Below are 538,262 nucleotides of genomic sequence, written 5' to 3'. Positions count from 1 at the left end.
ATTGAATTGTTTTCCACTGTACTGGAATAAAACCCAAATTCTATACTCTAGCCTTCGATGCCCTGAAGCATCTGGCACGCCACCATATTCCTTTGACATCTTTTTGCTCTCTGAGCCACAGCTTTTCTGTCCTCAATCTCAACAAACTCAGTCTACTTTGAGGCCTTCATAGTTTCCTCCACCTGGAACCTTCCTTCCTCCAGATGCTGACATGCTCACCTCTTCTTGACAGTCCAGTATCAGCCTAAGTACGAGCAAGTCTTTCCCTACTGGAGTCTCAAAATAGTTCCTTGTCACTACACTACCTGATGCTTTCTTTTTTATGTACCTGCTCATTTGTTAATATTCTCTCTCTCTTTTTCCTTCCCTTGCTCTCTCTCCTAAAATGCAAACTCCATATCAGCAAGGAGCTCATGCATCTTATTTAGCACTAAATTTCCAACACTTAGAATAACACTTGACATACTGAGTCAATGTATTTATTCCCTTATTAGTCCATAGGCTTCAGAAGATACAGTTCTTTCTGGTTCGTATCTGTAGCCTCAGAGGCTAGTATGACACAGATGCTCAGGAAACATTTGCTGAATGAGAAAATGAATGCTTGTTGGTTTTTACTCGACTCTGAAAGGATTCATAACAAAGGGTGGTTGATTGTAAAATACTGCATTAAAACCTTATAGAGAACTTAAAGACTTTCTAAGAAACAGGAGGTAAGACTGGCCTGAGGAAGAAAGTCCCACTAGGAGGGTCCAGCTACAAATTCTCACCAAAGTGCCTTTTCCCAAAGGTGTGACTACCCTTAGAACCATGATTGAATTATAAATCTTACCAAAATAAGCTGAAAATGATTGTCTGGTACAGACTCTCTGCTTTCAGGCTGTTTCACCATCATTATCCTCACTCTATAGATGAAGCTTGATAGTAACAAAAGAAAAGAGGGACCTTGGCATTAGAAAGAGGGGGAAATTAGGTAAAATCCAGAAGTCTAACTAGAGTAATTTCAGCAAACTCTTGGGAGAGATAAAGGAATTTGAAGAAAACTATTACCAGCCCTTGGAAGTACACTCCTGCGCGTTTTGCAATGAGAAATACACAAGAAGGGCTGATGGTGCCTGGTCAAAATATTCTGGTGTGTGTTAGCGTTCTTGTGTGTGTCCTAGTAAGGTTTCATCAAGTGACGTAGCACAGAGTGGGATGGGAGGTGGGGAAGCAGAGTCAAAGAGAAAGGAAGATGATGACTCTACTTAATGGTACTGCACTAAACACTGAAAGTTTGCCAAGAGATTAGACTTCAGGTGTTTTCATCACCAAAAAAAGGTAACTATAGGAGGAGATGATATGTTGATTATCTTGACTGCAGTAATCATTCCACTGTGTATCTGTATATCAAATCATCATGTTGCATACCTTAAATATACACATTAAAAAAAATTTTTAATCGAAATATAGTTAATTTACAATGTTGTGTTAGTTTCAAATGTACAACAAAGTGATTCACATATATATGTATACATATTTATATTATTTTCTTATATATATATTCTTTTTATACATTCTCTTCCATGACAGGTTATTATAAGATATTGAGTATGATTCTCTGTGCTATATAGTATGTCCTTGTTGTTTACCTATTTTATATACAGTAGCGTGTATATATATTTTTGGTCGCGCCGCACAGCATGTGGGATCTTAGTTCCTCAACCAGGGATCGAACATGCGCCCCCTTGCATTGGAAGCGGAGTCTTAACCACTGGATTGCCAGGGAAGTCCCAATAGTGTGTATATGTTAATCCACATTTTTATTTAAAAAAAAAGAAAAGAATAAAAGAAGGATGGAGGGAGCAGGGCTTGGTATTCATGGAGACCACTCAGGAACAAATGCCACACTGAGTGAAAGGAGTGAGCTGGCATCTACTTCCAGCCTGAGTTTTGCAGATATCAGAGGAAGATCAGAGATGGTCAATGATTCCACCAAGACCAAAGAGCTAAGGGTGGAGAGGAAACAGGCAGAGTGCAGACCTGTCTTGCTGCCCGCCTCTGCCATTGACTGCCTGAGAGGTTTTGGTCAGGGCCCTTCCCAGCATTACCTTTCAAATAAAGGGGAGGGGGCAACAGGGGGAGGGGAACAGGAAGGGAGGGGAAGGCACTACATGCTTCCAAGTCAGACTCTCAAGTCCAATATTTGCAGTATTCTCTCAAATGAGAGCTGGGAATTCAGGAAGAATGGTATTCAAAAGGATCCATTCTGGGCTTCCCTGGTGGCGCAGTGGTTGAGAGTCCGCCTGCCGATGCAGGGGCCGCGGGTTTGTGCCCTGGCCCGGGAGGATCCCACATGCCGCGGAGCGGCTGGGCCCGTGAGCCATGGCCTCTGAGCCTGCGCAACCGGAGCCTGTGCTCCGCAACGGGAGAGGCCACAACAGTGAGAGGCCCGCGTACCGCAAAAAAATAAAAAAGGATCCATTCTTCAAAAAATGCTAGTAATTTGTCTTTTGAAAGGCAACCTTTTAGCATTTAAAAAAAAAAAAAATTCAGGCTTATAGCCTCCACAGGTCACCAGGGAGGAAACTCTTCATCATGCTGTTTCTGCTCTTAATTATTTAAGCATCCTGTCTGTTACCTTCAGAAAATCATCTTCTGGGAAAAGGGGAAGTTGATATTTTTAAGCATAATCTTTTCCCCCCAAATCACATGAAAGGTCTTAGCAGTGAAAAAGAGTGGGCCAGGTTCTCCAACAGCTAGTTCAGAGTAGTGACACAAGGGGAACAGCAGTCAGGGGACAGAAAGAGGTGGGGAAGGGGAGAGAGGGTCAGAGTCAGAACTCTGTGGGCCACAGTCGTGCATGAGTTGGAAGAATTGGGGCTTTTAAAGCAGAGGAATGACCAGCAGAGGTTTGAGGAAGGAAAATCCAAATCAGGAATTTTCTGAAGCACCCTCTACAACATCCCCTGAACACTGATGAATTGACCCAGGAGCTCCTTGACCCCATCCTGGCCTTGGTGGTGGTTTCCTTTCCAGATGCCACTCCAAGAAGGAGGATGGAGCAGATGTGGGAACCCCTCTCTCTGCCAGGATGGCAGGAAAGACAAGAGAGGCAATGTTTCGTGTGTGTGTGTGTGTGTGTGTGTGTGTGGCAGGGGGTGAGGTTTACAGATAGGATTCCTGTTCACGCCCTGCCCATTTCCACCTCTGAATTTCTGGTGTACAGTCATTAATACAGCTTTTAGCATTTCATCCGCTTAGAAGCACTTCTCAACGTTGGCACTGTTGACATTTTGGGTCAAATGACTCTTTGTTGTGAGCACTGTATGGTGCACTGTAGGACGCTTAGCAGCGCCCTTGGCCTCTACCCACTAAATGCCAGTAGCACCCCTTCCCCTCCCAGTTAGAACAACCGAAAGTGTCTCCGGACAGTGCCGACGCCCCCGAGTTGAGAACCATAGCTGGAGACTGTGTGTGTCACATTGGATTTTCAGGTGTGACTTCAGATCTGAGAATACAGACCATGCTTGTTCTTTGTTGCTCACCTGCCTCAGAAACCTAGTTTTGAGTCTCAGATCTGCCACTAAGCCTACACGCCATCATTTGATTACAAGTATAAAAGGAGAAGGTATATTCTCAAATGTTTTCATCTCATGGATAGATTCTATGCCAATATATCAATCACTGTCAATCACAAAGTATACAGAAGCTCATGCTTAGAATTTATTGTAATTGACATGAAATTGAGAGCTACAAGCGTTATTACCAACCAACGACCTCGTATAATTACCTGCCAGCTCTGTCACTAAAAAGCTGTGTAGGGCTTCCCTGGTGGCGCAGTGGTTGAGAGTCCGCCTGCCGATGGAGGGGACGCAGGTTCGTGTCCCGGTCCGGGAAGGTCCCACATGCCGCGGAGCGGCTGGGCCCGTGAGCCGTGGCCGCTGAGCCTGCGCGTCCAGAGCCTGTGCTCCGCAACGGGAGGGACCACAACAGTGAGAGGCCCGCGTACCGCAAAAAAAAAAAAAGAGCTGTGTGAGTTTGGACAAGTTGTTTAGCATCTCTGGGCCTCAGTGGTCTCATTTTTGAAGATAAGTATTTAAGGACCATAAATAAGCTCAAAGGCTCTACAGTCTGGGATCCACGTCTCAGTTGGGCTGTGCTATGTTCTTAGTGGATCCCGCCTGGGGGCCCTTCGATCTGAGCCTTGGCTGAAGCACCGAGACGGTGAATGCCAAGTCCTCGTGCACAATGAGGTAGAAGGCTCTTGGCAAACTACCCACATCTGGCCTATCCCTGGAGTCGGATGATGGATGAGAGGAAAAGCTGGACCAATTTTTCACTCTTATAAACAATGCTGCAGTGAAAACTCTTGTAAATCTTTCATAATTTACATATGTAAATGTTTCCTTAGGGTAAACACTGAGAGGCTGGATTACTGAATTAAAAGTGTATGCATATTTTCAGTGTAAGTAGAAACTGTGAAATTGCTCTCCGAGAATTCAATTTCTAGTACCACCAGCAATAAATGAGAGGAGTTATTTTTCCATGCCCTTTCTAACACTTGATAGTCCCAATATTTTAGATTTTTCCAATATGTTGTATTTTTTAAATGTTACCCCGTTTGTTTTATAATTTGTACTTTCCTGATGATCACTGGCCTTGAGCCCTATTCATGTTTGGTGCCTAGCAGTGTCACTGTATGAAATAAATACTAGTAAGTATTTTTATAAGATTTTCCAAATACAACAGCAAAAGCAAAATTTACTAGATGCTGTGCCAGGAGGTATACACGGCACTTTATACACATTTCCTCATTAATTCCCTCAACTGTTCTCTAAAGTCATTATTTTTCCTTCCCATTTGATAAAAAAGAAATGGAAGCCCGGCCAGATCAAGTACATTCCTCAAGGTCACAAGGATAATAAGACAACACAACTTCCAGCTCAGGTCTGACTCCAGAAACGGAGTCCCATTCCACCTGGTCACCCCCCAAATCTTGGGTGAGCACCTACTCTGGGCAAGAGCTGCAGGGGCTTACAATCATGAATGCTGTGCCCATTCCAGGCATAACTGGGAGGATTTGACATACTTTGATATAAGTACAGAGAATCACACACAGTGAGCTTTACCACTTAACCGCTCACCAAATGCTTTCTCCCCACCGCATGTTCGGTACTCACTTCAAGGCTTCAGGAAGAGACACAGGCAGGGCCTGTTTGAAGCCTGTCCATCCATATCCTGCAGATGTGAAACCTGAGTCTCAGAGAGGTTGTGAGCTGTCCAACAGCACCCAGCTGACAAGTGGTGGAAGAGGCTGAGTACCCGAGGAGGAACCAAAGTAGGAAAGACAACTGGAGTACCTGAGGGAGGTCTGAGCAAACAAGGAAGGCCCTGGAAGAGCAGACCCTGACAGGAGCCTAGAATATGGGAAGGTTTCTGGGATGGGAGGGAACACAAAGAATCAATGTGATCCTCCAAATGTCAACACCAAAGGGACAGAAGTATCAGTATTTTCCTGGAGCTCAGATTCACGCAGGTGCTTTGCTCTTCTCTGTGGTGAGAGTTGTAATCACTCTCCTTCCTCCACCACTAAGCCACTGGACCTCAACTGAGGTCTTGCCCTGAGGACCCTTCATTTAAAAAGGCTGCCATGTGGGCTCCAAGAGGGCGACAGGGGACCTGAGGTATGTTGCACAGCCTCTGGTCCCACACAACCTTGTGTTTCCTTCTGTGACGGGACCAGTTAGAGTCTCCTGATGGTCTCTCCTACTTTGGCCAGTCACCCCATTTCTAACTTCTTCGGGAGTAGAGACCAAACCTTACTCTTCTCCATATCTCCGTGTCCCATCCCACCCTGTCTCCACCTACGAGGCCTAGCACTACTGCTACCAACACATTCACAGCGTTTCAGAGTTTTCAAAATTGCTCTGTAGCCAGGAGTGGATGTTATTTACCTGAAATCTGGAACTTCTACAATGTGAGGGGACCTCTATTCAAAAAATAATACAAAATAATAAATCAAAATGAAGTTAAAATGAATAATTATTTGGAATTGGAAATAAATGATTCCAAACTGCAAATTTTAGGAAGTGGACAAATATGATAAGTATCATGAAATCTAGAAAACAACATAGTTCTCTCATCTCTAATCATCTGCCTGCTACACCTCCACAGTCCTTTGTTCTACATTTTGTGGCTGCACCTCTTTGATCCTCTTTGCATATGACAATGATTTGCTAAACATATTTATATAAGGACAATTAAAAAATTAATTCCATGTTTCCTCCAGTATGATTGATTAAAACTTCTTTTTTGTTAGTAGTAGTGGGGATGCATGAAACATGTGACTTGACACACAGACAGAGTTGCTGATTGTGATACTTCTGTGGGTTTGTACTCTACAAATACAGGTATTCTGAGAAATTCCATTTCACGTGATTCCCATCAAATAACGGAACTATAGTGAATGTATAATTGTATACATTATAGACTATATTCTCAATAGGAGAGAACTTTCATTTGACCGTCAGATCAGCACCAAACCTCCCACTTGGAGTTTTACACATCTCAAGGTTGGAAGAATTTCCCACAGACGAGCTCCTAGCTCTGTGCATTTCATATGGTGTTTCTCTTGCATCACCCAACCAGGTCTGATGGCTGGCGCCATGGGACATGTTCATATGGCAATATGGCCTCTGCCCCTACACCTTTGTGTCCTAATACCAGGTGAGTCAGCACAGTGACATCCCCCAAGATAAGCAGCAGTAATTTATCCCTGAGAGTGACTGGGACCAAGTGAATATATCCCACTGAGCCCAGACAAATGTATCCCCCAAATCAAGTCTCCTTTAGCCTATCCCAGAAAGGCCCACAGCTGTTCCATGCGCCTGACTCAAGGGGGGCGTAAGATGGAGTAGAAAACAGGATGGAAATCAGAGTGAAAAGAGACAATGTTCTTAACCAATGGCAGATACAATCTCTTACTTTTGTAGATTTTACAAAAAGACCTGATCACGTGAACATGGTATGAGGGGCCCTAAAGCTTTATCTTCATTGGCCTTAGGATAAATCCACCTCCGCTCTGGCTCCTGGTTCCATAGAAGACACTATGAATCCACATTTGTAGCACTGACTAACCTTTTGCGAAAATTGGAATAGCAGAAGCAGAGGAAGTAAATTTGAATACAGACCCTGAATCTGATTAGTTGGTGGCTTTGGATAAGTGACTTATCTTCATTGAACTTAGTTTCCTAATCTGTAAAATGGAAACATTAATACCAGTCTCAGGAAGCCACACGGAGGATTAAATGTAAGGAAAGTGCTGAGCACACAGTGGGCACGCTAGCACTGTTGCTACAGTTGCACACTGAACAAATAGGTTGAAAATGGAGACAACTGGAAGGTGGGTCTCATCTTCCTGCGCTAACAACCCCTTAGGTGCCTTCAGCTCAGAAACATTCTATGATTCAAAGTCCCCATAGACATACACCAGGGAAGGATTTATAGAAATAGTTACATATGATTTTTCACATGGCTCCATGTGGGTCAAAGAAGATTAAGGGCTCCTGGAAATTCAAAGGCTGATTACTTCAAATCCCATCCCAGGAGTCAAGAGGGATAGAGCACAGCTCAATATTTTGTGCACAAGCCAGGACTTTTAATATAAGCATTCAGGGGAAGCTACCATAAGGCGAAGGGTTTCCAGAAAGCTGTGACTTTAAAGCAAATCCAATGCAGCAGAGCTCTGCTCATAGCCTTTGCACTCAGTTGGCCCCCTCCCTGAGCCTGTGGCCAGGTCCCACCCCTGGCTCAGGTGCCCCTGTCGCTGCTGGAAACCAGTTCCTCCATGCAGCATCCCAGGGCCAGGAGAACTCGGAAAGGGCTGCTCTGGAAGCCAATCACCTCCTGACTTTGTATCTTCCTTCCCAGCCCCTCCTCCAAGCTCTGCTAAAGGTGAGGAGGTGAAGATGTGTCTGCACTTAATGGGGAACAAATTAAATGACAGCTTAAATCTTGTGACGGGCCAGGCAGGGGGTGAGGTGAGCGCTGCCTCTTCAAGAAGGTGATTGAGCCATCTCCGTCTCTGGGGAGAAGGGCCGATCGGCAGAGAGAGAAGAGCGGTGAGCATGGAATTAGGAAGGGATGAACCAGCCAGGGGCACATCACTCCGTGCTGCCCCTGCAGGCTGACTCAGCTCAAGGCCTCTGAAAGGTACCTTCCTAGAGCCTGGAGTACCTGCAAGACGCAGGATTCCAACAAGGCGGCCTCAGCTCAAGGCCTCTGAAAGGTACCTTCCTAGAGCCTGGAGTACCTGCAAGACGCAGGATTCCAACAAGGCGGCCTCGATCGATCGTCTTGGGGTGCTTGCTTCCCCTCACTGCACAATCAGACTCCTCGTCAGCATCTACTATGTGCCTACCGCATGCCTGCTGTGTGTCAGGTGTTGACACACATTCAGTACATTCTTGATCTCATTTAACCCTCACCCAACAGAATAAGTTTTATTACGGTGGGGGTGGGGGGTGGGAATTGATGCTTAAAAAGAGGTTATGGTGACTTGCCCAGGGTCACACAGAGCCCAAAGCACAGCCGTCTAGGAATCTCTGATTAGTCCCAAGTTTCTGATGGTTTGTTTTGATAAAGCAAATCTTTGCTGAGTCTTGCATGTGCGTACAGACTTGTCCATATGACCCTGAACCCTCAGAGGGTAAACAGCCGGCAGTCAAGGCTCCAAAGAAGGAATCAGAGCAAAGGCTTCCGAGAAAACTGGTGAGGACCAGCAGCCTGATGGTGAACTCGTGCCATCCGGACTCAACAAACAGACGTGGGGCTCAGCAACAGGCACGAGCTCACGACGACAGCCGGCCCTGGACTGCCTTCAGGCGGGCTTCTTTAAACCCACCGCCCGGGCTTCCCTGTCACACGTGAGCTTTTGCCTTCATGAGCCCTAGCCTCGCCTTTGGGCTAGGAGATTCTTCACAAGGGCTGCCCCCCCCTCAGACTCCCTTCTCTCTGAGAAATCTCAGGGCTCTGAGCTGCCCCTGCATCATTCTCTGACAGAGAAACGGAAGGCCTCCATCCCCTGCTGGCTATTCCCTCTGACGGTGAGGTTGTCCCTGCCTTGCCTGGGGATAAATTCAGCTTAACTCTCACAGGTCTCAAAGTCTTTGTTTCTCTTTTATCAGTCAGTTTTCCTTGAACTACTGCCTAATTAAGTTTCCCTCTCCAGGCTTAATCCCCCAGGCTTAATCCCCTGTAATCTAATTTACACATCACTGGCAGATGAAATTTACCAAAGTTTAGCTTTGATCGTGTCAGCCCCTACCCCAAATCCTTCCATAGGGGCCCCCCTTCGAATAAAGTCAAGCCCCTTATTCCAATATTCACATCACTCTTTACTCAAGTCAAAGGGAGCTACCTCGTGTTCCCTGAGCAGAGGGCATATCTCACTTCTGTGAGGAATACTGGTCCGCACCTCACCGTGATGGTCTCCAGACCTGGATGAGAACAGAGAGAACTTTCTGGAGGAAGGCAGAGCTGAGCCTCCACAATGGCAGGTTCAAGGACCTCCCCGGGAATCAAAGAAGTAGGCAGTTATCCATGCAGAAATCCGGGTCCATCTCCAGAGGAAATCAGGGGTCACAGACCAGAGCAAACAACTGGGCAAATTCTGAGATTCAGGAGCACTTTTGCTCTCCCACCTCTGTTCCCTACATCTGTGCCTTCTTCCATGAAAACCCTTACAACAAAAGCAGCTCTAGGGCAGGAGGGCCAGAGGGCTGAGGTGGCAGGATCCCACCTGTAAGAGGTGGAGAAATCCCTGAGGGAGACAGTAGTTGTTGAAAGGGGAATAAACCCTTCTGGGGTGGACCAGGTGAGCCTGGGACGGAGAATGGGCCTGGTGGCTTGGACGTGGGAGGGGCACCCAGGTCGGGTAACCAGCTCAGGACAGTAGCAGGAAGTCATCTTCGACTGTACGTCAGACAGAGAAACAAATGAATCCTGAACAAGTGAAGAAATCTCTGCCGCCCGGCAGCTGCCCACTGCTTGTTCCAAATCAATAAATAAACGAGCACAGCACATCTGGGCCCCTAGACTATATGCATGGTGAGAAGCCTGTCTGTGCTGCTTCCAAGCGCTCTGCCAGCACCGATGTTCTATTTTTTCCTTTTTTTTTTTCTCTTGGATACTAAATGGAAATAAGGTCTGGGAAGGTGGGCCCATTTTCACAATTGAGAGCACATATTCTGAAGTTGGCTTTGGAAGAGTCTGTCTTTTAGCGAGTGAAAGTGAAGTGAGAAATTTAAGTGATTTGTGTTTGTGCTTCACGTGTTTCTCTATTTGCTTTAAACACAGACAATATTTAGTAGCACGTGCAGCTTCTAAATCCTCCTGATATTTCCAGAGCCGAGAATTGCTGGCAGCCTAACATAGAAACTTAGTCCAAATTGGTTTCTTTTGTAAGAAAGAGAATAAGAAGCAGGGGGCCACACCTGAAGGCTGGTGGCCTTTTTCCTCATTTCCGATCCATCTATAAATGTATAATTACCATCCTCTGCACAAAAAAAGGCAAAGGAGTGTCAAGAATAGCTTGAACCAAAGAAGTGACAATGTCACGTGCTGGCTGGAGCTGAGTCATGCAGCAATAATGACCATAATTTGGTTAGGTTTCTACTTATTACTATACACGTTGTTAATTGGAATCAAAGAAAGAAAATTACTGCGAGAGGTAAGTAGAGACAGAATGACTCCAGGAAACCAGGAAAGAAGTGAAATGAAAAACAATCAGGCTAAAATAACTACCAGGAAAGAATGGAAGAGAAAAGAAACGCAGATGTTTTATGTGGCATTCACAGGAAGCCTGTTGGCGCTGGCTTACTCTGCATTTCTTCTAAGGGGTTGACCCAACATGAAACCAACTAAATGACACTAGCAAACGCCACGTGTGTTTTCTACAAGAGAGGAGCTTGGCAAGGCTGCCAAGTTGACTGTACCCCCTTCCTTACAAGAAATCATTGCAAGCCAGGTCCAGAAAGCCAGACGACCACAGGAGCCCCAGCCTCCTGAGCGACCACCGTCAAATCAATAAATGGAAGAGATTCTGGGATTTCCCCATGTCAATTAATAATTAAACTTGGCAGGACCGATAACCCATGACTTAAACCAGAAGCCAGAAAACATTTTCAGTAAAGGGCCAAATATAAATATTTTAGGGCCATGCCGTTTCTGTCTTAACTACTCAACTCTGCCGTCCTAGTGTGAAAGCAGCCAAGACAAGACATCAACAAATGTATGCATCCGTGTTCCAATAAAACTTTATTTACAAACACAGGCAGCAAGACAGATTTTGCCACCCCCTGAGTTCAGTGACCACAGCAAATTCTATTTGCAGTGCTTGACCATTTAGATGGCGCCCTGGCTTCCTTCTTCACTGGTTCACCTCAGGAATCCGCAAGGAGGCACAGTAGGGATGGCTAGACTCATCCGACGGACGGGGAGTTGGGGCTTCACAGAAAACAGGCACAAGGCACAAGGTCACACAGTCTGCAGGCAGCAAAACTGGGGTGTTCCCTCCATGCGTGCCTTGGGCCCCATAATCTGGTCCAGCTCCAGTTCCTGCGGCTCTGCCTTCCGAGGACCTCTGGCTGAGCAGTGCATCTGCACGAGCGCTGTGTCTGTCCTGGCCTGCTCTGTCTTTCTTGTGAGGCCTCTTCTCCTTCCCTCCATCTCTCTGCCTGAACGAGCTTCCTCAGAGTCAGATGTCAACTCCTGCTAAAAGCCCTTCGGTACCTCCCCGTGATCCACAGATTAAGTAAGACCTACGTGACCTTCCTGACTCAGGCCACGGGGCTCTCCTGGCCCCGGCCTCTGCCTAGCTCTCCATCCTCACCCCTCGCTGAGGTCTCCTAAACCTCAGCAATTTCAAAGGGCACGATGTGCCCACAAGTCGTCACGCTGCGCCAGGCCTCTGTGCCTTTATACGTACTGCTTCCTATGCACAAAAGCCCACCCCCTCCCTCCACCCCTTATCCCGGGATGTCTTTGTTAGGGAGACCATGGTGGTACAAAGGACTTAAAAATTCCCCAAGAGTTAGAAAACCTGGGTTCTAAGTCTAGTTCTGCCAGGGGGACTGGTGACCCTCTACTGGCCAGCCTGCCCTTTGGCACTCAGCTCAGTGTCTCCCCCAGAATGCCCCTGACCTCATCCCACGCTGGGCCGCCAGGGCTCCTGTTCATATCCTCTGTGGTGATAAAAAGCCCCCCACTGTAAAGCCTCCCTGTGCCCACAGCCTGAGAACATAAGGCACCTGGACAGAGATCCTCTTCCTCAACTTTCTATTCCCAGCACGTGGCTGAGTGCCTGGTACGGAGCAGACGAACAGTGAATGGTGACTGAGTGGATGGATAAATGATAAAATCAGTGAACAAAGTTCACAGATGAGGGAACGGAGAAGTTCTCACTCTGACTTTCTCATAAAGGGTTAGGCTGAATAGAGAGAAAATTTTTAAATTTTCCTTTGCTTCTATGTAAAATGTAGACAGTTCTCTAGTTGTGCTTCTGATTCTTCAGATTCCAAATGACAAAATTAGCATTCTGTAAGGCTACCTGTTAATACGCTGATGCTGCAGGATTTGCAGGTAGAAAGGTCTTTGCATGGTTGAGTTCCCCACACTGCTGAAGCATCCGTGACAGCTGACTTGACAACAAACTCCCAGCTAAGAAGCCCCACAGTACAATTATTTCAGCTATATTCAAGCCAACTGACGTTACACATACAGAAGAATGAACAGCAAAACTGTATTAATGAGGTTTTGCATAAAACAGAAAAATAAATGCGTTCTGCAGCAAAACCTACTAACAAGGGGCTCAGTGGAGTATGGAATTAAGATTTCACAAAATAGCTAGAAAGGCGGAGTTCGTGTTTAGGGTGCCCAGGGAGAACGTAGAGAAAAAGATTACCCTCTGAGTTGGAACAACAGACCTTTTGTCCTGACTCAGATATTCAGCAACTCACTTTACTTACCTAAGACTCAATTTCCTCATCTGAACGATGGGGGTGATAATCTGGGCCTGCCTGCCTCACAGAGTGGTTGTGAGGTTTTACTGAGATGACCTCATTTTCTAAACTGTAAATAACTGTAAAGAGGCAGAAGGTTACTCTATTGTCCATGCTTCTATTTAATCTAGCAATTATTTTCACCAAAGGACAGCAAGATGCTTCCCATATAAGATAAATGTGACCCATGTGTTGCTTTCCACATTTAGCCTTCTGTTGGAAATGAAACAAAAATGCACTGGCTAGCACCACAACATAATTGGGGAAAGGCTAGCACACAATAATGAAATGTCACATGCTAATAGGAGCTCCCCAAGAGATGAGGTATCGAAATCAGATTTCAAAGGGAAGAGCCCATTCCACCCAATTAGCAAAGACGGATCAATTTCTAAACACGATCTTCTCGCAAAATAAATATCAAAATCTCAGTCATGTATTTTCCAACTTTCCTGGGGCATTCCACGTAGATGACTCAATCCAGGGGGCACTAATTGACCACCAGCACTGGGTCAGGCCCTGTGCTGGGAGCTGAAAATACAATACGACCCAATCCTGAGCTCACAGTCTAACGGGGAAAATAAAGGATTCGACAACAGTGTGGGAGGAGGGGATGGTACAGTCTGAACAAAACGCTGAGGAGGCACAGAGAGGGGAACCATTCTCTGCATGTGTGTGGGCATTTCCCCACCCCGCAGTAACACGGGTCGAAATGGTCCTGCATTGTGTTTCATTCCGTGATCTGAGAGCATGGAAAAGTGCTTCTCGCACCGCCACTCAAAAATGCCTTTCCCAACATCTGGCAACCGCCAGAAACCCACATGTAATGGGTTTCAGATAAAGATATTCCTGTTTCTAGTTTTTCTTCCAAATCCCTGCTACTCTGGGCTGGGGAAGAAAGGACTGTTTCAAGATCATTTCACGTGAATTATCTCAGTTAATCCTCACTGCACTTGGATGAGTTAGGTTCTATTAATCCAGTTACAGAGGAGGTCACTGAACCTCAGAATGGTTAAGTGGATTTTCCAGTGTGGCACAGCCAGCAAACCCTGGATCCTCCACTCCAAAGCCTGAGTCTTCTCAAATGCTGCATCAGCTCAAGCATCCAGCCCTTCTCGGCATGGTATGAACCATCTAGAATGGTTTCTAGGACCCTAGCCTCAGTAACATGGGCAGCTGAGTCTGAGGTCCTGGGGCAATGGAGGTTCTGATGAAAATAAAGAGAAAGGAGTTCTTGGGTCTGAGATGACAACATCCTGGGAGGGGGTTAGGGTAGAGAAAGAGAAAGGAACAGACACTGATAACTGCAGAGTTCCCACCGGGAGTTATCAGAACCTTACAGGGCAACGCTCCCAGCATGCAGTGGACATTCACGGGGCAGTAGTGCTTTATTACCACTGCCCCAGAAATGTACTGGCCCACTAGAGTCTTCAGGGCTACCCAGATCTTCTTGTTGTGATTATTCTTAACTATACCAGAGGTGTGTCTGCCAAGCCCCCATCTTACAATAAGGAACTTGAGGTCAGAGGAATGGTCTTGGTTACCAAGACAGAAAATGCTAATTCCAGAGAATTCTGGAGAATTCTCAAGAATCTGGGGCTTAGCTTTGCCTCCACCTTCGTAAAGGACTTTGCACAAGTCTTTATCCTTACCTGTGAGATGGGGGTTCTCCTAGTTAAATTACTTTCAACACAAGGCAGAAAATAATAAATTCATATAATTACTACAGGGATGAAAGTATATCCAGTCATTAAACAAGTTGATGCTAACTTACTAGGTGTCACTGTTCACTGTGCAAGCGTCAATGATACCATCCGGCCCACCCTATGCTGTGGTCAGCAGGTTCCTCTGGAAAGATTCAGAACTTGAACGTGGGTAGATAATTGCATTGACAGTTATACTTACTATCATCTTGGCCTCTCTCATTTGAATCTAATCCTTGAACCTAATCCAGCACTTACATCTAATCCCCTACAGCATTATTATTTCACATTTTATAAATGAGCAAATTGAGGCTCAGAGGTATTGAGTGATCTCCCCAGGAAAAGAAAACAATAATAAGTGTAAGGGAAGGGCTTGAATCCATGTGCTCTGGTTCTGAAATGTGTGCTCTGCTCCAGAAACATCTCTGGCCTGTTGGCCATATCCTTTATCTATAATGTCCACTATATTTTCCCTGTAAGAATCCAATATCTTTTTTGACACTTTTCATTTGGAAATAATTTTCTACTGACCGAAGATATGAAAGATAGTCCAGAGTTTTTCCTATACCTTTCAACCAGCTTCCTCTAATGTTACAAAACTTTGGTCCATTTATCAAAACTAAGAAATTAAATTGATATTAAACCACAGATTTTATGAGAATTTTCTCAGTTTTTCCAGGAATGCCCTTTTTTCTGTTCCAGAATCCAATCCAAGATATGATGTTGCATCTGTGGGATGTTGTTGATTAGACTGAAGTTCTAGATTTGGGGAGAGGGTACCACAAGATGGGATGTCCTCATCACATCATCAATATTAGGAACATGTGATCAACATGACTTATGGCTGCTGAGTGTAACCTTATGATGAAGGTGCTGTCTGACTTTCCCTTACTGTTCTCTATTTGCTAAAAGCTAGTCACTAAGTCCAGCCCACACTCAAGGAAATAGGTATTAAGCTCTGCTTTCTGGAGACAGAAGCATCAAAGAATTTGTAGTCATATGTAAAAAACACCAGTAATTAGTAAACATGTGAGGAGATACTTTGGGCCTATGTGAGGAGATACTTTGTGCCTATGCAAAGGTCCTGTTTCTCCTTAAAGTTTCACTGATGAATTTTAGAATGTATCAATTGATCTTGACTGTAGCTATCATAACTGCATTGCTCTAATAGTGACTTTTTTATTTTTTTATTCCTTATATATTTATTAATTAGAACTCTTCTATAAGGAAGATTTGCCCCTTCTCCCCTATTTACTCAGTCAAATCAGTGTATTCGTTTCCTTTTCTCTCCCTGCCCCAGCCCCAGATTCAGCCGTTTCTCCAAGGAGCCCTGGTTCCTTTTGCTGGAGAGTAGTATTTAGCAACCAGTATCTGGGAGCTGGGTATGCTCATTGCTACTGAGGTGTCCCTGCTTGTAGCCTTTCTCAGCAGACAGAGCTACGAAATAGTTGTATGTATAGTAGTTCACATATAGTAGTTCACGTATGCTGACAAAACTCTCCTCGACCAAACTCTTGCTGGCCTCCTCTGCGCCCTCTTCTTGACTAGATCTTGACCTTATCCCCATCCTGGCCTGTGGCCGACCCAGTCCAGTCTTAGCAAAGAATCCTGCAAGGTTTCTTGATATCTAATCACCCTTGATACCTGGTCAAGTTCCTAACCCCCCACCTTTGATATCTAAGTTCTCGACATGCCTTTAGCAAGAATCCCGTTGGGTCAGTTGAGCAAGAATCCTCTACCCTCGATATATCCTCTTAGTACTTTTCCATCCACTGACCCCTTCACTCTGTTGGCTATATGTCTCCAGCTGTCTTCGCTGTATTCAGAGTTGAGCCCAATCTCTCTCCCCTATTGAACTACCCCTATTGCAATAGTCCTAATAAAGTCTTCCTTACCATTTTTCATCAGCTTTAGAATATTTTTTTCTGTAACAATATATATATATACACACCTATAATGATTTCTGTAACTATCTAGCTGTACACACACTCACACATCAAAATAAACATGAGTTCATATTGCTATCTCTATATCTAATCCAGCAACTCAGGGTTCATTCTAATCTTCAGTGCCCCTTATTTGTATTTTCTTTCTCTGACAGTGAGAAACTCTGTTCTCATTAGCTACAGTTTATGTACTTATCTGTTAAACCCTAGCAGACATGTAGTTTCAGAATTGCTAACCTATACCCTGTGAGAAACCACCTTACCAATCAGAGTACAGTGTTGATCAGTAGTTCTTTTCCATCTTTAACCTTATAACATCCAAGCAAACCACTATTTTCCAAAGTTTCTTAGGTCCTTATTCCCCACCACCACCTCCACTGAGGTTGTGTCATATAATTGTATACAGTTAGATTCATTCATTACAGATTGCATTCGATCCTGGGATCCCCTGCCACTCTTTATTAGGTGAAGGAAGTTCCCTTCTATTCCTAAATTGCCTACATTTATATCACGAATAGGTGTTAAATTTTGCCAAATGCTTTTCATGTCTCTATTGAGATGATCATATAGAGTTTGTATTCTTTCGCATCTTAATAAGTGAATTACGTTGTTCGAACTCCAAATGTTAAACCAATATTGCATCCTTGAGACGAGTCCCACTTGGTCATGACGTATCACCCTTTTATGCATTGAACACTTTGATTTACTAGTATTTTCTTGAGAATTGTTGCCTCTATGTTCATGGGATGCTAGGGTGATGCTAACCTTATAAAGTCAGTTTAGAAGTGTTCCCTTTTGTATTTTCTGGAAGACTTTGTGTAGAATTGATATTATTTCTTCCTTAAATATTTGGTGTTATTCACCATGAAACCATCTGGGCCTCTCGCATATTAATCCTAGCTATTTAAATTCCCTGTCAGATAGTCTCTACATCTGTGTCATACCTGTGTTGGGTTCTGATGATTGCTGTTTGGGATTTTTTTTTGGGGGGGCGGGGGTGGAGGTGTTGCTTTTCCTTGCCTTTTCAAACACCTTGTGATTTTTTGTGGAAAGCAAGACATGAATGTATAGGACAGGAGAGACTGAGGTACATAGTTTCTATGTCTAGAAATGGGTATGCCTTTCCTTTGGCTAGGTCTCTCGTGTCAGGGGCTGGGCTGGGCTTGAGATTTACTGTTGCCATAGTTACCTTCAGCATATCACAGTCTTCAGAATTCCTGTAGAGACAGCTTGTGTCTAGGGTTTACCAGGGCAATGTCTGTTTGATTCTGAGTTTGCTCTTCCTTTTGTGCTGTGACTCAGAAAGGGTCTCCTTCCATATTCTTGTCCTCTCCTATCCCTTTTCCAACAGTATTCTGCTCTATTTGTCACTGAAATCTCCTTAGGGTGGTGGTGGGGATATGGGTGGGAAGGGGCCATCTCTGTAATTCTGATTAGGAATTAACCTCAGGCCTGTACCTCATCCCTGGGTTCCTGGCGTGTGGCCTTCTAGGTGTTCCTGCTTCCTCTCTTCTGCAGTTGTGGGCTCAGCACCTGATCCTTCCCTTCCCCAAGGAGCAGTGGTCCCCCCCACTGCCTTTCTTCAGCCGCTCTCCTGAGTTTTCCCCAATGACCATGGACAGCATAGTGGCCCTTCCCCAGGGCCCCAGATTAGGGCTCTTGTTCTGTAGCGCAGATGGAGAGAGGCTGGGGCAGAGATTCTCATCTCTCCCTCATGGCTGCTGTTTCCCTCACTCAGATCTTCTGTGAAATAGATGGGGTTCATAGACCTTGTGGGAAACATCTGTAAGAGGAGACAGACCCCCAGTTTCAGCAGCTGCAGAGGTTTCCCTCTGTCCCACCAGCCCACACCCAGCCTTCACCAATCTGTCAGCTCTTCTAGCAGACGTCCTCTTACTCACGTTGTGTCTCTCCCAGGTGAGCACGTGTTCACATCTTCTCTCCCTGAGGGCACGGTCTCTCCTTAGATTTCCTACAGGTTGTTATCTCTATGCCCTCAGCTCTCTGATAGTCTCAAAAACAGACATGAACTTGAAATAGGCCCACTCTTTTTCATTGCATTGGTGGTTAGTAGTACTCCTTCCAGCCCTCTGTGTCCTGGGGTGGAAGCTGGATTCGTATCTTTTTATGGCTAATTTTTATTTTAGTTCTTAAGGCTTAATTTGAATAAGCTAAAAAGTTAGCTTAATGGGAATGTCTTATTCCAATTCACATAAATCTTAAAACTTTAAAAAAAACTTAAAAACGATCACCATAAATCTAACTCAGAGAAATCTCTTTTAACACATAACACACAGTACGCACATAATTATAGAATTTGGGGGGGGTATCACTTAGACCCAACAAACACAAACTTCCAACCTTCCTGTTTTTTTAGACTCCACAGGCAATTAAAAATGAGAATAAGTTGAAGGCAGACAGAAAGCTTCCCTTCTGGCACAGCAAGAAGCTGCTGCTACTGTGTGGAAATGGAGAAGACGTTACATTTTTACGTTATTTATTTTATTTTTTGCCACTTTAATACTGACAGCCATTTTATTTTGAGTTCATTTTTAATTAGTAGTGCAGAAGAAGAGAGTCAGAGTCAGTCCACGGCAGGGGAAAACAGTTATTCTAGGCAACTCTACGCTAATGATAATCTGGAAAGTGCTGAGCAGAGATGGATTTCACTAATGACAAACTCTACACTAGGAGTGTTAGTAAAGGTCACCAAGGAGGTTACTGGGCCTTGAAGGGCCTGGTTCTGAGAGGTGATGGAAAGGAAGGAAGGAAATCCATACAGAGGCTCCGGAAAGACCTATGGACTGGTCACGGGGGTGGGTCGAGCCGGAGGAGAAAGCTGGGCGTCTGCTGGCGGAAGTTCTGACTGCTGGCTGGAAGTTGGCGGAGTTGCACTCCTGGGTTCTGAGCAGGGGAGATGCTCTAAGGAGGTGAATTTCTCCAGCAGGAAGGATGGAGGCAGGGGCTCCCATGGGGACCATGGAGTCCAGAGGCAAAGCACTCACGGTCTCCCCAGGGTGCTGCAGTACGATGAAGAGAGAAAGAGTTGAGGGACATGATGGAGGCAGAATAGAAAGGATTGTTTTATCGCCTGAAAATAGTGAACAAAGAGAAAGGAGACAAGGATGGCTCAGGTTCTAAGCCTCAGTCCCACCTTAGCAAAGGCAGGTGCAGCGGACCAGGCAGCGGGAACAAGGGGAGCAGATCTGGCTGCCATCCCAGCTCTGTGACTTCCTGGCTGTGTGACATCGGTCAAGTTACCTAACCTTTCTGGCCTAGATTCCTAGCTGTAACACAGGGATACTGACCTCAAAGCCTTTGGCACAGTTTACAACAGAAAACATACACAAGATGCTTAGCACAGTTCCTGGCTCAGAGGACGCGGTCAATGGCTGCCTGTCATTCTTTAATCTTGTATCCAGCAAATGGCTACTGGAATCTTCTCTGTGCCAAGGACTCTGCCCAGCAGGCAGAAAGAAAGACATTGTCCCTGCCCTTTTGGAGCTTGAAAGTACCAAGAACTAGGGGTAGTAAATGGGCCCTAGAGCCAGGAAAGGACTGAGCTGGTACCCAGAGTGAAGGACCCCCTGCAGCGGGGAGGGGAGGGCTGAGGAGGGGAGAGGGCAAAGCACGACTTCCACACACGTCCGTACCATGTCCATCCGAGCCTGAGGCTCTCTCCCTGCCCTCAAATCCCTCAAAGTGCAAGGCACATGCCCGGGCCCACGTGAGAAGCAGCCCCACCTTTTCTCTCCATCGACCTCACGGCGCACCCACCTTCCATCAGCTCAGCCCCCATGTTCTCTCAAAGCCAAAAGGGCCAAACAGCAGCCGCGGAGCTTCTAACACGAGAAAGCAGGCGGCTTGAGGCTCTGCCTGGAACCGACTCTGGCTCCCTCCTCCCTCCCCCGATGACCACCGGCGGCCTCCGTCCCACAGCAAGCGCTGACTCCTGTCCCACCCCAGGTCAGACCGAAGCCAACCTAGCTCAAGAACCAGAGACCATCACCAAGTCACCAGGCTCTGGTCCCCCTGACCTGGGACTGGCCTCAGCAACGTGGCTCCCTCCTCGTTCCTGAGACCACAGCTGGCTCTGCCCTGGTCCCTGTCCTCTTTGATCAACACACGCATCCCGAGTCCTACACTGATGAGATGCTGTCCGCACGTCAGGGCTGAATCGCACAAGACAATGTCCCTGCCTCAGCGAGCTCTGCCTGAGCAATTACAGGTGATTAGAAGGCTCTGTGAGGAGTGTGTGGCAGAGAGAAGGGGGCTCTGGGGGCCACAGAGGAGAAGCAGCCAGGAGCAGGCCGAGGAGCCGTCTGCAAGGAGGTGACGTCTTAGCTGAATCCCTGAGGAAAGGTAGGAGCTGGTCAGATGAAGGGCTGTGCAGGCTGGAAAAAGCTGGAAGTGAAGAGCGGATGTGCTGTTTAAGGAATTGTAAACTGTTCAGAACAGCTGAGCCTGCCTCCAAACCTGCGCAGCTGCCTCGTGTGCCAGTTCTGTCCAGACTGCCCGCCTGCAGCTGCAGCCCTGTCACCTGCACCGCGGCTCCCAGATGCCAGTCACCTGCCTGCCGAGAGCTCAGGCGTCACCTGTGCTCAGCCTTCCCGGTGCCACGTTACAGGCCCCTGAAGGGCCACACCGCTCCCTCCTGCCAGACCTCCTCCAGGCCCCCACCTGCTCAGGCTGCCTCATCTCCCCTCCTTTCTCGTATGTAGTCCTCTCTGGGCCTTGCTTTGCGGCTCCCTCCCATCTGCTGCGGGAGCATCCCTGCTGCTCAGGCAACGCTCAACCAATCAAACCTCGTGGGCGTGGCCCTCTGAGCTCAGCCCAGAGGAGGAGGGGGTTTGCGGGCCATGGGGTCTTCCAAGGGGCCTGGAAACGACCCTCCTCCCAGCATGTCGGCAGCGCCTGGGCCTGTGAATCTAAAACAAGAACCCCCGAGGCAATTTCCTCTCTGAAATGGTGCTGAATTCCCAGCCTAGGGGGCCAGCGGCTGGTGGAGAGCCTGAAGAGAGCCCTGGGCCCCTCCAGAGCTGCTGTCAGGAGATGGCGACCAGCGCCCACCTCCTCCCGACGGACCACAAGGCAGACCACGCGCTGAGCAGGGGGGCGCTTGTAAACAAGCTGGTGACAGGCCCAGGGCCACCAGTCTGATGCCTAGGGAGCTGACGAGAGCTGCCATGCGCACGTGTCAAGCCCGAGGCGCTGGGGATGTGGGCTGTCTGCTCCCTGCGGCCCAACCAGCCCAGCCCTGGGCCACGGAGCTGGAGGCCTTAGACGTCCCGGCCTGGAGCCCCTAGACCTAGATTTTAGTCCCAACTGCAGTTCTAATCGACGTGTGGCCTCGGGCCAGTTCCCTCTCCTCTGCACCTCTGTTGCACCATCTGAATTATCCAAAACTCCAACTTTCTTCCACACGTGGGGTCTCTGTGACTTGCTTCCCATCTCATTCAAGCCACTGCACTTCAGTAATGCAGCCCTAGACACCATCCCCAACACAACCTCAAAACAGAAAGCAGTCTCCCTTTTCTAATTCCCACTACATTTTATATATACTTCTTTAAAAACAAACAAAAAAAAAAAACTTTTTTTTTTAAACTAGGTTATTTGCAAGAGGCCCACACTCTTTGATCCAAAACCTTTGGGCCTGCAAAATTACAAGTTTTCCTATTTTAGAAAGGGATGGAGGGCATATAATGTCTATCATGTAACACCCAGCTGGGTCTCAGGCAACACCCAAGCACCCCACCATCAAACAGTGGCCATTCTGCAGCCAAGCATATAAATATGGACATGCATAGAAAATGGGGTGAAGATAACTCAGCTCAGCAACAAAAAAAATCAGGATGAGAAGGGTTTGTGCAAATGTAGCTGCTGGACAGACCCCAGCCCAGACAGACGTCTGGAATCTGGGTTCATTTGGGTTTCCACCTTGACCATCTATCTGCACCTGGGCAAGTTCTCTAAGCTGAGCCTCAGTTCTCATGTCCATAAACAGAGATCATGATACTGAGCACAGGCTCATGAAAAGAAAATGAGAGTAGGGATGAAGGAAGGAGGTAGGGGGTGATAGAAATCTAGGGAAGTGCGGGCAGGGCACTCTGGATCTGCCCAGCCCTGGTTTTCCTCCACACTGTCGTGTTCAGGGTCTCCTGGTCTGAATTCCCCCCTCCCTGCTAAGCCCCTGCATTGAGCATTTTCTTTTTATATTTCCAGTACCTAGTGGAGAGTCTTGCAAATAATGGGTCTCAATAAGTGCTTGTTGAATGAATAAGAGAATGACAGAATTACTAAGGATGCACTCAACACTTGGTGGCTGCGCAATGAACACATCCTCCGAGGTGTGTCCCCGAGACAGTGGCTTCTTCTCCGGCTGTCTGTTGTCCAAGCAGACACCCTCGGCCAGTCAAAACCACTGAGATAACGGCTGCAGAACCAGCCATGCATCAGTCAGCGACTCAGACACAACTGTGTGAAGGGAACCTGCCAGGTGAATTGTGCACAGAATTTATAGCCGCACTGGGATTTCACGGAGGTACAAGAGGAGGAGGCCAGTAACGAATTGCTGGCCGGAGCACAGGACTCGGAGTCAGACACACCTGGTTGTGAATTCTAGCTTGGTCATTTCCCAGCTGTGGTCCTGAGGCAAAAGACCTCAGCCTCCAAAGGCCTTGGTTTCCTTTTTAATGAAAATAATAATAAAACCTGCTTCGCGAGTTGCTGCTCATGTCAAAAGCACAAAATAAAAAGCCAGAAACAGCTGTTATAATTTCACACTGCAGATGACTGCACCTTAGAGCAAGATGCAGTCTCTCACCGTCACCATGATTAGGCTAATTGCTTTAATGTGTATTGCAATTAAAGCACCTATATTTGTCTCAGGCATTTTATCACATATCACTTGATGCCAACCTGATTGTTACTGTGGGACTTTGATCAAGTCAGTGATTGATGGACGGCAGACATCAATTAAGGAGTGACCCAGATTTATTTTGTCCTCCTTGACTTTTCTAGAAGTGTTCTTTTCCTACCCTCTCAGAATGTTCAAACCCTACCCACTTTTGCAAGGGCCAATTAAAAGGAGGTCTTTCCCATGAAAACTTTCTTTCTTGTCCCCCAGCCATAAATGCACTCCTTTCCTCCTACAAGCTCCCATCACTGTACTACAGTGGCAGTGGACTTCTCACATCTCCCTTCTTGATTGTGAATATCTGGTCAGCAGGGGCCAGGTTTGACTCACCTTTGTCCCTCTAATGCTCGGTACACTTAAAATACCCCCAGCCACTAAGCGATCCCATCAGACAAAGTGGTGAGGAAAAAGAAGCCTACTAGGTAATGAGATGCAAAAGCAAGCAATAAATACAGCACCTCTCTTTCCAGGGGGACATTTATGTACCTAGTCATACCCGTGTGCTTTCAGGCTGAAGTGTGATGCCTTGGGAGGTCCTAGACACGCCACAGTAGAGGCTACCATCGTGGTGGCTCTCATCTCCCATCCCCCCTTCACATCCGTCCTTCTCCCATCATACAAAACAAGGATGTGCTTCTTGCCCAGCTGAAATCTCCCCATGCTAAGCTGCCTCTGGAGCACAAAACAAAGAGATATTGCACCACTCAATTGCCCCCTAGAGTCATGGCGCTATGAACCATTCCAATCCATCTCAGAGACACAACTCCCAGTAAAATTTACTTTCCACATTTAGTTAATCAGTAGACAAATTTACTATGTATATATACATATACATATATACTGATAAACTGCATACTAAAAATAATTATAACAGTAATTCAATATAGAAAAAAATGTTAATGCTTCAGTTTAATAATTAAGGGAACGTACAAATTATATTGCAAATTATGTACATATTTTTGTTGCAGGGACATATGATGGGATGATTAATAAGAGACTTTTAAGTGTAAAACTATATTATGTTAATTTAAAATTTTGAAGGGGAAGAGAAATGGAAATACAATGTCAAGAAGAAGAACAATGTAAATTTGCAACTGTTAAAAAATAGTTTGTTCATGTATTTTTTTTAATGAATGATGGTAAGTATAAAGTCACTATGGTTTTTACATTCCATTAAATACATTAAAAGAAGGGATGGAATGTTTTTATTATAAAATGTCAATATTTTACAGGAAGCCAGAAATTATGTCATTTGCCTCTCTTTATAAGTATGATTAAAATGTTTAGATGTGTACACTGATTTTAAAATTACTTTAGGGGTATGCCACGTTTCTCTCTAATAAATGAATGACCTGTTGAAATTTGAGAAAACAAAGGTGAAATAAGTAAATTACTAACTGCTAGAGAACTGAATGTGTCCCTCCCAAAATTCATATATTGAAACCTACTCCCCAGTGTGACGGTATTAGGAGGTGGGGCCCTTGGTCAGTGATTAGGTCATGAGAGTAGATTCAGATTGGTCCAGCTGAGTTTGCCATGCAATGTGCACTCCTGGTAATGTCTTCCGGAGCACCCTTTAAATACTTTAAAGCAGCACTTTCTACACTGTGCTCCACTGAACACCCATGTTTTTTACAAGTGTTAACAGAAACCCCAAAAGCAAAAACAAAAGAAAAACTTTGGAGGCCAAATACGTTTGGAACTTAGATGATCACTCTTGAAGATTCAGATGGTCATTAGGATGTTAAGAGGTTTCTGAAAGCTCTGTTGCAAAGGGAGTTAACCGTTTAACTAAGACACAGCTTCCGATTTGGGGACATGTCACTCATTACATCGGGCACTGGGTAAATGATATCCATCCACTGCTATCTGTGTGACCTGGCGATGAGATCACTTGAAACGGTGTCTAATGAGAAGAAAAGGAAAGCAAGGATGATGCATGAGCAAGTACCAACACTTCAGGGGTGAGTGGAGGAAAAGAACAGTCAAAAGTTTAAGAAGAATCCAGTGGAGATACGATGGAAGAAATACCGAAAGAGAGTGGAGATTTTGAAGCCAAAGAAGGAGAGCGTTTCAAGAAAGAAGACATGGGCTTCCCTGTCTTGGGAATGAATGGTTAAGAGTCCGCCTGCCAATGCAGGGGATGTGGGTTCAAGCCCTGGTCCGGGAAGATCCCACATGCCGCAGAGCAACTAAGCCCACGTGTCACAACTACTGAGCCTGCACTCTAGAGCCTGCGAGCCGCAAGTACTGAAGCCCGCGCGCCTAGAGCCCGTGCTCCGCAACAAGAGAAGCCACCGCAATGAGAAGCCCGCACACCGCAACAAAAAGTAGCCCCCGCTCGCCGCAACTAGAAAAAGCCCTTGGGCAGCAACAAAGACCCCACACAGCCAAAAATAAATAAATAAAATAAATTTACTAAAAAAAAGAAAGAAAGAAGACATGATCAGGAGGGTTATCCACTGCTGAAGGATGGAGAAGAGTGAGACCCAGAAGAGTGAGACCCAGGTAAGAACACCAGTGGTGCTCTTATACCAGTAAGAAGCAGTGGCTTCTTGGAGAGAGTGGTGCAGCGCAGTGGGGGAAATGTCACCTCAAGAGCCCTTCCTCTTCCTCCTGTCCATCTTCCTCTTTCTCTTCCTGAACAGTTCGGTCCTAAAGCCATTGGGTGGGGCTGAGCAAGGTGCGGGGTGAGGGGTTGAGGACAGACAGCGGCCCCTTGAGGGGCGTGGGGGCCAGAGAAGGGTGAGGAAAGCGTCCCTTCGGGATGGTGAGGGAGGGCCAAGGGCGGCAAGTCCGAGTCTGAGCCTGGGGCAGCAGTGCAGCCCAGCATGGGGGAGCTGGAGCCCGGGTGTGGGGGAGTGGCAGGGAGCCCCTGCGGGTGAGAGACGGCAAGTGTGGGAGGTTGGTTACCTACAGGGGTTGACAGAATAAAAACACATATTACCGTTACGGGAGATTTCTCGCTTTTAGAGAAGGGAGTTACAAACATGGGCAGGGAGAAATCTAGAAAGAATGTTTTCTGATAGCTTGGAATTATACCTATTGTGTGAATTTATGGTTTTCAACATCCCGCAGGTCCCAAAATGTAGGCTGTCGTTTTAAGCTTTAATAACTTCCGAGTATAAACACTGCAAATTTCCAAAACACATCATTTGAAAAATTAATTATTTACATTTCTTTTACAGGTGTTTACTTTGTGAATTTTGAACTGCCGAGTTTTCATTTGCTCAGTCCTTCTGAAGATGGAAAACATTGGCCAAAAAAATTAAAAACTTATTATTCAAAACTTTCTAAACGAAATAAGCGTAAAAGAGATTTAAATAAACTTTCAAATAATGATTTTTGTAACTTTATGGTACTTTTGCTTCTGACATTATTAAAGTTTAAAAAATTGCTAAAATTATGCTGTTAGGGTGACAGTCTTCCTAGACCCCCTTAATGGACATAGCTAGGGAACGTGTACGTATGTGTAACTCATACACTACACATAGGTATAACTATTTTTTTAATTTTTAAATTTTATTTTATTTTTTTATACAGCAGGTTAACTATTTTTTTCATTTTTTTTAATTTTCGAATTTTATTTATTTCTTTATACAGCAGGTTAACTATTTATTTTTTATCTGTAACTATAAATGTTGTACATAGCAGCAAATAAACACCACTAACACCCAAAATCTGGCTTGCAAATACCATTCGCCTTTAAAAAGAACACTTTGGAAACATAAGACGCTTGAAGAAACTGGCCGCAGGACACAGCACTGCCTCTGTCATATTCCAGCCAAAGATGCATAACCTGAATCTATTCATGAGGAAACATTAGACAAACCTAAACTGATGGACAGTCAACAAAATAACTGGCCTGAAATCTTCAAAAGTGTCAAGGTCATCAGAGTCAAGAAAAACGGAGGAATTGTTCCAGACCCAAGGAGACGAAGAAGACAGGACAAGCAGGCACACAAGTGACTCTAAAGTAAATGCATTTGCCCTAAAAGACGTCGCTGGGGCAAGTGGCAAAACTCAAATGGGACCGAGGGAGCACAAAGCATCGATGTTAATTTTATGATTTTGTTTATGTGGAAGACTGTCCTTGTCTGTAGAAAACACACACTAAAGCAATCTGATGTGATGGGGCAGCAGGTCAGCAACCTACTGTCAAGTGGTTTGGGGAAACAGAAGTGTCTTGCACTGCACTCATAACTTTTCTGTACAGTCGAGGCTGAGTGAGAGGTTTTTTTCATTAAAATAAAAAGGAAATATGGACCCTTAAGAGACTCCATTTCTTCATCTGCCAAATGGAAGTGCTCGTGCTTGGGGAAGCTTGTTGAGGGAATACTAATGTACATGCATTTTTCTTGATTAGCCAGGAAGACCCTTTGCAGACCTCAGATACTAACTACAGAGCAGCTGGAGAGAGAGTGGCGTTCGGCTAAGCCACAGGGGACGGCTGGGTGAGCCAAGGGCAAGAAGAAACATCTCACTTCTGAGAACCAGTGAACCAGTTTATTGTTGTTTGTTTCCTTTTGTTTTTCAAGACAGGGTAGATTGCACAGAATTGGACCCTGCTCTCATTTTCCCTTTTGCGGACATTTGCCAAAGTTTGCAAACCCAGTCGAGAGCAGCTGGCCTCAACCCCAGGCAGCTGAGGCCAGCTTCAGCCTCTCTGTGTCCCCACCTTCTCTGTGTCTATCCTTCCCTTCAGTTTTCCTTACACAAGGCCTGTGTGCACTCAGCAATGACCAGCGTGGTTTCTTGTAAAAACCCAAAACACCAAGTGTAAAACAAAAAACGTTGGTGAGGAGCTCAGTGGTTGGACAGGAGAGGAAGAGAGACTAACCCTGCAGTATCCTTTACATCAGCAATCGTGTGAATACATCCATGATTCTCAATGTAGGAGGCAATTTTGACCCCTAAGGAATGTTTGGTGATGTCTGAATTCATTTTGATTGTCACAGCTGGGGGGCGGAGAGACGGGGGGAGAGAGAACATGCTGGCATCCAGTGGGTAGAAGCCAGAGGTATGGCTAAACATCCCGCAATGCATAGGACACCTTCCACGACAAAGAATTATCCAGTCCAAAGTGTAAACAGCAAAGTGTCAACAGCGTGAAGGTTGAGAAACCCTAGAATTTATTATCTAACAAGAAATACACACAAATTTTAAAAAATATTTGGCTTCTGCTTTGAATCAAAAACAAACCAACAAACCACAGATTAGTAAGCGAGCAGCTGTTGACATTTTAACAGGCTAAACATCAGGCTAAACATATAACAGGCTAAACATATAACAGGCTAAACATATAAACAGGCTAAACATATAACAGGCTAAACATATAAACATTTTAACAGGCTAAACATTTTAACACATATAACGGAAGTTCCTAGTTCTGAAGCCAGCATGACTGTACACAGCATTTAATTAAACTGCACAAGCAGTTTATTGTAATCTAGGTCACTGTGGTTGGGAAGAAAGATAAAATCCTTGTAGAAATGGCTCCAGGGTAATAGACAGTGGCTGGGATTAGGGGGTCAGAGGACAGAATTCAATTTTGGTTCTATCGACTACTACTTTCACAACTGGCCAGGAATCTCCACCTTTCCTCATCTGTAAAAGGTGGTTAATATCCTGACATTGTCATACACTGCACCCCTGACCCTATGGCGCCTTCCGGGGACAGATGCCTCCCCCGTTTCCTCTGCTGCAGCTCCTCTCTGAATTACCCAGATAATCTCATGAATATTTCCTGAGTTTTTCAGATGCTAAAAACCACCACCAAATGGAAGGAATTAACTACTTGATGATCATGAGCTCGTAGCCCCCAGACCTACTGGCGCCTAAGGATTGATAATGTTAACCCCCGATGCCTCAACATCAACCAATCAGAGAATTGCGCACGAGCTAACCACACACCCTGGGACCCCCCGCTCCGTCACTTGACCTTTAATAATGCTTTGCTGAAACTCGTTGGGGAAGTCTGGGGTTTTCTGAGCAGAAGCCACCCATTCTCCTGGCATGGCCTTGCAATAAACTTTTCTCTGATGCAAACTCTGACGTTTCAGTTTGTTTGGCCTCCCTGTGAGTCGGGCACAGGGACTTGCGTTTGGTAATATCTTGACCCACATGACACAAGCAGGGAACACACAAAAGCAGACCTGCAAGGCCAGCCTGTTTGAAGCTGCATGGGGATCCCGCAGGATTTCTTTGCTCTTGTCTTTAGGACCCCTCTTCCCAAAGCCCTCGCTTCCAACACCAGCCCGTGTCTGCGCAACCGTGTCATCCCCACCAGCCTCTGAACAGCCACATCTCAATCGCTTTTTCTTTGGCCCCTGTTTTGAGCATCCCCCTATTTTTCTGATCCCTGACTTTGGCAAAATCTATCACCAGGCTGGGGTTGACGTTGATTTCACCACTAAATCGGGCTGGGGTACGTGGGTCATTGTGAGAAGACGGATGTGGAAACAATCTGTAAACTCGAATGTGCTCCACAGATGGAGGAAAACTGTTGTTAGCACAACATCTCATGGTGTCTCGCCTCCTTAGAACCCGGACCACACCTGGCGCATAAACCACGTTCAGTAATGCCGCCTATTGTTGATGGAGCTCACAGGTGTGTGGGGTGGATGGGGGAGGCCCATCCTCACAGAGCTCACCTGTGGTGAGGAAGACAGATGCCTCCAGGACCAGCAGAGAGCCCTAGCAGGAAAACGGCCTGTGTGGGATGGAGGGGCGTGTCCTCTTCAGAGACTGCCTCACCTAGAGCACCAGGGGGTCTGACACAGCCTCAGAGTTCTCCCTTGGCGCTGGCCTGATTAGACCTGACCCAGGGAACTGAAGGCTTGTCACGATGTGCGCATCCAGAGAAGGCAATCGGGATGAGATTCTTGCTGTAAGAAGAGACTGAAGAAATCAGAGATGTTGGCCCTAGAGAAGAGTGGAAGTTCACTGAAAACGTATTCTGTGAAGCTCTGGGGGTCTGAATTAGGAGGAAAGGGGGGATTTCAGTTCAACCTAAAGAAGATCTTCCCAGTCATCAGAGTCAGACCACGGCAAAAAGGCTGAGCCATGGGAAAGTGTGTATTTTTCATCACGAACTAGGATGTTTTAATCACGAACTCTGATGGGAAGGGTGGCAGTGTGGCTACAAAATAACAACAGCTCCGTGGAGAAGGCTGGTCATTTCACGCATCACACAATCGCCTCATCAAGAGTAAGCTCCCAGCATGCCACACTTGCTGGGTGACGCTGAAGGAGTCACGGAACCTCACTGGGCCTCTGTTCTGTCATCTATAAAAGGAGGAAAGCCATACCCCATACCATAAAGCATCAACATGAAGATCAGTGAGCTTGCTTGGAAAAGCATAAAGTGCAACGTAAAGGATGTGGATTTGGGTTGTACTCCGCCCCCCACCCCTGTGACGTTATCAGGAAACATTCCCCATCTCCTGGCAGTTCTTCTTCACCAGTGTCCCCATGCAGCTCGAGTCTCAGTGCTGCCATCTGTGCATCAGTGACATTTTCTTTTAGTGAGAGCAGCACAGAGAGGACTCTTTTTTTTTAACACTGAGTTGTACTTTTTTTTTTTTGCGGTACGCAGGCCTCTCACTGTTGTGGCCTCTCCCGTTGCAGAGCACAGGCTTCAGACGCACAGGCTCAGCGGCCACGGCTCATGGGCTCAGCCGCTCCGTGGCATGTGGGATCCTCCCGGACCGGGGCACGAACCCGTGTCCCCTGCATCGGCAGGCGGACTCTCAACCACTGCGCCACCAGGGAAGCCCAGAGAGAACTCTTGACGTAATGAACTCAGTGGACTACATCGGACTGTCTTCATGAAGACGACATTCTATTGAAACAAGGGGAGAACACAGCACGGGGCCTGCTGAGCCCCTGTGTGCCCTTGATCCTGGCACTCATGGGGTGGACCATGTCTTTCCCTCTTGAGGGGGCCTGCAGTCCTCCCAGCCTTGGAAGGGGGAGCCCGACCAGCTGGCTGGGGCAGCAGGAGGAGGACAGGACTTCAAGTCGAGGGAATCCCAGGTCTTCACCTTTCCTGATGGGTAATTTGAGTTCAGCACTGTAACCTCTCCGAGCCTTAGTGTTTTCAGAGATTATCTTAATTCCGATCTCAGAGATTGCAGGGAGGATTAAATGAGATATTGCTGGGCAGAGCTTCAGCGACAGATAAGAGAGGCACATGCCCACTCCCTTTACTGCCCAGAAAACAAAAATAGTATAACTTTCACACACAGTACAGGACTCTCAAAAGTATAAGAAATCAGCTATATAATTTATGATCTGTAAATCGGGCTCAATTCCATATAAAATATAAAACAGTGCAAAAAAATCACAATGCTTTCATCGGTACAGAAAATTAAAGCAGTAAAACCATGAAGACTCGCTTCTGAGAGAGGCTATAAAGGATGGTCCAGGGCTTAGCATAAAATGATAAAACTGTGTCCTGGGGGATTTGCGACCAGAGACACCAAACTCGCTCCCCCCATGGCAAACACTACATACACACACGTGCTTACAGGCATGTTTGTGTGCACACACCCACATACGAGCGCACACACGTTTGAACCCAACTGGGTCTAAGATGATCACTGAGAGGCAGCTTAATATGGAGAAAAGAGCAAAAGCTTTGGAGTCCAAATGACATTCTGGGTCTGTGGTTTTTCTTACTAGCTTCGTGAGTTTGGGCAAGCTACTTCTCCGATCAGCATAAGAACTAATTTTCAAAGTTGCTGTGAAGATTAAATCATATACCTAAATTGGCTAACCTACTGTTTAGCACATAAGAAGTATGTGATATATGGTAGTTTAGAGTGGTAGCCATTACCTATATGAATGTATGTGATTGCATTAGAATGTAGTGGGTGTTGGTGGAGACGAGGCCCACATGGGCTGACCTCCCCAAGGTCACGGAGGACATGTGGGTGGGGTGAGAACCCACAGTTCCTACTCCCATTCCTGTGCTCCATTCACCTGTTCAGTGGTGAGTACGGTCCCCAAGAGAAATTCACCAAGTGGAGAAGCCTGTTGCAGCCAGGAGCTCCCTCAGAGCGCTCTGGAAGGCTGGAAGGCTGTCTTCCAACTCCCTCCCGGTTATGTGGGTGGTGACAGCCCAGGAAGAAACAATCTCAATGTTTGTTTATGGAAAACATTTGTTTGCAAAATTCCTTTTTGTGTACATCGCTAAAACCCTCAGTTTGTAATTCCCCATCTGTGGTTTCACAGGGGAAAATAAGTAAACATTAAAGAAATTTTAAAGAAAAGTGTTACATGATGAAACCTGCAAAAATATACACAAGTCAGGAGGGCCTGGCAGGGAGAAAGCAAGCCAAGGGCCCAATAGGAAGTGAGACAGTGGCCATCAGCCCCTCCCTCTAGGATGGACAGCCGAGACCCCGAAAGCACTCTCTAGGCCTTTGAAAGGAGGGCAGCCCCAGCCAGGCTCCATCGGCTGGAATTAAGTTGGGCCATCCACGGTTCTAGTTAACACTGCTGTCACCCTGTATCGACAGAATAGGTCCTTCTGGGATTCACTGTAGGAGAATAAAGCTGAGTTACTGCTGCCCCAGTTGCTGGCCTCCTTTAGCATTTCTCCACCCAGGCTTTGCAATCTCACCTGCCACAACTGTGGACCAGAAAGGATGTCTTAGCCATTGAGCTTGAAGGTTACCTCTCAATGTATCATCTATTATCCTGTGTTATCACCTCACAGAAAATGGACTTGGTCAAGCTGCACAGTGATGAGATGCCTGGGCTTCCAACTGGGCTCTTTATACTGGAGGAAGGATATCTGAAAACCCCATCTCAAGATCTAACCTAGCACGATCCTTTTATAGGCAATTATCCCCCCGTTTGGCCTGAAATTCAAATAAATGTTTAGAAATGCTCGAACCTCCGGATGAAAGCTGTAATTAATGTGTCAATGATTTTCTTCTAAAGGGCATGCAGTCAAAAAGAGGAACCAGCATATTAGAGCAATTAATGGAAATTAGAGACGTGAGGACAATGGGTTTACATTCTGGTTTCAAACATTTTCAGGATTTAGATGCTGTCAGGTCAAAACCTGTTGTGGCTGGAACCCAAACTCTGATTAACATTCGTGTCTTCAAAGGGGCATCACACATGCCCAGTGAACTCTGCAAACAGCAAAACCTAAAAAGACAAAGTCCTGCCACATGGAACTCAAAATCTGAACAATATGTAAACTAAACAGAAGACAGAAGTATTCCATCAAAACAATGTGGACAGGGCTTCCCTGGTGGCGCAGTGGTTGAGAGTCCGCCTGCCGATGCAGGGGACACGGGTTCGTGCCGCGGTCCGGGAAGATCCCACATGCCGCGGAGCGGCTGGGCCTGTGAGCCATGGCCGCTGAGCCTGCGCGTCCGGAGCCTGTTGCTCCGCAACGGGAGAGGCCACAACAGTGAGAGGCCCGCGTACCGCAAAAAAAAAAATACACAAAAAAAACAATGTGGACAGGGAAGGGGTGCTAGGCTTAGGCAAGGAGGGACACTTCAGGAAAACCAGAATGGAGCTGAGGTGATAAGCACAAACAATGCCACCTGTACCCAACACTGGGTCCATAAGTGACATCTCCACAGCTGTTCCCACAAGCCAACTTCAAATGGCTGGGCTGGGCTGCAGACTTCCCTGTCTAGCGTATTATCAGCCCTAGAATTGCTCTAAAATCACCCTTCTTCTGGAGTGTGGGCAACTCAAGGGCAAATCCTAGTTTTTATATTCCCAACCTTCAGTTCAATGCTTGCAGAAGAGTAGATGCCCAGGAATTGCTTCCAGAATTACAATAGATTGAGGGCTGACTTCTCACATCTATCTAATTTTTAGACTCTTCTTTGGGTTTCTAGAAATGTGTATGCATCTTTCAAGGTCCCCTGCATGTTGCCTCCTCCCAGAAGCCTTCCTTAACTGCTACAGCCCACAGTAGCCTTACCCTCCTTTGTGCTACAAAATCACTCAGCAGTCCCTATATGTCTTTAGGTATCTGCATCTAGACTGTAAGCTCCTGGAGGATGAAGAGAAGGTCTTTTTCATCTTTGCATCTTTCACAACTGATTTTTTAAATAGATAAGGTGTTATGGACTGAACTGTGTCCCTGCAAAACTCAAATGTTGAAGTGCTATCCCCCTGTACATCTCAGAATATATATTTGGAGATACAGTCTCGTCTTTAAAGAGGTAATTAAGGTTAAATGAGGTCATATGGGTGGGGCCCTAATCCAATAGGACTGTTGTCCTTATAAGAAGAGGGAGGGCTTCCCTGGTGGCGCAGTGGTTGGGAGTCCACCTGCCGAGGCAGGGGACATGGGTTCGTGCCCTGGTCTGGGAAGATCCCACATGCCGCGGAGCGGCTAGGCCCGTAAGCCATGGCCGCTGAGCCTGCGTGTCCAGAGCCTGTGCTCCACAAGGGGAGAGGCCACAATGGTGAGAGGCCTGCGTACCACAAAAAAAAAAAAGAAGAGGGAGAGACACCAGGAGTGAGCACACAGAGGAAAAGCCATGTGAAAACACAACGAGGAGACAGCCATCTACAAGCCAAGGAAAGAGGCCTTGGAAGAAATCAACCTGCTGACACCTTGATCTTGAACTTCCAGCCTCCAGAACTGTGAGAAAATACATTTCTGTTGTTTAAGCCTCCCCATCTGTAGTATTTTGTTATGGCAGCTCAAGCAGACTAATACATAAGGTATATAGAACATGAAACTATCTTATTTGTCCTTTCTCCTCTAAGCAATAGAAGGGGAAGCAGGGAGATAGAGAAGAGAGAGGAGATGACTTCAGCCTCCAAGTTCCTGAATTTGACCACACTGATAATCACGAGAATTAATCCTAGAATCAAGGACATGTATACGTTAATTGTGAACACAGGTTTAGAATGAGGCAGAATGATCTAAAGTTATGGACCTCGGAAGTGAGAGAGCCCTGGATTGGAAGAGTAGATCTGACATTTACCAGCTGTGTGTCACTTAAACTCTCTGGACCTTAGTTTTCTTATAATTTTTTTCACATTTGAAACATCTACTTCTGCCTAGTCTTAGCCTAGACTGCTGTAAACATTAATGCGTTAATGTGGGTAAAATACCTATAATGACTGGCACATTCACAGATGCAGAATTACAGGGAAGCCACAATTAAGGAGCATTCAAAGCAGGAAGAAAGACACTTCTGGAGAAATGGAGGAACGTATGTGCTCAGCATATGCTTCCTTGGAAGGTTCTGGGCCTAAATCTCTAGTGAGGGTCTTCTCCCACATCTGGATGAGTGGCGAGTCCTGACAAAGACTCTCCTTAACCCAACTTTAGGCAGGCTCCTCTAAGCCCTTCCTCCACTGGGCCACATCCTTGGGCCTTGTCCTCAAGAGCAAGAAACCTGCTACGTCAGTTTAGTGAGAGTCTTCTCCCTGTAATATCTGATCACCCTCAATATTTGATCAAATTCCTAATCCCCCTGTATCCTCCTAAGTGACATCTGATCATCCTGGCCTGCCCTCAGCAAGAATCCTAGGTCAGTTTAGCAAGAATCCCCCTACCCTCTTGGTAATTTTCCATCCACTGACCACCCAACCCACTCCTTGGCTATAAATCCCTACTTTGATCTAGAGTTGAGCCCAGTCTCTCTCCCCTACTGCAGAACCCTATTGCAGTGGTTCCTTGAATGAAGTCTTTCTTACCATCTTTAAACGGGGTGAGAATAATATTTTTTTTAACAGTCCAAGCTCACCATGTGGGCTTGAATCCAGTCTCTTTTCCTGGGCAAGATAGAATATATTCATCTCTTGAACGCCGGTGTCTATTACCTGGCAGTTCTGATAAACTGTATTCAGGTAATGCAAGTAGCTGGTGGGAGTAGGAGGAACAGGAGTAATTCCTACTGACTTGCTTTTCTTTCTTCCTTTCTTTCTTCCTTCCTTTCTTTCTTCCTTTCTTTTTTTTCTTTCTTCCTTTCTTCCTTTCTTTTTCTTTCTTCCTTTCTTTCTTTTTCTTTCTTTCTTTTTTCTTTCTTCCTTTCTTTTTCTTTCTTCTTTCTTTCTTCCTTTTCTTTCTTTCTTCTTTCTTCCTTTCTTTCCTTTCTTTCTTCCTTTCCTTCTTCCTTTTTCTTTTTCTTTCTTTCTTCCTTTCTCTTCCTTTTTTCCTTTCTTTCTTTCTTCCTTCCTTTCCTTTCTTTTTCTTTCTTCCTTCCTTTCCTTTTTCTTTCTTCCTTTCTTTCTCTTCCTTTTTTCCTTTCTTTCTTCCTTCCTTTCCTTTCTTTTTCTTTCTTCCTTGCTTTCTTCCTTTCTTTCTTTCCTTTTCTTCCTTTCTTCCTTTCTCTTTCTTTTTCTTTCTTTCTTCCTTTCTTCCTTTCTTTTTCTTTCTTTCTTCCTTTCTTCCTTCTTTCTTCCTTCCTTCCTTTCTTTCTTGCTTTCTTTTTTCTTTCTTTCTTCCTTCCTTTCTCTTTTTCTTTCTTTCTTCCTTTCTTTCTTTCTTCCCTTCTTTCTTTTTCTTTCTTTCTTTCTTCCTTCCTTTCTTTCTTCCTTCCTTTCTTTTTCTTTCTTTCTTTCTTTCTTTTGCTGTGAAGGTGTTTTTTTTAATTTTTAAATTTACTTTATTTTCAGTTGAAGTATAGTAGATTTGACTTGCTTTTTTTTGTTATGATTAGTTTTTTTTTTAACATCGGTATTGGAGTATAATTGCTTTACAATGGTGTGTTAGTTGCTGCTGTATAACAAAGTGAATCAGCTGTATGTATACATATATCCCCATATCTCTTCCCTCTTGCGTCTCCCTCCCACCCTCCCTATCCCACCCCTCTAGGTGGTCGCAAAGCACCGAGCTGATCTCCCTGTGTGGTGCGGCTGCTTCCCACTAGCTATCTATATTACATTTGATAGTCTAGTGAGGTGGATGGACCTAGAGTCTGTCATACAGAGTGATGTAAGTCAGAAAGAGAAAAACAAATATGGTAGGCTAACACATATATATGGAATCTAAAAAAAAAAATGTTTTGGACTTGCTTTTCTAAACAACAAGCTGAATTGCCGGCAGCCCCATCCAGAGACCACACTTGAGAAGGAGTGCCTTGTTCCTGGATCTTGTAAATTCTGGACACATCCCCTTATCTACAATTGACAAAAGAACATGAGGACACGTGCATTTAGGCTATTTTTGTCCAATCTGTCAAAACTCTTGCAGCAGGAAGCTCAGGACTCCCTAAAATAGCTCCTGATTACCAAGCCCAGCAGTGAAGCTGCTTTGGAAATTGTCAAGTTGCCCAGAGAAGAGATTCCCTCCATCATGACAAAAACCCAGAGTGGCTCTCAACACTCCATCTTGAAATGATTACCTTCAGAACTCACGCTAATGAGTGCTTTTACTGAAAGATCTCCATCTTTCAGACCAATGAGCTCTGAAGTCACACTCACTGTGGGAACTGCAGATCTTATCATGGTTTCAGTTAGGCTTAAAAAGAGAAAGAAAAAAAAAAAACAGATCTGGAAAAGAGCAAAGATGGCAAATGACACTAAGAAAACTACTTTTCAAATTTCAAAGGATTAAAAGTCAGGAGGTATTGCTCACCTCATCTCTGTAAAATCTTCCGTCATGTTGACAGAGGAAAACAAAATAACTTTTCAAGGATGTTTTTCCTCTGTGACAACTTCTACATAAAACATGCATGAAAGAGCAAAGACAGACCAATGTTTGGCCTTGTTTGTGAGTGCTTATAAAATGAACAGTAGCTTAGCACTATCATTACACTAGGGAAGCCAGTCATGCATAGGTGAATTGGAGGTAACTGGGACCCCTTTTATAAAGTCCATGAGGAACAGACTCCTGATCCAGGTGTCCTACCTTTTGTGAAGACCTCCAGCATGAGGATCTCAGAACTGCAGTGTCCCCTGGAAATATCCTTTATTTAAAAAACTAGGACTTCCCTGGTGGCGCAGTGGTTGAGAGTCCGCCTGCCGACGCAGGGGACATGGGTTCGTGCCCCGGTCCAGGAAGATGCCACATGCCGCGGAGTGGCTGGGCCCGTGAGCCACGGCCGCTGAGCCTGCGCGTCCGGAGCCTGTGCTCCGTAACGGGAGAGGCCGCAGCAGTGAGAGGCCCATGTACCACGAAGAAAAACAATAAATAAATTAAATAAAATTAATTCATTTTTAAAAGTGGAACCCAACTGTCTCCTGACTTGCTCTCCCCCATGGGCCTACTTGTGATGCTGTTTCTTAGTTATGTCTGTAAATTTCTCATCCAGGGGAAATCGAGGCACCAAAAGGATGGCTCTAAACTAAGTCTCTCTGGTCCCTCCCACTCCAGCTCCCAACAGGCACAGCTCTTCCCTTGGCTGGATGGTGCCCCTGAGGCCCCTAATGGGCCTTGATCAGCTCTTTCTGTGACCTAGGGTCCATCCTGGCCCATCTTGCAGTGAGAATTAAACTCAAATACATCTGCGTTGAGGCTAGAGGGCTCCACAGTTGCTGCCCCTGAAAATCAAAGTGAAAATCAAAGTCAACTGGGCACTGCTGGCTCCACGGCAGCTCACTAACACGAGCAGACACATTCTGTGGCTCCCCTGGGCCTCCCAGTCTAGGCCCTTCAGTGTGGGCCAGGCCAAAGGTCAATCAAGTTTCCTGCCCTAGGGCTAACGGCTCTCCACTAGGACCACCAAGTCCCTGCCATGGAAAACTCCAGCCTCCTTCACACTGGGGTGAGCCCTTATCCTAAGGGCCCACACAGCCATCCCAGAACAGGCATCGTTTCTCAGGGCACCAGTTCGTCATACCTACACCCGATTACGTTGTTACAACACTTATCTGAAAGACCAAAATGTAAAACAGATCAAAGTGAAGCTTTTTTGGGAGAAGATAGAGGGATTCTAGCTCAGATTCTTCATTTTGGCAGCTGTGATTCAAGAACACACAGCTGGGGGTGGGAGGGAGAAAGGGGGGACACAGCAGGTTAGCAACAAAGTAGGCATGGCAGGTAGCATTTCCCCAAGTTGGTCCCTCCAATGGAATTCCACCCCACATGCTCTCTTAGGATGTCAGATCAACACTCCTCTACCCAGAAGAAGGGTTTCTGTTCCCAGCCCAGAGGAAGAAGAGACCTACTCCCCCAGGAAGAACTCTTTAAACCAGGGGTTCTCAACTGCCAGGGAACATTCAGATCTGTCCAGAGGCATTTTTGTTTGTCATGACCCTTTGTCATCCATCGGTATCTAGTGGGTAGAGGCCAGGGAGGCTGCTGTCCCCACAACTAAGAATTATCCAGCCCCAGACATCAGTAGTGCTGAGGTGGAGAAACCCTGCTTCAAACCATAGCAGATTCTGGGTGAGCTTCTCAGAAAACCACCAAGCAGAAACAGGATACCACATGCCTTCAAGTTACACCTGAAGGAGGACATGGATTTCTCCTGAGTTTAAGGAGAAATCCATGTTTCATGAGTTTAAGGGGACTCATTTCCTCCCAAACAAGGAATAAGCATCTATCACCCTTTTGCTTCTGAAGATAAGAACACTACTCCCTCCCTACACAGTCTTTCTCAGCTGGAGGTGGGACTGAGAGCCACAAGATGTAATGAAAACTTTATCCAGGAAAAGGTGAAGTGACTGAATCTTTGTCTTTGAAGAGTCTGTAGAGATAATAAACAAACAAACGGGGATGGATGTCCACACAAATGAATATTTGAAGTTTTCTGCCTACTTTCTCAGGATGGATCTCTAGAAGGGATTACTGTTTCAGAGTTATTTGTCTTGGGCTCTGGAGATATTTTCTCATTACTTTCCAAAATTTTACCCAATAAAACTCCCACTAGCAGTGTAGGAGTGCTACACGGCCTCATAGCTCTGGCTAATATTTTTATCTTTAATCTTTGTTTATTTAACAGGTTAAACAAATACCTTGTTGTTTTAATTAACTTTAGTACAGCTAGCTTGCTTTATTTGTTATTGGCCATTGGTATTTATTCTTCAGTGAATTTCTCACTGCGTTCACTAGAGTTTTAGGGTTTTCTTATTGATTAGTGTGAACACCTTTATATATCAAGTGTATGAATCCTTTACCATATTACTATAAATATTTTTCTAATGTCTCATTTGTCTTTTGAACTTTTTATGTTTTGGTTACATGGAAGATGCTTAAAATTTTTTATCTAGTCAAAGCCATTTGATTCTTTAAGATTTCTCCTATAGCGTGGGAGTTCCTCTTTAAATAATCAGGTAAATATTTTCCTATCTCAACGTTGGTTTTGTATTTATAGTCTTATAAACATATAATTACATAAATATTTAAATAGCCTCCATACAAAGCAGTAAGGGAAATGATAAATATACCACCTAACTAAGAGTCACAGGGAAAGGAAAGGACTCTGACATTGACATTTCTCACCTGAGAACAAGTGTAGTCTCCCATTTTATTTATGACTTATTTTATGTACTCAGTAGACCTTTTTAATTAAAAAAGAATTATTGACAGCTAAGATACAAAAAAAAGTATAAAGAAGAATATAATACACTCTCCTGTATCTTTGCATTAACAGGAGATAAAACAATATCAACGCCGTTGAAGACACCTGAGCCTACCCCTGGGCATCCCCTACCTGCCCCACTGTGAGTAGTCATGACCCTAAATTTGCGTTTATAATTTCCATGCATTTTTTCACTTTGTACTGCTTAAATAAGTATTATTAAGCAAAATATACTTTTTCATGTTATACACACACACACACGCGTGCAGGCACACACACACGGAGACATACATGTATTGTATAACACTGTTTTCCTTTTCCTCTGTGACTTGCTCTTTTTTACTTACTATTATGCTTGGGAGACTCATTCATATGGATGCAGATAACACCAATACGTATTTTTCACTGATGCATTTTATGTGTTTGAATGTATCAACTTGTTAACAGGCATCCAGCCTCCCAATTCTTTTTCCCTTCACACACAGCTGCTGTTAATATCTCTGTGCCTATATCACTAAAATAATTTGCTAGTGTTCGTCACAATTTCAACAGGATATTTTTAGAACTAGACATAGTGATTTTATAGTTCTTTGGGAAGAAAACACTTGAAAAACTCAGGGAAAATCAGAAAAATCTCTGGTGAAGAATAAGGAAGATAACACCAGATATTAAAATATTTTATAAAGCTATAGTAATCAAAACATTTTACTGTTGGTTCAGGAATAGAGAGAACAGAATAGCTCAAAGAGCTCAAAAATAAACCCAAGTCCTTAAGAAAACCTGTGCAATGTTAAAGGAAGTATTTCAAACCAATGACTTAAAACAAAAAGCTGATTTAATCAACAGTGTGGGGGGACAAGTGCCCAGTTATTTCATAAAACTAGGCTGGATTCCTATATAGAAATTAATTCCAATTGGATTGAAGATGAAAGAAAGAAAAAGAAAGAAAGAAAAGAAAGAAAGAAAGGGAGGGAGGGAGGGAGGGAGGAAAGAAAAAAAGAAACATAGAGGAAAGAAAACAATACGTTTATAATCTCATAATGAAGGAAATCTTTTCAAGCAAGCTATGAAAACAAGAAGTCATAAAGAAAAATATCAGCAAATTAGATATGGTAAAAATAAATATCTTTAAGATAGCCATGGTGGGGGGCGGGAAGGGGAGGGGACGTAAAGTCAAAAGTCAAACAAAGGTGTGTGTGGGGACAGGTTTGCAATTCATGTGACAGATACAGGGTGAATTTCCTTAATAGACAAAGATCTCTTACAAACTAATATGGAAAACTTTACACCCACAACAAATAGACAAGTAACAGATTTCAAGCAGCGTGCTCACACACACACACACACACACACACACACACACACTAAAGTTGTCAGAGAACATATAAAAATGGTCAACTGAACTCACAGTGAAAGAAATCCCATATACCCTGTTTTCCTATGAGAATGGCGAGGATTTAAAGGATGGACGATACCCAGTGTTAGCGAGGGTGTAGCAAAAAGCTGATGGTCGAACATAAGTCTGGGTAATTTGATAGAATCTCTATACATTTAAAATACACATAGTCTTCAAGCCAATAATTCTACTTCCAGGGATTAATTTTGTTGATAAACTGGTGCAACTACACAAAAATTAATCTACAAAAATGTCCATTGGGCCATTGTCAGTAATAGAAAACAACCTGATATAACCTGAATGGTTTTTGGTAGGAAACTAGATAAATAATTCATGGCAGACCTATACAGTTGAATACTACGGGCTCGTATTTTAAATGACAATATATCAATGCTAAATTGTTAGATAATGAAAAAGCAAGTTGCAGAACAGCATGTGTGCTAGAGAGAGATGCACTCTCCACTCTCCGGCATCCTGCCCTTTGCCCTTGGAGACAGACTGTATGGACCACATCAGCAGACCTGCCCTCTGGCTTCCTGTTGGCATCCACCACTGGGCAGCCCCAAGAGCAGACCAGAGGTAGTAGAGGAGAGAGAGGTCCAAGGATGTATCCCCCTGGCTCCCTCATGGCAAGGATGCCTCAGGCTGACCGTGCACCCCCAGCCAAAAAGCAGTGAGTGTTCACTCAACTTTCTCCTTCTCATTTCTGTAACTATTCCTTCCCCTCATTTCTTCAGCCCAGGGCTGGGGCCACCTCTGTTACTATTGGCTCCCATTTCCTGCTCTGTCTTGTGTGGTTCCCCAAAGTATCACCCATCTCTTTGTAACTAACCCCTTTGCAACTAACTGAACTTTCTGGAAATTACCCTCAATAGAGTATGTCATTTGTTTCCTACTGGGATTCTGATATACTGTGTATACTATGATGCCATTTATGGACCAAAACCACTGTCTCTCACACACACACACACACACACACACACACGCCAGGAAGGATCCACAGAAAACTGTTGCCAGTGATCACCTCTGGGGAATGGAGTTGGTTGGTAAAATTGGAAACAATGAGTGTTTTACATTTTCCTTTGTATAAATTTGTGCTAACTGAGGTTCTTCCCAAACAAAACCAGCATTTATTACTTTTAAAAGAGAGAGATGTTGAAAGATAGAGAATTACAAATCTGCCACTGTGCCCTCTGTCTTTAAGTCTTTAATCAGTTCTTTGAGGTGCCTTTGAGGGGTCAGATCTCTTCATAAAGAACACCTCTATCCTAAATCTCTATCCTAATAACTGCCCCAATTAGACACGGGGGCCCTTGGAGCTAAAAGCCTGGAACAGTCTCTCCCCTCCATTCCACACCAACAGCAAACGTTGAAAACATGAGTGTGTTTGCTTCATCTTATCTGATACAAAAGTTTGGAGGATTGGCATGGAATGCCCAGGAATCTGGTCAAGGAATATTTAAAACATCAAAAAAAAAAAAAAAAAAAGAAGAAGAAGAAGTCTGCTGAGCAAAGGAGAATGTAGAATTTCTCAGAATCAAGGGATAACGATGCAGGCCAAGGCGCCTTCTTTCTCCTGAGGACCTGCCCTCTCAGCCATGCTACGTTGGCGGAGGCTGACATTTAGCCAATATCAGGAAGATGAGATTATCTAAAATCTCTTTATAAAATGTCTCTCCCAGCACCAGACTTGGACTGGGACCTGGCATGAGATATTTGACAAGGGAGAGAGGGGATGGGACCTGGTGACAGAAACACAGGCTGCTTTCCAGTAACCTCAGAGGCAAATTCTTGGTTGTCCGCTAAGCCCAAGCCCCGTCTGAAGTGGCTTCCATACCTGAGATGGTTTCCATTTCACTGTAGCATCAGGTTCTCAGATCCCTTTGTCACTGTTGACCAAGTCCACAATCGAGTTGTCCCCAGTGGCTTCCTTCAAAATGCCCCTTACCCTACAGCAGCCTGGCAGAACATTTCTGGCTGCCCGTCGGTTCTGACTTCCGAGGCCAATGACTGCATACAGTTGTATCTCTGGTCATCTCACCTGTGACTTCATTTCTTTTAAGTCACTGTTTCATCGAGGGATGGAGAAATATTTCACAATGGCTCAGAGCTCTTCATAGAAAGTGCTAGGATTGTTGCATCGCGATTCCAACAAGCAAGGATAAAACGAAACAACCTTATTTATGCTATGCACTCAAGTTATAAATTACAGCGAAATGTCTATTTTTATGTCAAGGTTTTTCCCTCCTCTATGAGTTGTTTGAAGGCTTACACTGCTAGGACCCTGATGTTTCTATCACATACAGCCAACCACGCAGCATTCAGTTCAACAGACTTCTTTGGTTTGAATCCTCTGTGCCAGTCATTTGCCGGAAACTGGGAGGCAGTGATGCATAAGACGGCACCCCTTCCCTCAAAGGGTTCGCAGCCCAGTTGGGAACACAGAAAAGTGAGTAAGTAAAAGCAGCCCGTTGTGTTTCATGTAATAGTGGGAGTAGGCGTGAGGTACTGATGTAGCGCTGAAGTGTGTGATGCGTTCCGGAGGGGAAGAGAGAGCTGGGAAGGATTCATAGAGGAGGTCTCTGGATCATGGTTTTGAAGGTTGCATAGGAGTTTTCAAGGCATACAAGAGGAGAAAAGACATTTTGGACATAGGTCCAGGCATCTACAAAGGCCCCAGGATACAGGTGGACTTGCTGGGGCTGAGTGCTGAGAGCACAGAGTATCAGGAGATAATCTATATTCCTTTAACACAGAATTGAATTTTATTTTGCAGGAATAAAAGGAAGCCCTGACGGGAGAAACACGGTCAGCTGGCAGTTTCACTGTGGGTGCTGGGATGGGAATTAGCCTAGCGGGGACATCACAGTATTCTTATTATGAACAATATAATATCAATAAAGCTGGCATAACGCATTCTCCTTGAGGGCGCCCTCTTTTACTGCTAGAAGAAATAATGTTTTGTCCTATATCAGTTCTTCCTTCTAGAAAGCTCAAAGAAGCTTGTGAACTTTGCCTCTTTAATCTTTTCCAACATCTCTGAGGACAGGGTGAGGAGATAACACCTCCACTTGGCACTCAGACACAAAGACGTGCATGTGAATCACACAAAAGGAGGGCTTTGATCTCCGTCAACTTCACCCATTCCCCAGCTCCCCCCAGGGGACGAGGACCCTGGCCCTGGACCTCCAGGGTGGAGACAGGATCTGAGGGCTCTTGATCTGAATTGCCGACCTCCAGCCTGTATTAAGACTTTTCCAAATAATGGGCTTTTCATTGGAAAAAGCTCAGACCGTACAGAAAAAAGAATAAACACAGGCATACAAATCAGTAGTTATTCCATAACCCAGAGATGATGACTTTTAACATCTGGATGTATTTCCTTCTGATCTTCTTGGCCACACAATAAAATCAGGATGAGAGAGAATATACAATTTTGTGTCCCAATAACTTTCAATCCTACTGAAGGTGGAGGGAGACTTGAGAAAATGGGCATCATATAAGGAGTAAAAAAAAAAGGAAAATGTACTGCAATTTGTTACAGTGATCAAGATCTGTCAGACAGAAAACTGCATAGAAGTAAAGGTCATTTCTACAACCTCTGCTCTAAACTCCTCTCAAGCAGGAAAAGTGCAACGAAGTTTTAAGTTATAGTTGTATTGTGTAGGCAACCTCACAATCCCCTCCAAAGCCTGGTTAATCTGACTCTGAAACTACAAAATGACAAAGGACCAGGTTAATCTCAGAGGCTTTAACTCCAAGTTTGATTCTTCTGAAAAGAGGAAATGTGAAATTTTGAAACAGACTGGGGTGGAAACCTAGTCCAGCCACTAACTAGTTGGGCAGCCTTAATCTGAACATTCAATTTCTCTAAACCTCAGTTTCCTCATCTGTAAAATGGGAATGATATGTCCACCGTCATAAATGTTTGGGAATTTAAAAGAGGTTGAAGCATGCAGTAAGCACACCATAAAGATACTTCACCATCATCACTCTCACTTTCAGGTCCCTAAGAAATCAAGTAGAAGTCATCGCTCACTTCTGAGGCCCCTAGAGGGATCTGTCAGGATCTACCACCTTCACTCCTTTCCACACAAACTCCCAAGGACACAGGACCTTCTTTGTATCCGTTACTAACCTGAACCTCTCACCATCACCCCTGCCTTGACCTCTAAGGCGGCACTCAATTTCTGAAGCTCTTTTCATTTTGAAAGAGCTCCGGTTCCTACTGTATCTGGTGTGTCCAATCCATTCCCAGGTTCTCAGAGGATGTCGCCATACTCCCTGGGCTTCTGCCACCCTTGGCCCGGTCCTCCAGGTGGCACTCATGCCCTGCGATGCAATTCACTTGCTTGGCGTAGCCCTCTAGCGGACAGGAGCTCTTTGAGGGCACAACTGCATCTTGGTCATCTCTGTAGAACTACTCCCGAGCTCCAATGGCCAAACAGAGAGAACAGAGCCAATAAACACTTACAGAAAGAGTGATGTATACAATAATTCAAACTGCATGGCATGGTTTTCTACAGCTATCATATTGGCAAAGAAGCAGTTCTTTTCTTTCCATTGTCTGAGTCTGGTAAAAAATAAAGAACAGAACACCTCAATGCCACCCTAGAGGTTCATAGAAGATGAGGGGGCCAAAGAGAGCAAGCCAGGTCCTCTGCCCCAGAAGCCACTCCTATCCACCAGGACACCCTGGCAATGCCCCAGCCACGCAGGCAAACTGGCCTTCTCTTTCAGCACTAGTGGACTTGGCAGGCTCTCAGCTGGAAGAGGTGGCCCTTTCTCCTCCAGAAGTCCTGAACCATCACGGTCAACCCAGTCTTTTTAAGCCCAAAGAGCTCACGTGCATCTCAACATAATTTACCAGAACCGAGCTGATGAGAATAAGGCCTCATCCACAAAGGTTCAGCTTCAGAGCAACACCATCCCTAAATGCTCTCATGTGCCAATGACATCTCCTCTCCTCTCTAGAAACGTTGTTCTCATGACCCACACTTGAAGCCCTCACCAACTGGGGCAAAAAAGAGATCTGCAGGATGATTGCTCTAGTTATCTATGACCTCATTAACAAGTTATTCCAGTTATTCCAAAACTCAGTGGCTTAAAGAAAAAAAAGGCAAGCATTTTATTGTAGCTCATGATTTTATGGGTCAAGAACTTGGGCGAGGCTCAGCTGGATATATCTTCTGCTCCATATGGCATCAACTGAAATCATTCAGTGGAATTCGGTGGGCGGAAGGGCTGGTCAGGAGGACCAGATGGCTTCACTCCCATGTCTGGTACCCAGTGGGGATGGCTGGAAGGCTGGGCACAGCTAGCCTGAAGAGGCATCACGTGACCTTTCCCGCACAATGGTCTCAGGGTAGTCAGACTCTTTCTGTGATGGCTCAAAGTTCTCAGATGGTTCAAAGAGCCAGGAAGCATAAGCCTCTGATTTCTCAGTAGCATCATTTCTACCCTATTCTACTGGTCACAAAGCCCACTCAGATGCAAAAGGTTGAGATATAAACCCCACCTTTTGGTGGGAGGGCTGCCAAAGAATTCACAGACACCTTTATTTTCCTTTATTTTTAAAAACTTTTTAGGTTCCTTCTTTTAACATCTTTATTGGAGTATAATTGCTTTACAATGGTGTGCTAGTTTCTGCTGTATAACAAAGTGAATCGGCTATACGTATACATATATCCCCATATCCCCTCCCTCTTGCGTCTGCCTCCCACCCTCCCTATCCCACCCCTCTAGGTGGTCACAAAGCACCGAGCTGATCTCCCTGTGCCATGCGGCTGCTTCCCACTAGCTATCTATTTTACATTTGGTAGTGTATATATGTCAGTGCCACTCTCTCACTTCGTCCCAGCTTACCCTTCCCTCTCCCCATGTCCTCAAGTCCATGCTCTAGTAGGTCTGTGTCTATATTCCCGTCTTGCCACTAGGTTCTTTGGAACTTTTTTTTTTACAATCCATACATATGCTTTAGCATATAGTATTTGTTTTTCTCTTTCTGACTTACTTCACTCTGTAACACAGACTCTAGGTCCCTCCACCTCACTACAAATAACTCAATTTCATTTCTTTTTATGGCTGAGTAATATTCCATTGTATATATGTGCCACATCTCCTTTATCCATGCATCTGTCAGTGGACACTTAGGTTGCTTCCATGTCCTGGCTACTGTAAATAGAGCTGCAGTGAACACTGTGGTACATGACTCTTTTTGAATTATGGTTTTCTCACAGTATATGCCCAGTAGTGGGATTGCTGGGTCATATGGTAGTTCTATACCGTTCTCCATAGTGGCTGTATCAATTTACATTCCCACCAACAGTGCAAAAGGGTCCCCTTTTCTTGACACCCTCTCCAGCATTTATTGTTTGTAGCTTCTTTGATGATGGCCATTCTGACCAGTGTGAGGTGATACCTCGTTGTAGTTTTGATTTGCATTTCTCTAATGATTAGTGATGTTGAGCATCCTTTCATGTGTTTGTTGGCAATCTGTATATCTTTGGATAAATGTCTATTTAGGTCTTCTGCCCATTTCTGGATTGAGTTGTTTTTTTGTTATTGAGCTGCATGAGCTGCTTGTAAATTTTGGAGATTAATTCTTTGTCAGTTGCTTCATTTGCAAATATTTTCTCCCAATCTGAGGGTTGTCTTTTCGTCTTGTTTATGGTTTCCTTTGCTGTGCAAAAGCTTTTAAGTTTCATTGGGTCCCATTTGTTTATTTTTGTTTTTATTTCCATTTCTCTAGGAGGTGGGTCAAAAAGGACCTTGCTGTGATTTATGTCATAGAGTGTTCTGCCTATGTTTTCCTCTAAGAGTTTGATAGTGTCTGGCCTTTCATTTAGGTCTTTAATCCATTTTGAGTTTATTTTTGTGTATGGTGTTAGGGAGTGTTCTAATTTCATTCTTTTACATGTAGCTGTCCAGTTTTCCCAGCACCACTTATTGAAGAGGCTGTCTTTTCTCCATTGTATATTCCTGCCTCCTTTATCAAAAATAAGGTGACCATATGTGCATGGGTTTATCTCTGGGCTTTCTAAACTGTTCCATTGATCTATATTTCTGTTTTTGTGCCAGTACCATACTGTCTTGATTACTGGAGCTTTGTAGTATAGTCTGAAGTCAGGGAGCCTGGTTCCTCCAGCTCCATTTTTCTTTCTCAAGATTGCTTTGGCTATTTGGGGTCTTTTGTGTTTCCATACAAATTGTGAAATTTTTTGTTCTAGTTCCGTGAAAAATGTCATTGGTAGTTTGATAGGGATTGCACTGAATCTGTAGACTGCTTTGGGTAGTAGAGTCATTTTCACAATGTTGATTCTTCCAATCCAAGAACATGGTATATCTCTGCATCTATTTGTATCATCATTAATTTCTTTCATCAGTGTCTTAGAGTTTTCTGCATACAGGTCTTCTGTCTCCTTAGGCAGGTTTATTCCTAGGTATTTTATTCTTTTTGTTGCAATGGTAAATGGGAGTGTTTCCTTAATTTCTCTTTCAGATTTTTCATCATTAGTGTATAGGAATGCAAGAGATTTCTGTGCACTAATTTTGTATCCTGCTACTTTACCAAATTCATTGATTAGCTCTAGTAGTTTTCTGGTAGCGTCTTTAGGATTCTCTATGCATAGTATCATGTCATCTGCAAACGATGACAGTTTTACTTCTTCTTTTCTGATTTGGATTCCTTTTATTTCTTTTTCGTCTCCGATTGCTGTGGCTAAAACTTCCAAAACTATGTTGAATAATAGTGGTGAGAGTGGGCAACCTTGTCTTGTGCCTGATCTTAGTGGAAATGGTTTCAGTTTTTCACCATTGCAAACAATGTTGGCTGTGGGTTTGTCATATATGGCCTTTATTATGTTGAGGTACATTCCCTCTATGCCTACTTTCTGGAGAGTTTTTATGATAAATGGGTGTTGAATTTTGTCCAAAGCTTTTTCTGCCTCTATTGAGATTATCATATGGTTTTTATCCTTCAATTTGTTAATATGGTGTATCACGTTGATTGATTTGCGTACTCACAGGCACCTTTAATCCTTCAGATAGAAAAGGACTGTCATGCTAGGGTGGCTGACGTTTTCCCCTGGAATTAATTATCTCTGTCTCTCAGTGATGTTTCCACATCAATACCCACAGTCCTTAGCTCAGCCAAGCAAAGCCAAAACCATTTTCCTTGTGAACTCAGACATCCTTGGGTCTCACTGGCCTGTGACTAGCAAGGGGGTCGTGGAAACTTTAATGTAGGATTTTGACTAGCACACCACCCCCACCTGTACAATGGCTGAATTCACCTTTTGCTCTTAAGCTTCCCCAAGTTACTTTTGAGGGTTCCAGGGGGATATCTCCAGGGGAAGCGTGCTGAAGACTGTTCACTCAGAATTAAGTCCTCTCAAGTTGTTCACAGACCTCCTCACTCTCCACTGAGATCCTCAGGATAGACAGATAGATAGATAGATAGATAATAGATAGATAGGTGATAAATGGATAGATAGATAGATGACACATAGGGATAGGTACAGATAGATAGACAGACAATAGATAAATGATGGATAGATAGATAATAAATGGATGGATAGATAGATAATAGGTAAAAGATAGATAAATGACAGAGATAGAGATAGACAGGTAGATAGATGATAACTGGATGAATAGATAGATGCTATACAGATAGATAAATAGATGGATGGGTAGATAATAGATAGATAAATGATAGATAGATGACAGAGAGATAGAGATAGATGATAACTAGATGAATAGATGATAGATATATAGATAGATAGGGAGCAAGCTCACAGGCCATATTTGTTTATTTACTTACTATGATGTTACAGCCAAGGCCCTCTGCCTCCAGCACAGTCTACAGTCCACTGGCTTTCCTGACACCATGTGCTCTTCTGTCCCGTGACCTCTTCATCCAAAATTGCTACCCCAAAATCCCATCCTGGAGAGAGCTGCTCACAATGCAGCCACATCCTTCTCGGGGCTTCCTCACTAGAGAGAGGTGCTCAGTGGGCCGGGGCCTCTCCCTCTCCCCCATCCTGTACAGTTATGGTCATGGGCCCTTTCTTCATGAACCCAGAGCCCAAACTGCCCCACTCAGCCTGTTAGACAACTGCCCTCAGTTCCCTGCATCAACACAGGTTGGCTCTCACCAGATGGGTCGTGGAGCCCAAACCGTTTGAGACTTGGGCTGCCACCTGGAAGTCTGGCCGTTTCTGTCCACTCTGGGAGGTTGCATTTTGGCAGACGGCACAACAACGCGACTAAGGGCATAGCTGGGAGTCAGGGGCATGTGGGCTTGAATCACAACTTGTCTACGCACTAGCTGTGTAATCCGCAGAAAGGCTTTTAACCTCTCTCTGTTTCCACATCTATGAGATGAAGATAATGCTATCCATCTCACAGGGGGATTGCAATAACTAAATAAACAAGACAATTGAATATAGAATCTGTTCCCTCAGAAAGTACTCAAAAATGGTAGCTATTAATTAGATGAGGGTGGTGGTGATGGTGTTATTATTGCACCAACTTACCTGGTTCTGCCCCTGAGCCCTCAGCTATGTCCTGGGTCTAGTACCACCCATGACCACATCACAGAGCTCCTTAGGTCCTCATCCGTTCTCCTTGCTCTGACAATGATCTGTATGCCAGTCCTTACCCTCTCTGCCATTCATCCATTAATTCATTCATTTAACATATGTTTGTGGAGTCACTATTACAAGCTGAGCATTGACCTAGGGGCTAGAGATACAGCAGAGATTTGGTCATGGCCCTAATAGATCTTCCAACACCACTAGCTCATTTCCTGTTCTGAATCAGGTGATAGCTGACGACCTTGACTCACAAATCTCACAGCTGGAAGGTCACTTCCATTCTCTCTGGGCCTTTAATTCAGGTCCACTCTGCTTGTGGCATCTGCAGTTGCTGACCCAGTTTGGCTCCCAGCACTCCTTCTCAGCTACGCTCTCACATTCTCTCTCTTGCCCCCTTCTCTCCCAGCTTCCCCGAGTGGAAACCCCACCCAAACAAGCCCAGGCCTCTGGGGACCAGGGTTTGCATCAGCCCACCCAGCCATTACCCTGGACCCAAGAGCTCACTTCCCCAAACTTAGAGAGAGCTATAAAAAGCATAAGAGGGGTTTCCCTGGTGGCGTAGTGGTTGAGAGTCCGCCTGCCGATGCAGGGGACACGGGTTCGTGCCCCGGTCCAGGAAGATCCCACATGCCGCGGAGCGGCTGGGCCCGTGAGCCATGGCCGCTGAGCCTGCGCGTCCGGAGCCTGTGCTCCGCAACGGGAGAGGCCACAACAGTGAGAGGCCCACGTACCGCAAAAAGAAAAAGAAAAAAAAAAAGCATAAGAGCTATTATTTATTAGGTATCTCCTAAGCTCTTTGCAAGGGTGCTTTCATTTACTCCTCCCAGCAAGTATATGTGCTAGAAGCCTTCATCTCCACTTTACAACTACGGGGACTTGAGACTTAGAAGGGGGACAAGAACTTGCCCAAGTCAGCTCATACATAGGAGGCGGCATTCAAGCCCAGGTCGTGTAAGAATTGAAGATGAGAGACTGGCCAAGCTACACAGAAAGTTAGTGGACGTTTCCCCCACTTCCAAGGAGTTATTCATCCTCTGTAGCATTTTCATTTACATGCGTCTTCCTGTGGTGGACATGGCCACTAGTTAGTAGGAAAGCATCCCTGTCAAGAATGGGGCAGATGTGTGGGGTAGAGCAGAGGGAGATCGTGGAAAACACTTGAGGTGGAGAGACCAGCACTTTCCCAATGTTCCCCGCCCACCCACAGGACCTGGATGAACTCTTTCTTTCCAAGACCCCGCTATCCTGGGGCATTTGAGCTGGTTTCTGTTTCCTGCAAACGAGCCCTCCAAGTCCATCACTCATGAGGACAGCGCCTGCCTTCCTTTCCTCTCTAACTCCCTGTTGTGTAGTCCTGCGCAGGACACAGCGTGGATACCCAAAATCTGATGGCTAAGTCCACAGCAGCAGCCTCTTAAACTTTTTAAATAAAAGCTGGGGTTTTGTTCTTTTTTTTTTTTTTTCCAGGTTTGTTTGGAAGGAACAAAATGTCCTCTTCTATTCCACATGGAATATGTACCTCCTTCAGCACTATTTGCAAAGTGTTCTAAAACTGAAAATTGTTGTGAGCTAAAATTGTCTGCTCTCTCCTGCAATTTTATTCTGTCTCAGAATAATGCTGTGATGAGGAAAGAATGGATGTTTGATACAGGTAGATCCTGCTTTTACCAACATAACACACAGAATCATCAAACCATTTTCATCCAACACAACAAAAGCCTAGTTCCTCCAAATCTGTGTGGGTACTTCGGGGGAGGGGAGGGACTCCATTAAGAGGCCCCTGGGAATGACTGCTCAGCCTGTATAAAAACCAGCATGTTCTCACAAAGGTGAGAACCACGGAGGTTGGAGAGCATGGGCTTCGGGGTCAGAATGATCAACATGTGAGTTTCAGCTCCACGAGTACCAGCTCTGCAACCTGACACAAGTGGCTTAGTGTCCCTGAACCTCAGTTTTAACATCTGTAAAATGGAGACAAAAATGCAGACAGTAGGTTGGCTGGCTGGATCAAATAAGAAAACATATAAAATATCTAGTATAATAAATAATACATGGTGAGCACTTTATTTTATCACAGAAGCAACATTCAAACAAATACACCTATCAGTAATTAATTAATCCATTATTCAAGTGGCTTGTTCTTAGTAAAACCAGTATTAGAAATAGCCCAGAGTGTCGGAGATAAAATCTGTTTTGCTGCCTCTCAATTATCTCCTGGAAGTCCCCCACGCTTTCTCAATTCTGGTTCCTGAAGACGGAACACAGCCTCCACATCTCATGAAAGCCAGGTACCCTCCATCTGCCAAGCTGGTCTCAGGAAAAGCTGACTCACAATCTCATGCAAACAAGGGGGGATCCCTTACAGAGGCATGTGTCGCCCTCACCACTCGCTACTCATCCTTCCCTCCCTTTCTCTCCCCCTTTTCAATGGTCTGAGAAGTAGGTTCATTCATGGTGAAGATAAAATTGCAGAACGTTTAGACAACGTAAAACAGAACCGAATAGACTCAAGCTCTGTAAACCACTTAAAAATTATTCATTATACAAAAATCTGTTGATTTGCTTCCTGTGAAGGTGACTTCTACATGTCAATAAGACTGGTGCCCCGATACTGGATCAGGCCTTATTCTGTTTCTGGAAGGGTGTTCTGGGATGAGATTAACATTTAATTCAGAAGATGAACAAAGTAGATTGTCCTCCCTACCGTGGGTGGGCTTCATTTGAGGGCTTGAATAGAACAAAAAGGCTGAGTAAGAGGAAACTCCCGCCTGGTGGCCTTTGAACTGGGATTCATTTTTTTTTTCCTACCTTCGGACTCAAACTGAACTAAAACCTCAGCTCTTTCTAGGTCCCAAGCCTGCGGGTCTTACACTGGATCTAAACCACCAGTTCTCCTATGGGTTCTGTTTCTGTGGAGAATTCTGACTCATACGGTTGCTGAAGACTGTTCTCGTCTATTCATTAAAACAGGAATTTGAGTAACTTCTGGGCAATACTGGTCACACAGGAAGAAGTAGTTAGAGCAGGTAAACTGCAGGTTTCTCGAGTGTGATGTGCGTGGCCAGCCTTTCTCCTTCTTTAGTCTGCCCTTCATCCCTAACCAGTCAGATAATGATGTTTGGCTGCAGCTATTACAGTTAAGGAAGACAAAGTGACAGGCCTGGCTCTCCCCTACAGCAATGCACCTAGAGGAAGGGAAACAGTAAATGTCCTCAGAGAACTCACCTTCTCAGGCATCAAAAAAAGACAAACTTGAACATCAGGTCTCTTTTGGCCTGGAAGAGACACTGGTCAGTCCTGCATGCGTTGGATTAGGGACTGCCCGCTGGCCATCCTGGTAACAGGACAGAGGGTATGCCAGCCAGCTGGGAAGTTGGTGAAAGCAGAAGAGATGTCACGCTGTACGAGAGCTGGTCCACCCTGGCCTGGGGAACATTTATTCCCTTTAGCTTGCCTTTCATTTATTCACTCCTTCATTTATTCACACAACAAATATTTACTGAGTGCCCGAGGTCCAAAGCTCCGGTGGCAGGAGTTCAAAGTATTAACTCTGGGGTTAAATAGTCTGGACTAGAGCCTGAGGGACAAAACACGCAGCAGGCAAGCCTTGAGGAGAAGCAACCTGAGCCCAGGAACGGGCCTGGGGCTGTGCAGACGGAGGGTCGGGAGGCAGGTCCAGCAGGAATAGGGAGCTGGAGGGGAGGACAGGGCCAAGAGTCAGGACTCCTCACCCTGGCGAGGATGCAGAAGGCCGTCATGCCAACGGGGACAGGGCCAGCCAAAGAGTTTGAACTTGATCCAAACCCACCCCAGGGACAGAGAATTTTTGAGTATGTCATAGGACCTATATTTCAGAAAAATATATCTGACAGGGGAAAGTTAACCCAATTTCCTATTTTTCTGGATTTCTTTTTAATTCATTTCTTTCTGTTTCACTGCAAAGGCCTAGATGTCGAACATGAAAGACCTTTGAAAGTGGAGGGAAAGGAGACCAAAGACAGTTATTTCGTCTCCTATGGTAGAGTCTTAAGTATATGCTTTATCTTTCCCACTAGATAAAAAGTTTCTTGACACCAGCAGCCACAGCTCACTCAGGACCCCCTGCCGCTCTGTGGCCTGTTCCCGACATGCTGTCTGCCAGCGGGCCTAGCAACTTCTGGGGGCTTTCCCTTGATGTCCCCCATGGCAGCACAGGATGAACTTTAGGACCACAGAATGTCAGAGCTTGAAGAAATTTCTTGCAATCTCAGAGGTGGAAATGGCTCCAAATAGAAAAGTAATTAAAAGAGGAAAGCCTGGTCTCATCTCATTCTGTTTCCGGCACTGGAAAGAACCCACCTGAGGCTGTAAAACCCCTCTGGGTAAGTAGCTAACAGGCCTGACACCCAGATGCATATTTACATTGACGTTTATACTAATAACACCTCACTCCTTATTTGGAAAAGCCACAGGAAGAAAAAAGGCTTCATTTGGGAGCTCTGTAGCATTGGATAAAAGGCATTTCAAATGGTTTTCACACTCCAGCTTTGTATAGCCTACACTGCGAGATTCTGGAGAGATAACCTTATTGGTCGTCTCATCCTGCACAGAATCCTCTAGCTGACGCTGCGTCCAGCTAAATCCTTTAGTGACCCTAAGCTCTGAAAAAATTATGGTACCCTGCTCTCCGTCCTTACCCATGTCTGTTATTCAAAACACACTCCAAATCCTAACACAAACAAAACTTATGCTATGAGATAGCTTAAGTCAAGATAGCTTTTCCTAGATATCTAAGGTTGAAAACTTCTGGATAAGTCCATGAAGTTGAAACTTTCTTCATTTTTGAGGTGCCCTGTTTTGGGTGCCCCAAGCCTGGGTCCAGGCTGTCTGTTTGGCAACAGAGCACCAGCCTTGCTGAGACAGGGCCTCAGGGAGGAGAGTGCGCTGCCTGGGCTGCCTCGTGACAGGAACACGTGAGCACTTCTGCAGAGGCCATCTAGTTCAATGACCCACACCTGTAGCAAGGTGTGACCCTGATCCCAGAAATTTCAAATACACCGCATACTGCTTCATTATTTCAATTGTCTATCAGTAAAATGAGCACCTAACCCCTTGGTGACTTTAATAATCGCCAAGTAGAGGAAAGTACACTTTGAAACCTTTTCCTAGGACTCCTGGATTTCATTGTTGAACTGCATCACTGGTGGCAAGTCAATTTGCATGTATTTCAAAAAACTTGCCTAAGATGGTTTCAGGAGCCCAGCATGATCAATTACGCACCCTTGGCAGAGTAAGGAAATGCATGTTCTAATCAGTTAGGTATGCAAAACACAATGAGCATTGGACTTGAAACAAAGGAAGAGATTTGGAAAGTTCAGGTCAAGGTTCATCAATTAGCTCCCAGAGAAATGAATTAATTGCTTCTGCTTTTTGGCCCCCCATTTAGTTCCACAAATGTGTTACAAGCCAGCGTCTTCCCTCTGGCCTTTCCGCCATGTCTCTGAAGTTCCCTGTTTCTTCAGTCATGTGCTTCCCTTGCCTGGCTCAAGGCTCCGTGGCCAGAACATCCTCCAGGGTGCCTAATTCACGGATAACTAGTCTGAACTAAAAACATAATCCACTCAGGGTAACTGACCCTATATGAAGTCAGCTTAAAAAATAATGTCTACCCTGGGCTTCACGGATTTGTATATGACATGATTATTTCTTAAGTCAAATGGAAATCACAGGAGGTCTAATCCCCTTTTAGGTGTGTAGATCGTCACTGGTAATTCTGATGGCAAGGAGGAAGCAAGACAAACTCCATAAACACATCACTGTTATTTTGACCCAAAGTACAGAATTTCAATGGAGTTATTCTAAAATGTCTCTCAAACAGAGCGAAGTGTTCATCCCTGGCACCAAGGACATTCAAGGCCCTCCATGAGCTGGCCCAGACACCTCCACTGCCTCAACTACTGCTGTAATCAAGGAAAAGAGACTAAAATAAGAAGGTATTTCTGCCTGGCGAAGGTGAATAAACATGTTCAAGATACACATGATGTGCTCTTATATGAAGTGTAAACTGGTACAAACTTTCTAGTTGGCAATGTTTAAACACTCGGACCCAGTAATTTCACTTCCAGAGTTAACTCGAGACTAATCAGCAAGACAGACAAAGCTTTTCTATAAGGAAGTTTATCACGGTGTTATTTACACAGATGAACAACTTGAAAAGAATCCATGTCCACCCTTAGAGAATCGGTTAAATAAATTATATTAAAATCCAAGGTTAAATACCATGAAGCCATTAAAAATGGTGTTTACCAGGGACTGCGGCGATGGAGAAATGGGGAGATGTTGATTAAAGCGTACAAAGTTTCAGTTATGCAGGATGAATAAGTTCTGGAGATCTAACGTACAGCACGGTGATGATAATAGTGGACAATACTGTACTATTCTTGAAATTTTCTAAAAGGATAGATCTTAAATCGAATCTTCTAAGCACGTACACAGACACTAATGGTAACAATATGAGGTCAGAAAAATGTTAATAACTTGATCGTGATAAACATTTTGCAAATGTCAAAACATCATGCCCTATGCCTTAAATATACATATTTTTATTTGTCAGTTATACCACCATAAAGCTGAAGAAAATAAAAGGGTGTTTAAAACAATGATTTAAAGATATGGCAGTAATGCCCATCATATAAGTACGTGAAACTGGCTACTTTTTTTAATATAGAGAATGACTGTTTTCCCAATTTATTATACTCTTATAATACAAAATAGTTTTAAAAAGAAAAAATGGATGATTCTCACAATACTTTATAAATGTAAAGTGTTATTTAATTATAACGGATTTTTACAGGAAAGCCAGCTTCTTGTTGCTAAATTGAGAGGCAGGAAGTGAATTTTGTTAATTTTTTTTTTTTTTTTTTTTTTTTTTTGCCTTACGCGGGCCTCTCACTGTTGTGGCCTCTCCCGTTGCGGAGCACAGGCTCCGGACGCGCAGGCTCAGCGGAAAGCCCCTAATTTTTAATAATAGTTTCAGAAAGACATAACAATCTGTGGAACCTTCGTTTCTAGCCAAACTGAAAAATCAGCTTCCCATTCGATGGATCTCGTTTTAAAATGTACAAAAGGGGGCTTCCCTGGTGGCGCAGTGGTTGAGAGTCCGCCTGCCGATGCAGGGGACACGGGTTCGTGCCCCGGTCCGGAAAGATCCCACATGGCGCGGAGCAGCTGGGCCCGTGAGCCATGGCCGCTGAGCCTGCGCGTCTGGAGCCTGTGCTCCGCAAGGGGAGAGGACCTCCCATTCACATCCAGTGCAGCCCTTGCTGGCTATTAAGGTAACTGTTTGGAAAGAACATACTCCCCTCTCTGGTAATCAAAATGCATCTTCTCCTCCATCTGTCTCATAATGAGAAGTCATAATCTTCTTTTTATGACATCACTATAAAAGACATCAATAGAACAAAAAAATACATTGCTCCTGGTAATAATAGTGTTTGTTATGGAAATTGTAAAATGTTCCCATGTAGGTGCAGTCCACTTTAATTAAGCCTTGTCAAAGAATACATTTTCCAAACATCTAAATCAGATATTGCAGAGCCCTGAACTTGATGTCTTGGGGGAAAAAATGCACCTCAGGGATTATGCCTGGGGCTGAATCCATTTTCTTAAGAGCCTGCATGGCTCAGGACATTTGTAATGGAAGCTAAGCCCAGCCTCTCGCTTTAAGTTCAGGCTGGGAGTCAAGGACTGAATTTTTTGAGCTTAGAGTTTGGGGACTGATGGGGTCCAAAGACTGTGCGAAGTTTTCCTCCTCAGCCTTCCCCCCCCAGCCCCCTCCGCGGAGCTCTCCTCCAGAGTGGACCCCAATCTAAGCAGAGGGGTGGAACTGAGAGCCGATGGATCCCCATCACAGGGTCCAGGAAGTTTCCAGAAAGAGGGGCATGAGGTAATGTGGACCCAGCCAAATTCTAAGGAGGAAACCGTAATTTTCTTTTCATATTATCTAAACCTTTTATATAAATTCCTTTTCAAAAATTAAAAAGGTAACATGAGTGCCCCATAATTTTCAAAACACTACTAAAAGGTACAGTAAAAAGTAATCTTCCCTACAGCCGTCGTAGCTCACACCTTGTAAGGTAGCCAACGGGAGTCAGCCTGGCACGGATCTTTCCACAATTTCCTCCATGCTCACAAAACAAACATAGGCGGTGTCATTGTTTGTTTTTATTAAAATCAGGGCATTTCACATGTATTACTCTGCAATTTGTTTTTCTCACTTAACAGCCCTCCGGGTCAATAGCTACAGATCTAGGAAATCAGCATTTTCAAACATTCAGCTGTGTATCCCTGAGTGCCCAAAAGGAACTCAATGGGGCCCCGACCACGAAGGAGCGCACCGTCTAGTGGGGGGACAGATAGACACATACCGCCGGGAATGCCACAGACGAGGTGGGACACCAGTGTCGCTGAAGATCCCACTACATCTGCCCCAGAGAAGGGGTGAGGGAGGGCTTCACAGACAAAGTAAGGGTTGAGCCGGGTCTAGAAGGGTGACTGGATCTCATCAGGCGGACAAGGATAAGAAGGGCGTTCCAGGATGCAAGAACAGCTTGTACGAAGGCACAGAGGCATTAAAGGAAACAATGAAAAGTCTGGTGGGCTTAGAACTGGGACTTCTCATGGGGAGTAGGGGGCAGAGACAGGAGATGGCGGGATGGACATTTAAGCTGGAGTCAGACTGGGAAGGGCCTTTATAGCAGAGCAAGGAGTTTACTTTTTATACCTTGGGTAATGGGAGCCAGTGAAGGTCTAGAGCAAGGAAGGGGCCACTGTCAGGTTTAGCCCATGACAGACACTGCTGCAAGGTGGAAGGCGGGAAGGAGGAGGAACCTGGGTATTCTACCCCTGTATCTGTGCTTCCTGTAGCATCTCTGGTGTGACTGCATCTCCTCTGCAGTCTCTAGAACTGCTCTAGCTCCCGCCCTACAGTCCCCGCTTCTAGATGTAGCAGCATCCCCTTCCCTTGTCCGTCCAGCCCTCGGGCCGCCCCCTCCACCCTCTGCTTGGCTTTGCCTCCCTGGCTCTTTCTTCACCCAGGGAACCAATTCCCTGCTGGCAACTCTTTCTATGAAAATACTAAGTGTTTCTATTTTCCACTGGACCCTCACTGATGCACAGTACTTCCATTTTATCAGGATAGTATAAGACCATTAAAATTGTTTTATAAATGTTTTAGTGTAGTGAAGAAACGTTTATGCTATGATATGAAAAAAACAGCAAACTGCAGAACTGCCTATGATATTATTTCAACTATGTTTTCAAAATGAGATTTTTTTTTTTTAAGACCACTAAGACAATGTTAAAATGTTAATAGCTGTCTTTGGTTTGAGAAGAGAATGACTTTTTTTCTTCTTTTAACTTTTCCATATGTTCATTATATTCGATGAGGAGCGTATTTCAAAGTTTACTTTTTAAAGCTGTCATCTCCTGGCTCCAGTCTGACTGGGAACCAGGCACACAGCCCCTGCGCACCTGCTTCCCCAGCTGTCCACACACAGGCTCGAAGGCGCTTCTGCCCTGTCCCCTACCTTGCCCGGGCCTCCTTCCCACCGCCAACCCCCCATGACCCAGAGGCGGGGAGTGAGGGGAACCTCCCCTCTAAGCATTAAAACCCCTCTTACTCCTTTGATGACCACGGCTGTTTGTCTAGGCAGTGGCCAGGCCCTGGCATGGGAACATAATCTTCCCCTGAAAGCTGACATTACCACACTGACTGCCATTCTTCACACCTACCCGCATCAGAGGGCAGGAAGATCACAGCGTCTGACCATGTCTCGGAGACACTGCAGGAGGCTGTTCGCACCCGTCCTGGAGGAGGAGTAGAGAAGGACTGCCCAGGCTTCCCTGGCCCCGGAGCCACCCAGGCCCCGTGCGGGCACATGCGCTCTGAGGCTGGATGGGGAGGCCCACGAGTGCCTCCCCCTGGAGGCGTCTCAGATCTGGCCTGAGGCACCAGGCCAGGAGTCAAGTGGTCTATATCAAGACACAGAGCTTGTAACCTAGTCTTTAGATCTGTGGGTTCTGTCAACCCTACCTTTCCTGAGAGCTTTGGTTGAAAAAAGCAGCAGCTCAGCTCACACACACACACCTGAACAGTTGCCCTTAACCCAAAGGTTTTCCAAGCCCCACCTTCATTACTTTGCTTTTTCAAAGCCAACTGCTCCCCAATTTACCAGCTGGTCTAATAGAGACAAAGACAGATTAGGTAATTAACAGCCCTTCCTGCTGTTGAGTCAAGCCCACAGCTGAAGCTCAGACCCAGTCCCTTGGGCTCAGAATGCCATCCTTACTGGCCCTCACTGAAGCCATTCTGTGGGCTGCAGAAAAACTCTGCAAAACAAATAAAAAATGAGAAAACACAGCATGAACTTTGGTGTTGCTGGATGCTCAGAAACAGCCCTTCATTACATAAGTCCTCCTCCTAAATCTTCACGTGTTTCAGGAGCCTCTGCTAACTCTCCCCATGCAATCTCCAGTGTCCGGGTTCCAAGGACCGTCACCACCCACAGACAGGAAGATGCCATGCCACCAAGCGCCCGAGACAGTCAGAGCAGTCAACAGGGCAGGGAAGGTGCAGAGAAGGGGCAGCGGGTCAGTCTGAGGGTTTGTCCCCTGAGCAATCCACCCTGGTTCTTGTAGGTGATCAGCCACTTCATCCACAATAAAACCTGTTTCATGACCCGGCTCTTATCTGTTTACTACCATCCCAACATGGTGGAAATCAACAAAGTTATCTTTTGAGAGAGAGACATGGGAGAAGGGCTATGGAAGGAAGAGAGCAGGAGCATCTCAAAGCAGAGCCTGAGACAAGGATTTGGAGCAAGGAACTGACTGGGAGGTGATCCCAGGAAACACCACAGGGGAGACAGGAAGGAGATGGAAGTAAGTTGCCAAACCAAGCCATGACAGTTTAATCCCCGGGGCAGCTCTGGGGGCTGGGACAGAGTTAGCCCACACGAGTTGGGGTTGCAGCTGGGGTATATATATAGCACCTCCTGTCCATCACTGGTTGAGGGCTACTGGGTGGGCTTGTGAATTCTCTGGTACTTCCTTCCTGCCCTGAAAATGCTCTTATCAGAGGGATGGCTGCTGGGTAGGGAAGTCAAAGAGCGCCCCTGGTCAGGCCCCTGAGGCCACAGAGCTCCCAGGCCACAGTGGAGACTGAGAGGGAGTTCTGTTCAAGTTTATAGCATTATGAAGAGTAAATGGTGATAATATTATATAACAGGGGTTGTCAAACTTTTTCTGTAAAGTGTATAAACTAGTAAATATTTTAGTCTCTGTAGACCACAGGGTCTCTGTCACAACTACGTAACTCTGTTTATATAGAGCAAAAGCAGCCATAAATAATACATAAAGGAATGAGTAAGGCTGTGTTCCAATAAAACTTTATTGACAAAAACAGGTGGCAGGCCAGATTTGGCCAGCCTCTGCTAAATAATAAAAACCATCTATTGGACATACCCTGTATTATATCTACGATCTGACTTAATCTCTATTTTTTTATTTCTCTTATTTCATAAACGAGTGAGTTGGGACTCAGGCTGGGTCACTCACCCAGTGATACCTGCCTGGTTAGTAGGAAAAGCCAGGACCCTCACCCAGGACAAGCTGGCCCCAAAGCCTGTGTTAGTTTTCTATGCTAGCAAAATATCTACAAAACATTTAACAAATATTTACAGGGAGTTGCTAAAAATACAGAAACTTACCGTTAAGTGAAAATTTGTGATACAATATTATATAAACAGTATAATACTAACTCTATTTTTTTAAATACCCAAGAAGAGCTTGGAGGGGTATATACCAAGATTTTAGGTGATCCTTTCTGAGGGGGTATTAGCATAGATTATTTTTATTTTTACATTTTTCTCTAGTTTCCAAATATCCTACAATGGGCACATGTAACTTTACTAAAAAGAAAAGTTTAACTTTGTTTTTTTAACTATAGGTACAAGTGGGACCACAGAGGAAGAAGTTATTTAATCTCAGTGATTCCTGAGATGGGATATAGCCATCCTGTAATGCTGACAGAGGAGAGTATAAAACTTCTGTTTTTATTTATTTATCTTAAAAAATAAGAAAACTTTACATTCTACTAAGTCAATGCTCCAAATGACCCTGGCACCCTATTTAATTCATGTGTCATATGACCACGTGTCTAGGACACATGGAATCCTGTTGGGAAACAGAATTCCCCAACAAGATGGCCTGACAGTGATGTCTGGGCTTTGTAGATAATTTCACTGTATTGTAAATTATTTTGCCATCTATTGTATTTTGTGTGTACCCAGTTAAGTTATAGGTTGTATTATCTGGTGTTTATTTGAAAATGGACAAATGGTTTAAAAAGTTTTCTACAAAGAAGTATCCAGGTGGGGCTTCCCTGGTGGCGCAGTGGTTAAGAATCTGCCTGCCAATAGAGGGGACACGGGTTCGTGCCCCGGTCCGGGAAGATCCCATATGCCATGGAGCAACTAAGCCCATGCACCACAACTACTGAGCCCACATGCCACAACTACTAAAGCCCGTGCGCCTAGAGGCCATGCTCCACAACAAGACAAGCCATCGCAAGGAGAAGCCCACACACCTTAACGAAGAGTAGCCCCCGCTCGCCACAACTAGAGAAAGCCCACAAGCAGCAACAAAGACCCAATGCAGCCAAAAATAAATAAATACAACAAATAGATTTTAAAAAGAAAGAAAGAAATATCCAGGTGAAGATAATATACTAATACAGGCACAAGTAGACAAGAAAAGGAAAAGGTGGTACTTCTGAGTATGAATTTTTTTCATCCACAGTGCAAGGTGGTATGATGATACTCTACAATGATGACATTCTAATCAAATTACAGAGGAAGTCAGACCCCAAAAAACCATTTAAATTACAAGGGTTCTGTTTGAAATGTGACTTTCCAGCCACTATTATAAAGATAACCCACATACCTTAAACACACACAGGCTTGGCTTTTAAAGCGTAAAGCATCCAGAATATGGGATTTTTAAGAATTTCTCATTTTTCCTGCTGCAACAACAGGGGTGAAATTACACAGAGCTACAATATGGCGATAAATTGCATTCTTTGTCAGAAATACATTTGGGAGACACCCAAAAGTTTCTATGTGGGAAAATTTGGGGAAAATGATTATTTATGTAATATCAATGTTTTGCCAGGCAGTTGAATTAAAGTGCAGATGTTTCTGACATGTCCCATTTTATGGATTTAGATTTGAAGTATTTTATTCTAATGACTCATACAGTTGTCCAGGTTGTGCACTGCACACTCCAGAAGACATCACACACATTGTAGTCTATGTGATGTGTGCCCCCTGACATTGTGCAGTGTCCTTTCTGGGGGCCCTGATGTAGTGACCTGGAATGACACGTGAAGAGCTACTTTATATGAACGGTGAAAGTTATTGAAGAAGATACAGTCTCAACAATTAAACCTGTAACAGTAACTGTGTTTTACAGGAACACTGTAGAAACACAACCACTAAAATTGAAGAGATTCCAGGGTGGGGTTACAGAGCTAGTGTCACACATGAAATGCATTCACGGTATCATTCAGGTTATCACAGCAAAGAAATATAAGCTAGAGGTGCACACAGTGCCACACAATACCACGGATGTAATTAAATATAAAAGGAAAAGGGTATTTGAATAGTAGGATTTTCACAAAACTTCATGATAATATAAGGTATGACCATGACCTTCCTTTGGAACATCCAATGTACTTGAAATCGTTATTGAATGAACTAGAAAATGCACGAGGCAGCTTTCCTTTACAAATAGATACGGTATGACCTTTCCTGTGATGACAAATGGCTCTCAGCAGTGTGTCACAGGTAGATAGTTTTTAAAAAATAAACACATTTAATTTGACCCTTCAAGGTCAAGAGTGAGTGATGAAGTAACTCTTTTCCAAAGCAATTCAGGTGCAGAAGAGCATTTTTGAAAGCATTTCCATCACTATGTGTTTTCTTGCCAATCCACTTGGTTATCAACTATAATAACGTTTACATATGCACACTTAAAACAGAAGTCTCTGGCCTGCCTAAAAATCTTCCAAACGAAGTTTCAATGGGTTTGGGACCCACTTGTTTAAAAATGTAAAAATGGAATACCTTCCAATCCGTTTGCAAGAACTGCCTGACACCAGGAAGATGGAAATTTACTAGCCCAATTTCAATAAAAACCTTTGCATAATTGACGGATGGCGTTGACAGATGAGAATCATAATTAAGTAAACACAGCCACAAATGCCCTCTTCCATTTGGATCGACACCTCTTTGTGAGGGTCCCTTTACACTCTGGCAGCCAGTAAAATCAAGCATTATTTTAGACTAAGCTTCAAACTTCGATACGTTGCTGTATCATCTAGTGTTAAAACTTCAAAAATAATGAAGCATATCCAGTCTTAATACTTACTTTAAAATATTATTACTAATTCCCGTGGCAGCAAAAAGGCTTTTTGTAATGTAATTTAGAATATTATTACCTATGTCATATTGATACCACACTTTTAAATTTTCTATTTTTGTGTCTATTACATAAGGTAGTACATATATAAATTACTTATATGCTTATATTATATATAATACGACATATATAAGGTATAGTATAGTAGTATATTTATAAGTACATATAAGTTAATAATACATATACAGTATAGTAATACATATATGAATTATAAATAAATAAACACATAGAAAAAAGTTAGGATTTTCATCCATCTGAATGTGCAGTAGCAGAGGGGCAGGTATGGGTTTATTGAATGGGTGAGTTTTAAAGCAAGAGTAGCACCTAAATCATGACTGCAACTAAATCATGGATGGAGAAACACAAACTTCTTTATCCAATCTTAATACTCCTTCAGAATCAGATGGGGGTGGGCCTAGAGCAGAGGAGAGGATGCTGCCCTTTCTATAGCAGGATCCTGTAGAAACTCATTTTCCTGCAAGATGAGAGAGGGTAGGAGGAGAGCTGGGTTCCAAGAGAGTGAATCTCACTCTTCAGTAACTAATTCGAGGGGTGCTGAGTGTACAGTCCATTTCTGAGAGTGGAGACCATCCGGGCAGGGATGCCTCTGCATGACTTTATGGGCCATTTCTCTTGCTCTTACAAGGTGAAGTGACCTGCCCTTTAAGACCCAGTCCAAAGGTCCCTTCCACAATGCTTTCTCTAAGCCCTGGGTTGGAGGTGGGTTCTACTTCCCTTCAACTACCTGGGTCCTCAGAATGTGCTAGGGCAATTCTGAGGGAGGAGGGTCCTAGGTGTCAGGAGGGCTATCACCCAAGGTGGGACAGGCAGTAAAAGCCCAGCAGCATGGCAGAAGACTCAAGTTCAAAATCAAGAGGGCCGTAATGAGCACCAAGTGTGTGGGGAGGTGGGAGAACAACTGCTGAGGTGAGCGGCTGGGACGATTACAAGGAGGGGGTGAGGTGGGAAGAGCTGGTCCAGGCAAGTAGGTCAGGCCAGCATCCCTGAATAGAAGACCCTCTCCACCCACCCGTGCATCCCATCCCTATTACTCAGTGCTTGAGGGATGGGGGAACCAAGTGGTTCATATATACATTCACTCAACAGTATTCAGGAAGGGTCAGGTGCTGAGCCATGCTGGGTTCTTCCTACCTGATAATACAGTTATTTCCACTCATCTAAATTCTCCTACCCAACAGTGAGTTCCAGCAGGGCAGACTTGCAGCTCCCTGGTGTCTAGAATATGGGCTCCCACAGGTCTGATGAAGAGAGAGAGGATCTGTGAGTCCACTGTGAACCCATGGGACTTGAAGTGATCGTCCACTACCCTTACCACAAGCTCTTTCCAGCATTCGAGAAGAAGCTGGCTTGATTATGGGTTGAAACGACAGCTCTTTGCTCCCTCTCCCCATGCCCCCACGACTAATGTCTGTCTTCACATCAGACTAATTTGGAACGGTTGGAAAGAGCAAAAGAATACGCCGGAACAAGCTCTGAAGCGTCTTCCTTGCATCTACCGTTATCTGGCCCTCTGCTCTAGCCAGGGAATTCACAGGCCTTGAACCAAAAATCACTCTATCCAGTACCCAAGGGTCCCGTTTGTCAGGGTTTACAGGTTTTGGAGGGTTGTATGCGGAGCACTGAGGAGGGAGGGAAGGAGGGAGGGAGTGAGAAGGAAAGAAGGGAGGAAGGGGAAGGGAGGGAGGGAGGGATGGGAGGGGAGGGGAAAGGACCGAAGGGAGGGAGGCATGGCTTGCCCAGCTGGCCAACCAGCCAACAGAATCACCCTGATCATAAGGGAGGAGGAAGCAAATCAGTCTCACATGTGACTGCTCCCAACACAGCTCTGGTTTTTTTGTTTGTTTTGTTTTATTTTTTTTTGTGGTACGCGGGCCTCTCACTGCTGCGGCCTCTCCTGTTGCAGAGCACAGGCTCAGCGGCCATGGCTCACGGGTCCAGACGCTCCGCGGCATGTGGGATCTTCCCGGACCGGGGCACGAACCCGCATCCCCTGCATCGGCAGGCGGACTCTCAACCACTGCACCACCAGGGAAGCCCACAGCTGTGGTTTTAACTTTCCCTGTGAACCTTCAGTCTTCCCTACACCCCCCCCAACTCCCCCTCCACATGTTGTGAAGGTTATTTTATGTGTCAGCCTGACTACATTCCAGCCTTCCCAGATTAGACATTATTTCTGGGTGTGTCTGTGAGGATGTTTCTGGATGAGATGAGCATTTGAATCAGTGGATGCAGTAAAGTAGATCACCCTCCCCCATGTGGGTGGGCACCGTCCAATCTACTGAGGGCCTGAATAGAACAAAAATAGGAGAAAGGGAGGATTCATTCCCTCCCTGTCCGTCTACTTGAGCTAGAACACAGGTCTTCTCCTGCCCTTGGACTGGGATTTACGCCATCGGATCCCCTGGTTCCTTTGAACTAGAATTACACTGTTGGCTTCCCTGGGTCTCCAGTACTGATGGTGGGACTTCTAAGCCTTCATAGTCTTGTGAGTCTATTCCTCATAATAAATATATGTTTATGTATCCTATTGGTTCTGTTTCTCTGGAGAACCCTAACAGTCATGTCAAGTTTCTTACTGAAAATCTTTACTGATGCTTCACCCTAAAAGTGAGGTCTGTAGTCAACATCATCATCATCACCTGAGGAACATCTTAAACTCTGAATTCCCAGACCTACTGATCCTCTGGCAGGTGATTCTCACACACGTTCAAGTTTGGGAAGTTTTATTCTATTCATTCAAAGTGCATACAGTAGGCACTTACTCTTTGCCCTACACTGTCCTAGGTCTTTCCTAAAGGTCTTCACTTGGTGTAATAGTCCTCTATCTGACCCCACTGTTATACTGTAAATTCCCTGGGATGAAGGACAATGTCTTACATTCCTCGGTATCACTGAGACCCCAGGCACAGAGAAGCTGCTCAATAAATATTTTCAGATTAAATGAATAAGCAAACTTATATTTCTATATCCCCAGAGAAGCTATATTTTTTTCATCTGAGAGTTTTCTTCCAAGAATTTAATAGAGAGAGCCTGGAACAGGTCCCAGAACCAAAGGAAGAGGTGCAAATATGGTCTGATCAGAGCTGGACTGTCACCTCCATGGTCTGCACAATCTCCTTACATCACGTGCCCAAATGAAAAGTTAGCTGTTTTGAGGACCATGTAAGTATCAATATAAGTCTACGATTACTGAGCCGGTTAGCAACTAAAAAGCTTAGGTATTTTTCTTTCATGCAGCAGCTAAGTCATGCCTTTCCTATCTCCCCCATCGTGTACTTGTGAGAAACTGACTTTCGGATGGAATGTAGGACTTGTAATTAGGCATTCTTTCAAGAATCATTAATTGTCCATCTAACCTGTACTCAACATTCTTCTGCACTCTGGAGATACAGAAATAAAACACAGTCTTTGCTTTCCAGGAGCAAACAATGTTACAAGATCATTTATCCGCTACATTTTTTTTTGTTAGATTGAGGATGTCTCAGCACAGAAAAATCTTTTTGATAGTGTGCTGATGTTTTCACCCAATGTTTTTGTGGCCCATCCCAGCTTACTACCATAAAAGGATCAGAAAATGTCATCAAAGACATTGTTTAAAAACTGATAAATAGTTCAGGAGCAAGCACAGAAGTCTCTGGTGCCTGGAAAGAAAAATTCAGGTCCCACTGAATTCAAACATTTAATAAATCTCTACCTTGTATCAAAAATTTTGCAAGATACTGAGGATTTGGAGATTAATCAGGTACAACCACAATCCTCTAAGAACTGCCCAACTCTGGTCGTGACAGGGACACAGCACACATGTACCGTTTAACGTGACAATGACCGCTGGCCATGTCCAGGTCATATTTCTCCCTTGGTCTCCCGAGATCTTTGGAGAATTGTCCTTCATGTCTTTCATGTCCAAGCCACACACACAGGGAAGGCTAAGATTTGTTTGTAATAGAGAATGACAAAATATTTCAGAGATCATGAATGCCTTTTGCCTTGGGCTACATCTGTGCAAACTGAATTTACTCCAACAACAGGACAGCTATTACAGCAGCACTTTCAGCACTGTCATCTAACGAGATGGCTTTGGATACTATTAAAAGTTAAATCAGTCGATAAGTGAAATATTAAAATCACCAGAGAACTGGCCCTATGCACAAAATATTAACACTGCAAGCTCTAAATCAAATATTGAACATGAATTTAGCCAAAGCCATTAAAACAAGACTCTGGACTCCGGACTGAATTTTGGAGCTGCGCCTGAGGAGAGTTTTTTCAAAAGCTGAGTTTTCCCTCTTGTTGGAACCTTGGTGTGAGGGAGCTACACGGTGAGGGCTCTCTCGGGATGCTTGACACTGGAAAACCCCTGGGAACCCACAACACTTAGGAAACGATGCATCTAATCACAGGGCAATGTGACAAGTTCATTATCTATTAATCACCTCACTCCCCCACTAGACCATGACATCCTTGAGGACAGGGACTGGTTGTCACCCAGCTCTGTACACCCAGCTCTTAGCCAGTGTCTGCCACAGCATAGGTGCTCACCAAATGTTATGTTCAATCTCCTTCCCACGATATTCTCTCTCTCTCTGTCATTATCTCATTATCTCAATATCTCTTGCTCTTTCTCCCTCCCTCCCTTCCTCCTTTCTCTCTCTGGGTCCTCTAAGAGTTCCCTGTCAAAGTCACATGTATCTTTCAAGGCCCAGTTCACCTCTTCCAAGAACGGTCTCTGATCCCAATGTCAGAATCATTCTCTCTTCCACAATTAATCCCTCTGCCCACGGCTTGAGATATGAACAATTTGTTGGACCATTTTTTCCAGCCTGACTGAAATTACAGTTACCTGTACAAACGTGTGTCACTGTCTTTTTTTAGGTTCTCCCAGATTTTGATCCTGAGATAAGGATTCAAGTTCAAATGGTTTATTTGGCAGGTAGAGGGAACACTGGAATGGGAGTGGGCTAGTGGTACAGGAAAGTGAGGCAGTCAATAGAAAGTACTGTGTTAAGCCAGTTACCAGGAGGTGACTGGTTCTTCATCCCAAGGGAAAACTCTGGGAAATGGTATAAAACACACCCCTAAGAGTCCACCTGAGGGGTGTGAGAGCTGGGGTATTTATACACCAACTTCCAGAAATACATATTTGAGGGCTACTCCCAAAGGCTGCTCCCCAGCATGTCCAGACTGCCAGTGGCAGGGAGAGAGTATCCTTCTGTAATCCCAGGGGGAGAAACTTCAGACACAGGGTATGCTATACGTCCTCTTCAAATTCATATGTTGAAGCTCTAACCCCTAATTTGACTGTATTTGGAGATGGAGCTTTTAAGAGGTAATTAAGGTTAATCAAGGTCAGAAGGGTGGGGTCCTAGTCCAATAGGATTAGTGGCCATAAAAGCAGGGAAGAGGGAGATCTCTGTCTCCATGTGCACACAACAAGGAAAGGCCATGTGAGGGCACAGAAAGAGGCAGCCATAAGAGGGCTCTCACCAGAAAATAAATTGGCAGGAACCTTGATCTTGAACTTCCTACCTTCCAGAACTGTGAGAAAATAAATTTCTGTGGTTTAAGCCACCTAGCTATGGTATTCTGTTATAGCAGAGCAAACAGACTAAGACAGCTGTAGTGCACAGAAAGGTCAGAGGAACCCAGGAGGGGCAATGAACACATCTGTTTCTGTGCCTCTCACAAGACGGAGCCCAAGGCAGGGACATGCAGTGCTGTTTTCCCTGAGCACCAACCAAAGACAGAAGAGAAGCAACACTTACTGAGTACTTACTACATGTCAGGCACTGTGCCAGACATTTAAAAATTTTATTTTATTAAGGCATTTATTAAGTAAAATGCACACATTTTCAGCATACAGTTTAGTAAATTTGACAAATGTGTATACCCAAGTAACTACCCCCCACAATCAAGATATGGAAACATTTCTATCACCCAGAGATTCCTCTCTCCAGTCAATCCCCACCCCCACCCTGGCCCCAGGTTACCACTGATTTGATTTCAGTCACTACTGATTAGATTTTTCTCTCCAAGAGTTACAAACAGAATCACACTGTACGCAGTCTTTTGTGTCTAGCTCCTTCTTCTCAGCATAATGTTTTTGAAAATCATCATTATTTTAAGAATCATGTAGCATATATCAACAGTTCATCTTTTATTGCTGACTAGAATTCCATTGTAGGAATATCTCATAATTTGCCTATTTACTGGCCCACTGATGGACCTTTGGGTTATTTCCACTGGAAGTTATTATTAATAAAACTTTTATCAATATTTGTGTATAAGTGTTTGTGTAGACACTTGTTCTTTTCCTCTTGGGTAGCTTCCAAGGAATTGAATTGTTGGGTCATATGGTAAGTATATGTTTAACTTTATATGTAAGTGTAGCTAGGTATTTTTAACTTACCTCACTTAATTTTTTGACCACCCAACTATAGGGGTATAATCCTTCCCTCTCTTTGAGTAAGTACACTGAGGCTCATAGAAGGTGAGTGACTCACCTAAGCTCCTATAGCTTGTAAGGCCAGATATGGAATACATGCCCAAGTTTTATCTAGCCAAAAAATTTTGTGTTTTTTTTCATGATACCATCTTGCTTTTATTTATTGACTCAGCAAAGAGGACTGGGTGTTGAATCCCCCTCCCCCCCCCAAAAAAAAAATAGATAAAGAGTTACTTACATCCTTCTAATGTCTAAAAGTGTCTGGTTCAGGAAAGGCTGAGTGACCATATTGGAGTAAAGGAACTCCAGGGAGAGGGGGAAAGATGGGTACAGAGGCAGAAACCCTGGCTGGACCTGACCTGGGACAAGCACAACAATATTACTACTTAACCACAACTAATATACCTACCAGTGTGGAGTCCATGCTTTTGAAATTTATAATTGATTGTCTACAGCCTGTCAGGCTGAGATACTACCTATGAATAATGAGCATGAAGGAAGCAGTCAGTTTTGTCAGTCTGTGTGTGAGAAAGGGTTTTTAAGTCAACACCCAAGCAGCCAAGTGAGGTTAAGGTAGAGAATAATATCAACCTGTAGGCTGACCAAGGGAATCCGATCCCCTCCACACGGACCTCAGAACTCACCTACTGGAGAATCAATTCACTGGAATAAGGAAATAAAGGAAAACGGTTGGGGTTAAGTTCAAATCTTTAGAAGAATTCTGAAAGGAGGAATTGGCCTGTATGGCAAATCTGTTACTGCTAAAGATGCAAACTTTGGCTAATGTCCAGAAATAGAGACTATTAAAAATGCATTAGGGCTTCCCTGGTGGCGCGGTGGTTGGGAGTCCGCCTGCCGATGCAGGGGACACGGGTTCATGCCCCGGTCCGGGAAGATCCCACGTGCCGCGGAGTGGCTGGGCCCGTAAGCCATGGCCGCTGAGCCTGCGCGTCCGGAGCCTGTGCTCCGCAACGGGAGAGGCCGCAGCAGTGAGAGGCCCGCGTACCACAAAAAAAAAAAAAAAAAAGCATTAGAAGGGTCATGTTTACATTTCTATAGTCAACTAAAAGCCTCTGCTCATACAAAATGGGGTGCCCTCTGTTTATTACAGTCTTTAGTGTCCATCAATAAGCGGTAACATGCTTGAATTCCACAGAATTGCCATTCTTGGAAAAATGCAGAATATGCCTTGAGTTCACGGCCAGCGTGTGGGATTAAAACAACAGCAACAACAACTAGGAGTCATACGTGTTTGACGCCGTCCCGCTGCTGTGTCACATGACTACTCTAGGTCTCAGCCTTGCCCCCGTAACGAGGATAATAATCTCTCTGCTACTTATCCCGTGAGATGCTGTCACGAAGAAATATGTCCTAAGGTGCTTTGGAAATAAGCGATCTTTCAGTAACGTGAGGTTTTTAAAATACTTAAGTGGTTTAAATGTTTATGCTTTTCTGTTTACATTGTTAATTGTTAAAATGTACTTCTGGGGCTTCCCTGGTGGTGCAGTGGTTGAGAATCTGCCTGCTAATGCAGGGGACATGGGTTCGAGCCCTGGTCTGCGAGGATCCCACATGCTGCGGAGCAACTGGAGCCGTGAGCCACAACTACTGAGCCTGCGCGTCTGGAGCCTGTGCTCCGTAACAAGAGAGGCCACGATAGTGAGAGGCCCCCACTTGCCACAACTAGAGAAAGCCCTCGCACGGAAACGAAGACCCAACACAGCAAAAATAAATAATTTTTTTAAAAAAAAGCTTTAAAATGTACTTCTGGCAGATGGAACACATAATCCCTTTCCCCCTCAAGAGGTCATTGAAATGACAATTAAAGAATTCTTAAAGTATGAAGCCACAGTCAAAGGGACTAGTAAAGGACACCACCGGAAATGAGAGAAGTCAATTTCTGAAGCTGGAGGAGAGGCTAAGGGTAGCTGTACCCAAGAACTGCAGAGATGAAGATTCATGGGAGTCCCGGATGAGGAGGTACCAGGTCCAATGAAGGCACATTCAGTCTCTGGATCAGATGCACAGACCCCAGGGAAGTGGTAGACAAGATGATTTATTTGGGTATGGGAAGGAAATATTAGAACTTCTATTTATAATTTTCTTAAAACAATAAATAAAAACAAGCTGTACTAACATTTAATACACATGCTGATGGGGAGTAGTACATGTAAAGTACTCCTGCATAAATGCACAAAGATGGACAAGAACGAAGACAAAGTTAGTTCAACAGAAATTGAACCAGAGAAGTTACAGCCCGTTTGCCAGCCTAAGGGACAGAGGCTGTAAGCAGGGGTGCTACTCAAGAGTCTACATCCAAACATGGGAGCCCTCTGACCCCTTTCTCTGTGCAGCGAAACACCTCCCATGCAGGAGATTAGAGGGCACTACTAATGGAAGTGAATCATTCCAGCCAGGGCACCCCAATGATAAGGTGAGTTTGCAACAGTTCCACTTGTTGACAAGCCCTCTCCCTAACACAAATCCACAGAGAAAACTCCATTTCACTTTGAAGTCCACTCTTAAATATTAGCAGACAACCAGAGATAAGCAGAAATGTGAGGAAAGCCTCTAGCATGAAGGATGGGGACCAAAATAAAGAGCTTAAAGGGGTCACAGAATGTTGGGGGAAGGAAAGGGAAAAAAAAAAAAGTCCAAGATAGAAGTGCTGGCCAATTCAGTTCTTGGTGAGAGCTCTCTTCCAGGCTTGCAGACAGCCACCTTTTCACTGCATCCTCACGTGGCTTTTCCTCTGAGTGTGCACAGAGAGAAAGAGATCTCTTGTGTTTCTTCCTCTTCTCATAAAGGTACCAGCCCTATCAGATTAGGGCCCCACTTTTACGACATCGTTTAACCTTTATCACCTCCTCAAAGGCCCTATCTCCAAATATATTCACATTGGGGATGAGGGCTTCTATCAATAATATGAATTCTGGGGTGACACAAACACTCGGTCCATGACAAAAGGCATCAGTAGTAGCAACAGGATATTGAAAACTGACACGCGTGCAGCATTTTTTGGTTTACAAAATACTCTCACACCCTATTTATTTTCGAACTTCTCAGAAGAAGGTAAGGAGTAAAAGGATTATAACATCACACTGGCTGATGAGAAACTCTCAGGATTTTTTAAAGATGCAATTAAACCCGCTACCTCTCAGGAACTTTTAATTTCATACATATATAGGTTGGATTTCTTTATAAAAAAAGAAAAAAATCACATTAAATATGTATGTGAAACTCATTTTCTCATTCTAGCGAAGGAGATTTGGAAAAGTTGAATAATTATTTTTTCTCTCTCTCTCTTGCTTTCTTTTTTCTCTCTTCCCCACCCAATGCTAAAGCGTCTCCGTTTTCAATGCTGTGCTCCATCAATTAGACGCAGTACGGGTGTCATGCCCCCCTGCAATTTGTATCAGACCTCACAGGGCAAACGCGGTCATCTGGGGCTGTGCAGGGTGGGGTCACACACAGCCACTTGGGGCTTAGAGGTCTGGGTGAAGAAGATGCCCAACCCCCTCCAGGACCATACTCACGGGGGCGACGGAGCCCGCTCAAAAGGTCTCTGCACTTGAAGCCAGGCTGACCTCCCTGGCAGACAGGAAATGAAGCCTGGGCACCTCAGGTCAGTTTCTGGAATCCGCTCCACCTCTCGCCCAGACTCATCAGCTCCAGGCCCCACCTTGCAGGGACCCTCGCCTTTTCTCCTGCTCAGGGCCCAGCTCTTCCTTCTGCATCTGAGGGCTGGACTGGGCCTCCCTGGCCTCCTGGAGGAAGCCCTTGCAAAACGCGCTCTCCAGAAGGCTAGTCTTGAAACTTATCCTGAGAAGGAGAATCTCTGACACGATCTGGGAATGTGTTTTTCAAGCAGATTTGGACATGTTCCCTAACTGCAGGCCTTCTCAGAGCCTTTGGTATGCTGATGTGCTGATTCACTGTAAGAAAACCATTAGAAGGTGTGCTTTTCCTAGACTCATGGCTGGGGACCCCTTTTGGGGAGTAGCCCCCCTTCTCATCCTCAGGGCTGGTGTCACTAGGAGCACAGTCTGGGAAACGCTGCCCTGGGAGCACGAACTATGCGTCCCCTCCTCCGCTCCCCTGCCCTGCGGGTCCCGCCCTTGGCCTGTCCAGATCTGCCCCAGCCCCCATCCTCTCGAAAGGACAGAATGTGCTCAGGTGTACAGGCCTTGCACTTGCTGGGTCTTGATTCTCTGCTCTGCACCCAGGAAGCCCTTCAAGCAGCTGGGACTGGGCTGTGCAAGAGGACAAGCCAGACAGCAGCGCTCTGCTAGCAGACTGTCCCCTGGGTCTATCAGGACAGGCTTTACTAACAAGAAAAAAGAAACGATCTGTTATGGACTCGCCCAAGTCCTTCACTGCTCTGGCGTGGCTCTCAGAAAGCCTAACTGACTCTGTCAGCTGAGCAGAGGCGGCTTCCAGGGCCTGAGCCGAGCCCAAGACCACTGATCACCGAGTCTCCTGTTACCGCCAGCTCCTGGCCGGGGACGGTCATTAATCAGGAACTTCAGGGGCAGCTGGGGTGAGCGCGAGTTTATCAGTGAAGTTCACTGTGGAAGGTCTTGGGCAAGTTTCTGTGTAGGTTAGAAACAAGCATCCAGGTGTATTCTCAACCATCGTCATCATTAAAGGACACAGAGAGGTGGTGGCTGGGCTCCAGTGTCACCTGCTGAGCCACCGCTGCCCACACTCGCCACCTTGCTTACACCACGCCCCATCTCCTCGTATCTGGGCTGAGCGGGATTCAGTTGAACCAATGGAAGGTGGCGGGACAGACACTCTGCCAGCTCCAGGCCTAGGTCTCAGGGAGACCTGACAGCCCTGCTGTGTGAAGTGGGGACCCTGAGGCTCCAGGTCCAGGTACAAAGTCTGGCTGCCCTGCTGGAGGGATGCCACGGAGAGGCCACGCAGAGGGGCCACGGAGATGACACAGGCACACAGCATCCCGGCCGAGCCCAGCCTTCCTGGCCAAGCGGCCAAACAACAAAGAAGCTGTCTGCTTTGTTCCGATCCTGGCACACATCACAGGGGACGGAGATGAGCCGTCCCCACCCCTCCCTGCCCGAGTTCCTGACCCACAGAATCCTGAGAAATCATAAACCTGGTTGTTTTCAGCCATGACCTTCTGGGGTAGTTTGTTAAGCAGCAATGACTAACTAAAACAGAGAGGAAGTGGGGGACCCGTGGTTTGGAGTCAGGGTTCCAGAAAACCAGAGGCACAGCCTGGGGCGTGCGGAGCGTGAGGTCAGAGACGGAAGGAGGGATGAAGAATCAGCAGCAGACCCGGAGGGTAACTCTCACCACAGAGGGGGTTCAGACTCAGCAAAGAGGGGTGCTCTGTGCTCGGGCCGAGCCTGGGGGGCCGAGCAGGAAGAGAAGGGAGGGCAGGGTCTCCGGTTCAGCCACAGACAGGCCGAGAGTGGGGAGTCACGGCGGAGGCGGGATCGCCTGGCAGGGAGCCCCTGCCATCAATGAACATGGTCACCACCGTGCGCAGGGTCTCGGGGACCAAAGTCTCTCACACACACGCCAGCACTGCTGACCCTCACCCCAGGTCTGTGGACAACACCATCGCCCCATTTTATGGCTCAAGACACAGAGGCTCGGCTATTAAGTGACAGGCTGGGGTGCAGTACAGGGCAGAGGTCTGGTCAGGAAATCCAGCTGGTCCTGGGTGAGGCTGTGTGGCATGGCCCCATCATCCCCTGCAGTTAGAGATAAGCTATCATCACTCTTCATCACTTCTTCCCCTGGTTGTGGGTGAGGGTGCTTCTTCCCAAGGGTCCGATGGGAAATGCAGCCTCCCTTTCTTTAAAGGAGCTACCACGGGCGGCGTGGGCCTGCCTCCCAGCTCACCCCTGACCCATGCTGAACCTTGGACCACTTATCTGACCTGCCTGGGCTTCTGTTTCCTCCTCAGTGAATGGGGATGACAGCCTTTACCTCATAATGTGGTTTCCAGGGTGAATTGAGTTAATTTTTGTAAAGTACTTAGAGCGGTGCCTGGGCATAGTCAATGTTTTGTATCTGTTACGTAGGTAACCCCTGAGAGCTTCCTAGGTGGCTGCTAGAGCCTACCTGCCTCCAGGTGCGTCATCTTTCTGCAGGACCCCAGCCCTCCTTGGGGCATTTGCTCTTTATCAGGGTGAGGCAGGGACCCCTATAGGGAGTATGAAAAGGGTGTGGTGAGGTTGCCCTAAAATTATTCTCCCCTTGGGGGTCCCCTGGGTTCCTGCACGGTGTGTGGGGTGTCCCAACTCCAGGGAAAGGGCTCACGGTAAAAAGGAGCTGAAGCAAGAGGAACCTGCTCCGTGGGGCTCAGCCCCATCCTGCATGTTAATGTAAAGTGGACAGTGCCACCCGTCACTGGGAGCACCTGTGCAGTTGGGTCCTGGTGGCCCTTCCTGTGAATGAGGTTTGAGAGCCCAGGACAAGCCCCCAGCCCCACGTTCTGTGGAAGGTGGGATAGCTAGAAGGCATTTTCATCAAGGCAATTTTCATCACAAAAATAATGCTACATACTGTGGTTGGCGTCTCTAAAGTCTTAGATCCACAAGAATATAACAAGCATGAGATAGCGAACGTGTATTAAGCACTGAATACGAGTGACTCTGTTTCATGTGCTTTCTCACTTTCCTTCCCCACAATAATCCTACCGGGTAGAGGCTGTCATATCTATATTTTACAGATGAGGAACCTAAAACTTAGGATAAGTAACTGGCCCAAGATCTTGAAGCTAACCTCAGAGCTGTTGCTCGAATCCACTTTGCGGTTGGTACTCTTACCCACTGTTGCATTATTATTGGTAATAAAGATAACACTTAAGTCAATACTAAAAACGACTGGGTTTTTGAGAATCCATTTCCACGTGGTTTGGCAGTGCCGCTGGTCACTCACTGTTAGTTCATTTGGCTGTGGTCAGGGCTGGGACGCAGGAAACAAAGGGACCTTGGTCACAAATGTAGGCTGTCCCCACAGAGGCTCGCTGCAGAATTGAGCCCCTGCTGGGTCCCTGAGGCTTTATCACCTTACACCATCCATCCCCACAGCTCTGCAAATAGAAATCAGACGAGAAAACCAACAAAAGTTCACCAGCCAGTAAGTGGCAGCTGGGACAGCAATGCAGGACGCCTGACTCCCAATCCCACCGTCGGAACCCGTGGAGAGATGTGGGCGACTGCACCTGTTCCTAGAGGTCCTGATGACCGAAAATGTTTAAAGCCAAGTGTAGGGCCTTCAAGGGGGAAGCGGGAGAGGACAGGGTGTCAGCCGAGTGACCTCTTAGAATCTGAATGTGCCGGTTACACTAGGGAAACCAAACCAGCTTAGCAGACGTTAACAATGAACACATTCCTTCTTTCATTTTAATTATTCAGTGCCTGTTCCATGCCAGGGTATTGGTTAGTAAACACTGTTTATCACATTTAATACCCACAATACAACTACAACGTGGATACTGTTTTTATCCCCACTTTACAGCCAAAGAGACTGATGTTCAGAGAGATAATTAATGTACCCACACCTGTCCCACCCCAAACCTGTGTTCTTTCCACTCCAGGTGTGTCAAGGGGTAAGAAGGGATGGGTTCGTCCTCACAACTCTCAGAAGTATAAAGCCATCTTATTCTTATTTTTCAGGTAAGGAAAGTGAGGCTCAGTGAGGTTTATGGCTCCTTGAACGTTCCCTGATGTGAAGTGAAGGTTTTAGGATTTAAACCCAAAATGTTTCCTTTGCATTTTCCCCTTTAAGAGCAGGGATCCTGGCATACTCTGTTTTGGCATTCTACATGTCAATGTGGCCGACACAGGAAAACAGAACTACCATGTGATCCAGCAATTCCACCGCTGGGTATACATCCAAAGAAAACAAAACATTAATTCAAAAAGATGCATGTACTCTGATGTTCACAGCAGCACTCTTTACAATAGCCGAGATATGGAAGCAGCCTAAGTACCCCTCAATAGAAGAATGGATAAAGAAGACGTGGCATATACATACATGATGGAATATTAGTCATAAAAAAGAATGAAACTCTGCCATGTGCAACAACAAGGATGGACCTCGCAGGAATTATACTTAGTGAAATAAGTCAGACAAGCCCAGTACTCTATGTTATCATTTATATGTGGAATCTAAAAATAAAACAAATGAATAAATAAAACAGAAAACACAGATACAGAGAAGAAAACATGGTTACCAGCGGGGAGAGGGAAGTGGGGAGGGGCAAGTTAGGGATATGGGATTAAGAGGTGCAAACTATTATGTGTAAAGTAAATAAGCCAGCAGGATATATTGTACAGCACAGGGAATACGGCCAGTATGTTGTAGTAAGTGGAGAATAATAGGAGAATAATCCACTTAAGTGGAGAATAATCTATAAAAATATTGAATCACTATGTTGTACACCTGAAACTAATATGATATTGTATATCAAGTATACTTCAATTTTTAAAAAAACATATGGGGGACTTCTCTCATGGCGCAGTGGTTAAGAATCCGCCTGCCAATGCAGGGGACACGGGTTCCAGCCCTGGTCCAGGAAGATACCACATGCCACGGACCAGCTAAGCCCGTGCGCCACAACTACTGAGTCTGCGATCTAGAACCCACGAGCCACAAGTACTGAACCCATGTGCCACAACTACTGAGCCCACGAGCCACAACTAGTGAAGCCCGCAAAGCTAAAGCCTGTGCTCTGCAACAAGAGAAGCCACCACAATGAGAAGCCCGTGCACCACAACTAAGAGCAGCCCCCGCTCGCTGCAACTAGAGAAAGCCTACGTGCAGCAACGAAGACCCAACACAACCAAAAATAAATAAATAAATTTATTACAAAAAAACAAACAAAAAAAACATGTGGGCGAGGGACCCCGGCAGCCCACAGCTTCCTTCCTCTCCACCATGAACGCCTGGAGCTTTGTTTTTTCCCACACGTGGTATCTCTGGGACTGAGTGTTTCTTTCTACATGTGACCCTTCCCCCAGTAGGACGCCTTTTGTCACTCTCTAATGGCCTATTCACAGTACCTCTCCACGTCTTTTATTCTTTTTTGACTTCAAAAACATCTATGTTTCACTCAGCCAAAAATTTTGCTCACTAATTCATCTTCTGTCTTGCAAGAAAGCCAAATGGGGATGAGATACAATTATTTGTAGATTTCCAGCCAGCCCATATGTCTCCCACTGTGAGAGTTGGGTTCTCCTCATGGGCATTCTTTGTTTTTAGCAGAATTGCCTTCTGGGACAGTGACCTGGTTTACCATTCTAAAGAACAAGCACAATACATCTTTTCTCTCTCAGTGCATTTTAGCCAAAATCCTTAAATCCTCTCCGTAGCTAACGTCTGAGGCCCACGACGGCTACCGTGACTAAGAATGATATTGGTTTGTCCTCAGCTGACAGAAGTGGAACAGACCTGCCACACAGTCACATCAGCCCCAGTTCTGCCGTGGAGGAGAGATGATTCCTGTCATCACGGTTAGCAGGGAAATGTTTGGGGTACACTTCAGACTCTAGGACAACTGCTTTTTACAAGGGTCTGTGGATTGAATGCAGGCATTCTAAGAACATGAACGGGGGAAAAAATTCTACCTTCATTTTCGTTCGTTTCTAACTGAAATTTAGCATTCCTTTCAATTATGAAAGTAAGCAAATAAACCAGAGTGGTCTAAATAGCAACGCAGCTGCCACCAACACACATGCAGATACTTTCATATTATACGACAGTTGTTGCAGATATAGCAAAATACTGTATACACCCGCTGCTACTTCTAACTTAGGGAAGATATTTTATCTATACTAGATTGGGTTATTAAATTCATTAAAAGAAAGCACATGTTGTATTAGATCACAAATGGGGGGTTTAAACATATTATTATATATATCTACATATATAGATATATCATAGAGGTACATAGATATAATATATAATACTTACGTTTTACATTTTGTTATCCTACGTGTTTTATTTTGTGCATTAACAATCATCACTTTGAGAAGGGGTCCCTAGGCTTCATCAGACCACTAAAGGGACCCATGGCATAACAGTGGTTAAGACCTGCTGCTCTAAGGGAAGACTGAGGCACTTATACCCCCTCCCCAACAGGAGGTGGAGAAACAAGGAAGGAGGGATGATGAGGACGAAGGGAGCACGAGCAACGGAAACGCTACCAGAGGAACGAAGCGGCCCAGCAACGGAACGAGAAACAGAGCTTTCCAAAACCATTCCAGGAACACGGCACATAAAACTGAGTGAAGCAGAGATTTTAAAAGAAGAATGGTGGCGCAGTGACTGAGAGTCCGCCTGCCGATGCAGGGGACGCGGGTTCGTGCCCCGGTCCGGGAAGATCCCACATGCCGCAGAGCGGCTGGGCCCGTGAGCCATGGCCGCTGAGCCTGCGCGTCTGGAGCCTGTGCTCCGCAACGGGAGAGGCCACGACGGTGAGAGGCCCACGTACCACAAAAAAAAAAAAAAAAAAACAAATCTTGAAACCCTCTATACGCAAATATCCACTGTGAGATAAACACTGACGAGCTTGAAGAATGGCCCGCCACCAAGGACCCGAGTGGCCCTGCTTCCGACCCAAGACTCCACAGAAGGGCAGCCTCAGCCAGAACCTGCCGAGGCCAAGGCCAGAACGAGGGGAGTTCTGGGGTTTTCACTGGATCCTACTGTGGAATGACAGGACCCAAGTGCCCTGGCGGACCAAAAGCAGTGGAGGTTGGGATCTGGGTGCTGGAACTCTGCATCACTCCTGGGCTCCAGCCCAGCGCTTTCACGGCAGAAGGGGAGACACCCAGTGACCATCCGCACCCCAGGAACGGCCCAGAGCTGGCACCCCCCTGAGGCAACCTGGGGGGCATCAGGGCACAGTACCAGCCCAGAGGGCTGAGTCATGGCGGCTGTCAGAGCCCGTCCACGCCCTCTCCATTTCCCCTTCGGTTATTACATCAGGTCAGACATAGCCTTTCAATACTGACTCAACTGAGGGAGCCCTGGGGCTGACACCGTCTCCCCTGCTTTCTGCGTCTTCTCCATCCCTCTCACTACGGCAAGGAGAAGGAGTGGGACCTTGTCGAAGGCTGGGCTCCCGTAGAAGCAGACCCTGAGGCCAGGTGCAGGGTAGAGGAGTGGGGAGGACAACAGGGAAGGGAAGGTGGCCAAACAGGACCATGTAACCGAGCCAGCTCTGTCCCACTGGGGGAACTCTGGAAGCCCGCAAAAGACACACAAGTCAGAGCCATCCCACCTAAGCAGCTAGAGATGCTGCGGCATTGATCCACCATGTTTCCTCAGTGCCTGCTTGAAGGATGACAAAGCGTGGTGGCGGTGCTTAATTCTCTGGCAGCAGCAAGAGAGAATCCACCAGGCCAGAAACGCAGGTGCTGGCATCTGGAAGTCAGCTGCTAGGTACTAAAGAGGGACAGGTGAGGGGATGGCGCAGGGCACCAGCACCAGGGCTGCAGAGCTAAGATTTGCTGAGTTCTTGTTAGGTACCACATGCTAAACACTCCACAAACTTTCTTTCTTGTCATCATTCCAGTAACCGCGTGCAACTAGTTTTGCTAGCTCCACTATACAAAGGAAGAAATAGAAGCCCCGCCTCGCTGTCCGAGGTCAAACCAATAAAATGCAAAACTGAGAATTGATCGCAGGCTTGTCTGGCTTGAATACAGCGCCTTGATTTTTCTACTAAGCCATACCTCCTCTATAGTTTCAGAAGGCCCTGGTGCAAGGCCAGCGTCATGGGCATGTGACCCACGTGTTCACCCAGGATCCCGGTTCAAAAGGGCTCCAAGCTTGTTTGAAAGCTTTGAGATTTCACTATCCGGAAATTTAGTAACTTTTGAACAACTGTCCCTGTATTTCCATTTTGCACTGACGACAAATTATATAGCAGGTGCTGACTCGGCCTTGCCTAAGTTCTAGTTTACTTAAGAAATGCATCTCAAACTCTTAGTCACTCAAAATCTGACTATACAGAATTCATTGAGAAATCCCTGCCACTTGGATAACAATCTTCCTCCCCAAAGTTCCAGCGAGAATTAACAGGTGATAATGGTTTAACAGCACACTCCCAGCAACAAAGACAGGCCAAATTATTTCTCAACAGCCCTGGCTGTTACTTTAATCTTCTTACTTCTTCCTTGGGTCAGAGCACAGCAGTTAATGACCTGTAATAAATCCTAGAAACTGTGACTTGAAAGCCACGGGAGGCCCAGGGAGGAAACAGATCTGTATTTTCTTTGAGAGGTGGTATCTAGGTTACCTGGGCCCAGCAAGAATTCCTCGACATTAAGGCTCTTCTTTAAGGCTCTTTTTCTTTTAAGACCCACCTCAACATCTCTACCGTCTCACCCAGGGGCTTACATTTTTTCTCTTAATCACCTGTACCTACCCTTTTATCTAACCTTTCAAGACAGCTTTGCTTTTTAAAGTGCAATGGCTGGATTATCTGACAAAGGTGATGGTAGATGTGGTGTCAGAGGGGAACCGTCCCAAAGCCTGGTGATGTGGTCCCCCAAGTCACATGCTGGGGTTGCAGCCATCACCCTGTGGCACCTGGACACACCTCTCCAACCCCACCCAACGACGTGCATGTGATTCCAGAAGGATCTCTTGAGGCCACCATGCTCCATATACACCTTTACAGTTGCAAGTCCCCATTCGGCTAAACCTTCTCTACTTACAGACAGATCTATGTGATACAAGCTAAGTTTGAATTACTCTCCAGTCAGCCTGGGAAAGTGCATAAACAAAGCTCCTTTTTCCTCTCCAGCAGCATCCCTGGAGAGCACCTAAGGGAATTCCTCGGGGGAAACAGGTCCGCAATCCCTTAACCTCGGTTCCAATATCAACAAAGCTCAGAAAACTTTATCTCAACTTATTTGGTCAAAACCTGACCCACACTTAACTGAAGCTGAATACTGTCTTTACCCCTTTTAATACGAATATTCCCACTTTCACCACAGAAACATGAACGTATTTGACTATAGGGAACTACCCCAGACCTACTGCAGCTGTTACACGATGCAGAATAAATGCACCATACTCCTTCCAAAATCTGAAAAATTCTGAATTCCACAGCACGTTGTTCCCTGGGGTTTTAGCTAAGGGATCGTACCACTTCCCACCCCAAACACTGCAGTCACTGGACACCTGCAGTGTAGGGCATCGAATCAGGCAGTCCCTAGTCCAAGAACCTGGGAACCTGAGAAGGGGTGAGACACACTGTTGGTTCGAAACCCAGGGAGTCCCAGGGTGAAGTCCCAAACTGGCCCCTCGGCAAGGAGAAGCCAGAGAAAGAGTCAGACCACCCCAGATTGTTGGACGGCAGGTTTAGTAAGGAAGAGGATTTACATACCAGGCCTGTTGTGGGTGCCGCAAATCGAGTAGATCTCTGCAGCTGATGCCAGGATCTTCGGTTTGTAGAGAGGCCTTAACTGGATTTAGTCGCATATTCAGCCCAGATGGCCTCAGCAGCACCCGGCTCTCTCAGGGCTGCGGGCATCCTTGCAGACGGCTCCCACCGTGGGGCCCCTGGGCAGAACTACATGCCAGGGACAGGGAGGGGGTGACGGGCCCAGGTCCAGCTCGCAGGTCAACTGGTGATCAGTCCCACCGTCTCCGGGACCTCCTCCAGCATGCACCCATACATAACCAGCCTACACAGTAGGACACGGTCATTCTGGTTTGGGGAGCCCAGGGGGTGCTTCGTGGAGGAGATTTAAGTGGCCTAGACGATGGCCTGGGAAGGGAAAGCCATTCCCGGGTGTGCAGGGCCACGGAGGCGGCACGCTGTAGGGGAAATGTGGGCTCGGGGAGCTCGCTTCTGCAAGAGCCAAAGGCCGGAGGGGCAGAAGGAAATAAGGTTGGAAAAGTCACATCGGGAAGTCCTTGAGTCCACGCTGAGGCAAAGCCCGGTGACGCTTCTGGGGCTGTTTTCGAGAAGTTAAATTCTGGTAAAGCCGGGAAGAGCCCAGAGTGGGTGACTGGCCGGGAGGCGCCCGCAGGAACCCAGCGGGAAGATGATTAAGGCCGCTTTTGGTGCAGTCCGGAGGAGCTATGACTGAAAGGAGACTTCACGGTACAAGGAAACGGGTCAGGGAGACAAGGGGAACCCGGTTCCCAGGACCCAGGAGCCCGCCATTTGAGCCGCAGGAGGTGGGGGCCGAAGCCCACGGGGCGCCCCGCCTCTTCCCGGCTTCGCATCATCTGGCGCACGCGCTGTGTCTCCCCGGCCCGGTCCGGCGTCAGCCAAGCTCTTCATTTGTATTTCGCGTGTAACTCACCCAGGGACGCTTCATTGTTTAAATCTCAATTACTCCGGGTTCCGGAGAAGTCTGTTTAACTACACACACACACTCTCTCTCTCTCTCTCTCTCTCAGGTCCAAGAAGAGAACTTCCTGAAAGGTCAATATTAAGATGATCTCAGAAACAAGAAGCACCCGGAATGGAAGGGTCCCCACTTCGGACGGGAGAGACATCTTTGCTAAGCAGACAGGTGTAAACCATCTGTTACCTGCTGGGCTCGATCTTAACGCTCTTCACGTGGGGCTCAGAACCGAGGCCTTCTCCCTCTTACCTTCAAGCATCCCCATCCTGAATTCACACTGATGCCACTTAAATCGTTTGCTTCCTTGTGGCTTTTCTATCTGCCCCTTTTCCTCATAGTCTATGTAAAGCTGGAAGATGAACCTCATCTTTTTCGCAATGTAATTTGAGAGAATTTGCATGATACCCGCAGTAACAAGTGGGTCCTGAATTATGTATGACCCCCTCTAATGGGCCAGAGCTTGTTTGGAAAGCATGATCTTATAAACTACTGGGTTTGCTTTTTATGGCAAATTGAACACCATTCCCCTCTCTTGCTTTACATATTCTCCTAATTAGGCGACGTAAAATAGATTTTCGACCCGAAAAATGTGCTTTCCAAGAGCCCACATTTGTATGGAAAATTAAGCTCATTTCAGTCAGCTGCACCCTCTAATTTAGAGCTGTTGTCAGCATAAAGTGACATCATAAAAGATTTCTCCTTCAGGAGCTCTTACGCCATCAGGATCTTAAGGTGGTATTCTCAACTTCAGGAGGGACAGTGAGGTTTGCTCCTCAGGTGGTCTCAGAAAGTCTGGCATGAGACTTGGGTTTCACTAAGCATGATTTAAATTTGGTCCGTATTTTGCTTATCTATTCCTCGGGAGGCAGAGTGAGTTTGACGTTAATAATAATTGCTACTCCTTCTTGAACCTGACTGTGCTCCAGGCGGGCGAGCCAGCTGCTTTTGTGATGCTGTCTTGGAGATGAGGTGGGTCCTGGGTGGCACCTGGTCCTTCAGCAGTGACGGAGCATCCATCCTAGGGGTCTCAGGGGAGCCAAAGTTGTAGTGGCCCTTCTGGCCCTTCTTTACGGGTGTGCAGAGGGGCAAGAAGTAGGGGAAGCAGTTGGGGGGAGGGTGTGAAGAGGTGTGAGTATTCCAGGGGTGGGGGCAGTAGAGGGAATATGTAAGGATCGGGACCCTAGGAGGTCTTCCCAGAATAGAACCCCACCCATGTCCTCCACCTGCCTTTTGTCTGTAGGAAAACTTTAGTCAAAGAATAACTTTAATCAGAAAAGTGAAAAAATGCAGAAAGAAAGGAATAGAGTCAAGCAAGATAATATAATAATACTTTAGCCATTAAACAAAGTCAGGGACTTTTCGTTCCTCCTCAAGGTCTGCAGATAATATTCTGAGCCATGTCCTTTGAGCTGTTTTGCAGATGCTGAAAGCCACACCAGGTGGGAGAAGTTAACTGCTGCCCACAAGCAGACCCCAGACCAGCTGGAACCAGAAGGTTAATGATGTTGACCCCTGATGACCTCACCACCAACCAATCAGAAGAATGTCCACGAGCTGATCACGCCCTGATCTTTGAACACTGTAAGACTCCTCATTGCTCCCCTCTAGGGCAGGACACACAGTCTTGAGGGCATTAGCCCACTGTGGCCCCCTTTGCCTGGCAAAGCAATAAAGCTATTTCTTTCTGCTTCACCCAAAACTCTCACCGAGATTTAATCCAGCACCAACGTGCAGAGGCCGAATTTTGGCAACAGGAAGACTTACTATCCAGAAAGTATCGAAGCTCTGTGAGCCTGGGTAGTGGAGTCCCTGATTTCTGATCACACTCCAAGCAGGGAGACACTCTTCTTTCAGACCTCAAAGTTGCTTATAGGATGAGATATACCTGCTTGTCTTTCTGTGCCACTCAAGACCTTAGTCCTGATTATCTGCTAAAAAATACTGTGAACAAGAAACTTCACCTCCCCCAGGTCAAGAAGCTCTTGCAGCAAAGTCCATCCCACATCCAGCAGAACCAAGAGATGTGAGACAGAAATGCAGGAGCTTCTTTGAACATAGCTCTGGCTCAGCAACACCCTGCAATTTACAATTCCTGTAATTTACGATTCCAAGCAGAAAAACTTTTCTGAATAAAACATCTGCATCCAGGTTCATGGCTCCTTCAGTTTTCTCCAAGAGCAATGGGAGGAGGGCCTTTGTGTAACTAACAAGCCTCTCTGGAGATTTCTCTGGAAGGAAAGCATAATCTTTGGCCAGGGAAATTCACTTTACTACCCCTGAGAGGAGAAACGTGCTCACAGCTACTCACCAAGATTCCAGAATAAGTCTTAGGACCCAGAATAAGCCTGCCAGCACCACCACCAACACTGCCCCTGACACATGATAACCCAGCATCAGAGGCTTGTCTGACAAGTGCAAGTACAGGGAAGGGCAGGGCCCTGGGACAGAGCACGGGCTAGAGACCTGACCCAGATTTGGGACTGGAGGAGGTCACACCTGAGCAGAGATTGGAGGGTGGGTGGCAGTCAGGTGGAGGACAAGAGAAGGAACAAAAATTTCAGGCAGAGGAAACAGCAAGTGCTGTACCTCCCCTCGGAGAAAAAGAGTCCAGAGCTTTCTAGAATCTGAAAGAGGTTCAGCGAGCCTTAAGGGAGGAGCCCGAGGATGGTTCTGGAGAGGTAAGGAGGGTCCAGATTATGGAAGGTGGGGAAGGTCGAGGTATGACGTTTGGAAGGGGTCCATGAAGCATTTTAGGTAGAAGCGGGATGTAATCCGATTTGCCTTTGGCAAGAGTCATGATTAGAACTCATGGAGCATTTTACTCTGCACCAGGACCTGGGCTCTGTGCTTTCCAAGTACTACCCCATTCATCCTGGGGAACAGCCTGGAGTAATAACAGAGAGAGGGATCTAGAAGCAGATCCCCAGGCCACACACCTGTGAGGGAATCCCAGGCTCCTGGCTCTCTGAGCTGAGACCTCAGAACTGAACCCGCAGACCTTCTGTGTCTTCAAAACAATATTAAATAAATACATACACCAAGAAACAGAAAAGACAATACCAATATTCAGTAGATGCTCATTTCACGGCTAATTTCTCCAGACTCAGAACTATCACTTCTGTGCCGTCGCTGAAATAGACTCAATCAAATAATAAAGAGCAATTAGAAGCTGTGAAGAAGAAAGAGCGGGATAATTAAGGCCCATTACTTAGCTCAGCCTGAAACAAAGAAGTCGCTCAAAGAATTCACCTTTTCCTTAAAGGAAAAAGAGAAAGAGAAGGCAGGTTTCAGTTTTCTCTGTTTGCCTTTGAGATGCCAAACGTATTTTTCACATCTTAATTTTTCTGCTGAGTTTTTGTTAGTTCGTGGAGGAGCACTGATTCCGCTCAAGTGCCCTGGCATGGATTTCGGGGAAAAGGCCAGTGTGAGACACAAGACAAGGAGGGATGTCCTGCCTCTCGTGCGAGGCTTCGACCATGGCCTGACAATGACCCAGCTGTTCCTCTCCAATTGACTTTTTCCCCTAAAATGTCAAGAACACAGGCCATTATCATCTTTTTGAAAAATAAGTTGTTGTTGTTTTTTTTGTGGTATGTGGGCCTCTCACTGTTGTGGCCTCTCCCGTTGCGGAGCACAGGCTCCGGACGCGCAGGCTCAGCGGCCATGGCTCACGGGCCCAGCCGCTCCGCGGCATGTGGGACCTTCCCAGACCGGGGCACGAACCCATGTCCCCTGCATCGGCAGGCGGACTCTCAACCACTGCACCACCAGGGAAGCCCCCCAAAATAAGAAGTTTTTAAAACTACCAGAGAGCCTGGGGTAGACAGCTGCCTGCCATCTTGGGAAAAGCAACGGGGAAGAAGGAGGGGCACTAGGAACCTCTGATTTCACAAACATTCCTGGTCCTTCTGCCTTGAGCTGAAGCTCAGAGCTTGACCCAGTGTTCAGTCACTGTTAAAGGATGATTTTAAGACAGTAAATGTGATTTTGATCTGGGTTAGTTTTTTACTTTCTGATTTATTTTGACTTTTTTATCTTCTGTGATGTGTATGTGTGTGTGTCTGGTGTGTCTGGTGTGTGTGTGTGTGCATGTATGTGTGTGTGCGCGTGTGCGCACACTATATGGAAAACCACCTCAGACCCTCTGTGGAATTGGGCAGGAATAAGATATTTTAGAAACCGGAAATTCCTGCTGCCTGCTGCAATCACTATGTTTTAGCCCCATTCATGAATCACATATAAGAGACCACGTCCTGTTAAATGGAGCAAGGGTCCTCACCTTTCCAAACAGTCCTTCATCTAAGAACAGAAGTTACGGGGGAGGCACCAAGGAGAGGGGTTGCATTTTTTTCTCCCAGAGAACCTCTCCCAAAGCCCTCCTGACATCAACAAGCCTGCTTCCCAAAGTCATCCCGATGTGACTTAGACATTCTTCCCCCAGACTGAGCTCTATTTTCCCTCTCCATGAATCTGGGCAGGTCTGTGGCTATGGTGTGAGTGATGCTATGTGACTTCCAAGACCGGGTCATAAAGGTGATATGACCTCTGTCTGCTCAGCTCGTTTTGGGACACTTGCTCTTGAAAGGCAGCCACCATGCTGTGAGGAAGCCCAAGCAGCCACATGGAGAGGCCATGTGTCAGCGCTGTGGCCAATAGCCCTCACTGGCTGTTCCAGCCAACTATGAGAAAAATGAGCAGTGAGCTTTCAGATAATTCTAGTTTCTAGCTGTCAAGTCAGCCCGACCTTCCAGTCTTCCCAGCAGGGGCCCCAGACAGCATGGAGCAGAAACAGTCCTTCCCACTGTGACCTTTCCAAATTCCTGACCCTGGGGATCTGTGAACATAATACATGGGTTGTTGTCTGACAGCTTTGTTTGGGGTGTTCTGTAATGCAACATTAGCAACTGGGACACAGTGAAGGGGAAGGGAACACCGAATTTCCTGGGATTATAGAGTGTTACCATTTAGTGACCTCAAACAAGTCATTTAACCTCTATGGGACTCAGGCTCCTTTTGTAAATGGCAATAATGTTGATATCTATCTTACAGGGCCTTGTTCAGGGTTATACAAAATTCTGTGCAGAAAACATTTGACAAATATAAGGAAACACTATTCAAATAGGAAGGATTATTATTTTTCCATTTCAGGAAGATCTGCAGTGATCCAATGGCAAATTCAGCAGGAATCCTGCATGGTCCTAGGTGATGATGATGCTGGGTGGGGTCCCTGGGGCAGATGCCTCTTAACTTTAACTGTGACCTAAAAGGTAGTCACGAAAATCCAGAAATAAAGTGAAAATGTATATGAAATGCATTTCATTTTACAGTCCTACTAAATAGGGTTGCTCAGGGCATTAAATTGTATAACACGGTCACATTAAGGTTGAAAATAAAGCATTTCTTAGGGGAGCTCTGGAGTCCTAACTCACAGCCAGGCTTATTCCTACCCCAGGTAGGAGACCAGAGGGACTCTTCACCAGGAAAGATGTGTAGGATCTGGGATTTAGGAAGTGGTCAGTAAATGTAAACTACTACTTTTGGTGCAGTTTGAAATGGTCTTATTTCTGTGAAAAATATTTCTTTTGGAGGAAATGCCTCTCAGGATTTTTTCTGGATAAATTGGCTCTCTCTCTGTCTCTGTCTCTCTCTTCCATCCTCCCCTCTCCCTGTACTCTCCCCTCCTCTTCCCTCTCTCCTTTCCCATCCTCTCCCTCCGTAAGTTTCCACAATTTTGAGTTTTGAGCTGACACAACCCTCTACTGTGACTTTTTTCCCTCTTCAAACTCAGCACCCGTGTGTGGAGTGTTTTCCCTGAGCTCAGCACTTTGACACACACTGGTTCGTTGAACCCTGGTGACTCATGAGGTAGTGACCATTGCTCCCATTTTACAGATGAGAATAGTGAGGCTCAGGGAGATTCAGGATTTACCATCAGTGGTAGAACTAGGATTGAAGGCCAGGCCTCTGACTCCACTGTTCTTTCTGCTCCACTCCAAGTAGGTGGAGGGCGCTTATCTCTTGATCTACTTCTAAACCATATTCTAGAGGCTTGGGATGATGTTATTCTGTTTTAAATAACTTCATTTAACTTCATATAACTTCATTTAAATAACTGCCTCCAAATGCCGTGGGGGAAGGCATTTGCAAGTTGGTTTCATGAAGGCTAGACTCATTTGGATGAAGAACCAAGATACTTTATGTATGACGTTAACAGAATCGATTATCAGCAAAGCTTGTTTTTTTTATAACAGGGACGATCTCTATACTTAGGCCAAATGGAGAGGCAAGAACTCAAAACTTGTGTCCCCTTTCCCAGGTAAAACCTGCCCCTCAACAGGAAAGGGGAGTGGGTGCTAGAGAAGAGTTCTCGCCCAGCGTGACTGATTCGGGCACCATGGAAACCCAGATGTTATCACATCTGTATGGTTTTTTTTTCTCTTCCTGGAAGTAACAGGAAGAGAGATAACAAGCTCTTGAAATTCAAATTCCCATTGACTCTGAAGTCATGAACATATTTAAAAACAGTGTGAGGCTGTGACATTTACCATCACTAAATTCATGTCGGAGAATAAATCGGGAATCAACTCCAGTCACTGAAGACAGAAGAAGCGGGCATCTCCGGCCCTGTGTTGGGGCCCAGCGGCTTCAGCAATGATAATGTTCAGGAAATCCTGGATGCGGGTGACCACCCTCAGCAACTGAGCCTTTAGACACTTGCAGATGCGCCAAAAATCGGGGGGGGGGGACAGAGACCCAGCAGCAGGGAGGAGAGAACAGGACAAACCAGAGGCACCCAGCCTTGCTGCTTGTCTACCTCTACCTGCGCGGCCCGCTGGGCTCTGCCTGCAGGCACAGGTGCGTGTGCTGCATGCAGCAAAATGAATGTCACATCCTGGGACACGCGTGTGCCTTTCTCAGCCAGAAATTCATCGCCATTAAAGCCAAATAAGGCTCCCGCCAATGTCGGGTGTGCTTGGCTGGCTGGTACTGCCACAGTGAGGCGATTCATCCAGGAGCTGAAGATGCTCACCTCAGCAGGGCTGACAGGCAAGCATTTGAGAGACATGTCATTGGCCACCCTCCATTCTGAAGAGACACCTGCCAGCTCTGCAGATGGGCGCCCTTCCTGTCAGTCATCCTTCCTAGCCTTGCTAAAAACTCTAAATGCACCCCATTCTCTGGGGGAGCTCCTCCCAGGTTGCCGGCTGGAAAAACTTCCTGTCATTTTCCTCTCCAACTTCATCCGTCTGAAGAGGGTGAGGAAGGGGGAGCGTGGGCTAAAATAAACACCCACTCCCCAGATACCTGGAGAGCATCTTGGTTTTACTTTTTGACCCTACATCTGGCACACAGATGAGAATAAAGAAAAGGTTGAAACTTGAGAAGAATCATTCCTCCCTTTTTCTAACAGGTTTCATGTCTAGAGGTTGAGAGGACACCCAAACATTCGTCCTGCCCGGCCATCCAAACATTCATCCTGCCCGGCCATCCCACCAAAAACAAGCAGTTGTTGAGCACGAGTTCCAGGGAAGAGACAAACCAATGAAAAGTGTGCGGGATGGTTTTCTGCTCTGCACCCCAGACAGAAGCTTCCAGGAGCCCGCTGTTGTGATCCACCCCTTTGTGCCTCCCATGAGGTTGGACCACGTGCTCAGCAACCTTCTAGAATTCCTTACTTCATTTAGGGCTCCAAGGACCCTGCTAAGTCAATTACCACCCTCATTTTACAAACGGGAGATCTGAGGCCCGGGGAGCCCGGGGTCACGCAGCAAATGAGTGTCTGTGAGGCTGTGGGCTGGACTCTGTCTGACTCTCAACCACTGACTGCTTCAGATCACAGGGCAAAGAAGACATGACACTGATTAACGGAGTGAAAGTCCCAAACAACTTCAGAACAAGGGCCAGACTGGGCACTCAGGTCATTGCATGGTTGCTCCCCCACCCCGGGCAGGGGTGGCATCCTGCCCTTGGGGCCACATGGCCCACAGCTGCCCCTTCTGCAGCCCTCAGAGGTGTGGCCGTGGTGGTGACCTGCCTCCAGCCACCCTTGGTCAGACTGTCGTCCCCACTGTGGCCTGGTCCCAGGGCCCTCACCGTCACTCTCCTACACACGTGCACACGCCGTGTCACAAGACGACATGCCTTCCACGATTTGTGCAGCGTGGCCACAGCCCAGGAAGCGCCTCTGCCCCGGGCCCTCCCCACCTGGGTGCTGGACCCCTTGGCAAACTGTCCTGGGCCGTGAACACCAAGGCTATTTCCAGAACTCTCCCCACTGCCACAGTTTGACACAGTGTCAAACATGTCACTCCCCTAACCCCCCGCAACCTGCCAACTTAAGTAATGAAAACATGACATTTCTTCACCAAAGGAGTCTCTTGCACGTTTGACTCTTTTTGCTACTACCAACCCCAATATGATTCCATTCATAAAAGCCAGACTGAGCACCGCGCTGGGCGAGGCCCTGAGAGCAGCACACGAGCCGGGCCCTCAGGAGCCCGTCCAGGCAGAGGCGTGGCCCTGCAGCCACAGCGCGCGCGCTGGCCTCGCCTGTGCATCAGCGTTCATAAAGGCAGCGGAATAGAGAAAGTGCAGACTTTGCATTCAGCCAGCTCTGGGTTCAAGTCCCGTTCTGCCAGGAACCAGTCCCAGCTGTGACAACACAGGAGGTCGTGTTGTTTTGTGAGGTTTGTTTTCGGTGCGTCGCAGTGTTGCAGCGACGCGGGCAAACTTTCTCACAGTTAAAGAAGAGGTCACAGCAATGCATGCAGGCCGGCAGATGAAAGCCGACAACCTGCAGAAGTGCCTTTCTTTACTGCAGAGTGGTTGGCTTAGAAGCTACCAGAACAGCTCAGCTTTCCAAGAGGTTAAGCTATCTGGTGAAGCTGTGAGCAGAGGCCAATCCCTCTATTAAAACAGTGGATTAACGAAGAAGGCTACACCTGGAGTAGATGTTGAATTTGGATAAAAATGCGTCTCCAGAACCGAGTCTCGATGGAGGACGCACATGCCCCAAGTTTGAGGCAGCAGAGAACAGGCTGCTTCTGTTGCTGGGTGCAAATACCAGTGAAGTTCTAGCTGTGTGACCTGAGGCACGTTACTTAAATGCCCTGTGCCTCAACCTCTCCATCAGCGCAATGGAATAATAATGGCACCTGTGTCATAGAATTGTGGTGAGAGTTAACCGGGTATTTAAAACCCTGCCTAAAACATAGGAAGCACTTAAAGTGCTAAATATAACATCTATTCAAGTATAATAACAGAGGTCATGTTAATTTCAGAATAAAATGTGATGCACGTCTTCTGTAAGACCGGGGAGACCTTTGTGATGACGTCCGGCAGAAGGCAGAATCCTGCTACGGGTCATTTAAAAAGATAACTAAATAAAAGCTCAGCATCGCAGTCAGCAATGGAAGGTGGATACGGTCTGGGAGCTGCTCCCTACAAGGGCCTGAGAGGCGGCGGTGGGGCTAAAAGGGCAGGTGAGTGACGACCCCGCCCTCTCGGTGAGCACGCGCCCACCAAGCCAACCAGAGCCTGGGGTGCAGCGAGAGCCCAGGCAGTGGGGATACCGGGGCGCGCTTCCCAGAGCGCAGAGCCATGCGGCAGAGCAGATGGATAGGGCTGCCCCCTCCCTGCGGGCCGGGCCCAGCAGGCGGCCCCACGTGGTGTCGGAAGCCCTGAGACGAGAGGGCGGAGAGGGTAAGGGTGCCCCCTACATAGCGCTCAGGGGGACAGCAGGGCCGTGAGGCCGCAGTGGAGGGATCGCGGCTCAGCGTCCCCTCCCCTGAGGAGCCGCTTCCCCCGATGTGAAGTTCAGCTGGCTGCCTGCCCCTGCGCCTCTTTTAGGCCAGGGAGGGTCTATCTGTCCCTCCAGCGCCCGACCTGCCAAGGCTCTCAGGACCATCCCTCGTTCTATGCATTAGGAACCAAGAAGGTTTCCAGGGAAATGTGTCCAAGCTTCTAAAGACCAGTCCTCCGAGCGCAAGGAAACCAGCTGCCCTGTGTCAGCCTGGAGGGCACAGCTGGCAGGCGAGGAGAAGTCCCAGGGAGACAGGTGTGCACTCCAGGAAAGGGAGGCGTTGCTCGGAATGAAGGCTTTGCAGCCCAGCCGCTGCACGGGTGCTCCCCTGGGGCTGACCACGCTGTTTTTCAGGAAATCTGCTTGGAGAGAGAATGCTGGATGACGAAGGCCCCTTCCAACCCTAGCCTGTGACTGATCAAATCCTCGGACAGGACGTATTGAAGATATTTGCCCCCTTACCGCTCAACAGAGGCAGCTCTGAGCCCACCTGCGCTCACCGCTCCTGTTCCCACAGCCCCCAAACGTGCCAAGGTTGCTGGGGACCTTGAGAGACATAATTATCACATCACTTCATGAGTGAATTAGGAGCGACCAATTCATTGCCCGGCTCTCCTGTTGAGTTTAAACATAAGACAGCGGGCTCAGATCAGGAGAAACCTGGCAGGTTTTACCTGGGGCCGCAGCTAGTCTAAATACCGATTTTGAAAAAGAATGAAAAAAGGCAGAGATGAAGGTGTGTGTTTCCAGACTGGAAATATTCAGTCTAAGAAACGAGCTCCTCCTGGCACCCAGCTCTGCGCCCAGGGCAGGAGGGATGCTGAGAACCCTCCGACTGCTCTCTGAAGCCCTGGGATCCAGCTGTGGGTGGAGACTGACACATGGGACAGCCAGAAAGCAGCTGACCACAGACCTGAGCACAGCCAGAGACCTCGAGGCACAGCAGCCATTCCCACGCGGTGCCGTGTGCTGGAGGCCCAGGTCCTGCTGCTGCGGAGGCCCCAGTTAGTGGGGGACAGACAGTTGATAACCAGGGTCCCTGCAACAAAAACCGGTTGGACAAAGGTGAGGAACAGGGCCCTAAACCCACTCGGCAGGGGTGGGTGTCCATAAAAGCTCCCAGGAGGTTGTAAAGCATGACCTCAGTTCTGGAGAACAAGACAAAGAGGCGAGGGGAGGTCACTGCAGGCTGAGGACAGCGCCCAAAAGGCACAGGACTGAGGGCGGCTCCAGCGATCGCGGGGGGCTTACTGGACGAGGGGACCCGACCTGAGCCTTGAAAGCTAGACAGGATTATCCCAGGCCCCCGAGCCTCGCATCATAAATGGAAGGAATTCCTCTCCAGCAAGTTGCCTACTTGAAAGCTAAGCCCAGCCTCTGCAGTTCCACACAGGGCAGTGGTTGGGGGTCTCAGCTCAGGCCTGACTCCAGCATTGACTAGATCAAAAGAAGTATGAAATCCTGGCTTCATCATAAGTGATGACAAATATAAAGAAAAGATGGAATTTTACAAAATAGAACCTGTAGCCTAGACATTTGAGATGTATCTCTTTATCTAAATTCACAGCTTAGAGATTTAATTCTTTACCTAAATTCACAGCAACCAGATACAATGACTAAGGGAGATTCCATTGTTTTTTCTCCCATTTTAAGAAAGAGAAAACCGTCTTAGACCCAAATCTTTGCTGCCCATCAATCCAGTTTTTTGAACATGGGTGATGTACCTGGCATTAAGGTTTGTAGCTGGGTGGCCATTAGCCTGGATGGATCCTGGTCAGCAAGTTACAGTTTGCCCCAAACATCACCTGCTCCAGGAAGCCCTCCTGACTTACCAAGCCTCAGGTCCTTTAGGGCTAACCATAAGGTCAGAGTCACAAACTCTAACCCTAAGTTTGCAAGCCTATTCATTCAGGCATCGCTGGAGGGGGCGCCTGGGGCACAGATTTTCTTAGAGCAAAGCCCACCAAGTTCAATGCTCATGGCCCAGCGTGGGGCTCACTGTCAACTGTCTATAAAATGAAGGTGGGGCTTTCTTCGCCCAGGGGTGGGTAGCTGAGCGGGGAAGTGGGAGCTCAGAGGGCATGCACATGGTACGGGGCAAAAACAATGGAACCCAAGTCAGAGAGGTCTGGGTTCAAGGTCTAACTTTTCCAGTTTACAACTTCTCCAAGGAGAACCGTCTCTACAGCAGCAAAGGTAGACACACAGAAGGCGGGGTCGAGATCCACGGCAAGACGGGAGAGGATACATGAGAGCCAGATGGTGCGAGGGCGGTTTCTAGGCTCACGCAGGTTACACTCTAAGAGGCTGAAGGGAATTGCCAGTGCTTTCAGAGCCACCTGAGGTAAGAAGAAAATGGAGAACAACTTCCAAAAGTGCGGGCAGGCCCGTTAGCTTGACACCAATTGCCAGCAGAACTCTATCAATGGGGATCAGGCAGATGGCGTGTGGGTTTGATCAGTGATGCCGATGTTGCCCAGCTCACCTTAGAAAGGTGTTATGGACAGAGTTTAGCTTGTCTGAGCCAAACCCTTGATAAAATCCTTTCTTTTTTCTAGCAAGACGAGGAAGGATGAGCCGCATGCTGTAGTCTGAGGTGCCGTTCATGGTGGGGCTGTAAGCCTGTCTGCGGGCGAGCAGACAAGCCCTGCGTTGCTCCTGCGGGTCCCATGAGTGGGGTTTGCATGGAGGCAGATTTGCCTCCACTTTCAATCAGGGCTGTTTAACAGCGCAATGAGATTCTCTGAGAGTGAGCTCCCCATCACTAGAGGTATTCAAGTAACATTCACAATAACACGGGCCAGCATTGCTCTAGAGGTATAGTGTTGGGATCTAAAGTGAGAAGACCCAAACGCAAGGGTTTATGGGCCAATTACCACCTGTGTAACCTTGGGAAATGCATTTTACCTCTCTAACTCTTGCCCGCCCTCTACATAAAGTGAGGATCATTCTTTATAGAGAGGTTACGAGTTACAGAGAGGTTGTAAGTCATAAATTAAACAAGAGGATGTCCATCAAAGCATTTTATAAACTAAAAAATGCTCTGCTAATGGGTGTGAGCATTTTAGGAGTCTGGAAATAAAGGGCTCTGGAGGCCGGTAGCATTTCATGCAGACGGCAGGGTTTGTTGCTGGCGCTCTGAAGCCTGGATAGAAATAAAGTGCTGTGAGCGCATCACGCCAGCTCTGGCACGCGGTGCACAGGTTACTACTCAGACTCCTCGTTCATTCGCAGTGATTTTAAAGCATCCAGGCTGGGCTGGTCTATCAGCTTGCAAGTTGGCATATTTTTATTTTGGTTTCCTCCAAGTTTGAAACATGATGGATTGGGCCCTCTCTAGGTCCACAGACTGTTGATGAAATTCCCCACCTAATTAAAGAAGTTGACAGATGGAAATGAGTTCCATGACGTTATAGCCCCAGCTCACTGCTGGGCTTGGAGCAAGGTCGCCAGGCTGTTCACAGGGCTTCCGTGGGGAGAAAGACATTGCAGCTAGACAGGGCTGCTTTCCTCCTTTTCCCCTCCGAGGGGCTTCAGAGACACAGTGGTTTGGGGGCTGCTTCTCAGCTGGGACTTGGGGCAGCTCGCCGCAGAGCTCTGCAGACGGCTCCTGCTGGAAAGCTTGTGTCTGGGGTCTTGGGGAGCATGACTGCGTTCCATTCCCACTTGCTGTGTGTCTTCCACTTCCTCGTATGATTCCATCAAGGAGGATTTGTTTGAGCAGCTACTCTACTCAGCAAACTTCGGTCTCTCCTGTGAATGAGACCTGGGCCCAGCCCTGTCCCAACACAGGATCCTCTTGACCTAAAAGCCCCCAGACCTGAGTCACCAAGCTGACCTTGCATTTATTTACTGCTGGTTCCCTCGGGTTCTAGCACTTCAGCCATGGAGCCCAGGAGGGTAGCAGACCTGGTGAATGTTCCAGTGACCCAGTCTAACCAGTGATGGAGCCGGGAAAACATGTGAGCAGAGGCTGCTCCATTAACTCTAAGGGACTCCCACACTAAGAAGATGGTTGAATTGGGTGATTCCTCAGACCCTTTCCAGTGCCTTAAATGATTACAAATTTGCAACTGCAGAGTAGTTAAATTTCCAAAATATTAGAACACCATAGAGCAAAATAGTTAGCTTTTGGGGTCTGTCACTTAACGACCTGAACGTATTTGGGGAAGCACTCAGTCTCGCTGATACTCCATTTTCCATCTATAAATAAGAATGAAAAGCTCCACCTCCCAGAGGCATTTAAGTTCTTACGTCAAGTGCCTAAAAGCTTGACTGGTACAGAGTAGGGGCTCAATAAATGTTTGTTAGTCCCTTTCCCCTCTGTCTCCGACAAAAGCTTCTCTATTCCTTCAAGGCAGTAAGGACTCACCTGCCAGGAGGCCTGACAGGTCATGTACTGGGAAAGAGGGCGTGCTTCCAGGACTTCAGTGAGAGAGAGGCTGGTCCCCATCTAATCCACTTAGGTGGGAGGTTCTAATCAAGACCAGCACCCTGGCGACTGAGGACGCCTCCCTCCCTCCCCACACTCTGTCCCATTTCCCCAGGGACCCTGTGCCATACCCCACGGCTTCCAGGGGAGGTGGGAGCAGATGACGTGCCAGGGCTCTGGAAAGCAGAGTTACCCGCCTCAAGCCGGGCCGTGCTCCGGACGCTGGGCTTCATGGCACGGTATTCGCAAGGCTCTGCATTTCTAGACGTAGTGAATCTTCCTTCTTCCTGCAGAAGTAATTGCCATGCATGCATAAAACTGTTGAAAAAGTTTCCGCCCGTTTCTCTGTTCCCTTTCCACCGTGTAAACATTCCTACAGATCCCGGCTTGGTGGCCCGATGGTCTAGGAGGAGAAATCAACAACTCATCACTGGCGTTTCTTGGCGCCACGGCACGCAGGAGGTTTATGCTTCACAATGGAAAGGTAAGTGTCTCGAACAAGGCAGAACCCAGGGTAATAAGAGCTCCTTTTATTTCATAGTTGCTTTCACAGTGGTGGGTGTTATTCTGAATCTCACTAGATGCTTAACAAGCATAAAGAGCAACTGTTTCTGGCCCCAAATCTGTTGCCTTCTGAGTTCTTTTTGTTTCCCTGAGCTGAGCCAGCTGAGGTAAGAGAAGGCTGTTCTCTGTGGGAGGGCAGAGATGCTGAGAAAAATGGCACTGTTTGCGCTGTAACCAGAACAACACTGTGCGCGGGCCTGCACCCCGCTTCCCAGACCTCTTCCTACAGTAGGTGGGGGGATGAGGTCTCTCCGACCGGGCAGGGGGATTGGTCACCGGGCACAGGTGTGTGAAGCTAACCTGGGCTGTGGAATTGAGTTCAAGTCCACTCTTCGCACAGTATCAGCGCTGTGCACAGACTCCACAGAACATAATTTATAATGAGCTTTGTGTCTTGAATCCAGTCACTTATGTCACCCTCAGAAAGGTTCTTATTCAGTGTCTCTTAACCTTTCTGGATTTTTGAGAATCCAGAGAAAGCCATGGGCATCCTCACCCTCACCCTCACACACACACACTCATACACACCCCCCCCACACACACACACTCATACACACCCACCCACACCCACACACACCCCCCCACACACACACACACTCATACACACTGCACAATTTTGCATGCAACTTCAGGGATTTCATGGACCCCCCCGAAGCCCAGCCATGTAACCCCAGGGATGAGCAGATCTCCAAGTTAAGACCTTTGTTCTAATTGTGCCCATCCCAGGAAACCACTTCCTAAGGCACCTCTCCTCCTTGAGTGTAAGCTGTCTGAGGCCAAAGTCACACCATGTTCAGCTCCGTATTTCCCACAGCCATTAACCCAGGACCAGGTGATAATGAGAGAGCAATTCCAAGTCCAAATCAGCCCCAAGACCCAACAGGTGACTTTGCTTAATCTATTAACTGAAAAAAGATTCTACCCACTACGTGGAGTATAGAATTATAATACACCTTAGGCGGAAGCCTCATCCTTACCTTCTAAACCAGACAAACAACCCCACACAGCTCCGGGGGCCCCCCAGCTCCGAGCGCCCGTTCAGAGCATCTTCATAGCACAACCCCGTCACCTAGCTCTGCTTCCTGGACCACTTCATCACCACCCAGAATTCCTCTCCCATGGGTCTGACGATACTAACTAAGCACCATGAAACACAGCTGTCCTTTCTTCCCGTCAGAAGTAAAATATCTAAATATTTCATAGAAAGCTGCATTGAAAGCCCGTTTTTGCTCCTTAAGACCTCGTCTGCAGGCGTCACTGGAGGATTGGGGGAGGGGGAGGACAGGAACATAATGGAAAGAGGGATGGCTCTGGATGGAAAACACCCAGGTCCCATTCCCACCTCTGCTGCTCACATGCAGGGCGACCTTGGGTATGTCACTTAAACGTGTCTTCACCTGTTTCCTCACCTGTAAAATGAGGATAACAGTATTTACCTCGCACTGTTGTTTTGAGAATCCAAGGCTGGGTATGTGCCGCGTAAGCTCTGAGGAAGAATAGGAACAATCCCACCCCTGGGGCACAGTCCCCCCGACTCCGCACACCCGGGCGGCGGGAACAGTACCCGCGGGAAGCCGGGAGCCTGTCAGGACCTTGCTGCAGCCGCCCTGCAAGGTCATCCCGTGAGCTGAGGGCCTGAGCAATGGCACTGATCCTGGTAACCTCCATCCCTTGGGAGAGGCCAGCATCAGGCCACCTCTGGGACCAGGAGTCCTGAACTTCTGCAGCAATTACCCTTTTCTAGCAAACTCTCTGGGCCCCAGAACTCGAGGTTAAGACACAGTCAGGAGCTAATAAGCCCGGAGCCCAGAAGAGCAGGGCTGCGGGATCCCGTCACCATGGCAACTCCTGCAGGTGCTCCTGAAATGAATGACAAGGCCAAGGGAGTGGGGTTGCTTCTCTCTCCCTTTCAGCAAGTCTAAAAGTGAGAGAGGTCACGGGGTGAGAGAGGCCACCTAATGCCAGCAACACACGAAGGCTCCTGCCTGGGGTGACCCACCTAGTAGCTGCTCCCCGATCTGTCCTTCCCCCTGCACCAGGCTGCCCCTTAGTGAACATCCCAACTGGAGGAAATTGTGTCTGCTGCACAGACCTCCCAGCCCCCCTCTCGAGGCGCCCAGATACCTGTGTCCTGTCGCCTCTAGAGACCTAAACGAGGGCAGCTGCCAAGCCCCAGGTCCCCAGGGCCTCTCCTGCTTCTGCTGGTAACAGAGCCTGCTCTCTGCAGCGCTGACCCACCCGGAGCCTGTCCCCGGGATCTACCTGTCGGTGGGAGGGGCAGGGAAGGCTCCCTTTCCTCTTGGGTGGCCCAGACATTAAGCCCACGAACGCTGCCACGTGGAGAAGGCCCATCTGTGGGACCTGGTAGGCAGAGGGCTCAGCGACTGTTGGTAAGAAATGAGAGAGGGACTCGTGTAGGCAACTGAGTCCCTAGATCCAGGGTTCCCGGAGGCCCTCTGACCCTGCCCTTTCTGAGTCTGGTTATGAGAGTGAGCACTTCCCCCTCCCCCTCTGAGCGGTCCTCTGCCAATAGCACCCACATGTCCCCCACCTCCCATGCTGTCTAAGGCTGTGGAGACCCTAGTTTGGTGTGGCAGCAATCACTGCGCCCTTCTCTCAGGGTATCTTCCATCACTGCTCCTGGGACCTGAACGCCTCCACCCCTTGGAAGGGGCTCAGAAGAGGCATCAGGAACAGGAGGGAGGAAATGGGGCATGGGGGCCGGGTGGGGATATCTGCTCACATCCCTGAGACACCTAGCAGGCCACATTCACCTAAGGGAACACCAGCGACATCCCGGCCCCCAGGGAACTAGGAGTCAGATTTAGGTGGAAGGGCTCTACCACTCACAAGCTGGGTGACTTAACTTCTCTGTGCCTCAGTTTCCTCCGTTGCAAGTTGGGGGCTGATATGATCCACCTCAGACTTGTCAGCATGAAAGGAGATGATGCGTTGTCCCAGGTAAGATGGTTTCGGCAGGATGAGCAAAGGTGCCTAAGCCCCACCCCACCCCCGGGATTTACTCTAATGAACCAGGAATTACAAAGCAGGGGCTCCTCCCCCAGGACTCAAACCAGGGAAGGGCACGGCCCACCTGTCTGCTAAGGATGCTTAAACTGGGGCAGCTGCCGCTCCACAGGTTGGACTCCCAGACTCCACTTGTGGTGGGAACTTCTGGGCCAGAGCTGTGCGAGTGCACCAGCTAGGCCTCTCTCTTGGGTTTAATCTTGGCTTCACTGGGGCATCTGCCGCTCAGAGCCCAGAATGCTTTCCCGTGCAGAGCTTGTCATGAACAGGCCTATGCTTTGGAATAAATGAAGATGGTGGACAAGATACTATGAGGCTGACCATTCTTCAAAAAAACAAAAACACACTTGCCCGTCGTATGTCTATACATACAATGGAATATTATTCAGCCTTTAAAAAGGAGGGGAATTCTGAAATATGTTACAACCTGGATGAACCTTGAGGGTATCGTGCTGAGCAAAATAAGCCAGATAGTGTGTGATTCCACTCGTGAGGTTCCTATTAGTCAAAGCTATAGCGACAGAAAGCAGAATGCTGGTTGCCAGGGGCTGGGGAGAGGGGACACGGGGAGTTGTTTAATGGGTGTAGAATTTCAGTTCTGCGAGATAGAAGAGGTCTGGAGATTAGTTGCACAACAATGTGAATATACTTAACACTACTGAACTGTACCCGTAGATACTGTTAAGATGGTAAATTTTATGGTATGTTTTTTTACCACAACACACACACACACACACACACACACACACACACACACACACACACACACACACACACACACACACACACACACACACACACACACACACACACACACACACACACACACACACTGCTTGGGACACGGAATTGAGCCTCAGAGACCACAACGTTCAGATCTCAGGTCTCCCACCTCCTGACTTTGTGATTTGCAGATACTCTCTAACCTGTGAGCCTCACTGTGCTCTATAAAATGCATTAAAAATAATCCTATCCAGCAATGAGGTTATTGTGAAGATATACCTATAAAGGATGTTGCACGTTACATGAAAACTTGCCACTAATCCAAACATGACATAAAGGCTTTGATTATATCGCTAAGGAGCTTCTCTTGTAGACCACGGAGAGCCACTGGAGGGCTTTCAGCTGGGGGAGGACAAGATCAGATAAGTTTAGGAAGATGGTTCTGGTGCTTGCAGGGAGGGGCCCTGGAGTAGAGAGACTGCAGGTGAGGAGACCAGGCAGAAGAGGGTGGGAACCAGGTGAAGATGGGGGTCTCTGTGTCTGCTGTAGTAGAGAGGCAGCTTCAACAACATTCAGGGACCTGGCCCAACACGTTGTGGCTGAAGGTGATGAGAGAAAGGATGGGCTCAGTGATGTTCAAGTGAGCATCATTGCAGGTGTCCCTCACACACAGGAAACACCCGGGCAGCCCGTGGACCGCAGCAGCTGCCTACGGCTGGGAGGAGGTATCGCAGCTCACAAAAGATGGAACTTTTAAACAGCTAACACTGCCACCTCGGGGACAAGCTACTCTGTGAGACAACCTTCAAGCAGAGGCTGGAGGACCTGCCAGACGCACTGGAGCAGGGAGTCCCAACAGGGCGGGTGGGAAGCAGGACCAGGCGACCTACCTCCAAGGGTCCCTCCAGTCCACGTCTCTGATTTCCTGCTCCCTCACAAAGGGGCCAGTCTCTTCCCACCTACTATCCAGAGAGAGTTTGAAAGATAAAGGGTGGCACACGGATGGAGCTCCGACCGAAGTTAAGTGTGGGAAAGCTGGGCTTTCTCCCAACTGTGTGGGGTTACCTGGAATTAGAAGGTCTTTTTTTTTTCTAAGTGGGAGCACCCCTTCTCTAGGGCAGGATGAGAAAAACTTTTGCTTTAATAGGAAGTTAACATGAAAGGGTTCAGAGAATTTCTCTTTTGCCTAACAGAGCCTGGATACATTTTGGATCATCTCTTTACACGAGGAGACAATTGGTTCCTGACCCTCTGGCCGTGGTCGACCCCTTTTATCAAAGTGCATGGCTGTTGAGACTATTAGCCGGGCACAGAAAGCCAGAATTCTCAAGAAGTACGATGTCATGCAGAAGTTGAGCTTTAGAATCAAGTTGACGTGAGTTCAAATCCCGACCCTCCCCGTAGGGAGACCTTAGGCAAGTCAGTTCACCCCTCCGAGTTGGTCTTCTCGTATATAAATGGAGAATAATATCACTTTCCTCACTGGAGTGGTTTGTGGATAACTGTTAATGTATCTAAGAGAAATTGCACACATATAAGTGCTCAATAAATAGTACCTTCTATTATTTTTATTGCTAGTACTAGTGAAGAGCAAAACGTCTTCTTTCATTTAAAACAAAGGAGTTGTTAGAAATGGGCTACAAACCAGGGGATGGGGGGGATAAATTGTGACACTGGGATTGACATATACACACTACTGTATATAAAATAGATAACTAATAAGAGCCTGCTGTGTAGCACAGGGACCTCTACTCAATACTCTGTAATGGCCTGTATGGGAAAAGAATCTAAAAAAAAAAAAAGAGTGCCTATATGTATAACTGATTCACTTTGCTGTACACCTGAAACTAACACAACATTGTAAATCTACTACACTCCAATAAAACTGTTCTCAAAAAATGGGTTACAAGCAAATCGACCAAATGACAGGAGGAGGCCTTCTCCCATCTCCTGGGAAGAAGTAAGTTGTAAATAGGACTAACTTGGACACAGGGAGATGAAGGATGGAGGCACGGCGTGGAGAACACTGAGATGTGGCTGGTGGTGTTGACGTGAACTTCAAGCATCCAGATAAGAAAGTCAGTCTCCTTCCTGAGAGAGGAACGGGAAGGGTTTGGGTAGCACTTCTTTCCCAGGAACAGGGTGGCTTTGGCTGCTGAGCCTGGGCCATTCAGCCACTGGCCTGCAGCTCTGCCACAGGAGGGGCAACGTGAAGGGGCAGGAACCGGGGCCACCATCCTCAGGCAGTCGAACGCCCATTTAAATCCTCAGCCCAACTCAGGTGCAGTGGGGAGCCCTCGACTATTCAAGTGCCGAAGAGAGCACCAGAGGGGGATTAGGGATCACACCTGCGGCCCTCAGAGGCTGCTCCCTGGCCGCACCTGTGCAGACGCACCCGTCTAGAGATGGCCCTTCACAGCTTTCACAGGCTCCAGCCAGGCGCCTCATCCTGACGCCCCTCCCCAGCCCCCAGGCCCCGGAGGAAGAGCTCCCCAGTGAACCTGAGCCTCACAGCAGGGGAGAGGTGTAGACAGGAAACAGATACAGAGAAAGCCGAGGAGTGACGCTGCCAGGGTCACAAATTAGCCAAGGAAGGCTCTCAAACCCAGATCCCTGACCCCATCTAGCGCGTTCTCATAAACCTCGCTGCCTCAGCAACGAGCAGGCTGCTGGCCCAGACAACAGTTCCATTAGCCGGGCTGAGGGGTCCCTGCCGGAGAGTGAAACCCACCTCCCGGGCTTGGTTAGTTACGCATCAGGATCCCCCCACCCCCAGGCCCCCTCCAGGGCTGGTGCATCTCACACCCTTCAGCTTCTCTCACCCCCTGACCTTTGTCCAGGGCTTTGGTTTCTGAAACCCGCTTCTGGAGCCCGAGGCACCCGTCCAGAACTCCGACAACCACTGGGGAGGAGACCCCACCTCCAGAATTTACCCCCAGCATCAGAATCCCAGCTGTTCTTCATTTCACTCCTAACGGTCTGATGCGCCTCGTTCCCCAGCTCTCAGCTGTGAGCGGTTGTTCTCCAAGTTTGCAGCGTGAGTCTCTGAGTCAGGACTCTGGATTCAATAGAACAATAGGAAACCAAGCCCCGCTTCTCATGGCTCCCTCTGGCGGTGAAGAGAAAATCCCAAGGATGGATCCTCAAACAGGAAGCCTCCTTTTCTTCCTCTTAAGCCCGTGAGCGCCCAGTACGCTATTTTCCTATTCTCCCGTTTTCGAAGCCATCTTCAGTTTATGAGTTTGGAGTTATTAAGAAGAGATACCGGACTTCCCTGCCGGCGCAGTGGTTCAGAATCCGCCTGCCAGTGCAGGGGACACGGGTTCAAGCCCTGGTCCGGGAAGATCCCACATGCCACGGAGCAACTAAGCCCGTGCACTACAGCTACTGAGCCTGCACTCCAGAACCCGCGAGCCACAACTACTGAGCCCGCGAGCCACAACTACTGAGCCCACGAGCCACAACTACTGAAGCCCGCGCGCCTAGAGCCCGTGCTCCGCAACGAGAGAAGCCACTGCAATGAGAAGCCTGTGCACCGCAACGAAGAGCAGCCCCTGCTCGACACAACTAGAGAAAGCCTGCATGCAGCAACCAAGACCCAATGCACCCAAAAATAAACTAAAAAAAAAAAAGACCCAATGCAGCCATAAATAAATAAATAAATAAATAAAAGGAAGAGATACTAAATCCCCAGCTGTAGGAGATAAATGAGAGGAGAGAGCGGCTGCGTGTACAGTGAACTGAAGAAAAAGGCAGCCTCTCTCCAAAGAATAGGGCAAAACTGCGTTTGAATGCTCTCCTGCTACATTGATGGTAAGGAGTTTTCTTTCCAAAAAGATAGGACCCGGTATTCAAGGTGAGGGGGAAACGGAACAGACACAGGGACCCACCTCAAATCCAGGCCTAAATTTATCTGCGGGTTAAATAAGTGATGGGCCTTTTCACTTCTAAACCGCTCGCTTCCTTTTAAAGTTAGCTCCTGTGCAGCTGCGGGCGAGGGCTGGGGGAGAAGCAGGTCACTCCCAGCCGGAGGACGCCAGCCTCGTCCTCGACCAGCCAGGCCTTCTGGAGCGGGGCTGGACTGGCATGGAGAAAGGGGCCAGAGACATGGCCAAGAGATGAGAAGCCAAAGACATAAAGCCTGCTCCCTCAACTGGCCGTGAGGTAACATCACGCGGGCCTCACTCCTAGATGTTCTCATGTAATTGGTCTGGGCTGGGCTGGGCTGGGGACACGGCATCAGTCTGGCTTAAATTCTCCTCGGGTGATTCTAAGGTGCGGCCCTGATTGTTACACTGGGCCCGAAGACCTTCAACATAGGTGTTAACACTTTACACGTCCTCGTTGTAGTTAAGCTGCGTGAGGCCATGAAAACTGTCTACAGAGAATGTTAATAAATGGTGGTCAAACCTACTGCACCTTCTGGGAAATCTGGAACACTAGGGAAGGTTTGAACAAAGGCCTAGGGGTCTTCTGGGAGAAGCAGGGGAGTCTGTACGTCTCAGGATTAGGGCTCTTGAGCAGAGAGATGAAGGGCGCCCCACCTTTCAGAAGGCTGGGACGTCAGTGGGCAGGTGAATGACTCGAAGGGCATTTCAGAGCCCCCTGTGCCACAACATCGTCGGTTCATGAATGGAAGGGAGGGATGGCCAGCACAGCCTAGTGTCATTCACATGCCCTCCAGGAAGCTCGCCCAGGTTCCTCAGCCGAGCACCTGAAGAGCTGTGAGGACTGGAGTTACTACAGCTCCTACAGCATCACGGCCAAGGGCTAGGCTCTGAGTCAGATGACCTACGATTGCATCGTGGTTCCATTACTTGCTGGCTTTGTGTCCTTGGACAAATTACTGACCCTCTCTGTACCTCATTTCCCCCTATAAGGTTGCAATGAGGATGAAATGAGTGAGTGCACTTAAAGCTTGGGGTATACGTTCGGGAGAGAATTTCTGCAGCTGAAGCAGGGGCCCAGCACTGTTGTCAGAGAGAGGAGGCCCTTGGTGGAGCGGGGCTCCAGCAGGGCACAGGGCACGCTGGGCGGCTGCGGTGCAATGGCATTATCTTGTTGAACTGCAAATACCTGGAAAGGCATGATTAGCCCAACTCATGCATGAGAAAATGAGGCTGAGCCAGAGGAAGTGGTTTGCCCGAAGGTCTCACGGTCTTCACACCTAGGCCATCTGACACCAAAGGCTCACTCCCTACTCTGCTCACTCTGGCGTCCACTGTCCAGGCAAGGAAGGCTACGAAATCTGAGCGTGAGTGAGTGAGGGCCCGAGCATCCCTTTCTTACGCTTTGTTTTCAAAGAGAAAGGTCTGGGGCAAATTTTTTACAATAAGAAAGACGACATATTCCTTCTTTAACATGATGGTGAGCATCTAAATACCAACAGAACATTCTAAAGCCCAACTCAGCCTTCTAGGGCATTTAGGCAATTGACGTGAATCTGAAATTATTCCCTTTATTTCTTTGCTTGTTTTCCCAATAGAAAGTGTTCAAATCTTGGAAATTTGGTTTCTGATAAGCAAGGACGTGAGTCAGATCAGAGCAACAGAGGTTATACGAGGGAATCCCTTCCTCATGAGCATTTCGGGGTGGGTGGCTTGGGTGTGGAGACCCACACTCACTGCTGGCCTGGCGCCCTCTGGGCCTCATTTATAGATTCATATAGTCGGGATGCAATGCTGATGTCTAAGGCCTCTAATTCTGCAATTAGAAGAAAAACATCTCTGGATGGATTCCACTGAAATGGACTATGTTATCTCAGAATACTGCTTACTTTGTTTACAATCAGTTGAAATGATGGAAGTCGGCTGTAAGGTTAGGGAAAACCAAAGTTGCCAGTAGGCATGCTTCCTGGCTGGATTAATGCCATCTGTACAGCTGGCAGCACCACAGTTCTAGGAAGACCTTTGTGACCTCGGGGGTCAGTCTGGACAGATGTTATCTAATTTGGGAGAATTACACTGAGCCTTTTCCTCAGAAGCATTCCAGAAGCTTGTACAAGCCATTCCCAGATTCCAGGTGCTGCTGAAGGTTCAGGCAAGGAACTCAATCCTGGAATAGACAACTAGTCAGAAGTCAGCGGAGTGAGCTTTTATGCCAGTAAATCTTCCTCCAAAGATGACAAAACCCTTTTCCTGTCAGAAGACTCTAGCTACACCCATAGGAGCAGAAATGAAATGAAGCCAGTGATGACAGAGATGGTGAAGATGATGGTGGTGATGGTGGTGATGATGGTGATGATGATGATGTTAATGATGATGATGATGGTGATGATGATGGTGATGATGATGGTGATGATGGTGTTGATGATGATGATGGTGATGATGATGGTGATGATGATGGTGATGATGGTGTTGATGATGATGATGGTGATGATGGTGTTGATGATGATGATGGTGATGATGGTGATGATGGTGATGGTGATGATGGTGATGATGATGATGGTGATGACGGTGATGATGATGATGTTGATGATGATGGTGATGATGATGGTGATGATGATGGTGATGATGGTGTTGATGATGATGATGATGGTGATGATGGTGATGATGGTGATGGTGATGATGGTGATGATGATGATGGTGATGATGGTGATGGTGATGATGTTATGATGATGATGATGATGATGATGGTGATGATGGTGATGACGATGGTGATGATGAGGGTGATGATGTTAATGATGATGATGATGATGGGATGATGGTGATGGTGATGACGATGATGATGATGATAATGGTGATGATGGTGATGACGATGGTGATGATGACAGGTGAAGTGAGGTGAAGCGAACTTACTCTTACAGAGAGGGTGGACCCAACCAGGTATGTGTGTGGCATTGGTGGGAGTGTGGGGAGGAAAGGTGGAGACTAGGCTGTCCCAATATGCCACACGTCAACAACGCTCAGTGAGCCACGTAACATTCAGTCCAATGGCTCTGACAGAGCAATATGGAAATTGACCAGAGGCAGCCTTTCCACATTACTTAAACAAATTAAAAATTATTCATTGTAGTAAAGGATTGTCCTAGATGACATTATCTATCTAGACTAAACATTCTTATGAATACACGGCCACCTTCTCTCTCTCTCTCTCTCTCTCCAAATATTTCTTTGGGGTCGTGGTAAAGACCAGTGTGCATCAGACAGATCCTCCGATGGTCCTTTAGTCACGGAGTTTGCTCCCTGCCAACTGCTGCCTAGGGGTAGTTGCTGTGGGTTGAACCTGGTGTGAGGCTTTCACGAGAGCTAAGCCCAGGACTTCCAGCCGAGAACCTTCACCTTCAAGCACACACTTCTGCAGTGGAAGCAAGTGCCAGTGAGTTGTGCACTGGGGTCCTTACGGTCCTGCGCAGGGAATTCCCTTTCTGTGCTGGTTTTCCCAAGGGTGTTGCTAACCACGCCCCTGTTATGATTGGCTGTGTGTTAGTCAGTGACCCCCCCCCCGACAGCCAATCCTGGCTGGCTCTGTCAGCCCACCCCCCCAGTTACAGAGGTTCTACAGACACGCAAATCCGTCAGCCTTCTACGGAGATGCTGATAGCTTTGGAGGCCCCTAATCAGTAGGCAGCCATCGTGCGCTGGTATTGATCACCTACCTGTGGCCTTCAAACCACAATTCATCTACATGAGTGAAGCGGGGGAAGAGGTAACATTTCCTCGGCCCCTGCTAAGTATCTGACAGAGCCTCACATGACACACAACAACCTGTGAGATAAATAACACAACCCTCATTTTCTACAGGACAGACTAAGGCTCTGAGAGGGAGTACTTTGCCCAAAGTCGCATAACTAACCTGAGACGTGACTCCAGGTCCATCCTTCCTCCGTCCAGGACGTGCTCCAGCCACTGGCCATTCCACACGCTCTCCCCTTCCACCACCACCACAGCCAATGCCCTGAACTGAAGTTTTAGACACTGTATTAATTGTATTCTATAAGAGATGGTTTAAAAAATAAATAAATAAATAAATAAATAAGAAGAGTCCAGTCTCTCTTAGTAGGAAAGTATGTTAACCAGTCGCTATAAGAAAGAAAACAAAGTAAAAAAAAAAAAGTGGCAGCTTGCTCATCATTTATATACAGGTTTATTTGCAATTCGCTGAAACCACTGAGAACAACTGACAGGTACACATGTTGCCTCTGGAAACAGCTGAGCCTGGTGACGGCGGTGGCCACGGGCGGGCGTGCTCACACCCAGTGCTGCGCCGCACCCAGGGCTGTGCTGAAGGTCCTCAGGGCCCGATGGGTGCCCCGCGCGGCCAGGAGGAGTGACCCGGCTTCGGCCTCGTGGCCAGCTGCCCGCAGATGTCTGGCGAGATCCTCTGCATCCCAGCGCCCTTGCTGGGGGCTGGCCAAGAGGTGCTCGACGATACGTGGGTAGAAGGGAGTGGAGACACACTTCACCAAGAGCTTGGCGTCCAGGAGCAGGGAGAGAAGTTCTCGGTCGCAGTTTGAATCATTCACCTGCAAGAGGTAAGACAGGCAGGCGTGAGGGGCGGGCGTTGCTGACTCCCCACCAGCAGACACAGACACATCCCCGCTGCTGTGCTGGGCGCTGCCCTTCTGCCTTTGTCATCAGAAACCCCTTTACCCTGGCTAACAGCGCCTGTTCCGAGAAGCACACACAGGGCACGAGCGTCTCTGGCGTCACACACACAGGATGGCAGACCCGGTCTCCTTTTCACGTAAGACATGGCCACGTACCAAGACGCCCTGGGATCACAGTGGCAGCTCCCACATCGAGTGTCAGAATCTGTGCTAAATGCCGGACATGTGCTCCTTCACCGAGTCCTCTCGGTCTACCCTGTGAGGCCAGCACTTTAACCTCCTGACTTCACATTTTAGGAAACTGATGGCTAAGAATTTCGCTTAACATCGTGGTCGGTAAACTGTGGAGCCAGAATCTGAATTAGGTCAGTATGACTTCAAAGCTCGACCTTGTTAACAACCACATTTACCATTTCATTTGTGCTTCACCACGGTCCATATTCTTTAACCTCAAACCTCTCCTTTATGTAGATCCCTGTGAAAAAAATTCTTTTCGGAACAAGAAAACCCTTCTTCTACTGCACTGAGAAAGTACACCCATCCCCCCCACTGTTGTAAATACGGTAGCCGACAGGAGGTGTTCAGAAGTTGTTCTTGCTTAAGCCTCTAGAAAGCTCAGCACCAAACTCACCTTTTTAGAACAAGTTTTCTGTGCTCTATCAGTGGCATATTTTCTGTACTTTCTCCCTGGTCTTATCTTCTTGGCCTAGGCATGGTTTTCCATGGCTTTGACACTTAGCTTATATTTTTTTGTTTTATTATTGTCCATATTTTCATAAGGAAGCAAGTCAACACGAATCACAGACCAAAATTCAGAGCTTCTCCTTTATGTTGGGGTGTCACAAAACAGCTTCACGACAGCTGCTTCTTCGTGTCGCTGTGCACTTTTTAATAGTTTGGGGTGTAGTAACCACAGAAATAATGTGGCATTTCAAAGCCAATTATCTCATGTTTGGACCAACTCTATTACGTAACTGTACACGGCGTGAGTGTTCTGTGACAAAGAGGAAAGGCTACTAGAGACAAGAAGGTCAAGGCCGTCGACTGGCCGTGAGGATTAAAACAAAAGAAGTTCTGAGAGTAAAAGTTACTGCCCATAACCAGACGGTGCCTATCTTTCCTACCAACCAGTGATCCTTCAAACCCCCACAAAGATGTCAGCTCCAGTGCTGTCTTCTTGGTGACATTTCCCCTAGATCTCCTGGCCAAGCTGACCCCCCTCACCCCACACTCCAGGACGCTGCACACAGGTCTCTCTGCGCTGTATTATGGTGCTTGGTCCGGCTGCCTTTCTACCACCCTGGGAGCTTCTTGAGGGCACGGGGGGCTGCAGCCCTTTCATTTCAGCATCCAGTTTAATTCGCACTCGTTAAATGGCTGAATGAACCTACCTCACTGAAACCTGTCACATTTTTGTAAAGTGCACACGTACGCGATTGAACAAGATTCTAGACTCAGAACTGGAGTCTTGCAAACTCTGGGCGTCTTTTCTTCAGCCTCTTATTCCATCAACCGTTTCATTCCGCTCATCCACCTCTGACTCAGGAAGACACTGACGTTGAATTCAATTTCGCACTTTTTGTTTGTTTTCGTTTTTACAGGTGGTGACAAAAACAACTGGTACAAGACCAGTTTTTCTGCTGCTGAAAGTGGCAGAAGAGCTTTCCATCCTCCCCACTGGGGTGGCTGCTTAAGAAGGTTCTGCATGTCTTCCTTCCCTCCTTTCTCTTTTGCTCCAGAGTAGGAACCAGGACCTGAACTCCATCACGGTGCCTGCCACTTCCTGAGAGGCCCTCACGTGCCACTGAGGCACCTTCTCTGTAAGCCTTAAAACATCCCTTTAAGACCGTTCTGATCTCATTTGACAGACGCATAAACCGAGGCTCAGCGAGCTCAGAGCCACGTGTCGAGCATCATAAGGCTGCTGCCGCCCAGGAGCCCTCAGCTCTGACTAGGGCGTGCGTTTACTGTTTGTTCCCCCCCGACCCAGACTACGAGCTCCTCCAGAGCACAGATGGTGTGTCCTCTGTTCACCCTGCAGCCCCAGGCCCAGAAGAGCGTGGGCCTCATGGGAGGAGCCCAGCAAGATCTGTGGAATGAACACGTGAAGAATGAGTAACTCCAAAGCTCGCGTCCTTTCACGGTACACCGCAGCCTCGACACACGCTCGTGTGAGCGCACGCGCACACACACACGCACGAGTGGCGGCTGAGTTACTGTGCGTGTTGTTAGTTTGGTTCACTGTTAAAAATAAAAAATCCTTCCACCTAACCCTCCAGGAGAGAACAGTGTGCCAGGATGCTACCGGCAAATGTTTGATAAAATACGTGGATAAAAGCCTCAGCATCCAAACACCGCAGTGTGGTACTTTCTTCGCTGCCCTGAGTAAGTCTTCAAGGCTAGGACACCTTTATTCTTCTTCCTGTTGACTCACGACCCCTCCCTCCGGGGGCCTGAAAGGCTCCCAGAAAGGGAATGATGGATTTTTCAGGGGTTCTGTGAGTGCTGCCCTCTGGTCCCCTCTTCTGTTTGCTTCTCTCCAGCGCAATGACATCCTGAAAGTTGGCTTCCCGTGGGATGTGCCTTTCGGATAACTGCCTGTGTCCTAAGGCAGGGTGGGTGTCCACCCTCCAAAAGCTCTCCGTCTACTATCCCGGCTGAGGAAGCCTAAGGCTGTACTCACGGAAGTGAACTCCGACGTCTCCCCTGTGGTCCTGGCCCGCTCAGAGGCTCCCTAGAGAGTGGCGGAGGCAGGGACCGCGGACCTCCACTGAGCCTGGGCCATGGCCAGGGGAGGGCATGGGGTAATTCTGCTTTAGTTCCTCATAAGCAAATGCTGGGGAAACGCAGGGCGGACTCTGTTTCCTTTCTCTGGCCTTCTACCTGATTCTGGCTCTTTGCAAGATGTACAGGATGCCCAGAGTATACTGTATAATTGTATGTGCGAGGAAAACACTGCGTACTTATTCTGTACATATTTGGGACAGCACAGAGAATGAAAGAATACAGAAAGTAAGAGAAGGCCTTTCTAAGGACCCAGTGCAACAACTGCGTTTTAACGAAGAGGAGCCTGAGAGTCACAGAAGGAGAGGATTGCCCAGGGTTGCCCGAGGTCACAGGCAGCCAGAACGGCTCCTCCGCACACACCAAGCCGCCTGCCTCAGGGGCACCAAGGCCAGCCTGGGTCCTCCTAAGCGCAGCAGAGCTCCTGGCGTCATCGCGACATCGTGGAGCTGCTACGTTACTTTGTCAAGCCTCAGCTTGTCTTCGTTTTTCTTGTTTTTGACTAAAATCCTAACTTAAGCCACTAATCATCTGGTACTACCTACCACAGAAGCCTACAACTGTCTTACCAGTTAGAACTACTCATTCTAACCCACTTGATTTTTCTTTGTGAAATAAAAAGAAAAAAAATGGAAATAGTTTTAAAATAGAAAGAAGTCTGTAACAGGATCACCACAAGAAAATTATTTTATCCTCCTTTTCTCTCTAGTAATTATCTATATGCAAATATATTTCCACAATCAATCCTGTGACACTTGTACCTACTTTTCTCATACGTTGAGAATTTTTAAAAACTATTTTCACACAGTTTTCATTCCTAAAAAGGTTAATGGGGCTTCCCTGGTGGCGCAGTGGTTGAGAGTCCACCTGCCGATGCAGGGGACACGGGTTCGTGCCCTGGTCCAGGAGGATCCCCCATGCCGCGGAGCGGCTGGGCCCGTGAGCCATGGCTGCTGAGCCTGCGCATCTGGAGCCTGTGCTCCGCAACGGGAGAGGCCACAGCAGTGAGAGGCCCGTGTACCGCAAAAAAAAAAAAAAAAAGTTTAATGGCGAAGTAGTCTATTGAACAAGTTTTTTAACTTCCCTTGCTATAAATAGCTGTTTATAATCATTTGATATTACTGAAACACTACAAGTGAATGGTTTTTACATATATCCTTTCTTTATTTGAATTATCTCCTTAAAATAAATTATTAGGAGAGGTATAACTGGGGTCTTAGGGGATGACATGTATTCCCCCAAATTCATATATTGAAGTCTTACCCCCCAGTACATGAGAATGTGATTGTATTTGGAGACAGGGCCTTTAAAGAGGTAAATAAGGTTTAATGAGTCATTTGGGTGAATCCTAATCCAGTTTCATTGGTGTCTTTATAAGAAGAGAAGATGACACACACATAAACCCAAAGGCAACCACATGCGGACACAGGGGGAAAGCAACCATCTACAAGTCACGGAGAGAGGTCTCAGAAGAAATCAATCCCGCTGACACCTCGATCTTGGACTCCGGGCCTCCAAGATTGCAAGAAAACAGATTTCTAGTGTGTGAGTTGCCCAGTCTGTGGTACTTCCTTATGGCAGCCTGAGCAGACCAGTACACGGGGCAAAGCATTGGCTGAGGCTGTGAGAGCAGTGCAGTCACACAGTGACGTGGACCGTCCAGCTCACAGTGGTGCTGTCAGGGGAGGAGTGTGTCAGTTCCACTGCAAACTTCTCAGCTTTGGATGTTATTGTTTTGAAAAGAAACTCATTTTGCTAATTTAGGAGATATGCATAGGTACCTCAAAGATGATTTTAATTTGTTTATTTGCAAGAATGAATTTTTTCCATATATTTCCTGTCATTTTTATTTTTTCTTGTGGGAAGGATCAAATCCTTTGCTCATTAACTGGACTTTCAACATCATTTTAGACATGTGAAGGAGTTCTTTGTATAACTTAAACATTAAATTTGATTTTAGTTATTGATATAATGGACATTCTAATCTGTTGTTGGCAATTCTGTTTTGGTTATTTGTTGTCTTGTAGAAGTTTTACATTTTTATATCATAGGAAAGGATCTGTTCCTTTATGATCCTTTTCCTATTGCTTTAAAGCTTGGAAGCTATACTGGCTTGAAGGATCTGATATGTATGCGTGTATGTGTATGTTTGTGTGGGTGTGTGTATATGTACATATACATATATACAATTTTCTGATTTTAAAAATATCTTAACTTTTTAATTGGTCGGGAATCACTTTGGTGTATGGTCTGGGGAAAATCAACATCCCTGACGTCAGCTGGATTGGTGCTTTTTTTTTTTTAATATCTTTATTGGAGTATAACTGCTTTACAATGGTGTGTTCGTTTCTGCTTTATAACAAAGTGAATCAGGTATACATATATATATGTTCCCATATCTCTTCCCTCTTGCGTCTCCCTCCCTCCCACCCTCCCTATCCCACCCCTCTAGGTGGTCACAACGCACGAAGCTGATCTCCCTGTGCTATGTGGCTGCTTCCCACTAGCTATCGATTTTACCTTTGGTAGTGTATACTTGTCCATGCCACTCTCTCACTTTGTCACAGCTTACCCTTCCCCCTCCCCATATCCTCAAGTCCATTCTCTAGTAGGTCTGTGTCTTTATTCCTGTCTTACCCCTAGGTTCTTCATGACATTTTATTTTTTTCTTAAATTCCATATATATGTTAGCATATGGTATTTGTTTTTCTCTTTCTGACTTACTTCACTCTGTATGACAGACTCTAGGTCCATCCACCTCATTACAAATAGCTCAATTTCGTTTCTTTTTATGGCTAATATTCCATTGTATACATGTGCCACATCTTCTTTATCCATTCATCCAATGATGGACACTTAGGTTGTTTCCATCTCCTGGCTATTGTAAATAGAGCTGCAATGAACATTTTGGTACATGACTCCTTTTGCACTATGGTTTTCTCAGGGTATATGCCCAGTAGTGGGATTGCTGGGTCATATGGTAGTTCTATTTGTAGTTTTATAAGGAACCTCCATACTGTTTTCCATAGTGGCTGTACCAATTCACATTCCCACCAGCAATGCAAGAGTGTTCCCTTTTCTTGACACCCTCTTCAGCATTTATTGTTTCTAGATTTTTTGATGATGGCCGTTCTGACTGGTGTGAGGTGATATCTCATGGTAGTTTTGATTTGCATTTCCCTAATGATTAATGATGTTGAGCATTCTTTCATGTGTTTGTTGGCAGTCTGTATATCTTCTTTGGAGAAATGTCTATTTAGGTCTTCTGCCCATTTTTAGATTGGGTTGTTTTTTTTTTTTGTTATTGAGCTGCATGAGCTGCTTGTAAATTTTGGAGATTAATCCTTTATCAGTTGCTTCATTTGCAAATATTTTCTCCCATTCTGAGGGTTGTCTTTTGGTCTTGTTTATGGTTTCCTTTGCTGTGCAAAAGCTTTGCAGTTTCACTAGGTCCCATTTGTTTATAATTGTTTTTATTTCCATTTCTCTAGGAGGTGGGTCAAAAAGGATCTTGCTGTGATTTATGTCATAGAGTGTTCTGCCTATGTTTTCCTCCAAGAGTTTGATAGTGTCTGGCCTTACATTTAGGCCTTTAATGCATTTTTAGCTTATTTTTGTGTATGGTGTTAGGGAGTGATCTAATCTCATACTTTTACATGTACCTGTCCAGTTTTCCCAGCACCACTTACTGAAGAAGCTGTCCTTTCTCCACTGTATATTCCTGCCTCCTTTATCAAAGATAAGGTGACCATATGTGCGTGGGGTTATCTCTGGGATTTCTAACCTGTTCCATTGATCTATATTTCTGTTTTTGAGCCAGTACCATACTGTCTTGATTACTGTAGCTTTGTAGTATAGTCTGAAGTCAGGGAGCCTGATTCCTCCAGCTCCATTTTTCGTTCTCAAGATTGCTTTGGCTATTCGGGGTCTTTGGTGTTCCCCTACAAATTGTGAAATTTTTTGTTCTAGCTCTGTGAAAAATGCCAGTGGTAGTTTGATAGGGATTGCACTGAATCTGTAGATTGCTTTGGGTAGTAGAGTCATTTTCACAATGTTGATTCTTCCAATCCAAGAACATGGTATATCTCTCCATCTGTTTGTATTATCTTTAATTTCTTTCATCAGCATCTTATAATTTTCTGCATACAGGTCTTCTGTCTCCTTAGGTAGGTTTATTCCTAGCTATTTTATTCTTTTTGTTGCAGTGGTAAATGGGAGTGTTTCCTTGATTTCACTTTCAGATTTTTCATCATTAGTGTATAGAAATGCAAGAGATTTCTGTGCACTAATTTTGTAACCTGCAACTTTACCAAATTCATTGATTACTTCTAGTAGTTTTCTGGTAGCATCTTTAGGATTCTCTATGTATAGTATCATGTCATCTGCAAACAGTGACAGCTTTACTTCTTCTTTTCTGATTTGGATTCCTCTTATTTCCTTTTCTTCTCTGATTGCTGTGGCTAAAACTTCCAAAGCTATGTTGAATAAGAGTGGTGAGAGCGGGCAACCTTGTCTTGTTCCTGATCTTAGTGGAAATGCTTTCAGTTTTTCACCATTGAGGACGATATTGGCTGTGGGTTTGTCAGATATGGCCTTTATTATGTTGAGGAAAGTTCCCTCTATGCCTACTTTCTGCAGGGTTTTTATCATAAATGGGTGTTGAATTTTGTCAAAAGCTTTCTCTGCATCTATTGAGATGATCATATGGTTTTTCCTCTTCAATTTGTTAATACGGTGTATCACGTTGATTGATTTGTGTATACTGAAGAATCCTTGCATTCCTGGGATAAACCCCACTTGATCATGGTGTATGATCCTTTTAATGTACTGTTGGATTCTGTTTGCTAGTATTTTGTTGAGGATTTTTGCATCTATGTTCATCAGTGATATTGGCCTGTAGTTTTCTTTCTTTGTGACATCCTTGTCTGGTTTTGGTATCAGGGTGATGGTGGCCTCGTAGAATGAGTTTGGGAGTGTTCCTCCCTCTGCTATATTTTGGAAGAGTTTGAGAAGGATAGGTGTTAGCTCTTCTCTAAATGTTTGCTAGAATTCGCCTGTGAAGCCATCTGGTCCTGGGCTTTTGTTTGTTGGAAGATTTTTAATCACAGTTTCAATTTCAGTGCTTGTGATTGGTCTGTTCATATTTTCTATTTCTTCCTGATTCAGTCTTGGCAGGTTGTGCATTTCTAAGAATGTGTCCATTTCTTCCAGGTTGTCCATTTTATTGGCATAGAGTTGCTTGTAGTAATCTCTCATGATCTTTTGTATTTCTGCAGTATCTGTTGTTACTTCTACTTTTTCATTTCTAATTCTATGATTTGAGTCTTCTCCCTTTTTTTCTTGATGAGTCTGGCTAATGGTTTATCAATTTTGTTTATCTTCTCAGAGAACCAGCTTTTAGTTTTCTTGATCTTTGCTATCATTTCCTTCATTTCTTTTTCATTTATTTCTGATCTGATCTTTATGATTTCTTTCCTTCTGCTAACTTTGGGGTTTTTTGTTCTTCTTTCTCTAATTGCTTTAGGTGAAAGGTTAGGTTGTTTATTCAAGATGTTTCCTGTTTCTTAAGGTAGGACTGTATTGCTATAAACTTCCCTCTTAGAACTGCTTTTGCTGCATGCCACAGGTTTTGGGTCATTGTGTCTCCATTGTCATTTGTTTCTAGGTATTTTTTGATTTCCTCTTTGATTTCTTCAATGACCACTTCGTTATTAAGTATTGTTTCGCCTCCATGTGTTTGTATTTTTTACAGATCTTTTCCTGTAATTGATATCTAGTCTCATAGCGTTGTGGCCGGAAAAGATACTTGATACAATTTCAATTTTCTTAAATTTACCAAGGCTTGATTTGTGACCCAGGATGTGATCTATCCTGGAGAATGTTCCATGAGCACTTGAGAAAATTGTGTATTCTGTTGTTTTTGGATGGAATGTCCTATAAATATCAATTAAGTCCATCTTGTTTAATGTACCATTTAAAGCTTGTGTTTCCTTATTTATTTTCATTTTGAATGATCTGTCCATTGGTGAAAGTGGGGTGTTAAAGTCCACTACTATGAATGAGTTACTGTAGATTTCTCCTTATATGGCTGTTAGTATTTGCCTTATGTACTGAGGTGCTCCTATGTTAGGTGCATAGATATTTACAATTGTTATATCTTCTTCTTGGATCGATCCCTTGATCATTATGTAGTGTCCTTCTTTGTCTCTTGTAATAGTCTTTATTTTAAAGTCTATTTTGTCTGATATGAGAATTGCTACTCCAGCTTTCTTCTGGTTTCCATTTGCGTGGAATATCTTTTTCCATCCCCTCACTTTCAGTCTGTATGTGTCTCTAGGTCTGAAGTGGATCTCTTGTAGACAGCACATATATGGGTCTTGTTTTTGTATCCATTCAGCCAGTCTGTGTCTTCTGGTGGGAGCGTTTAATCCATTTACATTTAAGGTAATTTCTATTTGTATGTTCCTATTCCCATTTTCTTAATTGTGTTGGGTCTGTTATTGTAGGTCTTTTCCTTCTCTTGTGTTTCTTGCCTAGAGAAGATCCTTTAGCATTTGTTGTAAAGCTGGTTTGATGGTGCTGAACTCTCTCAGCTTTTGCTTGTCTGTAAAGGTTTTAATTTCTCCATCAAATCTTAATGAGATCCTTGCTGGGTAGAGTAATCTTGGTTGTAGGTTTTTCTCCTTCATCACTTTAAATATGTCCTGCCAGTCCCTTCTGGCTTGCAGAGTTTCTGCTGAAAGATCAGCTGTTAACCTTATGGGGATTCCCTTGTGTATTATTTGTTTTTCCCTTGCTGCTTTTAATATGTTTTCTTTGTATTTAATTTTTGACAGTTTGATTAATATGTGTCTTGGCGTGTTTCTCCTTGGATTTATCCTGTATGGAACTCTCTGTGCCTCCTGGACTTGATTAACTATTTCCTTTCTCATATTAGGGAAGTTTTCAACTATAATCTCTTCATATATTTTCTCAGTCCCTTTCTTTTTCTCTTCTTCTTCTGGAACCCCTGTAATTCGAATGTTGGTGCGTTTAATGTTGTCCCAGAGGTCTCTGAGACTGTCCTCAGTTCTTTTCATTCTTTTTTCTTTATTCTGCTCTGCGGTAGTTATTTCCACTATTTTATGTTCCAGGTCACTTATCCGTTCTTCTGCCTCAGTTATTCTGCTATTGATCCCATCTAGAGAATTTTTAATTTCATTTATTGTGTTGTTCATCGTTGCTTGTTTCATCTTTAGTTCTTCTAGGTCCTTGTTAAATGTTTCTTGCATTTGCTCTCTTCTATTTCCAAGATGTTGGATCGTCTTTACTATCATTACTCTGAATTCTTTTTCAGGTAGACTGCCTATCTCCTCTTCATTTGTTAGGTCTGGTGGGGTTTTATCTTGCACCTTCATCTGCTGTGTGTTTTTCTGTCTTCTCATTTTGCTTATCTTACTGTGTTTGGGGTCTCCTTTTTGAAGGCTGCAGGTTCATAGTTCCCGTTGTTTTTGGTGTCTGTCCCCAGTGGCTAAAGTTGGTTCAGTGGGTTGTGTAGGCTTCCTGGTGGAGGGGACTAGTGCCTATGTTCTGGTGAATGAGGCTGGATCTTGTCTTTCTGGTGGGCAGATCCAGCTCTGGTGGTGTGTTTTGGGGTGTCTGTGGACTTATTATGATTTTAGGCAGCCTCTCTGCTAATGGGTGGGGTTGTGTTCCTGTCTTGCTAGTTGTTTTGCATAGGGTATCCAGCACTGGAGCTTGCTGGTCGTTGAGTGAAGCTAGGTGTTGGTGTTGAGATGGAGATCTCTGGGAGATTTTCGCCATTTGATATTACGTGGAGCTGGGAGGCCTCTTGTGGACCAGTGTCCTGAAGTTGGCTCTCCCACCTCAGAGGCACAGCAGTGACTCCTGTCTGCAGCACCAAGAGTCTTTCATCCACATGGCTGGCGAGCGGGTAGGGAAGCGGAGGGTGCCGGCAGGGACTGCTTTCACGGGAGCGGAGCTTCGGCAGGTAACTTCGCCGAGCTCTGGGGCACACTCTCGCGGACTCCGTCTGCCGTGGGCCGCGCGGTGGTCAGGAGTGCGATGCTGGAGTTGGAGCGGCGCTGAGCCCGGTGCTCACCCTCGCCCGTCTGCCCGACTCGGTTGTGTTGCTGCCTGGGCTCCCAGCCGCTCCTCGATTGGTGCTTTAAGGGCTTGAGGAAGAAAATATATTCGGTCACTTTTGGAGTCAGTTGGATGTTTGAAATAAACATGTCAGAAGTCCAGGAGGATTAGTTGATTTAATTCCTCTGATCAAATAACTCTGAATTAGAGTGCGATGTAGTCGTCTTGTGAAGAGAAAGCAGACAGGCTTTTGGGTGAGAGACCAATTTCCAATCCTGGCTTTTTAGCTACATAGATGTATGACCTTGTTAAGGATAATCTCTCCAGGCCCCAGTTTCCACATGTGAAATACAGAAAACAGACAGAGGTTGAGATAATCTATGTTTTTAACTGACTAGCACAATGCCTGGTGTAGAGTTCAAGTTCAGTAAATGGCTGGAGTTATTACAGTCAAACAAATCAGGAATAAAGCACAGAAGAAGAAGGAGGCCTTACATATATCATACAATGAGTAAAAGCCTTGCCTTCTCTGTCAGTGATTTTTTTTTTTTTTTGGTCGGTGATTAATTTTTGAGAATAAATGAAACTTTGCAGATCTTGGGGAAAAAAACTTATTAAAGCACAAAGCACTACTGTCTTCCAAGCCATTAAAATGTTAACTGCTTAATTCCTGTTTCAACAATAGGTAATGAACCTTCTCTGAATTAAATCTTTGACTTTATGGATCTGTACGAAGCTAAGAGTAATTACAGTAAGGAGAGAAGCTGAAATCCCAGTAGCCCAATGCATGCAGGACCTCATTTCAATTACTTTAAAGAAGTTTATTTAATATTATTTCACTGTTTACTTTAGGGAAGGATATTTGTCTCACTGCTACATATCCTATTACTAATAAAAGTTATTAAATATATCAACTACAAGTGCAGAAAAATAAAAGGACAACAGAAGTGTATACTTGGAATAAGAAAAATGCCTGCAGGTAACTTTTTGTTTCTCTATCTGTTTGCATGACATTCAGACTCCATTTCTTGGCATACCATCAGCTCCACTCCTGGCATGGGATTTAGTAGCATACATACCTCTTCTAAATCCAAAATTAGGACAATCCTCTGACTGAGGATCTAACAATGGGAGAGAATCTTTGAAGATTCAAGCTTGGTCACCTCTATGACCCATTCTGGGGCCCTGAGTTTGGCTGGTTCCAAACTTTGTACTTGCCCCCTTTCTACTTTGCTTAATTCCTTGTGTTATTATTTCATATGTCAATCTCCTGATGAGACAATTCCTCTACACAGAGGGATGCGTATTTTATTTCGTCTTTACAAATGTCTTACGCATTCCTCACTCCAGCACACAGTACCAGCCTATGCACAATGGTGCTTTATATGTCTGTTCACACTAAGTAAGGCAGCCACCCATCAGAGCTGTCTAGAAATCTAATAGGTTAGCCCATAGGGAGTGAGCTGCCTGTCGCTAGAGGCAACCAGCTGAGACGATTGGGAGATATTCTGTTGCAGAGCTTCCTTCACTGAGAAGACCAACTACCAGCTGAGGATGAAGGAAGATGGGTGAAAGCAACATGTCTAGGTATGTACAAGTTAAAATGGTATTTAGAAATAAGTAGATATGCCCAAAATTCTGAGAAAAAGAGCCTGGTACTAAAAGAGACAAAAGAACAGTGATTGTAAAAATAGGTCAGTTTCGTAGAGAATGGACTTGAGGACACGGGGAGGGGGAAGGGTAAGCTGGGACGAAGTGAGAGTGGCATGGACATATATACACTACCAAACATAAAATAGATAGCTAGTGGGAAGCAGCCACATAGCACAGGGAGATCAGCTCGGTGCTTTGTGACCACCTAGAGGGGTGGGATAGGGAGGGTGGGAGGGAGACGCAAGAGGGAGGAGATATGGGGATATATGTATACGTATAGCCGATTCACTATGTTATAAAGCAGAAACTAACACACCATCGTAAAGCAATTATACTCCAATAAAGATGTTAAAAAAAATAGATCAGTTTAATGGCAATTGGTATCTGTAAGAGATACAGGAAAACACTCACTTACTTGATCCTTCTTTGCATGACTGGATCGCTTCAGCCTAAGCTGGTTTGGATACGCTTAGAAGAAAACCAGCTGACATAAGGGCCAAAACAAAAGAAAGGCTTTGCAGACACCAAACAGGGTTGTTAGGAGCCCAGCCCAAGGTCCCTGTTATCACAGCACGCCGAGGTTGTGGGGGACATGTGTGAGCCTGACTTCAACGCGAGAAGGCAATATTACGGGAGCGCTACAGCGGGGACAGATGCTCACCAGGGAGGTCCTTGTTGGAAATATGGATTGAGTTAAAGGGGGAACAAAGAAAGGAAGGTTTCCCGGTTTTATATACATGTTGGCCCGTGAACAACGTGGGTCTGAACTGTGCTGGGCCACTTACATGTGGATTTTTTTTCAGTAGGAAATACTACAGCACTGCACAGTCCCTCGTTGGTTGAATCCACGGATGTGGAGGAACCTCAGATGTGGATTCGGAGGAGCCTCGGATACAGAGGGCCAAGCCTAACTTACACGTGGCTTAACCCCTGTGCTGTTCAAGGGTCGACTGTAAACATGTTAATCCAAGCATGCTTTTCTGAGAATCTTTAAAGCTCTCCCTCCAACCTAGACACTGGTCACTGCGAGTAATGTTGGGAGGTTCCAGTACCTTCATGGCAAAATTAAAGGAGATAAGAATCACATTTATTAAAAAACCATGAAGGACTGTGTTGTGGAAGCAACTGCACCGGGCAGAACTGAGATCCACATGTTCAAGATAAAGGCTGCAGGCTTCATTGTAGAGGTGCTCTCTTATGAGGGCTTTCAGAGCACAGCGCAGAGCACTCAGGGAGTGGTCAGCTCCCCACCCCTAGCCGGGCTGGACCAGGGCCCAGTGACTTAGCGGATTTGGAAAAGGAAGCCCTGTACCGGGCAAGCTGTCAAGCTAGCTCTGCGCTGCTCTTTTCAGTGCTGATATTATATGGTTCAAGATGCTTTCAGCAAGTTCACTACCCCGTGGAGACAACCCTTTTCCAATATCAGAGAGCCCACTAAGTTAGGTCAAAAGAAGCGGCGTGGTCAAGTACAGGCTCTGAACGCTGGATCCAGGGTTTCAATTTCAGGTCAGGCTACTTACTAGCCGTATGACCTCTGAGGCTCAGTGTTTTCATCTGCGAAGCCGGAATGGTATCTTTCCAGAGGATTATTAAAAAGGGAAGGTCAGGATGTTCCTATTATAACACCTGGCACAGTTGGTACTGGAAGATAGTTATTACTAGCATCAGGGAGAAATGCTTAATTAGGTGCCAAAGGTCTTAAACCCTTCCATGAATGATTCTTTTAATAGGCACGTGGTCCAGGGCAGTCCCTGTGATGTGGCGTCGGGGCAGAGGCACTGAGCAGCACTAAAGGACGACGCAGTGAAGAGCAGAAGCCACCACACGTCCGGAATTATGAACCGGGAAATGTTTCAGTCTGTGAAGCTATTGTAAATACACATCTGCTTACTTTGATGGAATGAGTCAAGAGACTTCCACCTGGTAGAAAGTATCCAGAGATGAGATTCAAACTCACCAGCAACGAATATACTTCTTGGAGAGAAGAAGGTTTTGCAGGTGAGCTCTAAATCTCACAAGGCTGATGGAGAGGGTGATCCGGCAGTCAGGACCACACCAGGGTTTTAATTATTCATCAGCGACATAATCTCTAAGAAGGCCTTTCTATTTCTGGCCTAGGAAAGAAGCTGTTGGCCATTTGTAAGGACATGCCAAACACCAGAGGCTTGCAATTTCAGAACAGTTTAGAGAAAGAAGTGAGCACCGCTATTGGCGGAGAAGCTGGTATAATCTCTGGCATCAGCATTAAGTACCATCCTTTTAAATGTAAACACATATAAAGCTGTCAGTATCTTATAACAAATAGCAGAATAATACAAGCTATCAGCAAGCAAGTGGAGGCGTTTTTCTGCCTGGATCCATGCACTGTGCAGGAACAATTGCCCATCAGAGGAGTTCCTTTGACAAATGTTTTTTGCTTTTGTTGTTTTTTTCAATGTCAACAGGAATTACCGTCAACAACCAAAAGGGCAGAAACAAGTTACTGATGAACTCAGCCCCCCGCACCCACAGTAATGGACAGAGTGAATAGCAAAATAAACACAAAAAAAGAAAGCCAACATTTCATATTCTTCACTGTAATACCAAGTATGATTTAAAATAGCTTGACAGGAGCCCTGCAAAAAGGCCCAATGAAACTCTTCCCTTAGAAAAGTATAACATGACTTTTTAATGGTGCTGGGAGAGCAAGGATAAATTATAGTAATCTCTTTTCATTTATATCGCACTCTTGAAACGACAAAATTACAGAGATGGAGAACAGATTAGCAGCTGCCACTGGCTGCTGGGTGGGTGGGGGAGGGAGGGGCTGGCTGTGGCTATAAGGGGTGGCCTGGGGGGTCCTTGTGATGGAGCTGCTCTGGGTCCTCACTGTAGTCACATGAATCCCCAGGGGACAATACTGCATAGAACTTTACGCACAGACACACACACACACACACACACACACACACACACACACACACGAGGGCACGTAAAACTGTGAAATCCAAATCAGGTCCAGAGACTGTATCACTGTCAACGTCTTGGTGATAATGATACTATAGTCATGCAAGATGTTACCACTTGGGGAAACTGGGTGAAGGGTACAAAAAATCTTGCTGTTATTTTCTACAACTGAATGTGAACTTAAAACTATCTCAAAACAAGAAGTTAAAAAATGTTTAAAAACTGGAAAAATCTGCAACACTTTATTTCTCTGGAGGATGCAAAAGCTTCCATGGACACACCTGAAGGTCACAGATGGGCCAGCCTAATGTGAGTCCTCAACTTAGTGCAGAGAAGTTACAAGTCAGCGTCATTACTGAATTCCTAAAAGTAAGGGTCTCCGTGGTAGGTAAGCAATTTACACCTCTGGCTTTGCTTTTCGCACCTGAAGGCCACAGAGGGTTTGGGTGTTCTCATCACAACCCTAGGCGAACCACCCACAGACTTTTAGCACAGTGCAGCACGTCAAACGTGCAGATCAGAGTGTTACATGGAGGGAAACCAGTGCCATTTAAAAATGACTTGGGTGATGCAACATTCCCATTTGATTTCTTATTTTGATGGTGTGTGCACGTGTGCGTGTGCACACGTGTGTATGCAGGGGTGTGTGGCAGGCAGCAGGGCTGGTTCACAGTTAGGGAGCCCCCCTTCTAGTTGCAGTTCTGATGCATTTGAGATAAAGAATCTTTAAAATGAAAACTGACACGCTCGCCTATGGAATTCAGGAGTGTGTCAGGAATGCCCTACACAGGACGAACGGGGAACGGCAATGTTTAAATACATCACTGTTTTATGCTCAAAGAGGCCCATGGCAAGTTTTAGTGGGAAGACCTGAGCAGAGATATGAATACGTTAAATGGTGGTGAGGGAAAAAAGACACTGAAAGTATGCAGCCTGATTTTCTCCAGTTTTCCCTTCTTCCCGATGTCTTGGATTTGCAATTAAAAATCAGCTAAGAAAAATAATCTCACTGCAGTTCTTAGTTTCTTGTAAATTCCCAACATTATGCAACTTTTATTTCAGCACAGAGAGACAGGGAGGTTACCACTGGACAAGTCCCCTCAATTCCCTACTTCAGTCTAGTTTCTAGAAAGGCCCTTGTCATGCTCAACTATCAGTGATAACGAAGCTTTTTTTTTTTTTTCCTGTACGCGGGCCTCTCACCATTGTGGCCTCTCCTGTTGCGGAGCACAGGCTCTGGACGCGCAGGCTCAGCGGCCATGGCTCACGGGCCCAGCTGCTCCGCGGCATGTGGGATCTTCCCGGACCGGGGTATGAACCCGTGTCCCCTGCATCAGCAGGCAGACTCTCAACCACTGCGCCACCAGGGAAGCCCCAGGAAGGGCATTTTTATCAACACAAAATCTTTACAGAAACTTTACATTATTTTGAAAATATATCTAAATGAATAAAGGCACTAGGTTTTTCTCATTTTGTTCACTATTACTGTTTCCAAATGCAATTATGTTCTGCTTTCTGCATCCTTTGTCATTGACAAGATTGTACATCCATGACATCTGTTCATCAATCTCTTCACTGCACCACTGCTCTAGGATCCTGCTGCCCTCCCTGGTCCCTAAAAGACATCCTCTTATGTTTTTGTTAAAGCACACACATACGCGCTTCAAGTGAAAGAATGACCGCCCTGCAGAAGGGCTTCGTAAGGACAATACAATGCAGATTCATTAAACACAACCCTGAGCTATCTAACCCTAAAGTGTAAAATTTAAAAAGGGAAGTGAAAGCTTCTTCCTTAATCATGATAACAAGGCAACAGCCTTGAGGGCGGACACCCCAGCCTTGACACTAGCCCCCCATTCCTCAAACGAGGAGGGGCATCAGTGGTGCTGTCAGCCGCCAGAGGAAACACGAGCTCGAGATTCCCGATGGTGCCAGGAAACATGACTCTTTGTCACCTTTTATTAGTAGATAACCAAACACATGCAGGCACAGAAAACCTGCTTGATGCTAGGAGCTCCTCGACCAAGATTTCAAGTGGCAAGGACTAGCCCGCTGGTCCCAGGCTGCTCTGACACTTTCTTGAGACGAATACACGGCTTCTCTAGAGAAAATGCGTCATGATCTGGGTTTGTATTCTTGGCACCTAAACCCAGAGTGTGGTCATGGGAGGGGTTTAGTGAATGTTTGTGAAAGAGACAAATACCTACTGCTTAGACAAACAGAAACAGCTAATGTGGTCAGAGTGGAGATAAAATAGTCCTGAGTAAATCACGGTTGTTCTTGATGAGAATGGCATTACTAATTCATTTCTCTGAAACATAAGAAAGAAATTCCGCAGGGAGCACCTTAGCAATGGCAGTGATGTGGTCCAGGGCCATGGCGTGCAGACGCTCATCTCGGCTCTCGAGGAGAAGCTTCAGAGACGGGAGCAGCAGGGCCTGGTGCTGCAGCAGCGAGCATAGCTCCTTCACACCCTGGAAGCACAAAGGCAACTTTGTGAGTGAGAAGGAAAGGGAGCGCATCAAAGCGCTGGCATGATTCTGCTTGTGTCTTTCCACACCTTTTCCTATGAGTGTGTGTGTCTGTCTGTGTCTGTACAAAATGCACACATGGGACCACCTGATTTAGTGTTTGATACCTGCTTCACTCACTTCACCATCTATTCATAAAATCTCTCCAAGTATCAGATATTCATCTACAACGTTGCTATTTTAATGGCTGCATAGGATCCCGATGGATGGATATAGGACTGGAATTTATTTTCCTAAACTCTCAGAGCTCTAGTTTCCTCCCAAGTAAAACAGAGGTAAACTGTATCTACTCTGCAGTGTGGTGTGTGTGTGTGTGTGTGTGTGTGTGTGTGTGTGTGTGAATAAGTATTAGTGAATAATAATGTACAATGCTCAGCATATACTAGACGCTTAACAATAAAAACTATTGTCAATTGTTAAAATTATCAAAAATATCTAGTTATCACCCACTGTAATAAAGGAAATCAGCAATTTGCATATTTTAAAACCTGTTTATAGTTAATGTCGATGTAAACTGGATGCTTGATATACTTAAGATGCTCCATCTTCATAAAAAGTACCTGTGGTCCAGAAAAATGAAAATGGATTTAGATTGTCACAGACATATTTGCATTTTATTCGCGGCCCTTTTTTTATGCTGGCTGAACCTGCCATCAGAGAGCAGGCTTTTCTATAAGATAACGAACGATAATCTTTCACAACAAAAGTATAAAAGCATAGAAAATAAATTTTCAAGCTATTCTTCCCTGCTGAGTTACATGTTCCCTCGATGTCCTGACTTTAGCTGTAATGTGAAGAACAGAACACTTGGACCAGAGACCGGACAAAGAGCGCAACCTCATTATATAAAGCGAGGGCTGTTTTTGAAAGAACTGGGGGTCACCGCCCTGTGTGGGACGACCTTCCTCTTGTGCTACTCCAACAGGAGCACATCGGAGGAGGAAAACTCAAATGCATGACATTTTCATAATTCCTTTACGTTATTATAAAGAGTAGATAAAAGAAGGCTGACATAAAGAAGCCCTTCTTAAAGTTTGGGATAAAGGTCTCTTTGGAATTCCACTCATTGTCTTTTATTGGCTTGCACCCAGCAGGCCACCGCTGGAAATCAGGCTGTGCCCCCCAAACCCGTGTGAGAATGATCAGTATCGGCTGGGTAACAGTTCTGTAAAATGTGTGCTTCAAACACGGATTCTCATTCAGGAAAGTGCTCTGCATGCCTTAAGGCACGTACCGCATACAGAGGCCTCTCGCCCAGCATCTGGGCCAAAGAGAAATGCGGATTTTTAATCTGGGATGCCAATACCTGCAGAAAACACTTGGGAAGACGAAATATAAACCCCCGTGCGTGACAGTCCAGCCCGGCTGCCACGCACCAAACTGCTTCCTCCGCCCTCCTCCCTGTACCCTTACGGCCTCGCCTTCCCACCCTGCACAGTCCTCTGAGAGCAGCGCCTGCACGGGAGACCTCCCTCTCACCACAGGATGCTCTGAGCTGCGCTGTCCAGCAGGGCAGCCGTGGGCCACGTGGGGCTTGTGAGCATTTGAGATGTGGCTAGTGCAACTGAGAAACTGCATTTTAAATTTTACTCAATTTCACTTAAGCTTGATTTTCATACCCACGTGTGGCCCATGGCTACCACAGTGGAGGGTGCAGCACAGAGTGTGAGGCTCTCACGGACCTCTAGGTCTTCGCACACGATGTAACCTCTGCTGTCTCTCTCTCTTTCTCTCTCCCCTACTCATCGTTAGGTCTCAGCTTACAAAGGCACAAGAAAATTCCATTCCCTGCGATGGTACCTCTGATGTCCCAGGTTTGGCGCTCCTATATTCTGGCTGTACCTCGTTGAATATTTCCGTTATCTGTCATCTTGTATTATTGTAATCATTCATTTGTCTATCTGCCTCACTTGAGGGCAAGGAGCTTTTTCCTTCTCTGTATTCCAAACTTGCTTAGTACATACTGTACCCCAAATTATTTGTATTCTCTCTCTTAACTCTCATATATGCTTATTCAATAAGTTATCAGTAATTGGTACATAGGTATTTCTCAGTAATTTATGATATTTGGAAGAAGCACATCACTTGGCTGACCTCAGCTTTGATGAAAAATTTATGGAAATAACCTATACACCCCTTTGAGCAGGCATAATGGCTCGATATCCCACAGCCAGACAAGGACACCCAGGAATGGAAGAATTCATTTTATGAGAGCTACTGAGTGCTTTTTATCTCTTAGCTAACAGTTACTGGCTAAATACTTACTTGTAATTAAGGACTATACTATACTCACGAGGTATTTCCCCCTGTGTTACGAGAGGACGGTTTATTAGGATGTTTATAAAGGGATGTGGGTAGCTGCAGGAAAGGTCAAAGTAGCAAAGGGAACCACAAAGCACCTTATATGGTATGTTCGCAGCTCAAACCTGTCTGGCCATCAGGACACAGAACAACAATGAGAGGCCTTGAATGCTGAGGAGCAGGTGGGCTGGGGCCCAGAGCCAGGCCAGAACCCTGGGCGCTGGTCCTCCCTGTGGACTGGGGTTTATGGTGATGCCCTGGGCCCTGTGGCTGACGGTCGTCAGAGCAGCGGGATCGGTCCACCAGCGGTCCTTCTGTCCTCACGCGACCCTCCCACTGGTCCTGGGGTATCTGGCACCTAAAGGTGTGGCAGGGCCCGCAGCAAGAGTGTGGAGCACAAGGTGTGCAGGGGTGGGTGTCGTCGATTCGAAAAATCGAGCTCTTGATGTCCTCAGGAGTGCCTCAGCCGTGAGAGAGAACAGTCACACTAAGACTGAGAAGCCGGGGTCACCTGGGCTCCCTCGTGAGCTGGGGGGCGGGCTCCCACACACCCGCCGCAGTGTCTGCCCTGCTAGTTCCTGCTGCGCCTCTGCAGGGACCCTCGGGGGCAGCCACAAGTAGATGGAACTTGGGATTTTACATCTGAATGCCAGGAACTTGTTTTATGCCAAGTCGCCAATTTCTTGTTCTCCAGATACCCCACTCCTGAGGACGCTGCACGCGTTGCCACGGACGGAAGCTGAGAGGAGGATATGTTAACTGTCAAGACCGTGGGACACGTGACCTGTGAGAAACAGTGATTTTATCTTTCTCTAATATTTTCCATCAGCAAAACCATCATGGCCATAAGTAAACAAGCACCATGAGCAACAGCAGGAGATCATGAAAAGAGCCACAAAGAAAACAAATCTCTACATATGGCAACTTGGTAGGAGGATGGGAAATGGGGATGAAGGATAAAGTAAGCCCCTTTAAGTCCCGTCAGAGCTAATCAGGCAAACGCATCTCACACACCGGGCAGTAGGGCAACCAAAGGTACTGGCGGAAAAAGAAGTGAGTCATGGATAATTTTACTGCCACAGTGATATTAAATCTCATGGAAGTCTGAAATGAGACTATGTAAATTCCAAATGCAGTAAAATAAACTTAACAAGACATTTCCATTTTATGATAATACTGTTCCTTCCTTTGAAACCATTCTGATTCACATTTGCGCAAATTTAGTGATTAATAAAAATAGTACACGACATTTGCAAAGTTCCTTCAATCATGGCATCCTAAGAAAAAGAATCTACATATGTACCCAATTAAAACACAGAAGGTAGCAAAACAAAAATGAAGAAAAGTCACTGTGGCAACAGAGCTCTTGATGATGATCTTTCAAATCATCAAATTGGAACAGAGAAGCGATAATGACCCACTTCAAAATGGGGCTCAATCCAGTACCTTACTCCTCACCCCAAGAGAATGATGGACTCATGAGAGACGGTGAACTAAGTGCTACGGATGAAGAAGTGAAGACACAGCCTCAGGTCACGCTCCTCCCAGGACTGGGGACCTCACAGAACAGTCGGAACAAGAGTCCCCGCTGAGGTCATGTGCTCTAACCCCTTGTTTCAGAGATGAGAAGGTGGAGGTCCAAAGATCCTAAATAATGTCTTCCTAACCTAGATTCAATAGAACTGACGGTAGGACACTTCCGGTGTTTGGTCCTAATCTAACAATGCTTGATCTTAGCTTATGTTAAGGCAGAGATGAAACCCATGTTATTTACTTACCCTGGTGGGGGTAAGACAGTGTGTTGAGTCCGCACTCTCTGCAGTATGCTGAATCCTGCCTTGGGTGAAACAGAGATGCTACAGCCATGGTTCCTACCCTCCAGGTGCTCACAATATAGCAGAGCCGATCACAGGTAGATAAGCATCTGACACAAGCAAATCACAGGCTACTGGAGCAAGGGGAAGTTATCTTTGGTGCTGGTACTTTAAATATTTTATAGAATAATTCTGTCATCCTGGTGGTTGAAGACGTCTTTAAATGGACACAGTATTTTAAATTCAATCAAAAAACACTTAGCCAGTCCTTCATTCAGAAAACAATTCATTCAATTGCATTCATAAAGAGAATATTTTCCTTGAGTGAACAATGAAGATTCAAAGAGTCCTATTTACAATTTTGTTTTCATGTTTACCTGCTATGTGGTAGAAACTCAAAAACCAATTGATCAGTTTAGTGCCATTATCCAAAGGCTTAAATTTAAGACATGTAAATTGCTCAAACGATACATTGCTGAGGTCAGATCCACAGCAGGGGCTGTAGTTAATACGTGCTTATTTTAGAATGTACAAATTTACATATATATTACACAAATATCTCTGGGACACATATTATAGGATCAAATAGAGAACAAGGTCAACATGGAGGTGGCTGAGTTTTTACCATGTTCACAGAGAATAAATACTGTGGTTATGCAATCTTATTACAATGATGTCAAAAAAGTATGTGAAAATCAGAGTGTCTGGTTACCTGCCGAGGAGTGCTAAGGTAGCTGCTATGTTACCAACTGGCCTGGGTCAGCCAGACAGGACACTTGAGCTACCGTGACCTCTTAGAACAGAAACTTGAGTCAGACATAAAAGGGCACCCAAAAAACCCAGAAAACTGGGTTCTACTCTGGGACTTGTAAAAGGAAAACTGCTTCAGAGCTCCAACAAAGAGAAAATGACCTCAAAGAATCCTTTTAGCCCTGCTTTTCTTCATTTGATCGGTCACAAATTATGGGCTTTACTTTCCCTACCGATAACTTAAGCTAAATGTTCCCCAAGTACAGTCACTGGTATTGTTTACACCAAAGAGCTGGGAAAAGGAAAGGGATATCCCCCAGGAAAGCCACTTGAAATAGCCACTCACCTCTGCAGGGAGCATCTGTTCGGTGTTATATAAAGAGCGGCAGATTTTCAAAACTTCATTCCCCAGCCCTTCCTTGTTCTCCACCGTACATCTGGTTAGCATCACTGTAGCCAGTCTCACCCACGGATTATTGGTTATGCTGGTTCGAAGGGAGAAAAATGCAAGGCATGGGAAATGACGAAACTTATAACAATTGTGATAAGAAATTTTAAAATAGAAAAGAAATCCCACTTTTTCAAGTAAAATGCTTTTGGCAAATTGCAGTCATAACCTGCATGATGTGTTCCTTCATGTCTATCTTGGAGAAAAGACACCAGCCCACAGAGGGGAAAGAGCTTGCTGTGGTATGGACAAGTGCCCCAGCAGCATGGAGCCAGTGGGTGGACGCCAACCAGTACAGACTGCTTTGAAGCCCAGCAGCTCAGGCTGACATTCCGGCTCCCTGACTGCTTGCGCGAGTCACAGAAGTGACTTCTACACTCTCAGCCTAGTTGTATTGTTCTGGGGGCGCCACCCAGCCTTTCTGGGCCTTGGTTCTTCTCACGGCGAAAAGGCAATTTAATGTTTTCCTTGCAGGCTTGCATTGCTTAATGAATGGTTTGCCACTGTGGAGTATCGCTCTCAACAGCAGGCGCATCTTACTAGTTACTTCTCTTATTTCTGAGACATAAAAGCACAAAAGTTTGCCTTTTGTTTCCCTTCTCTGGCAGCCGCTACCTTGACTTCATAAAAACATCACGATTTATATTTCAAGAGACAAGTGAAAGGTACATTCATTCTGGGGTACTGATTTTACTTACAACATTTTAAAATAATTTTACTCTTTATTAAGAGTCTGTTGTCTCATTAGCACAGCACTAGCTTCTAGCCACCGAACACCAAAGGATGGTCCCTCCCTGGAAAGAATTTCATTCCTTGTGCCTGAGAAAAACATCAAGTGCAACAACAAGGGGACTCAGAATACCAGCCTTTGGCAAAGCCTTTGTGTCTCAGCTCAAACTAACAACTTGTGAGGACAACGAATGCTGCTTATTTCAAGGTACAAACAAAGCTCAGGGAGCATCTGGTTGACGGATGAGTCTTCGTACACTAGAGGACTCGCCCTCTGCTTTCCTCTTTAAAGTCTGGATTCAGTTCTCCCGGGGTTTTCCCTAACAGGCCACCTCCCTGAAGCAGAATTGCACAGTGCATCCCAGTGGCTTTTACAACAACTATCAAAACATATTGTCCAGTGTGTACAGGTCAATCCCAAACTCCCTAACTATCCCTTCCCCCTACCCTTCCCCTCTGGTAACTATAAGTTTGTTCTCCAAGTCTGTGAGTCTGTTTCTGTTTTGTATATAAGTTCATCTGCACCATTTCTTTTTAGATTTACACTGCTGTATTTAAAATGGATAACCAACAAGGACCTACTGTATAGCACAGGGAACTCTGCTCAGTATTATGTAACAACCTAAATGGGAAAAGAATTTGGAAAAGGATACATGTATATGTTTAACTGGATCATTTTTCTATATGCCTAAAACTATCACAACATTGTTAATCAACTATACTCCAATATAAAACAAAAAGTTAAAAAAATGTATTTTACACCAGCCAGCTGTGATACACTGGAGGAAAACTACGGATCTTCCCTAATGCAAATCTATTATGCTTTCCATACATGTTCTGACAAGGGACTAAAACCAAAACTCCAAAGTTGGTACCAGTAAATTAGTGGTCATGTGGATCAAGCAAAGTTCTTGAAAGTCCAATTTTTGACTTTACCATGTTGATCGGCAACATTCAGTCATTGCCACACTACCCCTCCCTCCCCGCTCCCCACACTCCTCTCCCCTTTTCTGGTTGTTCTGGAAGTGCTGGAGTCATACGTTGGATCATCTGGGGGAAAAAAAGTATTCCCAAGTACTTTTAAGAACCTGTTTTAAGTGTTCCCTCATACGTTCTTCTGTGCTAAAACACCAGTTTGAGCCAGGAAAGAAGCAGAAATGGACTTTATTTGACTTATTATTAAGTCAAATATGTATGTATAACTGGTTATCGCTTAGGTAGAGGAGACACAGCTGGTAAGAGGGTTAAGTGGACTCTGGTAATGCTTGGTTCTGATGCTAATGATTTCATAAAGGAAGTCTGTAAAACACAGGTTACTAGCAACTTACAACTTTCACACAGGACTACAAAAGCAAGAATATATGTTTGAAAATGAGTATCTTTTTGTCTACAAATGCATTAAATGTTTTAAATGCAGGAAGTGTTTTAAGTAAGCCGAGTTTGCTTCTTGTGGGTAAGTGAGTGAGTTGCAATGGTCAGTGTTCCAGAAGTAAAAGGAACTGCAGAACCACAGTTAGCTAATCTACCGGAAGCATCATACTTCCAATTCGAAAAATTCTCTTTAGACTCAGAGATCCATTTTGAGTGTATGAAGAAATCTATAATTCAACTCTCACGATCTTCTAAAAAAGGGAAGCATTACTGACAATGTAATTAGTGGGTCCCACATCTGTTTGCCATCATCATCTCCTAGGAGCTGTTTAGAAACTGAGGCCCAGGCCCCAGTACCGAGAGTTGGACTCGGCGAGCCAAGCATGGGACTCTGTTTTTAACAAGCACCCTCAGGTCCCGGGGCAGCTCTGCCAAGATAATTGGGAACCAAATGGAAATGCTGTTCCAAGGCACTGTCACAAGTGACACCAAAGCTTTTACGATGTGGGAACTTGCACTGCACGGTTTTAGAGTGAAGGTAAGAACCTATGCTCAAGCGCAGATGTCAGCACGCCATCGCTGCCACAGATGCTTGAGATCTAAGAGATGCTTCTTGCCTTTCTGAAAACACTTGGTTAAAAAAACAAACCAAACCAAAATGCCCCCCTCCTTGGTTTGCTTCAGGAATTCCTAACGGTCTCGTCTGAGGGTGAACGTAAAGGGGCTTGCCCAGATGTTCCTTAGCGCTCCTGAACTGCTCACAGAATCATGTCGAGCAAACATCCTTCTGTGTACATCTGAGGTGTGGAGACATGTACTGGTCTGGGTGCACAAAGTGCTGGCTGACGCGGGAAGAGCAAGGTGAGTCCCGGCCGCCGAGACATTCGCAACAGAAGCGCGGATGCCCTCGTTTTTTGCCAGAGGAGCAGAAGTTCTTGACAGACAGCATATGTGCTCAGAGGAAATCTGGCCACTTCTTCCAAAGGACTCCTTGGCCGGCAGCACAGGGACTGTGTGCCTACCGGGGCAGCTCTAGTGGTGGCTGCAGCCTGACACAGAGGATCAGCACGGGCTGTGGAGGTTCCAGCAGCTGTTGGAACTCTGTCTCCTCTGTCTCCGGGCCAGGTGCTGCCTGAAGCTGTTGAACTTCTGAGCTTCCACGTTCTCATCCGTAAAATTCGGTAACATCACCTTCCCATGTAGCTTTGCTGTGTGACTTGACAGTGTATGTCAACTGCACATAACACTGTGTTCTCAATAAATGGGAATTATCAATTTATTCCCCATGGATTCTCAAGTTAGCATTGTAAGCCGTGTTAAAAGAGCGTCAAAACAGGTCCTGGTGAAAATACTGGCACAAAATTATTTTGCTGACATCCTAAATCAGATGTTATTATCAAGCACTGTCTATTTCTGAATAAAATATTTGGCTTTAGGGGTAAGGAGAAATGGAAAGAAACTGTGATATTTCAAGAAAAACAATTCTAATTTCATCTAAAGGTTTATACTGATTTTATATATTTCTTTCATTGGCTCTTCTGAAGGTAGTGATTTTTTAAACCTAGAGTCTAGACAAATAGAAGTCTACTTTTATGTTAATACTCACGTATATTCCCGTTTCACAGGCGGCCAAGCCTGCAGGAGCAAAACCAGGTGCTGGAACTCGACCTCTCGGTGACTGGCCTCCAGGAGCTCCACAAAGAGCGAGTAGCGCTTCTCTTCATCCTCCGTGTCAGTTACGTCCACCTGGAAGGCGGAACACACACTTGAAACCCACAGCAAAGGCCACGGAATTGCTGTCCGGAAAAATTCAAATTTGATTATTTTGATTAAATGCTCTTTCAGAAACTTTTACAGTGTGTCAAGGGGAAATTCAACAACATCTCCCCCACCCCTACTCCCCCCAAAACCTTCAAAAGCTCTACGTTTTACCCAACTTCAAACATCTATGTTAAAAATTGCTTAGAACGAAGTCACAGGAAGGTTCTTAACATTCTTTAGCAAAATAAATTCAAACAAGTAGACTTCCATAGAACTGGCTTATTGGCATTCAATGTATGTTATGTTAAAATACTGAACTGTTTCATGTGAAATTATAATAGTTCACCATACTCAATGTTAGCCAATGTTTTTAGTTTAAATTATCCTGCATTGCTAATTTTCATTTTAGAATGAGTATCGCTAAATCTTCACATTGTCTAGAAAATTTCTCTAATTTGAAAGTAAAGATTTTACTAAAGTACATTTGACATGGAATTTTTTTTTGCTATAAATCAAAATAAAGTAAAATAACTTTTATTCACATCTCCATTTCTAGTGCAAAAGAAGTCTATCAACTAAAAATACTAATTTTTCCTCTCATTGAATAACCAAATGATACTTCTTTTACATTGAGGCAGTCCTCAAGCAAGTCATATCTCCAACACCTCTGTGAATAAAATGTTTGCTTTTTTTAAGTTAGAAAGCAGTTTTAAATATAAAAGTAAGCCAAAAGCTGGTTCTCTTGTTTCCTAGCCTCTCCCAACATAGACTCTCTATATTTGGACTCAGATGATGATACTCTGAAAGAATAATGAGAACAGATGGTTACCTATATATTTGCTAAATTGTCTATACTAATGCATGTTTCCAAAACATTTGATTTAATGGTCACCCTGGCTCTGACCCCAGCAGTCACCTGAAAAAGTTATACCATGAATTCTGCATTTTCACAAAAGTTGATACATACAATGAAATTATTGGCAATTACCATGTGGAGTCTTCCTCACACAGTGACCATTCAGATCCTTCCAAACCTGACTTAAAGCCCCATGTCATTCTTCCACAGAATAAAAACCCAAAAGCTTTTTCTTGTTTTTAAAATAAGTTTATAATACAGTAAGTTAGCTGATCCTTCCAACAGTTTTGTATGGAGAACTGCACAGGTATTTTTAACCTCAATCTACAGATGAAGAAACGGGCTTATCTGTCCTGGTAACATGGCTAGCAAGCAGCAGAGCTGATATATAATTATACTCAGATCAGGATGTTCTGAAGCTAGAGGACTCAGTAAGCTAGAGAAGCTCTGAATTATTTAAATTAGTAGTCTAACTGGGAGTTTGGCAATATTTTCTTGCCTATTTATAAAGAAAGGTTTTAAAAAAAACCAAAACCCTCTCAAACTCAAGACATCCATCTGTCATTATCTGACCTCACCACCTTCAATTCCTCTCCAGCCTTGGGGCCTCCCAGGCGCTCTGTGCATTCATCACTCCCGCTTCCACCTGGGGAACTTGGACCTGCTTCCTCTGCCTGGCACATTCTTTCTTCAGATACCTGCATGGCTCATTCTCTCATTTCTTTCAAATCTCTCAAATGTCACTTTTTGAGGGAACACACTGCGTAACTACCCCCCCCGCAAAGTAGCATATTCCCCCACCCCTATCTACCTCCCTCACCTTTATTTTCCTTCTTAGCACTTACAAGTACGTGACATATTGCATATTTGTTTGAGAAAACAGAAACTTATTTGTTCACTGGTTTATCCCCACTACGTAAAATAATACCTGATATAGAGTAAATGCACCGTACTTATTTAGTGAATGGATGAAATAATGAATGGATATACAAATGAATGAAGATAATTTATTTATAAAATCTTGTAACGCAGAACTATATTAAATATTCATGGAGTTACCATAAATTTTTGGCTGTTCTTTTTTTATTGGAGATAGATGTAAGGTTTAAAAAAAAGATCCCACCAAAAGGAAATCACTAAAAAAGACCCAGAGGTAGCATGTGTATTGACATTATGTTTCAACCGATGATGCCTTGCGGTTAGCTATGTGATTTCAATAAAGTCCCTTGTTTTGAGTCTCATTTTTCCTCGTCTGAAAATTGGGCTCCCAAAATGCCTGATGTCCCAGGAGTTCTAAGGAGGTGTCTGGAGGTCCGCAGCAGGGTAAATGGCTGCTTTCTTCTTTCTGAGTTATAATCTGAGTTTATTTGTAGAGAAGGTTTTGTGCCTAAAAAAATATTTTTTAAACAACTGAATGCTCTGTCTCCCAGCAGTGCCAATATTCCAGTTTCTTTAATTAACTGCAGTATAATTAATAACAAGATGATTCTCCCTTACATGAAATGCAGCCATATCATGAAAATGAAGAGATTAGGAAAAAGTGATTCATGTTTTCAATATCATTTAGATTTCTTTCTTTTCAGAAACTATAATAGCTTGTAAATTTTTAGGGCATGAACTGTATCATAAGGGAAGGAAAGAGAAACTAGAAACTATAAATTAGATCTCTCTCTGTTTGTTTTTATATTAGTATACAAATATTAGTTTCCATTTTAAAAAATGTGTTTGCTAATAAGTGTTTTGTACAATGCCCTTCTCACATGTACACAGAATTGTAAGAGTATGGCTTTGTCAGGAAACATTTTCTCCTGAATCCTCACTAATCATTTCAATTATTAGTAACTTATTTTTCAGAGTATTGACACCCGTGTTTAAAATACAAATGTGAAAAATGTAGTAACTTAACACAATTATCCATTTTGTGTATGGACACTTGCATACTCGCTTGTTATCAAAAAGGATGTCAAATTGTTATTACTCAGCTCTTAAGAAAGCAGTTTTAAATTCTATCGCTGTAGCTATGAAAGCTTTACCTTATTTGAGAAGAAAATGGGCCTAAAAATGAACTTGAGCACATGTTTTTTTTTTTTTAACACATGATAAAGAATATACTTTGTTGGATAATCATTATATACTCTGATATACAAGTGTTCATCTAGGACTTGTGTCCACATATTAAAATAACTAAATTTATCAAAACTTAACAAAATAACATAAGCTTATCTTGTTCATCATGTCTATAAGGCTTTAAAAATAAATTCTGGTAACTAAAACTCAAAATGAATTTTTGTATAAAGAAATATAAAAGGTAAACATATACAAGGAACTTCCAGCTTGGACAAAATGGCTTTGACCCATTTTTCCCTACTCCTCTCTGCTAAGCACAACTATAAACTATGAAAATAATGAGACACCAAATGAGAACTCTTAAAGGCAGGAAAAAAGAAAGCAAACTAGTTTGGGACCCTAGGACTTGAGGAACAATGCAGCAGGAGGGTATCTTGTGTTCCTTCACCAACAGAAGGAAGACACTTAGACCCAGTGTTTCCTGACTCCTCACCTAGAAACAGAAGACATCGCAGGTAAGGTCATTTCTCAGAATTCCAGAAGAAAGGGAGAAAGAAAGTAGAGCTGAAAGAGTATTTTAAGAAATAATATCTAACAACTTCTCAAATTTGGTGGAAGATATGAATCTACATGTTCAAGAAGCTGAGCTAACCCCAGAAAGGGTAAGTCCAAAGAAATCCATTCCAAGACACAACCCAATTAAACTCTTGAAAACAAAAGACAAGGGAAAATATCTTGAAAGCGCCCAGAACAACACATTACCTAAGAAAGAACAACAATTTGAATAACGGGATTAATCATCTGAAACGATGGAGGCCAGAAAGAAGTGGCACAATATTCTTCAAGTGTTAAAAGAACTGTCAATTGAAAATTCTACATACAGAAAAACTACCCTTTAGGAAAAAAAGGAAAATAAAAACATTTTCAGATAAGGAAAACTAAAAGAATCTGTTACCAACAGCCCTCATCTTAACAACTAGCTAAAGGAAGCTCTTCAAACAGAAAGGAAATGATAGAAGAAGGAACTTTGGAACATCAGAAGGAAGAACGTAGAATACAAAAAGCAGAAATATGGGTAAATACAATAGACTATTCTTTATTATATAAATTTTCTAAATTATATTTGATGATTAAAGCAAAGATTATAACACCAACTGATAATCAAGGCAATGATATTTAAAAGCAGAAAGGTAAAGTGGCCCAAACAGAAGTGATAGTTCCACATTATACTCCAAGACAAGGAAGTCCACTCCTACCACTCTTATTTAGCATCATACTAGGAGCTCTAGCCACTGCAACAAGGCAAGAAAAATAAATAAAAGGCATACATATTAGAAAGAAAAAAATAAAGTTCTATTTGCAGATAACATGGTTGTCTACATAGAAAATTCAAGAGATCTACTTAAAAAAAAACACAAAAAAACCCTAGTACTAATGAATGAGTCAGCAAAGGCACAGGACAAAATCAACACAGAAAAATCAACCTCATTTCTATATACTAACAATGAACAAGTGAAAACTGACAATAAAAACATAATACCATTTATAATTGCTTCAAAGAAAATTTTAAAATTTACATGTTCAGGATATATATCCTAAAAAAATATAAAATGCTGATGAAAGAAATCAATAAATGAAGAGATACAGTGTGTTCATGGATGGAAAGACTCAACCTAGTAAAGATGTCAATTCTCTCTAAACTGATCTACAGGTTTAATACAATGTCTATCAAAATCCCAGAACGGTTTTTTGTAGATTTAGACAAGCTTTTATAAAATGTAAATGGAAAGACATTCCCTAGAATAGCTAAAACTATCTTGACAAAGAAGAATAAGGTGGGAGGAATACCCCTACTTGATATTGAGATTTATTATTTAGCTACAGTAAGAAAGATAAGTGGTATTGGTAGAACGATAGAGACAAAGATCAAAAGAAAAGAATAGAGAACCCAGCAGCAAATATACCCAACTTATTTTTGACCAAGGGCATAAGCATTTCATTGGAGGCCAGATAGTGTTTTCAACAAATGGTGCTGGAGGAAATGGATATCCCTAGGCAAAAAAGGGAAATAAACCTCAACCCAAACCTTACACTTAATGCAAAAATTATTCAAAGTTGATAAGAGATTTAAATGTATTAAATGTTAAATGTAAAACTATAAATCTTTAGGAAAAAAAACATAAGAGAAAACCGTGAAGATCCAGGGATAAGCAAAGTGCCTCTGCTCACAAGACTTGGAGAAATGTGAGAAATCCATGGAGAATTGTCTCTCAGCAGTTTTTTGAGACGTTTACAACCCATCCTGCTGGGAAAGAGTCCAAGACTAGTCTATCTTAATGCCAAACTCTGTTCTTTAGAAAAGAGTATTAAGTGAAGGTTCCTAAACATGGTTTTCTAGATGACCAAAGAGTTAATACTTCTTCTTTTGAAGAGTAATATTTACTGTAAAATTTATTTAAGAAAATGATGACACACTAAGTTTAAAAAGGTACGTCTTTTGGGCTTCCCTGGTGGGGCAGTGGTTGAGAGTCCGCCTGCCGATGCAGGGGACACGGGTTCGTGCCCCGGTCTGGGAAGATCCCACATGCCGCGGAGTGGCTGGGCCCGTGAGCCATGGCCACCTAGCCTGCGTATCCGGAGCCTGTGCTCCGCAATGGGAGAGGCCACAACAGTGAGAGGCCCGCGTACCAGAAAAAAAAAAAAAAAAAAAAAAGGTACGTCTTTATAATTACACCCATATATACTAAGCCCCTATACCAGTGACTTGAGTTATTTTCACATATACTATGTATTCTTCTATCATTGATTTCAGCCCTTATAATAAGTTCCACTTATTACTTCTAGTCATTTTCAGTATTTTTCTTGGGTTTTCCAGAAATTAGGATGATACAATCTATAATAATGGTAATTTTGACTTTTTAAAAAGTTATAGCTCCTACTTCTGTTTCTTGTCTTGCTACATTGACTAGGATGCTGAAAAATAATAATGATATTGGGCATTCTTGTTTTGGTTTTAATTTTAGTGAAAATGCCTTCAAATTTTTAGTGTTAAAAAAGTCAGCTATAATTAAAATCCTAGTGATCAGCAGGGAACATGAAGCACAGCAAATGATCAATACACATTTTTTGGTAAAAAATATAATAAAAATATTGATGTTATCTACATACTTTCTATAAGATGGTTTTGTCCCAATATATTTTCATATCACAACTAGTAATAGTGCTCATTAATGGTAAAAAAAATTTAAACAACTTTCAGTTGAAGAAAATCACTATGTCATAAATCTGACAAATTATCTAAAAAAAAAATTTAGGAAGAGAAGTATTGCTCTGAGACAATAAAAGTTAAAGCAAACACATCTCAGAGGCTTACAGAGGTTGTGAGAGCATGTGATTTATATTAATATCATGGGAACTAAAATTCCCTAAAATACCCCAAAACAAGGCACCTGGCTGAGCATGAACGTGGACCTATGAAAGAATCAGATTCTCTCTTTTCTGAGAAGTACTGCAGTCCGTATTGAAATATATATTCCCAGTATCTAAATATATTTCATAAAAGTATAAGAGGTACAGAGAAATGACTTCAGTGTCCAAACAGAATATGAAATGACTATAGAATGTATTTTAAAGGAGAGGAAAAACTAACTGTAGGTGGCTATCAAATGCTCCAACATACTTCATAAGGACTTCATAGCATACTTCATAACATACTACCATAAAGAGACTCTAAAATAAATAATAAAGGGCAATTCAATTAAATGTGCAGCTTTTAAAACAGTGTTGGTAAAGTCAAAGCAATACAGAAAAATGTTTATTTTGGAGACATTACTGGACCTTTCTGAGGCTTAATTTCCTCTTTTGTAAGATGAAGATCCTTCATATTTATATCACGGTTGTGAACATTAAATAAGAGGATACAAATAAGATAGCCAGCAAGAGGCTGGCACATGGTAGGCACACAATAAATGATGGGTATTATTTATATTATCATCTATATAATATGCTAGATATAAAAAAACAGAAAGCTGGATGTGTGCCATGATTTCTTCTAACAAGAATTACGCCTATAGATTAGGCAGGACAGAAAAAGAATACAAAGAAACATGGCTATTTTAGGATAATAGAATCATGGGCTAACTTTTATCTCTTTTTAAAGTCTCATTTATTTGTGCAACAATTAGAGTATTTGAAATGACTCTTAAGCATGCCTTCCAAAGAGCAGTAAAAATAAAATTGAGAGAAATTGCTATCTTTTTTTCCTACACTTTGTTTTATCCTGTCCTTTTCCCCAGTGAAAACAAAAGGAACATGTATCTGTTTTAACACTTCTGTCCCTTCCCCAGTGAGCAGGGGGTGAAAATGTTCACTATTTTACAGGCACCACAGAGTTGGTGACGACTCCATACTGACACCAGTAACTAAGTATCACAGGATTTTAAAGGGCAAAATTCGAATGTGACTCAAACATAAGAATATTTCTTTCCCTTTTGTCTGAAACTGATGTTTCTCTCCTCATTGAATTGGGTGACTTTAGCCCTTGAGGTAAGTCAATTTGTCAAGCAGCTGCAGCCTCCTTATCAGACACAGAGTCACTGTCCTTGAAAAAGTGGACTGAGTCACTTATTCTCAGATGAGAACAGCTTTAACCTTAAATTTCTCTGAGGCTGCTTGAAAGTGAACATGACTGTCTTAAACTGAGGCACCTCTCCTGAAATCGGCACCTTCCTATAGGCATTGATAGCAGCTTACCTTATCTTCAGATATCTGTAAACATGAACAAGGTATTAATGCATATGAAAGTACTTTATGAATAGAAAACCATTACCAACATGTAGAGGATTATTACTGATAGTAGTATCATTAGTCACCATATTCCTATCCTGAATGTGAGTTTATGAGCTGTTCTAAAAGGCTCATATGATGACACCTGATTTAAAGTTACCAAGGCACTGTGCAACTCCATTCACGAACACAGTAAAGTGAGACTGAGTTTTCTGTACACAGGGCTTCAAAATACAAAACAAACAAAAATCCCTACTTCAATAGATATACAGAAATATGAAAAGGTAACAGAAATGATCTCTAGAATACTAGACCCTTGTATGTTACAGCTACTCCTTTTATAAGGTTTCTGGTGGCCAACACTGTCTGTTGTGTCCACTGGGTCTAATCAAGCTCTCTGGTGAAGGAAAGTCAAATTTTTAGAAGACAAAGAAGTCATAAGCTTCTGCTGGACTTAGTCAGAAGCTGTTAGACTTAGCCCACCAATCTCAGCAGTGCTTAGACCAGTATCTGGCACAAAATAAGTACTCAGTACACAGTATTATTACTATTAACTATAGTAACTGATTATTATTCTTAGATAAGAGAATATAAACAGAACGTAAATTACGATCATGTCCATTTCTGAGTATTTATAAGTTTTATTAAATAGAAAACATAAAATTGTGGAAATAGGACTAAAGTTTAAATACTAAAAGTAGGATAGCTATCTTCTAGGAGATTTTCCCATTTCTATGGCAGAGAACTAAAGAATAGATGTAGCTACTGAGAGAGTTTCATAAGTACTATATCTTGCACTGCTTATAATAAAGGCAAAATGTGTTGTTGAGATATCCTGAAGGTTCAAACAGCTTTCCCTAGCCCACGCGGAGGGAAGAATATCTACCAAAGAGAGGGTGTACGGATAAGGAAAAAAGAAATGAGAGACTGAATTATTTCCCACCTTTGCCTCTAGGTCTGGTGATGAGCACAAACATTTAGCCTCTGCTTCTCTCCTAAGGTATATTAGGAAAATGATATTGTATATCACTGTATATTTGTGAACTCCTCAAGAATAAATGGTTCTCTATTGCCATAAAAAGTCTCTCCTAGGGCACAGCAAACATGCCCTTGGGAGGGGGGGAAACCCAATGAAAGAATTAAGTTCCAAAGGGTTTTCCAGATGTTTGAGGCTGTACGTGCGGTGCATAAACACATAAACATACACAAAAAGCTAGCAAGCACACTTACGAGCCATGTTCTACAGCCTACTTAATTTATTGTATCTCAAAAGATAGAAATTACACACTAAAGCATTCCATAGTCACTCTCCGTAAGTGCTGTTGTAACTTCAATGCATATTTCCACACGGCTAAATATAATATTTACTGAAAACATTTTTAAGTGAGACATATGAGAGGGGGAAAATACTTCGTTTTAAAATAAGAAGATTTGCCTTACAAATTTTTTCTCTAGGACAAATAATCAATCACGCCATAAGGGTCTCCATAAATACACGTTTACTTTAAAGACCTGCTATACAAGCCAATCTTTTAAGGCCAGACTTTGTTTTTTAGTTAATGTTGATAAAGTATTAATAGAATAAGTCATGGAGCTGGAAATGCTTGCACTGTAGTGTATCATTCAGACTCAGGTGGAATACTGGCCCTGCCACCTCACAGCTCTGTGACCATGTAAAAACACCTCACCAAGCCTTAGTGCTTGCATTTGTAAAAATAAGGTAATAATACCTAACCTATCAGGGTACTTTGAAAATAATATAACATAACATAATATATAACATAATACAGGACAATATACATACATACACACACACCTCTATAGGTATCTAACACTGAGTTAACACTGAGCCACTATGGCAGCCACAGTATTGGTAGTTCATCATTATACATCATTCTGCTATGTTTTAGCAGAGGTACTATAAAGATTTCCTAACTACTCTGAGCCTATTTACTCATGTGTTGAATGGAATGATAAGATCACTTCCATTAAAAGGGTTATTATGATTTGTATCAGTTTCATAGTGATATCACAGGGAGACCTGCGTCAAAATCTTCCTGTGATTTAGGAAATTTCCTTTTTTTCTTGCAAATATGCTCATTTGACTGCCTTGATAATTATGTAAGCAACAAAATTCCTCATTAAAAAAATGGATCCATGACTTTGTCTTATAATCAGCTTCTCTACCGTTCTGTGTTTAATGACATGTTCTACCACTGACTCGTCCTTGACCAGAATCATGGAAGTCCACACCGAAACATCTTTTTTGCCAACACGGCTAATTTCAAATGTTGCATAATACAGAATTATCTATCCAGTATACATCCTAAAATTTATTCCAGTAACTGCATCTTTTAAAAATGTGATGTTGGGCTTCCCTGGTGGCGCAGTGGTTGTGAATCCACCTGCCGATGCAGGGGACACGTGTTCGTGCCCTGGTCTGGGAAGATCTCACATGCCGCAGAGCGGCTGGGCCCGTGAGCCATGGCCGCTGAGCCTGCGCATCCGGAGCCCGTGCTCCGCAACAGGAGAGGCCACAACGGTGAGAGGCCCGCGTACCGCAAAAAAAAAAAAAAAAAAAAAAATTTTAAAATGTGATGTTGTTTGCATATTGTGTTACACCAGGACATTCTGCTCATTTTGTCTGAAAACATTTTAAATATGCTAATATCCCCATGTAAACATCAACTGTAAACAATTGATTGCCATTTCTCTATGGACAAAATCTTCCACCTGTAGGGATGTAGGAAAACATACTTCTAGTAAATGTTTTTATTATTTATTCAAAAAAAAGGGTTATTATGAAGTTCGAATGATAAGATACACATACAAAGCCTAATGTTTGGTTCATAGATGGCCCTAAAAAACATGAAAACTGATAGTATGTGAAGCATCTTCTCAGCTTAAGTAAAAACAGATTTCTGCTGTAATGACCAGAGTTTTTATTTTGAATCTATTTTTATTACAGTTAGAAGTTATCCAGAGAATTATGCGTAGTAGAAGAAAATGGTGGCCATTGAGTTATGTGGCCTCCTATATATTCTCTATATAGAATACCCACATATCCTCCAAAACAAAAAGAACAAGAATAAACTAAATAAAACCCATACATTCAGCACAATTACAGGCCAAGAATGTCTAAACTTCAAAGTATCGTAAGTGAAAAAGGAAGCATGCCAAACTCCAAAGAATGTTCTCTCACATTCCACGTAAATGTGTCACATATTCAGAAAGTGGATCCATAATTGAAATAAACACGAACAGCAAAAACCATACAAATAGATATAAAATTAATCTATAAGTGAATAAGCAAACCACAGTGGAGGTGGTGTGTGTGTGTGTGTGTGCGCGCGCGTGAAAAAGAGAGAGAGAGAAGGGGAGGGAGGGAGAGAGAGAGGGAAGAAGTAACCTTGAAAAAAGATTTCTGAGTACTATTACTCTAAGGCTAAAGACAAAAAGAGCTCTACACAAATATTCTAGCTAGTAAGTTGGCTGGAATTTCCAGAACTACTTTATGTGTACTCTAGGATTAAGCAAATAAATAAATACATTGTGGATAATGAGAGTCAAGTTTCTCACTGACAGAGAAAGGAGTTCACAAATAAGGAAAGAGAGAAAACTAAACTGTGTGGAATTGGATTGGAATTGGAAGAATCAATACAAACTCATGGTTTTTAAAATGAATATAGACAGACATAAAAATAGATGTAGACATATGTGTGCTCTGTCCCCTAAGAGGATCTAGAAACTATAATGCCACTGCATCAATGAGTACACCTAGCACCCGAGTCTTGGCTTCTAAATGTCACTCTTTATTTAAAAAATCAAGCTCTTTAAAGTCAATGACTGAATCCAGTTCCAGGCAGGGAAAGTGTAAGAGGGTCTCGAACATCTGTGGTTCAAACAGTGATGGGATGGGCACAAGTCAAAAGGATGCAGGAGAAGACCTGAGCAAAGCATTAAAATGGCGATAGTAATAGATTACAACCGCACAACAAAATGAGAATCCTTGAGCTTGTAGTGATGTAAATAAATAAATGAATGAATAAATACATACAGGGGAGAACAAATGATAAAAAATACCATTTGGGAGACACCACAGTGATCATTAACTCAGGCGACAGTCATCAATGCATGCTAAAATTAGCTGGTGAAAGTACGGCGAGAAACAGTCCTTACACAATCTCAAAGTACCTCAACACAAGACATGTATTAATCCCAAAGGGAAAAAAGGTAATTTTATATAGAAGAAATATGGTTGACACCACCTCAATCAAGTGATCAAAATGAACACTGTCAGTAAAGGAACACAACAGTACTGTATATCTCCTAAGATAATGTAGTGGGAAGGACCCAAAATCACTTCTGTGGTATTCTCACCAAAAATGCACAACTTGGGCTTCCCTGGTGGCGCAGTGGTTGAGAGTCCGCCTGCCAATGCAGGGGACACGGGTTTGTGCCCCAGTCCGGGAAGATCCCACATGCCGCAGAGCGGCTGGGCCCGTGAGCCATGGCCGCTGAGCCTGCGCGTCCGGAGCCTGTGCTCCGCAACGGGAGAGGCCACATCAGTGAGAGGCCCACGTACCGCAGGAAAAAAAAAAAAAAAAAAGCACAACTTGAATACACGAACAAAACTCAGACAAAGTCAAATTTAGTGGTATTTTATAAAATAATTGGCCAGTGCTTTTTAAAAAATGTCAAGGTCATAAAAGGGGGGGGGAAGAATGAGGAACTATTTCAGATTACGGTACCCTAAGGAGACATGGCATTAAGTGCAACGTGTGACCTGCACCAGACATGGATCAGAAAAAACCATTAGTGGGCCGACTGACAAAATCTGAATGATGGGTAAAAAAGATAAGGTATTGTATCAGTGTTAGCTGTAGTCATCTGAGATGGTAATATTTGGTGAACCAACATGAAGAATATGTAAAATTCTTTGTATAGTTGACATTTTTTTGGTATTAAATATAAAATTTTCAAAATGAAAAGTTAAAAAAATTAGAGAACTTACATCCAACTACCTCACATCCACACCACCCTCCGGTATTCAAACACTTGTATGTTTCCTGCTTCTTTCCCCCTATTTTTCTTCAACTTTTCCCTCTAATGCATTAGAGGAATGAAGAGACAATAGCAATGCAGCTCCTTGGGAGCACGACTGCTACTAAGCAAAGGGCACTTGGATATAACTGCCCCACTATAAACAAAGCCAACTGGGCTGAGCAGACCCCGGGGAAGGGTGCCCTGTGATGGAGTCAAAGCCATCCCCATGCAGTGACATTTACTAAACTCAAGTTTATTTCCCAGGAGGTGGTCGCTGTGAACTAAGGCACACGTAAGGCTATGAGGACAATCTGCCTGCGTGAAGGGGATAAACAGGGCCTCCCTATTTCACCCCCACTCCCCAAAAAAGTGCTGTTGAGATTTAAAACACACTACTGACAGCCATGAACTTCGTGTCTTTCTCCACAAAACCGGGTTCTTCTGTATTTCCTAGCTAGCTAAGGAGCACCACTTCCTCCCTGGTAACTTTAGCAGAAATCAGAAAGGCACTGGACTCGTGTCTCATCCCCTGCACCCAAGCAGTCACTGAGTCCACTGGTAGAAACTCCTTCAGCTCTCTTTTCTATCCTCTTCCATCTTCGAAGCTGATACAAAGTTCAGGGCCAAGGTCAGGCAACCTGACCACAGCCTCTGTCCCCTAACTGGTGCCCCTCCAGTCCCGTGTTCACGCAGAGGTCAGACGGCTTCTCCTAAAGCCCGGATCTGATCACGCTGCTTCTTGGGCACCAATTTTCCGGGAGGCCTTAGGGTCACTGGGGTAAAAGCTGAGCAGGACACGGGGGCGGCTCCACCGTCGGACCTGCTTCTCTCCAGTTTCATCTCCCAGTGGCTCCTGCTTCCACACCGTACACCCAGCTGTGCTGAACTCAGGTCAAGAATGCCCTCCTCAGAGCAGTCTTCCTCACCACCTCCAGACAGAACAGCTGCCTGCCCTCCTGAGCCCACGCAGCGTGCAGACTTTTACCACAGCACCGAAGCACTTAAGAGGACTTGCTTCTCTGTTCACAAATCTACATTCTCCGTCGGACAGGAGTCCCCACGCCAACAGCGCCCATCTACCTGGACCGGAGTCAGAGCTTTGCATGTGCGATTCCATTTAACCCTCACACATATTATTCCCATTTTACACATGAGGAAACTGAGGTTGTAAGAGGGTCAGTAACTAGTACAAGTCCCCAGAGCTAGTCAGTGGTGAAACTGGGATTTGAATGCAGGTCTACCTGGTGAAGAGCCCAAACGCTTTACTACCATTTGCTTTGTCTCTTTTTCTAACCCCAGAGAGTAGCACAGTGAAAGGTGCATAATCGACGCTTGAAGAATCTTCGATGAATATTTCACATAGCGTACAGTTCAAACAGCAGTTATTAGGCACATTTTTCAGAATGTTTTAACTGAGCAGCAATTAACACATATAATGTTGTGTATTGAGAGAGTGAAAAATGCTAAAAGATGAAGCAATGTTTCCTGTTCTCTGAATCAAACTCCTGAGTTCTCACACTTAATCACATCCAATCCACATAAAGTGACAGTGGGAAGAGAAAAGGACAGCAGAGCATGCTACCAAAATGTTACTGCTGAATGTATTCCCCTGGCAAATAGGAAGAGGAGTACTATAGGGCCAAAAAGAACACAGGCTTCCAGATCACACAGAACTGGATGTGAACTCCAGTTCTATAGCTCACAAGCTGTGCAGGTCATGTAACCTCATCTTCTAGGTCACGTGACCTCATCTAAAACACAGTGAACGGTAACTACTTTGCAAGGCTGTTTTAAAGATGAAGTGCAGTGATGTGCACTTAGGACAGACACAGTCCACAGTCTCCTTATCTTCCCCCAGTGATGCCAGTGACAAGAGGGTGAAATCTTTAAAGGAAGAACCCATTTTTCATAAGGAAGGACCTTCTCAAGGTCTCCAAACATTTGCAGAACCCAGTGATACGGATGTTCGCTTAACTTTAATCATTTTAGGAAGAAAGGCACATTGATTTCTTTTTCATATGTGGACCAACGTGCTTCTGATTTGTTTGCTTCCACATGAGAAGCAACTAGCTGGTCAGAAATCACCATCGGCAAAATACGGCAAGTTAACACAAAATAGTACCAATCTAAAAGCACCAGGCCACTCTCTAAGGAAACAGTTGCATTATTCCAAGCAAATCATTTTATTTGCATGTAAGGGGGAAGCAGCATGGTCTAATCATCATTCATGGCAAGAATGTCGGACTGAACGTCAGGAGTCTCGGCCTTGCCACTTTAAAGGTGACCTTGGACATGTTTTTTAAGATTTAATATTCATTTATTCAACAAATACTTACTGAGTGTCTGTAAGATCCCTGTTCTCATGGAATTTATATTCTAATGGAAGAAGAAAGACATCACATAATAAATAGACAGACAGATAGAGGGGAAGAAGTTAGCAGATAGGGGTAAGTGATTAGAAGAGAAAAATGCTCATAAAATAGGTTGTGACTGGGTGGATGTAGTCATTTTGGAAATGGTGACATTTATGCTAAAATCTGAGGACGTAACTTCTTCCTTTTTGGACATCCACATCCCTCTCTATAAAATGTGACTACTGAACAAGGATGCTTTTGAACGTGTCTTCCAGTTCTAGGAATTTGTGATTTCATGGCTATTAGAGAAGTACTCGTGTGAACACATATTTTTAACATCAAATATTATCCTATATTTAAGAAAATCATTTATGGCAATGAGTCTTAGCTCTGAAGACATTTAAGGTAACAGTAATTCTTCTGTAATGAACTAAATATAGCTTTGCACACTTAAGTTTTCCTACTGATCTTTGTCGGAGCTCTGTCTGACAAGGAAGTGAGTATTTTGTTGATGTTTTGGCAAATGAAGCCAAGCTGGCCTCTGATGAGAAGGGCTAATGTATCCTTCCATGCATAAATGAATTTGTAATGAGGTTAGAAGTTGTCTTAAACTAATTCTTTCTGTTGATCACTTACAACCACAAATTCAGACAGACTGAAATTTTACGAAGTGAAATGAAACTCTAAGCCACATGTTCTTTTTTACATAAAAACAGAAAAAAAAATTGAGGTGATGGGGTATGAAATTTTTTAAGGAAACATCAGTATTTTGACCCATATTTTTCATGTACCAGTTAACTAGAAAATTACAAAACCTGAAAAACTCAGATAAATTGTACCAAGGGAATTAACACATTACATTCATTCCCCTCCCCCTCTACCTTCCTCCCTCCCCTCTGTCTCCCTGCTGCTCACCAAGCTGGGGCATATTTCTGGGACGGAAACGAAGGCCTTTCAAGCTGTTGAAAAATGAGGGCCCGTATTCTGCAGGAGCTGGCTGGTTTCCCAGCAACACACTGATTAGCGGGATCACTACTTTGGGCACCTTGAGGATAATTAAATATTAAGTCCCTATTTGATGTATGCAAAGTCTGCCTAAGAGGATTACCAGCCTCAGTGAAGGTAGCAGTCCCACATTTTCTGGTAATTGAACGTTGCAATGTCATTACCTATTCTTATCTTTACACTGTAAGACTGTCTCTATCCTTAATATTACCTTTGAGGATGGAGAAGGAGATAGGGAGAAATTAAGAAAATGAGAGCCTGTGCAATCAACACTTTGGGGTCTTCTAGGTGTTTGGGATATGGAGATGAAGACGACCTCTGTCGAAGAAATGACAGAGGTGAGCAAACCATCCCCTGACTCCTCTGGTTCAAGGCTCCATTTTACATACCAAGCAGCCAAGGCTCACAGTTTAAGAATCTTCTCCGAGATCATAAACAACAGTGGAGGGAGGATGGAGACACATGCATATGATTTGTCCCCCAGCGCCCCAATCTTTCTACTGGTCTAGTGAGAGATAACATAGTTTTTTAAAAACAGTAATGAAGACTACCTCAAATTTAAACTATGGGCATAGTTCTACAGCATTCCAGAGGTTGTTGCTACTTCCATTCTGATGTTACAAATTTTTTGCATTCATTTTCTAAATAGCAAACAGCTATTTTATAAGGCAGCGTTCCCCTACCAAATTCACTTGCCCTCCAAAATAGATCTGAATAAGCAAGGCGAGGCTGACATAGAAAACTTAACTTTTAAAGGAGGAGAAGGAGGAGACACTCAGTGATTTAATTTATTTTGAAGAAGTCTACAAACGAATAACATAATTAAGCCATTATGGTAGTTTTTTTTTTTAATTGAAGCATAGTTGACTTGCAGTGTTGTATTAGTTTGAAGTGTATGACATAATGATTTGCTATTTTTATAGATTATACTCCATATACAGTTATTATAAAATATTGGCTATATTCCCTGTGTTGTACATTACATCCTTGTAGCTTATTTGTTTTATACCTAATAGCTTGTACCTCTTAATCCCCTCCACTTACCTTGCCCTCTCCCTACCGCTCTCCCCTCCAGCAGCCATTAGCTTGTTCTCTGTACCTATGAGTCTGTTTCTGTTTTGTAATATCCATTTGTTTTATTTTTTTAGATTTCACACAAAAGTGACAACACACACTGTTTGTCGTTCTCTGACTTACTGGGTTGGCCAAAAAGTTCATTCAGGTTTTTTGTTCCATCTTACAGAAAAAGGCCAAAATTCAACCTTTTTGGCCAACCTAATATTTCACTAAGCATAATACCCTCCAGATCCATCTGTGATGCTGTAAATGGCAAGATTCCATTCTTTTGTATGGCCTAGTAATATGCCACTGGAGATATATATCTGTATATCTATACATCTCACATTTTCTTTATCCATTCAACTGTTGACAGACACTTAGGCTACTTCCATATCTTGGTTATTGTAATCAGTGCTGTTATGGACGCTGACATGTATGTATCTTTTCGAATTAGTATTTTCATTCTTTTTGGATATACACCCAGGAGTGGAACTGCAGGATCATATGGTAGTTCCATTTTTAATTTTTTGAGGAACCCCCCTACTGCTTTCTATAGTGGCTGCCCCAGTTTACACACCCACCAGTGTGTGCTAGAGTTCTCTTTTCTCCACATCCTTACCAGCCACATGTAAAAAAATGAAATTAGAACATTTTCTCACAACTTATACAAAAATAAACTCAAAATGGATTAAAGACCTAAATGTATGGTAGTTTCCTTATTTCTACTACCAAATACGTTAAGAAACTCAGATCATTAGCTTCCAAGGACCAGGAAATTGTTCTTATACAGAGGGAGAGTAGGAGGAGGTAGAAAACGTAAAAAGCGAAGGAGACAGGAGATGACTTTTACTAAAGTCAAGAGACACCCTGGAGAGATGTTTGTTGAGGGCCTGAAAAGCTCACAGCACCAGAGGAAACACTGGCCAAACGAGGAGCAACACGCAGACTTTGCAAATGAGAGACAACAGTGTGTATTCAGTGAAATTAAGGTCAAGTCAGCTTAGAAAAGTACATGGAAAAGGAGTCTTAACAAAGCTAAGCTCCCTTAAATACTGTCTTTGGAACAAGTTCAGCTAAGATGAAATTAAAATCTGAGAAATAGCCAGAAGTCACTGAAGTCATCTAAAAGCTGCAACTTGTTCTCTGAATAACTGGAACATCAAGGAAAACTCAAAAGAAGAAATAGTGGTTATACTTATATTATTTCTGAAGTGTTTAGACCCAAATATCAGAGTGTATGTTCTAATGTGTCAACACAACAGGTAAGATGGATATTTTCCTCTTTTCCCAGTTTCCACATTGCTTCATAACATTTCCGGTGCAGAGATCTGACATGAAGTGAGGCTCCAGCCACAGAAGCCGGCCTCATCGTCCTGCCAGGACAGGGGCATCAAGGAAGATGCAACTGAAAAAGGCTGAGAACTTGAAAAATGGAGGTTCTGTCAGAAAAGTACATAAAAGTCAGAGCGCTCATTTGTTTCAGGATGAGTCAGAACTTAAGGTTCCACACGGCAAAAATAACGTGACCTAGTTTGGCGCTTACCTCCGAGATGCTTTGGGGACCTTCGGGTCTGTTGAAAACAAGCACACCTCGAGCACTCACTATGCCAGGGGCCTGGAGTATATGTCATAGCCCATTGCATTAGTGTTCACAGACTGCTCCTGAAAAAGTCTGTTAGTGGTCTCTTGATGCAATTCAAAGCGAAATGCTGAGACTAAATAATGTGATATGGTCATGATGCTTCAGAGAGTATTATTCAGGTATTAGTGACTTTTAATACAATCCATTTCAGCAATGTGGCAAGATTAGAGAATCTTTGATAAGTCCATCTTGTTTGAATCTCAAATTCCCTAACTCTGAAGAATAGATAACAGTATTTACCTGTTTCTCTCACAGAGGGAAATAAGAATATGTGAGGTAATTCTAAAGATGCTCTGAGAGGAGTCTCAAGATATCCTTAATATTTGGTTTTTTCTAAAAAGAAGTTCATTGCTCTTTAAATGAAATAATAAGGAAACAAACAGAAATGATAAAGCAGAGCTTTAAAATTAGAAGGTCAATTGAGTTGGAATCAGACTTCCAGGAAACTCTTTTGCAGACTAGATTAACCTAGGAAGTCTTATTTTCTAACTTTTATTGGCCTGTAGTCTACTCTGCAAGTTAAAGTGCTTGATTAAGTGCTGACTCTTAGATCCTATGCTTTCAGGACGCATCAGTTGAGAATCTAAGCCAAAATTCAACAGCCACCGTATTGCGATTTAGGAATTGGCATTTCCACTTACTCAATCAACAAGCATTTAAGCTCTGAACGTGTGCACAGCGTACTTAGAGGGATTTGAAAAATGATAGGTATATCCTCCAGGGTTTCTCTGTTTTCAGGTAGTGGGGAGACAAAATTTTTAGTAGTAGTAGTAACAGCAGTAATAATAATAATAATAGATCAAATGTGTGGACCTCAAGGTTCAATGAATTATGTTTGAAATGGTCAGGGAAGGGTCCAGACAGGTGATGGACTGAGTGAGCCCTGAAGGATGATACGGAGGAACCAAGATCTCGTGTGCCTGCTGCATTTTGTCTGTGTGTGTACAGAAGAGAAGGGACGGCATAACAGTGCCTGGGCAGAGCATAAAAGAAATGAAATAGCTATACTGCATGCTGAATTTCCACTTAGATCTGCATTTCTCCAGGGAAAGGGTGAGCTGCCATAATTAACTGATACTACGAAAAATCCTGACTGTACCCTATGAAGAGAAAAATTAGATACACGTTAGGTGACTGAGGCATCATCTACTATGCATATTCAAACACACGGAAAAATAAAAACAAAATCTGTTGCATGTATTTAACTACTACAAAGTTGGACTGATGAACACACCGGGAAGTTTGCATTAGCAAGCTGATTGCTCACCTGAAGGTGGTTTAAAGTAATCAAGAAATAGCAGTCAGATGCTCCCTTACCTGTCTCTGGGGCCAAGTGGCTTTGAGGATGGCCTCCGTTCTAAAGAACACAAGGAGCCTGCCATCCTCCTCGGTCAGGTGAAATGACTGTTCCAGAATCTGCAGCACTTGAATGCGGGGCCTCACGGGCCAGGCGTCGTCAGCACAGAAAGGCCGCAGCCACTCCAGCAGGTCCTCAGAGGACACCAGCTCTTCTCTGCAAAATCAAGGGTTAGATTAAAAAGAAAAAAAAAAAGACTTAGTAGTTTCTAATTCCAGTAATCAAATGTGGTGACTGATCTAAACAACTGTTTGTTGGGTGACTTTATTTTTTTTCCTACTGCGAGGAAAAATATAGGTTTTAAATGGCTTAAAGCAAACCACATTAGGTGTTTAAAACCTATGTAAAATGCATGTGATTTTTAAACAGTATCATATTCAAATGAGTTACAGAAAGCAGATAAACATAATCAATATGTTCTTAGCTACTCCATTTCTTAAGCAAAGTTTATTAAGAGGCACGGCTTATTTCAAAGTTCTATGAAGATGTATGCCCAGTGCCCATCCAGTTCCCAGGGCTTAAAACACTCCCTTTTTGGGCTTCCCTGGTGGCACAGTGGTTAAGCGTTTGCCTGCTGATACAGGGGACATGGGTTTGTGTCCCAGCCCGGGAAGATCCCCAAATGCCGCAGAGCGGCTAGGCCCGTGAGCCACAGCCGCTGAGCCTGTGCGTCCGGAGCCTGTGCTCCGCAACGGGAGAGGCCACAACAGTGAGAGGCCCGCGTACCGCAAAAAAAAAAAAAAAAAAAAAAAGACTCTCTTTGTATTGAATTGAATCGACAACTAGCTCAATGGGCAAAATTAAAGATTTTCAAATCAAACAGTTTTCAATAGAACACTGCTTTACAGTGATAACTGTTTCTATTGATAATAGTTTACATAGGAGGGTGCTAGAGTCTTGGATAACCAGGTAGGCATCTGGAAAATATCTTTGATTGAAATATTATTTTAGTCTTGGCAAACAAAATAACTCTTGTAATACAATTTTCATGAATGGCTTATCTCATCAACTAGTTAATAACTCTGAATTCAAAGAAAAAGAAAAAAGTATGGTTTATTTCTACTAATGATACTAATAGTGCCAGGCATCATTAGGTAATTTTATATAAACTATTACTAGTCGACAATAACTATACAAAGTAAATATATTTACTTTGTAAATATTTTATTGAAAATTCTTTCAGTTTTATTGAGATATAATTGGCATATAACATTGTATTACTTTAAGGTGTACAACGTCATGATTTATGTATATATACTGCAAAATAATTACCACGGTAAGTTCAGTTAACATCCATCATCTGATATAGTTACAAACTTTTTTTTCTTGAGATGAGAACTTTTAAGATCTCTCTTAGTAACTTCCAAATATATAATATATTGTTAACTATAGTCATCATGCTGTACATGTAAATTCCATTTTATAGATGAGGAAAGAGACTTCATGGAAGTGATAGTGTATGCCCACAACAACTATACTAGTGTAGTATGACCCCAAAGTCCATGTTCTTTCTACTATTTTTCTGTGATAGAATTTAAATAAGGGGTTAGAGTATCAAATTTGATACTACCTTAAAAATAAAATATGAATGTGTGATTATTAAAGAACTGGGAGGTCTAAAAGAATTTGTCGAAGGGGACATTTGTACAACTTTCTATCCAGTACTAGAATCTTTTCATTTATAACCCCAAATGGACCATCTTAGGAAAACAACTTATTTGATGACGATGTCGATGAATTACTACCATCGATGACTGTTAAGAGGTCACTCATACAGAAGCCTCACTTCCACAAGGCCCTAGAGATCCGGGCTAAAGCACTGACTTATATACATTCTTTTATACCCAGATCCTTAGGCTTTCACCAATAAATCACCTACATCAAGTTCCAAATTCCATGAACTAACAAGACCACATAAGATTTTTTTAAAACTTCTGAGAATAAAACTCTACAATAGCACTGAGTATTTCTCTCAGTGTGCATTCTATAATATACTTGCCAATACAATTTCAGGGCAATTTAAATTAAAAAAAAAAGTTTGTTATTTGTATTTAGGAATAAAATATATTACAAAATGCCATGGACAACTGGTTCAAGCATTTCCTAAATTTACAGACATTTGTTAGTTTTACCTATGAGTGCCACTCTTTATATGTATCAGAAATGTCAAAACTGGGGTGCAAAAGAAGCAGAATGCTATAAATATTTCCTGGATATCTACTACTTGAAAAGCAAACAGACAGTATTGTGTAGTGGAAAGAGTATTATTTTGGAATTTGATGGACCTATGAATCTTTTCCTAACAACTCTCAATAAAAATCATGAATGTCATCATTCCCGTCTTACAGTTAAGTAGACAAAGGTCCTGAAAGTGTGTCTGTTGGAGTCTTTGCAACCAAGATAACTTATATAAAGTACCCAGAATTGTATGTGGCACAGAGGAAGGATTTAATAAACAGCAACCATCATCCGAATGATCATCATCATTTTATTATCAGCATCAACAGAGTACTAGCTTGTACTGGATGATCAGGGATGAACAATTATATGATCTGTGCCTTCAAAGAATTAATAATACAATGAAACAGAAAGATTTCACAAATGACTATTCTCTAAATATTAACATAATATAAATGTGAACAATTGTTTTGAAGAAAGAGTAAAATCAGGGAAGGCTTCACAGAGGACGTGGCCTCTGAACCGGATCACAAAGGGCAAATGGAAGGCACATAAGTGGAAAGGTGGGAAAATATAATCCAGATAAAGAGAAGAGCAAGGGGAAAAAAAAAAGTCCAAGATTTCAAAGGACATAGCATGTTCAGGGAGCAATAAAAGCACAGATGGCTGGGGGTCAATCAGAGGAGACAGCAAAGTGACGACAGGTCTCCTGACCTGGATAACCAGGAGCTCGCACACAGGCTGAAAAGGTGGCGCACGTTCAAGCTCTGAAAACACAGGCTTTGCAGACATCAGCCCAGATTCAGTTCCCAGAATGACCACTTCCTGACAGCACTACACTGACCAAGAAGTCACGCAATGGTTCTGAGCCTCAGTGTCTTATTTGTAAATTGGAGATAGATAATAACCCCTTACTCGTGGAGTGGTTGAGAATGAAATACATAAAATGAAATAATAAAGCACATAATACATTATCTGGCACATAACGAAGAACTTCAATTAGTGGCAGCAATGATTACTGAGGACATTGGTCTTACCTGGTGTGGAATGGGAATGATGGAGGGTTTCTGAGCAGTGAAATATCATAGTCATGTTAGTGCTTACAGAGGTGTGCAGGCCGGGGCATGCTCAGGCCCTTTTGGTGAGGCCTGCACTGGTCAAATTAAGTGTAATTCAAGAGAAAAGAAGATTAAAGTACATTTTGGGCTTTGAGTCCAAGCCAGTTTCACATAATAAGAAGCTGATATTTTTGACCCTGTCACCCAAGTGCCAAGAGGGGAGCAGGTAGGATGAGCTAGAATGGGAAGAAGCTGGAGTCATGAAGAGGATGGAAGTTACGAAAATAATGCAAGACCTGCATACAGTGAACAAGAATGAAAATTGTTAATGATAAAAACTATGAAAGCTTACTGTGTGCCATGAATTACATCACTTCATCGTCACTATCTTTTTCATGTATTCTGTTATCATCTCGTTTGTGGATAAGGAAGTAACCAAAGAGACGTTTAATAACTTGTCCACAGTCACACAGTAAGTCGTGGAGCCAATATTTGAACTTAGACGATGTTACTGCTTTGTCAATCACTATGCAATGCTACTGAACCAAATGGGGGCAAATTCCAGAACACTGTGGCAGTAGATTAAAATTATTCAGGTACTGATGTGATACAGAGAGATTATTATCATAGCGTTTTCCAAGTCATTAGATTCCTTTTACCTAACAACTTGCTGTGCAGTTGATAACATTGGACATTTTGGAAAAAACTGCTCTAAGTTTTGGTTGATAGTTCAAATACATAATAAAATTACGAAAACTCATTCCTAAAACAGAAACATTGTGCTCTAGAAGCACTATGTTATAGATGAGCTTGGCTATATACTGTGAACATTTGTGCTCAATAAGACTGCACAGAAATGAAAGGCAGCTCTGTAGGAAAAGCTGTCCAGGAAATCGACTAGACAGTATCTCCTAAAGTTTTTAGCTACAAAATAGTTTACATTTTAATTTCAATTTGAGTTTTTAAAATTCGTAGTCTTTCTTATGATTCGGCAAATACACACACACACACATATACAGAGGCAAAGAAAGAAAAACAGAATGTTAGAATTGTGATAGAATGTTAACAATTGGTGAATCAAGGGGAAGAGAATATAGTCATTATTTTTCAATCTTGGCAACTTTTCTGTTGGTTTGAAATCTTTCAAGATAAGCAGGTGGGTAAAAAATAACCAATTGCAACTTTCTTTTTTTAATAAATGTATTTATTTTTGGCTGCGTTGGGTCTTCGTTGCTGCGTGTGGGCTTTCTCTACTTGTGGCGAGCAGGGGCTACTCTTAGCTGCGGTGCACAGGCTTCTCACTGCGGTGGCTTCTGTTGTTGCAGAGCACGGGCTCTAGGCTCACGGGCTTCAGTAGCTATGGCACGCAGGCTCAGTAGTTGTGGCGCATGGGCTTAGTTGCTCCGCGGCATGTGGGATCTTCCCAGACCAGGGCTTGAGCCTGTGTCTCCTGAATTGGCAGGTGGATTCTTAACCACTGCGCCACCAGAGAAGCCCCCAGTTATGACTTTTACAATGTAAAAAAAAAACAAACAGAATGGGAAGGAAAATGATTCCATTTTTATAGCATTTTATGGAGGCAAGGAGAGGGTTTAATGAGCTTAGGAATAAAAAGAGAACATGATTTCAAAACGTTTTTACCTTATTATAAAAGAGATATACAAATGATTTTAAAAAGATGTAAAATAGGTAATAGAGAAAAATATCTCAGTTTCATTGCAAATACACAGACATTTGCTTCTACCTCTTTCCCTATAATGAGGATTTCTGTGGTGGGGGGAGGTTATTGTACTACACAGGGTAATTCAGTACACTATTTTTTTAAAAAAATTAACTACTAAAGGAAACACACACACATTCACACAATCAGTTTTGGCTCAAAAGATAAGGAGTCTTCTGAAATATACGAGTAGTTCTATTAACAGAAAAGAACAAGAGCAGAACAATGACAACAAAACTAGGTTCACTGAATGATTAATTTGAGAATATGATGTTCTACTAGGTAAGTAAGGTAGTATAAGAGGATATTCACAAAACTACAAAGGAACAGAAAAGAAATGCCAACTAAACAAAGGCAATTATTGAATCAAAGAAAAAAGAAAGATTCTGAGAATATTAATAAGCTGGTCCTTTGTATAAGAGTTTGCAGATTCTGTATGGCATAAATGTATGAAGATAACCCAACCTTGAACTTAAATGATTATGGTCTATTAAGAGACAGTAAATATGAAAAGCACTTTATATATCATGATGCACTACACAAAATAAAATTGTTCTTATTTGAGAATGGGAGAAGGAAAGACTGCATTCAGACAAGACAAACATAGACCTCTGTGATTTCTTCTAAATATACATGTCATAGATCTGGAATGCCTGAAGGGAACAGGAGGTCACTCTGTCCAACCTTCTAGATTGAAGTTATAAACCAGCAGCCAGCGTTTTGTACTGGCTTACACAGTATATACCAATGTTTCAAAATTTAGAAATTTTACACAATGAAGATTTACCAGCTCTTCTTTTTTTCTCCCGCTTTATTGAGATATAATTGACATACAGCACTGTCTAAGTTTAAGGTGTACAGCATAATGATTTGACTTACATATATTGTGAAGATTACCATAGTAAGTTTAGTGAAAATCCATCATCTCATATAGATACAAAAAGGAAAAAGAAAAATATGTTTTTTTTTCGTGTGATGAGATCTCTTAGGATCCACTCTCTTAACAACGTAGCTCCCCTTTAAATGCTGGAAGATAAGGACTCACTGGCAGCTGTTTCCCTTAGATAAGGTGTCCTCTGAGCTCTCAAGTACCCCTCTGCCTCCAAACTTCCTACCTTCCCTTAAGCCCCGTCCACCTTGCTCATTTCCATTACCTGCCTGGCCTCAGTAGGAAATGAGTATGCAAACTGATCTGTACCATGCTAGGCTAGATGGAGGGAGAAGGACAGGCAGGTGGGCGGGCCCGGGGCGGAAAGCAAGTAAACGTGAGTGAGCGAACAGTGAGAGACGTAAGTGCCCATATTCTGGGTCGGTCCCTGAACTCAGTTAAGGAACCGATCCACACACTGCGCACACTTTCCTCACTACACATGGAACGGGGTGGAGCAGACATTTCCCAGGACAACGTCTTCTATTCATCAGCTCCCGTGAAACAACTGGGGCACCTGACAAAGAGTAAAAGGGAACTGAAAACAAATGAATGCATAACGTGTTAATGGCATTGCAGTAGTATAAAAAGTGTGATTTTTTTTCAAATAATGATCATAATCAAGTTATATTAAAAGACAAATTCCTACAAAGGCAATAATTTTGGTGTGTGCAGAATTCCAATCTCAAATCTTAACTTTTGGTAAATAAATACTAACAACGTCTTTGTGGCTGCTCTCAAATGTACGCCAATCAGAAAATCTTCTTGAGGTTCGTTCATCAATAGAAACATGGACACATCGCACTGTAATGAGGCAACTGTGAAGTAATAAATATGGCCTTAGGTGGCCCCAAGGAACACTGCAGTGGTAGAGTGGATCCACCCTCCTGGTTGGCGACCATGGCTTTCAGCAGGGTTCATATCACAGAACAGAGGGCTCATGCACTGGGGGTACTTGGAGATCATCTGATGATTCGCTTTGCCTCACAGAGCGGGAAGAGTAAGAAGAAACTGGATTCAATTTGCTCTAGTGGGCTTTATTTATCTTTTCCATTTTTTTTGGGGGGGGGTCTTTTGTGTGCTTTAAAAATAATGTGAAGTCCCTAGGTAACTCCAAAGAGCTCAATGAAGCCTGAATGATCTGACACTGTTCAATATACACGAAGCTTTAAGACAGCTGAAGCTGCTACTGTGATTAAGCAGCAATTTAAACAAACAAACAAAGACTCCTAAAATACTCAATAGTTTTGAAGGAAGTCTTTCTCCCTCTTTAAATGGTGCACAGAGGAATTCCTCATTAATTATCTGTTCTCTGAGTGCATTTACTTCTGTACATCCTTTTGAGAATCACTAATATACTGGTTCACACTTGTGGGTCATTTCTGTTAGGAAATTTTTTAAAGGTATATGACGGCAGGGAGTAGAAAAGGAAATAAGGCCAAGGCAGAAAGAAGGAGGTGGAAGCGGTGAGAAAATGGAGGAAAGTAATGCCTCAAGACCTTGCGAAGTTCAGTCTATGGACTAAGGGGCACTTGGGAGCTGGTTGGAAACGCAGAATCTCAGGCGCTACCTACACCTACCCAAGTAAAATTTGTATTTTAATAAGATCCCTGGGCAATTCCTAAGCAGAAGGACGTTTGAAAAGCACTGCCTTAACAGTCCATTGCAGACTCTTTAATGTCATAAAAAGATGAGATACGGTAAGAGAAATTCACAACATGTCTTTATCTGGGCGACCCCAGACAATCTACAAAACCTGTCTGACCTTCATTTCCTCATCTGTAAAATGGAGATGACAATAATAGTAATATGATAGGGTGGTTCTGAGAACTGAGTGAGTTGTTAAATGAGAATAAGTAATGGATGTTCATTAGATTTTTGGTTTTAAACCGCATCAAGGTATTTTCTTAGTTCCTGGTTTAGTGGGTATATTATTTTAGAACATTATAATTTTAGCTGTTGAATTTTTTGAAACATTTTTTTCCCTAGGCAAACTAATAAACTAATCCTTAACACAAACTAGAAATTTAAAATATACTCTCAAAATGTGATGTTACAGATAAACATAAATACAGGCACACCTCACCTTATCAAACTTCACTTTATCGCACTTTAGACACTGTCTTTTTTTTAACAAATTGGTGGCCACCCTGCATTGAGCAAGTCTACTGATGCCATTTTTCCAAAAGCATTTGCTCAATTCATGTCTCTGTATCACATTTTGGTAATTCTCACAATATTTGAAACTTTTTCATTATTATTATATTTGTTATGGTGATCTGTGATCAGTGATCTTTGATGTTCCTACTGTAATTGTTTTGGCATTTTTTAGCAATAAAGTATTTTTTAATTAAGGTATGCAGAATTTTTTTTAGATACAATGCTTTTTCTGTACAATTAATAGACAACAGTACAGTATAAACATAACTTTTATATAGTCTGAAAAACCAAAAAAATTTGTGTGACTTGCTTTATTGTGATATTCACTTTATTGTGGTGGCCTGGAACCAAACTCAATATCCCTGAGGTACATCTGTAATGGGAGAAAACACACATGCTCATCAAATAAATTTAATAGGCACAAGCCTCTGAATAATTATCGTACTCTCATCTTTAACTGTAGATGTTATAAAAGGTTTTTGTCAGAAACAGACTCACAGACACAGAGGACAGACTAGTGGTTCCCACGTGGGAGTGGGGTGGGGGAGGGATGGATGGGGAGTTTGGGATTAGCAGACGCAAACAATTATATATAGAATGGATAAAAACAAGGTCCTACTGTATAGCACAGGGAACTATATCTAATATCCTGTAATAAACCATAATGGAAAAGAATATGAAAAAGAATACATATATATATATATATATATATATATATAAAAAACGGAATCACTTTGCTGTACACCAGAAACACAACATTGTAAATTAATTATACTTCAAAAAGATAATTTTTTTTTTTAAAGGTTTTTGACAAAATGGAGCCCGCATTTTGGCAGAGCTGGAACTCCTGGCTCAGGGTCTCTCCCCTCCACTGCCACGGAGCCGCCCTGGAGCCCCAGGGGAGGGCGGCCTCACTGAGGCTGCTGGCTCTGGAGGGGCCCCACTGGCCTAAGCCGCGACCGTCCTGGGGACCGCAGGCCAGTTCCCTGAAACGTGGACCTCGAAGGCCACCTTTATACACACAAAGAAAGGGTTTTTCCATTTGGAAGCCAACATGTCAGAGTAGACGCGCCACCCTGAGGGCACTCTCAGAAGGCCTACTGGCTCCCGGGCCCACCAGGAAAGAGCAGCTTCGGCCCAGGTTCGGCAGTGCCGGAGGAGGGTGGGGAGAGAACCATGTGAATGAGCTCCGGAGTCTGAGTGCAGCACAGTTTTCTGAAGAAGCAGGATGCTGATCTAGACGTGGAAAAAGACCAGTCGAGCAGCTGTATTAGAAGACATGTGGTATATATGAAGTTTGTGATCCGTGGGGGAAATTTTGTCAGGTGGCTGACAGGGTCTTGGTGCTCCGGCCGGGTGTCAGGCCTCAGCCTCTGAGGTGGGAGAGCCAAATTCAGGACACTGGACCACCAGAGACCACCCGGCCCCACGTAATATCAATCGTCGAGAGCTCTCCCAGAGATCTCTGTCGCAACACTAAGACCCAGCTCCACTCAACCGCCAGCAAATTCCAGTGCTGGACGCCCTATGATGCCAAACAACTAGCAAGACAGGAACACAACCCCACCCATTAGCAGAGAGGCTGCCTAAAATCATCATAAGGTCACAGACACCCCAAAACACACCACCGGATGCGGTCCTGCCCACCAGAAAGACAAGATCCAGCCCCAGCCACAGGCACCAGTCCCCTCAACCAGGAAGATTACAAAAGCCACTGAACCAACTTCACCCACTGGGGGCAGACACCAAAACCAATGGAAACTATGAACCTGCAGCCTGTGGAAAGGAGACCCCAAACACAGTAAGTTAAACAAAATGAGAAGACAGAGAAATATGCAGCAGATGAAGGAGCAAGGTAAAAACCCACCAGACCAAACAAAGGAAGAGGAGATAGGCAGTCCACCTGGAAAAGAATTCAGAGCAATGATAGTGAAGAGGATCCAAAATCTTGGAAATAGAACAGAGAAAATATAAGAAACGTTTAAAAAGGCCCCAGAAGAACTAAAGAACAAACAAACAATGATGAACAACCCAGTAAATGAAATTAAAAATTCTCTAGAAGGAATCAATAGCAGAATAACTGAGGCAGAAGAACGGATAAGTGACCTGGAAGATAAAATAGTGGAAATAACTACCGCAGAGCAGAATAAAGAAAAGAGAATGAAAAGAATTAAGGACAGTCTCAGAGACCTCTGGGACAATATTAAACGTACCAACATTCGAATTATAGGGGTCCCAGAAGAAGAAGAAAAAAAGAAAGGTTCTGAGAAAATATTTGAAGAGATTATAATTGAAAAGTTCCCTAACATGGGAAAGGAAATAGTCAGTCAAGTTCAGGAGGCGCAGAGAAGTCCCATACAGGATAAATGCAAGGAGAAACACGCCAAGACACATATTAATCAAACTATCAAAAATTAAATACAAATAAAAGATATTAAAAGCAGCAAGGGAAAAGCAACAAATAATATACAAGGGAATCCCCATAAGGTTAACAGTTGATCTTTCAGGAGAAAATCTGCAAGCCAGAAGAGAGTGATAGGACATATTTAAAGTGATGAAAGGGAAGAACCTACAACCAAGATTACTCTACCCAGCAAGGATCTCATTCAGATTCGACAGAGAAATCAAAAGCTTTACAGACAAGCAAAAGCTAAGAGACTTCAGCACCATCAAACCAGGTCTACAACAAATGCTAAAGGAACTTCTCTAGGCAGGAAACACAAGAGAAGGAAAAGACCTATGAAAACAAGAGGGAGGAGGTATGGGGATATATGTATATGTATAGCTGATTCACTGTTATAAAGCAGAAACTAACACACCATTGTAAAGCAATTATACTCCAATAGAGATGTTTAAAAAAAAACCAAAATAATTAAGAAAATAGTAATAGGAACATACATATTGATAATTACCTTAAATGTAAATGGATTAAATGCTCCAACCAAAAGACAGAGACTGGCTGAATGGACAGAAAAACAATAGCTATATATATATGCTGTCTAGAAGAGACCCACTTCAGACCTAGGGACACACACAGACTGAAAGTGAGGGGATGGAAAAAGATATTCCATACAAATGGAAATCAAAAGAAAGCTGGAGTAGCAAGTCTCATATCAGACAAAATAGACTTTAAAATAAAGACTATTACAAGAGACAAAGAAGGACACTACATAATGATCAAGGGATCAATCCAAGAAGAAGATATAACAATTGTAAATATTTATGCACCCAACACAGGAGCACCTCAATACATAAGGCACATGCTAACAGCCATAAAAGGGGAAATCGACAGTAGCACAATAATAGTAGGGGACTTTAACACCCCAGTTTCACCAATGGACAGATCAACCAAAATGAAAATAAATAAGGAAACAAAAGCTTTAAATGTTTCATTAAATAAGATGGACTTAATTGATATTTACAGGACACTCCATCCCAAAACAAGAGAATACACTTTCTTCTAAAGTGCTCATGGAACATTCTCCAGGATAGAGCATATCTTGGGTCACAAATCAAGCCTTGGTAAATTTAAGAAAATTGAAATAGTATCAAGTATCTTTTCTGACCACAACACTATGAGACTAGATATCAATTACAGGAAAAAAAACTGTAAAAAATACAAACACGTGGAAGCTAAACAACACACTACTAAATAACCAAGAGATCACTGAAGAAATCAAAGAGGAAATCAAAACATACTTACAAAAAAAGACAATGGAGACACGACAACCCAAAACCTATGGGATGCAGCAAAAGTAATTCTAAGAGGGAAGTTTATAGCAATACAATCCTACCTCAAGAGACAAGAAGCATCTCAAATAGACAACCTAACCTTACACCTAAAGCAATTAGAGAAAGAAGAACAAAGTTCTGCTAACCCGAAGTTAGCAGAAAGAAAGAAATCATAAAGATCAGATCAAAAAAAATGAAAAAGAAATGAAGGAAACGATAGCAAAGATCAATAAAACTAAAATCCGGTTCTTTGAGAAGATACACAAAATTGATAACCCATTAGCCAGACTCATCAAGAAAAAAAGGGAGAAGAAAATCAATAGAATTAGAAACGAAAAAGGAGAACTAACACTGCAGAAATACAAAGGATGATAAGAGATTACTACAAGCAACTATATGCCAATAAAATGGACAACCAGGAAGAAATGGACAAATTCTTAGAAAAGCACAACTTTCTGACAGTGAACCAGGAAGAAATAGAAAATATAAACAGACCAATCACAAGCACTGAAATTGAGACTGTGATTAAAAGTCTTCCAACAAACAAAAGCCCAGGACCAGATGCCTTCACAGGCGAATTCTATCAAACATTTAGAGAAGAGCTAACACCTATCTTTCTCAAACTCTTCCAAAATATAGAAGAGGGAGGAACACTCCAAAAATCATTCTACGAGGCCACCATCACCCTGATACCAAAACCAGACAAAGATGTCACAAAGAAAGAAAACTACAGGCCTATATCACTGATGAACATAGATACAAATATCCTCAACAAAATATTAGCAAACAGAATCCAACATAGCACTTAGAAGGATCATACACCATGATCAAGTGGGGTTTATCACAGGAATGCAAGGATTCTTCAATATACACAAATCAATCAATGTGATAAACCATATTAACCAACTGAAGGAGAAAAACCCTATGATCATCTCAGTAGATGCAGAAAAAACTTTCAACAAAATTCAACACCCATTTATGATAAAAACTTTTTAGAAAGTAGGCATAGAGGGAGCCTACCTCAACATAATAAAGGTCATGTATGACAAACCCACAGCCGACATTGTTCTCAGTGGTGAAAAACTGAAACCATTTCCTCTCAGATCAGGAAAAAGACAAGGTTGCCCAGTCTCACCACTCTTATTCAACATAGTTTTGGAAGTTTAGCCACAGCAATCAGAGAAGAAAAAGAAATAAAAGGAACCCAAGTCAATAAATAAGAAGTAAAACTGTCACTGTTTGCAGATGACATGATACTATACATAGAGAATCCTAAAGATACTACCAGAAAACTACTAGAGCTAATCAATGAATTTGGTAGAGTAGCAGGATACAAAATTAATGCACAGAAATCTCTTGCATTCCTATACACTAATGATGAAAAATCTGAAAGGGAAATTAAGGAAACACTCTCATTTATCATTGCAACAAAAAGAATAAAATATCTAGTAATAAACCTATCTAAGGAGACAAAAGACCTGTATGCAGAAAACTATAAGACACTGATGAAAGAAATTAAAGATGATACAAATAGATGGAGAGATATACCATGTTCTTGGATTGGAAGAATCAACATTGTGAAAATGACTCTACTACCCAAAGCAATCTACAGATTCAATGCAATCCCTATCAAAGTACCAATGGCTTTTTTCACAGAACTAGAACAAAACAACTTCACAATTTGTATGGAAACACAAAAGTCCCCAAATAGCCAAAGCAATCTTGAGAAAGAAAAACAGAGCTGGAGGAATCGGGCTCCCGGACTTCAGACTATACTACAAAGCTACAGTAATCAAGACAGTATGGCACTGACACAAAAATAGAAATATAGATCAATGGAACAGGATAGAAAGTCCAGAGATAAACCCACACACCTATGGTCACCTTATCTTTGATAAAAGAGGCAAGAATATACAATGGAGAAAAGATAGCCTCTTCAATAAGTGCTGCTGGGAAAACGGGACAGCTACATGTAAAAGAATAAAATTAGAACATTCCCTAACACCATACACAAAAATAAACTCAAAATGGATTAAAGACCTAAATGTAAGGCCAGACACTATAAAACTCTCAGAGGAAAACATAGGCAGAACACTCTATGACATAAAGCACAGCAAGATCCTTTTTGACCCACCTCCTAGAAATGGAAATAAAAATAAAAACAAATGGGACCCAGTGAAACTTAAAAGCTTTTCATAGCAAAGGAAACCATAAACAAGACGAAAAGACAACCCTCAGATTGGGAGAAAATATTTGCAAATGAAGCAGCTGACAAAGGATTAATCTCCAAAATATAAAAGCAGCTCATGTAGCTCAATATCAAAAAAACAAACAACCCAATCCAGAAATGGGCAGAAGACTTAAGTAGACATTTCTCTAAAGAAGACATACAGATGGCCAAGAGGCACATGAAAAGCTGCTCATCATCACTAAATATTAGAGAAATGCAAAGCAAAACTGCAGTGAGGTATCACCTCATACTCGTTAGAACGGGCATCATCAAAAAATCTACAAACAACAAATGCTGGAGAGGGTGTGGAGAAAACGGAACCCTCCTGCACTGTTGGTGGGAATGTAAATTGATACAGCCACTATGGAGAACAGTATGGAGGTTCCTTGAAAAACTAAAAATAGAACTACCATTTGACCCAGCAATCCCACTACTGGGCCTATACCCTGAGAAAACCATAATTCAAGAAGAGTCATGTACCACAACGTTCATTGCAGCAGTATTTACAATAACCAGGACATGGAAGCAATCTAAGTGTCCATCGACAGATGAATGGATAAAGAAGATGTGGCACATATATACAAATGGAATATTACTCAGCCATAAAAAGAAACGAAATTGAGTTATTTGTAGTGAGGTGGAGGGACCTAGAGTCTGTCATACAGAGTGAAGTAAGTCAGAGAAAGAAAAACAAATACTGTATGCTAATGCATATATATGGAATCTAAAAAAAAAAAAAAAGGTTCTGATGGACCTAGGGGTAGGACAGGAATAAAGATGCAGATGTAGAGAATGGACTTGAGGACACGGGGAGGGGGAAGGGTAAGCTGGGACAAAGTGAGAGAGTGGCATGGACATATATACACTACCAAATGTAAAATAGATAGCTAGTGGGAAGCAGCTGCAAAGCACAGGGAGATCAGCTCGGTGCTTTGTGACCACCTAGAGTGGTGGGAGGGGGACGCAAGAGGGAGGGGATATGGGGATATATGTTTATGTATAGCTGATTCACTTTGTTATACAGCAGAAAGTAACACAACATTGTAAAGCAATTATACTCCATAAAGATATAAAAAAAAAGTTTTCTGACACTATTTCAAATCCCTAGAAGACTTAACCCTGATATCTAGAAGCAAGAATGTGGCTAAACTTAAAAGGACGTCTGCCTGGACAGGTGGCTGCTGGCTCCACTGGTACCTGCCTGGGTGCTGTGGTTTTACGTCGTTTACCCTTAGCACAGGCAGAAAGAGGGAAAGGGGGCTTCACGGGAGAGGCGGGAGCTGCAGTTAAAAGGTAGATGATATCGGTACCAATATAAAAAGTCAAAGGAGGACATGCTGATGAAGGCATAAACTGTCTAAAAATTAAACACAAGACTGAACTCTTGGTGGTACCCATTAATACACACACCATAATTCTGACTTTTCAATCTCTCTGCCAGGAATATTATGGGATGGTGTATGCCTCACCTAAGAGCACATGCATATATGTGTGTGTGTGCGCGCATGCACGCGCGTGTGTGTTTGTGACAGCTGACAATGTATATGAAGAGAGACGATTTGCCGTTTAAACAGATGCCATAGTGGGCAATGCGTGTTCACATTACAGGGCTGGGACTGAGGGAGGGTTAGGGGCATACACGCCTGGCGTGGCCTCCTAGAGGGTTAGTCAGTCATGTCAGACCAAGTAACGAGCAAGTGACCCAAGAGCATTACTCTATCTTTATTTATTTGATTTTTTTAATTGAAGTATAGTTGATTTACAATGTTGTGTTAGTTTCAGGTGTACAGAAAAATGATTCAGTTATACATACAGTCATATGTTGTTTTTCAGATTCTTTTTCATTATGATTTATCACAGGGTATTGAATATAGTTCCCTGTGCTATACAGTAGGACCTTGTTGTTTACCTATTTTACATATAATAGTTTGTATCTGCCAATCCTGGAGCATTACTTTAAAAGAGTTTAAATCCCCATGTCACTCTGAAGACCCCGCTCCCCGGGAACTACCTAGAAAAGACAGAGCGACTCCCCCCTGTGACTCTGGTGGACACGCTCTCAGGGAGGAGAACTGAAGAAAAGGGTGTCAGGTTTAACTGTCCACATTCACAGAACACTTGCCAGGAATAAAAGTTATGACTTTGTCTGTCTTCCTCTTTTTCTTTTTTAAGCGAAAAAAAAAAAAAGTTTACTTAAGTTTTTTGTTGTTGTTAAGGAGCCTTTGTTATTCTGTGTCTCTGGGATGAAAAGTAAGATCTTGTTCTGATTCTCCATTCCCCAATGTCTTCCTCTTTGGAAATTGAAGTTTAAAAAAAGTCTGTATTCAAGTGACCTAAGTTGGATTCTTCTGTATATCTGGCTGGAAATTCACTAAGAAAAACACTGCCTTCTAATTTTTTCAGATGTTCCCAGTGGGACGAGACTGAGAGACCCCACTGGAAGGGGCTTAAAGCAGTGCCTGTGGAGATCCCTCTCATCACGTGAGGCCTGGATCCAGGTCCGGGTACCTGACAGCCACTGTGCGACAGCTCACAGGGGAGCGGTGAGCTGAGAACTGACTGATGGGCTGTGACTGGAAGAGCAGCCGCTCAAATGGACCCTCTAGAGAGTGGCTGAGGATTTCCCACGCAGCATCTCTGCCCACCCTGCTATCTGCTGCACCTGCCCTGTTGAAGCAGTGTCCCTGCCTGGACCACACCTCCTCCTTCTCGCAGACTCCGATGTCACAGACCAGCTCCAATGGCGCCCCGTGTGGATCGTGCCCTAACTTCCCCGGGCAAAATAAGCCACTCCCTCCACCTTGCTTTCTGCACAGCGCTGACCACTCTATTGCGTGGTAACTGGGAGCCCAGGCAAGCTGGTCTCCCCTGTAAGACTCTGAGCTCCTCCTACCCAGAACTAACTGTTCATGACTGAGCACGGAACATGACACACACTAAACGTGCAGAACAGTGACATTTCTTTCTAGAATAAGAAGCCCATGTTAGCCATAGCTGTGGCTTCCTTACCATTTAAAGACCCACAAGCAAGGGAGTTTAGAGAAAACGTGCAAAGTAAAAGGCACAGTAAGTCGAGGGCCCTGCTGGCCATGTTTGCCAGACCCAGCCATATGGCTTATCCTATGTTCTTTCCCTCAAACCGCGGGCCCAAAGCGATGCATGGAGACATTCTATAAAGGTATCTGAGCCCTAAATTATGACGCAGGGACAGACCGGACTCCTGGCTCTATTTCCTAGGCCTCTGACTCTGGGCAAGTCAACTCCTCTCTCCCAGACTTTCTCTCCTCATCTGAGAATGGCAACCACATATGCAGGCGTCAAAAATCATAACCACTAAATCTACAAAGATCAATGGAAAGAGTTCCAATAGCAAGTAACTAAAACAGAAGAGAGAAGTGTTCATACATTTTGATCGAAATCGTGTAAAAATGTATCTGTACCTGAACAATAACTGGAAGGCAATATGCAAATAAAAACAACATTACTGAATGAACTATGAGGGGGTTTCTCAAATACGCTTCATTATTATTGTATCAAAGAAAATTGGGGTGAGGCCTTACAGGGTTGCCATGGATATCAGACATAGGAAAGATCTTCGTCAACTCTGGGAAATACGTAACTGTCATTCTGCTGTTGTTGTTATTCCTACTACTGCTACCAGTGCACCTGAATGAAAGATTCTTTCTTAAAATGGGTTGGAGACACACACATTCCTAGACTTATAAAGCCTCTACGCTCTCAGTCCTCAGACAGCACGGATTTAACATATATAAAGGTTTTCAAAAATAACATATACACTCCAGGAGTTTCCATACTTAATCAGTACAGTTAACCTCCTGGAGATGTAAACCCCTGCTCTCCTAAGAAGCAGAGCAGGTTCCTCTCCCTGGCCACCCTCAGAAGGAGGTGGGAAGAGACCACACTCTCTGAGGCCAGCAAGGCCCAGGAGAGAAGGAGAGGGTCCTGTTGGAGCTGATGGGCTAAGAGTACAGCTGGGAAAACGCATCTCCAGAAATTCCTCAGCTCTTCCTTCAGAACCGCCTAGAAAAGATGCTTAGTCACGGAAGCTTCATAAACATGGATATTAAAAGTAATCCTAGGACTCCGAGGAACGCCATTCAGTGAGACCCACAAACTGCTCCAGCCTTACCCTTTGTCGACACTGGCGTGGACGGCTGCAACAACCCCTTCCAGGATGCGGAGAGGGTCCGCCGGCCCCCCGAGGTCAGCACTGCCTCCACTGCGAAGGGAGAGACAGAGAGAGGAACGGAATCAGAACAGGATGGCTCAAGCCTCAGAAACAAGTGGACATTTACACTCGGATGAATCCAGCTGGATCTCGGCACAGCATATACCGCCAGCTCACAGCCGTTCGTGGTATATGCAGCCCACAAGGGTACCAAGTCCTATACTGTGTGCTAAGGATGTGGAGATGAAACCTCTGCCCTTAAAGAGCTCACAGTCTAATACAGGCTTGTTTTCCTACCAAGAGAGTAGAGGAAAAGGGGGAAAAAAGAAGGAAAAAGACAGAGTAAGAAAATCTACTTGCCTTCTGTCATCCAAAAATTCAAAGATATACTCAATGGGCATTAAAAATAAGAGCTACTTTAAGCATTAAGTATATAATAATCTAAATTCTCTAGCTGGCCTTTTTTTCAAAACACTAATGTTTACATGGTACTTACTAGGTAGCAGGCACTGCTAAGTGCTTCACATACATCCTGACGGTTAATAATCTCAACAGCCCGTGAGACAGGCCCTATTATGCCCATTCTACAAATGCGTATGTCTGGAACTCTACTGAATTCTGAAAACGTAACAGAGGAAAGAGAAGTTTTAGATGAGTTTTTGAATAGTTTGTTATATGATTTAAACCAACTGCTGCTGTATGTTCATCCCTTTGTCATTTTATGCCTACTAAATTTCACTAACTTTCTAAAACGTAAATGTTATGGACATAGTCAATAGCAATTTGTTTTCCTTTGAAAAAGAGGTAGGTGAACTGAAGTTCCCCTTCCCCTGACTACTGAAAGATTTAACTCATTTTTATTGAATGTCTCCTGTACACTAAGTCTAACATTTATTAGATCAGAACAAAATCTTCAGTAGTAGAACTGGGCACAGGAAAAAAGAAAGGAGTATAATTTATGTCAGAATTTTATAGACATAAAAATATATCATATTTTAATTATATGAAAATGTACAATTTTTGAAAAATAAACTAAATTATATTCAAAGCAGTAATTTTTCAAATTTTTATTTTTGTGAGCTTCATCTAAGCCTTGATTTAAGAAATAATAAAAGATAACTGAATCAAAAAGGTATAAAACATGGTAAACAATTATCTGTCATCATTTGAAAGAGGAAAGTGGCTCTTATAATCACAACCACCACCAAAACATAATAAGCTCGTAATAGAATAAAGCTTTATTCATTTCATATTTGCGATTTCTAAAAAGTGTTACACTATTTCATTTCTCTCCCTGTATATAAAATTACCAGATACCTCAGAGCATTAAGGTGAAAACCGGATGAAGCTGGGTAATTAAACTGATGAAGCCTCATTTGATTTCAGTTCAGCTGCTGAAAATTGACACGCATTTAAGCAAAAAGTTCCTCAAGAGCAACACAGAATTACAAAGAATGCTTAAAAGAAGAATAATTTAAACACAACTAAATCTTTTAGGCTAATTGCATTATTCACAGAAAGCACCTAATGCCTCACTATTTTCTAAGCTCAACTTTCCCTTTTTCCTAATCCCCTTGGATGTATTCCTACAAAGATACCAGCCTATTGACAGAAAGCTAGAATTTCTCAGTTGTCAGTTTTATGCCATTAATTGCAGGTAAATAATGTCCTAAGATACTTAACACATGTCCAACTTCTTCAGCATATGATTAACCTTGCCTTGTGTACTTCAAAACAAACTTCTGGGAACTGGTTTCCCACTGCTACAAAGAAGGGGAATTAGAAGAGACAAGCTCTGAAAAATCCATGCTGAAGTCACATGACAGTCTGACACTTAGCGACCTGCTTCACATGCCATTTTGGCCTTTCCCTTATTTCAAGAATTATCTGGGTGCGAGAGAGGGTCTACCCAGAAGTTAGCTAGCTTCTTGACATGTTACACACAGGACCAATGACAGAACACTGCCATGGTTCTCCATTCACAAGATATTTTAAGACATGAGACTGAGAAGTCTAATCATAATCTCTCACTTTTTATGAAGTACATCATACTTTATAAAATGCTCCTACATACATGTTAGTATTTTACCTTTCTAACAACCGTGAAACAAGCACATTACTGGCAAAGTATCAGCTCAGGTTCTCCTCAATGACTGTTTTATAGCTTACCTCAACGCAGAGATGATTTTTGTTATTGCACCGTGTACTATATCCTTAGGTGAGATGTCAAGAGGGCCAACGGCCACCTCTAGCAGCTGTTGAATCATTCTTAGAGGCTGACCGTCTAAACACATGGCCACGGCTTGATCCTGAACTTTCCCTTTTTCTGACCGAGACAGATCATAGAGGTAACTATATTTCTGCAGCGTTTCCTGCAAACATAGGGAATTCAACATGTAAATATCAACTAGGAATTACATGTCCACATGGACAGAGTGAAATATACTTAGAAGCTCTCAAACCAAATACGCTATGACCACAAACACCACATGGAGGAATACGCAGGGGTTGTTAAGAGCTTGGTCTCCAGGGCCACCCAGGCTTGAGTGCAATCCTCGCTTTAATTAGTAAGCCACTGTGATCTCAACTTTCCAGTATCTATAAAACGAGGATGAGGACAATCACTTCTTATGAACAGAGGATGTCATAAACATTCAATAATATAAAAATCAGTCCTTGGGCTTCCCTGGTGGCACAGTGGCTGAGAGCCCGCCTGCCGATGCAGGGGACGTGGGTTCATGACCCGGTCTGGGAGGATCCCACATGCCGCGGAGTGGCTGGGCCCGTGAGCCATGGCCGCTGAGCCTACGCGTCCGGAGCCTGTGTTCCGCAACGGGAGAGGCCACAGCAGTGAGAGGGCCATGTACCGCAAAAAAAAAAAAAAAAAAAAAATCAGTCCTTTAGCACAATGTTAGGCACAAAGTAATGCTCATTAAGGGCAAATTTCTCTATTATTATTATTGTGCTATAACCACATGATAGGTATAATCTATTAAGCATCAACTATGTAAACCCAGGTATTGTACATATGTCATCTAATTTAATGTTTATCATTATCCCACAAGGAGTTTTTTAATTAGCTCCACTTCACCAAAAGGGAAATAGAAGACCAAAGATGTTAAGTAACGTGTCCAAAGTCACACAGCCAGTCATTAATGGATCTTAGGATTAGAATCCGAGATTCTACTTTCCCCACTGCACTCTCCCACTCCACGCTGCCTGCCCCTCTTTGATAATACTGTACAAACTAACATGACAACAAATAATTCAATAGGACATCAGCTACCATTGTTCAGCGTACCAAATATGGCCACTTGATGTTAATAACACTTTCCAACTTTCACAAGTAATTCTCAGTATAACTGCTTTGTCTTTCAAAACAACCATGTGGAAATCTAAACATTAACTGGAAATTTGATGATATTGAAGAATTACTATTACCTTTTTTACTGGTAATGCTGTAGTGGTTAAGTTTAAACATATCTTTTAGAAATAGATATGGAAGGATTTGTGGATACAATGAAAAGATGACTGGGTTTTTCTTTAAAATGGTCCACAGGCGCGTAGTAAGGGTAGGTGGGGTAGGGGTGAAATAAGGCTGGTCACATTCTGATAATTGTGGAAGCTGGGAGTTGGGCACATGAGATTTCATGTCACTATTCTCCCCATTGTTTTCTAAACTTTCTATTAAAAAAAAAAAAAGACTGTGAGTTAGGCAGGGCAGTTACTAGTATCCCTACTGAGACAAGGGGAAACTGAGGCCCCTATGGCCTGTAATTGAAATTGCACTAACCTTCTTGAGTATATAAGATGGTCTTTCACGCAGTATATATAAAGAGATTAAAATCAAGGCCTGAACTTAAAAGGGACAAATATATGAGGTTGAAGTTACTTCCAGCATTTGCTCTGAAAGGCGCCTTAACAAAATCATATAATGTTCAATTTAGGAATCAGAAGAGGCTCCTATTACAGACCGTCCACGATCTAACATCTGCAAGTAGCTATTTGGTCCCTTTAAATCCAGCTGAAGCAAGCGGCTGATTTTGTTAATAACCCCCTTGGCCCCATATACACTACTCTCGCCACTGAAAGACAATACTTATTCCAAGGAGAGTAATGACAGTTCTCCAGATATGAATAGAGAATACTTGATTAGAAAAATGAATACATATTTTAAAAGTTTTATACTAGTGAGTATAAATCACTTTTACCTGAAGATCCAAATTTTACCCTAGTTCTTATAATTATTGATTATAGAACTGTATCAACAGGATAAAATCAAGATTGGTAAAGCCAATCTGCTCCCTGCAAAGGCTTCTATATTGCTCATACCATTATTTAATATTATTCATTAGATAGCCTAACAGGCGCTGTAAAGTACAGAATGAAATAAAAGTGCTATCAGACTTTTGAACTCTTCCCATTATCTTTTGCACGAGGGGCTTACATTTCTGTGTCTCATACATATTTTGAAGTCTCCCATTTGTTCATTATCTGGACTCCTCTCCACTGACTGATGTTTCTGGTCAGGAATATTTTTTACAAACCAAGAATACAATTCAGTAAACTTGTAAGGTTTAAGAAAAATAAAAGAGGAGGTTAGTGGCCACTTACAGGTTCATTCACCATAGCATTAAAGGGCAAATGGAATTTTTTTTCATATACCTAAACGCTGTTTTCACCTAGATGAAGATCATTTACTTATTGATTTGTCAACTTTTAAGTTATGGAAAAGAATATTAAAATTCCCATGACTGTGACAATACAGAAGAGAAGCTCCAAAGGCTACAGAGGGTTTCCTCATGTAGTCCCAACACCCTGGTCCCCAACCTCATCATGGCAGGGGCTCCTGACTCTCATGGGGTGCTTTCTGAGATACCATCAGGGTCTCAACAAGAAACCAACTAGGAACAACTTTATTAGCCAAAAAAGTCATATCAATAATGAAGTTATACTGGGAAATGCAACATAAAAACAGGATGAGTACATATAATTAAAAAAAAAAAAACTGTTGAAGCAGGCATGGATGGCTATTTCTGAATTTTTCTGAAGTTTAGGGGGAAAAAAATATATCACTATTCAACTGGACAGCAAAACATCTACCAGCTAGAAGTAGAGCTTGAGAACCACAGTCTTCATCATTTCTCAGCTTTAGCAACCACTTTCTCACCCCAGGCACCCATCCTGGCCCCCCTTCTCCCACCCCTCTCACCTCCTCACGTCCTTCCTCCCCAAGTTATCAATTGTGTTAAGTGGCCTAAAATCCTTTTTAAAGAAGCGAAAACTGAATTGACAATCAAGAGATAATGAAGAGGTTAAAGGATAAAGATTTAAGACCATTATCTGTAAGATTTGGAGGTGGGGGGAATAAATTAGGAGTTTAAGATTAACATATACACACTACTATGTATAAAACAGATCAATAACAAGGACCTACTATATAGCACAGGCAACTATATTCAGTGTCCTATAATAAGCTATAATGGAAAAGAATCTGAAAAAAGGAAACACACACACACACACACACACGTGTGAGTGTGTGTATATATATATATATATATAAATAAAACTGAATCACTTTGCTGTACACCTGAAATTAACCCAACATTGTAAATTAACTATACCTCAACAAAAAAATGGTTATTGAAAAAACAAAACCTACAAGATTGAAAATCCTATCAAAACTACGAATATAGCTTTAAAGGATAAATGAAAGAATACACTGGTATTATCTGAGTGAGTGAGCACACAGAAGAAGTCTGCATTTCATTACCTGCTCACTATTCTTCAGAGAAACAATGAAGCTGTGGTTGAGGGTTTCCAGGTGAGCCAGTGACTTCTCCAGATGATTCAGGGCATCTGCGTAGGTCATCTTAGAATCACTAGCCTCTTGAATGTCTTCTGAATTTCTTTTCCTTGGCTTCTCAATAAAATGTTTGACTGTCTTAATAGCCTTTCCAGTCATTTCTTTACGTGCTTCCACAGATAGCTTTAACAAACAAACAAACAAGAAAGACAGGAATTGAACAAAAGTGAGACAAATCACCCTACATTATTACACATGGCATATGTAAAAGATATTAATGTGGTAGAGAGAACAAAAGTAAAATTTTAATATACACAACTTTAGTGAAGGGGACTTTTGCTAGACTGGTTTTTCTCCCATGAAGAAAACAAAAATAGGGAGGTACCACTTGCACTATTACATGAGCAAATACAGCTTTTTAAATGCTAATACCCCAAAGCAGGTGGTGTCTTGATGAAACTAAAAGTCAAATAGATTACTGGTTACAGTGAAAAATTGAGGAGTCAATTCTACAACCAGTTCTGATCATTTATTATAAGGAAATAATTCAAAAGAAGCAAACAGTACAGGAATGAAGATTTTAACTGGAATAAGAATATAAAAGTAAAACTGCAAAAGCAAAATCTAATTGTCTGATGATATGAGATATGGTAACCAGCTTATGATAAATTACTAGATAAAACATTATGCAGCCGTTAAAATTAGAATTATAAGAACAGTATAGCCGTTTGGAAAATGGTTATCATAAAATGTTCAATTTTAGGAATCAGAAATCATAAAACTATTTATACCATGCTTACATTAAAATCTGAACTATACCTGTGCATGTGGCTGAACACACACACACACACACACACACACACTCTCTCTCTCTCTCTCTCTCTCTCTCTCTGTTGGTGACCATTATGTTAAAGTGTTGGGATCATGAGCAATTCTGTTCTTCTCGATTTTCCAAATTTTCTATGATAATGTTGCATTCACTCATTTACTCACCAACTGCTTACTGGATTCTGATGTGTGATGGCCGCTGCGATAGGTAGGCAAGGGTCATAGTTTTCTAGTATCTGATATGTTAAGCTCGCTTGGCCTCGAGAAAACTGAAGTTTAAACTTAACCCGCTTGGATGGAGGTACCACGTACCTCTGAGCCATTCTGGGGCCTTTTCAGGCCCTGCTGATCTGTGCTGCTCTGGACCCTGGAGCTCAGTCTCTTGTCAACTACTCCAGCAGACGTGTACTAGAGCCTTAGAAGGGCTTTGTGTTGATTTAACAACAACAACAACAATAACAGACAAAGAGTCCTAGGACAAACTGTTATCTTTCCTATTACTTCTTAAAATGAGTCACGGTCCGTCTCTGGGTATTCTGAAAACTAGGCACAGGCGGCAATACACAGCACCAGCGACCACACCAATCAACACGCGGCAAACCTCCCCCACCCTCCATTTCCCATCAGCCCCCTCCAAGTCACTCCACATGAGAGTAATGTTTTATGAGAGATGGCATTTTCTTAATCCCATATACATATTGGTAAAAGGATCTTTAGGAAAGCACTGCTTTCCCTGAATTGTAAGTATCTGCTTTGCAAACGCAGCTTCCAAACAAGTTCTGTGGCCCCCACTCCTTACCAGCACCCATGACATGAAACAAAATCGGAAGCTACCACTGACTGCCAAGTATTATTCCATTACTATCTCCTCCCCTAAATAAACTGCGAACTCCTTTCTGCGACTGAGAAATACAAGATACTAGAACTTGTGTTTAGTTCAGCAGACCTCCCTACGCCCCATTATGTGGATGGAAAGACCAAGCCCCAGGGAGGCTGGGTGGTATGTTTGGGTTCATTATGAGAGTGAGGAGAGTAAAAGTCGGAATTCAGATCCCGTGGTTACCAAGACAGGGCTTCCCCTTCACTGCGCGTCACACAGAGGCCACTTGGTCATGTCTGCCTCGTCACAGGCTCTGACAGAGCATGAACAAAATCAAGGCTTCAAAGCCCTACTAGGCCCTATATGGTTTGCCCTTCACCTCACCCCACCTCTCTAAGCCTGTATCCCGCCTCTCTCCTGCCCTCAGCCCACTCCTAAGACACTCACCTCCCTGCAGGCCCGCAGAGCCTTTCCACTTGTTGGTCCCTCTGCCTGAAATGTTCTCCTCCCAGTGTATCCTCATGGCTCATTCCTGCGCTTCCCTCAGGACTCGGCACAAACATCGCCTTATCCGAGGCTTCCCTGACTACTGAGTAAGAGCTGCCACATCCGCCATCCTCACTTGGCCTCGTTCTCCTTTCCCTGTGTTATTTTTTCTTCACAACTGGCATGCTGTATTTCTATGTGCTTACGGTCTGACTGTCACTGCTATCTTCCCAGACCTCAGAATGGTGGCTCATACAGAACACATTTGTTGAAGGTATAAAGGAATGAACGGATGAATGACATTTCCAAAAGACAGAATAGCACAAGCAGAGCTGCAGAAGCAGGAAGGCTTATGACCTACGTATAACCACTCGTGAGCACTTCAGACGGAGCAGGGGTGGGAAGGGCCAGATAGGAACACGCTAGGCTTTGCAGGGCACGCGCAGTCTCTGTCACATCTTCTCTTGGTTGGCTGGCTGGCTGGCTAGTTCTTACAGTCCTTTAAGAAGATATAAAAACCAGTCTTAAGGTATCTGAGAAAAAACTGTCATCCTTTCTCAAGCCTGCCTTTGTCTGTCCTTCCAGAATCAGCTCAGGGTTCACTCCTTTGAGATGCCGTCCCTAACATCATCTCCTCCTGCTACGTGTTCCTTTTAAAGCTTACCTGTATCAAAGAAAGCATTACACTGTGTTAAAATCGGCTGGTTACCCGTACGTTTCCCTGATTAAACAATGTGATCCTTCAGGGTAGAAACTGTGCTTTTTAAATCTCTGTATCCCTAGCACCTAATACAATGTCTCGCACATTGCAGACAAACAGAAAATAGCTACTAAATTACTAAACAACTCTGCTCAACATACAGGGGAGAAGTGGCATGGGCATATATACACTACCAAACGTAAAATAGATAGCTAGTGGGAAGCAGCGCATAGCACAGGGAGATCAGCTCGGTGCTTTGTGACCACCTAGAGGGGTGGGATAGGGAGGGTGGGAGGGAGACGCAAGAGGGAGGGGATATGGGGATATACGTATACATATAGCTGATTCACTTTGTTATAAAGCAGAAACTAACACAACATGGTAAAGCAATTACACTCCAATAAAGATGTTAAAAAAAATGCAATGAAGTAACATGTTCTCAATGTGTCCCTAGAAACCTGTAGTCCAGAATGCACCAGAAGGCTCCAATTTCTCAGGGGCCACAGTGTCCTCTTCTGGTAAGATGGCCCCACGAGACTAAAACTGCAACATTTTAAAGAACTTGACACGAAAACCTCAGGACCAGATGTGTGCTATCGGGACAATGCCAGTTGGTAGTAATCAGAAGAGACGCAGGAAGAGGCACAAGGACATTAAACTGTGATGAGTTTGGGTTTATTCACTGACATCCATCCAGTGAAGGCGCTGTACATCCGCCTCGGGCTGGGTGCTGGCGACACAGACAAAATCAGATCGGGTCCCTGCCCCTAAGTATGTTAAACTCTGGTTGGAAAGACAGAGAGATAAAAGGCATTATACGGAAGCAGGATCCTTATCCAAGTGCGGGAGGGTTAACGCGACCTGCTGCAGAGAGCCTCCAAGGGGCACTGCGTCCCGACTGGAAGTGAGGGACTGGAAGGAAGGTCTGCTGAGGGAGGCTCTCTCTAAGGAGAGTCATCAGGAGTGAGTCGGCATGAAGACAAGAAAAGAAGAACTTCACGAGGTCCCCAGGTTACAGGGGCAGGTGGGGACGCTGAGGGTAAATCAGCATGGCCGGGATGCAGCCTGCAAGTAAAGGCCCGTCAGAGCCTGAGGGAGGAAGAAGCGGTGGCCCAACACGAAGGGCCTGTGTGCCGGGCGACGGGACTGCTCTCTATCACCCTCACGCCTGGGAAGCCATGAAAGGAAGGAGCTTATGCAGAAGAGTGACACGATCAGTGCTATCGTTGTCATGAATGGCTTGATTAAAAATTCACCGAGACAACTTTCCTTGCGTGCAGGCACTTTAAGGCTGATAAACCTTGCACAGCAGATACTACTTTTTCTTTTAAAAATGAATATAGTGTGACTTCGAAGATAGGGCTGATATTTAGGAAATGACAAGTGACTTCAGAAAAGCCAGATGCTACCTACAGAGTCAGCTGGACAAATCAGGGTTTACCTACTGTTCACACTGCTAATAGCAACTAATAGGGGACAGATAGATACCTTTCTTTTTGGGTTCAATGTAAAACCTCACCCTACTTTTCTTTCATCTCTCCCTCCTCCTCTTCAAGCACAAACACTCCAACACTTACCATGTGCTAGGCCTGGTCTGGGCACAGGGGATACAAAGGGAAATCAAAAAACAATCTCTACCTTTGAAGAACATACATCCTAATGGAAAAACCAAACACAAAAGTAAGTATTTATAAAATGTGACAGAAGTATAAACTAACTATGTGGGTGCGAGAAAAAGCATCTGTCTTAGGAAGGCAAGGAAGTCTTTATAAAGGAGGACTTGAAGGATGAGCAAGAATTCCTGTGGAAGAAGCAGGTGAGGTGAATTTCAGTAGAGAGTGCAGCATGGGGACTTTAAAAAGGGAACGCGCTGTGATTGTGACTCTCAACCTTCTATTGTACTCCAAAACACCTGAGGGATATAATACACTCCCACCAAAAACAGTGGCTCACCACCTCGAGGAGTCTCATGGGGGTGGAACGGTGGAGGCGAACCATCAGCTAACAGTATATTTGGGAAAACAGGAAACATCACTTCTGAAAAAGATCAAAAAATGCCCTCATAGCATTTTTTGAGGAGGAATTTGATAGAGGAATTTGATCCCTTCATAGCGCATCCTCAATCCCACTGCCAAGAAAAGTTAGACACTCTTGTTCCTTCAATCTCACTCCCGTGGAAAATCACAGCTCTAGGGGTAAGGGAGAGCCCTTGGTGTAAAGTGGAAAGTCTGTGTGTGTTCAGGCAGGAGACGGTCCTGCAGAGAAAGGACACAAAGGAGGGCTAGGGTCACCACAGGCGCCACGTTGGGAAACGTACATTTTTCCTTCAGGCCAGTGGCCTTCAAACTGGGGTATATGTGCCCCAGTCACAAAGCCTTTTTGAAGGGTACAAAGGTTCAGATAATTTTAAGGGAATCAGTTCCTAAACTTTTACTTTCTCTAAATACTCTTTCCAAAGACTGGCCTTGAGAACGTGCTGGAGGTCAGAGTGTCAGGCCTATTCTCTTTTACCGCAGGCCTTCCTCTGCTTACACAAGAAAGACATGCTCTGCATCCTTCTTGAATCAGACTCTGATACACTGTCCTGGAGTCTGAAAAGCTCCAGAACACCAAACGAAGGGACAATTCAAGTCCTGGTGTGTGACATGACTCCAACATCTGGATAACACATTTCTTTTTGCATGTCAGAAGGTTTTCGATTCTTTGCTTTCAAAAAACTTTATGAAGGATCTAATTGAGTTGTCAGTTGATAAATCATTACAAATGATTTTTAACAATAGATTGCTACGCGATTTTTGGCTGATAACCTTGAGGGCATTCAAAGAATCGAGTGGCACTGCTATGACAAAACTCCTTGCCCATCCACTGTGAACAAAGTTTCAAAATATTCATGCCTATAAAAATGTAAAATGGAAAGAACTGATGTTGAGTGCAATATCAATCTAGCAATAGTAAGAGTCAGCCATGGGCACATAAACTAATTAGAAACAACGTTTAAAGCCCTACCCATCTCATTAAGAGGTACATTTTAAATACAATTTTCTTGCAATTAATGCTTATTTATCAAAAGTTAACATATCTATGTTGTTCTAGTATATACTGCAATAATTGAAACAATAACTCAATACAGAGTAATTTTTAAAAAATAATCTTAGAGCCCTATTGAAACCTCACAACTCAGATTGGGACTTGAAGCCCCATGTTTGTAACCCTCAAAATTCATACGTTGAAATCCTAACCCCAGAGGTGATGGTAGGCGTGGGTGGGGACTGTGGGAGGTACGTAAGTCACGAGGGTGGAGCCCTTATTAATGAAATTAGTGCCTTGTACAAGAGGCTCCAGAAAGATCCCTATCCCCTTCGGCCATGTGAGGACACAGTGAGAAGGTGCCTACAAAAAGGGCTCTCAGCAGAACTCGACCACGCTGGTACCTTTATCTTGGACTTCCAGCCTCCAGAACTGAAATCAGTAAATTTCTGTTGTTGATAAGCTACCCAGTCTACGGCATTTTGTTATAGAGCTAGAGCAGACTAAGCCATCAAGTGTGTGAGAGGATAACCAGGTTATTTTAAATTCTCTTAGGTCCATGAGTAAAAAGTTAAGTCCACTGCTTTGGAGCACTGTTTCCCTGAAGTGTGACTTTTAGACCACCTATATTGAATTCAATTGAGCACTACTTTAAAAAAGCAAATTCCTGGCTTCCGGTGGCGCAGTGGTTGAGAGTCCGCCTGCCGATGCAGGGGACACGGGTTCGGGCCCCGGTCCGGGAGGATCCCACATGCCGCGGAGCGGCTGGGCCTGTGAGCCATGTCCACTGAGCCTGCGCGTCAGGAGCCTGTGCTCCGCAACGGGAGAGGCCACAACAGTGAGAGGCCCGCATACCGCAAAAAAAAAGCAAATTCCTGAGCCCTCCTTATACTCACTGACTCTCTGTGAGGCTGGGGAAGGCACTGGCACTAGTGGAAAGAAACCTGTATTTTGTACAAGCTTCTCCTGGTTAATTCCAGGTGGCTGGTGGTGAATGCGGGATGTGGCTGGAGATAGCTCCCAGGACTGGAGGCTGAGGGACAATTAGGTTAGACTGTCACTGCACGTGTCTAGACAGGTTGGGGGAGTGATGGGAAAAAAAGGCAGTTTTTACATGGACGCACCTAGAGATTATTATACTAAGTGAAGTAAGTCAGACATAGAAAGACAAATATCATATGATATCACCTATATGTGCAGTCTAAAATATGATAGAAATGAACTTATTTACAGACAGAAACAGACTCACAGACTTTAAAACAAACTTACGGTTACCACAGGGGAAAGGTCGGGGGGAGGGATAAATTAGGAGGTTGGGATTGACATATACACACTGCTCTATATAAAATTGATAATCAACAAGGACCTACTGTATAGCACAGGGAACTCTACTCAATACTCTGTAATAACCTATATGGGAAAAGAATCTGAAAAAGAATGGATACACATACATGTATAACTGAATCACTTTGCTGTACACCTGAAACTAACACAACACTGTAAATCAACTATACCCCAATATAAAAAATAAATAAATTAAAAAAACAAAAAGAAGGCGGCAGTTTGGGATTTAAATGATAAACAAAGAAGAACCAAAAGACACATATGCTGTCCTGTGCTGGCTGCCCAAGTTACACACGTGCAGCCGGCGCCTGTCAGTTGACCGAGCAGCTCCCAAACATTTCTGCCCAAGACCAATAGTAAGAAACACATTGTATATCAAAACTCAGTATCACAATATATATGCACTGAAATGTATGCATATATTAAAAGCCAACTGAAGTTTCATGAAACAATATAACCCCGACTGTGGTGAGGTACAATCTGGTATCTGATATTAATCTACCGTCTAGTGTTCTTTCCTGTTTGTTTGGTTTTAATGCTGACCACAACACTCTAATTAAGGATCCACTAATGGACTGGAACTCATAGTTTGTAAAGCACCTGCAAATCTGCTCCAGTGATGAGAGCATGACTTGTAGGGGTCAGCAAAGTTCAAGGCTACCAACAAGATATCAAATTATCTAAGTTAGATTTAATTGACTTCAATAAAAAAGAAATCCCTTTGTTTTACTGCTAACATAATGTTAATCTCTCTCTCTGCTGACGCTGAATGTTATATATATGCTTTATTTCTATGTCTACTTTGCTTCCTAGATTATGAGAGCCATCAGAGCAGTACCCACATCTTATTCATTTTTATACTCTCAGTACTTAGTCTAGCATTTAAAGTACTGTTTGAAAATTGTAAATATAGAATATTACGAAATAGTACCTTCAATGTTATCCAACAGAAAATGAAATTGACAAGTTTAAAATTTTTTGCTTTAATATAGTTAATGATATATTCAAGCACAAAAATAAGAATGCAGCTTTTGTCACACTGAATTATATACTTAACAAAATCAACCTTACAATTTGGCTCCTCTGCTTTACCTATCAGCTGCTTATATAATAAAAATGAATGATGCCAGACACAGAGGCCACTTTATCTTTACCTTTTGCCTTGTACAATAATTACAGTAATATTATTATTCTTCAGCAAAGTGTAAATGGTCCTATCTTTTTCACTATTCACTTTCAGCAGTCACATAAGGTAATACATCCCCAAGTTTTTCAACAGCTTGAAGGTCATATTTATCTTAACCGAGAGGGCCATGAAGAACGTTAGAAATGAGACGGAATGTTCCTGCAATCAGTAAGGAAGGCTACTATCCACTGTGGCTATGAAAGCACTCGTTCACATTTTCCGTTTAAGAACCTTTTCCTATCATATGTATGCATGGGATCCACAACACAAATTGTTATTATTAAGAGCATTTTAAGTGGATCCACTGAATTTATATCAAAGCCAAGTGTAAGTATGAAAATTCAGATGTTATTCCAACACTCACAACTATTTAGTATCATTAAAAATCAACCTGAACTACTGCTAGATGTTTGAAATTGGGCTGAAAGGAATTCAAATGTCGTTTTACCTTCTAGGATAGAGTAAAACAGAAAGAGGGATGAAGAAAAGCAGAAGGGGAACTGACCAGTACTGAGTACCTACTGACACCAAGATCTTCATACTTGCTATTTTATTTAATCCTCACAAGAGTTATCCAAGGTACGTGTTCCAGATATTGTGCTTGTCTCCCTTACGCCCACTCAGTACCTTGTCTAATAGGAGCTGACCATGCAGTGGGTGTAGGACTGACTCAGGGCTGCTCAGGGTTAGTCCTGATGGAGTTAGACCATTCATGGTGATCTCATGCCTCTCTCCACAGTGGTTAGTTCAGGTACAATGGGTTGAAGGTAATCAGTACCTGACATACCAAGAGCCCCAGATCGGTTCAGGGGTGATCGAACCAGTAAAAAGCTCTGACTTCCCGTTTGGTGCCTTCATGAAGTTCTCTCACCCTATCTGGTGCATGTAGACTAGGAAGCAATGTAGCCCGTTTCTGCAAATCAGTGCACTGATGCAAAGAGCCTGGAGGGTGGCACTAAAACCATAGACAGCAGAGAAAAGAGATGGAAAGAAATTGGCTCCCTGATGACCCACTGCTGAATCAGCCAACCCTGAAGTCAGGCCCACCTCTGGGCCTTTGAGTTACATGAGCCAGTAAATTTTCTGCTCAGTTAAAGTAATTTAATTGGATTTTCATTTGTATCTAAAAACATTCTAAAATTAATCTATATTTATATGGTAGTAATTATTGTGCCCCATTATACAGAGGAGAAAACTCAGAAGGTAAGAGTAATTTCTCCAAGGTCAAGCCTGATGGGAACTCAGGAAAGTCTAATTATAAACCTGTCTCTTTATTCATCACCCTGCTACCATTCAAAGAACTTCACAATGTGTCTAAGATCTATCAAGATTTAATTCAGTATGTTGAGAGGCCACAAAATTAATGTAGGGGATTTCCCAGATTTTCCTGGGTCGATGCTAATTTAAAATTATTTTACTCTGTTCTCCTCATGGAAATTTTATCGTTTGATAAGTGGCATCAATCCCTCAGTCTTCTACACATATGGATGGCATGAAAAATCCCTCATCAGATGATGTACGCAGGACAAAAAACTGGTTATACTATGCTTAAGGAACTTTGCTAGATGATTCAGTGACCAAAAGGTTAAATAGTATCCTCAAAGGATGTATATAGAAATGCATTATTAAAACAGAGATATAGCACACATGCCTGCTCTACAGTAATTATCACAAATCGAGTGAGTTTGGTATCAATGCCTCTTTGCTCCATCAACATCTCTCCCACAAAATACTGCAGTGGCCTTCATGCTGGAGCTTCCCTGTGTCCAAGCTGGTGTGTCTTCTGTTCCTTCCTCCCGTCATCACCAAGGTGATCTTTCTAAAGTAAGAATCTGACAATGTCACTACCCAGCTTAAAATTCATGTCTAATTGATCCATCCTCAGGATAGTCTAAAACCTTTAGCCAGGTATATAAGAGTTTTCATTCATTACCCAGCCCTTCCTTACCTCTCTAGCCTCATCAAGACACTTCTATTTATATCACCTGTCTTGTAGTCAACTGAAGGTACTAGATTATTCCATGCCTTTACTAAAACTGCCAAATATATCTGGAATGCTCCTCCTAATCTTTCCCTCTGTGGTACTCATGGCAAACATCCTCATTTGTTAAGACTCGGCTCTAATACCTCCTGTACTATGGGGCCTTTCCTGGCTGGTCCCATCAACTCAACTATTGACCATTTCTACCTTAATGCTACCACATCACAAGCCATCTATCACATCAATTATGAATCTTTCACTAATTTATCTGTTTACCATCTCCATCTATGAAGCGTTCCCCCTGACTGTCAGGTAGGCAGAAACAACCAGCATCCTGAGATGGCTGCAATTAGACAGGGATCTTCCTCTGGGTACCAATACTTAAAAAGCTTTTGGCACCAGATGAGAGGAGAGGGCCTGGTTTTTCATTATAAATCCCTTTGCTGCACAGGCTAGAGAAAGTATTCATAAGGTGGCAGTTAGAAAATACATCTGCTTATAAGTTTAAATGTACTTAACTGAGAGGAGGGCTCCTAGGATGAACAAAGAACGGAGGAGTAGAGGGAGCCCACATCACTGAAGATACTAATTCTTAGGCTTCTTCTACAGGTCACAAGATTCAGAATGCATGCCATACCCACAATCCCTCTTTGAGGAAGCAGTCAGAAGGGGCCTGTTAAAAATAGGTTATCTGGGCTTCCCTGGTGCCTCAGTGGTTGAGAGTCCGCCTGCCGATGCAGGGTACACGGGTTCGTGCCCCGGTCCGGGAAGATCCCACATGCCGCGGAGGGGCTGGGCCCGTGAGCCATGGCCGCTGAGCCTGTGTGTCCAAAGCCTGTGCTCCGCAACGGGAGAGGCCACAACACTGCAAGGCCCGCGTACCGCAAAAAAAAAAAAAACAAGGTTATCTGCTTGGCAACAAACCTCTCCCGAATCTGACCACAGCTGACAGGTCCAGGGACTCGCCCGGCAGCTGAAGGCAGCCATGTGGCTGGACAATGACCTTTGGGGTGGCCGTCACACAGGGCTGCTCTACAATGGATCATGATACGCAACCAGAAAGGTGCCTCTCGTGGGAAATTCTAAGGTGAGCACGTGTGTGCGTGTGCATGAGTGTGTGCGTGGGGCGAGGAGCCTCACGCCTTCACGTCATGACCCAGCAGCTGTGTGGGGAGCCTTGCTCACTGAGATGGCTTCCTTGCACTCATATTCTCAGTGTTGCCACCTTGTCACTCTTACCATAATGACCCAGTAGCTGCGGTAACCAGAGCGTGCGGGTTCCTGATGGCCCGAAAGAACCAAACCATCCATGCTGTGAAGCACAGAGCACACCGGTCCGTCTGCCCTAGAAAGACGTCAGCCTCTGAGCTCACGCCCACTGCTAACCCCACGCACCATGCACAGTTCCATTCTGCGCCACGCATGCGTTTACAGGTAAGATCTACGGGGCACTGGAAAGCTGAAGCTGATCCCCAGGTCATGCCAGTTTATCCTTTCAAACGCTTTACATATGGCGCCATCTGCAGGCTGCTGCCCCCCAGAAGCACCTCAGTTCCGTCTTTCTAATGACGGCCCCGAGCTGCCCTGCTAGCCTCTAGATATGTAATGCTATCACTTTAAGTCAGATTATTTCAAGCACAGTGAATGAGTGAAGTCTAAAATGATTCTATAAAGCACGGCTACAGCTTTGGTACAAACAGCATGCTTCCAACAAGCTTTCAGAATATGACAGCATGAGGTTCAAATCCCGGCTCCACCACTTATATATATGCTAGCAGTCTAGGGTAAGTCCCTAAACTCCCCTGAGCCTAAGCTTTCCACAAAAAAGGGTGGCATCGCCCACCCCACATGGTTGTTACACAGAGCTTATGAGACGATGCCTGTACCGCACCTGGCCCGTGCTAACACTCAGATGCTACTCCTCTTCCTCTCCTTAAACCCTCTCCTTAAATGTAGTCACTGGCTTGCTCGCATTCCACATCACCTGCAAACTCCACTGATGGTCTTTGGGAATAATGCATGATCCATCTGGGTCAAACAAACTTTCCAACTTATCAAAGGTAAGACAGACGTTTTACGCACATGCAAAATACTTAACTGTGTCCTCCATTTTACTTACGCCTGCTACCCTTCTTCTCTTTTCCACTCCTAAAACAGAATAGTGTCATGCAATCAACATCGAATTTGTAATCAGGAGACCTGGATGTGAAAATGGGATTGGACACTTACTGTTTATTAAACTTTGGACAATCGTCCTTTAGGAATCTCACTTTCAGGCTAGAGATGATAATACTTGCTTCATAACCACCCCCATGGGATATCTGTCAATGTCAAATGTCCTCATGTGCGGGGAGATTATCACACTCAAATTCAGTGTCTACTTTCATTGCTTCCTTGTATTCCTTGCTCTGTTTATATGAATGTTTGCCTTGTATTCCTAGACTGTAAGCCCACTGGAAGCAGGGACCATATCTCAAATGCCCTTTGGGCTCTCACCGCAGGACGAGCATAGCGCTCAATAAAAGCAAAAGCAGTAGCAACAACAGTATTAACAACGGTAGCAAATATTTATTGTAACCTTTACTATGACTCATGCATGGTTCAAATCACTATGCTGTTATTAAATCATTTAGGTAAGGAATCCTAATATGTGTACTCCATAATAAAGAAACTGCTGAATTGAAAAGGAAAAAATTTAATCTCTATTTTATGAGTATGTAAATCTGATTAAGGATTAAAAACAGGCACCTGGCAAAAGGATGACTTGATGGGATAAAGTACAGGAAAAGCCCAGGCACTGGAGGGGAGGTAGGTTTGTCCAACACATGAAGATTCAAAGAACAGCAGACTTGTTAACACTGAGAGTTCATAAGTAGGGCTATGCTGAAAACTGGACGAGGAGCTCATTATGATGCCCTTAACGGCCCAGCAATCGTACCACAATTCCCTGTCTATTTTCCCATTCTCCTAAATGATTGCTCTGTCCCTTCTCCTCTCTCAAATCTCCAACACTCCCTCCTTTACACTTACACTCAGCTAATTTCTTTGCCTCCTCGTTGACTGAGAAAACAGAAGCAGCCAGAAAAGAATGTCTACCATCTCCTTCCCCCGTATCTATCCATCTCCCTGCAGCTGTGTCCATCAGCAGCTCTGCCTCCCTCCCGCTATCACGGGAAAGTGACAGGGATCCTGCCAAAGGCCAACTGTTCCACCTGGGCTCTAGGTCCCATCCACTGCCACCACTTACCTCAGAAATTCTCCCCTTGTCTTCCTATGTTTTTTCCATTAATGAATAAAAATATTGTTACATTTTTTAAATCTTAAAACTCTTCTTGTCAGTCTCTGCTGGTTCCTCATCATCCTTGAGCCTTGATACTGGAGAGCCCTGGGCCTTCCTCCTCTATTCTCCGCTCTTCTCCCTAACTCGCTCCCTTGGGAATCTCATCCAGCCACCTGGTTTTGACTCTTTTCTACACTGACAATCCCCAAACGTACTTCTGCAGCCCAGGCTTCTCTGCTGAACTTCGGAGTCATATATACAACTGCCTGTCAACAGCTGGAGTTGGGAGTTTAAAAGACACATCACTCTTTAAAAAACAAAACAAAAACCTCTTTATTTTGAAATAGTTATGGGACATTGCTAAATAGTACAGAGAGGTCCCATGTACCCATCACCCATCGTCTTCCAATGGTGTATGTACTCTTACAGAAAGTCACATCAGTTTTAAAAGTCAAGCAACAGCAAGAACTCCTGATCCTACCCCAAAAGCCGCTCCTTTCCAATCTCAGGAAATGGCAAATCCACCTTTCCAGTTGTTCAGACCAACAATCTTGACACCATCCTGAATTACTACCATTTTCCCACATTCCACAGCAAATCCATCAGCAAATCCCTTTGGCTCTATCTTCCGAATAAATCCAGAATTTGACCACTTCTCACCACTGTCATTGCTACCACCCTCATCTTTGACTTAGAAAACTGCACCTGCCTCCTAAGCTCTGTCTCCTTACTTCTACCATTACCTTCTATAATACTTTCAATACAGCAGGAGAGTGACCCTGTGTCAATGCCAGGTCCGATCACAATTCTCCAGTGGGTCTCATTCATAGGAGACCCTGTCCAAGCTGCCCCAGTCCTATCCTCCCCTCCCACTGCTCTGTCTCCCATCCCACTGCAGTCACCTGGCCTCCTCGCCGCTCCTCAAACAAGCCCCCCATGCTCCCTATCAGGACTTTCCACTTCCTAGTCCATGTTCCCCTCAATAAGCAACAGCTTGTTGCTGCCTTACTTCCTTAAGCTCTTTGCTCAAAGATTACTTTCTCAATGAGGTCTTCTTCGACCATCTTACTTGAAATTGCAGCAGTCCTGCTGTCTTGCACTTCTGAGTCCTTCCAGGTTTATTTTCCTCTTGAACTTACTACCATTTCACATGTCTGAACTTAATCATTTTGTTTACTGACCCATTTCCACCTCTCCCTGGTGCAGGTTCCCTAAGGTCAGAGACGTTTGTCTGTGCTGTTTAGTGCTATATACCCAGCACTGAGAACACCTGTGGATACACAGTAGGCACTGATGTTGATTTTCCATTCTTGTATAACAAACGATCCAAATTCAGAAGCTTAAAACATTGATTATCTCTCAGTTCCTATGAATCACGAATCTGTTGTGGCTTGGCGAGGTGCCTCTGGATTAAAATCTCTCACGAGGTTATAATCGAGCCACTGGCCAGGACTGTGGTTTCATCTGATGACTTGGTTCGGTGGGAGGAAGAGATACTCTGCACATCAATGTTTACTCACATGGTTATTAGCGTCCTTGGTCTCCTGCCACATGGGGCTCTTCACAACAGGGCAGCTGGATTCCCCAAGAGTGAATGATCCAAGAAGAAGAGAGAGCATCCAAGAAAGAAGCCACAGTCTTTTCTCTTTTTTTTGCGGTACGTGGGCCTCTCACTCTTGTGGCCTCTCCTGTTGCAGAGCACAGGCTCCGGACGCGCAGGCTCAGCGGCCACGGCTCACGGGCCCAGCCGCTCCGCGGCATGTGGGATCTTCCTGGACCGGGGCGTGAACCCGTGTCCCCTGCATCGGCAGGTGGACCCCCAACCACTGTACCACCAGGGAAGCCCAAGCCACAGTCTTTTTATAACTTAATTTTGTAAATGGTGTCCCAACACTTTTACTGTATGTATTCTGCTGGTTAAAAGTAAATTAACAAGTCCAGCCCACACTCAAGGGGAGGGGATCACACAAGGGATTAAATACTGTAAGGTAGGGATCATTAAGGGCCATCTTAGAGGCTGTCCTTCCCAGCACTCAGTAAATATTTGGTCAATGAATGAACATATTAGCTAATGAGCCACACTTGAAGAGATCCTCTTCCCAACTTCTCTGGGAACTTATGGATTTTTTACTTTTAATAATTGGAAAAAGGGCAAATAGGACAAATAAAGACCATGTAAAAACTTTAACAGGAGAGCCTTTCTTTTCCTTAGAGTCTTGTAACAGAAGATCATTTTTCATAGGACTGCCTATAATTTGTTTATGAGTAACTTCTGTTACATCATATCACATTTCAAAAACTGTATTCTCTTATCCTTCAAGTGTTCTGCCTGCTCCCTTTATTGTGTGCCTTTGACAATCACACTGGAAAAACGATTCCTTTTTATTTATTTATTTTTTTTAGTATGAACTCAATACATATTTATTGAATATCTGAATAACAGTATGATTTTCAACTCACATGGAAAATGCCTTTTTTTTTTTTAACATCTTACAGCCACTCTGGAGAACAGTACGGAGGTTCCTTAAAAAACTACAAATAAAACTACCATATGACCCAGCAATCCCACTACTGGGCATACATCCTGAGAAAACCATAATTCAAAAAGAGTCATGTACCACAATGTTCATTGCAGCTCTATTTACAATAGCCAGGACATGGAAGCAACCTAAGTGCCCATCGACAGATGAATGGATAAAGAAGATGTGGCACATATATACAATGGAATATTACTCAGCCACATAAAGAAACGAAATTGAGTTATTTGTAGTGAGGTGGATGGACCTAGGGTCTGTCATACAGAGTGAAGTAAGTCAGAAAGAGAAAAACAAATACCGTATGCTAACACATATATATGGAATCTAAAAAAAAAAAAAAAAAATTCCTTTTTAGATTGGCTCTTCTTTGCTTATCTCCTAAGCTCCTGGCTTCTTGCATTTTTGTCAAGATAGGATATGCTTATCAAACTAAACTCTCACCTTGGAAAATAAAAGAAAATGGTTCTTTAAAAGCAAAGGCATTCAAGAACTGGAATGGAAGGATAATGCTTACAACTATAATAACACACACAGGCTAGCTGAAGGTCAGATGAGAGTAGTATATATTGCACATTTAAAAACCTTGAAATAATCACTATTAGGTAGCATTATTAACAAATATATGCCTGGAACATAGAAGGCATTCAATAAATATTGATTATCTCTTCCTTTGTACACACAGCATTTATTAATATCCTTAATGGTACTTCTTATATTAAATTATAGTTCATTTGATACGCATGCATACTTTTTTCCCATCAACTGTGAGCCTCTCAAGGGCAAGGAGCTTGGCAGTCTTTTATTTGTTTAGAACACATAGGACAATGGCACTGAAAATGTGCTCACATAAACAGTTCCTGAATGTATTTGGAATGAATAAAACTCACTCAGTTCAGAATCAAAGGAGTCAAATGATGACTATACCAAAACCAGAGATAAATGAGCAAAATACTTATTATGAGATTAGGAAAAAAAATTATGAGTTAACATTTAGTCATCTTGTAAAACTGAGTAAATGTAATGCTTTGTAGTCAAGTATGATTATAAAATAGCAACCACAAACACCACAAAATTTAGGGGAAAAAAAGGATAACATGAGTATGCCCCCACTTAAGTACAGTTGACTGATCTTGGACAAAGGAGCAAAGGCAATACAATGGAGCAAAGACAGTCTTTTCAACAAATGGTGCTAGAACAACTGGACATCCACATGCCAAAAAAATCAATCCAAACACAGACTTACATCCTTTACAAAAATTTACTCAAAATGGACCATATATTTAAATGTAAAACACAAAACTAAAAATTCCTAAAGGATTACATAGGAGAAAATCTAGATGACCTTGAGTGGGGCTATGTAACACCAAAGGCACAATCCATAAGAAAAATAACTGATAGCTAGACTTCATTAAAATTAAAAACTTTTGCTCTGCGAAACACAATGTCAAGGAAGTGAGAGACAAGCTACAGACTGAAAGAACTTATTTGCAAAGATACATCTAATAAAGTACTTTTATATAAAATATACAAAGAACTCTGAAAACAACAGTAAGAAAACAAACAACCCTAGTAAACAATGGGCCTAATAAAAGACATCTCACAAAGAATATATACAGATGGCAGGGCTTCCCTGGTGGCGCAGTGGTTGAGAATCCACCTGCCAATGCAGGGGACAAGGGTTCAAACCCTGGTCTGGGAAGATCCCACATGCCACGGAGAAGCTAAGTCTGTGCGCCACAACTACTGAGCCTGTGCTCTAGAGCCCACGAGCTGCAACTACTGAAGCCTGCCTGCCTAGAGCCTGTGCTCCGCAACAAGAGAAGCCACCGCAATGAGAAGCCCATTCACCACAACAAAGAGTAGCCCCCGCTCGCCGCAACTAGAGAAAGTCCATGTGCAGCAACAAAGACCCAACGCAGCCAAAAATAAATAAATAAAATAAACTAATTTTTTTAAAAAAGAATATATACAGATGGAAAATAAGCATATAAGAAGATGCTCTGTATCATATACCCTCAGGGAAATGCAAATTAAAACAACAGTGAGATACCACCACACACCTATTAGAATGGCCAAAATCCAGAACCCTGACACCACTAAATGCTGACAAGGATGTGGAGCAACAAGAACTCTCATTCGTTGCTGGTGGGAATGTAAAAGGGTAAAACCACTGTGGAAGACAGTTTGGAAGTTTCCTACAAAATTAAACATACTCTTACCATATAATTGAACTCCTTATTATTCATCCAAAGGAGTTGAAAACTTACATCCACATAAAAACCTGCACATTAATGTTTACAGCAGCTTTATTCATAATGACTTAGAAGCGCCAAGACGTCCTACAGTAAGTGAATGGATAAATAAACCGGTATATCTACACAATGGAATACTATTCAGCACTAAAAAGAAATGAACTATCAGGCTATGAAAAGACATGGAGAACTGCAAATGCATCTTACTACGTGAAAGAAGCCAATCTGAAAAGGCTATGTAGTTTATGACTATATGAGCTAGAGTCTATATAAATAAATAGACTATACGACACTCTAAAAGAGGCAAAAATATGGACACAGTAAAAAGATCAGTGGTTGCCAGGGGTTAGGGGTGGGGCATGAATAGGCAGAGCACAGAGGATTTTTAGGGCAATGAAAATACTGATATTATAATGATGGATAGATAATACATGCCATTGTACATTCGTCCACACCTATAGAATGTGCAACACTAAGAGTGAATCCTAAGGTAAACTGCGGACTTTGGGTGATAATGATGTGTTAATGTAGGTTTATCAATTGTTAAAAAAGAAAGGTACCTTCTAGTGAGGAATGTTGATAATGGGGGAGATTATGCATGTGTAGGGGAGGGGCAACTGGGAAACCTCCGTACCTTCCTCTCAATTTTGTTGTGAACCTAAAACTGCTCTCAAAAAAACAGTCTTAAAAAATATATGGGGGGCTTCCCTGGTGGCGCAGTGGTTGAGAGTCCGCCTGCCGATGCATGGGACACGGGTTCATGCCCCGGTCCGGGAAGATCCCACATGCCGCGGAGCGGCTGGGCCCGTGAGCCATGGCTGCTGAGCCTGCGCGTCCGGAGCCTGTGCTCCGCAACGGTAGAGGCCACAACAGTGAGAGGCCCGCGTACCGCAAAAAAAAAAAAAAAATAAATAAAATATATATACATATATATATATATATGAATGCCACTTTCCACTCAGGAATAGGAGCTTCAGAAATAGTGTCTTCTGAGACAAACGTGCATTTGATATATATCCTTTCAATTTAAAAACTTATGAAGAAGATCAAAAGATCTTCATGCATTGCTGTAATGTATACTCTGATAATTATACATAAAGATCGATGTGGAGATATACATTTACCAGTAATTAGAAATAGAGGTGCATGTAGTTTATTTGTCTTTAAAGTAAATGTCTTATCTTGAATAAACTAAAATCCATTTACTTACATATAAAAAAAGAGTATGTATGTATTATGGCAGTACGTCAGCTTTGAGTTAAATATTTTTCATACTTTTTACCATTTTTCCATTTTGGTTTAAACTTCATTCTTTTTATAAAACCTTATTATAAAGTCTTATAAAGTGTCTAAAACCTTATTATATATAAAAGTATCGGTAGGCAGAATTATGGTCCCCAAATATGCATACATCCTAATCCTTGAGATCTGTGAAGACGCCACCGTACACGGCAAAGGGACTTCGTTGATGTGATTACTGGTACCATCCCTGTGATAGGGAGAGTATCCCGGATTATCCACATAGGCTCCCCTCTCATCATATGAATCCTTCAAAGTGAGATCCCTTCCTGGCTTTGGTCAGAGAGAATTATGTGAAGACAGAGAATCAGAGAGATGCAACGTTGCTGGCTTTGAAGATGGAGGAAAGGGGCCATGAGCCAAAGAAGGAAGACAGCCTCTCACCATTGGATTCTCCCCTGGAGCCTCCAGAAAGCAGTACAGGCCTCCCTGCACCTGGATTTTAGCCCACTGAGACACTTGTCTGACTTTTCACCTACAGAAGTTTAAGATAATATTTGTATTAAGTCTCTAGGTGTGTGATAATTAGTTACAACTGCACTATAAAACTAATACATGGAGATGATTTTTTTTCCCTTTTTTTAAAAAAATTTTTTTAAGGAGGAACACATAAATTGTGTCAAGGTGAAGGTGATTTTAATTGAAACACATGAAATCCAGGTTATTTGAGGAATAAAGAAGAAATGAGGGATGAAAGTCTTGGAGGATATATGGTATTTTTATTCCATGTCCCAAAGAGCAAGGAAGGAAGTGGTTCTATTTCTTGTTGTTACAGAAAGGAGGACAGATCAAAGGGGCAGAGGTGGACCCCATTTAAGAGAATCACATAAACGTATCCAATAAATGAACAAGTTGCCTCAGAAAATAGTGGGCGCCTGTCTAAGGAAGAAGGATTAGCATTTGCTGAAGACCTCTAACACTAAACAGATAAGACGAGGATTGGAATTCTGACTCAGCTACTAACTTGCTTCTGACCTTGAGCAAATTACTTAACCTCTAACCTTCAGTTTGCTCATTTCAAACTGAGATGTAATACCTACATTGCAGGGCTACTGTGATGATTACTGGAGACAAGGTCAAGTGGAGAACCAGCGCCCGGTACATAACCAGGGAACGAGAAATGGGCGCTATTACTACTGTTATCACATAGCGGGTACCGTGATTTCCGTAGACGACAGATAATTCCTAAGGTCTTATCATTTATTTTTAGCCGGACATTCATTTAGTATGTGTGGCAGGAACCATTTTCTCCTTTGCAGCTCCCACCTAGGCCCATAAAGCAGGAAGTTCCCCCGATGGGTCCCGAGAAGGTAAGTCCTGCCCCTCTCTTCACCTGTCACTCCTCGGGAGAGGAGTGACAGCTGATGACATGGCAGGAAGAAACTGATTATGGGTGGCTAGTCCCCTCCCTTTCTTTTTGAGATCCGCCTGTGAGGAGAATACACTTTTCTTCTGCTCTTGTCCTTTCAGTGGTAAACGTTTGTGAGACAAAAGGGTAAACCGCGGACTTCGGTTCCAGAGAAGCATTATCTGTCCAATACATTCATATGGCTATGGAGTGTTTGAGATGTGGCCCGTCTATGCTGACAGGTACTGTGAGTACACAACAGATGGCAAAGAGTATGCAAAAACAAGAATGCTAAAATATCTCATTCATATTTTTATACCGATTACATGCTGAAATGGTAATATTTAGGACACTGATTACATGCTGAAATGGTAAATATTTAGGACAATTTCACCTATTTTGTGTTTCTCTTCTTAATGTGACTACTAGAAAATTTCAAATTCCACAAGTGGCTCACATCACAGTCCCATTAGACAGCACTAATCCAGAGGCCACCTCTCTGGGTCCCATGAGTGGGAATCAAGTTGGGAGGCAGCCCTTCTGAGAAAGCACACATGCTCTCCAGATCTATCCTTGTGCTTGGCAGGGTTGTCTGAAGATCTGGGCAGGGAGCAAGCACGAGGAAGGCTGACCGTGGAAAATCAAGCCATGGTCGACACTCCAATCCTCCCAACAATAAAGTGACTTTAGTTTCCGTCTAGCGGATCCCTCTATCTCTTAACTGATTGCAGCTTGGGAAGACAGGATGCTATTTATTGCTCTTTCCCCATCAAACCCCAAAGATATCACAGAAATATTTCTATGCCCATGGAAGGAGCACAAGCATACAATTCAGATGCAAGCGCAAAGCAAACGTAATAGTCCTCTCCAGGTCCTTAGGGGCACAGGTTTCAAAAACATCTACACTGATTGCAGTTGAGAGGTCTACTGCAGATGGTTTTCAGCAGAAGCAAACATGGGCATGAGTGGCAAAGCTCCCCAGGGAACAGGATTCTGAGGCAAGTGGGATTCCATAGCAATAAGACAGCGACAGTGGCCACTGGGACACTTAACTGGAGGAACACAGAGCTTAAATGGGGAAACGGACATTAGGAAGGCAGAGTGACTGCAGGCAGGGACATGTAAAATTAGTCAGTCTCAGAGAGGAGACAGTCTGGATGGGTATTTTCCCTTCCTCCATATGGAGAACGCACACCGCATTTAACCCCTTCATGGGACACCTACCCGGCCAAGCTCTAGACAACTGGTTTGACCTGATACGCTGGCAAAGCTCAACTCAGTAAGCTTTTCTCTGCCGACTCTCCTCTGCTCCCACACCAACAAGCCACGTCCACGCTCTCCAGCATTCTAGGAATGTGCATTTGGACCGAACTAAGAACAGGATTCAGGAACCTTGCTTCACTTGGCTGTGTCAGGGCTGGTGATTCGCTTGAGTTTCCTAAATTACACAGCAATGGAGCTGACGCTGAAACTGTTTTAATTTTTTTCTCTTTTTCTTTTAGAGTTTTAAAAAATGAGATGCATGGAAAACTTGGAGTGGGATTAACTTAACTTCAGATTTGCTGAAGAAGCTATACTCCTCAAGTGTAAGAAGGTATATTCTGCTGAAGGAACCTGATATTACCCAGACACCTAACTCAGACCTCTCTGGCTAAGATAGAGCAGAAACCAGGAATATCATCTTTGAACTTTACTTTTGTTGAACTTACGAATTTTGGATTTTGATGTAATTGAACTTTAACTAAAAGGGCAAGAGGATTTGATTTTAAGGATGTCAATTTCTTCCTGGGAATTTAATAATGAGAATTTAAATTTGGGCCATTTTAAAGCTGCTGACCTGTAATACTTGGCATATTTCTACTCTGTTGCTTAACTTCTGATGAGTTTTAATCATCATTCCAGTTGGGCAAAATGTGAGATAGGAAATAGAACAGAGAGTAGATTTTTAGCCTAGTCCACAGGGAGTCAGAAGAGTGTGCTCTTCTGACCTATCTTAGAGTTTTCAGAAGCACAGGCTGTGCTGCTGCCACTATTGATCCCCGGAGGACATGCCACAAGACTCATAGGTACAAGAGGTGTGGCCCCAGGAAGAGGGGACATCAGGACCAGGTCCCGACAGACCCTGGACTCCTTTCTCCCCTCACTGGCAAGAGGTTTCATTATTAAGCTGAATTAGTTAAGGAAACAAAAAGCCCATTGCCCTCTCCTCATCTTTCCATTATGAGGAGAAAACTTTCACTCCAACCAACAGGCAGAAACCATAGAAGAGCACTTCTGGCATCTCTCCCCTCTTTATTCCTCCCCACAGGAGGAGAGCAGACTTCAAAGCCATGCGTAACGCGGCTACTCCCCGCCAGCCCTGCCTGTCCTCAGTGTGCACTCATCCTTGGCTTCCTTCTAGAATTACTTTCTATAGCAGCTCTAACTAGTCAAATTTCAAACAAGTGTGAACTTTTGTGAAAGACAGACCATTGGGTTGCAGATGCAGGCCATGCTCCCTAATTCCAGCTTTGCCAACAATATTTATTGTTGATATTTACTTTCATCTTTCTGAATTCTAAAAGGGGCTATGAGTGAAGGCGGGGTGGAACCATGATTAAGCATCATCCTCATACTCTACTGCATCCAGGCCCCAGAAAAAAAATCATCTCTTCTTTGAGCTGAGATCCTGGCCTGGGAATAAAGCTGAGGAAACCAGGTTGAAGGACTGCCCCTCAGGAGCTGCACCCTTGCTCTGAGCCCCTTCTCTTTTCTTATACGTCTCTCCCAGAGAACTCCCTGCTTAGCTTGAGTAATATTAAAAAATAAATATGTTAGCTAAAAAATTATAAAAGGAAATCTGTAGAAGGAAAAAGTATATTGCAAGTTCATAAATTCAAAGGATGATATAATGATATTACCATGTACACATTCCATTTACATTTTCAAATTCTTTCTGACACGTCCACATCTGGAAAGCTGATTGGAAGTTAAACTATTTTGAGAAACTGAAATTTTAAGACAATCTTTTATGCACTTACCAGACATATCTTCATTATTATTTAAATTACAAACATTTAGGAAGCTGAAATGCTCCTTCATGTGGGCGTCAAGGTTGGCTGCCGTTTTGGAAACAATATCCTACGACAGTGGTCCTCAAAGTGTGGTCCACAAACCACAAGAGTCCATGACTCTTTCAAGAGGTCTGCAAAGTCAAAATTGTTCACCTTTTTGACTTTTACCACTAAAACATTATTTACCTTTTTTCACTATGTTGACACTTATATGATGGTGAAAAAGCAATGGTGGATAAAACTGTGGGGACTTTGCACAATCAAGGGAGTGGCACCAAAATGTACTAAGTGTCACTGTGTTCTCCATCGGCATTTCACTTGAGAATGTTCTTGATGAAGGAGTAAAAATGATTGATTTTATTAAATCTCAACCACTGAGTGCATATCTAAGTGCATATCTTAGATATCTGCATATCTAAGAACTGAGAGATACACATGAAACATCTCACTGTGTACTGAAGCGTAGTAAGGAAAAAGCATTGTGTGACTGAGTCATGAGTAGCTGAAGCAGCTGCTTTGGCACGCATTACCATTTGTGCTTGAAAGAACAACAGGTAGACAAACTATAGCTATTCAGACGTGAATATGCGGCAAACATTTTCTCCAATGTGAACAAAGTGAGCGTGTCACTTCCAGGAAATTAACTCACAGTATTTGTTGCCAATGATACAATTGAAGCTTTCAAGCAAAAATTCGAGTTTTGGAAAACTTGTACGTACCACTGTGAGCTTGACAACTTCCCAATACTTAAAAACTCACTGGATAAGATGGGCGTTCAGAATAACCCATGTGACTTTGTCGATAACGTATAATGCACTGTATCAACATTTGGATGATTTGTATAACTGAGCGAGCCAATTTTCCAAACTCTGAAAGCATTATATTCCAAATCATACATGGGTAGAAGATCCAATCAAAGTGCAATCCAAAACAACAGTTTTAATATAAGAGAGCACAGAAAGATCAAGGATAGGGTTTCTGACTCCATACTACACCTAGTCTTTAAGAATTTATCATTTGTTGAGTTTTACAGTAGCATCAAAGAACACCCAAAATTACACCATAGGCTATTAAAGCACTCCTCCCTTTTCTACCTTGTATCTGTGTAAGGCTGAAAGCTCTTCATTTTCTTCAGCCAAAACGACAAAAATTGAATACAGAAACAAACGTGAGAACCCAGCTGTGTTCTATTAAGCCAGACATGTGACTGTAAAATGATGTCACTTTCATTATTTTTTTCTTTTTGAAATGCTATATTGCCATTTTCCATCAAGAGATGCTATTCATGTCAACCTATAAATGGATCTATATATGAATTAACCTATAAATGAATTAAACAAATATTTTTAAAATGTCTTGGTTTTAATTTCTAATATGCCAAATATCAACAGATATTACATAAACAAAAGCTTTTTAGGGTCCTCAACAATTTTTAAGAATATTAAGGCATCCAAAGATCGAAAGATTTAAGAATAGCCAACCTAGGATAGTAATTATTTGAACAACCACACTGAGGAGTGCCTGCTTTTATACTATGCTGGGTACTGGAGCATCTGAGAGAAAAGGCAACAGCCTTGCCCTCAAGGGATTTCTAATTTCACCGGGAGTGTAACTCTCAATTATAATAATTATACTGTAAAGAAAAGAAACCCTTCATTTTAGGTTTCTTACAGGCATGTTTTTTTTTTTTTTTTTTTTTTGGTACGCGGGCCTCTCACTGCTGTGGCCTCTCCCGTTGCGGAGCACAGGCTCCGGACGCGCAGGCCCAGCAGCCATGGCTCAAGGGCCCAGCCGCTCTGCGGCATGTGGGATCTTCCCGGACCGGGGCACGAACCCGTGTCCTCTGCATCGGCAGGTGGACTCTCAACCACTGCGCCACCAGGGAAGCCCCATATCATTGTTTTTAAGATAAATTTATTCTTCCAGCAAGTAGTCTAGATAAATTTATTCCTCTAGCAAGTAGTCTAGATAATAGAATAAGGGAGGATATAGTAGCCTAGTTCAAGAATTTGAACAGTCATATGAAAAAGAGATGCCCTTATGCTGTTTCCACAGCTACAGAAGGCAGAACCAAAAAGTGGGAAATATAAGAAGAAAGAGAAAGATTCCTTATACATATGTGTGTGTGTATAAATAAATATAGAAGCAGAGGTAGTGCCTTAATTATCAATAGAAATGCCACTTGAAGGTCAGAGGTCAGACTAGAGAAGAGGTTCTCAAGAATTTTTCCGCTCTAACTCAAAGGAGATACATTCCCATCAAAAACAAATGGTAGGAGCTGAAACACAGGGTGCACATGGGGTGGGGAGAGGGTGGTGAACGCCTACCCAATTCCAGGTTGAAAAGCATCAGGCTTCTAGGATACTAGAACACCTCTTCTACTTCTGTGATTACCTGGTTTTGTTTTTTTGTGTGTTTTTTTTTTTGCGGTACGCAGGCCTCTCACTGTTGTGGCCTCTCCCGTTGCGGAGCACAGGCTCCGGACGCGCAGGCTCAGCGGCCATGGCTCACGGGCCCAACCGCTACACGGCATGTGGGATCTTCCCGGACCGGGGCACGAACCCGTGTCCCCTGCATCGGCAGGCGGACTCTCAACCACTGCGCCACCAGAAAAGCCCTTAACTGGGGTTTTTAAAGAAGGATTCGGGCCAACTTAGTAGCATTTCCTAAGTAGGATGAGGATTTTCCACGTCCTTATTTTTGGATGTAGCTATACCAGCAATTGAGAGCGAGTGTTGAGTGTAAAACACGAAGGCTGGGGTTACATGCAAGCACCCCCTTATCTAACCACATCATGTCTGAACCAGGCAAACAGTGCTCTGACCTGCATTTCAGCTTTGTCGACCACTTTCCTAATTTCTAACTCACTAACTTGTTCTCTGCAAAAACGCTTCTAATGACTGAATCGGAAAAGCAATAGGAGAGCAACTCTGACCTGACTCAACTGAAACGCAACCATTCAGAATTGGAGCCAATGCACTTTAAACATGTGTATTCTTTTCCCTTCTGCATATACAACACCTCGAATGTCGTGCAAATTCACTCTTGGCCTACATGACATAATGATGCTCCCCGGGATTTCTACAGATCCTGCTATGAAGGCGAAGCGCCTCCTCTGGCTTATGTCATTATGGAACGGGTACTAAGTTCAGGCTTTGGGACGTTCCTCTCTGAATTGAATGCTTACTGTTCTCGTTAGGCTCTCTGGATGTTCACCAGTTCTTTCCAAACATTTGGCTCTGAATTAAATGTGGGTAAACGTTTCAAAACTGCACACTATATATGAGTAGTATACACTTATTTTCATTTTTAACACCATGTACAAGCTGTGGCAACATCTGGTGTTTTGCAAACTTGGCCACATCCAGATGCATTCCCTTTTCCGAATGTGTCCTCTGACATGTGAGGGCTGTATTTCAATATGAATTTTACACTCTTTCTCTCTCTCTAGGATAGCACTGTGAGATTTCAAACATGCATTGTACCTAAACTTTATACTTTCCCTCTCTGAATGGAAAATCTAAAGCTTGCCAATTAATAAAATGAGAACAAATATAAAGCTAGACTAAAAATATCAAATTAATCTATCTCTCTCACTTTTCTATACCTTATTTGACTTAGTAGAAAACTACCTCTTAACATAGTTTACAGTAAAAGAATATCTTGCTGAGAATTACACCATCTGAGCTAAGAGAAAGCAATGCCACAATTAACTGACTCAATCCCTACTGGGTCAGCTATGCACCTTTTCCTCAGGAAAAAATGCACATATGTCCACAAACAACTGTGTCATACATCTTCTCGTGGTTGGAGGGCATCTTAAAGATATACAATTAAGAAACTAAGGTGATGAGAATGTGCTGTAACTTAAAGCCATCTGACTTAAAACATCATAAATACCAACTAAAACTGAGTAGACTGTACATCCAACTCCTAAGTTTGTTTAATCAGGAGTAAGTAATTGCTGTCGGGAAGTCTAGGCTGTCTGTCCACCCCATACCGTGCTCACAATTAGCACGTGGCCCTGGCTGGCCATGCTGGGCTTTGTCTCTGCCCTCATATAAAATATGTAAAACCTCCTTCATCCTGGGCCCCTCCATCATCCTGGCCAGTCAGGTCGTTTGTCAAGCTCCTTCAGCTGTTTCATAGGTCCCAGCTCTGGAGCCATTTCCTTGGATTTCAACTCCCCACTTGGTTCAGCCCCTTCCCTCCAGTATGTACTTGTGGCAATGCTAGTACTTACTTGGACTCAAACCTCTTCTCATCCTTGGAGATTCACCCAGTATTTGCTGGACTCTTGTCTTTCCCCAGACATTGTGAGGTTCCTGCCGGGCTTTCCTCATTTAGACTCAGCCCTGCTCTGGAAACATCCCGAGACAGGGTGCTCCGCTTGGACTGAAAATGCTTGGGGCTCTCTGGCCCCACTGTTCTCCCACAGTCCCTACAAAGGCTCCAGGTCCCCTGACTCTAGCTGTTTGTTTCTACGACTTCTTAGAAATAGTACCATTCAGTGGTTAAGAGCAAAGACCCTGGAATAAGCCTCCTTGAGTTCAAATTGTGACTCCTCTATTACCAAATTAACTTTGTTGAACCTCTGTTTCCTCACCTATTAAAAGTAGGATAACACTATCATCTATTTCAAGATTCCTCAGTCACTGCCTCTGCCTGAAGAAGGCAGAAGTTAACAGAGATTCCTGAGGCGAAACCACGTAGCTGGCTAAGTGGCAGGTTCAAACTTCAAAGCCATGTGACTCTAAACCCGTGCTCTTTTCAAATATATCACGCTACATCCCTTTACAATCATCCTTACTTTTTTCCTTAAAAACAACAAAAATGATTGTCTCCTCTTTATAGCAGTGGCTGTAAAATTTAAAACCAAGTTATTAACTAAATTCATTGAGTTACAATAATAAGGAAATGAAGTCATTGGTTATCCACAACTATTAATCTAGCAAGTTAGTTAAAACTAGCATTCCCCACAGATGTTTGAACATCTACCTGGGCCAACCTCCAGCTGAACGACTTGGATTCTTAGCCTCTACACTCAATTTTCATGATAATAATAGCTATAATAAAAATTCATGGGATAGGGTCCTGGGCAGACTTGCCAGCTTGGGGGAAAGCGAAGGCAGCAGCAAAGGCAGGGAAGAGAAAATGAAAGGAAGTTCCAAACGCAATGCAGTTCAGCAGTTGAGACCAGCAGCTGGGAGATCTTCTAGGAGAGATGATGCCCCGTGTCCAAGCAATGAGAAATTCACATTTATTGAATAGTGAGAGGGCAAGAAGGGGAGGAGAATAACCCACATTATCTATTTTGTGTGAAACTCTACAATGTTAAAGGATCGAGGGAAGAAGTTAGAGTCCAATTAAAGGGCTCAGACCTGGGCATGGAGCAGACATTGGAAATTGCCACACAGACTCACATGGGTAATTCTACCACCAAGTCATGTACTACGTAGCATTCACGTGAAACTGTTTTAAGACCTGGACTTAATCGTCGCTAAGTTGGTAGCCTGGCTCTGAGTGCAAGTAAAGTGGGTTTGGCACTGGAGGTTCTTTCCACTTGTCAATTGGAAAGAACAGGATGCAATATTTACTATAAAATGCCATATTATGAGAACTATAACATGAACAAAATGTACGTGCAAATTAGAACAGTTAAGCCTGATTTATATTGCCTGCACAACTGTGATAGAGGAAAATGATCTCCCAATTAAAATACCTCATGCTTAACAAAAACCAAAACTGCCAAACATGTAAGTATTCCCTATTTCAAGAAAGCAAATAAAAACAAAATCGACAGAATGTAAGAGCAATTTTCATTTCTTCTAAAGCAGCCAATCTACTTTAAACTCTTATCTTTTTGGTTACCTTGGTCACAGCTTTTGGAGAAAAGGTCACTGAATCCACCACAGTGATGAGGTCACCTGGGAGGAGACGATCAAAGTACTTCATGCAGGCGTCATAGGCGCACAGCCATTCGGGGGAGGATGCCGGGACTTGTTTAACGAGGTGAGGGTCTCCAGTCCAGAACAACTTCTGTAACCAGATGGTGTACAGAGAGCTTGGGGAGAGCATGCGCCCATCCTTCTCAGGGATTTTGGGAACAAGTTTGGAAATGGATAAGATATTTTGACTTGAAAGGACTGGCTCCAATGCCTCAAGAGGATTCATGTTTTCATCTGTCAGCTTTCTGTAATTAAGACCTATCGGAAAGAAAAGGGGAAAAAAAGAGAGTAGTTCATTCCCAGATAACCACACAGGAGCTTTCAAATACACACACAGCCCCTCTGCGTGGCTGAATGAAAAGATTTAGTTACAGCACAGCTTCGTTTGTCAATGAGGTCCATCAGAAGATCTGAGTTCCAATCCCTGCCTGCAACTTAACCAACTGTGCGACCCTGAACAGGTCACTCAATTGCTGTGAGCTCCAGTGTCCTCATTTGTATCCTGGAGATGGCAATATCTCTTCGCTTCTTCAATCCCCCCATGGCACCTATGTCTTCTATCAGTGCTCTCACCAAACTGCACTATATTCGTTATTCATCTAGTACCTCATCAACTACCTGAAGGCAGGAATTGAATCTTACTCCCTTTCCTCTGTGTCTAGTCCAGGGTCTAATTCAGCTACTCAGTAAACCACTGATAAACTGAAGTAAATACTCAAAGTTGTTATGAATAGCAGATGAGTGCAGCTTTGCAAGTGCCTTGTAAATTGTAAAGTATCATACAGATTTGAGAGGTATTAACACGGTTAATTTCTCAGTTATGAGCTACAGACACCATTCTAAAGATTTCCACAGGGCTTCCCTGGTGGCACAGTGGTTGGGATGCAGGGGACACGGGTTCGTGCCCCGGTCCGGGAGGATCCCGCATGCCACGGAGCGGCTGGGCCCGTGAGCCTGTGCTCCGCAACGGGAGAGGCCACAACAGTGAGAGGCCCACGTAACGCAAAAAAAAAAAAAAATTCCACAATTTATCAAAGATTCAAAGGCTCTTATTTTAAGGGTTCCAAACATACTTTAAACATGTAGGTCCACTTAAGTGAAATCCTGCCAAATTGCCTATTGGGAAGCATCTCAGCCTTGTCATTTATGTAGATAAAATATAACCAGTGGAAGCAGGGAAAACACCTTTGGCGTACTAGTCAGAAACTTTGGATTTTAGTACCAGGTCTGCGTTAAGTCATTGTGTGACTTAAGTTTCTCCAGTATTTAATTCCCTCAACAGTAAGTAAAGGAGTTGGAGACAGAATAAAGTCTATTAGCATAAAAATACTGTGGTTTCAGTTATGCCAGCCACAATGCAGGAACAGGACTGTATATAGAAAATTGCCCTAGATTACATTTAAAGAATGAGTCCAAGCAGGAAAATGATTAACTTACCTGATGCAACTACCTTAAATTTCTTTAGCAGCCGAATGTGGGTTTCTGGTTTAATGGTGTATTTCCCCAAATCTGCACAGCCACAGCTTTCCAGCAGAGTGAAATAATACAGCAGTCTTTCATGATCAAAGCCATCAATCGTGGGATAAATATACTTGACCATGTGCTTGTGAAAGGCTTCGGGACTGGTCTTCAACGTCTCGAAGAGATGAAGGGACTGGGCTCGACTTTCAATTTCTACTGTGGACAAACTGAAATTAAGAGACAAAGAAAGTATGTTAAGATTGGTAAGATTTGGTTCCTTTATTAAACAACATGTTTTTTGTTTATTTGTTTGGAAACCTAGGAAGAAAGGCTACTTCTTACAAATCCCTTCTTGCTGCCTAATCAAAGACAGGAAACCACCAGTGTGTGCAGGTAGTTTATATAAAGGGAAACAAACGTGTTTCAAATGGTACTATATGATTTTCACGTTGTCTCATGCGGGGGTCTACAGTACCCTGTAGTTCTCTACAGAGAACTGCCCAGTGCTTACTAGCTGGGAAATGAACCCAGATCTGTCACCTTCTACTATGCATTATTTATTCATATCACAAGAAAAATTTAAAACCTGAGCTTCCTTATAGAAATGTAAACAAATTTATTATTTCAGGAATTTAGGAACTAGAGAAGTGAAGAAACAACCCCAACTTTTAGGCATAAATCTTATATCAGAGGCTTGAACTGACAGTAGACATAACCTTGACACTGTGTTCAAACAATTAAAATAGAAGAGATACTCGCACTTTCACTTGAATTACCTGTAGTAACGAACGCCACTTGAATAAAGCACACATCAATATTTTCATCCTGCCTTAGCTGTCTTTATAATGTTATTTTTTTTAAGTCATTTAAGGTTAAACTCTTGAAAAAAAAATTTAAGGACTTCTGCTTGGTTGATCAGTTTGTGTTTTTTGGGTGACGGGGAGAGCTTAATTTTGGTCTCATGCTTCTCCCTGGACAGAGCACAGTGCCTCCTGCCCAGCATAATCCCAATACCCCAAGCGGGATGAGTTTCAAGCTTTCTAACCGTAAGAGGCCTTCAAGCAGCCTTTGGCACTAACAGAAACTCCCAGCTTCCAGGGTTCGTAGAGTAGCAATGAAAGTACCTAGGAGCAGGAAGTGAGACCTCTGACAGGATCAAAGTTAGGTTTCATATCATTTAAAAGCTACTCTTCTGAAATACGATACCCTGTTTATTGGAATTCCCCCTAAGTGCCAAGACATGTTTTTCTTTTACGTAAAGTTAATACACAATATACTTTAAAATTTGTATCAGGATGTGATAATACTTGGGATAACAGCAGCGATTTATAAAGTCAAAATATCAAGCAATTCAAAAATGCTCTTTTAACTTTCACTTCAAGAGAAACCCTGTTTTTCTATTAAGACACGGTTTAAACATTTACAAAAATATCCCTATCTATAAAGATGTCCCAGAGTATCCGTCTATTCATAACCTGCTTTAACTATTTATTACTTTGCCTGTCTCCCTCACTACACCATGTACCACCTGATGGCAAAGATGATACCACATCTTCTTCAGCTTTAGCTTCTCAGTACCAAGCACCAGCGTGTGGTACAAAGGAAACACTCGACACGTGTCTTATGAATGCCAAATAGACGGGAGAATGAACAAAAACTTAGGTGTCCTCTACGGACAAGGCCCTGTGCTCAGCACTGGGGAGGGTATAGAGTTACAACACAGAGCTTTCATCCAGCAGTTGCATTATACGTACTTAAAAAACACTGCAGAATAATGGTGTGGGCTGACAAAGGACATGCAATTATATTCCAGTTACGAGTGGGGTCACTAAAGCTGTCATGTCAGAGGAGGTAGATATCGATGACACCAGAAGGCTTATTGAGAGAAGTACTTGAGCTTGGTATTGTAGAAAGGAATGAAGCAGAAATAATATGAACAAAAGTATCAAGACAAGAAAGCACAAGGCCTGTACAGGAAATAGCGAGTATAAATGGACGGCTATTCAAAACTCTTCGGATACTATCACTCTTCAAAGAACGCAAGGTCAGCCCTGAAAGACACAGGCAGGCCTCGTTTGGTACTGTGCTTTGCTTTATTGCGCTTCACAGGCATTGCATTGTTTTTACAAATGGAAGGTTGGTGGCAGCCCTGGGTCAAGCAAGTCCATTGGTGCCATTTTTTCCGACAGAGTTTGTTCACTTCGTGTCTCTGTGTCACATTTTGGTAATTCTCGCAATATTTCAAACTTTGTCATTATTATATCTGTTACGGTGATCTGTGATCTTTGGTGTTCCTATTGTAATTGGGCATTGTTTTAGCAATAAGGTAACTTTTTAAAAATAAATAAATTTATTTATTTATTTATTTTTGGCTGCTCTGGGTCTTCATTGCTGCGCGCAGGCTTTCTCTAGTTGTGGTGAGCGGGGGCTACTCCGCTGTGGTGCGCAGGCTTCTCATTGTGGTGGCTTCTCTTGTTGTGGAGCACAGACTGTAGGCACATGGGCTTCAGTAGCTGCAGCACGCGAGCTCAGTAGTTGCAGCATGTGGGCCCGAGAGTGCGTGGACTTCAGTAGTTGTGGCTCGCAGGCTCTAGAGTGCAGGCTCAGTAGTTGTGGCGCACGGGCTTACTTGCTCCATGGCATGTGGGATCTTCCCAGACCAGGGATCGAACCCACGTCCCCTGCACTGGCAGGCGTATTCTTAACCACTGCGCCACCAGGGAAGTCCCTAAGGTATCTTTTAATTAAGGTCTGCACATGTTTTTTAGACATATTTTCGCACACTTAATAGACTATAGTGTAGTGTAAATGTAACTTTTATATGCAATGGGAAACAAAAACATTCATGTACTAGCATTATTGTGATATTGGCTTTATTGCAGTGGTCTGTAACCAAACCTGCGATTTCTCCCGTACTGTACACCCAGTGGTATATGAAAGTCACAGAATTCCTGATGTTCCTTCATAATTTGCAAAGTGAAGTCTGAAAACAACGCAGTGAAGAAGGAAATAAGAAACTGCGTCATCCCATTAAGATGATTCACGTTGACAAAGACTTGCAATCAGAGCCACATGCCTGATGGAAGAGGAAAGAAACCCTGCACTTATTCCATGGATTACTGTGGCAGGCAAGTGAGAGACTGTCATCAGAGAGGTTAAGTGACGCCTAAGACCAAGCGTCCAGATCTGTCTGGACTCCGCATGGCTGGGGCTGCTCACCTAGTCACAAAGCAGCCGTCAACCAATGGCGCTTAATAAGCGCCCTCACTAACAACCATTTCAAAACCAGGATTCTTTCTGTGACAGACATTAGCTCTCTCTCAGGGGCAGTCATCTAAAAGAGTTCTCCTGTCACACTTCACTGCTATCCCCTGGCAAGCAGCGTATCTGAGACTCATCTACAAAATGGACAATGGCTAAACCACAACAGCTTTAGTCCATCTGTGTTCGACTAGATTCTGAATACAGTCTCTCTCAGTCAACGTTACTTTCCCCCCTCGCCCACCCACCTATTCTTCTGTGCCTGCAGTTTACTTTGCCTGATGTGCAATTTTCCCTAATTATCTTGTCAAGAGAGGTACTGGAATACTTTTACTGACACATGATAAACACGAAAACCTCCCTCTTCAGTAAATTACAAGGTACTAAGATCTTCCATAGATGCCAGTAATTGATAACCCATTTTAAGAGTTCCCATCGAAAGATGCTGTTATCTTCCTTTTGGAACAAGAAATGAAATCTCTGCTTAGAAAACAATTCCAAAGAACCCACATTCAAGAGAGTAGGAAGAAATACAAGGAAACTACGGTGGAACTTTCACTGATCAAATCAGTAGTTACCCTTAAAAACTGTTTAAGTGGTTTTTCTAAGCTTTAGCTATAAGGCAACTAATATATATATATATATATATATATAAATATAAATATATATTTATATATAAATATATATATACACACACATATATAAATATTTATATACACACATATATATACACACACATATATATAAGTATATATATGGTGCAAATTTAACTTTCAGAGATTAACTACAAGAAGAAAATTAGCATTAGTTGTACGAAAGGCACAAGGAATAAGTTATTAGTACTAATCCCATGATTAAGGGATTCTGTAATGGCTTCGAGTTGTCAATCAGCCGAAACTGTGATTCAAGAACAGCATGAATTGAAAGGACTTATATTCATGGAGGGAAACAAATTTATTTAAATGCATTTTACTTTACTCAATCTGACACTGAGTGATAATACTGATACAATTCCATGAGTTGACTGAAGAGGAGAGAAGAAGGCGAGAGGGAGAGAGCTCCTGGGAAAGGCTGGAGGGAGCAAAGGGATGAGGTCCACTGGTCCACACGGTTCAGATGCAGAACTTCTAAGCATTTCCCCCAAAGACTAATCCTAAAAGTGTGAAGATACAGAAATCCACATGAATGACCATGACCATGGGTGAATAGGCCTCCACCACTGATTTCTGTGGGAAGACACAATTCTACCCTCTAAATCACAACTACTCCGACCTGAGGGAAACAGTCCAAGATATTTGCCACACAAATGCCTCAGAATGAACGTGATGTGGCAGCCTTGACCTGCAGTGCTGCCTGACAGCTGAATATGTGGTTATGCTGGGGAAACGTGGTAAAAAAAAATAATCATGGCCTTTTCCAGTTTTTCCAACATTTTAGCCAAGTGTCTTTGCAAACCAAACAATGAACTTTAACTTTGCAAGGTCACCTACACAGTTGATGAGAGAATCAATAATGAGTACCTTGGAGTCTGCTTCTTGTCACACTAATACTTGGTGAGTTCCTTTGTGGAACGTTTTCTGTGGACAGAGTGGTGACGTGGAAAGAAGCCCATGTGAATAGGCTTCGTCTCCTCCATAAGGACAACTCTGACCCCTTAAGCCTTTTCATTTCTCATAAAATGTCAATTCCGACTGGTTTATGTAGTCTCGTATTATCACCTCTCTAACAAAAAGATATTTTAAAAGACACCATAGCACAGAAGCAACAACAGGCATCATTTACCGAACACATCTTATACGTTAAGTACTATGTCATCTCATTTAATTCTCACAAAGCATGTATATTATAACTGATAGCACACTATCCTGAAAAATAATTGTTAAAAAATCAGATTTGCAATGTTAGGCTGATAGCGGTCAGAGGGTGAGTTCAGTAAATCTGGTCTGTTTCCAGAATTAACAATAGCAACTACTTTTTTTTTCCTTTGAGCATCTAATACATGTCAGGCATTTTGTATAAATCTCTCAAATCTCAGAGCAATTCTGCAAAATGGAATAAGACTACTCAGTTTGCAGAGGAGGAAACTTAGGAACAGAGGGATGAAACAACTTGCCCACCATGTACACACTAGAAGGAGGTCACAGAGCCACGATTTAAACCCAGACCTGCAGGATCCAAAGACTGTGCACTTTCCACAAGACAAAAACAGGCCCCAAAATGCATCTTTTTGCTTATTACATTTTGTGCCAGTGTCAGGAATTTTTTCCTATCTGGGGGAAAAGTGGCCTTAAAAATCACAACATGGAAAGGAAGGTTGCAGATACATGGAAACAACTGCTTCCATTTCGGTGATGGTAGTAATTAGTTCTTCCAGTTTTAGGACTGGAAGATTTCTTCTTATGTACAATGCAAATCACAGTCTCGGTCATGATCAGGATCATGGTCCTTTAGGCCAAAGAAAGATCAAAATTTTATGTATGGCTCAATTTTAAAAAATAAGTAAGACCTATGACCTGAATTTCTACATTCAACCTTCCTACTCTAAATGGATTTTTCCTGGTTTGAATTTTTACTTATCTTCTTTTTCAATGTTATAACATACTTTTAAGAAGCTAAGTTGCCTTAAATCCCCTCTCTACCCACCAACTATTCTCAAACTCCTCAACTAAGTCAAGAAGAGAAGGCCAGAATTGAGAATTCTTCACCATGTGACAATCTGGACACAAACCTGCCTATGAGCGACAGCAACCCTCAGGCAGAGGTTCTGTGTCACTCCTGTTTCAGTGCAGGAAAAGGTAGATGCATTATAGCCCACTCACCTCCCCACAGCTACAGCATGCTCTTGCCCATCCTTATACTTGAGACCAGAAGAATCCTACCAGGGAATATGAAATTGACTGTGCAAAACAGCACAGCACAGAGTCCCTTCCCAGGCGCCTGAAAGAGGCAGCACTGAACTAACCAGCAGAGATGAAGAGGTATCACGATCTCTGCCACCCAAGCAAAATCACTTGGATAATTAATCCCCTGCGTGACGGTAAAAGTACCTACTAGAGTGAAATGAAAATGTAGGATGTATGGCCTTCAGGTCTGCAGTTTAAATAAGAAGGAACAGACGGAGTGTTATCAAGGCTGACAGTGAGAGGCACTTCTGGCCCTTATGTAAGCCTTTGCTCACTAGGCCCCATGCGCTCCAGCCACAAAGGCGTTCCTGTAGTTACTCAAAAAGGCCAAGAACGTCCCTGTCCCAGAAATGCCTGAAATACATTCCCTCTGCCTGAAATGCCTTTTCTTCCATTCTCCAATAGTGAGCTCTTTTTACGTCCGAGAGAGGCCTTTCCCATCTGCTCCCTGTGCATTTCCTTTATGGTACTTATTATGACCAGCAATTTATTTTTTAGTTGTTTTTAACTGTGTGTGTGTGTGATGGGGGTCTCCCCAATTAGAATATAAGCTCTATAAAGGTAAGGATGTGTCTGTCTTGTTCCGCATTTAAACCTATGCTTGGTACACAAAGGTACTAGGAAAAAGATAATAATAATATTTAATGAATAAACAAATGTGGTACTATTCTATCAGCTAGAAACATCCTCTGCCATTTCAAAATGATCCCATATTCAAAACTTACAGACACACATGGAGTCAGCAGGACTGGTAAGAACAATAACAGGAACAATCTCGACAGCATTAAAGAGCCCCCGGCTATACGCTTTCCACAGATTTTCTCTAGTCTCTACAACCATACCAGGTGGGGATGGTGGTCCCCTTAACTGAGAAAACAGTGACCCAAGAGGATCAAGAGACGTGCCCAGGTACACAGTTGGGGGTATGGGCAGCAGAGCTGGATCTTGAAATGTGGCCTGACTCCAAAACCCATGCCCTCACTGGTAGTTAATGTTATCTGTAAGATGCACCAAAGGGTCTAGAACAGCCTAGAGGTGAAGATGGCTGTGAAGGCTGCAGTGAGTGAGAAATCAGCCCTGAGCTCAGGGAGCTGAACACGCCCTGGGAGAACCAGTGTCCGCCAGAGGGAGCCGACTCCAGGTGTACACAGCCGCTCAAAGCCATCACTGATGTTGAAAACTACCAAGAAAAAGAAAGAAAATGAGGAAGAATAAGGGGAAAAAGGAGACCGGGAACTCCAGTTTGGGTGTTTACGACAATTATCTCTTTCTTACAGGAGTGAAATTCCAGGAATAAACTACCATTAATTATGGATCATGTGTCAGGTACTGTAGGTTTGATATTTCACCAGGAAGTCATTTAATTTTTATGACACCTCACTTAGAGTAAAGGAAAATGAGTTTCAGAGAATTGAATTCTCTTGTGCAGGGACACACAGCTGGAGAGACACAGGATTTGCTCTAGGTTTCTTGATTGGAAGGCTTCTGCTCTACTGCACAATGCTGCCTCACCCGACCTGTGTGTCTGCTTATCTGTACATTCGGTGAGACGAGGAAATACCTCCAAATTCAACCAAGAGGAAGGAGAATGTAAAATTATAGAAAAAATCAACTTCGGGGGGAAGATGGCTTTTATAACGGAACAGTAATACAAAACCCTAAGGTACGGAACATTATTTTTCTTGCAGCTCTGACCTATTAACTTCCCATTGGCATTGACTCAACAAGTAAATATTGGGCAATTTCTATTGTACTAACAAGGCTGATCTTTAATACTTGTGTTACTAAGCTGAACTGAATAGTAAGGCAAACACCAGGCTTTTAAGTAAAGAACATGAATCAACAAACACCACTTGCTAAATCAATATTAGGTGTTTTGTCACTCACAAGTAATGACAAAACAGGAGGTAATGATTTCCTGCTTTTGTAATTTCCGTGCATTTGTATAATCACACCACTATCAGGTATAATGATATGCTGGGAACAGTCTTGCACGTTACTAGAGTGCCTGATAATTTATAATATATTCAGAGACCAATGGAGCATCCTGTCTGTACAGACATGACCACCTTCTATGTCACATTCAACGAAAGGAAAAAGATATTTAATAAAATGCCAAGATTTTTTTACGCTAATGTGCGTATAAGAAGGAACATTTATTTGAACATATTTCTATGCCTCAAAAATGGTGAAGTCAGTACAATATTTATCATAGATAACACTATTACCCATGTAGCAATTTCATAAACACTAAAACGTAGAGGGTACAATTTCAAAGATATTAATCAAAATTAAAGATGATGAGTTATAAGCAGGTCCTGACCATTCCATACTACCTCCACTTCTTGAAACTCTTCCTTCCCATGGCTTGCCTAGAACAAGAGCCCTTCCTCTCGATGGCTCTTTTTGTCCCTTTTGCTAGCAGCTCTTCCTCTATCACTAATTGTGGAAGGTCCCCGAGGTCTGTCGTAAGTCTTTCTCCTTTTCTCATTCTATGTTCATCACCCAAAGCACACCCACAACACAGCTTATTTATCATCTATGTGCACATGGCTCCCAAATTAGCATGTCCAGCTCCACCTTCTCTTTTGAATTCCAGATCTATAAGATGCACTGTCTGCTTGACCTTTCCTCTTGGGAATTTCAATGTGTATAAACTTTTCCATTCCTTTGCCTTCTCCTCACCCTCCCCTGAAATACCTTGTGTCCTTAACTAGTGTTTTCTGTCTCAAATGATGTCACTGTCCAAGAGGCAGACCAAGTAAAATCCTGGAGATAATTCTTGGCTCTTCTCCTTTCACTCACCTTCATAGCTAGTTTATTCTTATTAATCAATTTATTTATTACCATTTATTTCACCTTCCAGGTATCTCTGAAACCCATTCTCACCTCTCCTGTACTTTCAAAGCCCTCCTCCAGGCTATGGTCACCTGTCCTGCAGTCTATTACTACCAGAGCTCCCGAACTGGTCCATATATGTCTATGCTGGCCTCCCTAAAATCTTTCCTCAACATTGTCGCCATAGTGATCTTATCAAAATGCAAATCTGATCATATTACCTCCCTCTCTTTTACCAGAATCTTTAAATACCTTCCTATTACTCTTAGGAAAGAGCCCACAGCCCTGGATAGGGCCTGTACGGTCTGGCTGCAAGGTCTGGTTTCCAGGTTCTCAGCAGCCCCACCTCACCCCGTGCTCCACTGACTCTCAGGGCGTCACCACCCACCTGTTAGGCTCAAAGACATCACGTTCCATCCTGTCAAAGGGCTTTTGCACTCAACTGTTTTGCCTCCCTAGAAAATGCTTCCCATCTCCTTGTAGTGTACTTAATTTTGAGTCACTCTTTAGGTCTCAGCTCAAGAGTTATTTCTTCAGGAAAGCCTTCCCTAACTATGCCAAATCCCCTATTTGGGCTCTCTTACACAGTGCCTATAACAGCTTTAATTTCACATTTGCTTATGTCATTATTCAATTATAATCTGTCTCCTACCGTAGACTATGAGTTCCAAGACAGCTGAAATTTACTGACTATTGTAACCCTAGCACCTAACACTGTTCCTAGTACACAAGAGATTGTCAATAAATATCTTCGAATAAATGAATGAATTAAAGTCTCAAACTCAGGACTATTATTACTGAAAAACAAAAACTAAGACTACAGTTAGCGTATTGGTATGTCAGAGACATATGAAGAGAGACTATACAAAGACACTGGTCTACTACAGCTCAAAAGGAAAAGTGAAATTGAACAGTATGACTTCAAGATTCCTTTAAAATAGACTCTGAAAAGAAAAACATGGAAATAAACTTGCATAAGAGTTGTGTGCATGGGCTTCCCTGGTGGCGCAGTGGTTGAGAGCCCACCTGCCAATGCAGGGGACGCGGGTTTGTGCCCCGGTCCGGGAAGATCCCACATGCCGCGGAGCGGCTGGGCCCGTGAGCCATGGTCGCTGAGCCTGTGCGTCCGGAGCCTGTGCTCCGCAACGGGAGAGGCCACAGCAGTGAGAGGCCCGCGTATCGCAAAAAAAAAAAAAAAAAAAAAGAGTTGTGTGCTTACCCACTGTCGGTGAACAGGAACTCCAAATGGGTCATGAAAACTTCCCAACAGGAGACACTGTAGCGCTGGGCCAGAGAAAGAGCAATGCTGTAGACGTTCTCCTCAAGCGTCCTTCACGAACGTCCATCAGCCAGAGGGGAAGGGGGAGGAGAGAAACACATGACCTTAATCAGCAAAGAAGACGCTCGTTAGGACCGCTCTCCAGCTGACAGGGGTGCGGCCAGCACAGTCCTTAATAAGACATTTCACAGTAAGTCAGGAAAAGTACACCGAAGGAATTTGAATGCTCTTTTTATCTCTGTGGCGCATTGCAATTGACCAAGGAATTGTCTAGATCAGTGGACCTCAACCGAGGGTGATTCTGTCCCCCAGGGGACATTTGACAGTGTCTGGAGACATTTTTGATTGTCACAGTGGGTGAGGAAAAGGAGAGAGCTGCTGGCGTCTAGCAGGTAGAGGTCGGCGAGGCTGCCAACCATCCTACAATGCTCAGAACAGCCTTCCCACAACAAAGCATGACCCAGTCCAAAATGTACTGAGATCAAAAAATTCTGATCTAGATACCGGAGCCTACAGTCAAAAAGCAGTAGAAAGGAAAGGGATCCCTACCCTACAGATAGATATTTGAGAAAGCACAGTTAGTCACTCAACAAATTTTTGTTTTCTACATTGGGCCAGCTACTATGCTAGCTGCTGAGGACATAAAAACAAATAAGATATTTCTTGAGGAACCTACAGCCTAATGGAGGATGTGAAATGTGAACCAGGAATCAAACAGAATGTGGGGAGTGCTAAAAGAAATGCTACAAAATACTGTGAGGATGGAGACGAGAGAGTAACCAATCTGAGCTGAAGATCGGAGAGTAAACAAGGATTAAAGAAGTAGAGGCTGTAAAGAGGGAGAAGAGACAGATGGGCTTCTGACAGAGGAAGCAGAAGGGGGCGTGGTGTCACAACCATGACCATACAGGCCAGCTGAAGGACCTGTATCTTATCCTGTAGGCAATGGAGAGTCAGTGGAAAGTTTAAACCAGGGAATGGTATCATCAGATTTGAGAATCTCTACGCATATAAGGAATTCTGGTCCAGAGCACCTACATAAAGGCCATTTTGGTAAGACTACTGCAAGACCCCTATTTCCCAGAAGTAGAGGAAATATAAGGATGGAATTCTTGGTTGGAAGAATGGTGGACAAAACCACAGAAACGGGAATGAAATACCTGTTATCATTAAGTAATACTGCTAAGACTGTACTTACCCCAGCTAAGGAAGCCAGGACATTTATACATTTGATCAGCCTGGAGTTGGCAAATGTTTTCTGCGCAGAGCTCGACAGTAAATCTTTTAGGCTTTACCACCATACAGTCTCTGTAGCATATTCTTCTTTCTATTGCTTTTTATTCTTGTTTTTCCACAAAGCTTTAAAAATGTAAAAAACATTCTATGCTCATAGACTATAAAAAAAGAGGCCAAGGACTGGGTTAAGTCTGTCAATGCTTGGATTATTAGGTAACTGTCAAAAATTATTTCTTGGGCTTCCCTGGTGACACAGTGGTTAACAATCCACCTGCCAGTCCAGGGGACACAGGTTCTGAGTCCTGGCCAAGCAAGATCCCACGTGCTGCGGAGCAACTAAGCCCGTGCGCCACAACTACTAAGCCTGTGCTCTAGAGCTCGCGAGCCACAACTACTGAGCCCACATGCCACAACTACTGAAGCCCGCATGCCTAGAGCCTGTGCTCGCAACAAGAGAAGCCACTGCAATGAGACGCCCTCATACCACAACGAAGAGTAGCCCCCACTCGCCACAACTAGAGAAAGCCCGTGTGGAGCAACAAAGACCCAACACAGCCAAAAATAAATTAATTAAAAAAATTTTTTCTTAAAGTACTCATTGAATACCAATATCCATGTGATAGATGAGAATTCCTGGAGAACAGGCACCATTAGCAGCTCACTCTTCCTACTGTGGGAGTCTGGCACAGTGCCTGACACCAGGTACATGCTCAGTAAGTATTCACATCTTTATTATCTGATAAAAGTGGGAACTAACCAAACTATACTCTGTTCTCCTCAAAGTCACCCTAACCACTGAGAATGTAATCACTAAGATACAGAGACGACAGAGGACAACTATAATGCACTCACAGAAAACAACTGCCACTAAAGGGACGTACAATTAGGAAGAGAATAAAGAATGGTCACATCTGAAGGTGGAGCCGCAGAACAGAAGGAAGCAGGTCCTTCGAGGATCCTTGTACGTGAGACGCTAAAATGCCATCTCCAAGTCAGAACTGCTAACTCAGAAAGCCCACAGACACTCTGAGACATTTTAAACAAGCCATCTAAAGACTGCTGTGTATTTTTCTAACCAACAGATTGTGGAGAAGATTCTATTATATATTTATCAAAAGCATATGTTTGTCCTCAGGACATACTTCAAATAGCATATGGCAGCTGGATACTTAAAAAGAAAAGACAAAGACCAAAAGCCAAATGTAAGGCGCGCCGTAACGACTTTTATTCTGCATAGTAACCTCTCTTCTAAGAAACCATGAGCATGGCTCCAAGGATTACCAAATGCCCAAAGAAAAAGCCCGCTGGACTTGCAAATAGGAAGCCCAGGCTCAACTCCTGGCTGTGTGGCCTTGAACAATCCTTTAAAGCTCTGTGGTTCTCAGATTCCTCTTCCAAAAGTAAGGAGGTTGGATTAAATGATCTCTTTGGTCACTTTCATATTAAATGACCCTATGAAATTACGAACCTCCAGAACAGAGGGGAAGAGAAAAAAAATTCTATTATTTCTCTTCTTAACTTAATTCTGCTATAGGCTGTTCCTACCTCTTGCTTTGATCTCTCTGTTCCCCGCCTCACTCTAAAGAGAATCTGGGGTGTCTTCTAGTAGGAAAGAAGCCCAGGCTAATATAAAACTATTACAGAGTAGTACCAAGGTTACTTTGCCACTTTCTTTAAGATTTAAGAATAATGATGAAAAATAGCATATACCACTACCATAACCAAGCCTATCTTTGTTATTTTAAGGTAACTTATCAGGAGAGAGAAATAATCATTAAACGTAAGCACAATTAAACCTCGTTTCAAGGGCTGGAAGCCTAGACTGAACTGCATACCAATGCTTCCTTGAGAATTCAATCCAGCAGTGTGGGGAGGGCACATGGTGTGAAGATGTGATGCCTTTGGCATGTGGCAGATCAAGGTTAAAGTCACAGTTGTGATCTTTACCACCTATGTAAACTTGGGCCACTTACTTTATATCAATGAGCCTCACATTCTTTAGCTGTAAGATGGGGATAACAACATTTTATGTCATACGGTTATCTTTAAGGGTTAAAAGATGTTTATAAAATAAAGTTTACAGAGCACCTAACACAGTTCCTGGCCCATGATAAGCACTCCACATATTGGGGTGTTAAAAACAAAACATACCTCTAACTTAATAACCACTGTGGGTGAACACACTTTAAAAAACTTTTTTTTTTCACTTTCCCACCATGTGACATGTAATTCTCATTTGATCTGAACTCATCTGATCTAAAACAAAAAATGAAGACGAGTATGAAAACCAAGGGGAATTCCATACCTAGAAAGGGACCTTCCCAACCGTACCGCCATCTCACACAAGGGCTTGCTTTTCTCTTGAGAGCGGTAAGGGACAAAGGAAAGAACGGCAGCTGCTACAGGCCTCGAACAAGAAAGTGCTCAAGTGGTTAGCTCTTCTTTCTCTAGAAACCCAGGACAGATAAAGGTGTCCTGGACCAATAACACTCAGTCCCTCCTCTTGTACTAAGTCAACGGTACCTAACTTTTAACATAGTGAGGAAATTAAATGGCCATGCAGTAGCAAAGTGAGACTCTAGCCAGGAATAAAAGGGAATCTTGTTTTTAAATTTCTATAGTAAGCATGACACTTTTCACCCCTGATCACACTCTATCACCTCTAACATGGTACTGGTATTGGATTATCAAAATCATGAGAAACTTTTTAAATAATTCCCATCCTTACTACTTAAATCTGCAGGCTCAAAATACCGTCTGCACCACTAACCCATTTGGGAAGACACACACATCCCTCACAGGACGGGAAGAAGTAGGGGAACGTCCTTTTCATAGCAGCCATGAATGTGAATCTTCACAGGACTGTGATTAATAGTCCTGGTAACTCAACTTGTTCTTGTACGTTCTAAATCCATCCCTTTACGAGACGAGGGTATTCCTTACTCTGCCAGACCGAGGATGGTTTCCCGTTTGTACTGGTCATCTGCAGTAAACCGTTGCACATCCACACCCTTCCGCAGGCCCTGGAGGATCTGAGCCTGAGTGAAGTCCAGGAGGCGCTCGTTGTAGTACTGTAACTGCTTGGTCAGTGCAGCGAGCTCCTCGGGCCAGGCTTCCTGTCTGTATCGAGTCACGTGCCTGGTGACCATCTTGATTAGCTCTTTGGGATCGGCCTATGAGTAACAAAAAGACTAATTAAAAAAAAAAAAAAAAGAGTAAAGTGGGAAGAAGATCATGTCTGCCGGGCACCTGTTTGACCCTTCACACCGCTGCCATTTAGTCCAGGCTGACAACCACCCTGAGGAGGCAACTGCAGAGGCGGTGCGTTTTGCAGACCTGCAGACCACAAAGACGGGACACAGAACTGACTCTAGGAGCGGGTTTCTGGACTCCTGCTCTGCTCTTCCACCTTAAAAATCACCACCCACTTAAAGAATAATGTATGCTTGCTTTTTCAACTACTATCACCCTATACCAGATCTCTTCCCCAATTATCTGATCATTTATAATAATTCACCCTGGAAGTAATTTTTATCATCATTGCCCCTAGAGAAATTTTCTTTGGACCATCTAAGTGTTCTCAATAACAAAGAGCTGCAGTTCAATGATTCCACGAGAAATGCCTAAATAGTTAAGTAGAAGAATGTTTTCTCCAGGGATAAGTGAGGGGAAAAAGCCCCATCCCTGTTCCTGAAATCATAAATTTTTCTAGTTTCATAAGAAAGTACGCAACCAATTTTCACTCTGCTCAGTTTGGGGCTCAATGGGATATTGTTCCTTAAATCTAGCAGCTTCTTTAACAGCAATACAATTATTCCAACAGAACAAAACCCGGAACTGAACGGCTGACAGGAAAGGAGAATAAGTGGCTAACCAACCACCATTATATTAAAGTTGGTCCGGGTGTCCACAAAGCAACAGCAAAGCAGCCATGATTCTGGAGTTACCTAATATGTGAACAACATGAACTCAATCCCTCCCAATTTCTGGGAAAATATGGCGCATATTTTAATACCAGCAAATTAGGAAGAAAACTCCAGAAATCTACCTTTGGTTCTCAGAAACACATCTAATTACTGTAAGCCATCAGCATTTCTAATGTGTGAGCCGTTATTCTGAGCTACACACGAGATCTGTCAATGGCCAGTCCATATTACCTAACCTAGCCTGACATTCTCTCTCGATCCTGTTAAGGAACAATCTGGGAGTACCAATAAAAACCAGTTAAAGAAATCTTCTTGGATTCCAGCAGGTGGATTTAAGAAAAAGTCAACCTTACTCAATTTTTCCCCTACCCCTAGGCAGACACTGAGTCTGCCTGAGACAGAGACACTGAGATACGTGTCTCAAGTCAAAAGACGTGCGTTTGAAAACTAATGCTCTGAAGTAAGCAGCTATAAGACCATCTGTCATTCATTCAACAAGTATTTCTTGTGCACCTATTATGTACCAGGTGATGTACTAAGATGTGACCCTTTCCTCCAAGAATTCAGTCTATGAGGAGAGACAATCAAGCAAACAATTATAAAATGGTGTGATACAAGTAAGCACAGGGTGCTATGGGAATACAGAGGAGTGGGACTTGGGCACGTATCAAGGAGGTCTTCTTGGAAGAGTTCATTTCTAGGCTAACTGCTCAGGTATCAGAAGTAAAAAGGCCAGCAAAAAAACAGGGAGACAAATTCTGGTAAAGGGGAGAGTATGTGCTAAGCCTGGATGCCTAAGACCTGATGGGAAGATGGAGTGAATAAAGCTGATCTAACTGCAATAAGAAGTGATTGGGGAATAAGCTGCATATGGCTGGTACTTCTGGAAACGGATACAGGCGAAGGAGACCCCATGCCTCAGCCAACCCCCTCCTACTTACGGACTGAAGCCCTGAGGCACCACCCTGAACCGCCCGTCGGGGCAAAGCCCCCTCTGAAGCTGTCTGGTATAGGGATGCTGCTGGGGACCAGCCAGCCTGTCTACACCTGCTCTGCACCCTGGTGTGCTCTGTTGTTGCCTGCTCTTCTCTCACCTCATCCAGTTAGCACTTGCCTGCCTAGGAAGAGAGAGAGCGGGTGCAAATATCCAATGATCAGGGTTTCAGGGCAGCAGGAGAGCTCTTCTGTAGGTGTTCTTTCAGGGAACTCTTTGGGTCGGTTTTGCACTCCACCAGCAAACCCACGTTCATCAAAACTGTGAGGAAGGCTTCTTTCCATATACACTCTGACCCTGTGGTTTCAGGCGAAAGTCCTCAGCCTCCAGGTGCCCAGCGCGCTTTGAGGGAGAGGCTACAGCCAGGCCGTCCATCTCTGAGTGTGACTCCCACCCCCACGCATGCAATCGACCACCTCCCCTCGCCCAAGGGTTTCTCACAGCTATTGCTCCACATTCATGTTTTTACTGTTTGCTTTCTGGCATCTCAAGGACTTGGTCCCTGTATTGGGAGAGTGGACTATATATGTGATCTCATTTCTATTCTCTTTGTATTCTAATACCATTTATGAAACAAATCCCCAAACCAGGTAGAGGGTTAATCTCCAAAATGGCAGCACAGAGCAATAATGAGCATAAATACTGATATTTACATTGGCTTTTCTTTATCTCATAGAGAGCTTCAAGTCTCCACATACAACCTTCATTTTCGTATGTGGCAAAAAATACCTATTCTCTCCTTTTACGAATTAAGAAAATGGCATGGCAGAGTGTAATAAGCGTGGACACAGAGAAGTTACTAGCTGACCTTGTGCAAGTTACTTAACTTCAAATTTGATTGTCTCATCTATAAAATAGCAATATATATAGTTTGCATGGCTTCACAAGGCTTAAGAGACCATACACACACACACACACACACACACACACACACACACACACACACATAAAATACACAAACCAAGACCTGGCCTTTAGCAGGTGCTCCAAAAATGAAAAGGATTATGGAGTTTACTCAAAGGTATACACCAGTTACACTTTAATTGCACCTCTACTGCATACTTTACACTGCATTCTCTTATAAGTATTAAAACACAGCTTCCAGCAGGCAGAGACCATGGGTACTTAGTGGATTTGTCTTTCCTAGAGCTCATTAGAGTTTCTTGAACAAGTCGGGTGTGGAGTAAAACAGAGACACACTGAACAGCCATTGTAGCTTTTAAGTTAGTAATACTAGTTTATATTCCAGATCCTTCATTTAGCAGAGATGCAATTTGAGGCAAGTTACGTCATGTCTCTGTTTCCTCATCTATAAGAGAGTCAACGAGCACACCATCCTCGTGGTGTGTTGGGAGGCACAAACAAAATATTTTTAAATGTCTTTTTCTCTCTTATTATATGAAAGCAAATTGGGCCCAGCGCTTACTCCCAAGAAACTAAAACTAGTGATTGTCAAAGATGTACACATAAGCAACTCACAGAAGGCACCTGAATATAAGAACCATTATAGAAACACAAACAAGAATGCTGGAAACTCCTTAGAGGGAGCAGTGGACACTCCTGACTCTTCTGGGGCTCAGTTTCTTCAGATGTAGAGCAAAGAGTCTCACAAGATGATCACGTTTCTAGGGCTAAAATCCTGTGAATGTATAAGAACTCAATCATGAAAATAAAATAAAGCCTTGTAAATCCCTCCAGGTGTGGAACTGGGGAAGTTCTACATCTCATCTCATTGATGCCTCCACTAAACATCAGAACAGATTTCTTTGTTAAAAATACAATTTCAGACCAACAAATTATAACCAGTAGGTCCCTACACAGTTTAAACAACTTTCATACCTTCTCCTTTACTAAGTAGAAATTGTCTAGCCCCTCTGAATAATTTTTACTTCACATTCTCTGTGCATCAAATGTGTTCACTTTTCTAAGAAATATTTAAGAACAAATACCTAATATTTCAGTCTTCGGTATGGAACGGACATAGTGCTAAATACACATGAACTGAATCTCATTTAATACTAACAATCTTGGGGGACCAGAGTCTACTAGCACCATCCTCTTTAAGATGGGTAAGGAGGTGAGTAGCTTGACTAAGGCCATTCAGGGTAGGTGGCAAGGCAGGATATGACTCCCAGGCATAACGTCGCCCAAGAACCAGCCTTTTATATTTGTTGTGCAGGGGGGGTATCTCTTAAAATTATAAGAATCTTGACAAGATCAATGTACACACAGCTCCCACCAAATGTACATGAGATCTGGCATTTGAGTCCTTTTACAGATGATCAACTTTCAATGATGGCCTTAATGCTGTCATTCTATATTACATCAGGACTGACCTATTTTTTTAACACACACATTCTCCCTCTCATCCCTTTTACACATATACACACATGTGTAAATACAAATGGTCACAGAGGACACATCATGATAGATGTTCAACTGGAGATCCTAGTTTGAGCTGTGTTTCCAAGCATTCTGTCTTCTCTAAGAATAACGGAGAGAGATTTAGAACAGAAAGAATTTAGAATATCATTTTCTGTTCAACCTCTTGATATAAATATACCTCCTTTTAAATTTCCATCCTAATAAGGTGGTGAAAAGGGGCATTCTATTAATTCCTTGATGATAGGTCTTCAAGGTTATGGATCGAACATTTGTTAAATGTGTAGGAATATTTTCAATACTTATTTATTGGTAAAACATAATACTAATTCTTTCAAAATCTTCCCAAAACAAAGAGCATTTAGCTATGAGGAAAAAACACAGGAATTGGCATCAAAGAACCTGGATTGCTGGTTCTTCCTTCCTGAGCGTCAGGTTTTCCATTATTAAAATTGAGGCAATTTCTCTCTGATACACTCTTCACAGAGGCTGAATGAGAGTAGATGGATGGACATGTTGTAAGTTCCGGCTTTCCATGCAAATTTCTCGTCTTACCATCATCACTACTAGTTTCTACCCCTTCCTTCAGGAACTTTACTGGTCATGATTACTTCCAATGTATGACTTAAATTTTAATAATAATTCTTCCCCTGAGCTTATCACAATTTCTCTAAAAATATTCCAAAAGTATCCTCTACTCAGCCCAACGCTTCATTTCATACATTCATTCATTCACGGCACAAGTGTACTGCATTAAAGTTTCTAAAGCACTTTCACATGATTTTCATTTGACCCTCATACCAAGCCAGTGATGGGCACAGGAGACTGCTGTTGCTGTTTTACAGATGCCAACCTGCACGGAAGGCATCCTGAGCTGGGGTCCGGCAGCGAGGAAGTGAGTCCAACCCCCAGCCTCTGGCCTCGTGGGCACCCCACTCCATCAGCCCTTCCTCCCTATCCTGCCAGCGGGGCTCCCTCAATGCTCCACACCCAGCCTCACACCTGAAGTCATGAATTTCTGTGTGCAGAGTATATTCAAACCTCTCTTCCTCCGTTTCCCACCTAATTTCAATGATATGATCCATGGGTATGAAAGCTCCCGGCCTCTAAGAAACTTTTGAAGGACTTTATGGGTAGCTTCAGAATCTCCCATATTCTGGGGCTTCCCTGGTGGCACAGTGGTTGAGAGTCTACCTGCCAATGCAGGGGACACGGGTTCAAGCCCCGGTCTGGGAAGATCCCACATGCCGCGGAGCAACTAGGCCCATGAGCCACAATTACTTAGCCTGCGCGTCTGGAGCCTGTGCTCTGCAACGCGAGGCTGCGATAGTGAGAGACCCGCGCACCGCGATGAAGAGTGGCCCCCGCTTGCCGCAACTAGAGAAAGCCCTCGCACAGAAATGAAGACCCAACACATAAATAAATAAATAGATAGATAGATAGAGAGATAAATAGATAAATAAATAAATAAATAAAATTAAAATACAAAAAGATACTGCAAAAACTGAAAACATACAAAGGCATCAAAAATTTAAAAAGTGTAGAGAGTTGGGCTTCCCTGGTGGCACAGTGGTTGAGAGTCCGCCTGCCAATGCAGGGGACACGGGTTCGTGCCCCGGTCCGGGAAGATCCCACATGCCGCGGAGCGGCTGGGCCCGTGGGCCATGGCCGCTGAGCCTGCGCGTCTGGAGCCTGTGCTCCTCAACGGGAGAGACCGCAACAGTGAGAGGCCCGTGTACCGCAAAAAAAAAAAAAAAAAAAAAGTGTAGAGTGTTAAATTACTCTAATTTTTTCCCCCAAATTTGGCAATGCAGTTCTTCTATGGGGTGAAAAAAATGCGATTTCTTCAAAGAATATGGTCAAGTCCCTGTAAAAACAAAATGCACATAAATATTTATGACACCAAAATGCTGGATGACTTCATCTACTACTTACTAGAAGAGGTAATAAATCCATTCAGGCTTAATAGTCTCCATTTCTTGGTAATATTGTTTGGAAAGTTTTGAACAGGTGGTATGTTTCCCCTCTAGGGTTGTTATTTGCTTGAAATAATTTTCTACTTGGCATATTCAATTAGTAGCTTAAGAAAACACATTTTAGAAATAGTTTACCATAAAGTTTTGAATTTCATCCCCTGCTGGGTTTGCTTCTCTAGCATATAAAACTAAAAGACACGTTTTCATTTTTAACTGATTTTATTTTCTGAAACTTTTTAAAAAGAATGATAGAGAAATCACAATTCAAGATGCATTTACGTGGGGAGGGATAAACTAGGAGTTTGGGATTAGCAGAAACAAACTACTATATATAAAATGATAAACAACAAGGTCCTACTGCATAGCACAGGGAACTATATTCAGTATCTTGTAATAACCTATGATGGAAAAGAATATGAACAAGAATATTTACGTATGTGTATGTATGTATGTATAACCGAATCACGTTGTGTACACCAGAAACTAACACAACACTGTAAATTAACTATACTTCAATTTTTAAAAAAAGATGCATTTACAATAATTACAAAGGTAAGATATAAATGAAAAGGATCAAGGTACAGAAAAATGTGTAGAGTTTACTCATATTTGCATAAAAAGTTATTATATAAATACGCATATCCATAAACTATTTCTGGAAGTAGACAAAAGGGAAATACTTTTTGTTTTATCCTATTTTCATCATTTGAGGTTTCTGTCATGTGTGTATTAACATAAAGAGTTAATTAGGACAAATACTAGAAGAGAAAATTCTCTGCAAGTGACCATTTGCCAATCATCATTACAGGTCTCTAAAAAGAAACAGGAACGCCCAGGGGGCTGCTTCAAAGCTCATCCAGGTTTGCTGCCAGTGTGGCAGACTCGGGATGTGCTTCCCGTCAAGATGCACAGGCTTTTTATCAGAAACAACACCACAAATTATATCAGTACTTTTATTCAAACCTAGTAATCTACCTAAGTTATCATTCTAGCAGCTCAGAACTACAGGGGGTGGGAAGAGAAAATGTGAAAATAGAAACAAGCTGAACTGCCAATCAAGTGGACGCTAAGCTTCCCAGAGCGTTATTATGTGTGGACAACAAATTGAAACCACTTTGATTTCAGTTTCCAGGATGATTCGTCAGGAGTTTGTCATATCTAATTCCAAACCCAGCAGTGCCGTTTTATACAGGGGGAGATGCTGAAAAGACTCAAATAATGAGTCATTAGGTAGTCAATGGACAACGCAAACATACTTAAAACATCCAGCTAACGTGCCCATCCATGAGGGGTCAGGGCTCGAAACTGTAAAACTGAAGGTTGTCCGAATCACAGCAGCTGGAATGATTCCTCAACTTATTCACATGCCAATAAACAGTCACTGAGTAACTGCAGTGGGTGAAGCCCTGGGGATTCAGCGAAGATGGGATTCCTGCCCTCAACAAGATTACCACGAGGCGAGAAGACAGACTGCATCAGCTACCGTAGCCTAAAAGAACCACTCCGGTGGGCGTCTGGAGGAGAGCCGTGAGAGACGGAAATTAACTATACTACAACTTTAAAAAAGGATGCATTTACAGTAATTATAAAGGTAAGATATAAATGAAAAAAAAAATTATTTCAGGCCGGTATCTGCTGAGGCAGCAGAGAAGACTTCACACAGGAGGCTCTTTTGAGCTCAGACTTACCTATTGATAGTGGGAAGAAGAAGGAGGTATTTCAGGCAGGAGAATTACATCTGCACAGGCGCAGAGGTGTGGGAATGGATGTTAAATGAAGAGAAATATACATTCTGAACAGCTGGAGCATAGACCTCAAACGAGCTAGTGTCAGGATCATGGCTGCCGGGGTGAGGAACAGCCACCAGTCCTCTGAGGGGCTTCCCTGTCATACACAGGAGGAGAGACTTCAGCCGGTAGCCATCGCAGAGCACGTGAAAACATCCTCCTGGGAATGACCCGTTAGGAACTGTGGGCCAGAGATCACTCAGGTCCGAAACACAGTGACACGCTGCTTCCGACACAAAGCTAGGGCAGCAGCACATCCAAGTAAAAGGCAGGTAAAGACTGGGGTCAGGAGCTCTAAGTGACAGGTGTCACCTTCTCCCAGAGCAACCCTGAGCAAGTAACCGCATTTCTCTGTGTCTTACTTTCTGCAACATGAGACTGCTCGACAGATCAAGTGGGAAGGAATGTGAAAGGTACTAAGACAGCCAATGCCTTCCCAGGGTTAGTCTGCCCTTCCTACTGACCCCTGACAACTCTCGTTCACAAGCCCCCACGAAGCCTGCTACTGTCACACCCATCCTGACACCTTCCCAGCCAGAGAGAAGAGACCCCATCCGGTCACAGTGAAGTCTGGTCATAGACTCTATTTCTATGCTTTTCCTCTGCAGTCAGGCAATGCTTCCGAGCCTTGAATTTTATAGCGTGACATTTTAATACTTTCTTAAATATTTTGTGAAAAAACACCACAGCACATATGATGGGACAGGGATACCTCAATTCATCTGTTACAGATTCCACCCCTCGATCTGGAACGTTCTTCCCCTCCATCTTTCTGGTGCTATGCTCGTCCTTTTCGTTACTCAATTGAGGTCTTTCCTGAGCCTGTTTAAATCGTATTCTACACACACAGTCCTTAACTTTCTTCTTGTTTTCAAAGCTCTTATCACAATCTAATAAAGTATACATTTTATTTACTTATTTTGTTTATAGTGCTCCTTCCTCAGTGGAATGTAAATCTGAAAAGGGCAACGGTTTTTACATATACTTTGCTCACGACTCTCTCCCCAGGATCTAGAATACTCCCTGGCATAAGTAGTCATCTGACAAATATTTGATAAACACACACATAATTCAATTATTTCATATGTACTGAAGAATTATTAGTTTTCAGTAATCCACCCAGGGAACATTTGTTTACTACCCTTGATATGTCAGGTCCTGCTCTAAGCAATGAGGAAACAATAAATACAACACAGACACTGGTCTCAAACAGCTCATTTTCTAGTGAGATGGAAGTAGATAAATTCAAAGTAGTAGAGTATAAACGTTATGAGGTAAGTAAAAGGCAGTAAAAACGTGCATAGAGGAGCACCCAACACAGCGTGGGAGCACGACAGAATGGTGGCAGGTGGTAGGAACCATGCCTTGGTGAGGTAAGACCCGAACCAAGTGCTAAGCAAAGAAATGCTGGGGAAACATTACAGGCAAAAGAGTACAACATACTGAATGCAAAGAAGAGAGAACACACGGGCTGGCTGAGAAATTTAAGCAGCTTGGTACGGCTGGAGTGAAGGAACATGAAGTCGCAGAAACAGACAGAGGCCAGACCACCTTGCTAGGGCAACAGGAAATCACTGAAGGATTGCAGACTCAAGGGAGGATGACCAGACCTCCATTTTGGAAAGACTTCTCAGACAGATGCTTGGAAAAAGATGCAAACGCAACCAAAAGGAAGACACAATGATGTTTGATTGCGTTTTTCACTCTTCATCTCACCCTTCAGACTAACAACCAAATGCTTTCCACAGAGTTGCCAAGAAGTCTCTGGAGAATTAGCTGGCTTGTGACCTAGCCGTGTGCCATCTGAGAAGTTAGAAATCATGTGTTGAGGCATCACCACTGGGCCACGTGAGCCTTGCTGGCTTCTGTTTGCCCTAGGCTTTAATGCTGCTTCCCGAAGCAATGACCCTGACCAGCAGCTGCCTTACACTACTGGGCCCAGAAAGGGAACGGCTACAGGTGTCAGGAACCACGTCACAGGGTGGGTGAGTATTCCAACAAGCAGGAATCTGAGGCCAAGGCCTAGGGTGAGGCAGGAGACCTCCAAGGGACATCTTCAAAGGAAAGAACAGTTTGACAGGAAAATGGTGACAGGAACAAGACCAAGAGCTAAAGGGCAGCGATGGTGGGTTGACATAAGATGAAAGGAAGAAACGGAAATTGGTGTAAAGGGTAGAAAAGGGCAGGAATCAGGTTTCATCATTCTTCACACTATAACACCAGGCTCTACGTCCTTCCCAGCTGGCAGTCAATAAATGCTGGGTCGATGAAAGGATGTGCAAAATATAAGACCTGAAAATAAAACACTCATGCTTTCCGTTGGGAATACACAAGAAACCAAGATGGACACACCTTTACTTCTAACCCTCCTCTTTCAGTGTTCTACTTCCTCTCTCTGCATGCTTTAGTCACAGAAATCTTAAGTGGGGTTTCTTACAGTGACTTCAGTATCTGAAGTAGGAAACAGTGACTGCCAGATATAAAGGCCAGGATGGAATTTACTGGTTTTCTCCTGCCTTACCTCTCTCAAAGACAGTTCAGGATTGGGGACTTACCTCTCAAAGACAGCTCAGGATTTGGGACTTACCTCTCTCAAAGACAGCTCAGGATTTGGGACTTACCTCTCTCAAAGACAGTTCAGGATTTGGGACTTTTAATTTTTGGTTCAAAGTAATTTACTACCGGGGAAAACAGGAAAAATACAGACTGCACTAGAACTTCCCTTCAAGAGGACTACTTTAAGCTTTTAGGTAATGAAACCGAAGATCAGGCCAAAATGGGGCTCTGCAGCCAGCTCTCTGGCTTCTGTCACAGTCTGAACACGTGGTCTGTCTGGCGAGGGTTTCCAGTCCTCTCATCTGCAGCTCCTCTAATCCACCTTTACGTAACTGTCTCTCATGGATTTATGGTAAGTGGTGAGTTCACTGAGGTCAGACAGCCATAATCACCTTCTCATCTCAAGACTCGCTCAGAGGCCGTGGCACACATAAGGTACTCGGGGCGGGGTTTAGGGCTAGACCAGCTGACCAAGTGGCCTTTCAATCCTCTGTATTCATGAAAGGTGGAACACAGTGTTGGGCATGCAGTGTGACCTTAATATAGATTACACACATGGAAATAGTACATACTACATGGGAGTCCTGAGCCAATTATCCAGCACTTGTGTATGTACTACTGAAAAGATAAAGACATTTAAAAGCAGACACCAGCAAACGCCATGAATACTCTTTGCCAGCCAACCAACTGAATGGAATAAGAAAGACATTAAGTAAGTACACTGTTCCAGAAATAAACCTGCCACACTTCCACCTATATAATCATTTCTTTTCCTCAATTTATAACACAGTAGGTCAATTCCTTATTTCACATAAAAACATACCTGTGATATAAAAGCAAAACAAAGGAAAATTACTAGAGTATAGGATAAAAGTACTGCACAAAGCAGCAGTAGCTACTGAAAACAAAAAAATAAATTCAAAATTTCCAAAATAAAGTAATATATCAACTGGCTAAAAAAAAAAGAAGCAGCCCTTTTCTTGGCCAATTTCATCTTAATATACCTATTCCTGAGAACAATACCCACTGACATTGATGATGCCCTTGGGAGAGTAACCTGCATGGCACAGGGTTCCCCCACTCACCTTCCTCTTTTTGAATAAAAACTGATGAATGAAAGCCATAGATTTTGCCACGAATGGAATGTTTTCACATACTTAAAGGTTCTTAGATATGTTTTGGATGGCAGAGGCAGCTAGAACTTTGATACTCATGTGAAATTATTTCTTTATAGTCTACTTTGGGTCGGAGAGGAAGAATTCTGCCTCAGTAAAAACTGAAGCTTGGATTCGTACACAGAGTGGATTTGGAAGTCTGATCTATTTGCTTACCTACTCTTAAAGTGGTAATTCTCTTAAAATGTCCAGTATAAAAAGGAAATAATTTCCAAACGCTGATGATTAAAGGTGGTGTATACAAGTAAACCTAGAGGGCTTCCATTTTCCAGCGGCATCTGGAACACTTCCGTGTCCACAAAAGGAGGCACGTGTAACTTGAGGCCATGTTTAGGTGCTCTCACTCAGAAATTAACAATAAAGTTAAATAAAAGTGTCAGAAGCTTGGTGGCAAGTAGGCATAGTGTGCCTCAACATTTCATCTGCATAATTACTACTCTCATATCTCTCTGGCTTAAAAATAAATAAAAGTGCAGCACCGTTCAAGGAACTACATTGCCTGCTGTCCTCAATTAGAGCCATCTTCCTCTTGAGAAGTGAGTTAAAAAGCTAACTCTCCATTTCTCCTCTCCTTTAGCCTTTCCTAAGAACGCTGTAATATAAAATAAATGACAGAAAAGTTAGGGGATGAATCAACATTCACAATAAATATTAGAAACTCTACTTCTTATTAATTCCTGGAAAAGCAACTACGTATAACACAGAAAAGGCAAAGGCTGTCAGCCACTGGGAATACAAAGCACTCTGAATACAAAGTGCATCAGTCCCTCCAAAGAAGTAAACGTGTTTAACTACTTCAGAAAAGCTTAACCCTGCCCATTAACAGGGTGGAAACCATGAGGACTCACCCTGTAAAGAGGATGGCACTTGTCCCTGAAACACGGAGCCAACCGGGCGTAGATCTGTAGGCTATAGTAATAGGCTGCTAGCTGGAGAGAGAGAGCAGAGTGCGACTGCTTTTCAAAGCACCTGTTAGCGTCTAACACCTAGGAAGGGAGCACGAGAGAAACAGCTCAGCTGAAAGGAAATTGGCACAACCGTCATAAACCATTACATTTCTAGTCCTTACTCTAGAATTTTGGTTCAAAGTTTCTAGCATATCAGCTCAAGCTCAATGTATCTTGAGCTTGTATCATCTTAATATGACTACATTAAAATTCAGAAGACATTATAAGGCAGATCCTATGCACATGAAAGTAGATTTTAAAATCGACATTTCAGCTAACATTGTAGAATTCACTTTCCGGATACTGACCACAGTCCTTCCATCTTGCAAGAACAACCAGAAGGAAGTGAAACATATAATAAACAATTTACTGGTGAAAACCCCCAGTAAAGGCTTAGCTTATTCATTTTTAAGTCCTTGTTTCTTGGAAAGGGGAAACTTACCTGTGGTAAGGCAAGGAGATAAGCAAGAGCCAGGGTCATATCATTTGGTAAAGCATCGCTCGCCAGCTGCAAGAGAACTGAATGTAGAAAACATATGTATATATTGCATTATATTATTAGAGGATCCATGTGACATTCATAGTTACTAAGTGTCATGACTTTAGTCCTTTATGATGTCAACAGTAATTCGTTTCAGAGAACTCTTTAAGATCCTTTATGAAAGTCTATTCAGCACCACAGAAATAACAGACTACATGAAACTATGTTAAATGATAACCTTGCCTCAACTCAAATTATGCTGTTTGTTACTTACACAAGAGAAAACCCAATTAGTGCTGCTACAAAGTCTAAGTGCAAATAGATCAGTGAGGATGGTTTCTGCCAGCGAATCTTTTGGTTTTCAGGACCCAGACCAAGCTATAAAATTCTGGATATCAATGACAGCTACTGTAGAAAATGACCATCTGAGCTTTAACGACGAGAGTAACAGCACAGCTTTCTGTGAGTGCAGATTTAGGATAAATCTTCTGATTCTACTACAATTACGGTAAGTGGTTTTGTTCTTTCTCTTCACCACGCTCCACAGAAAGAAAACCAGTCTCTTGCTTTGATTATAGAACACCTTAAAATATCCCAACCATCTACAACTTTTCCACAAAAATTTTTATATAAGCAACGACCTATCAATGTCATGGCTTTAATAAAGGAGAGAACACTTCCAATAACATCTGTGTTTATATCCATTTTTTTTTTTTTTTTTTGCGGTACGCGGGCCTCTCACTGCTGTGGCCTCTCCCGTGCGGAGCACAGGCTCCGGATGCGCAGGCTCAGCGGCCATGGCTCACGGGCCCAGCCGCTCCGCGGCTTGTGGGATCCTCACAGACCGGGGCACGAACCCGCGTCCCCTGCATCGGCAGGCGGGCTCTCAACCACTGCGCCACCAGGGAAGCCCTATCCATTTTATATTAATAAGGAGGTATTCCATTTAGGGTCTCAAGTGACAAATACCAGGTAGTCACTGTAATCACAATGTAAATCTTTTATTTTTAAAGAATGGACTCTCCTAACCTTCACTAATGAAGGTAAACAGTATTTAAATAATTCAAAGTAAATATTTCACTTTGTAAATACACCATATAATTTTTTCCCAGAAGATTCACCTTCCTAATTGTGTCTTACTTGAACTAAAATTTAAAGCCATCCATATAATCTGAGCTCGGCTGACCACTGGAGCAGTGGGTGGGTGTGCGGTGCTAAGCCAGCTGCAAGCAGCTGGAGCATCAGAGCACCTAAAACTCAGCATGTCCTGCGCATGATCTATGAGGGAAGAAACTGAGCTTTCTCCACTGTGCCTCTGCAAAGAGTTCTCTAAATACTCACTTCCTCTGTGTTCTCCAAATCTCATAAACCAAGTTGGACCACCAGTCAGCCTCCCAAGGAACTGTACCGTTCTAGAGATGTTTTCTGATCAAAAGCTACTCATTTCAAGGCCCATTTCCACATTCAGCCCTTCACTCAGTATCAATGAGAACTTTCTCTGACCCTAATATTGCTCTAAAATAAGAATCAGAGTTCCTGCCCTTTCAGAGTAAACACACTAAGACCAGAAAAAGTCTTCAAATAAATAATTTAAAACTACAACGCAAAGGGCCCAAATCAAATTTTATACAAACAAGTATGAGAGCAAAGAAGAGTTATAAAATCGCCGAATGTATTCTAGAACACTATCAAAACTGAAGGACGAAGGACTTAAGTTATACATTTTGGACAACAGAAGATGAAGGAAGAAAAAGCATGTAAGCTTAGTCTGCTGAAAACCCTGTACTTCTGAGAAAGATTTACTTAGAGTCTAGAAATTGCACACCATCCAAACACACATGGAAACACACACACAAGCCCAGGGCTGCCATTTTGGCTTATGTCTGCCTTATGTACTTTACCATTTAATACCTGCCCAGCTGTCCGCGGGACCTTTAATTTGGAGAAAAAACAAATTCCAATAGTTTCACATACTAATAATTCTTCCCTATTAATTTTCTTTCTTTGTTGCTTTTCTTATAAGATGACCTACAACTGCAACCTTATTTAGTTTTTATTTTCTTCAGGTACTTCCCTTCCTTATGCACAAAAGAGGCCGATTTTCAAACAAGTATATCTAAACCCACTCATCAAAAAACAGCCCTGTCTCTTCAGAGCTCAGGAGCCCTTATTCCAAGTAAGTGGCTGATGCTCCAGCTAGTAGAGGACCACCCCTCTCCCTCTCAGAGCTGTGGTTGGTTAGGGCCAGTCTGAAGCCTGCCTGGGAAAATCAGTCCCATGACTGACTATCTTCCCGTCAGACTTTTCTTTTTTTTTTCTTTTTAAATCCTGCCATCAACTCAATCTTTCACTCCATTTAATGTGCATTTGGTTATTTCCAAAAACCAAAGCACCCTCAAGGGATGAAGAAATATGGTACAACTGAAGATATTCCTAAGCATATGCTACAGACCCTGAAGGAAATTCCAAAAGGAAAACAACCCAACAAAAAACAAAAACAACAAAAAAGAGTCATGACAGCATGGCTGGAACAAATGCATAGTTCCCAGAAGATACCTTTGAGAGAGAGAATCTCCATCTGAATACGTAAGTTCCAGCAGGTTTATTTTTTAAAGAGTTACATTAATTCACAGACACAACTCACAAGATGGTCACTAGCATTTCTTGAACATGTATCACTGAATACAAAGCTTTCAGCAGGCAAAAGAGAAAAGAAATAGTTAATTTCCATGAGCTAAAAGTAATGACAAAAATCACCCTCAGAGGAGTCCAAAGAATCATCACTGTTAATTTTCACCAAGCAGTGAAAATAATCACTTTGAAATACAAATATCTGCTCCAAGTGAATAATAACCACATGGGTTTTATTTCATATATACAAATGTGTTCATCATTTCAAACTTTCCTGCATTTTATAATGCTTTGACACTGGGGGGGTCTGGACGATCCTGGTGAGACTGCCCTCCCAGGGCTAGCTAGTCAATTGGCAGGTAGAGCAGACGGTTTCCCGGTGAGCACGCCTTTGATCTACAGACCAACCAGTTCAGAGCCAATTCTCTGAACCACCCCCTCTCTCTCTGGCTTTTACACTACAGAGGCAATACTACCTCGCCCTGATCACCTCAGGGCCAGGCGCCGGTCAGCCAGAGACCATCCCATAGCCCAGAGTCCACCAGGTTATTCAAACTCTCCATCGTAAGCTTGCTCAAGCGTGCCTACCACACCTCTCCTGTTCCTTCCCACGAAAACCCATACTCTGGCCTCATGCCTTCTGCCTCCAGGTGACCTGAGTGCCTCCCCATGTGGCCCAGGTGGCTTGCTGTGTCTTCTGTTTCTAGGGATTGGTGAGTATAAACTTCTTCCTTCATGACAATCATTTTCATGTCTGGGCGTCTGCCCACACCTGAATAAAACCAGACTCGGGGTACACTTCAGAACAACAAGTAAAACATCTATAAATGTACAATGAATCCCTGGCAAACAAAATCAGGCAGAATGATACAGCAGGAGGGAAACCATCTTCAGAACCAGAAAGTTACGGGATCAAAGCTAAGACCCACCACTGACTTACTGCACAAGTTTTTCCAATTGATCGTCCTGTACCCAGTAACTCTCATATTTCTAAAAATAGTACACTATTCTCCCAGTGAGACACATAAAACCCCAGAGTCATCTTGGACTTTACTCTCTTCTCCGCTCCCAACATTCAGGTAGTCATCAAGTCCTGCTGAATTATTTCTAAAGAACTCTTTCACACATACTTTCTATTTTCACTGCCACGAACTCTAGATTGTCAGTGTTCAAAACCTGGACTCTTTCAATAACCCCCCAACTCTACCTGATGCCTTCAGTCTTTCTCCTTCCAATCCATCCTTAAAATAGTAGTTTCATACTAATTTTATAGGAATGTTCATTAAGTACTGTGTAATCATGTCTCTCGCCAGCTGAAAACACATTCTCTCTCTCTCTCTCTCTCTCTCTCTCTCTCCCCCTCGCCCCCCCTTCAATGGTTTCCCATTCCCTAAAGAAGGAAAGCTAGATTTCTTATTTAGCACTCAAGGCCTTCATAAATATGGGCCAGCCATAACTTATGGTTTTAACTGATATTATCTCTACCCTATACCCCAGCCAAATTAATCTGACATTCAAATGACCTATAATGCAAACTCTCTATAAAGAAAGTGCTCATGCCATTCCTCTATATAACAATAATAATAGTTATTATTATCATAAAATGAAAATAACTATTTAAAAAAAAATCTGCTTTGATGAGCCAGATATAAGATAGATGCTTTGTATAAATTAGCTCTAAGTGCCACAAAAAGCTCTGCAAAGAATGCAGTATTAACTTGTTTTTACATAGGCTTGGAAAGCTATGTAAATCACCTAAACTCAGAAAGGCAGTTAATCTGTAAAGACAGTGTTATGAACCAAATATTTGTGATTCTCCCAAATTTATATGTTGAAGCCCCAGCCCTCAACATGAGGGTATTTGGAGATGGGGCCTTTGGGAAGTAATTAGGGTTAGATGAGGTCACGAGGAGTGGGATCCTCATGATGGGGTTAGTGCCCTTATAAGAGGAGACATCAGAGTTCACTTGTAAACACTTTACTCTTTCTCCCCACTCCCTCCCTCCCCAGCCCCCCCCCCCCCCCGTCCTGATGTAAAGACACAGTGAGAAGACAGCCATGTGCTAGCCAGGAAGAGATCACTACCAGAACCCAAAAACGCTGGCACCCTGATTTCCAGTCTCCAAACTGTGAGACTAAATTTCTGTTGTTTAAGCCACTTGGTCTATGGTATTTTGTTATGGCAGCCCAAGCTGACTAATACAGACAGGAAACAAGACATACAAAATTAGATATCTCTTCTTGTTAACATGTACCAGGCTGTCGACAATATTATGCTATTGCAAGCAATGAACATATGCCATATTTTTCATGTGTGTGAATTCACAGGATAAATTCCTAGAAGCAGAATTATTAGGTTAAACAATACCCGCAGCCATAACTTTCATAGCTGTTGCCGAATTGCCACGTGTTTTTCAAATTCTCACTTTAAGCCAAGTCCTCACTGCAGCAACTCGACCAGGACTGCTACTTAGCTGGCACAACTCACCCACGTGAATGTCCATTTGGCCCATTTCTCAAGAGGCTTCTTGACATCTATTTTAACTACACAAGATGAAGATCCCTTAAGGTTGGGGTAAGTCCAAAATCCACTCCACAGGGTAAGCCTTCACTCATATGAATTGACTCCTCAGGATTAATCCTAAGAGAAAGGCACCTGGCCTATTTCCCTTCTCTGGGGAACTACGACTCAGACTTTTGCCCTACTGTCATAGGATGAACTCCAGCGAAATACAGAATAAATTCTATGTAAATTCTTCTGTGATTGGGTTCTGTTACTGGTACAGTCCTTGTGCAGATGAAGGCTATAAACTCTAGATAAAGCACAAAAGGCAAGTATCGGAAGGCACTGGAGAGGCACTGAAAGCAGACAGAGACTGGAGGGTAGATGCCATTTGGAAACATGACATGGCACTGGTGATTTCCCATTTTTACAGCTTCTATCCTGAGGGCAAGCTCCTGTCTGTTCCTTGCCAGGCAGGTAAAATTTGGATAGAGAACCTGAAGTCTTAAAGAACCAGAGCCCAGAAAAACCACAACCGCTGACAAGTAAGAGAGGTCTGATAGTTTCTTATAAAACTAAACAAATCCATAATCTTTGGCCCAGCAAGTCTACCCTTAGATAGTTATCCCAGAGAAGTAAAAACACAGGTCCACAAAAACACTGTACGAGAGTTCACAGCAGCTTTTTCATAATAACCATCAACTGGAAAAAGCCTTCACGTCCCTTAACAGAAGAACGGGTAAACTGTGGTATATTCATACAATGGAATACTTCTCAGTCATTAAAAAACCAAAAAAAAGGGCTTCCTTGGTGGCGCAGTGGTTAAGAATCCGCCTGCCAATGCAGTGGACACAGGTTCGAGCCCTGGTCTGGGAAGATCTCACATGCCGCGGAGCAACTAAGCCCGTGCGCCACAACTACTGAGCCTGCGCTCTGGAGCCCACGAGCCACAACTACTGAGCCCATGAGCCACAACTACTGAAGCCCACGCACCTAGAGCCCGTGCTCCACAACAAGAGAAGCCACCACAATGAGAAGCCCACGCACCGCAACGAAGAGTAGCCCCTGCTCGCCGCAACTAGAGAAAGCCCCCATGCAGCAACGAAGACCCAACACAGCCAAAAATAAATAAATAAAATAAATAAATTAAAAAAAAAACAGCGTTGTAAAAACAAAAAAAGAGAAGAAAGAAAATAAAAACCTACTGATAGATGCAGATAAACCTCAAGTTTTACACAAAAGAACACATCCTGTATGATTCCACTGAATGAATTCTAGAACAGTCAAAACTGATCTACAGCGGGGAAAATCCAAACATTTGTCACCTGACTGGGAGTGTGGGGTGGGTGTTTTCAGGAAAGAGGCATCAACTTTCTGGGGTGATAGAAATGTTCCGTATCTTGAGAGGAGTCAGGGTTACACAGGTGCTGCACTTGTCAAAACTCACCAACCTTATGTCTACACTTAAGATTTTTGTATTTCATTGTTTGCAGATGTTATCTCACAAAAAAGTAAGAAGTGCTGACTCTAGTTAAAGATATGCACAGCGCAGTGTCAAGGGGTGAAGTGTAATGATGCCGACAACTTTGAAACATGCCAGCAAAGCAGCTGGAGTTGGTGGACGGACTAGAGCAAGTGTAGTAAAATGTTCGCTGTAGAATCTAGGTGGAGAAGTATATGGGAGTTCGCTGTAGAATTTTCTCCACTTTTCTGCGCATTTGAAAATTCCCTTAATAAAATATTTGGGGAAGAAAAGAGAAAAAACTCCTCTCTGAAAACAGTGCCAAATGCTCAAGCTCCCCGTCAGTCATTTTTTTTCCCAAATGGGGTTTCCTGAAAGATCCTTGTAGACAAAGTGTACACACGCCTCATCTCCAGCACTAAGGCAGCTGAGGTTCCGGCCACACAAAGCCCATGACCTCCCCACTGCTCCAAGACTAGAAAGACCACAATCACTGGCATCGGGTACACCACAGTCCCCTACGTCCCCAGGTTGAAAGGGAAGGGATCATATCTCTTCCCTAATCCTTAACACAACTGTTGAAGTCATGTGGTGACATCTTTCTTCTCCACAGCCAGATCACAGCTCATCAATCCCTACAACCCAGAACCCCTCCTGACTAATAACCAAATTGTTGAAGGAAACTGATGGTGGAGGGACCAGTGGGGAAGGGAGTGGGGAGAGACACGATAACTGCCCACACTTCACACCACCCGAACTTTCCCAGCAGCCCTCACTGAGGCTCAATTATTCTTGCAAAGTGGAAATCAAGCCCCCACGTACGGGAAGCTTCTCAGAGTCTGAATCTGTGAGCCATCTGATGCGACGCAGGACAAAATGATCAATGAGGATCTGAAGTAGACCAGATCCCACGGGCTTTCACTGGGACCCACCAGATGTCAGGCTGGCCACAGACTGGGTCACAGTGATTTTACATTGCCATTTAAGTTTTTTTTTTCTTTTCCCCAAAAAAGGCCTGCCCTACATTTAGCAGTGTGCATGAATTTAATTTGCAGTGCTTATTCTCTAACCTTGAATACAATGCATTTTCTAAACAAGTTATACAGCCAAAATCAGATGAAAGCTACGTCTTAAGCCTTCAAGCACTAATTGTCTGCAAAGGAAGTGCCTCTGGAAAGCACTCTATTATAAATTTAATTCCAGAACTAAATTCACAGAGGAAGGCTGCCCATATTATTGATTTGGAAATCATTAGCCATTAAATCATTCATTTAGCTAAATAAATAATGATCAGTTTTCTTCAGCTAGTCTCCATAAAAACCTTTTCATCAACTTTATTAAAAAATCCTGAAAACGCAGCTCATGTTGGGAAGTTTAATTTGTACCGTGACCTACTTCTGAACCAAAGTCAGGAGTCCCATTTTTACGATTTTTAATTTGGGTCATTTAACCTATATCATTCATCAAATCTGCTGACTTTCTGACAAATATTTGATATTATAAAATAGCCAGAGATATCTGTCTCAAATATATTAGCATTATCAAGAGAAATCAAACATGTTGATCATTTTGTAATATACAGGAGTATCAAATCACTATGCTGTATACCGGGAACTGACAGTGTTGTAGGTCAATTATACTTCAAAAACAAGCAAACTCATAGAAAAAGAGATCAGATTTGTGGTTACCAGAGGCGGTGGGTAGCGGGACAGAGAATTAGATGAAACTGGTTAAAAAGCAGTACAAACTTCCCCTTATACATAAGTACTAGGAATGCAATGTACAACATGATTAATATAATCAACACTGCTGTATATTACATAGGAAAGTTATTAAGAGGGTAAATCCTAAGAGTTCTCATCACAAGGAAAAATATTTTTTTTATTTTTCCTTTATTTCCTATCTATATGAGATGATGAGTGTTCACTAAACTTATTTTGATAATCATTTCATGACGTATATAAGTCAGATCATTACACTGTACACCTTAAATTCATACAGTGCTATATATGTCAATTATATTTCAATAAAATTGGAAGTGAATAAAAAGAGATACACCACACATGTCAGGTTCATTCAACTCAGAATGCCATTTAACAGATGCAACAAAAGGCATGCAGGGAAGGGTATGGCCATAGTCTGTTGACTGACTGACTTATAAATTTCAAGGGTTAGGAATAAATATCTAAATGTACTTTTAAAAAAAATGAAACATCTAGTATTCTAATGTATCAGACCTATAAGATCACATTTTATTTGTACCTACTTTATAATAAAGTTGCCTGTTTATCTGCAAAAGAAAAGGAGATATCAAATGTGAGAGTTTATGAAAATGCTTCATAATTTCATAAACCCAAATGTAAATTAAAGGGATGATTTATATTAAAATCACCTCTATATTTAAAAAGTTCCATTCTTAATATACACAGTAGGTACTCTGAAATGTTTTTCCTATTCAACAATATTAGAAAAAAAATTTTTTTAAAATATTTTAATGAACTTGGGTTCTTTCCCATGATGGGATATTAAAATCTGTCAAAAAGGACAATTTGAAGAAACACTGGGGCAGAAAGAAAATCCCTAAAATCCCACTAAAATCTCACAGACACTACAGTACTAAGAATAGAACACACATCTCTGGGCACTTGGATTCAGATTCACCAAAAGCATAGTCTCAATTCCTGTCCCAATAACTGTCATGCATGTACTGTACCTAGTCTCATCATTGTGAAGAGACACTGATTTTGCACCTATCATATAGAAAACCCTGGTAAAAGTGTTAGAAATAGATATAGCACTCAGGATATGACCCTTAAGCTGAAAAGACCAGACACAGACATAAAAGATACAGGTGGCTTTCTCCAGGCTGCCAGGAAGCAGGTGTGTCAGAGTTTGAAGAACAGACATATGACGGTTGGAAAGAATCTGTTATCTTTCGTGAAACATCCAAAGGGTCTTAACCATTGTTTCACAACTGAATCACCTGAGGAACTGTAAAAGATATCTGATGTGTTTCGACCCCACTTCAGGGATTCTGAAATAAATGGTCTACATTGGATCCCAGGCTTCGGTATTTCTTAAAAATACCCTAAGTGATTCGAATGTGCAACCAGCATGGAGAGCTATGGCAGCAGGCCTTGAAAACAAGGTGAAATCATAATTGGATGGACTGAAGTACGAGATGGCCAATGGCAAGGAAGTCAGTGCAGGGCAGGACTAGCCTTTAGGAAAAGGTGCGCAGACGGGGCCCCATCATCACCACTAAAGAGCAACAATCCAGAGGTGGAACATACAGGCCGTTATGCCCACTGTACAGATAAGGAAACAGAATAATATTCTTCTGCTTGAAACCCCCATAGCATTCAGTAGCAGGTTCACTTAAAATGTTTAACTCAGCACCCGTGTTCCTTCCAGCCAACTGCTGCCTCGTTTCTTCACTGGTTGCCCACACTGTCTCTCCTCTCCGGGTATTAGAGTAACACACAAATCCCTGAAAAATCATGATGCCTATCTTCTTTGCTTCTGTGCATCTTCTTCCCTCTACCTAAAATATCCCCCTTCTGCCTCTCCTAACACAGCTCCCTCTCAAATTCCCCCCTTTTTCATGTACTATACTCTTATTCATCCTTCAAAACTCAGGTCAAATACCACCCGCTCCAGGAAGCCTCTTCACACGCCCTCTTCACTCAGCGGTCATACGTCTGTCATCCCAATGCCTCTTGTGTTTGCCTGTCTTAGCGCTTACACATAAATTTGTCTCCTCACTTGACTGCAAGCCCACTGAAGATAAAAATAGTGTCTTCGGGCTTCCCTAGTGGCGCGGTGGTTGAGAGTCTGCCTGCCGATGCAGGGGACACGGGTTCATGCCCCGGTCCGGGAAGATCCCACATGCCACGAAGATGCTGGGCCCGTGAGCCATGGCCGCTGAGCCTGAGCTCCGCAACGGGAGAGGCCGCAACAGTGAGAGGCCCGCGTATCGCAAAATAAATAAATAAATAAATAAAATTAAAAAATAAAAATAAGTTATAGCATCAGGTTTCTGGGAACATGGCAGTTCTATTCCCCACACACATTTCCCCAAGTTTTATTCCACACAGCAATGTGCTCCATTAAGAGACAGCATCATCCAGGCTCACTGGTAGTTAGATGTAGCCAGCAATAGGTAAGTGGAAGTCCTGGACAGGACTGCCAAGAAAACTGTTTTTCCCACCCCGCTTTCCTCCTTACTGATGCCTGGAATATAGACAAGATAGCTCGAGCCCCAGTAGCCTTTAAACCCTGAGGTACCACTAAGGATGGTAGAGCAGAGAGAGAGGGAAAATTGAAAAAAAACAAAAAAAGTCAAGACAATTACCCTGGAACCTTGAAAAGAAGGAGGCTAAAGAGGAAAAAAGTACAAATGGCAAGTTGTCTTTGGTAAACTTGCATACAATTCATTCTTTTCAAAAAATTTCACATGGAAAGATATGTCACCATGCAGAAAAGTCTTAAGATGAAATATACAACTACATTCCATGAAACAAGCACTTAAACATTCTTAACTAATCCATAAAAGCAGGAAAAAAGGAAATATTTATTGAGCACTTTATATCATTCACTGTAAGAATCACTTTACATAATTAGCAACCTTAAGATAGGAATTATATCTTATTTACCTTTTAAATCCTCAATTGGTAAGTATCCAGAAAAGAGTAGATACTCCATAAATGACTTTAATCAATGAATAAATAGATGTATAAATGATGGTGTCAAGTTAAGCCATTCAAAATTACTGAAAATGTTATTGTTTTTCCCAACCCTCATTCATTTATACAGTCTCATCTATTATTCTCCTAATATAAGTTACACACTGTCGGGGAACTAGAACCTTCTTTCATACCTTCCGTTGTTGGAAATACTTCTTCTCCTTCAGTTTTAGTCTCTGCCAGTTTCCCAGTTCTCAGCAATACTTCTGCAAAGCTTTCTACCGGGACATGCTGATAGGTGCCACAGGTCACTTCAGACTAGACAAAAGAAGCAGTTACACCATTTGGTAGGGTGTCTTTTTCTCTATAAAGATATTCTTAGAAAACATAATGACAGGAATTTTATCTTCTGGTAACTTGAATTACTGAAGCACGTTATTTTATGTAAAATTATAAATAGATTTTAGTCTCATAACATGTTGTATATGAAACAAATCACATAAAACCAATGAACAACATGAGTAAGAACAAAGCAAAAGAAGTACATTTTCAGGAAAATTGTAAGTTTTGTTCATTGTAAAATGCCCACAACACCATGACAGCCAAATCCGTGTTCTTAGGCACACTGTACCTTACCTCTACAACAAAGGGATTGGAGATGACAGATTCGTAAAAAGGATGACAGCCTTGTTTTTCTAGGCCTTCATTGGCTCTGGTTCCAATTCGATAAGCACCACCAAATTCTTGTCCCTAAATAGAACAAAGTGAAGAACACTGGATAAAAAGAAAGAGACCTGGGAGGGGAGGTGGAGGAGGAAGGGAAGGAAGACAGAACAAACAGATTTCAGGAGAAACGCATCAATGTGCATGTGTGATCCAAAGAGAGAGTGTCAGAGTGACACCGATATCCAGCGGAGAATGTGAGAATAATCACCATATTCTAAGCGCAGCACTTCAACCTTACCCTGAAGGGCCTTTTGATTTTCCTGGTCACTTTGATATCACTGAATCAGAAACATCGAAGCAATCGGTGTTACACACATGGCCAACATTCTATGCAACAGTCAGAATAACCTTTCCAGAACATCATTCTGTGCATACTGTTCCCTTGCTCCCAAATCCTTCAGTAGCTCTGAATAACGCAGTCAACAGTATTCAATCTCAACTGCAGAGAATAACATTCAAACTTATTAAATGTTAATTAGCTTTAAAGACTAACTCTCCACACCAACTAAACCATCTACTTTATGCATCCTACCGGCCACTATGCCCTTCTTCCATTATGAGGGTAATGGTCCATGCTGACTGCCCACCTCTCCTTCCAGGCCCACCTCAGACCGCACCTGCTGAAACCGCACCAGATGGAGACAAGGTACGACTGGGCCCCCTGCATCACTCCCACCTCGTCCACAACTACAACCCACACAGATGCCTTCATAAGACTGGTCATCAGTATTCCTCATTAGCAGTATTATAGTATCCCTACCATGGTTAACTGTCTTTATGTTTTGCTCTCCTCAAATAGATTGTAAAGAGCCCCTTATTGGAAAGCCAAGTAGAAGATATTCACCCATTCCTCCAAAGTTTATTGAGCACTTACTTTAGGCCAAGCATAGCCTCTGGAAACAACCAAGGTCCTGCTGCAAATGATGTTAGAAGTTACAACTGACACTTACTAGAAACTATACATTAGGCACAGTATCCAACACCTCATCTGAGACATAGACCCTCAAAACACCCCAACAGGTGAGACAGAAAAGTAACCCTAACCATAATCCAGTGTGATACATGAAACGAAGAGAGATGCACAGACTTAACCCAAAGTCAAGCCCACTGCACGTCAGTAAGTGGTTTCTTCTGGGCGATCATCCTTAGTTCTCTTTCCTGCATATCCCACATTCAGACCATCATCAGGTCCACAAAATACATCCCTCAACCAAACACTTCCCACTTCCTTCATGGCTACCCTAATCCAAACCACCAACATCTCTCACCTGGAGTCCTGGAAGAGAGATCCATCTTTTTGCTTCACTCCTGACTCACTACTGATGGCTCTCTACACAGAAGTTAAATAGACTTATGAAAAGTAAAGTTGGATCACACAACAGCATTGTCTGAATTTTCCAACAGCTCTCCGTGCTGCTGAGAATAAACGTGTAGTCCTTATCGCAGTCTATGGAAGGCTTTGCATGGTGGGCCTCTTCACCACCTCTCTGATCTCATCTCCTACCATTCTCCCCACTCATCACTCTGCTCCCCCTTAATTTGGCCTCCTTTCTGTCTGCAAAGATGTCAAGCACATTCCTTCAAAACGTACTTGCCCTACTTGGCTCAATCAGCTTTCTGCTCAGAGTGATTCCTCTTCTGAGAAACTAACTTCCCTAATCAGAACTTCACTCCCCCGGGTATCACTCACTATTCCCTTACCTTGCTTAATGTTATCTTCATAGTACTCATTACCACCTGCCATTTCATTATTATACAAATATTGCTATCGGTTGGTTTCTTTGTCTCCTCCACTGGGATACAGGTTACACAAGGGAAGGGAATTAGACTGAAGGATTTCCCCACTCTTTTCCCAGTGATGAGCACATTATCTGACACATGGAAAATGCCTGTATTTGCAGAATTAATTAATAAATAAGATACTCAAATGTTCAGGGTGCATTTATAAAAAGGCACGTTTCTTTTTCCTCTTAGTTTTCCAGTGAGAGATTAAAGGATGGATGGCAGTGTGAGAATGCAGAGAAGACAGCAGGGACACAGTGGGTTAAGATGTCACAGAAAACAAACTCAATTGTTCTACTGCTTGTCTTGACCTCTACTTGCAGAATACGTGAAAGAATCCGTTAAACCATTCTCTTTACCTAAAGGCCCTACTAAAGACTGAATGTCTGTGCCCCCCGCCCCAAATTCATATGTTGAAATCCTAACCCCAGTGTAATAGTATTAAGAGGTGGGGCCTTTGGTAGGCGATTTGGTCACGATGGCAGAACCCTTGGGAATGAGATTAATGCCCTTATAAAAGAGACTCCAGAGAAGTCCCTCACCCCTTTTGCCGTGTGAGGACACAGCAAATAGATGGCGGTCTATGAACCAGGAAGCAGGCCTGCATCAAATACTAAATCTGCCAGCGCCTTGATCTTGGACTCCCCAGTTTCCAGAACTGTGAGAAATAACTGTCTGCTGCTTAAACCACCCAGCCTACAATATTTTTGTTACAGCAGCTCGAGAGAACTAAGACAGCCCCCAGGCTGGCTCCTAGCCCTTCTCTTCCACTACTGGCCTATAGAAAAATAGCAAAAGAGAGAGAGCCTTGATAAACATCATTTTCCTTTTCATCCCAGTAAACTTCAATTCTGACATATAAACCAAGCCGTACTTAAATCCGTATTGCTGTCTTTTGCAAATATTGTATGGTAGTATATTACATTCCATAAAATCAATTACTCATTCCCTATCTGATGCGAGGCCTAGATTTCTTAAGAGATTATTTTAATAATCCAAAGAAGATAAAGCTGTAACAACAGTGAAACCAACTGAAGAGCATGCTAATGAACTGATATAAACCACACCAATTGAATTAAAAAATCAAGATGCATTGCTTACTTGAAGGGGTCGAAGGTAAGTCAATGACTTCTTCCACCACTGCCCATCGCTGACGGCCTGCAGCACAGCCCTGGTGGTGGTCGTGGTGTTGGAAAGGACTTTCATGGTGGTAGCAGTGGTCCAGTGGAACAGGTCAGCTGAGTTGCTGCCTGGGACACTTACTTCATCCTATGTTAAAAAAAAAAGAAAACGGCAAGAGCAAAAACGTGGGAAGTCACAAGAACAGAGCAGAGAGTGATAATGTGACTACTTAAAATTATCAGACATGAAGACAAATAGATCTACAAATCCATCTTTGCCAGTAACAAAAAAATGTGAAACAAAAGCACTATTAGCACATTGTACCTCCTCGAATCATTTACAAAAGAAAGTTCAGTAAAGGAAAATACATCTTAGTGCATTAGTCAAAGAAATATTTATAAGGCAAAGAATGGGTTCATCATTTTTTTACCAATATAATATCCTCCAATGAGATACTCATGCTTGTTTCTTTGACAAGACATGTTAAAGTATTTATTATTTAGATTAATTAAGAAATATTCATTTGAACAATGCTACCGTGACCAAGACAAACTTAGAAGATTCAGATGATCCACCCTTAAATGTGGAAAGGTATTTTGTTTATCACGTAAACAAGTGGATCATTATTAGTATTTAAAAGGTTTATAATGTGGAACCTCCTGCCAATCTTGAAGCAATCAGCTAAAATTCGAACTCTCCATTTACTAACCCAAGAGATTCCATGTGGAGAAAAATGCCAACACATTAACATCTGTTTAAACAGAAATGACAGCAACTACATCTGCTTTTGATCAAAGAAAGATAAATTTGTTCTACAAAAGCCAAGTTTTTGGTTTAGTATCTGTCTATTCCTACTTATTTTTTCTGTCGTATCCCAGTTAAAGGAAAGAAAAATTAAGGTCTAGTCTTGCAATTTAAATAGCTTTCTTGTCAATAATAGAAGAATAGTTTAATTTGGCTATTTAGGTTTATACCACATCATTCATTAATATGTTATTTAAGTAATAAAAAATGATAAATCATGTAATCACTCAATAATTACCAAGACATCATCACACAAACACTTAGGACAAATTCACCATTTTAGACCAACCTGACAGTTGCTATATCTGGTTGGTAGAATTACGGCCCCCCAAAAATGTCTATATCCTAATCCCTGGAACCTGCAAGTATATTACATTACATGGCAAAGGGCCTCTGCAGATATGATTAAGAACACAGACCTTGAGGTGAAGAGATAATCTTGAATTATCTGAGTGGAACTAACCTAATCACGTGAGCCTTTAAGGCAGAGAACCTTTCCCAGCTAGGGTCACAGAGATGCCATGGGGGGAAGAGGCAGGACAGATGTGAAGCATGAGGGGATTCAACCCGTCATTGCTGGCGTTGAAGATGGAGCGAGGGAGCCATAAGCTAAAGAATGCAAGAAGCATCTAGAAGCTGAGAAGAAACTTCAGCAAACAGACAGCAAGGCAATGAGGACCTCAGTCTTACAAACACAAGGAATGAAATTCTGTCAACAACATGAATGAGCATGGAAACAAATTCTCCTCTAGAGCCTCCAGAAAACAACACGGCCCTGTGGGCACCTTGATTTTGGCTGAGACTCTAAGCAGAAACCCACCCAAGCCTGCCCGCTTTCTGTCCTATGGAAATGATAAGGAATCAATGTGCATTGTTTTACAGCTGCTAAATTATAGTAATATATTATAGCAGCAAAAGCAAATGACTACATCATGTTAGGATCCTTAATAATTTCTAGAAAAGCATTTGAATTTTATTCTTACTGCTAATGTATTTAAGCTGTATTAACCAATACTTACAGTTTACCTACTTTGCTGTTGGTTAAGTTTTCTCAAAAGATTTTCTAATTTTTTAACATGAAAAAGAATTGTGTCCCAGCACTAGAAGAAATGATAGTTATGTGATGCAACAGAGGTGTCAGCTAATGCTACAATGGCAACTATACTGCAATATTAATATATCAAATCAATGTATTACACACCTTAAACCTACACAATAATGTATGTCGAGTGTATCTCAATTAAAAAAATTTTTTTAAACCTCTGTTTCCCATGACCACTTCTGGTGACACAGCAGGCTATAAAACAATTATTCCATTTCATAAAATAAACCTAAAATTTACTCTGTTCATATGGATTGGCTAACTCAAGACAGAAAGTTTTAAACATGGAAACTGAAAAGTTTGTTTCAGAAGATAAATGAAATTCCAATGCACAGAAATGTACATGATAAAAGGATTTTCTGGGAGAGATTCCTCCCTTATAAGAATTATAAAAGAGAAAATAAAATAAAAGGCTCATTTAGACTGCAGAAGAAGCATTTAATTTGGGGGCAGTCTACCAAGATTATAGTGTAACCAGAGGCATTAATGAGGAAAGCAGTTTTCTTTCAACTCCATGTAATAGGGAAAGCAAAAAGAGGTTAGGCAAAATTTACTCCTGAAATGATTACTACTGGCAGTTTTTATATTCATAGTTGCACACTGCTAATTAATTTACAGTGTATAAGCAGAAATAGATCAATCCCCCAAACCAAGTCAACAACTCCCAGCATAAAATTTAACATGGAATCTCATTAATGTCAAGTGTTACACAGCTCAAAGGTTAACCTCCTAAGCACTAATAATAGTTTTCAAGTCCTACAATAGACAACATAACCAAACAGGTTCACAAGAACAAGGACAGTTCCATACATCAAGCGTGGCTTACAGAAACAATTCTCGTTGATCAATTACTATAGTAATCTATTTAGGAGCTGCTCTCTCTGGTATCCGGTAATTTGAGGGTTAATTTCTGGGAAACCTGTTTGCCAACTGAGAACTGAGCTGGTGGTACCCATAACCTAGGTAAGGATCCCAAATAGAGTTCAAACTCAGCTCAGCCCCGACCCTCTCTACTCCAACATATCTGTAAATAATCCAAAGTACTTCCCTGCACCTAACACTTACTTACAGCAAATTTCATCCTGAATTCGAAATATTAAGAATGCAACCCTTATTACTGGCGATACTACTTCTGGAACTATTTATGAGAAGAAGCAGCAGAAAAATACCCCGTGTTGTAAATCACTCTAAAGTCTGACTCTGCTTCAGTTCATCTGCTAATTAACAGGCCAGGCTACAATTGAGACGTTCTCATCTTTGGGAGTCATAGCCCCCTCTACATTTCTAATGAAAGCTATAACTGCTTTCCCCAGAAAACTGAATGCACATGCATGTGTACATACATGAACACACAAAGCCACAAACAGACATATACTAACACACCAAATTTGACACACTATTTCAGGGGCTTTAGGGACTGAATCCTTTTTGAATCTTCTATCATTCTTGGATCCAGATGAAGAGAACTGTAGTTAGGAAAGACAGAGGTATATGGAGTATATTTTTATTTTCTTTTTCCATGCCCAATTTTTTAATCAGCACTTACACAAAGTTATGGAGGACAGACCACAAGAAACAGGAAACTGTCTCTCTCAGGAGCCCATTTCTCCCATTTTATCCCAGGGCAATACTAGCATGAATATGCAAAGATGTGTACATAAAATGCTCAGTGCAGTTCAGTCCAAAATAAAGGAAAACTGGGCACAATCCAAAAGTTGAAAAGCAAAGGAAAAGATAAATAAATTATGGTACATACATATCCAGTGACCACTGTTACACCATGACATAAATGGTCTATATGCAATGACGAGGGCAGATGTCCGTGACACATATCATTATATGAAAAAAAGCAAGCTTCAAAATAATATATGCAGTACAAATCCATTTTAGTTTAAAAAATAAAATAATAGTCCTCCAGGAGACAGAGGAGAGCTATACAGAAAATCTGTCTATGCTCAGAGAAAGTCTGGAAAGATATATATAAACTTTAAAATGTTTACCTCTGAGCAGTGGGATACATAGAATGGGGAGAGAGAAAGAACTGAGAGAGAAGAAAGAGAGCTTACATATCAATGTATTATTGATTATTTTTATATTTCAAAAAAATCAGAAAGACCAAAGTTACCACAAATATACATGTACGTCTTATCAAAAATTAACAAATGTCAGTATTTTTCATAAGTGTTTCACAAACCTTTTTTTTTCTACTTTCAAGAAATAAAGTATGCCAGATTATACTGATTATCTGAACTCCTATATTATCTGAATTCCTAACAATCCCTATAAGCGGATTGTTAAAATAGAAGCCTGTACTATATTTGTAATTAAAGAAAACATTACACATTCCAGTCAAGATGGAGTCATGAATTATGTTGCAGTATGTTCACCATGCTCCAAAATACTGAGAATAATAGAAAGAAGAGGCAAAAGACACTCAACTTTATAGAGTTCAGCACTTGGGGGCTCAAAATTCAGATGCTGGCAATGGCCGCCAGGCCCTCCTCCTCAGAGAAGAACTGGAAATTAGAAGGATTCCCTGTAAGACGGAGAACTTCATCCTGGCTCACTGCCTGGGGTTATGCATTTATATTTATTTCATGAGGCTGTGGGCCGATGGAGGCAGAGAACTTGAATCAGAGCCCAAAGGAACTGGGCAAAACCATCACTGGCTCCATGTCTGTATTTCTCACACCCTCACTAGTACAGGGGGAGGGAGTCCCAAGTGAAAAGCTACTCTAGGATGTGGTTCTGGACTGAAGCACCAAGGGATTAGATAGGAGGAAACCACAAAACTACAGAATCCTTAAGGAGGGTCTAGGGAAATAAAGATTAAACTGAATGAGGACTTCCCTGGTGGTCCAGTGGTTAAGACTCATTGATTCCACTGCAGGGGGACATGGGTTCAATCTCTGGTCAGGGAACTAAGATCTCACATGCCACGCTGCATGGCCAAAAAAAAGAAAAAAAATTAAACTGAATGGTAGGGCTCAAAATAAGCTTGCAAACCAAAATTTCAAAACATCTGGAAAAATGAAAATTACTAAGGCAATAATTTTAACAAAAATCCACTTCAGAGGAAATCATTTTAAACTTCATAATATTAATGTGTACCTTTTGCAATATAAGATTGAAAATCCTTTAAGAAAGAACAAGATGTCACATAAAAGAAAAAACAAATATGATGCGATCAAGTCCATTTTTGTTTATGATATGAGGTAAAGTTCTAACTCATCTTTCTGTATGTTGGATATTCCTCAAGCCTATACTTTGACCTCATACAAAAAGTGGTTCATTATTACTTATTTATCAATAAATATAAAAGCTAAAACTATAAAACTCTTAGGAAAAAGCACAGGAGTAAATCTTCACAACCTTAAGTTAGGCACAGATTTCTTAGATACAACACCAAAAGCACAAGCAATAAAAGAAAATGTTAATAAACTGGACTTCAGCAATATTAAAAGCTTTTGCACTTCAAAAATCACCGTTAAGAAAGTCAGAAGTCACCGTTAAAGTAAAAAGTCAAATCACACACTGAGAGAAAAATATTTTCAAATCACACGTCCAACAGCTTGTATCCAAGAGTTTAAAAACAACAGCAAAAACTCTTACGACTTAGTAAGGAGATGACAAATAACACAGTTAAAAAATGGGGAATGTATTTATAGCCATTTCACCAAAGAAGGTACAGAAATGGCCAATAAGCACATGAAAATATGCTCATTATCATGTTATTTGGAAACACATACCAAAATGATAATGAGATACCACACACGCCTACAAGAGTTGCTTTAAGCAAAAAGCCAGTCGAGAATGTTAGCAAGGATACGAAGAAACTGGAACCTTAATACTTCCTGGTGCAGCCACTTTGGAAAACAATTTGGCAATTTCTTCCAATATTTAACACATACACACCATACAATCCTTCAGTTCCACTCCCAGATACCTACGTGAGAAATCAAAACATATTTCCATACAAAGACTTGTATACCGGTGTTCACAGCAGCATTATTCATGATAGCTAAAGGGTGCAAACAACTTAAACGTCCATCAACTGCTGAAGGGGAAAAGAAAGGGTTGTCCGTGGTACTGAAATACAACTGTCATTTGCTTGTTTTTATTTCAGTATTTCTAAATAAACCATTTCTAAATTCAAAATAGCTGTATGCTTAGCCCATGCCTCAATTCTAAACATTAATTAGTCCACTTGTATAAATCTGTAGCCACTTAAGATGCTCATAACAAGAATTCCCACGGTGAAAATGACTTTGTAATGGGAACCTTGTATATTAAGCATTTCCAACTCTGATTAGATTTATCTGGGGAAAACACTATTGGCTACGTGATGTAACTAATGCTAACTAAACAAAATGTTAATACACTCTAAGTGGTGGAATACTGTTACACCTAAAAAAAACATAATGACCAACATTAATAAGAAACTAGAAATCTTTGATTTGGGAGTTATTCACAAATTATGTACTTTGTTCTATTTAAAAGCAAATATCTTGTTCACCGGGACAACAGCCAATACCTTAGAACTTGTATGCTCCACTTGTACTAATACAAATGCAACAGAACAGCACTTAACATCTTTTCTTTGCTTGGATACTTAAGTAAAAATCATTATTTTCACAACTGAGTAATGAAAGTCTTGGGCATTAAGCAGATTACATATACAGTCAGCTCTCATTTATGAGTTATAATTTAACGTGGTTATTACATCTACTGTTAACGTGTAACACACGGCATCTTACGGCTAAGCACTGCAGTTCAATCTAATAATAGTAGCTATAATATTCTGAAATGTGCTTCATGAATCAAAGCCATCAAGTGTTCACTGAGGGCTTGGATTAGCACTTCATGAGACCTAGATCTATTACAGCTTGTTGGAAGAGGAAAAAGGAAGACCGGAAAGCTTTTAAGGAGCTAAAAAAAAAAAAAAAAAAAAAAAGACCAAAACAGACAATCATTTTGGAAGAATTCCTTTTCCTCGCTAAATGGATCCTGTGGAGGACTGCTGGCGGTCTCCTACATTTACTGAAGAAATCTTAATGGAGCAGTATGTGCCCACTTTTGGTGACACAGCAGGCTCTACTCCAAAGAGGCTACCAAGGGGCCGGGCTGACACTTTCTAATTCATCAGAGAAGCAGAAAATAGGAAACCCAAAAGCCACAAAAGGCTTTTCATGGATTCTATAAAGAAGGACGGGGATTCAGAATAAGCTTATGGAGCTGAACTCAGCAAAAAATGGTGCAATTCTCTACTAAACAGAGAAATGATACTCCCCCTTACAGTGGCCAAAATACAACAGGACCTCAATAGCAACCAGAGTACACACGTATGAGTTAAACTGGAAATACCCTATATTTTTAGGCTAAAATCTACTTTCTAATTTATTTTTACCACACACTAATCTTTTTGCAGTGGGAGTTTCCAAATTAGCTTTACTAAACATTTACGAGGCAGTCACTCTGTGACAAGCAGTCCATGGAGAGAGCACAAAGGTAAATGACATGCTTCCAGTTGCCGCACAGACCAAACCATACCACACACGTGCTGATACGATGATGCGAGATGCTTGGGGGATACGGGAGAGGGAACAATGGGGACTCAAGGAAAGCTTGATTAAGAAAACGACAGCTTAGATGGGATCAGGAGGACAGGAAGATGACAAGAGCACAAGACAAGAAGGGCAGGACAGGCAAAGAGCCCTAGAAAACACCAAAGCTGCGAGAGCGCCTACTCAGAGAACGGGGTAACTTCAGCGTGACTGGAACACAGCACGTGTTTGGAAGGCATGAAAAGAGAGGAGGCTGTGGAGACAGTGGGTGATACGGCTGAACAAGTGGGGAAGGATCAGAGGTTCAAAAGGTACAAAAATGGGGATAAAGATCTCATGAAAAGCAGGTCTTCCATTGGACCTTGAAAAATAGTAAAATTTGCCAACTCCCCAATATAAGAACTGTTTTGAATCCCATGGAGAAAACACCATAGAATTTAACGTGCTTTCATATCCAGTAAGAGAAAACCGAACAGAAACTAATGAATACAAGTCAAAACAGCCAAAGGACAAAATACACCTATACCACTCCAGGCCCCTGGAAAATGCTATGACTTCCCTTCAAAGACAGTGTAACAACAGTAACCAAAAAAAGTATCTGCAGTGTTGACTACAGAACACAATCCTCCTCTGAATATCTCACCTTCTAGAACTGTGATGTCCAATCTGGTACCCAGTAGCCTGTGTGGCTAGTAAAATTAACATAAATAAAATCAAACAAAATTTAAAATTTGATTCCTTAGTTGCACGACCTTTATTCCATGTACTCAATAGCTACATGTGACTAGTGGCTACCACACTGGACGGTGGAGATACAGAATATTTCCCTCACTGTAGAAAATTCTATTGGTCAGTGCTCTCCTGGAGTCATCACTACAGGAGGAATAGGAGAAAAACCCTTAAGGGCCAAAAATCACATTACAAACTTCTTTGAGATCCTGAGATCACTTAGCACTGAACTGGGGATACACATGTGTATTCAATAAATGTTTGTCAAACTGAATTTTAGTATAAAAGAAAGAATTATGGAAATGAACTAATTGTACATATTCCACTGTAGGCAAAGCTAACTATTCCTTAACTCTATTAATAAATTCCACAATTGAAGCTTTGTACCAGAGTTCTAAAAGTAACTACACAGTATACAACTACAGATGAGTTCAGCAAGATGAATACAGCCAATTTATAAAGAAGATGTGGTGTGTACACCTACACACACACACACACAATGGATACTACTCAGTCATAAAAAGGAATGGAATTCTGCCATTTGCAACAACATGGATGGACTTGGAGGGCATTATGCTAAATGAAATAAGTCAGAGAAGGACAAATACTGCATGATATCACTTATATGTGGAATCTAAAAAATACAACAAACTAATAAATATAAAAAAAGGAAACAGACTCACAGGTATAGAGAAAAAACTAGTGGTTATGAGTGAGGAGAGAGCAGAGGGAGGGGAATATAGAGGTAATGGATTAAGAGGTACTATTAGGTATAAAATAAGCTACAAAGATATACTGTATAGCACTGGGAGTATAGCCAATATTTAATAATAACTATAAATAGAGTATAACCTTTAAAAATTGTGAATCACTATTTTTTGCCTTATATTACATAATATTGTACATCAACTATATCTCAAAAAAATTTAAAAATTAAAAATAAAATCAATGTATGGAAATATAAGGCAAACAAACAAACAAAAAACACAAAGACAAAAAAAAGGAGATTAAGTGTAGCTCACTTATCACAACAGATGTCTTCCAAAATAGTTACTAGAAAAATGAATGACATTCTACACTTTGAAAGTGAAGCTTACCATTTAAAGGAATCCTGTGGGAACCAATCTATAAAGAGGATTATCACCTCTAAATTTATCTAGTTAGAATATTAGAAATAGCTACTGTCTTTGACCTAAAAAAGTGCCAATCCTATGTTGCTACAAATAGTCATAAAAAGTTAAATTCCACAGAGCAAAGGCTGACCCACAAGAGGGAGGGCTCAGTGAGTACATGCTTCCTCCTTCCTCTCCCAGGGTGAACTCTCCTGAGACTCATACATGCTTAATGGGTCCAGACAAATTTTATTCATAAGAATTTCAATGAGGAAAGGGAAAAGGGATTAAAATTCAATTAAAATGGACAAGAGAACTGAATAGGAACCTCACTAAAGAGGACCTCTCCTGAGATAAGCCCATCTCATTAGTAATCAGGAAAATGCAAATCAAATCACAAAAAGCTATCGCTGAACACTTAAGAGAACTGGTAAAACTGAGAAAACCACCCGTGCCAAGTGCTGGACTGGAGCAAACGGCAACCCAGACACTGCTGTTGAGAATGCAACGGGAAAACCCCTTTAGAAACTTATTTGGGATTATCGACTGAGGTTGAACGTACACATTTATCTAATAACGCAGACTTCCAGCGCTAGGTAGGTCCATGCCAGAGAGAAAGATCTGCACGTGTGCACTAGAAACACGCACAGAATGATGACGCAGCATTATTTTTAGTAACCAAAACGGAAAACAAACCAATGTCAGTCAACATTAGAAAGGATAAACTGGAATATATGCATATAGCGATAAATTTCTATACAGCAGTAACAATGAGTCAACTACAACACATATAATAGCATGGACGGATCTCACAGACACAATGTTGAGTGTAACTATTTCCATAAAGTACAAAAACAGGTAAAATTAAACTATCATACTGGGAGGGGTGTGATAGGTTTTAAAGTTGTTTTAAAACAAGAACAAAACACACATGGATCTAGTTATTGGGATGAGTCAGGATCTCTGGAAGGAGAGAGATTAGAAGGGCGTGAAGGGGACCTGTGGAAGGCCTGTCGTGAGCTATTTCTTCATGTGTGTGATGGTTTCATGGATGTTTTCTTTATGATACTTTATGATACTTGGACATCTTTGTTTTGTGTATTTTTCTATATGTTATATTTCACACACAAAAAAAGTTTAAAAGAACAGTCTTCACACACACACACACACACACACACAGTAGGGTGACTGTTTCATTCCTCTCACAACCACCTTTCACTCTGCCCCCTCTCACCCTGACTCACCTCTTGTAGCACTTTACTCATCAATGGTGACACACTGATAGTCTCTCCTCCTTCTGGATGGATTTGGAAATTCACTCTTTGATAAAGAATCTGAAAAAAGAACAACTGTTTTTAAATTTGCCTCATTTTACAATGTAGGCTTTAAATTTAAAAAGTACTCTTTTGAGGAAAAAAAAACCAAAAACACTATTTCCTAATGACTACTTTGTGGTAACAGGCTTGCTGTGGGACTTCATGAACACCTTCACAAGGATGCAACCACAGTTTCAGGATGAGAATCAAGTGTGAAAAACCTGATATACAATGTAATAAATGACCATGAGATGAAAATGTGATTTCCAGAATCTCTTCACATATATATATATATATATATTTTTGCGGTACGCGGGCCTCTCACTGCTGTGGCCTCTCCCGTTGCGGAGCACAGGCTCCGGACGCGCAGGCTCAGCGGCCATGGCTCACGGGCCCAGCCGCTCCGCGGCATGTGGGATCCTCCCAGACCGGGGCCCGAACCCGTGTCCTCTGCATCGGCAGGCGGACTCTCAACCACTGCGCCACCAGGGAAGCCCTCTTCACATATTTAACAGTACCGTATTTCCATACCAGAGCACCATCCTCCCTGACACAGATTTAGCCTGTGAATTTTAGGAAATTCAGCTTCTCTCTAGCCAAAGCCCATATCCTGCCATTTCCAAAGGACTTCTAAGGGGATGGTACCATCACTGGTTTTAACTCACATGGTTTCAAGTATATTGTACAGGACCACTTCTTACATGTTTTATTCTTGACAGCACTAACTTTCCCCATTATATTCAATAATTTATTTCCTAATATACTTTCTTTTTTTCTCATACCTGTACCCTTTCTTCTTTACTGTAATAAAGCCAACAACACTAGTTTATATCCTAGTATCTTCGAGTCCCTTTTCATAGAAGTGACAGACTATTTTTTTCCATAAATTAAAATTTTCATATTGCTGAAAAAGAAAGAGCACAAATCCCAAACCCACAGACTCAACAAAATATACTTCATACAGTTCGGGAGCACTTACTTTATTGGGAACACTTACTTCTGTCTTCAGAGAGCTGCTGGCAGCCAAAAGAACTTCAATGCTGCTAGCAGGGCAATGTGTCAAAGCAAAAGCCACGAGCTCTTGACGAGTGGCCAAGTCCTGGTAACCTTCTGATTGTCCTAACTGGCTACAAACATCCCAACTTTTAGAATAACCTGGAAAAAGGGCAAGAAAAAACAAACTGATTTTCACTACAAGAAAAAATCTTTAATCTAACATGAGAAATGGCTTTCTGCTTCGGTCTTACGTTACCAAAGCAAAGTCACTCATTAGTGATGCACATTATTATATAAGCAGAAGCACATAAGGATCTGAAACTAGAAAAGAAAGATTAGGTGAGTTCATTGTCTAGAAAGTTCAGTGCTGCTCCAGACAAATTCTTCTGATAAACTATGTTAAATTTTAGATTCCCTGACAAGGCTACAAATAATCTACTGAGCTCTGATGTTGAGTAAAAGACCGGGTATCTGAATTCAGAAAGACTTGAGGGTATGGTTCAAGTACTTGTGTGAGCTTGAGAAAGTTCCAAGTGTCACACATCCTTCACCACTAAAAAACAATAATAATAATAATTCCTCCTTCATTAGGTTGTTAGAAGAACTGAACAATCTTTATTTAAAAACAACCTGTATTTAAAAGCTGTATTTATACACTGCAAAGCCTAGATAAAGAGAAATTATTATAGAGAGCTACACAGAATCATTCACTTTATAAAGATAGAGATCCAAGGACAGTGCCAAAAATTCAGTCAGCCCCTGAAACCAGCAGAGTTTTATCCTATGCAAGCTTATACTGTGAATTCTTAAAATGCACTTTTATTCTTATTTGAAGGCATTCCAGTTAGAAAGCAGGCCTTTTTTCTAAATATACAGAGTCAAAATTGGTCAAAATTACAGGTACCATCCTTATAGGAATAAAATTATTACAAAGCTCTCCAAGTAAGCAGTAATAAATTAAGACAACAATGATTATCCAGAATACCATAATTATTCTGAACCTAATGTTGCAAAATCACTAGGTTAATATTACAGAACACAGTTCTTTCGGGAAACTAGTTTTCTAACGCTGAGGTTATAAAGCGTTGAGCTTTTTCCCAGAGTTTTCAACATTTTCATAGATGTGTTGCCAGACTCTCTCCTTGACAAAACTTTATTCAGGCTTCTCTGAGCCCTCTTCTCAAGGAGGCCTATACCTTGGCCCAGTCCTTGCTGAACCCGTATAACCCAGTTTTATCAAGAATCCTGCCAAGTTAGTTCAGAGGGAATCTCTCACCCTTGGTATCTGATCACCCCGGCCTGCCATCAGTAAGAATCCTGTTAAGTCGGTTTAGTACCAATCCCCCTACTCTTGATGTCTCTTTGCTGTCATTTTTCACCCATTGTTGACCCCTCAACCTGCTCCTCAGTGGTAAATTCCCAGCTGCCTTTTCTGTATTTGGAGTTGAGCCTGTTCTCTCTCCCCCACTGCAAAATTCGTGAATAAAGTCTTCCTTACCATTTGTAAGAAGTGTCAGCATATTTTTTCCTTTAACAGTATACATACAGAAAGTATACCTATCGTCAGTGCACAGCTCCAGGAGTTACTATGAAGTGAAGCAGTGCATTTATAACCACTCACTAGGAATGCACAGACATGGGTAAACGGATGTGCTTGAGTTTTCACACAGTCAGACACAGCTACAAAAAGCAGACCATTTAGCACAGAGCCTGTAATAAGACAACATCACTTCCTACCCCTCTGGGGAATGTATTCTTTAATAGAGAAATTATTCCACAATATAACCTGCTTATCCTCCAGAGACTTGAGTTATAATTTCAATATGGAAAGTTTTAGGGTTGTGAACTACTTCCCAATTACTCAACATTAATTTGAAAAGCATTATGCTATCTCTTAAAAAAATTAAAGAATAGAAATACTGACAATTTAGTCACAAATTATAGATACTTGAAATTTTTTAAATTTTCTTTTATATGACAAATACATAAAAAGGCATTAAAATATTTTAAAATTGTTATTAAAATTATGAGCCTGTTCTTAATCTGGAATGGAAAGCAACCATATCTCAGATAAAATATAACCCTTGAGCCCATTAAAGTATGTATATTAACATACAAGCACATGGAATACATACTTATCAGCACTCACAAAACATTTCTCAAGGCTTACGAACACAATGTGGTTGGCTTACCGATTAGGCAACTAATTTCAAAACAGACCTCTTCCATTATTCACCACATAAAGAGGACAAGAGCAAAGTGTTTAGTATCTACTTCACCTGTGGCCATCAGCTCCTGACAATGCACACTGGCAGCTTTGTAGTCATGGAAACGAAGTGCTTGCTCTACTAGAAGGATTAGAACCTGTCCACGCCTTTCTTCTGGGTCTTCACCTGTAAACACATGCAAATGACTTACTGATTTGGGCAGTATCAATTGATAGAGGAGCTCCTTAACACTATCTTTCTAATTAACTCCAAAATAAAAAAAACAGAGATTAGACTGATTTTTATAAGATTATAGGAGAAAAGATCATGCACTTAGACCTTCCAATCTATTTATTAATCATGGAATTCTCTCTCAGTCTCCTAAGTGATCAATGATTAATATCAGCCTCAGACCAAAAGTAAATTGGTACAACCACTATGGAGAGCAGTATGGAGGTTCCTTAAAAAACTAAAAACAGAACTATCATGTGACCCAGCAATCCCACTGCTGGGCATATATCCAGAGAAAACCATAATTTGAAAGGATACATGCACCCCGTTGTTCACTGCAGCACTATTTACAATAGCCAGGACATGGAAGCAACCTAAATGTCCATCAACAGAGGAATGGATAAAGAAGATGTGGTACACATATACAATGGAATATTACTCAGCCATAATAAAGAATGAAATAATGCCCTTTGCAGCAACATGGATGGACCTAGAGATTATCACACTTAGTGAAGTCAGACACAGAAAAACAAATATCATATGATATCACTCATATGTGGAATCTAATTTTTAAAAAAAGGAAACAAAAGAACTTATTTACAAAACAGAAACAGACTTACAGATATCGAAAACAAACTTATGGCTACCAAAGGGGAAACATGGTACGGGAGGGATAAATCAGAAGCCTGGGATAAACACAAACACACTACTATATATAACAAACAAGGACCTACTGTATAGCACAAGGAACTCTACTCAATATTCTGTGACAGCCTATATGAGAAAAGAATCTGAAAAAGAATGAACATATGTATATGTATAACTCAATCACTTTGCTGCACATGTGAAACTACCACAACATTGCAAATCAACTATACCCTAATAATACACATATATGTATGTATGTATGTATGCATTCACCCCCAGACCAGCCATTCCAATCTAAGTGGGTAGAGGAAAAGTTTTCCTCCCAATAGGGAATTTAAATATTTTTCCTATTTATTTAAAAATTTTACCCTTTGAATGTTCTAATAATAATTCATAAATGACAAATAAAAGGGGAAAAAACTTAAGGACAAAGTAAAATGGACTTAAATTTTATAGTTTCATTGTGATAAAGTTAATTTGTATATCAGGCAATCTGAGCAGGTGGTTAGAAGGAAAAACATAAGCAAAAATAGGCTTGAAAAGAATGATGTCTAGAAAAATCCTACAGACAAAACAAAATTCTCGGGGAGAACAGCCAGGAGTATAGCCAGACTAGAAATCTATTAAAGAAAATGATCCAGATGTTTAGTCTGAAGAAAATACTAACGGTGGTCTGACAAAGCCTTGAGTATATGAAATATAATTTAAATTTTGTCCACAAATTCTTTGATACTCTTCTAAAGATGGAGCTTAATGCTTCCCCCCTTGAGCGGGGGCTGACTAGTGATTTACTTCTAACAAACAGAACATGCTGTAAACAACAGTGTGACTTCCAAGATTGGTCATAAAAAGCATTACGGAATCCGCCCCGCTCTCTCGTAGATCAACTGCTCTAGGAGAAACCCAGGAATTGCCATGTTAAAAGGACACTCAGGAAGCCCTGTGGAGAGCTCCACGGGGCAAGGAGCTGAGGTCTTGCACCACCAGCCAGGGAGCAATGGAGGCCTTTTCCAACAGCCAGCTCAGGAGCAGATGGCCCAGGCCCTGTCAACTTAACTATTTCCCTTGAACTTGGGAGGGCCTGTGTGACTGCTTCTGTGAATGAGACACAATGGAAATGAAGCTACCCAAATTCCAAAGCTAAATTATAGAAAAATGACATGAAGTTTTGCTGGTTTCTGTTGGGATGCTGACTCTGGGATCCCTCAGCCACGTAAGAAATCTGGGTAGTCTGAGAACACCATAAGGAAAGACTACAAGGAGAAACCACACAGAGAAGAGAAAGCCCTAGCTACTCCATTCCCCAGCTTTTTAAAAAATCTTCTCAGCCCAGATGCCAGACATGTGAATAAAGCAGGCTTTGAGATGAGCCCATCCCTAGCTGCTGTATCTGACTGCAATTTCATAAAAGACCCTGAACTGCCTAGTCAACCACCAGAACTGGGAGAGATAAAAAGACGTGACTGTTGTTATTTTAAGCTACTAAGTTTGGGGGTGGTTTGTAAAGCAGCAATAAATAACCATAACATTCTATAAGCTTCAGATACATGTCACCTGCCTGTGATCCCTTTCTTAATACCACTCCACCCCCAGCAAAATATTAGAATTGCCTTTCTTCAAGTTCTATAGCATTTGTTTACAGAAGCCATGTGCTACCATCACACCCCACGATGCAGCATAATTCACTGCTTCCGCAGACCTCTAAGATTCTAAATCCCCAGAGGGCAGCAGGTGTGTAACAGAACCCTGTATCCAAAGTACTGACAAAATGATATTACTTTAGCTCTCTGAGGCCTCTATTTCCCCATCTGTAAAATGTGGCTAATAAGAGGCTGTTGTGCACAGCAAAAGAGGTAGTACGTTAAAAGGGCACAGAAGGGAACTGGCACACAGCAGTCACAGGTACGTATTAGCTATTATGTGCACTCAGGGGGCTCACAATAAAAACACTATGTTGAATGAAATGTAGATACGAGTCTTATTTTTTAATGATACTGCACGGAAGTTATAATACAGATTCCACATAAAAGTTTGTGAAATAGAAGTGGCCAAGTTGAGATGGTTCCAAATACGAGAACTAAAACAGCTGCAATGAAGAAAAGAGGTCTGAACACCATGTGGTCCACATAAGTGTGCTCTGCAGGACTGAAGAAGAATGTTCATACCATTATAAATGCAGGCTGGCCAAGATCACTGATCTTCCCGTTTCTATGTCAACGTCACAAAGACAAAAATGGAAATTAATCCTAGTAGGCAGGTACATGGAAAATGCAGACGGCATCCCTGACTCCTTCATTAGTTTCTATGAACTGGATCCTTATGAAATTCTTCCCTGATGATCAGAGTGCTTCAAAGTTTACAAAGTGCTTTTATATGCATTAACTCATGTGGGTCTCTTATACTCTGGCAGGTGAAGCAAGGGGGGTGTCATTCCTATTTTCCAGATGCAGAAACTGAAGCTTGAGTCATTTAGCAAATGAACGGGACGGTCAGGAGTGGACCAGTCTCCTGACTCCACACCCGATTTCTCCACAGCCATGTGCGATGCCTCATGAAGGATGCCTGGTCCCAGTCGCGGTGTCGGCACCTTTCCAAGGCTGCTGCAAGTCCAAAGGTGAAGATGCTAGTGTTATGCTTTTGGATAGGCTAGAAAAGGACAACTGACACAATAAAATATACTAAAACTATAGGCCTTAAGAAGAAGAGCTCTATACATAAAAATTTTTAAACATTAATAAGTGTGTCCACTAAATATACTAAATATATATTTTTTAAAGCTCAAAATAAACAAAAATCCCCTTTACTTTTTTTTAAGCTAAAAATGGAATTTATCTCAATTTAAGTAAAACAGTTCTGGGGTTAGAAGTCTCTTTAGGCAGGATTAGATCCAGAGGCATGTAGTATATCATTGGGGTATTTTCTTTCTCTCTTTCAATTGGATTTATTTTCAGAAAACTGATCAGATAAATGACTGCCAACATCCCCAAGGTTGTATCCTTATGACTTTCATTTGGAAAGGAAGAAAGAGCCTCTGTCTTCCTGTGTTTATATATCAAGCATCAGGAAAGATTTTGATTCGTTCTGTTTGAGTCACACGGTCATCCCTGAACTGGCTGGTGGACAGAATACTGTGGCCGACAACTGTGGCAAAGCATCTTGATTGGCAAGTCTCCCGGGATCACATGGGCTGGGAGATGGATGGTGTCCCAAAGGAAGACCACTTAGCAAACAGACAGACGTGTAGCACAGATAACTAGTGTTTCAAGTCAGCAGGGGGTTCGTGTTTATTCTTTTAGTTGAAACGGGAAGGTAACTGTCACAAAACTGTGCTGGATCCATTTGAAAAATGTAAGCTGCACATTTAAAATCTGTTTAAGAAGACGAGGACCCACTTGACGATGTCCATCAGGTCGGATACACGTTGGATAAGCCAAAAATACAAAAGAGAAGTATTAAAAGATTGGTAAGCAGAATAGTACAAAACGTGAAGTGTAGAGTCAGAAAGACTTTCCTTGAAAGCCATGGCCTGCTATTTAACCCTGTTGAGCTAGATACTTAGCTTCTCTGATCTTCAATTTCCCTCGTAAAATAGGAAGAATACATCATCAACACCACTTAATAGAAAATGAAATAACACATGTGAAAACCTGACCAAATAGTAAAGGCACAAATTTTTCTAAGAAATTACTCAGGACCAAAAAGATCACACCAAATTTCAACACTGAAGGTGAACTGGTAGGGCCGGCTGGTCCTATGTTCAGTTTTCTGGTTATAAATGGTGACCCTGACTTGTGTTTCTGACCTCGAAACCACTTAGTGGCACCCCAAATAAGCCTGCCCTCGTTTAAGTAACAGAAGGTCCAAGCAGCTCAGTATAGGTGCACCGTTTTATAACATGTCAACCTTTCTCGAAAAGACAAATCCTTGCCCAAAAGCAGCTCCTCTGACACCTATAAGCACATATTCCAACGTTCGTCTAGGTGATGTCGAGAATAACACAGATCCGTACTCTGCAGTTCAGCATCCAAAACGTACCTGCTACCCTCAGCAGCTCAGCCAGGCCCAGCAGCTTGGTGGATTGCTTGTAGCACATCGGGGACTGGCAAATACACTCCTTGATGAGGCCGATCCGATCAGAGCACAGTCGCACTACAGAGAAAGACACAGTTTAGACTTGTGACCAGGGACATAACACTTTGTTATGTCAACCAAGCAAAATGAAAACTGTGTTAACCCCCAGATCAATAAGAATTAAGTAAAAGACACAATTTTTTAAAAACAGTAAAGTTACTGTTGCTTCTGAATAAATAATGTAGAACATGGATCTTTTCATTATCACCAAACTTCTGAAACACAGCAAATGAACTGGCATTCTGAAGCTAAGAAAAAGTGTCACCTTTTCAAGTGCCAGGTCAGGACTCAGGGAAAATTTTAAAGAAGGCGGTATCTGTCTTTGAAAACTTCGCATACTTCCTGGTACACCAGTGGCGCCACCTTACCTCAACCCCCTAAAATCCATTCCATGTTCCAAATATCCACCTTCTACCTCCACCACGTCATACCAGTTTGGAGGGCAGGAGTCCTCAAAGCGCTCACTGACCCAATTTATTAACCTTTCTCTAAAAACAGTCCCCATCCTCTCACTTAAGCTAGATGTCAGGAAAATAAGATGTCTGATCACACTAATTCGCACTATGTGGTAATTAGGCACACTTAAAGGGGGGAAAAAAAACTTGAATTAAAGAGTATTATGTATATGCTAGAAAGAAATGGTATCTATTCAGGATAGAGGTGTTAACTTTTAAGAAACATGGCACTGCCTGGGAAGCTAGGACCCAGTAAATACAACAATAACGATTACCATGATAGTAGCTGACATGAAATGAATATGACCTGTGTCCTAGGCACTGTTGTAGGTGCTTTATGTGTGTTAATCCTACAAGGCAGAACCTAACAGGGCAGGTACTATTATCCACAGGGGAAGAAACTGAGGTGCAGAAAGATGAAGTACTTTGGCTAAGGTCACTGAAAGTGATGGGACCTGAATTCAGTCCAGCTCCTTAAATATTCTTCACACCTTCATTCCTTTATCCATTCCTAAATCCGTGGCTATATAACATACATCCTATTTTCCCCCAAAACTTCTTCCAGGCAGGTGGGAGGGGGCCCAGGGATTGTGGATATAAAGGAGAAAGGTAGTAGTTTTTCTTTGGGATAGGCTTTTTTTTTGGGGGGGGGGAGTAAGTTTTTATTATGACTAAATTTCATACTCACAGAAAGGTTGCAAGAGTGGTACAAAGAACTCCTCTACAGTTTTTGCCAAGATCAACCAATGGTTAATCATCTGCTCCATTCACACTTGCAATCACGCACGCCCTTCCACCCCTCCCCCAAGCACATGCATATATACACATAAACATATGTATCTGCACACATCTATTTTTCCTGAACCATATGCAAATATCATGTCTTTTTATCCATAAATACTTTAGTGTGTATTGGGCTATTTCAAGATAGCTATTCATGCAACTGCTAGTACAGTAATCCTGTGGTGGCCTTTACTCTAAAATATAAGGCAGATGTAGACTTCAGTTACTTCACAATCAGGACGGCTAATATCTAATCTGAGTACAGCTTCCGCAGACTGTATTGTTTTCATGTCACTAATACCCACCTCATTAACTTTCAGGCTGGCCATGTGACTTCTATAGGCAATGAAATGTGAGTGGAAGTGACATACGCCACTTCTAAGCAAATGCTTAAGAGTCATCATCATGGGATTCCTGATCTTTTCCCTCTGCTGCTACAATGCCAGGTTTAAACTTACCATATCGCACTGAGATTTTTGAGGTTTTTTTTTTTTTTTTTACTATAGGACAGTCTAACAAAAACTAACTGATACAATATACTTCAAACTTTTTCATAACTTTTCTCAATCAAAAAACTGGGTTTTTTACCTCAACATCTGCTGTTTTATGTGTTTTTCTCCTAGTATATATATATTTTAAGAAAATGTGTACCATTACTTCAACATTTCAGATTCAGTAACTATGAGAAAGGTAATTTTTATATATTTCTAACCTGATTTTCAAAACAACACTTATAGATATTATCATCATTCTATGTACCTAAAAGCCCGGGTTTTCACAGATGCTTCAATGGTCTTGTTTGATGAATTCTTATATTCTTCTTAGAGAAACTCTAGGTTTATAACTCTAATAAGTTGATTTCCTTACTGTTACCACTCTTTCCAGCTCAATAAAATTAAGGTGGAAAACTGAAACTACACATGGCAATGGATCATCATTTTCTCTGTACTTCCTTTAACTGGAACGCTCAAGTGTGGTTTTCTGCTTGTTGCCCTAAGCATGGTATATTACTAAGATTTCAAGCACATTAAATACATTTGGAGAGTAGGATTCTAACAGAATGTAACTGCCATGTTAAAATGCCTTTTTATTTTATTTATCTATCTTTTAAGCCTCTGGACCATCACTATACCAGTTCTCTTTTACTGTTTACCATAGGACATGCTAAATTATATTTCAAAATGTGATTTCTTATTTAGATTAATTCAAGCCATAGATGTTATTATCTTTCCATGAAGGGAAGAGGTCTTTTGACTCCTAAAATTCCTTTTCAAACTGAAATTAATGAACAAGAATAAGCATATATGTATCTTTTAATAATTGAGGATTCCTCAATTTCCTCTGGATCTCACAAATATTTTTAAAAACTACTACAAGACACACACACACACACACACACACACACACACACACACACACACACTCCCATCTCAGACATAAGAAGCATTTATTGACCAGTTACCCACACGACAAACAGTCTCATAACAACCTTAGGAGGAAGGGACAGCACATGCCCAGCAAAACACAGACGTAAAATTTCAATTTCGGTCGCTCATGAAGGGCATCAAAGATGCAGAACATATATAGCTCCTCATGATGTTGCAGAAGGACAAATCGGACCATATAGGTGAGGAAGGAGATAATGTGTAGAAGTCAGTCACTTAGCTGATGCTTGAGAGCAAAGGTCAGAGTTTCCTTCTCAAAGAATCTTTTACTTTCACACCTCCTCATCAGTAGAGTATTGTTTACTGTTACATATGCAAGTTCTTGAGCCAGACAGACTACCTAGCTCCACCTCTAACTAGCTGTGTGACCACAAGTAAGCTACTTAACCTCTCTGTGCCTTGATCTAGAAAAATGAAAACAATAACAGTCACTACCTCACAGGGTATTTACAAGAATTAATAATTACACGCAAAGTATGCTTAGAACTTAAAAATCACTCAATTATTATTATTACTACTAACATATTCACAGAAATGCTTAAGTATTGGATTCTCTAGTATAAGGATTCTCAGTGTTCAAGATATAACTTTCAGGACTGTCCAGGGAATATTTTACTATTATCTCCAACTGAGGAAGGTAAAGTTCAAAGCCATTAAGTCGCCACAGATCACACACCTCAAGGCGGCTGAATCAGAATTTAAACCCAACAAGACAGAATCAGGCCTGCATGTCACGTCTCTCAGTATATTAGTCCCTCAAGGTCAAGAGGTACCCCTTCATTATTTTGGTTACTGGAATAAAAGTGCCTAAATTAATCTTTATTGAATGTAAGGAAAGGAGAGTGGAGGAGAAGGAAGGGACAGTGAGGGAGGGAGGGAGGGAGAAGGAGAAAGTAGGTAAGACCACTCTAATTCTGCCATCATTAAGAGGACCTCCAAGGAAGATAATAAAAATGGCAGCTGATACTTAGAGAGCTCTTACTATATCCCAGGCACTACAAACATACAGACTTAATCTTTACAAGCAATTCTATAAGGTACTCATTACTACGCTCATTTTGTAAATGAGAAAAGTTAAACACAAAGAAAGGTTAAGACACGTGTCCAGTTACTCAGCAATAAGTGGCAACGTGGGCTCCCAGCTGGGCTTAACACAATGTTGTAAGTCTGGAAAACCGACTTACTCTATTGTAGAAGGAACACAGGGATAACTAAAATATCCTAAATTGGTTCACTTGAATAGTAAGAATAATTTACACAACATAAACACCCAAGATATGGGGAAAAGCACACACATGTACACACACAAACACATCATAGGTGATTCTTACACGAGGCATTATTTTTTATATGATATTTGTAATCCTGTTTTTTATTAACTCATGCATTATAACTTATCTAGTACCACTAGCCCTCACCTGCTGAGAGGTGCAGCAACTCCTGGAGTGTAGGCAAAGAAGGCTTCAAAACAAAGCAAAGTGACAAAATGAACTACTGTACACTGACTACAATAAAAAATACCTGGACCATAAATCTTTAAATATCAAGTAACTTTGTTTGTCCAATATTACTGATGAATACTAAAACCTAAATTATATTTGTGACATAAATACAACAAACAGTACACAAAAAGAATATTCCATCTCCACATCCAGAAGCCATTCTAATAGGAAATTCCAAATTAATATATCCAACTGAAAAGCTGTCAAAACATGAAAGCAAAGTCTTCCTTAAGACTCTCCTCAGTCAGGAAATTTCTCAGAACCTACAGTTTGGTTGCAGATATTGAAACCCATCAGCTGATGTGCAAATATTGCTAATTGAGCACTGAAGAAAAATCAGAGCGCAACGTAATTTTCAAACTTTAATAGCATTTGGGAAACCATCTTTTGTATTCTATCAATCTGCTTGAATGAAATAACTAGCTAAAATATACACACACACAGAGTCAAAGCTATAATGACTTGACCTAGCAAGAGATATAAGGAAGACAAAAGTTTCACAGTGCTCTGGACTCTCTCATGACTGAAATCCTCAATTAAAAATATAAGTGTTTCGGGGGAGGTGGTTAATAATTTAAGATATTTGAGAATAAACTGAAAATGCTTTTTGGTAACTCTGATTAATCCTCACAATTTTAAGAAGCTCTGAGCTCAAAAATTACATGAATGGTGCGAGTGAATAGAATTTTCTAGTGACTTAACAGTCACCTTGAACACAGCTGCTTCAGATGTTGCCGGCTATGTATACATCACATACAAACTACTGTCAAACAAAGATATTCAAGGTAATAGTAATATTACCTTTTAAAAGTCTAATAAATTTGTCTGACAAGCAGACCTTTAATTTTTAGTAAAACTGCAGTGGAAATCCACATGAAAACATGAGAATGTCTCTCCTGCCTCATATTCCCTAAGATCCACCTGACTCAAAGCACCTCAGAAGACAAAGACACCAAGGAACCTTTAACAGGCTATCACTGAACGAAGATACTAGAAGTTTAAAAAAGAAAAAGAGAGACACACACATAATTCTGATGAAAATTTATCAAAAACCAGAGAGATAGAAGGAACTTAGTTATGCCTCCCCCACTCCCAATTCCAAACGTTTCCAGAGTTAAGAACAAAGGTAAGAGCACTTTGCTGTACACCTGAAACTAACACAACACTGTAAATCAACTATACTTCAATAAAAAATAAATAGTAAACGTAATTTTTTTTTAAGAATAAAGATGAGAGATTACATGGAAACTAGCCCAGCATACCACTAATCACCAAGCATACCCGCTTCATTTAGGGCAATGAGGTCCGGGATTGAAAATCTACCTCCTTCTTATCAGGTAAGGTTCAGGACACTGGGAGACACCCACTGTCCTGATAGGACAGCAGGATTGTTTGAGTTGGTACTAACCTGACTTCTACCTTTAGGTAAAAGAACTCGAGCAATGTTAACAAATTGCTAGTAATTTAATTCTAAACAACAACTTCCTGTCATTCCCGCTGCTTAAAAAAAAAAAAAAAAAAAAAATCTGTTTAATTAAAGAATATTCTACAGTAAGCATAAAAACAAATAAACTATTATCATTTATAGCTAATTCTAAATCTATGCAACTGAAACAAATAAATAAATTGCAATCCAAAACTGATGTAAACCTGAAACTCTCAGCCATATTCCCCAATTTCTATTTGTGTTTTTATCCAATAGCCTCACGGCTGTACTGTTATTGAAAAATGGGACAGAGGGCAGAATCTATTGCTAATGGACTAAATGACCAAAAGTACTCTTTAGTTAAAAACCTAAAAAGGAACACGAGTGAACTAATGCAAAATGAGTTAATAATAGTGCAACACTAAATAGAAAACTCACCTTGCAAAGGCAGAATCTTTACCCCAAATTCTTCGAGGCACCCCAGGGCTTGGATAAGATCTAGCTCCTCTTGAATGGCAGCGGGTCTATCTGTTATCAGCTGTAAGCAGCACCTAGGAGAAATTCATTTTTAAAAAGGAAAAGTAACATATGTTCAGCTAAGTTGCCTTTCTATGATCAACAACATAGAGATCCAACACATTTATCAAAAACCAACTTCCTTCCAGGTATTCTGCTAGAGGCTTTCTGATATCTTATTTAATCCTCACAGCAAGGCTGTGAGACAGGCAAATATCACCCTCTGCTTTTTAAGGAAGCCAAAACTGAAGCTCAGAGGTGAAGCAATTTGCGCAGGGTTATGCTGATGGTACGTAAGGTATCACGGTACAAAGCAAGATACGTTAGCTCTGGGTTCAGTGTTCTGTTCACTGTTGACTCAAAAGATAATGATCATGTAAAAAAAATTTAAAAAAACAGAAGGAATACAGTTGATTTCCAGTTATTCTTTTAAGGAAAACAGAAATGCCTTGATTCGATCACAATTTTGTCTCTCAAAGGAAAAGGAATAACCTAAGAAACTGCACAAGAGACATTTTTCTGATCAGAAACAATCAGTTGGTGATGCAGTACTGAGATAAACATAGATGAAAGTGATTTGATAATCTACGAATTTGTGATACTTATGGAGTATTTTAAGCAAATTTTTTTTTAAATTCAGAGAAAGTATACTTAATAAATATTGTAGTTAACGATAAACCTATTTTCTGAAAGGTGCATGGAGAGGAACAGTGGGGCATGAGACTAGAAAGACAGGTAGAGATCAGGCCATGAAGAGCTAACAATGCTAAAATCATGGACCATCACATGAAAATATCTAGGCCCCAGGATCTAACTACATGACCAAGCGACAGATATAGGCCTAGCTTGCTCTTGCAAACTTTGGGGATTTAAATCAGATGAGCACTAACACATACTTACTACTGGTTCAAGGATAAACAGTATACAACCTATTTGTGGCATCTACCAAAATTCTAACCGCACTTTGAACCCAGGAATCCCAGTTCTAGGAATTTATACTACAGATAGGCTCTCACATGCCCAGACATAATTATGGATGTTCACTACCACAGTCTTTTTAAAATAAAATACACTAAATCAGGAACTAATTAAATAAATTGTATAAAAGTCAAATAGTCTACAACCATCAAAAAGGAATGAAACAAACCTATATGTATCCACATGGAAAAACCCACAATATAGATCGTAAGTGAATAAAACAAGACACAGAAAGATAGGTACAAGTAGTATACACTTATTTGTGATTTAAGAAAGAAGGGGGTAACTTTTAATAAGATATTCCCGAAGGATACACAGGAAACTGATTAAAAATATAACTGAGGGATAAAGTTAGAGGAACTCGAATGAGGAGAAAGACATCTTCCATATCTATCTTTTGTGTATTTTTAAATATTTTATCTTGTGGATGTACTGCTTCCTCAATTAAAAAAAAAAACCTAGTAAATAAATAGTAATTTAATCAATAAGAATGGATGGGCTATTTTCTATTTCAATAAAACTGTAAACAATTAAATACATCTGGGCTCACAGGGCTCAATCAGTCTGGTGCCACATTACACACACAGGACATCTTTTCTAAATGAAGGTGTGTCCTTGTAGGAGAAAAGGGGGTGGATGAAAGGCAAATACTGCGAGTACTGTGTAGTTTCAAAAATGATCTCTAGGAGCATCTGTCAAAAAGATTTAGGTCAAACACAACTCCCAGTTGTTCTATTTGATATTTTCATCATCTGAAATAGAAATACTATCCCTTGGGAGAGAAGGAAAAAGTTTACTAACTATTTTAAACAACTTTGTCAAGTTCAATAACATGGCTTGAGAAAACATGATTCTTTCTGTGATAAGTTATCACTGGGGGAAAAAAGTTACCTTTAAGTTTTGCTAGAGTTGAAACAACTACCAGTTATTTGAGGGGAAAAGTAACTCTAAACAACTACCACAATCTTTACATCAAAATAAATTCCAAATGGGCCTAAAATTTCCATGCAAAAATAAAACCACCAAAGTAGTAAAAAAAAACAATACGAAAAACTATTTTAATGATCTTGGGAATTAAAGGTCTTTCAAAGGATGACACAAAAGACAAAAAAGAATAACAACCGAGTTTTTTAAAAATTCAAAATAGCCATTTGAAAGATAAACTGTACATTATTAAAACTTGGCAACACAGTTTAACCATTAAGAGAGGCAAAGGGCACGTGTCCCATACGCAAAAAAAAAGCTCCTAAGAATCAATAGGAAAAAGAGGAACACAAACTTTCCTGTACAACAGGCTAAGAGAGGAACAGAATTCAGAGTCCAGAAATTTCCCCCTGGAAGGGACTTCTGAGCTTTATCATCTAATCAGAGCGGAAGCCATGTAAAGCATACAGACACGACCTAATGTGCTGAAATTTTCCAGAACTTGAACTTGCTGGCTACCACTTGAATCTCTTCCAACAGAAGAAAAGTATAACCTTATAGATAATCATCTAGAATGACCGTGGGAAAGTGTGCTAGAGAAAAAGGGTCACAAGAGAGTTGATGAATACTTAGGACATAATTAAGTTTTCATTCTATATTCAAGCAATAAATACCGGTGCCCCATAGAGTCGAGTCAATCTGTACTTGTGATAACATATTTTGTGAGGTAGAGGATAAAACCAACAATGAAGTTTGTATATTCTGACGTCCCCCCCTCCCTGTTACGGAGAATACAGAGTTCCTCTACCTGGCCAGATCCATGCAGCTGTCGGTGAGGTTGGTAGAAGAATTGAAGTACTCTCTGCTGGCAGCCAAAACCAAGTCAATGCTTTTTTCATAACTGACCCTGTACTGGGTTTTTCCTTTATGGGCTACACTAGTCGGTGGATTTACTGAACATGCACTGCAGTGCATCATCTGCCCAGCCAGGTGGATATTTTCAAGGCGACTGGAACACAGAAGGCTCTCTGTAAATATCTGGGGAAAAGAAGAAACTGGAGTTAGTGCTTAAAGAGGGAGGACTCAGTTCTTGACACAATGGAGACTCTGATATCCAAGTGAAATAAATTTTAAAAAATACATCCATCCTATAGGTAGAGGTTGCACAATATGTATGAATGTACTAAATGACAATGAAGCACACTTTAAAATGGTTAGTATTATGTTATGTGAATGTCATGTCAATAAAAAAATCCCCCTTTTAGGAAGAAGAAACAATTTAACTGAACAAACCAATGGTAAGCATAATATTTTAATGTGTTACAACAAATACTTGAGTAAAATATCCAAAGTTCATACTTATTAAAAACAGGATCCATTAGACACACTGTCCACACTCTGCTTAAAGTATTTATAACATTTCCATTTTTTAAAAGAAAATCTTTGAATATGGTACACATGATTAATGAGTGTTTAAAGCATCTGAAGTCAGTCTTGTAAACTAAACACCCAGGCTACAAATTTCTACTTACACCGAGTCACTAGAATTACAATACACCACAGAACATTTTTTTCTAATCTGCAATTTAAAAACTATTTAAATAAAACAAAAGCCTCTGATGGAAGGCAGTTATGCAAATGTCATTGTATTTTACAAGGCAACTAATAGCATCAATTAACATAAAATTTATTCCATAATTGAGGTTATCTACTTACTCCAAAAAAGTCCTATTAAAGAGCTCCCTTTAAACCCACACTAATAGCATCAATATATAAATAGCACAAGAACTTCCACAAGAATGTTCTTTCCTATCATGCCACTGTTGGATGAGGATAACACAGAAAAAGAAGAGATAAAAAGTAGATTTCATGGAGAAGCAAGAGTTTCCTTATAATTAGGAAGGCTACCCAATTTTCATAGGACCCCCTTATTTTCACTTGTTTCTAGGCTTCTGGAGAAGACATTTTTAGACAGGTGTTTCCTAAAATGACTGATAAGGATAAAATTACTAATACCTATGAGAGATGTGCTATAAAATCCATATTGTGACAGAAAGCGAATTATCAGTGAGTAACCCTAATCGCTTATATAACAGGTGAAGATGGCTTGCTCCATGCGACCAAAATGACTTAGATGCAACAATTTCTCTATTCCTTTGGTTTATTCAGGTAAGCCATAAACAGTCAATGCCCAATACTAAAAAATAAAATTCACTCACTCTAATATTTTCAAGGTTTTGCTGAAACGAACAATATAGATTTCTGCTCTACAGGCTGTATAGAAATCTTGCACCCTATCAAAATTATGCCAATGAGATTTAAAATTATTTTCCAATGACAGCAAAACCTAATACAGTGGCCACAGGTCAGTAAGACAATATAGCATAATTTAAACATCACTAAAATATTTTAAAATGTAAGTTTCCCAAATCTGTATTATCTTCTAGAATCGGTTCAGGACAGTTATAATATGCTTTCAAATGTTTTCTGAAAGGAGAAAGACTAACGGCGCGAAGTCATTAAAATATCAAAGCCTAATGCAAAGGTTAAAATATAACTAGAACAATTTACTACGTCAAGTTGTTATGACAGACTACTCTACACAGGAGCGAGTTCAAGTGTAATATACTTAATGCTAATTTTTCAATCAGAGTCAGAAAATACCAGGAAATAACGTTACTCCCACTTTAAAAACACTACTTCAAGCAGTGTTACTAATGAGAGTAAGATTTTGGACCCCATGTGCATATAGATTATTTTCTCCTGAAACTGAATTTCAAGTTTTGCTTTAGATACAAAGGTGAAGTTTCTGGCAGCTGTACGTGGTCTGCGAGTGTAATCATCTAATTTAAAATACCAACAAATTTCACAAAACAGAGACCTATTTTATAACTCTCATTTTATCAATGGGTTATGCTCCGTGATGTCAGAGCAGAGCAACACAAGAAATATTCTACACGATTTTGATCTGTTTGTTTGATAGGCAAATTCAAATGGGAACCTCTTTTAAACTGTATCTCATTAAAGATGGGTTAGCTGGATCCTTTTTCCATACAAAGCTTGAGTAATTTGGTGGTAATACACACACCTTCCAAAATAAGGATTAAATTCTCCTAAATTACACTCCTAGTCAACTCACCATCCTTAAGTATCCTTTATGCTCCAGACACTATAATATGCCCTGGGGTCGCTGAGGATGAACATGATATGATAATGCCTACCTAGGAGCTAATGACCAAAGGGAAGAAACACACACAGAAACAAACAAGTCATCGCATCCGAAAGAAAGGCTGTAATAGAGATAAGTTATATCAAAGGACAAAGGAAGGCATCCTAGAGGGCATGATTAGGGAGCTGAATCCTAAAAGTTATCAGCAATTTTCAAATTTAAAAAAGAGGAGTATACTCCAGGCAAAGGGAATAATGCGTACAAAGTCACAGAAACAGGAAACAGCATCGTGAGTGGAGGAATTCATGACAGATTTGGCACCGCTGGAGCACAGGGCACATGGCAGCGAGCGTCAGAGGCGAGAAGAGACAGGGTGGCTGGAATCTGCCGTGGCTTTCTATGCCAGGCTAAGGAATACGGTTACTTTCTAACTGTAGATACGGTATTTTATCTATTTTATATAGCAGCGCATTTTAAGAAGGGGAGTGTCACGAAAAGGTCTGTTTTAGAAGAATACTCTCTTCCGTGTAAATGAGGAAGAGATATGGAAGTAGGTAAACAAGTTTGGAGGGTTACAACCGTTTAGCAGAGATGAAGAGAGGACAGATTTGAAAGACTTTTCTCAGGCACATGAAGCAAATTTTAGTGACCACCAGAACTATGGAAGAGAGAGGATCCAAGCACGATTCGGAGTTTTCCAGCTGAGAATTAACCCACTAAATAAACGGTGTTGCAGTGAACAAAGAGGAAGTGATGTATGCAAGTGCTCAAGCTCTAAAGCACCGCTCAGTTACCAGCTATTGAATATTATTCAATAATTCAGTCCTATTACTTACAGTGAAGCTTATGGTCATCATCTTGTGTCCAATCAACAAAATGTAACAACCAACATTACAAAATTAAGAGGAAATATTTACATATGTAGAGTTACCTCATAGCAAGCATCAGAGTCTAGACAGGTGTAAACATTCTGCTGCATAGTTAACATGTCTTGCAGCAACATTCTCCAATGAGACTCACTGACAGGAGGCTGCCTGGGGGTAAAAAAGAAAATAATTCATGAAATTGCTCTCTTCAATTAGTCAAAAGTAAAAAAAATTGGTACCACTATTCTATATGCCACACAGCTCCCACCTGATCAAGAGAAATAGATCTCATTTGAATTTCCAGGGAAAAAAAACTTTGATTAAAGATAGAGGGAAGGGCTTCCCTGGTGGCGCAGTGGTTGAGAGTCCGCCTGCCGATGCAGGGGACACGGGTTCGTGCCCCAGTCTGGGAAGATTCCACGTGCCGTGGAGCGGCTAGGCCTGTGAGCCATGGCCGCTGAGCCTGCGCGTCCGGAGCCTGTGCTCCGCAAAGGCAGAGGCCACAACGGTGAGAGGCCTGCGTACCGCAAAAAAAAAAAAAAAAAAAAAAGATAGAGGGAAAAGTTGGGCAGCGACGCATCAATGCCAGAAATGTTGCCAGAGCTGCCTCTGCCGTAGGCTGCCTAGACACAAAACTGATAATGGCAAAGGTAAACAGCTATGAGTTTCCAAGGTAAAATAAAGCACACGGTAAAGTAAGATAAAGCAGCAGTGATATAGCAGAAAAAGCACTTGGAGACAGGAGAATGAGTTTCAAATTCCATCTTCATCACTCTGCAGTCGCCAGCAGGGTGTGTTCTTAATTTCAACCACACATGCAGACCCAGAGGGCAGCAGGGGCCACACCTAGCATGAGTCTGGAGGCGGGAAGCACAGCTGGCCAGCCGGCAGCCCTAGTGGTTCCTCTCAGTGGGACTCCATGGGGCAGTCCACAGAGCCTGGGGTAGAGCACTGTGGGGGTTCTCTCCCACCCAGGCGACAGCCCAGGTGCCAGCCCAGGTACGACAAGCCCTGTCAGGTAGCTGCAGTTCCTATCTGGCTTAGGAAGAAGCTTCATTCCCCACAAAAGTCAGGACCTTTTTTTTTTTTTAACATCTTTATTGGAGTATAACTGCTTTACAATGGTGAGTTAGATCCTGCTGTATAACAAAGTGAATCAGCTATACATACACATATATCCCCATATCTCTTCCCTCTTGCATCTCCCTCCTTCCACCCTCCCTATCCCACCCCTCTAGGTGGTCACAAAGCACCGAGCTGATACCTTTTGTAACAATTCCATTGGCATAGTTTTCAGGCTCCCCTCAAGGATAAGCCAGTGACCACACGTGGGAAAGCCAAAGCTTCAAGCCCCTACCAGGCTTTCTAGTTCATTTACACAGTTCCTCTAGGAGCAATTTACCAGTCAGAGATGAAGTAGTGAGGCCTACACTATCTAGTTGATCAAATACCATTTCATGGTAGTATCCAGACTTACAGACTTAAAGAATCAGTGGTTCAGATTCTCCTGCAACAGGGGAAACGGTGTTGTTAACAATGTCACAGAGAGTCACATATTAGCTGCGTGACTATATTTAACATTCTTGAATTTCAGCTTTCTCACTTAAAGAGAATCTCAAAAAATGATAAGGAAGGGATGAGATTAATTTTGAAAAAACACAGACAATGAAACAAAATTTTTCCTGAGTATAAAAACAAGCTCAGTTATCTGTATGGATTTGAATAAATTTCTTTGAGCTTCAGTTTCCTTTTTTGTATATTATGATAATTAACTTAAACTAGAATGTATGAAAAGACACTCCCCATATTTTTCTGGTACAAAGTAGCATTCAACAAGTGTGAATGAATAAATCTGGAAGTCACAAACACATCTGTTTGTTTTTCTGTAGTCACATACACAACCACTAATATTGTCTAGTAGGAGGGAGAATGTGCTGTAATTCTCTCTACCTCTCTCAAAAGTTCATCTTTGTTGAATATATGTGAGTTTGGAATCATCATTTATGTTTATTTTCTAGTCTTGAAGTTCTACATAATCATGAATCTCATTGTTTGAAAAGGGTAGGTTTGGTTTTGTTTTCTGTTTGTCAAATACCAACTGGGTGTTCCTTTTCCACGCATCATTTTCTTTCTTATGCATTAAAAACAGGGCAAATAGACCGTGTTTAATAGTATTGCTATGGAAAAATTATGCATTTGGGATCTTTCCTACAAAAATTCTAGTCTTCAGGAATTTTTTTCACCTAAAATTTTTAATAACCATATGCTTCATTTGCTTATAGCATTTTCTATTTGCTACACAAAATGAACAATTATTTCTCTCTGATATGTATTAAAGCTTAAGAGAATACATTTTTTTTTCCAGCATACAAATACACAAAACAAACTGATATATTTGCAAGTCTTCAAGGATAATCCCTGAAGTGTTTCCATTAGTTAGACCTTGGTATGTGAACTCTTTGGGTGGGCTTCAAAGAATTAAAAGACTCTTTCAAATTTGGCTCGCAGGCAGTAAAGTAGCAAAATGTTTGAAAAAGTGAGTGTCCATCTTGCACCAGCTTCATAAAATCAGACCTGGGCACTGTCTAGCTGAATTCAAGTTCTCGCAGCCCAGCTGTTCTTCTAGAAGCCAGCAACACTGGGACAGATGGTATTAATGTTTTCTCACACATGGCTAGCCTTAAGTGCAGGTTCTAATTAAAATAAATTATAAGACATTATTTCCAAAGGTCTTTTTAGAATACATGCAGTAAATAAGAACCAAGAGAAGAACCTGGAGGCACTATACAAGAGGTGTGCAAATTGACAGGGAAATACCTGAATACAAACATGATGTATTAGTTACAGCTTTGGAATGGAGGTGTATTTTCCAGCGAGAAATAGTATTGCACTCAAGATAGTAAAACCTGATTTGTGACAGTCAGTGAAATCTGTCACCATTTAGAATATGCATAAGAAAATTTGATAGGTGCTAAAGGCCAAGCCATAGTAGCATATATGAAATAATTAAGATTCATTTCAAGTTGACTACCTTGAAAAAAGAGGCCGTATTCTCTTACATATTCACAGTAAGTAGAATGCCATAAGCAGAAATTAACTGCAAGGACTTTAGAAGTATTTGAGGGATTCAATGGAAGGACAGCAGGTAATCTAGCAGCAACAGTGAGGCTTTCTTACTGAAGAGTAGGTTCTTGACTAGAGCCAACATGATGGGAAATATTGACCCCTAAAAGCTTTTATAGCTGTAAAGAAAGTTTAAGACTTAAATTGTCAACACCTCCTAAATTATTCATTTAGTAATTACTGAGAGAGGGCCAATGATATGTAAGGTTCCAAATCAGATGTTTGGTGACTGTAGCACTTGCCTTAGATAAGCTTATGATTTTGAAGGGAACATAAGGCACATAAATCAATAACTAGAGTAAACTGTTGAAAGAGACAGAGATAAAGAGAGAATTTTAAGGCTTCCTGTAAATCTACAATAATTTTAAGAATTACTATAAATCCATAATAATTAATACAGGATGGTTATTAGAGGAATGATAGACAAACAGATCAATGGATCAAAATAAAGGACCCCAAAATAGGCCCCCGTAATATGGAAAACTGATATTCAACAAAGAGGCAAATGCAATTCAGTACAGACAGAACAGTCTTTTCAAATGATGCTGCAATATTCAGATATTAAAAAAAAATAATCTATACCTTGAACAATAAACAAAAATGAACTTTCAAAATGGGCCATGAAACTGATTGTAAAATGTAAAACTAAAAATTTTACTAAAAATGGCAGGAGGAAATCTTTGTGCCAAAAGTTTCTTAACATGACATCAAAAGCACAATCAACAAAGAACAAATTGATAAGCTGGACCTCATCAAAATTTATAAAGTATGCCCTTCAAAAGACACAGGTATGAGAATGAAAAGATAAGGCATAGATAGGGGAAAATCTTTGCAAAGCGTATATCTAATAAGGACTTGTATCCTGAATGTATAAGAAAACTCTCAAAATCAGTAAAGAACCCAATTTTTAAAATGATCTAAGAAGATACCACTGATGTCAAATAATCACATAAAAAGATGCTCAACGTTATTACTCACTGGAGAAAGCAATTAAGACCAAAATTAGATACCACAACATACCTATTAAAATCACTAAACTTTAAAAGACTGACCACAGCAAGTACTGACAAGCATGTAGAGCAACTGGAACGCTCCTAAAAGACTGATTAAAAAATAAAATGGTACAAATGCTTTGGAAGACAGTTAGGCAGTTTTTTTAAAAGTTAATCATCCACCTACCATATGATCCTGCCATTCCACTCTCATGGATTTATCCAAAAGCAATGAAAGCGCATGTCCATACAAAGGCTTGTACATGAATATTCATAGCAGCTATATTTGTAAAAGCCAAGACTCAAAATAAACCAAATGTCCCTCAACAAGTGAATAGATAAACAAAGTGCAATAAATCCATCAATGGAATACTAGTCAACAAATAAAATGGAATAAACTACGGATCCATGATACAACATGGATGAATCACAAAGTAATTATGCTAAGTGAAAGAAGCCAAACAAACCAACCAATGAAGTGCATACTGTTATGACTCCATTTACATAAAATTCTAGGAAATGCAAAGGACGATGTAGAGACAGCAAATAGATCAGTGATAGCCTGGGGAGGGGATGGGGGTGTAATGAGGAGAAGCAGAAGGAGGGAGGGGATTATAAAGGAGCAAGAGAAAGCTTTTAGGGGTGATGGATACATTCATTATTTTGACGAGGTGATGGCTTCATGGGTATATACATATATCAAAACTTATCATATTCTATACTTTAAATATGTACAATTTATTGTTGGTCAATTATAACCCAATGAAGTCAGAAAAAGAAAAAAAGTAGTACTTTTTCTTAATCACACACAATTATCAATTAATTTTATTACTCACTTACGACCAGTGTGCCTGGTCAATCTAACCATCAGCTTGTGTGCCTCTTCTGAGCTAGACTGAGTATTTTTAACATACGAAATTGGTTTCTCAAGTCCATGTTTCTCCAAAATCTCTGACACACTGTAAGTGAAAAGAAAAATTTTTAAATAAGTCTTGCTACCAAACAAAAAAGCTCTAAGAATCTAAAACACGTAAGTAGCACTTAGGTGTTAAAAGTATTTTTAAAAAAAGTAGCATAAAAAATGACCAAATTTTACACATTACATTAATTCTCGGCAAAAAAAAGCTAATAATTATATATCAAATCTTATTTCCCCTACTGACTTTTATTACAATATACTTGGGATAAGTTAACATTTTTTAAAAAGCCTGGCGTATCCTTACCTCAAAATCTTTTTTTTTATAATTTTCCTGTACTGTAAAAGCATCAAGTCAGCAAAATAAGCCAAATCTATAACTGCAATACCCAGCTTTAACTCTTAACAACCTTAGTGAGTATTCTGTTATAGGCAAGGCTGCTAGAAAAGCAATAAGCAAAGAATTTTAGGGTTGGAAAACCACAGAAACCCCATAAGGCTCCATCTCCCTCAAGAATCCATTCTATAAACAAACAAGTAAGATTTCTGTTCTCATATGGATCTTCTTGAGATATCCTATTCCGTAATTATCAGCATTGTATATACACCTTTTCTGTCTCACCAAGTCTCACATTTATGAATTAACCACTACTGGGCTTAGAGAGAGGTTGGACAAAATTCAGTAACTCTTCATAAAGATAAGTTCCATGGGTCACGTCACCTGACATTATATACACTAAAACATTTATCAACTATTAATGGCCATGAGGTGGAACCGCAAAAAAAAAGTTCTCCTTTAAAAGGTTAGTAAATTAAGGTGAACAGTGAAAGACCTGGGTATCATCCAGAAACCTAAAGGGTGTTACTGTTTCCTTGAGGTATTGAGAGCATAATTTGACTATCAAGACAACCCATGGTTACACCCAGGAACGTATGGTGAAATAAATGACGTATATTATGAAATATTTTTTTATGAAATGATTATGTTTATTATATTGTATTTCCTTGAGAAAGCTCTTTTCAGGTTCATTAGGGAGAAAAAGGAAACCATGCAGATTTGTAAGGAATGAATCTATACTGACTTAACCCATTAAGCTTTGTTCAAACTATGCTCAATTTTTCAGGGAGGCTGGGGAGAAGAGAGGGACATCAAATTAGTAGATTCCCAAATTCTTACACTTTACATATTACCACTATCAAGTGATGTCATTACCTATAATTTCTATAATTATATATTGGAAGAACAAAGTTTACTAGTCCTAAAATTTCATTTTTAATGCAAATATTTAAAAATTACACACAAGCACATTATATATACATATAAAAATGAACACTAGTAAACAATATTAAACTTCCTGAATAGCAAATTAGAAATTTTCAGTCTCCAAAAGAGACAGTTTAATGCTTCATTTTCACAGTAAAGAATATTGCTAGCGTCACTAATATAATATAACCCAGAGAGTCAATCAAATGTAGTATACCCCAAAAAGGAAAGTCAGGGGTTATAATAAACATTGTTTGCTGATGGATGTAATAACTGCTGAAGGAACTAATATTTCTTATTTACCGACTATGTGTGAGGTACTTTAAATGCTTTATCTAGTATCAATTTCACGTCTCATGAGGTAGATATGAGAGCTAAGAAAACCCTAGGCTCAAAGATCACACGGCTAGTAAGTTACAACGCCTAGATGTGAACACAGTTCTACTAGTCTTCAAAGTCCATGTTCTCATTACTGTAGCATTCTGCTAAAATAAGCTAGCATTATATTCATTATTAAGAAAATTCACTCCTAAGAGAGTCAAACAAATATTAGGTGAAACTGGAAATGATCACTAGGCATATTTAAGGTAACATTTCTCGGACAGACCTCCTTAATCAGCATGGAACCAAAAGATCGTCATTTTTCTCACCTGAGAATGTGTTCCAGTTGGTCTACCATGTCATGAAGAGCTGTGGTTACCTCTGTCTTCTGACTAAAGGATTAAGAGAAAAGAATTTAAATTAGGTTTTAGTAGTAACTTTTTACTTGAAATACTAAACTCACTTAAGTTTAAAAAAAAAAGTGATGTTTCCCTTGTATTTAATATATGACAGTATCACCCTGTCCAAATAAAAGGTCAGTCTTATCTCCTATACTCATTCAGCATCTTTCATGACTCAAAAGAGATTAAGATAAAAAATACTGGAATGTAACAATATTCTCTATTACAGATTAGTGAGATATGGGCAATTATTTTCCTAAGAACTTTTAGTTCAGTTCTGCTAAAAGCAAAAAAGAATTATATATCAGTTGTAGTCCTTCTTTAAAGAAGCGGCAAACGATAAAGCCATCATTTATCTCTCCTCTTGTAACCAATGAAACAGATTAGGAACCATGGCCCTGCACGTTGGCTTTCTCCTAGTCCTATCTATTCCACCTGTGACCCCCCTAGGACTTTTCCATTAGGATTCTATATACTCAGGGGACTTCTCCCATGTCATCATTCACTCTGCCTCCACTGCAATATTTTAAAACGAAAGAGAAGTACACAGCCATCATACAGATAATTCCTACCGGGAGTGGAGATAACAAGCACTTTTCCTTTTTCCTTTCTCGGGAAAAAAGTAGACGGGGGACTAGGAGAAACATAACCGTGAAAAAGATGATAAACTAATAAAAACATGGCTGATAGGGTAGATTTAGCACGGCACAACGCACATACAAGTGCAAGGGATTTGCTACAAAGGTTAAGCAACTGCTATAAAAGCCCTCTGCCACCCTCTGCAACTCTGTGTCCCAACCTTGGAGGGACGACTCTCAACTGAGAACCACTGTACCTGACACTCTCAGGTGCTTTCCAACCAATGATTCAACTGAATTCCAGCAATTCTTAGGATTTAATAAGAAAGCTAAATAAAAATCTTTATCTGGACTTGGAAAATTAAAAATGACCTAACTGAACACAAAAGTCTCACTATCTTTATTTTTTTATTATTATTATTTTTTTTTAGATGTTTGGGGTAGGAGTTTATTAATTAATTAATTTTTGCTGTGTTGGGTCTTCGTTTCTGTGCGAGGGCTTTCTCTAGTTGTGGCAAGCGGGGGCCACTCTTCATCGCGGTGCGCAGGCCTGTCACTATCGCGGGCTCTCTTGTTGCGGAGCACAGGCTCCAGACGCGCAGGCTCAGTAGTTGTGGCTCAGGGGCCTAGTTGCTCCGCGGCATGTGGGATCATCCCAGACCAGGGCTCGAACCCATGTCCCCTGCATTAGCAGGGAGATTCTCAACCACTGCGCCACCAGGGAAGCCCACTCACTGTCTTTAAAACGATCAATCTGTCCTGGTCTAAATCTATGTGGCAATTATTTCATGCAATTTACAAAGATTATACTATCTTTTTAAACCAAGTTTCAGGCCTTGGACGAGAGTGATAAATTAGGGCATATTCCACTTAAAGTCCTTCAAAAAAAAAAAAAGATCATTTATCGGAGATAACTTCAATTAACATACTCATTCAGAAACAATATTTTTTAAATTATCATTTTGTAACTCTACAATAAACATTTGTCACTGATTTTCAGAATATAGCGTTCTTCCTCTGTGAACTGACATTCACAAACATAATGACTAAAGATTTTTTTCAGCCAGATGAAATGTGCTGCCTAGGTAAGATGTATAAAAATTTAATTTCCTAAATAGTGAAAAACTACACAGTTAACCATTTGGTAAATACCAACCAGTTAACCACTAAAAATAAACGACTGATCACTGGGAGAACGTGAATTGACGAAGTTGGCGCGAGGAGGAAAGAGAACCAGACGAAGTATTTTGAAGGCCTATATTTTAATACTAGGCTAATTTATAATTGCAAATTATTTAGAAAATTATAATTATGAAATACAATCATTAAAAAATAAATGGAACAACAAAAGAGTACCATGCTATTTTTTATGTTTACCAAAAAAAAAAAACCTGTTAGATCAGAAACCATTAATCTGAAGCCAAAAAAAGCTTTCATTCACACATACACAAGAGGCATTTCTTAGGCTACACATTCTTTGAAAACAAATATACTCATCCTCTCATTATAATGTCTACATAAAAAATGTTCTTTTAATATCATCATTCAATTAATATCATGACTTTCTCCTCATGGTAGGAAAATTACTATTTAAAAGTTAATAGATGAGCTCTAATTGATATTTATGCTTATTTGATCTCACTGAAGAACTAACTGAAGAACTAAGTCTAATACATTTATTTTTAAAAATTGCACATGTCAGTTGGAAGTCAATGATTTTACCTAGATGATTCAAGGACAACCAAGGGGCATCAAGTGGGCAGAGGGACCATCAAATTACCCACCTAGACCCTTTAAGGAAGAAACTCCCCACCACTTCTGCTCTCTGAGATGCTTGTTAAGAAGAGGATTCTGCATCTCTTGTCACCCTCTGGGAAGAGCACCTTGACTACTGACACTCTGATATCCACTGGGCTGAGGTTTTTAAAGGATGAGTAATGACAGTTTGCTAAAAAATTGTTAATACAATCCACGTTACTAGCCCTTTGTTGCCTACTGAAGGCCCACGGTTCCCAGAGGTACACTTGCTGCTCTTCACTAAGGATGGGAGGGAGCTTGCAGTCATATCTGTACAGGTATGGGTAATAAATAGATGCTGTGATTGTAACTCTTCCTACATGAAGACTCCCTAAACCTGGACTGAGGAAAGGAAGTATTAACTACTAGTACAGTCTCCATTTAGCTTTACCAGTAACAAGGTTAACTGCTTTCCTTCTTGGGGGTCAGTACTTAGACCCTTAATGAGAAGAGATGAATAATCAGGATCTACAAACCACAAACCACCCAACATTTCTGTAACATAATACACAGAATCTAAGATTACCTTACCCCCCCAAAATCAAAACTGAAGCAAGACTGACAATCTAGCTGCTCACATATAAGGCAATTTCCCAAGGACTCCTATAAAGAAAAGCCTTCAGCTTGTCACAAGGTATCCAATCAACTTTTAGTATCTTAGATATAAATTCATGGCCAAGAATCACTAGACATGGAGGAAAGGTCCTCACAGTAAAAACAGAGATGCAAACAAACAGAATATGAAAAATCAGAGATCACCGTGGGGCAGGGGTAATGCAAGGTGCAGAAGTGAATTTATGCATCTGTGAAACAAGCAGGGTGTTACTTTGTTTGAAAGTGAATGAGAAAAAGTTATTGGAATTTAAATAAGAAAGCCAAAATAAATTTTAAATTCAAAATACGGATTAGAAGATAAAACTATAGAAATCTCCCAGATCACTTAACAAAAGATCAAAACATGGGAAAAAGAACAAAAAGAGCAGTAAATAAATTTAAAATGTGCAAAAAAAGAGAAAAAAGGACATGCAAATAAACTTATCAAGGAAACTTAACAGGAAAAAAATGTAAGAAAATTTCCCAACAGTTTGAAGGACATGAGTTTCCAGGTTGAAATACACGATTTAAATGAACAATGATAAATTCAGACTCAGAATAAAACACATCCTTATGATACTTCAGAACACTAGAAATGAAGGGAAGGTACTGAAGTATTCCAAAAAGGGGAGGAAAAAGCCATATAATAGCCTTGGACTTCTTAACAACAGTGGAAGGAGAAGACAAGAGTGATGCCTTCGAAACTCACAAGGAAAAGGATCAGAAACCTACAATTCCATACACAGCCAAGCCTTCCGTCAAGTGTAACAATGCAATTATGATATTTTTTTGACATATGATAGTCTTAAAATAAACATGCCTCCATGCAATATTTGACAGGAAGCTATTCAAGATTATGTTCCATCAAAATAAGGGAATAAGCAAAGAAAGGAAAAGATAATCCCAGAAATGCAATATGCAACACAAGAGAGACGCAAACAAAAGTCCAAGGATGAATGCTGTACAGCAGAGTAGCGAACAATTCTTATCAAAGGAAGAGAAAAGACAATTCTAAGAAAGATGTTTCAAAAGTAAGAGGGAGAGAGAGAGAGACATAGAGTGAAAAGAGAAAGGAGAGATTACTAGATATTTTTGACCTTGAAAAGGAATTTTACACTTCTGTCAGAAGAGTAAAGGAGGTAAATGGAAACAAAAAACGACAAAAAAGGAAATTATTCAATCCACGAAAAGCAAAAAGTTGCATAAAAAGGAAATATAATCATACCCAGCTCTGTGTAAACAGTATATACATAATCATAATGATAGAAATACCACTTTGACTACACTGAAAAGAATGGTTAAGAGAAGTAGGTATGGGGGAAGGGTAGGCTTCAATGAAAGGAAGTCAATAATCATCTAAAATTGTAAAATCAATAAATAACAACGTTAGCACAATATTTTAAAGGAGGCAGGCAAAGTCAAGAAGAAAAGCATGATCTATAATGAGTGCTTACTTTTAGAACGCAGGTATCAAAGGATGGGGCAGGAGAGCAACCAATAGTTTTTTACCGATTACAAGTCTTCCTGTACCCTGATTTTAACTAGTACATACATTATTTACTTTATGGTTAAAAATTAGAAGGGGATCATGTTCCCTTGGACTTCATGATTCTGGAATAGCACCTCCTCATCCCCACCAATTTGTTTTTCTCCATGGCACTGACTTTTCAAAGTGAAAAGACAATATGACCTGTAGAATATCTCACAGTCTGTATTTATCTGTTTCTTTTCTTCATGGTGTTATTTAACTTGTTCTCTTATTCCCTACATTGACTGTAAACTAGAAGTTTGGCTTAAAGGATTGATTAGATTCAGGGTAAGTAATTTTACTTCATACTGCTTCTCACCAGGAGGCACGTATGGCTAGGCTGCCTGATTGTAAGTGATGCCATATTTGATAACTTGATCAAAGGTGACGGCAGTGAGACTTAGACTTTATAAAGGTCAATTTCCCCTTTGCAATTCCCAAAAAAAAAATATTTGCTAAAGGTAATACTTTGGTACCATGCAAATATCCCTTCCCCGTCAATTTTTCACCTGATTTCAATTCTATTAATGACTACATGAAACAATTATTTCACATTGGGTTGCAAAATCAAGTGACTTCTATCATTCATTTCACACACAAAAATAAAAATTTCCTTGGAAGGAAAAGAGAGGAAAAGAAGAAAACCAAAGCATGAGGAAGACTTCTTGTCTAAACAACTGATTTTGCAAATGAGGAAACTGATGACCATAGAAGTTACGTAACTCAGCTGTAGTCACAAAGGCTTAGAAACAGGCCCACCGATTTTTCATTCAGTTTTCATGCTTTTCCATGTGCTGTTATTAACTTCTCCAGATATGAAATTTATAATATGTACTGTGTGTTAAAAGAGTGATTAAAGGAATGATTGTTATGTGACTTGCAAAGAGAAAATATAATCTGATTTGCATACCACTAAATGAGGTATGTATATCCATGCATTATTACTTAGAAGTTTTACTCTGGGCAAGGGCCAAGAACAAACAATTCATAGAAAAAACACAACTAGCCCATAAATAAGGAAAAAGCTTAATTAGAAACACAATTTAAAACAAAGAGATATCACCGTTTATCCACTTAAGAGAGTACTTTTTGTTGTGGTGGTAGTGATATTCTTGCTTGCTTTTTAATGGATAATTATCAAGGTTAACAAAATTATAGTGACGTCCTATACACTGTTAGAAAAACAAGTGTCTATCTCGAGACAACAGGTTTGCACGTGATCTCATTTTCTTCTTTATATTCCCAAAATTCTCTATAATGAACATTCAGAGAAGGAACATCTTCATTTTAACTGTTAGAGTAAAAAGACACAACCATAACAAAGGCACACTGTGGGTTCTTACCCATATCCTCTCTGTGGCAGACATTCTAATAAGTCATAGCAAAGAGCGAGCTGGTCATTTCGTTCACAGTTATAGATGCATTCTAGTGCTACTGCCATCAGTTGGTCCTGATCAGGAATGATTTTTTGCTGCAACTAGAGAAATAAAGCATGTTGTGCTAAATGTCAATAGATTTACATTCAATTTTGCCATATCCCAGTACCACTGTCAATAGAATATTAAATAGCGCAGTTAATCAGCCACAGAAACAAATCTTGGTTCTTCTTTAGCTTACAGACTTTTGGGGTCTTTAATTATTCTAAATGAAATTGCATTTTAATTACAGAATCAGCAAGAGAAGAAAATCTGTACCCATAAGCTATGCATCTGCTGAAAACAAATTCTTCAATTCATGACCCATTCAAGATAAAGTAGACAGAAGAAACACAGTGAACTAAAAAGGCAATTCATTAAAAACAACATTTCTAACCCTAAAACCAAATTTTATGTGTTTCAATCACAAAAATATATAAAATTCCTCAACTAATATTCAGAGATGTTCAAACTTACTATTTTTCAGTGTGCATTATGTATTAGTCATTTAACACAACAGTATTGACATTCTATTCGAAAGAAGTCGCATTGCAATGCGGTAATATTCATATCCCAAAATACACTCCATATTTCTGATGCAGAAAAATGGCTATTGGGGGTCACTTTCCCATTGTAAACCACAGAGACCCATTCTTAAAGTATTTTCTGGGATATAAAAATTACAGATTTGTGCCTTGTTTTTCTCATCTATAAAACTGGAATATTAACATCTTCTTAATAGCATTGTTGTGAGGATTAAATAAATTAATACATGTAGAATGCTCATGATATCTTCCTGCTTCCTGTCTTTCCCTCCCTGAGACGCTGAAGTGTCACTTGAAAGTTAAATGTTCTAGAGTCCCTATTTGATCAGGCATGCTCAAAACCCTTTAGTAGACCTTCAGCGTGAAAGGTAAAGAGCAAGCTTTTTGCCTTCCACTCAGGCTCCTTCATGGCCTGGTGCCCACCCACGTTTCCAGTCCTATGAATCACTACCTCTCTGCTCAAAGTTTTAGTCCACTCAGGTTAAATAACTTGCCTTTATCTAAACATATCGTTAGTTTGATTACGTCCCCTTGTCTTATTCTACTCCTACCTGGAATGTCTTCCTCCTTAGTCTCTAAAATCTCCCGAATACTCCAGTTTTATGTCCATTTGGCTGACTTCAGTTGGACTTCCCCAGATTTCCAGAGTCTCTTGCTTATACTTGCTAACTGCTGGTCCAATGGATAAATCCTCATACGACTCTCTACATGAATTCTTTTTCCTCTCTGTACTCCCATGGCACCTTTCCGTTCTCTTCCTATGCCACTCAGCATAGCCTTCTTAATACACTCTACTGTGTACGTGAATCATAAGGCTCACATTAAGATACTTTTCACTATTGTCCTATTAGACTCTCTACAGATGTCCAACTTCATATAGTAAGACACACTTCCTTTTATTCTCATTATTCCTGTACTAATATCTCAGTGGTCACTATTAAACCATCATTTGTCCCACCTCAAGCTAACAGAAGGGGGCCCATTTAGGACTTTCCAAGAAATCAATAAACCTTCCCCACCATGGGCTGCTAATTATCTCCCATATTGCATAGCAAAGTAAAATGTAACAAAGTCATAATTTCTTTCAAAGGGTCTTAAAATTATGCACTAGTAGACAACTAGAAAAAGAACAACAGATGTTAAGCTAGAATACTTGGGAAACCCCAGAGAAACAAGCAACAAAAGAACTCAATGAAACAGTGAAAGGATCACTGAAAATTATCATACAAAAATCAATAACTTTCATATACACGAACAATAAAGTTAGAGAAAATGAGGGTAAATAAAACCCAATTTGTAATGTAAGCAGAAAATTAAGTGGTTAGGAATAGATTTAACAAGAAATGTGCAAAACCTATATAAGGAAAAGTTTTAAACACCCCCGAAAGACAGTAAGAAAGATATGAATACAATGATGTCCCCTATTCTTGAATAGGGTGACTGGACATTATACTAAAGTTCAGATAGAAAAAATATATATACAAGAATAACTTTTGAAAAACTGGGGGAAGAAAACACTACAGAGGAATACTACCCATACCAGACTATAAAATCTCTGTAATTTAAAACAGTGTGGTACTTAGTATATGGACAACCAGACCAATAAAACAATAGAGAAACTCTAGAATTAGACTCAAAACAAATGGAAATTTTGTATATGACAAAGGTGGCATCTCAAATCACTCAGGTACAGATAAACTTTTTAAATAAATGGTGCTGCAACAACTAGGTAGCATAAGGGAAAACATAAAATAGATCCGTATCTCACACCCTGCAAAAGAACACACTCCAAATAGATTAGGGGTCTAAACATAAAAATAAAGCCATACAAGTACTAGAAGAAAACATGAGTGATTTCTTCTTTAACCCTGTAATGGGAAAAGGTTTTCCACCATGTTTCAAAATACAGAAGCAATTAAAAAAAAAATTGCTCAATTTGATTACACAAAAAATAAACTGTAAAAAATTCTGCATGACATAATACACCATAAACAAAGTCAAAAGACAACCTACCCACTGGGTGAAATATTCACAATAGAAACCACAGAAAAAGGACTAATTACACTAATATATATGAATTTCTAAAAGTTAAGGCACAAAGAAACAAAAATCAAAGTGAAAAATGGGGAAAAGACAGGAATGGACAGTTCACAAAAATGGGGAAAAGGCAGGAAGGGACAGTTCACAAAGACGACAATGCCCCTCAAGCATATGGGAAAATGCTCAAATTCACTCATGTTTAGAGACGTACGAATTAAAACAACACCGAAAGGTAACTTTTCACCGATCACGGTGGCAAAATCTTTTAAATAAGACAAGAAATTGTGTCTGCAAAGTTGTGGAGAAACAGCCATGCTCATACATTGCTGGTGGAAATGTAAATTGGAACAACCCGTCTGGAGAGAAATGTGGTAATACCAACACAACCCTGCCTTTAGAGCCCAGAATCCCCTTGCAGTAATATACCCTGAAGATATGCCAATAATACAAAATAAATATAAACAGCTTACTCGTTGTAGCACTGTTTGTAATTGTCAAATACTGGGAATAGCACAGAAAACTAGTGAGACTGGGTAACAGTTTTCAATTTTATATTTTAGTTTATATAACCACACATGGCTAGTGGCTACCATACTGAACAGCACAGTCCTGGAGGCACTTTTCAATTTCCTAAGGAGTGTGGGCCCAAAGTAGGCCAACAGGAAATTGCAGCTGAGAGTTTACAGTGTTAAGGAGACTTCCCCATTTGTCCCCATTACTGGAATACAGTCTGGTATCTACAAGCAGAAGGGCCTAGTAAGTATTCAATACTTCTAATTTGGACCCCCAAAGGACCACACCCTAGGAATACGGGAGAATTGGAAATAGGACAGTCTTTTTGAAACCTGAAACAGCTCAATACCCGATCAGGTTAAAGTGACCTTCACTGTAGGAGAATGGTGGGAACAGCAAAAACAAGAGTGGCATATTCCATATTCCCCCAAATTCTAATCTATTATACCTGGGTTGGGCCTAGAAAATTGTTTTCTGTTTAATCCATATAGTTCTGATGCACAAATGCATTAAAAAAACAACAGTATAAAAGACAGAAAACGATACGAGAAGGTAGAATATTTTATTCCCAAGTCATCTCTATCCAGACTTGCCCAAGTTACTTCACAAGTTTCACTTCCCAAAGAGGGATTCAAGCAAAGAGCAACGGCTTAAAATCAGAAAAAGCCTAGTATTAAAAAATTTGTAAATAGAACCTAATTCTGTAGGGAAAAAAGTACAGAGATTTTTTTAAGATGTTAAAGTTTCTACTTACATCAGGCTTGGAATGCTGAAATATCTTCAGGGGAAATTTTAAGTCTCCTTTAGCTAAAGTTACTAAATATTCCTTTAATAGCTCATTAGCCACACCAGGAGACTGTTTCTCACAACGATGAAGAAAGGGAACCATCCACTGGTAGGCACTTGTCACATAATTGTCCTCAGAACACTGAAAATGTAATTCACCAAAACAAACACACGTTAAATTAAATACCTGATAATAACAGACAAGTTAAAGCTCAAGGATAATCAGACTCTGTGTGAAACAATGAAAGCCCAACACTTTCTAAAACATACTCCAATTCACGCCTCACAAGGAGACTCACCTTCTGCCTGGGGTTGGTAGAGCCAACAGCAGCAAGAGCACTGTGATCCATCTCTTTAGCACCATGACCACCCTAGTACCATGGTACATGCTACTAGGTCGTGACAGCCTAAGCCCAGCTCTGTAAGACAAACACGCTGCTGCTACTATTACTCCTACTGCTGCTCAGTCCTGAGGTCTTCCAGAGCAAAGAGAGATTCTACCTCAAAAGTGTATGTATGTGTATGTGTAAAAAGAGTTAGCGGGTGGGGGCGGGGGTGGGATAGGCCGACAGAAAATGTGAAAGGGAAAAGAACAGAGAGAGATCCGCATAAAGAAGCTCTAGAAAGGAGTCACTTGAGAAATCCCAGATTCTCTTCCACACTTTTCCTCTTCTTCTGTTTGTTTTACCCCTTCACATCCACCTTCATGAAACTCCAAATGACACACATAATCTTACTCATTATCCCTGAAATTATACAATCCTTTCTCGTCTTTATCCCAGGAGATACACCTGAATCTCTTAAGAGGCATCTTGCATGTAACACAACTCAATTTTCACTGGGTGGATCATAGGGAAAAGAAATTAGTAAGAGAAAAGGAAGGTGGGGACAGAGGGAAAGAGAAAAGGGGGATTGATAAGAGAAAAAAAGATGGTGAGAGGCATGAGAAAGAGAGGAAAAGTGGGCTCAGCAGAAATCAGTTCCTAACTTTGGAGACTGTACTCCCCGCCCCCAAAAAAAATGTACGAATGGCCGGGCAAATTCTCCTTCACATACAAACCCTGAAGCCAAGATGTTTTCTTCATACAACCACCCAGCCAATCATCTGAATATACAAGTAGTTGGGAATTTTAACAAACTGAGGATTAGAAACATGATTATGAGAATGACAGCTAATTTAAATATGCCTCGCTAGAAGGGGGAAAGAAAGTCATGTACAGATAACTATGGATGAAGGGCAAAGAAGGTACAAAACCAGCCAAAGTGGTTCTGGATGCCTTCAGTAATTTATTCATAAAACTTGGTTGTTTTTTTTTTAAGTCAAGAAACCTTCCTTTATTGACTAAGTTCTCTGGTTTGAAGGACACTACATCTTTGGCTTTGAGACACATATTAATCAAAGTACATATAGAATAGTTAAAAAGAAAGTTTTAAAATAAAACCTACACTATTCATCAGTAATCTTAGTTTTTCAATGTCTTTCATCTGCTGGAGTTCTTTCAAGGTTAGGGTTAAATCACACCCTGCTTCATAAACCAATGCTTCCAGAGTAACCAAATTATCACAGAGAACCAGCAAACCAGGAATATTCCGCTCCATTCCAAGTCGAATAAGTGACAATGCACAGTCAACCTAAAATGGAAAGGCAACAGTAAGTCTCTGAGTATTATATCTTTCTTTTCGATATATTCTAAAGTAAAAGCCTCTAGTATAGAATCTAGCAATAATCCTTATAATCATTTTACATAAAACTGTATTACTACATACTTTTTTATTCAGTACAAAAACATCAGACTTCTTTATGAAATATATTAGCACCAAACTGTCCCAAAAGAATCAAATAATCACCAAGAAATACTGAAAATAAAAATAAAAGAAAGACAACCATCTTCAATTTGTAGAGCATTACAGTTTACTGAGCTGTTTACATATATTTGTCTATTTAATTCTCAGAACATTAACAAGCAGGAAAAAAATAAAAATAAAAAAACATAGCTAGGTGGTGATAATGTCAAATTAACCTATTTTCACTATACCACTCTGCCCCAAAAAGAATGCTTGGCTTCCATAGTCCTGTACAGTACCTCTCCTTCCACAAGTCCTCCCTATAGATGACATTCAATAAACTCTTGCTGAACGATTAACTGATTAATTCAACCTTCTCTGTCCCAATTCAACTACTTAGACCTCCCTTACAACAAAACAAAGAATAATCTTTCTGCAGATGCTCAATACACAGTAATTTCACTCCCATCACTTGATCAGGTTTATAAAATGGACATATTCTGATTGAAAGCAGAATCATCTAATGTGGCCTTAACCCCCAGCGCCTTATACTTCTCCTTACTTGCTCCCTTACTCCTAGAAAAGCAATTATTTATTGAGAACCTACTATGAACTGAACACCATTCTAAGTGTCAGGAATACAAAACTGAATAAGATGAGGTCTCTTCCTTCAAAGATGTCTCCATCTTGTAGGGAAACACAATCTGGTAAATTAATGATTGAAGTGGAGTGAGGGTGCCTGGGATCTCAAAGAAGAGGGCAAGGAGCCCAACCGGAGAGTCACGAAGTCTCCCAGAGGGGAGAACACTTAAAATGGGTTTTAAAGCATCAGTGGATATTAGTAAGTAAAGAAAGAAGAAGCGCAGGAGAACAGCATGGAAGGCAGAGATGCATGAATGTTAGGAAGTACGATTAGTTCCATAAACTGAAAAGAAGGTATGAAGTGAAGTGATGAAAAACGAGGCTAGAGTAGCAGAGAAGGGCCAGATAAAAAAGAACATTGTTTGCTGAGCTAAGGAATTTGCAGTTTACCCCAAAATGCAAATTTAAAGGATTTTCGGCTGAGGCATGTCATAATAGACTTACACTTTGGAAAGAATACTCAGTATTTATTGAATGAATGACAAATGAAATATGAATGGACTGGAAATGGACTGGGCTGAAAGTAAGCAGACTAGTTAGGAGAACTGCAATTACTAATACCAGAAGACTCTCTACTAGTGACAAGAATAGCCCCCTGGGGGGACAGCAATATTTAAGGGACAAGCCAAAGACTCTGAGCCACACTGCGGAGAGGAACATGAACAACTAAGACAAAGACAATGAAGAAAGCGAAATGACATCACAGAAGCCTAAGGAGAAGAGATTGCAGGGAAAAGGAAGCAGTAGTGTCAAAGGACAAAGTTGTTAAACACCAAATGAAGGCGATCTGACATTAAAAGGCGAGCAGGGAGCCTTACTGATGGAGTTTCCGTGGAGTGACAGGAGTAGCCAGACACCAGGGAAACGAGGAGTAAACAAACACTGAGGAAGTGATTGCAAAGGGCAGAGTGGATACCTCTGAGCTGAGCTGCGATGGAAAGAAGACAGATAAAACGGAAGCTGGGGAGAAAATGGCTCTAATTTATTTATATATATATATATATATATATATAAGTCTCTGAGTATATACATGTATGTATATATATACATGTGTGTGTATATATATATATATACACTCCTATTTCATGTATATATATATATACGTGTGTGTGTGTGTGTGTGTGTGTATATATATATATATATATATATATGAAATAGGAGTGATTTGAACTTTTTACGTCCAAAAAAAGGCAGGGGGGTAATAGACCAGAGGTTAAAGATACAGGAGAGAGAGAAAAAATGACTGCTAGAACAATCCCGAGCAGGGGGCGGTGTGGAATCCAGGGTACGGGTAAAGAAAGAAGTTCAGGAGAATGCAAGAGAGACCTCTTCCTGTGGGAAAACTGGAAAGAGTAGGGCAAATGGAAGTGATTTCTCAACTTTCACCATGAAATACAAAGCAAAATCACTGCTGAGAATGATGAAGGAAGCGTTGGTGCGAGGAAAGGAGGAAACGGGGAGAGGAAACAGTCACGCAGCACAAAGAAAAAATGCCAAGCGATATCACAGATCCACCCAAAGCCCTTCCAGGACTCAGAGATTAACAGGTGAAGAGGTGAAAAAGGAAGAACTGCATGTTCAGTTGAAAAGAGTGGCGCAAATGAAAATAAGGGAGGAAACTACAGGTAGATAAGGCATGAGGCAAAAGGGAAGGGATCTGGCAATACCTCAACAAAAGGACAATTAATGTCGGAAAAGCCACATCTACTTGTATACCAAGTTCTTAAAAACTCAGAAAATCTCAGAAAGTATGAAGAAACTCGACATGTAAAGCACAACTTTGTGCAATAGTCTGAACACATAGTACATTAGCAATTTGTAACACACTCAACCAATTTTGTGATCCAGATCTGTGTTTCTAATACCAACTTTGACGTTGTTGCTTTCCAAAATAACCACTGAAGTAAAAATGTTTGAAAATCAAATTACTGACACCTTAAAGTAGGTTCTGTTAACAACTTACAGAATTATACCATATACCCCAAGCCCCCAATAGATAAATTTCACCACTATATGTACACATTTTCCTAAACGAACAAACAAGATTTCCAAAAGCCATTTGTAGGCGCTAAGGAAGAAGTAGCACTACATCAGTTTAACCTGTAAAAATGAAAAAGATAAAACTATGCCAGATACCACTTTGATTATAGCATAAGCCACATGAAACGTCAATACATAAAATGAAGCTAAAGAACAATACCCCTATTATAAGTGTTTTTAAATAAATCAAAGAGATGAAAGAGTATACAGCCAACTAAATAAAGCATCCCCAAATCACTTTCCTTTCTTTATAATTATTCATTTTTTAAACTTATTTTATATTGGGGTACAGCTGATTAACAATTTTGTAATAGTTTCAGGTGCACAGCAAATCTTTATAATTATTCTTGATTACTAAAACAGAAATCAAGATGTCTAGGAATTATAATTAGACTTAAAAAATCATATTTCAGAAAGTGCTGACTTTGTTTTTGTTTTTAACAGACTTTCTTTTTTAGAGCAGTTTTAGGTTGACAGCAAAAATGAGCAGAAAGTACAGAGATTCCCCACATCACCCCGGTCCCCACACATGCACAGCCTCCCCCGTTACCAACATCCCCCAGCAGGGTAGCACCTTTGTTACAATCAGTGAACCTATACTGACACACCATATCACTCAGTGTTCACAGTTTACATTAGGGTTCACTCTTGGTGTTTACTTTCTGTGTGTTCGGACCAAAGTAGACTGACAGGTATCCATCATTATGGTATCAGACAGAGTATTTTCACTGCCTTAAAAATTCTCTGTGTTCCATCTATTCATCTCTCTACCACCAACCCCTGGCAATCACTGATCTTTTTACTGTTTCCATCATTTTTCTTTTTCCAGAATGTCACATGATGGGAATCAAACAGTATATAGCCTTCTCAGACTGGTTTCGTTAACTTAGTAATATGCATTTAAGGTTCCTCCGCACCTTTTCATGGTTTGATTGCTCATTTCTTTTCTGGAGTTCAGTAATATTCCATTGTGTGGATGTACCACTGTTTATTAATCCATTTGCCCACTGAAAGACATCTTGATTCATCAATTGTAACTAACATACCACTCAAATGCAAGATGTTAATAATAGGGATAACTAGTGGGTAGGGCAGAAAGTGAGGGGAATATATGGGAACTCTGTACTTTCTACTCAATTTTTCTATAAACCTAAAGCTCCTCTAAAAAATAAAGTATTAATAAAATAAAGAAAGAAATGTAAAAAATGATAATTTATTTTATATTCCAGTATAGGCCTTTTTCTTTTTGTTAGTGCTATTTTTTAAAAACCTGAATAAATATTTTGTAACCCAAATTTCAGTCATTAAACACTAAAACTGGTATTGGCAGAAAACGAAACACATAGATCAATAAAGCAGAATTAAAAGTCTAAAAATAAACCCACATATATATGGACAACTAATTTCTGGCAAAGGAGCAAAGAACACACAATGGAGAGAGGACAGGCTCTCCAATAAATGGTGTTGGAAAAACTGGACAGCTACATGCAAAAGAATGAAACTAGACCACTATTTCACATCATGCACAAAAATCAATTCCAAACGGATTAAAGACTTGAGTAAGACCTGAAACTCTAAGACTCCTAGAAGAAAACATAGGCAGTACGCTCTTTGACATCATTCTAGCAATATCTTTCTGGATCTGTCTCCTCAGGCAAGGGAAACAAAAGCAAAAATAAACAAGTGGGACTATATCAAACTAACAAGCCTCTGCGCAACAAAGGGAACCATCGACAAAATGAAAATACAACCTACCAAATGGAAGAGGATATTTGAAAATCATGTATCTGATAAAGGGTTAATTTCCAAAATATATAAAGAACTCAAACAGATCAACAACACAAAAAACAAATACCCAATTAAAATATAGGCAGAGAAACACAAAACACCCCGAATAGCCAAAGCAATCTTGAGAAAGAAAAACAGAGCTGGAGGAAGCAGGCTCCCGGACTTCAGACTATACTACAAAGCTACAGTAATCAAGACAGTATGGTACTGGCACAAAAACAGAATTATAGATCAATGGAACAGAATAGAAAGTCCAGAGATAGATCCACGCACATATGGTCACCTTATTTTTGATAAAGGAGACAAGAATATACAATGGAGAAAAGACAGCTTCTTCAATAAGTGCTGCTGGGAAAACTGGACAGCTACATATGAAAGAAAGAAATTAGAACACTCCCCAACACCATACACAAAAATAAACTCAAAATGGATTAAAGACCTAAATGTAAGGCCAGACTCTATAAAATTCTTAGAGGAAAACATAGGCAAACACTCTATGACATAAATCACAGCAAGATACTTTCTGACCCACCTCCTAGAGAAATGGAAATAAAACCGAAAATAAACAAATGGGACCTAATGAAACTTAAAAGCTTTTTGCACAGCAAAGGAAACCATAAACAAGACAAAAAGATAACCCTCAGAATGGGAGAAAATATTTGCAAATGAAGCAACTTACAAAGGATTAATCTCCAAAATTTACAAGCAGCTCATGCAGCTCCATATCAAAAAAACAAACAACCCAATCCAAAAATGGGCAGAAGACCTAAATAGACATTTCTCCAAAGAAGATATACAGATGGCCAAGAAACACATGAAAGGATGCTCAACGTCACTAATCATTAGAGAAATGCAAATCAAAACTACAGTGAGGTATCACCTCACACCAGTCAGAATGGCCATCATCAAAAAATCTACAAACAACAAATGCTGGAGAGGGTGTGCAGAAAAGGGAACCCTCCTGCACTGTTGGTGGGAATGTAAATTGATACAGCCACTATGGAGAACAGTATGGAGGGTCCTTAAAAAACTAAAAATAGAACTACCATACGACCCAGCAATCCCACTACTGGGCATATACCCTGAGAAAACCATAATTCAAAAAGAGTCATGTACCACAATGTTCATTGCAGCTCTATTTACAATAGCCAGGACATGGAAGCGACCTAAGTGTCCATCGACAGATGAATGGATAAAGAAGATGTGGCACATATATACAATGGGATATTACTCAGCCATAAAAAGAAACGAAATTGAGTTATTTGTAGTGAGGTGGATGGACCTAGAGTCTGTCATACACAGTAAAGTAAGTCAGAAAGAGAAAAACAAATACCATATGCTAACACATATATATGAAATCTAAAACAAAAACAAAAACAAAAAATGGTTCTGAAGAACCTAGGGACAGGACAGGAATAAAGACACAGACGTAGAGAATGGACTTGAGGACACGGGGAGGGGGAAGGGTAAGCTGGGACGAAGTGAGAGAGTGGCATGGACATATATACACTACCAAATGTAAAACAGATAGCTAGTGGGAATCAGCCACACAGCACAGGGAGATTAGCTCGGTGCTTTGTGACCACCTAGAGGGGTGGGATATGGAGGGAGGGTGGGAGGGAAACGCAAGAGGGAGAAGATATGGGGATATATGTATATGAATAGCTGATTCATTTTGTTATAAAGCAGAAACTAACACACCATTGTAAAGCAATTATACTCCAATAAAGATGTTAAAAAAAAAAAAAAGAAACTAGAAATCCTATACAGCTTCAGAGTTGTTGTCAGTGAGGAATTTCAGAAATGCATTTTGCTTTTTTCATATGTCCTATCGTCATAAAACAATTCCTAGGGGCTTATGGGCTCCCATTTGCTGATTCCAATGCTTAATGTATTGTGTGAGGCAACATAGCTATTCTAGATTTTTTTCAGAGCAGGGGATGCAAAGTTTTCTAAAGAGCCAGACAGTGAATATTTTAGACTTATGAGCCCTGTCACACTTGTTCAACTCTGCCACTGTAACAGAAAATCAACACAGGCCATACTTAAATGAATGGGTGTGGCTGTGTTACAGTAAAACTGTACTAACAAAAGGAAGCACTGACAAACCTTGCTTTTGATTATGATTGAGGCGGTTTTTTTCCTTTGTGCTATGCTGACTACCCAGGTTCCGCTGAGTAAAGTGATTTCTGAACTGCTCTCACTTATTTTTCCTTCTTAAGAATCAGATAAGGACAGGAGGATCTCAAATACTATTGTGCAGTAGGTTATCTTTTTATCACTTACTTTCACACTTGAGTAACCTGAAGCTAGTGTGGTAAAGGTACTCCTAGATTCTAAGCATGTATCTCTGTCTTCAAAGCTCATGTTCTTTCCTTCGGGCATGTGAAAATTTTTTGGAGGCTTCTACAATCTGTCCTTTTGCTCTTGGAGTTTCTGCAACTGCAGATAACCTATCTGATGGTCCCTTGCTACATTCTGGCCTTAGGTCAACTCATTTCTATGAAGAAGTTAACAAGTGATATCATTTGGTGATACACATGTGAGTATGTCCTCTTATTAAAAGGAGACTCCCAAAACTGAAATGTCTTGAACAGACAGAGAAGTACATTTCTAATTGTATACTGAATATACCATGTTAAAAAGTAGACAAGAGATTTTAGGAAAAGGCTACCTATCTAATCACACTTTGTATGTCTTCTTTATCTACTCACAAGGCAAAGTTTGAAAATATCATTCTTCTCTTTTCCCTCTGTCATATTTGAGTTCCTGGAATTGGCAAAACGTAACCATGAGTGCCTGAGGCAGCTTCCTCCCAATGTGCCCTACGTGTTCTGCCACTGTCTCCACTGCCTTTGGAAACTGGAGGTGACTCAGCACTGAAGAATCTTACTGACTCTTTGCATGACTTTGGCATAAGAAAAAGTGCACATTCCTCTGTCTACCCCTAGTTGAGCTTATGAACAGGGACTCTGGATCCAGTCTACCTGGGTTCAAATCCTAGCACCCTTACATGCTAGGTCTGTGACCTTGAATGACGTTTTCTTTTTTCAACATTTTCATGCCTCAGTGTGAGTATATATGACGGGAATAGGAAAGCACTAATCTCCTAGGGTGACAAGGATTAAAGGAAATCACATATGTAAAGTACCTATAACAGTGCACGACAGGATGTGAGCACCGCATGGAATATTAGTTGCTATCATAATCATCAACACCTCTTTTCAAAACTTCTCCATAAATGCTTTCGCCTGTTATTTGTCAGATTATCTGTCCTTTCCTTAGTCTTCTACCAACATTTCTCTTTGTATCTTTATTATAGAACTTAAAAAGTTATGTTTAATAGAATGACTTGAATGCTTGCCACTCCCACAAAATTCAGTGTCTTAGGACAGAAGTCATAATGCTCTCTTCCTCATCTCTTTTATCACAGGGCCTTAGAATGATGTTTTCTCATATACTGTACATCAGCTAAGTGTGAAATAAATAAGAATGCAGGAACCCTCTTGCACTGTTGGTGGGAATGTAAATTGATACAGCCACTATGGAGAACAGTATGGAGGTTCCTTAAAAAGCTAAAAATAGAATTACCATATGACCCAGTAATCCCACTACTGGGCATATACCCAGAGAAAAACATAATTCAGAAAGACACATGCACCCCAATGTTCACTGCAGCAATATTTACAATAGCCAGGTCATGGAAGCAACATAAATGTCCAACGAGAGATGAATGGATAAAGAAGATGTGGTACATAAATACAATGGAATATTACTCAGCCATAAAAAGGAATGAAATCAGGTCATTTGTAGAGACGTGGATGGATCTAGAGACTGTCATACAGAATGAAGTAAGTCAGAAAGAGAAAAACAAACATCATATATTAACGCATATATATGGAACCTAGAAAAATGGTACAGATGAACCAGTCTGCAGGGCAGAAATAGAGACACAGATGTAGAGAACAAACGTATGGACACCAAGCGGGGGAAAGTGGCGGGGGAGGTGGGGGTGGGATGAATTGGGAGATTGGGGTTGACATATATACACTAATATGTATAAAATAGATAAGTAGTAAGAACCTGCTGTATAAAAAAAAATGAAATTCAAAAAACAAAAAATACAGGCAGAGGAGCTGAATAGACATTTTTCCAAAGAAGACATACAAAGGGCCAACAGGCATATGAAAAGATGTCCAATATCACTAATAATTAGGAAAATGCAAATCAAAACCACAATGAGATATCACCTCATGCTCATTACAATGGCTACTATCAAAAAGGCAAGAAATAACAAGTGTTATATCTAGAAGTTCAGCTAAAAACCACAAAGTGCTCAGACAAAACTGATCCAAACAGAATCCCTTCTCTTGTTAGCCAGAGACAATAGTAAACTACATGTGTTTGTAAACTCCTGTAAATCAAATGATGCCATCGATCTTAAGAGATGTCTGCTACACAGTATACAACCTACATGTGCCTGTACAAACTACCAAAAATGTACCTCTTTGACTCACTTAAGAGCTTTCTTCATCAATTATTTACAGGTGAGTTTCTCCTGAATCAGTGAAGTAATAAATAATGCCTTTGCTTAACGTGACCGATATGAACTGGTCATTTCCAGATGTGTGATACTGGTCTCAGACTACAGTTCTCAATGGGAGCAGAACTGTCCACCAGGAGGCGCTCCGAAAATCTGAGGAAGCATTTCTGTCTTTCCCAAGTATTAGTGGAACTTACTAACATTCAAGGGTGGAAGCCAGGGATGACAGACATTCCACAGTGTGCAAGGAAGTCCCACACAACCACCTTGTCCTAATCCCTGCCTACCTTCAAATACCCTGAAAAAAATATTTACCATGAGTTGTTCACATCCCAGACAGCAATTTGTAGTGTTTAATTCAATACACCTCAATCTGTCTGCAATGTCAGCTATCTTGTTCAAAGTGATTTCTCACTGACTTTAGTCACTTTTTTAGCGTACTCATGACCACGCGTTTACATATTTTATTTATCCCATATACCACAGTTAAGTCATTATATTAATTTTTTGGAAATTATTTCTGTAAATACAGTATGCCCATGACTTTCACATCAGGATAATAAGGAAGTATTACAAAATATTTGCTACAGAAAAAATACAATGGGTCTGAGAATTGAGATCCACTCTTTTGGATTAATTTATCTGGCTTTCAGTCATTAAGATTTGTGTAATTGTCCATTTTTATATGGACTCTATAAGAAATACTATGCAGAGACCTGTATTTTGTCTGGCTCTGCTACTATGTGTCCCTGAGCAAGCTGTTCACTTTCTTTTCTGTGGACCTTAGTTTGTCTCTCTATAACATAGAGAATTAGACTGGATCCCTCCAGAGATTCTTTTCATTCTGGTATCTTAGAATTCTAAACATTTTCAAATGTCCTTAGCCATCTTCAAAAACCTGAAAAGTCAATTATAAATATTCTTGGCCATCCTCTGAAAAGTTTGATCTATAATATTCCCATCAGCTCCAGCAAATAATTTGTCAATTCTATGAATACTAAAAATAGAAATTAGATTAAGCAGAAATTCAAGAAGGCTATCAAATGCAGACACAGGGCTGTGCCAGATACACTAGGCAGAAATTTAAACAAGGGGGTTTATTCCTTCCTGCAATACAGCTGTTCATCAGCCTTTCTGAAATCACCCTTCCTGACAAATGAAAAACTGATTGTCGGACAGGAAGCCCAAAGCCAAAACTGCAAGTAGAATGAAAAAGACACCCACTGGCCGGACCCTGAATGAGATTTCAGACAAGATAGGGCGTGTTCAGGGTGGTATAGCCATAGACCTGAATGAGATTTCAAAGGCCATTCTGCCATTCTTTGCTCCGAATTGCCAACTTCTGTTCTCTAGGATGAAGACAACTTTTGCTTACATTTGCAGAGAACTCAATTGGAAGAATTTTTAATGTTCTCTCCTGTATATTTTATTTTTTATCACTGACTCCAGTATAAGAACTCACCCCCTGAAAAAACCAAAGTACAGAAAAGGTAGGTAGCAGGTCCAGAGTCACCAGGTCTATTAGCAGAGGAGTCCAGATTCCTATTTAGATCTCCTAAGCTACAATACAACCCTCATCTCTCTCTTCTACACCCCCCTCTGATGAAGCTGTTACACATCTCAGTAAAGGCACATGGGAACTGAGGGAAATTAGGCTTGGACTTCAGGGAAGTGTTAGAAACAGACCCTCAAACAGGGTTCCTGGAAAGGAAAATAACAATCCACTGCATTCATGCAATGTAACAGGGGACTAATCAAGCATTTCTATGTTGATACAATCTTTCGACTTAAAGTGGTATTAAGCCTATTAAGCATGTATGTAACATCTGGATCAGTATGTACATATTTTGTAGCTTACATTTTAAAGAAAGGGTTTGAACAGCTTTTGTTATATGTATTTGCTCTTTAGGAATCCAAAAAAAAAAAAAAAACCACAAACGCTTCTGAAGCAAAGAATAAATGAATGAAAGTAATAAAAAATTTTCATTTCATCCCTTGCAAGCTAGTAATATATACAGGATCCCTGGCACTGCTGTCAGCAGCCAAAACATGCACTGAATGCTAAGGATCTGACACAGCACTGCCGGCCTCACCTGCAGAGCATAATGCTCTATTTCCTCCGCTCTGCTCTGATACCAGTCCATAACCTTCTCTACTGTAAGCTGGGATGTCCTGTACCTCAGCAACTCAGGCTGTGCAGCGTACAAGAACTCACTTTCATCTGGGAGACTCGGCTCAATCACCATTCTGCAAAGCACAAAAAGAACAATTAATAACTGACTGAAATGCTAGGGGAAATTATAATTTTGTGAAAGACAGAGAGGGAGACAGAGACAGAGATGTGGAGAGAGCAGTTACTTAGACTGGCAGTATGTATGTACGTATGCGTGGGTGGGTGTGTTTGTGTGTGTTTTCCTATATGTATCTGCACACTTACAAGATAAATGGGAAATTTGGGGGATGCTTAGTTTCCTATTAGTTTTCACAATTTAAAAAAATCAGAATAGATAATGAATCAAAAAAACTATGTCACAAATCAATCAAATAAGTATTAAATAAAATCAGAATCACCCAGGGTAGCTTTAAAATGCACATGGCTGAGTAACTGCCACAGGTCTACTAAGTCACAATGACCTGTGATGCCAGCCAGGCCTAGTTTAGTAAAAAACACCCCCAGGTGATTCTGATCCAAATATAAATTAAGAAGTCTTGTTTTCCACATTCATAAAAATAAGAGGAAATATGCCTTATTTTTGTTGATAATATAACTTCAGTAGGTATCAGCAACATAGTAATGCACTGCAATTTGCAAAATAAGGAACTACTCTATACTACGTGCCATCAGGAGTGAAAAAGAAACGACATCAAGAGGAAGATACCCGGGGAAAACCTCACAGGGATCACAAATTATGAGGAGTTTTTACGAGGACAATCCTGGCCAATTGCCTTCAATGGTTAAGAACTAAAAAAATAAATCAATAAGTAAAAAGAAATAAAAATTAACTTAATGTAAGATATTTCAGATAGAAATAGGGGGAAAGATCGTGTTCCCTTAGGGATATTCATTCATCTAAAGTAAGTCAGTAAAGGACAAGTGGTATAATTATTACTATTACAAGGCAATGGGCTTCAGTCAGAACTGAGGTGCAATTCCTTCACTGAAAGCTGTGAAACCTTGCATAAATTAGTTAAAACTCATCTAAGATTCATTTTGCTCATATCAAAAATGGGAATAATACCATGCAAGAATATTCAAAATAATATAGATAAAGTACGCAGAGAATGCTGTCTGGCCCGGAGCAGGTACTTAATTTTTACTTACAGGTATTATTTCCATTGGAATTACTAGCAGTTATAATATATGACCAGACTCAAAGCTGACAAATATTTGGGTGTTTAATCAACATGACTTAGACAACCTACTGTGCTTACAACTGGTAGTCCTTTACTTAACTAGACTCACAACCATCATTAACATTCTGACCACAGTGATTCTTCCCCATCACTGCCACATAAAAGTCACATCCCTTCCCCTGAAATCTTCCCATTTCAGGGAAAAAATACCCATAAGCAACTTTGAGTTCCTCTGATACTTTTTTCAGTCCTTATCTATTTCCCTCTCAGCACTGTTTCACAGAATTTAACCATTTTCTCCTTCTAGAAACATGCTTGTCTTTCGTTCCAGCATGTCATACTGTCGTGCCATACTGTCCAGCTATACAGGTCCCATCTTTCTGGCTGTTCCTTTTCGGTCTTCTTTGCTAGAATATCCTCCTCCAGCTGACCATTAAGTACTAGCTCTTCCAAATTCTCCAGCTCTCCTGTCTTCTCACTATATCTCTCTAGGTCTCCCCTTCAATGCTACAATATAAACTGACCACCATATTTTTACGCCTAACCCAGACTTCACCTGAAAGCTCCAAAATCGTCCTTCTATATGCTCTTAGATGTTTCTCAGGCATTTCAAATGCAACAACATCAAAACTGAATTCACGGGCTTCCCTGGTGGCGCAGTGGTTGAGAGTCCGCCTGCCGATGCAGGGGGAACACGGGTTCGTGCCCCGGTCCGGCAAGATCCCACATGCCGCAGAGCGGCTAGGCCCGTGAGCCATGGCCGCTGAGCCCGCGCGTCCGGAGCCTGTGCTCCACAACGGGAGAGGCCACAACAGTGAGAGGCCCGCGTACCGCAAAAACAAACAAACAAACAAACAAAAAAAACAAACGAATTCACGATATCGCGAGGTAATACAGTCTTTTATAAAACAGAAACATGATTATATCATCCCCGTGCCTCCTTTTATAGCTTGTCATCTGCCTTAAAATATTCTAGCCTCACCTTGATTCCAATGTCACTTTTGTCCTGTATACTTCAACAATCCAGGTCTTATTTTCAGTCCTTAAAGGGGACCTCACCTTGAGCCTTTCAAATGGTCTTCCCTCTGCTTAGAACACTCCCTCCCCTCATTTGCCAAACTCACCCCCTGCTAAGCTAAATCCTATTCATCCTTCAATCTCAGATTTCATACCACTTCCCAGGGAAAACCTCCTTGCCCTCCACCAAGTTTAGGTCTCCCTGTTATGTGCTCCCAGTGGCCCCTGCACTTCTCTTTCAAAACACGCATCACATTGGTAATTTAGAGCAGCAGCACCTTCCTGCTAGATTATATACTTCATGAGTACAGAGGCTGCATGTTTTTCTTCCTCCAGTATTCTTGAATCTAGCAGAGGACAGAATTAATTACAGTAGACCCTTGAACAACATGGGTTTGAACAGCGTGGGTTCACTCACGTACAGGTTTTTTTTAAAGTAAATACCGTAGTGCTACGCCATCTGTGGGTGGCTGAATCCACGGATGGGGAACCACGGCTATGGAGGGAGGGCCGATGATAAATGACAGGCAAACCTTTGAGTTCACAGAGGGTCGGCACCCCTAACCCCTGCGTTGTTCAAGGGTCAACTGTACATGAAAAGCCCACGAGATATCCTATAACCACCCTTGTAGATACAGAGAGTCTGGTGGTTGCCAGACATAGGAGTACAGGGTGGAAGTAATCGTCGGGGGAGGTGGGGGAGGCAATAAAATGAATGGATTAAAAAAAGAAATGCCCTGGGAAAGTTTGTATCATCTTCAAAGGCATCTTTTCTTCTGTCAAACGTTTCCTAGCTTTCCATTTTTATAGGTTTAGGAGTTCCAGGGCAGCAAGTTTTGCTTACAACTCAGCTTGCGGTGCTTGGTCTGAGAAGAAATGCCCTTACTCCTTTCATCTCCTTGTTAGAATCATAAAAAGGCACAGGCTAAGGAGAACTGGGAAGCATCAGGTGAAGGAACAGGGCTACTCTGTCAAAAGCACCATCTTAAACTGAGAGAACTGTGGGCAACGGGATCACACACCTTCCCTCCGCCATATCCACTGGCATCAACCTCCCACCTTCTCCAACTTATATCCATCCTCTATCTCTCATTACAACTGGTAACTGTGGACTTCTAGTTAAAGAGGGCTGATACATACCACGCACTAAGCTCCACTTTTTCCTGAAACTCTACTGAAATGACAGTAGACGATTGTTAAAGGGGCGAGGGGGTCACATAAACACTCAAGGAGGAACGGAGTATATGGAGTAAAAAGAAACTAAACCATTATCTTCCACTGAAGCAAGTCCACAGATAATGGCCAGAACTAAAAAATTCAAGGGGTAGCTAAACTCAGAGGGGTAGCTTACTCAGAGATTGGAGTAAATATCAGAACGATCCTTTAAAGGAAGTGAAAGTAGTTACTCCTGGAGAGCAGGATACAAGGAAGGGGAACAAAGGAGTATGGGTTTTGGTTGTTGCTTTTTTTTTTTAAACAAGATTTGCAGAAACTTTTAAACCTTTAATCTATTTGCAACTATATAAAACTTTAATAAAAATTTTCAAAAAATAATTTTTTAAAAGCAAATAATAGCAAAAACACAGCAGGACATTCAATTGCTGTTACAATAAAAGCCATCAGAGAGAAAAAGGTAACTAAGAGTTACATATTCTATTGACTCAGATATCAAAAGTGAAAGATACAAAATGAAGGGAAACTGCCAACATTAGTGCTAACATGAAGAAAGCTTCCAAATTTCACTTGCAGGAAAGCTTCCAAACTCATTCTATGAGGCCACCATCATCCTGATACAAAAACCAGACAAAGATACCACTAAAAAAGAAAATTACAGGCCAATAACACTGCTGAACTTAGATGCAAAAATCCTCAACAAAATACTAGCAATTCAAATCCAACAATACATTAAAAGGATCATACACCATGATCAAGTGGGATTTACCCCAGGGATGCAAGGATTTTTCAATATCTGCAAATCAATCAGCCTAATACACCACATCAACAAATTGAAGAATAAAAACCATATGATCATCTCAATAGATGCAGAAAAGATTTCTCACAAAATTCAACAACGATTTATAATAAAAACTCTCCAGAAAGCGGGCACAGAGGGAACCTACCTCAACATAATAAAGGCCATATACGACAAACCTACAGCTAGCATCATACTCAATGGTGAAAAGCTGAAAGCATTTCCTCTAAGATCAGGAACAAGACAAGGATGCCCACAATCACTACTTTTATTCAACACAGTTTTGGAAGTCCTAGCTATGATAATGAGAGGAAAAAAGAAATAAAAGGAATCCAAATTGGAAAAGAAGAAGTTAAACTGTCACTGTTTGCAGATGACATGATACTATACATAGAGAATCCTAAAGATGTCACCAGAAAACTGCTAGAGCTCATCAATGAATTTGGTAAAGTTGCAGGCTACAAAATTAATGCACAGAAGTCTCTTGCATTCCTATACACTAACAATGAAAAATCAGAAAGAGAGATTAAGGAAACACTCCCATTTACCACTGCCAACAAAAAGAATAAAATACCTAGGAATAAACCTACCTTAGGGGACAAAAGACCTGTATGCAGAAAACTATAAGACACTGATGAAAGAAATCGAAGAAAACACAAACAGATGGAAAGATATACCATGTTCTTGGATTGGAAGAATAAATATTGTCAAAATGACTATACTACCCAAGGCAATCTACAGATTCACTGCAATTTCTATCAAATTACCAATGGCATTTTTCACAGAACTAGAACAAAAAAATCTTAATATTTGTATGGAGACACAAAATACTCCAAATAGCCAAAGCAATCTTGAGAAAGAAAAATGGAGCTGGAGGAATCAGGCTCCCAGACTTCAGACTATACTACAAAGCTATAGTCATCAAAATAGTATGGTACTGGCACAAAAATAGAACTATAGATCACTGGAACATGACAGAAAGCCCAGAAATAAACCTGGGCACCTGTGGTCAATTAATCTACGACAGAGGAGGCAAGACCATACAATGGTGGGCAGTCTCTTCAACAAATGGCGCTGGGAAAACTGGACGGCTACATGTAAAAAAAATGAAATTAGATCACTCTTTAACACCATACACAAAAATAAGCTCAAAAGTGGATTAAAGATCTAAATGTGAGACCAGACACTATAAAACTCCCAGAGGAAAACATAGGCAGAACACTCTCTGCCATAAATCGTAGCAATACAATATCTTTTCTGATCTGTCTCCCAGAGTAATGGAAATAAAAACAAAAATAAACATATGGGACCTAATTAAACTCAAAACCTTTTGCACAGCAAAGGAAACCATAAACAAAATGAAAAGACAACCCACAGGCTGGGAGAAAATATTTGCAAATGATGTGACCGAGAACAGATTAGTCTCCAAAATCTATAAACAGCTCATGTGGCTAAATCTCATCAAAACAAACTACCCAATCAAAAAATGGGCAGAAGATCTAAACAGACATTTTTCCAAGGAAGACATAGAGATGGCCAAGAGGCACATGAAAAGATGTTCAACATCGCTAACGAGTAGAGAAATGAAAATCAAAACTACAATGATATATCACCTCACACCAGTCAAAATGGCTATCATCAAAAAATACACAAACAGTAAATGCTGAAGAGGGTGTTGAGAGAAGGGAACCCTCCTACACTGTTGGTGGGAATGTAAATTGGTACAGCCACTATGGAGAGCAGTATGGAGGTTCCTTAAAACACTAAAACTAGAGCTACTATATGACCCTGCAATCCCATTCCTGGGCATATATCTGGAGAAAAACATGGTCCAAAAGGATACATGCACCCCAATGTTCACTGCAGCACTGTTTACAATAGCCAAGCCATGGAAGTAACCTAAATGTCCATCGACAGAGGAATGGATAAAGAAGATGTGGTACATATATACAATGGAATATTACTCAGCCATAAAAAAAGAATGAAATAATGCCATTTGCAGCAACATGGATGGACCTAGAGATTGTCATACTGAGTGAAGTAAGTCAGACAGAGAAAGAGAAATATCGTATGATATCACTTATATGTGGAATCTAAAAAGAAATGATACAAATGAACATATTTACATAACAAAAACAGACTCACAGACTTAGAGAATGAACTTATGGTTACGGGGTGGGGAGGAAGGGTGGAGGAAGGGATAGTTAAGGAGTTTGGGATTGACATGTACACACTACTATATTTAAAAAGGATAACCAACAAGGACCTACTGTATAGCACAGGGAACTCTGCTCATTGTTATGTGGCAGCCTGGCTGGGAGGGCAGTCTGGGGGAGAATGGATACATGTATATGTATGGCTGAGTTGCTTTGCTGTGCACCTGAAACTATCACAACATTGTTAATCGGCTCAACTCCAATATAAAATAAAAAGTTAAAAGAATTTTTCACTTGCAATGACCATACTACTGGTTAGGGTTTTTATTTAACATTTATCAGACAGATAGTTCATACACATAGTTTTTAAAAAATCCAAAGGCATAAGATGATTCATATCAAATGTAAAACGAGCAGGGAGTATTCACCAGACTTTGAGGAGTGCGGGATAAAGGGGTTCCAATGCTCCTCATCAGGAATTTCAGCCCCACACCTCATCTCCCATCCCCTTCTGTGGGACCTGATGCCTCCATGTTCTGAGGCTTTCCATGGTTAAGTCGTATAAAAGTGAAAATTAAAACTGAATCAAGAACAAAATTGCACACATATCATAAAAACAACTATGAAAATATACCTGTATATGTCAAAGAGTAAAAAGGAATACCCCAAAATGAAAAGAGTTGTTCTACAAGGACCACTTGTAGAATAATTCCTTTGGAGCATTTAACATTTTTCCATTAAAAGAATTTTTAACATACCTTGAGTAAAGTCAAGTTTTTAAAAAAACTTCACTCAAACTCTCAAGCAGGGCCACCATCAAATAAATGACCATCCACCAACACCACCTGCACAGGGCCTTCTATTCATCCACCCCACAAAGAAATGAAGAGCTTTCACGCTGGCTCTTTCTTACCTGCACTCCAACTCCTCACACCAATCTTTATCTCGGTGTTTATGTTCATGCCAAGGAATGATCATCAAGGAGTCACCGTCATAACTTAAAATTAAAAAAAACAAAAAGCATAAGTATTTAAAATACACATTACCTCAATGGCTGGCAACACAAGGAACATGATGCAAAAGTATCCCTATAACCTTAAACCTACAAGATTCCTGTTTATGGTATGATAAGTGGTACATGATACGTATCATATACAATATGTAAAATTAAAAATACCAAATTGCTGATTTCTCTTTGATCATAAAATGGTTCAAAAGAAAAGAAAAATTCAAAACAAAAAATTTGGCAAAAAACTAAAGGATGGTATGGGTATATTTTCATTCACACATTCTAAAATACTTATCAAAAGTCCATATTTTATGTTCTTAATGCTAACATAAATGGTCCCTTGCCCTCAGAAAGCTTATAATCTAACTTGCTATGATCACAGAAATGTTCTCTAACTGTGCTATCCAATACAGTAACCATTAAGCTACATGTACCTATATTAACCACTTGAAATGTGACACTGATACGAAGAAAGAAACCTTTAATATTATTTCATCTTAATTAGTTTTATTTAAAATTTAAATAGCCACATGTGGCTGGTGGTTCCTATATTGGACAGCCTCAACCTAGAGGACAAGTAATAGCCACAGTGAAGAAATAATTCTGCAGGTAAAAAAATATCACTAACAAATGACAGAAGGAGAGTCTAAGAGGAAAAGACAAGTCCTCATTGGATGGAATTAAGAATAAATTAAAAAGGAAGAGTCAGGTAAAGACAGTAGAGTAACACAGCAGAGCAATGTGCTACGCATCAGGAGACAAGGGAAACATAAATGCATCCACCTGTTAACCATCTACACAGTCGTTCGCACATGACTTTCTAAAGTGAAGCACTTCAAACATTACCTCTAAAGTACCTTTTAGTCCTAATATTCCCTAAATCCATGAAAACAATGGAAACATCCTGAATTAAGAATGAAGACAAAAATTCTAAAAACAAATTTCAATTGCCTTGTTTCTACAGTTCAATAAAACATCTTATCTCATATTTGAGAATCAACAGTAGCACTTTCTAAAATTTATCATAGCCTCAGAGAAAGGACCGCACTTTTGTACATTATGAGGTTATGTTTTGCAATTTCTTATCTTACTAAGTTATGAAACATGCCTTGCACAAAAAATACTTCATAAGCGTTTAGAAATTATGTAACTAAAGAGATTAGTCTTCACGTAAAAGGGAACAGAGACCACCGGGCGGGGCAGGTTACAAGGAAAAGAGAAGCTAAAAAGATCTGGAAATGAGCAGGGCTAATTCATCTACCAACAGCATCCCCTTTGAAGTCATTATCATTGGTGCAAAGCATCCGAATTCAAAGTTCCCCATTAGATATTCACAATAAGAAATGTATTACATCATATTTTTAAAACACAGTATTTTATCTGCTTTTTAGCTAGCATGTAATGTCTTAGCAAACTATGTACCAGAGATACATTTTTGAAGGCCTGTGAGTTCACAGGTTAAACTGCAGAGTCATGCAGACAATTACAGTGTTCACTATGGGTGCCCCTGTCACACTACTTCATTTGTCACCAAGTAAAAACTATTTTATTTTCTTCCACATCAGTAACTCATATTTTACCACACATCACTGACAAGTAGAAAAGATAACATTTGGATACAATGATGATAATAATGCTCACTCTTCCAACATGAAAATAAATTGTACCAATGGACTGAGGAACAAGGGAAAAAAATAACACACCAAACTATTCCTGCCTTTTCTAATTAAAGCAGACACGGTTCCACAAGCTACACAAAATGTTTTCCAAAAAATTAAGAAAAACGTTTTCACAAGTTGAGATTTGTATCTTCTATACCAAGTACGTATTAGATACAAGGATCATTACTAAAATGATTAGTAATGGTGTGAGTCTCAGCAAAATAACATTTATTTGGTATTTGAAGACTAGAAAATTGTAAAACTTTGTCAAGCTTCAGTAAACAGAAATGGGTAAGAAAACATGCCTATTTTTATCAAAACACACATTAAAGACAAGTTCTGCTCTGAGGTTCACTCCAAAAAGTAGGCCTAATAGAGTCCCAAGTTAATGATGCATTTTTGCTGCATTTTCAAGGCACAGCACAACTAAACGTTTCAACATGTTTCTGAATGTGCTGATCACCACTGATTTAATGATAAGAATACTAGTAGTAATATAAAAGGAACGATCAGCAATAGCATAATCTTTAATATTTATTGATCTCTCACTACGGACCAGACAGGATGAAATGCTTGTAATATATAATACCTAATTTAGTCCTACCTAACGTAGGTGATATTATCTTCCTCGTATTATACCGAGAACACTGAGGCCCAGGTTAACTTGCCCCTCCTCATAAAGGCAATAAATGACAGAGCTAAGGATTCAAACACAGCTCAACAGTTAGAATCCGAAGCTTACCCTTCTGGCTAGTAGATGGCCACCAGGTTAGACAGAGGTACCAGTTAGACTGTGCACAGCAGGTAGAGGGCAATATGAACCTTCCCAAATCTTAATTCAGACGACCCAATAAGGACCTTTTACATGCATATCTGAAGGACACACTTAAACTGAGATATAAAACCAATCTTGACACCATTAGATCACTAGTACTAGTCTCATGAACCTAAATTCTACCAAATAAGGCTTCATCATCAAAACTTACATAAAAAATTAATTAATTAATTAAAATAAAATAAACCTTTCTGCTCTTTGATTTTCTTCCAGGATGCTTCTACAAAGCAAATTATTTTCAAACAAATTTTAGGAGTTTAAAATGCTTGCTACAAAAACACCATAAGTTCTTTATCATGAATCAAATGATAGTGTTTAAGAAACAGACAGGACGTCTTCCCCAGTCAGAATATAAATTTCTTTTCCTTTTTTTTTTTTTTAACATCTTTATTGGAGTATAATTGCTTTACAATGGTGTGTTAGTTTCTGCCTTATAACAAAGTGAATCAGCTATACATATACATATATCCCAATATCTCCTCCCTCTTGCGTCTCCCTCCCACCTTCCCTATCCCACCCCTCTAGGTGGTCACAAAGCACCGAGCTGATCTCCCTGTGCTATGTGGCTGCTTCCCACTAGCTATCAGTTTTACATTTGGTAGTGTATACATGTACGTGCCACTCTCTCACTTTGTTCCAGCTTACCCTTCCCCCTCCCCGTGTCCTCAAGTCCACTGTCTAGTAGGTCTGCATCTTTATTCCCATCCTGCCCCTAGGTTCTTCATGACCATTTTTTTTTTTTAGATTCCATATATATGTGTTACCATACAGTATTTGTTTTTCTCTTTCTGACTTACTTCACTCTGTATGGCAGACTTTAGGTCCATCCACCTCACTACAAATAATTCAATTTCATTCCTTTTTATGGCTGAGTAATATTCCATTGTATATATGTGCCACATCTTCTTTATCCATTCATCTGTCGATGGACACTTAGGTTGCTTCCATGTCCTGGTTATTGTAAATAGTGCTGCAGTGAACACTGTGGTACATAACTCTTTTTGAATTATGGTTTTCTCAGGGTATACACCCAGTAGTGGGATTGCTGGGTCGTATGATAGTTCTATTTTTAGTTTTTTTAAGGAACCTCCATACTGTTCTCCATAGTGGCTGTATCAATTTACATTCGCACCAATAGTGCAAGAGAGTTCCCTTTTCTCTACACCCTCTCCAGCATTTATTGTTTGTAGATTTTTTGATGATGGCCATTCTGACTGGTGTGAGGTGATATCTCATTGCCGTTTTGACTTGCATTTCTCTAATGATTAATGATGTTGAGCATTCTTTCATGAGTTTCTTAAGAGCAGAATTTTTGTTTGTTTTGTGTATTGCCATATCCTCAAAGCTAAAATAGTGCCTGACATTTAGCAGACTCTAAAATAATGTGTCAACTAAATTAATTAATTGAAAGCACAACAAAGATTTTTTTAGAGTGATCTCACAAGTATCACAAAAATTCAAAATTGGAATAGAGCAATAAAAGGACTTACAGTTACATCAAGGAGGTATATTTATATGGAATCTGTAGATCTGACAGTGAGAACAAGAATACTTTCCTGATACAGATTATTATCCTGATGAAAGGGCAAGCTATACTGGTGATGGTATACAGCTACATTCTAGATTATTTAACATGTCATATTACACTTATGGGGGAAATGTGATTTCAGAATACATATTTTCCAAAATCTGACCATTTTTTACACTTCAAAATAATTGATTAGTTCTATCATTACCATCTTTAATATACCCATATTTTAGTTACTTATTCTTTCATAAGGTAAACAGAATGATAGAATGCTTAATAAAATTCAGAGGAAAACGTTTTTATTAATTCTGTTCCCAACAAAAATATTAGCCATGTAAATTAATCACTAAGTGGATTAGGTGAAAATGTGGTTAAAAAAAACTAGAAAACACAACTGTTCCTTCTAAAGAACTGCAGAAAGTTTGGTTAGTTGCAAAACTTACACTTTGAATCTAAAGTTCTATAAACACAAAATAACATTTACATACTCTTTTTTTTTTTTTTTTGCGGTACGCGGGCCTCTCACTGTTGTGGCCTCTCCTGTTGCGGAGCACAGGCTCCGGACGCGCAGGCTCAGCGGCCATGGCTCACGGGCCCAGCCGCTCCGCGGCATGTGGGACCTTCCCGGACGGGGACACGAACCCGTGTCCCCCGCATCGGCAGGCAGACTCCCAACTACTGCGCCACCAGGGAAGCCCTTTACATACTCTTTATTTCATCTTTTTCTTCTCTTGTTTCTATTTTGCTAGGGAAGACTTAGAAATTAAATGCATCATCCCCACTAAAAAAATGAAGTACATGGTAAACTTAAATTATCTCTTTACAAAATAATGGCTGCTTTTGCTTAATTTGAGGATTCTTTATATTAGAGCCCTGCTCGTTGTTTTATGGCAAACAATAAGCTTTGCCAGTTTCATCTGAAGGTTACATTTATCTGTCAGCAGAAAAGGAATGACTATAACAAGTTCTATTATGTTCAACTATTCTCTCACCAATTACTTCCCACACTAAATATAAATGTTTTATTTCAAAGAAATTTTATCAGGAATAAGCTTACAAAAAGTTCTTTTATTCGTGTTCTATGCCTTGGAAACAAAAGGCTAAACAGACAGCATATTCCTACTAATTGCCACCTTTCATGCACTGGTTTTAAGATGTGAAGTTATATTTATTTCTGTTATTTAGCACAGAAGAAAATGTTCTGGAAAAGACAGGACAAAAAATAATAATTTGGGCCTACGTGTATAACTACATGTGATTACCATCACTGAATAAGTCAAACTTGATCAGAAACTCAAGGGGAAACCAATTAAAAAGCTAGTTATCACTCAGAACACCAAGTTTGAAAGAAAAAATGTAAAGACATCAGAGTTCTCCTCCAGTTCAATGGGATTCAATTTCATTAATAAGTGACTTAGAAAATACAGAATCAGCTAATAAGATATCCTGACACTTACCAGTATTCTCAGATGTTAGCAATGTGTAAAAGAGAAACAAGAGTTAAAAAAAAAAAAAAAAAAAACCCCACACTAAGGTTTGACTTCTCCTCCGCCACTAATTTAATCTCTGGGACCCAGCTGCCTCATCTATTAGTAAATACTGTAATATTATGTGCCCAAAATGAAGATGGGACTAGAGCAATGTTTTCTTGAATTCTAATCCAGAATAACTAGAGCGTGCTCTTAGAAGTCTAACCTCTGTGTGGGAACTGTGATACCACCCTGCAGAAACACGTAATCTTGACCAAGCTACCCAATATGCCTGTGCTTCAATTTCCTCATTAGTGAAATAGGGATAAGAATCTAAATTGGGGAAGGATCAAATTAGAACATATAAAGCCTTCAGAACCGTACCTCGTATACAGTAAAAGTTTATCCATCATAAAAACCATCAATATTATTAATGCCACCAAGAAGGTTTTTCATGTGTAGTGAAATACAGGACATACATGACTGACTGTCATTTCAAGATCTACTTTATGATAGATAGTAACACCATATTAAGAATCATATCAATGATTATATTTACAAATGCCTAACAATGGCAATAAACTCTGCTGACATCATACCGGGTATAAGGCACCTGACCAATGCAACAAATAGTAACAAGAGAATTTGAGGAGCTGATTTACAAGGTAGTAGTAAGTAACATTTTCCACAAGGCATCATCTCTCTCCCAAATGCTTACAGTCAACTTTGAAAATAAATATTTAACCATGAGCAAAGGATGATTTGATTATTTCTAAGGAAAACTAGTCGTAAAATCATTAAAGTTTAAGGGAAAGGCACAAACTCCAACAGAGAACCACTGAAGAAATTTCCAGAAAAGTTAGTTATAAATAATTGAGAAAGGACGCTATTCACATAGGTGTTTAATGTCAACAAAACATGGGGCAAAGGATGAATAGAGACATCAATGAAATGAAAATTGCCCCCCATACCACTACCACTATCACCCGCCCCTTGAACAAATGACTGATTTTGAAGAAGAGACACTGAAGGTCCTCAGAAAAATGAAGAATACCTATCCTTGCTACAAGGAAAGTCACTAGGGTAAAAAAAGCATTCTCAAACCCAGTTTCAACAGCCTATACTTAAATAAGAATAAGCTAAAATGAATAACATCTTTAAAAAATCAAACAAAACATTTATATAATAATTTTTATGACTGGGGAAATCAAGATGGCAGAGAAGTAAGGTGCTGAGCTCACCTGCCCTACGAACTCATCAAAAACACATCTATACATCTACAGGTGGAGCAACTCTAGCTGAAAACACCCTGGAGACTAGAAAAAAGTCACTTCTATTTACAATCAAGGCTGTAAAAAAAGATTCACACAGAGGTGGGCAGGAAGGGAGAAGAGATCAGGTCGGAACCTGTGTCCCTAGAAGGGGACACAGAAGAGGAAGGGGATATCAGAGAGTCAGGGATCCTCCCTAGGGAATGAGGGATTTGAGATACATGTTAGACAACCCAGACCTGTGGTCCCACACCAGGAAGACAAGTCCCATTAACTGTACTGAAAATCAGTGGGACTTACTTACTTAGAAACTGAGATATAAAATACGACCTCAAAAGCACAAAACATGGAGAGGGGATGAAAAAACGTAGATCTTTTTGAATGTGTCTGAACTTAAATGACTACCAGTTTGAAAAAAAGTAGATATAGCTATAGGTCAACATATATGAACCCCAGGGTAACTACAAATCAAAAACCTACAACAGATACACAAAATCTAGAGAGAAAGGAACACAATTATAACGCTAAAGGGAATAGACTAAAAGAAGAAAAGAACAGAGAACTATAAAAAACAACCAGAAAACAAGTAACAAAATGGCACTAAGGGTATACCTATCAGTAGTCACTTTAATTGTCAATGGACCAAATGCTCCAATCTAAAGATACAGAATGAAGCAACAAGGACCTACTGTATAGGAGAGGGAACTATATTTGATATCTGGTAATAACCTATAATGGAAAAGAATCTTAAAAAGAATATACATATGTAGGTAAACAATCACTTTGCTGTACACCTGAAACTAACACAACACTGTAAATTAACTATACCTCAATATTTTAATGGTTTCAAAAAAAAAAGATATAGGGTGACTGATAAAAAAAAAAAGACATACCCATATGTTGCCTGCAAGAGACTTACTTCAGAGCTAAAGATGCACACAGACTGAAAGGGAGAGAATGGAAAAAGATATTCCATGTAAACGGAAACAAAAGGAAAGCTGGTGTAGCAAACTCTTATCAGACAAAGTAGGCTTTAAAATGAAGTCTATAACAAAAAGACAAAGAAGGGCGCCACATAATAATAAAAGGGTCAATCAAAGAAGAGGATATAGCATGTGTAAACATATATGCACCTAACATGGGAGCAAGTATTAACAGACATAAAGGGAGAAATTAACAACAATACAGTAACAGTAGGGGAATTTAACCCACCAGTTACATCAATGGACAGATCATCCAGACAAGAAAAAGAAATAAAAGGCATCCAAAATGGAAGGGAAGAAGTAAATCTGCCACTATTTGAAGATGACATGATACTACATATAGAAAAGCCTAAAGTCTCCACCAGAAAAACTATTAGAACTAACGAATGAATTCAGTAAAGTTGCAGGACACAAAATTAATAGACAGAAATCTGTTACTCTTCTATACACTAATAATGAACTATAACAGAAAGCAAGAAAACAATTCTGTTTAAATTTCACCAAAAAGAAAACACCTAATAAATAAACTTAACCAAGGAAGTGAAAGATGTACACTCTGAAAACTATAAAACACTGATGAAGGAAATTGAAGATGATAACAAGAAAGGAAAGGTATCCCATGTTTATGTATTAGAAGAATTAATACTGTTAAAATGTCCATATTATCCAAAGCAATCTACAGATTTAATGCAATTCCTATCAAAATACCAATGACGTTTTTTACAGAACTAGAACAAATAATCCTAAAATTGATATGGAACCAAAAAAGACCCTGAATAGCCAAAGCAATCTTGAGAAAAAAGAACAAAGCTGGAGGTATCTTGCTCCCTGACTTCAGACTATACTATAAAGCTACAGTAATCAAAACAGTACGGCATTGGCACAAAAACAGACACACAGATCCACAGAACACAACAGAGAGTCCAGAAATAGGCCCACACACATATGGTCAATTAATCTTCAACAAAGGAGGCAAGAATATACAATGGGAAAAAGACAGACTCTTCAATAAGTAGTGCTGGGAAAACTGGACAGCTACATGTAAAAGAATAAAATTAGAACATTTTTTCACACCATATACAAAGAAAAATGCAAAATGGATTGAAGACCTAAATGTAAGATTGGAAACCATAAAACTCTTAGAATAAAACATAGGTAGGGGACTTCCCTGGTGGCGCAGTGGTTGGGAGTCCGCCTGCCGGTGTGGGGGATGCGGGTTCGTGCCCCGGTCCGTGAGGATCCCACGTGCCGTGGAGCGGCTGGGCCCGTGAGCCATGGCCGCTGGGCCTGCGCGTCCGGAGCCTGTGCTCCGCGGCGGGAGAGGCCACGGCAGTGAGAGGCCCGCGTACCGCAAAAAAAAAAAAAAAAAAAAAACATAGGTAGGACACTCCTTAACATCAATCATTGCAATATTGTTTTGGATTTCTTTTGGAGAGGCAAGATAGGGGTAGAGGATTAAAAGGTACAAACTACTACTATTTATTACATAACTACTTTATGTAATAAATAAGATATATGGATATATTGTACAGATAGGGAATTGAGCCAATATTTTATAGTAACTTTAAATGGATTATAATCTATAAAAACACTGAATTACTATGTTGTATGCCTGAAACTAATATAATATTTTAAATCAACTATACTTTAATTTTTAAATATTTCCTTATATTGTTTCATTTCACCATCAAAGAATCATTTGAATTAAGATATGGTCTTGCTATCTCAGTAAAAAATATCATTTGAATTCTCTAAAATCCATCATTGCATTAAATAAGAAAACAATATTTGCAAATGAAGCAACCGACAAAGGATTAATCTCCAAAATTTACAAGCAGCTCATGCAGCTCAATAACAAGAAAACAAACAACCCAATCCAAAAATGGGCAGAAGACCTAAATAGACATTTCTCCAAAGAAGATATACAGACTGCCAACAAACACATGAAAGAATGCTCAACATCATTAATCATTAGAGAAATGCAAATCAAAACTACAATGAGATATCATCTCACACCAGTCAGAATGTCCATCATCAAAAAATCTAGAAACAATAAATGCTGGAGAGGGTGTGGAGAAAAGGGAACACTCTTGCACTGCTGGTGGGAATGTGAATTGGTTCAGCCACTATGGAGAACAGTATGGAGGTTCCTTAAAAAACTACAAATAGAACTACCATATGACCCAGCAATCCCACTACTGGGCATATACCCTGAGAAAACCAAAATTCAAAAAGAGTCATGTACCAAAATGTTCATTGCAGCTCTATTTACAATAGCCCGGAGATCGAAACAACCTAAGTGCCCGTCATCGGATGAATGGATAAAGAAGATGTGGCACATATATACAATGGAATATTACTCAGCCATAAAAAGAAACGAAATTGAGCTATTTGTAATGAGGTGGATAGACCTAGAGTCTGTCATACAGAGTGAAGTAAGTCAGAAAGAAAAAGACAAATACCGTATGCTAACACATATATATGGAATTTAAGAAAAAAATGTCATGAAGAACCTAGGCGTAAAGCAGGAATAAAGACGCAGACCTCTTAGAGAACGGACTTGAGGTTATGGGGAGGGGGAAGGGTGAGCTGTGACAGGGCGAGAGAGAGTCATGGGCATATACACACTAACAAACGCAGTAAGGTAGATAGCTAGTGGGAAGCAGCCGCATGGCACAGGGATATTGGCTCGGTGCTCTGTGACAGCCTGGAGGGGTGGGATGGGGAGGGTGGGAGGGAGGGAGACGCAACAGGGAAGACATGTGGGAACATATGTTTATGTATGACTGATTCACTTTGTTATAAAGCAGAAACTAACACACCATTGTAAAGCAATTATACCCCAATAAAGATGTTAAAAAAAGAAAAAAAAAGAAAAAAAAGAAGGCTCAACATTTAAAAAAAAAAAAATAATAATAATAATAATTTTAATTTAATACTAATTTAATAATACTTTTTCCATTCAGCATTTGGTGTTATACATATAACAAATATGTAAATGTATATTTTTCATTTTTATTTTCCTGATGATTTTCATATTTATAATGCTGTACCTATGGAAAATATGGTCTTCAAAAATTAACCTATGCACCCATGGTCAATTAATCTACAACAAAGGAGGCAGGAATTTACAATGAAGAAAGGACAGCCTCTTCAATAAGTGGTGCTGGGGAAACTAGACAGCTATATGAGAAAGAATGAAATTAGGACATTCTCTAACACCATATACAAGAATAAATTCAGAATTAATTAAAGACCTAAATGTAAGACCGAATACTATAAAACTCCTAGAGGAAAACATAGACAGAACACTCTTTGACATAAATCACAGCAATTTTGGATCCATCTCCTACAGCAATGGAAATAAAAACAAAACTTTTTAAAATGGGACCTAATTAAACTCAAAAGCTTTTACACAGCAAAGGAAACCATAAACAAAACAAAAAGACAACCTACAGAATGGGAAAAAATGTTTGCAAATGATGCCACTGACAGGGATTAATTTCCAAAATATACAAACAGCTCATATAGCTCAACATCAAAAACAAAAACAAAAAACCCAATCAAAAATGGGCACAAGATCTAAATAGACAGTTCTCCAAAGAAGACATACAGATGGCCAACAGGCATATGAAGAAATACTCAGCAACCCTAATCATTAGAGAAATGCATATCAAAACAAAAATGAGGTATCACCTCACTCCGGTCAGAATGGCCACCATCAAAAAGTCTACAAATAATAAATGCTGGAGAGGGTGTTAAGAAAAAGGAACCCTCCTACACTACTGGCGGGAATGTAAATCGGTACAACCACTATGGAGAACAGTATTCAGGGGCCTCAAAAATCTAAAAGTAGGGCTCCCCTTGTGGCGCAGTGGTTGAGAGTCTGCCGAGGCAGGAGACACGGGTTCGTGCCCCAGTCCGGGAAGATCCCACATGCCGCGGAGCGGCTGGGCCCGTGAGCCATGGCCGCTGAGCCTGCGCGTCTGGAGCCTGTGCTCCGCAACGGGAGAGGCCACAACAGTGAGAGGCCCACGTACAGCCAAAAAAAAAAAAAAAAATGTAAAAATAGCTCTACCATATGATCCAGCAATCCCACTCCTGGGCATATATCTGAAGAAAACCATAAGTCAAAAAGATACATGCACCCCAATGTTCACTGCAGCACTATTTACAATAGCCAAGACAAGATGCAACCTAAATGTCCATCAACAGATGAATGGATAAAGATGTGGTGTGTGTGTGTATATACATACACACACACACACACACACACAATGGAATATTAGCCATAAAAAAGAATGAAATAATGTGATTTGCAGCACACATTATTTGGCTGGATGGACCTAGAGATTATCATGCTAAGTGCAGTAAGCCAGACAAAGACAAATATCACATAATATCACTTATATGTGGATGATAATGATATAAACGAACTTATTTACAAAACAGAAATAGCCCCACAGACACAGAAAACAAACTTATGGTTACTAAAGGGGAAAGGTGGGGGAAGGATAAATTAGGAGTTTGGAATTAACATATACACACTACTACATATAAAACAGATAACCAACAAGGACCTACTGTATAGCACAGGGAACTATACTCAATATTTTGTAATAACCTACAAGGCAAAAGAATCTGAAAAAGAATATATATATGTATGGATCACTTTGCTATACACCTGAAACTAACACAACATGGTAAATCGACTATACTTCAATTAAAAAAAACAATGGGCTCAACTTAAAAGTGGTGAATTACAATTTCCATTTATAGTAATCAACCAAACTTTATATTCGAGGTTGCCAGGACTTCATTCAGTGAGGGAGAATACATATTAAATGTGATGATACTGAAAGATCTGAGGTATAAAAGTCAAATAAGAATCGATGAGGAATATCTTCACACTGGGGAGGCCCAAAACTACATGTCCACAACTATCAAAAGGGATGTATGGATAATAGGAGAGAAATCCAATCCATTGCACTCTGTGCTCTGTGTTACTTAGACTGACCCAGAACCAGCAAAGAGAATAACGGTAAGGCCCTTATTTCATGTTACTTCAAGACAACAAGACCCACAACAAAGATAAAAGTATATGACAACTGAATTTATCAGCTATAAAACTAATGAAATATACCAAAATGTTCATGAATTGTATCAACGTACATTATAAACCCTGACGATATATAAGGTTGTACTGCTAAGAGTTTGAACAAAAGGATTAGAGAGGAAAAGAAGAGGTTTTTTTAATCTCCTTTTTATTCATATCACCAAATAAAGCAGCATAAATAATGCCCATGCAGATCCCAAGCCACAGGAAGATTGATTTCCTCATTGTCACCCTTCAAAAATCCCTGCATATTCCTACTTACAGACCTGTACTAAATGGACATTTCACACACCATCTATAAAGCTATCCAACGTTGTCCAGTCTATAGCTGACACTTATAAAATGCTTATAATGTGTGAGAACAATTATAAAGTTCTAAGCTTTTACACACACACACACACACACACACACACACACACACACACACAAATTCAGCAATCCTGAGAGACAGACAATATCCTTTCCCATTTTACCGTAGAGGAGACAAAGACACAGAAACGTTTACTTAGTAACTCGTCCGAAGTCTCACAACTAAAATGCTGCAGCTGGGATTTGAAGCCAGGCAGTCTGTTTCCAGAGCCTGTGCTCTCAGACACTATGATGTCCTACTTATCTGAACCCCACCTCTCCCAGCTCAAATTCCCACTTTTCTCAGACGTTTCTATGACCATTCCAGGCACTGCTTTCTTCCTGTTCTAAATTCTCACTACTAATAACTGCACAATTCATCTGGCATTTACTCTTACTTAACCTTAAGAAAATATACATAAGGTGGTACATTTGTCTCATGTTTTCATGAAGTTCTTTAATTTCCTAGTACATATTTTGTATCCCCACTAAAAGTAAATTTTTTCCTTTCTTGTAAATATTCCTTTGCATCCACCACAACTCCTAGCGGTGTTACATGCATAGCAATAATATATCATCATTTTAACTAAATTTATATAAATGCATTATTTCATTTAATCCTCAAACACCCCATAAGTTAAATATTATGATTATAAATTTGCAGGTAAGTAAACTCTATGAGCTCAAAAATCATCATTGACTTACTGAATGAATCAATGATTCAATGATCAATAGAAACAGATCCACTGATATTCTTTTAATTCTAAAAGCAGAGCTCTCCAAAACAAGTAACAAGAAAACTCTTAAGAACTCAAAATATAAGATTCAGTCGAGATATAAATGAACAATAAATGAAAAATATAAAAGTCAATTTAGGAGGAAGACTACATACCTAAGACTGTGTAGCCAACTCTTTCAGCACTTTTCTCACTGCTACTGTAATTATCTGTATACATGTCTTCCAGAGAACGAGCACTTTATACCCTCAGCACCTAACTTAAAGAAGAATCTCAGCAAAATGATTAAATCAAGTAGTTAATTAGATAACTTCTTTAAGAAAGGAAGCACTGTGACTCTAACTTCTGAAAAACTCTTCAAAGAGAAAAATGTGTACTTCAGAAACCAAGTTGTATAACGGCAGTAAGAAGAAAAATATGTGGATATAAGATACATGAAAAGAAAAAGAAAGCACAGTAACCTAATCTAAATGGATAGAAAACTAGTATGATTCATGGCAGGCATAGTTACAATGTTATCTTTAACTGTGTCAATCAATGTAGTGTTCATTAAAGAAAAAAAACTGAAACCTCTGCTGTTCCCAGATCAAGCAGCTTACCAGACTTTCTTCCAGATTACTAAACCCTGCATGTATTTCTGTTACTGCTGTCAGTGCACTGAATTACAATTATCTGTGTCTTGCTCCTTTACTAAACTGTAAGCTCCTTCAAAGCTTTAGTCATTTTTCTATCCTTCATTTAATACCTGGCATGCATTTAAACCTCACTAAATATTTAATGGATGAATGGATGATGGACAGACTGAAAGATAGATGGATAAATCTGAATAAATGAAAAAACGAAAACTACCCGAAAACCACAGGGGTATTTACATCTCAAGATCAATATGCTTTCCCTGTAACTAAAGATTTTGATAATGCACCTGAGGTTTATTCAAAAGTTTCTGATTTAAAGTTTCTAAAATGGACTGTAGGACTCCCTATCTCACAGCCATGCCATTAGCAACACTGCAATACTGCAGACCACAGTTGACTCTTGGCCTGCATGTAGGAGCGTAAATAAGCACAAAGAGATGTGGCATGTCCTCAGCTTTCAATAAACAAAGAGGCACAAAAGGCTGTTTGCTCTGAGATACAAGTCTATTTACAGCCTTTTCATCATGAGTCTTCTAAGTCTAGGCCAAATTACACTGCAGACTGACAATAACCACGACTGAAGAAATGAAAACCCCAGAAATAAAGAGGGAGAGGCTCTGGTGTCAATTCCACAGGCTGTGATTGGGAAGACAATGGTGTATGTGCCTGCAGTGCTAGTTATTCTAACACATCTCTACTGCTGATGAGCTTCAAAGTTAAACTAGAGACGGTAGGAAGAGAATGAAAGCAAAACACTGGAGAATTTGAAGGAAATGAGTCTCATTTTTTTATATAGATTCTTAACTATGTAATAAACACTCATTCACAAAATCAGAGACAGGAAGTACAGAAAGTGATCTGGGAATCGAGCCTGGAATAAAAACAAAGTCCAAATTATCCACAAGGAAAACAATAACAAATAAATACCTCTATATCTGCATTGCTAGATCATGTTCTATAATTTTCAGATTAAAGAAACACATACAGATTAATTTACCCCATTAAAAATTCAGAAACCTATTTAGATCAACTGTATAGCTGACCTAAGCTAACCTTCTAGTATACACAGTAAGGTAGCTGGTGAAACTCAGAGGCGTAATTGAATAAACCAACAGAATTGGGGAAAGGACAAAGCATGTTCCATAACAACTGAGATACGAACTCTACTAATGAGATGAATAAACCTAAATGTCTGGCATCCAATAAAAAATACAAGGTATGCAAAAAAGTACGAAATTATGGCCCATAACCAGGAGAATAATCAATTTCCAAGAAACGCCAATAACATGACAAGGAAAGACATAGAAAATAAAGAAGACCCAAATGTAACTCCTAGGAATAAAAAATTCAGCAGCTAAGATGAAGAACACACTGATGGGGCTTCCCTGGTGGCACAGTGGTTGAGAGTCCGCCTGCCGATGCAGGGTACACGGGTTCGTGTCCCGGTCCGGAAAGATCCCACATGCCGTGGAGCGGCTGGGCCCGTAAGCCATGGTCGCTGAGCGGGCGTGTCCGGAGCCTGTGCTCCGCAACGGGGGAGAGGCCACAACAGTGAGAGGGCCGCATACCGCGAAAAAAAAAAAAAAAAAAAAAACAACCACACTGATGTCATTAATAGCAGACACTGCAAAAGAAAAGATTCATAAGTTTATAAAGACATAGTAATAGGAACTATCCAAAATGAAACACAGAGGAGAAAAACACTGAAAAAAGTTAACTGTGAGACACAATCAAGTGGCTAACACACACGTAAGTGGAGTCCCAGTAAAGAGTATGCATATTGGGGATGGGAGGAGGAAGAGGAAAAATACCTGAAGAAATAACAGGCATGAATTTCCTAAATTTAGCACAGAAGATCCAAGAAAGTCAATAAGCAACAATCAGAATAAACCTGAAGGGTCTTCTCTGGTGGCACAGTGGTTAAGAATCCGCCTGCCAATGCAGGGGACACAGGTTCGAGCCCCGGTCCGTGAAGATCCCACATGCCGCGGAGCAACTAAGCCCGTGCGCCACAACTACTGAGCCTGCGCTCTAGAGCCTGTGAGCCACAATTACTGAAGCCCGCGCACCCAGAGCCCATGCTCTGCAACAAGAGAAGCCACCGCAACAAGCAGTCCGTGCACCACAACAAAGAGTAGCCCCGCTCGCAGCAACTGGAGAAAGCCTGCGTGCAACAACGAAGACCCAACACAGCCAAAAATAAATAAATTAAATAAATAAATTTTAAAAAAATACTTTCCTGCTAAAAAATGCTAACCATCATTAGAGCCTTCAGCAAGTCATAATCTTTTTGCAACAGTAACATCAAAGATTACTGATCACAGATCATATAACAAATATAATAATGAAAAAGTTTGAAATATTGCAGAAATTACCAAAATGTGACACAAAGTGAGCAAATGCTGTTGGAAAAAACGGTGCCCATAGTCTTGCCTGATGTAGGGTTGCCACAAACCTTCAATTTGTAAAAGACATAGTACATATGTGAAGCACAATAAAGCAAAGTGCATATGTGAAGCACAATAAAGCAAAGTGCAATAAAACAAGGTCTGCCTGTAAATGGTCTAAGCAAGCCAATTAAAAGGCAGAGATTGCTACGTAAAACAGCAAGATTCAGCTACATTCTGTCTACAACAAACATACTTTAAACATAAAAAACCAAAATGTCATTGTACATCCGGCATTAGAAAAATAAGAGAGGTATTCATTTAAAGAACATCAGAAATCTGACCTCTGTTGAGGTAAAACAGTCCCATAAACCACTCCATATGTTTAAGAGACAAAACTAAGCTGTCATGTTATAAGTCAGGGTAGCGGTTCTGTTGGGTGAGGTGACCAGAACAGGGTGGAAGGAGAGGGCACAGGGAGGCTGGTTATGTCTGTTTCTTAATCTTGTTCAGTTTATGACAGTTCATCAAATTGCCCATTTATGATTTGTTCATTTTCCTACATCTACAAGTCAATAAAAAGTGAAATTAAAAATTTTAACTTCACTTGAACAATGCTCAAGTTTTGACTAATAATCTGGAATGTCAAGGCACCTGATACCAGAAAAGGGGTACTGTCACAGATGAGAAATGAAAGCATTGGTGTCATCAAGGAGGAACATTCCCTATTACAATTTTGCATTTTGTTTATTCATCAGCCTTTTAAAGTCTACTTAATGCACTTAAAACTAAAATATATCTATTATGACATTCCCATCGACAGGTACCAAAAACTGCTGCTGCTACTGCTACAGCCATATACACTATTAACACAACCACTGCTGTACACTGAATGCCGATTATATGCTAGGAACTGTGCTAGGTAACATTAACTCTTAGGTTACTAAACCATCACAATCCCTCCACAATTTCCCCATTTCACACTTGACAAAACTAAAGTTCTGAGAAGCTAAGTGACTTCCCAAAAGTAACACAGCTAGCAAGTTCAGGACCAGGACACACACCCATGTTTCTGACTGAAAGCCTCTTCTTCCTTCCAGTGTACTATACTATGGTTTCTCTACATCAAATATGTGTCAATGCCAGGCATGCGATCCCAACATTTGTACATATCATGGATTTTTTCCACGGTTATTACATATAGCATCTAAACTTTTAGGATTAAAAAATGGTACACACTGAGGTCAAAACATTTCTTAAAATAATGCAGATGCTTTGTCTACAAAATATCAATGTGATTCTTTTCTTTTCTTTTTTTTTTTTTCCCTGTACGCGGGCCTCTCACTGCTGTGGCCTCTCCCGTTGCGGAGCACAGGCTCCGGACGCGCAGGCTCAGCGGCCATGGCTCACGGGCCCAGCCGCTCCGTGGCATGTAGGATCTTCCCGGACCGGGGCACGAACCCGTGTCCCCTGCATCGGCAGGCGGACTCTCAACCACTGCGCCACCAGGGAAGCCCCCAATGTGATTCTTAATAGACTTTTACTTACTACAAATACAATATTTAAACAGGCTGGCCTGTATCAGAAATTGGAAAAAATGCATCACAGAGTTATTTATATGTTCGTTAAACACATGTGATAAAGAGATTCACTGCTGTTACAGGCAAGTATTTACATATTAATGAAATCTTGACAGGAAAATACATTGTGTGATCAAAAAGAATTATAGAGACTATTTCCCAAATGGTAATTCGACCATTCAGAAGATGTTATAATCTACTTAAAGATCCCATGTTCTGAAATTATTGGTCAAGGTATTAAAGTTTGGAAGAAAATGAATAATGAAAGAAAAATCTCATCTCCATGAAAAGAGTATCATTTGGTATCACTAGGTAATGCTGAATCTAGTAACAGAATTTTAGGAAAATGCATTCGTTTAAAAAAAAAAAATAGGGGGACTTCCCTGGTGGCACAGTGGTTAGGAATCCACCTGCCAATGCAGGGGACATGGGTTCGAGCCTTGGTCCGGGAAGATCCCACATGCCGCGGAACAACTAAGCCTGTGCGCCACAACTACTGAGCCTGCACTCTAGAGCCTGCGAGCCACAACTACTGAAGCCCATGCTCCTAGAGCCCCTGCTCCACAACAAAGAGAAGCCAGCGAAACGAGAAGCCTCTGCACCGCAATCAAGAGTAGCCCCTGCTCACCGCAACTAGGGAAAGCCCGTGCACAGCCACAAAGACCCAACACAGCTGAAAATAAATTAATTCATTAAAACCTTAAGGATATTAAAAAAAAAAAAAGCTAAAAAGAAAATAGTACCTTCTCAGAGAGCTTTTTAATTTCAAATAAAGTCATAAACTTTACATCAGCTGTATACCTTAAACTTATACAGTGCTATATGTCAATTACATAACAATAAAACTGGAAGAAAAACATCATAAACTTTAAACTATATTAAGCCACATTAAAAACATTTGACAAGGGCTTCCCTGGTGGCGCAGTGGTTGAGAGTCTGCCTGCCGATGCAGGGGACACAGGTTCGTGCCCCGGTCCGGGAAGATCCTACATGCCATGGAGCGGCTGGGCCCGTGAGCCATGGCCGCTGAGCCTGCGCTTCCGGAGTCTGTGCTCCCCAATGGGAGAGGCCACAACAGTGAAAGGCCTGCGTACCGCAAAAAGCCAAAAACAAACAACAAACAAAAACATTTGACAAAAGCTATATATACACTAAAATAATGATGCAAAATAATGATGCATTTAAAATTTTTTTTTAATAATTTCAGGACATATTTCTTCCCTAATACCTCTAAAATTTTTTCCCTGAAAGCAGGGTAATAATTCCTTTTCTGCTTATCTCATAGACATGCTATGAGAATTGTAATTGAATCATAAAATTCATTTGTAATTTTTTTTAAAGTTTCATAATCATGAAATGTTTGTCGAATACAGAGCAAATGAATTAGTAAATCATTACACCTTCATTTCTTTAGTATAATACTTCTGAGTACCAAATACATAACAAATACCAACATACTTTCCAAGGTCCATAAAAATTATTCTCAAAAAATATTTGTTTCCACTTTCATAATCAATAAAATTGCCCTATTTTGTTGCTTTAAATAAATAGAAAGACAAGAACTAATCAAGTCAAAATCTAAGATGCCCACAGTGCCAGGAGACATGCAAAGCAATTCTCCCACTGCCAGCCCCAGACCCTGCTCCCAGACAAGGGAGGCTCTTAGGCCTTTCCTTTCCTATCCAACCACCAGGTTATTCTTGGATTCAGAAACTGCCAACTTACCCCATTTTGTAGCATGCTGCCTGCACGCCTCTCTCTAATGACAGTCACCGCAGAAGGCCACATACTTATTTCAAGCCTAGAATATAAGCCAATTTATTGTTCTTTGCTCATAGCAGTTCAGAAATAAACTGCGCATACGGGAATTGAATTTTGGTTAGGTAACTAATCAATTTTTCAATTTTAAAGGGTAAAGAAATACTTTTATGTTTCCCTTGTGAATCAAAAAAGTGAATGCAATGCCCCAATCTTTCCATAATTATTTCATCATCCAGGCTATAGTTTAGGTGATATTTCATTACAACAACAACAACAAAACATATGGTGGAAATAGAATGCCCAATAAAAACTGCTTTTTAAACGTTTCAAGGAAGAAAAAAGAGATCTTTATGATCAGGACTGGGCTACATAAAAACATGAGTAAAAAAAGATTCATAATTGTTTACTGGAAAACCTCTGCACTAATTCATTTTCAATTAACAAGTTAATTGGGAACATCTTTTGTATTCTGTGACTAAATGATATCATATATGTGAGGACTAAGTAAGTGAAACAACTTCAGGTTAAATATTTATTCAGATGACTCTTTCCTATTCAAACTTCCCAGCATCAAAAACACACTCAACCTTCAAGGCCTAGATCAAACTTCACCTCTGCCAAGAAGGCTTTCCTGATTTACCTCCTCTGTAACAGAAAGTAATCTCTCCCATCTCTAAAGCCATTTATACTCCTCCTATGACACATATTTTAACTTTATGGTAGTTATATCTATAATTAACCTGTCTGATCTTCCCTACTAGATTCTAATTTATCTGTGGACAGGGACCACATCTGACTCATATACCTATCTACCTATTTAATCTAATATAATGCCTTTACATGGTACATAATTATTCCCTAAATTTTTATTGAAATAACACAAAATTTTATAGATTCATTCATCTTCTTTAGACTGTTATTTCAATGAAAATGAAATAGTATAAAGCAATTTAGAAATGCTTCAATTTTAAAATCAGTTTCACATGTACTCATGATTAATTATAAATTTCACTGAAAAAGTTAAAATTCAAAAATCAACATCCGCTTTCCAAGAAACATTACAGTAATATGCTTCTTACGGGAGAAAAACTTCCAGAATATCCTTAAAACTATGAAACTAAGCCAACAGTAATTGATCCTGGTACTGTTTTCTGTTGCCTTTCAAGGAAAACAAAAACAAAAACAAAAACAAAATCAACCAAACAATAACTTACCTTCTGAATCGAAAGCTGCCTAGAGTCAATGAAAAAGATAATTCATATTATTTCAACTCTGAAAAAATCACAAACTAATGTAAAATATCAAAACATCACTAATTTGAAACTCGAAGTGTAGGAAAAAGTAAACTCCTATCTACCTTTCAGTTGTGAAGAATGGGAATAATGTCATCTGATCTTTTTCAAGGTAAATTCTTTATTTGATTTATATGATTTAAGTTAAAAGGTATATTAATTTGACCTAGATCAAGTTTGTCCTACTGAAAAATTTAATAAAATGCATATTGATGTTTTGCTTTTATGACATAAATTTTATGTTGTTGTAGTAACAGAAAAAGTCTCCATATTTGGCTATTCAAATCCAAGATTTAGAAAACAAAGTATTAGATGTGATATTAGAAGTTCCCTTCACTTGGATGCCCTCTTCATCATCGAAAGATAAAGAGAAGGCTCTCCACAAGGAGTCAGGCAACAATGGTCATGTAACATCCCGTCCTGAACTAGAACCCATCTTTGTCCTTCACCTTATTTAAGAAATACTTTTGCAGCATAAACAGAAACATGGCCCACAGGTGGCCAGCCACTCTAAATCTTATTTGTGATATTAATTTTACTAAAAGCATATTATGCCTGGAGGACATTATGCCAGACACAAAAAGACAAATACTGTATAGTGAAATTCATAAAACGAAAAGGAAAATGGTGGTTGTCAGGGGCTGGGGTGAAAGAAAAATGGGGAGTTGTTATTGAATAGGTACAGAGTTTGTTTCCCAACATAAAAAGGGTTCTGGAAATTGAGTGCACAACAATGTGAATGTACTTAACACTACTGAACTGCACACTGAAAAATGGTTAAGATGGTAAATTTTTATGTATTTTACAATTAAAAAAAAATTTTTAATAAAATAAAAAGTATATCAAGGCCAAATGGTCCAAATGGTCCCTATGCTTAACACAGAGTCAAAAATATACAACGCCAAAGATATGATCCAGAAATACACTAAAGATATATATATATTCACTCTGAAGACGACTGTAGACCGCAACTAGTATATTACCTTACTTTCAGTAGGAAAAGTCAGACAGGTTTCCTTTATAGATTGTTTCAGAAAGAATGCTTCTGAGTCCATTTTATTTACTTTGCTACATCGACCCCTTGTGTTTTACAAATTTCTTCACATAACTACCATTCGTTCATCCAACAGTCATTAACCATCATTGCATTCACCAGTATATTCATAGCACCTGATTGTGAGATAATGTTAGTCTGGTCATAAAAAAACAAAACAAAACAAAACAAAACGTGCCACGGGATACTAGCAGCCTCTAAAAACAAAAATATCCTCCAAATTTGTCACCCAAAGGCCTTCTAGTTTTGGGGGAATGACAAAGACTTATCAATGAGGAGAAAAGGATGCAAAGCTTATTTACCCAATGAAAAATGAAAATGGGAAAATTCTTGGGGACCCTGGATTTTCTGTTGCATTATCAAGGTGGGTAGAGAGGCACCAAAGGGACAAAGGTCTGAGAAAAGCAGAAATGATGTAGGGTTAGCAAGGGAATAAAATACCAGGGACAAACACACGAGTTAAAGTATGCACAGTACAAAGAGTGCCTGGGTCTGCGAGTCACAGGCAGGAAACTTCTGCTGGTTGGCTTGTCACACAATTTATCAGACTGTTTTGCAAGGTTTTTCTAAATGAAGGCGGGGTAAGTGCTTTTTACACTCTAGGATAATAGCACTTTCTGAATATGAGACTAGGTATGAGAATATGAAACGACTATAAACAGACCTAATATTAGGTTGACATCATATTCTATTTAAACAACTGGTGACTTAAAAGTTTTCACTCAGCCACTTCTTATTTTCAGCCTTAATGATATGTCACATAAATTACTGTGGAACTAAAGGTAGTGAATGGTCAGAAGTCAGTCAGCAAATAATACAAATAATCGCCAACTCAGAAAAGAAAATGGAAACGTCTAAGACACACTTTCATAGTTCACACAAGCACAGCCCGTCTGTATATTATAGCACGCTTTTCACAGTCAAAATTTCAATCATCAAATAATCTAAACTTAGATATTCACAAGGAAACAAACTGCCAAGTTACTATAGAAACAGTTTTTCAAGGATGATGAAAAGAATGAGGTGCTCTGGATACTCTATTTCCATCAACAGAGGTTTGCTACTTATACTATAAAATGCTTTAAATATTGCAATACACCAAAATACGCTAAATGTAATTCAATCTTTCCTTGCCAATTCTGGAGGCGATCCAGGAATATAGATATTAGGATCAATTTTCACTGTCTAGTAATAAATATATGTGTCAAAGAACTTCATGAGTGACAGATACTGAATGACAGAGTTTATTTCCATATATTAAAAGTAAATGAAGTCTAAATGCAATGTGGTAGCCTAGATCAGATACTGCAACAGAAAAAGGATATTAGGAGAAACACTCCTTAAATCCAAATAAATACGTAGTTTAGTTAATAGTAACATATGGTCAGTTCTGCAATGTTTTCAAAATGCAAACTTATTCCAATAAATTAATATATTATGGAACAACTTCAGCATAACAAATTTCACATTTGCTGATGCCCAATTCCATCCACAAGAAACATTAGGTGAACGCAGAAAACTGCGCTCAGCTGAACCAAGCCATGTCAGCTCACGTGTGCATGCACACACACTCCCCAGACATCCAGCAGCAGCCTCAGTTCCCGGAATGTATCAGGAGCCACTCCAGTCCACATCTGGGGCTACAACTTTGTACTGGAATTCTAATCACCCCCCTCCCCCACTTCCCAATAACACACAAACTGCAACTGTTCCCAACACTCACTTCCATAAGCAGTCTTTTTCAGGTCTTTGTCAAGGTAAAGTGACATATTTTAGTACTTACGTGTTTCTTAATCATTTAATATATGTAAAACTATACTACGATTGTTACTACATTCCTAACTTTGTTCCACTAACCCTATTCTCCCCATAAGCCCTGTGGTTCTCACTGCAGTATTTTGCATAGTGCAGTGATTTTTAGGAATGCATATGTCACGTTATATGCAGGACTATTCCAGCAGTAACTTCTTAGTTTTGACAAATGTGCTAAGATTATGTAAGAAGGAAGAGGAAGCTAGGCGAGGGGGGTACAGGAGCTTTCTGTATTATCTTTGCAACTTTTCCATAACTATAAAAATATTCCAATAAGTTTAAAATAATAATTATATAACATATATAAGGCCAAAGCCTTAGCATGGGATTCTGCATTAATAATAATTCCTAATGCTTAAGTAGCAATGACTTGGTGCCAAGCACCATTCGCAGTGTTTTATATACATTAACTCGGTCATTCTCACAATGCTATGAAGTAAGTGCTATAATCATCCCCATTTTACAGGTGAGAAGACTGAGGTGCAGTTAGAAAACATGTCCAAGATCACAAATCTAGGCAACTTGGCTCTAGCTAGTCAATGTTTTTATCCCTCTGCTATATTATTTCAACAGACAACTGTTCTGAATACAACCTTTTAAACTAGCCTGCTTTCATCACTCTGGAAAGGCTTTCTAATAAAACAAAAGACATAAATGAAAACTCTAAATAAACTTTCTAAAACATGCTATAAGCATCAAAAATACTAAAAGTCAAAAAATATAGTTCTCTTTCTTTCACCAAAAAAAACCCTCTATTACCACAAGTTGTCAAAGTTAACAAAGATGGTAAGAAATGTCACTTTTGTACTTTAAAACTAAAAGAGTCAAATAGAATATAAAATGTAAACGTTTTACAGCAATGACAAACTAAAGATAGGTAGCTAACAAAAAGATGTATCACCTATGACAGATAATATAATTTCAAAGTTTTATACAACTTGGTCACATTTCATCAATGTCAAATACGATTATTTAAGAATGACAATATAAAACACTAAAATAACACAAACCAAAGTTTCCCAGCAATCATAATCATAAAATTTGGTTCAATTAAAATAGTTAATCAAACTTCCATTAAAAGCCAAGGCACACATATATATGGAATCTAAAAAAAAAGAATGGTTCTGAAGAACCTAGTGGCAGCACAGGAATAAAGACGCAGACGTAGAGAATGGACTTGAGGACACGGGGAGGGGGAAGGGTAAGCTGGGACAAAGTGAGAGAATGTCATAGACATATATACACTACCAAATGTAAAACAGATAGCTAGTGGGAATCAGCCACATAGCACAGGGAGATCAGCTCGGTGCTTTGTGACCACCTAGATGGATGGGATAGGGAGGGTGGGAGGGAGATGCAAGAGGGAGGAGATATGGAGATATATGTATATGTATAGCTGATTCACTTTGTTATAAAGCAGAAACTAACACACCATCGTAAAGCAATTATACTCCAATAAAGATGTTAAAAAAAAAATGCCAAGGTAAACATTCTGCCACTGGCATCTCAAAACAGAGTAGGTGAAAGGTCAACTATTTGGCTGACCTAAGCTAGGGAGAAAATAAAACAGGAAAGGAGGATTTAAAGTGAGGGTAAGAGAGAAAAGACAGTCTCTTCAATAAGTGGTGTTGGGAAAACTGGACAGCTACATGTAAAAGAATGAAATTAGAACACTTCCTAACACCATACACAAAAATAAACTCAAAATGGATTAGAGACCTAAATGTAAGACCAGACACTATCAAACTCTTAGAGGAAAACATAGGAAGAACACTCTTTAACATAAATCACAGCAAGATCTTTTTTGTTCCACCTCCTAGAGTAATGGAAATAAAAATAAACAAATGGGATCTAATGAAACTTAAAAGCTTTTGCAAAGCAAAGTAAAGTACAAACAAGATGAAAAGACAACCCTCAAAATGGGAGGAAATATATGCAAAGGAATCAATGGACAAAGAATCTCCAAAATATATAAACAGCTCATGCAGCTCAATATTAAAAAACAAACAACCCAATCCAAAAATGGGCAGAAGACCTTAATAGGCATTTCTCCAAAGAAGACATACAGATGGCCAACAAACACATGAAAAGCTGCTCAACATCACTAATTATTAGAGAAATGCAAATCAAAACTACAGTGAGGTATCAGCTCACAGCAGTTAGAATAGGCATCATCAGAAAATCTACAAACAACAAATGCTGGAGAGGGTGTGGAGAAAAAGGAACCCTCTTGCACTGTTGGTGGGAATGTAAATTGATACAGCCACTATGGAGAACAGTATGGAGGTTCCTTTAAAAACTAAAAATAGAACTACCATATGACTCAGCAATCCCACTACTGGGCACATTCCCAGAGAAAAACATAATTCAAAAAGACACATGCACCCCAATGTTCACTGCAGCACTATTTACAACAGCCAGGTCATGGAAGCAACCTAAATTTGCCCATCGACAGACAAATGGATAAAGAAGAAATGGTACATATATACAATGGAATATTACTCAGCCATAAAAAGGAACGAAATTGGGTCATTTGTAGAGACGTGGATGGACCTAGAGACTGTCATACAGAGTGAAGTAAGTCAGAAAGAGAAAAACAAATATCGTATATTAACACATATATGTGGAACCTAGAAAAATGGTACAGATGAACTGGTTTGCAGGGCAGAAATAGAGACACAGATGTAGAGAACAAATGTATAGACGCCAAGGTGGGAAAGCGGGGAGGGGGGCGGGGTGGATGAATTGGGAGATTGGGATTGACATGTAGACACTGATGTGTATAAAATGGGTAATTTTATATTTATAACGGATAATTCAAAAATAAATAAATAAAAATAAAGTGAGGGTAAAATTCTAAATAGAATGGCCAAGGAAGATAGATAAACGGGAGGAGACAAGTCATGTGAAGATCCAGGAGGACACAGCCAGCGGGAGCACACTAACCTTGAAAAGCCCTAAGGGGGCGGGGAGGGAAGGCCTGGCATGCTCATGAGACTGCCAGTGGCAGAGTGGAGAGAGCAGGGCCCTGTACCGAGTGTCCCAACAGCAAGCTGAAGGCAGTGGGGAGCTACGCGGTCATTCTGCCTTTGGGAGGCGTCCATTTAGAGCTTAGTGACTTGTTTCTAATCAATTCAACAGATCATTAAAAAGTCATTATTACTTGAAAACTACAAGCTGGCGGGCTGAAGAGAAGATAAAGCAGGATGAAATACAGGCTCTACCACTGAGCAATGTATACACTCACAGAAAAACAAGGCATGCGCACAGAAAGTTCTACAGCTGTCCGAGGCAGTAAACAAGGAAGTGGCAAGACCATTTCAGGAGCTGGCAAACACTGTAACTGAGGAGAAGAAGAGAGGAAGCAAAAAAGGCTGCAGATTTAGAGTCATTTCAACTCACCTCTTCCTCAGTTTGAAAGCATGATGCTGCAAGCAGGAACTTCTGTTCCTGTGTAAACCATACCTGATGACTCCTGCTGAGGAGGAACTGTGTTCACTCATTTCAAGACCCCTACCATAGCGCCAGGCATGCAGAAGGGGCTCGGTCAAACAGTGAGGGCTGTTGACATTCCAACAATCAGACACTTTGTGTCCATCTGACCCAAAGTTTCCAAGTGATTTGAAAATGAATAGCAAGACTCAAAAAATATATTTCCTAAAAAAGGGAAATAAGTCCTACGATTGTATCTTATGGATCTCCACGTCCATTAGAGTGAAACTTTGAATAGGGTAGAAGAGTACAGGCTTCACCTATGGGCTAAAATAGCAATTGAATCTTTAAGGCGGTGGGAGCCTTGGAGAAACATGACCTGGACACCTCCCTTGTTAATAAGTGAAAGCATATTCTGTTGCAATCCCTGCAGGACATCTTTTCATCTCTTTTGTAAATGGGCGTAAAATGGACCTAATTTATCCAGTTAGCAAACAAGTTTAGAGAACCACCGCACAAACACCCGGGCCCTGAGGATCCAAAACTCAGGAAGAGATGGCCTCCATCTTGAAGTTAGTGAGTTTAAGGCTGGGTGTTTATTAAAGAAGAGAACAAGGGGGAGAAAGGCAGTAATAAAAATGACTGACTATAATACAAAATAAAAAGTGCTATACTGCAAGAATGAACAAAGAATTATGAGAATATAGGGAAAGGAATAATTACTGAAGACCTCATAGAAGAGGCTATGCCCGAAACATAACTGTGGTTTCGCTTTGCAGTCACATAAAAGACATTACTATTAAAATCTATTGTTCTTTCTCAGTCTTTCTAACTATAGCAAAAATATAATCAATGTGAAAGACTTTCTTGAGAAACAAAGATTAACAAAAAAATAAATCTATATTTTCTCAATATATTTAAAATGATTATAACCTAAGAACTCACAAGAAATCAGTCTTTTCCAAGTTTGTCTAAGCAACACATCCCACAAGAAAGATTAGAAATAACATCTAATTACCCTCTGCTGCAATGATATACCCAAAGTATTTACTGCCATTTAAATCAGTTATGACAGCCACCATAAAGGAACCATAGATAGGGCTTTCAAAGATAACATATAGCACTGGGCATTGTAAAACTATTCTAAAAACCAATTCTGAAATTTCAGGTTAAAATCAAACGTTTATCTAAGCAATCATCAGAAGACAATGCAAATAAATGAGTTCAAATCTAAGGAGAAACTACCTTTAGAAAAAACGTTAAGACAGTGGCCCTTTTCTCTATACTAACAATGTACAGTAGAAAAGGTCATTTCCATTCAGATTAGATCTATTTTGTGAATAGGCAGAAAATAAATGAATTATATTGTTAAATATTTATAAATACATATTTATAGACTGCATTTACTTATCAGTATTCAGATCTAAAAGAAACTGCTTGAAAGGTATATCCCAAGCTTTTTCTTTTTGCTCACTTTTATCGTAACAAAGAATTACATTTTAGTACTAACAGTAATGCAAAATAGGGAGTTTATAACTTCTATTTTTAGAGCTTACTGACTTACAACTCTAAATAAAAATAGGTTCAAATCCTGGCTGCACTTACATAAAGTTTAATATGCTATTAAGCCTCTGTAAATCTCAGCTTTCTATAATAACAGAGATAATACCAAAAGTGTTGGGAGACCGGATGTAAGTATGTGCCAAATGCATAGTAATTACTGTATAAATGCTGGTCATTATCGTCAACAGCTAAGCCTACAACTATGCAGGGGAGGTGCAGAGGAGGAATGAGGAAGCCACATGATCCCCAGTTCCCTTCCCATATCACTGTAAGTTGCCAGTAGCTAGAGTCTGTAACAATGATTTCAGTCAGAGCCGTCATAATCCCTTACAGTGTATTTTATAGTTTACAAGCAGATTTCATACAGATCAATTCACCTATTACTAAAAGTATGCAACATGAGTAAGCAAGACAGGGACTCTCAACTCTTTTTAAGACTGGGCAAACAAATTCAGAAAGGATGCAATTAATGACTGAGCCACATTTACTAGTGGGCTAGTTTACCAGATATAAAAGGTCTCACAAATGGACATATTCTTCCCTTCTGCCTCTATGGGGTCAGACAGAAGCAAGGTATGCTACTCCCAGGTGGCATTCAGGCCTGGGGCTGATGACCTGCCCATCTCCAGGCTACACACTGAGGCAAACACAGCTGAATCTGGAACAACAGGGAGGATAAGGGTGTCAACCCTCCATGCAGTCAAAAACCCCTACATAACTTATAGTCAGCCCTCCATGCACGTGGATCCTCTGTACACACAGCTCCACATCCTCAGATTCGGCCAACTGAGGACCATGTCGTTTTGCAGTATTTACTACTGAAAAAAGTCCATGTGTGAGTGGAACTGCACAGTTTGAACCCGTGTTGTTCAAGGGTCAAATGTATATTCTCTTTTCTTCATTCTCAGGAAGTGATGTTCTGGCCTTTGGAAGCCCACCAGATGGTACAACAGGGTCTTAATGGTCCCACTGGTCTTAAGAGTCTATGTCACAACCCAATTATCAAAAAGCCTTCAACTGAGATAAGGAGCATTAGTATAATGGGAAAGAGGTACTTTGATTTCCCATCTGTCTTTGTGCCTCTGGAATTTCATAAGGAGAAAAGGTTGTTGAGAAAAGCAGGATCCCCAAGACATTCCTGGGTTCCCTGGACCTACAACCTAATATTGTCAGAACTACACTTCAATTTCTAAAAGATACAACTAATTCAAACAGACACTGTTATCCTAAAAACTGTTCTTAACCATAAAACAGTATATATTGAGTACATAGCCATAAAGCTAGGAGACTTTCTTTTCTTTTTTTTTTTTTAGTAGCAGAAGACTTTCAAAAAAAAAAGCAAAGTTCACATTCTGTACGTTACAGTAATCCTATTATGCTAGACATATTTTGGTTTGGCCTCAGGATCACGTAAAAATAAGTTAGAAATAATTTTATAATCAGAAAAAAAAGTTTAAATTGTTTACATTTTAAATTTTTAAAATTTAAGATGTTTAGCATGAAACAAAAATTGTTACTTAGCAAAAAGGTAAAATTCAGTGAACATAGTACATACCAAGCTTCAGGGAGCAAAACGGAATATTCATGTGGAGAAGTGGTCTCTGGGAAATTGGAGAGAATCACGAGGCGATGAGGAAGCAGGTCAGATCCATGGTAAGTGAACAGAATTTCTAGGGCTTGTACATTACTTTCCTGTACAGAAGGCAAGGGCAAGTTTCTAACGTGAACCTTAGAAATAAAGGAGTGATTTTGTATGACAACATTCAAAACCTTAAAATTAACTTTTTTATGCAGTTCTGATATGAAGTGCTTTGAAAGATTCCTGATTTTTCCAGGTCTGTATCACTTTTCTCAACCTAATGCTCTAAAAATTATTTTTAGAACTCAGAATAATGAATAAAAAAATTTTAACATGATTCTATTTTCTCTACATTTATTAATATAGTACAACACAGAAAGGAAATGTAATGATATAGGCATGCAATAACATTAACTGCATGGCTCAAAGACTTAGAAAGTGTTAATAACCATAATTGTTTTATTTACAAAAAAGAAATTACCCGAGCATAAGTTCTTGCTGAGAGAACAATATTCTGATTTCTGAACTTCTTAAAGAATTCAGCATCATATCTCTGTTCAGATGCATGAGGCACTCTGAGGATTTCCTGAGGGGAAACAGTGATTTAATGGAAAGGCTTTTAAATATGGGTGACAAGAAAATATTAAAAACCATTACAACTCTGCCTACCTAAATAAATAAGGCCTGAATTAATTAAACTCTCAACTGTTAACTAAAGTACTACATCTGTATTCTTGTCTTTATTTGGAAAATGGCTATATTTATAAATGCTGTTAATTGAAAAAAAATCCAGAAGTAAATGAAATAGGCAGTACAATTACAGTAGGACAAGCAAAATCCACCACCTGGTAAAAACGAATAAACGACAGTTACACATGGCTATGTACTATGGGCACCTGTCACATCTGTGTGAGAACTTTAGATTAACTTTACTGCTGCTGGAATGATCTATGTAAATTGCAGATTGAACCATTCATTCTTTAATCAGATATTTATTATCAAGGTGTCAATAATGTGCAAGGGGCACTGTGATAGGCAGTGGTTATACAATGAACAATAATACAGCTTCCCTGCTCTCCAAGTAGCTCAAAATCTAGTAGGGAAGACGAACAAGCAATAAGAACAGGTAAAGGGAAACACATAGGAAGGTGCTAAAACTAGTCCTGGGAGGACAGGGAGGGCCTCCCAGAAGGGCCGCCAAAGCTGACACATAAAGAACAAACAGGAGTTAGCCACGGCAACGGCAAGTGTACATCTCCCCACCACAGCGATGGCTTCAGGCTCATTTCTCTTGTGTTTATGCTGAACCCCAGACACCTAGCATGCTGGCTTTCACATAATAAATAGCCAGTAAGTATTTGTTAACTGCATTAACTTACTGAGATAGAAAAGAGGGAAGAAAGAGGATGTTCAGAGGAGGCTCTTGCTTCCTATTTATTTAGACAAAATACTTACCTTCTCTAAGCCTCACATCCATAAACTGAGAGGATAGCAATACCTGCCTCAAAGGGCTGTCAAGAAATAATCTGAATGAAGTACCTAAGACACTGGCTGGCAAAGAGTAAGTCCTCAACAAATATGTTGGTATTTTTTAAGGTATCTCTTAACTACTGATTTCTTCAAATATTTCCTGAGCTCAACAAGCCAGGTCTCGTTCAGAGCTCTGGTGATACTGCAGCAAACAAGACAAGACCCTTACCCTTATGGAGCTTCTATGCTTGCAGCCCGCCCCCCCGCACAGTAGTCCTAGAGACCCCTAAGTCAGCCTCCCTTTTTTTAAGGACTAGTTGAAATATCACTTCCTACATAGTCTTCTTGGACATCCCCAGGAAAAATTTAATGTTTTGCTCCATTATGCCCCCTCATCAATTCTTCATATCTTCATTATCATCACTTATTGCCCATATAATGAGGACTCCACAAGGACTATTCCTTGTTCATCTCTCTACCACCATCACTGGCATAATATTTGGCATACAGTAGGAATTTGTGTAAAATTTAAATAAATCCATTTTTATCTAATTTATCACAGAATTAATAAAATAAGCCATGCCCTATGATTAAAATGCAATGCCTATCTCTACCACTATCTAGCTGGTTAGTCACTGTATCAAAACATCGTTTCTAAGTTTTAACGGCCAAGTTCATGAACTTCACGTACTTTTCAAAAGCTTAACTTAATTCCACTTTAGTGGGCTCAACAAATACTTTAAATTTCACTATTACCATGTAATAATAAATGCACTTACTACTGTCAAATAGGAAATAGCAATTCAATAACTAAAAAATAATAAAATAAAATTAACTGGAACATGAAACTCTGAATATTTTATGGAACTTTTTCTTTGTAAGATCTCATCAGTGAAACTAAAGCTAAGTATAAAAAATAATAAACTATATCTGTACCAACATCAGTAATTCACAATATGCTTTTATATATTACATCAATATCACAGAACTCGGACACAATAAAAGGATATGCTTTAAAATAATATGACCATCCAACAGTCAAACTAGTTGTACTACAGATAAAACTATTAGGAATGTTTTATAGCTTGTTTGTATGAAGTGATATACTAATTACCATGTTTACTAATAACCAGAGAAACAGTCCTCTTTCGTCACTAGTATTCTGTTTGAAAACATTCTATTGTATTAACAGCTGGAGAATCAAATGCTTTTATTTGCCTGCAGGCATCACAAGTACTAAGTACCTCCATTACTATGGGGACAGGCATCACGTTATCAGATGAACCATTCATTCTTTAATCAGATATTTATTAGGTGTCAATAATGTGCAAGGGGCACTGTGATAGGCAGTGGTGATACAATGAACAATAATACAGCTTCCCTGCTCTCCAAGTAGCTCAAAATCTAGTAGGGAAGACAAACAAGCAATAAGAACAGGTAAAGGGAAACACATAGGAAGTGATGTTTACTGAGTCCCTACTATGCGCCAATACCAAAAGCCACGGTGTGACCACAGAAGGGAGGCCGAGAGAGATGGAGGAAGTAAACTGCAAATGATGTCAAATTTCAAAGGCGGGAAATTTATACTAAATCCTGGGTAATGTAAGCTATGAGGGTCATGTGAAAAAGCAATCTAAACTGTGTCTATTTTATGAAATGCTTCTCACGCCTTTAACGATACCTAAATCTCATGGTACAGAGTGCTACTGAAATGCCCAACATGGGATATTTGTGTTTGTGGTCCCGAAGAAACAATTTTGAAGTATGCTTTAAGTTCAAGTGACTAACTCTGGCCATAATTAGGATCAAAGTTTAACCAACTAAATTCAAACCACTAATAAATCATTAAAATTAAACAAGTCAGAAATAGTCATATTAGGATTATTAAAACCCAGTGTATACTGAATTTGGTACTATAGACGGCTATATGCCATAACCTGAAGTTTAAATGTAAAATAAAAGTAAATGAAAAGGACCATAAACCTAGGAAACACAGATTCTGAGATGGCTAACGCATTTCTACTCCCTAGACGAACAAAGCAACTTCTGGCCTTTCATGAACCTCTAAATTTTACCAAAACTGATGTATAAGAGAACCTGCTTCTATACAAAATGAACTTTTCCCACATAAATAGTTCTAAAGACCAAGAATATCAGATATGAAGGCAGCCTTAGCATTTATAATGACAGACCAAGTGAACATAATTGGTTTGATTAAAACTACTCCTGGGCTTCCCTGGTGGCGCAGTGGTTCAGAGTCCGCCTGCCGACGCAGGGGATGCACGTTCGTGCCCCGGTCCGGGAAGATCCCACATGCCACGGAGAGGCTGGGCCGTGAGTCATGGCCGCTGAGCCTGCACGTCTGGAGCCTGTCCTCTGCAGCAGGAGAGGCCGCAACAGTGAGAGGCCTGTGTACCGCAAAAATAAAACAAACAAACAAACAAACAAACAAAAACTACTCCTTACCTCATATGTTGCGAGTCGATCTAAGTAGGTTAATAATTTCAGTCTACAACGGCAAAGTTCCTTTTGTTCCAGTGTTAACCTGTTTTGAACAACTGTATTAGGCCACTTATATTTACCTACAAGCACATTTCTCTAAGATCTAAAATAGAATAAAAATGATCAATATTGTATTAAGCCTCAAATTCATGGAACAGTACACAAAAGCACAAGGGTAAAACAATACTAAATGCATTTGATTTAACTTGCCAAAATAATGTACAGCAATTGTCACTAGTAAAGAACACACTTAGATTACTAGGTATTACTAGGTAAGAAATTACAAATGAACAGTAATAAATCATTTACTTTGAAAAGTTCACTAATTTAAGTAGTTCTTGTCTCTTCCTGAGCTCCTTCTTTTTCTTCTCGGCAGGCTCTTCATCAGGTGGGGAAAGCTCCTCGTAGGAGACACCGTCAATGTCCATTTCACCAAGTAGTGTAAATCTGTGAGAAAAAAAGAAAACCCAAATCTGTGTATTTTTTTAAATTTCATATAGTGAAGTACCTTCTCCTACTTTGATTTTATTACATTGGTTTCTGCAGAAACAGAAACAAGCAATTATTTGAAAGAAAGCTTTTGCTATTTATTATAAGCAAAGCGATTCTTTCATTTATGTCCATAGGATGGGCAAAAAGTCATCAGTAATCATCACATGTAGAAACTCTGAATATCAAGAAAATGAAAACTGCTTACGAAAACATGGGAGGTTATAGTCACCCAATGTGAAACAGCCTATGAAGAAAACGTTGCCCAGAGTTTACAATGTGAATCACTTCTATTTAAGGTTTTAAAATGGTAATGAATGTCAGTCTCATTTAAATTACTTATCAAATACACTATCACATTTATATCCCCCCAAAAGTTCCAAATGTTTGATGAACAGCAGCTCTTCTCAAATAACTTTATTACTGTTATTAACTGACATTTGTAGGGTGCTTAAAAGTTTATGAGGTGATTCCCTCTTGTGAGAGCACCGGAATCACAACAAACTGCTGAACGATCATCAACAGAAAGACACTGGAACTCACCAAAAACCCCACATCCAAAGACAAAGGAGAAGCCACAATGAGATGGTAGGAGGGGCACAATCACAATAAAATCAAATCCCAAGACCACTGGGTGGGTGACTCACAAACTGGAGAACAATTATACCACACAACTCCACCCACTGGAGTGAAGGTTCTGAGCCCCTCCCAGGGTCAGGCTTCCCACCCTGGGGGTCTGGCAATAGGAGGGGGAATTCCTAGAGAATCAGACTTTGAAGGCTAGCCGGATTTGATTGCAGGACTTCAACAGGACTGGGGGAAACAGAGACTCCACTCTTAGAGGGCACACACAAAGTAGTGTGCGCATCAGGACCCAGGGGAAGGAGCAGTGACCCCGTAAGAGACTGAACCAGACCTACCTGCTAGTATTGGAGGGTCTCCTGCAGAGGCAGGGGGTGGCTGTGTCTCACCATGAGGACAAGGACACTGGCAGCAGAAGTTCTGGGAAGTACTCCTTAGAGTGAGCCCTCCCAGAGTCCGCCATTAGCACCACCAAAGAGCCTGGGAAGGCTCCAGTGCTGGGTCGCCTCAGGCCAAACAACCAACAGGGAGGGAACCCAGCCCAACCCATCAGCAGACAAGCAGATTAAAGTTTTACTGAGCTCTGCCCACCAGAGCAACACCCGGCTCTACCCACCACTGGTCCCTCCCATCAGGAAACTTGCACAAGCCTCTTAGATAGCCTCATCCACCAGAGGGCAGACAGCAGAAGCAAGAAGAACTACAATCCTGCAGCCTGTGGAACAAAACCACATTCACAGAAAGATAGACAAGATGAAAAAGCAGAGGTCTATGTACCAGATGAAGGAACAAAATAAAACCCTAGAAAAACAACTAGATGAAGTGGAGATAGGCAACCTTCCAGAAAAAGAATTCAGAATAATGATAGTGAAGATAATCTAGGACCTAGGAAAAAGAATGGAGGCAAAGATTGAGAAGATGAAAGAAATGTTTAACAAAGACCTAGAAGAATTAAAGAACAAACAAACAGAGATGAACAATACAATAACTGAAATGAAAACTACACTAGAAGGAATCAACAGCAGAATAACTGAGGCAGAAGAACGGATAAGTGAGCTGGAAGACAGAATGGTGGGATTCACTGCTGAGGAACAGAATAAAGAAAAAAGAATGAAAAGAAATGAAGACAGTCTAAGAGACCTCTGGGACAACATTAAACGCAACAACAATCATATTATAGGGGTCCCAGAAGGAGAAGAGAGAGAGAAAGGACACGAGAAAATATTTGAAGAGATTATAGTCGAAAACTTCCCTAACATGGGAAAGGAAACAGCCACCCAAGTCCAGGAAGGGCAGAGTCCCATACAGGATAAACCCAAGAAGAAACATGCCGAGACACATAGTAATCAAACTGGCAAAAATTAAAGACAAAGAAAAATTATTGAAAGCAGCAAGGGAAAAACGACAAATAACATACAAGGGAACTCCAATAAGGTTAACAGCTGACTTCTCAGCAGAAACTCTACAAGCCAGAAGGGAGTGGCATGACATATTTAAATTGATGAAAGGGAAGAACCTACAACCAAGATTACTCTACCTGGCAAGGATCTCATTCAGGTTTGATGGAGAAATCAAAAGCTCTACAGACAAGCAAAAGATAACAGCACCAGCACCCCCAAATCAGCTCTACAACAAATGCTGAAGGAACTTCGCTAAGTGGGAAACACAAGAGAAGAAAAGGACCTACAAAAACAAACCCATAACAATTAAGAAAATGGTAATAGGAACATACTTATCGATAATTACCTTAAATGTGAATGGATGAAATGCTCCAACCAAAAGACACAGACTGGCTGAATGGATACAAAAACAAGACCCATATATATGCTGTCTACAAGAGACCCACTTCAGGCATAGGGACACATACAGACTGAAAGTGAGGGGATGGAAAAAGATATTCCATGCAAATGGAAATCAAAAGAAAGCTGGAGTAGCAATACTCATATCAGATAAAATAGACTTTAAAATAAAGACTATTACAAGAGACAAAGAAGGACACTACATAATGATCAAGGGATCAATCCAAGAAGAAGATATAACAATTATAAATATATATGCACCTAACACACGAGCACCTCAATACATAAGGCAACTGCTAACAGCTCTAAAAGAGGAAATCAACAGTAACTCAGTAATAGTGGGGGACTTTAACACCTCACTTACACCAATGGACAGATCTTCCAAACAGAAAATTAATAAGGAAACACAACCTTTAAATGACACAACAGACCAGATAGATTTAATTGATATTTATACAACATTCCATCCAAAAAGAGCAGATTACACTTTCTTCTCAAGTGCACACAGAACATTCTCCAGGATAGATCACCTCTTGGGTCACAGATCAAGCCTCAGTAAATTTAAGAAAACTGAAATTATATCAAGCATCCTTTCCTACCACAATGCTATGAGATTAGAAATCAATTACAGGGAAAAAAACGTAAACACAAACACATGGAGGCTAAACAATACGTTACTAAATAATCAAGAGATCATTGAAGAAATCAAGAGGAAATCCCAAAATACCTAGAGACAAATGACAATGAAAACACGACAATCCAAAACCTATGGGATGCAGCAAAAGCAGTTCTAAGAGGGAAGTTTATAGAAATACAATCCTACCTCAAGAAACAACAAACATCTCAAATAAACAACCTAACCTTACACCTAAAGGAACTAGAGAAAGAAGAACAAACAAAACCCAAAGTTAGTAGAAGGAAAGAAATCATAAAGATCAGAGCAGAAATAAATGAAATAGAAACGAAGAAGACAATAGCAAAAATCAATAAAACTAAAAGCTGGTTCTTTGAGAAGGTAAACAAAATTGATAAACCTTTAGCCAGACTCATCAAGAAAAAAGAGGGAGAGGACTCAAATCCATAAAATTAGAAATGAAAAAGGAGAAGTTACAACAGACACCAGAGAAATACAAAGCATCCTAAGAGACTACTACAAGCAACTCTATGCCAATAAAATGAACAACCTGGAAGAAATGGAAAAATTGTTAGAAAGGTATAACCTTCCAAGACTGAACCAGGAAGAAATAGAAAATATGAGCAGAACAATCACAAGCACAGAAATTGAGACTGTGATTAAAAATCTTCCAACAAACAAAAGCCCAGGACCAGATGGCTTCACAGGTGAATTCTATCAAACATTTAGAGAAGAACTAAACAGCTATCCTTCTCATACTCTTCCAAAATATAGCAGAGGGAGGAACACTCCCAAACTCATTCTAGGAGGCCACCATCACCCTGATACCAAAACCAGACAAAGATACTACAAAAAAAGAAAATTACAGACCAATATCACTGATGAATATAGATGCAAAAATCCTCAACAAAATACTAGCAAACAGAATCCAACAGCACATTAAAAGGATCATATACCATGATCAAGTGGGATTTATCCCAGGGATGCAAGGATTCTTCAATATATGCAAATCAATCATTGTGATACACCGTATTAACAAACTGAAGAATAAAAACCATATGATCATCTCAATAGATGCAGAAAAAGCTTTTGACAAAATTCAACACGAATTTATGACAAAAACCCTCCAGAAAGTGGGCATAGAGGGAACCTACCTCAACATAATAAAGGCCATATATGACAAACCCACAGCAAACATCATTCTCAGTAGTGAAAAACTGAAATCATTTCCTCTAAGATCAGGAAGAAGACAAGCATGTCCACTCTCACCACTATTATTCAACATAGTTTTGGAAGTCCTAGCCAAGGCAATCAGAGAAGAAAAAGAAATAAAAGGAATACATATTGGAAAAGAAGTAAAACTGTCACTGTTTGCACATGACATGATACTATACATAGAGAATCCTAAAGATGCCACCAGAAAACTACTAGAGCTAATCAATGAATCTGGTAAAGTTGCAGGATACAAAATTAATGCACAGAAATCTCTTGCATTCCTATACACTAATGATGAAAAATCTGAAAGAGAAATTAAGGAAACAGTCCCATTTACCACTGCAACAAAAAGAATACCTAGGAATAAACCTACCTAGAGAGACAAAAGACCTGTATGCAGAAAACTATAAGACACTGATGAAAGAAATTAGAGATGATACAAACAAATGGAGAGATATACCATGTTCTTGGATTGGAAGAATCAATACTGTGAAAATGACTCTACTACCCAAAGCAATCTACAGATTCAGTGCAATCCCTATCAAATTACCAATGGCATTTTTTTCAGAACTAGAACAAAAAATCTTAAAATTTGTATGGAGACACAAAAGACCCCAAATAGCCAAAGCGGTCTTGAGGGAAAGAAATGGAGCAGGAGGACTCAGACTCCCTGACTTCAGACTATACTACAAAGCTACAGTAATCAAGACAATATGGTAATGGTACAAAAACAGAAATACAGATCAATGGAACAGGATAGAAAGCCCAGAGATAAACCCACGCACCTATGCTCAACTAATCTATGACAAAGGAGGCAAAGATATACAACGGAGAAAAGACAATCTCTTCAATAAGTGGTACTGGGAAAACTGGACAGCTACATGTAAAAGAATGAAATTAGAACACTCCCTAACACCATACACAAAAATAAACTCAAAATGGATTAGAGACCTAAATGTAAGACCGGACACTATAAAACTCTTACAGGAAAACATAGGAAGAACACTCTTTAACATAAATCACAGAAAGATCTTTTTTGATCCACCTCCTAGAGCAATGGAAATAAAAACAAAAACAAACAAATGAGACCTAATGAAACTTAGAAGCTTTTGCAAAGCAAAGGAAACTACAAACAAGACGAAAAGACAGCCCTCAGAATGGGAGAAAATATTTGCAAATGAAGCAACTTACAAAGGATTAATCTCCAAAATATATAAACAGCTCATGCAGCTCAATATTAAAAAAACAAACAACCCAATCCAAAAATGGGCAGAAGACCTAAATAGGCATTTCTCCAAAGAAGATATACAGATGGCCAGGAAGCACATGAAAAGCTGCTCAACATTACTAATTATTAGAGAAATGCAAATCAAAAGTACAATGAGGTATCACCTCACACCAGTTGGAATGGGCATCATCAGAAAATCTACAAACAACAAATGCTGGAGAGGGTGTGGAAAAAAGCGAACCCTCTTGCACTGTTGGTAGGAATGTAAATTGATACAGCCACTATGGAGGTTCCTTAAAAAACTAAAAATAGAACTACCATGTGACCCAGCAATCCCACTACTGGGCATATATCCAGAGAAAACCATAATTCAGAAAGACACATGCACCCCAATGTTCACTGCAGCACTATTTACAATAGCCAGGACATGGAAGCAACCTAAATGCCCATCGACAGACGAATGGATAAAGAAGACGTCAGCCACAAAAAGGAACGAAGTTGGGTCATTTGTAGAGACGTGGATGGACCTAGAGACTGTCATAAAGAGTGAAGAAAGTCAGAAAAAGAAAAACAAATATCGTATATTAACACATATATTTGGAACCTAGAAAAACGGTACAGATGAACCGGTTTGCAGGGCAGAAATTGAGACACAGATGTAGAGAACAAACGTATGGACACCAAGCAGGGAAGGTGGCGGGGTGTTGTGGTGGTGGTGGGATGAATTGGGAGATTGGGATTGATATGTAGACACTAATATGTATAAAATGGATAAACAATAAGAACCTGCTGTTTAAAAAAATAAATAAAATAAAATTCAAAAAAAAGTTTATGAGATGCTTTCACAAGATATATAACTTAATCAAGGTAATTCTCTGAAGAAGGACACAATGCTACACATAAAGTAAGTGAACGAAGCTCAGACTTGCCTACGGTGGTTCAATTCACCGGTCAGCGCACCTGGGCGCATGCCGCCTGAACCTCACAGCTTAGAAACGGCCAGCATTCAATAAATGTTTGTAGAATTTGCTCTTTCCTTAGCATCAAGCTACCATATGTAAACGTATTTAACTTAAAGGAAAGAAAACTGACCTCAGATAAAAAAGCATTAATCAAAGGCAACTGCTTCATTGCAGAATAACCTAAATAAAGAAAAGTTTACCCTTTCCAATGTCTCAGCTTAAAAGTTTTCATAAAGTCACCTTTACTTCTATCCACATCTTTCCAGAACCAACCTGCCATCATCTGCTCCTTTCCCTATGGCTAAAAGAGCCTCCAGGTCTGTGCCTTTTAATCCGTATTGAAGCAGTTCTTTTGCAGCATCCACATTTTCAGGAACTCTTTCCAAGCACTCATGAAGAACCCAGGATCGTTTCTTTATTTTACTCTGGATATAGAGAAAATTTAAAAACAGAGGCATTAAAGAAACCATGATATCTGAGAGCACCTGAAAACTGCCTTCTAGAATTATAAAGCTATACGTAAGAGAGTAGAGCTACCTGAAACCTTGGCCACAAGCAGCTGCTAGAGCATCTCAACATTAAAGAGCTACTTTCCTAACAGTGACTAGGACTGGGTAGAGGGCATGTGATTCCAACTGCTTGCTTTCTTCGTCTAATGAAACACACTGAAACACAAAGTTCAGTACTCTTTTTTGGAAACATAAAAAGCTCTTTCCAAACTTTTTAGTTGCTCTTTAGTTTGCACTTGGGCTATATAGAATAGTAGAAAATAAAGAAGTAAGCCAAGATTTATCTTCTTGTAACAAACATGTTTAACTTTGAAACAAAACTAATGAGGCAGAGCACGTCAAGGTTTTGTATTTACTTGACCATGAGATGTACTCCAAAGCACAGATGATAATTTAATCATAAAAAGTCATGGTATGTTGTTCCTTGGAAAGACGAAGGGCCCATATGTACTTCCCTCCCAACAGCTTCCTCTGACTCCATTCAAAATTCCTGACTTGCCCTCTTTCTAGAAGAGCCCTTGTGGATACAAATTTAGGGTAAAATCTGATTCATACCCCACACATTCCTTCATATCAATTCTTTCCTGAAATGTCTCTGAACTCACATCCCCTTCTCCACATCTATGGCCTCTGTATCAGTCCATGTCATTGACACGTAACAACTGGGACACTGCAGGAGTCTCTTGCCTTTGGCAAGGTTTCCCACCTGAACCCAAATCAATGTATCTTTCTAATCAATATGCCCCAATGTTCACCATCATGGAATCTCAGATCCAACAGACTGGTTTCCTTACAGAGCCATTCACCCAGGAAATATTTACTGAGTACTTTTTGTGTGCCAAGAAAATAGAGCAATGAATAAGCCAGGTTTAGTCACTGGCCTCACGAGTCATGCTCATTTTCTTTTAATTTTCTCATACCACTTGTCCCATTAAGAATGCCTTCCTCTCTTCTAGCTCTACTTTGAATCCTTTCAAATCCCTGCCCAAAACATCTTCACTATATGAAGACTTCCATAACCAGAGTCTATAATGATTGCTACCTTCACTGGGTTCCCACAGCATTTGTCCGCAATCTTCTTGTATGGTCATTTCTATAATGAAGGCATAAAGCTTGTCTTCTCGGTAAGATTATAAGCTCCCTAAAAGCGAAGGCCATATTTATGCCACTCCTGTACCCCTTTCATTCCTGGCATAGTGCTTTTACTCTTCACTGCCTATTTATTTTGCTGAATTAAATATTTCCCCCAATAAAAAATGTACATAATTTGTCTCTCCTAACATTTGTCAGCTCCTTCAGAGACCATATCTGCTTTCTACTGTGTTACAGAAAAGGCCGTTAAGTGGATATACATGAACTCATGAGCTCACTGTCCTGAGTCACAACAGAAAGAAAGATAATATAGGTTTGCTGTTCTGATATTCTAAAGAAAATACAAGCAACTTTGTCTTCTTCCTTTATTTCATTATCTTTCATGCTCTCTCAACTCTGATATCTTGCTTGTATTGACAGTTCATCTTCCCGTTGGGTTGAAGCATCAACTTCTTACACACAACTTTTTCAGATTACGTTTTTATTTATTTTTAATTACTCATGTACATGAATTTTTAGGGAAAACAACTACCATGAAAATTTCCCAACACTTCTTAGAATATTCCTAAATGAAAAGGTATTTGCCTTCCTAAATGTCACATGAGAAGTCAGCACCTTCTAAAAATAGGTATGAGTCCAACTACTTCCTTACAAAGGTGCCAATGATTCAAATAAACAGCCAACATAGTAACTCTAACTGTGGCAGCACATAGCAGCAAGGATTTAACTGTAGGATTTAAGCAAAAAGGGGGTATTTGGCAAGTTTGATATGACAGTTATCTATTTATTGCCTCTCAGCCTCAAAAGCACTCTTCAGAGCCAGCTATGGGATAAACAGCCTTTCCCATTTGCCGCTGACACGATATTAAGCTTTGTCAACAGAGGGCGCTGCAGGCCACTGCAGAGGAAGAGGCTCTGGTCTCTAGTCCACGTGTGCGCTGGTTCTTGCTCCTGTCTTGGCAATGCCCGCAGGCGACACCTGGTGGTGCTTACTTCCCCCTCCCTCCTTTGGAAGACAACTTCCCACTTAGTGTCAGCTGCACTCCCATGGACAGATTCCTCCCCAGCAAATCCTCCCAGACACCTGAAGGGGAAGCTCCCTAAACTAGGCTCGCCTACACCAGGGGGAATATTTTCTTTTCAGTCCTGGCCACGGTTCCTTATCTACCAGCCTTCATGCTGGTGGGGGGCTCCCTACTTATCAGCCCCTGGGGTTTTCCGACCCCCCAACCTCAGTTCACGGCCACCCTAGCAACAGGCATCCAGCTGGCCCATCCATCCCACCTTTCCCTGCCCACCAGCCTTGGCTACTGTGGACCAGCCGTGGCCTCAGGCATTCCAGCGAACTGCTTGTCCGCCCAATGTGCTGCAACCACTCCTTGTCCAACGAAGCCTGAATCCCGGCCCAGGGGGAGCCCTCCCTTCCGAGTTTGTTCCCTCCTTGGGTACATGCCGTTCAGCCCCAGGGTATTCCTTAGAGTTCTCTTTGCCCTCATATAGTAAATCTCTTGTTGCTAGAAAATATTAATTCTCCATATTAAAACTGTTCCTGTTCAAATTACTGTGTGGTTCCTGGCTTCTGACAGGACCCTGACTGATGGAGGTGAACAGAGGTTAACTGAGGTAGATGAAGGGAAAGGATTAGGCCAAGACCAGGCAGCTGGCTGGTTTAGCAGTGAATATTTGGTCACATGTCTTCTGCACCAACGTCTAGCTGCAGGGCCGACAGAACCTGATAGATAATTTTTCAAGGTAGAATAAAACACTTCACATAGAAAAGTCAGCAGTGAAAAGTACTCCAACATGAAGCCCTACAGCCAAAAGTTTTTCCATAAGTTTGAATTTTACTGCATGTTCCCCAAAATCTTAAACATACCAAGTAATTCTGAATTGAAGCAATGTTGACAGCTGACTTCCTCCACTGCCTCTGATACACCAGGTCAGTATCCAGGCCGTAGGTCTGAGCCAGAGACAAGGCTTCTTCATACTCTTCACTTTCGATCTTTGGACAAGGAAATGGAACACGAATGTGACATTACTGAGCAGTCTGCGTGTCAAAATGATGACAGAATGAACGATGACAGCGTAGGTCACTCCTAACCACCTTCATGTGCACTGTGGCCCCAGAAGCTCACGAACGTGACAAGGGGCGGAGAGATCAAGTATTTCTTTTAAGAGCTTTAACAGAAAGATGAGAAACAGAGGTGAAATACCCATGGTTATAAAGTAAAATGGCAAAACCAGGACCAGCAGGGCGGCCCGACTCCTCCTCCAGGACTCCGCTTGTGACAGTGCAGCACAGACACGTGGAATACTCAGTGTTGATCAAATCTGCTTCCCAAGCAAACCCCAGACTAGAAAGCAAGTCTGCGCTTCTTCCCTCATCTGCTGCAGTCTGAGGAGACGGCTGTACTTCAACACAGAGGAAGTGAGAGCTGAAGGCCACACGAAGTGGAGCGAAAACCTGGGCGGAGCCAAGCGTACAATCGGTCCACACGAACTCACCTCCCACCCACTGCTCTGACTGTGACTGCGCAGGCGCAAAGACCAGCATTATTCTCAGCAGCTTTACCATACTGATACAGCTAAGACGTCAACGATAATAACAATCTCTCTTTAAATTTCTTCCTTTATTAAAAAAAAAGTTTTTTCTCAATAGAGGCAAATCACATCTGATGCTGTGACCGTGGATAGTAAGGGGACACCCTCACCTTCCTCTGGTAGAGCTCCTCTGGGGTCGTAGACCGCAGGCTCACCAGGCGGTAGTTTTTAGTAATGGTTCGCGGGCGTTTCCGGGCTGGTGCGAAGCGCTCCATCTCGGTCACTAAGTACAAGCCCTGTTTTATATAACCAAAGTAGCGAGCCTTGGCAGATGTCTCCTGATCGGAATCCGAATCCTCTTCTCCTTCACCTTCTTCTCCCGCCCTCGTCTCCAAACGAGATCGTTTGGGGGCAAGTTTAATCTCGCACTGAATTGAAAAAGGAGATGTTAAGTGAATAGTGAGGAACTAAAGGTAAGTTTTTAGAGCTAATGAGAAAAATATTTTTAATTCTACTCTGGTTTGATTCATTACATCAGCCGTGGGATTAAATCTAAGAATGGAATTCAAAGAAACCCAACAACAAATGCTATATATTTACATCAATAGCTCCAGAAATAAGCACAGAAGTTATTGGCTCCAAATCTCTAAAACTAAAGCCTGTTTTAATAACAGGTCATTAATACGGTCTTGTAAAATATATACCTGGTAATTACTTTAGGGAAATAAAGGAGTTGAGAATGTTAATTTCTTTCTTTTTGATATTTTTGTACCTGCTGTGAAAAGACGATTTTTTCCATCTATTTAGCAACATGAACCTGAAGGTATTTATTTGCTTTATCAAGCATAGCTCCCCAGCTTTTAAACAATGTCTTCACAAAGTTCTGAGTCTGAAGGCTGCCTGCTAACGATAACTTTCATTCCAGACCTAACACAGCTGCCTTCGATTTTAAGCCCTGGTTCTCTTTAAAGCACATCTTTAGACTCGGTACCGAACTTAGGGGGAGAAGACATTTGTCAGTCTGCACTGAAGTGAAGGCTATTGAAGGCCATTACCTTGAAAGACTTAAAATAATTTTAAATGACCAAAACATAACTTTAAAATATTAGCCTCTTTTCAAAATTTTTGTCATGATAAACAAGTTTTTCTTAATAAAAGAACCAAAAGTTTTAAGCTGTCATATTTCATAGGAATAGGTTAAAGACTGCATTTCTTAGGTAGTGATATTATTTATATTTTTAAGATAACTAATCCAGGAAAAAGAAAAAAGCTATCATGTCAATGAGGAAGAAAGGCTTTACAGAGAGCAAAATGACCCTAAATGTTCTTCATTCTTATACAAATGCACTTTTTTAAATTGTCTAAACAATAGATCTTTTTTATACTGCACTCAAGTTCTGATTCCAATAACAAATTTTTCTTTTTAAAGACAAGATTAAATAATGGGATAACCAAAATTAAAATCAGATATTTAGATTTTGGGGGTAATAAATGTTTACTCTCAAACACACTGATTGCTTTAAAAGGGAAAGCATTACCTCCAAAATCAAAAATCCCCCATCATGGGTAGCAGTGACTTGAGGGGATGGTTCAAACCATTCACAGGATTTTCCCAGTAAATTCTTCAAAGTTTTCACCGACGAAACAGTCAGAGCACCAGAGCAGCGAGCCAAAATCACTGCACTGTTCACCCACCAATTCACATCTATCAGTGGGTAAAAGGACTCTTTATCTAATGGGGGGAAAAGTAAATCAATACAAATCCATCCATCAATGTGGTTTAAATACAACACACTTAGTCCAATAATCAATTTTAAAACCATGTGAGTCCTAAAGGTACGACAAATAATAAGAAAAATTAAAATGTAAGTCACCACTCAGATTTTTACTCAAGTAGAAGATACAAAACGGTAATTTATTTAATGAACATCTGAATGCCAACAATTTGCCAAAGTCCAAAGTTCTAGGGATGCAGAGGTAAATATATTAAGGTCTTTCTGCTCAAAAAATGAAAAATATTCAGAGATATGTCACCATTTTCAACATATAAAAAAAAGGTAGGTGTGTACTGAGAAATGGCAGACTCAGGAAGAACTCTGACCTTCCTCTGGAGCAGGTCCTAAGATCCTCATGTGAGAGGTACCTTTTTTATATCTGGAGGAAAGGAGCATCCTTATCTCCAAAGATGGAGGGAAGCCAAGAAAAATGGAAACAAACAGGCCTTGCTAAGTTCCTCCCAGTTTACTACCCTTAGCTCAGACCCTTTTGTCTCTCATGTCTTTCTACAACTTTCCACTCTTCACCCAACCTAGTATAAAACTGATCAGGTGTAACTGTTCCTCAGGTCTTCATTTCCTTATGAAGGCTCCTGTGTCCCTAAAACATATTAAGTAAATGTGTATGCTTTTTTCTTTTTGTTAGTCCAATTTACTGGGTCTCAGCTGGAGAATCTAGTAGGGTAGTAGGAAAAAGAACTTTTTCCTCCTCTATACTTGCAACTAATCAGAAAGAGGAAAACATATTCAAGACCAGTAAGGAACTGCAGGGGTTGGGGGAGGGTGGATAGAACTGAACTGTGGTTCACCAAATTGAGGCATTCAAAAGGAAATGGCGGGGCTTCCCTGGTGGCGCAGTGGTTGGGAGTCCGCCTGCCGATGCAGGGGACACGGGTTCGTGCCCCGGTCCGGGAGGATCCCACATGCCGCGGAGCGGCTGGGCCCGTGGGCCATGGCCGCTGAGGCTGCGCGTCCAGAGCCTCTGTTCCGCAATGGGAGAGGCCACAACAGTGAGAGGCCCGCGTACCGCAAAAAAAAAAAAAAAAAGGAAATGGCATGATATTTACTATAATTTTATTGCCCTTTTATACCACTTGTTCCACTAAGGATCTGACGAGGTTTAAAGGTAATACATACAAAGTACACCGTAAATTTTAAAATATATGTAAACATTTGACTAAGGAGATAGAGATTCTAAAATAGGAGGTCAATGGAATTCCCTGGCAGTCCAGCAGTTAGGACTGGGCACTTTCACTGCCGTGGGCACGAGTTCGATCCCTGGTTGAGGAACGAAGATCCCAGAAGCCGCGCAGCACGGCCAAATTAAAAATAAAATAAAATAGGAGGTTAACTCCATGAGAATAACTCATTATTTTAATTAAAAAACAAAAACCATGAAAACTCAACATTTTCTTCCGATTTAAGCCTAAAGCAATCTATATAAATAAGGAGTTCCAAGAAAACATGAAAAGCAGTGTTCCTAGGCTTACAGCTTAATGTAATGCGGGATGGAAAGGAGCAAATCATTTAAATATGCAGCCAACCTTCTAATTTGACAAATTATATTTTTTCTCAGAAATGTTTTTCTGAATGAGTATTTCGGATGATTATTTAACAAAAGCGAATACGTGAACATGACACGTGATATTAACAAATCAATACTTTCAGGGTCTTTAAATGTGAATTAGAAGCATAATTTAATAAAGATTTTGAACCTTGTAACTATCACTAATTTCATAGGAGACACTTAAAAATTCAGCAGTGTTTAACTTGGGGAGTTTCACCTGAAGAAAAAGGAACCAATTACTGAAAGTAACTCTTAACATTTTAATTTTTGTTTTTAATTTTAATCTACCAATTAAATAATCACTATTGCTTTTAATTAAATGTAAATACTGGGTTTCTTTTCTATTTATAAAAGTAATACATGCTCACTGCTAAAAAAAAAAAATGCTTATATATGGAGATGTATGAAAAGAAAGAGAAGGTCCCTCCAACCTCTCATTACCTACCGTCTACCACACCGGCACCCCAGCCCCAAAGATAACTACTCAGAGTCTACCCTTTGAGGAGTCCCTTTCTGCTATCCCCTCCATGCTCATTTACAAAGGAGCACACTTACGAGCTTTGAACTCAGTGTGCCAACTCCACGCTGGCCTGCGGAGGGAGAGCTATGCTGCATGCCACAGGCTCTGCCTCAGCCTTGGGAAAACTCAAAATATTATCCTGACGGTCAGCAAGCTGGATCTGTTGCCTTGTCCCCGTCCTATGAAATCTTGGTGTTCCTTCCAAAGTGAAGCAGAAGTATCTAGAGACTTTTTTATATGTAGGGTAGCCGAATATGCCACCCCAAAATGTGCCACTGTGGCATAATGATTATTTTGGGCTAGAGGCCACTGAGAAGAAGCAGACACAAGAAAAGCTCCCTGCCCTCTACCTATTTGCGTAAAAGTAGGACATAAATTTACAAAGTTGTTCCCCTCTCTGCTCTCTACCACGAAGGACAAGAGTTCTTCACTGGAGACAAATTTAGACCCTTATGAGCCCAGAGATAGCACCGAAGGAATCTACATAACTAACTACTGCTTATCTTCCATTACTTTCCCCACATACTTGCCTTCCCACAATTTGCCACTCCTAGAAACTCCAACTGCTTTTCCTTTGTCTTGTCACTTCCCTAAAAATTGACTGTTTCTTTGTTTAGATGCTGTATAAGCACAATTTCCAACCATCCCTCGGAGTTACTCATCCCTGGGTACCCCCGTGTATAAACTCAGTGTACATGCTAATAAACTTCTGCTTGCTTTTCTCTTATTAATCTGTCTTTTGTCAATCTAATTTTACAGATCCCCAGCCAGAGAACCTAGGATAGTAGAAAGAAAAGGAGTTTTCCCTCCCCTATATATATCATACCATCTAAAAAGCACCTTTACTAAACAACACGAGTCTCTTAAGGTTTTAATCATCATACATCATAAAACTCACCTTTGATTTTTTTTCTCTTCTCAGCAGAGAGTCTCCAATCAGGATTAAGGTCATCATAGCCTGGCTGAATTTGAAAAACAGGACATAAATTCTTGGATCAACAAGGTAAGAAAATTATGAGAACATCACCAAGAACTTTGGATTTTTTTTTTAACAAAATACAGAAATGTTGCTTTCCTTTCATCTCTTAGTTACACCTAGTTGAAATCTATTCCTCTCCAAGATCTTGAAAAGCAATTGTTCTTATACCTAAGATGTGCACATGCAAGTACTGTGACTCAATTTAATGAAGAAAGGAGCATGAATAAGAACCGTGATGGCAAGCATACGATTCATACAAATGAAAGCAGGATACGCTAACAATTCTGCACGCACGCACACACACGCACACACACGCACACACGCACAACTGCACACTGGGAGAACAGCCATGCTGTTGTGAATGAAACACCAGCTTGGATGTAAGAGCTACCCTGCTGCTCGTAAGGCAAGCAACCCTCCAGGTCTCAGTTCCCGCAGCTCTGAGGTTGGACTCCACAACTTCCGTGTCATCCCCAGTTCTAACTTTCTATGACTGAAAACCTATTGTACTAAGTCAAAAAATATAACCATGCAATCCTCAAATTCAATACATTCGCAGTCTAATCTCATGGCAACACAATGCCCTGCCCACCTTTGTGCACGTCAGGACACACCACGATCTCTCAAGCATCACAAAACAACAGAGATTAAGCCACTGCCAGACATTTCCCAGGCCCACGTTAACTCCATAACCTCCAGAATCACAATAGTATGGGGGGAAAAACAACAAAATATCAGTTGGGGGTTATCTGAAATCTTAAGCCTAAAAAAAGTGATGCTGTACTTATGTCAAAATGTGCTTTTTCATCTTATGCAACAGAATATGCATATATGTTTTATTAACAAGTTATCAGTGGCTTATACATTACGGTATTAAAACTGATATTTCTTTCCATACCCTGAGAGAACTTTCTGCTCTCCACTACTATAAGTCGCCCAGAGCAGACCCTGAGAACAGAAGATATAATTCGTTAACTCTGTCAGAAAAAAGTTGCCATAAAAGGCTATTTATATACTAGGCGAAGAAATGGATTGTCCTTAAGTATTAAAAAAAAAATTAAGTTTCAAAAAATTAGAATAAGGTACGTATTACTGAAAATAATCAACTAAATTAAAATCTTATTTGACCATTACAAGGCACCTTAGAAGTTTCAGTAGCTCCGAACCACCAGCTGCACCTCCACCAACAGCACCAGAGGCGTGCCAGCATTTGTTTACGTGATGCCATGTGTGCCCCCCCACGTACACTCTGGAGTACACAAGGAAAGTACGGGATAACACTTTAAAACTTTAAGCCCCACAAACAACAACAATTATGATTCAGCCTTGGGTAAATTTAAGGACGTCTAGATTACAAAGAAATTTAACAAGAACTCGAGAAAAAAATGTAAAAAGAAGTCCTCTCATTGGCATAAGCACTTTGAGAATTCAAAGTGTGCTTGTCTTCATCCAAGTCAACGATGAGCAAGAGGACCATGAACAAGCGGTACTAGTCTAGTAGAGCCAATCTCCACACTCTGGGACTAGACTGTTCCATGTAGATTGCTTAAATAATGGGTATCTCTTGTGAAACCAATTTTAAACCCAAGGTGAAGATTTGTTCCTCTGTATTCAGGACTGTTAGTCATCCTTGTACTCCCACATCTATCAGTGCCCACCCCTGTCACAGTAGTAAAATGCTGAATGAGGGAATGAACTAATTAATCCTTTGAATCACTGAGCTCTAAGTAGAATGTCTAAACTATAGAAAAATCAGTTGACATAGTACAAATATTCCTACACCTTCTCAAAAGTGTGGTTTCTTCTATTTGGTCAATGAATACTGTGCACTTACACTATGAAAGAAAAAAGAAAAAAAAAATCAGACATTATACGCCCTCTACTCAAGCACACAGATGGCTAAGAAGTGGGTATAACTAACTGTAACCAAAGGTCAAATTTGATAACTGCCCAAAAATGAGGTATAGAGAAAAGTGCTAAGGGTCTTCAAAGGATCAAGAGATCATTTTGGATATGGGCTTGTGAAAGATGAAGGGAGTTCAAGAGGATCAAAGAAAGCCTGATGGTGATATATATGTTTATGGCTGGATAAGACCTGGATGTGGAAAATGGGTGGAGGACAACATTCCAGTGGGAGACCACAGTGTGCACAGAAGGACACAGGTAGGGAAAGACTAAGCTTATTCAGGAAAAAAAAGTAGGCCAGGGGCTTCCCTGATGGCACAGTGATTGAGAGTCTGCCTGCAGATGCAGGGGACGCGGGTTCATGCCCCGGTCTGGGAAGATTCCACATGACGCGGAGCGGCTGGGCCCGTGAGCCATGGCCACTGAGCCTGCACGTCTGGAGCCTGTGCTCCGCAATGGGAGAGGCCACAACAGTGAGAGGCCCGCGTACCGGGGGGGAAAAAAAAAAAAAAAAAGTAGGCCAAAGTACGGGACTACAACGCATCATATTCTAATTATATGCATTTTTGTTTGTTTTAGGGTTTGGGAGGGAGGAGAGGATTAATGAAATCTTTTTTTTTCATTGTGGTGAAATTAACATAAAATTAACCATTTTTAAATGAATAATTCAGTGGTATTGAGTACGTTCACAATGTCTGCCACCTCCATCTAGTTACGAAACATTTTTATCCCTTCAAAATAAAGCTTGGGCATTAAGCAGTTACCCCCTTTCCCCTTTCCCCAGCCACAGCCACCACCAATGTGCCCTCGATCTCTGTGGATTTACCTATTCTGGGTATTTTGTACAAATGAATTCAAACAACCTTTTGTGTCTGGCTTCTTTCATTTATCATAATGTTCTCAAGGGCCATCCAAGTTGTGGCATGGATTGGTAGTTCATTCCTTTTTTATGGCTGCATAATATTCTATCGCAAGTATATACCACAATTTGTCCATCCTTCTGTTAGCAGACATTTGGGTTGTTTCCAGCTTGTGGCTGCTGTGAACATGTATGTGAATGTACTTGTTTGACTACCTGTTTTAAATTCTTTGGGGTATATACCTGTCTGTACTTTTGCCTTAGAAGTACACAGCAATTCAGTCTATATATCTGAACTAAGCGTTCAACTTCACAGTATGTGGGAGTTTGATGAAATTATCTGTACAGTATATTTAAGAAAGAAGCCCAAACAAAATCCCAAACTTACCTCTGCCTCAGGCAGAGGTGGCCTGCCAGACCAGCAACCTGACAGCTTGTCCCTTGCTGCTTTCTATACTGACATTCCCACTGCTCCCCTGATACTATTCAAACTGGCCCCAACTTACCACCCTTCAGAGCCAAGGACCCTGTGAGGAGAACCATGATCTGGCTGTGCTTTATGACATCTGATTCAAACGCTGCAGGCTGCTACTTTGAAGACAGGATCACCAAGCTCCCAAGTCCCCCACGAAAGCGGGGGGTGGGGGGTACTCAGTCCCAGTACTATGTTGATATATCCTGAGCAGCAGCCTCCATGCCACTCCTCTCTGCATGACGTGCTACCGTATGTCTGAAAACAGCCTCAGGTGCCCTCACTTTACAGGGCAGCAGTGGCCTAGAGGAGGATGTCCTAAGGATACAGTTATAGATTTTGTTCAGAGAGGCTATTATGGCTAAAGCACACAGCTTACATCTGTTTTCTTCAGATTTAAGGATTTTATTTGCTGACTTTTCTTTTTCTTTTTTTACAGCTGGAAGCTAAATATAACAAAGACCTTGTTGCCAACAGCATAAAAGAAACCTTTAAATGTTTATTCATTCCACAAACATTTATTATTAGTATTTAATACACCAAGTCCTTTGTTAGCTCTCAGGGAAGAAATGTATATTCAATTCAGTGCCTCCTCTCAAAGAGCTGACAGTCTAGTGAAGTTGTGAAAACAGCTGTGGTTTAGATCACTATTAATGACATGAACTGTTATCTTCCCATTTATCCTTCACTGATTCATCCACTTAACAAAATTAGGCCAGTACCTACTATGTGTCAAAGAGAAAATACAATCAAATGGAAAAGGTTAGTTTTGTGTCTACTACATCCAAGTAAGTACAGATAAGCAATAAAGCTTCTTCAGAGAACAATTAAGGCCAAAAATGAGATGTAAATATATAAACATAACATACGGGAAATGTTTGAACTGAAAATCAGTTTGGCAATTTTACTATATATTCCAAACATGAACAAAACTTAATACAGATTTCTAGCCAGATGGATTTTCATACTGATAATGAAAGCCAAAGTATCTAATCAACTAAAAACTGGACAGAAGTAAATCAGAATGGGCACTTGCAAACTATCTTCAATCATTAGATTCTACAGAGAAAATACTCATTCAAACAAAGCATATTATGAAAACTAATAAAGTAGCGTATTGCTTGAAGAAAGGCCCAGATGAGCTGAATTCACAATTTGGTAAAAGACTCTAAGTCTGTATAGTGCAACAGAAACATTAGCTTTTTTCTCAGGCAATGTTTAAGGTAAAGTTATAAGCTAACTATACACTATATATTATATACTCTATTTTAAACTAATTGGCTTTCCGTTCATTCCCCAGAGTAGTCACAAAGAAATCCAAAGCCTGTCCTACCTGGCTGACCCAAGGTCACTTGACTAAACTGGACAAATGAGAAAAGAGCAGCTGTCTTAAGCGTTTTTCAGCTGTTTAAGAGTTCTTCAGTGATTTTCAGCCAGTGATGAATACGCAAAGTGACACCATACATTTGGTAAGTGACAATATTATACCTCTCGCTTATTAATATCACATTCCCAGTGTCTCTACATAATGAACTGCACAACTCCAGGTGTCATTCGTATAAACCACACGGGCGATCTCTCCCTGTTTTCCATTAACATCTTAACTAGTACCCAATCTGCCCACTTGAAGTCAGTATTTCTAAATATAAGCACTGTAAGAAGATTCTCTGGAAAAAAGTCTTGACCTACGAAGTCAGAGGACCTGAGTCAAAATGGAACATTGATTCTAACATTTAGTTATCTAAGTTAATTTCTTTTAGCACTACTCCCATCTCTTAAAACGAGTATAGAAACATTTTTTATTTAACAGGGTTTTTTGTGAAGTAAATGAGAGAGATGAAAATTGCTGTTGATAGCCAAGCCTTACTATACAAACACTACTTATTCCCAACAATCCCCCTCCCCAAAACCACCAACTGAAGTAGGCACCATTCCTCTGAGCTTATCTTCTCATAATATTAACATGTTATTTTATTAATGTGTTTATAATTTCCCTTGCAAGACTATGAATGTCCTAAGGGCAAGGACTGTGACTTACTGCATTTTCTACTGTAGTACTTGGTAGAGATTCAAATACTTGAACTTTATTATTTTACGATAATTATTCTGAATCAAGTAACAACCTACCCTTGATAGCACTGTTACATGCAAACTTTATAACATTTACTCTAATGCACTATTACTTTTATTTAAGTATAGTTTATGTACAATATTATATGTTACGGGTGTACAACACAGTGGTTCACAATTTTTAAAGGTTATACTCCACTTACAGTTATTATAAAATACTGGCTATATTCCCTGCGTTGTACAATATATCCTTGTAGCTTATTTCATACATAATAGCTTGTACCTCTTAATCCCCTACACATATCTTGCCCCTCCCCTCTTCCTTCTCACTACTGGTAACCACTAGTTTGTTCTCTATAGCTGACTAGTACACTAGATTTTAATTACTCTCTTCATACATTAAAGTCAAATCTAAAATGTCCAAATATCCAATGTGATTCATCCCCGGAATATAGGTGAAAGGCTCAAACAAAGTATGGTTGTTCAAACTTCTTTTGCTGGACAAGGAGTTACCACCCTCACCTCATGTCACCACATCATAAGTACTGTGATATGATATCTATCATAAAGTTAAGGGTTCACCAATGACAGACTTTCTCAATTACTTACTCTAGTATCTGGTACACACTAATTAGCTCAAGAGTTCAACACCTCTGAGAGGGCTGAAGAAATCCGTGTTACATTCGCAGAGAAAAAGCATTTGTCTCTGTTCTTTTGAAGGTCACATCAAATAAAGCCTAATAAAAAACCTAACAAACAGGGTTTTTCCCACCTTTTTTAAAGTGTATTTATTTTCTTACATGGTCATGGAAAGAGCGTGGACATCAGAGCCAGAGAGCTATGAAATCAAATCTCAGTTCTCCTGCTGACTTGCTGAAAAACCCTAAGACAAAATTAGTGCTCAGTAAATAATAATAGAGGTTATTATTAGAGTAAATTTTATAAAAGCTGCAAGACTATGTGTACATGCACCTCAACCCTACTGAGCTTTATACGCCTAGATTAAGTGTATCAAAAGAAAGCAGAACATTCTGTGAAAACGATGAAGGCTCACAGGAGTTTGTTTATGATGCAATGAAGTTCACAAAGTAAAACAGAAAGGGTTGGACCAAAGTAGCGAGCAGGAGAGGAGGGCTCAGGGCGCAGGTACAAAGCAGCGGAACGACCAGACTAGAAAAGATGGCAGGTTAAGTGAAGGAGCTTTTGCATTGTGATCACAACCTTTGAACAGATAAAATTAAATGCCCTCCCTGTTCTCAACTTTGGACAAAAATTTATTTTGAGGCTAGCACTGGCAGGGGTCTCAGAGGGCCAAGTGTGTCCTATCCAGCTAGTTTTTCCAGGTGCTGAGCAGCAGCAGGAAAGGGAGGGGTTGGCAGCCACCGGCCTGTAATGGGATGTGCTCTGGAATGAGGATGTGCCGAGCAGCCTTGGTGATGGCAACCAGGTCCATGGTTTTCAGCTCTGTGAGCCCCAAATCCCGTTTTTTTCCAGTTTACTCAAGCATTCAAGGGAGATAATTTATACCAACCAAATCAGAAGAAACTGATAGGTAAGCCCAAAAAGGTGTAAATTATAATAAAAGATACAACTAGCTTGAGGAGTTGTATCATCATACAGTCTGTCTGCAGACTGTAGGGTGGGGGGGAGCACTGAATCAGAACCACAGACGTAAAGTGGAAACTCTTTGAGGTACAACCGAAAAATCAGGCTTCAGCAATTCCTGATGAACTGCCTTCTAAACTCGCAGCATATTTCTGTTCAAAAGACTCTCCCTAAGACAACACTAGAGACAAATTTCTGGCCTGAACTCATGTCCTCCCACCGTGCATCTCTGTTGCCATTTCCAAATTCCCTTCCTTTCTTGTCACATTACCTTTCTCATGGCCTATTCCAAACGACTGAGATATTTACATTTACTCATTCCTGAGTTTCAAGATTTTTTAACAATTTTTGTGTTTTTAATAGAATCATTATAAAAACCCAATGAATAACATTCATGGGCTAAAGAGTAATGAATTATAATGAAACTGATTGGCAACTAACGATAAAAATGTCTAACCAGTTAAAAATTCAAGTATATGCCAATAAGGACTACAAGAGATGCAGGTTATCTTTGCATGTAAAAAAAAAAAAAAAAAGGTACCCATAATTTCAGAAAATGAAACAGCATACTAATGAATTTTTTTAATAGTCCTTGTGCTATATGTACGACATTCTAGGACACTCACAAGATGAAATATTAAGTGTGCTTCAGAACTTGATCAATATTTCTATTCCAAATGACTAATATTCAGTGTTCACCTTTTAAGAAAAAACTTGCTCAAATGCAAAATCTCCCATATATAACAGAACATCAGGGTCTTCCCAAATAACAAAAGCTAAGTATCTTAACATTACACATTGATAACCATGAAAAATGCACGGTACCTTCTGGATCAATGATCTGATGACCCTAGCTGAATACATTAAAAAAACAGTTTTGAGAGCTGGTCCACTCCACTTCTAGAGTGAAGATATAAGTCAACTTAGCTCTCATTTCAGAGGAGACAGAAAGAATGTCCCTCTACTTGGCTACTGAGGTTGATAACTGAGGAGGATCTCTTTCTTCTATTTAGAACAAATCTAGATCCAGTAAGTAAGACAGAGTAGCAGAGATGTGGAGACCAAATTAAATTCAACACGGTGAGGAACTGGGCGGAGGGGAGGCGGGGGGAGGGAATCTTCCTACAATTGTGTCTAAGAGAAAAAATTGAAGAACAGCAAAAACAAATAAATTTAAGTCTGTGAAAAGAGTATGAAAATGTAGAGCCCCTTTCTCTTTTCCTCTATTCTGAGAAATACAAAATACTGTTTGCTTATGAAGAATTCTTTTATAGTGCAGTTTGATGAAATGAAATTCAAAACAATGCTAATAAAAAGACCCTGATCCACTCAGACCTTGCAGGGAATATGCTCCTTTCTTAGAATCACAGAAGTGCCCACCAGAGCTGGTGACAGGATACTCTACAGGGAGGGGGAACGGGGATGTGAGGGAGGAAGAACTAACACTCAAAGTGCTGGCAGGCAAAATTATCTTCAGAGCAGTGAAAGAGTTATAACATAAGCTGTATCTAACTGAGATGATTTTTCTTAAATCTTCACTCTATCACAACGTGTGGCATTAAACGAGCATTATACCTTACCTGCCCATCCTGATTTTAGATTACAATAGACATTGATACTATCCGTCACTAAACAACTCAATTGTTTAATTCTCAAACCCTGTTATTTCCAGACACTAAAAAAATGAACAGTTCTATCTTTCTCTGTATCTTCTCTATCTACCTTTTGAGTAAAGAGACGATAACTCCCTTCAACCTTACGGAAGCCCAGGATTACTAGCACTGCAAGATTTGGAAAGAAGTCTAATCTTTTTACGATATTGACCCTTCAAATCTTTGATATTAGTCAACTTTTGCTGAAAACTTAACATCTCCATTCTGTATTTTTGCAATGAGAAAGGGAGAAATGCAGAGATCAAAGGACAGAGGACACTCAGGATACAGAGTGTCCTGCTCTACAAATTAGTATCAGCACAGAGTGCTACTCTGTTCTTCACTTGTCCTACTACACTGATAATAGTATAATTTAAGTAAAGAATAGGACAGCTTTGGAATGATGAGAATAAGTAATAGCTGTGAGCTACATTTTAAAACATAAAATATCATCAAAATGAAATTAGTATTGTCAGTACTCACCCTTAAGCGAGAATCATTCTAGGAATAATCATAATCAAGAGACACACCTGCTCACTTTGATTCCACTCCCCTTGCTGCTTCAGAGATGGAATGGCCCAGATGCTTAGTTTTCCTGAGAAGTGAACGGCTGCAAGGAGGGTCCCATCTGGAGAAAGTCTCATCTTAAAGATCCCATCCTAGACAATAATTATATTACATTAATGTCAGAGCAAGAGACTTGTAGCCAAATAGAAATAATTTTCAGAATTAACGCTCTTTAGGGGTACCGTATCGTAAATGATCTCTCATAACTAAGGATTCTGACAGCTTCGTAACACTATAAATGTGCTCTGGAATATAAAAAAACAGGACTCTTGCCCTTAAGGAGTTTTTTTAAATCTACTTTATAGTGTTATGATTTACATATAACCCAAAACCCAAATATGTGAGCATTATAAAAAATATTCCTTTATATCACACATAGTTTACCATGAGTTCTCAATATCTTTCATGAGTGGATGTTGACAAAATTATGAATTTCTTGAATTTTGGGTACACACCTTTACAAGAACCTTTAAAAGATTCTCTGCGAACACAATGCCTGGAATACTCTATACCATGGACAGGCCACAAATTCATGCTATGAAAAAGAAGGAAACGGAGAGGGAGAAAGAGAGAGATGAAGGAAAAGAGGGTCCAAATGGTGATGGGAATAAAAGACCGACTAGAGGAAAATGCATTCCTTAATTTAAGAAATACATTAAATGTGTAAGGTATTCCAGACCTGCTGGCAAATTATTCAATTTAAGGATTCTAAGTGTTGCCACAGAACAGAGACATTTTGTACCACACTGATTTTACGTGGCCAACGCCGGGCACACAGAGAAAGACTTGCCTGCCCAGTTCTACTTGTCCAGATAATCTCTCAGTCCTTTCCCATGAGGGTACCAGGTTTGCTCAGTTACCACAAGAGAAACCATCCGAGCAGAGATGTTACCTGCCTACCAACTACAACAGAACCAGGAGAACTGAAAAAACACTAACTAAAGACCTATTTCCCATTCAAGCATTTATTAAGAACAGGGTTTAAGGTAGTTTCCCCACAAAAAACAAAAGAGACCAGAAAATGGCAGTCCACAACCGTATTTCTCCAGAATATTTAGAAAATCGGGCAACATGGGGCCCAAATGGCAATAATCAGATGGGACTAGGTAGTATATGCCCTCTTGAAAGCTTTCCAGTTAGGCAAAACCCCCATCATTCTCTATTATGGCCCCAAGATTACGGCCAAAAGCTGCAGAACTGAAAACTAAAGATGACTGTACTGAAAAACCACAGTTTACAACAGGTTCGATTCACTATATTATCTACCTGGCCTCTGGTAGACAGAGTCTAAGTCCTCAGGTCTAAAATGACTAAGGCACATTAGCCATCAAAGACAAAGAGAACAACTTCAGGAAGTGAGGAACACTGCTGCGGGAGTGGATAGACAAGAAGATCAGCATCTGCTAATCTCCTCGCTGAGGACTAAAATCACTTTAACGAGATGTAACAGGTCTATCCCACAGTGTCATAATTTAATGTAAGAAAGACTAAAATACAAGTGCCTGGGAAGGAGAAGCAATAAAAGCAAAAGGACTTTAAGCAAAATTTTAAATACATCAGCTCTTTTCCTCTGTGATGGAGACGGGGGAATGAGTAGAAGATGAAGGACCTGGCATCTTCCTTTCACAACTCTAAAGTCAATTAGCTCTATGGTTTTGCACAAGATGGGCCTCCGAAGCATAGATTTGCATTAATTAAATGAACTCTCAGGGCTTCCCTGGTGGCACAGTGGTTAAGAATCTACCTGCCAAGGCAGGGGACACGAGTTTTTGCCCTGGTCCAGGAAGATCCCATGTGCTGCGGAGCAACTAAGCCCGTGCGCCACAACTACTGAGCCTGTGCTCTAGAGCCCGCGAGCCACAACTACTGAAGCCCGCGTGCCACAACTACTGAAGCCCGCGCGCCTAGAGACCGTGCTCTGCAACGAAAGAAGCCACCGCAGCGAGAAGCCTGCACACCGCAACGAAGACTAGCCCCAGCTCGCGGCAACTAGAGAAAGCCCACGCACAGTAATGAAGACCCAACACAGCCAAAAATAAAAATAAATTAAGAAACAAACCCTCTCCACCCATCCTTTAGAGTTTCAGATGTCGAAACTGAAGACGTGAAGGGTTATAATACTTGCCCAAGATCATCATTCAGTGTTAGGTAGCAAAAGCTGAACCAGATGCAGCGTCTTCCATCCCCCTCCACGTGCCCTGATGGCACCATGATCACGGCCCTCACCTGGGCCAAAGCCTTTCTAGTAGTGACAGGCATGCTTCTCAGTAGAAATTATGACCAAGTATACATTATGATTTCAACACCTGAACAGTTAGTCACGTGGGATCTGTATGGTAACCTGCAGGTACACCATACGTTCCATTAAACGACCCCACTAAAAGTGCTCTGAAAGCAAGTAGGAGGTTTATGGATCTCTTCAACAAAAAACAAACCAAAAAATGTACACTGAATAATGTGAATAATTTAACAACAGCATTATGACCAGGGAAATAATGAGTGAATATGCTAAATTTCCTTTTGTTTTCATTCCTCCCTTCCTTCCTTCCATCCTTCCTCCATGCTTAAGTAATAAATATATTAACTAAAATGTTAACCATTTGCTTTTTTTTCTTCATCCCCTTAGTTTCATTTGATGCCATGACATTCACACTGCAAACTTACCATTCCTTTCCATAAGCATTTTGTTGTAGAAATTTGCACTCACACACACAAAAGTAGAAATTGCTGTATAATAAATATCCAGGGGCCCAACAACCATCTTAAACAAACATCAACATTCCAAGTTTGTCTCACATGTCATTCCCCAATCACCACAATGCCCTCAGGGACCTTTGTCCCCTGGAGGATTTTAAAGCAAATCTCAGACATTACATGCACACACATTAAGTGTACCTTTCTTTCAAGTCCCAAGTTATCTGTTTAACTTGCATAAATATGCACAGTAAGAAGATATGGTTATTAGCAGCAACTGAATTGTAGCCAGCTGATGACACAGACAAGTCACCTATGTTACTTGAGAAACACAGTGATTTCCTTCTAAAATATAAACTCTACTTCTTATTTATAGGAACTTTTCTGAATATCTATAGCATGCAGGGTATTTCTGGCCCAGAAAGTAATTTATTATCCTGACAGTAACTGTGACACAAGATGTAAAGCCACAGTTAGAAAATCCATGCTAAATTCTGTAAGCAGAGTCTACAGTATTTGGAAACCTGAATGCCTATTGGTTGGCAAGGAAGAGAATTCAGGAGTGTATGCTTTGGAAATAGGAGGCAATGGCTTTTCAATCAACTGTACATCACAATAAAAGTAAACTTCTAACATTCAAACCATAACCCCTCATATTGCATTAAGATTTCTCAGCATAAGTGAATAACAATCTTGTTCTCTTCTCCTCCATTTGAATTAAGTAGTTGTAAAGGCAATAAAATTTAGGTGTAGCTATAATTTTCACTTTAGTTAAAATGTGTCTGTGTGGGCTTCCCTGGTGGCGCAGTGGTTGGGAGTCTGCCTGCCGATGCAGGGGGCACGGGTTCGTGTCCCAGTCTGGGAGGATCCCGCATGCTGCGGAGCGGCTGGGCCCGTGAGCCATGGCCGCTGAGCCTGTGCTTCCGCAGCCTTTGCTCTGCAACGGGAGGGGCCGCGGTGGTGGGAGGCCCGTGTACCGCAAAAAAAAAAAAAAAAAGTGTCTGTGAATTTCTCAACTACGAATGCCATTTTCATTTTAATCATCATTTCAACAGTTGGAATGTTGGTCAAGAATACAGAACTTGGCAGGGAAAAGAGGAAAGCTCCAAGATGAGGAACAAGACAAGGATGCCCCCTCTTGCCATTTTTATTCAACATGGTACAGAAAGTCTTGGCCAGAGCAATTAGGCAAGAAAAAGAAAAGGCACACAAACTGGAAAGGAAGAAGTAAGATTGGCTCTGTTTGCAGATCACATGATATTATACACAGAAAACCCTAATGACTCCATCAAAAAACAGTTAGAATAAATAAATTTATAAAATTGCAGGATACAAAATCACACAAAATTCAGTTGCTTTTCTATACAATAACAGTGAACTCTAGGAAAGAGAAATTAAGAAAACAATCCCATTTACAATAGCATCAAAAAGAGTAAAACACTAGGAATAAATTTAATCAAGGAAGTGAGAGAGATATACACTGAAAACTATAAAACATTAATGAAAGAAACTGAAGGAGACACAAATAAATGGAAAGAAATTCCATATTCATGAATTGGGAGAATTGCTATTGTTAAAATATCCATACTACCCAAAGTGATCTACAGATTCAATGCAACCTCTATCAAAATTCCAATGGCATTTTTTACAGACATAGAAAAAACGATCCTAAAATTTTCATGGTACCACAAAAGACCCAAGTAGTCAAAGCAATCTTGAAAAAGAAGAACAAAGCTAGAGGCATTATACATCCAGGTTTCAAACTATATTACAAAGCTATAATAATCAAAACAGCATGGTCTTGGCATTAAAAACAGATACATAGGTCAATGGAACAGAATAGAGAGGCCAGAAATAAACTCAAACATATATGGTCCATTAATTTACAACAAAGGAGCCAAGAATACACAATGGAGAAAATAGTCTCTTCAATAAATGATACTTGAAAAACTGGATAGCCACATGCAAAAGAACGAAATGGACCCCTAATTTACACCATATACGAAAGTCAACTCTAAATGGATGAAATACTTGAACATAAGACCTGAAATTGTAAAACTTCTGGAGAAAGCATGGAGTTGGGTAAACTTCGTGACATTGGTCTTGGCAATGATTTTCTTGGATTTGCCATCAAGGCAAAGGCAACAAAAGCAAAAACAAGTGGGAATACATCAATCTAAAAAGCTTCTACATAGCAAAGGAAACTATCAGCAAAATGAAAAGGCAACCTATGGAATGGGAGAAAATATCTGCAAACCATATAACCAACAAGGGGTTAATATCCAAAATATACAAGAAACTCATACAACTCAATAGCAAAAGACAAATAATCCAATTTAACAATGGGCAATGAATCTAAATAGACATTTTTCCAAAGAAGACACACAAATGGCCAACAGGTACATGAAAAGTTGCTCCACATCACTAATCATCAGGGAAATGCAAATCAAAAACAATGATATATCATCTCACAACTGTTAGGATGGCTATTATAAAAGAGACAAGAGATGATAAACACTGGTGAGAACGTAGAGAAAAGGGAACCCTTGTACACTGTTGGTAAGAATGTAAACTGGTATAGTCACCATGAGAAACAGAACGGAGTTTCCTCAAGAAAGTAAAAATAGAACTACCGCAAGATCCAGCAATCCCACTTCTGGGTATATCTCCAAACGAAATGAAAACATTATCTCAAAGAGATAACTGTACTCCCAAGTTCACTGCAGCATTACTCACAATAGCCAAGGTATGGAATACACACACACACAGGAATATTATTCAGCCTTCGAAAAGAAGGAAATCCTGTCATTCGCAAAAACATGAATGAAACTGGAGGGCATTCTGATACGTGAAATAAGCCAGATACAAAAAGACAAATACTACATGATATCACTTATACATAGAATCTTAAAAAAAAAAAAAAGTCAAAATCATAAAAACAGTGAGTAGAACAGTGTTTGCCTACCAGAGGCTGGGGGTTGGAAGAACAGGGAGAGGTTGGTGAAAGGGTACAAACTTTCAGTTATATGATGAATAAAGTCTGAGGATCTAATGTATAACATTGGTAACTACAGGTGACAACACTGTATTGTATAATTGAAATTTGTTAATAGTAGGATTTAAATGTTCTCACACATATACACAGACACAAAAAGTAAATATGTGAGGTGATGCATGTATTAACTCAATGGGGGAAAATCCTTTCACAGTGTATAGGTACCTATTTCAAATCATCAACTTAAGTATCTTACAATTTCATTTGTAAATTATATCTCAATAAAGGTGAGGAAAAGAAAAAGAAAACAGTGACTATCACTTACCACCTGCTTCCGTTTACGCCATGAGGTTTTAACTTCATTAAAAGGTAGTCTAGCTAAATAATTACTTGGTAAGTTAGCATCCCTGGGTAGACAGCATGGGGCATAGGAAGAGGACTTTGCACAGTAAACTGTCTTCTTACATTAGTCATTCATTTATGGCCCTTTTAATTAACTTCACTGCCATTTCTCCTATTTACCTCCTCATCTCAAAACCCTTCCTAAAACTTTTCAAAAGATATCTTCCGTTACTTCATTGAGTCTTTTGTGTAGCAATGTAATACTAACAAAATACTACTGAAATTAATAATATGAACATTATTTTAACTTCTACTTCTCATTTACACTAAACCACTAGCTCAAATGCCCATTTGATCTTGTGTTAATTAAAAACACTAATTAAAGCCTTCTCCTACTGGAGCAATATTTGGAGTAGGAACTGTGTCTTCTCTCGAACACTGCAATAAAACTTTTCAACTGTCCTTTCTAAAAGAGAGATTTTTTTAAATGTTAAATATCAGACCTTCGTACTGAGATTAGTTTAAATTGCCTCACTTTCTTCAACTGCCTATCATCTATATAGGACAATTAAAACTGAGTGATTTCCAATTTCATTATACCTTTCAAATGTACAAGCTATAGTAAAATCAAAGTACTGAATTCTAGTGCACACGTTCAAAATGTTCTAAATTACTACATACGCTTAAAGGAAAAAATACCTCAGCTCAGTCAAAGGTGAATTTGTAAGTACTGCTCTTCCAACACTAGACAATTATTTTCTGAATATTACATATTCAATAATACATAGTACATGCCAGGCACTGTTTTATACTCTGGGGAACCTGCAGTGAAAAAAACAAACATAAACCCCTGCCCTCAAGGTATTCAGTAGGTGTTCTAACCCACTGAAGTTTAGAAGTCTGATCCCAAAGAATAAACAGAAATCTATTCTCAAATCAAAAGAAAGTCATCCTCAAAAGCCTGGTTAACAACCTGAGGGGGGGAACACTGCAAAAGTATGAAGGAAATAAAAGCCTTTGGAGAAAAAAAAAGTTTCCAAGCTAATACCCTTTCCAAAAAATTATTTTTTAATTATAAAACTTTAGTTTATTAAAACTGTGAGATATTGTCATGAGAATAGACATGTACACCAATGAAACAGAAAAGAGAGCAGAGAAACAGAGCTACAATGTACCCTCTGTAAATGTCTGTCCTGACAGACATTATATAAATTACGGTGGCAGTATATAAATTATGGCATTATATAAATTAGTTGGGAAAGAATACAGCACTGAATTAATGGTACTAGCCACACAGAGCATATTATAAATTAGATTCCTACTATATCCAACAAAAAGAAACTCAAGATGGATTGAAAACTTACAGGTGAAAAGCAAAACCATGAAACTTTTAAAAGAAAACATAGAACATCTTTACAACATCAGCACGTGAAAGAACTTCGTAAGACCTCAAAGCCCAAAGCATAAAGGAAAAGATTTAAATTTAAACTTTCTGGAGGAAGGAAGGATGGGGAGTTCGGGATTAGCAGAAGCAAACTATTACACGTAGGATGGATAAACAACAAGGTCCTACTGTATAACTATATTCAATATCCTGTGATAAACCATAATGGAAAAGAATAGGAAAAAGAAAAAAAATATACGTATAACTGAGTCACTTTGCTCTACAGCAGAAATTAGCACAAGACTGTAAATCAACTATACTTCAGTAAAATTTAAAAAATAAATAAAAAATAAATTTAAACTTTCTGGTGACAAAAGAAGCTCAAAAGAAGACAAATAATTTTGATTATTCGTATACTCTTCAAAAGATAATATATGCCAGACAACCAGCAGCTGATTATTTTGAATCATGTAAATTTGGGGTATACTAAACCACAATTAAGAAGGACCCACAGACTACTAATTATTGGCTCTATGATTATGGATATAAAGAAATTAACAGATCAGAACAGCAGCCACCACTATCATTTATCATGTGCCTGCAAGGTAGCAATCACTGCCTTAGCTATTTTATATACATTCCCTCTAATACTATCCAATCAGTGTTGCTGCTTTATAGTCTGACAAGTGAACAGAATAAAATGAACTAAATATTAACCATGTGGTTACTATATAGGAAAGCACTTCCTCTTTAAAAAAATAGCAGTAGTTAAGAGATAACACATTTTAAAAGAGAAATAGAATTGCCGCCAAACTTGAGTAGTAAAACAGATCATTCTTTCTGGGATAAGAGGTAATTTTTAACTTGGGCTACTTTTAAGTACAACATATCTTGGCTTCTGCTTCTTCAATTGTCCAACTAAGGGTTTAGACAAAAGCCAACAAGAGGTAGTGAAAAAAAGCACTAGATCAAGAGCCAACTCAAGACCAAACCCATCTCTGACACTAGGTAGGTGAGTTTGGGAAAGCCATTTCTCTTGAGGCTTTAATTTCTTCATCAATAAAATAGGCATCATAATGCCATTAATGCAAGCTTCCTCTGAGATCATGCGAAAGGACTTATAAGCTAGAAAGTATTCACAATAATAAGGAATTATTACATAATCTCTATGAGACCTGTCAGGTCTAAAATGATGGTGCTAAAAATCTATGCCCCATAATTATTTCTGGGCTAGGAGCTACTGAATACAAACAGGATACTCATATAACATTCAGATATTTACTGAAAGGCCCTGATTTTAGAGTACTACTTTCATAAAGTCTTTTTAAAAAGTCCCAACAGTTAAGGATTCCAGTACCAGGTGCCACAAAGAAAGATCAAAACGTAAGGAAATTAGTTGCTACCTTCTCCCTCCTTCTGTTCAATCATAGAGGATACCGATGAAAACAAGAGCGAGCTGAGTTCCACACAAAAGAATAACCAATAGCAGGAGACAAGGTAACATGAATCTGGAGTTCCCAGGAGGTAAGAAAGAGTAAAAAGAAGATGGACATTTTATACTGATTGAACAGTTACATTTGCCTATTAATATACCAAATCAACTAATAAACATAGCATCTAATATGTAAAGGATATGGTACAAAGGAAAGTCATGTACCAATATATCAATCCCCAAATAATTCTTGTTCTAAACACAATACAATTATGTTGGTCCCAATAAAATAACTATGGAACACAAACAGTAAGAGACCATGGATCCTACCCCACAGCAGAGTGGAGCGTTCTGCAGTGTTCTCCAACACTTCCGGGACTTTGCACAGGCTGCTTCCAGCCTGGAAACAACCAGCCTTCCCCTATCCGCCTGAGGATCTCTTACTCACTTCCAAATCAAGTATCACCTCCAGAGTTCAATGGTCCCTCCCTGCACCTCAACGGCGCTTCATATTATATTACAGGACAGGTTATGAAACGTGTCATATTGTCCTGTTCTACAGCTGCTTCTGCATCTGACTCCCGCACTACACTGAGGGCTCCTTGAGGAAGCGCACTGCATTTTATTCACCTATTTATTCTCAGCTCTAACACCACGGCTGGCTCAAAGTGCGTGCTTGCTGACTGACTAAAAGAATAAATAAATGCTGACACTCCACATAATTACTTATCATCAAAAGAATTAAAAAATGAACCCTTTAAAATTTGTTAAAGATAGAGTTATTATTTAGATGGAATTAAAGAGAATGGGAAAGGATCCAGGGAGGAAAACAAAGTAAAGCTCTCATGCACTATTATGGTAACAGAAAGACCAACAGAGGCAACACAGTAAATTAGAAAGAACAAAGTACATGGCAGAGGCCAAGGCATTTAGTCTTGCTTATGGTTCTTCACCTGCAAAATGAAGACAAACTGCTTGAAATGACTAAAGAGAATGCTAACTGGAAAACTGTAAACATACAAGGGATTAAAAATGAAAGTGACTTTCCAGACATAAAGAGGAGTGTTATTGCTCAATGCTACAGACAGAAAAGCCAAACCAACCCAGAAGATATGAATTAGTTGAAGTCAAGGGCACAGAAGTAACTAGGACTCAAAATTTTAAATATATTAAATACAAATGCAGCAAGAGAATACATGTTATATTTCTTACAATTTCCATATTTCTTACAATTTCCCTTAGTTAAGAAATTGAAGAAACGAAAATTAATTTGTTTGATTCCCCCCAAAACAGGAAGGAGTATGATCTGAAGCCCCATGTATGTCAAGACTCTTGTGAGAGCCGTGTAGAGGGCATGACTATAACCACCTCCCTCAGAGACAGCGCCAAAGCACACGGGTATATCCAGAGTGAAACTGCCCAGCATCCCTGAGATGGATCCATGTTTCTCCTATTGAAGAACAAAACAGTTAAGCCCAGGATCAATGTGGCTCATCCTCTTGAAACACCAATAATCTCAGACTTAGGAAGGAATCTTTTTTTATTTTAAAACCAACAAACATAAGGGATATGTTATGGACAAGGATACAAAAATTCACAAGATAGAATAAGAAACTTCAAAGGTATATAAGGATTCCAGGAGACTTCTTTGGGCTATATCCCCAGATCCAAGAGGACTAGATTCATTCTTTTTTTTTTTTTTAATTTTCTTTACTGTGATAAGAATGATATATATAGTAAAATGCACAAATCTTCAGTGAACAGCTCCATGAAATCTTATTAATGCATATACCCCTGTAATGTATAATTAAGAGCAAATTCAGATGAAAATCTATAATATTCAAGATTCATTCAACTCTGTCCTTAAGGGGACCCTGGCGAAGATGCCAATTTGTATTACCTGTTCTTGCCCCTGGCGACTGTAAAACTTGCCACTTAACATCCTTAATAATCCCAGGGTCTTTGGTACCTACAAAATAGACACACATCATAAAAAAAAAGATCAATGGAAGGCTTCCTCATTGTTTAAAGGCCTTTCATCATGAAATGAAAACTACAGCATATCTAGTATTTTAAGAAATGGTTAAGAAAATCATGAATAAGTATCAGAAATCTTGGTGAGATTTTGTTTTTGTTTGGGAAAGAAAATCCAACAAGTGACAAATCTTACAAAATGTACCCATAATCAAATGTATTTTTAAATACATACGTAACAAGTCTAGTACAATCTATGCAAATTAGAATCTAATGAGTGGCTCTTCTCAAATGAGTCTGGCCCAGGTTACCATTTTATCCTAGCATCACTATGGAAAAGGTCAATACTCCCAACAGAAATTTCATTCATGAAGAAATTGATCCCATACTTGAAAAACACCAGAAAAAAATCACTGAGAAACAAGTATTTGAAATAATAAAACAAGACTATTTTTGTCTCTAGATTTAAGAAATATACTTAAAGCAAGAGGGAGAGATGTGTATAATTTTTTAGAAATGGAAAATAAGCATTGTTGAAGTTGTAGAGAATTTGGAACACTGGTACATTGCTGGCAGGAACATAAAATGGTACAGCCACTGTGGAAAACAGTCTGGTGGTCGTTCAAAAGTTAAACGGAATTACCATATGATCCAGAAATTCCATACTAAGTATATACCCAAAAGAACTGAAAACAGGTGTTCAAACAAATACCTGTACACACAAATGTTCACAGCAACATTATTCATAATAGCCAAAAAATAGAAACAACTTAAATGTCCACTAACTAAAGAATGGATAAACAAAAGGCAGGGCTTCCCTGGTGGCGCAGTGGTTGAGAGTCAGCCTGCCGATGCAGGGGACACGGGTCCGTGCCCCGGTCCGGGAGGATCACACATGCCGCGGAGCAGCTGGGCCCGTGAGCCATGGCCACTGAGCCTGCGCGTCCGGAGCCTGTGCTCCGCAACGGGAGAGGCCACAACAGTGAGAGGCCCGCGTACCGCAAAAAAAATAAAAATAAAAATAAAAATAATAAATTTTTTTAAAAGGCAGTATATCCATACAATGGAATATTATTCAGTCATAGAAAGGAATGAAGTACTGATGCATGCTAAAATTTGGATGAACCTCAAAAATATGTCGCTAAAAGAGAGAAGCCAGATACAAAAGTCTCATACTGTATGATTCCATTCATATGAAATTTTCAAAACAGGTAAATCCATATAAACAGAAAGCAGACCAGTGACTGCCAGGAGCTGAGGTGAGGGAACAAAAGGGAGTGACTGTTTAATGGGTCTGGTGTTTCCATTTGGGATGACGAAAATGTCTTGGACCTAGATAGTGGTGACAGTTGCACAACACTGTGAGTGTACTAAATGCCACTGAACCGTACACTTTAAAATATTTAATGGTCCATTTTATGTTATATGAACTTTTCCTTAATTTAAAAGAAAAAGGCAAAGGGGGGGCGGTATTCTTAAGCTGAGGTTAAAAATGTTCCTACCAGAACGCTGAGCAGCTGAAGATATTACTGACGGCCTAGCTCCACATTTCCTCCAAAAACAAGAAAATACAAGAAGAGAAAAATAAATCTGCATGAAAACCACACCCTCACTTAACTTGAAGATCAAGGATCTTCAAAATCATTTTAAGTAGAAAGAGAAAAACCACCAAACTCCAGTGTGTCGTCTCCACTGCTCTTGCCATCCCCACGCTCCCACCCACCCTGACCCAGGCCGACACAGGCTTGTGGTGAGCAAAAGCAGACTGAAAACACACTGCAGGGTCCAGGAGGACAGATGCGACAAGCTAGCAAAGGGGACTAAGGTCAATCTAAAACCACTGCCAAAAATTGCAGTCTAAGAAAACTTTCCAGAAATGAAAAAAGACCTGAATCTATATATTGAAAGAGTGCACAGGTACCTGGGAAAATTAACCCAGAAAAATCAACTCCAAGAAATATTCCAGGAAGGATACTAGATTTCAGAGATAAAGGAAATCCTCAAGGCCTCCAAACAAAATGGCCAAGTAACATACAAAGAGAAGATAATTTGACTTGCATCAACTTTTCAAATTCCACATAAAAGCAAAGTAACAATAGTGCTGTGTTTTTTTAAAGCTCAATGAAAGAACAGGTAAACCAAAGATTTTATACCCAGATAAGTTTTCCTTCAAATGTCCAGGCTATGGAAAACAATTCTGACACACAAGAACTTAAGGAACTCTTCATCTGTGAGCCCTTCTCAAAATATCTATTAGAGGATAATTTCATCCAACCAAGGTGACTGGGAAAACTTCAAACAAAGGGACAGGGAACATTTTAAAATACATAAATGAACATCTATGACTAAAGAAACATGATGATGAGGGTTGAAACTATCGTATAAATATTGTGTGTTTTGACAAAATAGAAATAATGCAACTACAAAAGGGAGGAAAAAGGAGAAGGGGAAAATAAAACCAACTAACTGATTGTTGTATAGGCAATTAATAGGAATTAAAGAATACCAATAAACTGATAAACTGGTAAAATACTGGAGGGCACTGATAACATCAGTAAGACGGTTTCAGTGAAATCATGGAGATAAAGCCCCATTCAAGTGAATTCAAGAGCGAAAAGAAAAGTTGGAAATGGATCAAGTATAGATGACTCTTGAACATGCTGAAGGAAAGGAACAAATGGGCTGGTAGCAGGATTTAGTAGGTTCTAAGTCCCCTAAAACTAAAGAGTTTTTACAATGGGAAAAATAAATGCATGCTGTTTGCTGATAAACCTAATGGGCAGCAAGATTCAAGATGTGGGTAAACACCCTTCAATTAGCACGTGTGAGATCCAGTGGACCAACGGAGGAGCTGGCCTTAGCTAGTGCAAGTACAGCTCATCCGTAATAACAAGAGAAAAGCTACGGAAATTAGGTGCATATGTAGGCAGGTGGTAGGATCTTATGAAAATATTCTGATTACTTCTGTTTTCTCAGGGAAACAGGATTTCAAAAACCCTGTGTTCTTTCCAGAACAACATTCTATACTGAAAAGGAAGCAGCATCAATAACAAAAAAGTCAGTTTTGTTCATTTTTTATACATTTTTTCCAAAATTTCCACCTTAATAATACAAATAGATAATAATTAACACTGTAGAACATTTTATTGTTTATCAACGGCCTTCATATATATTACCTCATTTGATCCTGGCAAGAGCCTTAAGACACCAGTGGTAAGTGCTGAGCTAGAATTCCAATCCCAACCTTCTGACTCCTGAGCCGGGCTCCTTCCTTCCCCCCAGTGACTGAACTCTCCCCTGGTATTTGCTATAGCTTCTTGCCCTTATTTGTGGGCACAGCTGTACCTCCAGTACAGTAAACCCCTTGAGGGCTGCTACCTGTATGTTCTGATACCTGCATCGGTGATTCGATGTTGAACAAATGAATAAATAAAACTATCTCCTATAGATGGCACGGACGTTAATTTGGAAACTTTGCTCAAGGTATATATGGAATTTTGCATAGCCTCTTTTACAACCCAGCAGCCTTGTGAGAGATGAGAATATATGTGTCAGCAGCATTTTTCGGTCGATATTCACCCCAAAACAATAGCAGCCTTAAACAAACAATAAGAGGTTCGATGCAGACAATATCTGTCACCTGACAAGAGGAACTAATCTTATAGTTTCAAATTACTTTGAGGTAGGGGAAGGCTACACAGAATGATTGTGCGTTTAGCTGCAAGACACATTAAAAAGGCACTAACAGGGCTTCCCTGGTGGTGCAGTGGTTGAGAGTCCGCCTGCCGATGCAGTAGACACGGGTTCGTGACCCGGTCCGGGAAGATCCCACATGCCGCGGAGCAGCTGGGCCTGTGAGCCATGGCCGCTAAGCCTGCGCGTCCGGAGCCTGTGCTCCGCAGCGGGAGAGGCGACAACAGTGAGAGGCCCGCGTACCGCAAAAAAAAAAAAAAAAAGGCACTAACATAATTAAAGTACACTTGCAGCATTTCAAGAAGTTTATCATAAGGCGGAGCACTCAATTTGCAATTCAGTATCTCCCCCCACTTATTTTGTCACTGCACAAGCAATTTTCCTTTAAGAGACTCCAATATTGAAGCTTCAGGCCAGAGAGGGAAGGACCATACATAGCAGAGCAGATTCCAATACTTCAGTAAGGAGCAAAGTGAAAGCATGAAGAATTTAAAGAAGCCACGGTGAAAAAAGGTTTCATAGTACGTGACAGTCCTCCGTGCCTTGCCCTGTCCCAGACTCTGTCACAAATATACTTGATTACACCATATTGAAATGGCCCTTCACAGTTTGCCTACTTTCTCTCGCCTTATATCCTCCATACTTACCAATTCTTCCTTTTTTTCCCTCAACCTTTAATTTTGACAAATTTCCTAGCTACTGAAAAGTTGAAATGATTACACAATGAAATACCAGTATACCTTTTACCTGAGTTCACCAATTATTAACAATTAGCCACATTTGCTTTATCTGTATGTGTATGTATACTTTTTTAAAAATTGTTTTTTGACTGAACCATTTAAAAATAAGCTACAGGGACTTCCCTGGCGGTCCAGTGGTTAGTACTCGGTGCTTTCACTGCTGAGGGCGTGGGTTCAATCACTGGTTGGGGAACTAAGATCCCGCAAGCCACGTGGCACAGCCAAAAATAAAATTAAAAAATAGAAAAATAAGTGCAGACATCACACTCAGACGGAGTCAAGAGATAAAATTGTTCAAACCCTTTTCAGGATCTGCCCTGATATATCTCACATATAAAACGACAAGCTGGGTGTGAAATCGGAGACAGGAACATGACTAAATTATAACAAATATGAAATAACATGTCCAACTGCTAACTCACTCTTTTTTAAAAAATAAATTATGGGATAATCATCACAGCATAAATTTGACAATGCCAATGAGATGTACGTAATTTCACATGTGGAGTGAGGAAAGTGCTAAACAGGAGCTACAAAATCTGGTTCCACCCCTGCTGCCCTATTTTTAGTTGTTAAGATCTCCCAGGGCCTTAGGCTCCTCATCTGTGAAATGGGGCTAATAACACTCAACCTGGGCTCCTTACCGGGTCCTGCAGAGAGAATAAATGGGTGCTAGAGTGAGTAAAGGGACCGTGAATGGAAGAAAAAGCACACGACACAGTACTGTATAAACTGATGTACGAATATAAACTGTTTTAAGGTCTGCTGCCATATTGAACCAATAAGTTGACCTAATTTTAAAAAAAAAAAACCCTACTACTTTGTTGGGTTAAATTCACAATCACATATTTCAGCATATGCTAAAAACTAAAGAAAATAATTAACAGAAGCTTACTATGATTGCTAAAGATTTCTTTTCAAAAGTACTTCTTCACTAGTTCTTCTTCAACATGAAAACGTTTAACCATTGTTTTACAGGATTATTTTGAGGCAGGAATAATGGAACAAATGCATTCATAGGAATAACTAGCATGGCACATTCACTTACACCGTGTCTCACCTTAATTTCTCGGTTTCTTCCCTCATTAGAAAAATACTGTATCTGAGTGCCCACCAAATATCAGGCTAAGCACAGGGTACGTAATTATGATCTTACAGTTTATACAAAAAAAGTCAAGATATATATTATCACAGAGTGGCCAATATGGTAGAAACAATTAATATTCACTAATATCTAGTTTTTCTTGCCTTTCTGGACACACAGAAAACTACTTCCCAGGCCCCTTGAAGGTAGGAGGGGCCACATGATGAGTTTCAGTAAATGAACTGCAAGCAGAAGTGATGCCAGTTCTGGTGTAAGACGGTTAAAAAGTCCCACCTTTTAGTCCTCTCCTCCCCCTCCTAAGGCCATAAAATGAGACAGTGGGCCCTCAAGAGGTCACCAGCCCCCACATATCCTTTAGTCATCACTTGGAACAAGCTGTTCAGGGTAGTCATGATATCAACAGCAGACTCTGCCACAAATAAGGAACACACTTTCATGGGGTGACCCACAGAAATGCCAGGAGTTTTCATTTGTTTGTTTATGTGGCTCTTTTTATTATCACAACGGAGCCTAGCCTACACTGACATTACAGCATAAAGGAGTGACTGACAGAAAACAGAAATTCAATTAAAGAAAGAATAAACGAATGGTTGGACGAATAGCACTGATCAATATGGAACAAAATGGAAGTACGAAGGCAGTTAAGAACTTGAACAGGGGAACTCATGCCAGCGTTTGTACCCTCATTCTGCCACTTGCTAGTGGGGTGGCCCAGCTAAATTTCACTTTCCTCATCAACAGACTGGAGCTACTAACAATACCTACCTCAAAGGGTTACTGAGAATTAAATGAGCTACTACACGTAACAGCACTCAGAACAGCTGCCGGCGCATCAAAAGGGACTTAATAAATGTTAATGTCTAAATAAGCAAACGCAAGTAATGGGATTACTGTTAGGTTGTTTTTCTGATATCTGCAAATATTGTTACTAAAAATGAGACTCAAGCTAAATAAAACATGCTTTAGGTAAATTTGATATTTGAAAGAAGTCCTAAAATTTCACTTGCCTTAGGTTACTTTCTTCATTTAAGGCAAATTGCTTCCTTCTCTGTATCTTACAAAGGGCTTATCTAAGACCTATTAGCAAAGTGAAATACCACAACGAAGACTTACTGCAGTGACCCTGTCTCCACCATGAGTAACCGGCTTATAATAAGGTGATCCTGAAAGAACTCTCCAGGCAGAGAGTCCACAGCTAGCAGCTTTTGGTATGCCCACTTCAGCAGTTTCACATCCACCGACCAGCAAAAGTCTAAAAAAGAGAAAGATAAAAAGAATTGATAAATTACAAATAGGAACAAGACAACATCAAAACAAAGAGAGCAGAAAACTTCACAAGGAAAACTGAAATAAAATTAGTATACACTAATCCTAGAAGGTAAATATTTTAGAGGAAACAACCAATAGAAAACCAGATGGGTTTTCAACTAGAATTTCACTTTCATTTACACATTCAAACATCTGAAACTCAGATGAGAACTTAGAAATGAGAAAAAAAATGTTTTCAGGTTGGCCACTGAATATCTAAGGAACTATATCAACACCAATAAACTTTAATAAACAGATACGTCACCTCACATAGACACATATGTACTAGTTACAGCAGTGCATCGGAAGCAATGAGGGCACAATTACAGATGCTAGAAAGAAATGACAGCTGGGATGGCTGTGGATGGGTCACTAATAACTATACCGAAATAAGACTGTACATTATGACTGGTTCACTTTTCTGTTTGTTATACTTCATTGCAATTAGAGGCCAGTTACCAACAGGACAAGCAGTCTAACAAGTACTAAAAGTTAAAAGACTATGTGACCACTACACAAACTAAGCTGATTAATAATGGAACCCAACAGTCATGATTTTTAAAGTTAAGTCATGTTTAGTAAATCTGGCAGGGAACATATAAGACATCATAATCACCTATAGAAAAAAGAAAAATGTTTGAAAGTAAAACTTCTGATATATTAAAGGAAAACACTTGTTGTCCCCAATAACAATAAGGCAATGGAGTAACAGAAGAGAGAAGCCACATCCTTCTTAATGTCTCGATTTTTTAAAAAGACCCTCCCTACAGGCAGGAAACTCCCTGCTGCTTAAGAAAAAGAACAGGTTTCTCTGGTCATGTCCACACAACGCTCCCGCCTACACAATCTACCACTATCGCAAATGACAGAAAACATCAGGCTCCCTTTACATCAAAACGTACCTGATATCTATGGTCACCAGGCCCCCGCTGTGTCAAAAAAAAAAGGATGCACTTCCTCACACAACAAATTAGTGCTTATCTTTTTCTAGACCATGCTCATAGATAAATCAAAACTTTAAAAATTTTAGTTTCTGCATAGAAATCAAAAGGGGGAAGGAAGTGACACTTCCTAAGACTCCTCAGAGTTGGCATATCAAAAGACTGACTTGGTTTTATGGTTATGTTAACCACTGATAACTCTTAAACTTTCTACAATTCTAAGTACCTCATGAGGTAACACCATGAGTTACTCAATACAGCCCGCTGAGCTATGCTCAAGGGCAGTCAGACAGAGCTCTACACGTTAGTGCAGAAGCAACACCTGTCCTCTGTTGATTCTGCTTACCTTGTGGGGCAAGCAGAATAATGGCCCCCAAAGAGGCCCATGTCTTAATCTCTAGAACCTGGGAACATGTGGCATCACGTGGACTTAAGGTTGCTAAGCAAATGACCTTAAAACAGGGAGAGTATCCTGGATTTTCCAGGTGACCCAAATAACCACAAAAGTCCTTAAAAGCACAAGAGGGAAGCAGGAGAGTCAGTGTCACAGTGATGTGATGTGAGAAAAAGAGTCGCCCAGTCTCTGCTGGTCTTCAGGATAGAAGGGGCCAAGGAAGCTGGGCTGCTCTAGAAGCTGGCAGAGGTAAGAAGACAGATTGTGCCCCTGAGCCTCCAGCGAGGACACAGCCCCGCTGACACCCTGATCTTAGTTCAGTGAGACCCATTTCGGACTTCTCACCTCCAGAAATGTAACATAAATTTATTTTAAGCCCCTAAATTTGTGGTAATCTGTTAGAGCAACCACAGAAAACTAACACACATCTTGTTTATTCCCCAGCCCCGGAATTCAGACAACCTGTCAGCCTCTAATTCCACCAACTGCCCTCTTCTCATTTGACCACCTTCCTAACTTTCTTCTTTTTCTTCACTCTTAATGAGATATAACTGACATACAGCACTGTATAAGCTTAAGGTATACAGCATAATGATCTCTTTTTCTGTCAGTCTGTTTTTGAAGCACAAGTGACCTACAACATCATGTTAGTTCCTATTCTGAACTAAGCTAACAACAATAAAAAAAAACAACAATAATAATTTTTTAAAATCTCATCTCTACACATACGCTCAGATGTAAAACTTTCAAAAGTGCATAAAACCCTTCTAGGTTTAGCCATAGAGCTTAGCCCAACTCAAAGTCTCAAAATTCATAAAGTAATGTAAATGTGCTTTATTCGCAAACACAACTGGAGCCTTCAATCAAAGCCTTTTTCCTACTGATTTTATATATATAGTCTAACAAGTTTCCATCACAGCAAATCATAAGCAACAAACTGAGAAGATGCTTGAAGCAACCCGCTGGGCTATTTCTACCCTTCGCCAGTCCTCAGAGCTAACACGTAATTAACCCTGTTCACCAGGGCAAAAGAGATTTTGGTCCAAAGTCAAGGTAGGAGTATGAGTATCACTTGCCTATAGCAACCATTCTGCTCAAATGATTTTTACACCAAAACAATTTCAAAAAACATAAGTAGACCTAATGCAGATAAAATCATATCATTCCTCTGGCTCTAACTACCAATTTGAAAAAAAATACAGTTGAAAAAAGAAAAATACTTCAAACAACACTTCAAAGATGCAATCTAAACAATGGGAAATCTAAATGTAAAATAGATAGCTAGTGAGAAGCAGCTGCATAGCACAGGGAGATCAGCTCAGTGCTCTGTGACAACCTAGAGGGGTGGGATAAGGAGGGTGGGAGGGAGACGCAAGAGGGAGGGGATATGGAGATATACGTATGCATGTGGCTGATTCACTTTATTATATGGCAGAAACTAACACAACGTTGTAAAGCAATTATACTCCAATGAAGATGTTAAAAATAAATAAATAAATAAATAAAAATAAACAATAGGAAATCTAAAAAGTCTACACAGTAGAAAACTACAGAATGACCTGGCTTCTTCCAAACACACACACACACACACACACACACACACACACACACACACACGCACTCTCCCTCTCCCTCTCTCTCTCTCTCTCTCTCTCTCTCTCTCTCTGTAAGAGTGAGAGAGGAGGAGAATGGAGAGCAGATCAATGAATTAAAAGAGAACACAGTCTGGATATTTGAAGATATGGACAAATTATTGTTAATTATCTTTGCATATGACAATGGTTTCATGTTTATGTTTTTTTAGACTCCTTATTTTTTAGAAATACACACTGAAATATTCAGATGAAATACTACGCTGTCCACAATTTACTTCATGATATTCTAGGCACTATTTGAGAATTTGAGAAAAACACTATTTGAGAATTCAACAAATCTCTAAAAGGTCAGGATAAAGCAGATCCTGATAATGAAATAATTTTTCTCTACTCAGTGCACAACATTGACCATGTATAAATAAATATATATTTTTTATAGTAACCATATAATTCTTTTCTCAAGGGGTTGAGCATTACTATTTAGTTTGCACTACTATGTCATGGAGAGGACAAATGTCATATTTAATTTTCAGATTTTAAAATATATGTATAAAACTTTACGTTGCCTGACTGTGAAAGGAGAGCTAACTGAGATTTCAGATTTCTTCCTATCTCCTGGTCTTGATACTAGAAGACACTTCCTCCCTATGAATTCTGATAAACATGGCCGTGAATAGATCAAATTGGTTACAACAAGATAAGCTCAATTAAAAATAAAAGAGATTCGGGCTTCCCTGGTGGCGCAGTGGTTGAGAGTCCGCCTGCCGATGCAGGGGACGTGGGTTCGTGCCCCGGTCCGGGAAGATCCCACATGCCGCGGCGCAGCTGGGCCCATGAGCCATGGCCGCTGAGCCTGCACGTCCGGAGCCTGTGCTCCGCAACGGGAGAGGCCACAGCAGTGAGAGGCCCGGGTACCGTTAAAAAAAAAAAGAGGGCAGCAGACAACGCTAAGGCGAGAATCTCGTAAAGGAAAACATCAGGGAGAAAATTTCAAAATGTTCCTGAAGGACACAGAGTTATGCATAAAGAGACATACCATGTTCTTTAACAAACTCTCAATACCTTAAAGATGCCAATTCTTCTTAATCTATAAATTGAAAGAAATTTCAAATAAAATCCCAACAGAATTTCTTGTGGAACTGAACAAACTGATGTAATGGAACTAGACAATACAAAATTCTAAAAAGAGCCAGCTCCATTCACACTGATAACCTTCCCCTTGATGGCCTGTACTTTGTGCATTCTGACCTGTCAAAAACTTTCCTACCCTAGTGTCACTGAGATGTTCTCCTTCAAATCTGACCATATTAAAATCTAAAATTCCTCTCCATAAAGTGCAAAGATAAGGCACACACCAGGAAAAGTTATTTATAAAACATAAAACTAACAGAGTATATGTTTTAGCAGACAGAATCCATAAAGATCTCCCACAACCAGCCCAAAAGAAAAACGGACAAAGAATAAGCAAGTCACAAGAAGAGAAATACAAAAGCCAGTCATGCAGATCAAAGCAACAAAGATTTATGCCAAAGATTTATACACAGGAACTCTCATAAAACTATTGGTAAGACTGTAGTAATCATTATGGAGAATGATATGACAATATCTAAAAAATGCACCCCTTCCCAAAAAATACCCCAAATTGAGTTCTAAGACAACTCTAGAGAAATTCTTGCACAGGTATATTTATTTCTTGGTAAAAGAATACCTCATGTAGCACTATTTATAATGCAGAAAAATTAGAAATATTTTAAATGTTTAAAAGGGATAAATTCATTAAACTGTTCAGGGAAACATACAGTGTAAAAAAGAACAAATGTAAAAATATATATTGGAAGGTCGCACACTAAAACCATGAGAGCAGGCTGCCTCTAGAAAGGGAAAGTGAGACAGAGGAATGGAAATAGGAAATTTTGTCTGTACTATTGTCTCTCTTTTATTTATATATCTGGGTATAACTATACACATACATACACAGACACCTTAAGTAAAAAATATAATCTCAATATTTGTTTTTTGGGTTTTTTTGGTTTGTTTGTTTGTTTTTTCGGTACGCGGGCCTCTCACTGTTGTGGCCTCTCCCGTTGCAGAGCACAGGCTCCAGACGTGCAGGCTCAGCGGCCATGGCTCGCGGGCCCAGCCGCTCCGCAGCATGTGGGATCTTCCCGGACCGGGGCATGAACCCGTGTCCCACGCATCGGCAGGCGGACTCGCAACCACTGCACCACCAGGGAAGCCCTCAATATTTGTTAATGCTGGATAGTAGGTACTTAGGTGTTCATTAAATCATTCCCTGTACTATTCTCTCTGTTTCTAACTTAAAAAGAGGAAAATCAAGATACAGTATCCCAAATTATGTACATAATTTTCTTCCAGTTAATGAAGTCCAAGAGAAAAAAATTCAGTAAATTGGCTGTAACGCTTAGCATCAACCCACAAGTCTAGTCAAATACTGAAAATGAAATTAGCATATCATTTGCTTTGTGACATTTTGAAGCTGTTTATATGTTAATAGTTACATCTTAAGCATTCTGTGATTTACTACTGAAAGGATCACTAGATTTTTGCAAAAATTAAAACCGCAGACAATACTGCAGAAAATAACTTATATCGTTAGTGTTATTTTCTGTTGCGGTAAGCTTCTCCACCCAGAAATATTTACATGCAGTGGTAAGCAAAACCTCCTTAAAGATACAGTATTTGGCTCTTATGTACTCACTTCAGGAATCACAATTTGAAGCAAGTGATTATTTTTAAATTATTCTATAAAGACATAAAGCAATATGGAATTTCTATAGTACATATTAAATTCGGAAGACTAAAGCCCTCGATGTGTAGGAGTTTAAACTACTCGTTAACAAAAACACGAGAGTAGGAGAAAACTTTCCCAGTAATCTTCAACCTCAAAATTTTGTGGACAATAAGAAAATCATGGGTCTAGGAATCAGGTGTATCAGGTTCAAACACCTTTGCAACAGAGTAACTGGAATATTAGTTTCCTTCATCCCATCAAAATTTATAAATGCAAACCATGTGCTAAGCAATCAGGAGTGTGCAAGACAAATAAAGAGCTTGCTTAAAAACCACTCCTAATTCTCAGAATCAATTTGTAGAGTCGTGTTTAGCTCTCCCAGTGCGTTAGTACCAACCATGGGGGGAGGCTCGGGGGCACCCTACTTGCTCAGGTGGCGGTGGACACGTATTCACACACGAGAACGACAGCGAGCATTGTCCACTCCAGGGAGGACAAGCCAACCCAGACCGCTGCTGCAGGGACCCTTGAGCTCGGCACAAAAATAGCCTTAAGGACCAATTAAGTGTGTGGAGGAAGAAGTCAAGGAAGCCTTCACGGGGTAACACCAGAGAAAGGGTTCTCCTTTCAACAACTTCCCAAACAGATAAAGGGATCAGGTGAAGAGCCTGCTCCGCCAAGAGAACACGACGTACAAGAACACGGAGACGAGTCTGTAAATGGTGTGCTGGGAGGACGGTCAGAAACGCAGCGAGCGCCCCCAGCCTGTGAAAGGCGGGCAGGGGTAGCAGGGCAGAAAGTTCAAAGGGTCGTCAACAATACAGAATGGTTTATCCTGCTCGCTTCCCGAGCACATTATCACCTGCTACCTTCAGAACGGTAACAGTTACTTAAATGATGCCTCCATCACTAAACGTTAAGCCATTTGGACACAGAGACCGTGTCTGTATCCTTCAAAGCATTTACCACAGCTGTTTCATTCAGGAAACATCCATCTGTGCACTATGTGCCCAGAAGCGCAGGGGCACGAAGATAAATCCGACCCAGAGCCCCGTCGTCCTTGGCTTAACCCCTCCAGGCTCCAGTTCTCCCAGCTGAGAAACGAAGGGGCCGAGCCAAACGACGGGTGAAACCCTTTTCCAGCTCTGACACTCTAAGAGTCTAAACTTCAAAGCAGGAATGCAGGTATCAGACAAGAAAAATAAACTGTAAGCGATGGAGCCAAAAAACACAAGGAGTGAATTACATGGGTGGGAGTAAAGGCAGAGGCCAGGGCAGAGCAAGAGGCAGTGAGAAGAGGCTGGTCAGGCCCATCCGAGGAAAGAAAGGGAGGGACGGAATGTGTGCTCCACACATCACACCAGACGTGATCTGGATGCCCTGGGAGAGCTAAAGGTGACCCTACCAATTGATTACAAGAAGAGTTATAACTAGTTTATTAAGAAGGGTCTTCAGTCTAGTAATTGTTGAAAAAAATCTGCCATCTAGTGGCTTAAAACTCCTTAAAGCCAAGGAAATGAATCTGAAATAATAGAGCAAGAAACTCTTTTATGTTCCCTGTCCAATGACCAATGGGCTTGTGGCATACAACCAGCAAGGAAGGGGGAAAAGGAAGGAAGGAAGGAAGGAAGGAAGAAGGAAAAGAAAGAAAGAAAGGAAGGAAGGAAGGGAGGGAGGAAGGGAGGGAGGAAGGAAGAAGGAAAAGAAAGAAAGAAAGAAAAGAAAGAAAAGAAAGAAAGAAAGAAAGAAAGAAAGAAAGAAAGAAAGAAAGAAAGAAAGAAAGAAAGAAAGAAAAGAAAGAAAGAAAGAGAAAGAAAGAAAGAAGAAAAAATTACATGCCCCCAAATTAAAAGTACTTAAGACCATGCCTGGCAAAGTAAGGGCTCAAAAACTGTTACCTACTACCTTCACAGCTAGAAGCCGTTCTCTCTTGGGAGCATAGAAATGTTCCCAATTTTAATTCATTCTAACTTGATCTTAAATATTCTTTGCTACAAAAATCTTACTGGTTCAATATTAAAAATTCTGTTCATCTTGGATTTCTTGAATGTCTCTGCCCGTTTCCATCCCTCAATCCACAGCTGATGACAATGATCATCATCTGAAAACGTAATTCCCTCCCCACCACTACGATGGATTTAGGCAACTTCACTGCAAAAGCACAATATAATACGTTTAGCATCCCTCTGTCTGATCCATTCCATGTCTACTTTGAATCCTGATTTCAGAACAGTCCAGGTTCTGAAACCAAATTCTCACCTTCTATTTCAATACCAATAGTTTAATTTTTGACGTCTTTCTCAAACTTGTTCTCTCAGGAAAATAAGTCTTGTCTTTGAACCCTACCTCCCCCCACTGAATCCTGCTAACTGTAGCCTGCCAGCTGTCCCCGAAAATGAATTTCCATAATGCCTGCTACCAAACTCCCTGCCACAATTCTGCTCTGTTAAATGCTACCTAGGAGTCTATACTAGATGTCCTTGGTACTTGAGCAGCTTGCTAAAACCACCATCTACTGTCTGTGCCCAATGCAATGCAGCAAAATGTGGTCGAAAAAGAAGGACGACTTGAGGTTACAGAGCTAATAAGTAGCACAGATTTCCTGTCTCCTAATCCAGTACACATTCTATCATATCACAAATACATATTTTAAAATTTCTAATTGTTTATAAAACAAAATTAATAGCATATATGTGGAATCTGAAAAAACTGGTATCGACGATCTTATTTACAAAGCAGAAATAGAGACACAGACATAGAGAACAAATGTATGGATACCAAGGGGGAAGGCGGGGGTGGGATGAATTGGGAGATTGAGATTGACATATATACACCATTGATACTATGTATAAAACATAACTAATGAGAACCTACTATATAGCACAGAGAACTCTACTCAATGCTCTGTGGTGACCTAAATGGGAAGGAAATCCAAAAAAGAGGGGATATTTGTACACGTATAGCTGATTCACTTTGCTGTACAGTAGAAACTAACACATTGTAAAGCAACTATACTCCAATAAAAATTTTAAAAAAACAAAATTAAGCAGCATTCTTTAATGCCTATAAAATAACCTAAGATAACTCAATAGTCTTCTTTCAGCTCTCTACTCCAAAGAGAGATCCACAACAGCTAGCATCACTCCAAGTATAAGAAGAAATTCAATCTGGCCCAAGTTACTTCTTAAAATTGCATTTCCATAAATTTTGCAGAGGGATTATGGAGTAGTCCTTAAAATCGGGGGGGAAAACATATAACCCAAGTACAAAATATCTTGCTTAAGATTAATGAAATTCACTGACATATAAAGTTATCAGGTTAAACTACAACCAAAGCAGAGAGCAAGAGGGAGGGAGGGAGGTTGGTTGATTTACCAGCTGAAGAGATTAAAAACTTTATGAAGGTCTACAAAGGCCCATTTAAATGTAACTGTAACATAATGAGAACTAGCCCCTCCTATCAAAGAATCTCCAAAGAGAGGACTGACTGATGGGTTAAAGCTGATTGCCAAGTAATTTAACTTTTTTCCGTGGTAGGCAAAAAAAAGTCAAACTAATAAAGAAGACTGTCTTCTTAAAAGACAGCCTGGTGGAGGCTGCTAAGGACCAAGGTATTTCTGAGTCACACGTGTCTACCTATCTGCAACATATCCTGGATAAAAGCAGATCGCAGGATACGGCCAAGACTCTCCACTTCCCTGCCTCCCCAGAAACAAATGCCTGTGGGAAAAAAAGAAAAGAAAAATCAGTCTGTGAAGCTCAGCGAGTCCCTAAATTCACACCTAAGGACTTTCACATCCGCCAAGACAATGCAGCTTTCTGTGCAGACAACAGCACCTCTTCATTTCTCTTCCAAAACCCAACCTGAACTCAGGGAAAGAAGAATACAGTGGAGGAATGAGAATTCTAAAGGCAACATGAAAAGCTCCTTAATATAAGTTAATATACTCAATTACTGACATTCATACTTCCCCGCTACAAGGCTGCGCGCTAATCTCTCAAATGTCAACAGCCCCTACATTATCAAAGGCTGAACACACTCTCTCACTGCAGTGTAAGATAATTAACAAGGATCTGGACTGCAGTACTCATTCCTTTTCTAGAAGGAAAATCCTTCATGAAATTATTAACCTTATCTAGCTAGGGCTTACGAGAAACTTCCTAATGTAATTTATACCCAACTGCTCCTCCAGCTGTCAAAAGAGTGTATCATTTATACATCACTGCCCTGATTCTCACAGAATATATATGACCTTAGGAACCAGAGAGAAAGATGGGCAATTTTATGGCAATGTAACGGCTATAAAGGCCCACTGATTAGCTTCCAAAAGCATCTCACAGGTCTAGATGGATCTTACACCTTATAAGAGGAGAACAAAATTTACCTATGCCCTTGGGTAAACCTTTAAGTAGGGCACTCTCAACACTATCTCCTCCACAAGATATAATTTAAACATTTGTGGGACCGATGGACATTTCCCTAGACAGGGGTGATGTATGAAGAAGAGATCGTGGCCCCCTATGCGTACTCTACTGCACCCCGTCCCATTCTATGCCCAAGACTCTTTTCCTTCCATTTTGTGCCAGTGAAGTCATCATCACGCCTCCTGAGAGCTCATTCACACGAAAAACATTTTTGATCCCCCCACTAAGTACTAGTTACTTATATGGAATACCTCCTTTATCCCATGAGTGTAAAGGACTCATTTAAAATGCTGAGGGACTTCCCTGGTGGTGCAGTGGTTAAGAATCTGCCTGCCAATGCAGGGGACACGGGTTCGAGCCCTGGTCCGGGAAGATCCCACATGCCGTGCAGCAACTAAGCCCAGGCGCCACAACTACTGAGCCTGCGCTCTAGAGCCCACAAGCCACGACCACTGAGCCCACGTGCCACAACTACTGAAGCCTGCACTCCACAACAAGAAGCCACCACAATGAGAAGCCCGCGCACCGCAACAAAGAGTAGTCCCCGCTCGCCGCAACTAGAAAACAGCCCACGTGCAGCAACGAAGACCCAACACAGCCAAAAATAAATAAAATAAAGAAAGAAAGAAAAAAATAAAGTGCTGAGTGTTGGTTAGGGGAAATCAGAAACCCCCATGAGATGACCAAATCAGGATGCGTAAAGCATAGCCCTTCAGCACTTCAACATGCCATTACTTAAAGGTATTCCTCAGTCTCGCCTAAAATTAACAGCTTTCTAAAGACATCTCTTGCATCTTCTGAGCCTTCCCAAGAATAGTAGCAATCCCTACCAGTGCATGCTTAGGAGAATGCAACTACCCAACTACTCTTCAGCCAGTTCACTCCTACCTAATTGCAATCTACTAATAGGCAAGCTGACACTTAGTTTATTATTCCTTGTAAATGTCTCAAGTTCTTTCTGCGGAATCTGTATCTGGCTTAACACAGTTGACTAAAAGGATAAAAATCAATCACTCAAATGCTTAGATTCATCCTTTGTACAACTATGACATACATTATTAATCAATCATGATTCTTCCCCACAGACTGTATGAAACACGGGTATCTTTCTTAAATCTTAGTATCCTTAACATAAAGATAAAAGTGTTCAGTTGGTGGAAATGTAAATTGGTGCAACCACTATGGAAAACAATATGGAAGTTCCACAAAAATCTAAAAGTAGAGTTGCCATATGATCCAGCAATCCCACTCCTGGGCATATACCCAGACAAAACTATAATTCGAAAAGATACATGCACCCCTATGTTCATGGCAGCACTATTTACAATAGCCAAGATATGGAAACAACCTAAATGTCCATCGACAGATGAATGGATAAAGGTGTGTATACACATACAATGGAATATTGCTCAGCCATCAAAAAGGATGAAATATTGCCATGTGCAGCAACATGGATGGACCTAGATATCATCATATTAAATGAAGTAAGTCAGAAAGAGAAAGACAAATACCATATGGTGTCACTTATATGTGGAATCTAAAATATGATACAAATCAACATATCTATGAAACAAAAACAGACTCACAGATATAGAGAACAGACTTATGGTTGCCAACGGGGAGGGGAAGTAAGGGAGGGAAGGAATGGAAGTTTGGGATTAGCAGAGGCAAACTATTATGTATGGGATGGATAAACAACAAGGTCCTACTGTATATCATAGGGAACTATATTCAATATCCTGTGAGAAACCATAATGGAAAAGAATATAAAAAGAATATATATATATGTATGCATATGTATAACTGAATCACTCCTGTACAGAAGAAATTAACACATTGCAAATCAACTATACTTCAATAAAAATTTTTTTAAAAAGCAATGTACACCAAAAAGAGTATATTTTACTGTATATAAATTTAAAGTAATTTTTTAACTAAAAAAAAGATAAAAGTGTTCAAATGAAAGCCTGCTTAAAGGATCTTTTTTTTCTTTCTTATGCATTCCTTTATTTTTTACAGTTTTACTGAGGTGTGATTTACATTCCACGAAACTCACAGGCATGAGAGATTTTTAGGGACAATGGAAATATTCTAAAACTGACCGGAGTAGTGTTTGCACAAGTCTATACATTTACTAAAAATCATTGAATTATACACTTAAAATTAGTATCAAAGAGTCATCAAGGATTCTGAGAATGGGTGGTTTCTCAAAAGGGCCCAAGAAAGGAGACATGTTTTCTAGCTTTTGTCTTTGTTGAGATGTAATTCAGGATCTAGAAAAAGTTACCTTCAAACACTATCTTTGTGTAGTTATCAAGGAACTACTGGAGATTCAAAGTTGAATAAGGCAGATATGGCTTGTAGAAATTTACAATAAAATTAGGATCAAAACCTCAAAAAAAAAAACCTATTGAAAGCAGGATACAGTAGTCCCACTTATCCACATTTTCGCCTCCTGCAATTTCAGTTACCCACAGTCAACTGCAGTCCAGAAATATTAAATGGAAAATTCCAGAAATGGTTCATAAGTTTTCAACTGCACGCCATTCTGAGTAGTGTAATGAAATCCTGCACCTTCCCGTGCCATCCTGCTCCACGCAGCCCAGGAGGTGAGTCCTCCCTTTGGCCGGTGTACCCCACACTTTAGGCACTTAACAGCCATCCACGTTATCAGATACAGACTGCCGAGGTACTGTAATTCTTGTGTTCGCGAAAGCCTTATTTTACTTCATAACGGCCCCACAGCACAAGAACAGTGATGCTGGCAACTCAAATATTCTCTTACTGTGCCTAATTTATAAATAAAACTCTATCACAGGTTCACAGCATCAAGCAAAACAGTGAATTTCATAAAACCTTGAGTTTGTATATTACCAATTTATCCTAACTCCATTCTGGCTGATATATTTCACATTTACAAAATCCTTGTGGATGGTAAATATCACACCATCACATTACCAGAGTAACCAAAAATAAATAAAAATGTGATGAATATTTCAGCTTCTTTCCTTAAAAGAACAGATAATGGAAAATATAAACAACCTAGCAATATTTTGTCATACACAAGAGGGCATTTACACATATTCCTTGCTTTATAACAATTTTCATTCAGAAACTTTAATGCAGTCACCCATCTCCAAGTTGACTGCTATCAAAAACTGTACATGATTGCAGAACCAAGAAGCAGCCCTCCTCCTGTGGTTTCATATGTACTTACCTTTACAAAATTTTTGAGACCATTCCCCCAAAAATAACTTTTTTTTTTTTTTTTTTTGCGGTACGCGGGCCTCTCACTGTTGTGGCCTCTCCCGTTGCAGAGCACCGGCTCCGGACGCGCAGGCTCAGCGGCCATGGCTCACAGGCCCAGCCGCTCCACTGGATGTGGGATCTTCCCGGACCGGGGCACGAACCCGTGTCCCCTGCATCGGCAGGCGGACTCTCAACCACTGCGCCACCAGGGAAACCCCAGAAATACCTTTATGTACTTATATCCTAGGCCAAAAACTGAAAGGCTTAAGAAGTAATAAGGTAATCTGACTTATGACAAGTTATTATCATGTAATAACTATTGAATGTATGATCATTTCAAACCTACGGTCCCAAGTGAACCCCACTTACGCTCCTGAAATAGTGCTAGGAAAAAAGAAGTCTAATACTGACCTTTGTAAAAAACCAAGACAACAGAATAGTCATCATGAAATAATCTAAACAAAGCAAAAAAACAGCCAAAGATTAAGACATAAAATGCACCTCTTTTAAAAAAGACAAGAAAAATAAAACAGAAAAATGTGGGGCAGAAGAATACAAAATATAAGAGAAGAAAAAGGGAAGAGAAAAATCAAAAGAAAGAAACATAATAATTTTTCTTCTCCACTCAAGAAATTAGTCACTCATCCAAGGAGCCCACGGATGGAGAGGTACCAATTGACAAACAGAGCTCTTATACTAGATGTTATTGCTTAAATGTACATTGCATGTATTTTTTGCCTTTAATTATCTGAAATTTTAATTGGAAATATAAGACCTATTAATTAAAATTTAAAAATTAATAAAGTACGATATATACGTATACATAGTAATTCTATGTATGAAAATGAATAGGTCCTAGTTGCCTGTGGCCTGAACTAGTATCTAATCACCTATGAGTCACCCAGCCACTACTATCTCCAAACTAAATCAACATTCCTCAAAGCATAGCTGATATGTTTCCTCATCTCAAAAATGCGAGTTCCTTAAAGAACAGAAAAGCCAATTAACACTCCCAATTACCTGCCTTTCACACACCCATTCTCCCACCACAACTATCACCTCTACTCCCTTCCTACACACACCCTACAGTGTCAGCCAAGCCGCACCACTTGAAATTTTCCAAATATAAACTGTGGCTTCCTGCCTCTTGTCACTGTTCACAATGTCACTTTGTCTGGAACACCCATCATGTCCAAATCATATCCATTCTGCAAAGTAAGTCCTAATGCCACCTGCCATACTCCCCTGATCCTTCAAGGAAATAATATCTCCTTTATCTGGATCCCCACATCACTATATGTGCACTCTTTTAAGGCCCTTACTTCTTTCCAGTTTGCAATCCTGTTATATATGTGTGTGTATGTGTACATATATACACACACACAAATTTAAATAGAGAAAGAAATATATATATTTGACATTACATATATATATATATATATATATATATGTTAGATATACAGTTGACCCCTGAACAGCACAGTAATGGGTTAGGGGCACCAATCCCCACCCCTAGCAGTCAAAAATCTGTGTATAACTTTATAGTCAGGCCTCCCTATCCACGCATGCATGTAATACTCAACCAACCGGAGATCATGTATTCCTAGAGCATGTATTTAGTGGAAAAAATCCATGTATAAGTGGACCTGCGCAGCTCAAACTCATGTCATTCAAGGGTCAACCACATATGCATATACATATATGTGTATATTATTTCTCATTCAAGAATATGAGACCTTGAAGTCAGGATTGTTCTCCATCTTTATATCTTCCACAAACCTAACATTGTGTTGCACACAGCAAGCCACAATAAATAAGACAGTAATGGAAAGGCCAAATAACAATAGAACAGACTTTCTACCTCATCAATCTTTACTAATACAGGCAGACAATTCCCCTAACAGAACACATATACTTTTTAAGGGACAATAGATTAATTTTTTTAATGTATATAAGTGCTGAGAAAGATATTAATAACTGCACTAAAACAATAAAAATAAGTTGAACTAAACCAAGAAAAGGACTTAAAAGAGCAAACCTCACTTGGGGTTTATATAATAAAACATGGTATCAAAGAAGATGTAAACATAAAGAAATAGGTCACCCTCAACAAAAATCAAACCAGCAATTGGAGCGTCATGGGTGCGATATATGGTGACACTGTGAGTATGCACTGTCTAGCCTTGGCAAAATTCAAAACAGAGAACTAAGCAAGTCAAAGCAAAACACATTCCATCCCCTTTCTAGCAGCAGAACTTAGTGATGACACATTAGTGAAGCCATGCAAGGAAAATACAAGATCTGAAACATAAGAACAAACATTAAAAGGCTATACTTTATATAAGAAGTTGGCAAGAGTAAAAAACAACAGGGACTTCCCTGGTGGCGCAGTGGTTAAGAATCCACCTGCCATTGCAGGGGACACGGGTTCCAGCCCTGTTCCGGGAAGATCCCACATGCCGAGGGGCAACTAAGCCCAGGCGCCACAACTACTGAGCCTGCGCTCTAGAGACCGCGAGCCGCAACTACTGAGCCTGTGTGCCAGAACTACTGAAGCCCGCGTGCCTAGAGCCCGTGCTCCACAACAAGAGAAGCCACCGCAATGAGAAGCCCGCGCACCGCAATGAAGAGTAGCCGCCGCTCGCCAAAACTAGAGAAAGCCCGCGCGCAGCAATGAAAACTTAACGTGGCCAAAAATAAATAAATTAATTAATTTTTTTTAAAAAACACAATTTTCGGGCTTCCCTGGTGGCGCAGTGGTTGAGAGCCCGCCTGCCGATACAGGGCACACGAGTTCGTGCCCCGGTCCGGGAGGATCCCACATGCCGCGGAGCGGCTGGGCCTGTGAGCCATGGCCGCTGAGCCTGCGCGTCCGGAGCCTGTGCTCCGCAACGGGAGAGGCCACAACAGTGAGAGGCCCGTGTACCGCAAAAAAAAAAAAAAAAACCACAATTTTCTTTTTCTTATAATGTTTATTTTATCATCAAAAGAAATATTTGATTTACGAAAACAATTATTTGCAGCTTATACAATTACATTCAATTTTATAAAATGTGAAGAACTCTACTCTGAATGTGATCACTCAGCTTCATCTAAAGTAAAACAAAGTTGTATTAGCATTTCAGATTTATTGTATTTAGAAAATTCTTTCTTAATTTTTAAATTTTTTAATTGGCTAGACTTTTGAAACTGATCTTCAAATTTCTTAAGGATATACCAACAGACTCTTCAAGACAGGATCTACACAAATCAAAAGGTAAAAATTAATAGTATTATATTTATTCAATCCTATCATTTCCTGAATATCCATTATGTATTTAATCCTCAAAACAACTAGTGCCTCACTGAATACTCATTTCAGTTCCTTTTTCTCCCTTCCTAAGAAAGATTCTTAAAATAACTACATAGAACTTCTAGAAATGAGAAATATAAAAAATGAAAGTAAAAATACAATGAAACTAAAAATACAATGACTAGTTTTAAAAAGAGATAAGGCACAGAAGAAATAGTAAATAGAAGATATATCAGAAAAAATTAACCAGAATACATGATTTTCTTCTAAACAAGATCATATGTATCAATTCATTATAATAGATATCAATAGTGCTTCAAACTACTTTCTTCCTTAAGTAAATAGCTATACAGAAAAAATTGAAATAATCTTTTACTTCTCTTTTTCAACAACAACAAAGGGGAAAAAAAGAGAATGAGAAAATTAAAGGTGAGTCCAGGATACTCAACATCTAGATAATAGACATTCTGGAGAGAAGAGAGGAAATAGAGGGGAAGAAATAATCAAAGAAATAATTCAGAGAATTTTCCCAAAGGTGAGCATCCAAATTGAATGGCCAACACCATGGATATTTGAAAAAAAAACAAAAAAACCTACTCCAAGACATAACACAGTCAAATTTCAGAACACTGGGGGAAAATACAAAATAAAATCTCAGCTTTCAGACAGAAGGGGGACCAAAAAAATAGACCAAAAAAAATGGATTTTACACTAGAGTAACATTAAAACTCTCAAGAGCATCTTTAGACATACAAGCCCTCAAAAAATATACTTCCCATGAATTCTTTCTTAGGAGGTTACAGAAGGTTGTGATTCACCAAAATAGCCAAAGGAATCAACTAAAATAAGCTAAGCACTATTTACAACAGCCAGGACATGGAAGCACCTAAACGTCCATCGACAGAGGAATGTTTAAAAAAGATATGGTACAAATATACAATGGAATTATTACCCAGCCATAAAAAAGAATGAAATAATGTCATTTGCAGCAACATGGATGGACCTAGAGATTGTCATACTGTGAAGTAAGTCAGACAGAGAAAAACAAACATCATATGATATCATTTATATGTGGAACCTAAAAAAATGGTACAAATGAAAATATTTACAAAACAGAAATAGAGTCGCAGATATAAAAAACAAACATGGTTACCAGGGAGAAAGGGGGTAGGGAGGGATAAATTAGTAGATTGGGATTGACATATACACACTACAATAAAACAGATAACTAATAAGGGCCTACTGTATAGCACAGGGAACTCTACTCAATACTCTGTAATGACCTATATGGGAAAAGAATCTAAAAAATAGTGGATATATGTATATGCATAACTGATTCATTTTGCTGTACAGTAGACTCTAACATGACATTTTAAATCAACTATACTCCAATAAAAATTTTTAAAAAATAAAATGAGCTAAAAGTGGTTACCTTTGGAAAGCAAGAAATTGGGTGGAGGAGTCAGTTTTTCAAACTATTTAATACTTGGAACTACGTGCAGATATAATTCATAAAAGGTAAATTATAAGGAAAAAAAAGTCACATGTTGGGAGAAGATACTCATCATGCATATAATCAACCCAGAATTAATATCCAGATTATAGAAGAATGTCAAGATCAAACAGCCAATAAAAAAATAAGAAATGATATAAAAAAGCATTCTACAGATAAGAAATATGAATGGCCAATCACATGAAAAGTTTCACAATCTCATCAGTTATCAGGGAAACTCAAATTAAAACTACAATGAGATACTCTTTTACACCTACTAGATCAGCAAATATTGAGAGGCAATTCTCTCAATATTTCAAACTTTTTCATTATTATTATATTTGTTAATGGTGATCTGTGATCAGTGATCTCTGATGTTACTGTTGTAATTGTTTTTTGTTCTGTATTTTTTCATTAAGCTATTTACATTTTTTTTAGACAGAATACTACTGCACACTTAACAGACTACAGTATAGTGTAAACATACTTTTATAGGCACTAGGAAATCAAAAAATTCGTGTGACTTTCTGTATTGCACTATCCCCTTTATTGCAGGGGTCTGGAACTGAATCCACAGTTGTGCCTGTAGTGGTAGGAATCGACTATGCAGCAATCAATGCAGCCCTACCTTGCAAAGAAGGAAAGGAGAAGGGAAGAACATCTATTGAGGCCCTGCTATGCAAGGGCATTTCACATGCACTCTTTTTTAACTCTCTCAACAATGCTATGTGTTATGTATTAGCCTCATTTTACAGATAAGAAAAATAAGATTTAGAGAACTAAGAGAGAAGATATCCCTCAGTGGATATTCCCAGTGCCCAATCGGACTCAAGAGAAGCTCAGTCTGCCAAACAGATGAGCATGAATGTTCAGAAGATGATTGCAACAGGGACTTCCTTGGTGGTGCAGTGGTTAACAATCCGCCTGCGAATGCAGGGCACACGGGTTCGATCCCTGGTCTGGGAAGATCCCATATGACCCGGAGCAACAGAGCCCATGCACCACAACTACTGAGCCTATGCTCTAGAGCCTGCGAGTCACAACTACTGAGCCCATGTTCCGCAACTACTGAGCCCTCGTGCTGCAACTACTGAAGCCCATGTGCCTAGAGCCCGTGTTCCACAACAAGAGAAGCCACCACAATGAGAAGCCTGCGCACCACAACGAAGAGTAGCCCCCGCTCACCGCAACTAGAGAAAGCCTGCGTGCAGCAACGAAGACCCAACGCAGCCAAAAATAATAAATTAAAAAAAAAAAAAGAAGATGACTGCAACAATATTACGGACGTTAGGATAACTATACACAAGGGGAGGAAATAAAGAAACCAAAATAAAAATCAGAACGGACAACTTCTTCTCTCTGAAACTGTGCCAAGACTTCTACATCCACCTAATACTCCACCAAATACGAGAGCAAACAGTTGCTTACCTGTGCCCAGGATGGTAAATAGCTGTGTTGATTCCATGAGGATAATGACTACTGAAGCTGAAACAGTGACTCTCTTGATAGCTCTGATTTGTTCCAACACTACATTCAAGAAGGTAAATAAGAAATAAATACCATTAAACCACAGTTAGATACCACTATATACCCATTAAAATGTTTAAAATTAAAAAGATAGACACCACCAAATACTGCTGAGGATATAAAACTACCAGAGCTCTGATAAATTATTAGTAGGAATATGAATGATATGACTACTTTGAAAAAGCTCTGGCAATTTCTTATAAAACCAAACTATCCACCCTATGACTCAGCAATTCCACTCAAAGATACTGACCCAACAGAAATGAAAGCATATATTCATAAAGACTTGTACAGGGACTTCCCTGGTGGCCCAGCGGTTAAGACTCTGTGCTCCCAATGCAGGGGGCCCGGGGTTTGATCCCTGGTCAGGGAACTAGATCCTGCATGCCTCAAAGAAGATCCCACATGTGGCAATGAAGAGCCTACGTGTTGCAACTAAGACCCGGCATAGCCAAATAAATAAATAAATATTTATATTTAAAAATAAATAAATATTTATTTATTTATAAATAAATAAATATTTATTTATAAATAAATAAATATTTTTAAAAAAATAAATAAATATTTTAAAAAAAAAAAAAGACTTGTACGAGATTAGTCATAGCAGCCTTATTCACGAAACCAGAAACTTAGAGGTCCATCAATAGAAGAATGGATAAACAAATCATGAGTGTTATGGACTGAAGGTTTGTGACCCCCATAGATTGAATGTCTGTATACCCCAAAACTCATATAAGACCCTAATGCTAATGTGATGGTACTTGGAGGAGGAGTCTTTGGGATCTATTAGGTAGGGCAAAAGAAAGGAACCCTCATGAATGGGATTAGTGTCCTTATAAGAAGAGGCTGGAGAGCTAACTAGCTCTCTTTCCACCATGTGTGGATTCAAGGAGAAGTCGGCAGTCTGCAACCCACAAGAGGGCTCTTACCAGAACCTGACCATGCTGGCACCCTGATCTCAGACTTCCAGCTTCCAGAACTGTCACAAATAAATTTCTGTTGTTGATAAGCCACCCAGTTTATGGTATTCTGTTACAGCAGCCCAAACGAAGACAAATGAGATACTCATACAATGAAATACTCATCAGCCATAAAAAGAATAAATTACAGATACATGTAAAAATAAGGATGAATCTCAAGATAAGCTGAAGGAAAGAAGACTTAGACAAAAGAGTACATACTCTCTGAGGCCGTTAAGGTAAATCACTAGAACAGGCAAAACTAATCTATGATGGAAAAAAATTATAAACAGCAGTTGCTCTGAGGGTGGGTGTGGACAAAGATTTACTGGGAAGAGGCATGAGGGAACTTAACAGCATGATGGTAATGTTCTGTATCCTGACAGGGGTTTGACTTGCACAAGCGTATGCATTCGTCATAACTCACGGGCTGGTACGCTTAAGATCTGTGCATTTCACTGTATGCAAATTTTATTTCAAATGAAAGAAAACTATAAGCAAATATTGAACTTGAATTAATGAACTTTAATTAATGATATGCATGCTAAAGTATATATGTACTGACTCTGAAATATATTAAAAAATAGAACTGAATAATGGCCAGATAGAAAGATGGGTCAAAATATGACACAGCAAGTATAGTAAAATGCTAAACAGAATTTAAGTGGAGGTATATGAGAGTTCACTATAAAAGTCTTTCAACCTTCCTTTTATATTTGTAATTTTTCATAATAAAATGCTAAAAGGAAAAAAAAGCACCAAAATCTGACACTAAAGCAGAGAAATAAACATTATTTCAAACAGGGCATCCCAAATAAAGTGCATTTTTACCTTACAAGGTAGCTTCTAAGTTCTCCTCGGTAATTGATGACCAAGAGTTCTGCAGACCACTGTGCACTTGCTTTATACTCTAAAAATATCAACCCAGCAATGGCATAGCTCAGATCACCTGCTAAACTAGATGCCTGTGAAAGAGGAGGAAATTAAGTTACTAAAAAGATACTAGATAGAAGTTAACATATGTATAATTGAAGGACATTCAAGACACTAGCCCTGCCAGGTATCCTTTAAGTAAGATAGCCCAGAATTGATCGTATGTGAAGAATCATGTAAGCCTAAGTGCCTAGAACTAGACACCCAACTCTAGACCAGCCCTCCCCCAACCACAGGCTGGAACCACAGCAGCCTCTTTGGGTGAGATGTTCACGTAGTAGGTGAATTTCTGTTCAGACTATACTTCCATTGCAAAAAAAGAAGAAAAAAAAAAAAAAAAACTAATGCTATCATTCTGCCTCAAAGAATTCTACCATATAGAATTCAGACATAAGCTCTCAAATGTTAATTTCCACTGCCAGTAGTAACCAATGCTAAAAAAAAAAGAAAGAAAGAGAAATGCCTCCAGTTACTTCCATTTGCCTAATCAGCAATTTAAAGGGGAGGACACTTAAAACACTCACTCAATGCCAGCCTTTTTCTATCCACTAAATATCAGGCTATATTTGCTGAGGATCTGGAGGGCACGTGCACCTTAGCACACACAGTGAAGCACATAATGAAGTTTCCTACCCTGAATGGCTCCTCATTGTCTAGAACCGCTCAATAAAACAGGGCAGCCACATGTAGCTGCTGAACACTTGATACATGGCTAGTCCAAATTGAGATATGCTATAAATATAAAAATACACGCCAAATTTCAAGGACTTAGTACCAAAGAAAGAACGTGAAATAGTTCATCAATCATTTTTACACTGTCATTTCAACATGTAATCATTTTAGATATGTTGTAATAAATAAAATATATCAAATAAATTTCACCTGCTGAACTTAATGTTACTAAAAAATTTTAAATTACACACGTGATCACATATATAGCTCACACTACATTTCTATTAGACAATGCTAGTCTAGAAAATAGTAACTCAACCTTCTTAGTTTGGTTCCCCAGAACTTCTATACCAGGAGCCCAATGTACTTTTTCAAGTTTTTCCACACATTTCTGAACAAAAATCATTCTCTATATCCTTGGTTCTCACTCCTAGCTTCTCATTAGAATCAGCTGAAAGACTTGAAACATTAAAGTCCAGGGCTCACTCAGATCAATTAAGTCAGACTCTCTGTGGGGGGAGCCTGGACAACCCAGCAATTTGTTTAGTTTTTCTTTTTCTTTTCTTTATAAAGCTTTGCAGGTGATTCTAAGATGCAGCCAGAGTTAGGACCACTGTTCTACCTGCCCCTTTATTTTGTTCACTTGAGGAAGGAGGATACAAAGTAAAGAGCCCCGAATTCCTAAAAGAGACACTAATTAACTGGATTACCACGGGAAAAGTCATTTTACTTCCTCACAATTTATGCTCTCTAAACTGTAAAATGAGGGTAATAAGTACCCAATCTACTTAAAGGGTGTTGTGAATATTAAACAGGAATGTATATCAAAGTCATTAATAAAGTACACAGCACTACACAAATATAAGTTATTACCACCATTAATTTTTTTCTCCACTCTCCATTTCAGTTTCTATCCCTTTAGGGTAACAAATTCTAACTCCTCCCAGGCTGGTTCTGTTGCAAAGGCCCACTGACTTCTTTCCTACGCTGGAACTTTACAACAGCTTTCTGCACCTCTATTTAGTATTTACTTACTACCATCTTACAATAATGGTAGATTATGTCTGGTTAGTGCATTACAAAATGCAAAGAATAAATACTTAACGTACAGATCTCTAACTAGATCTAAGCATCTTAAGTTCACAGCTTATTATTCTGATTTACATTTATAGTTCCTCTCATCACATTCATTCATTCAAGCACCTATACATGAAAGGTAGTCAAAAAAATATGTTTTCAGTTTAAGGTATGTACATACCGGGATTATAACAAAGAGTTCACTTCCCATGAGATCAAACACTCTCACAGTTCCCGTGCTTTCGGCATAGGCCAGCAGGGTGCAATCGTAACTCCATGCCACACATCTCCACTGGGGTTTTGGGTCTTTTGGAACTAGAATGAAAAGAAAAGAAGTGCTTTTAACATTATTAAGATAGTTAATACCTATAGTTCCTGCAGCTAAAGAGAGTATTCAAGTATGACATCATTTCCTAAGGGTCTCTAAAACTCCTGTTCAGTAGAAAAGAACAGCTCCCAGAAAGCCACTTCAAGTAAGAGTGGAAAATGTAAACCATGACAAGCCTTGCCCCACTTACTTAAGAAGCAAAGTCTACTGACACCAGTGGTCTGCTGAATGCTGAGCAAGCCCTCATCTGGTAAAGGCTCAGGAACGATATACCTCAAAATACTTATGAAATTACGAGAGCTCAAAAGCATAAAGATTAAGCAGAAAACTATTCCAATTCAGTGAGTAAAGTTCCTCCAAAAGCAAAAAAGAAAAAACAAAACTCAAAATGTCAACTGAGATCTTTTAGATATGTATTTCAAATATAGATGGTAAAGAAAAACAAAGTGGGATTATACGGACACAGAATTAGAAAGAGAAAAGAATACATATGTATATTAGGCAACTGAATCAGGAACTGTTCTCAATCAATTACAAAATTATAAGATTTTGAGAATCAACACCTTAATAATCCAACACCGGTATTTTCTTCTGTTCTGAATTTTTCAGTACAACAAGAGAAAGGCTACCAGCTGCAAAAGAGAAAGGGGCTGTGAAACTCTAAACTGTTTTAGGCTTGTCTGAGGTTTCTGATGTTTCCTTTGCTCCTGTTTCCCCTTATTAGAATCCCAGAACTGAAGAGCCAGGTAGGACCAGTGCCTTCCCTTTACCGGCAAAAATTCCAAATGATTAGGAGCCTCAAGGTGACACCAGGAGTCACGATCAGAACAAACCCAGAACGTAAGCATGCTGCCTTCCCGTGCAGTGTGCACTTCATTACAACACACGGCCCCTCAGTCAGAGCCTGGATTTAGCCTGAGGATTACTGACTCAGAAATGTTTCTGAAATTTATTGCCTTCTCTCTATTCCTCTGCTAATGTCGCAATTCAGGCTTTCATCATCTCTGGCTTAGACTCTCATGACAGCCTCCTAACGGGTCTTCCCACTTTCAGGCTCTTCCCCTCTAATCCTTCCTCAATAGTACCCGAAGTTATCTTTGTAAAAGAGAAAGATGAAGAAATCACATCTTTCCCCTGCTTTAAAATCCCTGATGTTTATCCATTTCCAAAAAAATCAAGTCCAAACTCCTCCACATGCATAAAAGGCCCTTCACCAATGGTCCCATCAGAGCTTTCCAATTCACCTCCCCGCCCTTCCTCACACCTAATAACACACCACCTGGCAAATAAACCATGCATACTCCAGTCTGTGTCTTTCATGCACACTGTTGCTTCTCCCTAGAATGTTCATCTCCAGTGCTACTCCGAGGGTACTTGCTTGTTAAACCATCTGTGGTAACAAACTGTCACCTCTTCCTTCTTTGACACTCTTCAGAACTGACTGCCCTCTTCTATGTGCCCCCAAGTATACTGTACAGAAGTCTCTCATAGTACTTATCACATCAGATGATGGTGTTTACATGATTATTTCCCCCACAAGTCTCTGAGACAATGTCTTACTCAACACTGCCATCCCAGGACCTGGAACAGAAAGTGATTAACGTTTCACTAATGAGCAAAGCCCCAGCCTCTCAGAAAAATCTATAGTAACGGGGTAAAGTAATGCTAAGGGTTTACCGTTCCTCAGGGGCTAACAATTAAACGTGAATTATATAACTGAAGTCTTCTCTCCACCTAACAGAGGTACGGTAGACTTTAAACCCCCCTCATCTCTGCAATATATGTAAAATACGTTCTGTATATGGGAAAAGTATACCAGATGTCAACGAGTTTCTTCATTTTGACTATTTCTCAAAGGTAAAAAGCATGCCAAAAAAAGCCAAGAGAGGCCCCTGAACACAGGAGGGTCTAGGGAATTTTATTAAAGCCTAACGAAATACTGCATACACTTTGGAAAAGCAATTTTTTAAAGGTGGGAATAAAATGAAGAGAAAGATCAGTTCTCTGTCCTCAGCTTTAAAAAACAATGAAACTTGGAAGTAAACTTAAGCACAAAATGATAAACAACAGAATACTTCAAGACCCACAAATACACAGATGCTACACAAACACCAGCAAGAGGACAATTCAATGCCCTGAAAAATATTCATGTTCTAAAGAAACACAGCAACATGTTTCCATTGTCTCTGTTTTACCTGCGATAACATCTTTCCTCTTCATTTTGACAGGAGGATAAATAGATTTATGTACTACCTTCCGTATCTGTCTGAAGTAAGTTCCACCTGAAGGGACTTTGTTTTTACTATTACTTCCAGTTATAACCAGCAGCTCCAGAAAACTCGGCATGTGTTTTGACCCAGATAAAGGTATGTTTTCATTACAAGAGAAGATTTCCCATAACAATGTGAAAGTAAAGACATTATCATCAGATTTTTCCAGCACCCTGTGTGGTTTTGGAGAGGAACGAACAGCACACATTTGTACAAAGCCAGTGTCAACGGAGTTTTCTGAAAAGTACTGAAACGGGCTGATGATAAAGTTAACCAGCAGTGTGACAGCTGCCACATTGCTGGTGAAACCGTTTACAGCCGCGCTCATCCTGCACTGGCTGCGGCCCCTTCAACCTGCCCCACTGCCGAGCTTGCTTGCACCTCAGAGCTCCTGTCAGTGCTGTCTGCTCTGCCTGGAATACTCTTCCCCGAACCGGTCCCTGGCTCCTTTCCATCTTTCACGTCTCAATTTAAATCTTGCTTGCTTAGGCAGTGTGCTCTGACCACCCTGTCTAAGCAGCCTCGAGGCTCCGCTGTTCTTCTCCATTCCAATGATTTCATGTCTTTCACAGTTCTTATCCCATATCAGTATATATTTGTCTACTTTTTATTGTCTGCCTTATGCATTAAACTATAAATTCCAAAATGTTAGGTGCTGTGTCCGTATTGTTCATAACTTCATCACCAGCATTTCGTGCACGGCTGGGACACAACAGCACTCAAGGGCTAAAGGAGCACACTTCAATCCAGTGCTCACGTACCCAAACTAGAACTGGAAAAGGGAAAAAATTACAAAGAAGGAACACCGGGTTTTATTCTCAGTGCTGCCATAAAACAGCTGGGTGTGACCATGGGACGATCACCAAGGGTTCAATGAACACTCTCTCCCAACTTTGACTTTTACATCAAGAACCAGTGAGTAAGAGTAAACTAGTGGCGCTAAAAGCCATGCAGGGGCTTCCCTGGTGGCGCAGTGGTTGGGAGTCCGCCTGCCGATGCAGGGGACACGGGTTCATGCCCCAGTCCTGGAGGATCCCACATGCCGCAGAGCAGCTGGGCCCCTGAGCCATGGCCGCTGAGCCTGCGCGTCCGGAGCCTGTGCTCCGCAACGGGAGAGGCCACAACAGTGAGAGGCCCGCGTACCGCAAAAAAAAAAAAAAAAAAAAAAAAAAAAAAAAAAAGCCATGCAGAGGAGCTAAATATTTAAATGTTTGAAATTAAAGTGTTAGTAGAAGATACGAGAAAATTTTTACAATCCTAGAATAAGGAAGGTGAAAGCATACAAAACTTGGAAGCTATAAAGGAAAAAAAAGTGACAAATGCAGTTACCAAAAAAAAAAAAAAAAATGCTCCATGGAAAAAAAAGACACTATAACACATTTAAAAGACAAATGGATTGGGAAAAATATCTGCAACATATATGACAAAGGGTAACATTCATACTATATAGAAATAATAAGGAAATAGTCAAGTAAGAAAATAGTCAATAAGGAAAAGTCAGATAATCCAAGGGGAATATAGTCAAAAGGATATGATCTAACAATTCACACACACAAAAAAAGCAACTTAACATATGCCCTACCATATAACTAAACATATGCAAATTGGAAATGAGATGCTTTTTTCCCTCTGCCTAACCTGATGAATATTTTAGAAATAGGTAACATATGGTGCTGACAGTGGAGAAAGGAAATAGCTTTATAATCATACCTTTTACATGGTTGCATAATAAGTATAACTTTCAGGAAGGAAATATGGCAGTAGCTACAGTTTGTATGCTACACCCATGGACAAACAGATGTCTTTTCCAGTGCTGTTAGAGGGGGAAAGGGACAAAGAGGGGAAGAGAAAGAATAAAACAAGCCACCGTACACAATCTAAATTTCTACTAAGAGGGGAACAGATAAATAAAACGTGGTTCACATTCTCACAATGGAATGCTGTGGCTTCGTTTAAAAGACTGGATTACACCTGTGCACACTGACTGGGCAAGCCATCATCAATACAGTAAGTGTGGGAGCAAGCTGAAGAACAAAATACATAAGATGATCTTGTTTTTTTACCTAAAAAAAGTCAATCCATCTATGTACAGGTTCATATAAGCAAAGAAGGCTTTATATTAAACCATTAATATAAGTTTCTATGAAGAATGCAAATTGAGAAGATAAAACGATCTTTTTGTTACCTCTGCATTGTTTGTATTTGTTCAAAGTATGTACTGCTTTTGTAATTAAAAGAAAAAAAAAACCCAGAGTAACTACTTTCAGACTAGGCTGCCCACCACAGCTTAAAAAAAGAGACTAAGTTAGGAAATTTTATTTGAATTTTAAATAATGTCCATAAATTTTGCAAATGTGCTGAAATCTATGAATCCACTGATCTTAGAGGCTCAATCAACCTAAAGCGAGAAAACTAGAAAAAAAATCAAGTCCCATGAGAACCAAATTTGTGAAATCAATGAAAAAGAGAAAATCTTAGAAGCAGCTAGAAAAAAAAAGACACACTACCTACAGAAACAATAACAGCAATGACTGCTGCTTTCTCATCAAAACAATGCAATGATATCTTTAAACAGCTGAAAGAAAAAAAAGGTCAACCTGGAATTCTATAGCCAGAGAAAATAGTTTACAAAAATGAAAGCAAAAATCAAAGATGGTTTCAGACCAACAATAAGAGAATTTATCAACAGACCTGCATTACAAGAAATATTAAATAATTTCTTCAAGTTGAAGGAAAACACTATCAAATGGAAATGTTTACAGAAAGAAAAAGTTGAAAAGTAACTGAAATGGAAAATAGAAGGAAAAATAAAAGATTTACCCTTGTTTTTTAATTCCTTAAAAAGTTACTGGACAAAAATAATAATATAAATATATATTGTGGCAGTTTAGCATTTATAAAAAGTTTGACAACAGTACAAAGGAGTAGGAGGGATGTACACTGTGTAATAAAATAATTTTTAAATGCACATTGTAAACCCCAGAACAAATGCTAAAAGGAAACAGAGAAGAGATAGGACAAATAGAAAAATAAGAAGGTAAAACCTAACCAGTCCAATAACTGCATTAACTGTAAATGTTCTATTAATCTCCAAAATATACAAGCAGCTCATGCAGCTTAATATCAAAGAAACAAACAACCCAATCCAAAAATGGGCAGAAGACCTAAATAGACATTTCTCCAAAGAAGATACACAGACTGCCAGCAAACATATGAAAGGATGCTCAACATCACTAATCATTAGAGAAATGCAAATCAAAACTACAATGAGGTATCACCTCACACCGGTCAGAATGGCCATCATCAAAAAATCTACAAACAACAAATGCTGGAGAGGGTGTGGAGAAAAGGGAACCCGCTTGCACTGTTGGTGGGAATGTAAATTGATACAGCCACTATGGAGAACAGTATGGAGGTTCCTTAAAAAACTAAAAATAGAACTATCATACAACCCAGCAATCCCACTACTGGGCGTATACCCTGAGAAAACCATAATTCAAAAAGAGTCATGTACCATGATGTTCATTGCAGCTCTATTTACAATAGCCTAAGTGTCCATTGACAGATGAATGGATAAAGATGGGGCACATATATACAGTGGAATGTTATTCAGCCATAAAAAGAAATGAAATTGAGTTATTTGTAGTGAGGTGGATGGACCTAGAGACTGTCATACAGAGTGAAGTCAGTCAGAAAGAGAAAAACAAATATCGTATGCTAACACATATATATGGAATCTTAAAAAAAAAATGGTTCTGAAGAACCTAGGGCCAGGACAGGAATAAAGATGCAGGTGTAGAGAATGGACTTGAGGACACAGGGAGAGGGAAGGGTAAGCTGGGACGAAGTGAGAGAGTGGCATGGACATACATACACTACCAAATGTAAAATAGCTAGCTAGTGGGAAGCAGGCGCATAGCACAGGGAGATCAGCTCGGTGCTTTGTGACCACCTAGATGGATGGGATAGGGAGGGTGGGAGGGAGATGCAAGAGGGAGGAGATACGGGGATGTATGTATACGTATAGCTGATTCACTTTGGTATAAAGCAGAAACTAACACACCATTGTAAAGCAATTATACTCCAATAAAGATGTTTTAAAAAATGTAAATGTTCTAAACATTACAATTAAATGACAGAAATTGTCACACTGAAAAAAAAAGCATGACAAATTATATGCTTTCTATAAGAGATGTACATTTAATACAGATAAATGAAAAAGAAGAGAAAAAAATATGTCATGCAAATGCTAATCCTAAAAAAGCTAGAGCGACTGTAATAATATTAGACAAAATAGAATCCAGGACAAAAAGTATTACTGGAGATAGAAAGGGACATTCCATCACAGTAAAGGAGCCATTTCATCAAGAAGACAAAATAATATGTGTAGGCACCTATAAACTAGAACCCCTAAATACATAAAGACTGATAGAACTAACGGGTAAAATAAAATACACAATTATATTTGGAAATGTCAACCCTCCTCTCTCAGGAAATGACAGAACAACTAGACAGAAAATCAGCATATATAAAAATTTGAACAGCTCTAACCCAACTCAATGTAATTAACATTTGTAAACCACGATACCTAAAAACTGCACCATATGCAAGAATCAAATTCTTTTGAAGACAGACCATATGCTGGGCCATAAATCAAGTCTCAATAAGTTTAAAAGGTTAAAATCATATTGAATATTTTCTGACCACAACAGAATTAGATATCAATAACAAAACTGCTTATATTACAACAAACTGAAATGCTTACAGAGGAAAAAAGGTTTAAAGTCAGTGATATAAATTTCCATATTCCATCTAGACAAATATAAGCAAATTAAATCTAGTAGGCAGAAGAAAGGAAATAATATAGATAAAAGCAAAAATCAGAAGAAAACAACAGAAAAAGAAATCAAAACCTCTTTTTATTGAATATTAATAAACTGATAAAACTCTGGCCTGACTGATCAAGAGAAAAGAAAGAGAACACAAATTACCAATATCAAGAACAAAAGAGGGACATCACTACAGGTCTGACAGACAATAAAAGGATAATAAGGAAGTACTACAAGCAACTTTAAGCCAATATATGCTAAAATTTAGGGGAAAATTCCATTAAAAAAACTGGAACCGAAAGAAGATGAAATTGAAATTTTAAAAAGCTTTATATCTATTATAAAATTTTAATTAGGAATTAAAAACCTACTCACAAAACTCCAAGTTTCACTGGTGAATTCTATCAATTAAGAAATAATTCTAATTTTACACAAACTCTTGCATAAAACAAAAAAAGAAGGAACACTTGTCAACTCATTATTTTGAGACCAGCACTACTCTAATACCAAACCAGAAAAACATTACCAAAAAAAAAAAAAAATCTATAAACCAATAGCTCCATGAACATAGATGTAATAATCTGCTACCTATGTTATACACAATTATCTGCACAAAGGCCTAATGATGGTTCTACCTTGCCTGTGAAATCAAGTATAACACTGAGGTACTTACTCCTCAGAGATCAAATTTATAGGCACCTTCTGGATAATTTGGATGATTGGGAGACCTACACCTTAACACTCAGGAAGTTATCCAGTAAAAAAAGATCAAAAAAGATACTTCGGAAAGTTCTTCTTTAACTTCAACCTAAAAGACTTAACAATCTATCTTTAAGTGAAGAAAGCAGATTATAAAACATTTTACTTTCACAGAGCATATCTATAGTAACAAGCACTTACAGAAAAATGTCTGAAAGAACAGATCATGGAATGTTAATAGTACTTATCTCTGGATAGTATGCTTATTTTTATTTTCTACTTTTGCTCATTCTTAGTTTCTAAAATTTTTACTGAGAATGTGCATTATTTTTTCAACAGGAAAAAAATTTATTAAAAGTTATGAAAAGAAATAGGGCTTCCCTGGTGGCGCAGTGGTTGAGAGTCCGCCTGCCAATGCAGGGGACACGGGTTCGTGCCCCGGTCCAGGAAGATCCCACATGCCGTGGAGCGGCTGGGCCCGTGAGCCATGGCCGCTGAGCTTGCGCGTCCGGAGCCTGTGCTCCGCAACGAGAGGCCACAACAGTGAGAGGCCCGAGTACCGCAAAAAAAAAAAAAAAAGTTATGAAAAGAAATAGTTACCATATAACCTGAGGTTCCTGAATCACAGTTCAAGAATGAAATGTTTCATTTCAAAATCTGGGTGCTTCAAACAGTCCGTGCTTCCCAACCTTTTTCATGTCAAGACACACGTAGAATATCACGTTTGTATGGCACCTATGGGTAAATTGATGAGGCTGCTGGAAACTGGAGGCAACCAGCCTGAGCTCACGCTGTCAGAGGGCCACCGGGCCACTGGAGGGCTGACAGGACCTCAGCCCACCTACACTAGGCAAGCTGCTGCTCAGCATTGGGAAGCTCTGGTTTATGGTATCTCAAAATCAGAACTACGAGAAAAATCTCCTGATTAACATAGTACAGCTCTGAAAATGTCTAATTCCATGTGCTATTTTTAGGTCACTATTCAGGATAGAAAGAGAAGACTGAATTACTATTTATGGCCTGGCAAACATAGCCAACAAGTTGCAATCCACATTTAAATATCCTCAAACAGCATATACTTTATAAAACAATAACTGAAAAATACCAAAGTGGAACCAAATAGCTCCTATTTCAGTTTGCAGACTACGATATGTAGTTTCAGAAACGCATTAACAACCATCCGGCTCCTTCTCTCCAGGCATACACAGGAAATATCATTTGGCATATGAGTTATTCCCATAAAGATGAGTTAGATAATAAGCAAATGATCACTACCTCACATTACATGAAATGGAAAGAAGCCATTAATGCACATTAAAGTCATAAATCCACACATTCAGAAGCCAACAAAATAAAACATTAGTTCTCAAAGCATTATTACCTCACTCATGCTGCCACATTAACTGTACACAGTAAAAGCTCTAACAAATATCACAATCTGTGTAAAGTACAGAAGGGTTAATCTTCCCAATTTCATGTTAACTTACAGATTTCTCAGCTTACTTACTGATTCAGAGTACGGTCTAATGTCAACGCTCAAAGGGGCTGTCTGTCTGAATCACTCCACCATTCTGAGCACCACTTCTCAGAAGCCCACTGCAGGCTCCCCAAGCCCTCACCCAACAAAAGGGACGCACTGGGAGAAAAGGCAATTGAATACCCCCAAGTTATTCTTCTCGGAACTTCTTGATCCTTATACGTTATTTAAGCCAAGCCTGGTCCACTTTAATAAGTGCTGGTGAAAAAACTATAGGAAGCAAATTCAGAAAATGCTAAAGCCCCAAGGTTTAGAAATTCACAAAAACTACTCCCCTTCGATTTACTTTCAAAAAGATACTGAGCAAATACGGCTTCCTACCTACCCTTATTGTTCTAATTGTGGTATGTATACACACTTGCATACAACAGGAATAAAAAACATGAATATCATGACAATTACCCATAAACTTATATATGTCTACATAGATATACAAAATACATACATATATATGTATTATGTATATATATACTCATACATACACACACACTCATGAACTTACAAAATTAACTCACAAGAAACAAGCAAATATACTTTTTCATAGATTCATTCATAAAAATCTTTTTAATAGTTCCCACTACCATTACCCACTTGATATGGTCAAAAACTGTGCGCCTTCTACGTGTCAGACACCATGCTCGGCACTAAGAATGCGAAAAAAAAAAAAAAAGTTGAGTAAGGCAGAAGCCCTGCCTTCAATCTAATTAGGAATCAAACAAGCAAGTCAACAATTTAAAAAGGAAAGATTAGGCTAAGTGAAATGACATAGGTACAAAAAGTCCTACAGAAACATTAAGAAAAATGCACAAATCATGAGGAAGAGGGCAAGAAAAAAAGGTTTCCAAAAAAAGCTGATGCTTGAACTAAAACATGCAGAACTAATTAATTAAATATAAAGGTGGGAGCTTCTAGGCTAAAGGAACCATCTGTACCAAGGCATGAAAAATACAATGGGGATGGAAAACTGCAAGCTACTTTATACTAGATCGCAGGACGTATGGCAGGGGTATTTACAGGACAGACACAGGCTGACTCGTGTCCTGAACTAGAAAATATGAACTGCATTCCATAGTCAAGAGTGAACAATTGAAAGATTTTAGGCAGAATAACAGTACTAGTAACAGTAATAATAGCTTAATGCCTCCTAAGTACTTAGTATGTCAGACATTATGCTAAGAGCTTTATATATATTAGCTCACATCATTTTTCCACAATCCATTCTATAGGAGTTTGCCTGTATTACAGATAATTGAGGCTCAGAGAGGTAAAGTAACTTGTCCAAGGTTAATATTTAGGAAGCAGTGGAGCCAGACTTGAAGGGTAATCTTGAGAGAATTCTCAATGAAGGATGATCAATTTGACAAGCAGGGTAAAGTATTGATAAGTGAAGGGCATATAGAAGAAAACCCTGTCAGGAGACTGTTGTAAGAAACCAAGTAAAAAAAAATGTTAAGAGCCTGAACCAGAGCTGTGATGGCTGAAGTGCACAAGCAGGAAGCAAGAGCCATTTAAACAGATTCGCAGGACGTGGTGAAGTTAAGATAAGGTGAGGCTTCTCCACTGTGTCACTCAGTGTAAGTGCAAAGAATTATTTCTCTCTCTCTCCCCTGATGGACTATAAACCCTTAAATCTAGGTAACCTATGTCTTATTCCTCATTGTAAACAGATTGCCTAGGACAATAGTGTCTGGCATATGGTGGCAACTAAATAAATATTTGTCAAAGTAAGAAAGAAGGGAGAGAAGGAAAAAGAAGAGAAACTGTCTAGATTTTTGGCTTGGTACAGATAATGGTACCACTGACCAGAGTACTGAGGGAACAGGGTTCTCCAAGTAACAGAACAGAAGGAACAGATTTTAAGAAGGGGAGGTAAATTTATATAAATATGTAGGAAATTTCACATTTGCTTTTAAGTGACAATATACACTATACGTAAAGCTAACTCCATAAGAACTCTATTACTAGTTTATCCACTAGTATGTGTGGAATTGTATAAGAATAACGATTCTGACATACTAATACAATTAATATCACCACTTATACGAGACTGAAAACATTTTTAAAATATTTGATTTTTAATCTTCTGAACACATCTGGACAGCTGAGAATGAGAAAAATGAGAAGGAAACTGGCCCTAGGCCACTAATGTTGCATTTCACCAGGAACTTAAGACCAACCAGCCAGGGGGAATCCTCTGTCTTACCACCATTTTGCAGATTTCAAAGCTACCAATGCCTCCCTTCTCCTTGCTCTTTCACTGTTGATTACTTATTCTACCCTAATGCTGCTTTAAGGTAAAATATGTATACTATGTTCTTCCAAGTAAATGAGGAAAAGTCCATGGAAAGCACTAAATGCAGCGCCTGGCACACAGGAAGGACATGACAAGTGGCTGTGTCATCACCACAATGACTATGATTATCATCATGATGATTCCTACAACTACTCCACTGTTAAAGTAACACACGGTCAGACAAATGGAACTGGAGGTCCTGTAAATAAAACATAAGTAATAGATGCATTTACCTAACAGTACCCACTTAATTGTTTTCCTCCCATATGGTTCTCCTACCTTTTCATACACGGCTCCCACAGATCAAAACACTACCCCCTCTTCTCCTACCTTCTACTCATTCTTAAGGCTGCTTTCCAAAAGTCACTTTTTCTCAACAATCTCATCTCACACCCCTGGTTAAACTCTCACTCTGCTCTGTATTTTTCCTTCATCAGATTTATCAGTCTGTAAGTATACAGTTGAGGGTCTACATGCCTCGTGAGGTAAGTGGCCATGCCTTTTTGCTCACAATCATACCCCTAGGACCCAGGAAAATGGTTCACATACATAAATGATACTCAGTAAATTTTTGCTGAATCGTATATCAAACAATGATCAAATCCAAGATTATTTTTACTAGTCTATAACTGACCAACTCCTAACATATCTACAAATTATTTTCTGCATTGAATTCAAAATACAAATACTTTATCCCAAAACTGGCTTAGACTTTTGTAAAACAGTTTCAATTTCAAATCTCTCCAAAATTCAGATCTTAAAGCAAAACATTTACAGAATAGAAATCAGTTAAGATGCTTTAAAATTATTTTAATAAATTCATAATAATCCTTGTCAATAAACAGTATCTATTCTGACTTTTAAGAAATACTAACTGCTGGGACTTCCCTGATGACTCAGAGGTTGAGAATCTGCCTGCCGATGCAGGAAACATGGGTTCAATTCCTGGTCCGGGAGGATCCCACACTCTGTGGAGCAACTAAACCCGTGCTCCACAACTACTGAGTCTGCGCTCTGGAGCCCACGAGCCACAACTACTGAAGCCCACATGCCACAACTACTGAGCCCATGTGCTGCAACTACTGAAGCCCACACGCCTAGGACCCATGCTCTGCAACAAGAGAAGCCACCACAAGAAGCCCGGGCACCACAACAAAGAGTAGCCCCCGTGCACCGCAACTAGAGAAAGCCCACGTGCAGCAACAAAGACCCAATGCAGCCAAAATAAATAAATAGATAGATAAATAAATAAATGAGGTTTTTTTTTTTTTTTTTTTGTGGTACGCAGGCCCCTCACTGTCGTGACCTCTCCCGTTGCGGAGCACAGGCTCCGGACGCGCAGGCTCAGCGGCCACGGCTCACGGGCCCAGCCACTCCGCGGCATGCGGGATCTTCCCGGACCGGGGCACGAACCCACATCCCCTGCATCGGCAGGCGGACTCTCAACCACTGCACCACCAGGGAAGCCCAACAAATGAGTTTAAAAAAAAAAAAAAATTAACGGCTGCAGATTTGAATTTTTCGTTTTTTGACTATTTTGGAAACTCTTACCTTGACATTTCCCAATAATAGATGTAAAATCATCTTTTGCAGACCTGCAAAATATAGGTAAAATTAAGACAACAGTTTTGCCATAACAACACTGCTGTGTAGTACTATAAGACATCACAAACACAGACCAGACAACTTCTCTAGACAACACTAACTCATTCCTTCTCTCATATGGATGGTTTTGTGCCTCAAGTAAGAGCCTTTCATTGGTGACAATGTTTTCTTCCAACCTTCTTATTTCACTAGGAACATAGCTACATTAGGAATCTAGTGATACAAGCGTAACTGATTTTCAGCACAGTCTTTTAATACAATAGAGATGCCTGGACCCTATCCACAAAGGCTCTGATGCAGTAAATCCGGGACGGGGCCCAGAGGCACAAATATTTTTTTTAAAGCTCCACAGATTGATCCTGGTTAAGAACCACTGGTCTGAATCATATTGCAGAGTTCAATCACTTAGGGAGAAAAGTCTTGTTTTAACAAGTCAAATAGCTTTAACAAGTGACCATATTTATATTAGCGACCTACTTAATATCTGTGATATTGAAATATATACTAAAGTATTCTAATTATTATATCTTCAAAAATGAAAACTGGTAAACCTTCTAGAAAAGAATTTAGTAATAATTATCCAAAACTTTAATGTCCATAGTATTTGACATAGCAATTTAAGTTCTACAAAATTATCCCTGGGAAATAATTACAGATATACACAGATATCAAGGCAACTAATGCAGCCTAAGTTATGAAAGAGAAAAACACAGCCAGTATGAAGAGATTAATTATTAGATTTTGCTATATATAATCAATGAAATATTATGCTATTACGATACGTGACATGGAAAGATGCTGACAATATCTTAATTTTCAAAAGTTATCAAGAAAAAGGTATCAAATAGAATGTACAGCATCATCTACATATATATATGTAGTATATATCTACCTATATATATTTTTTATGCACACAGAAAAGTGTCAGAGGACATACACCAAAATGCTGACAGTAGACAACTTTGGACAGTAAAATTTGCTGTTCTTCTTTCATAATTACTTAACTGTATTTTCTAATATTTGTAAAATAACTAAGCATTACCTTTAAAACAAACTTTACAGACTCTTCAAGATTTTTAGCCATTTATTAAAATATTATAACAAAATCCAGTTACAAATATGGAAATAAATTTCCTCAAGAAATTGGACTATTAGGCCTCTGTGTGGACTAGAGCAGAAAGGACATGATCTCTGAAGTGAACTTGACCTGATTTCAGCTCTCTCGTGTAACCTGGACAAAATATTCAACATGATTTCATTTTCCTTTCAATAACACAGGATAAGTAACAGCAACTTCACAGCTTTGCGAAAAGATTAAATGAGACGTTACATATAAATTAGTATGAACTAGACCAAAGTAAATGTTCATTACTTTCATCCTTAATATAATCACAAATAATAGTTTGCTCTTTTTGCTGGAAAAGGGGAGGGAGGGAGGGAGGGAGACATAAATTTGTTTTGTCGAAACTTCACAGAATGTATTCACTTAAGAAAGATGAGCAAACTGGGGGGAAGGAGGTGCCTTCTTTATAAGAGTCCCCTATTTTAATGCTTTTTGTTGTATTCTGTGATGGTTTCTTATTAGTTCCCATATTTATAACATATTACTTCACTATCTAGGAATAAAAGAAACATATATTAACCACTGATAACCACCACCAAGTTACAAATTAAAGTAGCAATTCACAAGTCACCTTTCACCCACGTGAGCGCCACACACAAGCAGGTTAAGTACGCCACATGAGAGCAAGCTGTTAGAGTCACTTGCCACTCACCACAGAACTAAAGCTGGGGAAGAGCAGCCCCAGTCCTATCCTGCAAAAGGCAGAGCTGTCTCCTAAACTAAAGTGTGTTTCAGCTTTGCATGTTTTCCACAAAAACCATTTCACATTTATAACTGCTTCCTAACATTGAATAATAACCCCAGATACTGTAATTATCTTTCATATTCTAATCCATTCAACAAATATTTACTGAATACTGGGTGCCCACTACTATTACTTCTGGAGCCAACTTGGATTGTATGTGCTCTTCACTGTGGTAGAGAAGACACGTACAGAGAAGAGAGAACAAACGTCTTAAATATTATTCAGGCACAGCCACTATTCATAGCATTGACTTCGGGTATCTACCTTGCCCTTTTTCTTTGCTCACCATCCCACATCTTTGCTCAAAGACACTTCCTTTCAGGTTACTGCAAAGTAAGTGTGGGTGTCTATTTTCAACAAAATCAACTGAGTGCCAACTCCGAGCAAGTCAGCAGACTTGCCCTGTAATGCCCTCCCAGCATCTGCTTCCCCGTCCCACTTGCAAACACATCACTTACTCATTAAACATAAACTAAGCACCTATTACATCCAAGGAAATATACAAGTGCTAGGAAAAAAGGACAGCCCATGCCTCCCAGGAACACACAGTGTAATGGAGCTGTAGACTTCAAACCCCATCACTTGAGTTTCAAGCAAATGGCACCCCTGGAGCTGTGCAAAGCAATGGTCCTTAATATACTGGGGGAAATCCACATATAAGCATACGGGCATAGATGGCTAAAAGGCATGATCAAAAGGTAGTAGATTTGTAGATAAGAGCATGAACAATGAAGCTATGATGGCTGATTTCAAATCCTCTGGCAAGTTATTTAACCATATTGTGCCAGATTCCTTATTTCTAAAATAGAGACTAGTTATACCTACCTCATTGGCCTTGTGCAAGGATTGAGTTAACACATGTAACACACAATGCTGGATGTTAAAAAAAAACAACGAACACAGTGGTGCCCAACACTGTTAGCATTACCTTATCATTAAGTATAATAAATGTGTTAATTATTATAGGAACATAAAGGATCAGCACCTAACCAATGAGGGGAAGGGGGATCCACTGGGAATGAGTTCCTGGAAGGCTTCCTGAGAGAGCTGACTCTTCACCATACCAGAGTCTTTGAATATAATAAGTTACAAAGCTTTTTTGCAAATTACAGACCAGATGAGTAAGACCTTGATGAGCATCACTTCTGTTGCCCAGAAATCTTCCCTCACCACTTAATCTCAAATTCATGACTGAATTCCTAAAGAGCTGGATATATGTATAAGTTTTATAAATATAATTTTACACACTAGCAATCCAGTAGCAAATGTTCTTACAAAAGCAAACAATTATTTTTTCTTTTCATCACAGTTTTTATTAACAAGTTCCAGAAACCTTTTGTCAAACTCTCCTTCACAAGCCTAAATATCAATCCCATCCCCACATGCATATTCCAACCTTAACACCTAAAATCATTCCATTAATGTTCTCATTTCATGGAAAGAAGATGGAAATTTTGATTACTATCTGCTGTTCATAAAGAAGTCACAGATGAGCACGTTTCTCCAAAAAAGAAAAAAATTTGACATCATTGCAGCAAATGGAGTAGGAAATGCTAGCCCATTTCTATGAACAGCATCAGTTCAAACACTGTGCCACCTGATGCTCACTGTTGCTCTTAGAGAAAAGGGTCCTGACTATTAAAGCCATGCCAGATGAAGAAATGAAGTTCTGAAAGGCTGTCATTATTGCCAATCATTTCTATCCTGATAGTTTTAAGAAGGATTACGGAGCCTCCCAATCTGAAGTTGGTGCCCCAATGGGGGCAAACCCTCTTGTCTACTCTCCCAAAAGTTGAGGGGTCCAGTTCCATTTGGATAAATGGAAAAAGAAATTTCACAAGCAGAAAGCTAAAACCAGTGTGCTAACAACTGAATGCTCATTAATACTAGTTTTACTCAATAATAAAGTAGTAAAAAAAACTTTTGACTGGTATCTAGGCAACCTGAAATTTCTGCCTCAGTGCTTATCTTCTGAGACTCAAGAGTTAGGGCTTCCCTAAGGAAAGGAGCAGCCCCCACCTTCAGAGATGGGACACATTTGGCTTCCTGCTGCTAATTTCCCAGAAATCAACTCGTTTTCCTAAATTAGTTGCTATTGTTGCTATTCCTTTCACAACTGATATACTACTTAAAAATGAAGTACATGGAAAGCCCAACTTAGAGACTTCTAGATGTGTGTAATGCCACTGATGTCTCAAGAGGACAGAGAGTATCACTGGTCTCCAGTAACGTGAAGCCTTAGTGTTTTGCAAACCCATATTCCATCTACAGCTTTCTGCCAACAAGTAAAGCAACCTCTATTTTTTGTATACCTTCCTGAGCATCTGCTTAGCTGTCTTAGCAGTAACTGGTCAAGCAAGAGTGATTTTCAGAGCTCTGGAAGATACGCCTTTGTCTACTGAGAAAGTAAAATTTCTCAGGAGACAGCAGAGTGACCTGGGGAAGCAGAAGGCATACTCTGAGAAAGCATCCTTCATCCTTCAATTGGCACAAGTTGGTGCTTGACACCTTACAAAATTACATGAGTTACTAATAAAATTCCTTTAAATATACCCCCTTTAAAAATCTTAGTTCTCATAAATTAGGTAAAACTTTTCTCAAGGGAAATTTTGAATATGAATAATAGTAACAGTTACCTGATCTCCACACACTGATCTTGAACAGCAGCCAAAAGCTTCCCATTGCTTTCATGGGAGAGAAAGAGAAACAAATTCCTATGTGAGTGTTTGCAGCCGTCTTCACCACAGATGGAATCATTTTAAGAAATTAAAATCATTTTCAAATTTGTTCATATCTTTAATTATCCAACTTTTTGACTTTATAATTAGATGAGTATATAGATACAGAAAGCATACAAAATAACTCAATACAGTTGAATTAACACATTTAAACAATACTAATCATATGTGGCACAGGGAATTTATATACAATAAAAATCGAGACTGCAAGCCATAAGGACACCAAAATTAATATCCATAATGGAATTTAAATGGTTGCCCAGGCAGAGGAACATTATGTGAATTTTATGCATTCTTACCTTGCAAGTACCGAATGCCAGTTCACCTGTTTATTAACCAAACGAACTAGTCCATCAGGGAGCAGAAAAGGTGCAGGGCTGAAACCACAACACATCAGCTAACTTAACATCTAATCACGGAGACCACGTATAAGTAGGTAAACATTATAAATAACATATAGATCTATGGCAAGCGATAAGGATTCTTTTCCATTAGAATATAAAAACTGAATACTGGCAAACCCAAAACCAAAACTTACTAACTGGACATCTGAAACTTGACCACATACATTTCTCTATTTCCAAAAAAACCTGGTGATGTGTTCAATGAAATAAATTTTTTATTTTTTCTAAGGAGAAGATACTGAGGGTGCCAGTAACATAGCAGAATGAGCTTATAAGAAACCCCTCCTTGGGAGGGAGGGAGATGCAAGAGATATGGGAATATATGTATATGTATAACTGATTCACTTTGTTATAAAGCAGAAACTAACACACTATTGTAAAGCAACTATACTCCAATAAAGATGTTAAAAAAAAAATTCTAAGAAATGTTTGACATCTTTGCAAAAAAGAAAAAAAAAAAAGAAACCCCTCCTGCAATGCACACCTAGAAATTCTGGCTCAACTCTAACGAAAACATATTCTAATGTACAGCTAAACTCACAAGAAAGAAATCTCCAAGAACTACAAATGCAAAGAGAACTGAAAGTCAGGATTGGGTACAGGACAAAGAGAGAAACAGAACTCAAAATGAGAGTTAACACCTGGGAGAGGAAATGAGCTGTGGGCCACAGGAAGGACAGCAGCTGGAGGTGAGACTCCTGCAGAGGCCAGGACTCTCAAATGGCAGTGCTATCAGAGAAGGGAGAACTAGACAAACGTCACCACAGGCCCAGGGAGACCTTCCAGAATCTCATCTCCGCCTGGAATTCTGGTCTGTGGGGGGATGGGAATGAAACCTATGAAAAAATCAAAACCCCAAGCTTTTACTGAATGCAAGATTGGACTGTGATTTCACTTTACTCATGTGACACAAGATGCCCAGGCATAAGCTCACGATACCATCATTCACAAAATATATAAGGAAATGATCCACCATACGTGAATCAGGAGATAAATTAGAGGAGTAACACATGAAGAAATCAAGAAAATAGGTGGAAAAGAAGCAGAAAGAAAATCATTTGACTGGGGGGGGGGGGGTGGGGACAGGAAAATGAAAAAAAATAATAAAAACACAAAATAGGATAAAAAATATTAGTAATTTACATTCAGTATATTCATGTTCATTTTTAAAACATAAAATATTTAATGCCATCAGATAGTTACAGAAGTAATAAAGATGAAACATGCAGGTGAATGATACAATCAACATGAGAATGATAACTCCCTCTGGAGGGGAAGGGTGGGGAAAGGTTGGGCAGAGTGTGGGGAGAGGACCTGAGCTGTAACATCTTGCATACAAAGAACAACAGGGCTATCATCTGAAGCAAACACGGCAGAACAGCAACAACTGCTTTAGTTCAGATGTGGACAGAAATCGTAACAGGTTTATTATATTATTGTCTATAATTCTCAGTCTGTTTATAGTATTTCATGATTGAAAGAAAAAAACTTGAAAAGAAAAAGCCTCTTGAAAGAAGTATTGGCCCAGAAACCTTTTAGGTACAATTACCATAAACTCAAGAGCAAAAAACTCAACTACAGAAAAAAAAAAACAAAAAAACTCAACTACAAGCTTTTTGAAAGAAACATACCACAGGGAAGACGAGATAATCACCTCATGGTGTGCTCACTGATGGTCTGTACACTGATCAACGTGGCCAATGCAAGGAAAGGGACTTCTTGGGAGAAACATACCTCCTGATGCCTGATCTTAAGGCGTTTACACATTGGGCAAGGCTTGGATCAGAGGGAGCACTTGGAAGTCCTCCTTCTTAACAAATAACAAAAGGACTTACTGTCAAGGAGTGACCCAAACAGACGTATCTTCTGCCATCCCTTTCCACGGGTGCTCAGCACTAGCAAGTGTAGCCCGGTGACACCAGGAAAAACAGCCTAGCTCTTACACTCCCCTCCCCACCTCTACCCTCTCCCTCACTCAGTTCTCTATCACACCCCACACCCCAAAAAATAAGATAAAATTCAATAAGGAATTTAATTTATGCGCGCACACACACACACACACACACACACACACACACACACAGTAAAAGCAGAAGAGCACTGGAGCTAACCTCAGAGAAGAGCCAAAGGTCCCTTTTATAGAACTAGAACTCTATTATCTCTGGAGCTTTTAAGATTAGATGTCCTTGAGTAAAAGGCAATCTGTGGTAAATAATTCTATAAAACAATTCCTACACATGCATCTTGGTCAGAATAATCATTTCACTGTTCCTTTTAAAGGTGAATATTAGCGCCAGGCCTAAAAACACACTTAACAATCAAAAGACTTAAGAAGTTCCCAAGAACTGAAACCTAAAGAACCTTTTCTGATGCATATCAACTGAATGAATATTAACCACAAGAGTCGATATAACAATAAGAACAAAAAGGTTTTTAAAAAGATACACAAGCACAGATCCATCATGCGGGCATTCAAGATAAGGCTGAGAACACTGAGAGAAAGTAGAAATTGCTATGAGATATTCCTAATAATGACTAAGGGATCAAAAAGTACCCTACTTTTACTGAGAGATCTTGTCAGGGTAGGCCAAATGTTTGAAAGGTCTATCTTATAAATTGGGTTCACCTGAATGTCAGTATCCATATCACAATCTGGGATTCAATTCTGAAAACTTAAATCATAAATACAAATAATATTGTTTGTATTTGCTGCTAATACTGTTTCTCTGAAGAATTCATGACTCACCTGTACCAGATATATTGGCTTAAAAATAATAAACGATCTGTAACAAAAAGAAACAGCAAAGCCAAATATGAATGAGCTATTCTTTAGGAATCATTTTCAATTTTAGATTTATTGATAATAAACCTGAAATATACTGTAGACTGAGTCATCACAAAACAAAACATACAGAATACAACTCTTGACAAGAATAAATATAATCTAATATACACTATAACTTTTACATCACATATTGTTTTATATTAAGTCCCAAGTTTGTGTTATTCAAAGAACCTTGAAGTATTTCCTAACAGTACAACAAGTAAAAGTGGTCTGAGATGCTAAATTTCTCCTAACAGGCTTTAATAAAACCATGGAGTAGAAGTCACAGTAATCACCCATTAAAACCTAAGTATTTGTATAAAGGTTAAGATACCATTTTTCACTTTATAGCGAAGATTTAAAAAATAATAATATTGCCTAAAATGGGGAAGTCCATGGGAAACAAAATCTCTAACACACTATGGACAAGCAATGTTTTATATGATTCCATTTAAAATGTAATCATGTGTGAACCTGTGTACATGGTTATGTATGTATCAATAGCAAAAGGTCTGAAGGATAAGAGATTATCTCCAGGTGGTAAAATGACGAATTATTTATTCTAATTTGTGGTTGTCTATATTCTCTAAACTTTGTACATTTTATTACTTGTGTACATTTCCTAAATTTTCAAAATTTCACATTTGTGATAATGAAAATTGAACATGCCAGTACTTCTTGTAACAGAAGATAAAAGTATTTTATCTTTATCAGAAGATAAAATTAGACTTAATGTCAAGTACTCAACTCCTTTGAAACTGAACCTTCTCTTTGAAAGTAGCTGAAATTCCCCAGCATAATAAGGATGGGCTTTGGATTCAGAAAGAAATGTAGTCAATCCAAATGCATGACCTTGGGCAAGTTTCCTCATCCAAAAACATAAATTCCTAACACACCTACCTTGTTGGTCTGGTAAAGGATTGCATCAATAAATATACATAGAGCCCTCGTAACACCAGCTTAATCGGCTAGTGCTCAATACTTTCTCAGATCTCGTGAGCTCATACATAAAGTCTGTCGGGAGTTAAACGAATGTCCTGGTTAATCAAATTTGTAATTTGAGTGACTCTAAACAGATGTATCTGAAACATCATGTAAAACACTTAAAACGGTCTGTCACTCTCTTTTCACTGTCGATGTCCGTAGATTCTCTGAGTGGGTTTGATTTTTTTCATTTCTTCCAGAACACATCCATAATGGTTAAACTCAGGCCATACTTTAAGCCACATTAAAAATGTATGTGTGTAAACATATGCATACATATGTGTATATACACATATATGTAAATTTATAGACATATCATATATATCATATATGTATATATGCATTTTTTATAAAATAAAGCTTACATAACATTTATGCTATTCATTTTTAATCAGGCTCTACATTAAAACTCAGAAGAACACATTTTAAATCCCTAAACTTCCTAAAACAGCAGTTATGAATAGAAAAAAATAAGAATGAGAAAAAAATTATCGGCTAACTGTATCATTATATGTAGAAAAATAAATATGCTATACTTACCCCTAATTGCTTTTGTGATGATAAAGGATGCACCATGTTTCCGGTTGCCTCTAGGCTGCAAATGGAAAAACAAAAACAAACACATTTGAGAATTTTCTAGTAATACTTATACAATAAGTTATATTTCTTTGCTAATACTCAGAGTACTGGGTACAAGTTACCAGTGTCTAAAAACTACTTATAGGGACTTCCCTGGTGGTCCAGTGGGTAAGACTCCGCGCTCCCAATGCAGGGGACCCAGGTTCGATCCCTGGTCGACCGCATGCATGCCGCACCTAACAGTCTGCCACAACTAATACCTGGCACAGCCTAAATAAATAAATTAAAAAAAAATACTACTTACAGATAGAAACAAAGCAAAGAGAAGCAGGAGAATGAGTACTTTCTCCAGTAAAGAAACTCAGAAAAGACGTTGTAAATAAGAATTCATATGGGCTGGGCTCCATGATCTTTAGAGAAAGTCCTTTCCGATCTTCCTGAGTGTTCTGAGCCAAAAGCAGTGACTGGCACACGTTAGGGACTCATAAAATAGCTGTTGAATAAATGTGGATTCCTGGTTCTTACTCTTCATTCTGTGTCTGGGAGGTCCTCTCTACGAAACTAATAACTCCAAGGTCCAGATTACCAACCCCTACGACCCCTTTTTAACAGAGAACCCAAAGCCGGGTCCGTAGCTCATAAGTCTTCACTCCCCAAGGAAGGCATTTTGCTCACACCGCTATTACAGCGCATATTACGGTAGGCGATGAAAAACGTTTACTCCAACTGTCTTCCCTCTAGACTGCAAATACCACGAAAGCTATTCACCTCTGTAAGCCCAGCGCCTGGCACAGTGTCTGGAACACGGACGCACACACACATACACTCATTAAATGCTTATATACTGAAATACACAAGAACCGGCGCAATTCAGGCCCAAGTAGGAGCAAAGGTTTGATGCCGCGCTCCACGACAGCCCAGCAGATGCTGAGATGGACTGTAGTGTCCTGGAAAATCCTCCCACTTCAGATGAGGATCAGCCTTGCCCAGCCCTAGCCGGCCCGCGGGAAGGGACCACCAAGAGTCTGATATGAGAAGGACCCTCGAATCCAACGCTGTGCCTCCCCTCCAAGTAGGAGCAGTGAAACAAAACCAGCGTGGGGAGGTACATGCCTCAGGGACCGAGGTTCCGCCCCCCCCGACATCCTAATTTGGAGCCCAGGAGAAATCCCAGGAAATCCCACTTGGGGGACCCAGACCCTCGCTAGCCCACGGTACCGTTGCCAGGGCGACCACATAAGCGGCGGAGTCCTGCTCCCCCGCCCACCCAGCTCCACTCTCCTACGTGGTTACTGCAACGTGGCTCTGCCGGGGCAGCGCCCGCACCAAGCTGGCCTCAGCCCTGGAGGGGCCTGGTTCACCTGTACTTCTGTCTCCGGGGGCCACTCGGTATTGACCAACAGGTCATAGAGAATCGTCTCCTCCTCGCCCTCCGCAGTGCCTGGATTCGCCACCGCTGACTCGGAGGCCGCCATGTTTGACCGGACCAGAGCAGCTGAGGGCGGGCCCAGAGCAGCTGAGGGCGGGCCCCTACGGCATCCCGCAAAGGACAAGCTTCCCTGGCCGCTCCGCTTTTGGTTCACGGGGAAGGGGGTGGAGTTAACAGGGCGTGGAAAGGAAATGCTGGGTTAACCCTTGTGTGAATAGGTGGGACAATGCCTATTCATTGTCTGGGCTACTACTTAGGTCCTGGTCCCGGGTCACTCCCTGTTTATTAATTGCGTGAGGTCAGCCAAGTCTGAACCTCTCCTATCCAGTCAGCTTCTATAAAACAAAAGTGATAGATCATATCCCTATGATCTAGCATTTATGTATTCGTTGCCTACAGATAGAAAGAGGGCAAACAGCGGTTTTTAAATAAACACCAAAAAGTTATCCAGTGCAACAGGCTGAATTAATGAAAGGTATCAGGGGAATTCCCTGGGTGGTCCAGTGGTTAGGGGTCGGCGATTTCACTGCTGTGGGCCTGCAGTTCAATCCCTGGTTGGGGAACTAAGATCCCCGCAAGCTGCATGGCAGAGCCAAAAAAAGTTAAAAAATTTAAATTAAAAAAAAAAAAAAAGTATCAGAAGAATGATACTATAGGAGTTCAGAAAAGGCAACGAAGGCCGGAGGGTCTAGAGGGGCTTCCTGGAGGAAGTGGAGCGTATCCTGGGTCTTTAACAACAGATAGAATTCGAATCAAGTGGAGAGGGTTTGGTGAGAGCCTTTCAAGTAGGGGGAAATGGGGTAAGCAAAGACAGAGGCAGAAATATCTAGTTGAAAGTGCAGGCAGCTGACTAGAACCCAAGTCCAGAAAGAGTGTGGGGCAATAAAGTGGAAATAATAGGTTGAGGACCTACCTGGAGGTCCAGTCTCATTTGTTCATTCATTGATTCATTCCTTCATTCAACAGGTGCCTCTCTGTGGAAAGCCCTGCCCTGTAAGCAGAGCCTACTGCAACCTGAATGAATACACAGTGTCCAGGGAATTAGCACTGTGTCACATTCAAAAGAAACACAAATACTGAAGATATCTTGCAGGAGTTGTATTGTGTAATATCCATCAAGATGCATCAGGCAGAGATGCAATGAAAACCCTCCTCTGGGAAGCCTAGGCCTCCTGTGCCTCGCAAAGTTAAATGACCTCAAAGCAAGCCTGCATCCCCTGCCTGCTCCCGCTTCCTCTCTCACCTCATCTCCCGCTCCACGGCCACCTTCAGCCACGCTGGCCTTGCTGCTTCTGAACGCACCAGACACACATCCTCTTCAAGCACTTGGCAAGGGCTGTTCCCTCTCCTTGGAAGAGGGAACAGCCCTCTTCTACCAGATATTTGCCTCTCTCCCTCATCTCCAAGTTTTCGCTCAAATGTCGTCTTCTCTCTGAAGCCTACGCTGACCGCTCATTTTAAATTTGTAACCACCTTCCCTGAACTCCAGCCCTCCAGATCTCCCTTACCCACTCTACATTCTTTTCATAACACTTGTCATTACCCAAAATGCTATATAATTTATATTTTATTACATTTGTTTATTGTCTGTCCCCTTTCACTTTCACTCTGCTCTGCTAGAACAGTGCTCTACTGTATACATACAGATGCTAACATGGAAAAAAGTCAGCTTCCCACCTGTGTAAGGGAAAATCCGGATCTTCCCTACAATGTATTTCTTCCCTGGGAGTCTCCTTCACTTCGTACACAAAGCTCTTCACTTCTGACACTTCTGGTCACCAAGTGTGTGGAGGTTTTCCCCACACCAACAAGTTCTTGGACAACTGCTGGTGTCCAAGAATTCAGCTCAGTTCTGGCACTATCTAACTGGAGATCGTATCAATCCTACAAGTTAAGGGCTCAGTCCCAAAAGACTAACCCCATCTCACAGACACACACACTTCAGATGCCAGTCAGAAAACTCAGGTTATCACCCGTGCTTCTGACCAACTGGCTATAGACTGGAGATTCCAAAGGGCCCCCTCCTTGGGTTCAATTAACTTGCTAGATAGGGCAGCTCACAAAACTCCAGGAAACACATTTCTTGCTGAAGGATATGATAAAGGATACAGATGAACAGCCAGATGACGAGATACAGAGGGTGAGGTCTGGGAGGGTCCTGAGCACAGGAGCTCCTGTCCCCGTGGAGGTGGGGTGCATCACCCTCCCAGTGTGGACAAATTCACCGGTCTGGAGCTCTCAGAAGCCCCTACCGGTGGGATTTGTATGGAAGATTCCTCATGAATGTGTGATCAATTATCAATTCCATTTCCAGTCCTCTCCCCTCTCTGAAAGATGGGTGGGGGAACTAAAAATTCAAAGCTTCTAATCATTGCTTGGTCTTTCTGGTGACCAGCCACCATCCAGGAGCCCAGTCAGAGTCAGCTCATTAGAACAAGAGATGCTCCTAGTATCCTTAACACTTAAGAAATTACAAGGGGGGCTTCCCTGGTGGCGCAGTGGTTGAGAGTCCACCTGCCGATGCAGGGGACACAGGTTCGTGCCCCGGTCCGAGAAGATCCCACATGCCGTGGAGTGGCTGGGCCCGTAAGCCACGGCCGCTGAGCCTGCGTGTCCGGAGCCTGTGCTGCACGACGGGAGAGGCCACAGCAGTGAGAGGCCCGCGTACCGCAAAAAAAAAAAAAGAAGAATATGTATGTCCTGAGAAGTGCTCCGGTCGGAGACCATCAGGCACTGGGGTTGGAAAGAAAAGGCAGAGGGGTGATCAGAGCGTAAATCAAAGTTCACCTGAGTCAAAGGAGTAGTGATTTAAGACGGGTTGGGTGACTCAAGCCAAATAGCTAATGGGTCTTATTTACAGTCACTAATTAGTTGTCCAAACTGAGACAATTTTGAACTTCTCGCTTTTTTTTTTTTTTTTTTTTTTTTTGGCCGTGCTGCGCGACATGCAGGATCTGTTCCCTGATCAGGGAACAAACCCGTGCCCCCTGCAATGGAAGTGGACCGCCAGGGAATTCCCTGAGACACTTTTGAAAATGAAAAGGGATGATTTTAATAATTATGCCAGGAAAACAGGCATGAAATAGGACTGTCCTGGACAAACCAAGATGATGGTCACACTGACCGTAAACAGGAGAGTGGCTGATTTAATGAAGAGACCTTGAGCAGTTCATAAGGACAGCAAGACTCTTCATCATCACCCTCTTCTTCCTCCCTCGTACCCATAGTGACAGCTGTTGCTGTGTCTGCCCAGGCCTTTTGCTTTTGTAGAACTGCTCCAACTGCCTTTTCCTTCACTCAGTCGGGAAACTCTCATGGGGCAGCCAGTCCCCAAACTCTGTCTCCTTGATCCATGTCTGCCCACTCAAAGGGCCCCATTCCCCTGACTTCAAGCATTGGGCAGAGAATTCTTCCCTGCAATTTATTTATTTATTTTAAAGATTTAAGTGGAGGAAAAAAGCACCTTTCCTTTTTGGATCACAAAGTTTGAAGAACACAGATTGGGAGCTGTCAACAGCCATCGTCCTCACAATGGAGGGAAAGACTGCATGGTAAGAGAATGAAACCAAAACGTAGAGGAAAACCAGAGGGCGGGAGACTTCATTTGCTATTAACGTGCCTGAGACAAGTGGCATCTGCATGCTTGCGTCCTCCCAGGTAAGCAAGCCAGCACAGTCACCTTAAGCTAATTCGAGTGGAGTTGCAATGCCTTGAAACCACTTCTCCCTTGACACTTCTACCAGTGGATTTTGCAGATTTACCTAATTTAGAATCTGTAATGTATGGCTGTCTGCAATGTTGCTTCCGAGTTGAATCATTAGTTAATAATACATTGACAGTATTATTAATTAATACACTGAGAGTATTCATGGCTTACAGAGCCCTTTCATCCTCACAGCCACTGCTGATGTGAATAAACAGAAGCTCTGGGGTGAGATTCAGATCCGCATTTCACAGGTAAGGGAATGAAAACTCAGAGAACTTCAAGGTCACAAGAGACCCAAAATTCAAACACAGTTCTCCAGGTCTTGGTCATGCACTCCTTCCTTCACACCACAGCACATCACAGGGAGCATTTAGATGGTGGAAAGTGGAAATGAACTGTCTTGGGTGACCAGAAGTTCCAACGTGTGGGATGGGAGTACTACCAACCTGTTCTGTCAGCGGTGGGGGGGATTAAATATGTCACAGATAAGAGTTTGGTTGCCATGTATTACCGTGGTCATCTAACCAACTTCTTAATTTAGCTGAAGGTCCCAGTCTGGTTTAAAGATATTTTAAATCACGAATAAGTCATTCTAAAAGGAAAAATTATGTTTTCCAAATAACCAAAACAAATGGTAACTCTGTGAGCTACTTAAGGAAATAAGACTGAAATAAAAATTGAGACAATTCCAAAATAGGCATAATAATAATAATAATAATAATGGCTACAATAATGGCTCCAAGCACTGTGCCAGGTACTTTGTTATACCTTTTCACTGCAAGGAAAGGGTTAATATCCGTACAAATGAGGAAACTCAGGCTCTGAGTCGTTGTCACCCAAACAAGGCTACACACAGGTAATAGAGGATCCAGAATCAAAACGCTGTTTTGTCTAACATTCAAATTACTAATAGAGAAGGTATTGTGATAGATCCCTTTTAAAGAGCAGTAACTGATGTTTGTATAAGCCTCTGACGAGGGTAAGGAAAAAAAAACCAGAAAACTTCCGCATTTCTTCCTATCCTCACAGCGTATTGAGTATGCCTCAACTGAACTAAAATATAATTCTCCTCCACTTTGCTGATGGCCATAGACATTTCTATCTTAGAACCAGACAAAAGTTACTTATCAACATCTCACATAAGAGAATCATTTTTATCCTCTTAATTCTTCCAAGTAGAGCTATCATTAAGTGATAGATTCAGTAGGAGCTTAGCAGGTTAACTGCCATCAGCTAAAAAGCCCATGAAGCCAGAAGCCATTAATGATTCTGCATTTAACCCTTTACACTTCTGCCTATTAGAGACCTCTGAGATTAGTTCATCATATGAAGTTGCTTCCATTTAAATTTGAAATTGCTTAGCAAAATTGAATTTGGACATTTAAATGCCGCCTGTTATAGATGTCATACATCTGTACTTGATTGAATGGGAAACTATGTATTGAATGGTAGCTCTTTATGAAGAGAATGAATTTTCATCGCAATAATAAAATACTTAGCAGAGCAACCCAAGACATTCTATTTCCTCCAGAAAGCCTGAAGAATCCCAGTCAATCCTTCTATAAATATTCTAAGACTGCCATAATATCTCTTGGCAGGCAAATAGACGTTGTAAAGTTCAAGCATGGTATTAGCTAAGAAGAAACCACCAGCCCCTTGCTTAAATTTCATTTACTCTAATTCACTGCCCAATTCACACAGGCCCCTTTCCCCCACTTTCCTCACTCACAAATCATATGGAACAACAAACTGGGGAATAGCCTTACCAGAGGCATACGCAGTGGCAAATGCAAAACTGAGCAGCGAGTGTAAGAAGTGAGCAAAACAATTAGTAAAAAAAAGGTAAATTATTCAACCATTGACTTATTACTAAGAATAGCTCTTTTGTCTGGTTTAAAAACAAAGGTAAATGATCTGTAATGTGCTTGGAAGCATCAAAAAGTAAGATGAATTGATGGATAGATCGGATGAATAAATGGAAAGAGATGTCATAAAACAAGTGTGGAAAAATACGAATGATAGAATCTCAGTGGTGGGTACATGAGTGTCCACTGTAAAATTCTTTCAACTTTGCTATATGTGAAAACTTTCATAATAAAATTTTGGGAAAAAATGTAAATCTATAATTTTCGATAGGACAATCAAGGGATATGGGACAGAGAGTCCAATAAATAGTGCGATAAAGTCCTTTCTGATTTGGGAGCGGGACGGAGATTCTAAATAACTGCCAATTTTGATAGAAAAATATACTGTTAATAATATATTTTCTTTGAAAGAAAGAAACATAACACATAGCTTCCAAACCATAGAATAGAATTTTAAAAATAAAGAAAACTATCCCTTTGAGACAGGAAAGGACAGAGTAAATAAGCAAACATAAATGAGGAAAAAGAGAAAATTCTCCCATTGGAATAAGATGGTACAATGATCATTAAGCTAACACAAAACCACACACTCATATATACACCCAAACGCACTTCACACACACACACAATACTCTCTTCCAACCTCGCCTTCTCTCATAAAGAGTAATTTCAGAAGTTTGGAATATAATTTCTTCCCTGCTCCTTTAATCAGTCATTACCTCTTCAAATATTGCCTGGACACCATTCTCTTTAGACGTATGTTGCACTTTACATTTTTGTGGGTGTCTGTGTTGTGTATTCAGTATCATTTCTTCATCTCTCTCAGTTCGCTAGTTCACTTCTCTGTTTAGTCTATATTTAATCTTTCCACCAAGGTTTTCATAACCAATTACATATCTTATTTCTAGAAGTTCTTTTTAAAATTCAAGTATGCCAGTCATTTTGTTAGTTGATTATTTCTTATGTTTCAATTCCTACTTTTAGAAATACATCAAGCATAATTCATGTTCTCTACCTGATTTTTTTTTTTTTTTTTTGCAGTACACGGGCCTCTCACTGTTGTGGCCTCTCCTGTTGCGGAGCACAGGCTCCGGACGCGCAGGCTCAGCGGCCATGGCTCACGGGCCCAGCCGCTCCGCGGCATGTGGGATCTTCCCGGACCGGGGCAGGAACCCGTGTCTCCTGCATCGGCAGGCGGACTCTCAACCACTGCGCCACCAGGGAAGCCCTCTACCTGATATTTCTAACACCTAAAGTCTTTAAGGATTTTCTTTTCCTGCTGACTCTTGCTCATGGTGGCTTATTTCCTTATGTAGTGTGTGTGTGTGTGTGTGTGTGTGTGAGAGAGAGAGAGAGAGAGAGATTGTTCACTCATGTGCTTTGGAATACAATCTGTGAGCATTTTTTGAGACCTGGGTTAGAGGGTGCCTTCCCCCTGAGAAGACTTGCCTTCACTTTTGCAAAGGCACCTGCAAGACTTGGGTCCAGTTTAAGAATCTATATTTCAGATATTTAAAATAATGTGAATTTAGCCCCCAGACTTACAAGAGGGTCAGGCTGTGGTCACAAATTCTCAAAAGAGACCTTTATATCCACTCATATTCCAGGCTGGGCGGACAAGTTTATCTGCTGTAGGACAGTGTTTTATGAGATGTATTTTTAATTGCGTAGCTCTTCATGGGTCCTACCTTTATGCAAGGGGATCAGTGATCCAACTTCCCTCCTTTCACAGGCCCAAGGCTTTAATCCCTGCCCCCTATCCCATCCCACCCACCTCTATGTCAGCCCTGAAATCAGAGCTCCATCTCTAATGCGTCCCTAAAGCACCCGGCGACTTCACAGCTTGCTTCTTCCAGGTATTCTCCTGCCTACTGCCAGGACTCTGGGTTTCCTTTACTTTCTGGCAAACTCATCCATTCATTTTAAAAGTTAAGTATTTGTTTTTATATTTTAGGAAGCACTCTTGGTGTTCAGCAAGCACTCTTGGTGTTTTTATATTTTAGCAAGCACTCTTGGTGTTTGTTCGTTTGCCTGAAATAAAACACTCTGGGGCCTCCCTGGTGGCGCAGTGGTTGAGAGTCTGCCTGCCGATGCAGGGGACACGGGTTCGTGCCCCGGTCTGGGAGGATCCCACATGCCGCTGAGTGGCTGGGCCCGTGAGCCATGGCCGCTGAGCCTGCGCTTCCGGAGCCTGTGTTCCGCAGCGGGAGAGGCCGCAACAGTGAGAGCCCGTGTACTGCAAAAACAAAAACAAAAACAAAAAAAACACTCTGAACCTCACAGAGGGAAACACAAAGGGGAAGGCATTCTCCCCAGCTGTGCCAAAAACAACTACGCAGCTCAACAGGCACACAGACCACAGACAGCAGATCAACAATGGCTCTAGGGGGAGGTGACTGGCAGCATACAAAAGGAATGGACTCATTTGCCCACGTGTTTAAGATGCCTCTGGGTCTCCCTGGAAGTATTTGGCAGGCGAGCTTACAAATGACGAAGGGTCCCGTGTCACCAACCAGGAACAAAACCAGTGAAATTACAGCATTTCATGTTCCAGTGATGACTACCGTTCATGTCCACAGACTGTGGACACCTAGGGAGTCTCAAATAACACCGATAATTCAAAAATTCAAAAGGCAACTCTAATAGCAAGATGCTGTAATTCTTTGTGGACAGGGACAATGGCTTTTAAATCCAGCTGTAAACCCAGCTTGAAGGAAGGCTCTGAATACATGTTTATTGACTGCATGAATTATTCATAGTTATGTTGTAGCTGTTACCGATTAACCCTTGCTTAAAAGAGAGATTGTAACTTTCAGAAATCATTTCTTTTCTCCAGCAAATAACACAGGCTCAAGGAAAATTTCTCTCAGTAAATAAACTGCTCATGAGCTATGATGCTTTCTTTTTCTCTTTTACTACGGTTGTAGCAAAATTATGGTCAAGTCCTTCAGTTGATCCTTGAGTTGCCTGCAAAGGAAACCTACAATGGAAATATTAACCTAGAGAACGAGGATTCAATGAAGCTGATGAGGAATTAACCATGAGTTTTTTTGTTTTTTTTGTGTGGTACGCGGGCCTCTCACTGTTGTGGCCTCTCCTGTTGCAGAGCGCAGGCTCCGGACGCGTAGGCTCAGCGGCCATGGCTCACGGGCCCAGCCGCTCCGCGGCATGTGGGATCTTCCCAGACCGGGGCACGAACCCGCGTCCCCTGCATCGGCAGGCTGACTCTCAACCACTGCGCCACCAGGGAAGCCCCAATCATGAGTTTTGATAGGGCAAGGTCCTCTCCCTCTGAATCTGTGCTGAGCCTGTGTGTGTTTCCTCTTGCATCTGAGTCCAGACTTTAAGAAGGTCTAGCAGCTTCCGTCTCCTCCCTCTTGGATTCCTGAGCTGCCATGAAGGCCAGGCCAGGCCACCCTACTAGAGAGACAGGCCCAGAGGAGAAGCCCCAGAGAAGACAGCAAGCGACAGAGGGGACACATGGAGGAGCACAGAAGCTCCACATCTCCCTCCGGCAGCAACCCAGCCTCCTGAAAGCCGTCTGAGGCTGCAGTCCTGGGACTCTGTGTTCAAAACATGAGTCATCTTCTCTTGACATTTTTTTTCTTTGGATGTTAATATCATGTTTATGTCTCAGCATAAAGAGGCTGAAACAGACAACTGTAGACAAAGAATGTCACCTGCAGTATCAGTAAACAAATGATGTTGCGGCCATCAAGTCATCAGCCACTGCAGCTGCCTCTGTGCACCCTGAGAAGATTCAGGATGGAAAAAACAGGACACTGGTCCTAGATAGTTAAGGTGCATATCAAAGGAATGATTTCAGTCAGTCCAGACTCTTGTATCTTCCCATATACAGAAAAGCACTAAATTCATTAACTTGAGACATTTGTTTTTTCTTAATTAACAGGAATTTTTGATGTTCTGACTACCTGGGTTTTGTTGCAAAAACTCCTCTATATCCTGGATTCTCCCTTATCTCTTCAGAGCCATCCCTCAGAGCTATCTGAGAGGCTGTCTCCTGGGCTTAAGTCCTCAGCAAGTCCACCGAATAAAATATAATACTCGACTTTCTGGTTCTGCTTTTTTTTTTTTTTTTTGCAGTTGACAGAGCATATGTGCTATGCCCAGATCACCACTTGATTGGAGGAAACTTTACAGCAAGCATATTATCGTTTAAACCAGGGATCCTCAAACTTTACTGCAGATAATAAGTAATGGAAGCCAGGCCCGAGGGCTTGATCATCCTTGAACTCTGACCCGTGGGCAAGTCTCTCTTTGTCTAGGACTGGATGTTGGACGGTGAGATTAATCGAGGTACACATCTGGACACCACTGTCACGGCAGACTGCCAGGTCTGTGGGGCTAATACCCATGGCAAAGAGATGAGGTTTCTCTCTTTCTCCTGATCAAAACCATTCCCTTTATCCATCATAATTCCTTCTTCTTCCTCTGAAGCTGGGCTTAATTTGGGGGTATCCCCATCTTTCCACGTTCCCCTCTTTACTGGCTACACACCCTCAGCCTGTAACCACCCGGGTTTCTTTTACAATTAGGATTAAAACATAAAGCCATTTCTTCACTCCACATCCATTCCTAATTTTCACCCACCTTCTCTTCACCTCATCCCAACCTCTCACAATAGCGGTCTATGCTCTTAGCAAGTACTCACTTCCCATTTAGCCCTTGACCTACCGCAAATTGGCTTCTAATTCCACCCTCTTCTAAACTGTCCAAACATTCACAGGGGACCAGCATATGCCACCCCAAAGAATGCCACTTTGGCATAAGGATTATTTTGAGCTGAAGGCAATTGAGGAGAAGCAGATACAAGAGAAGCTCCCTGCCCTCCCCTATTTGCCCAACAGCAGGACATACATTTTCAAAAGGGGCCCCTTCTCCCCTCTACTAGGAAGAACAGAAGTTAATAACCAGAGACGACTCTAGACCTTTGTCAGCCCAGAGAGAGCACCAGAGAGATCTACATAACAAACTTTGCTGACTAGCCCATACCTTTCATTAGTTTTCCTATGTATCTACCTTCCTACAATTCATACCCCTAGAAATTTGAAGTCCTTTTTCTTTGTCTTGTCACTATTCTAAAAATGTATTGCTCTTTTGTTAAGATGCTATATAAACCCCAGTTCTAACCATCCCTTTGAGTTTCCTCTGAGTTCTCTCACTTGTGTGTGGGATGCACGTGTTAGTAAATGTTGTTGCTTTTCTGTTGTTAATTTGTCTTTCGTCAGTCTTATTGACAGAGTCCCAGCCAATGAACCTCAGATGGGTAGAGGGAACAGATACTTTTCCTCCCCTACACATTTAACACTAAGAATTGTGTAAACTTCTGGAAGGTCTATTCTCTTAATAGAATAGAGTGTGTTTCTGTGATAACGCACTCTTTGAATTGTCTTCATACTTCTCTGACTTCGTATCTCCTTCAGTTTTCTCCCAGTTCTCTGCACTGCTCTGGCCCCTCTAGTGCTGGTGTTCTCTAGAGCCTTGTTACTACAGGAATGGTGCTCAGACCAGTGCCTTTGGCATCACTGGGAGCTTGTTAGAGACGCAGAATCTCAAGCCCCACCCCAGACCAGCTGGATCAGAGTCTGTATTTTAACAGAATCCCCGGGTGATTTCTATGCATGGTAGAGGGGAGAAGCGCCCCTCTAGGGCTCACTCCCAGCTCCCTGCTCCACTTTCTGCGTGAGCTCATCAATTCCCAGGGTCACTACCTATTTGCTAATGACTCTCAAATCCATGTCTCTACCTCCAGGCTTCAGACTCATATAACCACATATTTGCTGGCTCCTCCGGTAGACGTCCTTCCTTCCAACTCAATTCAGCATATCCACCACCTGCCAACCTGCTGCCCCCTCCTTTCATCTTCTTTTTTTCTCAATTGATGCTAGTGCCGTCACCCAGTTATCCATACTAGAAACTTGAGAGCTGTACTAAGGCCTTTTTTCCTCTCTCATCTACTCCAGTTCCACTCTTCTCTCCTCCCCCACCCCCATCAAATCCAAAGAGCCATCAGACAGGGACATTTAATGATTGTTCTCTTACCTGTCATCTCCAGCCGGACATTCTTTGTCCTAGTTCAAGTTTCAGTTATACCTTACGTGTATGGCTGAAAGCCTGTGATGGGGCCTACACAGATCTATGCTTCACAAAATCACCAGAAAGAGTTACATAAAATAAAAATCTGGTCCCATCACTGTCTTGCTTAAAATCTGCTTTACCCACAACAGAGGTTCTCAGACTGCAGTCCCCCAATCAGCGGCAGCGGCATCACCTGGAAACTTGTGAGCAAAGCAAATGGAAGGTTTAACCCCAGACCTACTGAATCAGAAACTCTGGGGAGCAGGGCCTCACGTCTGCATTTTAACAAGTCCTCCAGGTGAGGGCACGCTGAGGTTGAAAGCCACACATCTATCAGATTAAACCGATCTTCTTAATCTGACATACACAATCCTCCCTGGTCCGAACACTTTTGCCTTATTTCTATCCATTTTATGACTTGAACTTGACATTTGAAAAATGGAGAAATATTTGTTATTTCCAGATGTGGAAGCCCATCCCCCAAATTGTCCTCCAATGATCCCAGCCTCCTTGCATTCATGCCTTGTGTATTCCCCTCCACGTGGAATAGGGTTGGTCTCTAATCAGTGGGATATTGTGGTAATGAAGGCATGAGGCACAAGGGCAAGGGGATATGGAATGGGTAGTGGAAGAAGGTAATTACAAATACAAGCTACCACCACATGACCTGTTTCAGAAATGTGGACTACAATTGTCATGAGTATCTCTTCCTTATTTTGTTATGAACGTGTGATTCATAGCCATACATATATGGATATATTTACACACACACGACAGAGAGCTTCATTTCCTGCCCTTTTGAAAATCCCTTTATCGTGCAACATAAGATGTATTTATTTTATGTCATACTATTTAAGTATTGATAATCTTGCATCATGGTATTCAAGTTACAAGGTATCAACAAGCGTAAACAGCATGCAAGGATGTTGCCTCCTCCCCTGGAGAAAGGGTTAGTGAGTTTTCAGTTGTACACAGGATAGCTGTATCATGTTAGGCAGGAGTATGACCTCGTTATTATCTTTATTTTGAGATTAAGGGTGGTTTAAGGAGATGCCAAGTTGACAAGGGGTGGACTTGTGATGGTTAATTTTATGTGTTAACTTGTCTGGGTAAAGTTGGGCCTCATCCAATCAGTTGAAGGCCTTGATAGAACAAAAGGCTGACCTCCAACAAGCGAGAGGAGACTGCCAGCAGACTGCCTTTGGACTTGAACTGCACTATCAGCAACTCCTGGTTCTCCAGTCCGACAGCCCACCCTGTAGATTCTGACCTTGTCCACCTCCATGATGGCATGAGCCAATTTCTTAAAATAAATCTCTTTCCCTACATATACACATCCTACTGGTTTTGTTCCTCTGGAGAACTGTGCCTAATACATGGGCACACCAATTTATCCCCTGTCCCACGTGCTTTTCTTACAATGAAATGTTGACATTCCCCCTTTAAATGGTGGAATCTATGGTCCCCTTTAACCTAGCCGACCTTTGTAACTGCCTCAGTTAGTAGAAAGAGGAGGAAGTGACACTGCTTGACCTCTGAAGCTTGGTCATTAAAGACCACAGGGTCCTTGGGATGCTGCTTTTGGAATACAACCACCATGTTGTGAGAAAGCCCAGGCCACACGGAGAGGCCACAGCTGGCCAACAGCCCCAGCTAGGGTTCCTGTGTCATGAGCATCAGTGCGTCACGTGAGTGAAGGAACCTTCAAATGATTCTAACCTCTAGCCTTCAAGTTTTTCAGCTGAGGTGCTAGTTACTGAGGAGCAGAGATAAGCCCTTCCTGCTGTGCCCTGTGCAGGGTTCTCACTCCCAGAATCTATGAGCATAATAAATGAAGCTTTTATGCCACTACATTTTGAGGTAATTTTTTATGCAGTCATAGTAACTGGAACATCACTGTTCAGAGAGACACTTGAAGCAGCCTTTACGAATTCCCAGTCTTGCTATTGTCACATCAGGGGAAACTAGATGACCAGGCAGAATACATTTCCACCATATTGAGGATTATTTTCTCCAGGCATTTTGAAGAATTCTTTTTTTTTATGTTGATATCTTTTATTAATTTATTCAGTAAATGTTTACAGAATCCCTCTTTGTACTAGGTGCTACATTAGGGGATTAGGAGAGCACAGTGTTTGCTTTCCTGTTGCTTATGAGCTATATCTGAAAGGATTAAAGAAGATCTATATGAGTGACTAAAACACAAAACATGGCAATTCGGGATCATAATATAACAGGGACCATACAAAGATTGAAAGAAAATGGATGGTATTGATTCCCTAAAGGAAACTGCTTTCTACCCAGACTGTGAATTTCTTGCTAAGGGTTCTGAGCATGTAGAAGGGATTGGGGAGAGCAAATGTGTCACATATGCTCTGTGCATGTTTTCATTTTAACCTAGGCTAAGTAAACGCAAATTGAAACTTTTCCTATAGGTCTTTGTGTTAAGAGAACCTGAAAATCAAAGAGGATATTCTTTTCAAATGTAGTTTTGTAAAATACAAAAAATTGGAGCAGATAATTTTTCTGATGGCCCTCTTTTTTCTGTTATGACTTCACAAAAAGATACAGAGCTGCAACAAAAGGAACTCAAAGCATATGCCTCAGAGCAATTAAATAGCCTGTTAGATAATCTCTCTCAAATATGAGCTATTTTCAATACACTCTGGATGCTGTCCTATCTATCTATAATCTATCAATCATTTAGCTATATGCCTGATGCACCTGGAGTATGAACAGCAAAGCTGTCATTAACTGTGAAGATTTGGAGAATGGACTTTGCCCGGAATGTCTGTCACCCATCAACATGGACTTTGCCCACTGAAGTAACATATATATAAAACCTATATTTGTCTTGGAAAAAAGATTTTTGGATTTTCCCTGGCAATTGCATAATTGTTATTTGAACTTCATAATTCTATTATGAAGGCAACTGAAAAAAATATGTCAGGCTTATGATAAAGACTGATTGTTTCAGCTATTAAGAACAAACAAACAGAAATACAAAACCAGAACTCCAGACCAAAATCTTCCGTTTGGCCCCGTGGAACATTGAATTCCACAGGAAGATGGATTTATCTTCTCCCTGGGTCTGTCAATATGAATAAATCATTTTGAAGAATTCTTCTTTTTTTTTTTTTTTTTTTGCTGTACGCGGGCCTCTCACTGCCGTGGCCTCTCCCATTGCGGAGCACAGGCTCCAGATGCGCAGGCTCAGCGGCCATGGCTCACAGGCCCAGCCGCTCCGTGGCATACGGGATCCTCCCGGACCGGGGCACGAACCCATGCCCCCTGCATCGACAGGCGGACTCTCAACCACTGCGCCACCAGGGAAGCCCTTGAAGAATTCTTGACCACCCTTTTTATCAACCCCCTCCTTCTTTAAATATAGCAAGTGGTCTTGTTTCAGTCTGCTTCAGATAAAATTCACAGACCTTGGGGATTTCCCTGGTGGTCCAGTGGTTAGAACTCATCATTCTCACTGCCGAGGACCCAGGCTTGATCCCTGGCCTGGGAACTAAAATCTGACAAGCCGCGTGGTGTGGCCAAAAAAAGTAAAGAAAAGGGCTTCCCTGGTGGCGCAGTGGTTGAGAGTCTGCCTGCCGATGCAGGGGACGCAGGTTCGTGCCCCGGTCCGGGAAGATCCCACATGCCGCGGAGCGGCTGGGCCCGTGAGCCATGGCCGCTGAGTCTGCGCGTCCAGAGCCTGTGCCCCGCAACGGGAGAGGCCACAACAGTGAGAGGCCCGCGTACCACACACACACAAAAAAAAAAGTAAAGAAAAAAATCACAGACCTTGTTAACAAGTGATCAGTTTCACAGATAGGAAGGAAGTGCAGTAAAACAAGGACCCGGGGAGAGGGGCTGAGAAAATAAGCCTGCACCCTGGGTGCAGGTGCAAAATGGGTCTCTTTTGCAGGTAATGGAACTCAGGGGTCCTGGCAGATTTTGGGCAGCTGGATTCAGGACATCTGTCTGGCGCAGAGTCTGTTCTTGAACACCCACAACCTTCAGGCCGTGTTCTCCTGCTCAGACTCTAAGTGTGGAGCCATTTCCCCACGAGCCATTGGCGTCGCTGGCAGGAGCTGATCAGCACAGGAGCTGGCGGGCAGGGGGGTCGGAGTGATGTTCATGCCTGCGGGCTACTCAGCACCCAGCGATAAATCATGTCCCTGCCTGGCTTGCTTATAACGAGACCGACGCCGTTAGTAAGATCTCTTTTTCTGTGTTACAGCCCCTCTGAAACTCATCCGTGTGTCCTTTGTTTTCTGCTTCCCATATATCTGGAGTGATGGACTTTATGGCCACTTCTTCAGGGGGTAGAGAATTATAGATCTCTGGATTTATGTCCATTTGCTGGGCTCTCTCTGGTCCCTGTACCGTAAGGTGAACACTGGGGCAGCGAGAATGATGTTGCATTCTAATAGATCTGGACCCGTTTCTGACAGCTTATTTTGACAAAAGCATAAAATTCAATGATTGTTGCTCAGCTCAGAAGCTGTAGGAGATTCAGAGGGAAAAAAGAGGATGTTTAAACATGAGCCTTCGCTGTCTCCAGACTGCTTTCTGAGTCAGGTAAACTGTGAAAAACAGGGTAGGCTAAGCCAACTACAAACTTAAGGACAACAGTGGCTGGTCCGGAAGGAACATGATTTACCCCAGAGGATGAACAGGCTTCTTCCTGATGTTGAGGGATTGCCACCTGCTACTTGAACAAATAAGGGGTCTGTTAGGGAAGCAGGGGTGTGTGGAAGGCAGTCTCTAAGCTGGTCCCTAAATGCCTGTGTGTGTGTCTCATGCCTGTGAACAGGCCTCTGTGACCCATGAGATATGGCAGAAGTGGCAGTGTGACATGGATGGCTAGGCTGTAAGAGATATCACCCACTCTGCTTTGTTTACTAGGATCACTGGTTTCGGTGGCAAAGGGGGGTGGTGTAGGCGGAGTCAGCAACCATCTCATGAGAACATTCAGACTGCCCTGGAAGAGGTCCAAGTGGAGGACAGAGGCCTCCTGCTAATTGCCACGCAGTCGTAAGAGCCAGTGACCTTTACAAGCTGATCTTTCCCCACCCCCACCCCGCCCCTGCCCCTAGACTTCAGATGATTGCAAACCTGGCTAGCAGCTGGACTACAACAGCAAGAATGGCTCTGAGAGGACACGCCCAGCCAAGCTGCTCCTGAATTCCTGCTCCACAGAGGTGTGAGCGATAATAAATGTTCACTGTTTTACGTCACTAGATTTTGGGGTCACTGTTCTATAGCAATAGATAGCTAATGGAGGGTATATATAAATTAGGATTAGGTTTGGTCATTTGGAAAGAAAACCCAAAACAAAGAAGATAGATGTTTATTTCTCGCTCATGTAAGAAATCTAGAGTCACATTTCTGGCTGATATGGTGTTGCTTGGTGCCAGGGACTCAAGCTACTTCTCTCGTATTGTTCTGCCATCCTCAGTACGTGGCTTTCTTCTCATGGTCCAATATGGCTGTTCAAACCCCCGCCATTGCATCCCTGTTCCAGCAAGAGGAAGGAGCAAGAGCAAGAAGGATGCACCAGCTCCATTAAGGGCACTTCTCTTTATATGCCACTGGCCAGAACACAGGCATACGGCCCTGCCACCAGGGGGATTAGGAAGTGGAGTCTTTATTCTGGGAAGCCATACATCTGGCTTAAAGTCAGAAATTTAAGGAAAAAGAGAAATAAACATCGGGGCAAACTAGCAGTATCTGTTAGCCAGGGATTGGCATAGAGCAGGATTTGCTGCAAGTTGCCAGCTTAGCTGAATCGGAATAATAATTAGGAATTTGCCAAGAAGAGAGGCGTGGTATACAACAGATGGCAGCACACTCTTTGCCATTCCTTGCATCAAGAGGTAGAGCCTGTTTCTGCTCCTCATGAGTCTGGGCTGTGCTGATCATGTGACTTGTACTGACCAATAAAATCTGCCAGAAGTGACACTGGGCTACTTCCACAGCTGACTTGAGATAGGCAGCCTTGGCTTTCTATTTTGGGGCCCTATCCTCTTGAAACCCAGCTACCACGTAGGAAGTCTGTCTTCCCTGGGATTCATCTTGCTGTGAGAAGGTCCAAGTTGGCCGTGTGGAGAAAGCCCAAATTCCAGGCTCACAGAATCATGACCAATAAATTGGTCGTTGTATTCATTTGGGGGTATTACTCAGCAATAGATAAGTGAAACTAACAGGGGAAGGCTATTCTGGGGAGAGGAAACAGCATTGGAAATACACAGTGGTGAGAGGCAACCTGCCGTATGCAAGGAATTCTAATATTCTTTTTTTTTTGGCCGTGCTGCACAGCACCCCAACCAGGGATCGAACATGTGCCCCCTGAAGTGGAAGCACGGAATCCTAACCACTCATCTGCCAGGGAGTCCCCAAGGAATTCTATATAGTTTGACATGCTGGAGGGTAAAATGACCCCAAGGGTACATGCTGGCAGGAAGCAGGAGGTTAGACTTGGAGGGTCTGGTGTGTGCCGTCCTGAGGAAGATGGAACCAGGAGTCTTACCCACCAAGAGCTGTATCAAAGTGGAGAGGGTGTCCTGATGGAAGGTTGGCCACATCTGCTCACAGCAGGATTCAAGATCCAGAGCAGGTGAGGCCAAGTTCTCTGTTCTCCTAAGACATAGATCTGAGGGCAAACTTCCTGGGGAGCCTTTGAGGAGGGATAAGTTGCAGTTACCTGTGTGGCATGATGAGTGGGTTTGTATTATGTATTGTGAGGAAGGATTTGTGGGGAGCTACGTAATGAAGATATTGCATTTTCTAATTGACTTCTTTTACATTAAAACAACTCTCTCTTGCAGCTTCCCTCTTGGTGGTGGCTGGATCCTTAGGAGCTAGGAACAAGGGCCCAGAAGGAGCCGGGATAGGGACTGGGGAGTGTGGCTGGGTGCCAATGAAAGGACAAAGTAAACAACCTGATTTGAATTATATTCCCTGGGCTGGGTTCAGGCTCACTTCCTCCATTACATATGGCACATTTCATCTTCATTTTTGGTTGTGAGGAAATGACCATAGGGCTGTTTTTGTTTTTTAATTCAAGTGATTTTTTTTTTTTTTTTGGCCATACCACTTGGCATGTGGGATCTTAGTTCCCTGCCCAGGGATTGAATCTGTGCCCCCTGCAGTGGAAGCATGGCATCCTAACCACTGGACCGCCATTCCTCAAGGGTTGTTTTTGAAGGTGTCTTCATGACTCAAGCCAAGGTCGCCTCCATCTTGGAGCCACGATAGGTTTCTTATTGCTCTATTCTAGAACATTTGAAAACATTTTCGGAGTGATTCATTACACAAAATCTATACTGATGAATGTCTCATCTCCTTTCTTTTCTGTACCTGTTGGGTATGTGTCGGGTGGTGAGCCAGAGAGAATTAACAGTGGTTCAACTACGTAATGCATTCTCCAGCCACAAGAGCTCTTGAGGCAGACAGAGCTGGGCTGGTAGCTCACCACCACCATCAAGGATCCAATCTCCTCCTATTTCCAGCTTCAATAGCCTTAGCATGAAGCTTTCATCTTCAAGGCTCATCACTGCCTTTCCAGGTACCATGTCCATATTCCAGAGCACAAAGGGTATCTTCCAGTCAGATCTTTCCTTTTTTTTTTTTTCTTTAAGGAAATCCTCTGTATACTCTCAAGGGCCTGGGTATCTCAAGGACCTATTTCGTAGGCCTGACTTTGTAGCTGCAAATCCATCTGGTCTGCAGTGGCCTAGTAAGTACAGCTTACTTGAAAATTCAACACATAACACACATCTCTCTGGGTGTATGGATAATACAGCAAAATTCCACCATATGTGATTGGCTATGGGTCCAAAAGGTCCAATTACCCAACCCAATAAGATACTGGGTTATTTTGAGGTTATAGAAGTAAATGTCCAGGGAAAAGTGCCAGCTGGGAGTTTTACGTCCCTTTCAACCTTTACCGGGATCAACTGCAGTTTGGCGCCACCTAGTGGTGGTTGTCTTCCTACCTAATGATTTATGTAGGTGGGTTTCTGGAGCCAGGCAAGGATTACAGGACTGTCTCCCTGGATAGTATGTGCCCATTTAATCAGCCTGCTTTGGGCAGAATGGACCAGCAGGATACTGGACTGGGGACACCCATCATTTATCTCTTGGTTGGATGAAGGGGTTGCCTGCCACTTCTTTGCTTGGCCTTGTCCTACCTGCCGAAGAGGGGAGCCAATCACATTATATCCCAATTCACATTATTGAAGGTATTATATCTCTCTCGTATTATATTTACTAAATAAGCTAAACTTGATAGGGGATGAGCAGAAAACATTATGTTACCTTGAAACCCTCTCTAGAGACTATTTCTTCCTCTGACCTAGACGGAGTCTCCAGCCTCTTCCAGAGTTTTTCTGGTCACTCCCAGGTAACGAAATGTTGCCTAGCTATTTTCATCACAATTATAGTCTCATTTCTGTAATTAAACTGTTGGGTCCAGTGTCATGATCATAACTCACAACTTTAACCAAAATGACAGCAGCTTCCTCCCTCCCCAGTTTAGCAATGTGGTGAAGGATGCAGTCCATCTCTTTTCTGCTCTCCCCTCTCCCATTAGCTGTTGTTTCCGACCCTTGGGGAGGAGGAGACCCACCCTTATTTGGCTGGTGCCTTTGTGATCTGAATCTGGCGCTCTCTGGCTCAATAATGCCCAAGGTCGATTTTTTTTAGCTCAGGGGTACTTTTTGTTGGTTTCTTGGAGATTCTTCTGCTGGTATCCTCCAAATGCAACTTCCATGAAGCAGGTGATGTCTGTCCTCTGGTTAAAAGGTATGAATAAAACAGGGTCCTTTGGGGGTCTGTCTGCTGCATCATTTAGCTTCTCCAGGCAGCTTTCTTGGGCACATTCTCCCCCCCCTTTTTTTTTTGGCTGCATGGCATGTGGGATCCCGACTAGGGATCGAACCTGCGCCCCCTGCATTGGAAGTGTGGAGTCTTAACCGATGGACCACCAGGGAAGTCCTGGGCATGTTCCCTTTGAAGAGAGCTTCAAGTCCACTCTCCACAGGTCTAGTCAGCCCTGGGTTTCCCCACAGTTGTTGGAAGAGTGGTCTGCTCCTACAGCTGGCTTCTCTTCCCTCTGGCTCTTTTCCTGCCCTGCTGCCTTGAGGCCTTCTAGTCACAGTTTCTCATAGCATGCCTTTTGCTTCGCAAACTCCTGAGATCAAGAGTTCTCTGAGTAGTCCCCTGGAAAATGCTTTGTCCCTTGAGAGAGGAAAAATATGGCGTATGTGGCATCTATTCAGAACTGCTACATTGCCTAACTCTCAGGGGGTATCACATATAAATTTATACAAAATATAATGAGAATATAGACTATAATGTGAATGGTGCCCCCTGGAGGTGCGAAGCTGCAGGCAGGCCTGAGTGATTGTCCTTGTTGGAACTTTAGGTGAATCCTATTACATTTAATAGTATAATAATAGAGCTAACACATAAATTGTTACCACGTGCTGTGCACTGTTGTAGGTGCTTTACCTATTTTATTCAAGCCTCATACCAATCCTTCAAGATAGGTACTATTATTCATGGTTATTTCACAAATGAGTAAACTGAAGCCCAGACTTGTTCAAGGTTACACAGCTAGCAAATGGCAGGGCTAGAATTCAAACGCAGGGAGTATGGCTACAAAAGTTGTAGTTCTAAGTCCACCTAAAACATCTTGCCTGAGGGTTTGACTTTTCTCATGTCATTCTGGGGCAGGCTACACATGAGGTACAGCATGGACCCTGAAGTTAGGCGGATGTGGCTCAGAGACCACGCTGCCATTCAGTAGCTATATATGGCTTTAGATAAGTTACTTAATTTTCCTGAAACTTAGTATCTTCGTCTAAAGATGCTAATACAAGCTGACAGAGTTGTTGGCAGGATTAAACATTCGTTTACTTTTCCTATCTTTCTGCAAAGAGAAGAGTCAAACTGTAAGGACGTCAAATAAATGTGAAATTATCAATACTCCATCAAACACCGGGGAAGGGAGGCTGGGAGACCGAAATCGGTCAAAAGTATTTAGTAAATGACTGTTGGGTGCCAGGCGCTCACTAGCGCTGGTTTTCTGGGCGATGAATTCGGTACGTTCTCTCCAGGTCATTCACACACCACAAAGCCCTGCTTATCTTTGAGAGCCTGCGGGGTCTGAGCGAGGCAGGAGAGATGGCACAGTTTTGCTGTCTGGGCCATTGTGTGACCCTCATCACGTAACGTCTGCTTCCTTGCATGTGCAAAAGTGCTCCTGATGACACGTAGCATGCTCTACATAAAAGGTAACTCTGAGTCCGTCTAATGATGACGGGTCCTGGCTACTTAGGAAAAGCAAGGGGCAGCTGAACTGGGTCCGCGCCGAGGAGTCCGCGGCGGGTCTCTTCTTTGGTCGGAACAGTTCTTTTGGAGCTGGGTCCTTGCCGGGACTTGGAAAGCAGCACACTCGGGCCGGGGGAGGGGGCCGGAAGCGCCGGCCGCTACCGCGCCGCGTGTCCTTTCGGAGGGAGGGAGCGCGAGCTGAGACGCGGAGGACTGGGCGAAGATGGCGGCTTTCTCCGGTGCGTCTGCGGAGCTGGGGCTGGAGCGGGCGGCCCGATGCACGCCTCGGCCCTGGGCCGGCTGGAGGGGAGCCTTTGGGGCGGGGGCGCACAGGTGCCGCGCGGGACAGGAGGGAGCTGTCCAAAGCTGTCCCCTCGGTCCCCGCACTGCGGGCTGATCAGTGGCGGTGCGAGAGGCCCGATCGGTGCGCCTCGGTGTTGCAGGGAGAGCCTTTCCCTCCAGGTGCTGGCCGGGCCGGGCCTCCCCGTGCTCGCTCTCTTCTTTCTCTCCTTCCAGCCACCCTTCACTCGGCTGTCCTGCCGGGACACCCGGGGCTGCGAGAACGATGCGGTGGCGTTGCTGCGGCCGCTCTCGGAGCCCCGGCCTCTTGCTCTTTGACGTGGCAGTGGTGCTCAGGAACCCTTTTCTGTCCGCGCCCGATAGGGGCTTGGCCTGGTCGAGAAGCAGCAGGGCGCGGGGAGGGGTCAGTTGGAAATGACCATCCTGCATCTATTTTTTTTCAGGCCCTTCCAAAACTAAAAGTTCCAGGCACAAACCTGATATTTATTTGTGGTTAAGCTCTATTATATCAACAGTAACGTTGAATATCTAAGCCAAAGGGAAAGCATTTTCGTCCGCGTACACACCAGCTCATCACAGATTTTGAAAATCGTTTATTTGCTGCTGATGCCCTCCGTTATTCCAAACAGGAATTTTAGGTGGCTTACCTAACCCGACAGTTGTTTTTCTCTTTTCCTTTATCATCCTTCCTTTATACATCCACAGTTTTACAAGTTGCAGTAAGCCTTATAGACTAAAAGTCGTACATATGTTATACAGCAATAAATGTATCAACTTAGGCCTACTATCTTTTAATATTGTTAATCTATTAAGATGACTTCAGATATAACAGAGTATTGTACTTTCTTCATTTTTCTCCTATTAGAACATTAGGAATTCCAAGTTTTTAGTCGTGAGAGAGGATTTCCGATTGTTTTAGTTGCATTTCATAATAGGCAAGGGGAAATCTGCTCAGACTGGGAGCTGTTTTTGTTTCCCCAGCTCTCTCCTCAAACAAGATTTCAGAGCCAAGGTGTGTAGAGCAGTTCCAGGTTGTCATTTTATAGGTTCACTTCTTTGGGAGTCATGCACAGATTTCAGGAATATTAGAGTAAAGGACTAGAAGAGTCTGTGATGTGAAATAGAGACAAAAGTGGAATTAAAGAGCATGAATATTCCTATTTTTCTTCTGAGCGTTAAAAATGTTCTGTTTAAAGAATACATGGTTTCAAAGCAAACCTGCAGAAAACATGAGCAGAATGGAACAAGAAATTGCCTGGAATTTGCTGAAAACTGTCTGTGGTTGCTGCTTGCAATATAATAGTTTCACAAGCAGCTTCTGCTTGCAGTATTCTGTATGAAGCATATTGAAGACCATCACTCCCTTTTTTTAAGCAATTTGCGTTGTAGGAGAGAGAATACACGTAGACTTGAATGGGGGCAATTTTTAAAAAGGTCAGCTTGGATATACAACTTTTGATCTTGAGTAGTTTTGCAATCTGTGGATTTTTCTGAAGAGATTTAGGGGTAGGAGAGCCTGCCTTTCTGAAAAAGATTTTTACCCTTTCCCATGTCATCAGTGTTTATATTAACCAGTTTACTATACAAAATGTTAGTGTTGTATCTATTGTTACTTGCTAGTATGTGTCTTCTCACCTGATACAAAGAAAAAGATTTTTACCCTTTCCCATGTCATCAATGTTTATATTAACTAGTTTACTATACAAAATGTTAGTGTTGTATCTATTGTTAATTGCTAGTATGTGTTTTCTCACCTGATACAAAGAAAAAGCTACTGTTGCAGTGGATTGTAGCTTTTTGTGTTTTTTTTTGCGGTACGCGGGCCTCTCACTGTTGTCGCCTCTCCCGTTGCGGAGCACAGGCTCCGGACGCGCAGGCTCAGCGGCCATGGCTCCCGGGCCCAGCCGCTCCGCGGCATGTGGGCTCTTTCCGTATCGGGGCATGAACCCGCGTCTCCTGCATCGGCAGGCGGACTTTCAACCACTGCGCCACCGGGGAAGCCCGGATTGTAGTTTTATTTTATGCCTTTTCACAAATGATTACAAGAAATACAAAATTTCCAAATAGGTTATCTCTGGGGCTTGGGTATATTTGAGTGTTGTTCATTTTTTAATAGAAATATATACTTTTGTAAAGATAACAATAATAAAAGCTACATTTTAAAAATGCAGGCTTAAAAGATCACTTATTTTGAAAGGAGATTTAAGTAATACAACTCACTATTCCATGTATACCCTCTACAGTTCATTTGAGAAGTGATAAAATTTCAAAATCCAATCAGAAATAACCCGATCTATTCATTTAGGATTCACTTTGATGTAAATTACTTAAACATGTGAACAATTAAGAACAGAGTAGTTCTTCAGCTGACATTTCCAGTTAACCCAAGTTCTCACCAGCAGCCCCTCCCTTTTCAGTTTGCCAGAGTTTTGATTATGACTGCCTGTAAATGTGGGCTCTCTCTACTTGCCTATTCATTTTTCTCAGATCGCTGAGGGTATTCGCATGGTCCTCAAAGAGTCAAGGCACATGATTTCCACATTATCTCTAGGTGAAACAACCATGGTACTGGTCTAGAACTTTCCAACTCTGGCAGATTTTTCACCAGTCATAGGGAGGAAACACTCACTGGTGGATGCTATGTACTGAGTGATAACTGTGTGCCGGATGCATTCATATGATTATCTGTAATCGTCCCATATTCCTACAACATAAGCAATATTAGCTCCATTTTGTGTGACGAAATAGCTTTATAGCTTGCCCAAGGTCACATTGCTAGTGAGAGCTTGAACTTGAACTCAAGTCTTTCTCCAAAATTTATACTCAACAGATACTATGTAACTGAGCTATGCTTCAAACCTGTTTCCCCACTGAACAGTAATTTTAAGAGCAATATGATTTAAGTTTAGTCTGTGTAGTTTTTAAAATGAATTTTTGTTTGCAGAGATGGGTGTTATGCCTGAAATTGCTCAAGCTGTGGAGGAGATGGATTGGCTGTAAGTACCTCCATCTTGAAAAGCTTAAATGTACCTGTGACAACAATGTTTTTCAATTTAAATAGTGGTTAGTGTTTTTATCAAATATTTTTGGGCCCAGTTGGGTAAGTGAAATTCAGTTTTTTCCTGTGATTCTTTAAATCATAGAGTTTCCTTTCTAAACGTTGATATATTTTTAGCTGAAAAAGATTGGTTGTGTTTACCAAATAAAATTCTCTTTTAGGTTTATAGTTTAACATGACTTAATTAGCTTAGGTGATTTTTTTTTTTAATTAACTAAAATTCTTCAAAATATGATTCTTTTAGTCTCCCAACTGATATCCAGGCTGAGTCCATCCCACTGATCCTAGGAGGAGGTGATGTCCTTATGGTATGTTTAAATGTGGTGAGGTCGTTGGAAGCTGGGGAAACACAATTCTGGGGCTGTTATGACCCACTTTAAGAACTCCATAGGCTTAAAAATGGTATTTTCACCAAATTAATTTTATTTATTCACAAACATTTAAGCTACCTATGCTGCATTCAAAGTAATTAGGTACAAGTTGTGGGGAACACAAAGGTGAATAAAATGCAGTCTTTGCCCTTCAGAAGCTTCAACCCAGTAGCACAGTAAGACATGTACATGGATAAATGTCATACAAGGGAAAATGTGGCACCTGCCTGAGAGATGCAAAGTATGAAAAGATTCAGGTGGGGTCCAGTTACCCTTCTGCTTGAGGAATCATAAAGGACTCTGCTTGGAAGAAGTAGATTTTGGACAAGGGAAGATAAAGGAGAAATGCTCTCTAGGTAGAGAGCACATCAACAAAAACCGTGAATAGGAGAATGCAGGATATGATCCCAGAGTAATTCACTTCGATGGTAGCATAAAATACGTGTGTCTGGGGTGGAGAGTGTAACTTGAGATAAGATGAGAAGTATACAGTGGGTCAGATTACTTGTGCCCTTTCTTCAGTGTCATGCTAAAGAAGTTGGGTGTTTGTTGGCAGTGTGGATCATTGGAAGTGTTTAACTAGGGATGTGTTGCACAGTTAGAATTGTGTTTTTATGAAGACTGCTTTGATAGCAGCTTGTAGTGTAGCTCTAAGACATGAGATACTGTTAGGATACTTTTATAATAATCTTGGTTAGAATAATAAGGGTTTAGATTTGAATGGTAGCAATGGGAAAAGAAAAGGGAGAACAGATTCTTGAGGGAATGGAAGAGGAATGGCAAGATTGGCAATAAAGTTGAATGAGGAAATCTTAATAATCTGGAGACACTGTGGAAATAAAGGTAGCTTGTGAATTGTTAAAGATTTCTACATGGTATCACATTAATTTGATTTCCTTAACTGACAACTTAAACTTTTTTTCTTTTTCATTTAGGCTGCAGAAACAGGAAGTGGAAAAACTGGTGTAAGTAATAAACTTAAATTGACTTACTTTTTAAGAGTTGATTTTATTTTTCATGAATTTATTTTATTTATTTATTTTTGGCCACTTTGGGTTTTCGTTGCTGCACGCGGGCTTTCTCTAGTTGCAGTGAGCGGGGGCTACTCTTTGTTGCGGTGCACGGGCTGCTCATTGCAGTGGCTTCTCTTGTTGCGGAGCACGGGTTCTAGGTACGCGGGCTTCAGTCGTTGTGGCACGTGGGCTTAGTAGTTGTGGCTCGCGGGCTGTAGAGCACAGGCTCAGTAGTTGTGGCTCATGGGCTTAGTTGCTCTACAGCATGTGGGATCTTCCTGGACCAAGGCTCGAACCTGTGTCCCCTGCATTGGCAGGCGGATTCTTAAGCACTGCACCACCAGGGAAGCCGGTAAGAGTTGATTTTTAAAGCAACTTAGAACAGTGGTTTTTACTTTGAAGTATTTAATCAAGTACCCTCCTTCCAAAATGTAAAAAGTGGTTGCTTGCCACAGAGAACAATATTTTTGTGGCCAGCTCATTCTGAAATAAGATTTATAAGAGTATGGCTTTAAGAATATAGTTTAAAACTGGTCTTGGAGGAAGAGTTACAGTATCTTTAGTATTTATACTCACTTCTGAATTTTAATGCAGTGGCTCTAGTAATAAAGAAGTTGCAAATAGAGGTTGACCTCTTGCTGGCCTAGACTAGAGAAACGGTTTGTCAGAATAATATTTACCCTTTTTAGTTTAGTTCATTCTGTGGGTCCCGATTGTTTATTGTTTTGGGCTATCAGCTGGTTCTTATTTCCTTCATTCAGTCAACTCTTGTTATCTTACTGGTATTTTGGGTTTGGGCAAATTGGAGCAGTGCTCAGGAATGTGTGTCATTATTTAAGGTGCGTGCATGATTTTTGTAATTTATATTGATTATTGAACTGTCACTGATATCTGAATGCTAATATAGAGAACTCTTGTTTATTTGCTAGGCTTTCAGTATTCCAGTTATCCAGATAGTTTATGAAACTCTGAAAGACCAACAAGAAGGCAAAAAAGGAAAAGCGACAATTAAAACTGGTGCTTCAGGTAATTTTTGCATATTATTAATTTCCTTTTGTATAAATTAGTAATTCTCATTCCTTGCATTTACAGATGTGAAGTTTTTTTTTAATAAATTAATTTTATTTATTTATTTTTGGCTCCGTTGGGTCTTCGTTGCTGTGTGCGCGCTTCCTCTAGGTGGGGCGAGCTACTCTTTTGTTGCAGTGCATGGGCTTCTCACTGCGGTGGCTTCTCTTGTTGCGGAGCATGAGCTCTAGGTGCGCAGGCTCAGTAGTTGTGGCTCAAGGGGTTAGTTGCTCCATTGCATGTGGGATCTTCCCAGACCAGGGCTTGAACCTGTGTCCCCTGCATTGGCAGGCGGATTCTTAACCACTGCACCACCAGGGAAGCCCCAGATGTGAAATTTGAGTGTGCATTTTTATTGTCAATATCCGGGGGATGGTATTGTCATTTGGTGCCCTGGAAACCAGGGATGCTAAATGTCATCCTAAATGTCATCCTATTTAGAGCATAAACACTGAAAGATTGTCCCTCCTAAGATACTAACAGTGTTGTCTTTGAGAAAACACTGACATTTTAGAAATTATATTTAGTTATTTTAATGTTTTTCTTAGCCTGATAACTTTATGCATAATATTGAAGATAAATTGGTACAGTATTTTACAAAGGCATTAAGGAAAGATTTTACAAATAGTTGATAGAGTATAAACCCATGGTGGTAGGAAATATTGCCTTCTACAGGGAAAAGAGGCATGCATTTTCCTTTAACATAAGAAAGAAGGAGCCCAGGAGGCTGAAATGTAAAGTGTACATTTTAAAGTCAGTTTCTTATTTTCAGTCCTATCTCCAGGGAGACTGGTCCTGTCTGTGCCATGAACAATCTTACATTAGTTTTTTCATCTTTAAATTTTGTTGCTTTTATTAAATGCTTTGTGAATTCCATTCTATCTTGAGTAATCTATGGTTTTGTTATATTTTAAGTCACTTTTGTTTCATGATACAAAATAGGATTGTGACAAAATTGCAGGCTTAAGTGGAGTGAGCTGGCATATCAACATTTTCTTCTCAGTAGTTGAAAGTAACAATGTTACATAGTTTGTAGAATCAACTCATTTATAAATGAATTGTGAGATAATGGATATGAACTATTTAGACTATTAGTCTGTTTAAAAGTAGTCTCAGAATTTGTAGCAACTATAAACCATCATTTATCAGAGAGAGTGATGAAAGAGAAGGATCCTATCTGTTTCCACAGAAGGATAACCAGAATGGTTGCAGTTCCAAAAATCATGTCCTATTAGGAGTAAGGAAGCTAGATATTTAAACATGGAGAAACAAATTAAAAAGGGAGGTGGTATAATTGTTAAATCATTGTTGGGACCTGGAGAGAGAATAATTGTTCTAGAAAATACTGTTTAATTCCTAGTAGCTTGTTTGAGCCCACAATGGATAGAGACCCTCAAGAGAACGTTACTTCTCCATCATTCCAGGTGTTTAAGCAGATGATAGATATCATTTGACCAGAAATAATCTAGAAAAGATTTCTACCTTGGGTGGAAATTGGGCTTGAAAACACATAGCATTCTCTTTAGCTATTGTGATTCTTTGCTTATCCAGACTCTTAAGATGTTTTAGAAAAGGAAAATGCCGATCCCATAAAAGTGAGGAGGAAAAGATTTTGTGACTTATGAATTATTTAAAATAAAGGACTTGCTTTTCTTTTAATAATGATAAAGTGATAATTAGATTCTGATACGTTGGTGGGTTATTTTCGTTATGATTGAAGTCACCAGAACTTCATTTTATTAATGCTTTCATAGTTATGACAAAGATCAGTGCCATCTAATAAAAAGGCACTGAAGCACGTGAGCAGAAGAGGTTGCCCTGGATGGGCCAGTGACTATTATTTTTGGCTTGTTTCAGTTTTCAGTTTCAGTTTTGCCTTTAATAAAAACAGCGGCAATTTTAATCGTACATTCCAAATAGTGTGTGAAACCATATTGGAACTAGAGGAGTTAAGATACCATATAAAATATTAAATATTTGCTTTACTTTTTGTAGACTGTTTTAAATTATGTTTGTTTGGGGTTAACTTTTCTTGTTTTAATTTGCTTAGTGCTGAACAAATGGCAAATGAACCCATATGACAGAGGATCTGCTTTTGGTAAGTGGATAGATTTTAGCAGCACATTTGTGATTCAAAAACTTGTTTTTAATGCAATGTTGAGGAAAGATAAAGAATCCTTGTAAACTGGTGAGGGGTTCTTGTGCTGATGGCAGATAAAGTGTCACCTGTTTTAGTAAGAAAGAGATAAGCAGGCAGTGGAAAATGGGCAAAGGATGTGAATAGGCAGTTCACAGGAGAACCAGATCCAAATGGCAGTAAACACACAAAGGTCAAGTTTACAGGTAGCATGGAAATGGAAATTAAAGTTACAGTGAATGTTGTTTTATACCCGTCTGATTGTCAAGAATCCAAAAGGGGGATAACCGACTTACAAATTACTGCCTCTCTGGAAAGGAGTTTGGCGTTACCTGTTAATATTGAAAAAACATATATTCCCGGAAGGTCAAGCTCATTGGAATGAAAGTGCCAGTATGTAAGAATATACTCTCAAAGCTGTTTGATGCCACATTATCTGTAATGATAAAAGCTGCCAGTAAAGTAAACGATACTGCTAGCATGGCAAACAAAGATTGGGGTGTATCCAAGGACTTGTGTAGCTGTTATGAAGAATAAGTCGCAACTGCAGAGTTGACTTGGAGGAATTTTCTCCAGGTGTCCATGAGTAAGAAAATCAGGATGCAGAGAAAGGTAAATGGGCCTTGAGGAATCATGACAGAAACAAACAACCCCACGCTGCTGCTCTCTACCATGTGATATCTAATTTATGTAAAAGTTTATATATGTATATATGCATAAAGCATTTTAAATACAAAAATTTTTATGATTTACCCTTGTCAGAGAACTTTTTTAAAAGTTCAGAGGTTTATATAATGTACCCATATGAATAAGAATTTATACTTTGAATAAATAATTGAATTTCTTATAAGTGAAGGGAAGTGTGTGCCGAGGTGCTTTTTTGAAACATTTCTTCTACATTCAGGTGGCGAGTATGATTTGCAAGCCTGAATCAGGACGGAAGTTATAGTTTCCAGTACAGACAAAAGCCAAATGCTTTACTTAACGCCCAAAAGCACCAATAAGCACTATGACTGACTATGATGTATAACATAGAACTTCATCTTTTAGAGCCCTAATATTAGCAAATAACAGCTACAGGGTTATTTGTTCAGGCTTTTCCTGCTTTCCCTTTATGGTTTCTGGATCCACGGATTAGGGAACAAGCCAGAGTTTCTGTTTTTCTTTTAGTGTAGCATTCACTCAAGCTCTAATTTCGGCATAAAGTCAGAGCAACAAGTATTGATGAGTGGGTGCTGCGTCATCCTTAGTATCCATTTCTTTAAAGGACTCTAGAGAATAGTTGTCTAAACGTGTGTTGGTGATGCAGCTGCGGTAGTACAAGTCAGGTTAGGTGCTGTGTTGATGCCTTTTTAGAATTGTTGTGGTAAAATCCTGTCCTAGCCAATAGATAACAGTAGAGAGACTAGTCCTCAACGTAAGCCACCGCCCTCCGGGGGCTGAATGAGGGCAGCTACTCATGGGGAAGACATTGCTATCCTTCAGGAATCAGCAAGTCTCAGTCCCTGGAACATTGCACCAAGTAATGAATTATCTTATCAGTGAGACTGAACGATCCTTATTTCAGAATGCGTGATTTATGTAATCTGTATTGACATGGTTTTCTGTGTTTTTCTCAAATCCAGCAATTGGGTCAGATGGTCTTTGTTGTCAGAGCAGAGAAGTAAAGGAATGGCATGGATGTAGAGCTACTAAAGGATTAACGAAAGGTATTTAAAGAACATTTGTACTTGTCTGAACTTTTGGGGTGATGTATTAATACGTGAACTTTCTTTAAAGTAGCTTTGAATCGAGGATCTGAAAAGATTTTTAATGTTACAGGAAGATCTACCATTCTTCATTTGGAAGATACAAATTGTTAGAAACAGTGGGAAAGTAGCTACATGGTAAATGAATCATAAGTGTATAATTTATAAAAATCTCAAAGTATTTTGCCCTTGCAGGGAAACACTACTATGAAGTATCCTGTCATGACCAAGGATTGTGCAGAGTTGGGTGGTCTTCTATGCAGGCTTCCCTAGACCTAGGTAAGTGTTTCTAAAATAAACTGAATTTGTTGTTTTACATTTGTGAATTTTTAACATTTTATTTTAGTGGGGAGCAAAATAGTAAACTTAAGCATACAAAGTTTATATTTAGAGACATGGAAATAATAATATTTACCTATACCCTCCTTGTTCCAAGAAAGATTTGAAGTACCAAAAAATAGATATTATAACATCATAAAAGCAGGAGGAATAAGGGTAAGGGTATGAATGAAGTCAGTAAAGTTAGTATGCATTAATATGTACCACACAATACTGTGTAGGTGCTTCAAAATATCTTCAACTTATGAACTTTTATGGTACTTTTAACTTTATTCTTACCACATTTATAAAACACTTTTAAAATCTAGGTACTGACAAGTTTGGATTTGGCTTTGGTGGAACAGGAAAGAAATCTCACAATAAACAATTTGATAATTATGGAGAGGTAAGTTGTACTAATGACTGAATCATAGTGTTAGTAAGTTTTCTTGCATACTTGATCACTCATGACATGACTGAGGGTATAGAAATGATTGTGAAATTCAAGTGAATTTTCTGAATATTTTCCACGGAAAGTTCAGATTGGGACTTCAGTGAAGAAATGTTACAAAATGAGAAAAATATTTTTCTTTTATGCCATTTATTAGCCCCTCCAAAGCATATTACTTTGTTTTCTGTGTTCACCCTCTTTTGATTTTGGCTTTGACTTTAATACTTGTGTTGCTCTCATTTCTTATTTTGAATCATGTTAAATCTAAATACACTTGTTCTGGTAGCCGACATCTCTGGTAATGTGCAGGAGCCTTAATACCATGTTGATGCTAAAAAGTCTGTCTGATGCTTCTACTGTTATATATGATACGCTATACTAGGCATTTTTTAAATCTACGTTAGAATTTTAAGGAAGTATTATGCAACACTAACACATACTGTGGATGCAGCTGTATTTGACCTTTTAACCTTATTTTCAATTTTGCTTTTTATTAACAGCACTTGACTTTCTGGTTTTCTAGGAATTCACTATGCATGATACCATTGGATGTTACCTAGATATGGATAAAGGGCATGTCAAATTCTCCAAAAATGGTAAGCTTTCTAGGGACCATTTTGTTAGAGAGTATATATGATATTCATTACTTGTGATTTTTTAAAATTTCCTTACCATCTTCAATCTTCTTTCTCTTCCTCCCTGCCTTTCTTTTGAACAAATACTTATTGAGCATTTGCTGTGTGCCAGGCATGCTGGTAGGTGCTGGAGACACAGCAGAAAATGGACTGGATAAATTTACGTACACTTTTGTGGGGCTTAGCTACTGATAGGGAGAGACAGACAATATATGTGTTAGGTGGGAACAGTGCACTGAGGGAGCGTATAAATCCGGGTAAGGGGCTGGAGAGCATTCTGGGGGGTCAGAGAAGGCTTCTCTGAGAAGGTGACATTTGAGTAGAAATATCTTGGAAGAGTATTTCAGGCAGAGAGACCAGTAATTGCAAAGGTCCTGAGATGAAAGCGTGCTTGGGGTATTTAAACAGTGAGGAGGCCAGTGGGTCTGGAAAACACTGAGCATGGGGGAGGGTCGTAGAATCTTGGGTCAGTGAGGTGGTGAGGCCAGGCCATATAGGACCTTATAGGCTATGATACAAACTTTTTATTTTGACTGAGATTGGAAGCCATTAGGTTTTGAGTAGATAATTGGCATCGTCTGTCTTTAACAGTTTAACAGTACAATCACTGTGGTGGCTGCTTTGTTGAAAACACTGGGTGGTGACAATAGGTAGGGAACCAGTTGGATGCTAAGAGTTCTGTTTGGGGCAAGTTAAGTTTGAGATACTTATTAGACATCTGAGTGATGAAATCAAGTAAGTAGTTAAATGTACAGTTAAGTGTTCAGGGGAGGGATCAGAATTGGAGATATTGATACATCTTTGAGAGTTATTGGCTTATATATGATCCAGTCATAGGTCTGGATGAGATCACCTAGGGAATGAGAGTAGGTAATGAAGAGGAGAGATCTGAGGCCCAGGGTATTCTTGTGGTTAGAAGTTGGCAAGTTGAGGAGACTCCAGCAGAAGTGAATGAGGAGGAAAGCCAAAAGAGGTTGAGGTCGTGCAGTTCAGGTAAAGAAAGCTTTTGAAGGAGGAGGGAAGGATCAGATTGTGTCCAGTGCTGATGACGGGTCTAGCCTAGAAGGATGAGCAATGAGAACTACTGTGTTTGGCAAGTGGAGATCATTAATGAGCTTGACAAAGAGCTGTTGTGGTGGAACGAGGGGTGTGCAGGGGGAGCCTGATTGGGAATCAGTTCAACAGAGAATGGAGTGAAATGAGGTGGACACAGTCAACATGGAAATCAGGCAGTTTTACTACAAAAAGGAGAAGAAAAAATAAAGGACAGATGGAGGAAGTTCTGAGCTCAGGGAGATTTGTCTAATTCAAGTGTCTACTGGAAGCAATCCCGTAGGAAGGGAATAATTAAAATTGTAGAGGGGGAGAGGGGACAATTTCGGGAGTAAAGTAAAAAAGTGAAGAGGTTGGTATTAGCACAGTTAATCTGCAGTAACAGGAGGGGGCGTGTGAATGTGCGTCGGCTGCTAGATTTGGTGGTGTGAGCACGTGGACGTTCTTTTCTGGTAGTTTTAATTCAATTTCTCTCTCTTTTTTTTTAAAGGAAAAGACCTTGGCCTGGCATTTGAAATACCACCACATATGAAGAACCAAGGCCTCTTTCCTGCCTGTGTTTTGAAGGTAATTAGAGACATTTTGCTGTGATTATAAGCTACTTTGATCTTCCTTATTTCATATTGGTTAGTTTGCTCTTAGGTTAAGCATTTTCATTTTCTCCTTTATTCAATGCTAGAATGCTGAACTAAAATTCAACTTCGGGGAAGAAGAATTTAAGTTTCCACCAAAAGATGGTTTTGTTGCCCTTTCCAAGGCACCGGATAGTTTCACTGTCAAATCACAGCACACAGGTATAGCACCTGAGAGGGTAAAGATTCCAAGAATGGGGTATTGAAAACTCCAGTAAGTAAGGCTTGTTGTAGTGAGGTACAGATACTCCCCTTGCCTGTTTAGTCATGCATCTTTATTGAACATGTCAGTAAAATTCAGTTTCAAAACCTAATTCATAAACTCCAAGTATTTGGTTTCAGTTCACGCATTTTGGGGAAGCTGGTCGTGGTGATGGTGGTATGTTGCATTTATAATGCGTGTGCTTATTAAGCGCCATGGCACTGTGTTAAGTGTTTCACCTGCATTATTTAGTTTGCATAACAACCCTGTAAGGTAGTTTTATAGACAAAGAACTTGAGGAGTAGGGACTTGAGGTCACTTGCCCAAGGTCACAGGACAAATAAGTGGTGGAACTGAATTCAACTCCAAGCAGTCTGACTCCAAAGCTCACACTCTCACCGCATTGTGCTGCCTAATCTGCTTCCAGTTATTGAAAGAAAGTGCATTTCACAGCTCATTTAATTTATCACAAAGCATATAATCAATTAAAATTACTGCAAGTAGATTTAAAGGATCTGTAGTTCATTTTAAGAATCTTTATTTTGTTCAGTTTGACTATCACCTATACCACTGGGCAATTGTTATTTAAAATTTTGATACTGGAGTATTTGTGCTCGTGTTTTACCGATAAAGGTATATGAGGTGTGATCTGAATGTATTCTAATCTTCTTTATTTTCTTAAGGTAACGCTCAGGTGGCACAAGCGAAGTTTCTCCCCAATGCTCCAAAAGCTCTCATTGTCGAACCTTCCCGAGAGTTGGCTGAACAAACTTTGAATAACGTCAAGCAGTTTAAGAAATATGTCGATAATCCTAAATTAAGGTAAAGCTTCCCTTTGTGCTCAAATGCCTATTGTCCTTAGGTCTGAGGTGTTTCAGAAGAAGAGTAAAGTAGGAAAAAAAATGAGTTAGAAATTCAGAGTGTGTACATATGCATGTGTATGAGTGTGTAAATATATTTAACTGTGACATATAGTAGCAATTAGTTTCTATATAAAACTCCTGTTTAAGTGAGAAGAGTTCTATTAAAAAAAGTAAATTGAGGGACTTCCCTGGTGGTGCAGTGGTTAAGAATCCGCCTGCCAATGCAGGGGACACGGGTTCGAGCCCTGGTCTGGGAAGATCCCACGTGCCACAGAGCAGGTAAGCCCGTGCGCCACAACTCCTGAGGCTGTGCTCTAGAGCCTGCGAGCCACAGCTCCTGAGCCCGTGTGCCACAGCTACTGAAGCCCGCGCGCCTAGAGCCCGTGCTCTGCAACAAGAGAGGCCACCGCCATGAGAAGCCTGCGCACCGCGATGAAGAGCAGCCCCCCACTCGCCGCAACTAGAGAAAGCCCGCACGCAGCAACGAAGACCCAATGCAGCCAAAAATAAATAAATAAATATCCTTAAAAAAAAAAAAAGTAAATTGAGATTTTTCCTGTGTCTCTTATATAAAGTGTCATGGTTTGCAAAACTGTATCAGAGTAAAAATTAATTCTTTAAAGGGGCCATTTCATTTAATGTTAGCTTCATCACTTCATTTGCATAGAAAATGTATCTCTGTCTGTCTAGTGTGTTGGTAAACCTGGCTTGGCGAGGTTACTTCTAGCCTGTCTCCTAGTGGTGACCATCTTCCATGTGGGCGTTCACACTGGTCCCTCTAGTTCGAGGGCTCTTTCTGCCACTGCGGGGAGACCGTAAGTCTAGTGATCTTGGAGAACTTCTGGCTCAGTAGCAATCCCTTTTAATTTAGGAAAGCCATACCATATAAGTAAACTGCTCTGTCAGTTGATTTGACACTTGATTTTTATTAATTTTTCTTTTAATTTTTCTTACTGAAATATAACTCACACACCATAAAATTCACCATTTAAAGTGTACAATTCAGTGGTTTTTAGTATATGGTCACAAGGTTGTGCAGCCATCACCACTATCTAACTTCAGAAACTCTGAATTATTGATGTCCCGTGGGCCCATCTGTTTATTTATTTATATTTTTAAAAATCTTATTTTGATGTCTGAGTTTTTTTTTTTTCCGGCTGTGTTGGGTCTTCGTTGCTGTGTGTGGGCTTTTCTCTAGTTACGGCAAGCAGGGGCTACTCTTCGTTGCGGTGCACGGGCTTCTCATTGCGGCGACTTCTCTTGTGGCGGAGCATGGGCTCTAGGCATGCGGGCTTCAGTAGTTGTGGCTCACGGGCTCAGGAGTTGTGGCTCGCAGGCTCTAGAGCGCAGCCTCAGTAGTTGTGGCGCACGGACTTAGTTGCTCCGCAGCATGTGGGATGTTACTGGACCAGGGATTGAGCCCATGTCCCCTGCATTGGCAGGCGGATTCTTAACCACTGCGCCACCGTGGAAGTCCCCCATCTTTTTAATGTTGATCTTTCTCATAAGTTAAACTTATTCAGGGATAAATTTATACTTAGTAAAACTTTTTAGGTAAAATGATTCCTAATTTTGTCTTGATGATTGATGCATTTCACTCTCTCAGTAACTATTTGAATACCTACCATGTGTGAAGACTTAGGCTAGGGATCAGGATATAACAACAAGAATTCATCTTTGCTTTTATAGAATTATGTGCAGGAGTGTGGAGATAGTGTGGAAGGCAGAGAAACAACCAAAGTAATGTGATAAAAGTCTTTAGGGATACGACACGGAGAGTCACTACAAGAGTACATCACCAGAGCATCTTCTTAGTGTAAAAGACTCAGAACTCTTCACAAGAGAGTGTTTTTGGAAGAATGTAAAACGCTAATATAAGTTGATTTTTGTGCTCTAATTATGTGTAACGATTAACGTGCGTCTGGACAAAGCCTGAAAGGGAAGATAGATGACAAAATCAATTTATTTGCTAAGATGGTAAAATTGTGTTACTCATTTCGGTATTCAGTACAAATGAGCCTTTTCCTTCTTTGAAGACCCAGCTCAAGTCCTGGTCTTTCTGTGAAGCTGACGTGTTGGTGCCAGCTCGGTCCTTTCTCCCTCCTCGGATACCGCTGTGTTTGCTTCCCCATAATGCCTGTGCACTGTCATGTGTTAGTGTTCCTTGTTTTAAATGTGCATAGCTTTACTCGTCCCAACTCAGTTTTACACCCCATACGACAGGGGCTGGTCTTTTATTCCTCAACCCTACGGTGCTTTGCACACAAGCATAGATTGTTATGTGTATGTGTAGTTTTCTGCTAAATTTGTAGAAATAAATGTATCTGATTAGGAAAGTGGATAAGAGTAAAGTTTTATAGAAGAAATGATAGATTTAGGACCATAGTTACCAAACCTGGGAACTAAGGGACCTTATTTAAAAATACAGATTTTTAAATCTGTATATACTGAATCAGTCCCTCTTCTGTATATACTGAATCAGATTTTCCAGGGAGTAGGAATTGGAACTCTTTGTTTTTTAAGGAAGAATGCCACCTCTTCCAGGTGATTCTTAAGTAGCCAGTCTGGCATCTGGTGTTACCGGATTTAGGCAACATGGCTCTAGCGGTAAGTGGTGAAGGACTATGCCAAGGTAATGGACATTCACAGACTAGAAAGCTTTTTTTTTTTCTTTAAACACTATAAATCGCTTAAGATGACAGTAGGCAACCATGAAGCTGTTTCTTTTCATCAGTCATAGAATTTATGAGACTCAGTGTCAACATCACCCACTTTCCCAGTATTTTATGGTATTTTTTAAATGACTGATTAAATAAGAGTAAAATTAATAGATGAAGATAGTTGATAGCTACTTCTGATTGAAAGTTGTCTGGCTGCCTCAGGAAGTAATTTTGTCTGCTATTTATAAAAAAGAGACAATCTTTTTGTGAATAGCTATAGTGAGATATAATGCACATATACGATTCACTCTTTAAAGTGTACAGGTTGTTTTAGTTTTTATTATGTTCACAGAATTGCGCGACCACCAAAACCAATTTTGGAACGTCTTCATCACCCTCAGAAGAAACACTACCTTTTAGCAGTCACTCCCATTTCCCTCACACCTTCCTATCCCTGGGCAGCCACTGATCTCTTTTCCATATATAGAATTGCCTGTTTTGGACATTTTATGTAAATGGAATTGGACAATGTGTGCTGTTTCATGACTGGCTTCTCTCATTTACCATCATGTTTTTCAAGTTCATCAGTGTTGTAGCATGTGTCAGTACTTAGTTCCTTTTTATTGCCCCAAAGTATTCCATTGTATACATTTACCACATATTTATTAGTCCACTCATTAGTCGATGGATGTTTGGGTTGTTTCCACTTTTTGGCTACTGTGCTATGAACATTAGTGTATAGACTTTTGTGCGGACATACATTTCCGTTTCTCCTGAATATACATCCAGGAGTGGAATTGCTGGATCATATAGTAGCTTCATGTTTAACATCTTCAGGAACCACGCAACTGTTTTCCAAAGTGACAACACTATTTTACATTTCTACTAGTAATGTGTGAGGGTTCCAGTTTCTCCACATGCTCACTTTATTATCTGTCCTTACAGTTATAGCCTTCCTAATGGGTGCGAAGTGGTATCTTATTGTGGTTTGGGTTTGTATTTCCCTAATAGCTAATCGTGTTGAACATCTTTTCATGTGCTTACTGGTCATTTATAAAGTCTGTTCAGATTCTTTGCCCATTTTTCAATTGGGTTATTTGTCTTTTTATTGTTGAGTTGTAAGATATATACATGTAGTATTATGATTAACTATATATAATTTGCAAATATTTTCTCTCATTCTGTGATTCTGTGGGCTTTTTCACTTTCTTGGTAGTGTCCTTTGAAGTACAAAAGTTTTTAATTTTGATGAAGTCCAGTTTATTTTTCCATCTGTTGCTTTTTTGTTTGTTCATCTTTTGGTGTTGTAAGGGACTTTGCCTAACCCAAGATCATGAAGATTTACTCTTACGTTTTCTTCTAAGAGTTTTGTAGTTTTAAGTCTTATATTTAGGTCTGTGATTCATTTTGCATTAATTTTTATGTGTGACCTAAAGAAGAGGTTTAACTTCATTCATTTGCACGTGCATATCTATTTGTTCTAGCACCATTTGTTGAAAAGACTGTTCTTTCCCCCCATAGAATTGTCTTGGCATAAAGCTTTTTTTTTTAGAGTGTATTTTATTATTTATTTTTGGCTGCGTCAGGTCTTAGTTGTGGTACACAGGATCTCTGTTGTGGTGCGCAGGCTCCTTGTTGCAGCGCACGGGCTTCTCTCTAGTTGTGGCACGTGGGCTCTGTAGTTGTGACACGCGGGCTCTCTAGTTGTGGCCCACGTGCTCAGTAGTTGTGGCATGCAGGCTTAGTTGCCCCGCGGCTTGTGGGATCTTGGTTTCCGGACCAGGGATCGAACCCGCGTCCCCTGCATTGGGAGGTGGATTCTTAACCACTGGACTGCCAGGGAAGTCCCAAAGTAATCTTTTTTAATCTAAACATATTTTTTAGAAGTATTTGGAGTGAGAAAAATTCAAACACAAAAGGATATTCTGTGAAAAGTAAGTCTCCTTTCATCCCATTCCCCAGTTTTTGGTTATCAACCTGGAGGCGACTTTTAAAAATTAATATTTATATATTCTTTCAGAGTATATATTTTATACACGTACAACCACATGTGTCTATAAAGACTGATTGAAACCAGAGTTTGGGGTACCTGGAATTATACTAATATAGAAAGATGTATAGATGAGGACTGATGTTTTCTGGGCTCCGAGCTTTCGCATTCTCCTCAGTTGCTTTACTGTGCGTTAACATTTTATGTAGCTCCTGGAAATGAAGTGCCTTGTCTCTTTCCTTCTCCAGACCTTCATTGTAGATTCTTTCTCAGTTATTCAGTTGTAATATCCACCTCCCCAAAACTGAAAAAAAAACAAACAATAAAGCAGGCTTTAATCCTTTTCTACGTTATTATTCTGGTATTTATTTCAGGGAGCTTCTGATAATTGGAGGTGTTGCAGCACGGGATCAGCTCTCTGTTTTGGATAATGGGGTAAGTTGTACTTTTAATTTTTAAAAAGTAACACTATGTGTTGTCATTTTGGCAATATAGTTCTGCTGTGTTTCAAGAAAAGTCAAATGAGGCTGAAATTAAACAAGTTCAAAAGAGTGTCTGTATGTTCAAAAATATCTTACGATTATGCCTTTTCTTTTCCCCAAAGTGTACAGCATAGTAGTTTCTTCCAAACACCTCATGCAAAATTCCAACATATGTGAATTTTTTTTGGTTTATCTTTTGAGCACCTGCGAATTTCCTTCGCATTTTCATGCATTTAGTTATTTCCTCTGGGGATAATTGAAAAAGAAGCAGCTGGAGTTAAGAATAGAAATAGAGATAAGGTAGATTGCAGAGAAGGTAGTTTTGGCAGTGATCCTTGGGAGGGCTGAAGGATGGTAAGGCAGTGGTTCTAGTAGGACGGGAGATGAGTTCAGATTTGTGTAAGGGGAAGTCTTCAAGGCTGTGCTGTTACCGAGGACGAAGCTCGGACTGTGATCCTCATTACTGGGGAAGAAGTTTGGGAAACTCTTAACTGCCTGTCAGTTCAGGTACAGGTAGAACTTCATAAAATATTTTGTATGTATGAAGTAACTTTGTCCTTACAAACTTCTCTTTCATTTCCTTCCCTAAACATTTTATCATTTAATCTAAACTGCTTGATACTGAGTTACGGTGAGCAAATATGTCCTCCCCTCAGTTGCCTTGGTGCTGCTGTCAAATGAAATTTCAGGCTGAATGGTTTTGATTTGACTTGGTGTGGCATATCAAGAGCAAGGAATCACTACTGTACTTAATACTATTCTAAGATAGTAACATAGCTTTGTTATGTTCTTATTTGATTTGCTATATTTTAATGGTTATAAGAGAGATTTAATGTGTTCATTCCCTATCTTGGTTCCTCAAACCCCAATTCATTTTCCACGTAAGTTATTAAGTTTCTTAACTTACGTTGTCCAGCTCCGGAGCTTTTAGGGAATTCGATCTGCTTTTGCCAGGCAGATCTAAAATTTGGTACTGGCTGAAGCTAATGGCAAAGTAAAGGGAGTGTTATTCCATAGCTTTCCTGGCAGGATTCAGTTCCATTCTATTTAGGGGATGTAATATATTCTCTTTCTGCTCTTCCTTGCATCTTACATTGTCTACTTCTGTTATCTCCCACCATCCTCTGGCACCCTTAGCCCTGTGTTACGTCTTATGCTGCAGGCAGAAGTCAGCTTTGGAGTCAGAGGATAGAACTATGTAATTTTTTTAATCTTTTAAAGTTGCACAGTTATGCAACATGTGCAGTTAGGCCTGAAGAAGTGGTTGGAGCCATTATCCAAGTCATACAGCTACTTCTCTCAGGCTTTTCCAGTTTGACTTTTTGTTTTTAAACCTGAGAGACCGAGTTTCTGTTTTCATGCTGACCACCTGCTGAAATTGAGAAGGGAGGAAACTCGCACAGTGGGTTAGAATCCTTTGGTAAAGAGACGTTACCCATAGAACCAGAATGGTATTGTATTCATTGCTGTGTCCAGCACAGTGCTTGGCACATAGTACATTCTTAATACATTGAGTGGGTTTTATTTTCAGACAGTATTTTCTAGATTGAACTGAGACTTGCTTACAGTTATCAACATAGTTGAAACAATAGCTTCAGAAATGTCTTCCACTTTTTATGGGAGTTTAAATGCCTTCTACTGGATCAAATTAAAAGTCCATTCAGCACAGTACTTTTTCAGTTTTTCAAGGGGTGAGATATTGAAGTAATGAGACTATAGTGATGAATTTGTTAGGAGATAGTTACGGTTTTAGTCTAGAGTGGAGACCACAAGTGAAAAAGAAGTCATTTTTTATGCCTGTTGATAAAGAGTAGAAGTTTTGAATTGTCTGATTTATTGAATGATTTTATATAATACCTTATTGTGCTCACACACATACCTCCATATACACACTTTAGAAATATTTATCCTTTATTGATTACCTTCTAGAAATGGGCCAGGCCCTGCTAAGTGCATTACATACATTTTCTCATTCGATTCCCACAACAGCCCTTTGTGATGGTCCTCTTCCGCATTTTTACAGATCAGGAAGAGGGCTTATACCAAATATTAAGTAATTTGCCCCAGATCTTACAACTCATAGGTGGAACTTACTTCAAAGCCTATGTTCCTAATCACTATACCATGGACTTGATTAAAAGGTGTGTGTGTGAAAATGGAAAATGTGGTTAATTGGGTGTCCTGGCATTGGCGGCTCATACTCTCTTTGTAGATGTCTTAAAATTTTTATAATAAAAAGCTAAATAAAACTTGTTGTTACTTGAATTAGACCTTTTCTCATGTTTGGACTTTGAGTTTGAATCCCAGTTGGGGTACTTACTAGCTGTATCATCTAAGTTCTTATGACTTTAGAATTCTAAACTTCAGTCTCCTCATTTAAAAACAGGACTAATAATAGTAGTGTTTTCCTTAGCGGTAACGTGAAATGATATAATACCTGTAAAAGGTTAGCACAGCACTTGTTCATTATAAGCACTTGACAAGTAGTCATTATTGCTGTTTTTCCTGGATTAGGTCATCTTCATTATTAATTATAACCAAATTTATCAAGCGCCTGGCACACTGGGCATCAAATGCACTACATATCTGATCTCTTAATTATCACAACCGTCTTGCAAAGCAGAAAATGTTACCCATTTAAAAAATGAGAAAATTGAAACTAGAAGAGATTAAGTAGCTTGAGGTCACACAGCTGGGTAATGGTGGAGCTGGGATTTGAGTCCTGGTTTAATTTCAGAGTTCCTATAAATTCATTTGATTTTTCACTTGGAAAACAAATTTTATATACTAGACTGTCTATAACAGGTTAAAATGTTACAATCAGTTGCCAGAGTCTTCGCATTAATTTCAAAGCAGGTATAAGTTTAATAATACAGCATTATCTAGAACTCCTGTTTCGCACATTTACAGCTGACTATGACTACTTCAATATGCATGTTTTCATTGTAAGTAGACCATTGTTGGTTGCTATTCTAAGGTGATTACAATAGTTCTTCAGTTTTCTTAAGGTGCTTTTTTTGGATATTTTTTAGGTAGATATAGTTGTTGGCACTCCGGGAAGACTGGATGATTTGGTGTCAACTGGAAAGCTGAACTTATCCCAAGTTAGATTCCTGGTCCTGGATGAAGCTGTATGTTGAAATATACTCATGCTTTTAAAAAAAAAATTTGCTTATGTTTTGGGGGATAAAATATGTGAAATGGTGAAGAAAAAATACAATTTAGTCATGATCCCAATCCCTAGAGAGAAACATAGTTACCAGTTTGGTGTATTTTCATTCACTGCTTATATTTATAGTAAATACTATTTTATGTAGTTGCAATCAGGCTATTTAGAATCTGGGAAATCTTTTTTAGAAAAATATGGTACATAAGTATTTCATGTCATTATTTATGAACAATTTTTAAAGGCTGTCTAATGGTCTCTCATATGCACACTTCGTGGCTTATTTAACCACCCTTATTACTAGACATGTAGGTTTGTTTTGTACTCCAAAGAGTTATCTTGTTTGTACATAACATTTTTTTTTTTTTTTTACACATTACAAATTACATTAATATGTTTTGGGCTCTTGAGATATAGTTCCAAGTTATTTTCAAGATGAGGTAGTTTTTCAACATTGAAGGTCTTTGCTTTCTCCTATTAGAGTCTTATTCTGAAGGAGATGTGGGAGTTATTAACTCTTGTATTCATTTTAGAATACCAGAGTATGGTTTTTGAGTTATTTATTGTCAGCTTTTTCATATTATAGTCACATGGGCTTTAAAGTTGAATTTACAACTTACCTTTAAATATCCAGTAGAAAATAATTACTTTGAAAGTATGGAGATATGTATGAATTAGTTTCTTTATCTTATATTTTGCAATTGATTTAGAAAAGAAAGATTTAGATACTGATTACAAAACTTATGTTCTTCTTTGCTTCTTACGCAGGATGGGCTTCTTTCTCAAGGTTACTCTGATTTTATAAATAGGATTCACAATCAGATTCCTCAGATTACCTCTGATGGAAAAAGACTTCAGGTATGAAATAACCAATGCATCTTAAAATACATGTAGACAATTGTTACGTATTCATGCTTACTTTTTTTGTTTTACATTGACATTTTAGTGTCTTCTGATTACGTTAACTGCTGTATGAAACATTTTCTTCATTAACTGATTAAGTAGTACACACAAAGGAAACAGTCTTATGAGCTGCTTTTAGAAATAAAGGTGAAGAGAATTTAAGGAAATTACTTAGGTGTAACGGAAGACTATAAGTAAAAAATTCTTAATCGTTGTTTTTGTTCTCTACAGAGCATTTAGGGTTTATATTCAAGACTCTGAGCACTGCTTCCTCTTTGAAGGAGAAATGTCTTGAACTGTAGAAAAACAGTTATTTCCTTAGTAATTATTTCTTAAAATATTACTCTTTCTCATTCTGTTTTCTTAGGAAGAATTCAAGAGGAGAGGCTTTTAAGAGAAGGGGACAAGTTTATGGCTTTAGATTTTTAAAAACCTTTTCATTTTACTTAGTTTTTGTAGGACCTTGAGGAATAGATGGCATGATTTCTGTGGCAAGTGAGGGGACTGAAGCTCAGAGAGATTAACCCGCCCAAAGTCACACCACTAGTTGTTGCTACAGAGTCAGGTATTGAACTTGTCTTAGATTCCAGGCTTAGCGTACTTCGTGCCCCACATCTGTATTCATATGCTAGAATCATTATTATTATAAAAGCTTATCTAAATTTTGGTTTTTCTATTCTTAGGTGATTGTTTGCTCAGCCACTTTGCACTCTTTTGATGTGAAGAAACTGTCCGAGAAGATCATGCACTTTCCCACCTGGGTTGATTTGAAAGGAGAAGATTCTGTTCCAGATACTGTCCACCATGTTGTTGTCCCAGTGAATCCCAAAGCTGACAGAATCTGGGAAAGGCTTGGGAAAAACCACATTAGGGTAAGTACTTTATAACGTTCACATTTGTGTAGAGTAAAGCATTCATAAACTAGTTTAACCTTGAGCTCTTCATGATGCTTAAAGCAACCAGACATTGTACCTTTAAGAAAAGAGAAGTCTGGCACGTGGACCAGAAGAGCTTAGGTCTGTTAGGTATGGAATAAGTGATGGGCTCGTACTTTACTTTTCTCTCTGTATAAAGTTACTTCTGTAATCATCTTTCTTGACATAGGTTTTGTAAATAAATAGGATTACCTGTGTATATCTAGGGCTAATTTCTGATATAATGATTTCCATTTTTAGTAGCGTTTTAGAATCTTCTTGATGTGCCTTATTTTTCTAAATACCAGTTTCATGAGTCCATCATCTCACTTTTTCACCATTGTTAGATTTACCTTTATATAATAAGGGTATGCTTATTCTAAATACACAATGTTTTGAAAACCACCTTCGATTTTTTATTATTATATTTAAAATTGATTAGCCTTAGACCTATAATTAATAAAGGGTTTTTCTGGGCTTCCCTGGTGGCACAGCGGTTAAGAATCTGCCTGCCAGTGCAGGGGACACAGGTTCGAGCCCTGGTCCGGGAAGGTCCCACATGCCGCAGAGCAACTAAGCCTGTGCGCCACAACTACTGAGTCTGCGCTCTGGAGCCCGTGCTCCGCAACAAGAGAAGCCACCCTAATGAAGAGTAGCCCCCACTCGCCGCAACTAGAGAAAACCCACCTGAAGCAACAAAGACCCAATGCAGCCAAAAATAAATAAAAATTAAAAAAAAAAATAATAAAGGGTTTTTCTGAATCTGAAGAATGGTTTTGCCTATAGATTATAAAGGTGTATGTCTGAAATGCAATCTAAAGTTAGATACAGTTCTCCCTTTATAAAAAGGTACCTGTTCTGAATCATTACTTAACCCTTCCCCACTTCTGTTTTATCCTTTCCTTTTGACAGACTGATGAAGTACATGCAAAAGATAATACAAGACCTGGTGCAAACAGTCCAGGTGAGTTAGAAGAGCCAATAAAATGCGTGGAAGGATCTTGAAAACGAATTGATCTGTTGCACCGAACGTGTGCCCTGTCTCCTCTCATGAAGGAACAGGAAATCTGAAAATACAAGGAACAAAAATAATTTAAAAATGGGGGGAAAGCTGATATCAGTCAGCTTAGAGGAATATTAATCACTGAATTTAAGGTGTTAGTCTCCTGGCATCCAAATCACAAATACTTTGGATTATACAGTTCTCATTTTTCCAGGAAGCCAGCAAATTTCTCTGGCTACAGGTTGTATTTTAGCCCTGGATGCCAAGAGAAATGTCATGTAGATTCTTCATATCTGGCAATTGGGTAACAAAGGGACATGTCTTTAGCTACCACCCTGTGAAAGATACAGAAGTGATCCTGAGATGGTTCTTTTTGTGTGTGAGTGTACAATTCAGTAGCATTGAGTACATTCCTACTGTGCAGTCGTCACCGCTATCCATCTCCAGAACTATTTTATCTCCCCATACTGAAACTCCATATCATTAAATATTTATCAATTTTGAAAGAGCCTAAAATTAATTGAGTCAATGAAGATACTTCTATGCAGAATTGAGACAGTTTGTATCAGGTACATAATATTTCAAAGATATATGAAGATGCAGCATGATACAAGGATAGTGTTTAGAGAACCTAGAAGAGATCTGAAACCCGTTAGGCCACATGTCTGATATCACATGTCTCAAGTGGATCATTGGCAAGGGTTAGACTGCATTTTGTTCATAGTTGGATTCACTGGTAGATTTTTAACAAGTATCTAAAAGGTGAATTATCTGAAATTTTGATTAAAGACAGTTCCTTTGAACTCAGATTTATGTGTAGGTCCAAATTTATGAGGTGTATGCTCAGCCAGCCTTATTGTTGGAGAGGGGCAGACACTGATAGTCAAAATAATAATGTATCAATCATCCCGCTGTTTGGGAATGCATTTTATAAAATAAAAATTTTTTACTGCCTCATATATTTTTCCTTGTAAAAGTTTTGCTTCGTTTTTACTACAATTAGAGACGACTAGAGAGACCTTAGAAATATGTTGGATTACAAAATTAAAATTTTGCATTATATGATTGTAGAGTAACTATAGCCCAGCTTCACACTGAAAAATAGACATTTGGAGGATGGCAACTAAGAAGTTACTAACTAGATTTGACGTAAAATATTTATTTCATAGAATGAAGTTTGACCTTTCTGGTGTTCAGATTGATTTAGAAAGTACATTTATTATTTTTTAAAGAGGTTAAAGTAATTGAGTAAACATTTATTGAGCATTTAGGGAAGTTAATGCAAGGCAGAATATGATTAGTTCTCAATGAGAGGTAGGAACAAAGTTTTGCTGTGGGTATGTATTTCTGTTTATTTGTGTGTGTGTGTGTTTGTACATGTGCATTTTCCCTTTTAAGAGGTATGGTTATAGGTGTTTTGGTATCCCATAAACTGGCATAAAAAACATTAAGAGAAACAAAAATAAATGAGCAAGTGAATTATCTCACCATTTCACCCTATCTTTTTATTTCTTGGTTTTGTCTATAATACTTGTATTAAAGTAGAGTTTTTTAGGTGAGTGAAGCAGTAAGTCTGTAATTATGTGTGTTCATGACAATTTCAGATTAAAATTCTGTGTTTTTTTTTTCGTTGTTATTGTGTTACTCAAGAGATGTGGTCTGAAGCTATTAAAATCCTGAAGGGGGAGTATGCTGTCCGAGCAATCAAGGAACACAAGATGGATCAAGCAATCATTTTCTGTAGAACCAAAATCGACTGTGATAACTTGGAGCAGTATTTTATGCAACAAGGAGGAGGTAATGTTTCCTCACTTGAAATAAATTGTGTTTATTTTCTCACTTAATAGATTGTTAGTCTCATGTTGATGCAGTGTAGCGTGGATGCCCAGATTTTAAAGCAAGGATGTAGGAAAGACAATGAGATCATTTTCCACATAGGTACAGTTTCACTACAGTGAAGATGAATCACAGCATTCCAAGGCCCTTATATCATTTGGAAGAAGGGTAACGTTTTTGATTAATGTTAAAATTTCAAGTGTAATCATTAAATAATAGAATGTATATCTTCTAAATCAATAACTGAGAAAAAAAACCTTAATCTAAAAAACAGGTAAGAAAGGAAGGGGGGAAAAATGAGAAAAAGCAGAGCAGTTGGAAATTATAGAGTAATGACGGCTGGTGGAAAAATCTGAGCGTATGGATAAACACTATAGTATTTATCAGTGGACTGAAGTCTTCTGATGAAGAGCATAGATTGTTAGACTGGATAAAGTATAGCTGTATGTTGTTTACAAGAAACATACCTAAAACCTGAGGACGTGGATAGATTGAAAGGGAGGGGAACGAAAAAATATATGTATGTGTCAGTTAAAAGATTAATTAAAAGAAAGTTGGTCTAACTGTATTGATGGAGATGTCATAGACTTTTAAGGCAAAAATATTACTAGAAATAAAAAGGGTCACTATGTAATAAAATATTCAGTCTACAATGAAGATATAATGATTATAATTTTATGCTCCTCATAATTAATGTTAAAGATATAAACTAACCTGAGAGAATGTTCAGTATAATCAGTCATTAGAGAAATGCAAAATAAAACCACAATGTAATACAATTGTACACTCAGGGTGACTAGATCAAAAATACTTAAAACACCAAATTTTGGTGAGGATATGGAGAAACCGGAGCTCATACATTGTTTAAGTACAGTCACTTAGGCAAAAGGTCTTACAGTTTTTTATAAAATTAAACATTACTGTCTTATGGCCTAGCAATTCAGCTCCTAAGTATTGGCTCAAGATAAGTGAGAATATATATTGAAGAAAGATGTGTGCAAGATGGTCATAGCACTTCATTTATAATGGCCCCAAACTGTACACTAAGAGGCCATTAATAGGAGAATGGCTAAACAAAATGCAAAATATCTGTACAGTGGAATACCTACTACTCAGCACTGAACAGGCATGGACTGCTGATGGGCCCAAAAATGGTGGGTGAATCTCAGAAGCATTATGCTGAATGAAAGAATTCTTACACAAGAGTACAGGCTGTATGATTCGATTTGTGTGAAGTTCTAGAAGAGCCAGAACTAATCTACGATGAGAGAAAAACCACAACAGTGGTTGTCCCTAGGAAGGTGGGAGTGTGGCTAACTGGGAAAAAGGGCGTGAAGGTACTTTGTGGATGGTATTCGTGTTCTGTATCTTAATAGGGCTTTGGGCTACGTGGGTGTATGCATTTGTCCAAGCTCAGAAAGTGTACCCTTAAGATTTGTACGTTTCCCTGTATGTAACTTTAACGTCAGCAAGAGAAAAAACCTGAACAAATACTGCACTCTAGTTAATGATGTGCATGTTGAACTGTGTACTGATACCTGCAGTTTACCTTGAAATGCTTCAAAAATATAAAAGTGAGTTGATAGAGGGATAGAGGGATGGATAGATATGTGGTAAAGCAAGTATAGTCAATGTTAATGGTTATTTTTACTTTATCTATTTTCCCAACACTTATTCTCAAACATATAGCAAAATTGAAAGAATTCTCACAGTGACTATTACTACTCTGGTCTGAACTGCACTGCTTTTTGTTACTGCGTCTACTTGAAGACTTTCTTTTTTAGGATTGGCTACCACTGCACTTGCCTCTAAAATACCACTTCTCCATCCTTCCAGTTTGCTGCTTCTAATCTGCTTTGGCCAAGAAACCAGATAACTAAGTTGTTTAGAATACCTCGAGGAGGGCAGGCTTGTGGTCGCGGTCTTTTAGTAAGGGCATGAACTTCCTGATGCCTGTTTTGCTTCTTCCAAGAATAATCTCTTTTGTTTACTTTTTGGTTCTTCGCTTTACATGGGTTAGGTGAGGTTCCCGGTGTACGCAGAAACTACCACTGCAGTTTGGGAAAGGTTACTTAAAATGTCCTTCAGAGCGAATCAGTTTTAGTGCCCGTGGAGTTCATTTTAAGGGTATTTCACCTATGACAGAAATTGTGTTAACCATGGTTTATGACAAGTTGGGGTATAGATCTCCGTAGAATTATACCCCAGCTGGTAGTCTGAATGTTACTGGTTTTTTTGACATAGTCTTAGTCGTCACCTTTTCCAGGGTTAACTGTTTAATGTGCTTTTCACTAGGACCTGATAAAAAGGGGCACCAGTTCTCATGTGTTTGTCTTCATGGTGACAGAAAGCCTCATGAGAGGAAGCAAAACTTGGAAAGATTCAAGGTACTGATACTTAGTTGACTGCATTTCCTTCAGACGTAAGAGGGGAGTTGTATCTAGTTTTAATCAGTTCCAGTTGATATTGTTACAGCAATTCTTGTCCTAGAAATTACAAAATACTTCTGCCCTATTGTTACGTCCTCATCACAGCAGGGCTTTGTCATCTTTACCAGTCAAACGGTAAATTACATGTTCTCCATCAGCACAACACTACTTGACAAGAATTTTCAACTTAAGGAAGTTTTAGTTAAATTCTTTCAGGTAGATATTTTTAAGAGACGTATCATTAGATAGTTAAATCATGTCTGTGAGCCTTTTTTTTTTTTTAATAAATTGTAACAATACCCATAGGGAACTTAATTTGTAGATTCAGACAGGTATCAGAATACCTGTTTTGTAGAATGAAATATATTTTGAATTATTTGGGATAGACTGTCACAGTTAAGTGATTTCAGCTCATGAACAGGTTGTATAGCTTTTGGTGTAGATGGTTTGGGCTGAGCCATATAGAACTCAAGGTCAGTGGCCGCCACCCACAAGCATTCTCATCATTTATCACAGTGTGTTTACCCAGCGTATAGTACAAATATCATTTCTCTCAGACCCATAATATGAAAAAAGGTAGGAAGTACTGGGCTTAAAAATTTTGGATTATGTTTCCATGCTGAGCATAATTGGTGTGGATGTTAAAACATCACAGCGGGGGACTCCCCTGGTGGCACAGTGGTTAAGAATCTGCCTGCCAAGGCAGGGAACACGGGTTCGAGCCCTGGTCAGGGAAGATCCCACATGCCATGGAGCAACTAAGCCCGTGCGCCACAACTACTGAGCCTGTGCTCTAGAGCCTGTGAGCCACAACTACTGAAGCCCGTATGCTCTAGGGCCCGCATGCCACAACTACTGAGCCCATGTGCTGCAACCACTGAAGCCTGTGCACCTAGAACCCGTGCTCCGCAACAAGAGAAGCTCCCGCAATGAGAAGCCCGCGCACCGCAACAAAGAGTAGCCCCCGCTCGCCGCAACTAGAGGAAGCCTGCGCGCAGCAATGAAGGCCCAACGTAGCCAAAAATAATAATTAAATTAATTTTTTAATTAATTTAATTAATTAATTTTAAAAAATCACATGGCCTCATTTCAGCATTTATGCCACCCTTCTCTATCCTTGCATTTTGTTGGACGAGAAGTCAGTATGCCCCTCACCCCCTCCAAATCTCTAAGCTTGCTGTGCCTTGCAGCACAAATGACATCTGATGGCTAATTGGTATATTCTTGGTGAGAACACCAGGGGCCCAGTCTCTTTAGGATTTTATCTGTTGTCACAAAAAGTGTAACCTTGAGGTAAAATATCTAGTATTCTGAATTATTTTAATACAAGGGTAAAAGTAAAGCTTATGTTTTTTACATTTTATTCTGTCTTATGTTTTGAATTACCAGTCAGGATCTCTAAAGACGAAGCCAAATTTTAGCAATGGTTTAAGAACTTTTATGTGAAAAAAGCAAAGATGAATCCAGTCATTCATTTATTCACCTTAAATGTCATATTTCAGCAAATTACAACTTAAAAGTGCAATACTTGTTCCAGTGAATTATGAATGACTAGACCGCTAATATGATACGAATACATTAGTTGTTAGAGGTCGCATTTAGTGGAAAGATGGTATTTGTGGGGTTTTTTTTAGTATATATACTAATAAGGTCCTTTCTCTCCTCTCTGTTCTCTTTAGAAAGGAGATGTAAGATTCTTGATTTGCACAGATGTAGCCGCCAGAGGAATTGATATCCATGGTGTTCCTTATGGTAAAAAGAAAGTTTTTATGCTTGCAGTTTGAATTTTATGGAATTCAAGGGAAACCATTTAATATGTTTGAAATACTCAGAACATCAAACATCACATATGTTTGAAAATTTTAGGAACTATTGTCAATTGGTAGTAATTGCTTTTGTTTACAGTTATAAATGTCACCTTGCCTGATGAAAAGCAAAACTACGTCCATCGAATCGGCAGAGTAGGAAGAGCTGAAAGGTACTCTGTCATTTTTTTTTTGTCCTTTTTAAGCTTCTGTGCTTCAGGAATAAAGTCTAATAAAGACTTTTAAAATCTTTCAGGATGGGGCTGGCCATTTCCCTGGTGGCAACAGAAAAAGAGAAGGTAATCTTTTCAGTGCTGTATTATGCTCATTGTTTGTGTCGTCATTTTAGATGTTGGAAATGAAAGCAGTTTGATTTTTTCATTTACATTGAATTCAGTTGCGTATGCAATATAAATGAACTTTTTAATGGCATCTTTTTCTCTTCATTCATTGAATGGACGACTAGTAGAATGAAATTTAGAAAGGAAAAATATGAAATGTAATTTTCCCTAATAGCTTTCATATAATTTTCAGTGAAAAGTATTTAAACCCTCTCTGGCATCATGCCATGGTAGACTTTTTATGGGAGAGAGGGTTAACTTATTATTTTGATATAAATTGATACAATAATTTGATACAGATTTACAGAAAAGCTGCAAGAGTAAGGAACTCCCACACACTCATTCCCCAAACTACTTGTTCATTTTGCTTTTTGCTCTTTGCTTTATGGTACTGATGAACCTAGTGGCAGGGCGGGAATAAAGATGTAGACGTAGAGGCTGGACTTGAGGACACTGGGCGGGGAGGGGCGAAGCTGGGGCGAAGTGAGAGTAGCATCGACATATACACACTACCGAATGTAAAATAGATAGCTAGTGGGAAGCAGCAGCATCGCACAGGGGGATCAGCTCGGTGCTTTGCGATGACCTAGAGGGGTGGGATAGGGAGGGTGGGGGGGAGGCTCAAGAGGGAGGGGACACGGGGACATATGTCTGCATATGGCTGATTCACTTTGGTATACAACAGAAACTAACACATTATTGTGAAGCAATTATACTCCAATAAAGATCTATTTAAAAAAATTTAAAAATATCTTATAGAAAACATTTGAACTTCATTTTCGATACTAATCTTGATATAGCATTCTCCAGTATTTACTTTTCTCATTATTTTTATCTGAGAATTCCTTTCTATAATTGACATCTGTTTTAAAAAGAACTCTTTTCAAAAGACCTAGTTAGTGAGCTACTAATAGTGGTAGTAACTGGATGACAGACCATACCTGCAATCTATTTTTCTTGTGCTCTGAGGACAGAAAATGTTAAAAAACTAACTGAGAACAAAGATATCTAGCATGTTTCAGTCTCCGTACATGTTAATCTTCGTAGGTTTGGTACCACGTATGTAGCAGCCGTGGAAAAGGGTGTTACAATACAAGACTCAAGGAAGATGGTGGCTGTACCATATGGTACAATGAGATGCAGGTAAGGCTCACAGAGTCTTATTAAAATTGGTAGGAGTAGACTGCATTTATCTGTAAAAGTTACGTATCAGCTCTTGTCTATTTGTGAACTGTGAGAATTAATGAGTGATTATGTTATGGTAGTTCATAAATTGTAACCTGTGAGTTCATCTCTTCAGAAATCTTACTTCCATTTATACTAAGTATTACAGCCTTCCTGGTTTTATTTAATGCTGTTAAAACGCAACTCTGTCGATTTCCTCTCCCTTTCTTAGTTGCTGTCTGAGGTAGAAGAACATCTGAACTGTACCATTTCGCAGGTTGAGCCAGATATAAAGGTACCAGTGGATGAATTTGATGGGAAAGTTACTTATGGTCAAAAAAGAGCTGCTGGTGGTAAGCTTTGAATTACTTTTAATACTGTTTTAAATGTGAATGTGTCCCTTTTTTGAGCTTCAGTTTAAGAAGAGAGTATTTCATTTCCTTATGTTTAGTGTATATTTTTAGCATATTAATCATTCCCTCCTTATCAGTCTTACAGCACTTTATTCATACTTGTCTTGCAGCATTTTTTATTGTGTGATCTGTATGTGAATGGACAGCAGCTTTGCTGTTTCTCTTGAGGTGTTAATGTCATAAGAGTAGTTGAAAATGTATGGAATTATTAGGAAACAAGAGAATAATGGTAATTTTGAACAAGGGGTAACCCAGGATACTATTTATTCCCTCTGCCTGCAATGCTCTTAGCTCATTCCGGACATTTTTTAAAGATTCAGGCTAAACTGGTGGTTTCTAAACCAAGGAAAAGAGACTAGGGGAGGAGTTGGTAGGGGTATTGGGACAGCTGTTAATAAGGAAGGCCTAATCATTTATTTTAATTGATGTAACACTTTTAGAACTCAGTTTATTTTGTAGATAACTTGCTCAGTAGTACCTCTTTATCGCTAGGAGCAACGTTTAAGTTGATGTAATTGAGCCAAAGCATTGCTGACACGTTATTTCAGGCCTGCCGCTCACATCACTTTGTGATTCGTGTGTGTGACACAGGTGGAAACTATAAAGGCCACGTGGATATCTTGGCACCTACAGTTCAAGAGCTGGCTGCCCTTGAAAAGGAGGCACAGACGTCTTTCCTGCATCTTGGCTATCTTCCTAACCAGCTGTTCAGAACCTTCTGATTTTAACATTCACTGAATAGGGTTTGAATAATAGAAGTCTATAGTCTTAAAACTCTAAAATAGTTGTACTGCTTCCAAGCAGCAGTATTTATAGTAACTTAAGCTGTTAACGCTAACTCTTGCATGTCAAGAAACATCAGTCTTAGGAATTCTTCATAGAATGGCAACCTAATGAAAATAATAAATTTGATGACTATATTTTCATGCAAGTTTGTGTCTTATTTTAAAATTATTTCATCGTTTTTCAAGAAAGCTCTGGGTTTATGAAGTAAAGTTTATGGGTATGTGCATTCGGCAGAGGACCTGTGGAATTTTCACAAGAAGTGGTCCTAAATAGAGACAGCCTTGAGACGGCCATGGTCGCCTCGGTATATGTTGAAGCTAGAGAAGAGTCGTGGCATGAAAGAAAAGTGTATGATCCTAAGGTGGAAGGCCAGCTGGGTTAGTTTGGAGGCCTAGAGTTTTTTAGGGACTTAGAAAAGGTTCTGTGTCTAAGGACTGATGACTGATTTGGTGATGGTGACCGTGAAGATGTATTTCTGAAGGTTTATCTTCTTTTTAAGAACCTTTCTTTCCAGGTGATACATACTGTAAAGATAAAACTATTCTAATGTCCCTCTAGGTCATAAAATTAAATTTAAAGGCCGTTCTTTGAAATACATTTCCTCAAACCCTCTTGCCTAAAATACCAGAAGGAAAAGGGACAATTTATATAGATACAGTTGAATTGTGGCTTTGTACCTTTTGACTCTTGTTCATAAAGTAGTATCTTTGGGAAAATTATTCTTACCCTAGAGATTCCTTAATAGCACAGGCTATTATAATTCCTTCTATGGTGGTTTTTCAATCTTTTAGCACTGAAATATTTTCTTCAAGCAAAATCTTGAGTGAAATTCACTGTGTAAGCAGTGGGAAAACCATTACCTAGTATATTGAGTCATAGTTTATGTGAAATGATTATGAGGATTCCATTCTTCCACTTATATCTAGACCACTGTCTTTGCTTTTTTTTTGTTTTACTTCTACTACATAGAACAAGTAGTTTTTCTTTTATTTAGCAAGTAAGGGGGGTGGTTTACAGAATAGATTAATTCTTTTTTGTGACTTTTGTGACTTTTTTTTGTGGTACGCGGGGCCTCTCACTGTTGTGGCTCTCCCGTTGCGGAGCACAGGCTCCGGACGCGCAGGCTCAGCAGCCACTCCGCGGCATGTGGGATCTTCCCGGACTGGGGCACGAACCCATGTCCCCTGCATCAGCAGGCGGACTCTCAACCACTGCGCCACCAGGGAAGCCCTGTGACTTTTCTTAATTAGCAGCTATTAAGAATAAGTTTCCATATATTTAGTGATCTTTCTATTTTTATATCACATAGTTTTTTTAATTTACATAATACATTATCTGTAAGTAAGAAGTACATAAAGTTACTCAAAATCCCAACACCAGAGAAACACACTTTTAACATTGTATATATTATTTTCCAGATATTGATACAAAAGTAAAACAAGAGATAAAGCAAAGAGATTTCTATAAAAAAATTATTTAATAGCTATATAGTATTTTATTGTTTAAGTGTTCCATATATTATTTTAACAGTCTTCTATTGCTGGATATTTAGGGTAAATCCAATTTGTCACTAATTTCAACAATACTGAGAACAGTTTTACACATAGTTATTCATATGTTTGCATAATATTTCTTTGGCATAACTTTTTTTTTTTAATTGGGGTATAGCTGCTTTACAATGTTGTGTTAGTTCCTACTGTACAGCAAAGTGAATCATCTATATGTATACATATATCCCCTCTTTTTTGCATTTCCTTCCTATTTAGGTCACCACAGAGCACTGAGTGAAGTTCCCTGTGCCATACAGCATGTTCTCATTAGTTATCTATTTTATACATATTAATTAGACCACTGTCTTTGGTGATTTCCTAGAACTACCATAACCAATCTCAAAGCTGTGTGATGAGCTCCTTGCCGTGTTCATGCCCATTGTTAATCACTGCTTTAGAAACAAGTTTTGAATTGACATAATGGCAAGGAAAAGTCTTGAGATTTAGAGCATTTAAGATGAGAGCTGGGTTTCCCTGGTGGCACAGTGGTTAAGAATCCGCCTGCCAATGCAGGGGACACAGGTTCGAGCCCTGGTCCGGGGAGATCCCACGTGCCGTGGAGCAACTAAGCCCATGCACCACAACTACTGAGCCTGTGCTCTAGAGCCCGCAAGCCACAACTACTGAGCCTGCAAACCACAACTACTGAATCCTGCGCACCTAGAGCCCTCAAGCCACAACTACTGAGCCTGCGAGCCACAACTACTGAATCCTGCGCACCTAGAGCCCGTGCTCCACAGCAAGAGAAGCCACTGCAATGAGAAGCCCTCACACCACAATGAAGAGTAACCCTCGCTCGCTGCAACTAGAGAAAAGCCTGCGTGCAGCAACAAAGACCCAATGCAGCCAAAAATAAAATAAATAAAAAAAAAACGATTAGAGCTGGAAGAGGTCTTTCTGATCTTGTTCATGTTCTCGTGTTATAGGTACAGAAACTGAGTTTCCAGGAGTACGTGTTCACACAGCTCAGTTGGTAGAACCAGGACCAGAACCTGGGTTTCCTAGTTTAAGCTTTTACTCTTGGGTCTCCATTTGGAAGATGATTCTCAGGTCCAAATGAGGAGGTTAGAGAGGAATGCTAGATAGAGCTGGGAGTCTGTGGAGGGGTATTTGGTTTTTCTCCTCAAAGTACTGTCTAAATGTTGTTACTCAGGCAATGGAGTTTTTAAAAGAGGAAGTGACATGTAATCAGACCAGTGGAGGGGTTGCCTGGAAACCTGACTTTCCACTCACATCACCATGAATCCTTCCGTTTATGCTGGGTCCCTGCTTCCATTTTATTTAAAAAAAAAAATTTATTAATTAAAAAAAAATTTTTTTTTTAGGCCACACCGCACGGGACATGGGATCTTAGTTCCCTGACCAGGATTGAACCTGTGCCCCCTGCAGTGGAAGCACAGAGTCCTAACCACTGGACCGCCAGGGAAGTCCCTGGGTCCCTGCTTCCAGGTGCCCATTGTTCAGCCTCCGATTAATGCTAAGGATGTGAATGATTGTTAAATTCTGGTTATGTTGTGGTCACTGAGCCATGAGAGATGCTCATTGCCCCTCCTTCCTATTAGAAATGGAGCCTCCTGAGCTTCAGTTGGTACTGGATTACCTGGCTGGAGACGGTCCCTCCCAGATTCTGGTCAGTGGGGTGTGAGATGGGTGATGTGTGATGTCCTTCCACCTGCCCTTTCCCTCCCCCCTCAGGCTGGAACCTGGTGTATTAGTGAGTCAGTGTTCACCGTTAGAAAAGTGTTATCCTTGGGGAGTGGCAGAGCAGTAAGACAGGGGGAACCTGGGTGGCCTTGTGGAAGAGCTGCCACCCTCTCTCAGAGGCTGCCTGGCATAGTATGTTTAGGTCCCCAGTTACCACAGACACTAGAGGCACTTGAGGGTCCAGAAAATGTTAAAATATTAACCAGCCAATGTTAGTATTTCCGACTCACAGAGTCAGCTCTACCTACTATTATAGTGTAAGAATTTATGAGTGTACTCACAGATCTCTTACTGTCAGTCTCCCCTCTGCACAGAAATGCCTAGACCGGCCCCACCTTCAACACTTGATAGACATGCCCTCAGGTCTTATGAGTCTTGGCACATTCTCCTCGTCACCCATCTCATCTTCTGTTCACCATTCATTCTCTTCAAAGCTACCTTCAAGCTCTGTTAGAATTATACTTTTCATAGTGACGAGTGGTTTTGTGTTTGGGGAATTTTTTTTGCTATCCAAATTTGAATAAACTTAAATGAGCTTCTCTAACTCTGGGTTGTGTCTCCACTGTATTGCTAATCTGGAAGATACTGGGAGCCTCTTATTAGGACAGAGCCACCCGAGAGAACATAGAAAACTAAACAGAAGGACCAAATGCTTTCATTGCCTAGGGATGTTTGCCTTAAGAGAACTGATTCTAAAGGGCTCCAACTAGTGGGATTATAGATTGCCAAAACCTTTCTGTACCTGGTTCTTAATACATATTTTTCTATTATAAACAGAAATGAGAACTTCAGGTTAGAGTAATCCCCACCCTCCCCTCCTTTTTTACTTATATTCCCACTCGCAGAGAAAGTCACCACTAAATAACATTTTGGCTCATTTCTTTTTTTCTGTACATTTTTTGGTATACAGTTTAGATCTTACCTATATGTACAATTTTTATATCTTCATTTAATGTAAGTATTTTTCTTGTTATAAATACTTTAATGGCTGCATAATCCACTGAAAGTGCTGTGGTCTGTAACTCATGAGCTTTGAGGGAAACTGAAGAGGATGTGAATCTCAGATGTCAAGCCCGGATGCGATTCCGGCTCTGACCCTACTAGCAGGTGACTGAAGCGAGGTCCTTAGCTCTCGAAGCTTCTGTCTCTTTGTTTATAAAAATGGTGAAAATAATTCTCATCACTCAGGATTATGTTAAACATGCAGCCAAAGTCAGCAGATAAGAGGCGCTCATACCATATTTTACGGTATTTACACTGTTTACAGTTGTCCTGTGTTACCGTCAACATCTTTGTTCTATCTTTTGGATTGTTTCCTTCACCTGGATTCCTAGAAACTGGATTCTTGAATTAAAACCAATGAAGCTGATGAAGATTTTTCAGGGTCATTTTCAGATTGCTTTCTGAAAGGGTGGTACTGGCCGACGTTCACATTAACAATATAGAAAGAACTCTACAACTTTTTTTTTTTTTTGCGGTACGCGGGCCTCTCACTGTTGTGGCCTCTCCCGTTGCGGAGCACAGGCTCCGGACGCACAGGCTCAGTGGCCACGGCTCAGGGGCCCAGCTGCTCCGCGGCATGTGGGATCCTCCCGGACCGGGGCACGAACCCCCGTCCCCTGCATCGGCAGGCGGACTCTCAACCACTGCGCCACCAGGGAAGCCCTATACAACTTATTTTACAAACTGAAATAGTACTTGTTGCATTTAAAGTTTGCTTTTGTCCTGTCTCTTCACGCGCTGTGTGAGCTGGTGCTGGTGAGTGGAGGTCCGCATGTCCAACTGGCAGCTTCTCTGCACATGACACCTTAGCCTCCACGCCCTCCCCTCTCCTGCCCCACCGCCATCATTATGCTACAAACAAGGATCCAAATTTACTGTAAATAAGGTACAAGGCTTCTTTCTTTCTTTTTTTAAGGTAGAAGTGTGTGTGTGGCAGTGATCGAGAACGGTCCAGATTTAAAAATAAAAGTTGGTTCCCAGCCAATTCTAAATGGGCAAAACTACGTAGTCAAGTTTTTCACCTTATTCTTCTGACTTAGCAGGGAACTGTATACTTTATTGCAGCTTGAATGAGATATGTAAAATATGAAAAATGTGTAGGTAAATATAAATGAGATCTGGGGTAGTTTCCTTTATATAATACTTTTATTATTTCCCTATAGATGCTGACGTCTATCAGGAATTTTTTTCCAGGTGACCTTATTTGGGAGAAAAAGGAATATTTGTTAAAAGGGAAAAAATGCAGTGGAACAGGAAGGAAAGGGAGGGATAGTGTTTTGCTACTCTAGAGTAACTGATGGAGGATTCCTTTGGTGGGAGGAGTGGCAGGGGAATTTTTACTGTTGTTTTCCGTCCTGTGGATTTAAATAATTACCTTTCATTAAAACCATTTAAAGCTCTGGTTTTTCTTACAGTGATTCGACTTGTACTGGTCAAAAGTGTTGATAGGGAATTGGAAATAGAGATAGGAATTGGAAAGAATTGGAGTCAGATAGGCCTGGACCTGATCCTAGCAGTGCTCCTGACTTCTAGATATAAGTCACAGGCAGAGATCTCCAGGTCTAAAGTGGGGCCTGGAAGCTGCACTTTAACAACTTCCTTAGAAGATCGTGATGCAGATGGACCTCAGACTACACATCAGGAAACGCTGTTACGGACAAATGGCTCTTAGATCTTTAATTCCCACTGCAGTCTTTTACCCCAGGACTCAAGCAAGGTGACTGAAAAGGGCACCTGGGGAGGGAGGTGCTTGCAGTACTAGAATCGCCTGGCTTCCAGGGCTGGTCCACCGCCTTTAATGAGGTTCCTTCCCTTAGGTCAGTGGCCAGGTCAGCCCTGGTGTGCATTGGGACCTCCTTAGGGAGCTTTAGAAGAAAATACCAGTATCTGTACTTCACCTCCAGAAATTCTGGTTTTCTTAATCTGGGGTGGGGCCTGGTATCCCCGGTGGTGCTTATGCATTGAGAGCTGCTGCTTTAAGCGGCCTGACCAGATGTTTCTTGATCCTGCTGCAAATCATCGTGTGCCCTCTGCACGTGGCCCAGCCGATACGTGTCTTAAAGTTAAATATAGTTTAGATTCATGCTGGAGCCCTTGCTGGTTATACCATGCAGCAGAGGTTATTGTAGAGGAAAACTTTGATGAAAGTGGTACCATTTGTCATTTTTGAGAGACTAATAAGGTTATTTTAAAAATAAATTTTGCCGCCAGATGAGTTTCGTTCCTTTCAAAATTGTTGCTTTAGGGATTCAGACAAATCTTTTTAAGGGTGCTTCGGTTTTTCAAAACCCATTCGGCCTTTTAATTTTTTTCTTTTTGCCACTTGTTCGTATTTGAACCATTTCCTCTGCTTTCCACAGAGCCACATTATAAGCCTCTGGAAATCATTGGCTCAACTCATTATTTTACCTTAAACCTTGTTCCCCAGCTTGGTAACTCATCCGGTTCACCAGAAAAGGCTTTGGTTGGCTGTTGGCTGTATGTTGCCTTAACTTAAATCCCAAAGGATAAATACTTGCTACTGCCAAGGAGGACTTTGAGGGGGCAGCCAGAGGTTGTCTCTCTGCAGGGCAATAATTGGATGGTAAGGGCGTTCTACTTTTTGTGGTGGCTTAGGGTCTCAGGGAGGAGAGTCTAGCTTGGGAAACCCTGATCAGAATAGGAGTCACCAGGGTGAGTGTGGAGGTGGAGAATGATGGCCAGCAGGAACGGCATCAACTGAGTCTCGTAGGAGCAGCAGTGTCTGCTAATGAGTTTCGATTTTCCTTTCCTATAGTGTGATTCCCCTGAAATCCTCAAATGTTGCTCAGGGCGTTGGCACTTAGGTATGTCAGTATGACTTGGGTAGTAAAAGGAGGGCTCTGTCCGTGTTTGGAAAGGGAGACGTTGGAGAGTGGGGCAATTGGTTAGGACCCTGTCCCGTGGGAAATTGTTACGTAATGGCAGGAGGGGACAAGAAAGCCTTCTGGAGCAATCGTCCAAACCAAAGCTCAGCAAAAGGTGGCAGTCAGGCTCAGGGCAACCAGGTTTAGCAGGCGCACCCACGACTTCGTAGCCATATTTGGGAGAGAATTGGCTCAGCGGTAGTTGCACAGGCTGGAAGCTTGAGGTATTTTGTTTGGCTCTGAAAAGCTAGCAATTTGGAGACATTGAATTATATCCATATCATTAAATACCGTTCACTTAGAATATTGGTGTTAGTTCTGTTGGTTGTAATAACAAACTCTATTATATGCTTCCGTCCATAAATTTTTTATTCATTTCCCCGCTGTTGGCTCACAACCCAGCACCAGGAGAAGTGACGCAAAGGCAGCAGGGCCCACCTCTACCTACATCAGCTCTCTGGGGTCCGTGGCTTACCATTTCCAGCCAAGTGCACCAGGTGGCGTTCGTGTCACACTGTGAATACCCACAAAGACCTAAACCCTTATGCTGGGATATTTTTACCACTTGGGGTCACTTAAGGATTACCTGACTTCCTTTTTTTCTCTGCTAAGCAAATCACAGATTCAAAGGAATTATTTCCCATTACATCTGTCAGAGTCTGTGGTCTTTTTTTCTGGATCCTGAAGGCCAAGAGATGAGAATTAGGATTTTTTTTTTTTACCCGGTTTGTGCAGCAGTGGTTTCTCCTGTTACAAAGCACTTATGGGACCCTGCAACCTGGGCCCAGCGTTTGGGAGTTCTCTGTACAAAAGAACTTCCACACGTGTCAGAATTGCATTTATGCTAATTGCCGTTCTCATTACCATCTCCAGAACGCAGGCTGCTTTTCCTCAGTCATTTCCTTGATTCTGCCTGTCTCTAAAGGCCCAGATCTGAACACAGGGCAATGGGGTATCATGTTAACGCCACTCACCTTCCTGCCATTCATCCGGTGATCCTAGGAATTACGGCATCGCCCTTTGAGAGCACGGTGGAGATTTGTGTGATGATCCCCAATTGACTTGGCCTGCCTGTGGGTGGGAAGGGGTGGGGTGAGGGCAGGATGTGTGGGCTCAGACAGGCAGCCCAAACAAAGAGCCTAGTCACTTCAGAAAGTGACTGTGCCTCCTTATTTGAAAAGCCAAAATGATAAGCGGACACCCCGAGTGCCAGTCTCCCTGCCCCCCAAGTGACTTCATGGGATTGAAGGTTAAGAGAGATCTGAGTGGGAACAATGACCACATATGTGATCTGTCCTTTGCTCTCTACTTTTCTGCAAAGAATAACATCTTGCGGGGTGGACGCAGGAGCCTTGAGTCATTATTCAAGAACAGCCTTTTCTGGTATAATTTAAAACTACAACAGGAATTCATTTATTTTCACCATTTCAATTTATAATTAATTCGTGTCAACCCCCAGTCAAGAACCTGAAATGGGCTTTTATTGCCTTAATTAAGTCCAGAATAACTTGGACACTTAAGGCCCTCTAAAATTTGGTCCTAGCCCTCCTAGCCTTATTTCTTTTATTCCCCAAGTCACGTTGAACTTGGTCTTCTCATTTACCTCCATGTATAACAAGAGTTAACATTAATTGACCCATCCCTATTTGCCAGGTATTGTTCTAAGTGCTTACTCGTCTTAACTCAGTTAACCCTCATAACTCCAGAAGATAGGTTCTAATAGTGTTTCCATTTTACAGATGAGAAAACTGAGGCTCCAAGCGGTGAGTGATTTACTTAAGATCACCTGACTAGTGAGCGCGTATCCACTACGCCCTGTCATTCTTGCCGCTGGCCGCTGTTGCCTCCTGGGAGGCCTTCCCGCCTTCCCTTTGCCTGTCAGATGCCACCCAGCCTCGGGCATTGGAGTCACTATTACCTCCTTTGTGGGGGGCAAGAGAACACCCCATTTTTGAATACCAACCATGAGCCAGATATTTTATATGCAGCCTCATGTAAGAGCCAATGTTCTTTTTTCCTGCAGATAAGGAATTCAAGGTTCCGAAAGGTTAAGACTGAGGCCAGAAGGTTAAATCAGGGCTCCAGAATCTATGATTTTTGGTTCCATGCTCTGCCTTTAGGAAGCCTTCCAGTACATTACTCTTGGTCTTGCCCTTATACTTTAGATAGCTCTTAATTCTAAAAAAACGATTTCATTACTTTTGCCCCCTCTGTGTCTTCAGGCGGGTCCAAAGTACTTCTCATGAAGGGTTTCTGGGCTCTACTCCCTTTTCTCTTCCTGCAGTGTGCATGGTTGGCATATGACAGATACTGATTAACTTATTTTTCACGCCATGGGGAAGAGTCTATCCACTTGCCTGACAGTGACGGCCGTTCTGCGGAGACGGAGGCCCAAAACCGAAAGGCATCTGTTGACTTTTAACCCTGAGCAGGAACGGCCAGGACAGGATCGGAGACCAGGACCGCTTTCAATAGGAGAAGATAGCTTTTAACTTCTTCAAGAGAGTTTGGCCAAAACATGAGCATGGTTTTGAACATACGGGGCCCAAAGCTCCGACACCCCGTGGCTGAGGTTTCAGTGTTATGGTGGACCCATACTTGCAGAGAAATATGTGAATTCATCACAGTTATTTTTGTAGCATTAAAGTTGGCGAACTTCCAAGTCAGGAACTTTCTGCCTTTGCAGTTCTCGGTTATTTGAGGCTGGATGACTCACTTTGTGTAACATCCTCTTGTTTTCCTCCTTTTCCTCCCATGGGTCCCCTCCTACCTGAGAGGATTGGCAGGGGCAGAGAGGGTTGTGAAACTCAAGCCTCTGTCGACAACTTCTTTTCAGTTTTGTTAACGTTTGTTGGGAAGCTGTCTTGATCTCCTCTTCTCTTTTCCCCATTAGGCAGGTCACTTCCTCTTCTGTGCCCTCCAAATCTTTTGTTCGTTCCTTTATTGTAACATTGATATTCCTACATTTTTATTTACCTGCTTCCATGTGAGGGTCTCTTCCTAGATAGGGTAGGTCCTTTACAGCAGGTCTGATTTCAGTATCCTCAGTACCTGGACCGGAGTCTGACCCCAAGAAGATCGTTTAGTAAACATTTGTTCTGTTGGAAGGAAGGAAATAGGAAGAAAGGAAGGAAAAATGGATGGACGGATGGATGGATGGATAAACGAGTTATCACGAGAAATTTCTATGAAGGAACTTTAGACATTGGCTAGCAAAATAAGGATGAGAAGTTAGGATTTGTTACCTACTTAGTTTTTATTTTTTGGACAGGAGATCTGCACATCCTAAATACAAGGCCACTGAAATAGACAGACTCCAAGCCTCACCTTTCTCTTTAAGAAGGATTAATGTTTTTCAGACTGACTGTACTGGCTTAACCCAGAACCACCTGGCTGTTCTTGGAGGAATCCTCACGACCACTGTCCTCTCTTCTGTCAAGTCATTCTGAGACACAGCAGCAATAGCCAACATGTAGGTGTACCACCATGCTTTGCTTTTTTTTTTTTTTGTCTCTACACCTCTGCAAGGCAAGAATAATTATTTTCCTCTAAGGAAACAGAGGTTCAAAGAGGGGAGGTAATAGTTAACGATAATAGTTGGAAACTTCAATACCCCACTTTTAACAATGGATAGAACAACTAGACAGAAGATGAACAAGGAAATAGAATACTTGAACAACACTATAAACTGACTAGAAATAACAAATATCTCTACAACACTTCACCCAGCAACAGAAGAACACACATTCTTCTCAAGTGCACATGGAATATTCTCCAAGATAGACCACATAGTAGGCCATGAAACAAGCCTCAGTATGTTTAAAAAGATGGAAATTGTATATATTCTTCGATCACAATGGGAGAACATTAGAAGTCAATAAAAGAAATAACAAATCTGTGGAAATTAAACAACACAATACTAAACAACAGATGAGTCAAAGAAGAAATCAAAAGGGAAATTAGGAAATACTTGAATGAAAAAGGAAACGTAGCACAGGAAATCATATGAGATGTAGGTAAAGCAGTGCTTGGAGGGAAATTTATAGCTGTGAGTGACTATATTAAAAAGGAGGAGAGATCTCAAATAGATACACTAACCATCCACTTCAAGGCATTGAAAAAAAAAAAAGAGTAAACTAAACCCAAAGCAAGCAGAAGGAAGGAAATAAGAAAGATTAGAGTGGAAATTAGTGAAACAGAAAATAGAAAAACAACAGAGGAAATGAACAGGACCTGAAGTTGGTGTTTTTGTAAAGATCGACAAATTTGACAAACCTTAGCTAGAAAGAGGTGAGGTAATTTTCCCAGCATGACCCCAGTAGTAAATGGCTATCGTCCAATAGACAATAGGACTCTCTGATGCCAAAGCTGGGGTTGGGGGTCTGCCTCGCACCTAGACTGTGAGTGTCTCAAGGCCAGCAGCCTGCCTTACCATCTGTGCCTCCCCAGCGCCTTGCTCTGTGCCTGGCACATGCAGGAGCTCAGGAAATGTTTGCTGAACTAAAATGGAACGTAAGCCTCTCCCCATCCTTTGTCAGCCATCTGCGTGAGATGATAAATTATGCTTCCAGCTCAGATCGGGCTGAACTGCACTATTTCTGATGAGAAACGCTGAAAACAGCAAACTGCTTGTCCTTAAAAATAAACCTTTCAGCTTCAGGGATTTGGCCCAGAAATGAACCGTGTTACAGCTCAAGCCCCAAGATTGAGTTTATTACCTTGGAGCCAGGGGTTATGGGATCTCTGACTGGAGTGAGAAACTCGATCACCTTGACCTGGCCCCGGGGCGCGAAGTAGGATTTGGCCACACCTCCCCGTCCTGTACCACTCCTGGAGAGGGCCGCCGGCCCAGCTCAGAGGGGGCAGCTGATCCCAGGGAGCCCCAGATGCTGAATCTTGTCCCCAGACTGATAGATTAGGAACAAGGGTGTGGCACTGGCACCCCAGCTGAGCCAGACCGAGCTCCAGGTGGAGTCTGGCTTTCTGACATTTTATAAGGGGTGAAATGTAAAGAATGTTGACTTTAATTAACCCAAGTGCATGTTGATGCGTCCTGAAAGGCTGGCGGAGAGAAGGGGATCCCAGGTAGATTATGTGCCAGGAGGCTACCACGTGTTCAGGCTGGAGCGACAAGCCCGCCTGCCCCGGGGGGCAGAGAGGAGGCAGAGGGCCTTCACAAATGGCATATCTTTGGGGCCAGACGTTCTGCTACGTGAGCAAGGCAGGGTGTTTGCCCATTTTTCAGAAGGACAAGATGAAGCCCTTAGAAGTTGCCCAAGACTCACAGCGGGCAGGGAGATGAACCCATTTTTTGGCCTCCCGGATTCAGTGATTCCTGGTGCACCCCTGCGTGGCGGGAGCCTGCTTGAGGAGCTCTATTTACGGGTCCCCCCGAAGGATATGTGTGTGGTGCGAGGCAGGAGGGCGGGCGCTGGGCACCTTCGTGTGTGTGATTTCCCTGGCTTCTGTGCAAGGGCCCCCTTTTTTCCTTTGCTTAATTTAAAGATGACTCTTCTGGAAGCCTCCAATGTGGAATTGACCCTAAAGTGAAAAGAAGATCTTTTTAGGGCGAGAGCTTTGTTCTTGTGAATTTTCTGCCTCACCAACCGTGGGGAATGTGAGCGGGGACGGGGGTGGAGGGTGGGGGGGGCGGTGAAAAGTCTGTTAAAGAAGCTGCTCATTCATTTCAAGGGGCCGCGGAGCTATTTTGAAGGAGAAAAGTCTCCTCATTCTCTTGGCCTTTTGATCCACGCAGGCTCCATGGCAGGGAGTCGCTGAGGAATTACTCTGACCACCCGGAGCCTTCCCACCTGCTGTCGATGGGGCAGAAGGGACTAGAATTAACATAAGGAAATATAAGCTTTAACTGTAACTTTAAAATTAACAATCTCTAATTTTCCACACCATAAAATCAGTAAAATGGTTCGCCCTTTTTTTTTTTTGGCCAGGGAAAGTGATGAACTGGTACGTGCATTTTAATCAATTATAAAACGTCTCCCTCTCCTCTTCTGTATATCTGTGTCTTCAGGATATCTGGCACAGAGGCACTATGCCAAATGTCGGACATAGATTTAAAATTTCTTTTTATAATTAGAATAAAAGAAATACCTACTGTCAATGAATATCAGTGTAAAAATTTGGTGATATATTACATCAGGATTAGGTTCATTTACATGCAGTAGCATATTCAAAATAGTGGTGACCTAAACGCAAAGTATTTATTTACTTGCTTATTTACTTATTTATTTACTTTAAATATAAAAAAGATGGGGAGGCAGGCAGTCTGGGGCTGATGTAGCTGGTCCTCCATCATCAGAGGTCCAGGTTCGTTCTGCTCTGCCATACTTAGTTCATAGCTTCCATCCTCAGAGATGCCTCATGGGCTTAGCTTGCTGCTGGGGCTCCAGCATCACGTGTGCTCTTAGAACAGCAGAAAGGGGGAAAAAAGGGAGGGGCAAAAGGAACTCCCTACCTGATTTTAAAGGGCCTTCCCAGAGGTCTGACCCAACAACTTCTATTTACATCTCAGTCAGAACTAGAGGCCACATCTCTGCAAGGGAGGCTGGAACATGTAGGTTTTTATCTTTCCTTCTCTTTCTTCTTTCTTCCTTCCTTCATTTTTCCTTTCTTTCTTCCTTCTGTTTTCCTTTCTTCCTTCCTTTCTTTCTTTCCTTCTTTCCTCCCTTCCTTCCTCCCTTCCTCCTTTCCTCCTTCCTTCCCTCCCTTCCCCCCTTCCTTCCTTCTTTCCTTCCTTCCTTCCTTCTTTCCTTCCTTATCCAGGCATTTTGGGGTTCTGTGCCTGAGTCAGAATGGAAAGTTGGATATTGGAGAGGCAACTAACACCCTCTGCAACATGCACTTTATATATTTGATGGTGGAGTTGTGTGATTTTGGTGTCCATGCATGTGAATTTTTCCCATCCATTGTGTCATTCATCAGTCACTTACTCCTCAGTCTACCTGCTCATGCCTTGCATGCCTAAATGATTAATACCCAGATCTTTTCCTCCTCCTGTGCGGGAGATAGACGAGTAGACAGAATACAAGTAGGATCCACAAGTATGATGGCAGAGAGAACACTGAGGACCCAGAACACTGGGTGCAGGTTGGAGAGTTCAAGGAAAGCTTCTAGGTGGAGGTGACAGTGGTAAATTTGGAAGGATGATACGGAGGAGTGAGTACTTCAAGATAGGAATGTTTACTTATTTAAGCAGGTGTGTGTCGACCGGTTCTCTATACAAGCATGAACCACGGCAACAACAGCAGAAACTCCTCGGAAATATCCTCTGAGCAATTCCTGCTTCACTGAGACCGTATGAGTAGAAAATGAGAAACTTACAGATGTATCAGTTAGGAACCTCCTGGTTCCAAGTGATACCAAATGCAACTCAGACTGGCTTAAGCCTAACAGGGAACGTACCAGCCTACATAACCAAGAAGCCCGGACTCAGAGTGGCCTCAGACAGGACTTGATCCAGGGGCTCGCCCGATGGCAGCGAGCCTCGGTTTCTCTGCACTCCTTGGCTCTGCTGTTTTCTAAGATGGCTTCGTGCTCAGGCTGTATCTGGTGACCCCCCTCCCATCGGTCCCAGGCCCAGAGCCCCTGAGTCCAGCCAAGCAGAGAACTGCTCTTGTGTAAGACCCGGATATTTTATGATGATTCGAACAACACAGATCATAGCCCCACTCGTGAGCAGCCCCTGTGGCTGGGGATTTGGTGCAGGACTGGCCAGGCCCAGGTTGCTTGCTTGCTGCATCCCCAGAGCTCAGACCCCCACCGGAAAGGAAAGGGATGAGGAAGGAAGGTGGGCCCCCAAGGGAAGTTGGAGTGCAGTGGTTGGAAGGAAGGTGACTGAGCGTCAAACATCCACTACAATAGGCATGGGTAGGTGTGCTAAGTATTGAGGTGGACATTCACTGATGAAAACGATGAGGTTCAAAGAGGTTAGATAACGTATCCAGCATCTGTGGCTGGTGACTGGAGCCTTGATTTCTCTGACGGCGAAGCTGGTGGTCTTTGTCATCACTGATCCCACAGCGGGACCCCGTTCAGTCCCACGGCTTTGTGGTTGGGTCTGATCTGCCTGCCTTCAGCTGAGTTATTTGCCAGTGGGCTGTCAAGGACGAGCCGGGAGCTGGGTGGCGCCCCAGGGCAGGGTGTTCGCATGTCCTGTGGGACGGGAATGACCTACACCATGGACACCCAGAGCCTGGTGGCTTTGCTCAGGGAAGTGCCTGAAATGGGCTTTAGAACCTAGAGGAAGAAAATGCTAGCCTGACCAGTGCCTCAGTTTCCCCATCTGCATACTGGACGAAATCATCTGGACGGTCTGTCCTACTTCCCTAAGGTGTTTTTTGTCTTTTATGATTTTGGTCAGTTCAAGACCTGTGGCCAAACAGACCACACCCCATGTACTCAGGCCCTAAATTCAGAGCTGATGGACCACCAGTCCCCCTCAGGAGGGGCTCCAGTGTGGACGGAGCCAAACCAGCACAGTCGTCTTGGCTTTGTGCTGCGGTGCTCGGGCTCCTGGGGGGCAGACACCCTGGCGCCACTAGGCACTGAGCCCCCTCCACACAGAGCACCCCTCAGGGACAGACCCAGCCTGCCCTGTGGTGACCTTCCCACTGATGGCGTGGCCTGGCAGATGGCAGGCGCTGGGTAAGGTTTTTAGGGGCAGCGTCAGACACACGGGGAAAGGCTTTTATTAGAGAATTGGCTGCAGAGGAGTGAGGGTGGTGACAGGACCACAGGGAGGTCTTCTCTGGAACCCGGGCTCCACTTCCTCCCCCCATGGGATGTGCAGCCCCTCAGGTTGTCCTCGGGGAAGCCTGACTCCCCAGCTACGTAAACACTGTGATGTCTGTAGGCGGCACCGAGGGCTCTGCCAGGCCCGCCCCCCAAGAGGCTCCGGAGGCTCCAGCGATGCCACAGGATGCCCTGCCCCACCAGAAACAGGATACCCAGCTGGGGACCCCTGAGAGGAGACCAGGGCCAGGAAGTGCTTCTTCCTGCTGCAGGGACAGCTCAGTGACCTGGAAAGGTGTGGACTAGAGCGCTCGTGTTTCCACGGTGACATCACCTCTGGTGGGGACCCGAGGCTCAGCTCCTTGGACTCCATGAACTTGCACCGTCCACATGGTCGGCAGGGAGAACATGGTGGCTGATGCCTTTCTGCATCCAGACAGGCACATCTTGCATTATGGGTTCACCACCGGAAGAATTCCTAGAATCACAGGATCTCAGCTCAAGGATACCGAAAAAGAGAGAGGGATTCACTCCTCCACGACGCAGGCCCGCTCTCTCCAGCCTTCCATGTGACAGGCTGGGATGGGAAGCTCGCTCTGTGTGAGGCCATGGTGTCACAGCTGGACCAATTCTAACTCTGTGTTGAAATGTAGACTCTTGTCATTCCCTCCACTGCCCCTCACATGCTCGCCCCCTAAACCAGATAAGTCTCTCTCTACTCCGTGAAGTCCTTCAGAAATGCACCCCACTGGGCTTTTCTCCAGGCCCCAGAGCCAGAGCCCCTCTACGCTTTAAAGTGACTTCAAGGACCTCCTCGTGCTCGTCACTTTTCTCTGAATATGCTCAAGCGATGAGAGACGGAACCCAGGACCGACGCAACGCTCTAGGTAGGATGTGGCCGGTGGGGAGTGAAGCAGTGTCTTCACCTCCTTGGAACTGGACATCGGACCTCTATTAATGGAGCCGCAGGTGGCCTGAAGTGTGGGCAGCCGTCAAATCTTAGGAGCCGCTCAGCTGCCTTTCTACCTCAGCCTTCACGCCATTCCAGCCGTTAGGTCGTCCGCTTCTCTGGCAATAATTGACATCTCGAGCCCAAATCCGTGGCTTTACCCTGTTAGCACCTCGTCGGCCCATCAGGGTCCCCACCGCTCTCACCCTCCCAAATTGTTTTGTTTTTCACCTCATGAAGGACAACGATTCTTTTCTTCTTCTTCTTCACTTCGTTTTGTTCTGTCTGGGCAGCACAGCTTGCGGAATCACAGGTCCCCAGCCAGGGATTGAACCCGGGCCCCGGCAGTGAACGCCTTGACAGCTCGGCTGCCAGGCAATTCCCAAGGACAGCGGTCCTGACCATCTGAGCTTGGGCCCATCTTTCCCGGGAGATGCGACAGCTTGTTGCCCCGGAGGAGTGGCCGCACTTCGCTGCAGAGCTGCCTGGGGCGCCTCCAGGAGCTGCCCGAGGGGCCTGGGACCTCAGCCTCCTGGCCCGGGAGCCCGGCGTCCTGTGTAGGACGTGGATTCGGTTCTCTCGCTCTCCCTGTTCCCGTATGTTCCCTCTGCCTCTCCCCGCTCAGCGCCCCGTCCCTCCGGTCGCCCAGCCACTCATCAGGCAACACCTTGGGCCTTGCCCCCCACCTGTGCTCAGGGGCAGGGTAGGGCCTTTCTCTCCCTGTGTCATCTCTAAGGACGTGTCACAGGGAGGGGACACAAAGGCAGTGGCAACTCCTGGGACAGCGTGGAAAGCTGGAATCATAGACTTAGAATGGCGGGGGGGGGGGTGGCCGGGGTCATCCACTCAGCAGGGACTTAAGGACAGACCTGGGTCCTGATGCAAAACCGGGCTATGAAGGAACCGACGGGGACCAGGTATTCAGGACTGCTGTGCGCTCAGGCGTGCTGTGTCCCATACGAGTGTGCGAAGTCCGGGAGGTGGCAGCTGGGAGCAAACTCCTCCCACAGCGAGGGGTCCCTTCTTTTAAGGTTCACCCTCTGGGCTACACATGCCCCAGATGTCTCCCACCCAGTCCCGTGGGCCCGGATTTGAGAGAGCGGTGGTTTCATGGCGCCTGCTTTGCCATGGCTGCCATGTCTCTGCTTTCCCTCCTTTTAGAAAAGGACTGACTTCCTAGGCGGCATCCCTGCTAGCTCGCCAGCTATCCGGTGAGGCTCCCCTGCGCCCCCACGTCGCCTCCTGCAGCATTAAAAGCGATGATTGTTGAGGACTCTCACCACGTGGTGATGCTGACGCTTCCGACCTGGGGAACCTCTGCAGCTGAGTCAGGGGAGCCTCATCCAAGTCCCCCCACCTTCCCGCATGGGCTTCAAGTCAGAGGGCTGGGGTGCGCTGACCCGAGGCAGAGTCAGAACCAAAGGTCAGTTCGCCCAGAACCAGCTTGGGCTGCGTGGCCCTCAGCAGGCGGGAAGGACTTGGGGACTTGCCACCTCGAAAAAAGCCCTGTTAAATGAAAACTCCCTTTCATTTAACTAATGCAAACTAGAAGCTGGGGCCAATGATGGGCTATTGTCGCAGGGCTAGTTTTCCTGACTGAATAATAAAATTATGGGTACCGTTTAGTGAGTGCTTCTCTGAACAAGAGACTTGGACTCTGTTATCTGTCCCTGTTGAGCCCACATCTCTATAAAGCAGGCCGGACCACCTCCACTTTACAAGTAAGGAAATAGAGGCCCAGGGAAGGTTCAAAAAATGCCCGAGAGCCTCCCAACTGGTAAGTCTGGGCCTGAGTTTAGAACTTTGGTATCTGTTATTTCTGCCCCACTGCTCTGCCCCCCTGGAAAGAGTGCTGAAGAACATCCTTCCCCCTCCTACCTCTGCCCCGGCTGCCTGCCCACCAGGGCCTAAAGTCAGGCCCCCTCCCTCTGCGGGGCCGGGCCAGGAGGGTAACGGGAGCCCTGCGGGGTGGAGGCAGGATGGCCGCCTACATGCACTCAGGCCAGAGATCAAACAGGACAGCGTCGGAGCTGCCACGTGTAAATCACTCCTCAGAGAGGGGCAGTTCCAGTGACCAGCGAGCTCAGAGATTCCCACAGACATCCAACACCACCCTCGGGTCCTCCCTGCCTCCCCTCGGGGGGTGCCTGGGAACCCAGACACCGAGCCCTCCCAGGCTTCATCCCGCCATCTAGGATCTCCTGCGGCAGAGCTTTGGATCCGCTCCCCACAGTAATTAACACTCGCGCGCGGCCTGTGAAATGGTGGAGGGTGACCGACCTCAGATCCAAAACCTGCAGCTACTTCCTGGCTGTGTGATGTGAGACCGCACATCGCAAGTTAAATAACCACACTTTGTAACACAGGGACGGAAAGAATGGCGTTGAGCTGTGGTCTGGGGATGGGCTGGGACGGCGTGCGGAGCCCACTGACGCACGGTTGGCACCTAGAAGAGGCGAGGCCCTTCCCCACGCCGGCCCTCCAGGAAGGTTTTCACAGCTGTCACCCCTTGAAACGTCCTAACCCTCGGATAATAGGCAGGATTGTCTCTGCGCCTTGAGGAATTCGGTTCCACGATTAAGCCGAGGTCGCTTGGCTTTAAGTGTCAGTCTTAGGACTTGAACCTGGCACCACCGGACCCCCAATTACCTTTTCTTTTCCTGCTCATGTGTTACCTTGGCTGTAAGAGATTTATGCCTAAGATTACCCATAAACTTCGAATAATTTTTCCCTATACAGTGATAGCGTTGGTCGTGATGCCTAATACTTTGAATTCCCTCCCTGTTTTGAGAGACCGGAGGCCAAGCAGTTTTGCAAAGATGCTCTGCAGAAGTGAAGCGCATCCTCGGAAGGGGTCCATCAGTGCCACTCACGCCTGTTGACCGTTGGTGTCTGTTCGGGGTCCCTCGGAAAAGCTGGGGGTTGTCACCTTCTCTGGGCCTTTTGGTGATATTCTGCGGCTGCAGGTTGGGCGTCGAAATGACAGCACAAATAACCCCCTCCTTGGTCTTCACCCCTCCCATCCAGCTCCAGCAGCTCTGGATCCTGTGGGAACCGGAGCTGAGACCCCTGCCCTGGGGAAGCCGGGGTCCCCAGTGGACCCCTCATCACCCCCGGGGCCTGCTTCTCGTCTTCCAGCGCCACGGGCAGTAACCCCTCGTCCTGTGAAGGCTGAAGAGGGAGAAATGTCACATGAAAGGTGCCCGAGGAGGCCTGGCCAGCGTCAGGCCCCCGATGGCAGGTGCCAGGTGGTTAGCATTAAGGCAGTGCCGGGGGGGTGGGGGGCGGCAGTGGCTGGGCTGGGGGTTTGCTGGAAAAGAGCTGGTGTGGACGCTAACGGCCCCCTCGGCCTGTGGATCCTCGTCTTTCCTTCCTTCCGCCTGCCCTCGGCCTCACGCTGCCTTAAGTGACAAGGTTCTCACGTGCACTGTCCCAAAGGCTCCCTAACCGGGCCTGTGGCCTCCACTTGGCCACCGTGCTGTTCCCCTAACACAGTCTGAGCTCGTGCCCCTCCCGTGGCCTCCAGCCTCCCCGGCCAGGCACCAAAGGCCTGAAGGTCCAGCCTCCCCTCTCCCCAGCACACGCCATCCTCCAACCCTGCGGAAACGTCCACAATTTTTGTGTTTGTGGCACTTAGCACGTTACACAGTCAGGTGGAAGGAATGTGTCTCCAGCGTGGCCGGGAGCAACCCGGGCGCACCGCAGCCCCACAACAGCGTGACGGGGGGCACCGTCCTCTCCTGGGGCAGCAATTTTTTGTTTTGTTTTGTTTTTTTTGCGGTACGCTGGCCTCTTACTGTTGTGGCCTCTCCTGTTGCGGAGCACAGGCTCCGGACGCGCAGGCTCAGCGGCCATGGCTCACGGGCCCAGCGGCTCCACGGCATGTGGGATCTTCCCGGACCGGGGCACGAACCCGCGTCCCCCGCATCGGCAGGCAGACTCTCAACCACTGCGCCACCAGGGAAGCCCTGCCAGCAATTTCTTGAATCAGGCAGAAGCCCCAGAAGAAGGTGTGAGTCAGGATTGCTGAGCGTGGAGGGAAGGGCCTCGGTAATTAGTGTTAGGATACATCGGTTTGAGGATCCCTTGTCCCCCCGTAAATGTATAGAACGTTAAAGATTCAATTAATCCCTGAGCACTAACGAAGTTCCCTTATTCTATTTTCCTTCCTTTGAAACGTTTTGGACATTGTCAGAAATATGAAGTAAAAAACAAATAAAAAATAACATGCCCTACTGGGCTGCCTGTGCCCCCTCCTGGGGGTGAAGCTCCTCTCATCCGGATTTCTCCCCGGTCCGTGCACTGGGAGCCGCCCTCGGGCCAGCAGCCGCCTCGTCTTCATCTTTGTGTCCCCAGAACCTTGCTCACAGTCTGCACGTAGCCCATGGCCAGTGCTTGTTGAATGGATGAGCTGATCTCCAAAACCAAGATGGATTATTTCTTCTAATGAACTGCAGTGAATATCACCATGCCTTTGACCGTCGGGGTGGATTGACCAGTCCTATTGCTTGATTTGTCCACATTTTAACCTGACCTTCTCGTTGCATCCCAGCACCTGCCTATGAGCTTTGAAGGTTCCACCCCAGCCTGGTCGTACCACGTGCTCTACACCCTGAAGTGTGAACCACGAGGGGCTTCCACCTTTGGGTTAAGTTGAACAAGAGTGAAAATGATTGTGCTCTCAGCCTCTCTCTCTTTTCCTTAATAAGAGAGGAAACGTTACCAATGGCAAGGTCTTCAAAAGGCCACTTCGCCAACCCCAAATTGACTTGAAAGCACACAAGCTTTCGCTGGAGGCCAGGGTTGGTATGTTTCTTATTACACCAGTGACCCTCACCCTGAAAACCCTTTGTAGATGGGCCTTTTTTCTAGACAACCTACTGATGAGCAAATGATCTAACAGATTTCACACCACATAAATTTAAGCCTAATAAATACCTTCAAATTCAGAGCTCCTGACTCTGGGTTCAGAGAGGTAGTCCCTTCACAAAAGCAATCATGTAGACAATTAATAAACCCACACACAGCCCTGGGAAAGAGTGAGTTCTGCTCCTGTCCCCCGATCCCCTGTCCCGAACCAAACTCCCAATGATTAACTCCAAGAAATGTGGATTTACCCTGGGTCTCCTTATTGGGACAGAGGGCGTGTCCCTGGTAAGGTCCACTTGGCTGTAAACATATAGTGCCCTGTCCAGTGCATTAGCCACTGGCCACATGTGGTTCTTTCAAATTTACATTTATACTAATTAAAATGTAAAATTCTATTGTTTAATTGCCTTGGCCACATGTTGTTAGTAGCTACTAAATTACAGCACAGGATAGAATGTCTGTCATCACAGAAAGCTCTATTGGACAGCGCTGGTCTATTATGCGGGCAAAACCTCTCAGAGCCCAGATTGCTTCTGCTTTGTCTCAATTATCGGTAACCATACCCCCCCGGGACTGGTTTATTCCATTCGTTTAGGTAAGCAAAATGAGGTGAAGTTCATACTGAGGGAAAATGTAGAATAAAAGAAAAAGATCTTAATGAGAAAAAAAAAAAAAGAACTTTGTTTTAAATCTGCTGATGAGCTCATCTTCTTTCAACTCTTTGCTATTTTGGGCGGCGTATTTACAGTTTTGGGGATGAATAATCTCGATTATTCAGGGCCAGAAAATAAAATCTGCTTTCTCATACCAGTAAGACAATTGCTCTGTCTGAATTAACCAGGTGATTGCTGTGGCTGTTTTTCCTTAAGCTGCTAAGGGCAAGTACATATCTACCAGTGGCAGTGAGGGCCTTGGAGATCCCTGAGGTCCACAACCTCATGTAGGTTGAGGTGGGAGGGGTGGGAGTGGGGCGTGGCAAAAGCAGGAGTGGGAGGGCTTGTCCGTGGCCACATGGCCACCCTGTGGCAGAGCCAGTCCTCCTGACTCCTTCCCAGCTCATTCTCCTTCGTGAGTCTCATACCACCTCTCTTGGGATGTTTACGCCTTGGTTTAACAAGCTGTAAAATGGGGAAAGACTTGCCCTTGTCTGGCAGAAGGAGCTACTTCAGTGCCAAGCCAAACCAGAAGCTTGTAGGGCCACAGAGGTCCTGGGAGGTATGGCCGTAGATCTAAATGGCAGGTCATCCCCAAAGCGGGCCTTCTCAGCTTCTACACTGGGAAGTGGGCTTTTCCTCCTAAGACGAGGGATTTCCCAAACATGAGAAGTGGGTTTAGATGAGGGAAAGCCCCAAAGAATGACAAACGGTCAGCAGCCTTCAACCACAGATGAAGTTACCGGCTTACAAAACTGCGTCCCGGGCATCCCGTGTGACTCCAGACCTCTGGATTTTCCTGTTTAACATCTTTTTTGGGGGGTATTTTAATGGCACCTCAAACTTATTAAACTTATCCCAAAACGAAACTGGTAGTCACCCTTCTTAAATCTGACCCTCCCCAGTATTCACCAGGTCAGCGAATAGACCATCATTGTCTCGGTTAAACAAGCCCAAAGTCCCGGCATCATCCTCGACCCCTGACCGTCCCTTGGCTAACTGTGTCATTGCCCTGTTTTCAATTCTTTAATGACTTCCGTTGACCTTCAGAGAAAGTCAAAGCTCCTTTATCAACTTGGAACCCTTACATAGGCTGCCCCTTCCTCTCGCTGGTCTCCCCTCTCTCCATCCTTCCTCTCTTTTCCTCCATTTCAGATACATTCTTTGGCATCTGTCAGTCTCTCTCAACTCCATGCTCCTTTCTCCCATAGAGACTTTGCAGTTTCCTCTTTCTGAATCCCTCCTGGGGTGCCAGGCCTTGGCCCATGAACTCTACTCACACTTCCCATCTCAGCTCAAGCATTACTTCCTCAAGGGCATCTTCCATGCCCTCTCGTCAAGGTCAGATCCCAAGTACAGGTTCTCAGAGCACCATGGACCTCTCCTTCAGAGCCTGCATTGCAGCTGCAATGTCTCATTTATTCGTGTGATAACTAGACAAGCATCTTTCACCCTCACTAGATTGTAAGCCCCATGCTGACAGGGAACACGCCTGTGTGTTCACAGAGAACCCCCGGCCCAGCATAGAAGAAGCACTCTACAATACTGAATGAATGAATGAGTGAGTGAATGAATGAATGAGCTCCACTGTGGAGTAGGTCATGGCTGGGTTTGAATCTTGGTTCCAGTATTTCCTCAGTTGTGTGAACTTGAGCAAGTCATTTAATCCCTCTGAGACTCACTTTCCTAATATGTAGAAGAAGAACCTAATATTTCCTACAAGGAACTTAGGACAAATGAAATGATGGTGAGAGCACGCCTAAAACAGCCAGTGTGTCTGGCACACAGTAGGTACTCAAGCAATGTTTGTGGTCATCATCTAAACCTTCCCATTGGAAGACTGAGTATCCTACTTAATATCCTTTAAGGTTTCTTTTTTTTTGTTTAAATTGGCCTGTGTGTCCGCTGTTTGCAACCAAAAAATCCTATAGGGGGGCTTCCCGGGTGGCGCAGTGGTTGAGAGTCCGCCTGCCGATGCAGGGGATGCGGGTTTGTGCCCCGGTCCGGGAAGATCCCACATGCCGTGGAGTGGCTGGGCCCGTAAGCCACGGCCGCTGAGCCTGCGTGTCCGGAGCCTGTGCTGCACGACGGGAGAGGCTGCAACAGTGAGAGGCCCGCGTACCGCAAAAAAAAAAAAAAAAAAAAAATCCTATAGGGAATGTAGCTGTAGTCCAGACTAACAAAATAAAATCATCAAGTTCCAAGTTGATGCCTATATTACTTCTTTCTAATATTTTTTAGTACAAACGTTAAGTCAATCAATTCTCTGAGCATGTCAACCTTCAGAGGCATGTACTATCATTATCCCTATCTTACCTAGTGAAAACTGAGACACAGCAAAGCTAAGTAACTTGTCTGAGGTCACACAGCTAATAAGTACCAGAGACAGGACTCGGACCCAAGCTGCCTTGCGTTTAACCCTTGTACTCTGCTACTTTATCTATATTTTGAAGAATTAACTCCAAAGCAATTAAAGGTAAATAAACAAAATGCTTGAAGCGTGTCACATAGACCACTCCCTCCACTCCCATCACCTCCACCAAGATCCAAATTACGTAAAAAAACCCAAACATATGTATACTTATCACATACGTAGAAAAAAGACATGAAAGAAATAAACCAAAACAATGATTATCTCTGAGTGATAGGATCATACATAGTTAAAAAAAATATTTTTCTTCACCAATTTTCAACACTATAAAATGTATTACCGTTATAATGTAAAGAAACAAACTTTCTGAAAAGTAACTGAATTTCTGAGTAGTAAAAAAAGAAGAAGAAAGAGAGAACGATATCAAAAAGTACCACTGTATTCAAAATCCAAACAGAAAAGGAAGAGAAGGGAGTATGACATGGCCATTCTCCCCAAAGCTTTGCTGGATGAGGCCCATCTTTGTGGACCTGCCTGACAGCTGAAATTCTCATTTTTCAGGCAAAGCTCTCAGAATTTTCAGTAATAAATAACCTTGGGCCACAATTAGCCCACTCAATATTGGATATTATTAGGTAGTAGTTGAGCATTAATTAGGTGCCTGGGAAAAGCCCTCACTGGGAGGCAGAGGATACCTGGGCTCTAGCCTGAGCTTGGCTGTCCCCTCATCATGTGCCTTGGAAAATCTCTAGTGTCTTCATTTGACAAAAGGGAGTGGTTCTATCTGCTTCATCACCTTTTGATCTGCTGTGAGTTGCAAGAAAGACAGCAAACCCTCACTCTTGTAAGCGCTTCACATAGATGAACTCATTAAGCTTCAGGACAGCCCAGCAAGTTAGAAATTATTATCATCCCCATTGTACAGACGAGGAAAATGAGGCATAGAGCAGCTAAAGAACCTGCCCTGGGTCACATGATTGATAAACATAGAGCCAGGACTCAAATCCAGGCAATCTGGCTGTCTAGTGAATTGTATGTGGTCGTAACCACTATGCCGCGGGACAGCTGTGCGCTTTGAATGAGATTCAATTCAGGAAAGAGCTTGGAGTAGTTCAAAACACTAAACAACAACAACAACAACAACAACAAAAATCAAAGCAAGCAGTTAGTTTCGGGTCATTTTAAAGGAAATGGCTTCTTGGTTTGGGGCAATGTTTTAGAATGGTTAGTGATTAGGAAATAGGTATAAACCTAGGAAAGGCTGCACATAAATAAAACATTTCCACCTCTCATTGGGGAAAAAAAAAATGTTTCCACTAAGAACACAGGAGATTCCCCAAACAGGAAGAGAGACGCCTTACTCAATAAACTGGTGATTTGGTGTTTATGTGTCCTGCTCCAGTAATCTGCCATTCAGACAGCAGAGAGATCATGTAATTAGACTTATGAAAATTGCTTGGGCAAAGCAACCTTGAAACTTCCTCCCTCTCTCCATGAATCAGTGTGTCCTTCAATGCATCAGTTGACCAGAAATTTGGTGCAAGTCCTATGCTGGACCCATACTCCCAAGTTGAGTTAGTTGCCTTTATGGGAATTGAATATTGTCTTCAAGCCTCCTTGGTGGAAAAGACCTAACAAGGTCACCTGGCTCACCCCTTTCCCCACTTACCCTCTTCCACCTAAACGATCGTCAACAGATGAGGTGAGGTTCTCTTTGCAGGGACCTCCAGCGAGGAGGAGTATCTGGCCTCCCCCTGGGAAGCCCTCATCAAAATGTTTAGGGCCTGTGGAAGAGCTGCAGCAGAGGCCAGCTTATCAAGGTGGGATTTATTTACTTACTGTCCAAATCATTTCACATCAGATTGGCTTGTTGCTCTCTCAGCTCATGGGCTGGAGAGCGGAGGTGACAGATCACTCCATTGCTTACTTAAGCAACCATAAACAGGACTTGAAAGAAGGGCGTTTGCTGCATGCAGCTCATCTTTGGAGAATCTGACATGCATCAAGTTGATGGCAACCTTCTGCTCATTATCTCGAAAGGTCTTTTCTATTTTTTTTCTTTTTCTGTTCCCAGAGGAAGGCATTTTCCTTAGAAAATTCACTAGCTTTACTCCAAAGAGAGCAGTAGAATAATGTGGACCTAAGCCAGAAAGTGGTGTCCAGTCCCAATGGCCTGGGGGCTGCTGAAGGTTTTCTTTCCTACCTATGGGGACTTAAGGGCAGGAGGCAGCTCCCCAGATTTTGTGGCACTTTTAAGTTTATCAGTTTGCCAACACCCCTTGAACTTTAAAGGTGCCTTTGATTATCCACCATTTGGGGTGCAATAGGATTAAGTTGTCATGAAGTTAGAATGTCTAAATAAAGGTTGATCTCTATGATATATATACAGGAGTAACACATTCTGAATTTCATGGCATAATTTCAGTTTAAAGTATTTTGTTCTTCTTCTCACTGCCCTCCCCCCTCCAACACCCTCTTTCTCTTCCAAATAAGGGAGTAAATGAGATGTCGAATACTCATACCAAGCCAAGTGCCACACTTGGCATTGGGCTTTTAGAAATGACATTATTTAATTAAATTATCATAAGAACCCTACGCGATTTGCTTATCATTACAGGTGGGGACACGGAAGCTGAGACAGGCTATGTCTTTTAGCTTGTTTAGCTACACTGACAAGGTTAGTCCTGCTGTTGGGTTTCAAGCCCAGGTCTCGTGATGCCAAAATCCAGATGCCTTCTTTTGCTGCTGTCGTACCTGCCAGACCTTGGGGACTGGTTAGTGGTCAGAGAGGTGAAGTCTGGTCACCAGAGGCACACGCAGGCATCAGAGGGGTGTGTGTGGGGGTGTCTGACATACAAGAAGCTAGAGGATTACGAGAAACAAAAATTTAAAAATATGCTGAGAGAAATTACTGAGGATATGACATTAAAATCTAGAGGAGAAGGTAAAGTAAATAATACGATCAAGCAGGAAATAGAAACCATTACCCAATACTTGATCCAGCGACAATTCTCACCGGGACTCTTTTCCCATTGACCGGGTCTAGAAGTGAGGTCAAAGACACACAACCAGTAGCACTGAACAAGTAGCATATGTGCGTCACTTAACATCTTTCTAGAACCAACAAGTATTATCTTAATGTTATAACATCCACCTTTGGAGGATGATAAGCCCTTTTGGTTAAGAAAAAATAGAGGCCAGTGCAGTATCCACGCTCACACCAGTGTCCACGGGTACGTGATGTCAGAAGCCACGTGCTTCCCTGGCTGGAGCCCAGTGGAGAGTCCCGGGATGTCCTCTCCTACAGGCTCCCTGGGAGGCAAAGCAGACAGGTGCCTCCCAGGCCCTCAGCTGCCCTGTTGTGTGACATTATATAGGATGCCATTTAACAGGTTGTACAGACCTTCCTGGGGTCCTGGGGACCATGCCATTTCTTCTACATCCTCATGTCTGGGGTGATGCAAAGAGTGTAAATTATTCCACAGTCTGAAGAAACCACAGTGAGTGGGGGCTGTGGGAATTAGATGCCTGGGGCAGGGTATGATCTCATCAGCTATTAGCCCTCTCTCACCTTAGTAAATGTCATCAATGTCTTCTCAGACCTGGACATTTTGAATGAAAAATGTCTCCTTGTTCATCCGCTTCCAACCGGGTACAAAGGATGGTGCAAACAGTTTGGCGGCTCCTCAGTTAAACATAGAATTACCATATGACCCACCAACTCCACTCCTAGGTCTCCACCAAAAGAACTGAAAACAGGTGTTCCGACAAAACTTGCACACATTCACAGCAGCATTAGTCACAATAGCCAAAATGTTCATCAGCTGATGAATGGATAAACAAAATGTGGTCTATCCATATAATGGAATATTATTCAGCCACGAAACAGAAGGAAGTACACGCTTTGCCACGGACGAACCTTGACAATATTACGACAGGTGAAAGGGAAGGACACGAAAGGTCACATAGTGTATGATTCCATTGATGTGAATTGTCCCAGAATAGCCAAATCCATAGAGATGGAAAGTAGATTAGTGGTTGTCAGGATTAGGGGGAGAGAGAGGAAAGTGGGGAGTGGCTGCTTAACGGGTATGAGGCTTCCTTTTGGGGTGATGAGAGTGTGCTGGACCCAGATAGTAGTGATGGCTGTACAACATTGTGCGTGTGCTAAATGCCACTGAATTGGACACTTTAAAATGGTTAAAATGATAAATTTTATGTCATGTGAATTTTGCCACATTACTTGTTAAAAAGGATATAGCAATGAACCTCTATAATACTCCAGTGTCATGTTGGCTAATTGTTTTTTTTTTTATTGAAGTATAGTTGATTT

General features: G+C 41.4%; 2 protein-coding genes across 4 annotated transcripts; one reads left to right on the top strand and one right to left on the bottom strand.

The window, feature by feature from the left end:
- Positions 1-114,010: 114,010 nt before the first annotated feature.
- Positions 114,011-453,521, bottom strand: NBAS (NBAS subunit of NRZ tethering complex). 3 transcript variants are annotated; one of them, XM_030844571.3, is made up of 52 exons: positions 453,388-453,521; positions 451,988-452,042; positions 450,386-450,422; positions 447,535-447,612; positions 447,134-447,181; positions 442,576-442,619; positions 429,250-429,383; positions 427,218-427,351; positions 425,329-425,427; positions 405,566-405,704; positions 398,841-398,909; positions 388,057-388,185; positions 378,883-378,946; positions 375,661-375,854; positions 374,293-374,550; positions 373,458-373,583; positions 370,254-370,405; positions 363,381-363,518; positions 363,036-363,114; positions 359,581-359,685; positions 359,076-359,212; positions 327,961-328,044; positions 320,642-320,795; positions 309,197-309,382; positions 307,719-307,892; positions 303,795-303,928; positions 297,883-297,945; positions 295,889-296,011; positions 291,003-291,105; positions 287,711-287,940; positions 284,923-285,035; positions 278,778-278,891; positions 273,936-274,049; positions 271,658-271,815; positions 270,589-270,678; positions 260,013-260,180; positions 257,040-257,153; positions 256,598-256,721; positions 245,084-245,160; positions 244,543-244,680; positions 231,842-232,071; positions 227,603-227,713; positions 217,358-217,608; positions 215,844-216,178; positions 185,799-186,014; positions 182,195-182,397; positions 179,987-180,076; positions 161,791-161,986; positions 141,505-141,644; positions 137,697-137,835; positions 132,300-132,428; positions 114,011-114,402 (listed from the first exon to the last, which is right to left on the bottom strand). In XM_030844571.3, exons 1-52 carry the CDS (start codon positions 453,499-453,501, stop codon positions 114,127-114,129), a joined length of 7,110 nt encoding a protein of 2,369 aa, XP_030700431.2. In that variant the 5' UTR covers positions 453,502-453,521; the 3' UTR covers positions 114,011-114,126. The 3 variants fall into 3 exon arrangements, 2 of the variants coding, with proteins under 2 accessions (XP_030700431.2, XP_030700432.2); XR_009566136.1 differs by lacking the exon at positions 114,011-114,402 and adding an exon at positions 136,565-136,710 and having other exon boundaries at positions 132,297-132,428; XM_030844572.3 differs by lacking the exon at positions 398,841-398,909.
- A 22,061-nt stretch (positions 453,522-475,582) lies between these two features.
- On the top strand, positions 475,583-509,332 carry DDX1 (DEAD-box helicase 1). The gene is made up of 26 exons (XM_030844455.2): positions 475,583-475,696; positions 478,702-478,753; positions 479,060-479,123; positions 480,122-480,151; positions 481,129-481,225; positions 483,318-483,365; positions 485,030-485,113; positions 485,348-485,431; positions 485,800-485,876; positions 486,445-486,517; positions 488,100-488,176; positions 488,289-488,403; positions 489,127-489,265; positions 494,331-494,391; positions 497,471-497,569; positions 498,373-498,462; positions 499,191-499,379; positions 500,334-500,385; positions 502,075-502,221; positions 504,556-504,647; positions 506,369-506,441; positions 506,595-506,667; positions 506,751-506,793; positions 507,883-507,978; positions 508,232-508,352; positions 509,004-509,332. The coding sequence occupies exons 1-26, from the start codon at positions 475,681-475,683 to the stop codon at positions 509,132-509,134; spliced, it is 2,223 nt and encodes a 740-aa protein (XP_030700315.1). The 5' UTR covers positions 475,583-475,680; the 3' UTR covers positions 509,135-509,332.
- Positions 509,333-538,262: the final 28,930 nt, after the last annotated feature.

The sequence above is a fragment of the Globicephala melas genome, chromosome 12 (assembly GCF_963455315.2).
Source record: "Globicephala melas chromosome 12, mGloMel1.2, whole genome shotgun sequence".
NCBI classification, from domain to species: domain Eukaryota; kingdom Metazoa; phylum Chordata; class Mammalia; order Artiodactyla; family Delphinidae; genus Globicephala; species Globicephala melas.
Note: the sequence above shows the minus strand (reverse complement) of the source record. Positions and strands in the feature narration are given on the sequence as shown.

Coding starts and splice junctions, on each gene's coding strand:
- NBAS (XM_030844571.3), bottom strand. CDS start 453,501: ATGGCGGCCTCCGAGTCAGCGGTGGCGAATCCAGGCACTGCGGAGGGC. Junction 274,050..278,777: donor TGAGCTGCTGAGGGTAGCAG/GTACGTTTTGGA, acceptor ATGTGTTTACAG/GTGAAGACCCAGAAGAAAGG. Junction 216,179..217,357: donor ATTTAAGGTAGTTGCATCAG/GTAAGTTAATCA, acceptor TCTTTCCGATAG/GTCTTAATTACAGAAAGCTG.
- DDX1 (XM_030844455.2), top strand. Junction 481,226..483,317: donor AATTAAAACTGGTGCTTCAG/GTAATTTTTGCA, acceptor TAATTTGCTTAG/TGCTGAACAAATGGCAAATG. Junction 494,392..497,470: donor TCTCTGTTTTGGATAATGGG/GTAAGTTGTACT, acceptor GATATTTTTTAG/GTAGATATAGTTGTTGGCAC.